This window comes from Girardinichthys multiradiatus, chromosome 2, assembly GCF_021462225.1.
Source record: "Girardinichthys multiradiatus isolate DD_20200921_A chromosome 2, DD_fGirMul_XY1, whole genome shotgun sequence".
Classification (NCBI taxonomy): domain Eukaryota; kingdom Metazoa; phylum Chordata; class Actinopteri; order Cyprinodontiformes; family Goodeidae; genus Girardinichthys; species Girardinichthys multiradiatus.
In genome coordinates, this window is record NC_061795.1 from 26920089 (window position 1) to 27492067 (window position 571979).

General features: G+C 39.4%; 22 protein-coding genes, 4 long non-coding RNA genes and 1 other non-coding gene across 47 annotated transcripts; 13 read left to right on the forward strand and 14 right to left on the reverse strand.

Annotated features, from left to right (window-relative positions):
- The first annotated feature begins 3199 nt into the window (after positions 1 to 3199).
- LOC124858906 lies at positions 3200 to 21122 on the forward strand. Its single transcript, XR_007035968.1, has 3 exons — positions 3200 to 3559; positions 3672 to 3737; positions 20821 to 21122. It is a non-coding gene; the product is annotated as an uncharacterized LOC124858906 (long non-coding RNA).
- A 4353-nt stretch (positions 21123 to 25475) lies between these two features.
- Positions 25476 to 39308, forward strand: tpm1 (tropomyosin 1 (alpha)). Of its 5 annotated transcripts, none has more exons than XM_047390120.1 (10): positions 25477 to 25723; positions 25934 to 26059; positions 26262 to 26387; positions 29507 to 29640; positions 31424 to 31541; positions 31654 to 31724; positions 32426 to 32501; positions 32672 to 32734; positions 32828 to 32897; positions 38501 to 39308. In XM_047390120.1, exons 1-10 carry the CDS (start codon positions 25610 to 25612, stop codon positions 38581 to 38583), a joined length of 981 nt encoding a protein of 326 aa, XP_047246076.1. In that variant the 5' UTR covers positions 25477 to 25609; the 3' UTR covers positions 38584 to 39308. The 5 variants fall into 5 exon arrangements, with proteins under 5 accessions (XP_047246062.1, XP_047246067.1, XP_047246076.1 ...); XM_047390090.1 differs by lacking the exons at positions 25934 to 26059; positions 38501 to 39308 and adding exons at positions 33978 to 34056; positions 35157 to 35357 and having other exon boundaries at positions 25481 to 25723; XM_047390106.1 differs by lacking the exon at positions 26262 to 26387 and having other exon boundaries at positions 25476 to 25723.
- LOC124883170 lies at positions 35180 to 38494 on the reverse strand. The gene is made up of 2 exons (XR_007042095.1): positions 37916 to 38494; positions 35180 to 37860 (listed from the first exon to the last, which is right to left on the reverse strand). It is a non-coding gene; the product is annotated as an uncharacterized LOC124883170 (long non-coding RNA).
- A 146-nt stretch (positions 39309 to 39454) lies between the features above and the next one.
- On the forward strand, positions 39455 to 50182 carry lactb (lactamase, beta). 2 transcript variants are annotated; one of them, XM_047390068.1, is made up of 6 exons: positions 39455 to 42232; positions 42319 to 42385; positions 45906 to 46096; positions 46196 to 46514; positions 46601 to 46766; positions 48060 to 50182. In XM_047390068.1, the coding sequence occupies exons 1-6, from the start codon at positions 41897 to 41899 to the stop codon at positions 48583 to 48585; spliced, it is 1605 nt and encodes a 534-aa protein (XP_047246024.1). In that variant the 5' UTR covers positions 39455 to 41896; the 3' UTR covers positions 48586 to 50182. The 2 variants fall into 2 exon arrangements, with proteins under 2 accessions (XP_047246024.1, XP_047246033.1); XM_047390077.1 differs by having other exon boundaries at positions 39455 to 42220.
- Positions 50183 to 50599: 417 nt separating this feature from the next.
- Positions 50600 to 52841, reverse strand: LOC124883165 (pro-neuregulin-4, membrane-bound isoform-like). The gene is made up of 4 exons (XM_047390134.1): positions 52621 to 52841; positions 52455 to 52548; positions 52178 to 52330; positions 50600 to 52052 (listed from the first exon to the last, which is right to left on the reverse strand). Exons 1-4 carry the CDS (start codon positions 52628 to 52630, stop codon positions 51986 to 51988), a joined length of 324 nt encoding a protein of 107 aa, XP_047246090.1. The 5' UTR covers positions 52631 to 52841; the 3' UTR covers positions 50600 to 51985.
- Positions 52842 to 57617: 4776 nt separating this feature from the next.
- On the forward strand, positions 57618 to 108390 carry tmem266 (transmembrane protein 266). Its single transcript, XM_047347768.1, has 11 exons — positions 57618 to 58321; positions 64096 to 64202; positions 72131 to 72319; positions 89440 to 89594; positions 91542 to 91615; positions 94911 to 94967; positions 95046 to 95184; positions 97666 to 97781; positions 98424 to 98616; positions 103640 to 103702; positions 106476 to 108390. Exons 2-11 carry the CDS (start codon positions 64168 to 64170, stop codon positions 107105 to 107107), a joined length of 1653 nt encoding a protein of 550 aa, XP_047203724.1. The 5' UTR covers positions 57618 to 58321; positions 64096 to 64167; the 3' UTR covers positions 107108 to 108390.
- Positions 108014 to 118237, reverse strand: etfa (electron transfer flavoprotein subunit alpha). The gene is made up of 12 exons (XM_047347753.1): positions 118082 to 118237; positions 117101 to 117250; positions 115777 to 115858; positions 115452 to 115534; positions 115272 to 115371; positions 114987 to 115097; positions 114775 to 114876; positions 114593 to 114661; positions 114408 to 114490; positions 110251 to 110316; positions 110011 to 110091; positions 108014 to 108387 (listed from the first exon to the last, which is right to left on the reverse strand). Exons 1-12 carry the CDS (start codon positions 118211 to 118213, stop codon positions 108352 to 108354), a joined length of 1095 nt encoding a protein of 364 aa, XP_047203709.1. The 5' UTR covers positions 118214 to 118237; the 3' UTR covers positions 108014 to 108351.
- Positions 118238 to 120283: 2046 nt separating this feature from the next.
- On the forward strand, positions 120284 to 123944 carry isl2a (ISL LIM homeobox 2a). Its single transcript, XM_047355293.1, has 6 exons — positions 120284 to 121078; positions 121396 to 121585; positions 121753 to 122012; positions 122123 to 122409; positions 122850 to 123017; positions 123304 to 123944. Exons 1-6 carry the CDS (start codon positions 120889 to 120891, stop codon positions 123418 to 123420), a joined length of 1212 nt encoding a protein of 403 aa, XP_047211249.1. The 5' UTR covers positions 120284 to 120888; the 3' UTR covers positions 123421 to 123944.
- Positions 123945 to 126625: 2681 nt separating this feature from the next.
- Positions 126626 to 203213, reverse strand: scaper (S-phase cyclin A-associated protein in the ER). The gene is made up of 31 exons (XM_047355320.1): positions 202797 to 203213; positions 196812 to 196929; positions 193738 to 193814; positions 193330 to 193527; positions 188127 to 188227; positions 187584 to 187700; positions 186945 to 187072; positions 186587 to 186867; positions 184073 to 184426; positions 182971 to 183138; positions 182807 to 182870; positions 182597 to 182714; positions 181536 to 181647; positions 180983 to 181123; positions 180702 to 180857; positions 180455 to 180597; positions 178984 to 179065; positions 178736 to 178888; positions 177448 to 177555; positions 172935 to 173071; positions 164208 to 164273; positions 163334 to 163460; positions 157973 to 158088; positions 148613 to 148736; positions 143326 to 143555; positions 140541 to 140696; positions 137266 to 137497; positions 135767 to 135916; positions 128697 to 128888; positions 127994 to 128042; positions 126626 to 127780 (listed from the first exon to the last, which is right to left on the reverse strand). Exons 1-31 carry the CDS (start codon positions 202956 to 202958, stop codon positions 127680 to 127682), a joined length of 4461 nt encoding a protein of 1486 aa, XP_047211276.1. The 5' UTR covers positions 202959 to 203213; the 3' UTR covers positions 126626 to 127679.
- On the forward strand, positions 202553 to 208963 carry rcn2 (reticulocalbin 2). 4 transcript variants are annotated; one of them, XM_047355305.1, is made up of 8 exons: positions 202553 to 202686; positions 205904 to 206047; positions 206153 to 206255; positions 206341 to 206537; positions 207400 to 207513; positions 207628 to 207721; positions 207807 to 207946; positions 208601 to 208963. In XM_047355305.1, exons 2-8 carry the CDS (start codon positions 205904 to 205906, stop codon positions 208742 to 208744), a joined length of 936 nt encoding a protein of 311 aa, XP_047211261.1. In that variant the 5' UTR covers positions 202553 to 202686; the 3' UTR covers positions 208745 to 208963. The 4 variants fall into 4 exon arrangements, with proteins under 4 accessions (XP_047211261.1, XP_047211256.1, XP_047211275.1 ...); XM_047355300.1 differs by lacking the exon at positions 202553 to 202686 and adding an exon at positions 205501 to 205569; XM_047355319.1 differs by lacking the exon at positions 202553 to 202686 and adding an exon at positions 205543 to 205569 and having other exon boundaries at positions 205943 to 206047.
- A 1693-nt stretch (positions 208964 to 210656) lies between these two features.
- Positions 210657 to 224810, forward strand: pstpip1a (proline-serine-threonine phosphatase interacting protein 1a). Of its 2 annotated transcripts, none has more exons than XM_047384647.1 (15): positions 210657 to 210809; positions 211413 to 211513; positions 211590 to 211664; positions 211785 to 211819; positions 211912 to 212018; positions 212114 to 212176; positions 212644 to 212748; positions 218794 to 218839; positions 219082 to 219161; positions 219563 to 219661; positions 219743 to 219839; positions 219995 to 220082; positions 220170 to 220246; positions 224018 to 224112; positions 224206 to 224810. In XM_047384647.1, the coding sequence occupies exons 1-15, from the start codon at positions 210780 to 210782 to the stop codon at positions 224335 to 224337; spliced, it is 1230 nt and encodes a 409-aa protein (XP_047240603.1). In that variant the 5' UTR covers positions 210657 to 210779; the 3' UTR covers positions 224338 to 224810. The 2 variants fall into 2 exon arrangements, with proteins under 2 accessions (XP_047240603.1, XP_047240592.1); XM_047384636.1 differs by having other exon boundaries at positions 210658 to 210809; positions 224015 to 224112.
- A 2457-nt stretch (positions 224811 to 227267) lies between these two features.
- Positions 227268 to 233419, reverse strand: tspan3a (tetraspanin 3a). The gene is made up of 7 exons (XM_047382167.1): positions 233214 to 233419; positions 230959 to 231150; positions 230678 to 230752; positions 230333 to 230434; positions 230079 to 230225; positions 229921 to 230004; positions 227268 to 228069 (listed from the first exon to the last, which is right to left on the reverse strand). Exons 1-7 carry the CDS (start codon positions 233277 to 233279, stop codon positions 227977 to 227979), a joined length of 759 nt encoding a protein of 252 aa, XP_047238123.1. The 5' UTR covers positions 233280 to 233419; the 3' UTR covers positions 227268 to 227976.
- A 1167-nt stretch (positions 233420 to 234586) lies between these two features.
- Positions 234587 to 235718, reverse strand: LOC124859703 (cholesterol 25-hydroxylase-like protein 1, member 2). The gene has a single exon (XM_047352594.1). It carries the CDS (start codon positions 235622 to 235624, stop codon positions 234791 to 234793), a length of 834 nt encoding a protein of 277 aa, XP_047208550.1. The 5' UTR covers positions 235625 to 235718; the 3' UTR covers positions 234587 to 234790.
- A 1959-nt stretch (positions 235719 to 237677) lies between these two features.
- On the forward strand, positions 237678 to 244866 carry si:dkey-31c13.1 (uncharacterized protein LOC100002197 homolog). Of its 3 annotated transcripts, none has more exons than XM_047384329.1 (5): positions 237678 to 238500; positions 239478 to 239662; positions 240439 to 240549; positions 240726 to 240867; positions 240991 to 241476. In XM_047384329.1, the coding sequence occupies exons 1-5, from the start codon at positions 238386 to 238388 to the stop codon at positions 241335 to 241337; spliced, it is 900 nt and encodes a 299-aa protein (XP_047240285.1). In that variant the 5' UTR covers positions 237678 to 238385; the 3' UTR covers positions 241338 to 241476. The 3 variants fall into 3 exon arrangements, with proteins under 3 accessions (XP_047240285.1, XP_047240294.1, XP_047240278.1); XM_047384338.1 differs by lacking the exon at positions 240991 to 241476 and adding an exon at positions 244683 to 244866 and having other exon boundaries at positions 237681 to 238500; XM_047384322.1 differs by having other exon boundaries at positions 237683 to 238500; positions 240988 to 241476.
- A 2896-nt stretch (positions 244867 to 247762) lies between these two features.
- si:dkey-24l11.2 (uncharacterized protein LOC100034462 homolog) lies at positions 247763 to 253832 on the forward strand. Of its 2 annotated transcripts, XM_047383632.1 has the most exons (13): positions 247763 to 248088; positions 248784 to 249401; positions 249621 to 249680; positions 249799 to 249851; positions 249942 to 250086; positions 251633 to 251976; positions 252066 to 252294; positions 252389 to 252506; positions 252715 to 252826; positions 252910 to 253021; positions 253271 to 253383; positions 253492 to 253557; positions 253707 to 253832. In XM_047383632.1, exons 2-13 carry the CDS (start codon positions 248793 to 248795, stop codon positions 253729 to 253731), a joined length of 1986 nt encoding a protein of 661 aa, XP_047239588.1. In that variant the 5' UTR covers positions 247763 to 248088; positions 248784 to 248792; the 3' UTR covers positions 253732 to 253832. The 2 variants fall into 2 exon arrangements, with proteins under 2 accessions (XP_047239588.1, XP_047239589.1); XM_047383633.1 differs by having other exon boundaries at positions 247764 to 248088; positions 253492 to 253832.
- Positions 253833 to 256283: 2451 nt separating this feature from the next.
- kti12 (KTI12 chromatin associated homolog) lies at positions 256284 to 262925 on the reverse strand. Its single transcript, XM_047383634.1, has 10 exons — positions 262676 to 262925; positions 261419 to 261470; positions 261278 to 261330; positions 261140 to 261195; positions 260978 to 261057; positions 260733 to 260892; positions 260569 to 260631; positions 258968 to 259036; positions 258316 to 258425; positions 256284 to 256468 (listed from the first exon to the last, which is right to left on the reverse strand). The coding sequence occupies exons 1-10, from the start codon at positions 262824 to 262826 to the stop codon at positions 256417 to 256419; spliced, it is 846 nt and encodes a 281-aa protein (XP_047239590.1). The 5' UTR covers positions 262827 to 262925; the 3' UTR covers positions 256284 to 256416.
- Positions 262926 to 264526: 1601 nt separating this feature from the next.
- znf592 (zinc finger protein 592) lies at positions 264527 to 277905 on the reverse strand. 2 transcript variants are annotated; one of them, XM_047383626.1, is made up of 9 exons: positions 277670 to 277905; positions 275094 to 277276; positions 274097 to 274275; positions 273841 to 274014; positions 273601 to 273760; positions 273061 to 273321; positions 269085 to 269197; positions 268846 to 268987; positions 264527 to 267599 (listed from the first exon to the last, which is right to left on the reverse strand). In XM_047383626.1, the coding sequence occupies exons 2-9, from the start codon at positions 277254 to 277256 to the stop codon at positions 267120 to 267122; spliced, it is 3672 nt and encodes a 1223-aa protein (XP_047239582.1). In that variant the 5' UTR covers positions 277257 to 277276; positions 277670 to 277905; the 3' UTR covers positions 264527 to 267119. The 2 variants fall into 2 exon arrangements, with proteins under 2 accessions (XP_047239582.1, XP_047239574.1); XM_047383618.1 differs by having other exon boundaries at positions 274097 to 274278.
- A 3505-nt stretch (positions 277906 to 281410) lies between these two features.
- Positions 281411 to 292408, forward strand: slc28a1 (solute carrier family 28 member 1). The gene is made up of 18 exons (XM_047386285.1): positions 281411 to 281483; positions 281722 to 281801; positions 281882 to 281958; positions 282222 to 282313; positions 282871 to 283060; positions 283171 to 283312; positions 283538 to 283651; positions 284313 to 284387; positions 284485 to 284565; positions 284656 to 284736; positions 284864 to 284989; positions 287896 to 288026; positions 290824 to 290992; positions 291109 to 291306; positions 291626 to 291707; positions 291791 to 291889; positions 291974 to 292079; positions 292183 to 292408. Coding segments are annotated over exons 1-18 (1968 nt in total). The 5' UTR covers positions 281411 to 281482; the 3' UTR covers positions 292307 to 292408.
- A 4545-nt stretch (positions 292409 to 296953) lies between these two features.
- On the reverse strand, positions 296954 to 317339 carry alpk3a (alpha-kinase 3a). 4 transcript variants are annotated; one of them, XM_047386284.1, is made up of 16 exons: positions 316582 to 317337; positions 316041 to 316354; positions 315677 to 315709; positions 315203 to 315324; positions 314645 to 314762; positions 312664 to 313993; positions 308346 to 308414; positions 302754 to 305178; positions 302416 to 302563; positions 301247 to 301374; positions 301130 to 301165; positions 299377 to 299651; positions 299218 to 299306; positions 298919 to 299136; positions 298773 to 298821; positions 296954 to 298682 (listed from the first exon to the last, which is right to left on the reverse strand). In XM_047386284.1, the coding sequence occupies exons 2-16, from the start codon at positions 316178 to 316180 to the stop codon at positions 298349 to 298351; spliced, it is 5514 nt and encodes a 1837-aa protein (XP_047242240.1). In that variant the 5' UTR covers positions 316181 to 316354; positions 316582 to 317337; the 3' UTR covers positions 296954 to 298348. The 4 variants fall into 4 exon arrangements, with proteins under 4 accessions (XP_047242240.1, XP_047242213.1, XP_047242222.1 ...); XM_047386257.1 differs by having other exon boundaries at positions 296954 to 298821; positions 316582 to 317339; XM_047386266.1 differs by lacking the exon at positions 315677 to 315709 and having other exon boundaries at positions 296954 to 298821; positions 316582 to 317339.
- Positions 317340 to 318709: 1370 nt separating this feature from the next.
- On the forward strand, positions 318710 to 327733 carry malt3 (MALT paracaspase 3). Its single transcript, XM_047354073.1, has 15 exons — positions 318710 to 318810; positions 318936 to 319006; positions 319114 to 319238; positions 320067 to 320205; positions 320289 to 320464; positions 320645 to 320741; positions 321161 to 321196; positions 321293 to 321496; positions 322029 to 322206; positions 322312 to 322386; positions 322505 to 322632; positions 325316 to 325465; positions 326054 to 326208; positions 326783 to 326899; positions 326994 to 327733. The coding sequence occupies exons 2-15, from the start codon at positions 318964 to 318966 to the stop codon at positions 327330 to 327332; spliced, it is 1962 nt and encodes a 653-aa protein (XP_047210029.1). The 5' UTR covers positions 318710 to 318810; positions 318936 to 318963; the 3' UTR covers positions 327333 to 327733.
- A 3127-nt stretch (positions 327734 to 330860) lies between these two features.
- On the forward strand, positions 330861 to 330932 carry trnah-gug. The gene has a single exon. It is a non-coding gene; the product is annotated as a tRNA-His (tRNA).
- Positions 330933 to 331784: 852 nt separating this feature from the next.
- LOC124860970 (FERM domain-containing protein 5) lies at positions 331785 to 420795 on the forward strand. 3 transcript variants are annotated; one of them, XM_047354594.1, is made up of 15 exons: positions 331785 to 332156; positions 393621 to 393725; positions 395285 to 395327; positions 396927 to 397005; positions 399753 to 399850; positions 400438 to 400561; positions 400890 to 400977; positions 401367 to 401455; positions 402432 to 402495; positions 402599 to 402690; positions 404999 to 405073; positions 405566 to 405634; positions 405717 to 405823; positions 417206 to 417558; positions 417738 to 420795. In XM_047354594.1, the coding sequence occupies exons 1-15, from the start codon at positions 332055 to 332057 to the stop codon at positions 417783 to 417785; spliced, it is 1536 nt and encodes a 511-aa protein (XP_047210550.1). In that variant the 5' UTR covers positions 331785 to 332054; the 3' UTR covers positions 417786 to 420795. The 3 variants fall into 3 exon arrangements, with proteins under 3 accessions (XP_047210550.1, XP_047210542.1, XP_047210560.1); XM_047354586.1 differs by having other exon boundaries at positions 417206 to 420795; XM_047354604.1 differs by lacking the exons at positions 331785 to 332156; positions 393621 to 393725; positions 396927 to 397005 and having other exon boundaries at positions 417206 to 420795.
- On the reverse strand, positions 332879 to 334613 carry LOC124860983. Its single transcript, XR_007036529.1, has 3 exons — positions 334429 to 334613; positions 334199 to 334324; positions 332879 to 333665 (listed from the first exon to the last, which is right to left on the reverse strand). It is a non-coding gene; the product is annotated as an uncharacterized LOC124860983 (long non-coding RNA).
- A 3268-nt stretch (positions 420796 to 424063) lies between the features above and the next one.
- blm (BLM RecQ like helicase) lies at positions 424064 to 443438 on the reverse strand. Of its 3 annotated transcripts, XM_047348727.1 has the most exons (22): positions 443097 to 443437; positions 440517 to 440577; positions 439805 to 440426; positions 439564 to 439699; positions 438568 to 438671; positions 438350 to 438464; positions 437600 to 438261; positions 437091 to 437267; positions 436641 to 436759; positions 436253 to 436366; positions 436073 to 436171; positions 435838 to 435986; positions 435627 to 435733; positions 433592 to 433752; positions 433303 to 433498; positions 431513 to 431703; positions 431281 to 431425; positions 430982 to 431181; positions 426580 to 426775; positions 426368 to 426490; positions 426103 to 426289; positions 424064 to 424464 (listed from the first exon to the last, which is right to left on the reverse strand). In XM_047348727.1, exons 1-22 carry the CDS (start codon positions 443189 to 443191, stop codon positions 424278 to 424280), a joined length of 4146 nt encoding a protein of 1381 aa, XP_047204683.1. In that variant the 5' UTR covers positions 443192 to 443437; the 3' UTR covers positions 424064 to 424277. The 3 variants fall into 3 exon arrangements, with proteins under 3 accessions (XP_047204683.1, XP_047204676.1, XP_047204668.1); XM_047348720.1 differs by having other exon boundaries at positions 426103 to 426286; positions 439805 to 440577; positions 443097 to 443438; XM_047348712.1 differs by having other exon boundaries at positions 439805 to 440577.
- Positions 443439 to 453654: 10216 nt separating this feature from the next.
- Positions 453655 to 457282, reverse strand: ctsh (cathepsin H). Its single transcript, XM_047347901.1, has 12 exons — positions 457126 to 457282; positions 456941 to 456972; positions 456727 to 456832; positions 456568 to 456638; positions 456377 to 456481; positions 455169 to 455255; positions 455024 to 455079; positions 454854 to 454935; positions 454705 to 454773; positions 454530 to 454636; positions 454063 to 454188; positions 453655 to 453970 (listed from the first exon to the last, which is right to left on the reverse strand). Exons 1-12 carry the CDS (start codon positions 457190 to 457192, stop codon positions 453901 to 453903), a joined length of 978 nt encoding a protein of 325 aa, XP_047203857.1. The 5' UTR covers positions 457193 to 457282; the 3' UTR covers positions 453655 to 453900.
- An 8274-nt stretch (positions 457283 to 465556) lies between these two features.
- rasgrf1 (Ras protein specific guanine nucleotide releasing factor 1) lies at positions 465557 to 515213 on the reverse strand. Its single transcript, XM_047347934.1, has 27 exons — positions 514472 to 515213; positions 501500 to 501606; positions 501150 to 501297; positions 499871 to 499963; positions 499530 to 499783; positions 497038 to 497117; positions 496683 to 496876; positions 494634 to 494743; positions 494415 to 494533; positions 492232 to 492392; positions 488815 to 488878; positions 487406 to 487548; positions 487190 to 487272; positions 486848 to 487096; positions 475576 to 475946; positions 475369 to 475488; positions 474339 to 474509; positions 470811 to 470917; positions 470411 to 470523; positions 469903 to 469963; positions 469594 to 469697; positions 469377 to 469461; positions 469091 to 469288; positions 468927 to 469006; positions 468717 to 468834; positions 468561 to 468629; positions 465557 to 466645 (listed from the first exon to the last, which is right to left on the reverse strand). Exons 1-27 carry the CDS (start codon positions 514745 to 514747, stop codon positions 466553 to 466555), a joined length of 3771 nt encoding a protein of 1256 aa, XP_047203890.1. The 5' UTR covers positions 514748 to 515213; the 3' UTR covers positions 465557 to 466552.
- A 10523-nt stretch (positions 515214 to 525736) lies between these two features.
- Positions 525737 to 526521, reverse strand: LOC124856951. Its single transcript, XR_007035460.1, has 3 exons — positions 526395 to 526521; positions 525974 to 526317; positions 525737 to 525878 (listed from the first exon to the last, which is right to left on the reverse strand). It is a non-coding gene; the product is annotated as an uncharacterized LOC124856951 (long non-coding RNA).
- Positions 526522 to 571979: the final 45458 nt, after the last annotated feature.

A 571979-nucleotide genomic window follows, 5' to 3' on the forward strand; every position in this document is an offset into this window, starting at 1 on the left:
AGGAAACAAATGAAACTTTATGGTTTGATGAAAAACACTGCCTAAGGTTGGTCCCACTGCAGAGATAATTTAGGTTTATATACAATGACAGCTGAAAGCAAGTCAGGAGCAAAGCCTGCAGAGAAGAAAAATTAAATGATGTTTTCAAGATGAAGGGGCAGGATGGCATAATATCTGAACATCACAGGTTTACCTAAAAACATTATAGACTCGAATCCTTAAAATAGTGATTCCATCTTTTATTCCTGTCAAACCACCAGTTCCAGTGCCTTGCAACAACATTCTTGCCTCTTGAACTTTTCCTGCATTTTGTTGCGTTACAACTACAACATTTAATGTGTTTTATTGTGATCAACATGATAGAACAACACTGAGTCGTGCATAATTGTGAAGCAGAAGAAAAATTATACATGGTTTTTCCAAATTTCCAAAAGGTACAAACTGGTATCATGCTTTTGCATTTAGCCTTTATATACTCTGATACCATTGAACAAAAACAAGTGCAAATATTTGCCTTTAAAAGTCACCTAATTAGTAAGGAGAGTCTACATGTTTCACGTATTCCCTACATGGAGGCGCAGCAAACATGCAGAAGGAGGTGCTCTCAGAAGAGACTAAAACTAAATGTTTTAGCCTACATGAAAATATGATGTGTGGCAGAAAACTGGTGTTGCACATCACTGAACACACTGTTCCTGCTGTTAAAGATGATGTTGGTATGTGATATGTTAGTCTCTCACATGAAATTGGAATAAAGTACATTGCTGTTTTTGGTCTTGGTGTGTCAAAATGTGGAAATGTTCAGAAAGTACGAACACTTTGAACAGAGGTAACTCAGTTGTTGAAGATATGATAACATGAGTTAATTGTGAGTTTTAATTCACAGAATAATTGGGAAAACAAGTGTTCCTTGCTTTTTCATTTATTTACCTACGTACTGAACAGAAGCTTTTGAGATAGTCTGCTGAATTTAAACTATTTTGCAAAGAAGAACTGGCAGAAAGTTCTGTATCGAGATGTGCAAATTCATATAGACACACCTTAAAAGGCTTTCAGCTGCAGTTCCAATAAAAATTTGACACCACACTAAACATTTCTGATTTTTATTTGTAAAAAGGTTTGAAAACATCATAGTCCCTTTCTTTAACTTCACAATTATCTGTTAATTAGTGTTGATCTGTCACATAATTCCCCAATTAAATACATTGAAGTTTATCAGTGTAAAGAGACAACATTTGCAAAACGTCAAGGTTTATGACTACTTCTGAAAGGTACTGTGCATTGTGTCTTTCAGGTTTAGCCATTTTAATTTAGAATTTGACTTTTATTTGGTAATTTGCAGACATTTAATGTAATTTCATGAATAAACATGATTATTTAACACAGGTATAAGGAATCCTCTACAAGCACGATGTGATATCTTTAGGAACTGTCTGTTTTAAACAATTGTGTTGATGTTAAGTGTCCATGTTTAACATCTCACTTAAATTGTAAACTGAGGCTTCAGAACCAGATGAGATACATATATTACATATACACAGGGGTTGGACAATGAAACTGAAACACCTGGTTTTAGACCACAATAATTTATTAGTATGGTGTAGGGCCTCCTTTTGCGGCCAATACAGCATCAATTCATCTTGGGAATGACATATACAAGTCCTGCACAGTGGTCAGAGGGATTTTAAGCCATTCTTCTTGCAGGATAGTGGCCAGATCACTATGTGATACTGGTGGAGGAAAACGTTTCCTGACTCGCTCCTCCAAAACACCCCAAAGTGGCTCAATAATATTTAGATCTGGTGACTGTGCAGGCCATGGGAGATGTTCAACTTCACTTTCATGTTCATCAAACCAATCTTTCCCCAGTCTTGCTGTGTGTATTGGTGCATTGTCATCCTGATACATGGCACCGCCTTCAGGATACAATGTTTGAACCATTGGATGCACATGGTCCTCAAGAATGGTTCGGGTAGTCCTTGGTAGTGACGCGCCCATCTAGCACAAGTATTGGGCCAAGGGAATGCCATGATATGGCAGCCCAAAACATCACTGATCCACCCCCATGCTTCACTCTGGGCATGCAACAGTCTGGGTGGTACGCTTCTTTGGGGCTTCTCCACACCGTAACTCTCCCGGATGTGGGGAAAACAGTAAAGGTGGACTCATCAGAGAACAATACATGTTTCACATTGTCCACAGCCCAAGATTTGCGCTCCTTGCACCATTGAAACTGACGTTTGGCATTGGCATGAGTGACCAAAGGTTTGCCTATAGCAGCCCGGCCGTGTATATTGACCCTGTGGAGCTCCCGACGGACAGTTCTGGTGGAAACAGGAGAGTTGAGGTGCACATTTAATTCTGCCGTGATTTGGGCAGCTGTGGTTTTATGTTTTTTGGATACAAACCGGGTTAGCACCCGAACATCCCTTTCAGACAGCTTCCTCTTGCGTCCACAGTTAATCCTGTTGGATGTGGTTCGTCCTTCTTGGTGGTATGCTGACATTACCCTGGATACCGTGGCTCTTGATACATCACAAAGACTTCCTGTCTTGGTCACAGATGCGCCAGCAAGACGTGCACCAACAATTTGTCCTCTTTTGAACTCTGGTATGTCACCCATAATGTTGTGTGTATTTCAATATTTTGAGCAAAACTGTGCTCTTACCCTGCTAATTGAACCTTCACACTCTGCTCTTACTGGTGCAATGTGCAATCAATGAAGACTGGCTACCAGGCTGGTCCAATTTAGCCATGAAACCTTCCACACTAAAATGACAGGTGTTTCAGTTCCATTGTCCAACCCCTGTATATAATTAGTTAAAAATGTTACTTGGCAACTAGATGAAATTAATAATATAATTTTTTTCAATAACACATTAGATCAGATCTACACTTTCTCTGCTTATGTAAAGCTGTAGGCAAGGTAGAACAACCAAATCCCAGTTTCATTACTTTTGAATGACGCTCATTGGAATTTCAGTGGTAAAAAGGTTTTAATAATTGTGTTCAAAACAAACCTTGCATCTGGTAAAAAAAAAAAAAAACATCTTTTAAACAAGCAGAGAGAAAGTGATGTAAAAGCACAGAGAGCTGGAGAAAGCTTTTGCAAGGAGCAGTGGAAGACATAGTGAGGTTTAAAAAAAATGCCTGTCAGGAAGGACTTTGGGGTTTTAGGGCTGGATCATTTTCTCTCTCTCCCTTCTCATTTTCTGTGGTCTTTTGTGCACAGAAGAAAAATTTAACCCTTTTCTTGGTCCAGTCTGTAGGCAATGTTAGGAATGTTGCCCTTTCTTCCTTGATGAAATATACCAAACACACCTGCTAAGAATTTGTTTTCTATGTTTTCAGCAAAGTCTTTTGGTTATAATCCTGTCTAGAATGTGCTACATCCCATATTTATTATGAGATATTTTTTTTATCAGTTTGTTCCGTAGCTGTGCCAAGCACAGAAACGTTCCAATTACTCAAGCTGATAAAATAGTGGGAACCAGCATCACGCCCTGAAACATTAGTCTGTCCTCCATAAACGAAGGTCCTGAAGCCTAAAGAATGCATGGTAGGATGGAGGGAAAAATGCACTTAAACCTTTTTAAATGTTTTCTTTAGCTTTCTTCTTTTTGTTCAACCTGTTGTGTTTTTTAATATGGGCAATACGACTTACTACCCAGGACAGCGCAGCCTGTGGAGCGGCACAAGAACTCTGGAACAATCCGAATCTCAGCTTCTGATTCCAGGTAAATAAAGGGCTATTTCAGTGTTTTATTGTTTTTTTTTTCCAAGAAATCTAAATTGTATTTGAATCAGGTCTTGCTTAAAATCAAAATTATGGCACTGATAAAACAAAGTGATTAAACAGAATTTAAGGAATAAATTTGGGTGAATAATTTGCTGACATTTTATTTAGGTGGATTTAAATCTGTGAATTTAACAGCTAAAAGTCACTTAAATAATTACGTTAAATTCCAAACAGTATTTTAAACATAAATAAAAAAAGAAGAACTATTTTGGGAGTTAGATATAAAATGTTCTAAAATAGTGCTAAATGTTTGAAATCTAACAACTACTGCTAAAATGTGCCAATCATGGGCAAAGACTGCTTTAGAAGAATCTTAATTAGCCAGCTAGTTTGATTTTAGCATTAGCACTGTTGTGTAGTTAAAATAGAACTAAATCTGATGTAAAAGCATAACCCCACACCCAGACAAATGTTGAAAATTCCACCAAAGTGGGCATTGCCAAGAGACACTGGGGGGCAATGCCAAGTGTAGGGATGAGTGGAGGGGGTTAAAAGAAGTGTGCAAAAAGAAGTTAATTTGGGATTCAGATCATCTTTAATTTGACATATTGAAACATGGAGAATGACCACAGTGAGGCTGGTAGTTACACCACGGATCGGTCTTTTAAGGTGGAGGGTTTTTCACCCCTCTCAACACTGGATGTTGAGGGAGGCTTTGTGGAGGCCAGCGTGCCTGAACTTTATTTCTTCAAGCCACTGGTTTAAGAAGCTAAATTTACAAAACAACTGTAAAGTTAATTACAATGAAATTTGATATGACTAAATAATCTATGTATCTAAATTAAAATGCTGGGATAACTAAGAGGTAATAAATTGCAAACTTGAAAAACGCTATTAATCTGTGCTTGCAAGGCTTGCAATTACAACTCCTGACTCGCTACAGGGGCGTGTGTCTGAGTGAGGTGATTTTATACCTGAACGCAGGGCTCTGATGTAGACATGTACCAAGCTGTACCATTTGAACCAATAGGAAAATTTTACTGCAGTAGCCACTGTTCAATCCAAAGAGGTCAGCACTAAGACGGTTTTAGGTCAAATATTGCAGCATTAAACAAGTTTACACAAAAATTAAAACATTTGCACAGTAACAATGATAGCGCCCTTAAGGCCCAATTTATGCAGTTTATCTGCAAGAATAGTAATAGACAACCCAAGGCAGCATTCATGTCAGAATTTTTACAAGTGCGTTTTAGAAGTATTTTAAATATTTACTATTCAGCATGGATCTTAAAACACTGACTTTATGAATGAAACAACTATTACTATTATCCAGGAATCCTCAAGTTAAGCACTTTGTGTTCCAATTTAAAGCTTTCAATGCATCCATGGTAACCCCCTTAAACAGTGTTGGCAGAAGATGTTCTTAAAAAGGCAGAGGAGCAGAAACTCTGTGGGATACAGCAGTAAATTACAGCATGGTTTAGCAGACGTGAGTGAGGTCATTGTATCTGCGAATGCCTGTTGTTAAAGCATATTTACATACCACTGTTCTGTGTGCTGTAAGACACAGGGCTTCCTAACATAAACCTGGGACACAGCAACTGATGGATTTAAGAGGCCTTTCCTTTGCTCTTGAACACTATGACTATTTTAGGTCATCAGCAGGATTCTTCCATTATATCAATGCTGCATCATATCCAGTGTCAAGCTCTGGTTTAATGGGAATAGTAAACAGAGCATGGAGAAGAGGACTCTTGTTATTTTATTGCTTGGAAATAGTTATTGTCTTGTCTATTGAAGAGGTTACAGAAATATTGCTTTGAATAGTTTTAATATTTATTATCATATTAAGTTTGTGGCTAATATTTGGTAAAGACTCAGTTAAACTGGTTTTTAGACTTTTTTTCCACTTGGTTCATAAATTGTAAATTCCTTTACAGCCACAAAATTGCCACAATACAGAAAGTATGTTATATGAGGTCTTCTTGAAGTTGATTCTTCCATTTCTAAATGCTAACAGGTAAAAGCTACTGGTATGTGTGGTGTAGAAATGTTAGTTGCAGAAACCCTCTTCTTCTGAGTGACAATGTTTGCCGTCTATTTCCCCACATGACAGCGCAGCAGCTCCTTCAGTCATCATGTAAAGAAGGCACAGTATTTCTCAGTCAGCAGTGACAGCACGGCTATATTGGGACCGAGCTGAGACTTAAAACTTGTGTGCTAATTTTGGACAACTCCACAAGTAACATAAGGTATATTAATTAAATCTAATCCGCAAAACGCAGTCATACAAAGTCATGTTCTTTCTTGGCAACTTGCTCTGATTTTTCTTTTTTTTGTTTTCTTTTGTTCATGGTTGAAAAAGGGCCAAGAACTTGTTGTACAATAGAGGAACTGATTGTCCTAGATCGTTTTGCCAAACTGAACTTATATGAATGTTCTCATTAGATATTAGCTCCCTAGAATGAGATTAAGCAACCATTCAATCAAACCCTTCTGTTGTAATAAGGAAATTTTCCTTTAAACACGTTAAGTGTCAGGCAGAGAAGAAAATATTTGGCTCCTTTTCCTCTCTCAGTCCAGTAGCCTCCCCGCCCAGCATTAAAGCTGAATAAACACTCTCACTTTCTCACGTACAGTTTTTTTTTTATCAACACCAGCACCAGATTTAATAAGATAATTCAAAGTATGGACAACTAAAATAAATATTCACAGTGACTTTGTTCATTTTCTTGTCATTTTTGCTTTCACTTGTAGGTTTATTGCTTAGAAATTTCCTTGGATTTCAGATTGTTTTGATGGCTACGGTTCTGAAAATGAGGATGAACTTCAGAGAAATGGAAATTTGAGATATGTGAAGTAAAGGCAGACAAATATTTATTAGTTCCATATGGAGTTATGAATGAGGTGGAATGTAATCATTACCATCTTTGGTTGAGTTTCATTAAATGTTGCAAACTCTCCCATTTATGTTTTCAAAAAAAAGATTAATATTTAAAACCCTTCAGTTTAACAAGTGTCAGAAACACAAAGACACCTTTAGCCGATTAGTGGTCAATACTCAAAAAAGTTAAAACGTAGTTCAATTTACAACACAAACTGGTCCAGTTTGTACCTAGTTAATTAGAATTCAACTCTGTCCAAACTCAGATCAAATCTATTAATTTATTCCCGTACAATCCAGTCATTTACTTGAATTAAGGTCCAATTACATGCCATCCCATTTAATCCTATTTAACTGAGGAAGGAGAAAGGTACATTTTGCAGTTTTTCAATAAAAAAAAAAAAAACATCAAAGTATGGAGTGCATTTTTTCAGCCCTCTTTACTATGATACCCCAAAGGAAAATTTGGTGTGACCAATTGACTTCAGAGATTAGCTAATTAGTAAATAGAGTCCACCTGTATCATTGGCGATTGCTCTAAGACTGCAAGGGAAGCTCAGCTTCCCCTAAAATGTCAAGAAATAAGTGATCAAATATATACTGTTGTGAACATGTCATTGACTAAATATTTGCTACAACGCGCTCAACTTTTGTTCAGAATCAGCTTCTTATCACTGGTAACGATACGTCTTTCCTCTCACTCATTCCCGCAGCTTCACAGTGCTTTAAACAGTGAGCTCAATAGCGAAGCAAAAGGCTGGGCTTTGTCCCGCCCATCGGACGCTCAGGGTCTCTGGAGATCTATGGGGCAGTGGGCTGGTCTCGGCTGGCCCAGACGATCAGATTCTGAATGATGATTGGATGATCTGTCTGAGGCTGAATCCCTTTTTGATTGACAGTGAAATGAGCGAATCAGCGATCTTGAAATTGAGCTTCCCCTCCTTGAAAGACTAGCATCCGCCACTGACCTGTACAGGTCCTTCTCAAAATATTAGCATATTGTGATAAAGTTCATTATTTTCCATAATGTTATGATGAAAATGTAACATTCATATATTTTAGATTCATTGCACACTAACTGAAATATTTCAGGTCTTTTATTGTCTTATTACGGATGATTTTGGCATACAGCTCATGAAAACCCAAAATTCCTATCTCACAAAATTAGCATATTATTAAAAGGGTCTCTAAACGAGCTATGAACCTAATCATCTGAATCAACGAGTTAACTCTAAACACCTGTAAAAGATTCCTGAGGCCTTTAAAACTCCCAGCCTGGTTCATCACTCAAAACCCCAATCATGGGTAAGACTGCCAACCTGACTGCTGTCCAGAAGGCCACTATTGACACCCTCAAGCAAGAAGGTAAGACACAGAAAGAAATTTCTGAATGAATAGGCTGTTCCCAGAGTGCTGTATCAAGGCACCTCAGTGGGAAGTCTGTGGGAAGGAAAAAGTGTGGCAGAAAACGCTGCACAACGAGAAGAGGTGACCGGACCCTGAGGAAGATTGTGGAGAAGGGCCGATTCCAGACCTTGGGGGACCTGCGGAAGCAGTGGACTGAGTCTGGAGTAGAAACATCCAGAGCCACCGTGCACAGGCGTGTGCAGGAAATGGGCTACAGGTGCCGCATTCCCCAGGTCAAGCCACTTTTGAACCAGAAACAGCGGCAGAAGCATCTGACCTGGGCTACAGAGAAGCAGCACTGGACTGTTGCTCAGTGGTCCAAAGTACTTTTTTTCGGATGAAAGCAAATTCTGGTTGACGTTTTTTGTATTAAAAACACTTTTCTTTTATTGGTCGGATGAAATATGCTAATTTTGTGAGATAGGAATTTTGGGTTTTCATGAGTTGTATGCCAAAATCATCCGTAATAAGACAATAAAAGACCTGAAATATTTCAGTTAGTGTGCAATGAATCTAAAATGTATGAATGTTAAATTTTCATCATGACATTATGGAAAATAATGAACTTTATCACAATATGCTAATATTTTGAGAAGGACCTGTATATATCTACATCTTAGTACTGTAAATATGCATGCAGTTGTTCTGTCAAGGTTTCAGAGACTTGTTAGAAAATATTAGTGAACAACCAGCATCATGAAGCCAAAGGAACGCAGTAGACAGGTCAGGGATAAAGTTGTGGAGAAGTTTAAATCAGAGTCAGGTCATAAAACAATATAGTTTGAACATTGGAGCTCTGTTCAATACACCATGTGAATCTGAGAAAGTATGCAACACAACTGCAGTCCTACTAAGACATGTCCATCAAACTAAATTGACAGACTGACAACATGAGCATTAAACAAAGAAGCAACTGAGGCACCTATAGTGACTCTGGAGGGGCTGCAGAGATTCACTCAGGTGGAAGAATCTGTCAACATGACACTATTATTTTTTGACTTTGAAAATTTGAAATTTATGGAAGAGTAGCATGCATGTGAACCGTGATTGACAGAAAACTCACTGGTCATTACACTGAACACTGTTTCTACAGTAAAAGCTAGTGGTGGCAGCATCATGTTGTGGAACCTGTACTTGTACTCGTCGTCTTCCGCTTCATCCGAGGCATGTCAACCATGACAGCCCCGCAACATCCAGAGACTTGAATTTCTCAGGGCGGATCTCATCCACCCCGAAGCCCTGCCACCATGGAGCTTTTAAGCCACCTTGGTGACCTCAGCCTGGGTGATGAAAGAGTCCAACCCCGAGTCCCCAGCCTCTGCTTCCACCAGGGAATGCGTGACAGCAGGATTGAGGAGATCCTCAAAGTACTCCTTCCACCGCCCGATAATGTCCCCAGTCAAGGTCAGCAGCTCCCCACCCCATTGTAAACAGTGTTAGCGAAGCACTGCTTCCCCCTCCTAAGGCGCCGGACGGTTTGGCAGAATCGCCTCGAGGCCAACCGGTTGTCCTTCTCCATGGCCTCACCGAACTCTTCTCAGGCCCAGGTTTTTCCTCTGCCACAGCCTGGGCCGCGGCACGCTTGGCCTCATGGTACCCATCAGCTCCCTCAGGAGTCCCACAAGCCAACCACAGCCGACAGGACTCCTTCTTCAGCTTGACAGCATCCCTTACTGCCGTTGTCCACCACTGGGTTCGGGGATTTCCGCCACGACAGGCACCGCAGACCTTACGGGCGCAGCTACGAGCAGCAGCATCGACAATAGATGCGGAGAACATGGTCCACTAGGATTCTATGTCTCCAACATCCCCCGGAATATGGTCAAAGCTCTCGGTGGTAGTTGAATACATCCCTGGCTGAGGGCCCAGCCAGACGATCCCAGCAGACCCTCACTATGCGCTTGAGCCTGCCAAGTCTGTCCGGCTTTCTCCTCTTCCAGCGGGTCCAATTCACCACCAGGTGGTGATCAGAGGACAGCTCAGCCCTCTCTTTACCCGAGTGTCCAAAACATGCGGCCGAAGGTCTGACGACACGACAAAAAAGTCGACCATCGACCTCCTGTCTAGGTTGTCCTGGTGCCAAGTGCACTGATGAACACCCTTAAGCTTGAACATGGTGCTCATTATGGACAGAAATCCAATAACACTCGGATTCAGTTCGGGGAGGCCATTCCTCCTGATCACGCCTCTCCAGGTGTCACTGGTGACACCTGGAGAGGCGTGTGACCGTCAGAGACCTCTCCCCAACCCGAAGACACAGGGATGCGACCCTTTCATCCACTGGGGTAAACCCCAACATGAGACGACTGAGCTGGGGGGCAACAAGCAAACACACCCCAGCCCGCTGCCTCTCCCCACGGGCCACTCCAGAGTAGAAGAGAGTCCAGACCCTCTCGAGGAGATGGGTTCCAGAGCCCATGCTGTGCAAGGAGGTGAGCCCGACTATTTCTAGTCGATATCTCTCAACCTCCCGCACAAGCTCAGGCTCTTTTCCCCCCAGCAAGGTGACATTCCACGTCCCCAGAGCCAGCCTAAGCATCCGGAGATCAGGCCGCCGAGGTCTCCACCTTCGTCCGCTGCCCAGTCCTTTTTGCGCCGATCCCTCAAGGTTCCCCCTGCAGGGGTGGGCCCACTAGGGGATGGCCTCGCATCTCTCGTTCTGGCTTGGCCCGGCCGGATTCCACAAGGAACACCACAGCCTCTCCAATGAGGTGCTCTCGAATGAGCTCCAGGATGGGACCTCAGCTCTGCTGTACCGGGTGATGTCACGTGCCTCGATTGTATGGTCCTCATGAAGGTGTCTTGAACCGCTCTTTGTCTGACCGCTCACCCAGTGCCTGTTTGCCATGGGAGACCCTACCAGGGGCATTTAAGCCCCAGACAACATAGCCTCTAGGATCATTCGAGCACTCAAACCCCTCTACCACGTTAAGGTGGCAGGCAGTTCAAGGAGGGGGTGTTGTGGAACGTTTTCTCTTTTAAAAGAAGAAAGCGTTCTACAACTTGATGCTGATTTGTGGAATGTGTCTCTGTATTTGTGTTTCCCCTGTAGTGGACTGAGGATCTTTCACCCAGGGAATTCTGGGATACGTCCCAGCCTCTGGTAACTTTGAACAGGATTAAACTACCATTATGGCTAAGATAAGACATGTTCAAAAACACCAAAAACACCACTGCTCTTTATGAACACGAGGTAACTTTGACATCTGTGAAGGCATTATTAATGCTGGACAATAAAAATGACCTGCTATTCAAATACATTTTGTTTTCAGGAAGGACTAAACCTTTATGGTTTTTGAATTGTTGCAGCTCTGGTTGGGCATACATTTGTAATATATTTTATGCAATTTCATCTCAGGCTTTATATTCTTATCAGATGTTCCTGCTCAGTTCCTTGGTTTGTGTCTGTTAGTCTTGTGTTCTGTTCTCGCAGCAGGGTCATACTTGATATTCTGCCTTCCTGGTTTGTTTCAAGTCATTTACTCCACCTCAGTGTATCATAGTGGGTGATTTTCACTTCTTCCCTGTCAAATCCCAATTTTTATTAGTTATTCTGTCAGTTGTGAACACAGTAAAAGAACTGTTGGTGCAGGAACTCATTTATCAAGCAAAGTGGGAAAAAAGCCCTTTTAAGTATAGCAATACATCTATGCAGTTCCTAAGAATGGATAAATATTAAGAAATTATGAAGTGTATTGGAAAAAATGTTGTAACATCTATTTATAAAAAGCACGTTTGCAAATGCTTAAATATTTGCTTATAATGAAGTAAATCTACATTTTTAAAAAAGCCAGGTTTTTTTTCAAGTTTACTTCACGCATTTCAACTTTTATTAAAAATTTTAAACTTACAATTCATCCGTTGCCGGTGCTTTATTCCATCTTTTAATGTGTCTTCATGATGACATAATTACCCCCACCATATAGTATATAGACCTTCAAGGCTCCATAACTAGAACTAGCCAGACCACACCAGATGGTTGTCTATTTTTTTTCTCTCTTCAGTCTGCTCAGTTACTTTATGACAGACTTTCCACAACTGTTTCATCTAGATCCCAAGCTAAGCAGCAAGTCTTAGTCTAAGGGTAACCGTCATGGGGTTTGATCAAACACGGGGGCTACACACAGGCTTTGCTTTAAGAATGCAGGTGTTGCAGAGCTGCGGGTTCCTGTGGCATTCCTCACCGCTGAGAGACCACTGTGACCCAGTTGCAGTGAACACAGGCTGCTGGCTTTCAAACAGCCACCCAGAACCACACTGGAATGTCTCATCATGAGAGTCTCAAATTAACTTCACATTATGGCTTTCTCTTGGCCAAGCATTGCTCAGTTAAAGGTGTGGGACCCATAAACAAAATGCGGTTCTCTGCTATGTATGAAAGGAAATGTTACGTTTTAATGAAAGATAATCAGTTTAATAAAGTAATCCTCCATTGTCCTCCTTTCCATAGTTTCATTTCTTTGTGCCACACAGCTCTGACAGCCTATAACCAGGAGAACAGAAGCTGAACTGGACATGCATACCAAGAAGTTTTATAGCCCCAAGGAATGGAAAAAAATATTAAGTGGCCTTTGACTTTGGACCTCACAAAAAGCCTCCACAAGTTAGCTGTCTTCTCTGTCAACAGTACTCAGCCTTGCTTACGCCAGAGAGCCCATATAAGGATAAACATACAGGACTATGAAATAGTAGTTGCTCCATTTTATTCATTTTTTGTCACACATCTGTCCTTTAGCTCATCAGGCAAATATTGACATCAGATAAAGATAACCTGAGTAAATACAAAATGCAGTTACTAAGGGTAAAAGTTGTGAAAAGGTATTTCCTGCCTTTGCTAAAACAAACTGTCATTAAACAGTTTTATTGGTTAAGTTTCACTAACCACACCCAGGCCTGATTGCTGCCTGGTCTGTAGAATCAGGAATGCACTGAAATAGAACCTGTCTCACAACATGAAGTAGGCCAAAGATCTCAAAAACCAACACATTAGACCCAATCAAAAGATATTTAAGACCTCATGAGAAACTACATTGTGGGAAATTACCTGTCGAGAAAGTGCAGTGAACCAAAGTGAGAGCCATTATCCACCAATTGAGAAAACCCGGGACAGTGGTGAGCCTTCCCAAGATTGGCTCACGTAACAGAATTACTTAAAGAGCACATTGATGACTCATCCAGAAAGTAAAAAATAAACCCAGAACAACATAAAAAGAGCTGCAGCCCTCATTTGTATCAGTTAGGATCTGTGTTTATGATGGCAAAAATGGAGTTCCAAGTCTAAAATCTCTGCTGACCAAAAACAACGCAAAACCTCGTCTGAACTGACAAGACAGAAGTAGAACTTCTTGGATGCTTTGCTTCCCATTCCATCTGTTGTAAAACTATCCCCAAACCAGATCTACCCCGGCACTTCAACAAAAATCCTGTCCATAAAAGTTATGAACAGGAACGGTGACAAAGGGCAGCCCTGCTGAAGTCCAACATGCACCGGGAACAGGTCCGACTTAGTGCCGGCAATGCGGACCAAACTCCTTCTCCGCTTGTACAGAGACCGGATGGCACCTAATAAAGGGCCCCCGATTCCATACTCCTGGAGCAATCCCCACAGGGCATCACGAGGGACACAGTCGAATGTTTTCTCCAGGTTCACAAAACACATGTGGACCGGTTGGGAAACTCCCATGAACCCTCGAGTACCCTGTAGAGGGTATAGAGCTGGTCCAGTGTTCCACGGCCGGGACAAATACCACACTGCTCCTCCTGAAGCCGAGGTTTGACTATCGGCCAGACTCTCATCTCCAATACCCTGGCGTAGGCCTTACCAGGGAGGCTGAGGAGTGTGATCCCCTATAGTTGGAATACACCCTCCGGTCACCCTTCGTATGAAGAGGGACCGCCACCCCAGACTGCCAGTCCAGAGGCACTGTCCCTGACTTCCACGCAATGTTGAAGAGGCGTGTCAACCATGACAGCCCCACAACATCCAGAGACTTGAGGTACTCAGGGTGGATCTCATCCACCCCCCGAAGCCCTGCCACCGTGGAGCTTTTTAACCACCTCGGTGACTTCACCTGGGTGATGAAAGAGTTTAACCCCGAGTCCCCAGCCTCTATTTCCACTAGGGAATGTGTGATGGCAGGATTGAGGAGATCCTCGAAGTACTCCTTCCATCACCCGATAATGTCCCCAGTCGAGGTCAGCAGCCTCCCACGCCCACTGTAAACATTGTTGGCGAAGCACTGCTTCCCCCTCCTGAGGCGCCGGACGGTTTGCCAGTATCGCTTCGAGGCCAACCAGTAGTCCTTCTCAATGGCCTCACCGAACTCCTCCCAGGCCTGAGTTTTTGCCTCTGCCACAGCCCAGGCCGCGGCACGCTTGGCCTCACGGTACCTGTCAGCCGCCTTAGGAGTCCCACAAGCCAACCACAGCGTATATGACTCCTTCTTCAGCTTGACAGCGTCCCTTACTGCCGGTGTCCAACGTCGGGTTTGGGGATTGCCGCCACGACAGGCACCGCAGACCTTATGGCCACAGCTACGGGCAGCAGCATCAACAATAGATCCAGAGAAAATGGTCCACTCGGACTCTATGTCTCCAACATCCCCCGGAATCTGGTCAAAGATCAAAGATCTCCCGGAGGTGGGAGTTGAATACATCCCTGGCCAGGGGCTCCACCAGACGTTCCCAGCAGACCTTCACTATACGCTTTGGCCTGCCAAGTCTGTCCGGCTCTCTCCTCCTCCAGCGGATCCAACTCACCACCAGGTGGTGACCAGTGGACAGCTCAGCCCCTCTCTTTACCTGTGTCCAAAACATGCAGCCAAAGGTCTGATGATACGACAACAAAGTCGATCATTGACCTCCTGCCTAGGGTGTCCTTGTGCCAAGTGCACTGATTGACACCTTATGTTTGAACATGGTGTTCATTATGGACAATCCGTGACTAGCACAGAAGTCCAATAACAAAACACCACTCTGATTCAGATCGGGGAGGCCATTCCTCCCGATCACGCCTCTCCAGGTGTCACTGTCGTTTCCTACGTGGGCGTTGAAGTCCCCCAGCAGAATAATGGAGTCCCTGGGAGGGGCACTATCCAGCTTCCCGGACAGGGACGCCAAAAAGGCCAGGTACTCCGCACTACTGCTCAGTAAGCCGAAACGACAGTCAAAGACCTGTCCCCAACCCGAAGGTGCAGGGATGCGACCCTCTCATCCACTGGGGTAAACCCCAACATGAGACGGCTGAGCTAGGGGGCAACAAGCAAACCCACCCCAGCCCGCCGCCTTTCCCCGTGGGCCACTCCTGAGTAGAAGATGGTCCAGCCCTTCTCGAGGAGATGGGTTCCAGAGCCCACGCTGTGCGTGGAGGCGAGCCAGACTATTTCTAGTCGGTCTCTCTCGACCTCCGCACAAGCTCAGGCTCCTTTCCCCCCAGCGAGATGACATCCTGAGTTCAGGACATATGCTTAAGCACATAAATGAAGATTTTGGAGTGGCCTAGTTAAAGTCTTAAATCTGATTGAGAAACAGTGGCATGGCTTTAAATGGGCCGTGTTTGAATGTCCAATGTGGCAGAATCACAACAACTCTACAAAGATGAGTTAGCCAAAATGTGTACACAGTGATGTATACATTTTGTCTCATTGTCAGTTACCAGAAATGCTAAATGGCAGTTGTTGTTGCCAAGGGTGGCACAATCAGTAATTAGTTTAGGGGGTTATTACTTTTTTAGGGTAAAAAGAAGGTTGTAGCTTTTTTCATTGAATATTTTAAATCATCATTTCTCACAGATTAAAGTGTGAGAAATAAACAAAACCAGAAAACGCAAACACTATTCTCAGCATTGTTCAAAAGATGTTTTCTCTGATTGCAAGCATGGAAACGTCTGAGCCTTTAACATACAGTGCAAAGAACTAAATACAAATATTGTAAGGGACATGTTCAAGATGCAGGGCAGTCCTGAGCTGAGATATTAGATTAGTAAGACTGTTAGCACATGTGTGGGAGAGGATATCCACAGGCCCAAAGGACAGGACAGTAAGCTTTTATGTCAACGATGAGTCGTGATCCCTTCAGGAGGAATTTCTCTTCTCCTTATCTAGAAGTAGGAGTTTGAGCTCCCTGTAAACAACCATTAACTGTACTTCCCGTTAGACTTCCCTCGATAAGTACAAATATGTGTAAATGTTGGGCTTGTAAGACAGAGAGTAGCACAGATTGACATTTTCTGCTTCAATATTCATGCTTTGACCTGTCTAGCCTTTTGAGAATTTAATTTTACACAGGGATTGTTCGTTGGCATCCCACTTAAGTGTGAAATGAATCATGCTGCCGTAGGAGAATCTCTTGCACAGTCCATTAAGTATTTCTCTGTGTCCCATTTCTGGCTTTTCTGAGAATCTTTACAATCTTAAGGATGACAGATCCTTTCGTTTGACAGCAGCTATTTGTTCTGCACCATAATCTTGGTCCTGGAAGAAAGCTACTCATCTTTGGAGCACCTGCAGCTGCAGTTGTTGACCTTCGTGCCTGAGGAATTTGGGTGAAATTGTTAAGATTCAGTCCAGAGAAAATTATTATGATCAGCTAAGTTTCCATTAGCCAGACAGGAAGTTTAATGGAATTGCAACAGAGAAAAGAACAGTTCTGTATGATTTACTCCCTTAGTGACAGATTTAGGACTGCACATTAGGCTAGGAGTCAAAATGTTACAACCTTATTGCAACTATCTATAAAGCAAAATACTGTTTCTGACTTTATGCCCTTGTTGCACTTCAGTATCTTCTTGCCCTCCCAACTACACAACCCTTACTGCTACCAGTATATACAGTATATCGAGGGAACATTACTGTAAATAAACCCACCGTCAGTAGGTCGTCAGTTTGGGTCAGATTACAGTTTAGGTTGCACAAATCCTGAGGCCCCCCTCTAAGTTTTTGATCATTCCCCTGCATGGACCTATCTAATCGCATGGGTACAATCCTAAAGAGCCAAGAGGTTCTCTCTAAATATAAACCCGGACGTTGTCGGCAGAAATCTACTCAACAAGAAGTCTGCCTGCGCTTCTCAGAGTTTCACGGCTCTGCCCCCAGCATGAGGAGACAGCTGCCCCTAAAATGTCCATGCACTGTGTCAATTGCAGTTAATATTGTATGTGCAATGTATGGGAACACTGAAATGCAAATGATTTGACAATGGATTGATGTTATCCTGGAAGAAAGTTTCCATTGATCGATATAGATATTAAGGCTTACAGATAATCTCCATGAGTACAAATTTAATGTCTTTTCGAAAGGTCCTTTCTTTCTCATATCCTCTCAGAGCAGAAACAGGATGCACCATGTGTCTCAGGGGTTTTCTATTTTATCTTGAAAGAGACAGCACCTTGCAGAAGTATTCATACAAATTTTTTTTTGACAACCAGAAACTGCAGTGTATTTTAGTGGAATTTTATTTGGCAGACCAACATAGGATATTGTGCAAAATTGATATATGGTTTTCAAAAAATGTTTAACAACAAAAATCTGAAAAGTGTGGGATACATCATTCATCCCCAATTTACTACTCCCACTGTTGGGACCCAGCCATGGTTACAACACGAAAGTCTGGTACGAGCTTTTCTGGAACTTTCAAAATAAATCGCATTGACCCACTTCCAGCTCTGTCAGGAAAAAGGGGCAACAGCGGACTTCCCGTGACGTCACTGTCAAAATAAAAGCACCGCTCTTGCTACATCCTGTCTCTTCGACGCGGGTCCCCAGGGGTCTGGACAGAGAGACACAGCGTGCTAATGTCTCTTTGCTGGCAAACAGACATAACTCTTCAAACTGGATCCAAGAGTGTCATACGATCACGCGATCATATACACTAAGTTAAGTAGGAATGAATTGCTGTTTGTGTATCCGGTATTCATTCATGAACGGGGGTAATTAAGGTACAAGCGTGGCTTGACTTTTCTCTCTGAGGTCTACAGAAGCAAACTGTGTTATAGAGAGTTTCCAGCAGAGACCCTGTCTCTACAACGCAGTGGAGCAGTTTTCCCGGTCTGAAGGAAGGACAACGGGACCGCATCACCGTGGTTACAGCTGTAACGTGCAGTTTGGCCGGCCGACAGAGCGAGCCGCCCCTCCCCACAGCTACGGAGGTTAGCTGCGAGCTAACCCTTTTGTCCACTGTGGATGTTTTCTTCAAACTTCGTCACCCTGGACAGCTTTTCCTCAGCACGGTTCACCTGAGAGGTTAGGTTTGGGCAGAGAGAGAGAAGTAGTTTAGAAGGAAATAATCTAAACATTTTTGCGTTTTATGAAGTTTGGTTTTGTTTGTGTTGAAACTCCGCTATCAGATTATCTGCTCAACACATGTGCTCAGTTTGTGTTCTGTGTTTGTTTTCAAAGTTAAGAAACTTTATTTAAAGGGTGATTTTAAACACAAAATGTTGGCCATAATGTGCTGTCCATGCTTATGCATTTTAACCCCTTTTATTTGTGGTACTTTAAAGGTATATGTGGGATTCTGATAAACTATGCGCTTCTTTTGTTAGCTCCAACCGCTAACAGCTAAGAACACGTGCTGGCCTACTAAAGATCATTTACCCAAAAAGCTTGTTGGTTTTCAATCCAGTAAAATATTATTTCCCTAAACGCCATTAAGCCCATTTCTCCAGAAAGATTTGGTTCTTACTCAAAATAATATTTCTTTAAATATTATTTTACTAAATAAAGGCAGCTAATTAAACACCGTTGAGAATTGGTCATCCAGAAGGTTGGTTTTATTCAGCAAATCATTCTTAAAATATTATTTTATTAAAATAATATTTTATCTGATCTTGCATTGTGAATGGCTGTCTAAAGCTATACAAATTGTTGCCTAAGTTAGTTCCAAGACTAACTTAACTTCACCCAGATTCTTCAAGATAATCCTTGTTTCTCAAACATAAACATTGCATGGTAATGTTGCATCACTCTTTTGGTCATGGTTTCAATCATCTTTAATCAACTTGTTTATATTGTACATAGTCCATTAGTCTTCCTTATTTTTTTAATTCTACTTGGTAGTTTAGTTGGATTGTTTTAGCATAGTAAAGAGTTTGTTGATTGAAATATGTTTGACTTTGAGTTGACTTATTTTTGTTAAATTCTTGTATTTTAAGAAATTGTGTGAATTCATTCCATGTGTGTGCAGAGTTTTGCTGTTCAATAATGCCAGAGCTTGGCTCATCCCCTTCAATTTTGTCCTAATGCCACCGCCTTATTGGGCTGGTATTCACAGGACAACCCTTAACAGACCAAAATATGATTTAATAATTATTAAAGTATTAATATTAAATAACATATTCATAATTACAACACCGCCAAATAAATGTCCTGTGCCAGATTGTCTCAAGATGTTATCTAATGAGCAAGAGAGTCCAGTTGTGTGTAATTTAATATTAGTATAAATACAATTAGTATGAATTCAGCTCTTCTGTGAAGGCCTCAGATTTGTCTTAGAGAACATTAGTGAACAAACTGCAAAATGAAGACCAATGAACACAACAGTCAGCTCTGGAATATAGTTGTGAAGAAGTGTATAGCAGAGTTAGGTTATTAAACAATATCCCAATCTGTGAACACGGATCACAGTTTAGTTCATCTAAAAATGGAAGGAGTACTGCAGAGCACCCAACAGACCAAGACATGGTCGTCCACCTAAAGCCAGGCTGGGAAAGGAAATAATAAATTAGAGATGCAATCACTAAGACTATAGTAGCTCTGAAGGAGCCCCAGAGATCCAAAGTTCAGGTGGGAGAATCTGATGACACAAAATCCATTAATCCTGCACTTCACAAATCTTGCCTTTACGGAAGAGTGGGAAGAAGAAAGCCAGTGTTGAAAGGGAAGTTGAAGAATTCCTGTTTACCTGTTTGAAGAAATTGTTCTGGCCAGATGAGACTCAAATCGAACATTTCAGCCTACATACTATGCGTAGAGGAAAACAACACACATTAACCTGAACAGACACAGTGAAACATGGTACTGACAGCATTATACTCTGGTGATGCTTTTCTTCAGTAGGATCAGGAAAGCTGGTCTGAGCTGGTAGGGAGGAGGATGGAGGTAAGTTCAGAAGAATAATACCTGTTTGAGATGGCAGCTTGAGTTTTTTATTTTAAAGAAGGCTGGGCAGGAATTCCAGTTTCTACATGTTCAAAACTGGTAGGGACAATCTCTAAAAGACTGGAGTTGTTACTCCTGTGAAAGGTGGATCTGCAAAGTACTGACTCAGGGGGGCTGAATTCAAATCCAAAATCATGCTTCCTTATGTGCTACTTTGTGTTGGTCTACCATATAACATTTCAATAAAACACAATAACATCTGTGGTTGTATCTACAAAATGTGAGAAAGTTCAAGGGTTGTAAATACATTTGCAATGAACACCGCAGGCTAATACTGTGTTACAGTTATAGTGTTAGAATTAGTGAAGCAGTTTTAAAAGGCAGCAATCTATTGGTTGAAAAGAGAATGTGTTTAACTACTACTGCTGTTATTAAAGTTTAAAAGTTAGCTCAGGATAAAGAAAACTTCTTCCGCCCTTTTGGCCTTTCACATCTATATTGACTCGGTACCACTATAAATACTTTGTGACTTCAGAGTTGTCCTGTAATGTAAGTGATTTTGCATGCCATCATTTCCAATAGCCCATTTTATAAGCATGTTTTCAGTAAAATCATGCACCTTTGAAAAGGTTTACTCATGATAGCATAGTTAAAGTGTATATGAGCTTACCTATTGCTGCACCTGTCTCATTCAGCTGCCGACCCGCTTTGGAAAACTACATCATGATCCGGAGAGATGAAGAAAATTCCAGCATGACAGAGCACCCTGGAGCTGACTGAAAATGCTCAGATCAAGCTGGAAAATGGTCAAAAGTAAAACTGAGAGGAATGACGTGGGATATTCCTTGAGCTGAATTTTCCATTTGTAAATGAACATTATTCCAGAGATTAATGGCTCTCAAATATATCGAGTTTTTCCAAAACAATACAACTGCTGTTAATTTGTAATGGCTCTTTGTTTCAATCCCAGTTTAAATAAAGCAAACTGTAGCTCAAATTCATTGTCATTGTGGAATGCCTTAAAGTGCATGTGAGGCACATTTCTTCTTCCCACAAAATTATAGGTCAAGATATTTTTTTCACTTCAGCAGCAGTGAAAAAGAAACTTCTTTTGAATGTGCCTTGGCTTTTGTAAAGGCACTGAGCCTTAAATACTGAAGGAGTTTAAGCTTTTCTCATACCAGTCAGGATAAAATAACATGAAAGAAAGCAATCTATGACCTCTTTACTTTAACTTTGTTGATTTTTATCAAATTTTCCTAAGGAATGTATCTTGAAAGTACATTTTCAGCAATCTTTGGATATCATTACAAACTATAATGGACCTTGTGCTCTTTTCATTGTGCAAATGTATTCCAGGAACACGCAGCATGGCTCATTTCCATTCTTAAAGTGCCAAGATAAATAAGATCAAGCAGTCTGAATTTTTACTGCATTTTGCCTCAAAGTATGAACATTTTACTGTAAGGAATCCAAAGAGTATATTTGAGCATGATAAAAGGCAACATCTAATTTGTAAAATAAAGTTCAGAAGAGTGTTTTGGATGTATAGTGCTATCAAACCAATTTTAAGATCAAATAAACACAATGTGAGAAAAATGTAGCTTTCAAATTATGATTGTATTTATTTAGTGGAAAAGCTTAGCTCAGTTTTACTATCTACACCCAGGCTTGAAAACTGCTAGACCGGTAAGATCGAGAAATCAACTAAGCAGAACATGAAGTAGGCTAAAATACTGTATGTCAAAAGCCACACATCATGCTCAACTTAAAAATAATTCAAGACCAGCTAAGAAAAATCACTGACATCCATCAGTGAGGAAAGGGTTACAAAGCCATTTGTAAGGTTTTAAGACTCAGGTGAACCAAGGTTAAAGCCATTGTCCTCAAATGAAGCTGCTGGGCTACCAAAATTACTCCAAGGGTAAGTCTACTCATCCAGGAGGTCACAAAGACTCCAAAACATCACCCAACACACTGCAGGCCACACAATTAAGGTTCTTGATTCAAAAATAACAGCCAATTTGTAAAATTGAATCCGTGAATCGATTAGTTCCAATGCAAATTTTACTGTTTACTAAAGAGAACACAAAGACCAAATCTCACATTTATCAAACATCTTTTAGAAAAATGTTCAGTGAAATGACAGCACAAAAGTGGAACTTTTTTGAAGGTGGTCATCCTGTAACATTTGGTGTCATTTTTATGAAACAGAAAAAAAGAGCATATACATGTGATATGACCTAGTCCAAGTCTGGACTTAAATCTGATTGAGATGCAGTGGCATGAACATGGCCTTCAGGCTCGAAAACTCTGCAGTTTGGCTAAATTACAGCAGCTCTCCAAAGAAGCGTGAGCTCAAATTCCTCCACAGCATATTGCCAGTTGTTGTTACTAAGGGTGGCACTACCCATCATTAGGAGGCAATTCGTTTTTCACATTTTACTCAACTTATGTATGTCTGATAATAAAATTTGCTTGATGACTTGTGGTGGCATAAAAAACAAACACAGAATATACCTGTAAGAGGACAAATACTCTTTCACAGCACTGAATAATCACACCATTACCATTTAGCTACATGAAAGTAATTATTCTAGTCAGTTGTAGATGACTTATGTCTATTAACGTTACATTTTTTGATGTACAAAATTAGAAAAGCACTTGATCTATAATGTTTTTTTATTTCAAAAAATGTTTATTGCCAGATTGAGAAAAGCAGATGTCTTAAACATGGACTCAGAAGTTTTTCTTTGGCCACAAAGTCCACCAATCACATCCTAAAGAGTGACACTAAAATTAGCAGGAGAAAACCAAACCAATATGATGACATTCTATATTCAGTCTGCACCCCTCGTCCCACATGATGACATATTTTACTTTTTCTAGGGTAAAGTCTGAAGTTGAGGCTGCTCATATGATCCTTTACTAGTTTGATTATGATTGCCAAAATAATCTATATAACTGAGCTTAGTCTGAGCAGGACAAGTATTATTTTAGGAGCGCTAGCTAATGCTGTTAGATCCAGAACACTTGGCTCTATGACTTAAGTCTAGATTACAGACCAAGGCAGGTGCACGAAAGAGAAGGCAGTCCTAAAAATACCCTTGAGGATCCTTGTGGCGACTAGAAGACACTTGGGGTATCCACAGTATTCAGAGTTGTTTAAATGTTTTATTAAAGCAAAGCAGATGGGTTGAAATCAATGCATTTCAAAAAATATTATGGCATTCTTAATTATTTCCAGATTCTTAATGGATAAATAATCAAATATTCTCATTTGGCAGTTTGCATATCAGTTAACATTTCCCAGATGACAGGCAGATTAGAGACTAAGCAGCTGTAATTGAGGTTTAGACTCCCTCTTGCCCTCACAGATATCTGACACACTATCAGGTAAACACTTGTTTTGTTGAGCCCCGTTGACTTCAAACAATGCCTCTAGATGACAATAGACTTAGAGAAAGCATGTGTTCTCATAAAACACCCTTGTCTTTTTTTCCTTACTGTTTATTACTGAGGAACAGACCCTCACCAACACCACACAAATGTGCTCAGACAGAGGGTGCCACCAAGAGAGGGCCAGTGGGGGCATTGGTCAACCCTACAAATTTAATGAGCCACATCCAGCCAAACAGTCATATATAAATAATATTGGTTTTAAATATTAAGTCAATACAAGAGGAGATTAGATTCAGCTAGGCACAAAGTGATTAAATAACATATTCATAAATGTGTTTGTTAATTCATTTATCAAATGAATGTATTTATTCTTATGTCCGTTATTTCACACTGAGCTATTTTTGTGCATGTGAATAAATTAGAATTTCATTGAAATGTTTATGTATTTCACTAACTCAATTCAAATACATCAATGGGTTTTATGTCAGACAGCTTTTCTTGTTAATAAGGTACTGTGATTCCATGGTCATTCAAGCAGATATTGGTACTGGCAGGGTGGACAGGTGTTAAATCCTGCTCGAAAATAAAACCATCTCCATAAAGCTTGTCAGCAGAGTGGTGCATAAGGGCTCTAAATTTCCCAGTAGATGGCTAAGCTGACTTTGATAAAACACAGTGGACCAACATTAACAGATGACATGGTTCTCCAAATCATCACTGACTCTAGAAACGTCACACAGGACATCAAGTAACTTGGATTCTGTGTGGACCAAAATGCTCCAGCACAGTCTTTTTTCTCCTTAGAACAAGTTAGATGATTTGGACGTCTCAGGTTCAAGAATGGCTCAAGACCATGAATGCAAAAGTTGTAGCTCATGTCCTGGATACATTGGTGTGTGGTGGCTCTTAAGACACTGACTCCAGCAACAGTCTACATCTTGTAAATATTTCCCAAACTCTTGAATGGGCTTTACTCCACAATCCACTCCTTTTTTCTACCAAACTTTTTCCTTTCACTCAACTTTCCTCTGGGAAAGCCCTCACTGAACAGACAACTTCTTTAGCAATGACCTTTTGTGGCTTACCCTCTTTGTGGAAGCTGTCAAATACTGTCACTGGAGACCTGTCTTACATGTGATTGTGTAGCACATAACATGACTATAACGTTTTTGTATTGGTAATCTTTTTCATTGGTCATCTATAATGTCCCAATTTCCTGAAAGACTAAATTGTGGGTATGCATTAGTTGTAAGCAACAACCACTAAAATAAACAGAAATAACAAATATACCACTTTGCACATAAAAATGTATATGATATAGAAATTACATTTTTCATAGAATTATTAAAAGGAATTACCTGTTAGATGGTGTCCTAATAATATCTTAATAATACTTGTATAACAACATTCAGAAATTCTGTGATGGCTCTTAGGTTTTGATCTACCACCCTCAGGAATATCAGTGGCCACCATTTGGCCACCCCTTTCAAAGTTTTCTGTAGGCGCCCCTGCGCAGACAGACAAAAAGCCAAAGAAACCCTGGTCAAACTGTTAACAGCAGGCTGTGGACCATAAGCACAGTCTTCAAGACCTAAAGGGGAACTAAAATCACTAGAAAATAGTTCCGATTGAAAAATTTTAAGTCCCTGTAAAGAGTGGTGAAAGTGATTAAGAAAGACAAACAGTGGTTAATATCTGATGTCGGAAAAAAATAAACGGTTTTCACATCTTATCATAGTAGATTATATTAACATCGTCAGTAACACATTATTAAGTCTGAGCCTGCCTACTTGCACTCCCCATATAAAGGCGTATCAAAAGTCAAATGTTTGGGAACTACGAATCGCCAAGCAGCTCCTTAAAAAACCTCCCAGTACCCCCTCACACACGCCTCCTAGAGTATTGGATGTCCTCAGGAATCCAGTCACCCCCTCTTTGGAAGAACATATTTGACAGGACGAAGTGAGGCAGAGCCCGCAGTCCAGCCCCAGCCCTCATTCAGGCACAGACTCCCCCAGCCCCATCTCCTGCTCTCCCTTTTGGACGTTTTGGTCGGTGTTGAAGCACAGCAAATAAGCAGCCATGGATGCCATCAAGAAGAAGATGCAGATGCTCAAGCTCGACAAGGAGAATGCCTTGGACAGAGCTGAGCAGGCCGAGTCAGACAAGAAAGCAGCGGAGGATAGAAGCAAACAGGTCGGATAAGTTTTCTTCATTTTTTTTTTTTAAATCTTTGATGGAAAAAGCAGGGGAAGCGAAGAAGCCGCACTAAAAAGCTATGGATTATTATTTTTATTGGATAGGCAACTGTTGATGGTTAAGCGTAAAAGTAAAAGTTGTAAAAGAAAAATGTGTATAATTTGTTATAGTTGTTTAACTTTATAATTTCTCTGCATGCATGTGTAGTTAGAGGACGAAATGAGAGAATTGGAAAAGAAATTGCGTGTTACAGAGGATGAAAGAGATAAAGTTTTTGAGGAGTTCCAAACTGCTGAGGAAAAACTGTTGGCTGCTGAAGAGACCGCTACCAAGGTACCTGAACCTGAAGTGCATGAGCTTTCCTAACTTCTCTTTTCTCTCCCTGTCTTCTCTCTGTCCTGTTCTGTCGTCTCCTGTCTCTCCGTGTGCGCTCTTGCGCCCCTGCGCACTCACGCAACTCCCTTTCTTCGCCGATCACCTCTGAAACTCTCCTGCACATAAAAAAAAAACAAAAAAACAATAATAATAAAATCAGCTTGAGGACGACTTGGTGGCTCTGCAGAAGAAGCTGAAGGGAACTGAGGATGAGCTGGACAAGTACTCCGAGGCTCTTAAAGATGCCCAGGAGAAGCTTGAGTTGGCTGAGAAGAAAGCCACCGATGTAAGTATGAGAAAACGTGTTCACAGAGGCACCATTCTCCCACCACGCTGCTTCACATCTTCACTGTTCTCATCTATGAGGGGTGAGGGACACGACAGTTCAACATCACAGAGAAGCTGTCTCCACCGTGGACATTTAAACATGTTCCGTCGTGCAGAATGGTGCGTTTGGAGCCACTGCCACAGTTGGAAGTTTGACATTTAGCACAAATTTCTTTACTTTGTGGTTGAACTGTCGTTAAATGTTTTGTCACAAATCACATGGACACTTTTACGTCAGTCCAAAGAAAATCAAATATGTGGTTATGAATAAGACAAAATATGAGGATGTTCATGATAAATTCAACAATTCCTAGTAGGAAATGAGCGAATTCGTCTCAGCTTATATATTTTTTTTCCAGTGTGTGAAGCCTGTAGCCTAATGTGCGGAATTCCCAAGCGCTCGCAGAGGCAGCGCCCAGATAAATATAGCGCACTGCTTTATATGGTCAAGATAGAGCTCACATCAGCAGGCTGCCCTCTTTTGCTTACCTCAGACAAAAACGCACTTCCCATTCAAAAAAGTCCAAAACAGCTTGCGAATTTCAATAAACCCTAACTGTGAAACATTAAATATATTTTCGTTCCTCGTTTTAGATTATCTTGTGCATTTCAGTTAGGAAAAATACAGCATGTGACAGAAAGGCAACGAAGCTTTACATTCTCACAGACACATGTCCTCAGACAATAGTCCCCGTTAATGGCAAAGCCTGGGTGTCGGCCAGGTTCAAATGCAGCAGACAAGAAAGGTTTATACTCCTAAAAGTCAATCAGGTTGCATTGAGCCGCTGAGAGGAAAACACGTTGGAATAATCCTTTAATTGGATTACACAAGGGGGGTTAATACAAAGTCTGTCGGAGTGTTTTGAGTTTTACCCTCTTGTATTTGATTGAGGATTTTAATTTCTAGCAGTTTGTAACTAAATTCTTACTCAAAACTAGATTTGTGCATAAGTTGGTGTCACTTGCTGAGGGCATTTCAGAGATGTTTTAAAAGTTTCAAACACAGTCTGTAATTACTGTATGCAAGGGCTCAATAAAAACGCTGAAACCTTCAGCCTACAAAATACGTAATTTATTGTCACGGATATACTGCTCCCAAATGACCAGCAGATGGCGCTCTAGTTTCGTTCAGGCTGAATACCTCTAATTGGATTCCGATACACCTATGATTAAAAAAAACATTATCTTGGTTTCATTTATATAATAACTCTTTAATTAGACTGCAAGCAGAGGGTTAAGACAAACAAACAGTTTATCAAAATGTTTTGAGTTTGAACTAATTTGTAATTTGATGATTGCTTTTATTTTTAGGGTGACTTATTAAATTAGTTGTAAAAGTACTCAGGGATTCAAGGCCTGTTTTTGTAACTCTTGTATATTTTCTTTGTCCTGTTGTTAAGGTTTTCTACGTTTAGCCTGTAATTACTGCATTATGGGTTTCAGCAAAAACTCACTGAAGCTGTTGGTAGCCTCAAAATACTTCATGAACTGCTCACAGTTGACTCACAGGGGGCGCTGTAGTTCCGTTAGTTTTCCGTAGGTTAAATCAATCTCTCTGCATTCAAACACTTTTGATTAAAACCGGATTATTCTTTTGGTTTTAGTTTAATCCTCTCACATTTTATAACTTCTTTTTGTTGGGCGAAAAACATGTGTTCTGTGCTAAAGAACACCTATTTTCTCTCATTTTTTTAAAGGCGTGTGTTGAAATCAGCGTGAGCTTCCTGTACAAAAAAAAAAAAAAAACAAGCTTTGCTGAGCGCGTCTTTCTGGCTGCACGCTTCACCGACGTCATCCCGTCCACTCTCTAGACAATTTGTCAAAAAGTGGCCGCAGCTCAGTGTAGTTTCTTTTTTTTTAAATTATTGTTAGTTGAGGTAATAAAATAACAATGATGGCTGGAGTTACATCGCTGGACGCGGTCAAACGGAGGATTAAAACGCTGCAAGAGCAGGCTGACGGTGCTGAAGACAGAGCCGAGAGGTTACAGAAGGAACTGGTTGCACAGAGGAAAGCCAAAGAACAAGTAAGCATGTTAACCGCGTATAAAGAGACACGACTCTCCTGTAACATTTCCTGCGTGTCTGAATAGTTTAAATAAGTAGAAGAATGTTTCTGATAGTGAGATGGGGGGGATTTGTCTGGATGCCCCGCAGTGCTATAAGCTGAGCTTTGCTTGACTCCAAGCTGTGTCACTTCAAGTTTCAGATGAGGGTTTGAAATCCCGAGTGCGCGTAATTGACAGCTTTAGGCCGCTGCTGCCTTGGTGACAGTTGAGCAGTGTGGTACATTGTATCATTGCGTGGCCTCATCTCCTTACGTTGCTTCACTTTAAAGTACTTCTCTATTCCACTCAACCTGCTCTCTAAAATGGGACCAAAATGCCATAGATTTGAATATTCTCTCGCACACCAGGAAGTAGCTGCTTAAACTGTGGCAACATTAAATGTGCCATCCTGCGCTGTCAGTTTGTGCTCTTTGGCTTGTCCATATAAGGGCAGCAGGTTGCACTGCTACAGAGAGAGCATAGTGGCAATAGAAATGAGGGGAGACTCATTATTTCTACACAAATCCAGCAGTAGGAGTGGTGTCAGGTGTACCGAAGGGTGTTTTTTCCTTGTCGCAATTTGTAAACTTGAGTTGCACGTTGTACCTGCACTGCTCGTTTTGACTAAGGCTGTAGGGAAATTGACGTTTGCAGTCTGGTGGATACACATGCATTTCCAGAATAGCTTCATACCCGGTGAGCAACCAGCAGAATGCAGAAGCAGCAAACCAAACTGAAAACAAAACAGACTTCTCCTTTTAAATTTAGTACGGATCAGGCAGATATCGGAATCAGACATTTTTCCACTGATTGGCAAGTCACGTACTAAAAAATTGGGTGTACATAGTAAAACTGTCTCTCAACAGGCCGCACAAAAAACCATTTATGATCATGATTACTTCTCATCCTTCAACACAAATCAATAAATCTACCAGTGCTTTCTTTGGGCTGATGTGTAATGCTTGAGTTCAGTATACGATGTGAAGATCTCTGCAGTGTCCTAATCTGCTGCTCTTCTATTCTGTCCTTAGGCTGAGGGCGATGTCGCTTCCCTTAACAGACGTATCCAGCTGGTTGAGGAGGAGTTGGATCGTGCTCAGGAGCGTCTGGCCACAGCCTTGCAGAAGCTGGAGGAGGCTGAGAAGGCTGCAGATGAGAGCGAGAGGTGGGTCTGATTTTTCCCTTATTTTTAGGCTTGTGATTAGAATATGACATATTGTGAAAAAGTTAAATGGGTATGAGAATACAGGTCCTTCTCAAAATATTAGCATATTGTGATGAAGTTCATTATTTTCCATAATGTCATGATGAAAATTTAACATTCATATATTTTAGATTCATTGCACACTAACTGAAATATTTCAGGTCTTTTATTGTCTTAATACGGATGATTTTGGCATACAGCTCATGAAAACCCAAAATTCCTATCTCACAAAATTAGCATATCATTAAAAGGGTCTCTAAACGAGCTATGAACCTAATCATCTGAATCAACGAGTTAACTCTAAACACCTGCAAAAGATTCCTGAGGCCTTTAAAACTTCCAGCCTGGTTCATCACTCAAAACCCCAATCATGGGTAAGACTGCCGACCTGACTGCTGTCTAGAAGGCCACTATTGACACCCTCAAGCAAGAAGGTAAGACACAGAAAGAAATTTCTGAACTAATAGGATGTTCCCAGAGTGCTGTATCAAGGCACCTCAGTGGGAAGTTTGTGGGAAGGAAAAAGTGTGGCAGAAAACGCTGCACAACGAGAAGAGGTGACCGGACCCTGAGAAAGATTGTGGAGAAGGGCCGATTCCAGACCTTGGGGGACCTGCAGAAGCAGTGGACTGAGTCTGGAGTAGAAACATCCAGAGCCACCGTGCACAGGCGTGTGCAGGAAATGGGCTACAGGTGCCGCATTCCCCAGGTCAAGCCACTTTTGAACCAGAAACAGCGGCAGAAGCGCCTGACCTGGGCTACAGAGAAGCAGCACTGGACTGTTGCTCAGTGGTCCAAAGTACTTTTTTCGGATGAAAGCAAATTCTGCATGTCATTCGGAAATCAAGGTGTCAGAGTCTGGAGGAAGACTGGGGAGAAGGAAATGCCGAAATGCCAGAAGTCCAGTGTCAAGTACCCACAGTCAGTGATGGTCTGGGTGCCGTGTCAGCTGCTGGTGTTGGTCCACTGTGTTTTATCAAGGGCAGGGTCAATGCAGCTAGCTATCAGGAGATTTTGGAGCACTTCATGCTTCCATCTGCTGAAAAGCTTTATGGAGATGAAGATTTCATTTTTCAGCACGACCTGGCACCTGCTCACAGTGCCAAAACCACTGGTAAATGGTTTACTGACCATGGTATCACTGTGCTCAATTGGCCTGCCAACTCTCCTGACCTGAACCCCATAGAGAATCTGTGGGATATTGTGAAGAGAACGTTGAGAGACTCAAGACCCAACACTCTGGATGAGCTAAAGGCCGCTATCGAAGCATCCTGGGCCTCCATAAGACCTCAGCAGTGCCACAGGCTGATTGCCTCCATGCCACGCCGCATTGAAGCAGTCATTTCTGCAAAAGGATTCCCGACCAAGTATTGAGTGCATAAATGTACATGATTATTTGAAGGTTGACGTTTTTTGTATTAAAAACACTTTTCTTTTATTGGTCGGATGAAATATGCTAATTTTGTGAGATAGGAATTTTGGGTTTTCATGAGCTGTATGCCAAAATCATCCGTATTAAGACAATAAAAGACCTGAAATATTTCAGTTAGTGTGCAATGAATCTAAAATATATGAATGTTAAATATTCATCATTACATTATGGAAAGTAATTAACTTTATCACAATATGCTAATATTTTGAGAAGGACCTGTATTTGCTAAGTACAGCACCAGCATGCTGCCTGGGCCTACACATTAATACTTTTCCAACTCCTAATTCCTGATCTGTTTGTATCACTACACAGAGGTATGAAGGTCATTGAGAACAGGGCCATGAAGGATGAGGAGAAGATGGAGATCCAGGAGATCCAGCTGAAAGAGGCCAAACACATTGCTGAGGAGGCAGATCGCAAATATGAGGAGGCAAGTTTTTCTTAATGAAACATGCATACCTGTTTGCAGCAATGTTGAATATTTTTGACAATTTTTAAGCTTTCATTTGGCGGTGTAACACTTTGTTGTGATGCCCTCCAAGGTTGCTCGTAAACTGGTCATCATTGAGGGTGACCTGGAACGTACAGAGGAGCGCGCTGAGCTGTCAGAAAGGTGAGATCTTTTACTCTTATGCTCTTTAAACCTGCACTTACACATGCATGAATGCTGGAATGTGAACATTTTAAAAAGCTTTCAGCAATAATGTAGATTACAGGACTTGTTTTCATTTAGACAGTGTGCACTGTGTTCTTACTGTCATTTGCATGCTCATCTCCGTATTATTGGTCCTGGCTTGTGCATGTGCACCACGCCCACTAACAGGCGCACTCAGAAAATGGAGGTGGAGCTAAGGGTTTTGGAACAAAGCCTGAAATCGCTAAATTCAACAGTTACACAGGTAACAACAACCTTAATGTAAACACTAACTTGTCTCACCGTCTGCCTTGCTTTGTCCTCTGTGCTTGTTTCTTTCCTGCCACTTGCCTCTGAATATTTTTGACTTTTTAATGCCTAACATAGCAGAGAACTGAGCAAGAATAATGTCGAAACACAATGCATGTCATTTAATTGCAAAGAAAGTAGATTTCTTAACAGCACTCTAAAATACAGTATACTGTTCTCACACTCCTGCTCTGTTGAGGCACTTTTATGATTCTTGGGATTTCTGTAGTTCTTATTTGGTTCCTCTCTCAATCCTTCTCATTTTCCATGGACCCATTCTGTGTCTACCTCTGCCTCTGTCCACCCTTGTTCCCACCCTTGTTACCCCATCTGCCTCCATTGGCTTTGTATCTTCTCGTGTAAAACACCAGCAAATGCTCTGAGCTTGAGGAAGAGTTGAAAACTGTGACCAACAACCTGAAGTCACTGGAGGCCCAGGCAGAGAAGGTAAGCGTGACCTTCTGGGCCTCTGCATGCTGTTACAAGTTTTCCACTTCAAGACTGCAAACAGGGGAGGGAGAGAGAGGAGTCTCTCAATTTCAGTTAATACTTGTATCTATAAATATGGAGTATTATCTCATATATTTGACTCTTTCACTTCTGGTTTTGTTCAACAGTACTCACAGAAGGAAGACAAGTATGAGGAAGAGATCAAGGTCCTCACTGACAAACTCAAGGAGGTAACGTTTCATTAATTTGAACTGTGAAATTATCAAACCAGAGTTGTTGAAACACAGTTCAAGTGTCAGACTAGATATGTCTCTTTATTACAGGCTGAGACTCGTGCTGAGTTCGCTGAGAGATCAGTAGCCAAGCTTGAGAAGACCATTGATGACTTGGAAGGTGAGCTTTTTCGTCTCTATATATTTCATCAAATGTATAATTATTGTTATTTAACCTCCAGTTCTAATTTTAAATATGGATCTATTCCCTGTTTAAGTTTATTTTGCTGTCTTCTTAACAAAATTAGCTCTTTCTGTCAGGCTGCATCATCTGTTGTGGTAACTAAAATCCTTTTAAATCCTGTTAAATCTCATTTTGAGTTCTGAACGCAAAGGTTAATGGTAGGGAGGGTTAGATGTTACCTCATAGTTAAAGGGACAGTTTGGATGTTTTTAAAACGAGGTACAGTGAAGGTTTCCTCAGCGAATTTTCCCCTACCTGTAGCTACCTATCATACCGTAACTAACCTTGTTTTTTGGGACCAGAAATGTTTTGAAACAGATTAAGATAAAAGTGCAGCCAGTCACCCGGCTGACCTGCAGTGTGCACCAACGGGTTGGAGAAGGGCAGGTTAACTCACTCTAGTTTTGAATTAAAAGATTGGAAATTTTAAGCAGTTTTGAACCTGTAACTTTTTTTAAACCTTAGTACTAAGTGATTGCTGTAACTAGTCAATCCTAAATTACCAGGCAAAGTTCGGTAGACTTAGAGCAGGCTGACAAGTCACAGCTAATCAGGAAGATTCATGCAGTCAGCAACCACAACAAGTATAACTTTGCATAGAAACAACATTTTTCAGCTGAGGAAACGGCTACAAACCTAGCAATATCTTGCAAATGTTTAGATGGTTAATATTTGCTTAAATATGGGATTGTAACCAAGGAGAAAGAGCATACCGGTTGTTTTCAATTACTAAAATGAACTAAAATAGGAGCAATCCTCCAACTGTTAGCTAACTGTTAGTCTCCCTTAACAAAAAAACGTATCTATCCCTTTAAAGGGTTTGAAATCCAAATGAAGTGTGAAGCAGCTAATTTCCTGCTGGTGTTGATCGTTTTGATCGTTTCCATTTTCTCTTCCTGTCTTCTTCTCTATCCTTACTATGGTATGGATGCTTCACCTTTCACCCCCTTGTTATTTCCTCCACCTTTATTCTTCCTCCTCTGCACCCTCCATTCACCCCTCGGCCCCACCCAATAGATGAGTTGTACTCCCAGAAACTGAAGTACAAAGCCATCAGCGAGGAGCTGGACCATGCCCTCAACGATATGACTTCCATGTAATATTCGTCTTTCAGCACCTGCTTGTTTCACTGCCACCCCCTCACCCTTTCACCCCTATCCCTAGCTGCCTGATCTCCTTTGTCTCCATGTTAAGTTCATGTACCAGAGTTGTAATATCTGATTTATCTCTTCATTATTTCAAATTTGAAGTTCTAAAGCTGACATTTCCCAACTTTGTCTGTGTAATTTGAGTCCGTTTGCAATAATTACTACACATACAAAGTGGTCTGCTTTTCAAGTATTTATTATCCCATTGTTTCAGTTTACTGTAAACAGGACTGCAGGAACTCTATGCATGAACAGAAACATGCATGAGTTTTACTTTTTTACGCTGAATTATCAACGGTCCTTCAGTTCTGATGCATTTTAAAATGCTTAATTTTTAAGATGTTTTGGTAACTTCAAAGGCTGTTTACTGAAACTGTACATAGAAGGCATTTTATTGACTCTGGTTGGTGTATCTTTGTTTTGTACTTTTTTACTAATATGGTCTACTTCTGTCCAGAAGAAAGGCCTTGTGTATGTTTATATCACTGTACCAGCTCAAGGTTAGTTGTCGGGTCAGTGTTTAGCATCACTGTGGTTGAGCCCCCACTTTTGTTAAGTCAATGGGATTGGTTTTGATGTGAGGTTATTTGGAGTATGTACAAGTATTTTTTTATTTTTTTTTACCTGCAGTACTTGAGACCTGGAATTTCTGACTTCAAATGAACACCATGATTATTTGATAGCTTGACACATGAGATTTTCTCTTGAAATTTCCAAACTAAGGTCGCTGTGAGCCCAGCTTTCTGCATGCAAGATACTCACTACTTATAAATACTCCTTATAACTCCACTCCAAAAAAATGCCATTAGGTCATTCTGATTAATGATAAATATCACATTTGTTTTGCTGTCCAGCTCTCCCAAGAAAGGGTTTCCACAACCTGTTGTTTGTTTTTGCAAGTGTGTTGAGTCCACACCATGCATTTTATTGTGGATTGTTTTTCTGTAGGGCAACAGTGTGACTCTAGGTTCTGGTTTGTTTTGGTGTATTGCTATAGGTCCCAACACCAATCTCCCCAGGTTCACTGTGCTTCTTTTCTTCCACACAGATAAATTGTTTACATCTCATCAAAGATGCCTCCTACTGCCCGAGCAGAACCTGTCTGCTCTCTCCAGCCTGCTCTCCATTTTTCTTTTCCTCCCTGTCTTTGCTTTTCTATCCTCATGTTTTCGAGTCAGTTGCACCCCATCACTTGTACAGAACCCTAGAATCGTCCTGTGTTGTTTAAAAATAAACATCCTTCCTTCTATGTAAGCTGTATCTCTTTACTCTGTCCCTTTTTCATCCTTCTAAACTGGCACTAGCAAAACCATCATGCCTTGATGTTAGTCATTTTGTTTAATCTCATCAAACCTTATACCTCCTATTATTTTCCAATGTGTAATTACAAAAATTCAATTCATGTCAATTAAATAAATATTGTTCTGTGAAGCTAAAGTATAAGAAATATAAAAAATGATGCTGTTAGCATTTAAAGCGAAGGCAACTTCAGGTTCTTGACTGAAAACTGAGCCAAGTATTAAGAACTGATGCATGCATTTAGTAAGGTACAGTAGGTGACTGAGTAGAAGTATTGGAGAGGTGGTGAGCTTTACTGCTGAATCATTGTCAGGAAGATTGTAGTAAAGTGTAGTTTGGTCAAATAAAGTAGAGCATGTAAGACTTGTGGAGCCTCATCTGGCAAAATTAAAGGAAGTTGCTATTGATAAATTCAACTAACGGGCTATGTGTGTTACATAAGACTATGTCTTTGAATTTGAATAAATACACAATGACAGATTCTGGGTCTGTTTCATTCAGTTTATAGCTTCTAATTCAGACAGACATAATCATATGTGTAATTTAAAACTGGTTTTGGATTGTTATGATTAAATATAGCACATTTTCTTTGGTAAAAGAATTCATTACCCTTGAACTGCCAAACATTTTGTGACTTTACAACCACAAATTTCCATTAATATCCTGCTGGAAAGTGAAGCTCCATCCCAGATCCAAGTCTTTCACAACCTCTTACAGGGGTCCTTATATAATCGCCCTGTATTTCGTCTGATCTATCTTGCGATCAACTTTGACCAGCTACCTTTTCCTGCTGAAAAAACGTATGCTGCCACCAACATGTTTACAGTTGCAATGGTGTGTTTAAGGCGGTAAAGTGTTAGAAAAGTTAAATTCTGATCTCTTGTGACCAGAGCACCTTGTTCCACATGTTTGCTGGGCCCACTGCATTGCTTGTGACTTTGCACAACTTTCTTTAAACATTTTCTTTTTTTCTTGGTACTCTTCCATAAAGTCCAGATTTGTGAAGTGTTTCACTACTACTTCTCATGTGAACGGATTCTCCCACCTCAGCTGCAGATTTTTGCAGGTCCTCCAAAGTTATCTCTTGGCTGCTCCTCTGGCCTGTCAGTTTAGACGCCACTAACGACAGACTATTTGTAAAAATAGAATTTGACACCTAGTGTTCTTTTTCTTTGTGATTATGACACTACTTTGTGTTGGTCTGTCACATAAAATTTTAATAAAATACATTGAATTTGTGGCTGCAGCATGACAAAATCTGAAAAAGTTCAAGGAGGACAAATATTTGTTGAAGGCACTATGGATCTTTTTATTATCGTGTTTATTGTGCATTGGTGTTAGTCCATTTATAGCTATGTACTACAGTGCTTGAGCAGGAACTGTCTTTTATCCAAGTTAAATCATTTGTCACCCAAACTGATCCAACGTCTTTAAGAATAGGCCTTTGCTAATGGTGAGTGTTGTCCGAAACTTCATAAAAACAATGTTTAGTACATGTTCTAAAATTAATTTGTTATAAAGTTCAGAAATACATAGATTTAGAAAAAGACAGATTCATTAGATCAACAAAAAATGTACATGTCTTAACAAAGTTTGCAAGCCATGCACACAAAATACACAGTTTTTGGACTGGGACCCTGATCCAATACTTGGGTTTCAATTGGGCCAGCCGTGCTTTACATAAAGTCACATCTAAATGCATCTTCTGCCTAGTAAAATCTTGAGGGGGTGAAAAAATTTATTTAAGATGAGATCAGAGTTGTTGTTTTTTTCTTTTAACCTACAAATAACGTTTTAGCTTTAGTATTTGTTGTGATTATTCAACATGAAAAAGAGAGAAAAAAATCAAGATTTTATCAAGAGACTGTAAATTACACCTTATGTGTTTACATTTTCAAATCTTTTTCTATAATTTTCCATTTATTTTAGAAGTTTTTTCTTACTAATAGACAGATTAGCTCGAGCCCCTATGGAAAAAGAAATGAAGCCAGTAAGATATGTTCTTTTACATTGTTAGTGACCGTAAAGTGTGGTAGTCGATGCTCCCGGGTTTGCGAAGGCGTGCATGGATTGTAAACTGTATACAAGGGATTAAAAGCTGATAGAGAGCAGGAAGTGGAACAGAGTGGATCCAGTGATGTGGGAGACATTCTCATTTGTGGGTTTCAAATATGCTAAATAAAACTGTATATCACAAACCACACCTCCTCCTAACCCAAAAAGATAGACAAAGAGCACATTTTAATAAAAAGAAGCTACTGTATGTTCTGAGCTGCTTTCATTTTTTTGAGGGGTTTCTACTATTGCATAATTGTTTAGAGACAAATTGCAACAGCCTGAAGTAAGTATGTAAAAACTCACTTAATATTAAGTGTAATGTCACCATAGATTACTATGACCTCATGTTGATTAGAAACATGTATGTTTGCATAGTTTTTGAAGACAGTCAATACCTTTTATTAAATATATTATTTTCTTTGGAGTTGAGTTTTTGAAGACAGTCAATACCTTTTATTAAATATATTATTTTCTTTGGAGTTGTCATTTGATGTTTGCACTGTACTGAATTTGTGTTGTTCTGGGAGCAGAGTCTCAGACTCAGGTCCTTGAGTGTCCTGTAACATTTACACGTACCCCTGTCCAACACAACTGAAACAAATCTGCCTCTTTAGCTTGCAGTCAGGTTTAACAGAGTAATGACCCGGCTGCTTGATTCAGGTGTGTTGAAGCAAAGGTGCATCTACTGTAAAAGCTGCAGAACACAAGCCTTCAAGGACTGGAGTTTATGACCCCTGTTCTAGACTTAACACATTTACATTTATAATACGTTTTCAAAAACTTTTCAACTTTGTTTATTCAGATTTTTTAGAAATTGTTGATGCATTTATCAACATTTACCAGAGTTCTCTTGTAGGTGTGCATGGTTGCTTGCAGATCATAACCTTGTTTTGTCATCTTTGTTGTGTTGGGCAAGTTAATCAATAATCAACTGATCTGAATGAGTTGCCTGTTTGATTATTAATGAAAACTAACTCACTGATTAACCTGTGCTTGTTTGTGAGTTGAAAATGTCTTTATTTCATGTTCTAACAGAGAAACTGTCACAAGCTAAAGAAGAAAACCTGGATATGCACCAGATGCTGGACCAGACTCTAATGGAACTGAATAACTTGTGAACGCACAGTCTTGAACCCATTCTTCACACACACACACAAACACACATAGTGGTTTTGCTTTTTGTATTTGCACCTTGCTTACCAGAAACCCCTCTTTTTATTCCTCTCCAATGATGGTGAACAAACAGCCAGTTGCTATTTTTATTGCACAGTCCTGCCTTCAGTGGATCTCAACCTCGGAGCCACGATAAGGAGATGCAATGCATAGCCATACCCTGTTTTTAATTATAAAACATATATCATTTTACCTCTGCCTTTTTCAGTCATTGCAATATGTATTTCTTGTAGATTTTTTTAACATTTCATCTGCTGAAATAACATGTAAAATTGGTGATGAAATTGTTTTCTACATCTGCAATAAATCTGATCTGGATTTTAGTTTAATTGTGCACATACCAAAAAATGAAGTCGAAACCTTTTGCACTTAGTCAAACTTGATATAATGCATATTATACACTTTTTTTTCCCACACAAGTATAACTGTACACAGGCTTAGCCTGTATGTATGTATACTGGTGCTACTGTATTGTTGTTTCCATTGTGCATTACAGTATTTGGAAACTTGATGTTCTCCATGGTTAAAATTATTTTTTTCTTTTATAATTCCAGTCTTCTGGCTGTGCATCATTTTAGATTTATTTTTAAAGCAGAAGTTTAAAGTGTGCAACTTATCTGAAATGTTTAAATTGATTAAAAAATAAAACCACGTTTTGAAAGTTTTCAAACACTGTGGTCAATTCTGATCCTTGTTGTCCACCACACAATACCATAACAAAAGGGGCTATTTTTTAGATAAAATGAGTCCAAAGATATACACCTTAAACCCAAATTATGTATATCCCTGAAAGATTTAGGTTTAAACTAACCCTTTCATTTTACCAACATGTTTCTTCTGACTGGAAGTAATATTAACATTTTGTTCAGCCCTAATCAGTCAGGGGGTCAGGCTACTCTGGCGGTTCATACAAATCTGCGGTAGGAAACATAAAAGTTCTGATGGCTTTGTTAACCTTAATATTAAGAGACCCCTCCAGCGCATCTGCAAATCCTTCGCTCGATTTTGCCCGAGTCGGGGTTTGATTATGTTGGCCTAGTTCAAGGGCTCAAGCAGGAAGTATGCAAGTAGATCCGCACCATTTCTCATCCGGCGAAACAAATTGTTGAGCCGGGTGGGCGTGGTTTGCACGCAATTTCAGACGGCGCTTCACCTAGTAGGCCTACATAGATTCGACCAAATGCCTGAGATAAAGATAGAAGAGTTGTACATGCCAAAAAAATTAAATGCTGTCCTAAATAAATTGTAATGTACATGGAATTGGTTATATATAATAAAATGCAGGCTCTGTGTTTGCCAGCAGGTGAACCCTAGTAGTTTATACAGTTCTACCAAAAAGTATAAACACCACCAAAATGTTATGTTGCAAACTTCTATAACTGACTGGAGTACTTTTATTCTATCAAAGATCTACACACAGTACCATGTGATAGACAAGGCAAAACAGCTGTTTAGAAAGATGTTCAATCTTTTCTATTGCCAAAAAGCTTGTTAAGCTGATGTTTCACATCCAGAGTCTTCACCAACACCAACACAACTCTGGTCCTTAAATAACTGCACTGCCTCCTTTATCCAAAGATAGAATTTAAAATCTTTATGATCTATAAGGTACTGTCTCTGTCCTAAATATATATTTCAGAGTTGCTGGTCAGTATGAACCATGTAGACCTCATAGGTCACCAGAGACCTCCTTAATCAGTGTTTCCAGGACCAAAACTAAACAACGGGAGGCAACATTTAATTTCAATGCTTGTCAGCTCTAGAACCAACTGCCTAAGAGCCTAAGATGTGTGGAATCTGTTGGCTCTTTTAAATCTGGGCTGAAACATTAATGTTTGCTGCAGCATACTAAAAAAAGGTCCAAAGTTGCTTTTCCATTCCATCATGTTTCAGCTTTTTCTTTGCTTAAATTTGATTATTTTAACATTTCATTTTTTATGTGATTATATGTCATGTTTTTATGCTTTTATTTGATGCTTTGCTTGTCCTTATGGTGTAACAGATGTTTTTTCTTTAATCTTTGACTCTTTGTTGTTCCTTTAAAATACTTTGAATTACCCTGTGTATCAATGGTGTGTTACAAATAAACTAGCCCTGGGTTGCTGTTACCTTATACTTTGTTGAAATACCTTTGGGAATGAACAAAGCCTCATGTGTTCTTGGGTTTCTCTTTTCAAGCTTAGCACATGTGTTTTGGGGTATTTTCAATGAATCATTGCCTTGGTCTCAGTTTTAAAGCACTCTTTAGCAGCTTTTCTTGAAGAATCTCTCTATTTTTGGCTGCTGCCTGTGCAGACCAGTCTCCCAGTTCCTGCCACAGAAAAATATCCTCACAGCATGACACTGCCACAACCATGCTTTACAGTGGGGCTAGTTTGAGCCACATTACAAGCAGTAAACTGTTTTTTTCAAAACATGATGCTTGGATTTCAGTTCAGAAAGGTCTAGTTTGATTTCATCAGACCACAGAATTTAATTTATCTTGTTCAGATAATTTCTAAAGGTTTTTTCTTTGGCAAAATTGGACTGCAGTTTCATTTTTAGTGAGTAGTGGCCTATGCCTGGCCACCCTATTATTAATACCAATTGGTGGAGTACATTAGCAATGGTCGACTCTCTGGATTAAAACAACTAATTCTCTTAGGTCTAAAGATAATTATTTTTGACTTCATTGCTTGATTCCTGGCTTAATATGCTCTGACAGACTTTCACACAGGTTCAGCTGACAGAATTCAGAAACGGGTAAACTCCAACCAGCCCCTATGGATTGGAAACCTGTCCTGGTTGTACCCCTGCCTCTTTCCCCTTCAAGGATTGAGCAGGTATAGAAAATGGATGGATGGATGGAACTCAGATGGAACTCAGCAAAAATGTGTGTTTCTTGAAAAGGAAGAATGCTGTGAACCTATCATATTAAATGCTTTATTTCTTTATAAATTTCTTAATAAGTTTACAAAAATTATTAAAAACATGCTTGCACTTTGTCATAATGGGCTGTTTTGCGTAGATATTTTTGGGAAGGACACTATTTTTTACTATAAGTCTATACTGTAACGAAATCTGGAAAAGGTAAACGGATGGGAAAAGTTTCTGGTGCGGGTTAGTAGTTTCTAAACGCTTCGCTGTCCATTTAAGAGGGAAACTTACTCCTCCCACGGCATCCCGTCACCGCTTCTTCCCGGGTGATCCACCGGCTGACTGTTAAAGGAATGCGTCCTGTATGTTCACGACAACCATTTAAAGCGAAGTGTTTTCACCATGTTTCGCATGTTTTTATCTCGTAGTTTATGTGCCAAATGCGCCCCGCTAACAGCGCCACGGTATCTAATAACACCGCAAGCAGACGGTGTTTTTATTCGGACACAGAGGCGTTTTTTCGGGGGCACAGTCATTTGTAAACACCGATCAAAGTCCAGAACCTGGATGTACGGGGTTGGTGTTGGCGTTGTTTTAGCTGTAGGCCTGAAATACAGCTCCGACTCTGCAAACAGCTCATGTGATGATAAAATTAAAATAGCACAAAAGACTAAATCTTACAGAGACGCCATAAAAGTGAGCAGAGACCTCCTGGAGCGGATAAAGGTAGGCAAGGAGGTAGGCCTGTGAAACCAACTTGGTTAATGACAGTTCATTTTTATTAGTACCTGTGTTATTAACTTAGTCATCTCTGCTTTTATCAGGCTGAGGTCGGAGCTCCAGGACTGGTAGTTGGGGTTGCTGTGGATGGTGTTGAAGTGTGGTCTGAAGGTGGGTGACAATCTAAACATTCTAGCATGAAGTCACCACTCATATTAACAATGTATCCAGTGTTTATGTGTGTAAAAGTACAACATATCTCTGGACCAAAGGGATATCCTGCAAAAGGATCCAGCCCCCTTGAACATTTCCACATTTTGTCCTGTTACAAGTATAAGCTTTTAGTGTGTTTTATTGGGATTTCATGTGATAGGTCACCAGAAACCTGGTGGTGGCAGCATCATACTGTGGGGAAGGTTTTCTTTCGCAGAGACAGGATGGCGGGTCTAAGTTTATGGGAAGATGGATGGTGATAAATGCAATCTTTGAAGGAAAACCTGTTGAATCTGCAAAAGACTTGAGTCTGGGGTGGAGTTTCACTTTCAGGCTTTGACCCTAAATATACATTCAGCTTTATGAAACACTTTTTGAAAACCACACATATTTTTCCCTCCACTGCAGGGTACGTTAAGGTTCGCGGTTGCAACGTGAAAACAAAACTCCGTGGTTATGAATGCTGTTGCATGTCTCTGTGAACAACTCCTACATTTAGAAGCATAAACCCCTCTAATCTGACCATTCCCCACCCAAAAGGAAGCTAAATGAGAGATCCACTTTTTTTACTTCAAAGAAGTAAAACAGGGAAAAATGAAAACTACAAAGTCAATATTGCAGCATTGCTAAGCTTGCATTGTATAATGTGCAAGTGGTATTTTTGTATTATTTAGTTAAGGTAAATATGGAGAAGTAGTCTTATTTAAAAAATGTGTTCACTGTCTGGTCAGAATTGGCAAATAGTGCTGCCATTTATCATGCTTACTAATTATGTATAACCAAATAATTTTTCCTTCCAGATTACATTTAGCTCAGCATAAACCGGAAATAGTATTTGCATCTGGACTTACAACTGAACCTCTTTTATTTCTAAAGAAATAATCCAGACCTGGCTAAAGTATCTCAAAACCTCGAGGAGGAATGTTTTATGGTGAAATGAAACTAAACTCATCTTTTGGGCCACAATTTTGAAGTGTATATTTGGTTAAAAAAAACAAAACAAGGAACATTACCAAAAGAACACCACAGTGAAGCAGGGTGGTGGGAACCTCATCCTCGTGGGTTACTTTTCTTCAGGTAGAAATGTGGTTTTGTCAAGGTGGTTGAAGTCATAAACTTACTCAAATACCAGTCAGTTTTTACTCAAAGCCTTCAGGTATCTGCTCGATTGCTAGAGATGCAGAGAGGTTTTATTTTTAAGCATCATAGTGAATCCAAGCATACATCCAAATCAACTTTGCCCCACCAGACCACAATGGAGGTTTTGGGTTGACTTAATTCGGAGGGCTATAGACAAGAGTTGTCCTCACAACCTGACAGATTTGGAGAACTTCTGTGTGGTAGAGAGTGGAAATATTAGAAAGTGAAGATGTAGGATTCTGATAAAGTCCTAATAAAAAAAAATTAATACTAAAATTGTATCAAAAGGTGCTTCAGCAAAGTAGTAAATGGTATGTGCACACTTGGGCAAAAAAGTCAATATTATTTTCCCTTGAACAGATTTGTTTTTTAGGATGAATTGGACAGAGTATATGTCTGATTAAAGGTGGAAAGAGCTTTGAAATTAATATCATGGTGTAATAAAAAAAAAGGCTGTGTACACTTTTGAGAGCCATTGTACATACAGGTCCTTCTAAAAAAATTAGCATATTGTGATAAAGTTCATTATTTTCTATAATGTAATGATGAAAATTTAATATTCATATATTTTAGATTCATTGCACACTAACTGAAATATTTCAGGTCTTTTATTGTCTTAATACGGATGATTTTGGCATACAGCTCATGAAAACCCAAAATTCCTATCTCACAAAATTAGCATATTTCATCCGACCAATAAAAGAAAAGTGTTTTTAATACAAAAAACGTCAACCTTCAAATAATCATGTACAGTTATGCACTCAATACTTGGTCGGGAATCCTTCGGCAGAAATGACTGCTTCAATGCGGCGTGGCATGGAGGCAATCAGCCTGTGGCACTGCTGAGGTCTTATGGAGGCCCAGGATGCTTCGATAGCGGCCTTTAGCTCATCCAGAGTGTTGGGTCTTGAGTCTCTCAACGTTCTCTTCACAATATCCCACAGATTCTCTATGGGGTTCAGGTCAGGAGAGTTGGCAGGCCAATTGAGCACAGTGATACCATGGTCAGTAAACCATTTACCAGTGGTTTTGGCACTGTGAGCAGGTGCCAGGTCGTGCTGAAAAATGAAATCTTCATCTCCATAAAGCTTTTCAGCAGATGGAAGCATGAAGTGCTCCAAAATCTCCTGATAGCTAGCTGCATTGACCCTGCCCATGATAAAACACAGTGGACCAACACCAGCAGCTGACACGGCACCCCAGACCATCACTGACTGTGGGTACTTGACACTGGACTTCTGGCATTTTGGCATTTCCTTCTCCCCAGTCTTCCTCCAGACTCTGGCACCTTGATTTCCGAATGACATGCAGAATTTGCTTTCATCCAAAAAAAGTACTTTGGACCACTGAGCAACAGTCCAGTGCTGCTTCTCTGTAGCCCAGGTCAGGCGCTTCTGCTGCTGTTTCTGGTTCAAAAGTGGCTTGACCTGGGGAATGCGGCACCTGTAGCCCATTTCCTGCACACGCCTGTGCACGGTGGCTCTGGATGTTTCTACTCCAGACTCAGTCCACTGCTTCCGCAGGTCCCCCAAGGTCTGGAATCGGCCCTTCTCCACAATCTTCCTCAGGGTCCGGTCACCTCTTCTCGTTGTGCAGCGTTTTCTGCCACACTTTTTCCTTCCCACAGACTTCCCACTGAGGTGCCTTGATACAGCACTCTGGGAACAGCCTGTTCGTTCAGAAATTTCTTTCTGTGTCTTACCCTCTTGCTTGAGGGTGTCAATAGTGGCCTTCTGGACAGCAGTCAGGTCGGCAGTCTTACCCATGATTGGGGTTTTGAGTGATGAACCAGGCTGGGAGTTTTAAAGGCCTCAGGAATCTTTTGCAGGTGTTTAGAGTTAACTCGTTGATTCAGATGATGAGGTTCATAGCTCGTTTAGAGACCCTTTTAATGATATGCTAATTTTGTGAGATAGGAATTTTGGGTTTTCATGAGTTGTATGCTAAAATCATCCGTATTAAGACAATAAAAGACCTGAAATATTTCAGTTAGTGTGCAATGAATCTAAAATATATTAATGTTAAATTTTCATCATGACATTATGGAAAATAATGAACTTTATCACAATATGCTAATATTTTTAGAAGGACCTGTATATTGATATTAGCTTTAGTGGTGGTTCTTAATGAAGCTGAAAGGAAGTTGGTTAACATGATGGCATGCATGCAGAAAAACACATCAAGGGTTATTGAGCAAAAGCACAATCAAGGTGGCTTTGAGCAAACCTGAGACTGCAGATGTTGCATGATCACTTTAAACAGCTTTCTTGCACAGTAAGCATATCTATGAGTTGCTTTTACACACCCTGCACTCATTGAAGATGTTCATGTGATTCAGGAATTGGTTGTGCTGATTTGGAGAATCGTGTCCCATGCTCTCCTGATACGGTGATGCGAATTGCCAGCATCAGTAAGCCCCTCACATCTGCAGCTGCTGCACGACTGTGCGAGGAAGGTAAACTCGATCTTGATGCCCCCGTCCAAAACTATGTGCCAGAGTTTCCTCAGAAACAGTTTGATGGAAAAGATGTAAGTCATTCAGAAATATTGGAAAATTTCTTACGGTAATGAGTGCAACCATCCATGGTACATTTTTCTTTTGCTTTTGTTTCTGTTTTTTTTTTTCAGGTTACAATAACTTCTCGTATGTTACTATCACACCTAAGTGGTATAAGGCACTATGAGAAAGATGCAAAAAAAGTCAAAGAGGACAAAGAGAAAGCCAAGAGACTCCTGAAGCTTCCAGGTAAACAGAAAGAGGATGAGAAAAGCTTATTTGAAAGCCGAGATAAACCCGGAGCAGATCAATCCTCTAAAGGCAAAGAATCCACTCAGGCTCAGAGGAAAAAAGAATTTGAGCATGAAGAGTACTACTTAAAGGACAATTTTGAAAGTGTCATTCAGTCCCTGGACCTTTTTAAGGATGACCCACTAATTTTCAAACCTGGTAAGGGAGGTATTCATGCAAAACCATTCCATTACGATAAATTTTAAGCGTTGATAAGTCAGAATAATGTTTTGGTTGCATTGTAGGCACCACCTTCCTGTACTCCACTCACGCCTTCACCCTGCTTAGTGCTGTTTTGGAGCGGGCTGCGCGCCAACGCTTCCTGGATCTCATGATGAACATGTTCCGGGAGCTGGGAATGCTCAATACAGTTCCAGATGAGAATGACCCCATTATCTATCACCGATCCAGGCAAGCTATAAAATTTATGTTTAGTTTGTCCTCTGCTGCGCCTTGCAAAAGTGTCCACGGCCCTTTTAACCTTTTCAATATTTTGTCATACAACCACCGACGTCCATGTATTTTATTGGGGTTTTATCCTTTTAGAGCAACACAAAGCAATGAATTACTGGGGACTGAAAGGAAAGTTATTTGGTGGAAATTTCACAAATGTGTTGCAGGCATTTGTATTCAGCAACGTCTGATACCCCTAAACTAAATCCAGTGCAACCAATTCCCTTTATCATTAACATAATTGTGCATAAACATAGAGTGCCCCAGCATGTAATTTAATCTCAGTATATTCTCTGATTAAATTATAAAACAATATCTCAGCTTTCTTCCTCTCCCAGAGCACTGGTCAACCCATCATCTAAAAATGGAGGATAGCACAACTGCAAACATACCAAGACAGGGTCCATCTAAACTGAGAAACCAGACAAGAGGGACATTTATCAGAGAAGCTGCCAAACAGCACATAGTAACTCTGTAGGAGCTGCAGAGATCCACATCTCAGGTGGGAGATTCTCTTGAAAAGAACTATCACTGCACCGGGATGTGGCCATCCCCTCATGAAACATGGTGTTGGCAGTATTATGCTTTGGGAATCCTTTTCTCAACAGGGACGGGTAAGCTTGTGCTAAATAAAGGGCAATCCTGGAAGAGCTGACTGGGACAGAGGTTCAACTTCCAGCAGGACAACAGCAGCAAACATGCAGCCTGAACTACAATAGAAAGAGTTGGGTCAAATTCTTGTTAGAATGGCCCAGTCTAACTCCAGACCTTAGTCCAATGGAGAATCTGTGGCAAGACTTGAAAACTGATGTTCATATATTCTCATCCAACATGGCTGTGTTTGAGCTCCAAAAACGATGGGCATGACTTTGAGTTCCCAGATTTGCAAAGCTGGTGAAGACCCCCCCCCCCCCCCCCCCCCCAAAAAAAAAAATCAATCAATGTGTTTCTATAAAGTATTGACACAGGGGTCTAAATAAATTTTTTTATTTTTGTAAAAAATGTTGAGTGCAAAGCAGTGCATTTTCCTTTCACTTCAGTCATGAACTACTGTCATCTATCACAAAGTCTGTATAAAATACAATACAGTTTGTAGTTATAATGTAACAAATAGAAAAAAAAAGCTCAAGGCCTTTGTAATGTGCTGTATATTCCATGTGTGCAGTTGATCATATTGGAGTAGATGTTTTGTTTTTTTGTCTGATTAACTATAAAATCCAATACTATGTTTCTTATCGATCTCCTTCACAGATTCTATCACCTCAACAAGCGAGGGCGAGTAGTAAACTGCCCGTATGTAGACAACTCCTACAAATGGGCTGGAGGTGGCTTCCTCTCCACAGTGGGAGATCTATTGCTCTTTGGTAACGCTCTTCTCTATAGCTACCAGGTGGCCCAACTTAAGGACACTGATGACTTTCTCCCTGGCTTCCTTAAACCCAAATCAGTCATAGAGCTGTGGACACCAGTTGACAAGACGGAGGCCAGCTGGGATAAAGACGGACTGTATGGCCAAGGCTGGCTGGTGGTTGAGAAGCTGCAGAAGTATGGTCAGTGCAGGAAACGCAGGCATTATGTGTCCCACACAGGAGGAGCTGTGGGGGCCAGCAGCGTTCTTCTTGTGTTGCCCAGTGAGGAGCTAGACCAACACCAGGGACAGAACTTCTTCCTCCCACAAGGGGTGGTGGTCACCATTATCACAAACATACAGTCAGTGGGACTGAATAGCACTGCACTAAAAATTGCTCATCAGTTTGACAAAGCCAGAAATGTGTGAGTAAGTCATTTTAAGTTCACTGAAAATGTGGCTACAAATGTTGGTTTTCTACAGCTTTTAAATCCAGCAAAAAAAAACTGTTGACCCATACCTCATCTTATTGTAAAATGTATATTAGTTTTTTAAATGAGTAGGAATGCAAATGCAGTCCACAAGACAAACTCTAAAGTTCTAAACAGCTTTTAACTTTCTATTTAGTATGTGAAGTTAATATTTTGTTATTCAAAACAAAGTTGAAGCCTTCAATGCTTTTGCAAGCATTATTGGAATTTCCTAAAGTAGGCTTCAGAGAATGTTTCCAGGCTCCCTAGAGGACCTTTCAAAGTGCTTCTTTTGATTTTGGCTAACTTTTATTGGATTTTCCCCTCCAGTACTAAAATCATGTTAATGTCCGTGGTCGAAAGAAGCCAATCTGTGATTGATAGCGTATCTATTGGCCTTTAAGTTTTTTATTTTTCTCCGTGTTCGGTCTTGCATACCGTATTGGCAGCATGTTTAGAATTATTGCCACTGAAATATGAAGCCAGTTGGCTTTCTGTCCACATCTTGTGTAATTTGGCATTCCTCAGCCTTTTTTCTCCTTGCTGCTTTTGACAAGAAAGGTTTCACACCCACTGAAAGCAATGAAGCAATTCTTGATGGGAGTTTCAGTAAGAAGGTGGCTTCGGTAGAAGGAATTACAGAAGAGCCAAACACATCTCTCAGGTCCTCTGTCTGATCTCTAAAGGATTTTTATTCCTAATTTGACGATGTCCATCCGTGTAGGTTCTTTTAGACTATCCACTTCTTTTGTTCTCCTTTTTTTTTCCACTCCCAAACATGGAGCAGGTTTCTGTCTAAGAAACATTTTGAAATGTTTTAAAAGCAAAATGTTATTTGTGTGTCTTCACTAACATCACTCATAGAATGACGCAAATAATCTCTGCATCATGCTGCCTATGGATAAAGATTATATTTGAAATGTTTTTGCTAAATTCTATATAATTTCTAGACTGAACCATGTTTAACCTCTAAAGTTGTCCTTTTTTATGCTCAAATGATAATACATCCTTGTTTGGTTGCTTAACGAAAACAAATACTAAAATCAAAACAAAACAATGTGAAAGAAAGTCCCTGAATAATTTTTTAGGATATAAAATAAATCTTTGCAGTGTATTTATGAATGCAAAGTATAAGTCCAGCAAAGGGTACCACTTTTGCCAAATCAAAACGAGGAAGTATTTCAGGCGGTCAGTTTTTTTTTTTTCAAACTTGATCAGGTTAGATACAAAGTGAAATGAGATTAAACAAACAATAAATCTGGTTTTGGGTTTTACAAATTGTTCATCTGCTCACAAATTGTTTTACAGATTTTTCATCTGTTCATCCGTCTTAAGATGTAGAATTTTCTAATGTGTCTTTCATATTTAACATTTTTTATTAAGCTCTACTTGCTTATAGTTGAGACTTGTTGCTGAAGGATTTTTATAATTTTTACCAGTAAGCTTTCAAAGTTTTCAACTTATGTTTCTTCTTAACATCGCTGAGACTGTAAAAAATGTATTTTATACCCATGAAAAGTTTGTCAGCCTAATGTTCTATAAAATTGTTCCTTTTTGCTGTTGCTTTAATTATTTTGCATAATAATAGTAATAAGTGTCAGAAGCAGTGTCCATGCATATTAATAACTAAAAGGGGAAGTGGATGTTTCTAAAGGCTGGAGAAAAAAAGTGGAAATGAGTTGCTTAATAATAGTTCCTCTCTGATTAAGATGCACAAAAGAGCTATTGTAAATGTAACTTAAAACAAATGTATGAACATTTCAAATTTTATGAAATAGACAGCTGTCTATAACTTAGTTTTATTCCTTTCTTTTTTTTTTTACAGGGTAGGAAATCTGTTCTGCCACTAGGTGGAAGCAGTATACTGAGAAACGGCAAAGCCTCTGACCTACGGTTATTTTCATTCAACCAAGATGTTTGTTTCTGAAAGCAAATTACGCCATATCTTAAAACATAAGACATTGTACAAGGGGTATCTTTTAAAAAAAAAAAAAGTTTATTTACATTTTAAGAAAATATTGTCATATCACAAAATATTTATAACCGTTTTAAATTACCTATGAAAAAACCTTTGTTGACATTACAGCAATTAAGCACTACTTTTTATGGTGGACAAACTTTTTTTTTTCTTACTTTTTCCACTAGTATTTTTGTCTGTTCATCTTTCGCAATTAGCTCAAGGTCTTTTAGGTTGGAAGGCCTCCTTGCCATCGCCCTAATCTTTAGCACCCTCCTAAGATACCCATAACGGAATTAAGTAGGGATTCTGGTTGCACCACTTCACAATGTTAATATTACTTCCCCTAAAAAAAAATGTTGGTCAAATTAAAATATTACTTTACAACTAAATCCACCAGGGGAATGAGTGATAATATTCAGCATAAATAATAATGATTTAAGGTTTTCCAATGGAAGAGGCATTTCTTTCTTTAAATGTCAAAATATATTAACTCTTTATTTCAAACTAATTCTACACTATTTCTTGATGGCATGGTCAAAGTACCAATGCATAAAGAAAATAGGCCTCAGCAGCAAGTTTAACCTGTACTCATATATTCATTATTTATTATTCTGGAGTGTGCAGATTTTTATTGTAGTATTGAGGACACTGAAAACCCACCCCTGCAGTTCAGCAAACATTACCATTTTAAAAATACCTGTCTGAAATACGTTTTTAAGTTTAAGGGAACTAATAAAACTAGTTGGGCATGAACAGAGGTTAGGATTGCCATTTATATGTGTTTTCGCATTTTCAGCTTTAGGTGAGCCAGGGGTGAAACTGCTGAGGGTTTCTGGGAAGTGAGATCCCTATGGCCAGTCTAGACGTTCCCCGGGGCAGCTATGGTTAACACCACAATTACGACTAAACAACAACAAAACATTAAATGGTGATGGGTGCGTTCAGCAAAAGATTATAAACTGTTGATTTGTTAGTCAGGAACAAAGTTGTATGAATAAACGGTCATCAGAAAAATAATTACATTTATACATTTTCAAAATGATTAAAAAACACTTTTTAAAGCATCCAGTCATTGTTACAGTAGGTTGCTTTTTGTTCTTTCACCAAACATTTCACAAAATATGATTTGGTTATCTAAATTGCACTACATAAATGCACATTTAAACAAATGCACTGAAATGTAACAAGTTACAACTTCCTTGTCTTATCAAAGTTTAGATGCGGCATTTATTTCTCAAACACTTAAGAATATTCCATACCTTGTGTCTGTTTTTACTCATTTTGTTTTTACTCAAATAAGCAAAATCTCTCTAAATTACATGATTTACTGCAGCAAAGGTAAATAACATTTATTGTATTTAACGTATGCACGCAAACAGGTGCATATCGGCAGGAAATCTCATACTGTTGATTTCTCCCACCCTTGGCCATTGTTCTGTTGGTTTAGTTTTCTTTGTTTTACCATCCTGTGCATGGAAAAAAGTAAATTAAGCTCCAAATATTACATTTTGATAATTTGCATCCAAGTTTAGACTGATCAATATTAAACATTCAGACTTTTAGATGTTTTAAGAGTACTGGGTTTACTTACTTATGCACATAGTAGATGACAACAGCCAGCACCACGAAGATGAGCATGACTAGAATGACCACGGCGGCTAATAACCCTTTGTCCTGTTCATCCAGAGAATAACTCAAGAGCTGGTACTGCTCACATCTGCTTCCTTTGAAACTTTCACTGCAGCTAAAGAGGCAAAGTGTTAAAACAAAAAATAAGGAAATCTCAGCCATATTTCCCTCTTGGTTCTGCATATATTTTTACATACTGGCATGTAAAAACCTTTGTGTGTGTGTTTTATTTTACTTACACGCAGGAGATCTTATCCATAGATGGTATTTTATAACATGTCCCACCATTCATGCAGTAAGTGGCATCCTGTGGATCGCAAGGCGATCCATGTTCTGAAAAATATTGCAGGATTAGTCATCTTTTTAAGCACAATTTTGTTATGTTGTGATTACCAGGATAATTACCTGCCATCATTTGAAGTGTTTCAGCTGTGGTATATCCTAAGTTAAAACAGGTTTAGTTTTTACCACCCAGAAAAAGTACGTCAGCTTTTAGAAATGTCAACTAAGAAAACAAACCAAAATTTAAAAAATAGCTTGATCAAAAGCTCCTTCTTGTAAAACTTCATTTGTTTAGTTTCAATCAGAAATGGGTCACTTCAATTAGTAAAAGAAAAGAAACTTTTCTCTTACCAGCTCATAAAAACTCGCTTGGTGCTTCTCGTCCCTGAGGTAAATCTTAGTGGCACCTGCATCTCTGTGCACTTTTTTCATGTGGGTGTGCTTTTGCTTTAAAGAATGCAGCTATGGCAGTTTGTCCACTTTTTCAAAGGGCAAGTGAAATGTCAAGATACAACCTTCTGGTCTTTCCCCACTATCTCTTAGTATTTCACAATGTTCTCAGCAACAGATTTCAAGGCGAGTTGGATTATTTTTAACTCACCTGTAGGCTAGAGTTGTTTTATTTTTGCCTGCTGAATCTTAGATAAATTGTTGCATTGGGCAGAGGATAGATGAGGACAGTATCTGTTTGACTTGTGAACTCTGCCTTTCTGGGTTTGGTAGGAAGCATGAATGAAAGGTATGTGAAGAAGCATGAATGGAATGGTGAGAACTTTCTGTGAAAGAAAACATCACGTTCCTTCCGTCAGACAAGTAATTGTTTTTGCCTAGAACCGTTAGCTGACTCACCATCTGGTACCATTTCCTTTTAATATTTTGGTTTCGGGCTTTCAGTTTCACGGTAAAATAAATCACTTCCAAAAACAACAAAGCATTCAGAAGGACTTGTCCAGTTTGGATGAAACTGGATACAGAGGCAGATCAGGTGTCTCTATTGCAAAAGTTTGGCAGGTCTTAAACGGGCACCAGAGCATGGGTGTTATCAGGCATTAACTGGAGTGTCTGTGGTAAAATGTTTCTGTGATGCTTTAGGCGTAACACAACCAGCACATCCACTGGGTTTAGCCCAGTGGATGAGAGGGTCGTATCCCTGCGCCTTCGGGTTGGGGAGAGGTCTCTGACTATCATTTCAGCCTACGGGCCGAGTGGCAGTGCAGAGTACCCGGCCTTCTTGGCGTCCCTGTCGGGGGTGCTGGATAGTGCCCCTCCCGGGGACTCCATTATTCTGCTGGGGGACTTCAACCCCCACGTGGGGAACGACAGTGACACCTGGAGAGGCGTGATCGGGAGGAATGGCCTCCCCGATCTGAATCCGAGTGGTGTTTTGTTATTGGACTTCTGTGCTAGAACACCATGTTCAAACATAAGGGCGTCCATCAGTGCACTTGGCACCAGGACACCCTAGGCAGGAGGTCAATGATCGACTTTGTTGTCGTATCATCAGATCTTCGGCCGCATGTTATGGACACTCGGGTGAAGAGAGGGACTGAGCTGTCCACTGATCACCACCTGGTGGTGAGTTGGATCCGCTGGAGGACGAGAAAGCCGGACAGACTTGGCATGCCCAAGCGCATAGTGAGGGTCTGTTGGGAACGCCTGGCGGAGCCCTCGGCCAGGGATGTATTCAACTCCCACCTCCGGGAGAGCTTCAACCAGATCTCGGGGAATGTTGGAGACATAGAGTCCGAGTGGACCATGTTCTCCGCATCTATTGTCGATGCTGCTGCCCGTAGCTGTGGCCGTAAGGTCTGCGGTGCCTGTCGCGACGGCAATCCCAGAACCCGGTGGTGGACACCGGCAGTAAGGGATGCTGTCAAGCTGAAGAAGGAGTCCTATTGGCTGTGGTTAGCTTGTGGGACTCCTGAGGCAGCTGACTGGTACCGTGAGGCCAAGCGTGCTGCGGCCCAGGCTGTGGCAGAGGCAAAAACTCGGGCCTGGGAGGAGTTCGGTGAGGCCATGGAGAAGGACTACCGGTTGGCCTGGAAGCGATTCTGGCAAACCGTTCGGCGCCTCAGGAGGGGGAAGCAGTGCTTCGCCAACACTGTTTATAGTGGTGGAGGGGAGCTGCTGACCTCGACTTAGGACAATAATTGGGCGGTGGAAGGAGTACTTCGAGGATCTCCTGAATCCTGCCATCATGCATTCCGTGGTGGAAACAGAGGCTGGGGACTCGAGGTTGGACTCTTTCATCACCCAGGCAGAAGTCACCGAGGTGGTTAAAAAACTCCGCGGTGGCAAGGCTTCGGGGGTGGATGAGATCCGCCCTGAGTACCTCAAATCTCTGGATGTTGTGGGCTGTCATGGGTGACATGCCTCTTCAACATTGCGTGGCGGTCGGGGACAGTGCCTCTGTACTGGCAGACTGGGGTGGTGGTCCCCCTTCATAAGAAGGGGGACCGGAGGGTGTGTTCCAACTACAGGGGGATCACACTCCTCAGCCTCCCTGGTAAGGCCTACGCCAGGGTATTGGAGAGGAGAGTCCGGCCGATAGTCGAACCTTGGCTTCAGGAGGAGCAGTGTGGTTTTCTTTCCGGCCGTGGAACACTGGACCAGCTCTATACCCTCTACAGGGTACTCGAGGGTTCATGGGAGTTTGCCCAACCGGTTCACATGTGTTTTGTGGACCTGGAGAAGGCATTCGACTGTGTCCCTCGTGATGCGCTGTGGGGGGTGCTCCAGGACTATGGAATCGGGGGCCCTTTATTAGGGGCCATCCGGTCCCTGTACGAGCGGAGCAGGAGTTTGGTTCTCATTGCCGGCACTAAGTCGGACCTGTTCCCGGTGCATGTTGGACTCCGGCAGAGCTGCCCTTTGTCACCGGTCCTGTTCATAACTTTTATGGACCGGATTTCCAAGGGCCGGAGGGGGTCTGGTTTGGGGACCAGAGGATTTCGTCTCTTCTTTTTGCAGATGACGTGGTCCTGCTGGCCCCATCTAGCCAAGACCTACAGCATGCACTGGGGCGGTTCGCAGCCGAGTGTGAAGCGGCTGGGATGAGGATCAGCTCCTCCAAGTCCGAGGCCATGGTTCTCGACCGGAAAAGGGTGGCTTGTCCTCCTCAAGTGGAGGAGTTTAAGTATCTCGGGGTCTTGTTCACGAGTGAGGGAAGAATGGAGCTGGAGATCGACAGACGGATCGGTGCGGCTGCCACAGTAATGGGGGCGCTTTGCCGGTCCGTTGTGGTGAAGAGAGAGCTGAGCCGAAAAGCAAAGCTCTCAATTTACCGGTCGGTCTACGTTCCTACCCTCACCTATGGCCATGAACTTTGGGTCATGACCGAAAGAACGAGATCCCGGAAACAAACGGCTGGAATGAGCTTCCTCCGTAGGGTGGCCGGGTACTCCCTTAGAGATAGGGTGAGGAGCTCGGCCATCCGGGAGGGGCTCGGAGTAGAGCCGCTGCTCCTCCACATCGAGAGGAGCCAGTTGAGGTGGCTCGGGCATCTATACCAGATGCCTCCTGGACGCCTCCCTCGGGAGGTGTTCCAGGCACGTCCCACCGGGAGGAGGCCCAGGGGACAGCCCAGGACACGCTGGAGGGACTATGTCTCTCGGCTGGCCTGGGAACGCCTTGGGCTCCCCCCGGAGGAGCTGGAGGAGGTGTCTGGAGAGAGGGACGTCTGGGCGTCTCTGCTGAGTCTGCTGCCCCCGCGACCCGATCCCGGATAAGCGGAAGACGACGACGACAACCAGCACATTCTTATGTGGAGTTTCTTAAGCAGCATAAGCTGAACGTCTGTTGATGCTCCTATATTAGTTCAGACTGTGAAATCTATATGTGCTAAATGACATAAGACCACACGAACTCATGCAAACCCACAAAGTGAACCCTATCAAGCTGTTAAGAGCTTTTGGAGGCATCTTCTGTGTTTACTGATTTTAACTCTGTGTTGAATCATCTTTGGTGCTCCAGTAACTGATTATAACATCTCTCTCAAATCGCGATTTTAGCACCTGTGTTCTCTAGCGCCAGCTCACAACCTACAAGCTCATTGTTATTCGAGTCATTTATGGTCACTGGTTCGCATCTGTGACAAATTCATCTAAATAAAATTACTGTTTTTGGTCAATGAGGGAAGTTCAGAATATTTCCAGCCACAGATTCTAAATGATCCAGGTGGTTCTCTGGCTGGAAGGTGAATCTCTGCCCCATTGAGTCTTTTGTAGCCTCTAGTAGGTTTTCTTCAAGGACAGCTGTGTATTTAGCTCCATCTGTTTTCCTATCAACTTTGCCCAGCTTTCCTGTCCCTGCTAAAAAAACAAATCTCCTTCAGCCTGATGCTGCCACCATCATGTTTCACCTCATCATGGGGTTGATGTGTTTAAGGAAATGTTCTGTATTGGTTTTATGTCATACGATATTTTGTGAAGGACATTACATGCCCAGCACAGAACACACAGAAGAGCACCAAGAAGGAGATGAGGCTGTGACACAGTGACATTTACTTTTTGGTAAATACTTATATCGTTCTGGCACAGATTTGTGGCCATCCACCTAAACTTGACAGGCCTGTCAAAAAGAGCACCTGTAGATCTATTGGATGAGATGCAAAGATTTGCATCACAGATTGGAGAATGTGTGACTAGTACAAATCTGGACTTTTTGGCAAAAAAAAGGTGGCAAGACAAAAGGCATTGTTGAAATATAACCAAAATTTGCAGTTGCAGAAACTATTCAGAGGACCCTACAAAGATGTGGAGGAAAGTACTCTTATGAGATGAGGCCAAAATTGAACTTTGAAACTAACACTGCATATCACCCGGAACACAGCATCACCACAGCAAGGCATGGCAGTGGCAGCATCATTTTGTGAAGATGATTTTCCTCCGCAGAGACAGGGAAGCAGGACAGAGTTGACTGAAAGATGAACTAAGCTAAATACAGGGCAATCCTGTTAGAAAACCTGTTACAGGCCTGAGACTGGGGTGGATGCTTTGCCAGCCTTAATGACATGGGCTGACCTAATTTTACTTATTTAAGGTCACGTAACACATTTTAAGCAGTTCTGCTGTAAGTAAATACAAGCAGTGAGGCTTCTAACTCATGAACTGCATTTAACACTTTGAAGGGTGCCAAAGAAACCTTTAAAGTACCTGAATATTAAATATCTCACTATTTTTCGTGAGGGCGGGTTGTTATCGCGAGGAACTCAGGAGGTGCAGCGAAGTGAGAGCGCTTTTCTCAGTCGATACTTCCAGAGCGGCACAGAAACGGGAACGTACAGAATGTCGTCTCCAGGTCTTTATCATGGACTGCATTTCTGACTCAATCCACTGCATTTTGTGCTTTTTAATGAAAATTTTATCCCGTATCTTTCCCGCTGACGCCTCTCACCGCACATCTGTGCCCGCTGGCGTCCGTTGTTCAGCACCTGGACAGCTCCCCGTCGTGCATCTCCTTTTCTTCTTCTCATTAGTATCGTCATCATCATCTGGCACATGGAGTCCCTGGTGTGATTGTGGGGAAAGCCCTGCGAGCACATTATGTTTCTCCTGATCCGGTGAAAGCCTCGACGTCTCCACCAAAGGATGGTGCTTCCAAGCCAGAGGAGGTGTTCTCTATCCTCTGAGAAGAAGCGATACGTGTGCGCAATCGACGCAGATTTAAGCCTAATCGCTGCCTACACACAGGGAGATCCGAGCTTCAGTTACATCGATCACCATCATCATCATTATAATAATAATTATCGGCTAAGAAGGGGATATCACTATCATCACTGCTGTGTGGTCAATGAAGTCAGGACCATGTAGAAAATACACGAGAGGTCAGTGTGCTTTCAAAGCCTAAATATGAATAATGTTTTTGTGTTGTTTGAATTATAAATAAGGATTAAAGCTTGCATGGCCTCTAAGCGCAGAGCGGAGATGTTTAACAGCCTCATAACTGGTTTGTGGCTTGTGGGAAATTATTTTGCTTGTTACGTTAAACGTCGAGAGATTGGCCAGAAACAGCCCAGAGTGATTGTTACACGAAATGAAAGCCTAGTAAATGAGCGCATTTGTGGACGACCTCCTTCACTCGGGAAGCGCTCACGGCATTCGCTGCAACATTTGTTGGAACAAGGGTCAACTCAAGATGCTGATTGGAAAATCTGACCCCTGCTTGTCACTTTTCCCTTTTGGCCACCTTTACAGTGAAATATTAACCAAATTATTTGACTCTGAACACATTTTGTCCCCACATCATCTGTTTTTGTTTTTTTTTCATCTTCCCTTTGTACTTATTTTTGGAGCGCTGCAGCGAAACAAACACTCTCAGCCCTTGACTGACCTGTGTTGATTTCTCCTGAGCAGCATTTAATTTGCTGTGCTTCAACACATTGTTCTGCTCTGGCTGTTAATGCTGACAATGAGTGTTTAAAGGTTAGCCTCACTTTCACACATTACCACAGACTTACATTAGTACTAAACCAAGGCAGTGATGCAATCATTGGTTTTTCACTTGCTTGATTAACTGAATATCAGTTTAGGTTAAAGCACAACTGGATTTATTTATAGTTGTATCTCAGTGAATTCCAATATCATTAAAAACACACACACTGAGTTATATATTTGTTTTGTTTATTTAGTTTGTCTCAAAGCTAATGAAAACCCACAGTATTAGTTTCTCTAAGAAACAACATATCACATTAGACAAATTGGAAATTAGCATTTCTATAAAGATTATTAGCATGACATGCTCTAAAATGTCCTTGTAGATGACTAGGCCTAATAAAACACAGTGGACCAACACCAGCAGATGAAATGGCTCCCTAAATGGTAAATGGACTGAACTTATATAGCGCTTTTCCAGTCATACAGACCACTCAAAGCGCTTTACACTAGAGCCACATTCACCCAATCGCACTCACTAACGCTCACACATTCATACACCGATACGCAGATCAGTAGGCAACTTGAGGTTAAGTGCCTTGCCCAGGGGCACATTGACATATGGCAGGAGGAAACTGGAATTGAACCCACAACCTTCTGATTGCAAGACAACTACTCTTCCTACTGAGCCACAGTTGCCAAATCATCACCAACTGTGGAAACATAACGCTGGACATCAATGAGCTTGGATTCTGTGCCTCTACAGTCTTGGGACCTTGATTTCCAAATGACATGCAACATTTATTGTTATCTGAGAAGACTTTGGACCACTGAATGTTAGGCCAGCCCTTTTCCTCCTAAACTCAGTTAAGGCACATCTAACATTGTCTCTGGGTCAGGAGTGACTTAACACAAGGAATGTGACAGATGTAGCCCATGTTCTGCATATGTATGTGTGTGGTGGCTGTTGAAGCACTGACTAACCCAACTACCCAACTCTTGGATTGGTGTTATTTGTGTACCTTTTTTCATCATACTTTTTCTTTCCACTAAACTTTCCTTTATTAAGTTGCCTGCAGCATTCTTTAAACAGGCAGCTATTTTAGCAGCTTACAGTTCTTGAGGGGGTGCTAGTGACTGTCTGGTGGACAACTACCAAGTATTCATGACTTTGTAGGCAATAAAATGGCATTTTTAAAATATTTTTTATGTTATTTTTATTGGTTCTATGCAATATTAAAATTATCCAAGAAATTTAACTTTAGTTTTTCATTAACTGTAAGGCATAAACATAATTGTCATAAATGTCACTCTAGGTGTAATGATTAATGTAATCCTCTAGGTGTATTATTCAAAATAATAGTGTGGAGTTCAGTGAGGTCGTTCATTCTGTGAAAACGCAGGTGGCCCTTATTTAAGGATTAAGGCAACACATTTGTACATGCTGGTTACGGTGCATTGCTCTCTGAAGATCTGACTGAAATGGGTCCTTCAACTCATTTTCAATGAATTTATGAAAAATGTATGAAAAAATTATGAAATGAAAATGTTACAATTTGCCAAAGAACTCATTGATTGGCCTAAGTGATGAAAGCAAGGTTGTTCCTTTTGGTTTTGGGGCTGTAGGCAGTTTGTCAAATGACCCACAAACACTAAAGTGGTGTGGGCATCTTCATGGGGCTTTTTCACATACTGTTTTCAGGCCTCTTTATATACCGGGATTTGTGGATAATATTTGAATAATACTTGAGCTCATATTGGAGGAATTATGGAACAGAAGTCCAATCATCTTGGGCTGGAATACCTGTTCACGGGTGCCAGAAGTTGATCTACTCCAGGCAACACATATGGGAAGCAGTTTTCAGAAACAGTGGTTGTACAACTAAATGTTAGTTTAGCAATTAACTGGAAAGCTACACCTCCTACTCGTACTCGTACTCGTCGTCTTCCGCTTATCCGAGACCGGGTCGCAGGGGGCAGCAGACTCAGTAGAGACGCCCAGACGTCCCTCTCCCCAGACACCTCCTCCAGCTCCTCCGGTGGGAGCCCAAGGCGTTTCCAGGCCAGCCGAGAGACATAGTCCCTCCAGCGTGTCCTGGGCCGTCCCCTGGGCCTCCTCCCGGTGGGACGTGCCTGGAACACCTCCCGAGGGAGGCGACCAGGAGGCATCTGGTATAGATGCCCGAGCCACCTCAACTGGCTCCTCTCGATGTGGAGGAGCAGCGGCTCTACTCCGAGCCCCTCCCAGATGGCCGAGCTTCTCACCCTATCTCTAAGGGAGTGCCCGGCCACCCTACGGAGGAAGCTCATTTCAGCCGCTTGTATCCGGGATCTCGTTCTTTCGGTCATGACCCAAAGTTCATGGCCATAGGTGAGGGTAGGAACGTAGACCGACCGGTAAATTGAGAGCTTTGCTTTTCGGCTCAGCTCTCTCTTCACCACAACGGACCGGCACAGCGCCCCCATTACTGCGGCAGCCGCACCGATCCGTCTGTCGATCTCACGCTCCATTTTTCCCTCACTCATGAACAAGACCCCGAGATACTTGAACTCCTCTACTTGAGGCAGGAACTCCCCTCCAACTTGAAGAGGACAAGCCACCCTTTTCCGGTCGAGAACCATGACCTCGGACTCGGAGGAGCTTATCTTCATCCCAGCCGCTTCACACTCGGCTGCGAACCGCCCCAGCGCATGCTGTAGGTCTTGGCTAGAGGGGGCCAGCAGGACCACGTCATCCGCAAAAAGAAGAGACGAAATCTACTGGTCCCCAAACCAGACACCCTCCGGCCCTTGGCTGCGTCTAGAAATCCTGTCCATAAAAGTTATGAACAGGATCGGTGATAAAGGGCTGCCCTGCTGGAGTCCAACATGCACCGGGAACAGGTCCGACTTAGTGCCGGCAATGCGGACCAAACTCCTGCTCTGCTCGTACAGGGACCGGATGGCCCCTAATAAAGGACCCCCGATTCCATAGTCCTGGAGCACCCCCCACAGCGCATCACGAGGGACACAGTCGAATGCCTTCTCCAGGTCCACAAAACACATGTGAACCGGTTGGGCAAACTCCCATGAACCCTCGAGCACCCTGTAGAGGGTATAGAGCTGGTCCAGTGTTCCACGGCCGGGACAAAAACCACACTGCTCCTCCTGAAGCCGAGGTTCGACTATCGGCCGGACTCTCCTCTCCAATACCCTGGCGTAGGCCTTACCAGGGAGGCTGAGGAGTGTGATCCCCCTGTAGTTGGAACACACCCTCCGGTCCCCCTTCTTATGAAGGGGGACCACCACCCCAGTCTTCCAGTACAGAGGCACCGTCCCTGACCGCCACGCAATGTTGAAGAGGCGTGTCACCCATGACAGCCCAACAACATCCAGAGATTTGAGGTACTCAGGGCGGATCTCATCCACCCCCGAAGCCTTGCCACCGCGGAGTTTTTTAACCACCTCGGTGACTTCAGCCTGGGTGATGAAAGAGTCCAACCCCGAGTCCCCAGCCTCTGTTTCCACCACGGAATGCGTGATGGCAGGATTCAGGAGATCCTCGAAGTACTCCTTCCACCGCCCAATTATTGTCCTAAGTCGAGGTCAGCAGCCTCCCTCCCCCACTATAAACAGTGTTGGCGAAGCACTGCTTCCCCCTCCTGAGGCGCCGAACGGTTTGCTAGAATCGCTTCGAGGCCAACCGGTAGTCCTTCTCCATGGCCTCACCGAACTCCTCCCAGGCCCGAGTTTTTGCCTCTGCCACAGCCCGGGCCACAGCACGCTTGGCCTCACGGTACCCGTCAGCCGCCTCAGGAGTCCCACAAGCCAACCACAGCCGATAGGACTCCTTCTTCAGCTTGACAGCATCCCTTACTGCCAGTGTCCACCACCGGGTTCTGGGATTGCCGCCGCGACAGGCACCGCAGATCTTACGGCCGCAGCTACGGGCAGCAGCATCGACAATAGATGCGGAGAACATGGTCCACTCGGACTCTATGTCTCCAACATCCCCCGAGATCCGGTCAAAGCTCTCCCGGAGGTGGGAGTTGAATACATCCCTGGCCGAGGGCTCCGCCAGGCGTTCCCAACAGACCCTCACTATGCGCTTGGGCATGCCAAGTCTGTCCGGCTTTCTCGTCCTCCAGCGGATCCAACTCACCACCAGGTGGTGATCAGTGGACAGCTCAGTCCCTCTCTTCACCCGAGTGTAACATGCGGCCGAAGATCTGATGATACGACAACAAAGTCGATCATTGACCTCCTGCCTAGGGTGTCCTGGTGCCAAGTGGACACTTGGCACCCTTATGTTTGAACATGGTGTTCATTATGGACAATCCGTGACTAGCACAGAAGTCTAATAACAAAACACCACTCGGATTCAGATCGGGGAGGCCATTCCTCCCGATCACGCCTCTCCAGGTGTCACTGTCGTTTCCCACGTGGGTGTTGAAGTCCCCCAGCAGAACAATGGAAATAATAATGAAAGCTAAACCTTCAAGCATTTTTCAGTTATTACAGTTCAGGCAGTAAAGAAAAATGCATACTGTTATTTTTCTGAATGGCCCATTTAACCTTTTCTTAATTTTCTAAGTTTCTCTACAGGTAAAACAAATTTGGTATAATTTCTTTGTTTTGTTTGTGAATAGAATGGGCAGTGTTCCCAATGCATTTACATGTATGGAGGTTAAATGTATCACAAGGATTTTAAACTTTTACTCAGTTTTTTAAAAACGTTGCTAATATTTTAAGACAACTTTGTACAATTTTCACTTTTTGAATTAAATTACTTTAAGAAAATGAGTTTTCAATGATATTCTAATTTTTCTGAGATGCACCTGTAACTTTGTACATCCGTTTAGGAACTGAACCAACTTTCCCTGAGCAGACTTAAATGGCTCTCTGTGTAAGGACGGACAAAGAGCAAGCATCCCTCTGCACTTACTATGCAAAGGGTGTGACGTTCCTGAGCCCCTGATCCACAGAGCGAATCGTATATTGGATGAGATTTAAAATCAATTACAGTTTAGTGCTACCCAGGAAAATAGTTAAACAACACCTAAAGCCAAAGTTAGGGCAAGGCCTCTTTAAAAACAAGTACTGGTATTTCATTGATGATTCTACATATTTTTTTTTTTTTCAGCTTTATGTTTGATTACTTTCATTCCAATTGTATCCTTCTTTAGAAGATAAAATATGTGGTTAACATAAATTTTGTGTTGTACTTTTATGTGTTCTGTACTTATAGATATGGTCCTGGCCAGATCTCTGCAGTGGGGAACTTACATTTAGCACCTGGCTTCATTTAAAGAAGAAGTATATGCCGCAAAAAGACCTTGACATGAGCAATACCCAGTAAGTATAAAACGTGACAAAGTGTAGTTTGAAACTATGCAGGAGAATGTGAAATTAATACTGAGATTAGTAGATTGAGAATCCTGCTTTTTCTTGACCTTCACATGAGTGGGAATCTGTGGGAAAGCTCTTCTGAGTACGAGCGCAGCAAACCTGTGCCAGCTTCACTTAGCATTCAGGAGGGATGTTCACATGTCATCTTCTCTTATTAATAATTACTCTGTGTGGGGTCTCTCCGACAGGCCCTGCATTCTGATTACGGGGAGGTTAGGTCTGGAGAAAGGGGAAGGGGGAGGGAACTGAGCAGAAGGAAGTGGGGTAGAGTAGTGTAGGGCAGAGAGGGGTGAATGCGAAGTGTGTTCAGTCAGCTGCATCTTCTGCAAAGTGCAGGATGCTGTTTGGAGCCAATCAGGTCTGTTGTCTGAGTTTCACACCAGCAGATTATCGCTGCTTTTGGTTATTTAATAGTTGATTTATAAAGGTGAAACTGATACAAAACATTTGCATTTTAATGACAGAAGGTGACCAAAATATAGAAGACAACTTCTAGATATAAAGCAAATAAAACTTGAGGGTCAGGTTAATCTGATCTCTCAGAGAAAACCACGCATTTCAGCCCACTAGCCTTCATCAGAGCATGCTCAGCCAGTGGGCTGAAACGTTGGCACGATTTTCGTTGAAGTGGCCTGGAAATGAATTGGTTAATGAGACGTAAGTGAAACCGACTCTGTAGTCTTCTGTGTGTGCTACCAAGAAGCTTTCGTCTAGATCTGGATTATTCTAATATTTTGGTTTAGCCCCACAAGCAAAGAAATTAGAACCGCACATCCTTTTCCAAGAATTAATGAACCAAAAGTTGTTGGTAGTGTAGAACACTTACTGCAGAAGAATGACGGATAGGAGATTCTCATGCAGTGAAGAGTCTTTTTAATATCTTTATTTAATGCACAGACTTCAGAATAAAGACCTCCTACAGTGCTGTAAAAAAGTATTCAACACCACACATATTTCTTTTTGCTTTTTTGTAACATTGACCAAGTTTACTTGAGCAACTAACTGTTTTTCAAATATTGATTTTGTTTACTAAGGGAAAGTGTTACCCAAACCAATGTGGTACCCCTATTTGTTAAAGTGCCTTCGTAAACCTAATAACCACTTGTGCAAAAACTGGCTAGTACTCTTTAATATTGTTATGGGGGAATTTTGGACCACCCTTCTCTGCAGAATAGCTTTAATTCAGCCATATGAGTCCCATCAATTACTCCAAATTGTCCAGGTCCTGAAGCAGCAAAGCAGCTCCAGACCATCACACTATCACCACAGTGTTTGACTGTAGGTATGATGTTCTATTTCTGAAATGTTTTGTTACTTTTACATGTGATGTAAAAGAATACACACCTGCCAAAATTTCCACTTTTGTCTCATCAGCCCACAATATTTTCCCCAAAGTCTTGGAGATTATCAATATGTTTTTTGGCAAACGTGAATTGGGTCTTAGAGGGTTTTTTGGTCAGCAGTGGTTTTTACCTTCAACTCGCCTATGGATACCATTTGGCCTTGTCTCTCTTCCTAATCATGAACACTGACCTTGAGCCGAGTGAGGCCCGCAGTACTTCAGTTGTTGTTCTGGGTTCATTTGTGATGGCCTGGATGGGTTGTTAATGTGCTCTTAGAGTAACTTTTATAGGTCGGACACTTCTGGGTAGGTTTATGTTTGTGCATAGCTCCTTTTCAGGTTAATTGCTGTCCTAAAAGCTGTAGAAATGACTTTGTAGCCCTCTCCAGACTGACAGATGTCAATAATGTATCTCATCTGCCACATGATGTGTTGCTCCTAGAGATCTTTCGATCTACTTCATGTTGTTAGACAGGTTCCATGTTTGATGTGTTGATTGGTCTGCCAGTCATCAGGCATGGGTGCGTCTTATTAAATTGATGCAAATCACAGTTAATTCATGATTACTTTTTCCACATGGGGCCTGTTTTAGTTTGGAGAAGTTATTTTCCTTAATAGATTAAGTAATTTTAAAAAAACAAATTTTATATTTGCTCAGGTTTTCTTTCATAATAACACGAGGTGCTCTGATATAAGAAACTCAAATGTTTTTATATGTCACAATAATTTTAAAAAGCCAATGCAGAAAGTTAATTTGATTTAAAATTGTGCTGCATTTACTAATGATTGTTGAGCAGTGAAGCGATGCCTAAACTATGAAGATTAGCTGTAAATTAATACCAAATTCAATAAAAACGTGGAAAGAAATCTTTAAAATCTAATATGCCATCTCTGTACATAGGACTTAACCATAAAAACACAGTTTCATTTATCAAAGTTCAATTTTTACTTATTGTCGTTTAAACCTGTAAACAAGCAAAACAATATGTAGATTGTTTTTTTTTTCCCAAATGTGTGTTTTGTCAGAGCCCACATTGTGCTGCATCAAATACCTCTGTGACACAGATCATCATTCCTTCACATGCACCAGTGAGCAGAAAGTGTGTGTACATAACCTTAGCATTGTAGTTTATTTTGAATATATTCCATAGCCTGTTCTACACCTTTAGATAACAGAAAATACAACAATTGAGATACCCACCTCTTATTAAAAACCTTCCCAATACAAAAGTTTACATCCTCAATGTTACAGGATGTTTTTAATTTTAATCTGAAGCTCTGCTTAGTTTTCTGCAGTCCTGCAGCCGTACTTCAGAGAACTGGAAGTAAGGATTAAAGAGTTGAGCTGAATGCTAATCTGATTCCTATTTTTTTTTTTTTGGCTGTCTTAACGCAATTCCAATCTCAAATGGTCCAAAAATATATATAATATTTACAGTAAAACAAATTTTGTGACCAAAATGTGCCAAGCATACCCAACAAGATGAACTGTCTCTAATGGTAACACAGTTTAAAAATGATATTTGAATGAAATGCTTAAAAATGCTGATTTCATACCTTATTACGTTTGCATCAGATAGTTACTCAAATGGGTCACACTGAACAAGCCCCTCTTTGTAATACGTGTTTCACATTGAAAGTTGTTTATAATGGAGCTCAGACCAACTCAGTCTTAAGTGTCAATAACCACTTAAGACTGCATGGAGTTTTACATCATATGTAAATATCTAGTGTAAAACTGACAGTGGTATAAAATTTATAAAATATTGTAGGTTTTAAATGTCAGAAGAAGCTGACTCCATTGGTTGTAAATGACCTTCTTCTTGCCAGTCTGTCATAAATTTGTGGAGTGCACAACTCAGAGTTGTCCTGTTGCCAAATTAAGTCTACCTGAGATGAGTATCTCTGCAGCTCCTCCAGAGTTACCATGGGCCTCTTGGCTATTTCTCTGATAAACCAGGCTTGTCAGTTTAGATAACAGCCATGTCTTGTTAGGCTGCAGTGGTAAAATACATTCTTCATTAGTTCAGTGATGGATTACAAGGTGCTAAGTGAGATGTTCAAAGCTTGGGACAGTGTTTTATAACCTAGCTCTACTTTAAACCTGTCCACAACTTTACTGAACTTTCTGATGTGTGTCTTGGTCTTTATGATGCTGTTTGTTTTATATTGATCTTTAATACACCTCTGAGGCCTTTGCCAGAACAGTTGTCTTTGTATTAATATTAAATTACACACAGGTGGATGTTATTTCCTAATAGTTTGGTTTCTGTGTTACAGAGTAAAGGGGGGTCAATACAAGTTCATGCCCCCCTCTCCAGATTTTTTTTCTGAAGGAAAATAAATTTAAACATGGATGTTTTTCGTTAAATTCACCATGATGCATTATTTTGTGTTGGTATATCACATAAAACCCCAATGAAACACACTGAAATTTGCATTTGTAACATAGCAAAATTAAGGAAAGTTCTACAAATTTAGACACTTATATAAGGCTGATTACATGATAGACAACAGCACCTTCAAAGAAACCCATTTAGAAAAACTGAAGTAACTTTGTCCAAGTTCCTCCAGAGATGCAACAAGCTCATTGCTAGTTATTGCAAATCTTGATGGCAGTTGGTGCCACCTATGGTAGTGCAACCAGTTATTAGATTTGCGGGGACAATATTTTCCCTTAATAAATAAAATCAAAAGATTTTATTTATTAATTGTTTTTTTTTTATTTACCCAATGTTATCTTTGATATTGAAATTTTGATTAATGAATTAATGTCACTTTAGTGTGACAACAATACGAAAACAGAAGAAATTTGTAAGAAGGGCAAATCATTTTTTCACAGCACGGCAGATCTAGCAGAGTGCCACTCTTAAAGCACTCTTTCATTTCCAGGGCACATAACGATAGCTTTGACTGCTACAGCAACTACACATTGCTCTGTGAAACAAACAATATTTGCATGTTCTAATATCACTATATCTCATGCCACGCGATAATGTTACACCCACTAATGATTAGTCTTTCATATTTTGTCTTCCTATTTCCAAGTGACAGTGAATGCAGCAGGATTTGAATATTAACTTGCCAAGAAAAAGTTATAGGTATTGATACATAATTATTGTTTAAACTAAAACAGTAATGCAAATTTCCGTAACAAAAAAAAAAAGCGTTCACTCAATGAAGTATTTTCAAACATGTTCTGACGGGTAGGAAGAAATAAAGATTTACATAAAATGTTCCTTTTTAACTTCAGATTTTTAGATTTAGACACAGCTTAGACTTGTTCTGTTTATTTTCCTTTGTCCTTTTAACAACCTTTGTTCACAGCAGCTAAAGCAGCTGAAGGATATAAATCATGCATCCTGCTACATCAGAATAAACAACATCGGGTTGTTTAATGCTCCAACACCGAGTTGAATTTATCTGGTAATCTCCACATAATTGTTTGTGGATTTGCCACAAAAAACACGCTAGAATAATGAATATGGATGACTTTATTTCTGGAGATACCACTAGTTACAAACGAGAACGATAGAGCCTCTTAAAACACAATGTAAAAATTGAACATGGCTGTAACAACAGGGTCATTTAATGTGTTTTAGGAATGTAATTAGTATCTTTAGCTAGAGGTGCAGAGGCGTAGTTTTTTCACCCTTTCCCTGAAGCCGCTCACTGCCTGTCCTTTTTTGCTTCCTCGTGTCATTCACTGCTTGTCCATTTGTCTGAAAACAGCCTAGCCTTGAGCAGACTCCTCCATAACGTCCTCAGATGGGAATCGCCCGCTCCCTCCTCGGGACGGCAATTAGCCATCTTATCTTGGGCTCCACACACAATTGCTCCTGGCCTGCTCCGTGAATGTCTAAAAATGTGATATTGATGCACGAAACAGTTTGTGTCTGTCATGAATGATTAGTGTCCTTGTTGCAGCTCGTAAGAGGTGCCAGCTTCATGGATAAAATTGGGATACAAAGGCACTTTTCGTGCCATGTTCATGTTTGACCCTCGAGCTAAAAAATGCAATTATAGCTCCACTGGCGTTACCAAAGAGCAGACACGGAAAAAGCTTGGGTATTTTATGTAGGATGGAGTAAACCATAAACAAAGTTTGAGAAGCAAATATTTCTGATTTGCCATGTTGAGAATGTTCCTTCCCATGTGGGTCTGCTCAGCAATCATCTTCTAACCAGTTGTTTCCCAACTGCTTCACCTCTATCACAGATGTTGCAGAATTCACCAACCCTTTTGGCTTTTGTTCTCTATGTCTTGTAATCAATGCCTTCCTCCACTGATAAGTACTCCAGTTATTGATGTCCCCATGCTGGCTGCTCTGGGACTGCAGCCAAGCAATGTGTGTCTCCTGTTCCAGGGTGACTTATCCTTGTCCGCCATTGGCTGAGCCACTCAGACTGCAGTCCTCTCCATGTACTCAAGTTCACTGGAAGACAAAATAATACCTTGCTGGGTTCTGCTAAATCTAACTTACTTCACAGAGAAGATAAAGCAACAAAAATCCTGCAATGCCATTTCTTTGTTTTTGTCACCTATCTTTGTTTATGTACCGTGTCTATATTGTTGTTGGTGTCATTTGTGAGCATTTGATTTTTAAAGGAGGTTGCACTTTGTAACAAGACCCTAAAATTTCAAGTGGTTAGGTTTATCAGGTTGACCTTTTGTCTTTATAGCTATCAGTTATATAAAGTTTTAAATTAAATTGTTTAGACTCCTGTTTATTGCACTTCATTTTAAATAGTGCATGCTTAAAGAGAGGAACGATATAGAATTAAAGGTTTTCCTGCATCAGGACAGGGTAAATGAATTTTGCCTTGATGCCTCCATGTCTTTTATTTTTTATACGCCATGCCTTCGTCAGACTGTTGCAGATCTGCCTTGAGATAGCCTTATGTAATTAATGCTCCAGCATAATCTTCCTACACATTTAACACTGCAGAAAATATTATTTGATCCCCAGCTAAGGCAAGCTGCCACACATGTTTTTGGACACGTCTAAAAATGATGCAGTATGAGCAGCACAGCTATCACACACCATGAATAATGCATGTGTGTGCCACTCTTTAGCATTAACAGAAATATCTGAGCAGTGATTCAATAATTAACTTTACTTAATCTCATGCAATACTAACTAAACTCTGTCTGTGCTAAAGTAGATTCACTAAACTCGGTATTCCTGATGCTTTAAACAGAAAGTAAAACTGACATCCTGACCTACTTTCTGATTAATTTAACCAGTAATTATCTGATCACCTGGGGACACTCATCAAGTTTTAAATTTCCAAGCCCAGATGATCAGTTGATCCTTAAGCATAAACAGCAAAGACTGTTGCATCCCTGCAGCAGAACACTGTAAATTCCACACCCTTGATTCCAAAGCACATGTACTATTCAAACTGTGAGTGCACTAAAAAAGGAATACGGTACACTTATTTAACAAACATGACAGAACATAATAATCTACATAAGCTGCCTAATTCCTTCAAGTTTGGAGCAGCATGAAATGAGTTTTCAATATTCTAGCAAACATGGCAAGATAGGAAACCATGTGAAAGCAGCTTAAGGATCAACTGACGATCTGTGGATGAAAGCTTGGTGCTCATGGATACCCACGAGTTGTCAATAATAATTCGCTAGATTAATGCGAAAGTAGGTTGAGCTCCTTTTGTTTGAAGCCCTTTCATTAGCAAAGTGTACTATGAGATAAAGAAATGTTATTATTGGGTCTTTACTGCAGTATTTGAGGACCACTTGCATGAATTTTATAACAGTAGCCATATGCAGTATATGTGTCAGAGATGGAGACCTGAGTTTGAGACTCAACCATGTAATACAAGCTATCTCAGAGTTGTGTCACAATAATGTCAAAAAATCTTTCGACATCTCCAAGGTAGACTGACTTAGCCTGAAATCACCTTGTTTACATTACGGTATCAGATGTGTAGTAGGGCCAATGTTTGAGCATCATTTACCTAAGGCAGAGTATCTTCCTAAGCCACTGAAGAAACACACAGCAGGCACGAAATAGTGTGGTGTGGATATTAAACTTTCAGGATGAATGAAACCCGCCTATTGCAAATGACATAAACCCTACATTGACCATTGTCTAAAAAAAATACATCAAATGGTTGCACAGCACTGGCGCAGCGGTAGCCCATGTATGGAGAGCCTTCAGTCCTTGGCACGGCTGTCCCCTGGTTCGAGTTCCGGCCAGAGCGACATGTGCTGCATATCTTTATCATTGTTTATCTGGTTCATGTTAGGTGTTTTTCCTAATGTATTTTTCAAGAATTTGCATTTGGCTAGTTTTTTTATTCAGTTTTATTTATATAGCACCAATTCACAACACATGTTGTCTCAAGGCACTTCACAACAGTCAGGTACATACATTCCAATTAATCCTAACCACTGAACAGTGCAGTCGGAGTTAGCTTTGCTAGTCTGCATTAACAGCATTTATCCAGTCATAGTAAATAGAGAAGTACACCCCCATATTTATTGTGGTCTATCTTCTGTGTCACAGAGCTCCTCTCCAGGGTGGAGCCTCAGATCTGGAGGTCATCTCCCAGCAGGTGGAGGAGGACAACCAGTGCGTGGCTCCGGTGCAGCTGGTCAGCTTCGCCTACAGAGACCTGCCTTTGGCGGCCTTGGACATATCGCTCGCTGGATCCCAGCTCATCTCTAACCCGGATGAGGAAGACAACAGAGAGGGGTAGGATCCAAGTGTATTTTGTAGTGAAGCCAAATATTGTGTGCAAAATGTTAAAGCTGAAACATTAGTTTCACCATTGTTATATTGAGGAATTAATTCTTTAAGGAAATGTAAAAGATCCTGAAACTACACAGAGTCTGTTCACCCTATGAAGCATTTAATATCAATTTTAAATATAATAAAAAATGTAAGTACAGCTAATAAACAATAAAAACTAATGAAAAAACTTTAGAGAATCTGTAAATTCAAAGAAAATATTGAATGTCTGGCAATTAATAAATTCAAATACTCACCACATTTATACACACTTAGGTTGGCTACAATGACATATAGGTGTATCACATCAGGTGCCCATGATGAGAGTATTGTAGCAGTTTGAGTTTGGTAAGGGGTTCAAAGACTTTTGAAATATATTTTCAAATGTACAGAAAATAGTCCATAAGTAAATGACCTTCAAAACAACGGCCATCTGTAAAAATATTAAAGCTAAAGCAGAACTGGACCCAGCAATATGACAGTGACTGACAACATACTCGTAAAATCCACCAAGGCTGAGACAAAGGCCAGATCCTGATCTCATTGCGTTACTGTGTTGTGACTTGAAATACGCTGTACATGCAAGAAACATCTCACAGCTGAATGAAAGGAGTGGGGCAAACGTTCCTCAGATCAATGTTAGAGACTGGTAGATGGCTTTAAGAAACTCTTCATTAAAATGATTTTAACACTAGCTATTGGGTGTAGAAACACATTTTTGTTTGTATTGTTTGTTTAATGTGTAAGAACAGGTTCATATTCAGTTTTTTACCTGTAATTAAATCCCTTTCTCTTCTAGAGAATAAGAAAACAAACATTAGACATAAATGTTAATATTTTGTAATAAAAACCTAAATATTCAATGGAGTGTCCTAATTTTTTTCCCATGACTGAAATATTAAAAAGCTGGAAACAAGTTAGTCATAATTAATTTGGTATACTTAAAAAACTAGAAGTGTCATTACGTATTGATTAATGTTCTGGGTATTTGTTCATTTGAAGATATCAGAGATATTGTGTCTGAGCCACCATGTCTGCTCTTTGTGTCAAAGCGCTGCATTCCTAATTATGGGAGAATTGCAATTACTGCAATCTATTATCTACCTTGCCAGTGAAAAGCTCTGCTATCTTTCTCTCCTTTACTTATATTTGCATTTTGTAATTATACCTGCCATGTTGAATCATTCCTCCTTTTTATAATCAAGTCTGTAAGATGACGATAACTGAAAATAAATTAGTGTAAAATGCATTAGTGTCACCATGTTAAATGGGCATTTTCTGCACTGATGTGTTCTTTGTAGTTCAATGACACAGCAATTTCTCTCCTCCACACAGGTTTGTGTTCACAATGTCGATAACCAGCAGAAAACAAAAGGTGTTGTTAGCATCACAGCTTTCCTGAAATGTCAAAGCCTTGTGGTGTTGCTCTCTCTGTCCATAAGGCCTTCTTGTTCTGGGCTTGTGTTGTTTTGTTCTCGCCATAATACCATGCTGCAGTCCCATCGTTCTATGGGACAGGATACACCCCTCCCTGAGCACCCCTGTAAGCTGGTGTCTGTGACTTTCCAGTCAAAAAGCATGACTCACAGCCCTCCTGGCATGCTGTGATGTTGGCATCCATGCAGAAAAGTAGACAAACAGCATAAACTTAATTAAAGCATCCGGCATCTCGCCGTCAAGGCCCCTGATGCATGAACACAGTCAGCTGATGGCCGACTGGACTCTGCCTGTTTGGCCCAGTTGAAGCTGGAGGCTCAGTGGGATGGAGGGAATGGACAGATGGGTCCCGTCCCAAGCATCCACTCTCAGTCTCCTTCTTATTCCCCACATTGTCTTGCTCACATAATGAATAGAAAACACAAATTTATAGCAGAACGAAGGGAATAATCCGACAGCCTCACAAAAGCCCAGTGGGCGCTTTGGTGTAGCACCATGTGAAATGTTTGGCCTCTGGGATTTGGGGGTATGCAATGGAAATATCATGCAGTGACGTCTCTTGACGTAATTTAATCCACAATGCATACATTCTATACATAAAGGTCGAAGAGCTTACAAAACTATTCAGACACATTTAAAGTCTTCATGTTACCACTTCACATTACAACTAACTTCATCATATTTTATTGGATTTTTATGTTATGGACCAATACAAAGTGACATGTAATTGTACAGTGGATGCAGTTTTTTGAAAATATTTTACAAATAAACTCTGAAGAGGGGAGTAGTAACTTGTAACATTTATTTGAGCAACTTTGGCAAGTTAGTTTTACTGCACCATTCTTACTTCTACTTGAGTCATTATTTTGAAGTGATGCTACTCTTGAGTACTATTTCTGGCTACTCTACCCACCTAAAATTATTTCACTCAGGAAAACAAGTTTTGACTTACCAGACACAGACACAAACTCAGTTTGTCAAAGTCAGGCTTCTTTTTTGTACACAAGCTTCTTGTTCTAATGTTGTTTTCTATCTGCTGAGCATGCTGTGATATTTGGAGGTCAAGTAAATATACAGCAAACTCTATATACTGTCAATGGACGTACCTTGCACCTTTCTAACATATATACATTACTTTAAGTATTGAGTTCAAAAGCTTTATGTTGTGAAAAAGTATCATTTGGAAATTGTATTTTGTTTTGTTTTTTTGGCTCAAATTCATTTTGTCATGTTGTTACTTTTTACTCTGGTCTTCTATTACTGTTTAAAATACCAGAATTTGTGTGTAGTTTTATATTTGTAGATTACATATTATTTTCCACAAAATAAATCAAAAGTTGTATTCACAGTTATTAAGCACTTGTGTACCTGTTTTACCAAACACTTTTTTACTCTTACTTGAGAAATGTTTTGGATTGCTACTTTTACTTGAGTACAATTTGTATTGAAGTAGGGCTGCTTTTGAGTACAATGTTTCGCTCTACCCACGTTTGGAAATATCTGGCTTGTCTTTGTATTAAATGTCCTGAGTCAATACTTTGTAGTTCCATCTGGGGTTGCAATTCCAGTTGCAAGTTGGGGGTTGTCTCTTCAAGCTTTGCACATCCAGAGACTAAATGTTGTTGCCCTTAGCTTCATTTTATGATTATAGTTTGAATTGTGCATCAAAACATTGTCTGATTTAAATAATCTTTAATCATTTATTTTCAATAGTGCATTTGTAGAGAACTGAGAACTGGTCCAATTTTCTTTCCCCCTGCTTTCACTAGATGAACTCCCTGCCTTTGCCCTCCCAAATCTTTAAAATATGAATTGTAAAAATGACTCCATAAATCAAGCGTACATGGTAGGGCTGTCTTCCTGAAAAAAAATATTAGCACACAAAATCATGATAAAACCAAGAGCAATTTTTTGCAACAGGACATAACACAAATCTTATGTTCTTTTGTGGGTTCTAAAATGATTTAAATTTTACCTCAGGTGAGCAAAAACATAAAGAAATTAAAAATAAAATTCCACATTGTCAGAAATTAAGCAAAATTGAAAAAGTTATGAGTGGATTAACTTAGTACACAGGATTCAGTTCAACAGGATTTAAGAGTGAAAGAAGCAGCCAGGTGCCGCTAATGAAAGGCGCTTTATTAACTGAGTGTGAGCACTAGGGCTGTGCAAATATAAATGTGTGCAAACCCCGAAGAACTGAGCTGAATTGAACTGAAGTGAATGGTGGTCTAAAATCCCTCCACAATGTGAGACAACAATAAAATAAGCTTTTGGATCATGGGGTGAACTGAGTTTTCCACGCACACCAACTCACAACTTCTTTGTGTTACAATAAGTCATTGAACTTCTGTAAGGAAATTCCTGATTTTCAGGTCACTGGCATTCCAAGACGCGCTTGTCATCGCAGTTTCATGCTCTCATTTATCATTCAGACTAACCACCGGATACCTTTGTGACTAAGCAAGGTGAAATTCCAGGAATGATACAATGACGGAATGTGTTGTATGCATGATATAAATCTGTCAATTCTCTGTTTTATTTTTGGTGCAAACAGTAGAGTTATGTGCTGCATTTACTCAGAGTTTCCGTTTTTGGTGATGTAAAATAATTATGGTCACATTCCATTATTGCAATTTACTTCCTCACATTACTGTGTTCTAGATGTGACAGCCTACCTAAATCATGGGCAAGACCACCTTTTTTCAGTTTGACTTTTCACAATCTTTTCTCTCCTAACGTTGTCTAGTTTATAATCATTTCTGGCAAACGTAAAGGAAATTGTTTTATGCAGCAGTCAGAGAATTCAGGAGGACCCCTCCATTTGTAAATGGACAATGTTTCATTGGGTTTAAATTATTTTGGTTCATTTATTTGTAGAAAAAGAGCCAAGGAAACCACACTATTATCTGTACATTTAGCCTATCAAAGCAGTGTCTTATGGATCTTTTAAAAGGAGACATGTGTGTTATGTTGTGAATAAGGCAAAGATAAAGTGGATGAAAATAACATATTATGGCGGATTTGAATTCTGAACATCCTAAATGATAACCTTATCTCACTCTTGAGTTTTGCATTGTGTTTCCAGCTGCAATTTAATCTATAGAAAATTCAGGCTGGCGCAAATTTCTTTGGACACGTCTAAACAACTTTGTGGCATGTGCACCACGACTCTAAGATGCCATATAAACCACACATATGCACCACTGCAAAGGAATTTCACCAAGTGTTACTCAGATGTTGTAGCAAGTTCCACATTATTTAATTAACATTACTTAACATCCCATTAATAACATCACTTAATTTTATGATATGCTATGCAGATGCTCTGTCTGCAATTATGAAGAATTACTCTCTTCATGCTGAAAACTTTGAGCGACTTGCTTTCAGATTGATTCTGTTAGCAATTATTTGACCACTTTGGGGCACTCATAGATTATAAAGAGCCTTGAGGTGGAAAAAAAAGTAATGAAATGAGGAGCTGAACTTACAGCAAAAGCAACTTACCTTTTACTAACACAGCAGAAAACTGCTAATTTGTCAACATTCATCCCAATATGCACACACTACACAAAACGGGTGCATTATAAGTGATAATTGATAAACATGACCGGCCCTGATGCTTTACAAAATATGCCACATTTCTCCACATTTGGATCCATGTAAAGTGTGGGCATACATGACAAGATAAGAAACAGCATCACTGTGGCTTAAGGATTTTATGATTTTAAAATTGATGACTGCTGGGTAGAAGAGTACAAATTAGGTTAATGTAATTTACCCAAGTAAAGCTGAGTTCATGAGTAGGTGTGAAGCGGGGCAGCAGTGCAAGGAGTACTCCATTACAACCTACAGAGCTGCTGTTACTCTCTGGCTCAATAATGCAGGAATTATTTATGTAAGCAGACATTGTTGCAGGACGTGGGCACAACTGAGGCAGCTTTTGGATGGTGCTGTCTTTGTAGGAATGTTGCCAAACCATCCACTAGTGTTCTTTTCCCTTTCTTTCATTTTTCATTAAGGTCTGCTTGGTTGGATAAAACTGATGGGTCTTGCCTAAATTCTAGCTTTAATGACCTAATTTTAAATAATATACTTTCTAATGTTTATATAACTATCATAATGATAAAAATGAAATTTCTCACATTTGCATGACAGTGTTTTGGATGCTTTTTAATTCACCAACTTTGCAGCAATCCACTAATGGATTGCTCATAAAAAAAAAAAAAGAAGAAACTCTAATTATGCAGTGACCTTTGTGTGCACTACACCTGATGACCGCCTTGCGTATGTCAACAATTGACAGAAACTGTTCCTTTCTACCAACACCAATTTTAGAAGACTCTATCCCATATACGAGATAAAATTAAGCAAGGTGATGAGTAAAAGCAAAAGCTTGCTCCCCAGATAAGCCTGCTGTCCACATTAGATGCAACATATGCCACTGATCTCCAGGGTCCAGACTTAGAGGTGTGAGATGACAGATGGTTCACAGGGGTCAACCTGCCGCTTTGACTGGAAAAGAGAAAAAGGGGATGGAGCAGCAGAAACTTATCTTCCTCAGTCTAATTGGTTTGGATAAAACTAAAAATGGTGCAAGACAAATATCGTAGTTGCAGCCTATAAATGGCGGACATGTTGCATTCTGATAACCATGTAAGCTAACCTCACAGTGTTCCACAATATTTATGAAAATAGTTACGTTTTCTTTTCAATTTTGGCAACTACTCATGGTGCCTTGCAAAGATTTTCCTACTCCCCAGACCTTTTATTTAATAATACATTTTAGCCAAAATCCTTTATCCCCATGGTAACACATGGTGGCGGTAGTATCATGGTTTTGGGGATGGTTTCCTTTAGAGTGCAGTTCTTCTAGTTCTTCAGACTTGACTCGTAGTGGGAAGGAATGATGATAAATACACTGCAGTCTTGGAGGAAACCCCAAGTACAAAATACTTGGTTCACCTTCGAGCAAGACAGTGACCCCAGAGTCCTTTTAATTCCAAAGAAACATTTCTTTTCTTGATGCCGTGATGTAAAATAAATTTCACCATTAGAATATAAAGTATGTCTTATAACATTTCAGAAATATTATTGCGAAAGTTAAATAATCAAAATTTTAAAACATAAACAAATCTTTTACAAGGGAAGAAAGATATTTTGTAAAATGAGGCAGGCTAAATTAGTCTTTCCCATATTTGTGGAAAGTGGCAAAAAATACAGGGGTTGGACAATGAAACTGAAACACCTGTCATTTTAGTGTGGGAGGTTTCATGGCTAAATTGGACCAGCCTGGTAGCCAGTCTTCATTGATTGCACATTGCACCAGTAAGAGCAGAGTGTGAAGGTTCAATTAGCAGGGTAAGAGCACAGTTTTGCTCAAAATATTGAAATGCACACAACATTATGGGTGACATACCAGAGTTCAAAAGAGGACAAATTGTTGGTGCACGTCTTGCTGGCGCATCTGTGACCAAGACAGCAAGTCTTTGTGATGCATCAAGAGCCACGGTATCCAGGGTAATGTCAGCATACCACCAAGAAGGACGAACCACATCCAACAGGATTAACTGTGGACGCAAGAGGAAGCTGTCTGAAAGGGATGTTGGGTGCTAACCCGGATTGTATCCAAAAAACATAAAACCACGGCTGCCCAAATCACGGCAGAATTAAATGTGCACCTCAACTCTCCTGTTTCCACCAGAACTGTCCGTCGGGAGCTCCACAGGGTCAATATACACGGCCGGGCTGCTATAGTCAAACCTTTGGTCACTCATGCCAATGCCAAACGTCGGTTTCAATGGTGCAAAGAGTGCAAATCTTGGTCTGTGGACAATGTGAAACATGTATTGTACTCTGATGAGTCCACCTTTACTGTTTTCCCCACATCCGGGAGAGTTACAGTGTGGAGAAGCCCCAAAGAAGCGTACCATCCAGACTGTTGCATGCCCAGTGTGAAGCATGGGGGTGGATCAGTGATGGTTTGGGCTGCCATATCTTGGCATTCCCTTGGCCCAATACTTGTGCTAGATGGGCGCGTCACTGCCAAGGACTACCGAACCATTCTTGAGGACCATGTGCATCCAATGGTTCAAACATTGTATTCTGAAGGCAGTGCTGTGTATCAGGATGATAATGCACCAATATACACAGCAAGACTGGTGAAAGATTGGTTTGATGAACATGAAAGTGAAGTTGAACATCTCCCATGGCCTGCACAGTCACCAGATCTAAATATTATTGAGCCACTTTGGGGTGTTTTGGAGGAGCGAGTCAGGAAACGTTTTCCTCCACCAGTATCACGTAGTGACCTGGCCACTATCCTGCAAGAAGAATGGCTTAAAATCCCTCTGACCACTGTGCAGGACTTGTATATGTCATTCCCAAGACGAATTGATGCTGTATTGGCCGCAAAAGAAGGCCCTACACTATACTAATAAATTATTGTGGTCTAAAATCAGGTGTTTCAGTTTCATTGTCCAACCTCTGTATGTAGCCCACTAAAAACAAATAAAAGCACATTGTTTGCAGCTAAATTACTTAAAATTTATTTTAAAATAAGCCTTTACTTGACTTTTCTACTGTAGACATCTTATGCAGATAAAAACATATGGAAGATCTGCTATATCACACCCCACTTTATAACGAAGAACATTGCCATAGTGGATGCGCTGAAAGGCCACATCTGGATCTAGGGATGCAGGTTGCAGACCTGCCTTAAAACAAAGCATGATCATGCGTTGGAATGGACCAATTAAAGTCAAAATCTAAACCCAACTGAGAATCAGCAAAAATACTTGAAAATTGCTTCACTTGCCCTCTATTTTTAGGATGACTGAACTCTAACTTTGTTAAAAATTTTGAAAACTGTATATTCTTTCCCTTCCATTTCACAATTACATGCTACTTTGTGCTGGTCTATCATGTAAAAGCTCAATTAAAACACATTGAAGTTGGGAAAGTTCAAGAGATCTGAAAAATTGTGCATGGCACTTCACCAACAACACATCAGATCAGGGTTAAGAATGCTGAAAGTTAAAGATGTAATGATTGTTCAACACAACAATGAGGAACCTTGCCAGAATCTGTGCTGAACTGTGACAGCAGCAGCATTTCTAGAGGTTTTAGAAGTAGATCCCCATTGTACCTGTTGTGTGTTTAATGAATGTCTAAAAAGTCTCTTTTTCAAACAAGCATGGGAAAATGCTTCTTCATCCAATTGTCACTCCTGCTTGGCACTGTGCGGGACACAATAAATCGCTGGTTTTGATGGTCTGTTAATGTTCATGGACATGCAAACTGTGAGACTGGTAGTGGGAAAAAAAAATGTATGAAGGACAACTTGTCTGCTCCCTGCGTGGAATGCCATTTGTCTTCATTTGTTTCGTATCTGTGGCCTGTTTCTCTTGTAAAGGCAGGTGTAGAGTTTCGCGCTCTAGGTTGTACGCTGTTCTAAGATGCAAGATTTAAATGATCACACCTGATTGTAATTAGAAATCAGTCACTGCTACCGTTTTCTTAAATGGGATTAGATGGATGATGGGCACCATGCTGGAACCTAAACTTGTTTTATTGGCACCTGCAATCAATCAGCCTCGTCCTTCTGCTGTGATAATTTACAGTGAATGTTTAATTCCCCTGGACATGCAGAAGATTTATTGCAACAAGAAATTCAATCTGCAAACCCTTCAATTGATCACTGTGATAACTTCATTCATCACGCTTTATCCCCAGCTGGATTTCCTGCTGGGTGTATTTGCTTATCTTGGCTGTGACAGCACAATGTTGTTCAGCTCTGGTTACACAGAAAAGGAATCAGTCTGTTGTTAAGTTTAAAAGCATCCAGATTTCCAAGTAGGTGAGGCAAGGGCCCCAACGTACGTGTTCCTTTCTTAAGGAGGAGTGTTCATGTGTAGACAGATTGATAGAGAATCAAAATGCCTCCTCAAGTATTGAAAGTAAGGGAAGGAAACAGACTGCTCAAACAGCCTGAACGTAAGAAAGCATTGCAACCTGTGTTGTTCCGCAGCCTGTAGGCTCTCGGTTGTGGCCCATTGTTCTCTGCCCCAGCCTGCTGAGTTCAGCAGATTGGTGAAAATGGTTGAAGTTTATACTCAATGAATCACAGGAGTTCATAGAGGACTGAAAGAACACAGAAAATCTGAGTCAAGAAGGATCCTTTTTGAAATGTTGCTGGCTACTCAGTTAAAGACTGTCCATCTGATCACAAGTTGTTCATATATTTAAGGAAAATGGTAAAGCACCTAATTAGAATTTAGGCTCTCAGAATAATCAAATAAGTTCAAAATACTTCAGCTGTAAAGAAGTATTTACCCCCTTACATATTTCCTCTTTTCTGCTTTTGTTTTTTGTCACACTTGCATGTTTTGGATTATCTCACAAACTTTGACACTGGAAATCATGAGTAAATATAAAAAACTGTTTTCTATTGATCAAATAATGTATTAAGGGAGAAAAGCTATTCAAACCAACCTGGCCCTATGTGACAAATCCACTACCCAGTAAACCTAAAAACTGATTGCGTCACCCCTGGCAATAACAACTTTTTGAGCATGAACTGGCAGTCATGCCACACCATCTCAAACAAATTTAAGGCCAGACTTTAACTTGGCCACAACAAAATCTTTTTGTTTTTTTGTCATTCAGAGGTGGACTTACTTGTGTGCTTCAGATGATTGTCTTGCTGTATAACCCAAGGTCACGACCGGATGGCCAGACATTCTCCTTCAGGATTCTCTGCTAGAGAGCAGAATTCATGTTCCATGATTTACAGTACGTCCTGAAGCACCAAAGCAGCCCCAGACCATCACAGTGCCACCACCATGTTTGACTGTATGTATGAAGTTTGTTTTCTGAAATTCCATCTTAGCTTTACACCAGATATAACAGGACACACACCTTCCAAAAGGTTCCACTTTTCTCATCAGTTTCATCCATTTTGTCTCCCGAGGACTGCAGTGCTTTAGATGTTATGGGCTTTTTGCGCTCGTGGTGTGGATTTATAACCCTTGTGTATTAGAAGTAGACGTTTTGTAACTAATGTTTTGCTTTATAAGATCTTTTAGCCTACTTCATGTTGTCATACAGGTTCTATTTAATGGATTTCTTAACTTTACATTAGTAATCTGTTACTAATCAGTTCTGGTTATGTCAAGTTAAAAAATAATAATGAAAATAACCTCAGTGTTTCAAAAACAAAATTGGTTAATCAAACTTAATTCAGAATTTAATGAAGGAGGCAGTTATATTTTGACATCAGGCCGTGTTGGCTTGGATATCTTTTTGCTCTTGATTTTTTAAAATGTATTCAAAAACTACTTTTTGTATTTATCCATATCGTCTTTTTCTGGTGTTTAATTATGTTAAATGATCTGAAACTTTTAAGTGTGACATAAATGCAGAAGAAATCAGTTTTTAAGGTTTGAAAAAATTACCAGTTAGTTTTTTCATATTACGATAAGATGCTTTTTTCCATAGTGATAAACGATACAATATTTACCTTAATGTGCAGGTATTATCAAGCGTGTTAGTGCATCACAAGACTTATTAGTCTTTCATCAGCGGCCTGTTTCTGTCCTGCTCCATCTGTTGACCCGACACAAAAACAGGTCCCCACATCTCTGATTTCATTTCAGTTTACCCTGTAGCTGCTTCATGAGTTTACTACGTATTTTACCCTGCCTTAATTACAGGAGACACTAAAACGGGAGGAGATGCTCCATGTGATAGGATGAGTATAACTCAGATGTGGATGCAGCCAAAACTCTGTCAGGTCTGTGCAAACGGGCTCCAACAGAGGAGCCAGACTTTCTCTGCCTGTGCCAGTTGTCCTACTCTGTGTGTCTTTGTCTGCTTTGTGCAGCTGGGGCCGCCATTTTGCAGCCAGCATCATTTACAGCTAAGCCATCACTTCCATCCCAGGTCACTATTGATCAGTTTCATGATCTAATCCCCTCACTCTGCTGCTGCTAGACGTGCTTCGATCGTCCCTCAGTGCGTTTTCTCTGCATGAGCTGCTTAGCTGATGTCTTTATGAACCCAGCCGCCCTGCAGATTTCATTTTTTGCACACAGTGTGTGCATTTGTGTTTTTGCGTATGTGTACATGTGCATGAGCAGTCTGTGAGATATAGCCCGTTTAGAGGTGACCCTGTTTTGACCCTGAACTGGTAATTTTCCTCTTTGCTTTGCTTCACCACTAAAGCAGTACCTCTTCCTCATAAATACTTCCGGTTCTTGATGTTCAAGGTTTAAAGAGATTTGCCTAAAATTAAGTTTCTGAGCTTGGAGTAATCCATCACTGCCATTTACCCTGCTTCCAGTCAGGGTCTTTCTTTACAGGCTTATTAGATTAATACCTTTTCTGCCAGCCTTTTGGGAAAGGTCTGAATGAATTATAAGTTCACACAGTATTAGTTTAATCATGCTTTTCAGATCAGAGGCTGGGTTTCCTCTGCTGTTCATTCCGTCTTTTAGCAGTTTGTCCACCAATTTCCTCTTACTGAATGAAACATCTTGATGAATAAACGTTTCTTTAGCCAATGTGGTTTGACATTTTTCTCCAAAGTATGTTTGCACATGAGAAGGAACCATTACCCTTCACTGCCTCTTTGTCGCCCCTGGTGTTGGGCTCTAATTTGCAGGAATTGGCAGTTAGAGAAGGTTGCTGTATAGGACTGAGTGCATGGCTTGATTTATTGGCACAAACTGACAGCATGGCCAAAATCCAGCAGCCCTGCTGACCTTGGTGTAGGATCAATAGAGTGTTTAGATCTGTTAATGGCTAAATGACTCGACTCATAAAGCATCCTCTCTTTCTTTACTAACTTAAAGAGAACATCTTTTTGATGATTGTAAAGCTGATCAGAGTAAATCTTTTATTAAATGTTTCCAATCTACTGTACAAATGGTGAATCTGAGATGTTTGTTTGCTGTCTTGTTATATACTTACAGCTGGGACCAGATGTTTACATCCACAACACATACAAACATTGTTTTCTTACAAAAGTAGACATACACTACCAGTCAAAGGTTTGGACACACCTTCTCTTCAATTGTTTGTCTTTATTTGTATTACTACCTCTTGGAAACTCCTTCAAGACTGTTGGGGAAACCATTTCAGGTGAAGACCTCATGAAGCTCTTTGAGAAAATGCCAAAAGTGTGCAATGCAGTAATCAAAGCAAAGACCAACTACTTAAAAGAATTGAAAATCTATAAGATGTTTGAGTTATTTCACAATTCTTTGTTTGCATAATTTTATATACTTTTGCTTCACAATTTTGATGTTTTTACAATGCATCTACATTGTAGAAAGTATTGAAAATAAGGAAAAGCCATTGAATGACAAAAGTGTGTCCAAACATTTGGGTAAACCCAGATTATAGGTTTCTGATTGTGATTGTTGCTCTAAGAAACATTTGACTGGTTCCGTACATTTATAAGTGGGAGGATTCAATGCCTGGAAATGAACATAAATCAAGATTTATCAGACCGCTGGAAGGTTTTTCACCTTACCCCACCATAAATGGAAAAAGATCCACAGAGGTTTGTTGCAATTTAATATTTTTTGCTAATGAGCAGTAGTTTATAACGACATTGTTTGATGGAAATTATATTAAACTAATTCGGGGACTTTTTTTTTTCATTTACTATAGATTTATGTACATGTTATTCATATACATTATCTTTCTTGTGCGCAAAGCGTGGTGTTTTTCATAACTAAACTTCTAGAATATTTTTCTCCAGTGTTGCCACACTCAATTAAAATGTTTTTGTCAGTGAAGCCATTACTTTCTGTTTGGTTCTGTCTTAAAGTGCCTGTGACATCAAATTTTTATGATAAATCCAATTACATTTATGGAAAGGTAACAATAATAAAATATTTCAAAATGTATATTCATGCTGCTGAAATGAACAGTTGTTGAGATACACTGTATGGTTATAAATTTCACTAAAAAGGCACTTCCGGACCACTCCTTTGTGCTCTTTTATGACGCAGAAGCGGAACCCCAGATGCTTTGAACAGCGTGGTTGTAGTCTCTGCTTTAACATTCTCCTTCATCTGTCAGATATCGTGACCTCTGATGTCATTTCTCTTGTTAATTCAGAGGTTTCTTGTTCGAAGCAGTTTGCTAAGAAGTCCTCCAATCACAACTGGCTGTGCTTGGTGGTACCAGCCCATCTGTCCCTCCTCAGTTTTCCAGCTCTGATCCAGGCAGCTCTGATCCTTTTCATTTCAGGAAAGTAGTGCAGAATAATGGCTGCTGTCATAGTACAGCTGCCACCACCAGCAATGCACCGTTTTACCGTATTAACGCTGTTTTAAACACAGCTTGGCTTCTGCCTGAGCAGTTTATCATTGACGCTCACACAATGAATGACGCCATTTCCGGGAGACTTTGGACTTTCAAAATTTAACAAGGAAATATGTCTATTTTGTGTCACAATTGTCTTTTATCACATCTTTACTCTTAACATAATGCCAATTACTGCTCAGTTTCTTTGATATTAAGATGTTTTCTTTTCATTTCTGCATTTGTGAGAAAAGCGTGTCACAGACACTTTAAGTTTAATCATTTACCACAATTTTACAACGTCTTCCAATTTATTTTGAAATGTTTGTTCTGAATTTTGGAGCAATAAATAAATTACAAAAAATGTAGACATTTTCCCATTTATGGTGGGGTAAGGATAAAAACCTTCCAGTGGTCTGATGTTTGCATTTTCTTCCGTTATCAGTTTTTATTCCTTATGCCAATTCTTCTTCTTTTCATGCTGGTTCTGGTTTGACTGATTTGTTGAGTCTCTGAACTGGCTGCTCAGTTCTCTCCTTTCTCAGGGTTAACCTCTTTCAAACAGAGTTGATGCAAAAAGGGCAAACTCCGTTTTAACTGCATTTATCCTCTGACAGGCATTGCTTTTTGGTGACAACTGATAGTGGCTTTTTCTTTCTAAGTGTTTACTTTTTGAAAGGACACAAAGTATAAAGACTTGCGCACACACCTTCCCATTAATAACCCCTCTGCACTGTGCGCTTGTGGAATGAAGAGTGGCAAAAGTCTGAGAAAGCTAAAAAGAAAAAAGTCTCAAAGGCAAGTTTGACCCTTCTTCAGCAACAGTTTCTCCACGTTGGGCATTGGTCAGTAAGATTCAAAAAAGTTAAAGCTGCAAAAACACAAAAACGTCCCTCCAAAGTTTCTACAGCTTAAAGTTTTTTCATAAGATGCAAAAGAAAGAGCAGGTGTGACCAAAGATTTTTCTGGTCCCTCAGAGGTGATATGAGGATTATTTCCGGTAATGCTGTAATTGGTTTATGCCAAACATATCTACTGCTCTGGTGTCCAAACAATTTATTTATAATATATATTGTATAATATGTACAAATAACATTATTCTAGAAGTTCTGGTCTTTGTCTACACCCTCTGACAAGCTAGTCTGGCTTTCAGACAAATGATACCTTGCACATCTCCCATGGAAATTTAGCTTTTTAAGTCTCTTTCTGATTGTAGATGCACATAAATTCACATAAACTGTAGCAAGAGCCTGCTGTATGAAGACATTTTAGGATTTTTGGAAGCGTTTTGGCATCTTACAGTCTACTTTCAGAGTGGACTTGACTGGACAGACACACCTGGGCATGTTGGCAGTTGTTTTAAATGTATTCCACTTGTAGACTGTTTTCCATATAGGGGAATGACTAATTTAATTTATTTTCAAACAGGGCAAACCTCTTAAAAATGCTAAATAATTGTGTTCTCAATGTGCGCACCTGATGTAATAGACAAGTGTGGGATTATAGCAATTTTTTGACTGTATTAATGTGGGAATGTCTTAATTTATTCCTCAGTAGACACTGTGTTTTTTTTATAAATATATTTTACAGAAACTCTGTAACTCAGAATGAGCAGAATGGCAGAAAGATAATATTCAGCAGAATAGAATAGAATAGAATAGAATAGAATAGAATAGAATAGAATAATCCTTTAGTGTCTTTCAGTGAGGAAATTCAGGTGTGTCGGCAGTGAAGTGACAGGCAATTGGAAGCACACAGAAACACATAAAGATAAATTTACAATAGAAAAAACTGCACAATTATCAAAAATAGCCTACTCAGGTTCTAAGAAATGGGCAAATAATTCAAATAATGTTAAAAAAACAACAGACTGTTAAGAGTTTGGGAAATGTAGCAAATAATAGCAGGGATGTAAACAAATTAAGTTTAAGTTTATTAAGCATTTGTATCCATCAATCAAATAAATGTAGATACATCTATAATTATGTTATAGATAACATTATAACTGTAATAATCAGTATATTTTTAAAGCACTGTTTCAAATACAAGCACTTAGACTATGTTATACGTAAGTTTTATATTTACATGTTAATCCCATAAAACCATTTCTTTCTGACGGTTATCCCACCGTGACAATCTCAGCCTAAAGCCTAATCCACACTTTCAAAGTGCAACAATTGCAGTCCTGCTGTGATGAAAGCAGGGTGACATCATCTGGTCAGCTCGTTAAACAGTCAGTAACCTGCGCCTGCTGGTTTGCCACCCAGTGAAGCTGTGGGTATGAGAATCAAATCATTTCTCCCCAAACTTTACAGGCTTTATTTTGATAACAGTAAAACGTTGTGCATTACAGCAGTAACATAACATACAGGCACACAAAAATAAAGACTATTCTTCTAACTATAATACTGCTTGATGATGGTAGAAAAATATCTTAAATTCAGATATTTCACAGAAAGGAACTTTGTGAAAAAGTTATTTTTTCTTACATTAAATTGCCAAATAATCCCACTGAACTAGGAATAAAAATGTTTTTAAAATGACCTAAAATGTAGTCATATGCAATAAATTTCAATATTATTGAAAAGTTCATTTGTTTCAGTAACTCAGTTCACTAATTGAAACATTACATAATAATTGCTCATGGATGTTTTCAAGCCTCTATTTCTGTTAATTATGTTGATGTTCCACTTACAGTTCATGAAAACGTAATATTTAAGATTAGAAAATTAAATCAGATTAAGAAAAAATACTTAATACAGAAATGTGGGTTTAAGGAAAATCATGTTTAATACCTGATTAATGGTTATTTTCAGGGACTTTCAGTCTGACAAACGAGCCTCATCAGGAAAGCATATTTTAATTTATAGATTATAACTGCATTTTAAAAGTGTCTATTCAGTCAGTCAGTCATTTTCTACCGCTTATTCCATAGTGGGTCATGGGGAAGCTGGTTCCTATCTCCAACAGTCTATGGGCGAGAGGCGGGGTACACCCTGGACAGGTCGTCAGTCTGTCGCAGGGCAACACACAAACAACCACACACACTCATTCATACACCTAAGGGCAATTTAGAGTTACCAATTAACCTAACAGGCATGTCTTTGGACTGTGTGTGTCTATTCAATTAAATTAAAATATTTATAAAGCAATTTTTAAGATTGGTATATGAAATTGGTAATGGTCAGTATTTGCACATTTACAAAAGCAAACCTTGGCATGTCTTGTGATTTATATCAGCCTTTCCATAGATCTTATTTTTTCATGCTGCTACAGTATTTATCATCTTTTCCACATCGCTGTGTCTCCTCTCTTTCTCCCCCTCTCCTCAGGTCGAACTGGCTGAAGCCTTGCTGTGGACGCCGAGCAGCTCTCTGGCAGGTCTGCCTGCTGTCAGCAGGTTTCAACTGTTTTCTGGTGGCCTGTCACATCCTGGTGGTGCTGCTGCTGACAGTGGAGCTGCTTATAGACACCAAGCTGTTGCAATGTGAGTGATGCTTACCATGATAACGTGGCTCTAATGGAGGTTGGGGGGATGGGGAGTGTAGTTTTGGGTTTTGAGGATGTAATATTAATGAAGTCGGTGTGTTCGCTTCATTATTTACAGTCTAGACTGGATGTAACACGTCCTTGGAGAGAGGAAAGTGGTCTGCTCAGCACAACTGTTTACTGATTGTTATTCAAAGGCACTGGGTCAAGGCATAGATCTAATACACAAGACAGATGGGCAGGTTCATTACTCCATCATTGGCATTACGGTTTAGCTGCAGGGATGCCATGTTTGGATAGAAATAAAGCACAGAATGTTATTTTATTTAAATATGCTTGATGATAGCACTGATATTTGCTAATGTTATCTAACAAAGTGGCAGCTAGGTACACTACTACTGTAAAAGTAATCCTGCATTATATCATATGTCCAAACTAAAAATATATATACATTTATTATTCTTAGTTTAATGTCAGCAATATTCTAAAAAAATAAGGGATCAACAACTTTAGTGAAGCATTTAATTCTAACTTCACTGTGACTTCACTAAGTATGACGTCTTCATAAAGTAATTGTTAATATAATAATTGTTTTTTTTTACCTCACTCATTTTAAAATACTCATTTTAAAATACTACTTAGCTAAGTAACATGTGACCTGCCACACATTACTTCTTCAAACTAAAATATTTTTTCTATGATCCTAAATGTATTTTAATTGTTATTAAGTGCAGTAAAAAAGATTAAATCTGTTACTATTTTGGACAGAAATCAGTCAAGTCAGTTTGGTACCAGGTCACTTTTATACCTTGAAATACATTTTGCATATTTTCCCTGACTAAAGTGTATCTAGCTGCAAAATCATTTTTTTATTGCTCAGTGTTAGAGTTACTGTACCTTCACAGATATCTAATTTACCCATCAAATGTGCACTGATGCATCACCAAACTGATACAGATGACTAATGATAAGCATGATTGTCCCCACCAGACCTTTTCCTTCCACTCAACTTTCCATTGATATGCTTGGATCCATTCTACAGAGAACAGCCAGCATCTTGAGCAATAGACATTTTGTAGCTTACCCTTCTTGTGAAAGGGGGTTGGCGACTCTCTGCTGAACACCTGTCAAGTCAGCAGTCTTGTTCATGATTTATTGTTTGAATAGAATTACTGAAATATATTCACTTTGTGATGATATTCTAATTTATCTGGACAATGTGAAAGGGGAGACTTCAAAACTGTTTAGTAAAGCATTTCAGAAGCGAGTAATGTCTTGGATTTTGACTGTAAAGTCGACATAAACAACAACCCAGAGATCCTATATCCAATTTTTACATCATTGTGCTCTGAGAATCACTCACATATCATAAGGTAAAGATCTGAGTGGAGTTCCTGTTTCATGTCCAAGGACTGACATGCTGACAAGCCATTTTCCTCCACTGATATCCAAAATGCCTTCAAGCCTTTAATGTTCCCAGTGGACAGACTGAGTGATTGACCAGTTAACCTGACAAGTGAGACAAATGTGAGAAGGAAGACAGACCAAGAAATCAAGTAATACAGAGTCTGCTGCTTGAGCGAATGTGGGGAGGACTTGGAGGAAGACGAATAGGCTGATAGGACAGATCACTGAACACAGCAAACAAAGACAGATGGCGGGAGATGTGGCGCATGAAGACAAATGTCTCAGCTGATAGCCAAGCTCAGTTTGATGCCGTCCGCAAGTAGCCTGATGAATAGAGGGGAAGATGCAGACGCGTGCATGTACTGTATGTTCTAAATGAATATGTAGGATGCTGTTTTATGCTTCCATTTAGAGATGTGGATGCATTGGTATTTTCATTTTTAAAATCCTATGTTATGTTTGACGCAGTGAAATGTAGCATATTCTACAGATTATTTTACCATGTAAAATAATCAGTTATTCTGTTTTATTCCCTCAGTTAATAATGCATCCCAGTTTGCCAGCATCATCCATTGGATCAGCCTGGCCATCCTCTCTGTGTTCTTCACTGAGGTGGGTCCTTCCCTGCTCAACACAAAAGCAATCTCATTTACGGCCAATGCAGCGACCTGACGATTAATGCTGCGCTTTGCAGTATGTTGCTCCAATGAAATGCACCAGCAGGTTCTCAACACAACACTAGAACAGCTTTGAAATGCCCCGTGCTCTTGTTCACTGCGCAAACACACTCTGATCCAATAACATTTATATAAAGAACGAATTTTCAGAGCACTCATGTCTCTGCTGTTGCACAGTCCTTCTCAGGGTATTCGATTGATCTGCAGCAATAACATTTGGAAATGCAGATGGAGCTTTCTGTGCCACTTCCTTTAAATGAGGCCACAGATGTTTTTCATTAATATTCATTTTCTTTACAGCCGGCCACATTCATCTTAGTATTTTACACTTGACCACCTGGTTTCAAACTTTTAGTTCCTGCATGTGGACTTTTTTCATTTATAAAGCCTCTAATAACCCTTTGCCTGGATCGGCTTATGTTGCTGTCTTCACTCTGTTGACTGTTTTTTATTTTTACCTTTAAGCTACATATTGTCTGTTGTCTTTGTGTGGTTTTTGGCCACCAAATTCACTGATGTGGGAAGACAGAAGTTTAAAAGATGTATTACACTCTTAGAAATGAAACTAAATAAGGAGATAATAATAAAACAGTGCCACCTGCAGGTGTGCAGCTGCATTGTATTGTAACAAAAAGTGCTGCAGACAGTGTTTGCACTGTGTACAATTACTCAAGGAATTGTAGGAAGTGTTGTGTCTATGCTAAGCTTTTATATATCTTTGAGGAGTTGGTGTGATGTTGGTTCATGTCTATGATCACAGCCACAAGACAGATCAGTTTATATCCATATATAGCGCCTTGGAAAAGTATTCACAACCCTGGACCTTTTTCACTTTCAGTGTTTGCATAAAGATTACACAGGAAGCAAAACTTTTGTTTCGCATAAATGAGTAAAGCTATACTTGCTCATTTATGCATTTGGTCAAATGATAATGAAATGTGGCTGCATATACTGACACACCCAGACAAAGTTAATACCTGAGTGCTTATGTGAAGAGAGGTAGGGGGAGGAAATAGTGTGGGTACATTCTATCGAAATAAAGCCTCTCTTTTGTCAGTTTGCCATAAATGGTCAAAATGATGTAATCTGCAAATAAATCCCTCAGAGCTCACATTTAATATAGCCACAGGCCTCAAACGAAGCAAAGAAATAACAAGATGCATGCTTTATACCGTTTATATGAGCAAGATCAAAAATCCTGATTCTAAACGGTTTCAATGTGCACATTTTTGTGCTGAGATGCAATAATGTGTTTATTTTAATCCAAATTCTTTACAATATGCTAAAATAAAAAAGAAATACATGTACAGCCTTACAAAAATAATAATAGTAATAATCTAAGACATACATGTAAAAATAAATAAAATATGATAGAGGAGGCCCAGGGGACGGCCCAGGACACGCTGGAGGGACTATGTCTCTCGGCTGGCCTGGGAACGCCTTGGGCTCCCCCAGGAGGAGCTGGAAGAGGTGTCTGGGGAGAGGGACGTCTGGGCGTCTCTGCTGAGTCTGCTGCCCCCGCGACCTGGTCCCGGATAAGCGGAAGACGACGAGTACGAGTACAAGAAATTAAAAGCCAAAATCACAAAAAAGTGCTTGGGTGCATCAAAGAGTTAAATGGGACTTTTTGAACGAGGCTTTTTTTGTTTACAACGGCTTTCTTCTTGCTGCTCTTCCATAAAGACCAGATTTGTGGAGCACATAACTAGTAGTTATGCTGTTGAAAGATTCTCCAGCCTGAGCTTTGAATCTCTGCAGCTCCTCCATAGTTACCAAAGTTCCATAGTTCTGTTTTATGCTGTACTTGCCTGGCCTGTCAGCTTAGGGTTGCAGGGCAGCTGGTGCCTATCTCCAGCGGCCATTGGGCGAGAGGCGGGGTACACCCTGGACAGGCCACAGAAAAAAAACAACCTTGCACACACACTTACACCAAAGGGCAGCTTTGAGACACTAATTAACCTAACAGCCATATATAACAGTCCAGTTATTTTTCTCCTTAGCAAAGGTAGGACGTTTGTAGCTCATGTCTAGGTTTCATCTGTATATAGTTGCTCTTGATGCGTTTACTCCAGCCTCAGTCCACACCTTGTGAAGCTCCCCCAAATTCTTTAGTGGATTTCCTTAACTTTCAAGGTTGTGGTTATCCTTGTTGCTGGTGCACCTTTACATACCACTCAACTTTCTAAGAATATGCTTGGATACAGCACTCTGAACAATCCAGCTTGTTTAGCAGTGAAGGGTGTCAATGACTGTCTTCTGGACATCTGTCAGGTCAGAAGTCTTCCCCATGACTTTGTAGCCTCCTTACCCAGACTGAGAGATCACTTAGAGGCTCACAATATCTTTGCATTTTTCTTTTTTTTTTTTTGACTTAATTAGCCAATTAGGGTGTGACACCATGATTTTGATATATTTAACTTTTTCCCAATATTCTAATGTCTGAGACACTGACTTTTGAGTTTTCATTATCTGTAATTCATAATCATCAAAATTACAAGAAATAAAGGCTTGAAATATTTCATTCTGTGCAATAAATCTATATATTTGAACTTCACTTTCTGAAATGATTGACTAAAAACCTTTTTTTTTTTTTTTATGTACCTGTACATATGCAGTAATTTCCAGATATTTATTTGTAAAAACATAAACTTAAAACTAATATATTATTTTCCTATCACTTCACAAATGTGCACTGCTATGAGTTGGTCTGTCACATAAAATCAAAACAAAACCGTTAAAGTTTGTGGTTTTAACATGACAAAATGTGAAAAAGTTCAAGGTCCATGCAAGGCACTGTATGAATGCATCTGCAGCCAACTTGACATGGTTAGCGAGTAGGCAAGGCACAATGATGACAGACATATGGGTTCAAGTAGAACAGACACACTGTCTTTTATAGCTGAATTGAAACTTAAAGTTGTAAAAACATTGACAAATGCTTCGCTGTGTTCGCAGTGAATGTCAACAGCTGGATGTTCATATGATTTTGGCACAAAGGGAACCTCATACTGCTCTCACATAACCTTCAAAATAAAATGGGATCAAGAGTTTTAGGATTTCTTGACTTCTGCAAAACTGCAGAAGCTGTGAAATATTATAGCTTTGTTCATATTACAGTATGTGTAAGCATATTGTCTAGTATGTGTTACTTGGAGAAATGAAGAAAATACATGAATTAAAAAGAATATTGACAGTTACTCCACTTCTTTCTGTCTCACTGCTGCTCTTAGACGGTGTTCAGGATTGTGGTGCTGGGGATATGGGATTACATTGAGAACAAAGTAGAGGTAAGCTCTCATTGGTCCCATGAGAAATAAATCGATGGCTGCGAGTATTAAAACTCAAGAGTTGCTTTTTTGTTTCAGGTGTTTGACGGAGCTGTCATCGTGCTCTCTCTGGCCCCCATGGTGGCCTCCACCGTGGCCAACGGCCCCAGCAGCCCCTGGGATGCCATTGGCCTCATCATCACACTGCGCATCTGGAGGGTCAAGAGGATCATTGACGGTGAGCCAGGAGGAGCTGATGTCTCTTACATCCTCCCCCCACAAAGACAAAACTTGTTGGACACAATTCATTTTACCAGATAGAGCTATACAGGTTGCTCCTCCTTGTGGCTCTTCAGTAAAGTACAGGATGATGCCCTAAGCAGCATTTGCCTAGCATTTTATCATGGCTGTTAACATACTATCAAAGAGGAAGAAAAGAAGGACGGCATGTCGGTAGGCAGAGAGAAAAGCGGAAAGGCAAGAGTCTAGGACTGAGAGTGAATTTGAATGTTGGGACAACAGGAAAAGCTAAAGAGTTGGCAGACATGATGCAGTGGAGAAAAGTGGACCTGCTGTGTGTTCAGGAGACCAGATGGGAAAGTAGCTGGGGTAGAAGCGTTGGAGCAAGGTTTAAGCTACTCTACCATGGTGTGGATGGGAAGATAAATGGTGTAGGAGTCATCCTGAAGGAGGAGTTTGTCAGGAATGTTGTGCAGGTGAAGCGTGTCAGATAGGGTGATGAGTCTGAAGCTAGAAATGAAAGGTGTGATGTTCAGTGTTGTTAGTGATTATTGGTGCAGATCTCAATGGATATGTTGGAGCAGGAAAGAGAGGTGATGAGAAAATGGTATCCAGAACAGGAATGCAGAAGGGCACATGGTGGTAGACTTTACAAAGAGGATGGAAATGGCTGTAGTGAATACTTTCTTCCAGAAGAGGTAGGAACACCAGGTGGCTTACAAGAGCAGATGTAGGAGCACACTGGTGAATAAGATCTTGTGTAAACAATGTAATCTGGACTGCAAGGTAGTGGTAAGTGAGAGTGTTGCCAGACAGCACGGGATGGTGGTGTATAGAACGATTCTGATGATTATGATGATGATGAAGAGGGCAGAACAAAAGGCAGAACAGAGGACAAAGTGGCGGAAGCTGAAAAAGGAATAAAGTTGTGTGGCTTTCAGGGAGGAGTTGAGACAGTCTCTGGGTGGCCAGGAGAGAAAAAGATGCAGAAGATAGGATGAGATGGAGACAGATGCCTCACTGTGGCTAGCTGTGGCTAGCCCTGAAAGGGAAAAGTCAAACGAAGAAGAAATCGACTGAATAAAATAATTATAATAATTCAAAAAAATATTATTATTGCAAATGTAAACACATTTTGGATTCTATTAAATTTACCATTCAAAAACCACAGGAGCAAATTCATAATTATGCTCTTTCAACAGCAAATAAGAGGGTTTGGAGACCTTTATGCTGTATGAGGAATGAAGCATTCTTGGTGGTCACTTGCTGGCCTGGAGACTAAAGCTGCACGTACAACTTTATTACTATTATTTTTAATTAATCTAATGACACATTTTTTTATTAATCAAAAGTGATGGCTTTCCTCCCGAAATCAAAAGCAGTTTTTTTTAATACAGTCAAATTTGGCATTTATTGCATGCCACAAAAAGTGCCAACTTCAGCATGTGAAATAAACAGACATAGGACTCATTTCATGCTTGAGTGCAAAAAATCTGTTTGTATTGTACAATTCATTTAAAAGCATAATAATAGAGACTCTTTTAAAATGATAAATGATATTTGATCAAATATTTATTGTTTTTCTACAGGTAATATTAGGATTACTTATAAAGTTTAATGTGCTTAAAACACGCAGAAGAAAAACAGACTGCATAACATTTGTTCATTTATTCAGAAACTCAACCACAGCATTAATCAGTCGGATGTAGGTCCACATTCTGATTTAAACGTTTCCTCAAACATTTATTTAAAGGAAAATATAGCAGACAGACAACCTGTCCCACTGCATAGAGTGTATTCAGCAGCGTAAAAAACCTAAAAATGGCTTTTTGTTTTCTGTTGGCCCAATATTCGCGTCTGATGCTCTGATTCACTCCACTTCTGTGTCAATAAACCTTGCAAAGCCTTCAAATCTTTCTTTAAAATCTCCTGACTTGAAATACTATGAAACATTAAATCCCCGCCGCCTTTGAAAACTGTTAGAAGCTAATTTTAGTCACTGAAATAGTCGCCTTGTTAAGCATCTTTGTTGTAAAAGTTCAGCATAGACACTCACACAGCACTCCTGCAGGCTGCAGACCCAGGGGCTTCTCCTGACACTAACAAAAAAATATATTTTTTCAATGATTAGTTCAAACAAATCAAAAAAGGTAAATTCATGAAAATTATGTGTCAAATAAATATTTTGATTTTTGAGAGATTATTACAGTCTAGGTCTCATATTACTTTAATTAATCCTCTCAGACTTACTGGGGATCAGTTTGCCTATACCTCATGGCCAGCTTTGTGTATAAGCAAAGTTTAAACCTCCAACATACTCCAACATTTGCAGTATGTTCTGAAATTTAACCCAATTCGATGGTGCTCCAACCCAACATGGGAATGAAAGCATCATTTGTGTCATAAACCTTCAGACGCAGCTCTTTAAGGGAGTGTAAAGTCTGGAAGCTTTATGTGATACAACGGTTTTGTTTTCCAGCCTATGTTCTCCAAGTGAAGGTGGAAATGGAGATGGAGATCCAGCAGTACGAGAAGGCGAAGGCGGTGAGAGAGGAACAGCTCGATCGTCTTACCCAGATCTGCCAAGAACAAGCCGTATGTTCTCACTTTCTTGATCTCTTATATGACTTTGTAGCAGCATGAGACCAACAGAGGGCAGCAAAGTGCAACACGAGAGAGTCTATGACACCTGCAGTCAAAATTGATGTAAAAAAAAAGAGAGCTGTATTGATATCTGTTTGCAAGCGATTGATATGATTTTCACCAGCAACACTTTAGTGCCAGACCTCCATAAATTACTGAAGTGGAATCTGTCTGACAACATGAAGTAGGCCAAAAGATTTCATAAGAAAACATCTCATGCCCTAAAGAAAATTAGCATCTGTCAGTCTGGAAAGGGTTACAAGGTAATTTAGAAAGCTTTGGGAATTCAGTAAAACCACAATAAGGTTGTGTGCGCTACTTCATGTTGTCCAAGAGGTTTTATGTAAAATATGTCAATCTTTTCACATAGGGTTATGTTAATTTGGGTTGTTTTTCCTCTTAACAAATGAAACCATCATTTGAACATTTTTGAAGTACTAAGTAGAAAAAGTAGAAAGTAGAAAAATAGTTTTTCAGAGGGCTGTAAAAAATAACATTTAGGCCGTAAATACATCAGTTACGATTGTTTAAGGTAAAACAAAAACAATTAGTCTACTAAAATTCCTCAAATGTTCTTTCTATTTTTCCATCTAGTTCGAAATAAGACAGTTGAGGGCCCACCTTGCCCAGCAGGATCTGGACCTGGTAGCAGAGCGTGAAGCAGCCATGCAGATTAATCATATGTGGGGTACACAGAACAGCAGCTTCCAGGAGGTGGATGGATTAGCTCCTGGCGTCTCCAAGCATCACAGACCAGCCAAAGTTAGAGAACCTCAGGGGGCTGCAGGTAACCCATCTGAAACAGCCAGCTCTGGTTTATTACAAGCTATCAAGTACTGAGACAGAAACTTAAAGGATGAGGAAAGAGGGTCATCCACTAACAGCTGGTGGAGAAATGCAATATCTTGAAAGGAATTGAAGGCTTAAGTGTAAAGTTTGGGGTAGATATAAAAAAAAAGGCATTCATAGAATTGTACCATCAAAGACAACTTTGTAAATAGATTGTTTTAAACATTAAAAACTGCAGCTTTTAAAAATAGTTGCAGAAACATCCATTCATCTATTTATTGTCCATACCTGCTTGTCCATGCAGGGTTGCAGGAGGCCTGGTGTCTGTCTCCTGTGCTCATTGGGCGAGAGGTGGGGTGCATCCTGGACCGGTCGCCTGTCCATCACAGAGCAACGCAGGACAAACAACCATGTACACACCTAGGTGCAATTTAGAGAAACCAATTAACCTAACTGGTTGCTAACTCGCACTGGTATGAGCCGGTTTCCAATACTGGACCCAGTTCAGCACACAGATCCAAGAGCAATGCTCTAGGGAGTCTAAATCGGCATATTAGCCAGTCATCATTATGGGCCAGGAAATCTGGGTGATCCCTGAAAATGCGTTCATTCCTAATTCTCCTATTTGCCAGCAGTGCCAATACATCCATCGCACAGCATTACGCACTGTGTCACCACGGTAATTAAATGTTTACAGCAATAAGGGTTTTTGCCAACAATTTGTGTGTTAATCTGTGGTGCACTTCACCCTGATTATCTTTGGGGAGATAATTGTGATGGTAAGAAAACTTTGATGAAACGTACAGACTTTAAGATTTACTAGGCTTAAAGGCTTTTTGTTATTTATATGAAAGTTCCTTATCTTTAGTTATGGGTCACCAGCGCAGGCATAAACGACACTGCAGTTTTGGATGCTTATGATACAGTTGATCTATGATTAAAGTTTGATATGGAGTGAAATTGAATGTCTTATTGGAATCATGATGCAGTGCGGCTTCAATTCCCCACCTCTCCGTCTGCAAAACCAGTTTCCACTGTTTCCCAAACGACCATACGTATGGGTTAGAGTTTGCCTGAGGGACCGCACCGTTTCCCATCAAGTTTGTTTTTTATAAATCACAACCTTTGTGTGGAAAGTGACATTCAGCAGTTTTAGGCTCTGTTTTGTGTGTACGCCACGTTTACAAATGAGACCCCTGGTCTTCACCATTTTCTTAAGTTGTGCAAATATAACCTCAGCTGTAGAAAAATGCACAACACATACCACACAGTCATTATTTATTAAGAAAGTTGAAAAGTTGTTATGGAAAAACTGAGTATGTACTATGATTTAAAATCTTGTTGAAACACCTTTCTTTAGCAGTGACAATTCATAGTAATTATTTCTGGTAGGATTTGGTCAGTTTCTCATTCAGTCTTTTTCTAACTGTACTTAATGAACAGTAACATTTAACAAGAAAATTCTAAAAAGCAGTTCTTGAGTTTTTCAGCAGTGCATATCCTCAATATGTAAGAATCTCAACTTCTGGAAAAATTGGGGGCAACTACGGTATATTAAATGTTTCCATTTGTGAATATTTGTTCACAGTTTGTCAGATTGATGGTCAGCAACACTTGTTTCTTTAAGGTCATTGCTGATGTATTTCCTTCTTGGCATTGAGACAATGTGCACTTGTATGGTCCAGGCCAGCAAACTGCCAAAACGCCAGCTTTTATAGAGGTGGTCACACTGATAATGATCAGTTAATGAGTGCTGCAATCAGCATCAAGGTGCTACTTTCCCTCCTAAATCCTACAGAAGCAGTGAGGGTGTATTTTATTTTCCACTCACAGCGTTTCCATTTTTGTTTAATTTTTGTTTGATACAGAATCATAATAATCATAATAATAATAATAATGTGGAGTCAAGTGTTTATTTTGCATACGTAAGATTGTATTTAAGTAATTTTAGAACCTTGTAAATACTAGATAGTTGTCTTTATGTCTGGCAACATAAAAAATTAACACTGGAACTGAAATAAAGTGAACTTTCATTTTACTACCTCTTCATATTGTTCCCTGTGTGCTTAAAAAAGGTATCCAACATTAGAAGAACATTTAAAGACCTTCAGAAGGCCTGGAAACCATTGATCAAATTAACTTTAAAAAGAATACATGAACGTTTTGCCCAGTGGAAGCAACAAAATTAGAAAATAAAACTGATAATCTGAAGAAAATGTAGCACAACTTCCTTTATCCTCTACAAAATAAACATTCATCAAACAGTGTAAGGGTGCTGGAGTCCTCAGAATAAATCTTCTCACCTTCCTCATCAAAATTCTGGTGCCACGCCTGCACAATACATCACACAGTGAGTCAGAGCATGGATCATAAACCTCTCACACAGAGACAGCTCATAACTCAGAGGACACAGAGCACCGTCTGTACAGGTGATGTCAGGGGCTCAAAACACTGAAGCATTTTCTTTATCGACATTATAAATCACAGCAGGACCAGACGCCATGTTTGTAGTCAGACTGCATTTCAACTGGGCCTGAACGTCTCACACTCGAGTGGTATTGATCATGTGGGGATGGTGTGTGTCTCTGTTTGGACTGAACAATGAGGTGAGACTTATAAAAATAAAATCCCAAACATAAATCAATATACTGTGGAGTCGGGCATGCAACAGTCCTGCAGAGAAACTTTTCCACAAATTACAATTTGTAAAATACATTAGTGCCACAAATGTATCTGAAATTATATTTTTTATTTAACTAGATTAAATATGTTTTAATTTATCTTAGGAATTTAGGTGATTTACTTCTTTTTAAATGAAGAATTTGCTTTGATCTGATGCAATTTTACATGTTCTACAGTTAAGTTTATCTGAAAAAACAGTAATCATTAGATGCATCCCATAATAAAAACTTCAAGTAATCAATATAATCCTCAAATGTATATTCCTCATTTTATCTGTTAAAAGCTGGATATAAACATTTAGTATAAGGATTATTACATTTTAATGCATGATTGTTTTCAGTCATTTAGATCATTTTCTATTTTATAGGAGAATTTGCTTTAATTTTATGTGCTTAACATCTTAAAAAATTTAAATGGTCAGCAAGAGAAAATACAGGTCCTTCTCAAAATATTAGCATATTGTGATAAAGTTCATGATTTTCCATAATGTCATGATGAAAATTTAACATTCATATATTTTAGATTCATTGCACACTAACTGAAATATTTCAGATCTTTTATTGTCTTAATACGGATGATTTTAGCATACAGCTCATGAAAACCCAAAATTCCTATCTCACAAAATTAGCATATCATTAAAAGGGTCTCTAAACGAGCTATGAACCTAATCATCTGAATCAACGAGTTAACTCTAAACACCTGCAAAAGATTCCTGAGGCCTTTAAAACTCCCAGCCTGGTTCATCACTCAAAACACCAATCATGGGTAAGACTGCCGACCTGACTGCTGTCCAGAAGGCCACTATTGACACCCTCAAGCAAGAAGGTAAGACACAGAAAGAAATTTCTGAACGAATAGGCTGTTCCCAGAGTGCTGTATCAAGGCACCTCAGTGGAAAGTCTGTGGGAAGGAAAAAGTGTGGCAGAAAACGCTGCACAACGAGAAGAGGTGACCGGACCCTGAGGAAGATTGTGGAGAAGGGCCGATTCCAGACCTTGAGGGACCTGCGGAAGCAGTGGACTGAGTCTGGAGTAGAAACATCCAGAGCCACCGTGCACAGGCGTGTGCAGGAAATGGGCTACAGGTGCCGCATTCCCCAGACCTGGGCTACAGAGAAGCAGCACTGGACTGTTGCTCAGTGGTCCAAAGTACTTTTTTCGGATGAAAGCAAATTCTGCATGTCATTCGGAAATCAAGGTGCCAGAGTCTGGAGGAAGACTGGGGAGAAGGAAATGCCAAAATGCCAGAAGTCCAGTGTCAAGTACCCACAGTCAGTGATGGTCTGGGGTGCCGTGTCAGCTGCTGGTGTTGGTCCACTGTGTTTTATCAAGGGCAGGGTCAATGCAGCTAGCTATCAGGAGATTTTGGAGCACTTCATGCTTCCATCTGCTGAAAAGCTTTATGAAGATGAAGATTTCATTTTTCAGCACGACCTGGCACCTGCTCACAGTGCCAAAACCACTGGTAAATGGTTTACTGACCATGGTATCACTGTGCTCAATTGGCCTGCCAACTCTCCTGACCTGAACCCCATAGAGAATCTGTGGGATATTGTGAAGAGAACGTTGAGAGACTCAAGACCCAACACTCTGGATGAGCTAAAGGCCGCTATCGAAGCATCCTGGGCCTCCATAAGACCTCAGCAGTGCCACAGGCTGATTGCCTCCATGCCACGCCGCATTGAAGCAGTCATTTCTGCCAAAGGATTCCCGACCAAGTATTGAGTGCATAACTGTACATGATTATTTGAAGGTTGACGTTTTTTGTATTAAAAACACTTTTCTTTTATTGGTCGGATGAAATATGCTAATTTTGTGAGATAGGAATTTTGGGTTTTCATGAGCTGTATGCCAAAATCATCCGTATTAAGACAATAAAAGACCTGAAATATTTCAGTTAGTGTGCAATGAATCTAAAATATATGAATGTTAAATTTTCATCATGACATTATGGAAAATAATGAACTTTATCACAATATGCTAATATTTTGAGAAGGACCTGTAATCATCACAAAATTGAAAACTTTCAGTGCAATCCTCAAATGTTTATCCCTTGTTTTACCTGTTCAAAGCTGCATATAAACATTTACTAAACGGGTTAATTCACAGTAAAATATAGAGGTTAACAGCTGTCACTAATTCAAGTGTTTGATAATGCATATTTAACTTTTGCGTTTTATTTATTTTAAGGTGGTTGTATTGACCTGAACAAGGGTTTTGTAAATAACTTTTCCCTTTCCCTCATACCTTTCATTGATTCATTGTTTTACTGTCAGTTTATAACTGCAGTCAACACTATATTTGCACTGGGATGACTTTTATCCACTTTTCTGTTTTCAGCTCATCACGGTCAGGATGACATGAATAACTACATCAGCCAGTACTACAGTGAACCAAGCAGCGGTGAGCAGCAACAAGTTAATGCTGTCATCATTACGGCGCCTTGCAAAGATCCTCGTACTCCTGGAACTTTTCCACATTTTGTCAAATTACAACAAGCAGTCCATAAATATGAAGAAAATAAAAAATGGTTCAATTTACTTACAAATAAAAGTCAGAAAAGTGTAGGGTGCATTTTCAGCCCTTTATCCTCCTAGAGCGCTCGTCAAACTCCAGTCCTTGAGGCCTGGTGTCCTGCAACTTTTCAATGTGCCGCTGGTCCAACACACCTGAATTACCTCTTCAGCAGGTTTTACAGAGTCCTGCTTGTGACGTTTCAAATTCAATTCAAATTCAAAAATACTTTATTAATCCCAAAGGGAAGTTAAATGTTGTTATAGCTCATATTATGAAGGTTTCCTCAAAGAGCCGTTGTAGATGCTGATGGCTGTGGGCAGGAAGGATCTCCTGTAGCGCTCCGTCTTACAGCAGATCTGAAGAAGCCTCTGACTGAAGACACTCTGTTGTTGTAGGACAGTCTCATGAAGAGGATGCTCAGGGTTCTCCATAATGTTCTTCATTTTATGAAAAATCCGTCTTTCCACAATGATCTCCAGAGGTTCCAGAGGAGTCCCCAGAACAGAGCCAGCCTTCTTTATCAACTTGTTGAGCTTTTTTAAGTCCCTGGCTCTGATGCTGCTTCCCCAGCAGATGATGGCAGAAGAGATCACACTTTCCACAACAGACTTATAGAAGATGTGCAGCATCTTGCTGCAAACACCAAAGGACCTAAGCTTCCTCAAGAAGTACAGTCTGCTCTGTCCCTTCTTGTAGATGGCTTCACAGTTGCATCTCCACTCTAGTCTGTTGTCCAGGTGAACACCGAGGTATTTATACTCCACCACCACCTCCACTTCTTCTCCCATGATAGAAATAGTTTTTGACCAATTCTTGTTTCTCTTAAAATCTACAATCATCTCCTTTGTTTTAGTCACGTTCAAAATTAGATTATTGTTTCCACACCATGCCACAAAGCGGTCCACCTTCTTCCTGTACTCAGCTTCTTGTCCATCTCTGATCCACCCCACGACTGCAGAATCATCCGAGTATTTCTGCAGATGACAGGAGTCTGTCTTGTACTGGAAGTCTGAGGTGTACAGAGTGAAAAGGAATGGTGAGAGTACAGTCCCCTGTGGTGCTCCTGTGCTGCTGACCACCTGGTTAGACTCACAACCCTTCAGTCTCACAAACTGTGGTCTGTTTGTCAGGTAGTCTTTGATCCAGGAGATTGTTGAGGCCTCCACCTGAGTCTTCTGGAGTTTCTGACAAAGCAAATCAGGTTGGATTGTATTAAATGCACTGGAGAAATCAAAGAACATGATCCTCACAGTGCTGCTGGCTTTGTCCAGATGACAGTGGGTTTGTTGAAGCAGGTGTATGATGGCATCTTCAACTCCAACTCCACAGCGATAAGCAAACTGAAGTGGGTCCTGATGGTTTACTGTTTGCTTACTCAGGTGGGCCAACAGGAGTCTCTCTAGGACCTTCATGATGTGGGATGTGAGGGCAACAGGTCATTGAGGACTGATTGGTGAGTTTTCTTTGGTACCGGAACAAGACAGGAGGTCTTCCACAACACTGGAACCTTCTGGGCCAGGCTAAGGTTGAAGAGGTGCTGCAGAATCCCACAGAGCTGCTCTGCACAGGCCTTCAGGACTCTAGGGCTGACATGATCTGGACCTGCAGCCTTATTCCGATTCAGTCTCTCCAGTTGTCTCTTCACCTGACTTCTTGAGACACACAGGTGGAAGGGGGAAGCAAAGGAACCATCAGCATCTTGTGATATGGTTGAAGGCAAACATGTAGAAGCAGAAGGGTCTAGGGCTGAGGTGGAAGATAAAAAATTTGAGGTGTTACTGGAAAGCTGTGGGTCCTGTGGGTCAAAGGAGGGTGGAATGGAATGGAAATCATTCAGGTGTGTCGGACCAGGGACACTTTGAAAAGTTGTAGGACACCCCTGGCCTAGAGTCAGAACTGTGAAGAACCACCATTCTCTGCAATTAGAACCATCAGAAGGAAATTATCTGTGAACAGACATCTTCAGCTTTTTTCTACAGATTCTCAATTTAATTTAGGTTTTGACTTTGATTGGTCTATTCTTAAATATTTGATCTAAACCATTAGGGTCATGGTCCTGCTGGAACCTCAGTCCCAGTCTCATGTCTTTTGCAGCTTCTTACAGGTTTACTTCTGGGATTTAGCTCTGTCCATTATATAATCAATTCTTCATCTTTGAAGTCTCTGCTTAATAAAAGCATCCCCACAGCATTATGCCGGCACCACCATACTTTAAGATGGGAATTGTGTGTTCAGTGTGAGGCCCACTGTTGGCTAAATTAATTTAATTCCCATCTCTAAGCAAAGCACCTTCATCCTCTTTCCTTGTACATGATACTGTTTGATCACTAATGTTCTCTAACAAACCTCTGAGATCGTCATAGACCAGCTGTATTCATACTGCCATTGAATTTACACACAGGTGGACTCTTTAAATTAGGTGACTTCTAAAGGTAGATATCAAAGTACATCAGACTTATTTGTGAAAATGTTTAAAAACTTTGTGTCCTGTTCTTTCACTTCACATTTTATGCACTAATTTAGATTTGTGCATCATATAAAATCCCAAGATATTGAAGTTTGTGGTTGTAATATAGCAAAATAGGAAAAGGTTCAAGGGTATATGAATGCTTTTGCAGGATCACTTTTTCTAAGGTTTTTTTATGTATATGTTTTGTAGATATGGGGATCCCAGACCCAGCTCGTGTCATCACTACAGCAGCCATAGACGTGCACCTACCCAACAACCCCAACCAGCTTCCCTCCACCTTAGTGAGCGCCGACGCGCCACCGTCCAGCCGACTACAGCGCACCAGCAGCTTTGTCAGCGATGCATCCACGACCGTGTCCCGCAGCAGCTTCAGCGCCCGTCAGCACAGCATCAGCAGCCACACGCTGGGCTCCAGCGTGGACTGCAGCTCCACCGTGCGGGAGGCCTCCACCTCCACAGACTACAGCGACCAGCGCTGCTACCCTCCGCCCTACAGCAGCCCGCTGGCCTTGGGCACTCAGCCGCGGGGAAGTCCCAGCGCCGTGGTGCAGGAGCTCCTCTTCTCTCTTTCTGAGGACTCCTGCCTCACCCAGAAGGGCTTGGACCCAGTCAACCTTAAACCACCCAGTCCAACAGGTTCCACCAAAACCAGCCCTGAACTGGAGCGCAGAGTGAACATTTATAACAAGAGGAACCAAGAGACACGGATTGGGCTTCACAAGTCTGTCATCCACCTGCAAGGCACCGAGCCTCTGCTTGAGGAGAAATACAGGATGATGGGCCCAGTGGAGACTTCAGTCAACCGCCTGTCAGAGGCATAGGACTTCACAAAATAACTTTATCAGGACTCGCTCTTCAGATCAGATGCAAAAAAAAAAAATCACTGAACTACCCTGATGGTAGGTACTGACACATGAACTCTACATCCTTCATCTTTATATTACTGGTGTTTAGAGGAGGAACCTGCCACCATGGGAACAGATAAATACAGACGAGTTATTCATCAGGCTACACTTTTCAGGAATTGACAATTTCTTACTTTTCCTAAAACAAACCAGCAATGTGGACTAAGCCTGGCATTATGACACAGCCTGTGCAGAAGATTTTGCATTTCATATGTTGTCTTTTTTTTTTTTTTAGATGCCAAGGGCTGAGGATGATGGGGCTGAGGTCTTAAGGGTACTGATAAAGCTCCTCAAAACATCATATCCTGTCACATCACCTGGAAACAGGCCACAGTGTCTAAGCTGACATGGTAGTCTATCTAGCATCACTAAATTCATTAACGGTCCTCCTTGATGGACTGCTGCAGGGCAAATTGTAGTCATCTCATCTTTTTTCTTTGACTTGCTACATATCGTTGGACTTTTAAGGAGTCGCATAATTTGTTATTACTCCAGGTGCCTATGACTGGAAACCAACCACACCCAGTTTAATGAGATCATTCAAGATTCTGCCAATCCACAGTTATTTAAAACCCTCCAGGTTTCATCAAACTTTAGGCCTAAATTGTTTTCTTAGTTTCTAATATTTCAATTTTGTGTAAATATTCCAGAATGGGTACAAATATCTCATGATAAATGAAAGAAATGTGAGCGTTAAAGTGCAAAAAATATGATAGCATGAACCTTTAAGATTTGTGGCCATATTGTAAACTTTTTAAGAGTTTCTCTGATCAAAGTAAAGCAACGCTGCAACCCAATAAAAAGCAAAACATGGCAAAGTCATGAAGGTTTTGAGCCATGTGTTTAATACACTGTTTTCCAAGATCATCTCTTTACTTACTGTACATATTTCCTTTGAGTCAATGTGAAGATCTTACATGTAAAAAGTCAGGCATCCCAAAAGAGGTGCTTACGGTTCCAGCTCTTTAAATACAATTTACATGTACTACAGAAAGCAAAAACATCTAAGTACAGGTTATCCATGAATCGTCTGACATCTGCTGTCTACATAAAAACTGGGATTAAAGTATGAGATGTTGTGGCACACCAACATCTTGTTAAGGCAGTGACTGTTTCCTGTGGTCGCCTTTTTATTTACACCTGTGCGATGAAGCGTCCCCTCACTTGCTCAGTGCTTCTGTCATCTCAGGAACGGCCTTCAGAAAAAACAGATGAAATTATTTTACAACCATCCAACTGTGTCATTTTTAGCAGCAAAAAACTACATCAAATGTATTCGCTGCAGATTGCTTTTTAATTTAATCACTGGTCAATATATCAGTGATAAATCTGCATTTGTGACCTTAAAAGACAACGGTCACTTCCATCCTGAGGATAAACCATATGACAACTTTAATTATGCAAACAAGCGGGTTGCAGGTGTAGAAGCATTTCAGTGTTTACTAGGTGACTAAAGGCAGAACTGAAAGAGATGCAACATAGAGCGTCACAAATAAGAATGTGTTGAGCTATTCCCAGAGTATACGGTGTATTAAGGCAGCTTGAACTTTTCCTTGTTTTGTCAAATTCCAGTCGCAATCAATACTTTTTATTAAGATTTTATGTCAGAGTCAGACCAACACAATAAAAGAACACACAGCAACTGAACTGTAAGGAAGATGACATAACAGACTGAAATCTTTGTTCGCTCTTCCTTCTAAAAAGCTTAAGCCAAATTGGACTGGATGGAGAGCATCTGGACATCAAACTAAGTGTGGAACTGATTCCCAGTCGAACTTGGGTCGGAACTTTTACTGGGCCATTTTAACGCACAAAACTCCGAGGTCTGGCAGCATGCTTAGGGTTGTTTTACCAAGCCTGTAGTTGAGATCTTCTGTGGGTTTTAAACTGGTCGGCATCTGTTATGCTGTGCAAAATAATTTCTACTGACTGCAGTCATACTGCGCATGTGCCAGGGCTTCCCCCAAACGGGAGAAAAAAAGTGTGCCGTTGTCATGTACACGAACAGTAGAAAAACAAAACTTTTCAATTTTACCAAAAAATAAAAAACGTGTAAACAGGGCCCTTAGCGCATCTTTCAGATAAATATGCACGTTAAGTTATTCACATGCCTCTGCATTTGACTCGAGCAACGTCTGAGGAGAATCATCAGTCACTGCCCGGGTTCCTGCAAGGTATCAATGTCCATTTAGGAAAAAAGTAGAGAGCCCATCCATTTTAATCAGTTATCTGAGGAGTGATCACATGTAAGATGATCTCACCCAGCAGGTCACAACTCTACTGCCACCAGCTTATTCCTAATCACTCCTACAGAGTTTGTCAGGACACCTGGGCTGCTCAGCCACTGCTGAAGGGCTAAATAAAACATGACCAACAGGACACAAATAAAAATATAATCTGCTAACCTTTCACGGACTCCAGTGTTAGTCGTGCCAACGCGCCTGGCTCGATATCCCCAAGCACCAACTTGACACAAGAGTGCAACTGAGCATATAAGAGGCCTGGCAAGTCGAAGCTTAGAACGACAACCGAGGCCAACTCTTATCCAACTATTGATCAGTTTTTATATCTCCTGAGATGCTAATGTGGTCTCCTTGTGGCAGCAAGCACCAGCCAGAACCCTCCTTAGACTAATTCAAGAGCTTAATAATTCAGGAGCTGCACATTTCCATTAGGTGGAATAAGGCATCCTGCAAAATTTATAAGTAAGGAAACAAATGTTATATTCTTACTGTCATTCAAGACTAAAACAATGTGAGTAAATGGGCAGGTGGTTCATCACACCTTAGTATGAGATTGTTTTACCTATAGATACTCACCTTAAAAAGATCTGCCACAAGGCCATAGTCAGCTACCTGGAAAATGGGAGCTTCAGGATCTTTGTTGATGGCCACAATAGTCTAACAGGGGAAAAATAATAGGCACATTGTATATTAAAATACCTAAAATGTATTTATAACGTCACCATTACTGGTTGAACTAAATGAGATGCAAACAGTACAATAAGAAAAGGCACAGGAAAGCAGAAAAACCGATTTGTCTTTGTCCTCCAACTTTACCTTGCTATCTTTCATTCCAGCCAGGTGTTGGATAGCTCCAGAGATCCCAACTGCAATGTACAGTTCCTAAGAAATGAAACATGAACAGGAAATAGACATGACTAAAGATCTTTAAACCTGCTAGGAAAACCCATTTCCTTCCCGCAGTTTAATGAAACCCCCCATAAAAATATTTTGCCACACAGCCACAGATAAAGTTGTTGGCACCCCTGGTAAAGATAAGTTTAAGAAACGACATTAAAGAAATTAATCTTTCATTGCAACAGCATTATTCACACTGAAGACGTTTGAAAAATAAAAACTTTAATATGAGCACATTCGGGCTATTTGCTGCATGTCTTTCCCTTCTCTCTACACCCTCATTTATGTCAAATTATTATTCAATAAAGGCCACTTGTTCCAAAAACAAATAAAAGAAAAGCAGGACAGCACCCGGTCGTCTTCTATAAAATTCCACAAAGAGGGAGAGAGGGATCATTCCTCTTTCCACGATATGCCTCGATCATCCAGACTGAATCCTGTGTTTTCCTTTGCTCCATTTTCTTCAGCTTACCTCCCATGTTTTCTAGTCTGAAGACTGAAGTGACCTTGGAAGGTTGACTTTGTGTCTGGTGAACCATTGTTGTGTTGATTTGGCCATATACAGGTCCTTCTCAAAATATTAGCATTTTGTGATAAAGTTCATTATTTTCTATAATGTAATGATGAAAATTTAACATTCATATATTTTAGATTCATTGCACACTAACTGAAATATTTCAGGTCTTTTATTGTCTTAATACGGATGATTTTGGCATACAGCTCATGAAAACCCAAAATTCCTATCTCACACAATTAGCATATTTCATCCGACCAATTAAAGAAAAGTGTTTTTAATACAAAAAACGTCAACCTTCAAATAATCATGTACAGTTATGCACTCAATACTTGGTCGGGAATCCTTTGGCAGAAATGACTGCTTCAATGCGGCGTGGCATGGAGGCAATCAGCCTGTGGCACTGCTGAGGTCTTATGGAGGCCCAGGATGCTTCGATAGCGGCCTTTAGCTCATCCAGAGTGTTGGGTCTTGAGTCTCTCAACGTTCTCTTCACAATATCCCACAGATTCTCTATGGGGTTCAGGTCAGGAGAGTTGGCAGGCCAATTGAGCACAGTGATACCATGGTCAGTAAACCATTTACCAGTGGTTTTGGCACTGTGAGCAGGTGCCAGGTCGTGCTGAAAAATGAAATCTTCATCTTCATAAAGCTTTTCAGCAGATGGAAGCATGAAGTGCTCCAAAATCTCCTGATAGCTAGCTGCATTGACCCTGCTCTTGATAAAACACAGTGGACCAACACCAGCAGCTGACACGGCACCCCAGACCATCACTGACTGTGGGTACTTGACACTGGACTTCTGGCATTTTGGCATTTCCTTCTCCCCAGTCTTCCTCCAGACTCTGGCACCTTGATTTCCAAATGACAAGCAGAATTTGCTTTCATCTGAAAAAAGTACTTTGGACCACTGAGCAACAGTCCAGTGCTGCTTCTCTGTAGCCCAGATCTGGGGAATGCGGCACCTGTAGCCCATTTCCTGCACACGCCTGTGCACGGTGGCTCTGGATGTTTCTACTCCAGACTCAGTCCACTGCTTCCGCAGGTCCCCCAAGGTCTGGAATCGGCCCTTCTCCACAATCTTCCTCAGGGTCCGGTCACCTCTTCTCGTTGTGCAGCGTTTTCTGCCACACTTTTTCCTTCCCACAGACTTCCCACTGAGGTGCCTTGATACAGCACTCTGGGAACAGTCTATTCGTTCAGAAATTTCTTTCTCTGTCTTACCCTCTTGCTTGAGGGTGTCAATAATGGCCTTCTGGACAGCAGTCAGGTCGGCAGTCTTACCCATGATTGGGGTTTTGAGTGATGAACCAGGCTGGGCGTTTTAAAGGCCTCAGGAATCTTTTGCAGGTGTTTAGAGTTAACTTGTTGATTCAGATGATTAGGTTCATAGCTCGTTTAGAGACCCTTTTAATGATATGCTAATTTTGTGAGATAGGAATTTTGGGTTTTCATGAGCTGTATGCCAAAATCATCCGTATTAAGACAAAAAAAGACCTGAAATATTTCAGTTAGTGTGCAATGAATCTAAAATATATGAATCTAAAATATATGAATGTTAAATTTCCATCATGACATTATGGAAAATAATGAACTTTATCACAATATGCTAATATTTTGAGAAGGACCTGTATACAAGTCCTGCACAGTGGTCAGAGGGATTTTAAGCCATTCTTCTTGCAGGATAGTGGCCAGGTCACTACGTGATACTGGTGGAGGAAAACGTTTCCTGACTCGCTCCTCCAAAACACCCCAAAGTGGCTCAATAATATTTAGATCTGGTGACTGTGCAGGTCATGGGAGATGTTCAACTTCACTTTCATGTTCATCAAACCAATCTTTCACCAGTCTTGCTATGTGTATTGGTGCATTGTCATCCTGATACACGGCACCGCCTTCAGGATACAATATTTGAACCATTGGATGCACATGGTCCTCAAGAATGGTTCGGTAGTCCTTGGCAGTGATGCGCCCATCTAGCACAAGTATTGGGCCAAGGGAATGCCATGATATGGCAGCCCAAACCATCACTGATTCATCCCCATGCTTCACTCTGGGCATGCAACAGTCTGGGTGGTACGCTTCTTTGGGGCTTCTCCACACCGTAACTCTCCTGGATGTGGGGAAAACAGTAAAGTTGGACTCATCAGAGAACAATACATGTTTCACATTGTCCACAGCTCAAGATTTGCGCTCCTTGCACCATTGAAACCAACGTTTGGCATTGGCATGAGTGACCAAAGGTTTGGCTATAGCAGCCCGGCCGTGTATATTGACCCTGTGGAGCTCCCGACAGACAGTTCTGGTGGAAACAGGAGAGTTGAGGTGCACATTTAATTCTGCCGTGATTTGGGCAGCCGTGGTTTTATGTTTTTTGGATACAATCCGGGTTAGCACCCCAACATCCCTTTCAGACAGCTTCCTCTTGCGTCCACAGTTAATCCTGTTGGATGTGGTTCGTCCTTCTTGGTGGTATGCTGACATTACCCTGGATACCGTGGCTCTTGATACATCACAAAGACTTGCTGTCTTGGTCACAGATGTGCCAGCAAGACGTGCACCAACAATTTGTCCTCTTTTGAACTCTGGTATGTCACCCATAATGTTGTGTGCATTTCAATATTTTAAGCAAAACTGTGCTCTTACCCTGCTAATTGAACCTTCACACTCTGCTCTTACTGGTGCAATGTGCAATCAATGAAGACTGGCTACCAGGCTGGTCCAACTTAGCCATGAAACCTCCCACATTAAATGACAGGTGTTTCAGTTTCATTGTCCAACCCCTGTATATCTCAGGGAAACAGAACATCATGAATTACGAATTAGAAAATCGTACACATCCTGATCTTCAAACAAAAAGGTTTCAGTTATATTTATTTTGTATAGATTGTGAGGAACACCAACGATTGTATTATTTTGTAACAATTTTTTTCCCTCTATTTAATAAATACTCTCAAATTTAAAAGGTAGGATTATTCATAGATTTTTCTTTGCAAGATAATGCTACTGCAATGGATTCATTTATTCAATCACTTTGGACACATATATACAAAAAGTGCCAAAAGCATGCAGCTTGCACTGTACGGTCAATGTTCCAACTGGTTTCAGAGGAAGTATAGTATCCATGTGGGATCTAATGAACTAGGGGGAAAAGAAATGATGAAAACGACACGTCTGAGGCTTTGGTCAGACATTCACTCCATTCTGCTCTAATGGATCAGTTAAATCACTTAGGGCCGCTAAAAGTGCCAGCATGCACATTTCAACGGAGCCTAATGTGTGGATAATCACAGCTGGGGTATCCTGGCTGAATCACATAATAGCAAGTTAAGCTTTTCAAAAGGAGCAGCCATCACTATTACACTGAATTGTTGTGTTGAGGGTAATATAGACGACTCTCAACGCATTAACGCTGCAACTGAGCTCAAGTTCCGCTAAAACTTTAAAGATAAACCAAAACTGCATCCCTTTATCTGTCAGTTGAACAATTTTCTGTTGTCCCTTTATTTGTTGCATGAGTTTTTTTCCCCAAATATTCAACTGATGTAAGGAAAGAACATACCGGTGCTACAATCTTGCCCGTCTGTCCAACTTGCATGTCATTAGGGACGAACCCAGCATCCACAGCAGCTCTGGATGCACCAACTGCAAAAAAAAAAAAAGAAATTCGTTTTTACATTTTACTCAACCATCAGGTTTAAATAAAGCATAACTATAACAAAACAGCCTTTACGCTTCTTATCGTACCAGCAGCGTTCAATCTGTCAGCAAGATCGTAAAGCAGTTTGAAGTTTTCTCCGCTCTTCAATCCTCTTCCTAAAAAACAGAAAATCACAGCATCAGCTGTTTGGAGCATGTGTTTGCAACCTCTTATTATCAGCAACAGTTTTATTATGAGATCTTCAGACAAAGAGGCAGCGAGTTCTTACCTCCTGACACCACGACCTTTGCACCCGTCAGCTCTGGACGGTCACTCTTTGTCAGATTTTGTTCGAGCCACTCAGAAACTCCAGTAGGAGCAGGTGAAACCACTGCAAGTCAGAACACCAACAATGACAAGTGTGAACAAGATCAAAATTTCAACACAGCTTGCTTCATTTTTCCTTTCCAGCGTTTACAGAGAAGGACGGATCTGTAACACCTTCTTCTGAAGCAGCACTTCCTCCCTCCACTGAAGCCGCTTCAAATGCTGTTCCTCTGACAGTGAAGACCTTGACTGGCTCGTTACATTTCACGGTGCTGAGGGCGTTTCCTGTACCAATCAGACATGTTTCACTTCAGAACTAAATCAAGAAAACTATCCCAAGACCTACTTTCAGACTCAACAAAAGCATCCATAAGCTCTTTAAGAACAACGGTGCTTCAAAGAATTCATGAAAACATAAACTTCTTACAATTTGTGGTTGTGTACTGAAGCTTGTCATACCTGCATAGATGGTCCTGACAAAAGTATCTGGAGATTTGATCTCAATAATATCAGAAACTGGTGCAACATCCAACTTGGCAGCGACTCTGGGAAGCAGATTCTACCAGATAAAACGATGAGAGCGTGGCTATAAGTCATAAATGACCGATGCAAAGAATTCTGTCTATAGTAGGATTTTACCTTTCCAAAAGCAGATGCACCAGCACAGATGTGAGTAAAGCTGAACTGCTTTTGTGTTTCCAGGATAAGGGGAGTCAACTCCTCTGCACACAAAACAGAAATACATGTGATCAGATTGAAAGGCCACCTCTGACTGTAGTGCGGCCATTTATAGTCAACTTTAAATCATCAGCTAAGGAATCACCTCTCTTCACATGGCTATTAAAAAATAGATTTTCTGGTAACTTGAATGGGGCCCAAACTATACTAAAGTCTAAATAAAGATTTAAATTTTAACACTTTTGTAGGCAAAACTCTTTCAATAAATGTGATATGAATAACAAACCCGGCAAGGCGCCTTTGTAAGACTCATGTTGGGCCACTAGAATCTTCTTCACTCCCAGTATTTTGCTGATTTCCTCCACAACCTTAAAAGAAAGAGAAATTATTTAATCCGGGTTCAAATTCAAGAGCTTGCATTGGTGACGATATCATTATGGGTTTCTAAAGTCCCTCAAGTCCACCCTGCTATCCGGACGTTGGATTTGTCCGGAAACAGTCACATTCAATACATTTATTTCAGGTAACTAAATTCACTAAGTGATTAATTACCCACAGAGGGATGTTTTCAAGCCTTTATTTCTGTTCATTATAATGATTTTCCATTTACAGGTAATGAAAACATGACAAAGATTAGAATATTACATCAGACCAATTAAAAAAAACATTTTTGAAACACAAATGTGGGCTTGACGAAAAATATATTCAATACCTGCTTAGAAGTTATTTTCAAAAGTACTTTTAATCTGAAAAACGAGCCTCATTGTCAAGCATATCTTAAATTATGGAATAAGACTGAAGATTAAAAGAGCTGGGAGATGGCAGCAGAGGAAGGTCTTTTTCATAAATCTGTAGCAGAATATTTTCAACACCACCAAAGTAATCTTAGATTATTGTATTTTCTATTCATAATAGAGGGAAGCAACATAGGTGTTAAAGGAGGTCAAACTGGAGAAATAATAATCAATAAGCTCATTGATTAAAATATCATATAGCTTAATCATAGCTAACAATTTGTGATACTGATAAACGACATGTTTTATTTATTTCTTGAGATGTGACATCATCTTATTCCATCATCTGCAAACTAAGGTTTTCATTCAATATGCATTTCAAATATTTCTTCTATTGGTCAGTTCATTTTAACCCAATTAATAAAATAAATACAAAACTACTACTACTACTGTAATACTTTAATTTCTGTTTGGTGGAAATGATAAACTGGACATAACAAGAAGGTGATTTTATGATTCAGGTCAGGATTCCTAAAATAGCAAAATATTTACATTCTAGTTCAACTCTTCTGAGTATGGACAGAAATGAGTTTTGGAGTCATAGGTTTGTTAATTAGGTGGCATAAAACCCCTTTGGTCTAAAAGCCTCTAAACATTCCAGGAAAAAGAAAGGATATTCAATTCCTACATTTATATATATATATATTATTAATATTGGTTTTTTGTATGTCTAACAAAATTAACAGATGAGAAATCGATGCTTTTAACAGGTGTGGATTTTGGATAAAACCGTTTCAGACCAAATTAAAGCTTTCAATATAATCGCTGTGCATATAGTTTCAGTAACAAACCATTATCTGCAAAAATGTCTCCTACCTTTGCACAGTTCGTTCCCGCGACCAGACAAGACACATCTCCGCCCAGTTTACCAGCAGCAGTGATGGCATTGAGAGTAATGGGGGTCAGTTTGTCATTGTTGTGTTCTGCGACGACTAAGGTGCTCTGAAACCTCTGGAGGAGACCAGTCTGTTGGAAAACACATCCCAGTCGCTAAGTGTGGAAACAGGATGAATTGGCTGTTCTACAGAGTTGTCAGCTGGGGGGGACGATAGGTGGCACCCGTCAGCTCTACGATGCCAAACTCACAAAATTAGGGTTGAATGATTTCTAGGTTACATTTCATGGGTTGTATAGCATTTAAATGCTATACACATTAACAGCAACTGTCTAAAGCAATAACAGCTTCAAATAAAGGTTGCATAGAATAATGGAAAAACTAGGAGAACATAAATTTAATAGTTTTTATAAAATGATAGAATGGCAGAGGAAGGTTATAGTTTTAATTAGTTTTGCTAAATCTTTAAACATAAGTAAATAAGCTATTAAAGGCTGTTTTGTTTACATAAACTGTTAGATTTAAGATTAAGATAGATTTAGGAGGAAATAAATCTATATATATATATATATATATATATATATATATATATACTGTTTTTGTAATAATAATTTAGACATGTTCGTCATTGACATGGTAGCTGTTTCTGTTTCGTCACGTTACAAGGTTTCGTAAGAGCTAGGCTAGCGATCCTAACACCAAAGAAAACTGGCTAAAAACAAAACCTTACATTTCAGCTATTTCAGTGTCTAACGCATGCAGAGAACGACTGATACAACATTTGAAGTAACCCTGTTCCTGACGCATATCCACTTTAAAGCAACTGCTCAGCGAGTCCAAACTGAATGAGCTAACCAGTAAGCATCTACAACAAAAACAAAATGAAGTGTGTGACGCTTCGGGAACTTTAACATCTAAAACCGAGCAATGCAGTGGTTGTATTAGATCAGTAAAACATTTACCAGATTCCTCAAGGATGATTTGTTTAAAACTCTGTTCATAATGGACTCCTGGCGTCTCTTGTTGCTGCAGCGAAGGGATACCTGCTTGTGAACTTTATGCAAGGACGTTTGCAAGGAAATCTCGCGATACATACCGAGATATTCATTTGACGTCTCTGTCATCAGTTCATAACTGTAAAACATTGTTTTGATGCTTTTGTAAGCTTAAATAAGTTACTCTGTTGGCTAAAATATGTTTTTGTGAGAAAATGTTTGATTCCATTTAATCCTTCAAAATTAAACTACGCAGAAAGACATTTATCTCCTTATTTTTCCGGTTCGCAGTCACAGCCAACATTTCAGAAGTAAAGAAGCAGTAGACACTAAGGAGAGACAAAAATCTTAACCACAAATCAACTCATTTTAACCTGATTCATGGTGTATTAACTCATTCTAATCCCTTTATGTATCATTCTGTCAGTATAATCTTGGAGTCAGATTAGATCTTATGTTTTTGTTTTCTTGTTTAGCATTCAGTCACATTTCTACAAATATAATTATATGGCATTCATTACTTTTACTTTTCTTCCGTGTATATATATATATATATATATATATATATTTTATTGGAGCTTGTTAAATTTTGTAAATTTTACTTTTGTAATTTAGTTTTACTAATAGCCAGCCCAAGACATGAGCGAACCAAGCAGCTGGTTAGGCCACCCAGGCCAGGAGAGGGTTGTCCTAGAGTGCTGGACTCCTCATACAGAATACAGACGTCAAGTAGATGCCAACATTTTTGATTTGTTTCTCTGTTTTTGAAAAAGGGACGTACTTTTTGGGGAGTTGAAACTGAAAAAAATGCAAGTTTAAATTAAATGTCAATTTCATCTTAAAGTCTAAAAAGACAAAGAAAGATGTATTTCAAATATTAAAAAGTAAAACTACAGTTCTCTTCAATCTGATTACAGTTTTAATTCAGTTCAGGGTTTTCAACTAGGCAGAGATTGATACCAGCCTGATAAAATTTGTGAATGTTCTTAACTGTAAATATGAAACTGAGTTAAGGAACAGGTTACATTCAAAATCAAAAATACTTTATTAATCCCAAAGGGAAATTAAATGTTGTTGTAGCTCATATTATTCAGATTTCCTCAAAGAGCCATTGTAGATGCCGATTGCTGTGGGCAGGAAGGTACAGACCTGTAGCGGTCTGTCTTACAGCAGATCTGAAGAAGCCTCTGACTAAAGACAGTTAGTCTCATGAAGAGGCTGATCAGGGTTCTCCATAATGTTCTTCATTTTATATAGATTCCTTCTTTCTACAATGATATCCAGAGGTTCTAGAGGAGTCCTCAGAATAGAGCCATTCTTCTTTATCAGCTTGTTGAGCTTTTTTACATCCCTGGCTCTGATGCTGCTTCCCCAGCAGATTATGGCAGAAGAGATCACCCTCTCCACAACAAATTTATAGAAGATATGTAGCATCTTGCTGCAAACACTGGAGGACCCAAAGCTTCCCCAAGAAGTACAGTCTGCTCTGTCCCTTCTTGTAGATATATGTATAAGTATGTCCATATGAATAAGTCTGCCAAAATTTCATTATTAGTCTCTTTACAGCCCCTCCTGATTTGTTTTTTTTCTGCATCATTCCAGAAATATTGCATAATGTTAAACTTAATAAAAAAATTAAACTTTGAAAATACATTTTGTTCTCTGCCATTTTGTATTCAGTTTATTTAAAATGAACAATTCCTAGATTAAAAAAAAAAAATGAACCTGCAAGTAAGTACATATCTCCATGTAAACACATAAAAAGGTAAATATTTTACTATTTACAACATCTTACTATAGAAAAATATTCTTCTTCTATGTCATTTTCTGTTTAACTTTAATCAGCAAGAAATGTTTAATTTTCATATTTGCTAGAATATTCCAAGAAGGTAAATACCGAAATAAACGCTCCTTAAAAGGATAAATAAACAATTTTCCTCTGTATTTGTAATATACTTCCACTATCAAGACAACGCAATTTATTTCCCAAAATCTCCCATTTGTCAGTGATCAAGAATGTAGTTATCTGATGCAATATATCACACATTATTCTACATGGATGTTTAATCATTTCAACAATTAACAGTAAATTTAGCTCTCAGCTTCTCATATTTAAGTCTTATCATTGTACCATGTATCCTGTTGACTTTGGGATTAATTCATATTTCTAAAACGTTGATTTTTTTTATTGATTTTCTGCTAATTTGGCAATGTAAAAATTATTCCAGTAGAGGGCGCCCCACAGCGTTGTCATTGAACATTTGCTTTAGGCTCACTTAAATAAAGCAAAACAATGTAAGAAAAAAGAAAAAAGTACAGCCAAACGAAAAAGAAACACTTCCATTCATAAATGTTTGAGCATAACAAGCCATCTTTATCAACATCTATTTTAAAGTCATTTAACTTAATATATTGCATACAGGTAAAAAAAACAAAAACAAATAACAAACAGATAAAAATAAATCGTTAATGATGGAGATACCGACTAGAGCAATTTCCGTATACACAATATGATCCATAAAAACTTGTAAAGGTGGCACCAACAACATTAAAAGTACATTTTAAGTAACAGGTTCCTATAATCATTCAGCATGCTATCAATAAAAGTTACTTCCACATTTTAAGAATAGAGACTGGCAAGCATTGCAAACAGGGACCAACATAAAGCCTGCCTATAGAGAGAATAACTAGCAGGGGGTTCGGGCGGAGATTTGCATGTGGCGTCCGCTCCCCGGACCCATACAGGTCCAGGTTTCTGCAGACGTCACTGGTCGATGGTCTTTGTTTTCTCTCCACCTCCCGGAGGAGGAATACAAGTTTATCCTGCAGCCAGGGACGGGACGGTCGGGCTCTTCCGCCGCTGCTCTCCTCCGTCCGCGGGCGTGCAATCAGACTTTCTCTCCTGTATGGTGGACGTCCTGCTCAACACTTCTTTCTTGGATGATATGGGGGATCATTCAAAAAGTAAGACACGTTCATGCTGAAGAACCCGGATTTACTGTTTATTTGTATTTTAACTTGTTTGAAATATTATTTCTCAGATTTTTTTTTAATGACTACATTGAAAATTAACACATTGATTATCATGTAATTATTCATATTATAAAAATGAAAATCTGTGAAGAAATATTCTAGCTCTTACCTGCAACATTATAACGCCGAAGCTGGAAGGGCGTTCATGTTTGTTTTGCACTAGTTTCTACCAAGGTGAAGGTGGATTTAACATGCATCTCATTATAAGAATAATAAAAGTTTCACATTAATGTATTTCCTCCTCGCAGAGAAGTCGGGAATCGCAATGTGCGTGGGGTGTGGAAGTCAGATACACGACCAGTACATCCTGAGAGTGTCCCCGGACCTGGAATGGCATGCAGCCTGCCTCAAGTGTGCAGAGTGCAACCAGTATCTGGACGAGACGTGCACTTGCTTTGTTCGGGACGGAAAGACTTACTGTAAAAGAGATTATGCAAGGTACAAGGCCATTGTAGAAGTTTGTGGGTTTTATGTGTGCGTCTTAATAATAATAAAAGAAAAAAGAAACGTGCAATGACGTAAAATAATTGAGCTCGTCTGAACATGCTGAGATAAGGATTGAGGCTATTTAATAATAAATCCATATCTATATGTATCTTCCTCAGATTGTTTGGCATCAAATGTGCAAAATGTGACATGGGCTTCTGCAGCAGCGACCTGGTGATGAGGGCCCGGGGCAATGTGTATCACATGGAGTGTTTTCGGTGCTCGGTGTGCAGCCGGCACCTCCTGCCGGGGGACGAGTTCTCCCTGCGGGAGGACGAGCTGCTGTGTCGGGCTGATCACGGCCTGCTGGTGGAGCGGGGCTCTGCAGGGAGCCCGCTCAGCCCCGGGAACATCCACACCAGACCGCTGCACATCGCAGGTTACTATTATTATGATTGTTATTATTCCAAATGTAGCCATTTTTGCGACATGTGCATATAGCACATTTGTTGCTCAAACTCTTTAATGTTTAAATGCCTTTCCCATTAGATCCCATTTCGGTCCGGCACCCACCTCACCACCGGAATCACGTCCACAAACAGTCCGAGAAGACCACCCGTGTCCGGACGGTGCTCAACGAGAAGCAGCTGCACACGCTGAGGACTTGCTACAACGCCAACCCGAGGCCGGACGCCCTGATGAAAGAGCAGCTGGTGGAGATGACCGGCCTGAGCCCCAGGGTGATCAGGGTCTGGTTCCAGAACAAGCGCTGCAAGGACAAGAAGAGGTCCATCCTGATGAAGCAACTCCAGCAGCAGCAGCAGAGCGACAAAACCGTACGTGAAGTTCTTGAATCTTAAAGCTTTATTTAAAAGAACATTAATGGATGATCCTATCTTGACACGACGGAGAGGAGAATTAGATATAAAATCAAATATTTACATGTCCAGATAATAACAATAATCGAGTAGTAATAATGAAAAACATTCATAGATACATTTTAGAAACATAAACTGACATGTAAATCTTTCAATAAGAATAAATAAAAAATATCGAATAGAATAATTATTTTTAAAAAATATCTATTTTTTCCATTTAACGCATTTTTTAAATTTTTTTTTTTTTTTTTTTTTTTTTTCCCGATTAAATAAAAAAAAAAAGTTCTGCAGTAACATACAGCCTTTTTTGTTGGATTCGTTTAATATTGTGAACTGCGAAGTATGCCCTATAGCTGTGCAACTTCTGAACAAAATGAACTGGTTTCATCCCATGCTAGAATCTGCAGGGCCTGACAGGCACTCCTCTGGTGGCTGGGAGTCCGATCCGGCACGACAACACCGTGCAGGGGAATCCAGTGGAGGTGCAGACCTACCAGCCTCCGTGGAAAAGCCTCAGCGACTTTGCCCTGCAGACCGACCTGGACCAGCCTGCTTTTCAGCAACTGGTAGGCTGCCTTTGCATTCAAAGGAATGTGTTAAAGTTTATGCAAAATACTTTGTCTTGCAAGATTTTGTTTGCAAGTTTAGTTGGTTATCTTTTCAGCATTTTAGAGGGCCAAAATTTCATGTTGTTGTTTTAGCAGATGATCTTGCAGTTTGGAAAAAAAAAAAAGAGAAATGGAGAATAAGAAAATTTGACATACTTATAATATAAATTTGGGACCAAATAAAGCTCACATCATGATAAAATTATTTTTCACTTGACTGATACAGGCTGTTTTGCCCGCACAGGTTTCTTTCTCTGAATCGGGTTCCATGGGCAACTCTTCGGGCAGTGACGTGACCTCCCTGTCGTCGCAGTTACCGGACACACCGAACAGCATGGTGCCGAGTCCCGTCGACACGTGAGAAGGCAGCGGGGTCAGCTGGAGGTCCCCCCACACCTGAGCTCTCAGCCGGATCATCCCTACAAGGAAGCGCAAAAGACCCCTTTGACATTCAAGGAACCAGGATGGATTATGCTGCAGGATACTTTCATGCAGGTCCAAACTGGGAGGACTGGAGATCTGACTGCTACCTGGATCCACAGCTGTAGATGAACATGAGGGGCTTCCTCCTGAAGAGAAAAAAAAAAAAAAAAAATGGTGCCAATAGCTACCTGGATATACTGGGAAGAATGTGATGGGATTTAAGCACATAAGCCTGTGCTGGACGTCTGAACATCAAAGATTCCAGTATGTTTGTCAAGAAAATGCAACCTGTGTAGATGTGCATGATCTGTAATTTTCACTAGACTGTTATTGGAACTGTAAATTATTGGAACAGATGAAAGAGGTGCACCTCTCGCCTTTCCTACAGTAAAATAAGTTATTATTATTTATTATGAAGACAAACATAACTGATCTTTACCAATAAAATAATTGCTTACTGCATGCATAATCAATTTGTCAATTAAGGCGTTTAAAAGTTATTTTTTCTTTGAAGAAAAATGAAAAAAGAAATGAACCATCTGTCGGTGTCAGAGGAGATAGTTTATAGAGACGAACTAGGCAAAAATGGCCGTGTTTTGATATAAAATGTGTTTAAGAATGAAGCTTGCTAAAGTAAGAAGAGTTTGATCAGAAACAGTGCGGATGACGTCACCCACCATAAGGGCTTTTAGGTTTAGTAGAAATTACGTTTTAAAGACCACAAAGATTTTAATGGATTGTTAAATTATTATATTCATTCCAATAACGCAAGCAATTTGAAGAAAAAGTTAAATATTTTACAAATTATTAAAAAAAAAAGAGTTATAAATAACAGAAATCAAATATGAAGTGCCGTGAATACAAAAAGAGCTGAAATTATGCAAATGAAAGTTGTAACAAAGAAACAGGACAGTAATAAAGAGAAGGAATCACAGTAATTCGCATAATAAAAATAATAATACTTGGGAAAAATAAATCATCTACGCGTGTCAAAAGAGGAAGTGCTCCCTTGATCCACATTTAGGACAAACTTAACAGATATTCCTACTTTTGATGAATAAATTGTTTATGAATAGTAAAATTGGTGGGAGTAAAAAGAGTCTATTGAAATGTCTTAATAAAAAATTAAAAAAAACGAATTAGTCTAGGGATGACGTCACACACCATAAGGCCTTTCCTTAGTAACGATGGCAACCAATTTACTTTTAACAAAATTGCTCTAGATTTCTACAAAACATAAACCGTGATTTTAGACAAACGGTAGAAGACATCAAACAGATTAATTAGCTGGTAATAAATCAATGTCGTGGGACCTGTTTAAATATTGAATCCTCTGGCTGAAAGTATGTGGAAGTTGTTGGGTTTCCAAGAGCAGAAACATTTTCAGGTAGGGATTCTGGAGATCATCCATTCATTTCAATGCAACTTAGGTTTGCTAAAAACGTTAAATATAATATTACAAATATATGTATATAAATAAAGTAATAAATAAATAAGTAAAGATTAGAAATACCAGAACTCTGGAATGGCCCAAATTAGATTAATATATTAGAAGATGAATTGTTGAAATGGCAGAAAGTTTGCAGCTGCTTTAAACTATAATACATATTTTAAAAAGCTGAAGGAATTAAATGTGTTAGAAAATTGGCTACAGGTTTGGCTTTGGCAGACTTTTATAGCAGATGTAATCTGCTTCTATAGTTTCTGAGCCAAGTGGATCAGTGACTGATTGTTGACAAGATATTATTAAGCTTTTGCCCCGTGTCACGGGTCAGTGAATCAGCCACAATAGGTTGCGGCTGTTCTCTTGCTTGTGTGTTTTAGGGGGTTTTGAATGTTTACGTTGATTCCTTTTTCCAACATGACGCCCCTCTGCAGCCAGATTCAAAGCAAACTTTACACAGGATTGCGTAAGTGATATAAAGATAAATTTGCTTTTACTAAGACAACAGCAATAATACCATAGGCTACAAAACTCGAGGTCTATATTATTGGACTACAAGTCTAGACGGAGTGCAGGCAGCGGCGGCCCCTTATCTCCATCTGGCATCACCTGTAAAGGATCCACTGAGTGGACTCTGAGCGAAACGCGCCGGAGCGGAGCGCAGCGCTGAGGGGACTCCCATGCAGCCTGCGGACGCATCTCGGCGTGTCTTCAGTTTATTTTCATTCCAGTAGGAATCCTGAGCGACAAATAGCCGCTGGACAAGAGAGCAGGCAGGTCAAGCCGGGGCTGACACACTACACCTCAACAATTTGTTGGGGAGGATCGGCTTTTATCGGTGAGGGAAATTGAGCCCCATTGAAATAAAAATAATTATTCAAAACCCCATCAGAACATTTAAACATGCTGGGAACTAAAGATTTCACAATAGCAATAGTTCATCTGACAATGAAAATACACATTAGTAAAATATTAACGTAGGAAAAAAAGATTTGACATGCTAACCATAAAAAAAACTTAGAGATAGCTTGTGCATTTTAGCAATATATCATCTGAACACTTAACAGGCCCCAGATTTCAACATCACTGATTTAAAGCAAGTCTAAAAGAGCTGGGAGATGGTACCAGTTTCACAGTGGATATAAAAGGCTCGGTTTGAATGTTCGGATCCCTACATTCTGGCAAATCAATTTAGCTTTTTATGAAATCAACATCATTACATGAATGACATTCACTCCATTCTCCAGTAGTTTTGTTTTCCAGCACAAGAACACATCTTCTACTCACTGAAGGGCTGATTAGGTGATGAGCTGGACCCAATGCCAAATAAAAGGCTGGTGGAGAGCATGATGATGCATGAAAGCTGTGATGGAAAGTTAAATATTCAAAATGACAGTAGTTTTTTTGGAATTTGGGAAATACCAGTACAGTCTACAGTACTATTTATTTTACTAAAATATATGCCTTTTTATGGTAAAATCTGAGGAGATAATCTTGCAGGGGTATTTAATATATCAGATTTCTTTTTACCTTTTTGGAATCATTATGAAACTAAATGGCAAGAACGGACACTGAAGTATTGAAGCAATCTATAAACTCCTGCAAAAAAAAAGAAATGGGAGAAACAACTGCTCTAAATAGTTCAATTGCAGTGTTCCTTGTGTCTAGAATAAATCTGAGAAATAAGAACATATACACAGTATTTTCATACCTTTATTAATTGAAATATATTAACTTGTAAATGGCACACTGAACAACATGGAAACACAATGACAAAGATGTGAAATTGAAACAGTATTAATCCTAAATATTGTCTAATGATGGCAACATGAAGACTTGACGACCCATCTTGGTTCTTGTGACACAACAGAAACAAAACTACCAAAATCAATTAAATTAACAGAGACAGCATAGAACGTGAATGGCAAATTATAAATAACAGTATTAGTATGTTATTTCTATTAACTGCAAAACAGCAAAAGATGGATTTAAATGCAGTGTTCAAACAGTAAATTAATTATCTGAATAGTAAATATCTAGTTTTTTAACATTATGCATAAATAACTTAGTTATTTACACTCACACTTGGAAATTGCTCCAAAAGCAGGACAAAGTTATGACACTGTATAAATCTCACAGATCTTTCAACTTTCCAATGACACGACAAACTATTCAGAGTCTCTATCCAATAAATTAACAGAAACAGTACTAATGAAAATGAGTGGAATACACTAAATAACTAAACATCCCTTATTTCTTACATCTGCACAAACAAAATGGATCCAAACAACTCAAACAGTCAATGGACTGGTTGAATAACAAAAACTAGAATATATGAGCAAGGCGAAGATATGAGAAATCAGTGTAGTAGTTATCGCCTAAAAAAACCCTCCCCGAAATACAATAAATTAACAGAGACAGTACTGATAAGAATGTTTGGCAAACTGTAAATTACAGTATCATTAAATGTTTTATTTCTATTAACTGTGCAACAGGAACAAATGAATACAAAAAACGACTTAAACAGTAAATGGACTGGTAAGGTGTTCAAACTGTAATGAACAAACAAGATATCTTCTGCAAATTCTTCCTTTGCATCAACAAGATTTACAAGAAATTGAAATGGATGCAACAAATAAGGCTTGAACGTATTTACATTTTATGAAGTCTAAAGATAAATCTCTGAATGAACTGACGGTCACCGAGAACTGATAAACTGTGCTTTTTAATTCAGAGGACAGAGTTCAACTCGATCACTCCTCCTGCTTTTTTAGAAAAAACTGCAGGGCTGAATCCCACTGATCTCTTGGAAAGCGGTAGGACAGCAGGCAGTAATCCAGAAAACATCGGGAAGCTGCACAGGGAGAAAAGGACAACCTTTTATACTGAGTGTCTGACAAAAATCCTTAATCCTTTAGAGTAGAATTTCACCAATCAAAGCTTCTCACAAAGACAAAATGTCACTTTGAAAAAAGGCACAAGCTAGAAACTATAGTAAAGAAATATCAATAAGAAGCAGAAAAAAAAAAATAATCTTAATAGTATACATTTTCACAGAATAACTTACCGTTCTTATTTATCTTACTGTCTGAATCCTTCTCATTTGCAGCACAGTCCTAGGAGAAATGATAAGCATTGTGAGGATGCAAAAATAATTCCTGAAATTAATGACTCTTTTCTTAATTATACAACATAAGCCCCAAGCACAAGGCAAAATGAAGGAAATGTTAAAGCTGCTGTGACAGTTCCATCTCACCGTGATTTACTCAGCTATCCAGGATTAAGTCGCTCCACTCGGAGGAATGTTCCTGAGCTTAACACGGTTGAGGGCAGCCGGGCAAGACGCCATGCATTATTGGTTTGTTTGAAAGAAATGACAATGGCTTGTCTCCCTTTGAATGGAAGTTAATCGGTGTTTAAACAGCGGTGGCTGCAGCGTGGTGAGGAGGGCTTGTTGTCAGAGGAAGATGAAGGAGAAGAGATGTTTACTGGGAGTTGAAGCAGTGGCAGGTAAATCCACTGTGAAGGAATCCATTTATCTTGGTAAAAGCCTGCAGATTCACCGGCGGCCCAGACCACCGCTCGTCAATTAGCTAATGGACTGCTAATGTGATTGAATCGTGTGATGTGTGTGCACTAACCAAATTTTGATATCTTATTTAAAAACAAGATGCTCCGAGTCAACAGCAGATGGAATACAGATATTTCCCAGATAAATTTTTCTAAAAACATCTCAGAACATTGCATTATTTACACGGTTTCCCATTTACCTGAATGAACGTAGCCAGCAGCACGCAGCTCATCTCCTGCTGCAGGATCACCTTGTTATGAGAGTTGTTGTAACAGGCCGAGATGAGGGTTGGAAAGAGCACCCTGATGAGGTGTGGGTGGCTGAAGTATTGGAAGGGTAGCTGACACAGTTTCTGCAGCACACTGGGCTGGCGGCCGGACTGGACTATCACCTGGAACACACAACGAGCAGCCAGTCAGTCACAAAAACCCGTCGGTGGCACTGCTGGCTGTAAATCAGCACCCTGCGCCCCTCCCACATGTAAATCTGCCACTGAAACAACACACAAACAGCCATTAGGAGGAGACCTGGGGGCAGAGCCACCCACTGCACAATTACAGACTATAAAACACAACGGTGGAGACGTTTTGCAGAATGTCAACAGTAGGAGCTGCAACAGAAGGAAAATTTGAAATGTTAACTGATGTCATTAGAAGTTTAAACTTAACTTCCAAGTTGTGTCTTAAGCATCAAAGCACAAAGTTGGTGCAGGAGTTAAACTCAGGTTAAGAGGGCATTCGCAGTGCAACCCGGGTATGAAGGGGTGGAGCTGGAGGACAGATGTGCAAATGTCTACCAACAACGTTCAGAAATGAGCAAAGCCATCAACAGTAATAGAGAGGCACCACTCAGTTTTTCTCTCAAGCCTCTCCCCAGTTTTTGTAAAGCTTTGGTCCATCAACAGATGTTTGGCTGATTCTGGTTTTTCTTTAAGAATTACAGGATAGGAAGATATAAGGGCAGCACTGAAAAATACCTATTTTTAGAACTTTCATCAATTATCTATAATAGGAGCAAAAACAATGTCATCCCTCATGTAAGAGAGAGCAGTTGGTGTAAAACAGGGTTTAACAAATATTGTACAACAAAAACCAAAATGATTATTAGGTTCACATTTTAAACAGTCTTTGGCATCATTAGCTATTAGCATGGCTAGCACTACTAAAACAAATTCATGTACGCATTCCCTAGAGCGATGCTTTCCAAACTTTATGCCTTCAGACAATTGTGGAAGAGACTCAAGATTCTTACAATCGGTTGAATATACGAGCACCTTTAGTCAGCTAATTAAACAGGAGTAAAAGTACAACATAAACAGCATCAACAGCCAATGTACATCGTCCATCCTTTTGTGAGTATTTAATGTCTTCAAACATTTATAGCATAAATATGCTTTATCATGATCAGTTTTGTTATTTTGATGAATTTCTGATAAGGATCCAAATACCCGACAGTTATTGATTTGTGACCCCAAGAGGGGCCCTCTTGACCCAAACACTGGCCTTGCCTTAACTCAGTTTCTCAAAAGGAATTTCCAGAACTTCTACATCCGGCATGGTCCTCAACAGACAGAGGCTGAAAGCTCAAAAGGATAAAACCATACAACTTTGCTGTAACACGTTCAGTCTTCCAGCTATCTGCTGAAAGTCTTGCTTTCTCTCACTCTCTCGCAGCAGAATGATTCGAAGATATGTCTCGATATGTTGCAGAAAATATGGTTTCCTTTAAAAAAAAAAAAAAGTTTTTTATGTCTCTGTATTTCCTCAGGGTTTTTAACATTTTAAAGAGAGGAGGCTCATAGCTGCCCTCTTCTTTTATTTGTGTTTCAAAAGACAAAAAACAGTTTCATTTGCAATCTATACTTAAAATGAATCTGTAACGACAGGTTAGTCTCAACTTAGCCACTGTAGAAATACTTAAAAATGTTAAGAGCACTAGATGTGTCAAGCTGAAATGTGATAATCTGTTCAGATAAGCAACTGTGGGAATAATTTCTTCTCTATTTCTGCTATTTACTGAAATGCTGAGGACATTCATGTAAAACAAATGAGAAAGCCAAAACAAATCTTTCCATTAAAGGAACAATGCAGACTTTCATTTTTATTTGTTCAGATGCAGAGCCAATTATTTTCAGGAGCCTTTTTTACAATATTTTCATGCTACTTTTTAACCCAACCAGTAAATTTATTACATTTTATCTCGACATCCCAGTGGCAAACTAAAACGTTCATTTAGGCAAATACTCCAAATATAATTCTGTAAAAGCAGAAGACTCTCGTCATTCTAGTGGTTTGATCCACAGGATGTCTGTAGAATAATTTAACGCCACAGCATGCAGTGGATGGTTGAGCTGGAGTACAGAGGTGATCCGATGCACAAATCACACAGATCTCATAATCTTCCACTATGCTTCTTCATTTCATCTTCAGCTGCTTAAACAAATTGTCCCGCCTCAAGTGCCTGATGCAGAAAGACATAAAGCAAAGCCTGGTGGCAGAGCGAGTCTGGAGGTTGAGATAACTGTCAGTTTTCCAGGTGAAGAGCCACAATAGGACGTGAAACGACTTCCACACTGAAACTAAACAGTTGAGGTATCTCCACCTCAAAGCTCAACATCATAAAACTAACAACTCTGCTCTGAATCTGTGCATCTGGTCCACGTTTAACAGAGAACCCTGAGAAAACTCAAGTGCCTTAGCTGCTCTGTTCTTTCTTAAGTTAGGAGACCTGGCTTTTTTAAAACAGCTTTATTGTACTTCAACCACATGGCTTCCTCACAGCCTACGAGTGTGTAAAATTAATGTTCTGAAACAAACAAATTCCTGAGGAACCCTTGTGTGGAAGCAATAACAGGCAATGAGAAGAGCCATGTTTTAACTGAGATTCACAAAAAATTATTTTGCTTAAAGCTCTCTGGACAAAATTATATTTATATTTATAAATTTACAAAATCTGCAGTCCTAAATGTGTAAGGAAATTTGCATAGGTGTTGCATTGTCTAGACATCCCAATACCGTAGTAGGAAGTAAAGGTAAAGGAGGGCCATATATCTGACACTTGAATCCACAATACAAACCAGATCCAGTTGAACATTTTACTGATAACAGGCAGTACAAAGTTACCGTGCTTTTTTGCTTTGTTTTACGACTTCTACAATGGCTGTGTGAACTGCCTTCTGACTATGCTAGTGGCAGACATTGACAAAGACACTTCAACTTCAGGTTTAAAGTACCCATCAGTTTTAAAACCCTGTGAAACCCTTTGTTTACACAATAAAACTTAATAACTCTTCTTTATCTCTATGAGCAAATGCTGTCATCCCAGATTCAACTGCTGATAACTGGGCTCTGAAACTAACCTGACAACAATCTTACAAATGAAAACTTCCCACTGAAACGTTTGCTTAACTTAAAGTTGCTTGGACCTGCATTCACCATTGAAGCAGAGTGTAAATCATGTACAAAGTTAACAATCAGGCATTCTCCAGCCAGTTAGTGGAGCATGTGTGGATGTCAGTGTTTCTCTGTCTCTGTTTACTCTGCTGGGTGATGGAGTTAGTGTATTCCCCGCTGCTGGCTCCCGATGGTCTGCACGAGCTGCACTTACCCTGCAGGCAGAGGGCTTGGTTGTCTTGCCAGTAATGGACTGCTGAAGGAAGAGTTTCGACATCAGGTTAACAGGAATTATAGACCTTAAGCTTGACTCTGGCCTGCAGGGTGAAGGAAACGCCCTTAAAGAGAATGGGAAGAAGAGGACCGACCCCGCAGATAAGGCTGAGCTCTGGAGATGTGCATGTTGAATGATCTGTCAGGACATGATCCATAGCTCATGGGATAGTTGCTATAGGTGCACCAAATGGACCTTTGTGGCCGATTTTGTACCAACCGGTACAAAATTTTAGCAGAGTATAAAATTTATTTTCAAGTAATACAAATAATTCAAATATATTATTTCTACCTTCTGTACCAATTTAAAACCTATCAGTTTTGTTAATAAGTATCTTTATAACTTAAACCCAAATTAAAGGAATTTCAAATTTTTTATTTACTAATTTAAGACGGATAAGTGCTCAACAGTTTGCTCTGCAGTTAAAAAGGATTTTACTTTTATTTCAACATAAACATTTTAATATAGTATTTTTACGGTCTTCAGCATCTTATGTTAACAATTAGCATAATTATCGCCGTTAGTATTACTTATAACAGTCTGTGTATTATAAACACACTTATCTTACCATTGAGATTTCCAAATTCATCATGTTCAGTGACGGATAGAACTAGACTCTCTAAAACAATAAAATTGAACAACTTTGCTGTAATATGTCCAGCTTCCTGTTATCTGTTAGCATCTAAATCCTACTTGTAGCAGCCTACATTAACAGCTTACACGCCTCCATAGAAATGTCTTCTCTATTGCTTCCTTTTAAACTCACGGATAGCGAAAATAGCTAACCTAGTTTTCTACCAATCACGCTGAAGTTGGTTGTTGTCAGGGCAACCAGTCCGTTCTACGCCAACTGGAGAAGAGACCATCCAACTGGCTGATCACTGATCATGGCCAGTCAACTTTAAAACTGGCCACCAACCAAATTTCTAAAATAAAAAAGTTCATTATAATCGAGCAGTAGTGATACAATAATCATTGCATTAAATTAATGTTTTACTTCATTGGCTATGGCTGGTGACCGTCAGGTGAACTACTTAAAATCCTGATTTTTTCCCCATGTTTAATAAATGCCATAAAACTGAAAATTCCCACATTTTCATTCTACAAATCAGCAAACACCACGTTGTTTCACTTACTTGTTTTGAGTGTAGTGATAATCAGATAAGGGTTAGGAACATATGTTTCATTGCATAATTAGAGGTAATCTTAATTCCTTAATTTTCTACTGGATTTCAAACTGCTACCTCTTTCAAGGTACTTGCAGCACATTTTTCAAAACAAATAAAAAATCTGGGAATCAATAAAACTGGTGCATCTCTAATAAACAGAGGAAACTAACCAACTGCTGCATTAAAACATACACGGACAACCTGGTTGTGTGTTTAAAATGCTCAATGCTCATTCTACTTGTGTGGGTCACATGCTGAACAAAAGCCAATACTTTCCTAAGATTTCCACAGTTGAAAACTTCCTGTGTCTTTTTAAAAAGAACGCAGGAATCTACTGGGTTAACATTTCGCCAGTTAACAATTACCATCTCATCAGCTAAAAGATCCAACACATCACTATGGATGAATCATGAGTGAATTACTAGAGTTAAAGACATCTAAATTACAGGTAGATCTTCCTTCAAGGAGAAAAGGGAAGTACATCTATCTTTCCTCGACGAGACATCTGATTAGATGTGTCTGTCAGGAGATCTCCGCAGGCGAACTCGGGAGACAAAGAAACATATGGCTACATAGCTCAGTTGCCCACATAAGCAGCGATGCTGCTTAAAAAACATAAGTCTACATATGTCACTCTTTCAATGGTCCTTTTTTTTTGCGTGACAGTTGAATTATTCATGCCCCCTCCAAGTTGAGGGAATACATCTCGACATATACGTCTGCTTCAAAGTTCGGCTTTTTATGAGCAGCTCTATTTCTAAAGTATGTGTATAAACAAAAGCTAGTGTGCCGACAGTGAGACAGCAGTCTCTGTGACCGCACAGTCCTCGGGCCGGGCTGCTTTTTTGTCCTGCCAATGCTTACATTAGCTCGAGAAAAGCTCAAGCTGCTCTAAATATTCCTTCTTGAAGCCATCCATCTTGGTGAAGAACTGAATGGACGCATTCCAGGAACTGGACCACTGGCAAAGATCAACTGTGAAGTTGGATTGGATCTTGTTTCCTGACAATCTATACTTAAATGTGTTTTCTTTTAAACCCAGAAGCAAGGTGAAAGGAGTTTTGTTTTTGGTTTTTTGCAGGGAAGAAATGACAGATTTTCATTAACATGAGCAATAATTAAATGCTATCTTTGTTTGGCTGTTAGTCACACTTAATTTAAATCAGTACTCGTTTAATTATTCACTGTGATACACTAGCTGAATTTACAATGAACTATATTAGAATGGATGAGGAGAGGCAAGACACAGACAGGCTTGAGGGAAAACATTTAAATAAAAATAAAATAAAAAAGCAATTAGATAATATACTGTTTTGATGTGAGGACACACAAAGACTGAGACTGTAGCTGCAGCTCGTGTGGGTCAGGCTTAGCTTAATCAAAGCCCAGCCAACTGTAGCATGGCTAATCAGGGACCCAGACGGGCCATGCATGACAGCCAGCTACCCAGCAGCCAGATCTGCTCCATCACATCCTGCTCACTTCCACAGAGCCCCCTAAGTAGTTGTTACACCGATGCATGCAGACTGCTCTGCTTTTCCAGGTGACAACAAAGGCCCACTCTGTAGGACGATGAACGATACACGGACCGAATGCAGGAAGGTGCCAAGGCATAAATCTTTAAACAGGTGCTTTTTGTTACAATTACAAAACTACACCCTTTTTCTGACAAATAATATATGAGAAGAACAATAGTAAGACGATATCATGGGCCTGTTCTCTCTACAATCGACAACTTTACACTCCTCAAAGGAACCTCATAAAACCGAGCAAATTTAGCTTGTGAGAAACAAAAGTAAGAATAGACCAAACAATGCATGTTAAAAGGACTAGATTAGTAATTATTTACAGCTGCCTCTCAATATATTAGAATATCTCTGATAAGTTAATTTCACAAAATATATTCAAAAATGAAACAGATTTATTTCACACAGTTAAATATTTCAAGGATTTATTTCTGTTGGAGGTCATTTTCTCACATACAATGTGTTGGTGGCTCTGGAAGCATCACATCCAGCTGCAGTCCAGTTATCCCTGTTTTTATGCAACTTTTCTTACACTTTTCTATCCACTAAATTTTCCATTTACATGCCTTCATGCAACATTTTGCAGAACTCCCCAACATGGCCATTATGTTACTGATCTAATGTAATATTATTCTATTTTGAATTCTTAGATGAGTTTCACTTTTGGAACTGAATGTCTTTTCAATGATATTTTAACATATTTACATGCCCCTGTCAATGCACACCTGATAAGTGAATCGATACATTTTGACTGTCCTGTTATATTTTTAATCACGTGTATGCCCTGTTGACAAAATCCCCAAAATCTATATTTATGTTGATGGAAAATACCTAAACTTGTTTCATTAAATGAAGATTTTTATTTGGAAAACACTACAACCGTTTTGCGGTATGTGTAGGCGGTTTACCTGGTTGTCTGGGTGGTTAACAGTGAAGTATCCCACACAGATGATGACTTCGTGAAGCAGCTCTTCAGAGGAATGTTGGGTACAGTACCAGAGGAGGGAGCTGCCGATGTGCCGGAAAGCCAGAGAGAGGCCCTCAGCTCCTAGAACAGACTGGTTGTACAAAGGACAGAACATTTCATTGAACGCTCACAGTAATTTCAGTGTGAGTTGTGTTTGTTATTTCTATGTGCCAAACAATATAACTACCCAAAGCAATAAAAGGTTAGATGTTTTGTTGGTGGACATGTACAGGGTATAGGTATATAAGCAAATTAAACAGAGTGTAAGTGTAAAACCGCCCAAGCCTTGCTTAGAAGCTGAGATGCAAGGAGTTCAGAGTATTTATTAAACATGCCAGTGTGACAGAGCACCGTAAGATCATTGCAATTTGCACTAAAAGTTTGGGTGTGTTAAACAGCCGTAAACAATATTTGAGGGTCCGGTCGGAGGGCTTAAAACCTAATTTAGTTGTTTTTTTTGTCTAAGAGCTATTTTAGGAATTAAATATGTATAATTACTTTAACAATAAGAACATCAAAATCTATGATCAAAAGTCACTGAAAAAAGGGGACAGATTTCCAAGATCCTTGATAAGTTACAGCTTACTCCATCTAAATGCGTCCCTTACAAAACCAATTCCTTTATATTTCACTTGAGGCTTTTAAATTCTGCTCTAAACACCATTTTGTGAGCTGACGCAGCAGAAGAGCGAGCCAGCGGCTTAAATTTTGATCAACCGATCACTACTGATATGTAAAAGCTGTCGCAGGGGAGTAATGCGAAACACAAGGTGATTACAAGTCCCAGCCAAAAAAGCAACATAATTTAAAACGTTCATAAAACTTAGGCAGGAGAAATGCTTTCATTTCCAGCTGTTTTGAGTTGCTTGAATATGGCGGGGTCAGTGACAGGAAGCTGCTTCAAAGTAATTACCCCAAGGCATTAAAATAATTAACAGCATTCTGGGCTTTGCTTGTGTGGCTCTCAGTTTGCGTGGTGACTTAGGAAAGGGAAGCTGTCGCGCTCTACTCCACAGAGTGGGTAATGTATGGCTCCCTCATACAGTGATAATCACTTGTGTTTCATCCCAACTTTATCCACTGGGCTCTCTAATCCTCCCCTAGAAAATGACCCGAGGTCAAAGGTTTCTTCGGTTTACGTTCGCGGGTCAAATTAGTCCCACAGAGAACAACTTCTCTTTGAGTGGCTCTTTACCAAGAAACTAGCATGAACGGACCGCAAGAATTTGCTTACATAATCCAGAGAGGACATTTAAACACTTTGGGTAATTTTATCGAGAACCTGCTACAGGTAATAGTAGATAGTTTAGTGAAATTGTTATTTTGTAATACACGTCGAGTATATAGGACTTGGCAGCAAAACAACAGGCCTGTTAAAAGAAGAGACGATTTTGTAAAATTAACAAAGTAAAAAAAAAAAAAAAAACCCAAAATCAATACCTGAAAGGCCGATAGGTCGAGAATGGCAAAACTGTTGAGGAACCGGATGCCGTGTATAGCCACCTGGATGACCCCAGGGCCGTAGGGTTCCTGAGCCTGGGAAGACTCTGGCAGGAAACTGTGCAGCAGAATACAATACAGGGTGTGCACCACTCCCACCAGGTCAGTGGACTGCAAAAGGGCTGTAAGTCCAGTCGGGTCCTGGCGTTTATTGTCAAAAATATTGGGAACACTGGTGGGGAAGAACCAGGAAATGCATGACCGGAGAAAAAACAGGAGAAAATTGGTGCTTAACAGAAACAGAACATTTTACTTTGCAATAGAACATACTTTTTTAAACTTTTTATTTACAATAACAACGAGAAAGGACTTTCTTTTAGACCAGATTTCGATTATTTGTCTGAGACGTGTCTAATTAAGACATCAACCATTTATGTTCAGGGGAGTCCAGACAGATGGGCTAGACTTTTGCCCATTATGCATGTGCTAATGACATTTTCCGCCAGCGATGAACTTGCAGAGTGATGCCCGCTGCTGGGGAGGGTAAGTCTAGAGCTCCCATGAGGCAGACCTTAAGGCAAAAATCATTTGTGGAACTTATTTTGAATCCTAAAAGACATGTCAAGAATTAGATGAGGTTTCCTTGAATCTCTTTAATTGATATCAATACCACATGTATATGATTATATCTACAATATCGACAAGAGACGGGAAATGATATACTGATCAGCAGAAAAGACGACAAGGCAGCAACTCGTTACCAGAATGGAAAACATTTTTACTTTCAGTAAAAGCATCAAACATGGCATCAAATCATAAGATGCACATTGTCTTACTGGCACTTATTCAGGCCGTTGGTACCTAATGCTGTCTCAGTAAGAAATGTGGAGCAAATGCTACAGGGATCTGTCTCCAAAACATGTTCAGAACATTTTAAGACAGCGATGGATGTTCCAAGTCAGCTACACAGCAAAGCATCTGATCTCATTTTGGTCTCTTTGCATGCTTCCAGTTTGTTTGTGAACACTTTGGATAAATTCTTTGATACAAAAGGCTTACAAGGTCTTCTTAGACGTATAATTCCTGTGATCTTTTCCTCATTTTGTTACTTTACTACAAACGTCAGTGTATTTTGTAAGATATACAAACACAAAACAGCATAATTGTGAAGTGGAAGGAAAAGTACACATGGTTTTAAAAGTTTTGTACTAAATAAATGTGAAAAAGGAGGTGAAATTTTCACTATCTAGTATGTTTCACTAGTATGTTTAAGGAATTTGAACCTCCTCTCCAGTCTCAAGTATCTTGCAGCCTCTAACAGGTTTTCTTCCAGGATTGTCCTTCAGCTTCACTGTCCCTGCTGAAGAATAGCATCCCCCAGCAGAAAGATGCAGAAAGATGTTTCACTGTGTGAAGGCTGTATTAAGGGTAATGTCCAATGTTAGCTTTTCTTCCACACAGTGTTTTTCATGCAGAAGCAGCTCTGATCTCATTTGTCCAGAGCTTCTTCACATGTTTGTTCTCTTCATTGGTTGTATCAAACTGCAAACTGCACTTTTGTCAAAAAGAGCCTTCTTTTCACAAATGAAGGTAAATACCAGATTCTGTAAGATGTTCAGAGACTGGGATATGGTTTAACTCTGCCTTTAAACGTCTCTGCATATTTGTCCCTCACCTATCTGCAGTGTTCCTCGGTGTTCACGGCGCTCTTTCTTCACTGATACTCCCATTCTTCTTTCATTCTTCATTGTCTTATTATCAATAGTATTTTAATACCTTCTGGTTTTTTTACTTCTGTTTTTATTGAGCTTATTGTTGTTGTAAACTGCCTGTTCTTATTGTTCTTTGTTTTGTTTTAAAGTTTCCTCGATTTACATGTGCCGCTGTGGTTGCCTTAAAGTGCTTTATAAAAAATAAAGTGCCGTAATTTACTTAGTTTGATTTATTTATTTATTTTTTCTGAAAGTAAGCAGACAGGGAGTGGGTGGAGAAAGGGGTAGACATGCAGCACAGGATGCTGGTACCAGGACTCGAACCTGGGAGAGCTGCATTAAATACCCAAGACGTCAAGGGTCGCATGCCCTAGCGCTACACCATGTGCCCCAGTTTGATTATTTTTATTGTGCGATTTTTGTGGTTTTATGTCAGTCCTTTTGTTGTCAACCTCTGTAAATCCCTTTTTGTTACACTTGGCAATATGAAAAGTTTTCGATAAAAAAAAGTTTAATTGATTGATGTATTTCAAAGTAAGAAATTAGCATTGTAATACCGTTCTATCCAGTGCAATTATATAGTGATTGCTTTTAATTAGGCATTCTCATGCATTGCAGGGTCCAATAAAAAAAATTATAAAAAAAATCAGCTACCGCAGTCAGACTACCTGAGACCACTGCAGCAGCACCATCTATGATTTGCAGCCCTGTAAGACTGGAGTGGGTTTGACCTCTGGATGAAACCTGCAGTGCATGCTGATACTTGATGTTAGCCAACAGGCTTTGTGTGAAATATGCTGCTAGGCGAGAACAGAGCCTCTAAATGCGAATATAATCCCCTGACACAGCAACTGGCATGGTCCAAATATTTTTGTGGCCTGCTGAACGTTCTTATAGATGACATATAGGCTGTTAGCAGAACAGATCTCAGAACAGAGGAGCTAACCGTGTACTGCATTAAGTACTTTTTTTTCCACCCAAAGACAATGTTTTCTTCCAATATTTTTTGAAAAACTATTTCCTAATTTTCTTTGGCTGCTCCAGTGTGAAGTAAAGGGTTCCCTGTTTCTGCAGCCCTTTCAAACTGTAACTTCTGATACAAGAGACATACCTGGCTCTTCTGCTGCAATGTTCAGAGTGTTTGTTTCCTTTGAAGTCAGGAATGGTGGTGCTTATGTCCCTTGGTGTGACTGTGTGCTTAGCCTCTGTCAGCGGCGCCACTGAACCTCTCTGAGTGGAGGTCACCATGGCACATGTGGGTGGGCTCCCCCCTACACCGCAGACTAAGGTTTATGATGAGTGACAGAGCACTGGGTCAAGTAGATCTCTATCTCTGTCTGCAGTAACGACAGCTTCGCCAACTTGCTGGCTGGACTAAATTACCTGATTGTAGAAGAACCATGACCTTTGTTTCAGTAACCTTGGGATTCTCTTTATGGATCCCAGTATTGGTAAACTATCGACAGTGACAAGGTCTCTGTCATTACTAGCACAAAGAGGAGTGTTTGTCAGCAGAAGACCAAGACATCACAGAGACGTTTAAGGTGCCTAATAAGAGCTCACCGTCCAGTTATGGCAATGCACAGCTCACACATTCGGTGAAGCAGAGACGAGGCTTGCTGCAGAAAAGCAGACATCTTGGGGTGCTCGTCTATAGGGCTTTGGACCGACAGGAAGCATCCATAAAGCTTATCAATCAAACCCATGTTTACCACATAGCTGGAAGAAAAGGGTAAGAAGAGAGAAAAATGTTAGATGGTGTATTGCATGTGCTACTGAATAACAGCATTTTCTTTGTAAAAGACTCTTTCAAACAAGCAAACAAAGGCCTTTACTGTGCATACTCCCACTGCACTGTGACTGTAAGCCAATACCTCAACTAAGCCCTCCACCCCCAGCTATTACTGTGATATCTTCAATTTGTCTGCCAATGACAGGACTCATGATCATGTTCCCTGTACTCTTTCAGCCACAAATCACCCCTAATAGTGTCATTAGACGGCTGCTGTGGCCCCTGTGCCAGCCCTGCTTTGGGTCCTTGACAGTCTGCTGACCCAGGGCTATTCTTCTATCATTGAGTATGGGGAGCTTATGAAAATCTAGAGATTACAGCTGCCAGTCTAAGCTGTCTTTGTCTAAGAACTATCACTAATTTTCTCTCAATCAATTGATCATAATCTATCTATTATCTGACACTTTGAACCAAGGTTCATTGTTTTGAGTTTATCCTCCACCTCTTCTTCTCAGTCTTTAAATCTTTGGAAACTGGCAGAGAAAAGAAAAGGCAAAACTGTTAGCTACTGAAAGGTACGCATAGCTCAAAAAGCATTTCTCACATTCTTTTAGAAATTAAAATTAGAGAGGTGCCTTCAGTCTCCTGACTAAATATGTCGTAGAATCACTCAAGCTTAGTCACAATGGATGTAGAGCATCTGTGAATATAAATGTTTAGGTCTTGATTCTCAATTTTACTGAAGATTGAACTTTGACTAGGCCATTCTAACATATAAATATTCTTAGATCTAAACGTTCCATTAATTGCTCTTTTTTATGCTTAGAGTCGCTGTCCTGCTGGAAGGTGAACCTCTGCACTTGTTCAAGTCACGACTGTTTCCTGGATAGCAGCTGATACTCAATCATTCAATCTCTGATGAAGAAAAACACCCCCACAGCATGATGCTGCCACAATGTTTCATGCCATTGATGTTGTGCCTGTTGCGATGTGCAGTGCTAATTTATTGCAAAACAGCGCTTTATATATAAGCCTTAAAGTTTAATTTAGTCCCATCTGATCAAAATACATTTTTCCATGTTTGCTGGGTCTGTTTCATGGCTTGTGGCAAACTGCAAATGAGACCATAGCTTTCTTCTTGCCAGTTTACCATAAAGGCTAGATTAGTGAAGTGCACAACTGTCAAGTTACTGTCAACTATTATTCCCCTACCCGAGTTGTGGATCCCGGCAGCTCCGCGAGAGTTACCATAGGCCCCTGGGCTACGTCTCTGATCAATGCCCTCCTTGCCCAGCCTCCCAGTTTAGGTGGAGGACATGACTTGGTAAGTTTGCAGCTTTGCCATACTCTTTCCATTTTAGGGGTTGTGGACTGAACAGTGCTCCATCAGATGCTCAGAGGATATTGTTTTAAACCTATTGCTGTTTTAACCTTCTCCACAGCTTTATTCTTGAACTCTCTGCTGTGTTCCTTGGTCGTCATGATGATGTTTCTGCAGTTAGGCTCTTTAACAAACCTCTGAAGGCTTCACAGCAAAGCTGTATTTGTTCCAATATTAAAATACACACTGGTGGAGTATTCAGCAAACTTCTTCTTGGGCTTCAGAGTAAAGGGTGATAAATACAAATGTAAAACACACTTTTCAGATTTTATTTTAAAAAATGGAAATGATCTATTTTTTTCTTGCCACCTCCCAAGTTTTTTTTAAATCTGCTTTTGTATGTATTTCTTTTTTGTTTAAGCACTTTGTGATTTTTATCCTGAAAGGTGCTATATAAATAAAGTTTTAGCTTACCTTAGCAATTCTAAACTTCTTTTTGTTAGAAACCTAGTAAAATGCATTTAGGTTTGTGGTTGTAACACAATAAAATGTGGAAATTGCTCAATGACAGTCTGGTATAAGTATAGTTGTAAAAGCTGGAATGTCTTCGTCTTTTGTCACACATACATTAAAAGGACAGTAGACGTAAATCTTAAGTTCGTACTTGAGATTATCAGTCTGACGACACAATTTTTCTCAAACACCCCCCTGACTCTGGGGTTAGAACTGGGTCAGCGGATGAGATTGGTGTGCCTGTGCAGCTGCTCTGTCCAGATGAGTCATTGCTTGTGGGAGGGATGGTGGAAAGACTTCACTAGTCCACAAAGCTTCAGGGTGCTGGGCCTGCCTTTCCTCATGGTCAACATTTCTTCATACCTAACACAACTCCTACAGGTCAAACCATCGGGGCTAGCCTAAATGCCAGGTTCAAGGGGACCTTTCAAAGCTCTGGAAGTGCTTGCTGTTTATGTGATTTTGTAAGCCCCACAGAAACTAATATTACTTAGAATAGGTTTCTGAACGTGTAAAAAAAAAAAAAAAAGACATGCTGGAAGCATGCCAGAGTACACCTCATTCTCACACTACTCCCATTTTAACAAGACACCACTTGGATCATTTCTAAGCTTTCTGACATTTTGTTAGCCTATTCCTTACATATGGCTTGCTCTTTAGGAAACCGGATGTTCAGCAGCGGTAAAGAGGAGAGAAAGGAGGTAAAAAGGTTTTGGGGTGAGAAAAAGAGATACCACGTAGGAGGAAGAGAAACCCAGCGTTGAATACGGAAGGAAAAATACCTGATTAGATCTTGGACACGAGTGCTGTAGGACTCTGCAGCAGAGCTCTTGACCTTTGCATCTGAGGATGAAATCCAAAAGTTTTCACACTGTCCCGACTGAACAACACAGAGATAAAGGGACTTCAAGACGGTAGCGATGGTCTGAAGCAGGCCTGTTGTGAAGCCTTCGAAGACCTGTTTGTTTACGCTCCGGCCAAAAATGGACTTGTCTTCGTCTGGAACATACAGCTGATAGGACAGAACAAACAGAAAAGTACAATTAACAAGCATTCACTGTCTATTAAATAAAAATTATATTTAAACAAAACATGTTATTACATCACCAGGTTTTTAATAACATTACAAAAGAACTGTCAGGAAACCAATGTCAGCTTAGACATACTAGTATAACTAACCAAATATTGGTCAGCTCGCTTTTATAAAAGTCACTCAGTTAATGCAAAAGGTCATTTGAAAAGCTTCTAGTTTTTGGATGAAACTCCAGACGCACCAATCAGAGATTTGGTGGTCAATTTCTGGCCATCGATATCGTGAAGTTTTACCCCAATAAACCAAATGTTAACCAACTTAAAATACTCTTTAAGAACTATAAATACAAACAAAACAGTATTTTGAACTTCATAGATAAACTGGAAAATAAAGCGTTAAAGAGTTATCAATAACATGTTGCTAATTCAAATAAAACAACGATTTCTCAAACACAAACCAAAGTTAGAAAGATCTTCGAATCAATGGAAATCTAAAAGGGGCTGCACAGTATTAGTAAAACATGACACTACTGTTCAATGTTTTGATGAACTCAAAACGTCCTCATTAGTCTCTTTTCCATCATCATCATAATAATGTTTTCACCACTTGCTTTACAGTCTTGATCACAAGGATCTGAATGAGGAAAGTGGCAGTTAAAGCCCATCCAATTGACCAAATATATAATGTGAGGCATGGTTTTAATGCCTAGTGCCTAAAATTTAGTAGCCTGTCAAATTCTGTTTTCACGCCATCCTTTCAGTTTGTGATATTGCACACAAAGATATTGGGGCGACGACTGCCGTCCAGCTCTAAAACCCATCAATAACATAAACTCCTACAGGTTAAGGGACATGGGTATCTATGGTAGCTGACAGTTGCAAATGCAAAGCAAACGGCTAAATGCACAGCAAACACTTGAATGATGCAAACTCCAAAACACACAAACACAAAAGACCAATGCAACAGAAAAACGCTGCGAAAGAAAAATGTTGCAATTACAAAAAATTGACAGAAGCAAAAGGAAAAATGCTGCAAATACGAAAACAACAAGTTAGAAAAAGCTGCAAACGTGCTCCATTAAGCGGAAGTGCACCACATGACTAGGGAGTCGACCACTAGTATTACAAACGTAAAATATGCTATTTTCTGTGATTACAGCATTTTCCTTTTGCAGCGTTTCTCTGTTGCATTGGTTTTGGAGTTTTCAGCACATTTTCGCCATTTGCAGGGCGGTTGCACCCATCGGCCACCGTATCTGTAAATAAAAGACATCTAAAAATAATTACCTTTAAAATTTTTATTTTATTTTTTGTGTACACCTGGAAATGTAAACAGATTTTTTTTCCCTGTAAGATTAAATCAGAATACAACAGCTGTATCCAACTTAATATTTCAGAGAGAAAAACTTGCTTTTTGTGTTAGATTTAATCCTTTATTGCTTTACTTATCACAGCTAAAGAGGAGCCTTAGGAGCCTTTAATTATTACTTTGCATCAGGACCAGAGTTGGGCAAAACAGCTTGAAACAGGGTGCGATTTAGGTTTTAAGTTTGTGTTAAATGTGGATTGTACCCAACACAATGTGGTAAAACTGTTTAAACCCATTTAGAAGTGATCTTTGGCCTTTCAATACAGGGGAATTGTGATAAATCAGTGTTTTACTGTAACAAAATTATATAACATGATATAATCTTTTGCCATATTACTCCTACTAACAGCAAGTAGACATCTAACTTTAAGACATCCAATAGACTACCAATATTCTTAATCAGTTTCCTGATATCTGCAAAAATCCAACTACCTGTTATGGCAGCCTGAATGAACAGACATGTCCCCCGTAGAAAATACGTCTTTTCCTAGAATCTTATTAAAGCTCTCATCACCTCCTCCAACTTCATTTTTACATACCTCTCAGACAGTGAAAATGGCCAACTTTGATTTCCGCTGCCACAATAACAACTCCCACACTGAAGAGTGCTGTTGGAAAAGTTGGAAAAAGATCCTATTTTTACTTTCTGATCGGCTAATCTCCGATAAGGGTAGTTGATAACAGCTACAGCAAAGCAATACATTTCCTTGGCCACAGAAGGCTGGTGTAAATAAAGATCTGATCTAAACCACCTACATCCTGCCCAATTTAAAAAGAAAGCCTTTGAGAGAAATTAGACAAGCTAGTTGGATGGCCGTCCTTCTCATCTGCATTCCGAGGATTATGTGTAACACATAAGCGAAGGTTCGCATTTGAAATATAGCGCCTCTGTTTTTGTGAAACCTTGCAAAAGGTAAAACTTTCACATTTGCTCCAATAGCCAGGGTGAATGCTGACAGCATAGGTAAATCCACCGACATTCTCCACAAATCTAATTAAATGAGGGCATGCTCATATGGCAGTCCAACCCCCACTGCTGCACTGAATTGCTAACACACGCATACCACTCACATATGTGCATGTCTATGAATAAAAAAACTAAAGTAAGCCTACATTAATGTTCTTTTTTGTAAACTTTATAACAACTCGACATAAAGGACACTGAAGGAGGGAGCATTATTGCTGAGCTGAATTCACAGTGAAAAAGAAGAAGAGTTCGTTCTCCTGCAGTGCTGCTGGTGATGTCTATCAGCAGAGCAGCTGCTGGGATGTGTTTTACATAAACTGGAGTATAGAGGCTAACCTCTCCCTCTGTGCCCCGAGGAAATACGACTGCTTTGGATTGGAACTGGACTGAAAAAGGAAGCCCCAGTAGAGTTCATGCATGAACCACAACCCTGTGGCTGTGCCTTGTCCTGTCTGTGTTGTGAGTGTAGAGCCGCCACTGTTGGATGTTTGGAGTGAGCTAATGTTTACAGTCTTTCTAACAGAGTGCTGAAGGATATGGACCGACAAGACGCCGCAATGCAGCCTGCCTGCCTTTTCTTCACATTCCCTCTGTCAGGAGGCATCCGTGGGGAAGTTTGGAAACAGTGGGACTCCTGACTTTCTGTCCTGCTTCGCTTTTCGTTAACACTATGGCACTCTCAATGACGCCAGCAAAAAGCCAAAATTCGCAAGACCTTTTGTGTAAAAATGGAAGAGAAAGAAATTATCGAATTCTTTAGATCTTCAGATCAAGCTAAATATTTTTATTTCTTAGGTTCAGAGTAGGGATACTGACTTAAAAATTCACCACAGATTTAAATGCAAACATATATTACCAGGTTATACTTGTGCAAGTCGTTCTCAGCATAGTCATTATAAGGTTTCTTCAAGTTTTAGTAAGTTCACTTTAAATTGTTAAAGACATTTTAAGACCTTTATGAAGAAAATTTAAGACCCATATGTTTGATAATTCACAAGTAAGTTGACTTACAAACTAATAACATACTTAGTAACATAAGTTAAACATTACTGTTAGTTTGGATATTTCTGGCTGTGGCATTGTGAGCTTTTGCACTTAAGTTAAACTAAAGTCTTTCACACAAATGCCTATAAAATAAGCATCATAACAGGTATGGATGACTCGTTATAGCCAACTACTGAAATCAGTTTTATTTTTCAATATTTGTTATTGTTAGACATGCACTCTCCTGAAGGAGCTGGTGGTAAAGAGTTAGGAATTGTTGGATTTTAAGTTCCTGAACAAACAATAAGCCTGTTTCACAAGCTGATTTCTTTCAGGAGTTTTGTTGGAATGGCTAAATGTAAGGCGATAAATTCCTTCCAACTGAGCTGTTTGCTGCCCTGCATTATGACCCTTATAAATAAAACGTCCTAATAATCAAAAAGGTTACCTTGCTACAACAGTTACACTCACTAGTTTACCTGTCCTGCTGAACAGTACACAACACGATTCAATCGTATTTTGAAACAACCGATGTTGAAGGAATAGTTTATCATGCACTCAATGCGATGAAAATAGAAGTCACCATAAAAAGTTTTTTTAAATTTCTTTATTTACCACATCAAGTAAGAGGTTATACATGCAGGAGGCTCATTTAACATTTACTTCCACTCCTGGAACTTTTGTTTTACTTTTTATATAGATTTTTTTTCCACTGCGATGGATTTCATTTTTGTCGGTGCTTCACAATATATTGAATCGCAATCATTGCTGCAATCTTATTGTGTGAAATGTTGCAATCACAAAGGACTACGTGGATACAATATTTGGCAGCTCTTAAAGTTAAACATGCCTTGCATTGAAACTCCTTCTGGCATCAATGTATTCAGCCAATAGGATGGACTTCACCTTCCTTATCCCCACATCTGCTACAGATCTTAGAGATCAAGACGGTAAAGCTAAACAACAGTTTTGGAGACAATGAAATATTGGAAAAGATAAAGGAAAATGTGGGTAAATCGTTTTTAATATTGTTTTTGCATTTACTGAGGCTGTCATGCAACCCACAGAGGAATAAAATAGTTCAAAAAGCAAAAGTAGCATCCCCAATCGTACTGACAGCTCCTGAGGTTTGCAAAATTATCGATTAAGGTTTATCTTTACATAAGACAATATTTTTTTCCCACAAATATTGGCTTAAACTCATTTCAGTGAAAACGATCATGCAAAAGTAAAAAAAAACTAAATACTGTTTTCTCTGGAGCTACATCGTTTTGTCAAAACAAAAACCTTTCCGGGTTTCCAACCAATCAAAATCTTGAGAACAAGCACAACCTCTACTAAACTACAGAGCACATGGAATGTCGATTTTGTTATCAGAGCACAATGAGCCAACAATTAGGACTTCGCGGCGGTGCATCGATGCCCCTTAATCACAGTTTCTGCTGTGAAAAGTTGTTAGAAGCTACAACTCATAAGATATTGTAAACGCAGATTCTCTCTCTTTTTGGGAAGAAAATGTAAATTTAAAATATTTTTCTAAACTTAGTAAAAGATGACATTCTAACAAAATTGTCATACAGAAACAAAGCAAAGTAGTAAATGCATTAAGGTTTTGTTACTAAATATTTCATCGTAGCACTGTTACTAGGTCAAATCAAAAAGAAAAATGATATGAATCACAGTGTGCATACTCTATGTAATTCTTTTCTTGACTTACTGTTAGTTGGTGTAGCAGCACGTCCACAAGGAAGACTATTTTGTTGCTAAAGAGCACATAGCTGCAGTTGAAGTTGCAGCAGGAACATGCCAGATAGTAGGCATTTACAGCAGCACAGAGAGATCTAACAAGAAAGAAGACAAGTCATTATCAATCACAAGTTTGAAATAAAACTCCTGCTGCAATTCTTTCAAAAACACACCAGCAATAAGTCCTAAACGTGACCTGGGAACTGGAAAGATTAACTGCAGGCTTCAGGAAACCAAACTTAGCTCTTGTTCAATTGTGCTTTTTTAAGGGTGTACTTTATCTTCAGTTGTCACAAGTATATCTCACTGACTGTGCAAGAATGGAAGCGGATTTTAGGAATAAAACTCTCATATCAGCTACTTAATGCGGAGACTCCCCTCCATAGCCACCTTCGGAGGTGCTGAGTGCTATCTCAGCCTGATCTTGGCAGAGATGGTGCAGCATTTCCGCTGGAAAGATAAAACAATTTCTCTTAGCAGCTCCCAACAGCAGCCAGGCAGCCCCAGGCAGCAGCCTCTGTATTTTGTCTGCTCTACAACAAGCTGTAGGGAAGATTAATGCTTCAGATAACTGACCAATCATTCGGCGGTGACTGCTACTCCCCCTCGCCCCGTTTCATCAGTTAATATTTTCTGACAACTGTATATTTTAGCCATTAGAGAAATGGCAAGTCCTATCTGCTCGCGGGAAGAAAGGAAACCCCCTCTTCTGTGCCTAAAGTAGGCCGTGTTTACTTCCACAGGTAAACATTATGGTATCTACCGAACTTTCACATCTGCTGTGCATTTTCAGTCAAACCACGTTGGCACAGGAGAGGAAAACACACGAGGCGAGGATTCGCTGGAGTCTGTCAGTAACTTCTGCAACTCAAAGCTTTGTGTTTCTTGCGGGCAGATCAGCCTTTTTTTTTTTCTTTGCGTATCTTTACGGACATAGTGTAAAGCTGCCTTACACAGAACGTGGCGTTAATGTGAGAATCACAATATTTTGAGTGCCTCCACACTGTTTACATCAGACAGGAAGACTTAACACCTGATAACAAAGCATAAGAAAGAAAGAAAAGAACACAATAAAGATTGCCTTAGCAATTGTTGCACTTCTGTGTGACAGATGTAATAAACGTTTATTAAACAACACACTTTTTGGAAATGGTAAAGGAAAAAAAGATGAAGCTATGTGTAACAAGAGGGACGGTAACATGAGAACCCAACCAGACTTTGCTTTGTGCTCAGCCTTACAGCTTTAGATTCTCAGAGACTCTGATTGTTGAGTGAAGCCCGGCAGAGATAAGCTTCAATGCAAATAGCAAAACGACAACTCAAATACTTTTTCACAATGCTATTGTATAATTATGCGCCTCACACAGCCGACGAGAACAGCCAAAGCGACCGATAAGCATTCCTTTAAAGGACAGGAGTTACTCTGAGTGTCTCGAGTCACTATTGTAGTATTTGATCATGCACTTGTTGAGTAAAGTAGAGCAGAATAGCAGAATTATCTTCCATCTATCACAGATTAAATGGCAAGGCAGGACCGGCTTAATTACTGGCAGAGAAATGTTTTAAAACGGCCAGATAAAGTTCAGGTTGGTCAATAGCATTCAGGTTACACTGACTCCATTTGCCAAATGCTCGTCCTAAGCTGTGTAACAATGGGTTACGTCACAGATCTTTATAACAAGATAGACCGACTGAGGCACTAATTAACTTTGAACTCTGCACTTTTCAACTAAGTGAGTTTAGATTTGTAGACTAAAGAAAAAAATTATATTTTAAAAAAAACCTGGTGCTTATGAAACCACACAGATTCCGTCTTGCAGTGTTATGTTCTCTGTTCACTACTAAACATGGGCGAGTATTATATTCTCACACTATGATTGCCCTGATTAAATATAGCATGGTTTCACAGTATAAAAAAGATTAAAAAAAAATGTCTTATTGCCTATTTATAACTGCCAGCCAAACGGCTCAGAGCTTGCCTACCATTCTTTTTAAATAGCACTACCTTAAATGTGATTGATGGCACTCCTTTAGTTTTAGTTTTCACACAAGTTGCTACAAATATTTCCAGTCAGCTGAATCGGTCTTTTCCTGGAGCATAAAAAACACAAAGTAGCTATCTTTCAGTCAGCTGACAGGCAGTGCGCAGCCTGTCAGCTGACTGACACTGTCTTAGGAAGTATTTTTTATTTCAGCATACCTTGATACTGATAATCAGCTGTTACCTAGCAAACAAACCCACAGAAAAGTGGCAATTTTATGAAATGCAAATGTGTAATTTTTTTGACTTGTTACTGACTTCTATTGGCTAGTTCAGTACCTTTTTGTTAGGACAGAGGATTATGTTTTACTGTACAATACAACTAGATATGCTTTTTTTTTACTGCTGTATATGGAATCCTGCTTTGCTTTAAAATCTACCAAGCTGATTTGGATTGTGGCCAATTCCAGTTTTTCTTAAAATAAAGTATACACAAATGAATGTATGTGCTCTACAGCCCATACATACATTCAATTGTGTATACTTTATGTTAATTCAGCATTTCAATGCAAAACACATTGATCATTAAAGAACCAAAATGTGCTAGTTCCATTGATAGATTTGAATCTGTAGAAAATGCATCGTTTTCCCCATTTAAGAAGCAGGGTAGATGTTTATAACCTTTAGATGATTTTAATAACTCACAACAAACTCTGCAGTACCAGACCTGCACATTAAGAAAAATGTGGTCAGTTTGGATCAGCAGCCAATTGATTAGTGGATCAGTACATATACCTGAAATGTTTGGGTTTACTAGTATCTATATTTAAAACAGGTTTCCATTAGGTCTTGTTTAAAATGCATTTTTTTATAGAATCTGCTTTGAGATGGCAACTTTCATTTAGCATCTCCTACAGAAAATTACAGATCTGAAAGGTGAAGCAACTCTTCATGTTCACCAAACTTTGTTCCAGCTATAATATAAAACAAAACGTTGTTGTATTTAGAGGTGTATCCTTGCTGGCAAAATCAATGTTTAATTTATTTTTCTTAATAGTTTGAAGTTCCAGCCTGGAACAGACTGGAAAACAAGGACGAATCCCAGTTCCTACATAGAGTCAGCAAGAAAAAAAAAATGCTTAAAAGTGTTTCCTGTTCTCCAAAATGTAAATTGTATTACAGACGTTTAAAGGCCTATGGAGGGGTAATATGTAAAAATAATTGTGGCTTACCAGTTCAAATTCCTTTCAGGATTCAGGGCATATAGCTGGATTTCTCTGACATGCCTCTAAAGAAAACGTCTTCATGACAGGTGAGACGGATTGGACTCTCAGCACCATGTAATGAGCATGCAAAAACTTTGTAAGCCGACTAATGAGACTGCCTCTATGGTCATCTCTGGACAAATAAGGAGGCTGTCAAAGGCATGTTTGGTTTATGCCCTTACACCAACTTGTACAATAGACCACTACTACAGTGATCTGTCTTTGGTTTCCTCCCACCTAATTGAGCATGACACTTGATAGTAGCACCTCTGTGGGAATCTCACAGTCTGAAGCCCCCCCATGACAGCTCTTTTAAGGAACAATTTGGTAAAGTGCCACACCAACCATTCTCATGTTGCAACGAAAGGTTTGGAGACTGCTGTGTGCCAGTCAATCTAAGCAGGCCACATTTCTTAACCCACACCACAATGGATTTCTTATTATACAGGGATTATGTTTAATAGGTTTCAAAAATGACCATAAGTGCTAAATGATTCATCTCACCTTTGGGATGAACATACTGCAGCATTAAAAACTAAAATATTTGGTGAGCTAGTAAACAGGCTGATTTAATGCAAATAAAGAAGAAATTTAGAAGCAAAAAGGCAGAAATAATTTAAACATCATAATCTGCTCACTAACACCCAGTGGTTAACCTCTCACAGAAAGGACATACAAGTTTACCTGTAAATCTCCTTAGGTCTGTAAAGAAATGAGGCTTAGAGGTAAAGGAATAAAGCACACCTGATCCTGTCTAACCCCTCTGGAGCCCCCCTGGGCCTCAACCTGCTAACCCGCAGGCCTACACATGATAAGGTTTACTGGGAGATTAGGAGCTCAACTGACCAATCAACTTAAAATGGCAATATTCAAAAAGTGAAATCTGCTCCTAAAATTCTGCTTTGCAAAATTATCAAAAGCTATTCATACTTTATTTCTTTGGAACAAATCAAAATGAAGAAACTCATTTCCACAGCAGATATGATGAGCTGCGATGATGTTTTGAGCTGTGTCACTGTGTCTACTTATTAAGTTAAACGACCACATTTACGCTCAGATGACAACAGTCATATGAAAGGCTTGTAAGGTTTTATTTTGGCACTGATGGAGTTATCAACCCGGAGATCTGCTCTCCTCAACCTGAGTTTCAAATTCCTCACCCTTTTCTGAGCGTTTCCTATGTGTGCACTCAAGCCTGACGGGAGCGGTGCTGCAGAAATCTGACTAACTTCCAGATCAGGTTGAGCCCCCACCTCTTAAACAGGGGAGGAAAAAGAATCCTAAGCCAAAATAAAAGGTGAGGAGCAAATCCATTTCCTTGTGCTGTCAAACAATCCCTTCATTCACTGCTATCTAAATGACATTTAATTTGATTCTGCTGTTGATCTCTCCGATACCCTGAGAGCTTCCAAGACATCTACTCTGGCTGTTGTGCCACGCTGGCCAGCTATGAAGGAGGAGAAATCTGATGAGCCGTCACACAGCGGCATTCACATGAGTGTGTGCACAGACGAACGCACACAGACTCTTACAAATGGTAGAAAACATCCTGAAATCAAACCACAGGTAGCAGGTCTGATTTCACAGGATACACCAGGTCATGTGAGACGGTGAAGGAAATACAAATTGGGTTAACACATGTGTTTCTCTGGAGCTCACCGGTCACCATTATTGTCAATTTACAACATGCCCAAAACACCATGACATAAAGTTTATAATTCACTTTTTCTCAAACAGATGTATTGGGTTTTTTTAAGCTTATGTTAGGTAAGGCACATAAAGCCTTACAGGCACACTGTAAGAAAACACTTTCATCTTCAGTCTTTTCCCCTGGACTGAAAAACCAAAGGACATGACAGCTTTTTAACCATAAGCAAAAACAACCAGTGTTTGGGCAACAGCTTCTGATTTGGACTTGAGAGAGAAAGCAGCTTAATCCACAAAATACAATGAACTACTAACCTACAAAACTGAAAATGGTAGCTAAATAAACACTCCCGATTGAGAAGAAAAACAACCAAATTCTCTTTATAAATAGCATGATTAAAAACAACAATGCCAGCAAGAGATGCACCACAGAAATCAGTGAGTTGATTTTCAGCTTGGTTGGCCCTGACAGGGGACTCAAAAGTCTGATCGTTTTTTTGGATCAGTGAATGTACTATACGAAAGCTGATTGTGCTGGCAACAACACTCCAATCTGGTTTGAATGAATTTATTCCAAGAAAAAGAATATGGAAATGTTAACAGCTTTTTAGAAAACTTAAAGTTAAGCTAAGCTTTAACACTCTCTAGAGAATATACATGGAGAATAAGGTTCAGTTATGCTAGCTGTGCCAACTAGCAATAAGAGGAAATATGAAAAACCTTAAACACAGCAATCATTGTGTCTTCTTTAAAAAAAATAAAATCATAAAACCATGTTTTACAGGAACTTCTGTAACAATAAGTCAATACCTTATCATAGCAGCAAGTCTGCAAACATATTTTGAATGCCAGTTTTATATTTTTGTATGTTATAGCTCTTAATCAGAACTGTCTTAAAACTGTACTGGGATTTTAAAACTTTACAAAAACCATAAATCATAAAATAAAAACTTCTGATCAGAATATCTCTAGTGCTAGGATACAATATCAGTGTAAAGTCAAATTCAAGTTCAGAAATTCAAATAATAAACCAATTAAATAAAAGAGCTTTTATTGTTATATTATTAATTAGTGATTTTCTGTATCTTTGAGACTCCTATGATTAGTTAAGTCACGAGACGGGTTTTAGATGAGAAATTTGTTTTAGTATTAGTATTATAAAGCTTGCAATGGAGGGATGGAAAAGTCACTTCGTCGCAAGGACTAAATACTGGTACGTAATTTATGAGGAATAACGGTAATGCAAATGTAAGTAGTTGGTAAAATTATTGGACTAATATCTAAAGATGCTTCAGACCCGTTCTTGGACCTCTCGTCAGAAGTTAGCTCATCGGTTGAACCGCGTAAACTCATTTAGACTCCCCAGCGACCACAAGGTTACACCAGAACATTAGCGGAGCCTCGTAGAGAAATTAGCTCATTAATGTAATGGTAACAAGATGGAATCAGACTCCCTGGGGAGAGATATGGCGTGAGCATCTCGGCAGCTGCCTTTTTTTGTATATCACTCTGCTCATCTGGTGGGAGGAGGTGATCAATATGGCAGCATCTCTGTAAACAGATAATGTAGCACACTCTGGGACCAGCGCCTGTATAGCAGCCCATTAGGCTACGCAGCAATCCAGATGACAGATTGTGATAAGCAGACAACCGGGCTGCATCCTTGTGTTGACTCTCGTCATGAGCCGCACTGACCTGAGTGACACAATAGAAAAGTCTGACCCGTCATGCTTTTCAGGGTAAATGAGCCAATGAAGTTGATTTAAATAATAATTAAGACCGATTCAAAAGTAAGCCACGCAAACGTGTTTAAAAACAAACAAATAAAACGATGCTGTTACTACATAATTAAAAACAAACTAAAGAATAAAAAGGGCACATGAACAATTTGTTTTGCTCAGATTATGTGGCCAGAATCAACTCTACAAGCCGACAGGAGTTATTCAACATCAGTAAAGAAAAAATACAAAGTAAATGCGTTTAAACAGGTCATGGGGTACAATCTGACTATATTAAAACATCTGAATCTTCCTCATATAGAGGACGTTTGTCCAATGAAGCACTACATAGACCCACTCACCTTGACCTTACCTTTTCTGACTAATGAAGCTCACAACACTTAAATCTGTAGCGAAGCAGAATTTTGAGTATCGGGTTAAAAGAAAAACGGTGACAGAGTGAAAAAAAAAAAAAGACAAGAATGTTTTGCCATCAGTGTAAGAAAATACAGACGTCCACCACGGCAGGCTAACAACGCTGAAGTTGGCATCTGTTTTGAGGCTTCCAAGTTGTAGCTGGAAATCTAAAACACTTGCTCAAACCTAGAGTAACTATTTTATGATACTTGTAGCTTCTTTTAAACTAAATTTATGATTTATCAAACATGCGTTCTATATATGGAAAGGATGAATTCAATAAATGTTACTACTTTAGGAGAGATGCAACCCGGAGCTTCTAATTTGGTGCTAAACTTGGAAGCTAATTTGCTGTTTTCTTTTAAGGAAATATAGACTCCAGCTTATCATGCGTAGTTCAATCCCAAAATACTTTGACTCATCAAACCCGAACTTTAATCTAGACTGAACAGAGATCAGTTCAAAACACAGTTTGTGATCTACAGTAGCATTATTTGTGAAAAAGTGTTTCACAGGTGTTTTGGGCACTGGGACTACCTTGGATGGGAGCTTATTTAAAAACTGCAGCAATCAGTCAGATCAAACTGGGACTGGATTGTTCTACACTGGTTACGGATTCTTTAAAACACAGTTTGGAACTTTAAAAAGTTCTCAGCAGATCAATGAATTATCACTTTAGCATCAAGCAAAATCACTACGTGTTTGTTTGAAATGTAGGAATGTAGAAAGAAAAATCGAATGTGTTTCAGACAGCGTGCCGTGCACAGATGCACGAAACACTTTTTTTTGTTTAAAGATTTTTTTGGCACTAGTAGCCTTTATTTACTTTTTTTTGACAGTAGGCAGACAGGAAAGAGGGGTAGAGAGAGGGGGAGACATTCGGCAAATGTCGCCGGGTCCGGGACTCGAACCCGGGACAGCCGCTTTGAGGACTGTAGCCTCTGCATTTGGTCACGCGCTTAACCCCTACAACATCAGCGCCGTGCCACGAAACACACATTTTGAGCTGGAAGAAAGACCCTGCCTACAATCCCATTTCTTTAGATGCAAACGTGAGCTTGGAATTCCTTCATATTGCAACAACTAAGATTGAGAGGCTCCAAAAAACTGGGAGGAAAAAAAAAAAATCAATGTATATGCCATGCCCTTTAAAAGCCTTATAAATATAAGAAGCATTTGTCCATTAGCAGAGACAGAGAGACCAGTAAATGCTAATGAATGGGAGACCAAGGCCATTTGAGTCCATTACAGAGTCCCACTTGTGAGTATGGCAGTCTCTTTGAGGTTATCTGCAGCAGGCCATGCAGACCTCAACTGAAAAATACTCTAAATTATAGATGGGACACATGTGCCTTTTATGTTTTCAGAGAATAATATAAACACATGTCAGTAACAGAAATCTGCTTCCTATTCCTTAAAGGGGTAAGACCGTTATTCATGAATGCATTTTCAGATTATTTATTGCAACAAACTGCAGTAATAAAGTAGTTCAGTGGAGATTAACTGACTGTTTTTGTGAAAATCTGAAAAGAGAACATAAAGCAGTGTAGTCACAAAGAGCCCAAGAAAGGACCGTAAGAGGAGGCTTCGTCAATATAGTGTTTGGATGAATATTAAACCACATCGACCATTAAACCTAAAACAAACAAACTCTATGAGATATCTGTATGGAGGCCAAATCTTTGATCCTCTTTATTTTGTGTTACAATTTTCTTAACCAATGTACATGTTCTCTTCAGATATAACCTTATGTTTGTTTCTTAAACATCATTTGGATCAGGTATCAAAATTGTAAGAAGAAACAACGTTTCTTTCTTTCTAATAAACCTACTAATTTATCTAATAATACTACTTTATAATAATAAACTGTAAAAAAAAATTAAAAAAAACAAAAGCACGATGAAAAACTATAAAAAGATTACCAACAGCTACTTGTTATTTTACGAAACATTGACAAAAACAAAATGGACTTATCTGGTAGGTTCTCATAGAGAGTATACACATAAAGAAAATTTGATTTAGAAAATACTGCTAAAAATATGTATTAATAAAGTTGTGTTTTCTAACACGAACAATTAAAGTTAGATTTGTACTACTTCTAAAAAGACAACACTGAGCCAATGTTGGGTTTTCCACACAAAAAGAAGTCAAACAGGACTACAAGCTAAAGAGACAGCTCACCCTGCTGGCTTGAAACTGAAACTTTGTCACATTGTGACAGATAAGCCTACAACCTCTCATTGTAATTCGAGATGCTGAATGACAAAAAGAATAATATCGGGAAGTTTGGTGATGGTACTCACTTGAGAGGAATACGTGGGACTGCAGTGGGTGTGGTAACAGCAGTGATGACCTGCAAAATTTGCTCCAAAGCACTCAGGCCACCACCCACTTGGAAGGCCACTTGGTCTGCGTTACTCTGTTGAACCAAAGAGACAGGAACAGAGTCAGAGTCGGTGGGGGACAGCGAGAAGCCGGTTGGACGGGGGGGGGGGGGGATTACACAGCTCCTCAGTGGGAGGGAACCTTTTCCTCTCCTACGGAGGTGAGGGACTGAAATCTGAAACAAAGTGGTCCCTCAAGTATTCCTGTTTAATCTCAAAAGTGCACAGCCTGACTCCGCCCCACAACAATCAAGTTTCAGTTATAGGCAAATGCTCCGCAGGCTCTAGTTAGCACCAGGGTGGTCTCAGCAGATGACAACAGACCAAGTGAAATTGAGAAAATGTCAGTCGGGTAAAGGAAGTGAGAAAGTGGAGAAATCAGGATACTGGAACACATTTAGGCTGTAAAACTGGAGGGACCTTTTTAAGTTCTGAGAAAAATCTACTTATATTTTACATCACCTGCTATGTCGGCATCCACTGGGATTACTGCAACATGTTTTACTCCATCCAACCTCAACACACTCTTTCACAACAGGTTTCTCTCTCAAGTTCTTTGGATGGTCTGATGACCATTAAGTAAAAACACCACAATTTACCACAATAATTCAAAACAAAACCACATTACAGGACGATTAGTTATATTACTATCTATAATATTTCTTGATTAGCCATGTTGTGACAGGAAATTATTTTAAACACAAATTTGACTGAAAGTGAGCAGAAGAAGGAGGAGCATTCCTTCCGCCAGCTGACTGGCAGTGCACAGCAACAACTCTATGAGGGAAAGGACTTATTTGTGAGTAATAGTACGACAGGAAACCTTTGCAGTTTTAAACCTATTTTAAAACCTCTGTGTACTCTGATGCCAGTATATGACCCATGCCTATTTCACTGAACTGGATAAACAGATTCATCCTGCCCTTTGTGTGATGATAGAGTAACTGGTAGAAGGTTGGTACTGTTGCTACAGTATCCTCTACATTAACAAGTACAAAGCCAGGAGCGAGCGAGCATTGGCTACATGTTTGTCTCTGAGCCGACAGGAACTGGCACAGACCTGCTGATGGAGGGCCACCCTCATACAGCTACAAGTTGATGAGTTCCACCACCTGTCACCCCTTCACCTTACGAGGTTCTTTAGCACAGTGTCAGCACTAAAATCCATCCACTTCATGGTGCTTTTGTTCCACAGATGGTAAGTTTCTAACAAGCCTGAACACATCTGGAGAGCAGTGCTCTCCCAAATTACAGATAAGCTCTTCATGTGTCGTGTATGCCCGCTGCTTAGGAAACTGCTCCTCGATTCAGGTGCACATTGTAAGTGATCGGTGAGTGTGTAATATGTGCCTCTGACAAAAAACATTAAACATGCTAGAGATGTCTTAACTTAAACATAATGGGGAATGACTCAAATGCTGCCTTATGAATCGAAGCAATGTTTGGGTAAGACCTTATTGTGACTTCCTTTATAAACATTACCAGCAGTTTCCATGTCTAATCAATTAGGTCTCATCCCCTGAGCTTGGCTTAACCCCACTGCTAACCCTCCATCAACACACCTACTTAAAAGCTTCTAGGCTAAATGAGAAAATGCAGCTCTTTCATAGCAGCTTATCAAATGGTATTAAAGGAGCTAACTGGGATCTGCCCAGTCCCGGTGACTCCTGTAAAAAATGGAATAGTGTTTCTTGCTTGTTTCTTCCTTTCCGGTCCTGCTGACAGATTTTTCTGTTGTGATGATGTAAGAGTGAGTATGGAGAGCTTAGCTTTAAACCAACATACTTATGCATCGTAGTCTTTGGTCTATTTGGCAGAATATTAGAATGAGGAACTCATGTATCCAAATAGAAGAAATACCTAGTGATGCTGTACTGTTTTCTATAGACAAAAGACAAAGCAACCGTTTTTCAGATTTTTATATTAACCATGTTTGAACATAAACTGTTAATGGGAAAAATACAAAAATGCCATATGAGTGTTGAATCTCTTAAAATAATCACTGCTTAACAACTTCATGAGAGAGAAAACAATAGCAAGTCCTTAAATAGGAGCTTGTGACTGGTTTTTAAACAAGTCATTTTAGATCTAGTGTTAAAGGTAGAAAACCCCTTATGTTAACCATATGAAAATATCTGCAAAAAACAAATGAAAACAGTGACAGTGATAGGAAGAGCAGAATGGCAAAAAAATCTTTTAAGAATTACTACAACAACAACTGTTTAGCAATGGTTTACCAATTATAGTCAAGTCTGTTTCCAAATCAAATAAATGTCAATGATATTACTGTTATAATCAGTATTATCTTGGTTTAGCAGTAGGAGCAAATTTTGCCATTCAATTTTAAAACAAAAGCAACATAATAACGTTAGAAAACCATGATATGTTTTTGTTTTTAGTCAAGGTTATCATACAGTGAGAATCTCATGACTGTCCATGCCTAGCTTTCATAACAAGGCACACAACCAAGTGATTGACATTGTCCATTTGTCAAACCTGCCTAAACTATTTTAAAAAATGGACTAAGACCAAGAAATTTCAATAGCAAAAGATTACTCCTCTTTTGTCACATGGTTAAAATATCTTGAAAGATGGCGTTTCACAAACGTATACAGCAAAAACTAAGGCTCTAATCCTGCTGTTAACCTAGCAAAAGACCCTACAAAGCATAGTAACAGGTTAGACAATTTCCCCAAGAGCAGAGCACCAACACATGGGTGAGAATTAGCTCCTAAATTATACAACAGGGGCAGTCTCATCCAATTATTGTCTAGGCAGACTATTGTTATCCCAGCTGATGGGAAGGCTCGGGCAGCTGGTGATTCCTGCAACAATGTCTGCACCGCAGCAGTCCAGCTAAATTGCTCACTGTAGTCTCCTCCTACCAGGAGCTTTAATTACAGCTAAGAGGAGGACACAGTCTCAGTTATGCAGCTCCGCAAACAGATGGAAAACAAAAGGGCAGACTTCATTATTGACAGACTTTACCTTTACCAGTCACATCAAGTCAGGTGCACACCCCTGTACTGCTATAATGCAAAGGAGCGAGACTAGTATAGTATGACAGATGAGCCTCTGTACATTGGATCACATCATTATAAAAGTGGGCCTGGCTGTCTGTAAACCACAAAGCTTCAGGACGAAATATTTTCTAAGCTTAAATTTACTCTGTGCTCACAGTATATGTTTTTTGTCCAGTTTTATTTTATAATCAAACACAAAATTGAACATAAGACCAAACTGACAACTGTTACCACAGGTGTCCTTCAGTTGTAACTGATACAAGATGCTTCAAAGATTTTACTCTGCATTGGCCACTGGTCAGTCTTTGTAGGATGGTTATGATGTTATGGCTGGTTGGTGCAATTTCAATCTGATAGAAATGCTGTGGTAGAATAAGCTTACTGTAAAAATACAGATAATTCAAACTGCACAACATGGTACGCTGTTCACTTTTTGATAATATTGGGTCCAGGAATCTGCCATTATTAGCCCCTCATCGTATCATAACCTTAAATAAAAATACTATGATTTTACAATATTTACATAACGATTTAAAACAAAAATGTATACCATGATATCAGAAACTTTGAGCAGTTTTGAAACATTTTAAAACCTATATATAACCTGATTACAGTAATTTGCCCATGTCTAGTTGGAACGCCACGAGAAATGCCGTCGTTTCGCCACTCTGCCCTTCACCTTCCTCCACAGCCCCTGACAACCTCCATCAGTTACTCCAGTCAGCTGAACCAGACTTTGACAGAAAGCAAATGAAAATGTAAATACAGTCTGCAGTCGCTGGCTCTTAAGAGAACCACATTCCTCAAAGTTTCCAACTTGTCATACACGTTTCTCTTATTTATGCAGAACTGATTTAGAAGTAGCAGTAAACATTTGGCCTAGAGGTAAATAAACACGGTTAATAATAAGGTAGGTGTGCGCCGAAAAAAATGGCGGTACATCAACAAAACCACTTCTCTCAGTCAGCCTAAGTAAAGTAAAAATATTCCAGGTTTGACATTATACAAACCTTTAAAGACACAGAAGGAGAAACAGACTTGGGTCACAAACTAGATGTAGCCTCAGATGTAAAGGGGGAGGGAAGGGGCACAAACAACAGTGCAGGATAGGAGGGTTGAATGCTGGCTGAGGAATTAGCTAAGAAAGTGGAGACCGAATCAGATATGGGAGAGAAAAACAAATCTCTAGGTGAGTCAATGACATGAGAGATGCTTGTTAGGTCAAATAATCTAAATGGCTTCAACTTGAAGTGACTCTTGGGTCAGACAGCAATGCTGACGGAGAGACTATTTATTTGAATTTGTCCAAAGATTAGAAGGAGAGTGGTCCCCAAGCTTCCTCATGTCTGAATCATAGTCCTATTAAACGACGGTCGGATATCTGTGGAGGTAGGTGTTAAAGTAAAACTTTCCAAAAGTGTCACAAATCTGCTTTAAATTGATGTAAAAGACAAAGCAGACAATGTAAGCAGACAGAAGCTTGATCTGCCTCTTCCCAGAGACTCTACTGTTGAATGGAGCCCCGTGGCCCACTGACCCCTGACCCCCCACTGGGAGTTTGTGAAGCTAAGGGGAGGAGCCCTCTTGTAGCAACAGCTTGTGTGCTGCTCATACCGTGCTTGTCTCCTCCTCATTTCTTACAGGATGCTTTGCCACCCACCTTCGCCACCTCTTTCTTTACCTCTGGGGAAATTTGGTAATGGGCTTCCAGCTGCCCCAGTTGTTACTGTTGGAGGAGTATAATGTCTCTATCTTCACACCCAGAGGCTTGCAGAGGGCTGTTGTGAAGGTTTAAACCACAAAATGGCATGACATTTATACCTTGTTACACAAAGTGGGCTGTATATTTCCTTCATTATAAGCATGAAGGCAGTAAATGCAATTCTTAATTCCTCAAGTTTCCTTTTAATGTATTTTGCTGAGAGGAAAAAAACCTTCTGGGGCAAATGTTTCAACTAATGCTTATATAGATATAATTTACAGCTGCAAGCAATTCACTCAACCTTATCAAACGGTTTGATTGGTAAACTGAATTTACAGTTGTCTGAACAAAAGACAGAATTTGCTCTTGTGTTTGGAAGCTACTCTAATGACTAATGTTGCGGTAGGCTGGACCTATGTGAAGTTCTGCCCTTGAGTCCATGAGAAGAATGAAATGTCTTCGCCATATTTTGCACAAAACAAGACCAAAAAACATAATCCATGTACCTAAAATGTTTGGATACAATGCATTTGTGTGATTGACTTCCTCATGTACCTTCTTCTCTAAGATGCGGGAGATTTCTCCCAGAGTTCTGTCCAGTCCAGATGCTTTGTTGTTGGCCCATTGTCCACTATCTTGGCCCTGCAGCTGCTTCAGCAGGTCTTTCACCAAACGCTGCAACCTGAACACAAATGAAGGGAGGAGGATTTGTCATAGATTTGTTTAAATAAATTCTTTTTATATCAAGTTTCTCCACAACCAGCAAATATAAAACTAACTGATGGGTGAATTAATCAACTCGTCTGCAGAAAGTTTAAGAACAATGATTATGCAATAAATCTCAAAGATCTAAAAATAATACTCAGAACATAAGTGGCAATTTGCAAGCTTTTCAACAGAGACAATTTAACCTACGGTATCTAAATGTAATAAAACTGACTTGGTTTATTGTCAAAACTAATAATTGTAATAATAATAAAAAATTAAATTTTCCATAGGAAAGTAAAGTAACAGAGACATTAATGCAAAAAAAATAAAATAAAATAAAATTGAAGTTATATAAGAATTGAATTAAATAAAAAAAGCAAATTAAACGAAAACAAAAAACCCAATAATATAATAATTTTATGAAAAATACCCTAATAAACAGGACAAAGGAAAATATTTTATAACACATATATTAAAAACATTAAGGACAATCTTCCTAACAAAAAAAGGTATTTGTCTCCTTGCAGAAGTGAAAATAAGCGATTTGTCTTGTAGAAAAAAAGAAATGTCATGAAGAAAAAAACACAACAATAAATTATTCCTTGAAGAATCTTAAATTAAGGAAGTCTTTACCTGAATGTTTTGTAACATTGACTTTTATTCTTCTGATTCTTGAAATCAACAACAATTAAGTTCTAATGACCAAAATAGTTACACTCACTTGGCTTTGTATGGGGAGTCAGGGACCTGATTCTTTGCCTCCACTGAAGTCTCATATTCCTTCGCTCTGGAAAATGAGAAGCAGAAAAAAAGACCCTGGTCTGTCAGTAAAGGAAGTTGATGATCAAAGTGGGACAAAAGTGAGAAAACAGTTTAAACCGACGCAGTTTATTTGGCCTGTCAACCAATCGTCGTGTAACTCAGCTTAAAATAATTAGACTTTGGGTCTGTAGGGACAACTGTTTCGCTACTGTCAACTCATCTCATCAACACCTAATTGTTGGAATTCTTTCTTTCTTTACATTGTCTTGGTTTTGTTGAGTAGTTTGTTAAGTACAAAAAATAATAATAATAATTTGGTTTCTGTCAAAAACAAACAAAAAGTGGTGCTATTTCAGTGGCATCAGAACATCGGAAATAAACTTTGTTTAAGCGCATCTGTAAAAGAGAAATCTGATTAATGGTCATTAACTTTTAATCACAAATTCCCAAACATGATAAGAAACTATTGATCAAAGTTTGAACAAGGACCTTCCAGTAACTGATCTCCTGACTGATGGAATCGGACACATCCAGGATTTGACAGGTGGATTTGTCCATTTTCCACCTTATCAAATATGATCTACTAATAACAAACTCAATTAGCAGAGCACAGTTCCCATATATTTTCCAGTTCAAAGCTCTATACTTTTTAAAACTTACCATTTGAATACAAAACATTTATCTAGCTGAGTTTTAATATCTATAGGTTCCACAAATCAAAGAAGAACATAATTTAGATATAACCCAATGTAACACCCCATGTCCCTGTACATAACTTTTTTCTGAGATGTTAATTTTTTTAAATTCTAGATAACAGAAAAGGGAACAATCCACTTTCTTTAAGACTGTGCAGGAGCCCTTAGAAAATGACAACTAATCTTACAGTAACCAGGAACATTAAGACATGGACAGGAAAACAGAGAAAGAGGAAGGAAAAAGAAAGGTTTAAATAAAAGAACAGACAGGGCCGTTTACAACATGAAGTTATTAGGTTGAAAAAAGAGTTAATTATCAATTTATTCATTCTAGTCATGTTAAATATGGAAAAAAAGAAAAGAAAAAAAAATCTAAGTATTCAACAAAAGTGTCATATGGGTAAAAAGTCTTAAATTTCTATCGTTTGTTTATTGAAACTTGTGTTGCAGAAATGCATTCAAAACATTAACAGTGTTTGGAACTATAAATCTGTTTTGATTTCCTTTTTAGATAGACATTCGATTCTTCCAAATCTGTGTTTATTCCTCTAAATTCTTTGCACTAGGATGTAAAGGAGAAAGAATAAAATGGATTTCTTTAGGGCCCAACTATATAAAACAGGGTAATAAAACCTACAGGAAATGCTTAGAAATAACTTGACGCCTAGCTGTAATCTATTCATTGTGTATGAATAGATTACATAGATTTCTTTTCCTGCTCTCGGTGGAGGTGGACGCTTTTTCTCTGTCTCCCGCACCCCTCCCATATCTGCCCTGCTTCAGCTCTGTGTCTTGTCTTTTTTGGAGCCTCTTTTTGCACATCTTCCAAATTCTTCCAAAATATGGATTTGGTCAGCTGGTCTCTCAATGCAATTGATCAAATTTTCTCGACGAGAAGACAGGGGTCGGGAGAGCCCACTTGCCCGGACGGTACATTTTTCTCCAGATACACAATGGACTCCTGGCAGAAGTGGAGGATTGTGTGTTTGTCGATAATGTCAGTCGAGGATGTGGAAGATGTGTATATAATTGGATGTTTGATATCAGGATTTCTGCTTTTTGGAGTCAGCGGTTACCTGGCATATCGAGAAATTTGGAGAATGTCAGCAGCTGTTCTGGCCATTGTAAGGCTGCCTGGCATGTATGATGCGATCTTCAGGGCGACCAACACTCAGACTGAGATGTTACGTGAGCAGAATCGCAGACTGGATGTGATCCTTAGGATCGCAGGCAGGTTGCGGTTCCTGGACTCAGGGGTGAAATGGGATAAATCTTGGAGAAAGTTGTTTGCTCGGATCTGGTAGAAAGACCAGGAATTTGGCTGTTTGGATTCGCCTTTGAGAAGCACCAGCGAGACTCTCAAAGCTGATGGAAAATTAAGAGTCAGCCTAACCCAAATAATTATTGTTTTTCTGAATCTGGCTCCCCTGCATGGCCTTGATGGCTGGCTATCTTCAACTTCTCCTGGAAGTTATGTAAACATGACGCTCTGCTCCCTCCCTCCCCTGAGGACATCTGTGGACCCGCTCAGAACTTTGTGGCCCCTCACACCACCTTCACCGTTCCCGGCATGATGTTGTTTTGTAAACTTGTTGCTTCTTTGTGTTGAGGTTTTTTACAATCTCAAACTGTATCCTGCTAAGGATAAAGTGTGAAATATGATTTTTTTCCCTCTATTTACCTAATGTGGCCTCTTTTCTTATCTAACAAGGGCAGCGCCTGTGAGTGGGCAGCAAAGCCTCGGTGACCCGTCCCCCCCTTGTCTTGTGTCATGATGTATGTTTGGATGGGTTGTACTGGAATTCTAATTTCCACTCGGGGATCAACAAAGTATCTTTGAATTGAATTGAATGAAAGTTGTTATAAATGTAAATTTCACCATTCATAAACCAAACCTGTTCTACTAAATCTAAAGCAGCAGAAAAATGAAACGTTCCACAGCGATCACCTCATACTGTATTTTATTACAGGAGTGCCTTTGTACGCATACAACTAAACAACGCCCACTGTGTTTCCTGCTCATTGGACCACAGGCAACCATCAGCAGATGGGCAGCTTAGACCAGAGGGGAGGACACCTAAAAGCCATCACCAGTCACTGGTCGGTACACTGCTTTCATGAGGTTATATTAGTTGTTTTTTTTATTAAAAACATTAATTATCAGACAATATTGGTGAAATTGATCGAGATAAAAGCTGGCTAGGATGCGCTGTTTTTTATTATAAAACCGTGCTATTGTATTGCATTGAAAGTATTGGTGTGGGAACCCCTCACTTTTTACAGACACCATACGGTGTTCCAATAAAACGGTTCATTTCCACCCAGCGGTGAAGTGGCTCACCTTTATGTTTACGGGAGCTCTGTGTTATTTATGACCTCTAAAGGGCTGCTGCCTTTGAGTGCTGGTCTCAGCGGGCCTGCTGCAGAGTGATGGTGAACAGAGGCAGGTCATGTTGTCACTTTCGCAGCGCCGCTGAGACTCACAAAGGCAAAAAAAAAAAAAAACACAAAACACCAGGACGTAGAATAAAGTGTAGGAGATGGATGGTTGTTTAAGTTTGTAATTGTCTCTTTAGTCATCTCAAGAATTTATACACTCTTCTGAACAGCATAACAACTATATATTATCTTAACAAATTCCTCATAATTCATACTTTATCTATGATGAGGGCTGGAAAATAAGTCTTCCTTACACAAACATAATGATGATGGAGGGGCTTCTGTGGTATAGAGAAATAAGCTTCAAAGAAGTAAGACAGGTTTCAGTTAGTCGGTCACCTACACAGCAATAGTCCAGCAATAAAACACATACCACCACATACAGTATGTTCAGAATAAGCTTTGACAAAACAAACAGCAATAATTAATGTAGAAATCTGCCTTTACTAAATGATGTCCAGTCATTTCACAATTCAGATCAGACTTGTCTTCTTGTAGGTTAAAATGTCTGGATGGGTGAGGTCAATTTCATATTAATTAAGCCCGCTTATTTTCCCTGTTATGGAGGCAGTTCCTTTCTACAGGAAGATGGATTGATTTAACATTGCTTTGCTTTATTTCCCAAGTTTAATTTGACCTTATTTTAAACTCCAGAGTCTTTATTGTTGAGAATCTTTATTAGGTTTCATCATTTTTAGATGTACTATAAGACTGTGGTTGTCAATGGATAGTCATCTCCATGCAGTCCACCACTTCATATCATCTGTACTGTAAATTATTACAAACCCCTCCACCACGTTAACGTGGTGGAGGGGTTTGAGTGCTCAAATGATCCTAGAGGCTATGTTGTCTGGGGCCTAAATGCCCCTGGTAGGGTCTCCCATGGCAAACAGGCTCTAGGTGATGGGTCAGACAAAGAGTGGTTCAAGAATCCCTCATGAAGAACAAAATATCGAGGCACGTGACGTCGCCCGGTACGGCGGAGCCGGGGTCCCACCCTGGAGCCAGGCCTGGGGTCGGGACTCGTCGGAGAGCGCCTGGTGGCCGGGTTGCTCCTCGCGGGACCCGGCCGGGCCAAGCCCGAACCAGAGACGCAAGGCCATCCCACAGTGGGCCCACCACCTGCAGGGGGAACCGTGAGGGACCGGTGCAAAGAGGATTGGGTGGCGGACGAAGGTGGAGACCTCAGCGGCCCGATCCCCGGATGCTTAGGCTGGCTCTAGGGACGTGGAATGTCACCTCGCTGGGGGGGAAGGAGCCTGAGCTTGTGCGGGAGGTCGAGAGATATCGACTAGAAATAGTCGGGCTCGCCTCCACGCACAGCGTGGGCTCTGGAACCCATCTCCTTGAGAGGGGTTGGACTCTCTTCTCCTCTGGAGTGGCCCACGGGGAGAGGCGGCGGGCTGGTGTGGGTTTGTTTGTTGCCCCCCAGCTCAGCCGTCTCGTGTTGGGGTTTACCCCAGTGGATGAGAGGGTCGTATCCCTGTGCCTTCGGGTTGGGGAGAGGTCTCTGACTATCATTTCAGCCTACGGGCCAAGCGGTAGTTCAGAGTACCCGGCCTTTCTTGGCATCCCTGTCGGGGGTGCTGGATAGTGCCCCTCCCGGGGACTCCATTATTGTGCTGGGGGACTTCAACGCCCACGTGGGGAACGACAGTGACACCTGGAGAGGCGTGATCGGGAGGAATGGCCTCCCCGATCTGAATCCGAGTGGTGTTTTGTTATTGGACTTCTGTGCTAGTCACGGATTGTCCATAATGAACACCATGTTCAAACATAAGGATGTCCATCAGTGCACTTGGCACCAGGACACCCTAGGCAGGAGGTCGATGATCGACTTTGTTGTCGTATCATCAGACCTTCGGCCGCATGTTTTGGACACTCGGGTGAAGAGAGGGGCTGAGCTGTCCACTGATCACCACCTGGTGGTGAGTTGGATCCACTGGAGGAGGAGAAAGCCGGACAGACTTGGCAGGCCCAAGCGCATAGTGAAGGTCTGCTGGGAACGCCTGGAGGACCCCTCGGCCAGGGATGTATTCAACTCCCACCTCCGGGAGAGCTTCGACCAGATCCCGGGGGATGTTGGAGACATAGAGTCCGAGTGGACCATGTTCTCTGCATCTATTGTCAATGCTGCTGCCCGTAGCTGCGGCCGTAAGGTCTGCGGTGCCTGTCGCGGCGGCAATCCCAGAACCCGGTGGTGGACCCCTGGCATTAAGGGATGCTGTCAAGCTGAAGAAGGAGTCCTATCGGCTGCGGTTGGCTTGTGGGACTCCTGAGGCGGCTGACGGGTACCGTGAGGCCAAGCGTGCTGCGGCCCGGGCTGTGGCAGAGGGAAAAACTCGGGCCTGGAAGGAGTTCGGTGAGGCCATGGAGAAGGACTACTGGTTGGCCTCGAAGCGATTCTGGCAAACCGTCCGGCGCCTCAGGAGGGGGAAGCAGTGCTTCGCCAACACTGTTTATAGTGGGGGTGGGAGGCTGCTGACCTCGACTGGGGACATTATCGGGCGGTGGAAGGAGTACTTTGAGGATCTCCTCAATCCTGCCATCACGTGGTGGAAACAGAGGCTGGGGACTCGGGGTTGGACTCTTTCATCACCCAGGCTGAAGTCACCGAGGTGGTTAAAAAGCTCCGCGGTGGCACGGCTTCGGGGGTGGATGAGCTCCGCCCTGAGTACCTCAAGTCTCTGGATGTTGTAGGGCTGTCATGGTTGACACGCCTCTTCAACATTGCGTGGCGGTCGGGGACAGTGCCTCTGGACTGGCAGATTGGGGTGGCGGTCCCGGAGAGTGTGTTCCAACTACAGGGGGATCACACTCCTCAGCCTCCCTGGTAAGGCCTACGCCAGGGTATTGGAGAGGAGAGTCCGACCGATAGTCGAACCTCGGCTTCAGGAGGAGTAGTGTGGTTTTCGTCCCGGCCGTGGAACACTAGACCAGCTCTATACCCTCTACAGGGTGCTCGAGGGTTCATGGGAGTTTGCCCATCCGGTCCCTGTACGAGCGGAGCAGGAGTTTGGTCCGCATTGCCGGCACTAAGTCGGACCTGTTCCCGGTGCATGTTGGACTCCGGCAGGGCTGCCCTTTGTCACCGGTCCTGTTCACAACTTTTATGGACAGGATTTCTAGACGCAGCCAAGGGCCAGCGGGGGTCTGGTTTGGGGACCAGTGGATTTCGTCTCTTCTTTTTGCGGATGACGTGGTCCTGCTGGCCCCATCTAGCCAAGACCTACAGCATGCGCTGTGGCGGTTCACAGCCGAGTGTGAAGCGGCTGGGATGAGGATCAGCTCCTCCAAGTCCGAGGCCATGGTACTCGACCGGAAAATGGTGGCTTGTCCTCTTCAGGTTGGAGGGGAGTTCCTGCCTCAAGTGGAGGAGTTTAAGTATCTCGGGGTCTTGTTCACGAGTGAGGGAAGAATGGAGCGGGAGATCGACAGACGGATCGGTGCGGCTGCCACAGTAATGGGGGCACTGTGCCGGTCCATTGTGGTGAAGAGAGAGCTGAGCCGAAAAGCAAAGCTCTCAATTTACCGGTCGGTCTACGTTCCTACCCTCACCTATGGCCATGAACTTTGGGTCAACTTTGCAAGTTCTCCCACTTAGAAATCATGGAGGGGTCTGAAATTTTCATTTTAGGTGCATGTCCACTGTAAGAGATATAGTCTAAAAAAAAAAATCCGGAAATCACAATGTATGATTTTTTAAATAATTTATTTGTGTGTTACTGCTGCAAATAAGTATATGAACACCTGCAAAAATCAATGTTATTATTTGGTACAGTAGCCTTTGTTTGCATTAACAGAGGTCAAACGTTTCCTGTAGTTTTTTACCAGGTTTGCACAAACTGCAGTAGGGATTTTGGCCCATTCCTCCACACAGATCTTCTCCAGATCAGCCAGCTTTCTGGGCTGTCGCTGAGAAACACAGAGTTTGAGCTCCCTCCAAACATTTTTTACAGGGTTTAGTTCTGGAGACTGGCTAGGCCACTCCAGAACCTTGATATGCTTCTTACGGAGCCACTCCTTGGTTATCCTGGCTGTGTGCTTCGGGTCATTGTCATGTTGAAACACCCCCAAAGCATGATGCTTACAACCCCATGCTTCAGAGTAGGGATGGTGTTTTGGGAATGGTACTCATCATTCTTTGTCCTCCAAACATGGCGAGTGGAATTAAGACCAAAAAGTTTTATTTTGGTTTCATCTGACCACAGAACTTTCTCCAATGACTCCTCTGGATCATCCAAATGGTCATGGGCAAACTTAAGACAGGCCTGGACGTGTGCTGATTTAAGCAGCGGAACCTTCTGTGCCATGCATGACTTGAAACTATGATGTCTTAGTGTTTTACTCACAGTAACCTTGGAAACAGTGGTGCCAGCTCTCTTCAGGTCATTGACCAGCTCCTCCCATGTAGTTCTGGGCTGATTCCTCACCTTTCTTAGGATCATTGATACGCCACGAGGTGAGATCTTGCATGGAGCCCCAGTCCGAGGGAGACTGACTGTCATGTTTAGCTTCTTCCATTTTCTAATAATTGCTCCAACAGGTGATCTTTTTTCACCAAACTGCTTGGCAATTGCTCCATAGCCCTTCCCGGCCTTGTGGAGCTCTACAATTTTGTCTCTGGTGTCTTTGGACACCAGAGGTCTTATCCATGTTAGTAGTTAGTCTTACTGATTGTGTGGGGTGGACAGGTGTCTTTATGCAGCTAACGACTTCAAACAGGTGCTTCTAATTTAGAATAATAAGTGGAGTCGAGGTGGATGTTTTAGAGGCGGACTAACAGGTCTTTGAGGGCCAGAATTTTTGCTGATTGGCAGGTGTTCAAATACTTATTTGCAGCAGTAACACACAATTATTTAAAAAAATCATACATTGTGATTTTTTTTTAGATTATGTCTCTCACAGTGGGCATGAACCTAAGATGAAAATTTCAGACCCCTCCATGATTTCTAAGTGGAAGAACGTGCAAAGTCGCAGGGCGTTCAAATACTTATTTTCCTCACTGTATGTTGCATCAGTAACATCTCTACACATACTGTTAGTCAATAAAAACTGTTAACATCGCCTCTATTATGCTCTCTTCCCTTTTTGACAGTGTATAAATCTGACAGAGTTGAAGTCTAGGGTATGACATACAGCACATCACTTTCTATTTGTTGATTACTATTGATTTACTTCGATGCATCATTTAAAAATCAATAACCTAGAAGAAGAAAAGTAGACATGGCTCATACATACTTTAACATGCATCTTGTAGACTAAAGGAGACTTCAGATTTGGCAGTACTATAGCAGCAATTTGGAGAAAAGCTCTTACCAGGAGGGAAAGAAGGGAACCTACGGATCGATCTGCAGCTTTGCTCTCCAATCACAGAAAGTGGTCATAAATTCACTTCATCAGTGTGATCTTGTCGACAGCAAAGATGCAAATATAATCTGCTTTTTGTCTCTTTGTCACTTTTTTTTTTGGAGTTTCTGTGAGAAGACGAGGGTCAAGCGGGGCAAAAAACCGGTGGACAGAATTTTGAGGAAAAAAAAGGGTTTTATTACCGTGAGTTCATTCTGGCACGAAGCTTCTTTGCTTTCTTCCTTGCTTTCTGGCGCTCCTCACCATCCTTCACACTCTCAGAGGAAACAGAGCTGTCAGTCAATATGTCCACGATATACTTCTTTAAGGAAAGGTGCTCCTAAGACAGAAATGGAAAAAATATACACTACCGGTCAAAGGTTTTAGACACACTTTCTCATTTAATGGTTTTCTTTATGTTTATGACTATTTACATTGTACATAGATTCTCACTGAAGGTATCAAAACTGTGAATGAACACATTGAATATTGTAGCAAACGAAAAATTGAAAATTAAAAAATAACTTTAAATGTGTTTTATATTTTAGATTCTCTAAAGTAGCCTCCCTTTGCTGTGATGTCTGAAATATTAACCTTTGGCCGTCTCTCAATGAACTTCTAGGAAGTTCTTTCAAAACTCTTTGGAAAACCAAGAGAGCAAAGCAGTCATCAAAGCAAAAATTGGCTATTTTGAAGAATCTAAAATATAAAAATGTTTAGTGTTATTTTTATATTTTTTCAAAATCAACCGAAACTTAACTTAACCACCGTTTAAAATTTCTGGATGTTTCAACTATTCAACTAGATATCGCTGGGCTCCAAACAGCTAATATCGTAGGGATAAACATATTCAAAAACAACACAACTGGATTGGTCACAATAAAACGAAACATCTGCAAATTAAAAACGGACCAAGATCCCGGATGCTTATTGGAATTGGACGTTTTTAGCTCGATCGGCACTGGCTGGTGACAGGCTGTTTAGAAACTCAAAATAAGGTAAATTTTTTTTATATCAGTGAAAGCATCATACACATTAACAACCAAATCAAGGCAACAACAACAACAACAACTCTCTGGAAAAAGAACCTAGTTAGCCATAGTCAGTTAAGTGTTTTAGTTGAACTCAAGGTGAAATCGAGGAGATCTAAAAGGTTATTTAAAAGAAAACTAGTTTATACAATATGTCGAAGCATGTCTGCGGCTTATTTAGGCTTTGAAAGAGCGAGAGGGCAAGACTTTAGCAGATAACAGTAAGGCTGAACAGAGAACAATGAAGTTGGTCCTATTTATGTTTTAAATTTTTTAATCTGTCTGTTATGGAATAGCGGGATTTGGAAATGTCGGCGGGCTTTTGGACATATCAGAGGTAGGTTAATAATCTGCATTCTTGGCAGGGAATACATGCAGACACTGTTTTAGTGATACTAGCCATGCCATCAACAATACAAGATGCTAAAGATCATCTTAAATGTCAGCTCCGCATGACTTTTTGCCTTAGTTGTAAAATATTAGTAAAAATCCTGCCTAACAGCATACGCTCACTTGTGATATGGCCCCCACTTGCAACTTCAAATATTAATGACTTCTCAAGGCCGTCTTTTGTATCTTCAAATATTCCAGCTTCTAAAAAACAAAATAAAAAAATGGAATCAGCTCAGATCTGTATTATCAGACAAAAGCTTTATAAAAACCTTTGAGAAAAAAAAAAAAAACATTGCCTCAAAACCCTGATCAGCACATCTTTCCTGCAAATACACAACAATCATTGTCAAACACATAAGGAAGTTCTACACTGAATGCGTGAAAGTTCTCAATAACACCACCAGACCCGGTAATTACCTCCAATTCTCCATTCTCGTTTATATCTACAAGCCCACCCATAGACATGCAAGCAGCCTGGAGGTGTTGCCTTCGGTCTGGGCGCAGTGAGATGATTCTGATGTTTCCACCAGCCGACGGGAATGTAACTACCTTTGAACAGCATGATGCATGTGCAAGAAACCAATTACCCAATTATCCTGTCATCTAGCACCCCAGAGAATAGGATGGCCATCAGATAAAGGGTTTCTATTCAGTCGTGAAGCCAACTTGTGTGTGGGATACTATACCCTTTGGTCAAGTGTTGTCCCTGCACCTGCTGCATGAATGAAGGCTGTCACTGAGAGGGGTAATAAAAACCTCAATTGTGCAAAAGCAAATTAGTCCAACAAAACTACAGACGGAATCCAAACTTAACCTAAAGAAAGTGAAAAGGTCCTTTTTCATAAGAATACAGGGATAGATTACTTCTTAAACAAAATCCAGAGCCCAAATTCCAGGTGTCTTATGATGTTAGAAACAGTTTTTACCTCGTCTACAGCAGGTTGAGTTTTATATTTTTCAGCATCGGTTATGTCAACCAAATATGACCAGATTGCACACTAACAGCTAAATCTAAATATTTCCTTGTTAAACAAAATACAGACATTTCCTTTTGACAAAGTTGGTGGTGTTGTTAAGATTTTTGCTGGAGTCTTAACTTTTATTAAAACTTCACATTAAGTGCATTATTTGTGTTTCAAAGACCAATACCTTTATAGGAAAATATAGTAAATGAGCACAAAATTTGTTACAACAGCTTTGAAAACAAAACGTTCTTTGCATATAACGCCGTTATGTTATCTAGAAAACGAATGCCTTTCTATTTTTATTACATGCATGTACCTTTGCCCTGTGTCACTGATATTGCAGGTCAGTCAGGACTCATGACCATAGCTGTCCTGTGCTTGGGAAGTAGCTGACCTATAATATGTCTGAGAGGCTATCCAGTGCATCAGCCACTTACCTAATGGAAGTGTTTAGACATTTAGTAATCCAAAACACCATGGGGTACAAAAATCCCAACAGTTAGATCAAACGTTGCTGGAATATCAGGGGACAACACTACGACATGAACTACAATCACTGGCACTTTTAGCAGGCAAGAGCTTCAGACTTGATGGCGGATAGTTGTCTACCACAGAACCACAGCAACAAAGCAGTGAAGACACTGACCCAAGGGCGCAGATTGGCTCTGATGGCAGAAATGTGATAGCACTGGAAACATCTGTTGTTTTTTACTGACACAAGGTGACATGTCATACATCTAAAAAGGCAGCATTTTAACAAATGTATATTATACAAGATATGTTTCCATGCTCCTTCAATCCTGTACAAAATACTGTGGTACACATACAGTACAGTTACATGTCATATTGGTGTTAAGGTAAGCTATCACACTACAACAGTTTTGAAGGAATAACACCCCTAAGTACAGTATTTCAGTTACTTATCTTTACCGTAGTCTTTGTATTGATGCAACTAACATATTTGGTCTGTTAATATACTTTTGGAAACAAAACTTTTAATCAAAACAATTGATTACAAATGGTTTCCTGAAATTATTTTCAGCCTTCTGATTTGAAGTTATTTCAAAAAATATAATCAATGTTAGATTACCCTGTTCTTCTGAAAGGCCATCTTCTGCTAGTTGTGCTTTCCAAGCACTACATAAACCAAAAAACATATTATTTTTACTATTAATGTCTTTATCTGAAGTAATTAATAAATAAAGCCCCTTGATTCATTTGATCTTTTAAATATCTGAAAGCTCTTAATATTTGCCAGAAAATGGATTTACTTGAACTTGGACAAGGATAACTTCCCTACGGTCACACTGACAAAAGCCTATTTCAAATCTTCCAAGAAGAATGAAACGATGTTCAGTTCAAATATGATCATCAATATAGTGCATCTAGGGCAACAAGTAGTGACACACCCGTGTGTACTGAAATGAGCGGGATGCTAGCCTTTAAAGATATTCTTCTTGTGGAAATGGAAGGAAAGTCCTAGTAATGCATACAAACCAGTCTGATGTAGATGATAATCACACTTAAAACTTTACATAGGGTCTCGAGTATAAAAAATGAGATATTTGTTCAAGAAAACTAATATTTCTCTTTAGTATCTGCTAAATGTGTGACAATAGCTGCAAAACTGTGTACCTTTAAATTATTTCACTGAACGAACAGTTTAGTAGTAACTATAGCTGAAAACAGTTAAATTAATTTGAATATTCCGCTTTTGATTAGGATACTGGATGTGCACCTCTTGGGAAATCGATGAGCTTTCACTTACAATGTTTTGAATTTGTGTTGATAAATCTAAATGTATGCGTCTAAAGACTTAAGAGCGAAGTAAGAATGCAGCAAGTGCCTAAAAATTGTGCAATTAGAGGAAATAATTATTATAATGGCAAGAGCAAAAAGTTAAGAGGTATTGATTGTTCTGTGTTAAAGGTAAAATAAATGGAGCAGGAAGGACCAAAGGCGCTGCTTCTAGCACCAATAGTTGTCAGCCACACAATGAGCTTTGCTGAAAAGCCAATCTCATATTGCAGCCTGAGAGACTACCTTGCATTAAGAAGCTGCTTTCCCACAGAAAGCCACTCCATGACTAAAAAAGCCTAGGGACAACAGGGTAACATCAAACCCTTACTGAAGCCTGACCATGTACATTTTAAGGTTCATTTCTAACCATAGCAAGCAACAGTGCCGAAGCAGATATAATAGGATGCATAAACGATCACATCACCTACGTCACAAAGGACAACTGCTGTTTCACTTTGTCTATTTACATAACACAGGCAGCAGCAGGGCAGGATGTTTGTTCCCCGCAGCATGTTGGTGATACGCACCACTTCCTCATCAGAGAGCTCTCGGCCCTGGATGCTGCTACTGTCTCGCACGGCCTGCTGGTGCCTCTTGCCCTTGGTGTGGCTGAACAGGTGCACTTCTGAAGTGATCTGCAAATACAAACACAGTGGTCAGAGGTCAGTGCAATGGGCACAATGGAGGCAGGAGCAGGAAAGGGTCAGCAGGGCCCCGTTTTACCCTTGGTGAAACAGTAAACCACACAGATGAGCACAGTGGGACATATAGCTCATATGTATAGACATATAGCAAATATAGAGGACAAAAAGTGTTGTGTAAAAGTATTCATACTACTTGAATTATATTACATTTTCTGCAGCGGTTCTACCACAAATTATATTTTATGTGGAACAAGACAAAGCGGCAAATAATTGTGAAGAGGAATGAAATTTATGTTTTGGAGAGTCCCAAATTAAATCTAACAGAATCTGTAGAGGGAGCTAAAGATGAAGGTGGTGGTAAGGCTTATTACAACTAACAATGTTCTACTTTGTGGTTTAATTAACAAAAGTCGAAATAAAATACATGGAATTTGTGGATGTCATGTTACACAATGTGCAAAGGTTTAAAGGGTATGAATACCTTTTCAAGGAGGTCTTAAGATGGAGCTCATCTGATAAATTGCTATTGAAGAAGGAGTGGTGAAAGAAGCAATAGTTTTTAATCATTTTCTGCAAACCAGCCCATTTGAGGTGGTTTTGTGTTTAATGTTATTAAACAAAGTGTTCACTGCTGACCCATCTGTGATCTCTGGAGTCAGATGTCCACCCAAGGTCAGTTAACATTTTAACAAGATTCCCTATTTTGCCCTTGACCCTTCTTTCTATCTGATGCTGGTTAAAAATACCAAGGCGTTCTGCTCTTGTTGTCATGGCAGCCAGTTAATCAGAGATAAATGTGTACTTATGCAATTTGGTGCCAGATGCTTTTTTTTTTTTTTTTTTTAAAGGGGGAAAAAAAACAGGAATATAGTCATTCATAAATCAGTTTAATAAATGCTTTAAAAATCCTTTGAATAACCTTAATGTCAGCATTTTTCTTACATGCAGACTGCCAAACATTGCATCAGAGATGCCTTAAACTACCAAAGCTCCCAACTGGCTCCATTTTCCATGTTTCTTCCTGACTGTGGTTGTTTTAATTATATTTTTTTTCAATAGAGGATCTCAATAGGAAATCAAAGTCATTTAAGCTCAAGAAGAAGCATTAACGATCTTAATAAGAACAAAACGGTACACAAGATGACACAACAAGCCCTGAAACTTTACATACCACAACACCACACAGTGAGCACTGTTTCTTTCGCTCATATGGTGTCAGTTTAGGGGCGTAGTCTGTGTTTGCATGCCGACCGCTACTGAGCTCAGCAGCTTTCTCTTTCCTTTGCTCTATTTGCTCCATATGCCTTCGGCTGCTCTCGTCATGCTGGGTAGGAACCAAAAAAAACGTAGGTCATATGGAAAGCGGGCATTTCTGCACTATGTCTGCGAAAGCAGCAAGGTGGTGCGGTATACACTTACCTTCATTTGAATTTTCTTCTGGAGCTCCTCCATGGCCTCTTGTTGGGCAGCACTAAGAGCAGCCAGGCGCTCCTCTCGGTCTCTGTGGATTTAAAAATATGCATTTAAATGTAAATGCTTACATGCATACCTTATGTTGCTTGACAATAATACAGATAATTGACAAATGTTTTACATTTATTCGCTGATTTTTATTAAGAGATAATAGTATTTTCTAAAAGTAGTGATACCCCCCGAACTCTTTTACATTTTGTCATTTACAACAAAGACCAACACAAAATATTAAATTATTATCAAGCAGAAGAACAAGGACACATCGTTTCTAACATGAAAAAGAAATCTTGAGTGTGACAAGCATTTAACCTTCTCCCTAATCTAAAGTCTCTTCCATCTATCTTTTTATTAACCGTGATCAGCTTCCCAGTTCCTGCTGAAGAAAAGCTTCCCAAAGCATGATGACATCACCACCATGTTTCACCTTTGGGATGTCATGTTCAGGTTTTGGTGGGTGACAGTGGCTCAGTGGGAAAAGCCACTGTCTGGCAAATGGAAGGTTGTGAGTTCAATTCCATCCTCCCTACTACATGTCAACGTACCTACCAATCTGCAAATTAGTGTATGGCTGTGTGAGTGTTGGTGAGTGGACGAGATGCAGAGCATCAAAGTGCTTTAAGCAGTTGGTATCTAGAAAGGCGCTATAGGTGGACAGCCTTGTCTTGGTAGGTTCGAAGTTGTGCCTTACTCTTTCCAATTCAGACGATGATTGAGTCTTTGTGACACATCCCAAGCTTAGGGTATTGCTTTACAACTTAATCCTGCAATAAACATTTCCAGCCTGATGTGTTTCTTAGTCTTCATATTCTCTAATGTTCTCTAGCAAACCTCTGAGGTATTCACAGAGCAGCTGTTTTCATACGGAGATTAAATTACACATAGCTGGACCCCATTTACTAATAAGGTAACATCTGAAAGGCAACTGGTTGCAGTTGATTTCACTAAGGGGCATCAAGAGAAAATGGTGCTGAATGCAAATGCATGTTCTCTTTTAGATTGTTATTTACAGAAAGGTTTTGAAAACCACACATCCTTTCCATTCCACTTTACAATTATGCAGCACCTTGTGCTGGTGTATCACATTAAATCCCAGTAGAATACAATGAAGTTGGTCGCTGTAAGGTGACAAAATGTTTAAAGGTTCAAGGGGTATGAATACTTGTAGAAGGCACTAAATCCATAATAGGTTGCTATTTTTAGAAACAAATTAGGAAAAAAAACATCTTACTGAAAAAAAGACAAGATTGATTAGCTTTTTCAGCATTAGACTGGTTCATATTAAGTTTAGATCATTAGAAGCTAGGTCACTTATTAGGATATGAGTTAATGTAGAAATATTCTCATATAGTGGGAAAAAAATGCCATTTCTCATTTTACCAAAACGTGACCTGAAACAAGTTTATGTAAGAACACAAACCTGGCCCGTTCCCGCGCTGCATCCTCTCTAGCCTTTTCCTTTTCCTGCTTCTGCTGCTCAATACGGGCCTCCTGCTCCTTCCTCCTCGTCAGCAGCTCCTCCACTCTTGCCTGGCGCTCTGCTTCCAAGACCCTCTTACGTTCCTACAAGAACAAAAGTAAAATAATTGGACACGCTGCCAATTCTCTAAAAGGCAAAATGAAAGACCAGCACGTTGGCATCTCAAAAAAATAACTACAAATCCAACCTGAACAGCCTCATCTCTGGCCTGCTTCTCCTCCTGTCTTCTCTGTCTCTCCTCCTGTAGCTCATTAAGGCGTTGTTCATATTCGTTTAACTTCGCCAGGGCATCGTGCCTCTTATTTTGGGCCTCCAGAGTATTGATAAAAGCTATTTCATTCACCTGATGTTGCAAATACAGAAAAAGAACACACATTGTCAACAAAGTTACATGGTTCCAAATTACCTCACTTGGTAAATTCTGGAAGTGACACATTACTTAAATTTTTCCAGGATTCCCTTCTCTACCTTGGCCTCTTCTTCTTGAGCTTTCTTCACAATGGCCTGCAGCTGCAGCTCTCTCTTGAACTCAGCATGCAATAGCTTTTCTTCCATCATCTTCCGACGCTGGTCCAACAACTGCTCTTTCCATTTTCGCACATCCTTCTCCTACAGAAAGTGAAGAGTGATCAGCTGGCGAGGTGAAAACACAGGAATGTATGATAGATGCATAAAGACAGAACAGTGATAAGCCCTCCCAATTACTGCCTTCATTTGTGTGCCCTTGTGGGAATTAATAAGAATAAACACCACTTTATGAATTTATGTGGTCAACCTAATTTATTCTACATCTTTCTCATTTTGCTATGGCTTGGAGAATGAAAAACAAACTTCATGAAAGGCTGTAGATTTTGGCAAGAGATCTCATGTCAGGCTCTGACCAGCTGGCCTGAATGTGACTGGAGAGTTTTAATATTTAGTGATTTTATCAGGCAGTGTGTTGAAAGAAGTGCTTGTGGTGAGCCAGTATGAGCATAACTTGAATGGAGTTTCTTTAGGGACCTATCCATCTCTGACTTACCCTCTCCATGAGCTTCTGCAACTTGAGTGTCTTTTCTTCACGAAGTTTGTCCCTCAGCTGCTGTGCCTTCAGTTGTTTCTCCTCATGTTTCTTCTTTGACTCTGCAATTGTTCTGTAAAAATTATGGAACAAAATCCTTCATCCATCTGCTTTAAAATGGTGGGAGGTATCAAAAAATATGACACGGGGTTAATAAAAGGTAACTTATGACCATGCTGTGAGTAACAGGGGAAGAAGGGGTGGTCTGACTGCCTTCCAATTTCAGCTTTGAGTCCCTATTTTAAATTATTCTGTTACCTGCACATTTACAACAAATCTTTTAAAAGTAGGCCTGGAGGAATATTGTATTAGGATCTGAGACCCTTGAACCTTGTAGTGACTTTGACCACTCCCCGGTGTCAAGTGTGTTGAAAATAGAACCTCCATACTGATGATTATGTCCAAGCTGATCAAGCAGATGTTTAAATTCGTTCACTTCTGAGTTTTCCTTTCATAATTTGATTATTTTGCTGTGGAAAGTGGCTAAGGATGAATGCTTTAAGTTAGAGTTTTGCTAAATAATGCATGCAAGGCTAAGGCCGTCATCCTTAGCGCACCAAAACAATCTGATCCATAGATTTTTATTCCACAGTGAGGCAATGGCTGTGAGGCTGAAAACAATGTTTAAAAAAAATATTCAGAAATGTGTGTTTGCTTCAGCTGATGGCCCATGGTTTGCATTTGCTAAATGCAAACCATGCGTGGATAGTCATTTTAATTGTAGTGCATTGTTTAGGTCTGCTTTTGCTGCATGTTGTCTATTTTTACTCCAGAATTGGTTGTAACTAACTTTAGATTAAAAAGATGATGTGTGTAAACAGCTGAACTGAATATGGTACAACTTTATTAAGATTCACTCGGCTTCCGATGGCAGACAAAAAAAAACCTTCTCAAGGTTAAGTAGTAACAACTTGTCAGTTTGAGGTGCTGTTTGAAATGACAGGGCAAAAAAAATAACACTGTGGAAGCGTCTGTTATTAAACCAACAGATGAAAACCAGCATAAAAGAAAAATACTTTTACCTTTTGCGTGATGGTGAGGACAATTTTTCATGCATGTGAATTCCATGCCCAGGAGGGCGGGCAGGCTCTTCCTCTACAATATCCCCCCAAGAGGTACTCTGCCGCCAAGATTCCCGAGCTATAGAGAGGGACACCAATTAAAATATATTGACCGCAGTGTAACTTTACCATAAGAAATATTTAAGTTCATTCAGATGTTGAGTTCCATACCATCAAAATCAGCCAACACATCGTTCCAATCGATGTTGGCTCCATAACCTCCACAGCTGCTAGCCTTTGGTGGAGATTTGTTTTTAATGAAACTGTTTATGAAATAGCTGGTGCATGCACCAAACATTGTGAAGTTAAAACACATAAAGCATGAGTAGGCTTACAGTAAAATCACTTTCGTTGTCAGTCTCCAGATCATTGTTCTCTGCCTGAATCTCTCTGGTCAGCTGCTCTTCCTCAGCGATGGCGCTGGCTATGGCCTCTTCGTTGGCCTTCTCCAGCCGGTCCGCCAGTTCCTCTTTCTTAGCCAGGACCTCCGCCATTGACTGAGGCTGGGCACATCCACCAGTTCAATTAGACAAACAGAGTTTAGAAAAGTCTGGTAAAACCTTTGTAAGAAATAAAAATGATTCTATAGATGAATGTGCATGATTAGTTTCATATTTCTCTTCATTCTAAGTTTTTTCTTTGAGGACCAAACATGCAATAATATAAGGTTGTTACATTGCCAGTGAATTAATTCTGATAACTGGTACCAGGTAAAGTATTTTTCATCAAATTGAGGTTCCGCTATGATCTGACTTTTATGAGCGTGCATGAATCACAGGAATCAAAGTACCACTTTAGTCCAATCACAGTTTATACCACAAAACCACCACAACTATTACAAGTGGGAAAGCATCCAAAAGTCATGCTGGGGCATATTAACAGTGAGGGTGAAGAGATGGTGGAAGGAGGCAACTTTTGGAAGTAACAACTTCATTTAAGGATCTGAGTAATATGAGAGTTTAAAACCATACAGAAAATATAATCGATTCGGGGGGAGCAAGAACTTTAAATCATACAAGTTGGAAAAAGTGTCATGGAGCAAACCCCAGGCTTCTAATTGAAATAGACTTCTAATGACCCTTCTAATGACCTAAATGACACTAGACTGGCGAAAAATAAACACCTGTGACATTATTATTCATTTGAATACAATCTGAAGTAGAATCTCACGTACTAAAAAAAATGCAAACATTTACTTGAAGTTGATTTTAGCCAACAGCCTTGAAATACCTCCCACAACACATAGGCCATCTAGTCATAGCTATTTTTAACAATGAATGCTGCTTTACCAAAACTAAACAGAGCAACAGGGTCCCATCTGCACATTTGGTCTGAAAGTTTCTTGAGACCGACTTTGTTTAGGCGATAAAGAACCCTAGGGGATCCCTGCCCTCTCAGCCATCCCCTCCCTCTGCTCCTCCATCTCTCAGCACTCACAGTAGAAAGCTCTGTGGGGTCCAGCACACTCTCCAGTTTCACCGCTGCCATGGGAGCCTCGGCCTGTCCTGGAGCAGATGTTGTCATGCCCTGTGACGCGCCCCCCTCAGTTCCAGCGTCCCCAAAGGCCAACAGATTACTGAACCCATTCGTCTGGTGCAGGTCGACGGATGATGTAATGGTCTGAGCACAGACTGGGATTGATACAGTAATAATGTCTGTTGGTGGGACTGCGGCTTTGGACTGGGGGCACTCTGAGGCCTGGGATGGGACAAGTGATGCTACAGGGGGAGGCATGTCTTCACAGGGTGCGTCGACACACTGCTCTGAGTGTTGTACAGGCTCTGCTGGGGGCTGCACCAACAGTCACACACAAACACACGCAAACTGAATTAAAGACATGCATATTTCAACCAGTTCATGACGATGATGGAAAATAATGATAAAAACAAATTGTAATTAATCACATACAAGAAAGTAAAATCGTGCAGGGAAGCTGTTACTAACATGCTTTTAGACATGGGCCGGTCACCACTGTCAAGCTATACAGAGTTTCAAAAATGCTGAAGTTTGAAGACACTTTTCATCACAAGGTTTCTACAGTTTAAAGTGCTTTTAATCAGATGCCAGACAAAGTGCTGATTTGATCAGAGTTTTCTACAGGTGGCTAAAAGAAAGCTTCGTTTGTTTACAAGAAAGAAATATTTCCGGCTGTGAAAAACACACAGTCATGGTTGAAAACTAATGGAGCACTGCTGATCACTTTTATAAAGACGAGGCTGCTTTAAAAATGTCTGTCAAGCAGCTGACTAAAGGCACTAACTGGGAAGACGACCCAACTAGCCAACTAATATCAGATGTTATTCTTGAAAAAACAGAATGGCAAAAGAGTAAAATATATAGCAGCTAGAAAGTAAGAGTTTATTCCTTCTTTTGGTGTAAGTGGGCATCAAATAATTTTCGTCACCTCAACCAGGACAAAGCTGTTTCACTTACCAAGACAGAACCTCAGAGAGAAACTCACTGCAACTTCAAGTCATAATCCCTTCAGATCAGGTGAAAAACCCCTCTGTCATTTTAGACTTTAAATTAAGCTTCTCAAACCACATTAACAATTTAACAAAATCATTTTATCCTTTGAAGAACATTTCAAGAGTAAGTGTTTCTGTCTCGGTCCAATGCCGAGACTTTAGTATTTTGCTTCTATAACATGTAGAACTGATTATTGTTATGCGCTGCTTTATTGGTCTTCAGCTACTTGCTGAAAATGCTCCCGAGGCCTCACCACGCCTCAATTTTAAAATCTCTGCATTGGCTACTGGTGCATTTTAGAATACATTTTTAAAAAGAGCTTTAACTGGTTAATGAAAAACTATTAAAGGTATTAGCCCAATTTATCTATCAGATCTGCTTGCACATAACCCCCACCGAGTCTTCTGTTGGCATCTAAAGAACCAGCAGAACTAAAACTCACAAAGAGGTGTCTTTTATAACGGCCCTCGCTTGTAAAATAGTTGTCCATACAACAGGAAGCCAGTGTTTTTTGAAGGCAACCTAAAACTCCTATTTATTCAGTCTGGATTTCAGTACATAAATTAAATTGTTTATGTTTTGTTACATTACTTGTATTTCATTTAATTAAGTTTTAAATGTTTTGTGTTTATCTATTGGATTTAATCTCTATTTCCATGTTTACAACTGTACCAAAGTTTAGTCTCCTGAGCAGTATTTATAATCATTTTTGGCCTTTCTTACTAGATGGTTTCGTTTCTCAGCTCCTCAGCCGTTCATTGTATAACCTTTGTTGTTAATTTTGTGTTTATGTTGAAAGGTTCATTGTTTTTAAGCTCTGTACAGCACTTTGTTACACCCATCTGTATGAAAAGCACTACAAATAAAGCTTGATTGACTAACTATTATTGACTATGTATCAAAATCAAAATAATGAATAGATGTTACAGAAACATTATTATTACTGTTAAAAGCAATATATAAAATTATTTCTGTATTGGAAAGAATAATTATTGTTTTTTATGTTTTAAATGAAACAATCAGATCATGTTATTGATTTTTGTCTTCAGTAACTACATAAATATAATTACACTGCAGTATTTTTAACTTAAGGTTATCATATGGTGACAATCTGATCCCAGCCCACGTCTAATCATGCTTTAAATCATCTGAGCCAAACTGAGCAGATAGGCTGAATATACAGATTTGTATTTTTACAACTGAAGGTTATAACACACACTTACCGAGTGTGTTTGATGTACTGTCAGGATTTATTTCATGACAATGAAAATGGGTCTATCTGCCTCTATAATGTCAGTGCACAATCAATCGTTTCAAATCTGACAAGCCTGTCTGGAAAACCTTCCTATTAATATCACAGAGGCCAAAACAAAAACAAAAGTGGCTAAAAAAATGATCTAATGTTACACTGCTCCATGTGAATAATTGATATCCAGGGACTGCTGTAGCAGGGAGATGTCATGCGGTACTCAACGTTAGTACCTCCATTATGTGTCCATTTTCTGGATGTTCAACCTCCTCCACTGGGACAGGCTTCACAGTAACTTGCGGCCCGGAGTCAGTTTGGGTCACGTCCTTGTCCGGGGGACACTCAGGACGGAGCTGTTGCTTTTCCGGTAGATGTGACCGATTACACTTGGCGCTGTCCTGCTTAGCGGGGACATGAGCCAGGACAGGACTGACCTTGGCAACCATGGCAGCAGAGCGAGGTTTGGCAGCGCGTCCTCGCTGCACTGTCTCCCAGCCTTCTGCATCTTTTTTACCTGGAATAGGAAATAGAAGCTCGCTAAACATCATCTTTTGAGTGCATGGTGGAGTTGGCCGTTGAGTTGTCTCTTACTGGGTTTTTCGGCTGGGGATGTGGTTGGCTGACTGGAGCTGTGGCTGGCCTGAGTGCACTTTACTCTGTCGGCCCAGCTGGGACCTGTGTGGGAGAGCCGAGCGCCGGCCAGAGTTGGTGCAGGACCACTGATGAAGATCAGAGACACACATAAACAAACCAAAAAAAAGGCAATGTATGAGAACATTCAAAAGTCAACGGCAGAGGTGAAACAGACTTTAAATTGTATTCTGCAGCCATTATTTTTTAGACCATGAAAAACACTTCAACCTGCAGAAGATGGTCTATCTACCCCTCCCTGTAGGCTCCAGCGTGAGCTAGCATAGAACTGGATTAAACAACAGGCCTCCGTCATGATCAATATCCATTTCCTGCGGCATCAGATTACAGAGCAGTGCACATATTGAACCGATGCTTCAGCAGTCTTTAACTGACACTTTCGTCTACACCTTTCCACTAATTCTGTAAGTGAAGAGTGAGAGCCTTAACAAATTGCATTAAACAAATGCCTCAACAATCATTGTCCTACTTGCTACACAGTCTGCTCTTTCAAATCGTATAAATTTCACAATGCAATCCTGAAACCACATTGTCAATGCTAAAAAGATAAAAAGTTTTAAAAGAAAACAGCATGCTTACCCAAAGCTTAGGGTGCGACGTGCACCTGAAGGGGGCACTATTCTGTCTGCAGTGGGGCTTGGCATTACATGGCGTCCAGGAGACATCTTTCGCACCTCCCAAGCTAAAGAGGTCGGCCTGAACAATTTCAATATGTGATACTTTAATTGACGTTTCCCGATTCATTTTTGATACACATACACATATTTTGTATAAAAAGCAGAAGAGCTAATAATTGCCACAAAAAAAAGCATGCAAAAGTTTCAGATTGCCTTATTGATTAACAGTACACTTTAAATGGACAAAAAGGGAGGCGGCACTTGGAATTTAATTTCTTAGTCAATTTATGACTGCAGCGGTCACTGTGTTAAAGAGAAGCCAATAAACTCATGGATCTCTTTGAATTAAAGCCAAGACTATTGATCTATTCTGTTTGTGACTCAAAGCCAGGGACTAGACACCCGCACTTCCAGCTTCACTGCTGGGAGAAGTTTAGCATAAGGAATGACTTGGAAACAAAGAAGGACAGAGAGTAACAACAAATTTAAATAAATAAACATTCACCTATTCTGGGCGTCTGTTTTCTCCAGTTTCTCCTGAAGCTGGATCCAGTCTATGAGGGCTTTGAAATCGCGAACGTAGTTGTCCAACATCATCAACACCTCCTGCGGGCAGCCGAGAAAATAAGAAAATCAGGCAAAAAAATAACAAAGATCAAGGATAAAATATGAAATTATATACAGATGCCCAAAATGGTAACAACAGAATTCAAAACTACTAAAAAGTTTTTAAGTAATATTTACTGGCTAAATATGGAGAAATGCACTGCTGGTTCTTTGATAGACAAACTGCTTACATGACTATCCGAGCTACTCAACAGGAGGTTGGCTATAAATGTATATACTGGAAAATTAAAGTGAACTATTTAGGACGTAATAAAAATGAGATAATAAATACTTAGATACATTGTAAATAGAGGGCTTCTGCAATTTTTAGAAATATAAATTTCAACGTATTATAATTTTCTACCTAAATTGGTGTTTCTCAGCATGTGACCGCGGGCTTTTACACCAAGGTCAGCAAACTTCATCTTCCATTGTATACAGTAAATTTCATAACTATTATTGATGACCGATTTTAACCAACTATTGGATTCCCGATTTTAAGCTAATCCTTGATATATATTTTCCATGACAAAGAAGCCAGTAGCGAATAACACAACATGATCATCTTGAATGTAATTGCCCAAACAGCCACAAACCCGTTTCAGAAGAGGAATAGTTCTGCAGTTTTAAGGGGAAACGCTCAGTGTGTAAATTCTTTTAAACAGGGTTTGTGGTTCGTTTTAGAGGAAAACAGCTGATTTCCACAGCTAGAGCAACAAACTGCACGACAAAGTAAGGCTGTCTGCATATTAAACAACAAAAGCCTGTGGAAGAAGCAAGCAGACAAATGCGGGTGATGAAGCAAAAATATAAATCAGGAATATCTGACTTTAAAAAACCCGAAACAAAACAATTCTGTGACCATTTCTCTGAGCAAAAACATCATCCATAAAGAAATTATATTAAGAATTTAGGCCAAATAATGTTTATCCAACTTCAGTCAAGTAAAACCTACATGTAATAAATATGCTGTATAATGACCCCAACACTCTGACTTGGTTTGGTTTGCAACACTTAAAAAGATTATTTTCAGTTTTAAAAAGGTAAACGATCACAAATCCCAGTTAATTGCCACATAAAAGCCAGTATATTGAGCTACAGGCAAAGGATGAACAGTTTAGTGAGGAGCACAGAACAGCAATGGGTAGAACCTGACTGATGGACGAGAAGAAACTCTCTCTGCTTTGGCAGTTCAAACTCCAATTTTCACAATTTCATTTCATTACATGCCCATAGCTGAAGACCTGATTTGGAAAATCTTGCCATATTTAAGACTTCTTAAGGCCAAAAAGTTTAAACATTAAATACAATAGTTGTATTGACTATTTTAAGAACTCACAGAGAGCCTGTAAAAACAGATAATAAATCTAGCCTTACTTTAACTCTACTTTATGTGATTGGACATTGCTAAAAATCTGTTTCACATGATTACATGAAAAGATGTAAACCATCAAATAGCAACAGCTGTAAATCTTAAATATAGTGAGAGGCCCCATTTAGTTGATCAATTTTAATCAGCAAACATGATCTTGCATCAATAACAAGGGTACGCTTGCGATCAGCTGTGTAAAGACAAACACTTTACAGGAAAGCTTTGAGGAAGAACAGAGCAGCACCCCGAATCCTTTACAACAGACGCCTATTATCTACTCTTGGACTCAGTTGCAGCATTGGCAGCACAGAAGTGGCCCGTGAGAAGCTTTTTCCCAGAGCTGCAATGAAACGGACGAAAATGATTGATGTGTAGCGTGAAGGGAGTGGTAATTGAGAGTAAAGCTTCATGGTGCTTTTAGTTAATAGACAAGTCAATCCAGTGAATGATGTGCGCAGCAGCGTGCCTGCTGATTAGGGCTGGTCAACCATCAGAGTCTTCAGCTATTGCTACTGTGTTCATTTGGTAATGAAGGACGATATGGTGAAGGATTTGCTTACCATTATGAGAAATCAAATAACAGACTGAAAGCAATATAAAAGAGGTGTATCGCCAGAGACTACTTCCAAATTAAATGGTTTCCTAAGAAATGGCAGGTGAACAACTATCCTTTAAGAGACCTAGGCTTAAAATACTGTAGCCTATAAAAGCCTGAGGTCAATGCACACAATGCATATATTTCCATTTATACTAGTTCAGATTAAAATAACCTATTCCAACTCATTTTAAACCATAAAGCTTCCCAGCAAAATGAAACTCTGAAAACCTTTCCATTATGCTCAGGGTAAGGGAGTGTGGACATTATTTCACCCCTCCTGCTCAGAAAACAATTTTCATTTGAGACAGAAAACTATTTCTATCAGGTCAGCTCAGAGCAGTTACTTGAAATGATGTAAGATATTACAGTAACACAGCCTTAGCTGATAATTAGGCATCACTTCCGCTCGATGATAATGTTCATAGAGCTTTAGGTGGAAAATGGTGAGCTGTTTGTGTAAGAGCGTACAACGCAGACACCAGGGGATTGTGGCTGGGGGTAATCAAAGCACTCTGCTTCCTCTCCAGATGACTCCATCATTTATCAGTGTCCATTAAGTCCAAGCTGGGTGGGATAGGGGATTATGACCAGCAACAAGGCTTCATGGCCATTAGACAGCATTAGAGAGTAGTGAGTGAGAGAGAGAGAGAGGTATGGAGGGGAAAGAAAAAACTGATCGCACCCCCAGCAGCTTGTCTTCTGACATATGACAACAGACAGCATGCTTATCGCACCACAGGGAGCCATGCTGTGGCACTGACACCGAGCCCACTCTGGGGAACTGGGGTTTGGAGCGGACTGGTGGCCGTCACCGGAACCATATTCAGCATGGCAAATGAGCACTGGTGTGTCAGATTGTCCTGGAACAACAACTAACAGCACAGATGTCCATCAGAACCACCCCAACACAACCAGAAAGAAAAACAGATTACGTCAAAAAAGCTAATTTAATGTGCAACCTGTGGAGTAAAAACAGCTAAATCCTGTTTCAGAAAATGCATTTCAAAAGGAAACAGTAACAATATAAATTATATATATATTTTAAAAAAAATACACTTCAGGCTTGCAAATAAAGAGTCTGAGCCCCATCTTCTAAACTAGCCTCTGCATCATAAGCTGGAAGCAAAAGGAATGTTGAGAAATGTGATCTCAAGGCCTCCCTCTAGTGTTTACAAATCATACAACAGAAGCACAAACTTGACATGATATCAAGCTAATTATTTCTAACACTCACATTGTTTATTTTTGTTTGGTTTGTTCCCTAGTAAAAATGAGACAAACCAGTAAAAACTAGACATTTTCCATATATTGTACAAAAAGACATACAGCCTATCTTTCTAACTGTCTGACTAAAAAAATAACAGTTTTAGGTCAGGTAAGATTACCAATTTTCTCATTACTTAGTACCACAAGAGAATGAGATTTTTTTTTATTATTATTAATTAATTCAATTTCAGAATGTCACATATGCCATGATTGCATTGTGTCTTTAAAAAAAATTGAGAAGGCCCAGAATATAATGATGCCATGGCTTTGTAAGCTTCTGATTAATTCACAACATCTCTGTTAAATGCAGGAAATAAATAGTGGACCTCAACAACAAGTCTGAATAACATTTGAGTACAATTTTCAGATGCCTAAAGAAGCCTCACTAATCTGTTTAAACAATTATAGACAGGTATAAACACTATGGATATGTTCATTTCTACAACTGAAAAAACAGCAAAATACCAAATGAAGACGCTGTTAGTTCAAGTGAAAGGAGACCTGTGCTAACATGGGCTGAAACGCCACTAAATGGGGAAGAAGCCATTACATTAATAAAATACAGATTTCAGTTTGCAAATGCATTAAGGGACAAAGATCTTAAGTTTTGGAGACATGACCTATTGTTTAATGGGAATAAGGTTTGGCCATAATACCATTGTTACGGTTGGAGGACATTGGTGATAGGTTAAAAGCGGAGAACGCTATCCCACTGTAAAGTACGGGGGTGGCAGAATCATGCTGTGCGGGTGACTTGCAGCAGAAGGGACCGGTGCGCTTCACAAAATGAATGGCATTGTGAAAAAAAAAAATGATTTAAATATTATTATCAATGTAAATATGGAAGGAAAATCTCGAGACACCAGACAGGAAGCACAGCTTGGACAGGAATAGGTTTTCCAAATGGGCAACAAATCCCTGCAAACCAGGTTTGACCCAGGTCCTCCAGTTTAAAAAAAAAAAAAAAAAAAGGCAGTACTGCCAAATATTTTTTAAACTTGAAGACAGTTCTTTAGGGGAATATACTGGAATTTCAAAAATAGAAATAATTTTAGTAATGGTAATTAACCCAAAACATTAATGTATCTGGTTTAAATGTCAGACAGTGAGAGCAATTTGTGTGTATTTTTGTACAATAGATGACTGTATGGATTCAACTGTACATAAAATCCAAATTTTACAAGAAGGAAAAAAAAAAATCAAACTGACACAAAATGACTGACTGAATATATGTAGGACACATGGGTACATCTCTGTTTCAGATCATTTATTTGGACGAACATAATTTCTCAAATATCCTTTCCTTCTTCTTTACTTGGGACGAAAATGTGAAACTATCTAAAGATGTCTTCTATACCTTTTTGGAAGTCCAAAAGCTAGTACCTACTAAAATAATATTTTTAAAACAGTTATCCTTTGACTTCAGTGTTGTTCCCTCTGTAACTTACCATCTGGAGTACCGATTGTACAATACATTTTAAGCTGGATAGGAACAGATGTGCAAACAACGCATGTAATTCTAAAGATTGACTTTTTCCTTGAGACATTTAACCAGAATAATTTGCTAAATGCTGGTCAAACTGCACTGCATCTTGGTATCAAAGAGTACTTTTCTCTCTGCCGGGTCAAAAGGGAGAGAATCCTACTTTATTTCTGTAAAATATCTAACCTGACCTTACCTTCGCAAATATATGCTGAATGTGACACTCATTAATATTAAAATGGCTAAATTATGAACCAGCAAAAATGAATTACAAAGAACACAAATGAATGCTAGCCATAAGCCAATAAAATAACCTGAATTGTCAACAAAATGTTTCAGTGAACCTCTTGATTTATAAGAATAAATGAAAGAACAAGACCAACCTTGCATTCTAAGACACTTTGATCAGATTCACACGTGACGTAAATCTCATCCACGGCCCGACGCAGGTTGTCAAAGAGGAAGGCCCAGTATCGAGCACGCAGGTCCACTTTGCGTGGCTGTCTGGATTTGGTAGGGCTCTTGTCAGGACCCTTATCCAATACGGTTCCAGATGTATTCTTACTTTCCACACCATTATTCTGTGAACACATGGAATATCATGGAAACACAACCCTTTCAGGTGTAACCATTTTTCTAGACTGGGAAGGCAAGTATGTGGTTATGTTACCATGAATACACGTTTAGACTCACTCATACATTGCAAAACTGGGAGTCGGGTCTGAGAACAAGAAAATGACAAATTATGTTGGTGAACGGGGCCCTCTGCTGGAACAAGATGATATTCTTACCTGTTTTTTATTCTTCTGTTGTCCACTATTGACCCTTTGAGACTTTGAACAGCCGCTGGTGCAGCCTTTGGACTTTGCTTTATGGGAAAAAAATGGACAAACATAAGAGCCTTACATTTACCTTCTGAATTAACAAGACAATATGTTTGTAATGATCCAGTGAGACAAACTGTCACAAAACATGAATAAGGTCAAAACCCATTAGAAGTTCTGGAATTTAAATAAAAAATGTTAGCTGAATTTGCTCACTCACACACAATTTAATCCTCAAACTCAAGAACCAACGAAAATTACAAATAAATATCTACACCAGGGCCTAAAAACATTTTGTGTCAATTCAACAAATCCCTGGAAATGACACTAAAATCAACCTGACCCAAGTCAATTTATTATATAGCACAGAAACACCCAAGTATGTTTTCCCCTCAGAAACAACTACAAGCTACCCAAAAAGAGACAAACATAAGATCCAAGTTACAGAGGACTTCAACAGATTTTGATAACTGGCAGTAAATCACTTCTTCCTGTGGACACACCTAAGGCATGGAAAGGATGTCGGAACACCATGAGCAGACCTTTCAGGCCAGAAGATCGTCTACTCCCAAACCCTTGACCGTATTTCTCTAGCTTTGAAAATGCCTGTGATACATCTTCATAAAATTATTTTTTTTTTTTACATAAACCTTGTATCTTTGATCTATAAACACATCACTTATATGAGAGATGATTAAAAAACAGCTACTGCAGACAAAATATTCATACATAAATGTGTTGGCGAGTTCATTAAGTTTTCAAAACAATGAGGATTAATATGTTGGTATTTTGCTACAATCATTTTACATTTTAGAGGCTACAAAGGTCTGTACACTGTACTAGATCAGAGACTTAAGAGGATGTGTGTCACTCACATTCAGTCTGACGTGAGCTTTGTCTAAGAGTCTAGAAACTTATAATAATAATAATAAACAAACATTGTATCATTTTTTATTTAGCTCAAGAAATCAAGCCTTGACAGAAGAAAGAAAAAGGAAAAACCTTCAGAATGCAAATATTTGAAGCGAATGCATTAGCAAGACTGAGAATCCTGAAGCGTCTACTGTTTCTGGATTATTAAATACGCACAAGGCAGAAAGATGTAGTCATTTTAAATACAATTCCTTGCCTCGGGTCAATGCTCTCAGATCATGTCTGCAAGATTTGCTTCAGAGGACACCAAGCTGTCTCAGAGAAATAACCGCTCAGGGGCTGCACAGTCCCCTTTCAACTGGCCAAATATTTTCCTGGGATGCAGAGTGTAAATACGCAGCACATGAAATATGATACTCCACCAAATACTGCATGCCAACACACATTTGCATTCATCAAAATTTTGATCACTACTTCAATTTAATAATATAGTGCAACTCTAATCAGTTCATGTCAATACGCATATCAATCTGTGATAAATTGCGGCATGTTTGCGGTCAATGACAAATACCAAAACACCGCAACAAACCTGCATGTCTGCATACATAAACAGTCACTGTAAAAAACATCTAAACACACTAATCTGTCTGCAACAAGACAAGTTAGACTTTAAATTACCCATTTTAAAACAGGAGTTATAAACGAGAAAACCCCAATCTTGCTCTGTCAGAAGAGCTTTACAGCCCCCCAACGCACACAAACATACACACACGTTTTCAAGATACAAGGGCTTTTATTTTAAAATTCCTAGAACCGTATTTAAGGAGTTAAACACAAAGCTCCAATGCCAAGCAGCAGGTTGTGCACAGCAAACCTTCAATGGGTGAATGGGGATGTGCCCATTTGAAAATAGGCGTTGCTAAACGGGTGATGGCACTGTCTTGAATTAGAGAAAAGAAATCTGTAAGCAAATGAGAAAATGTTTCACATCACTTTGGCCCGTGCAGTTCGGAACAACTTTGCACTGACGAGTCGGGCTTCGTTGAAAGCTCTGCGAGCAGATGAGAGGAGATGAAGAATATCTGTCAAACATATAGAGAACGGACCTCATCGAGCACTTGAGTATTTAACATGATTCATGTTTAAAAGGCTTTAAAACATATTTATGTTTTGCAAGTATTCCATTAAAATGAGGGCACATTACACAACACTGGTCAGACTTTTGAGTGACAAACTCTGAATAAACAGAGGCAAGATATGCAAATGGTGACAGTTTCCTGCCACGAGATTTATCAATGCCAAACTGTATGCGTTAACTGGTAAAGAACAGAACTGTTTCATTATTATCCAATGCGGGACGTGCTGTATGAGGATTTCTGCATCTGAACTACAGCAGTTTTTGATAACCGAGCCCCGATGTTTTGGTCTGGATAATTAGACTGTATACATTTTTCACTAAAACATGTTTGTATTAATCAATTACCAACAACAAACAGACATTTTAACCATGCAGAAAACGATGTTTCCATCTCCTTTCTTTTTTTAACCAGCATTTTTAACGAGTGAAACCGCAGGAAAAGAAGAACTCTGAAGAACTTATGATGCATTTAATCAGAGGGAACCAAACATACATGTTCAAGTCTGTGTGTATCACACCCGTGATTAATTAATGAGCTTAAGCGCAACCCTTCAAGTTTGGGTAAGAAGCTAGTTGTAGATCAGCTCCCTGTTAAGTAGATCAGACTGCATAAGTTGTACAGGTGCAGCGCACACTCTAGAAACAATGATTTTATGAGCCCTACACTCTCTCGGCTGCATCTCATCTCTTCATTCTTCTGTCCTCATTGCTTAAAGTATTGCCAGGGATTTTCTCTGACAATTTGACAGAAATCTTGATGCCAAGCCTGAAGCTGGAAAAAAAAAAAAAACAGCTATTGTATTTCAGCTTCCTAGTAAACGGTACCAAAAAAAGCCCCCACATGCATTCTTCGTTCCTTCTCTTCATCTCACTTTCACAGCAAGCACCAAGCATCTTATGTAAAAGCAGAACACTCCAAATAAATCCCTTAACAGTCTTTAACTCTACAATACTTCAATCTAAATAGTGGCACCTCCTGTATGATAAAAATGTCATTGCTGGAAAGTTTGATTTGCATGCGGCTACCCACCTTCCTCCTCTTTGTTCTCTAAAGGGACACTCCAGGCAATGAGGTTCCGAGCAGCACGGCCCTCTTCAGCGACTATTTTCCGTACTTTGTCGTGGCTGTTGGAGCGCTGAAAAGAGGCCTGCAAATAGAGAGCAGATCTAACTACGTATTTTCCCCCTGGTCTATTATTTTTCACATATTGTGACATCAATGTATTATATTGCTAACATAATGTCAACAATTCCAATAGACAGAAAGGAATAATAATTTTTTTTAAAACAGGATTAACCTAGGTCACACAAACATGTTTGCCACCACAAAGTCTAATATTTACTTTCAGCAAATAATTAAGTTAAGTCCTTTGCCAAATTTTTATTTTTTAGTTTGCCTTTTCCCACAGTTAAGTTTTTTACAGCACTTGAAGTGCTGTAATGTTAGTTCATGGGTAGAATGTCAGACCTTACAGTGAATCTCCATCAGAAACCTGTGACCTCCACCCCTGATGCTAGCGTTTGTTTTTTTTGTTATGGCTAAAAATGTTGATTTCCACCACTGAGCTACACATTCTAGTCCATGAATAAAATCTTTTACAGGATCTCACAAGAATAACTCCAGTTTACGTAAAATATTTGCTTCTGATGTTGTAGTTTCTCAAAAGAGAAATATATATATATAATTATATATATATATACACACACACACACTCACACTAACTTTGTACTAAACAATCACCAGACATATAGCAATAAAAAAATGCAGTTATGAACATGTTAATGGTCTCCAAAAAAAAAAACATGTTTTATTGATGCAGTTTTGAGGCATTCAAGACGGAATATACAGAATGAATTCATATCCTTAACAAAATTGTGTAAATAACAGACATTTTTATTAACAGTTAAAAATCAAAACCAAGACTGAATCCAGACTGATAAATCATTAAATGAATTCAAACTCCAGTGTTAACCAACAGCACAACCTGAAATGAGCAGTGTTGCTATGGTTACCTCCATTTTAAGACATCTTGCACACACATTTTGAACAACAGTTGGAATGTACACAGCAGCTAAATGTTTTCAGTTTCTCAAACAATGACGCACACAAAAGTAAAACCCTACATAAATTATTTGTCAGTTAGGAAATTAGAGGATTTAAAAAGTTTCCAACTGTGAAATTATGATTTGTATTCTTAGCATTTTGAAATTAAAGTGTATGTTAGAAAATGCTGTTTCAGTCAGTGACCCAGCCTTCCTATGGCTGTGAACCAGAAATGAGGGCACAGCACGGTAGCGTTAGAAGCACAGGGAAGAGGGTAAATGGCACAGACCATGACAAAAAACAGCCAGAGGCAGAAGCTTTAGACACACTCTGTGCCCCGCCCTCATCATGGTTGACCTACACATTGAATATGCATCAGTGAACCTGACCGTGATCCTGAGAGCTTAAAAAAAAAAAAACACAAAAACATACTGACATATTTTTCCCGCTGTCTTTGGCACATTGAGCCTGTGATGAAACATTGTATAAGCAACTCCCCACATCTCCACATAGAGAAAATGTCATAAAATCAAACTGTTTATATATGAAAGAAACTGCTTTAAATAAAAAGAGAGGAATGACTAAAACAGAAGCAAACAGCACAAGGCCCATCAGATTGGATCTTTCCTTCTTGTGTTTATCCTCCTCACAGAAACACATACAACACTCCTGCCAGTCCTACTAAATTATTCAATCTGCACTTCAGTCAAATCTAAATGAAATGTACTCATTTCTTGAGTTTTAGAGTTGAAATATAACCACTACCTGAAAAAAGAATAATATAAATGAGAAGCGGTTCTCCACCTAACTGCAAATGACTCATGGAACAAACTGTGTCTTTACTTGGCTGCTTCTCAAACAGACGTCTACAGCGCAGAAGAAAACAATTCTTCTACTAAGATATATATCTTATGCAACAAACTATTTTCTTTAATCCTACCAGAATAACATCAACATCCCTCATTAGGGGATACACATGGAGAAATAGCATGGGTGCATTTGTCTGATGCTAGTTAATGTCCCCAAGGGAGATACCCAGCTGACCTACTTTTGGTGAGCAAAATTCTTTACATGTCAAGTGGCCTGGCCTGGGCTTTATTCTGGTAACTAGAAAGACACTACAAAGACATAAAAGAATATCAAAAACCTGGACAGAGAAACATGAAAAGCTGCCATCTGAGGAGAGCAGGTTTACTCTGCATTTTGTAACCTGGACCACCAATAGATGAAAGGCTTTTTAAGGAATACGGTACCTACACACAACTCCTAGACACCTGTTCAACAGCCCAGGTAAACAAAAAGCGTTCCAACAACATTGTTGTGATCCACTTAATGAGTACTTAATACACTGATCCAAGCTGTCACCTGACCTGCAGAGCAGATAAATACTGTGGAGTCTAACTACTGTTCTCACATTTGGCCAGGCAGTCTATCGCCATGCACTACAGAGCCTGTTTAATTTCAAGACTGTGCTGAGTAAGGGGGCAAGTGTCGGGTTTCCCTCCTGGCAAGACCTACAAACGGACATAAGCATGAACAGAGAGGGACCACTGAGTCATTAGCAAAACATGGAAATAAAACCATTAGATCATACATACAGAATAGAAGTACAGTCTGTGAGCAGGTTCCTCTTCTTTATCCACTCCTGACATACTTAGTAGCCCATTCCATGCAACCTGTTCCTTCTAACCAGCACTGCCATTTGTCCAAGGTGACATCGTTGTCTGACAGCAGGACCAAAATAGACGTCCACTGTGTAGTCCACACTGCTATAACAACTTCCCCAGCTGTGCCAACTCCTCTCTCAAAAACGGTTGAGACTGACAAGTGGAGAATAGGCCATCAGTCCTCCCTTTCTCTTACACTATTTTGTCCAGATCAGTCTTTCAGTAATCTAGCCCGAACCCTCGCCACTCTGCTAAGTTAGCAGCCACTTCTTAGGCCTGACTCACTGCCTGCCAGTGTACGCAGCTTCCTATGCTTACTGCTAGCCTTGTCTTCACTCCCAGCTCTGCATCAGAGCCTCCACTATCTCTGCTTCACGTCTCTCACTCTCCTTCTGCCACAACGCTGCGCAGTCATGTGCACGCAGCGGGCCTGCCCCCTCTGCCCCTCTATACTGTGCAGCCGGGGGGATGAGAGTACATCTGCAGGGTGACACAGACACGGTGCGCAAACACAGCATATTATCCACAGAGTGATGCTCTGTAGCTGATGGGTATGGTGGTTCTGAGGTGCAAAACATCTGAAAAGGTAAATGGAAATGAAAACGATGGTTTTCAACATATTTTTTTAATAAAAAAATTAAAAGTGGTGTGCACTTGTATTGGCCTCTCCTGAGTAAATACTTTGTAGACCCACCTCTTGCTGAAAATCATTTGAGATGAGTCTCTACAAGCTTTGAATGTCTACAGAATTCAGTTCTTTCTGCTCATTCTGCCTCATAACTATCTACTACTTTTGCTGGACTCCAACATGAAATCCAAATTCAAAACCTTGATGTTTGACATTGTAAAGTCACAAAATGTGGGGGGAGGAAAAATACTTTTGTGAATACTTCTGAAACGCACTGTAAGTGCTAAAGACGTTATTGTACATGTGCACCAAAATTGAGCTTTAAAAAGGTATTATTTCCTGTCCAGTGTAAACATACTGCAGCCAACAATCTTGAATTCAGGTTCTTAAATAGTTTTGTCACATTCAGTATGTCTAAACATTGCCTGTTCCATTTGCAAGATCTGAACGACTGGCAAAATATTCAAGTATTCAAAGTATTCAAGAGTAAATTATTTTCATGTGATGCTAATATCACTGTATTACATTAGTCAAAGTTGCGTTAAGACAAAGCTAGCCTTCTGGTCAAATAGATATTTAAAGACATTAAGAAGAACAATCTTGTTGTAGTAGTCCATTTTAAAAGAAGCAATACCCCCCCAAGCTATCTTGTTATTGGATGTTAAAAGGAATCTGATTGATCAGAAAAGGTGCAGCAGATGTCTTAATGAAGATGTCCTCCCAAGTTGGAAATGATGCTCGTACAAATCTAAAGATATGTAGAACTGAAGTGGCATCTTTGATGATGAGCAGTAAAAGCTCTGAGATTAGCTGACAACATATGCCCCTTTTCCACTGGTTCGTTTTAGGCGGCGCGGCCCGCTCCACTTGGTTCCACCTGTTGTGTTTCCACAGACCCACTGACGGCTGGAGTTATGGTGGCTGAAGCCCGCCTCCAGCCGTCAGTGTAGTGCGTTTCGCTGAAATTACCGTGTGACATTGTCAGATTAAAGTAATCTGTGTGAAACGGTAAAAAATAAAAATAATAAATAAATATAAAATCTGAGTTGTTTTTTTTTTGTATAAAATGATTCAATGGGATAATTATCTGGACCACAGCCCAGCCAGAATCTATAAAACAAGGCTCAGGGGTTCTGATGTGAATGGGGGTGTGGCAGGAGAAGCGGATGGAGAGACCCTGCTGTCTGGTCTGGTCAAGCTCCAAGGTTGGCCTGAAGAAGTTACAATTTTTGGCTTTTTGATAAAGTTTTTGTCTCAGCCATGGCAATAACAAAGACAAGGACTTAAAAGCACCAAAACCGTGAACTTTTGACCACGTTGAAGTTGGTTTTAGGTTGGATATTAGATATTCATGCTCTGTGGATTCAGCGGAGACTTCCTCCCATTTGATCCAATGCAGGTCTGATTACGCAAAGCAGCTCACTGCTTGCTCCCTCCTCCTGCAGACGGCGGGTCGCTTAAGGACCGCCAATAAAATCTCAGAACCAAACACGCTGTTTTCATGGAGGTATTGTTTTGTATATTTAGGGGGAATGCGGCTGAACAGCTGATTTTATGTGTGATGTTATTAACACTACAGCGCTCCGCCTGCGTGTAATTCAGAAAGCTGATGTGTCCTTTTTCTTTTCTTTCAGCCTTCGGGCATGGTTTATGGTTTGTAAATAGTAAAAATAACATTTCGTTTGACCCGCTCCGGCCATTGTAGTCCTTGATACTGTTATAGTTGCTCTTGAGCTTTATTAACTTTTCCCTGCACTACCTAGCTGAGTGAAGTCGAGTAGGACCAGATCGAGCCAAGGTAAGAGTGATTTTATGCTCAGCTCTTTCATTTCTTTTTTTGCTCTACGTTTACTAAAATGCTAGCTTATTCCTTTTGCAAAACATATGGTTTTCTGTCAAAATATGCCATTTATTTTTTGCTAATATATTAAGTGTGTTTTTTTATTTAGTTGCTTTAAATCAGTTTAGTAAATTATTGTACATTATAACATGTTTGTTGTGTTCATCTTGTAGACCACAGTTAGATTTAGCAGTTGTACAGATTACAATAGGACAAATAATACAAGGACATACTGTTTGGTTAAATACTACTGTATTGATTTAGCATAGCTACATTTAATCTAATTAATTAAAGAAAGCAAAATAAATAATATTTGCTTTAACCAATTTCATGCTTAATAACCATATAAATCCATTCTTATAGATTCATACTAAGCATACCATTCAACATATTATTACTGAGACAACATTAACATTTGTGGGTGGATTTGCAAATTAAACTGCACAATATTATTTCTTAATTTTTAATTAAAATAATTTGCAGAAGAGAGTGCTGTATCCACCGTTCTTGCTATTTTCTCCCCCTGAGTTTACCAAATTGTTTTTGTGTGATGTGAAATACTGGGTCAAACGATTCGATTTTGGTTTGTGTGTTTATGTCAACTCTGGGGAAAATGGGGAAAGCAACACAAGGCCACATTATTTGGCAACCAACTGCAATAGAACAGTGCAGGAAAGGGAACATTTAAAGAAATCACTTATTTCGAAGGCAACACACCTACAAAAGGTAAGTAATCCCATCCCAGGCATGTAAGCTAACTTAGCCTGTGTCGGTGAAGCAATGTAACGGTTTATTTACGGTTTCGTTATGCGCAGAGGGTTCTGCTTCATACATACCTTAGAGGAAAGTGTGGATGCATTTTTGCCTCCTCCATGCGAGGAGCCAGAGCTGTTGCTCCCAGACCTTTCCCTCCCGTCAACACCTTGGCTAACCCTCAGGCCGAGACGGTGCTGGCCAGCGCCACGCCGTCTCCCATCATGGCGGTTGTCTTTGGACATCGACCCGCCTCGAGTTCAGTCCTTAATGTTTGTGAGAAATTAACGTTCCACTGCAAAGTTGTCTTCTGGTCAATGAGGATAGAAAAACATGTCAGATAAATACATGACACTACGGACAACCTACTGGAGTGGTAGCAGGAAGTGCGTTGAGTTCACGTCTGTGACTGACGTCGAAACTGTCCAATCAAGTTACAGTAACCTGCCAATGGCGAACGCGACAGCCAGTCACATACTGTACAATTTAGGGGGAAGGGTGGTACAGTTTTTTCGTGGGCGTGACTTTAAATTGTCTACCATGGCAACCGGTGAGATCAGGCGGGACATCCTTGGGCGGTTGGTTGAGTTTACAACGTGAGTCAAGCGGTCGTAAAACACCTTCAAGCACAACTAGACATGAATTTTCTTTCAAAGTAAAAGCATTAAAAGGGAACATTGCAATTTGCTTATACAGTGGTTTGGAAAGCTGGGTCAAAGCTGGCTCTTGGGGGTCGTGAAATTAAATTGAATGAAAAAAAATGTAAACCATTATGTAAAATACTATATCAATTCTGTTACGCAAATGATTCTTTCTTTCTTTCTTTCTTTCTCTTTCTTTCTTTCTTTCTTTCTTTCTTTCTTTCTTTCTTTCTTTCTTTCTTTTCATGACTATGAAAACTGTAGCTTCACACTGAAGGCATCAAAACTATGAATTAACACATGTGGAATTATATACTGAACAAAAAAGTGTGAAACAACTGAAAATATGTCTTATATTCTAGGTTCTTCAAAGTAGCCACCTTTTGCTTTGATTACTGCTCCGCACACTCTTGGCATTCTGTTGATGAGCTTCAAGAGGTAGTCACCTGAAATGGTTTTCACTTCACAGGTGTGCCCTGTCAGGTTTAATAAGTGGGATTTCAAGCCTTATAAATGGGGTTGGGACCATCAGTTGTGTTGTGCAGGAGGTGGATACAGTACACAGCTGATAGTCATACTGAATAGACTATTAGAATTTGTATTATGGCAAGAAAAAAGCAGCTAATTAAAGAAAAACGAGTGGCCATCATTACTTTAAGAAATGAAGGTCAGTCAGTCCGAACAATTGGGAAAACTTTGAAAGTGTCCCCAAGTGCGGTCGCAAAAACCATCAAGCGCTACAAAGAAACTGGCTCACATGAGGACCGCCCCAGGAAAGGAAGAGCAAGAGTCACCTCTGCTGCGGACGATAAGTTCATCCGAGTCACCAGCCTCAGAAATCGCAGGTTAACAGCAGCTCAGATTAGAGAACAGGTCAATGCCACACAGAGTTCTAGCAGCAGACACATCTCTAGAACAACTGTTAAGAGGAGACTGTGTGAATCAGGCCTTCATGGTAAAATAGCTGCAAGGAAACCACTGCTGAGGACAGGCAACAAGCAGAAGAGACTTGTTTGGGCTAAAGAACAAAAGGAATGGACATTAGACCAGTGGAAATCTGTCCTTTGGTCTGATGAGTCCAAGTTTTAAATCTTTGGTTCCAACCACCGTGTCTTTGTGCGTTGCAAAAGAGGTGAACGGATGGACTCTACATGCCTGGTTCCCACCGTGAAGCATGGCGGAGGAGGTGTGATGGTGTGGGGGTGCTTTGCTGGTGACACTGTTGGGGATTTATTCAAAATTGAAGGCATACTGAACCAGCATGGCTACCACAGCATCTTGCAGCGGCATGCTATTCCATCCGGTTTGCGTTTAGTTGGACCATCATTTATTTTTCAACAGGACAATGACCCCAAACACACCTCCAGGCTGTGTAAGGTCTATTTGACCAAGAAGGACAGTGATGGGTTGCTGTGCCAGATGACCTGGCCTCCACAGTCACCGGACCTGAACCCAATCGAGATGGTTTGGGGTGAGCTGGACCGCAGAGTGAAGGCAAAAGGGGCAACAAGTGCTAAGCATCTCTGGGAAATCCTTCAAGACTGTTGGAAAACCATTTCAGGAGACTACCTCTTGAAGCTCATCAACAGAATGCCAAGAGTGCGGAGCAGTAATCAAAGCAAAAGGTGGCTACTTTGAAGAACCTAGAATATAAGACATATTTTCAGTTGTTTCACACTTTTTTGTTCAGTATATAATTCCACATGTGTTAATTCATAGTTTTGATGCCTTCAGTGTGAAGGTACAATATTCATAGTCATGAAAATAAAGAAAACTCTTTGAATGAGAAGGTGAGTCCAAACCTTTGGTCTGTACTGTATATTTATATATATATATATATATATATATATATATATATATATATATATAATGAGGGCCTTTGTCAGGTTACTTTTCATTAAGCTCTGATGTCTATTATTTATTTATTTATTTATTTTTGGTCTAATGTAATATTCTAGTTTTATATATAGTGTTTCCGTGGCTGCAGGCAAAAAATTATAATAATTGACAGAAATAGAGGCTCGAAAACATCCATCTATATATATATATATATCTCTATGTATATATATATATATATATATATATATATATACCTATATATGCCTTCACAATGATTTTATAGCCCTATTAATTTGAAGTTCACTACCGGAAGTGTCCCACTCCACGACTTTGACTATTGCTAAAGTATATACATTTGTACTGACAACTTTTCACGGTAATAACATTCTTAACTGTTTAAGTCTTATTAATCGCAGTTAGGGTATTATTGGCTGGTTTACATTAGCTAACGCTGTTTGTGCTTTCCCATCTTCTCTACGCTTCCTTTGCAGTTTTGAACTATTCTTTTAGGCAGATTGACCAATCAAAATCTTTTCGCTAGGCTTGTTTAATCTGATTCTCTGTTCTCATAATTTTAAACACAGCAGCTATGTGTGGATTTTGCAAGGTTGTTGTTTGAACTTCCACCAACAGGCCACCAGATAGCAGAGTTGCATTGGGCACTTCTGTTTGGGATGTTTACTCTTATTTATTAGTGCATTTGTCAACAGATGGAACACGTTTTATTGTTCTTTCTGCTGATGCTTCAGTTTGAGGTTGGACAATTAGGCTCACATGAACATCTCCATGAAGATCACTACATCGGCCAGCAGCACAACCCTGACCATGACATGGCTGTTCTGTTAGGAGAGGAGGTTATTTCATATTTTGGTCATGCTGTTGTGTTTTTAGCCATCTCTTTACTCTTTATTGATCTCCTGCTCGTTTTTCATCGTACTTGTTCAATGCTTTTTCTTTAGAGCACCAAAGCAATAAAGAAACTTAGCCCAGCAGAGAAGAGAAAGAAGATGATGCAAATTGTAAAGAAGATTGATACAAATGGGGACAATCTTCTAAGTGCAGGTAACTTTATGTTAGGTCAAAAATGCAAAAAAGAAACATTGGAAAATACATTTTAATATGACCATATTGTGTGTTTTATTCTCAGAGGAGATCACTCTGTGGATTCAGCATGTCTACAGAAAATATGCTCTAGAAGATGCCGAGGAGCGCTTCACTGAGTTTGATATTAACAAAGATGGTGTTGTAACATGGGAGGAGTCCAGCTCTGTTGCTCATGATCAGCTCATTACTTTTGATGATGACACTATACTCGGTGACCCGGAGCAAGAGTCTCTTAGACAAGTAGGCAAACATTATACAATGTGTGGCAAAAAGATTTTACATTTTGACATGTTATAACCATAAACTTACTGGAACATTAATGTTATAGACTAACACAGATTAAAGTATAATTGTGATGTTGAAGATAAATAAAACACGGTCAAAAGCTTTTACATATAAAACTCTGAACACTGCGGGGAACGTTTGCATTAAACCCCGCAGAGTTAATACTTTGTAGAACCAGATTTACTGCAGTTACAGCTGCGAGTCTTTTATGGGTATGTCTCTACTAGGTTTGCACATCTGATGATTCATGGTTTCTCATGCTCAGTCACATTCGGTGGGGAGCGTCTGTTAGCATCAGTGTTTAACTCTTGTCACAAATTCTCAATTGGGTTTGGGTCTTTGACTAGGACATTCTAATAAATGAATATGCTTTGACATAAACCATTCAGTTCAACTGGCCAATAAATATTATTAATATGCAGTGTGACTTTCAGATGCCCTTTCAACAGATTCTTCCACCAAAATTGTGAATATCTGCTGCTCCTTTACAGTTACCGCGCACCTCTTGGTTGGTTACACTGTTTTTTTTCAAGGGGGAACCAGAGAAAGGAAGGTTGAATACAAAAACACCCCACAATTTTCAGATTTGAATTTGTGAAACAAATCAAAAGCTTTATCTTCATAATTATGTGCCACTTTGTGTTGATCTATCACTTTACATCCTAATAAAGTACACTGTTTGTAGTTGTAACATGACAAAATGTGAAAAGGTTCAAGGGGTATGAGCACTTTCTGAAGGCAAATTAATCTCTCACAAATTACCTCATATCCTTCTGTAACTTTATTAGATTTTAACATGTTCTCGTATCACTGTTAGCTTCTCTTAAAGGAAAAGAGGCGCTTTGATTTTGCCGATGTGGACGGTACACCTGGCCTAAACGTGACTGAGTTTCTTGCCTTCACCCACCCATCTGAGGTGGATTACATGGCTGTAAGTTGAGTTTAGTTCTCATTCCTGCAAAATCTGATACGATAACACACTCCTTTATCCAGTATAGGACAGTGCTTTGCATCCACTGAAATTGACTTATTGTCTTTCTGCCAGGACTTTGCCATTGAAGATGTGTTGAATGAATATGATACAGATAAAGATGGATTCGTCGCTCTAAGTGAATATATTGGAAATGTGCGTAATGAAGGTAGGGTATTGTTATCTTTGTTCCTGATTTCTTCTCTGTATTCAGTTTGTTTTTTACAACTTGTGTTTCTCTTTTTGTAAACAAGGTGAATCACCATCACAGTGGGAGATTGAAGAAACTGTGCGATTTAAAGAGCTGTACGACCAGGATGAGGATGGCAGACTGGATCGAGATGAGCAGCTGCGCTGGGTTGCGCCTAATAGCTATGGTTCAGCGAGAGAGGAAGTAGGCTTCAATGGCTCCATCAAAATTTGTTGAAAGGAAAACATGTACAGCCTTTAACGTTATCAGGTTTTTGACGCTCAATATTGAGATTGAACTGTATGGTAAGCCTCAAATACAAAGAAACACAATCAAAGCAACTGGTACTGGATAAAAATCAGCAAACATTTAAATGGCTACCTGTAGCATCAAATAAGCCCAAACTCCGCACATCTAATGAGATGCAAGGCATTTTCCCAACAGCTGTGCATCCTGCACTCAGAAACAGCTGGTACACTAGGTTGTCTAAATATCAAAACAATTCCAAATTGATTTAAACATGTTTTGTCTTCAAATATAGGAACAGTCCTATTTAAATCAACATTGAGGTTTAGAACAAAACAAACTGAAATTAATTTCAGAAATTGAAAAAGATTCTTTGTTTACTGCTGACTGAAGTAAAAGAAATATACATTTTAATATATTTTGCTTTTATTATTGAAATCGTACCAAACCTTGACTTTAAAGCCAGAATATGTACTGAAATGTGATTTAATATTGGGATTGCTCACAGTTTTGTGGGGTTTTTTGTTGCAATTCTGGAAAGAAACACTGTTGCAGCTATGGATTGTAAAGACTAAAACATTTCTGTTTAATTTGTTTTTTTGTCATTAACAGGCACTTCACCTCATCAAGGAAATGGACCAGGATGGAGATGGGCAGATTTCTGTGTCAGAAGTTTTGAAAAACCAAGAAATATTCATGAACAGTGAAGTGACAGACTACGGCAGACACCTCCAGTTGTCACATGATGAATTATGACTATGTTTATTGTTCATTGTAGACCTCTCTTAATTTGTTTGATAAATATGTAATTTTTTCCCCCCTTTTGCATTAAATTGTGATTTATGTAACAGGAAAAGTTATACTGCTACATCTCATTTAATTAGGATATCAGTTAAGGTTTATTTATATTTTGTAATTCAACTGAAAAAGTGAAACTGATACATTGATTCAATACAGATAAGTGATATATTTAAACTGTTTATTTGTTTTAATGTTGATGATTATATTGATGAATGACTTACAGCTAAAACCCAAAGTTCAGTTTCTAAGAAAAGGATTTCTCATATAAATATGGCAGTTTATAGAAAAGTATGTACATTATGGAAACTCAGGGCTCAAATTACTCCATAATGCGGCGTGGCTTGGAGGAGATGGATTATTATAGATTCTCTGTGGGCTTTCACATCAGGGGAGTTTTCCTTCCAATGAAGCACAGTGATACCGTGATATTTAACATGGTTATTGGCACTTGTGGGCTGGTGCCAAGCCCTGCTGTGCGATGAAATTACATAAATCTACATAAACATTGTCAGCAGAGGAAAGCAGAAGGCGCTGTGATACTTCATGGCAGATGACTATCGAATTGAAAAAGCACAGTGGACCAACACCAGTAAATGACCTGGCTCCCCAAATCATCTCTCACTGTGGAAACGTCCCACTGGACCTCAAGCAACTTGGATTCTATGCCCCTCCACTCTTCCCTGATTTCCAAATAAAACACCAAATTTACAACAATCCTGACCCTTTATGTCTTAGCCCAGGTAGGATCATTCTAATGTTATTTTGGGTTTAGGAGTGGCATAACATGGAATCCCACAGTGGTGGCACATGTCCTGGACATGGTTTTCTTGAGCGCCTTTTTCTACCACAATTTTTCCTCCCACTCAATTCTCCAATAATATCTGTACAGAGTTGTATTTACCAATGGCCTTTCTGACACGTTTCCTACCACTCAACGTCCATTAATATGCTTAAATATAACAGTCTGAACAGTGTTGTATTTAGCAACAACGTTTTATGGTTAAAGCGTCTTGTGGAAGCTGTCAATGGCTGTCTGCTGGACAACTGTCAAGATAGTAGCCTTCATGATTGTGTAGGCTGTAACAAAACATTTCTGTATTTAATTGTTTTTTATTGGCCTTATGTAATATTCTAATATGAAAAAAAAAAACAAATGTGGACCTTCGAGCTATAAGCAATAATAATAAACATTAACTGAAAAATACTTCAAGGAAATAACTGTTTGAAGAGTGCATGTTCTCCCCATGCATGCGTGGGTTCTCACCGGGTGCTCTGGCTCCCACAGTCCAAAGACATGACTGTTAGGTTGATTGGTCTCTCTAAATTGCCCCTAGGTGTGTGAATGAGTGTGTGCTTGGTTGTTTGTGTTTTGCCCTGCGATGGACTGCCTCCCACCCATAGACTGCTGGAGATAGGCACCAGCTTCCCTGCGACCCACTATGGAAGAAGCGGTATAGCGGACTCATCCTACAAAAGGAAGAGTCACTTCAAAATCTGTATTGGCATCAGCGTTGACTAAATATCAATATATTTGGACCAAATTGCAACACCTTCTACTCAATTGCAAAACTAGAGGAAATTTCTGTCATTGTTTCAGCCCTATTGTGTATATACTCTAAAGGAACAGGAAGAATTAGTTCAGTTTCAGACCTCAGAACATTTTAACAAAAATACAAAAAAAAAAAAATCTATCAATCAAGGTTAATATAAAAAATTATCTAAGGAGGGGATGAAAGTTTATTTTCTTCGATATTTGAAGGAGATGTTGTTGTGGCAGCCATTCCACGTGTGGGCTCTGCTACGGCGGCTGCTGACCTGCTTCAAGCTCTTCCTTATTTAAATGACATGACTAATAGAGTAAGAGTTGCAGCATGAAAAGTTGTTTCCTGAATGTGACATGATGCATTTGACTTGCATCGTGCCACAGCCTGCAACACCGCTGCAGGGTTTGTAACTGATAGTAAATGTAGAGATTTCCAGCGCTTCTGAAATGGCTTTACAATTCAAATATTCGTTTTGGGTAAGTTAAATTTAATGGTACTGATTCCTATTTGGTCTTTTAGTTATGTTAAGAGCTGAAGGGAGCGTCACTGGAGAGAAAGCCCTTGTTGTAATGTTTTTACTGGAAATTTGAATAATGTAACTTTGTATGTTTTGGATTTTGTCCTTGAGGATTTTTTATACCATATTCTTGTCAAATTTTGAAGAAGTTGAATTCAGATTGGTCCTTTCTTTACATTTCCACTTTTCTGTTACTCATCTCAAAACTAATTTTAATGTGGCACTGCCTTTTTGTCATTTGGTCTGTTTTAATATAAAATCAGTTGTCACAGCAAGTTTTATCAGACAAGACCATCAGCTAAACTGTAACATTTCTCCATATTTCCTTTATTTTCACTCTAATCCCAGTTTGCATATGTAAAATCTCTTCATGTTGAGGTGTGTGTGAACATTTGACATCTGTCCCACATAGCTGTTTCCATTCAGGACACTGCCAGTGACAATCTGCCTTTTACTCTTAATGAGCTACGGTTGAAATTCATGGATGAGGGGGTGGAAAAAAACAAATAATGTTTTTAATGTTGAGCAGTGGAAATGAAGCACCTGCTTTTTTGGTATCAAGGGCAATGAATTCATCAGCAACGTTGGTTATGAGACTATTGTTCAGAGACTTAATGAGGGCCGGCGTACATGCAAGGATGTGGAGGAGCTACTGAAAATGAGGTAAGTTGACTCTTTTTGAGGTAATTAATGTCTGAATTTCTGAACAGAGGTGTTCATAAATGTGGCATGTATGCAGAGCATTGGCCGAGGAGAAATATGGGAAGGAGCTGGTCTCAATTGCAAGGAAGGCTGGGGGTTCAATAGAGATTTGGTAGGTTTATCTGAGTACATTCCCCTCAAATGCTGATGATTCTCTGTTAAACAGTTTTGCATAATATATTTGGTTTTTTGGCATGTCATAAAAGCATCTTTTGTTAATTAACTCTCACAGTACTTTAAAAGCATCGTTTGATGAAATGAAAACACGTAAGCATACAATACTCTACCCGCCTCAAAAATCTTTTTTTATTAATATTGGGGGTTCTATACTTTTAGCTGCATGCTTTGCTTTCTTTTAGAAATTGAAAGTGTAGGAAACCTGCACATTCAGCTGTCTGGGTTCCTGAAGGAAGAGGTGAAGAGGATGGAGGAGTTTAGAGAGCGGCAGAAAGAGCAGAGAAAAAGGGTAACCATCCCTTTTTTATTTCGGGTGATCACATAACAAAGAAGTTCAATTGAATTTTCTTCCTTCTAACATGAGCTAACGTTATTTCCAACTAGTTTGAGGTCACCATGGAGAAGGTCCAGAAATCAAAAATCTCCCTCTACAAGAAAACAATAGATGTAAGTTCAATTCATGTTTTCATGGCAATAGATCTCAAAGATTTGTGATTGCTTTTGAGAACCAGAATATCTCTTGCTGATCCTTAAGGATGTTGAATGTGCACACACTTTATCACTTTTAGTTAATGTAACTCCTGCTTTGATATGCAAGGAAAAGGCACTTCTGCAAAATGTTTTTCTTAGAATACTGCATTTCTTTAGATCTAAGAATCAAGTAGTTAATTAAAGTCATTGTGGTGCTGTGGAGACATAAAATAGCATTGTTTTTACCACTGAAATGCCGAACATATTTTTTGCTGCCAGGAAGGAAGTGACGGGTCCTTTTTTTAAAAAATTATTATTTCTTCTTGTGGGTAGGCTCTACCGAGCCCCTTGCAACCCCTTTTTTCCTGTTAAGCCTTCACATTGAACTGCCCACGTACAGGGTGTAAAAGGTTTTACATTGTATTGATTTTCTACTCTTGCAGTCTAAAAAGACATATGAGCAGCGTTGCAAGGAGGCGGATGAGGCAGAGCAAATGGCTGAAAGGCTAGGCACTGCACCCACAGCCACTCCCAAACAGATCGAGAAGGTAAATGACTCGTGACTCTCAAAATAACTCCACCCCGGTGGGCTGTTCAACGTCTAGCAAGAGTATATTTACAAGCACATCTCAGAACAACATCATCTAAAGTTTGGAAGAGATTCACAAGGCAGGGACTGTGGTTGAAGTCTGTGCTTCAACCACACTCAGACATATTCTGGACTTGAGCTACAACTGTCGCAATGCTTATGTTAGGCCAGAGACAAAACTAGCAGTGTCCTACCTGGTATAACACAGGGTGAACTGTTGGTCAGTGGTCCAAAGTTATCTTTTTAGATAATAGTAAACTCTTGTGTTTCATGTGGAAATCAAGGTACCAGAATCTGGACGAAGAGTGGAGAGGAACATAATTCAAGTTCCTTGAGGTCCAGTTTGAAGTTTCCACAGTCAGTGATGATTGGGGAACTGTGTTATCTGCTGTTGTTGGTCCTCTGTGTTTTATCAAGACCAAAGTCACCAAAGCAGTCAGTCAGAAAAAATTAGATTATTTCATGCTTCCCCCTGCTGACAAGCTCTGTGGAGATGCTGATTCTAAAAAAATCAATACCTGCTTTAATGATCATGGCATCAATGTATCTAATGGGTCAGCAAACTGGTCTGACCTAAACCCCACAGAGAAACTATAGAGTATTGTCAAGAGGAAGATGAGAGTCACCACACCCAGTGCAGATGAGATGTTCAGTATTAAAGTAACCTGAGCTTACTGAAGACCTCCACAGAGCCATAGGCTGATCGCATCAATGTCACGATGCACTAATGGAGTAATTCATGCAAAAAGAGCCAAGTCCTGAGTGTGTATACTGTACAGTAGATGACATACTTTCAGTATATATATATATATATATATATATATATATATATATATATATATATATATTACACATACTGTGTGTGTATATTGCTCTAGTGATAATAAAATGCTTTAAATAATCTTATAAATTACACCAGGTCATTATGACACTAACCTAAAAATAAAAGCTCGAAGAACTGACATTTTCACTTCCTTCTTATTTAAAGTGGAAAGTTGAAAACTAATCTGGGACTCACTGTTATGATAAACTGGTAACAGAGCTGCACTTGCTTTGCTTCCCATTTTTTTGGGCCTTGCATGGATTACATTGAAGGTATTTCTACTGTTTTTTCTTTTTAACTTGGGCTGTTTTTCACTCATTTCCTGTCTCTTATCTGTATGAGCTTAAAAATAGGAAAATTGGTCTGTTGGAGGGCAAAAGAAAAAATGGCTTAAGAAAATTTAGATCATTTCATGCTTCCCCCTGCTGACAAGCTCTGTAGAGATGCTGATTTTATTTTGCCAGCAGAACCTGGCACTACCCACACTGCTAAAAAAATCAATGCCTGCTTTAATGATCATGGCATCAATGTATCTAATGGGTCAGCAAACTGGTCTGACCTAAACCCCACAGAGAAACTATAGAGTATTGTCAAGAGGAAGATGAGAGTCACTACACCCAGTGCTGATGAGATGTTCAGTATTAAAGTAACCTGAGCTTACTGAAGACCTCCACAGAGCCATAGGCTGATCGCATCAATGTCACGATGCACTAATGGAGTAATTCATGCAAAAAGAGCCAAGTCCTGAGTGTGTATACTGTACAGTAGATGACATACTTTCAGTAGGCTGAAATTCCTGTATTAAAATATGTTTTCATTTATTTTAATGTTATTTTCTTATTTTGTGAGAAACTTAATTGTTTAAGTCAGAATAAAAAAAAACCACAAAAGAAAAATAAATAGACACTTATTTTTCTGTGTGTTTGCAATATATATGAGTTTCACTCTTTGTATTAAATCACTGAAATATACAAACCTTTAGTGATATTCTGATTTATTAAGATGTACTTGAAGAGAAACCTTAAATAGCCTGGATTATTTTATTGCAGGACCCTCAAATAGGGTTACTATAGGTCAGAGTTTATTTCTGTGGGATATTAAGCAAATTTTGCTGACCAACTGAGTCAGTCAACAAACACTTGTGTAGTATCTAGAAACTTATAAAACCTATAATATATATATATTTTACACATACAGGGGTTGGACAACGAAACTGAAACACCTGTCATTTAATGTGGGAGGTTTCATGGCTAAATTGGACCAGCCTGGTAGCCAGTCTTCATTGATTGCACATTGCACCAGTAAGAGCAGAGTGTGAAGGTTCAATTAGCAGGGTAAGAGCACAGTTTTGCTCAAAATATTGAAATGCACACAACATTATGGTGACATACTAGAGTTCAAAAGTGGACAAATTGTTGGTGCACGTCTTGCTGGCGCATCTGTGACCAAGACAGCAAGTCTTTGTGATGTATCAAGAGCCACGGTATCCAGGATAATGTCAGCATAACACCAAGAAGGACGAACCACATCCAACAGGATTAACTGTGGACACAAGAGGAAGTTGTCTGAAAGGGATGTTGGGGTGCTAACCCGGATTGTTTCCAAAAAACATAAAACCACGGCTGCCCAAATCGCGGCAGAATTAAATGTGCACCTCAACTCTGTTTCCACCAGAACTGTCCGTTGGGAGCTCCACAGGGTCAATATACACGGCCGGGCTGCTATAGCCAAACCTTTGGTCACTCATGCCAATGCCAAACGTCGGTTTCAATGGTGCAAGGAGTGCAAATCTTGGGCTGTGGACAATGTGAAACATGTATTGTTCTCTGATGAGTCCACCTTTATTGTTTTCCCCACATCCGGGAGAGTTACGGTGTGGAGAAGCCCCAAAGAAGCGTACCACCCAGACTGTTGCATGCCCAGAGTGAAGCATGGGGGTGGATCAGTGATGGTTTGGGCTGCCATATCATGGCATTCCCTTGGCCCAATACTTGTGCTAGATGGGCGTGTCACTGCCAAGGACTACCGAACCATTCTTGAGGACCATGTGCATCCAATGGTTCAAACATTGTATTCTGAAGGCAGTGCCGTGTATCAGGATGACAATGCACCAATACACACAGCAAGACTGGTGAAAGATTGGTTTGATGAACATGGAAGTGAAGTTGAACATCTCCCATGGCCTGCACAGTCACTAGATCTAAATATTATTGAGCCACTTTGGGGTGTTTTGGAGGAGCGAGTCAGGAAACGTTTTCCTCCACCAGTATCACGTAGTGATCTGGCCACTATCCTGCAAGAAGAATGGCTTAAAATCCCTCTGACCACTGTGCAGGACTTGTATATGTCATTCCCAAGACGAATTGACGCTGTATTGGCCGCAAAAGGAGGCCCTACACCATACTAATAAATGATTGTGGTCTAAAACCAGGTGTTTCAGTTTCATTGTCCAACCCCTGTGTGTGTATATTGCTCTACTGATAATAAAATTGTTGAAATAATCTTATAAATTACACACGGTCATTATGACACTAACCTAAAAATAAAAGCTCGAAGAACTGACATTTTCACTTCCTTCTTATTTATGATAAACTGGTAACAGAGCTGCACTTGCTTTGCTTCCCATTTTTTTGGGCCTTGCATGGATTACATTGAAGGTATTTCTACTGTTTTTTCTTTTTAACTTGGGCTGTTTTTCACTCATTTCCTGTCTCTTATCAGTGTGAGCTTAAAAATAGGAACATTGGTCTGTTGGAGGACAAAAGAAAAAATGTTGGGTCTAAACAAAATCTATATACTGCATCTGAAAGTGAAAAAAGAAACACAAACAACTTTAACAACCATGTAAAGGAACTGAGAGATGAATCATTCTTTTATTGATCCTCCATTCAATGCCAAGCTTTAACCTTATAACCATCACCATCAAACCTATTGAAGCTAAATACTATTTAATGTTTGTCAAACTGCGTTATCTTTGGTATTTTTACAGATTCAACTAAAGATGTTGGATCAAATGGTTAATTTGTGACGGGCTGCTTGTAACCACGGCCCTAAAGATCCATTTTAAACTCTGAGCTAAGTTTACTGCTCTGTGCAGACACAACACGGGTCCATCCCTTTAGCAGCCTCTAAATGTCTTAATGATTCAAGCAGTTCTGTTGAGGAGTTTACATACATTCATGGTGGGCATGAATGCTATTAATTTGTTTTTTTTTACCATTCTTTTTTCACTGAACACATACAGTAACTTCAATTATTTTTAAAAAGACATAAGTGGCTAAAAAATATTTGGATTCATTGTGAATTTTCTACAATCAGTAATGAGTCAAAATGAAACAAATAGGCTCAGTTATACACATACAACATTATTTAAATGCCCCTCAACATGTGGCCCTCTTGCTTTAAAGCATGGTCACTAATTTTAAACAGTATTGAGACTTCCAGGAGATCATTGCTGGCCAGCTTTTATTCTTTCTAAGACCAGTTTTGATGTGTGTTTGGGGTCATCCTGGGAGTTGGACACTTGTATGTATTCAACGTTCAACTAAATAGCTGTTAGGTTGAGGTGAAGTCAACATTTTTGGAGGTGGTTGTCCTTCTTTATTATTCCATCCACTTTGTGCAACGGTGTCACTGCCTACAAAACAGACTCTCAGAATGATACTATCACCTCCTTGCTTGACAGTTGTTACACTGTTCTTAGGTTTGAAAGCCTCGCCTTGAAACCTCAAAGCATATTTCTGGTAACTGCAGCTAAATAGCTCAATCTTTGTTTTGTCTAAACTTAAAACATGATATCCAGCTGCAATTTATGGCAGGCATCTATGTGGGTTTTAGTGTTTATCCAAACTTCAGCAAACCGATGACACATCATTCTAACTAAATATTTCTGAAAGACTTTCCCAACTTGTGTAAGTCTACAATTTCCCTTCTTACATCTTCACTGAGTTGCTTGCTCTGTCTCACAGGATGTTGATCTATCCTGTGAGACAGAGCATTTTATGCTGTCAAAGACAAACTACCTGCTGTGTTCAGTTAACAATTAATACAATATGTTTGATAGGCTTTAGTCTTGTCAATTTAAGAGACATTCAAGAACCTTTAGCACCACTTAAAGGAGGTGAATTGATGTATTTATTTGAGCCTATATGTATAATTTAGACCCTGTTTGAATTTGAGAAAATCTAATGTTATTTCAAAATTGTATATTCACTGCTTGTTTTTAAATTTCAGTTGAAGTTACCTGCTCTGGTGACTCCACTGATTTCCTGTCAGATTTATTTCTGAACACTTGTCATTCTAAAACTTACATTTCCTTCCAGTGAAGCCATTCTTCTGGCACCTAAAGGTTTCAGGCCAAAACTGTTCATGACTTTGTCTACCTTGACAAAAACTCCTACTACCATCAGAAGACATGTAACCACAGAGCATGATGCTGCCACCACCATGTGTCATTGTTGGTATTCTTTTGATGATATGCGGTGTTGTTTTTGTGCCAGAGTTCCTGGCTTGTTTCATCGGACCATACCACATCCAGGCGTGGAGGTTTTCTTCGGAAGAAAAGGCTTCTCTCTTTCAGCCATTTTTTTGACAAATGGAGAATACAGGAGATTGTTGTCACATGTAAAACACAAACTGTGGTAACCAGAAATTCCTCCAGCTCCTTGAAGTTTACTGTGAGTCTTTCGGCTGGCTTCCTATTATGCCATGCTATATACTGTATGGTGCTGTGGGGAGTTTTGTGCACCCTTCTCTTGACTGACACTTTTGCACAATAAGGTTTTTAAAACTCATCCTTTATAACCTCTCTGCAAACTATGGCTTTTTCTAAAGGATGCAAATGAGCCAACATCAGAAACATCCCGCTGGGACTTGTGATATTTATTTCAGTTTCATCAGGTTAACTGTAGCTGATAGGATGTTTGTCCCAAAGAAGACTGTATCAAAAGGCGCTTCAACAAATTATTGGTTTAAGAGTGTGAACACTCATGCAAACAAGTTGTTTTTGTCCATTTTTTGTTACATATTTGTTTGTTTTTCAGTTGAATTTTACAGGTTGTATCACATTAACGGGGGAAAAAGGTTTTTTAATTATTCCAGTCCTCTGAAACGGGACTTTTGCACTGCAAGTCTAAAAAGAAAAATTCAACCTGTTGTTTTGTTTTCTGTAATTTCTTTTAGATGAATAACAAATCTAAACAGTGCAGAGAAGCTGCAGTTGAAGCCGGTAAGGAGGAAGAGTTTTAATAATTTAACAAAATGTAAGAAATGCTCACATTTATCATGTGTTTCATGTTAGGATCTGATGCACTTTATTAGAAACATCTTTTCTGTAACATTGGTCATGCTAACTTCCCTTTTTTTTGTTAATCAGTGAAGGGTCTGAAAATGCAGAATATAAACTCAGGGTTGTCAAGTGTAAGTTGTGCTCAAGATCTCATGTGTCAAACTGGTGTGAACTGTTTTTAGAGAAGCAGTACAAGTCCAACATTGAACAGCTTGACCAGATTCGTCAAGAGTGGGAGTCGACGCATATTGAGACCTGTGAGGTAAGCTGTAAAAGGCAATATTTCCTTTCCATGTATTACTTAGAATTTGCTCACTTAATTGTGCATACAAATACTATGCCAGAGAGAGTTGCAGTTGCATGTCTGTTTTTTCATTGGGGATATGCACACTTCCCCTTACAAAGTGAGCCATTATTCTGAAAATTTGAATGTGATAGCATCAACAAAGCTAAAGCATTTAGGCAGCTTTGAACATCCCTATAAGGTCAGTTACATGTGAACAGCAACAAAGAAGGGCATGTTCCTGCCCATAAGAGGACAAAATAAAGCAGTAAATAAGAAAAACAATCATAATCATAATTTCAGTGCAAAAACAATTTAAAACGGCAAGTTGCAACTACAAGTTGAACATGTTTCTATATGTCAAAACAAATGTTTTCCAGATGTTCCAGCAGCAAGAAGAAGATCGCATCAGTGTCACAAGAAATGCTTTGTGGGTGCATTGTAACCAGCTTTCAATGCAGTGCGTCAAAGACGATGAGGTGAGCTGGTTTCACATGTACTGGACTGTCAGGGAAACGCTGTTTTTTAAATTTCCTTCCTGACTGAAACCGTTCTTTCAGTGTTGTGAAAATGTACGGAAATCGCTTGAGAACTGTGACATCAACACAGACAACAACAACTTTGTGGAGATGAAAAAGTGTAACCCAACCCCCCCAGGTAAGCCATGCAACGCCGGCAATCTTCCTCCTTTGATTTGAATATGTTCCATTCTGAGAGATCATTTCAATATTATCTTTCAGCTAAGCAAGCACAACATCAGGGGTGGGTGGTGCTTGTTCAAATCAATTTTAATGCTTTTTTTCCCCCCACAGCTCCAATTGAATATCAAAATTACTATGCGAATAATGCCTCAGTGCAGAGAAATGGCAGTGCTGGATTTGTAGAGGGAGTCAAGAAAAGGTAGGATCACAACAGGACATTGAGAAAAGATTATCACTTGTTTTTTTTATCTACTGAGCCTTTCTAACAGCTTTTCACAACCTTTAGGTTTTCAAATCTACTGCCAGGAAGCTGTACATTTGGCTCCAAGCTAAACATCAACGAGGGAGTGTCAGAACAACCGGGTATGGTAGCAAAGTTATTCAACTAATTCTAGAACTGCTCATAATGACTCGTCCGGACAAAGCAAGGCGAAGTAAAACCACAGCTTGCATACACTTAATGTTTAAACCTGTACCCAACCAAGGAAATCACATGTCATTTCTGTGGTTAAACGAATATCCATAGAAACATGGTGTCTTAGTTTTTGCAGAACAGATACGTAGCATGTGAATTTTAACCATAAATGTACAGTGTAGTGCAAGCGTAGTTGCTATAACCCTAAATCCATTTCAGATTTTGAGAGGTGACAATCACTAACATCAGTTGCATCGACATTTCTGCAACAGACCAACACACAGTGGTGCAGGATGTGAAGTGGAAGGAAAACAAAAGATGGTTTTCCGCAATTTTGACAAACAAAAATCTGATAAGTGCTGCATGCACATGAATAAACCCCACCTGACTCAATACTTTACGGACCCACCTTTCGCTGCAGTTGCAGCTATAAATCTTTTGGGGGTTGTCTCTACTAGTTTTGGACATATAGGGGTTGAACCTTTGTCCATTCTTCTTTGTAATCTCAGTCAGATTTGATGGAGTTGTCTGTAAACATAAAATTCCCAGTTTTACCTCAGATTTTATATTGCATTTAGATCTGGGCTTTGACTGGACCATCCAAACACATGAATATTCTTGGATCTAAACCATACTGTTTTGACTCTGGTCGTATGTTTAGAGGAGTTGAACCTCTGCCCCAGTCTCAAGTTTTTTCAAGCCTCTCACATCCTTCTTCTCATCAACTTTGACACAAATTTCTTATCATGGCTGAAGAAAAGCATCCACACAATATTATGGTGCTGCCACGGTTTCATAATAGGGAAGGTTATTTTCGGGTGATATGCAGGTATAGTATTTCGCCACATCTAGTGTTTTAGACGTTGGTCAAAAAGTTACATTTTGGTGTCATTTGACCAATGCACCTCCCTCCACCTTCTTCTACGTGACTTGTGCCAAACTGCAAACAGGATATTCGGTGGATTTTTGTCAGCAATGGGTTTCTTTTTGGCACTCTCCCATAAAGTCCAGATTTGTGGAGTGCATGACTAATAGTTGTCAACAGATTCTCACATCTGAGCTGTGGATCTCTGCAGGTCCTCTAGAGCTACCATAGACATCCAGGTCGGTTCTCTGATTAATGCTCCCCTTTCCAGGCCTGTCAGTTCAGGTGGATGGCCAGGTCTTGCTCGGTTTGTAGTTAGACAAAACTCTGCTGATGAACCGTGCACCGTAAGATGTTTAAAGCATGAGTTATTGATTTATAATCTGACTATGCTTTGAACATCTCCACAATTTGTCCTTGACCTATCTGCAGTGTTCATTGGTCTTCATCATGCTGTTTTTTCACTAATGTTCTCTAACAAACCTCCAAGGCATGACCTTTCAGATGTTTATATGAAAAAATACATGCAGCATTTTCCTTCCACTTCACAACAATATGGTACTTTGTGTCTTTCTGTCTCGTGTGACACAAGAGCCTAATAAAATACATTGAAGGTTGCGGTTGTAGGTACGCATCCGCTACATTCAAAACAGATACAAAACGCTAGAGGCAAGACAGTCACAGCTTTTTAAGCAACCCAGCACATATTAAAATTAGTTACTAAATTTAAAATGAATGGGTTAGAAGTCTCGAAGGCCCTATATTTTTTAAACACAGGTGAAGTTAAAATTATGAGGAAAGAACGCTGTCAAAATCAAGACGGAAATGTGTGCATATTAGTCAATAGTTGTGCATAAGTAAAATCCAAAAGAGGTATTGTATATTTTTTCTATAAGAATACAAAATAAAATGTTACATCTTCAAGAAATTACAAACACAAAGTTCAAGTTTACAGTTGTGGTTTATTCTTTATGAATACAATATGCTAAAACAGTTTGTGAATACGATTTCTTTTCTATGAGAATACGAATTTACATCAGCGACTTTTCGTCACGTGATCTCAGGCTGGTTAGTGGAGCACAGAGTTAGTCGACTCGCATTACGCATGCGCTGTCACACTCTTCACTGCCAGTAAACGTAGTGCCGGTGTTGTGCGAAATTCTGCTCCCCTGAAATAATCTGTTTCCCCTGTGTCGGGAGCGCGTACTGCAGCCAGAGAGGCGGATCCGACATGTCAATGTTGTTACTTTATTTTTAATCAACAGCTCCTAGAAAAAAATAAAAAAATAAATACAAAATTAACTTGATCTTGTGAGGGTTTGTTTTTTTTGCACAGCTTCGTGTTGTTTCGCCGAAAGAATCCATGTCTTTTCCAACTTGTGTCATGTTCACTTTGACCTGACGGACATCAGTCAGCCACCAAACACTGTTTTCCAACACGTCGTGTTTATTTCTACTTTTTTATTACTGATATAAAACAATGGATGCTCACTCTGTTGGCTTCCTGAATAGATGAGAGTGTTGCTTATTTTTCTGGTAAATCGCGTTCTAATGTAAAATATGACAAAATACTGGATTTATAAAAGATATTTCTAATAGCTAGTTTTTGATCATTTTTGATAATGGTGATATCTGATGTTGTTCTGTTTAAAATAATCAGCTCTAGTATTATTTAAGTACTTTACATATTCCTATGTCAAACATACTGTCCCTGTCATGTATGAGAACATATTTCCTCTCTTTTAAAAAGAGGGAAAAAATGTTTATAGGAACATCAAAGGGGAACACAATATTCCAGCCTGACGCTCACACCTCATGTTTTGTTACCCCATTGGACAGGGATTAACCAATCACCTTATATTCTGAGTTGGTCATTCCTCACATCAAACACAATTATTCTTGTGAATGTGGACACATTTGCTCTTTATTTGCCAGAATTACACGGGGGGGGACGGAATATTTCAGACAGCTGAAATAATCAGTTCCCCCTCTATAACAGGGGAACAAAATAACTTAAAGGCAAGTGTTTTATTGTGTCTATCCCTCTCATTACGGACAATAAGTCCTGTGAATTTGGAAACATTTGCTCTTTATATGCCAGAGTTACAGGGGGAAACTGATTATTTGACTGTAAGTTATTTTGTTCCCATGTTATAGAGGGGGAATTGATTATTTCAGATGGCTGAAATATTCTGTTTCCCCTCTGTAACTCTGGCAAACAAAGAGCAAATGTTTCCAAATTCACAAGACTTGTTGTCCGTGATGAGAGGGATAGACACAGTAAAACACTTGCTTGTAAGTTATTTTGTTCCTATGTTATGAGGAGGAAACAGAATATTTCAGATGGCTGAAATATTTTTGTTCCCCCGTTATTCTGGCAAATAAAGAGCAAGTGTGTCCACATTCACAAGAATAGTTGTGTATGATGTGAGGAATGACCGACTCAAAATATAAGGTGATTGGTTAATCCCTGTCCAATGGGGTATGTTCTCATACATGACAGGGACAGTATGTTTGATATAGGAAAATGTAAAGTACTTAAATAATACTAGAGCTGATTATTTTTAATGTTTGTAATTTGTAATTTTGTAATTTCTTGAAGTTGTAACATTTTATTTTGTATTCTTATAGAGAAAATATACAATACTTCTTTTGGATTTGACTTATCCACAACTATTGACTAATATGCACACATGTCCGTCTTTACATACACATTGTTTTTGACAGCGTTCTTACCCCATATAAAATGAACACTTCTATAAAGTTTGAATAAAGGGGGGAAAAAAAGAGATAAGGCTGTTATATCTTCACATAATGAGGGTTTAAAATGATAATATATGTTGGTCTTCAGCAGGAACATCAGACGGTGTATATGCTTCCATTCCTGGATTTCAGCCGTACCAGCAGAGCAGTAAGGAGTACAGGGCTCAATACAACTACGTCGCACAGGTCTGGTCATTGGCACAGATTATTATGTAGATTTAACTTTTTTTATCTTTTGAGAAAGAAATCTTAACTTGACAGTACCTGTTCTTCTTTTAGGGGGAAGATGAACTCTCAATATCAGTTGGAGATGTTGTGGTTGTGATAGATGAGGGAGACGATGGCTGGTGGAGGGTACAAAGAAATGGTCTTTCTGGTCTGGTTCCAGGTTCTTACCTTGCTAAGGAATAAGTTTACCGGACAGCCCATTTTACATGTACATTTCTGAATGGTTTTGTAATTTCAAATAAGAAAAAGCATCTTTGTGGCATGCATACTTTGTAAAACTGTCCCTCTCTGAACAGCCCCCTCCCCTGGTGGTAGAAACGTGGTACATCCAGTTGTTCTGAACTAAAGGTTGACCACAACTCACTGAACAGCTTTATACCAAGAATCTACCACATAAAAAATCTGTAGATAATGGCTTCAACATAAAGCAGCAGCAGCAGTCAGTACTAAAAATAATATATTTTAGGTTCATGTTACTTCTCAAACTATTGACAACTAAGAGTCATACGGATCTTTTGCACAGGTACATGGCACTAAAGCTTATTCGCACACTTTAGTTTTATGTTGAATCTGAAGTTTTAAAGGTTTTCCATGACTTCTGTTGTTGCCTTGATTGTAATTTATGTCTTCTTGTTTGCATAAAATGATCAAAAATAGATCAGTGTGAAGTTTTCATTTGCATTTATTTAAAAAGGCAAACTAATACTCATATTTTATGTTTTTTCACCAACAACATAATGAAAAAAAGCTTTAGTTTGTTGTAGCAACAGCTGTTTTGTAAGGCAGATTATTTGAAGATCGCATCGGGAACTATTCATAGGTTATGTAGCTGCGTCCCATGTATAACTTTGGTGTCTGGTTGCTCTTCAGTGAGCGGCCGCTAAGTCAGTTCCTATCATATAACCACAGTGGAGTCACAAAAGTTGCTGGCTCATGTGATTAGGCTATCTACAGGGAAGAAAATAAGCCCTCTTTCGATTTTAGAGTTTTACTTAGCAGAAAAATAGCTAAATGGATCTGGTCTTTGACAGGTTTGAAATTATTTAAATCTATCCAGAAGTGTAGAAAAGCATGCAGTGGACTCCACAAAAAAAGCTCATTCCTCATGATTCGAGTAGTAAATCTACCTTTTACTGCAGTAACTGAAAGTCCTTTTCTTTGCAACTTCATCAGTGTCTCTCAACATTACCTCTGTTCTTTGAGGTTTGTAGGTATTGGTTTCAACAAGCTATTGAAGTCCTGACAACATTTCAGTAGGGTTGATGTCTTGGTGTTGGGTCATTGCAACATCTGCATTCTTTTTCTTAGCTCTTGTAGATTTGCTGCTGTGTTTGGGGCGATTGTCCTGTTCATGACCCAGTTTGGGCCAAGTCTTAGCTGTTAGATGGCCTCACATTTTATTCTACAATACGTTGCTATACAGAGCAGTTCATGGCTGTAAAGCGAGGCTTAATCATTCCCCTTTCACCGCTATGCTTGACAGTTGATATGAGGTATGCCGATTTGTCGTGTTCATTGTTCTTTTCAAAAACTTTGCTTACCAAAGCTGGATCACAATATTCTATCTATAGACAAGAGGCCTTCACCTGGCAACGCTTCTAACCAAACCATATTTGTGTTTTGTTCTTTTTCACTGTCATGAACTTTAACGTTTAATATGTAAAACACACTTATGTAGGCTCTAAGATGATGTAAGCTTTTTGCAATTTCTCTGAGCATTGTTAACCCTGGGATGAAGTTACTCAACTCTAATTTTATTTATAGAAAAAATACAGGTGCAGATCAAGTGCTGAACAAGTCGATAAGAGCCCATAAATTAACATTATGGAAGTCCAGCACAACCAGAGACAGAAGCCATGAAGAAAAAGAGAGAGTGTTTCAGAATGTGTGTTTAAAAAAAAGATGTGCAGAAAATGATAGACAGCTCAGGGAAAATGCTTCAAACTGGAAAGCAAAACTAAAAAGATGTGGTACAAAATAGAAAATTACCATTACAAAGGATCAAAGACTAGCCAATGAACAGCTTTGGGGTGATCAAAGGTCTACAGTTACATTTGAGTACTATAATAATAATAATAATAATGATTGTAATTGTTGTTAGAAGATACATATAGAAGCCAAGTTATCCTGTAGTCTTCTACTACTGAAAAAGACTATGTGCTGAAGAGGTTACATATAAAGACTGACCTAAAGAGAAAAGGCAGAACATTTTCTGGACCAATTAAAGCAAAAATGTTATTTTGGGATCTCGACAGTTTGTCAGATAACATCCAAACTCAAGCCACAGTACACAGTGAAGACAGGAAAGCATGGTAGCTCAGGTATAATGCTATGGGGATTTTTTTTATACTATCGTGTCGAGGGTATTTTTTGCAGACCAGAGATTCTGGATCAGTTTGAATAAATCTGAATACTGGAGGCAAAACCAAGAAAAGGATCGGAGGAGGGGAATGTAGTCCATTCGTCCTGTGTTGGAATAGAACAGAACAATCTAGGTTCTAATGCCAGAACCAAATAATCCCATTCTTCCTTCCATTAAGGTTTAAAAAGTTACTGCTCATCCAGGATTTGAGCTTAATCAAGCAGTAAAAGGGTCGGCGCAGTCCAGGCAGGTACAGCCGCACAGTATCTGCATCAAAGTGAGAAGGTACATTATGGTTTTGTTTTTTTTGAGTCAACTCAAATGGCCGTACAGTAAGGGACCCAAGATGGATCCTTGGGGGACCCCAATAGCAAGGGAAGCAGCTGTTGACGATAATATCTGACTGATATGAGAAGTTAGGTAGGACTTAAACCTGGAGAGCACTGGGCCAGTGGTTCCCATTGCTGTAAGCTGGACAGCAAGATACCATGATATACAGTATGAAATGCTGTGGTTGGGTCAAGAAGACCAGGAGCACTGAGTTGCCAAAGAAACAAAAATTATTTACGTTATATCCTGAAGAAACCCTGGAATATAAAGAGGGTGCACTTTCTTTTTTACCATGTAAGCATGTTAAAATGGGTTCCTTGGAACTAATTTGGGGAAAATCTGAGAATCTTAGAAACCAATATAACAGGGAAACACCAAAATATGGACAGACAAAATGCAAATTATCATATAGACGTCTGAATAAACCAGAAACGGATCTAATTTATTTTAAACTTTTACTTAAACACATGTTATTTACATTCTCAAGTCTCATCATTGCTACATTTGAACAAACCAAACTGCAGTACAGTAGTTGGGACAAACATAAACAGCTAGAAAAGAAATCTATGAAATAGGAAACAAATTAATACCTCAAAGAGGTCAGATACTAAACATTTATTTCCAAATTAAAGCTCACATAAGGTAAAGCCAGTTATGTAACAGTTTACACACAAAACCATGCAGTTGAATGGGGAGACGGCAGTATCCATTACTCATAACGGAGAAAAGTCAAATAGAGCAGTAGTCATACTTGAAAAGTTACAGCAAAGTAGACATCTCACTCCTTCATTCAAGTACTTAACAGATTCAAAAATAAAAATAATGCAGACCCTTTATATGTTATGTCAGCTACAATAAGGAAAATACCCTGTCCATCATTTTTTTTTTTTTTATCTGGTTTGGGTGAGAATAAACATACGGCTCATGTCCCCCTCAAAGCATAAGTATGAATAATTTCCAGAGAGCTTCCATTAGTGAGGCCAAAAGCCTTTTGAAAAAAAAAAAAGCTCAACATAAAAACATTTACTTTATTTAGTGTATAAAGATAAGCCTGACAACACATTTCTTTATCCTCTCATCAGAAATACATATTTAGAAAGATGCTTACATTGAGAAAAGTGTTTCACTTTTTATGCTTGGGTACCCCCGTTGATAAGAAGCTCATAGGTAGGAGCTCTGCTTCTGCGGCACAGCACGACACATGCACACAGCATCCCCAACATCTGGAAAGATAAACAAACCTTTTAGTTTTCAAACGTTCAATAACTATTCAGGGTTCCCACACGTTTCATCAAAGACATTCCAAACAGATCCAGACTCATCTCTCCAGATTTATCAGTCTTTACGTTTATTTTATAATATAAAATACGTGAGGGAAGTGAGGCAGGTAGGACGCAAGGAAGGAAGGAGGGACAGAGGTGAGGGAGGTAGGACGCAAGGAAGGAAGGAGGGACAGAGGTGAGGGAGGTAGGACGCAAGGAAGGAAGGAGGGACAGAGGTGAGAGAGGTAGGACGCAAGGAAGGAAGGAGGGACAGAGGTGAGGGAGGTAGGATGCAAGGAAGGAAGGAGGGACAGAGGTGAGGGAGGTAGGATGCAAGGACGGAAGGAGGGCCAGAGGTGAGGGAGGTAGGATGCAAGGAAGGAAGGAGGGACAGAGGTGAGGGAGGTAGGATGCAAGGAAGGAAGGAGGGACAGAGGTGAGGGAGGTAGGATGCAAGGAATGAAAGAAGGAATATTGAGTGGAAGGAAAAGGGAGGAAGTCAAGTCAAGTTTATTTATATAGAAATCAACCTATGTGCAACGGTTAATTTCTCAGAATCAAGGCTTTCTGAGATTTACCCGGATGTTATGGATACATGCGATAAATGCAAAGGCTCTCCATGTCATCTTGGCCATATGTTCTTTTTCTGTCCTAAATTATATCATTTTTGGTCTAGTTACTTCTCAATTATTTCTTATGTTCTGAAAGTAAATTTGCAACCTTGTCCATTTGTTGCCATATTTGGTATCCTCAACTCTACTTTAGCAATAAATTCTGCTCAAAAGAATATAATTGCTTTCTCATCTTTACGTTCTTTATTGTTACACTGGAAGTCTGATAAATGTCCCTCAATATCCCTGTGGGTTAGAGATAAGATGTTTTCTTTAAAGCTTGAGAAAATTAAATACACTTGAATTAAATACAGTGGTTGGGTTTATTCTGTAGTCTTATTCTCAATTTAACATTTTTTCCTAGTTGAAAAAGCAACAAAAAAGGGCTGAAGCTGGTGCATTGTAATTTTTTATTTATTTATTTTCTTGTTATGCACCGTCTCGTCAGTATTATATTATTGAGTACATCAATAGGTATACGTATAATAATTGTATACGGTAATTTGTTCGAGTGGCTCTAATAAAAAACAAAAAACAAAAACAAAAAAGTCTTGTAGCATCTTGCAGTCTGTTTTCAGGGGTAATTTGCTTGGATAGGCAGATGTTGGCAATTTTTTCCCCTATGTCAACCAATGTAGACTTTATTCCTTAGAGAAGAATGGCTGACTTCTAAATCTTTTGAAACCTCTTTAAGTCCCTTATTAGATTCATAAGCTGCTACAATCTTGTTCCTGAAGAGGCCTGAGACTATGGTCAGACAGCTCTTTGGATCTTACCAGTGTTCACTCTCACTTCAACAGTCAGGAGGACACTAAACTAACATCTGAGGTTAAGAAGGGCAGGTGCTCCTGATGTGATGTGCCTGTGTGTAACTGCAGCCACAAATAACATTTTTCAAATTATGTTTTACAGTTTTCGAAGGACTTTTCTTCAGTTTGTGTTTGGTTATATAGCTTACCTATCAAATCCCCAAATGTGTTTGCAAAACAAACAGGCTTTTATAGGGTGTCCTAATTTCTTTTCTGAGTGCCAGACATGATGGCACTCAGAAACTGGTAACCTTATCCAGATGCAAACACCGGATCTTTATTTAGACCATAATTAAATGAATATATCATAGGTTTAAGGTAGATTTTGGGTAATTTGACTGATGCATTAAAAATAAAACACCTCAAATGGTACCAAAGTACGAGTGAATTACCTGCATGGCAGCAAATGTCAGCGCAGTCCAGATGACATACATCATAATCTCCTGTAACTTCTTCACGACCAGTGCTTCACAACCCTACAAACACACGCAAATTATGCTCCAACGTACAAAACTATATTTCATTATAAAAAAAAAAAAAAGACTTTTACTTCTTGGTAGAGATCTTCGGGATGGGTAAGAGACCCTGTGCAGCCAGCAGTTTTGCAGCAACTGATGGGAACGCTGTTGTTTTTTGACTTATCATACCAGTGCGTGTGCTGCCAGTCTGAGAAATTGTGGATGCCACAGCACTGAAGCTAAAAATAAAAAAATAAATGTCAGTAATGATGGTTGGAAACAGATGTGCAGCTAAAACAACATGAGGCCATCCTGGGTGGGTTATAAATAAGATTTTTGTCTTTACCTGTCTCTGAATGTAGTCGATGGCTCGGCTTTGGGCGTTGCTATTCGTGCCATTGTACTCGTCATAAACTTTTATGATAGAACGGTTGACCTCATCTTCAACCTGTAAACAGTTAAGATTGGTTAATATTACTGCTCTATCATCTACGTAGACAATATTCATCATTATGACAGCAAACATAGGCTGATTGGAGAAGAAGGGTGATTGTTTAGGGCCAAGTGCACACAAACAGACATTTATCCAAATGAAAATGAACTATTGAGTCAGGAGCTTGCCAGACCGGTTCATATAGTGATGTCAAACCACACAGGATTAAGAAGTTATCAAATAGATCAGCTGTGTCACCTTTGCTCTGTAAATATATCCGAGAACCACCACAGCCACTTCCGTCATGAAAACCAGCAGGAGGACGACGACAAACTGTGGATTGGATTTCAGGATTACAGATCCGCGGATAGCAGATACGTTTGTCTGTTCAAGTTACTTTTTCCAAATGTATTATTCACTTTTTGAGGCATTGTGATTAAATGAATAAATTAAACAATCCTTTTAAGTTAAATTAAGTATGCAAATTATTATTGTGATAAAATAACTAAGGTGTTTTCCAGCAGCACTGGTTCACTCACCGTCATAAGTCCACAGTGGCTCTCTCTCACTGTGGCGCAGCATCCAATAAGTCCAATAAGGAAAAGCAGGGCACCGGCTGCTATGATGATCACTGCAGGGATCAGAGTGTAAACATCCTGGAAGAAGTGATCGTAGTCATCGTAAGTGATGAAGACATAGGCTCCAACATAGCAAAGAATGCCAGCAGCAGCCTGAGGGTAGCAAGAAGATGTTACATTAAATTTATTACTGTCAACATAGCAAAATACCCACAGTATAAAATGCTGCAAAGATGTTTTACTTGGGTTTTTTGAAGCATTACTGCAGATGTCTGTATACCGTTGCTTTATGAATTAAAAAAGGACAATATACTTGAGTTACACGTCTTTATTCACAAATCTTCTGTAAATATTATTTCAGTTCTCAGATTTCTGTATTCCTAATTGTTTACTGACAAATTTAACACAAGCTAAATTGTCCAGAGACACTAAAGGGATCTCCCCCACCCATGGTTCGGGGGTGCTCTCTTGAAACACTGGCTTTGGAAAAATGTTATGCTTCTCTTTTCTTGCCTCCTATGCATATTAAATCTGTGCGATCTCTCCATGTTATGTTGTTGCTGCATATTAGGACTGAAATGTAAAGAGTTTACTCTAAATTCTCCAAACTCTGGCAGAATATGCTGGAAAAACCATTTCTGGAAAAACTGGCCACTGCTTTAAAAATCAGCTTTTCTTGAGGGGGGCGACTTTTGCCAGCAACATGTTTCCAGTAAATGTTTCCTTGTTGAACCTATGTCACGAATGATTAAGGCAGTTCTGAAGGCAAAAGGGGGTCCAGCCCAGTACTATCATGGTGTACCTAAAAAAGTGGCCAGTGAGTGTATATCAAAAATATATCAGCATTGCAATTTCATTGTTTGCAATATTTATATTGCATAACACTGTCTGAAATGCAGCATTGTAAGCGACAGCAACAGATGCCCAGACCTGACGCAGATTATAGTGGATAGGAAAAAGCGGATTTATCACAACTGATAAAGTCATTCCAATATTTTAAGTGATTAAATAAAAATTGGCACCTGTCAGGACATGAATTGTTGTACAAAAGAAAAATTTGAGATCCTGCAATCAGTTGATATCGTAATTGTTCACATGATTGGCTACCATCCCATTTAAAAAATGTGCAAAACCCAAAAACTGATAGTATTAAAAGGATTGTTAGCTTTACTGTCTGAACAATTTTTTTCACTCTTGTTTAAATAAAACCATCAATATATGCCAGGGGTCTGCAGCCCTAATCCTTGCATGCCAATTTCCCACAACTTTTGGATGCATCTCTACTCCAACACACCTGAATCAAAAGGTTGACTTACGTCTTTGGGATGTCAGCAAGTTTTGCAAAGGGCTGATCATAACAATTTCATTTCATACATGGGGTTTGGAGCAGCGATGCAACCAAAAGTTGAAGGACAGTGGCATGCAAGGACTGGAGTTGCAGACCCCTATTATATGTTATGTTTATGTAAAAAAAAAAGAAAAAAAAAAAGCATAATTTAACTATTCTAGAGTTTAGCAGTAAAGTTGCACCACTTGACTGCATTGCTGTAGTGAAATAACCTTTTTTGTTATATATATACACAGTATATATAGCCAAAATTACTGCGTAGAATTTTTACATACTTTAATTATTATCCTGATACATTCCAGCATTTTAAGTCCATATTATTTAATTATTGTGATTAACCCTTTATTTCTTTTTCTTTTTTTATTGCACGGACGATGCATTAAAATTTGAATCATTTTAACTTGACATCTTCAGTTGTTTCTGTTATGCACATTACATATGAAAATGTCAACTTGCACCAACCGTTCAAAATGTGTTTTATTTGTTTAGTTTCGAGCTAACCTAACCTAACCTAACTACACGTACTTCGCAAAGTCTCCTGCCCTGGGAGTCGACCATTTTTAGGCCACTCGCAACCGGTTTTGCTACATCATTTTCAGGTCTGCTCCCCCTCCTTCCCTGGGAGAAGTAAAAGTCATACTTTAGCTGCAAACAAAGGCTCCGTAGCGCTAAAAGTCGACTAGTAAATACAACAAGCATTAGTGGAAGCTACGCAGCATAATAACCTGCATCTTTCCAGTGAATTATTTTCTGCTGTCCTCTTCAAATATGTTGAAGCTAGTTTATCAGCTGACTCCCAAGCGGTCTAGCTGGAGGGAGGCACAATGTGACGCACGTATAATAACAATGGTAAAAGCTGCAAACCTACCCAAAATATCAGGTTCAGAAAGACCAGGACCGTCTTCGAGGACGTAATTCCACACTGTCCCATCATTAAGGTGGAGATTCAACGCTGCTCCTGAGACAAAACAACGGAGGTTTCTACTCAGACATGCCACAGCTGTTGCGGCTGCCACTGTGGCTGCCGACTCCACTAACCGCCACCGTATGCCAAGTCTGCGCACCACACATAGGCAGGCGACACAGCGCCACCAACATATCCGGAATAACAGCAACTAGCACTGAATAAGTAACCAAACCTCCCCGAAGTACCTCAGATGACTGATTAGTTGCTACAAAAAAAAAAAAAAAAGCTATTTATTGCAGATTTGTGCAATACTAAATAGCTGTTGTGTGAATTTTTAGGTGGTCTTTATTTTTGTTATATTTTGAAAGTAAACAGACCGGAAGCAGGGTGGAGAGATGGGTTTACATGCAGCACAGGTCACCAGGGTTAAGGTTCGAACCCGGCACAGGTGCGTCAAAGACTGTAAACGGGTTGCGTGCTCTACCGCTTAGCTACTGACATCATTTTTGATGACCTCTAGTAGCCAACTGTTGTACAGTTTTTTTCTTCTGACGCATCAAACATGGGTCACCATTGTTACCACTATGGGGTTACTGGTCAGGTTAGAGTTGGTGGGAAGTTGGATGGAGCTAAATAAACAGCATTCCTGGAAGAATACCTGTTCACCTGCCAGCAGGGCAACTCTAAACAAACAAAGCTACAATAAAATGGTTAGATCAAAGCATACTCATGTGCTAGAATGGCCCAGTCAAAGTCCGGAGCTGAATCTGTCTGTGACAAGAATTGAAAATTGCTGTTTATAGAAGTTCTCAATCTGATCAGAAATAGTCTGAACTATTTTGCAAAGATTAATGGGCAAATATTTCAGTATCTAGATAAGCAAACCTGGTGGAGATGTGTCTGTGCATTTGCAGCCAAAGGTGGTTCTACAATGATATTATTGAGTGAGGTTGAACACAAATGCACGTCACATTTTGCCTTCCAGATTTAATAATTATGTGATGCTTTGTGTCAGTCTATTATATAATATTCAAATAAAATACATAGATGTTTGTCTTTGTCACCTGATAAAATGTGGAAACTTCAAGGGCTATGAATACTTTTGCAAGACACTACTGTATGATCTTACACTAATTCAAATTCTTTAAATTAGTGTAAAAGCAGAAATTGCCATTTATCAATGGTCAGTTTAGCATTAAACAATCTGGCAATGTTGTTAATTCTATTAAATATATCCAGTGATGTTGGTATGCAGTATTCCATGTAGTTAAGAGATTGTCAAATCTTGCAAGAGTAAATGAGTCTAAATATGTGTAGACAAATACACTGGATGACATATGCATTTATTAGAGTTTGTTACATAACTGCAAATGGAAACACACTTTAGAAAAGACAAAATGCATTTTGGTTAAAGCAACTTACTAACTTCTTACATGATTTTTAGAACTGCATGCATCTGTTTATTTCTGTTCTAGGACAAAAATATGCACAGTCACACAAAAGCAGACACCTGTTATTCAGCTGCTTTCAACCGCACCTTATTTCATAGCATTACAGAAGCTGAAGTCGGCATGTGTGCCAAATATGTTGTCCCAGTGACTGAAGTGAGGTGCAAAATTGGTGCTGGGTTTCTGATGGTGCACATCGTGCTTACTGGGTCCTCCATAGATGCCAAATGGTATCAGACGAGATGTGGACCAGGGGAAATCATAGCCACAATGATCTTCCACCGAAACATACACGTGCACTAACATGAAAACCCATGTGGTGAGTAGATGAGATTTCAGGACCACGGGATTCAGAGTGGTCCAAAACCCCACTGTGACCAGCTCCCAGCCACCCAGACACTGGGTGGCAAGAGCAAAGGGAGATGAGTACTTGTGGTGGATGGCATGAAAGGTGATGTACAGCCACCTGATTCTGTGATGGAGCAGGTGCCAAATAAAGTATTGGAAATCAAAAAGAAGGAGGTTGCCTATCACCCCAACAATCAGCACTATCAGCCTGGGAGCCTGGTCTGGGAGGTCTGCCGGTGGTCTCCATAGCCACTGAGCCACTGATGCAGGGAGCACGAGAAACACATGGTTGTACAAGGTGACACCGGTGCAGTGCAGCAATGAAGAGACTGTTGGTCGGTAGCTCGGCTGTATCTTGAATTGTTGCACCCAAGGCCACCTATCCCCCATGATGTCACAAACAAGATAAGGGATGCAGAAGATGAAATACGAAGACACAGTCAGAACAACAGGGAAGAGGGGAGATCTCACATAGTCCTGGTAGTTTAGCCTCAGGTTGTCCCATAGAGGTTGCAAGAGAGAGTTTTGTCCCAAGAAATTAGTCCAGATATCTAGGCTGTTATCTGCAAAAGCCATCCTGAAGCACAAATCAGAGGCAGTTTTTTTTTGACTGAAGATTCTGCAGTGAGACACAGCAGCGTTGCGGAACACTTCAGCCCACGAGTGTCTGCCTGTGCTCTGCTCTCAGCGTGGGCGGCATCGAGTGTCAAACGGATCCGACAAATTATTCATGCAACCTGGTTAACTGGTAACTTAAAGCGCTTTGTTCACATAAAGAAGTGTTTATTATGAAGAACTGCTTCAAAATCTCTTTTAATGCAGTATCACTGTTTAACAACCAAGGCACAAAGGAGAGGCACTTTTAAAGGGAAAGCTATGGAAGTATTCCCTATAAGAATAAAGAAAATACCACCATATTAAGAAATGTATGTTGAAAATCAACAAAGCAAATATTAAATACTGTTATTTTATTTGTTCCCCATGAAGATTGGACCTTTAGCAGTTAATTAACATATTCAGTACTTTGCAAAAGTTTAAAACCACCCCCACTTTTACACTGTTTCCAAGGACTCATACTTTCTTAAGCTCTTGAATGCTCTTGATCCTAACCCTAAACCTTTCACTAATTTTCTAAGCAGTCTGTCCAGACTCGAAGAGGATTACCAACAGATTAATGGTATCAGAAAGTAAGACACAAGAAAAGAATCCAGAAAAGACCTGACACAGGAACTGCGAGATCCATCATTATTTGCTTTATGTCAATTGTTCAGCTAGTATCCTATTTTCAGTCTTATTGCTAGTGTTACAATAATTGTAAGTCAAACTGAGCTATCTGTGGCATTTTTTATAGATTAATAAAAAAAAGAGGAACAAATCACGTGTTTCTGAAAAACTGCTCATAACATGGAGGCTAGATAAAAATTAAAAAGTACAATTAAAAATGTACTTTTTTTTAACAAATAAAAGCCTTAAAAGTGCCATGTGCATTTGCATTTTGTCTCCTAATTGTTTGCCAAAAACCATGTAGGGTTCACAACAAATGTGGAAGGTACCCTAATCAGATGAGGCCAAAACTGCATTTTTTGTTGCCCTACATGCAAAGTCCTATGTGTGGTGTAAAACTAACACAAGCTAGTACAGCACCCTGAACACACCACACTGAAGGTGAAACATGTTAATGGCAGCATCATGGTGTGAGGATGCTTTTCTTAAGCACGGACAAGGAAACTAGACAAAATCTGGACTGTTTCTAGATGTACAAAGCTAGAAACTTCCAATGCTCTTCATAATCATCACAATCATGTGCTGCTTTGTATTAGTCTTGTGAGAAGATAAAATTTGAAAAAGTGCAATGAGTGTGAATACTTTGTGTAGCGACAACACTTTAAGGCTTTTAATGTATGAAAGATAGGTCACATAGGCAATGCAAGGCAAGTTGATTTGTATAGCCTATTCATACATAAGGCAATCCAAAGGAAAGACAGAACAAAAATAATACACATCAACACATAAGCCAAAAAGCATAGTTTAAAAGAACAAGATGCTAAAATATAGATATTAAAGATATAAAAGAAGCAACTATTTTAGAGAGTTTATTAGTCAGATTCTTAATGTAAAACTAATTGAAACTAATTGGTGCCTCACCTTCTCTAGGACCAGAACCCTGAGAACACAGACTCAGTGAATAGATCTCTGCAGCCCTGAAGTTCACACTTGATCAGCAACTCAGAAATGTATTTTGGTCCAAGACCATTCAGTGCTTTACAGACCAATAGGAGAATTCTGAAAGCCAGTCTTACATAGGTTCATTTAAGGCTGCTCATTGTACAAAATGAAAAACATTTATCAGAAAGGTCAGGTTCTGGGCTAAAATTAAATTAGATGAATAGAGCTAAAAACTGTACACAGATTGAATGGCTGCACTCAGCTAGGATTTTGCTTTTAGTTTATTTTAATAGTAAATATGAATACAAATCAGACTTGGGTGCACCCATCTATTTAACTTGGTGAAATAAAGTAAAAGTGAGTCATACCAAGACACAAAAAATTAAGGATATCGTTGACTGTCAAACCTGTGAGACCCTTATATTTCATGTCTACAGTGATTTACAGACCCCTTCTCTACAGATATCAGACTACTTTGCTTGTTTCATTAAAATATTGTGTGTTTAGTTTATTGTTAAGCTGGTAAAAATAAAAAGAATAAAACAGCTTTTTTAATTTTAATAAAAGAGAAAAAAAAATCGAAATTGTGTGGCCCCCGACTACTTTCAGCTTGACATTTGTGGCTCACATGGCAAAAAAGTTTGGACACCACTGTGCTGGTTGTGGCTCTGGTTGGGTTGCCGGTTCGAACACCCGCTCTGTCCGTTTCAGCCGCTGTGTCCATGGCAGCTTTCTGGGCGGTCGTTGTGGGGTCCACTCGTCGTGTGTGGGCTCGCCTGTGTATGGCAGTCTCACTTCTGTCAGTGTGCCCTAGGGCAGCTGTGGCTACATCGTACCGTAAAGCGCTTTGGGATCTCTGAGATTTGATGAAGCGCTATACAAGTTTACCTTTTACTACTGTGCTTAATAACCCCTGAACCTCCCGGCTGTAGAGGGCGACAAGCTGCCCATCCTACCACAGACACATCCGGAGCGTTTTCTCTCCTAACACGGCACGGTTTTGTTTAGGTTCCAGCACGGATCCATTTTCACATTTCCAGGGTTTGGAGTCAGATTAGATCAGCGGGACGGATGGTCCGCAGTTATTGGTCCTCCTGTTATCTGTGGGCGGTCTGAGGCGATCTGCGGTGACGTAACCTCGCTGTGCGGATTTAACGCCCAGATGTGAAATATGACGATCCAGCTTGAAAGCTCCGCAGATGTGGATGCTTTGGTTAGAAGACTAGAGGAGGGGTCGCTGACTAAGTTTGTCACTTTTTCTGTGGACCGACATTACAATGACAAAGGTATAGAAATGACGCTCCTTTGAAGACAAATAAACGTCCTGAAGAGGAAAAACTTAATTCTGCTTTGTGTGCGTCTGGGTTGATCATGACATCACAAGAGGGAGAAAATTCCAGCCTATCAGCTGGTCACAGTAAACATAATGACAACTAACTTTCAATAGATTTCAAACATTTTTTAAGTCGATCACATTTTAGCTCTGCATGACTTGACTATGCGACTATTTAGATCTGGGTTACAATTTTCTTTGGTTTATAGTATCACCGATTGTTTCAAATCACAAGTGTGAAAAATGGTGTGACTCTCAGTCCCATCAAGTTTCTATGAATATATCTATAAACCACCGATCTGTTAAGGCAGATACTTCAGTAATTTCGTTTACAATTACAGCACACCATCTCATGTTAAGATCTGAAACAAAAATATTTTCGCAAGGGTAATATTGTCTATAATGTCAAAGATTTAAAATTAAAAATGTATTCTTAGTTGTTAAAATTTTTTTTGGGAAATTTACATCCATATATTGTTACAAAATCAGATGTATAAAAAACTGTAAAACAATTCTTTTAACTACACAAATCTTCAACAAATGCAACATTTCCATTTTCAGTTGTTAAATCTGTTTTTTTAGATAAGTAAAGGTTTACGTGTCAGTTTGGTTCTACATTTCTATTTGTAAGGATAAGTCTAATGTATGTAGGTGGGATAAGTATTGAATAAACAATACAGTAAAAATAAAATGAGGAATTTCATCCTTATTTTTAATGCAGTATATCTGACTGAGTGACAGAATGCTCTTAATACAAATGTCTTACTAGGTGACTAGATAACATCTTGCTATTTTTACTGAACAGGATTGTCTTATTTGCATTTCTGACAACCACCTTTCAAAATGTCAATGTGTCCTTTTTATCATGAATGCTTTCAGCTGATCAATAAATCTGTAAATGAATAAAATGAAAAATGTGCTGATCCACAGATTGGCAGCCTTTGCCTATGAACCGGGTGCACTGGCAGTGGGCCGGCGGCTCTGGGATGCCTTCTATTGAATTTACCGGAATCCCTTTTATGTTTGTGGGGTCTAAAAGGCTTGTCTGCCATCAAGGCAAAGATCTCGCTGTGGCCCAGAAGAGGAAGTATTTCGAAGAAAAGGCTAGAAAGATGGTGAGTTTCCTACAGCATATAAGGGGCATTAACGCATGGAATTAAGAGATACGTCAGAGGAAACAATATTGAGAAGCATGCATATAATGCCACTTTGTAGGGCTGTAACAGTACATAAAAATCACGATTTGGTATGTATTCGTGCTTCAAAGTCATGGTTCTGTACATTATCCTCATACTTCAATCAAAAAAATAAAATAAAATAAAACAATAAATATATAATTTTTATTTGGTCAGCAGTAAACAAAGAATCTTTTTCAATTTCTGAAATGAATGTGATTTTATTTTGTTCTAAGACTTAAGAAAAGTATAGAACTGACTGGAGATTCGGTTGGATTCTTTTCAATTAATAAAGTAGAATAAGCAGGCATAGCCAATGCCTGGATAGATAGATTTTACAACTAAATAACCACTTGAAAACGGTCAATATGTTGACATTTAGAAATGTTTAAATAAGACTGTGCCCATATTTGAAAATAAAACATGTTTAAATCATTTTGGAGGTGTATTGATATTTTAACAACATAGTATCTCAGCTGTACATGAATGCAACATTAGCCGCTGTTAGGAAAATCGTTCTGAACGACGGGGCTGTACCAGATATTTGTATCAGATATTCCTGGTAAAAATATGTGTATCACTATGCCCTACCACTTTGTCCGGTTTGTCCTTTATTATCACATGAAAATCATGGCTAAAGATGAACATCTTTATTACTAAAAGTATAAACGCCAGTAGCTTTTGAATGAAGTTGCACGTTTCTTCTCATTACACAGCTGGAGGACCACAGCCTTGCCTGCAAAAAATCCCGTCAGCCATCTACCAAAAAGGTGGGATGTTCAGCGACCATATCAGTCAGCAAGATAGCGACATTTTCTAAATTTAAGGTTGGTGTAGTCTAATAAAAGATTTTTTACTGAGATGATCTGATTTATTTAAAGAAATGCTGGTTTTTGTTGTACGATGTGGAGTTTAAACCAGATAGCCCATCGCCCTTTCTTGCTTTGATAATTCAAGAGATGAATTCCTCTTCTTCCTTCTTCTCTTAATTTCCTCATGTTAGGTGGTGGACAACGCAGAAAGGAGTAAAAAGGCAGCTTCAAAGATGCTGAGAATGGCCCTGGAGAGAGATCCGGTGGTTTGGGAAACACGCTTTGCTGTGGCACATTCAAGTGAGCATGCAGGACATGCAGATGGGAAAAATGGTAAGAAAATATTTGAAAAATATTTATCTTCTACACAAACTTTACAAGATAAAAGCTTTCCCTCAAAACTGTAAAAAAAAAAAAAAGGTAGAATTGTGATTCCCTTTGTTTTCCTCAAAGAAGCAGATATGACCTTAGCATCTGGCCAGATCCCACACAAACGAACAAGGAAGTTAGATCTGAGAAGAAAATGTGTCAAACTCACCAAACAACTTATGGACAGCTTAAATGCGATTGAGGACCATCGAACACTTGAGGAGGTTTCACAGATTCTAAGCACCCTGCTGAAAGATCTAGCTCATCTGAACAGCAATGTGGAGGGAAAGCCTCTTCATCTTGAAGCAAAGAAAACCGGAGTTTTCTCAGAACTTCCAACTCCACTATCGCAGAGGGGTCTTGAGGGGCCTGAATCTGTACACACAGAGAAAGTGGGAGCTCAGGATGACTGCATGCATGGACTCACAAGTTAAACATCTGCAGTTAACAGTTCCACACTACTTTTTGTTGCATTATAGTTCTATTAGCACAGAGTTGACAGACAAGCATTATCCATTTTGAAAATATTGATCATTATTTGTTTATGAAAAGTAAAAGCAGTTAGATAATTTATATTTCTTGTTCCTATTTAAACAATCTTTTTGGTAAATTTTCTATCCATTATTATTTTTTTTTTACTTTTAGGAAAAAAAACTTGAAATGTGCATCAGAATGAATGAAATAAATCTGGCTGCAAATGATCATAAAACACACAAATGTTAAACAAATATATTTCTTTACCCTCTTGGTAAAGAAAAACGTAGAATAAATTCATCTTTTATAGTAGCACCAACATATTCTCACACAGAATAATTACCTATTTCAAAATTCAAATGAAATATACCTAATAGGAAAAAAAATCCCTGTAAGAGTTAAGAAATAATTGTTTTGACAAAACCACCAGTGGCACATATAATTGGGTCACAGTTTGTAGAAACGTTTTACTGCTAATCTGTTTCCCTAGAGTAAACATGACATGACTCAGTGGCCTATTTCTTTTAGCCACTGGCCACGGTCTAAATGACGATATCTTGTCAACTCACAATGTGAGCAGAATGGTACGGGAGATAAAAAAGGCTTGCTGTTGAAGAACCGGAACCAAGCATTACATCTTGGGGTCATCAAATCTCCTTTGCAATTAGGCAAATATCTACAGTGGTTGCTTGTGAATGATACAAGGAAAAAAAAATAATTTTCTGTCCTACCATCACAAACATAAACATGTAGAGTTTGCTAACCTACACTAGAAATAGATGAGACTAACACTCTGAAACAAAGGATGAATTTGTGAGAAAACACCCCATGTGTACTGTAAAGTAGGGTGCTGTGTGCCTATTTTTCTTCTAAGGACCGTGGACTCTTTCCGATACCAAGGAATTTTAAATAAAAATCTGTAGTTAACTGAAGCTGAGCTATGGCAGCTGAAGCCCCGCCTCCAGCCGTGCGCTGTGCTGCTATTGCTGTGTGACATTGTCTAATCTGCGTGAAATGATTAAATAATAACAAAAAAAAAATATAGAAAACAACAAAATAAATAAACAGGGGGGGGGGGGGGGGGGGGGGGGGGGGGGTTATGAGAAGGAGAGATGCTGCTGTCTGGTCTGGTAAAGCTCCAAAGTTACAATTTTGAGCTTTATGAGGAAGTTTTTGTTTCAGCCATGGCAATCAGAAGGACAAGGACTTCAAAGCGCAAAACTGTGGTTTTTTTGACCAAGGTGAAGTTAGTTTTAGGTTGAGTATTGAATATATATATATATATATATTTTATATATACCTTCCTCCCGTGTGATCCGATGCAGGCAGTCTGATTACGAGGAGCTGCTCCCTCCTCCTGCAGATGGTGGTTCGCTTAAGGACCGTCAAATTTCCAAACCAAACACACTGTTTTCATGGAGTTTTTGTTTTGTGTGTTTTGGGATAAATGTTTAGCATCTGAACAGCTGATTTTATGTGGGATCAGCTAATTTAGGATGTTATTAAATACAGTGACCCCTACCTGCATGTCGGAAAGCTGATGTTTCCTTTCTGTATGACCCGCTCCGGCCATTGTGGTCCGAATATTATTGTAGTTGCCTTCTCATTTCTCCTCCTCCCACGGCCAATCAGTGAACAGCAGTCTGTTCATGTCACATGTAGTCCCGACTCAGTACCTGCTCAGGAGCAGGGAAGAAAAAATTAGGTAAAAACAGTAATGGAAAGGTTCACAAAGCAGGCCGAGTGGAGTGGAGCCGGGCTGAATAGATCCAATGGAAAAGGGGCAAAAGGGGGCCTTGTCAGAACCTAGGGTGTACCCCACCTCTCACTTAATGACTGCTGGAAATCTGGAAATAGGCATCAGCTCCCTTTCCCCCTGCACAAATAAGCAGGCATAAACAAGAAATGGATAGATAAAGAAATAAATGTCTTCAAATTAATTATTGAATGTTGCTATGAACATTTATTGTAAGGCTTTTAACCAACCTTTACCAAAGGGGGCAACACATTTGTTCAGCCATCTTTATTACACATTTATACGTTTGCTGTTGAAGATTTCTTTTAAAATATAAACTTTTCACCTTCCACTAGTTTTTAAAATGGCAAGTTGTTTTTATTACAGAGACCTTATTTTAAAATCCATTTTAGTAATCTGGATAATGACATAACCAAAAGTGCAAATAAAAAAAAGGGTTGTACTTTTGTACTTCATTATTTGTTTTTGTTTTTTTGTTTTAATGATTTTTCCCCCCATTCAATTAAATATGACACATTGACCAAACAACCCTTTATTAGAGCAGGTCCGAACCCACTTGTACCTCTTTCCAGACAGATTGATGTAGGTTTAAGTTCCTAAAACAAGGGAACAGCTCCAGCTGGACTTCCAACCAAACTTGCATAATATTGTTTAAAAAGCTGCTCAGTTTCTGAAAATATTAAAGGATTAGTGTTAGTGCCTGTTCCGACTGTGATTATGTTTACCGCAGCTTATCAAAACAAGAAGGACTGTGATTTCTCTTAGTTTTTGCAGTTCCAAACTCTACTCATTATAATACCAGGCTGAAAAAGAAAATATGGCTCATAATGATTCGGTCAACACTGCCATCACATGTTTAATCTTAATGTGTGGAACTGCTTTTTTTTAATGAAATATATTTTCATCTATTAAATTTAATAATCCTTTAACATGTTTAGTACATTGCTCTCCAAGTCATGAGAAGTATTGAGGAGAATTACAAGAGCCACAACAGAAATACTCAGTTTATGCTGCAGTAACTGGTGTTGACATGGACAGAACTGCCTTTTGTGGTGCAGTTACTGCAGGGTTCACTACTCAGGTCAGCAACATGCCTTGTTCACTGTCTAAATTAACTAAAGTTTTTTTTTTTTCATATACAAGAACAAGTGATATTACAGGTAAAAGTGCTAAATATGGAAGTATTCATAGAATAGTGTGATGCACTAACATCATAATTCTCTATATTTGAAGGAGAGAGCTGGAGAAGTGGTTTTATGCATTTGACTAACAAGGGTCTCAGAAATAAGTTTGCATTGCTGTTTAGCGTGACTTGTGTGTTTAGCAACAAGGTAGGGATAGAATTTTTTATGTAAATTTCATTTGTAATTAAAATGACATTATTTTGACAAAATTAACTGAAATTGGCTCACTGGGTACTCTGGCTTCCTCCCATAATCCAAAAACATGACTGGTTAATTTGTCCCTTGGTGTAAATGGGTGTGTGCATGGTTTTTTTTTGTCGGGTGTGTCTCTGTATTGCTCTGTGATGGACTGGTGACCTGTCCAGGGTGTATCCCGCCTCCCGCCCGTACACCGCTGGAGATGTGCGCCAGCTCCCCCCCCACACAACCCTGAACGGAAGAAGCGGGTATAGAAAATGGATTGATGGATGGAATTGAATTTGGCTCAAGTTCCTTCATCTTCCCGTGATTGTAAATTGAAAGCAACCCCATTAAATTGCTTTAAATGTTGCTGTTATGTGTTTATTAGTTTAGCTTATTTAAAGGCAGCTATAATAATTCAATAAGTGTTATCAGAACATATTAGGACACTCTGAAACATATTTGGACATGTGGATATTTGATATCAAATTTAACGATACTGAAAAAACTCAGGTCATATAAATAAATCTGAGGGAAAGACCTTTTATTTCTGTTGAGGGGTAAATTAGGTCACAATTTGTTCCCAATAAAAATCACTAAAATTACATACAGGTGTTTCACATCTGGTGCTCATGGCGGGAACATTGTTACTGAAGGAGGCTTTCCCTGTTTAAACCTCAGAGGTTTAGTTTGGTGTGCTTCTGACTGTTGAAGTGAGAGTGAACACCATGGTAAGATTGAAAAAGCTGTCTGAGGCCTTCAAAAGAAGGTTTTTGGAGACGTATGAGTCTGGTATGGAATTTAAAGAATTGAAATCAGCTGTTCCACCCCACAGAAAAAATGTGCAAATGGAAGACAATCCAAAAAATTGCTGACATGCCCAGCGCTGGACGTCCAAACATGTTAACCCTGACAGCAGAATGCAAGATGCTGAAAGAAGTCTCCAAACACTCTAAAATGTCATCATAGGACCTACACCAGGCTCTTACTGTTGATCTAAAAGTGTTTGGCTCTACAATCACAAAGAGACTGAGAGTTAAACACCGGTTAAATTTTCATGAGTGATGTTTCAAAAGCGACCATTTACTTTGTAAAAAAAACATACGGTCAGACTAAAGTTTGTCATAGAGAACATGGAGAAAGACCAGGACGTCTGGAATGATGATCTTTGGACAGATGAGTCTAAATATTATTTATTTGGACACCAGAACAGAGGACATGTTTGGCATAAACCAAACACAGCATTCCATGAAAATCAGCATGAAGATGGAAGTGTCATTGTTTGGGTATGCTTTGCTACAGCCGGATCTGGTCACCTCACTAATGCAGCTTGATCCAGATCATATTCTCTGCAAACACTCTGCAAAGGAAGCAGAAATGTTGCTGTCAGACTCTTGTGACCTGACCTGCAGACAAACAAAATGGAGTTTAGCTGTGAGCACTGCCATTGCAAGTTCAGCACCTACAGGGTTCCAAGAAACAAGGATATTCTGATTCACGCCTCAAACAAAATAGGCCAGAGCCCAGTTTTTCAGTGTTTCCAGGTGAGTCAGCAATGGCCACAATTCATTGCCTCCAGGTGGCTTTCCAACCAGTCTGGCATGACGTTAAAAAACAGCTGCTCAGTCCTCTGAAAACATTGAGAAAATGTATTCATATCTATTGAACTTTTTTTTTTATTTTTTCACAAAACAATCATAAGCTTAAATCTGTTTGATTGTTTTTTTATGTGCTAGATCAAGAGTTGTTTCTATACATATACAGTACATGGTTAAAAACATTAAAAATCTCCAATATGTTGTATGGTTTTTTATATTCAGCCCCCTTTACTCCATCCATCCATCCATCCATCCATCCATCCATCCATCCATCCATCCATCTATCCATCCATCCTCCAATAATGGAAAGAGTGTGCTACAAATGCAAATCTACCAAGACATGGCCATCCATCTCAATATTCACTGTAAAATACCCCTCCTCACAAGACTGTGGCTTAGCTGGGCTTTCCTAGAAGAAGTTAGTAGGAAAGTACATCAGGAAGTCTCTGCCTCTTGGACCAGACATGTTTTATTCCCCCATTATCGAGACGCATAATGGGTCAAAACAGTTCTAAAGAGTTACCTCCTCCCCAAGGAGAAACATTTGATTTTATGTTAAGAAAATATGGGCCTAAAAGCATTGAGTGCATAAACCATATAATGCCTTTCACCTGATATAACACCCCTGGCATGGAAGACAATCAGCTAAGCAGGCAAAAGCCCAATGCCAACTCTGGAGGAGCATCTGAGATCCACAGCACAGGTGGGGGAGGTGTTGACAGGACAACTATTAGGCATAGGCCAACACTCCACATACCTGTTTTTAAAAAAAGTGGTAAGCAGAAATTCATGAGAAGTCCAGTTTGCAGTTTGCAACAAAGCATATAGGGCATACAGGAAACCTTTGAAGAAAGTGAATTGGTCAGAAATCAAAACCAAACTTTTCCAGTTCACATGATCTCCACCACAAAACAGGGTGGTGGCAGCATCATGCTGTGGGGATGCTTTTCTTGCATAGGAATCCGGCAGAGTTGATGTGATGATAGATGGAGCTAAATACAGAGATATCCTGGTAATAAAAACAGATGGAGTCTGCAGAAAAGACTTGAAACTGGGGAAATGGTTCACCTTCCAGTACGACAACCACTCTAAATATACAGCCAGAGCTACAATTAAATAGTTTAGATCAAGTCATGTGCAGGCAAATCTAGATCTAAATCCGGGGTTCTGTGTCTATCACATTGTATGCAAATTTGAGTGGATCAAAACATTCTTTGCAATCATATAGTTTTCATAGATGTTTTGATATTAAAAATATTTTACAAGGATTGCTTAAGTTCATGTGAAACATTAGGTTCAGTGTGATACTGCTCTATTGTATTTGTCCCGATAAAAAATTTTATTTAGTAAATAGGTAATGATATATATTAAACAAACACATTTTGAATGTGGCTTTTTTATGAATGAACAGGATGATAGATTGATCAGCAGTGATTTCCACTGTAAATACGACTTTATGTTTGCACAGTTAGAAAATGACATTTAGAACTACAATCTTTATTAAGATTTACCATGAAAAAAGATACATTTCTGCATGCGGATGAAAACCAGCATTTTTTCCTTTACCGTCTGTTTTTGTAGCTGTATGACAGCCACAGGAATTCAGGATTTGATAGCTTAGAATAGGTCATTGGCTCATCTTCCGGGACACTAGGTGGCGATAGAGTCTCGGGTTACTATACCAGTGAAGAGGATTCTTCTTGACAGTAAAGCAGCCACACTTTTAGACAATTATTTACGCCTTCATAGAGTTATTAAAATTGTTGTAGCGCAGGTGAAAAGTCACGGTAGCGACAAGACTGTGTACTTCTACGAAGCGAGTGCCAACCAATAGTGAGAGAAGAAGAGAGGGCGTAGACATGTAGCGTTAACTGCGTGGTCAGGTCAACTGACAGTTCCGAAAGTCCACCTTTACAGGCTTTAAACTCTAAAAAACTTCAGCTGGGTTTATCTGCATCAAAAAATAGCGGCGCTGAATCCAGGTGGATTCGAGGTAAGCCCACATTTCTACAAAAACGAAATTAATTCTCTAGCAACAGTAATCTAACCGTGAGTAAACAAACTTATTTTGGCGTATGCTAATGCTAAAACTAGATAACAGGCAAACGTGAAAAAAAGACACAAATAATTGTTTGTACTATAATATAAGGTGGCACAATAGATAGGTGGACCATCAATAAATTCTAAAATTTACTCCTTTGTATATATATCTCATGGATCCCTCACATAAAGACACGTTTGGATGTGACGCTTAATTTTAGCTTCCAGATTAAGAAATAAAAAAAAATAAAGCAAATGTGTTCAATTGCTCCATAGCATTGTATTATACCAAAAAAAGTTGTACAAGTTAACATCCCATTATTTTCTATTTAGAAAAAGAGCCATTGTTGACAATTGCATATATATATATAATATATATATATATATATATAGTAGAATATATTACTAGATAAATCGCTAGTTTATTTTAGTTTTTTGTGTGAAAAAGAAACAACAATGCTCTTTATTTGTTATATTTATTATATTTATGTTTGTTTTTTAAATTTTAACAAAAATAAAGGAAAGTTATTACAATAATGGGAATATAGCTTTTGGTTAAAATGGCTGACTTCTGCTTTTGCTATATTTAAGAAAACAATGACGAGTCAATTATCTGTTATGAAATAGTTGCTGTGTTTATTCCTTCAGGTTTTAACAATGGAGAATGAAGAGGAAATGAAAACTGAAGAGAAAAAATCTGAGCCAGTTCACCAAACACAGCAGCTGTGCCGCTTCTTCTCCCAAGGGCGACACTGTAATTTTGGAAAGAGATGTAGATTTCTGCATGTAAGAGAAGATGGCGAAGATCATGAGAGGAAAACTGCTGAGTCACCCAGCCAGCCTGATGTTACTCCCACTGGCTCTCAGGACTCTGGCCAACATAAGGGAGACAAGTCGCTTACACACAACCCAACGTTTGCCCCAGCCTCTGCCCGCCGCCCCTGTCGCTACTTTCACTTGGGGCATTGCACCATGGAGGACAGATGTCGCTTCTGGCACCCACCACCGTTCCCTCCGGTGGATGACTCATCTGTTACTGTTATTCAGAGTAAAGCCATGCCACGCCATCTTCCAGTGTCCCGTCCCGGCGGCCTGCAGGAGGTGAAGCTGTGCGACATGACTGAGGACAAGGCCAAGGAGATGCGAGACACCGAGATCAAGCAGCTGAAAAAGCGTTTCCCTAAAGATCAGCTGATTATTCAGGAGAGCGGCGACGGCAAACTGACTTATTACAGGGTGACGGTAGAGGCCACGGATCCAGACTGGGTGAGCACTTTCTATCTCATGTTTAATAAAAATGTAATATGTATAGTTTATAGTTTTACTTAATGAAAAAACATAGGTTGTGGTACTGGATCTAAATTAGGCCTGTTGGCTATAAGAAAAATACTGCAGGGTCTTAAAAGCCAGGTTCCCAATATGAGTATTAAGGTTAATTTGAAACAAGTTATTTGAAAGTTTAATTTTATTTATATTTTATTACAGCCTTTTGATCTGAAAGAAGTTGATATAATGGTTAGCTTCCCAGACAACTACCCCCTGGAGGTAAAGAGCAGTTTTTATTTATAATTCACATAATAAAACACAGTAAAATATCAAATTAAATGCTTGAAATGGAATAAACACCCTTTCATGATCTTTTTTTTTTTAAAATCACACACAGATTTTCACATTAGATATACCGCTGGACCAGGACTTACCACCAGTCATGGCAAAGTAAAATTAGATGCTTTTTTTATTCTAACGCTAACAGTTAAGTGTTGCAGATCAATTTACAGGCATTTCTATAAATCTTTGGCTATGCAGGCATGTGCAACAAGCCTCTTTGGAGTGGCTTCAGGCTAAACATGCTACCAACCAGCTGCTGGGAAAGGTGGAGATGTTGTTCCGGCCTTTTCGCCGCTGGCTGGATCGGAGCTTGGAGAGACTGTTCACCGAAGGAGCCAGACAGGTGAAGCTGCAGTTTGTATGGGCACCAGTTTATTGTACAGTGCGAGGTTTATTCTCAGGTTTGGAAAAGTAATAAATATGAATATTTTTCAGGTGTGGATAAGCATGGAAAAGGAAAATTGGATATAGTAAAAAAAAAAAAAAATCACCATTCATTTGTTTATTTCTATTTCTTTATCCATCCACCCATTCATTCACACATTCAAACAATAGTTTGTTGTTTTTACACTTTTTTTTATATAAAATCTGACTTCTACAGGAATATCTAAAATTTGGTCATGAAAAATGTGGGAATTGTTGATGACAAAGCCAACATTTCTAATCAATTATCAATTAGATTATCTTAGATGAGCACCTTGGGCATTGCACACACATTATTTCGACTTTCTCCTCATTGGGTGTTGTTTTTTATTCAAGGTTTCTTGATGACGAAAAACATTTGCATCCTGTTACCTTTACTTTGGGATGCCACAAAGCTCAGTCCTGGGAGCTCTTGTCTTTACTATAAACACCAACTTCTCGAGCCCAATCTTTGTTCTAACCATTATTCTCGTGTTGTCTCTTTCATTTGTCAAAACTGTGCTTTGCAAAAGTCTTCATATCCAATGAACTAAACCTTGGATTAGATCAAAGCTCATTAATAATAGAATGGTCCAGTCAAAGTAAAGGTGTACACTACTGGTCAGAAGTTTTAATTACACTTTCTCACTTAATGGGTCTCTTTATTTTCATGACTATTTACATTGTAGATTCTCACCAAAGGCGACAATGAATGAACACACTTGGAAATATATAGTAAACAAAAAGTGTAAAATAACTAAACATTTTTAAATGTTAGATTCTTTAAAATAGCCACCCTTTGCTTTGATTACTGCTTTACTCTCTTAGCATTTTCTCTGTGAGCTTCATGAGGTGGTCGCCTGAAATGGTTTTCCAAAGAGTCTTGAAAGAATTTTCCAGAGGTTCATTGAGAGACGGCCAAAGGTTAATATTTTAGTCATTACAGAAAAGGGCGGCTACTTTAAGGAATCTAAAATATAAAACATAATTAAAGTTATTTAACAATGGTTGGTTTGCTACATAATTGCATATGAGTTCATTTGCAGTTTTGATGTCTTCAGTGAGAATCTACTACAATGTGAATAGTGTTAAAAATAAAGAAAACCATTAAATGAGAAAGTGAGTCTAAATCTTTTGACCGGTAGTGTACATCCAATCAAGAACCTGTGGCAACACTTGAAAATTGTTCGCAGACTCACTGCATCCAGTCTAAATGAGCTACTTGCAAAGGAGACTGGAAATTAGTTTCAGTCTCTTGATGTGCAAAACTGGTAGAGACATACCACAAATTACTTGCAGCCTTTTTTAGATTAAAAAAAAAAATTAAAAATCTGACTGCCATGATTGAGGGTCAACTCTTCTCCAATGTTTCCTTACTTGTTGTCCTCTTTGAAGTGTTTACTAAAGGACTCACTGTAAATACAATTCATAAGGAGATATGATCTGTGATAACTAACATGCAAATCCTTGTTTTGCCTTTGTTCTAGCTTAAGAAAGACATTGATTTAGAAAAAGCCGGCCTGCAGTTTATACCATACCAGGAACTCAAGGTTTCTGTGACTGAAACCTCTGACCCTGCTTCTGGTTCTGCTGCTGATGAGGATACCTGTAACACGGCTGACAAGACACAATATGAGGACTCGGAGGAAGAAGAGCCTACACAGTGTGATGAAGGTCAGCTGCAGGAGGAAGATGGGAGCCATCTGGTGGAGAACATTAAAATCAACGATCCCCGCAGAGGTACAGAGATCAAGCTGATCGGCCTCAGGCTGGGGGAAAACACTGCCACCGTTATTGCCCAGCAGATTACTGTTTGCCTGCAGTGTAACAGGTAACTCGTGTCAAAAATCACAAAATGATTTCTGTAGATCTGATTCTGAGGGTTAAACCTGACCAGTTGCTGCTTCTTGCTGGCTTCAGGTGTAAGGTGACTGCAGATCTGACTCTCAGTGGAAGGACAACCTGCTCAGCTCAATGTGAGAAGTGTAATGCGGACATAAACGCTGCATTCAGGCCCTGCATGATCCACCATTACAGCGACGTCCTGGGATACTTAGACCTTCAAAATGCCATAGCCTCTGACCTCGTACTTCAGGACTGCGACCTGACTTTGGGATGCCTTAGCTGCTCTCAGGAGGTCCCTGTGGAGGTGATGAACATCAAGAAACACCATCAAAGAAAGCTGGAACACATCTAATTTAATACTGAATTGTGACTGATTATCTTGTATCTTTTTTCATTAGAAAGTTTTCTATGGACAAACAAAGGAGTTTAACTGTGAGAACTGCCACAGCAAACTCAGCATCATGGCTGAGAGCACAAGGTTCCAGTACATTCAGCCTCGATCCTCCAACAAAACAGGTCAGAGCCCACTTTGCTTCCACATGGATCAGCAAAAGGTTTAAAATCTTACAAGGAGGCTGCCCCAGTTGGATTTCCAACCAAACTTACATAATATTGTTCAAAAAGCTGCTCAGTGTGTGAAAAACTTAAAGTATTAGCATTAGTAGGTTTTCAGACTGCTGTTACTTCCGCTGCACCTAATTATTCCTCCCCGTCGTTCGTGCAGATTCCAGTGCTGTCAGCTACAAAACAATAAGAGATCCAGCTGTGCAGAAAGGGAAGCCGCTGCCGGATAAAGGAACATGCAAACATTACAAACAGAGCCATCGTTGGCTCAGGTATCGTCCCTGCAGTGACCCTTACTTTATATTGCATATCAGTGTCAGAGCTCTGAGAAACACTTCCCCCCTCGTATTGCCAGGTTTCCCTGCTGTGGTCGGGCATATGCCTGTGATGTGTGCCACGATGAGAACCAGGACCACCCCATGGAACTCGCCACCAGGATGATCTGTGGATTTTGCGCCAAAGAACAGGTGGAGGAAAATATTTAAATTTAATGAGAACTTAAACAGTTTCCCATATTTAAACTCTCCATAATTACCAGATTTTTCAATGAACGTGATGGTTTTATTCCACACTTTAGTGGAATGTCTGAAAATACAGAACAGACTTAAAGATAGGCTTATAAACACAAAACAAAAATTATCATAACTTTTTTTCTCCAGAAACATGAATGCACAGTTGCTGTTTTTTAATGCAGTTTACTGTGTTTGATGTTGCAGCCCTACGCTAACGGAAAGCCTTGCGTCAGCTGTGGGAGCATGATGACGAGAGGCATGCGCACCAGCCACTGGGAGGGAGGGCTGGGATGTAGAAATAAAGTCAAAATGAGCAGGTACAATGCCAAACAACATACACCTCCATCTTTTACTAAGTTCAGTACCATGACAGATGATAGTCTTTACTTTCAGTGCCTAACAGGTTTGCTCTCTTCTCTCTTCAGAAATGATCGACAGAAATACACCAACACCAACAAAACGGTTTCAAGGAAGGCAGCCAGTGACAAGAAGTGATTCCTGTTGTTCTTGTGATTCATGAAGCACAACGGTTTAATTATACTGCTCTCGTCTCACAATAAATCACGGTCTATAGATTATTCAGCATGATGACGTGATGGTCTGATTTTTTTTTTTATCTCTTTTGAAATTTCATCCAAAGAAAAACCCTAAATCTGGATCAGTGATGGCCCCACATCTCTAAGGCGTAGGTTACCACCCAGGGATCCACTCTTATGTCTATCAATACTAAGCTGTTGTAAAATAAAGCCGATTTTAACCCCTAAAAGTCCTCGATACTTTCTTTCAACCTATTGCACCCTGTGCTGAAACAATTACTCAAAGTGGTCTCAAGCTATAACGGACCTTTATGAAAAGCACTGCACTCCTTTGGGCAGGAAACGCGTTTCTATTTTCCATTAAGTTAATAGGACTCACGAGTAGAAACATAGGTGGTGTATATAGACATGATATATGTCATTTCAAATTGCCCAGTCAAATGCATGTGATCTTCAACTTCCCTAACGGTGTTGCAATAGACATTTTAAATAACTAGTTTTTTGTTTTTTTTTTGGTAGCTTGCTATTATTTTGTGTGGCATGGGGGTGCTCATATCATGGTTTTGTTAAGCGCGTCTTGCTGCATTACGCAGTTTGAATTAAAGGCACACATACCCCCAAAACAGGTTCCTGTTTGAAGTGATGCTGTCTATTAAATACAGTTTGGATGCAAACTGATGTTCACAGATCCTCTCAATGTTTGAGGAATTTTGCTAAGAAGAAAGGGCAAAAGTATCAGCTTCCAGATGTGCAAAGCTAGTACAGACGTAGGCTAAAACACTTGCAGCTGTTAAATGTACCAAACGGTGGTTCTAAAAGGCATTGAGGAGCAGAACACAAAAGCATGTGTCCTTTTCTATTCACTTCAGTGTTGTGGAAAAATATTACCCAAAGCACTTCAATGGCAAAACGTTAATCAGTGAAGTTTATAAAAGTCATCTTGTACAAAGAGAACTCAGTTTGCAAAAAATGTTTCCTCTGTTGCTCTCGTAGGGTTTTGTCTTAACAGAGCCAGCACATTTGTTTTATCCTCAAGGATGAAGGGAGTGAGAAATATTAAACCTTCAGTGAGTTATCTGGTTTGAACGTACAGCCACTCATCCACCACCCCCACTAGCTGCAAACTCAGCCCTAGCATGATCTTCGGAGGAGAGACAGAGGAGCATGAGTCACCCAAATAACATTATGAAAAACAAAGTTCAACTTCATCATGAGATTTTAGCTAAAGTAAAATTTTCCATTACATCAGTTATACACAACACTATGTGTTTCACATACAATCCCAGTAAAATACATTGAAGTTTGTGGGTGCAGTGAGAAAAATTATGAAAAGGTTGAAGGGGTATGAGTATTTATTTGCTGCCAACAGGAAATTTTGAACGCCCAGCTGTTACCCGGCTGCTATTTAAAACGGTTATGCAGCAAACAGTGACTTAGACTGCCCAAGTCACTTTGCCAAACAAAGATTAGTAAGGTATACTGCTAATGTTTCAAACTGTCAAAAAGTCAAAAAGCTGACCCTAATCTCAGAGAAACTCTGGACAGCCTCAAAGCCAGCAACACATTTCAGGAAACCCACCAACGTGGGCCATGCTGTTCAGTTCATCCTGTTTTGTTGGGAGGAATGTGCCGCATTCCTCCAAGCTGATACGGAGGAATGATCAAAAATGACTTGAATTATTCGGTAAAGTGTGCTGTCCTGTTTGTTGATCATGTTCAAGTGTGGCTGTTTCATAATGAATCAAGATCCATCAACAGTAATAAAATGATCTGTTAGACAGATTTTTATGGCATCAATAAAAACACTCTAGATCTGACTTGCATTTACACCACATTAAACCTTCTAATCTGAAGATCTTTGTTTTGTGAGTCTTATGAACGTGTGGAGGGGTTTTGTTAATCTCACCAAGGTATGTTTTGGCACACATTGAGCTCTTGTGGGGAGAAAAGCTTCTGTTTCTTGTTTTTTTTGGGACAGAGAGCAAAGTCCCTTTTGTTGCTCTCCATTATATAAACCCGGATCTTATCTTGATTAGCAGCAGCAACATCCAACAGAAAGATGCATAACATTAGCGAGCTCTCATTGAGGTCCCCTTACTTCAGGGCATCGGACAATGTCCTGCAGCCCCTCTGGGACCATTTGCTTTTTCATCATCTGTCTCTTGTCTCGTCTCCTTTTTTCCCTGTCATCCTTGCCTTCTCCAGCTACTTTTTCTTCAGTTTGCCTTTTGCTGTGCTGGACCTCTTGGGGGAAAGGGTCCCTTTATTCCACAAGTACAAGATCCAACCAGAGAGGCGGCCAACGCTGGGAATGATGGTCAAGAGCTTCATGACATCTCTGTATAACCACATTTTTTTTGTTTTACCAGCTGTCATAGTTGGCATGTTCATACTGCCAACACCAGCCCTGCCGCGGGATGCTCCCACGTTATATCAGGTGTTCACAGAAGGACTGGCTGTTCTGCTCCTATTTGACACCCAGTACTTCATCTGGCACTTTGTGCACCACAAGAACGTACAGCTTTACCGATGGGTGCATGCAGTTCACCACGAATACATGGCACCGTTCTCCTGGTCCACAGAGCAGCTCAGCATTCCAGAACTGATGACCGTGGGCTTCTGGAGCAACCTGGACCCAATTCTTTTAAAATGTCACCCCCTGAGCACATGGTGCATAACAGTTTTCAGCATCTGGATGTCCGTGGAGGACCACATAGGGTACGACCTGCCCTGGACCCTGAACCGCCTGGTGCCTTTTGGTCTGCTGGGGGGCGCCCCTGCCCACGACATGCACCACCAGAAGCCGAGCAGCAACTATGCTCCCTTCTTCAGCCACTGGGATCGGATCTTTGGCACTGCTGTCACCCTGAAGAAGAAAAATACTGATTAACATAAAAGGATAAGCAACGCAATTCTGTAAATACTACCTGTTTTATAAATACCCGTTGTCTTATTAAATCTGTTTATTTTGCTACTATATTTCTTGCATTTTTGGTCATTTTTTTCCCAATGCATTAAACTTGTAAAAAGTTTTTAAATGTGCTTAACCTTTTGTTCAATAAACACTTACTTAAAAAACAGAGTGCTTGTACATTACAGAAGAAATTGAAATTGGTTCTGTTTCTTGATTTTGGCATTGTTGTCACACAAAGACACACACTCTCTGACGAAACGTTTCTCAGGTAGATTTTGCCTATGAATCCCATTAATGAGCAAAATGTTACACAAGGAAATTGTTTAAAATAAAAATTTATGTGGTGCCACGTATATTTACATCTGGAAAAGTGTAAAAAGCCTTAAAATAAAACCATCTTTTACTGCTCTAGCATAATCATAGTGAAAAATGTAGAAAAATCAAACTTTTGATTTGGAGTACATTCATTAAGGGAGAAAAATCTATTTTTTAAAGTTTTTAACAAACTCACCGACCAATAATTACAGCTTCCTCTGTTGTTCATCACGGATCATCTTCCATATCTAACAGAGAGGTGCTTTCCCACATCTTCTTTTGTTTGTTGCTTAAAGCCCTGAAGTTAATCTAATAAAAGCACACGGCCCCATTTAAAGTCCCAGAAGAGTACAGCAAGCTTCACATTTCCAGGTGTGATGGCAGGATAGAAAAGCTTAGATCCAGGGATCACTCCAAACCAGTTGGCATGCAGAACACGGGTTTAGAGATTTTATTTCTACCTCCTTCACATCCTCTTGTACATCCGCACTGTACATGCTATTAAGATAAACCTGAGAATCACAGTCATGAATTACTAATTAGAAGTTTGTAGAAACTCTGATCGCCGAAGTGTAACTCAGAAAAATGGTTCAATTTCAATACCATTGACGAGATTGTGAGGTGCACATATAATTGTGCTTCTGGTGAATGTTTTTTTTTTTTTTTACATTCAACCAACTTAATCAAATTCTATTTTTACATTTATTTTTCACATAAATATTAATCTCTATATGCAAATTGGTAGATTTAAAGTACATAAACAAGAAAACCATAAAACCTCAAATGGTAAAAAGATTTCAACACAATTATTATTTTTTTTTATTTTGATCATCAACCAATAGCACAAAATATGCCAAAGCAGCTCATCCTGCTCTATTTAGTTTAAGATTTTTTTATTCAGATTCGAGAAACAAAACTATTTTATTGGACTTTGCTTTTGGCCTTGATAGCTGGCATGTTTTTATGTTCTAGAAGTGATCGTTAAAATCATTAGCTTCACAGCATTGTTGCCTAGATCACATGACTTGGGCATTTTTGCTATAAGACTAACGAAATGGTCAATTTTTGTCATTCCTTATTTTTCCCTCAACTTTAAACTAAAGTCAAACTTAAAACAAGCAAGCATGATGGAGTTCTGTACAGATTTACAGTAGTTGAACTAGATTAAATCTCATATTTAAACATGTTCCTGTTGTGTACTGCCCCACAATTGTCTCATGTGTTCATTGACCACGTGATTGTATTAATGTGTGTTATTTAATGTTGCTTTTTACCTTCCAGGGGTAGCAGATCGCCCATGTAACTAAATTTAGCACATTTATTTCAACACAAGTTTTTTGTTTCCTATTTTAAATAAAAAAGATGAAGATTGATACAAAAAACAAACTTAAACATATATTTGTCAAGGAGCATAAAAAAAACACAGCTTTTTGATGTAATGTAATTTAATTTAATGAAGACCCTTATTTAAATACTGAACAAACATGTTGGAAATCTGGCCCGTGTTCTCCGTCGGGTGCATCTTGCTGTAACAGATGAACTGGCGCCGTAGTTTCCTCAGCTCTGCCATGTTGACGATCCTGGTCAGCTCCACGTTTTGTTTTAGGTTAAGGTCATAAGGTTTTTTAGAGCCAGACAGGAAATTTGTGTTTCTAAAGCATCTAAATGAAAGCTTTAAGCCACACAACAAAATGTTACCGACTTAATGTGGAACTTAAATTATGCACCCGTCGTCGAAGGCAAACCAACACAGAGCTTTTAGATGAGCTCCTGCTTGGATGAATATGTTCAAAGGAGAAAAACTAATCAAAGTATTCGCTTCTGAGAAAGGGCGTCGCAGGGAGGCCACCAGGAGTTTCCACAGTTCACGTTTATCAGCATTTTATTACAAATGAGACCTTTACCTTTGCTTGCTGCTCTCACCTTCAGTTCAGGATTGTTTATGGGGATCTTTGATGATGAGGCCTTTATCGCCCATCAGCAAGCAAATGCGACTTCCTTCATCAGAGATGAGAAAAATAAATTAACCCGACAGTCATCAACGTTGGACTTTTAAGCTTACCTGGAACTGTAACATCAGAAAAGACAGAAAATCAAAATGAAAAGATCATTCTTGGTTTGAAAAGTAAAGGATATCTTTTCTGTAGCTCCTGGAACTGAGATAAGGTCCCCGGGAACACTCGTCTTCTGGGCGTTAAAAATTGCCTGAAAGATTTTTATTGCCTTTATTAAACAATATATTCGGTAGATAAAGACTGATACATATGATAAGAGTCTAAAAGTAAGTGGAACAACCAGAAAAACAGCAATCAGCAAATTATGCAAAAAGCTACTTTTCTGGGATGTACTGTGAAGGTTTTTATTTATTTATTTATTATGTAACAGCAATTAAAAATTAAAATGAGTACATCCAGAGCTAGAGAAATGATTGTCTCTATTAATTCTGTTTGGTTCTGTATGTCTGCTAATCAGTCTCAGACATCAAGTTCATAGTTAGCACACTAATTTGCTGCTTTTGAAGAACAGAAACATAATTATAAATTCTCATATTTACAATCTGCAAAGATATGTTTCTAACTGTCCATGCAATTAGTCATCTCCCACTGTAAATAAAGCTCAAATCTTCTGTTAACTTAAATAAACAGGTATCCTGTATATAAAAACAACATTCAGATCCAGCCACCTAAGTTGAATATCGGTTTTAAAGGGCTCAATGTAGAAAACACTGATAAAATCAGCTAACCAAAGTAGAAATATGTTTAACGATGATTGTGTCAGAGATACAAATTGAAACAATCAGAATAGGCAATTCTGTCTTATTATTGCTGAAAAATGTTCTTGTAATACACTGTAGATGGTGGGGATAATGAAAAACTGTTTTTTTCATTTAATCGTTAGTTCTTGTGTGTGTCTACTTCCTGTAACTGCTGTTCTTAAGCTGCATATTTGGTAACTGGTACATTTTATTGTTTTAATATTTATGTTTGTGGGGCTCTAACTGTAGGCAGTGATGAATGTATGGCCAAATAAAGTAATGATTTTTAAAATACCATTACAGTAACAAATACCACAAATTATTAGAATAGAATTTCTAGTTAATGCTCCTCTAGGACATGTCACGAAGGTCTTAATGAATATAAATCTGGCAAATTTAACAAATGTCCTTCTACTTTGAAGTGACTTTAATTCGGTTTCAGTGTAACCGCTGTGAAATAATGTCTTTAGAAAAGCAGGCGGTAATCCCATATAGAGTGATCAGACCTCCTTTTGCAACACAACACATAAGTATATTTCTGCTAAGTTTGTTAAAGTTACACCTTTTCTTAATATTCCTTAATATTCTGAATTGACATTGTATGAATTCTAAAGTGTAATGGCTGTGGCAGAATCATCAGCTATAGTTTTATTGGTGAAAGCCATGGATTTTTATTTTCACAAACCTCTCTCTCTCTGCCGAACAAGATGTCAGTCGGTGTTATCAAACGCAGCAACATTCTTTGCTTTTTTGTTTATATCTGTTTTGTTTTGCCACTAAATAAATGGCCCGCTTAATTTAAATAAAGTGAATAATTGATCAGTTTAAAAAAAATACAAAATAAGCACTTGACAGAAATTGACAGAAAACCCAACATTTTTCACATGTTGGGTTTTAAATACTGGCTTCAGACATTTAACTCAGAAGATAATTTTAGCAAAAACCCCCAAAAATAAACAAACAAACATACAGAGGGACGCACCATTAAAACATCCTGTGTGATTTTGTCCAACTCATACAGGAAGTTTGTTGAGGAGAGGGGTTGCTGTGGGCAAAACAAGAAGAAAATCACTCTGTTCCTCTCAGATAAACATTTGGCATTTCACACATTTCTGCACACGATATGGCTTCTGTGAATTTCCTTACGCTCTGTGTAGACTGGTTCGGTGGGGGGGCTTTTCTTTTAAAAAGCGCATCAGAAATGGCTTCAAGAGGAAGGATGTCGTCTTTTAGGACTGTGAAGAGAGGGCTGTCCCATCTGTTTCTGGAGTCTGGTGCTTCAAACCTCTGAACTAATGCTTCAAAGCTTCAAAAGCAAGTAAAATTACACTTTAATAGAACACATTAACCATCACAGTGATTCTAATTCAGTGCAGAAACCTCTCACTCACATGTTCTGGCTGTATTGCTCTGCAGCTTCTCTGTTTTTGTTCCACGATGAGCTGTCCTCACCTGACGTCAAACAGTGAACCTTCATCAACAGACACCAAAGATTTTAGTCACACCCACTTTTGTCATTATGATCCAAAGTGTTTTTTCCCATGCATGCTTACCAGGCAGTGTGGTGTCTGTGCATGCTTCGTAAGGCAGAACAGTTCATAGCGGTAACCTGTGAGATATGTTAATAATGAAGTTACGCCACAGTGCTTTAAACAATAATTAGCACAACGAACGTAACTGTTGATAAGTACCTTTTATGTAATTTAATGAGTCCAAGATTACAATGTTGTCCTTGTTGACCTTCCTAGAAAAACAAATAGTTTGTAAAAAGATGATTTTTTTTTATGTCTAATTGTAACAACCTGGGTGTGGTAGTGAGGAGATGAACTTACCTCTCTACTTCAGCTTTTAGAGATGCTCTGGCATCTTTCTCCTGTTGGGAATCTGCAACCAATCGGAACGTTTAGCCCATAACAACGATAAAACACACCAACCACATAAAACACACCAACCACATAAAACACACCAACCACATAAAACACACCAACCCCACCCACTGCAGTCATTAGACACAGTTTGTGTTTGTGATCTCATGAGATGTTCTTCAAAATGGAGCTGTGGCCTAGTAGCTGCTGTGACAGAACCAGCAAAACCTGCGTTTCTGTCGTGTAAAGACAAAATTCTCCAAATGTAATGGCTAAAAGAATTCAATAAATAAAACAAAAAAATTGGCAAATTACAGAAAGAAATCTAAAACAGCTAAGAATAACTCCACACAAAAAACTTGTCACATGTTGCTGCCTCAGGGAATGTGCATGTTTTTCTGTTTTGTTCGTTACATTTTCAAAGTATAATGTACATTTTAGCAGACTAGCATATTAAAAAAAAGATTTTAAAAAATCTGATTTAACATGAAGCACATGAACAGGTAAGGGTACGAAAAATGCCAATCGGAGCTGAAAAAGTATGCCGGAAATTGATCGTTTTTGTGATTTATTACAGCGGCTGTGCATGAAGCCCTTAGGATTAGCGCGGTTTGGCAACAAAACCTAAAGGATAATATGTATTCCCACCTAAGAATGTTACTAATAAATTAATTTGTGAATCAGATTTATGGTCAAATACTGAATATATTTATTAAACTGCTACTATATAACAAACGTCACATTACAGAACCGTAATGAAGCTGGGTGGTGGATTAAAATTGTATTTATTTTTTATTTATTCTATGTTATTTCAGAAGTATCATGTATGCGTTCCTTGCAGTTTATGCTGCATAGCTTATACTTTTATTGTAAGGACAAAGGACTCTGGGCTAATTAATTAACACAGGATAGCAAGTTAGAAATATTATATCACACCCATGTCTGCATTCATCATAATTAACTGTAAGGTTTTAGATCACGTGTTTCATCAGTTTCTCACCAGCTGAGACGCGATTATATTTAAAAACCCGCTCAAGTATTAACATGCCACAGCATCCTGGTACTCGAATAAAACACGCTGAGGTCGCTAATAATTAAACGGAGTGGGATAAAGCCAAAGTATGAAGCTAATACCGTTTAAGACGATTTCAGCGGGTCGGAAAGTTCTGAGAAAACGAACAGCGCCGAACAATAGTGAATGGCAACGAAGCTAGCCGAACTTGCCTGCGTAAACACGGTTTCTATCAACGCCCAGAGCTCCGTCTCCAACAGTGTGAACCTGACGGTCGGTGGTATCTTCAAAATGCGCCTTCAGCTCTTCTGCCCTCCGTGTTTTCCCACTACACGGGTACCCACACATTACTATTAGAGGCATAACTGGTGCTGGTTAGTTACAAGGTGACCAGCACGATGCTGCTGCTCAGCGCTTTCACCCGGATGTGATAAGCAGGCAAGCCAACAGGGGGCGCCAAAGCACAGACCCGTCATTCAAGCGCAAAATAAAAACACTTGAATAAAACACACGCTACATATATATTTTTTTGTTGTTGCTCTTTTTATTGAAACGAGAGAAATCTACAATATGTTACAAACCAGAGAGGTATATTTTGATTAACAAACACCAAGACGAATAAAACACAATAAATATCACAAGGAACAAATTACTGCTTATATCACAGGCATTTTTTTGTTGTTGAAAATAATAAATCTCTGATCTTCATTAGTTGGTGCTACAGAGGTTGACTTTCTTCAAGCTGGATCTCCTCTCTCTCTACATAAAAACAAAAATATACCATGAGATGAAATGATTAAAAGAAAAATATTAATCACAGTAATAAAAGAACAGTAATAGTAATAATAGTCCTAATAATTTTAAGCAAATAAAACTAAATGGGAAAATAACAGCAATATAAAATAACAGATTTACTAACAAAAAATGTGAATCATAGTAAAATAACCAAAATAAAGTAATATAATTATAGAAACGTAGTATGATTACACCAAAACAAATTCCTTGTATGTCCAAAAACGTACTTGGCAATAAAGCTTTTCTGATTCTGATTCTAATAGTAGTAATACTATATTTTTATCTAAATATTATAAAAACAATAATACTGGTAATTGTAAAAAAAAAAATGAAGACAAAAAAACAAGAAATATTAGAAATAAAAATATTACTAAATAATTATAAAAATAACCAAAAATATTATATAGACGAGAACTATAGTGATGGCAATAGTATTAGCAGTAGTTAAATATTTCCAATAAAAAATAAATTACAAAATGTTAATAAAACTAAATAAAACAATTATAGTAATTTAAATAATGCAATAAATGATCAGTAAATAATAAAAGTAGAAAAAAGATTGAACTAACATGTCCAGAGTGTGTTTTCTTGTTTTTTGTGCGCCTCTCCACATCTTGGTGATCAGTGCCTGTACATCTTCCGGTCTGGCCACAGGACTCACATCTCTGCCTTCAGATGGAGCGTTTATATTTTCAAAAACGGTCTCCAGTGAGGAGCCATCCACACTTTTCTTTCCCATGAAATGCCCTAAATTAACAAAAATAAATAAAAAACAAAGACTCCTCATTAAAACTGCCAAACCTCTGTTTGAAAAAAATTATTTTTTACAGCAATATGAAAATGTCTTACCTGTTGCCCAAAGATTTCCCCTGGGATTCACTTTGAGCTTGGAAATTTTGTTTTTAAGTTCAGTTAAATCAAGCATTTCGGAAGCTGTCATCACGATATACGAGATAAGGATGAGAGACGACAAAAATCCTCCTCCGTAGATCTTTTTCATGCTGCTTCTCCCTTTACTTTCAAGGTTAATTAAAATCTGTGCAGCTCTCCTAATACGAGAACAGCTTTTTATACCGAGATAGGCTGGGCTTGATTTTCTAATAGCATGAGGTCATCCTCCAGTGTTTGTTGCTTATTGGTCGCACTGGGTTCATTTAGGTGACTTGTGTGAAGTGTGACCTCATTGCAAAGGCATTAGCTGTCACTTTTAAATACCAGCATCACCTAAGAAAAATATTTAATGCTACAGAAACAAGACGGAGCAGATGTTTCATTAAATGCACCTGTTTATTTGCAAGTACTTCATGTAACAGCAAGGCACACAGGCCACTGCATGCTGAACAGATGTAATGGCTTAGAGGATGCTGTGAATCCAGGATTCATTTATTACTTAATGTACACATTTATTTTCTATACAAGTTCTTTTTGTACACTGTATCAAAAGTAAAAATGTGTTTTACTGAATGTTATAAAAAGGTACAGTGTGAACAGGTAACCCTTCCCACCTACTAGCAGATAAACTGCTACACTGTGACTTCATGCACTTTATTGGAAAGGTTAACTTGTTTATCAAGTCAATATGACCATTAAACCTAAATATTTCCAAAAATAATTTATAAAATTCAACAACATAGGTGAATACAAGTTTTATAAAAGAATTGCTTACATTGCACTGAGATTAACTTCAACCTCTCAAAGTTTCTGAACATTTAACCATCGCTGCCATTTCCTGTGGAGGTAGGAACCGTCATGTGAACAACACAAAACAAGAAGTACTGCTGCACAAATCAGAACCTACAGACAACAAACATCCTTCATAAACGCAGGTCCATGAGTTATTTTACCCCTAAAATATTTCTGCATTCAATCGCACCCCCAGGTTGGGATTTATAAAACAGTATCCTAGATGTTGCACCCGAGTTCACTCTCACATCCTCTCAGGATTATCCAAAACCATGTACCCTGAATTGAAACAAGACTGACATTTGTTTGCTGGAAAAAAATACACTTCTGGTGATTTGAGGTATTTTCAATACTGCTGCACCAAAACTAACATGCAAAAACAAAAAGCCAAATTTGATTTAAACATGTTTGATTAACAGGGAATCACAAACATTTGAAAAGAGGAAGTGCACCGATCAGGCTTTGTCTGGCCAATACCAACCTGGCGATTCAGATTTTTTTTTTTTTTTTTTAGGAACTATACCATAAAAAGGAAAAGATGACCTGCAGGTTCTCCGATAGTGTTTAGCAGTTTTGAACCGATCATAAATTGAAGGAAGTACAAGATTATCCTCATTAACGTGTGTAGATAAGGAATGCATCTGTCCCTCCCCTTTACATAATTTTACTGAACTTAAACACATGAATCAAAATGCATACAACTGGTTGATACATTTATGGCGCAAAATATAAGACATTCTCAGCTTTGACACATATAATGAATCGAGGGGAAAAAAGGTAGATATTTTGGATATTTGCCCTGCCGATCACAAATCAGAATTGCTAAAGGTAAAACTGGCCTTTCCCATATCTGTTTGACTGATTGGTGCATTTTTTACTTGAAAATGCTGTTATTCATTATGTTCAGGGCCTAACTTTTATAGGCTCTCTTTTACACGTGTATGTGGTCTTAAAGCATTGTTCTTCCTTCTTTATTTACAAGAAATGTGTGAGTACTACAATTAAAGTACTTTTAAACTATGTTTTGCAATGAAGTGATACAATAAATACAAATATCTTACTTGCATGTGGCATTTAAAACTAAATATCAGATAACTATATAATCATTGACTGTGTTGGTGAAAATTCAGTACTTCCCCATTAAACCATCAATACTTGACTTTTAAGCAAACATATTCCTGAGCATCCTGTTGAGATGGGCTTTGAAAATACATTAAGATGGGTGCAGTTTTAGGTGAAAAGTACAATTTACATTATAACTAATATACAAGGTAAATTTAATTCAGTGAAAAATGACAATACTGTTCTCTTTAAAAATATGGATTTGCTTAATACACCACCGTTTTAAAATGACAAAAAAAAAACAAGCAAACAAAAAGGCCCCAAATGTTTATCTCCCATCCATTAAAATAATTTAATTCTTGTGAGCCAAATTTATACTTCAGCATCAGATCAGTAAAAGGATGGATCCACTTCTAGCATTCAACAGAAAGGCATTCAAGTGGACAGATGGAGAAGGCAGCCTGTTACAGGTTTACCATAAAGAAAACAACAAATAAACTCATGCACACTTAACCCTCTGGTCAATTTAGTTACCAATTAACTTAACCTTCTTCTTTTAGGGACTGAGGGAAGGATATGAACCACCCCAAATGTGCAGTCTCAACACAAAGGCATGCTGTCATACACAAACTTTTCTCCACCTCAATCTGTAGTTCAGGTTGATTTCAGCAACAACTGATTTTGAATGTGGGTTTTTAAGGATTTCGCAAGCAAATCAATCTTGAATAAAGATTCTACACAGACAAGAAATGCAGCAAAGGAGACGATGTGCAAAACCAGAGCTGTTAAAAGCTCAAAATAAACAGCCAAACTGGTGAGCAAACTGATTTGGTCACAGCCTGTTACATTTTATGCTCTCGATCCACATGGGGGGTTAATTACGAGCAATGCAGCGATCCACGTAAACACACACCACCTGGACCAATAGCAGTTGTTAGCATGGGTTGCTACGACATGGAGTTATTTTTCAGGACAGGTGCACGTCAAGCTAAAGGGAAGGTACAGAGCGCAGGTCCTGCGTCAAGCTGACGCTGAAGCATAAATTTGGCTCGACTCCATAAAAAAAAAAAAAAGTACAACTAAATGCGGCATTTTCTGGGACAAATGAAACCCTCGCTAATGGGGCGAAGCTGCATCTGTCTGAGAGAGAGTGTTTAGTTTTAAATGACTGTCCATAGTGTTTGTGGAGTGAGGATTTTCTGGCTCTTCATCCAGCAAGGGTTTAAAGTCATTCACCTGATCAGCCGCGGCTGATCTAACCAACCTGCTGTTCCTATCTGTTTTACCAACATGTCTTTTCTCCTCTTCTTCATAATCATCTTCCTTGGGATCTTTCACTTTGTGCACAATAAAAAGATGTCTATTAAGAGAAAACACAGATGTGAAACACAGGCCACAGCGAAGGCACTGAGGAGTGTTGTCATCTGTTTTATGCTGAGGTATATGCTGCTGGAACTCTGTACTGTCGTCTGTGATGAAACCGCACTTTGAGCAGCGGAGCTGAGTTTTAAGACGTTTAGCTGAATGAGCGTCAAGATCGATGCGATCCGGGCTATCGGCCCGTGTGTCCCCAACAGGTGACGCTGATATTATCACCTGAAGACAATCACAAATACAACCTTTTAAAACAGTCATCACTAAAATCTGTTACATGATAATACTGGCCAACAGGAACCAATCACGGTGCTTAAAAGGTTTTTGTCTCGTTACAAATTTCTTTTGTTTTTGATTTTTTTTTTTATGTTTGAGAACATAAAAAAAATGTAAAGCCAGAAAAAAATAATCTGAGTAAATATAAAAAGCAGTTTTCAAACAATGGATCTACTAAGGGAAGAAACAGCAATCTAAACCAACATGGTTCTCTGTAAATCATGAGTTTACTGTGATACGTTTATTCACATTTAATTTCTGGTACAATTTCCCTGGCCTCACTTAATCAAAATTATCCATAAATAGTGGAACAGAAGCTGTATGACATTAAATAGGCTAAAAGATCGTAAAAAATGATCAAAATAAATCCAAGAACAGATGAAAAACAAAGTCACTGACACCTTGAAGAGTAAAAAGGGTCCGAAAAACATTTTGAGGCTTCAGGACTTCAGTGAACCACACAGAGAGCCGGAACGCAGAAATAAAGAAAAACGTGTGGCCAAAATTACTCCAAAAGTGAGTCAACGACTCATTCAAGAAGTCTCAAAAGAAACCAGAACAACATCTAAAGCACTGCAGGCCTCACATCCATCACATAGGGTCAGCATTCATGCTTCAACAATAGGAAAGCTGGGGCAGCTTTGGAACCTGGATTATTTGCAAAAAATGATGGAACCATGAATTCTGCTCTTATCACCAATTACAAAAGGTGAATGTGCATCAGTTCATGGCCTTGGGACAATGACCCAAAGCACATCAGCATAAAAAAAATTTAAGAATCAAAAGAATCAGAATCAGCTTTAATTGCCAAGTTTGATCTGGGCGCTCTGACTGGTTATCAGAGATATTCTGGAGAAAGAAACTGTCTCTGTGGGGACTGGTTTTTGCTCTGTGCCGCCAACCTGAAGTTAAATATCAAAACAGTTTGTGTCCAGAATGTGTGGGATCTGCAGAGATGCTAGCTGCCCTTTTCCTGATCCTAGACCTGTACAAGTTAATAGGTTTAGGGGGCAACCACTTCTCCGAATCAGGTCATAATAATAACTGAAATAAATAATTAATGAAATCATAATTCAAAAGCATTTACTCAGGTTCTCTTTGTCTGGTATTCAAGTATTCTTAATAAAACTTGTATCTGTAAGCAAAAAAAAAAACCCCAGCAGAAATCTCTGATTCACGGCACTATACCTACCTTGCCCAAAGGGTTTTTGAATTCTTTGATGGACGTTTTGGGCATCTGGCTAAGATCCGGGTTTTTAATTCCATGCATAAGACTAATGTGGTTCTTCAACATCACACCTGTTGTGAATGTCGTCTTCGGGTCCGTGCAGTACCTACGGAATAGGGACCGTAGTGCTGTAAACATTTTGCTAAAAGCAACAAACCAGACCACAGAGATTCACTTAAACCTGATTAATTGTTTTAACTTACCAACAAGAATAAATTCTTCTTTTACCATCATGCTCACTGCGAATATGTCTCCTCAGACTGGTGGCAGAGTTGAAGGACTGCTCACAGTGGCGACAGGGATATTTCCTCATTGACTGAAGTACAAAGATCAAACATAGTTCTAATGAGACAAGCTTGCAAAACTGCATCAATTCACCCAAATTGCAAAACTTAGACAGACGTCAACTTTCTTACACACGATTTGTTGGTTGATGTAATATATTCATTATAACAACAACAATGCGTGGACTGCCTGTCAGCAGGCTTAAAGAAGGCTACCACATTTTGCTTCACTTACAAGAAAGACAAAGTTGGCAGTTTGAAAATGCTGCCGGTCACAAACAAAATAAATAAAAATCGCAGACAGTCATGGTGTATAAACTAAAGGAGAGCCACCCAGAACACTTTTAAAAGTTACGCTGCTTTACAAATACAGTTGGCAAACTAAGAGCGGTGCATCTATTAAACAGTCTGATTAATTAACCAGTTAATATCTACTTGTTACACTGCCTTCTGTTTGTACTTGGAACTTCGATGTTTCAAAGTCCCACTAAATACAATTTTATTAAAAAACACCTCCTGAAGTCGGAAGTCGCAGGAATAAAATCTATTTATACTTTGGCATTTCGTGGCTAAATAAAGCCATTGGACAGACACATACAGTTACGGAGAATACCGTATACTGTCATCGGCTAGCGTTGCCAATAGCATGAAGCAACTCCACAACTAGAAAAATGCTACAAGTTTTCCAACTTGCAACTAGAACACGTTCACTCGATTCGCACATCGTTCCCAGATCTGCACTCCAAATCCAACACAGATTTTTTCTTCCAACTACTGATTATTAAAACAACAATAACTATTTGGAACAGATAACATCATTATAACAATACGCAGTATGAATAATTGCTGATTTACTGTTTTAAATGAGAGCAAGTAGATCGTGTTATGCCTTATTATTTTCAATTTTTGGGTAAATACTGTAAGAAATAGCTTTTATCATACCATTCATCTCTAAAGCAAGACCTTCTCAAGGCAAATCAGATCACAATCTTATTTTTCTCTGCACGAAATATAAGCCCCTTGTTCAGAGGCAACCTGTGAGAAGATGGTCACAGGAAGCTGAAGAAGCCCTGCGAGGTTGGATTGAAGCTACAGACTGGGGGATGCATAACTGAGTGTGTAGCTGACTATATAAACTTCTGTGTGGATAACACCATCCCCATCAGAACGGTTAGATGCTTCCCCAGTAACCGACCCTTGATCACAAGTGACCTGAAGGACCTGCTTAACAAGAAAAAAAAAAGCCTACAGAAAGGGAGATGGAAATGTTGAGGAACATACAGAAGAAACTTAACGTCAAGATAAGGAGGTGTATAAAAAAGAAGCTGCAGCAAAACAATTTCAGAGATGTTGGTCAGGGATAAGGAAGATCACAGGTTTCAAGGAGAAGGACGATCGGATGGATGTCTGGACAGAGCCAATGAACTAAACATATTCTTCAATAGGTTCAGTTCAGAAACAAGCTCAGCATCCTCCTCTCAAGAAGTCAAGTCAGGTGAAGATGCAACTGGAGAGACTGAACCGGAATAAGACTGCAGGTCCAGATCATGTCAGCCCTAGAATCCTAAAGGCCTGTGCAGAGCAGCTCTGTGGGATTTTCCAGCACCTCTTCAACCTCAGCGTGGCCCAGAAGACCTCCTGTCTTGTTCCGGTACCAAAGAAAACTCGCCCATCATTCCTCAATGACTATAGAGCTGTTGCTCTGACATGCAACACCATGAAGGTCCTAGAGACTCCTGTTGGCCCACCTGAGTAAGCAAACAGTAAACCATCAGGACCCCCTTCAGTTTGCTTATCGCTGTGGAGTTGGAGTTGAAGATGCCATCATACACCTGCTTCAACAAACCCACTGTCATCTGGACAAAGCCAGTAGCACTGTGAGGATCATGTTCTTTGATTTCTCCAGTGCATTTAATACAATCCAACCTGATTTGCTTTGTCAGAAACTCCAGAAGACTCAGGTGGAGGCCTCAACAATCTCCTGGATCAAAGACTACATGACAAACAGACCACAGTTTGTGAGACTGAAGGATTGTGAGTCTAACCAGGTGGTCAGCAGCACAGGAGCACCACAGGGGACTGTACTCTCACCATTCCTTTTTACTCTGTACACTTCAGACTTCCAGTACAAGACAGACTCCTGTCATCTGCAGAAATACTCGGATGATTCTGCAGTCGTGGGGTGGATCAGAGATGGACAAGAAGCTGAGTACAGGAAGAAGGTGGACCGCTTTGTGGCATGGTGTGGAAACAATCATCTAATTTTGAACGTGACTAAAACAAAGGAGATGATTCTAGATTTCAAGAGAAACAGGAATGGGTCAGACACTATTTTCATCATGGGAGAAGAGGTGGAGGTGGTGGAGGGATAACTGTGCGGCAAACTAACGATGTTGTAGAGGACTGCACTGGGTTAACTCGGTGAATTTCGACTGTCAGACGCGTGCTTCAAATACTCTCCAGGTCGCTTCTTGTATGTTGCAACCATCAATTTCTTCCACTTTAACTGCCATACTTCTCTTTACAGGACTGACACATACTGACCAGGCTAAACAATACAACGAAGTCATGTCACGGTCAACAGAAATTACGACCACCACCGGCGCACCCACTTCCTCATACATACAAAACCAGCATGCCAGTATGGCTCCCATTCATACCTTAGTGACAGTCACACCCACCTCGACACACCCACCGCCCAAGTGTCAAAGCCGTGTGCTCCTGCCACATAAATAATTACTTATTTCAATCATATGGCTCTTACAAGGAGTATAAATACCTCGGGGTTCACCTGGACAACAGACTGGAGTAGAGATGCAACTGTGAAGCCATCTACAAGAAGGGACAGAGCAGACTGTACTTTTTGAGGAAGCTTAGGTCCTTTGGTGTTTGCAGCAAGATGCTGCATATCTTCTATCAGTATGTTGTGGAAAGTGTGATCTCTTCTACCATCATCTGCTGGGGTAGCAGCATCAGAGCCAGGGACTTAAAAAAGCTCAACAAGCTGATAAAAAAGGCTGGCTCTGTTCTGGGGACTCCTCTGGAACCTCTGGAGATCATTGTGGAAAGAAGGATTCTTCATAAAATGAAGAACATTATGGAGAACCCTGAGCATCCTCTTCATGAGACTGTCCTACAACAACAGAGTGTCTTTAGTCAGAAGCTTCTTCAGATCTACTGTAAGACGGACCACTACAGGAGATCCTTCCTGCCCACAGCCATCAGCATCTACAACTCTTTGAAGAAACCTGCATAATATGAGCTACAACAACAATTAATTTACCATTGGGATGAATAAAGTATTTTGAATTTGAATTGAATAAGAATCTAATTCCAGCCCTTACTAATTCAGCTGTAAAGACTAAGCTGAGGCCAGCAAACAAATTGTGAACAGCTGTCACCAGGTTGCAGACAAATCAGATCTTTAGGTCAAAATGTCTCCACACATGAGAACTGGGAATCATTCAACCCAAAATCTCATTAATATATATCTGAGGGCAATAAAATAGCATATTTACAAATATGTATTTCACTATATCTCACAAAGACACAAATCATGAACGTGAAGGTTGTAAATACTGAGTCTAGAAAGAGAGACAACATTAAACCATCCAAACACAGCATAAAAAGCTCTTACATTTGCACAGCCCTCTAACATGCTCATTAAGTGGTGTGGTAATAATTCTGGCATTTTCTATAATTAGGGATAAAAGGGTCAAAAGCTATAATCAAAGTCCATTGAAAGTAGCATATAATCTCCCCTGGTATTGTGATTTCACTCGAGGAATCAGCCCTCAGGATGTAACCCGAGTCACACCGCAGCTCATCACGCTGTCTAAATATCCTAAGACAGACTAGCATTTAGTGGAAACATTTGGGATTTTTGGACATCTACCTTTCCATGGCTGTTCCTTATGTGAGAAACGTAGGACTCTCGTTCAGCAAACCACTGTAGACACTCGCCGCATGTCCAGCCCCTAGGCCTAACGCGAGGTTTGGCGTCCTGCTCCGGCTTTTTTCTTGGACTATTGGTGTGTTTGCGAGCGATGAGACTCTTCTCCTGCTGGGCAGGATGAGACTCTGGGCATCTATCCATCCCTTGTTTTTCTTTAGTGTCTTTTTCTGTCTCTGCTGTCATGTTTCCCACATGCACACCCTGCCGAATGACAAGCATAAGGGACAGAAGAAAGTACTTACAGAAGGTAAAGACACCATACCTTATACTTTACGACGCATTAAGGTAAAAAAAAATTTGTAACAAGATGCTTGAATAGAATTAGTACTGTGGCACTACAAACAATTACGTTTTTCCCATCCTTCGTGTAACTTATACTATTTAAAAAGTGTATAATTTTGCAAGTTAAAAAACAACTTAATGGAGGGAAATTATTGCAAACTTAAAAACAATAATAATAAGCAATACGTTGGGGCTAACCTTGAAGTGCTGCATTAACAGCCGCTTTTTTGGAAAAACCGAGTTGCATTCTGGACACTTAAACACACACGTAACTCGCTTGTTGGCGTTTTCATGAAAATGTTGAAAAAACTGGTGTTTTTTCTTGAAAACTGCCTTGCAGGAACACTTAAAAACCAACCTGCAAAAATTCAAAAGAATATGCACTGTGATAACAAGCTTCAAATGAAACGTACGGCCGATCATTTGCCGCTTACTTACTGGGGCGTTTGTTTGCTAGATCTGTGTTTGTTTTTTAAATGTACTTCACAGCCCTCAGGGGTCTTGAAGGCAACTGGACAGACGGAGCATTTGTAAAAGACCTCACGGTGTTTCTCCTCAATGTGAGTCTTCTGTCCTTGAAGGGTTCGGAAAACCATATCGCAGTGAAGACATCTGGAAGAAAATATAAAACACACTATTAATAACACCTTGCTGTGTATTTGCAAGACCTGTTTTAATTCTTTAGCCTACTTACTTGTACCAAGCCTTGCGGGCATAATGCAGACAGTTTTCCTTGACATGCTTCTGTATGTCAGCAGAACGACTCAGGGCACCGCACTCGGGACAGCAGTAGGGGGACTTGTGGGCATGGAGGCGTTGGTGAGCTCTGAAGCTGCACTTGTTGGGTAACAACATTGAGCACACTTTACAAATCTGCTGCCATGAAAGACAAAGACAAGGGAAAAGGATCAGAAAACTTTAAATAAAAAGTGTAAACCTAAAGAATGGGTACAGCAACGTGATGGTATAGGTTGGTTTATAATTTACATTTCTTCTATTACCAAACATCCTAATAACCTGTGTGTGATGCACACAGGAGGTCTAAATCTCTGCTGCAGACGTAAAAAAAAGTTGTTCAAATACTGCTGTGCACTGTTGGTCAGCTGGCTGAAAGAAGGCTATCACGCTTTTCAAGAAACAGACATTCATCTGGAAATATTTCAGGTCCTGGAAACCACAAACAGTGATGGTGTTTAATCCAAATGGGCACCACCCGTCATCCTTATTAAAGGTGATGCTGTTTTAAAAGTAAAATTAGCAAAGAATGAGCTCCAGACTGGAGGCTGTAACCAAGCAGATGGCCCGGTTAATTAATCAGCAAATATGGGTTTGGTATACATGTGTAATAAAATGGTCAAAATATTACATCAAGTGCAGTAAAGTTGAAAACTATTGCTAAAGTAAACAGATTTGTATTCCTAATCTTAATATCAAAATACCAATAAATATTTGGTAAAGATTTATACCTGTAATAATCAATGTTGGATTAAACTGTCAATGGTAGGGATAATTGTGGCTTTCGGTTTTAAATAAAAGCACTAACATCCTTTTATCTGTTTGGAATGAACTTTTACTTCTAAACTTCACTTTCGAAACTTGATCGCAGTATTGCTTCATTTTTCCTTGATTTTATTGACACTAACAAGGATGCAAAGCACTTTCTCTAACATTTTTATAGCCCATTTACTCACCAGCCCTTCCACATCTTCTGACATCTTCTGGTAATGACTTGCAAGCGCTTTATAGTCTGGCAAATGCTTGTTGCACTCCAGACACCGGAGCCTGTGGCGAATTACATTGTCTGGATATAAGGGCATGACAGGTTCATTTATTGGTGGGAGTAATGAAGAGGCGTGTGGGCCTGTATTCACCGGCTCAGTGCTCAGAGGTACAAACATCTGCTCCTCTGATATAGGTTTAAGATGGAGCTGTGTACACTGCATTACACTACCGTTGTTTTTATGCTCCCGTGCATGTGCCAACAGGGCGCACTTGTTAAAGAAAACCAGGGTCTTCGAGCAGTGTGTACATCCTACTTCGATCTGGACGCTCCTCCTGTTGTAATGGAACGCCAGACTCCTCTCGACGCCAAAGGAGTCCCCACACTCGAGGCAGCAATATCCGTGAGGGGGAAGCTTGATGTTGCACTCTGGAGGGGGGTTCAGGTTAGGCACATATACAGGCACTGGGTTGGCACTAGTTAAAAGGCTGTTTAAGGTTCCTGCAGCTGTGTTCCAAACAGATGACCGGGGCATAGGGTTGGCTGTTTTGACCTGATGCACTAGAGGGACAGTGCTGCATACTACAGAGGAGAGTATGTGTTGACCCTGTTGATGGGAGGAGGGACGGGCAGCTACTGAAGCAGCAACACTGTGAGGGACCAGGTTTAGACTTGCTAAGTGCATTGCTTTTGGAAGGAAGTTTGTGTTAGATGTGTGACCTGTTGTACATGGCGCTCTCTTTGGTTTCTGCACATTGTGTGCAACAGATCGCTTGATAGCACGACTGCTGCTGGGGACTGCAGTCCTAAAACGTCTTGGGTTTTCCTCAGATCTTCTGGGCATTTTCGGTGAAGATGTGCATGCTGGGTTACTTCCAGGACTACAGTCAGCAGCTTGAGACTGACGAGGGGACACATTGCAGTAGGAGTCTTCACTGATCATACTCTGCGATGGCGAGGATTCATAAGCAGAATGAATATCATCTGTTTCTGAGTCCGGCAGCACACTGGTGACTGTGCGTTTAATCTGACCAGAAGTAGTTTTAATAGTCTTAATTCTGACCCTGGGTATAGCTGGGGATGACATTGATGCCACTGCAGGGGATGTTTTTCCACTGCTGTCACTACAGATGCTTACAGGACTATCAGAGGGTTTCATTAACCGTTTTACTGCCTCAGCTGGACTTCTGGGGCTTCTAGGGGATACGGGTGCCATGTTACTAGCTTTGACACAATCCCTGTGCAATACTGATGACTGTTTAGAATAAGTTTGCTCACTGGGATCCTTTTTAATATTTGGAGCAACTGGAGGCTCATAAGACGAGGGCACTTTCGACGTCTCAGATTTGGCAGATGAATAAGAGGCAGTCACATCCACTGTGTTTTGGGATTTGGATTCTGTCTCTATAAAGTTTTGATCAGTGCCTAAAGAGGGAAATGAACAACCTGCTCTAGTGGTTTTCTTTGCGTCACTGCTGACATAGATATCAGTGAGATCATTGCTTCTGCCATTTTCTTGTGTGTTCTTGGGAGACGCATCGAACAAGAAAAGATCTGAATTTTGTTCCCTGTCTGGAACTAAAGGTTCCACCAAAACCTGAGCTTCTGGAAAACAAGGTCCCTCTTGTTTTGAAGCCTTCCGGTCTTGGCTACACAACGTGTCTGTTTCAGGACTGGAGACAGGACTAAAATGGGAAAGTGATGGAGAAAATACTGACGTTTCATCAGGTTTCTGGTGAAGAGGAGTTTCTCTGGGAAACTCTCTTGAGCCCTCCCCATTCAAACCAGCCTGAAATGAATTAGAAAGACTTGGGTTGGTTGGCTCCACAAGCGTAACGCAGGTTTCCTGTCCCTTGAATCCATTCTGTAACACTGGTGCTGGATGAAGCCGATCACTGAAACCTTCCAGTGATTCTTGGCGACTTGTGTTTTTTACTATTACACTAACAAGAGAAATATCTGCCGCAGTGGCAGCCGGGTTACTGAGTAAGCTGTCATCCAGACAGTGTTTTAGCTGGTTATCTATCTCCTCATGGGTTCCCTGGATGTGATCCTTAGAATCCAATCCAGTGGCATCTGGGATGTCAAAAGCTGCAAGAAGATCATCAAAATCTGGGGTTTTCATGTCACCCATGTCTGTGCATTCTCATAAACCTATAAAACACATAAATTATAGGCGTTAAACTACAAGACAAAAACTATTCCATTTGAACTTTATTCTCAGCATATTCCACTTCAATATTAAAACTTTTTTGAAGGTTAAAAACACCCTCAGTGCTAATGTTAGCATTAGCTACTAAGCTAAGCCGTCTAGCTAAGTTATCTTTAAATGCATGATGCATTGCGCAAAATACACGTCCTAAAACATTTAACAATGTCAACTAAACGAAGACATAAATGCACAAACTGGTCGAGGTGAGTTGGCTTACATAGTATCTAGCTAAAACGTATCATAACCAAGCTAGCTAGCCAGAAACACCATGCTAATACGAAAACAATTAAGCTAAGCAGTTAAATATTTCACTTATTTATGCAAATCACGTTTACCATCTGATCTTCGTGTACCCAACGACCTAGAATGCTGTTATATAGCCATTTAAATATAGGTACAACGTTCACAATGCTTTAGGGAATCATAGCTAAGCTATGCTAGACGCCGCTAACGTCAAGTTGGTTTTCCTTTTTCCGTTTTGGGTGATTCAAGCCCTCATCGCTGTCTTACAGGCCAAAAGAGGAACTGACTGCCACAGGAAATTATTGTTTTAAAAGACGAGATGGCCGGGTAAACAATTACATTCTTCCTTCCCCTCAAGCGCTAAAATACAAGATTATAGTTCTACGTAGGTACGGGTAAACAAATGTAAGACGTGGATGGAAACAACCTTCAGGTGACCCTGGTTTAATAAGTTCTTCAACTTCCAGTGCTTAACCAAGGAAATGGCATCCTACTCATATATTCTGCTGGCCAAAAGAAGCTTTGAAATGTAATATGATCAACCCAAAATGTGGGTTTTACACATTAAGTACGTGATTTTCCCCTTTATTTAGCCTTACTATAAAATTATTTTCAATACCGAGACTACAGTACCTTCCTAAAAAAGGTTATAAAACGGCTGTCATCTTTGAAGCAATATATATATATATATATATATATATATATATATATATATATATATATATATATATATATATATATATATGATATTTAATTTAATTCAATTGGATGGATAAAGGGAAAATTAATGTGCATGAAGTATATAACCAAAGTTTTAGGTGAATGGTGTAAAATGTCCCCAGGTTCTTTCTCACATATTGTTCCCTCTCATTTTCAATGTTATTTAAAATTCATAAGACATTTATTGGAAAACTTCCAAACATAAATTAAACTGTTATCATTACCTGAGCAAGTATTAGAAATGTATTCCTTCAGTAACAAGCGGAATACTTCTCATTACTGTCTGAGTGGGTGGAAGGACTTGTCTCTCTGGGTTGTGAGTCAGTCTCTGTGTTAAACAGAGGAGTTTTAGTATCTGTGTCTTGTTTAGAAGTGATAGAAGGATGGAGCTGGAGATTAATAGGTAGACTAGGGCCTTGTCTGCAGTATTCCTAGTGCTGCCCTGGCCAGTCTCAGTGAAGAAAGAGTTGTGCCACAAATCAAAGCTCCCAATTTAAGGATCTGTTTAATTTCTGATCCTCACCTACAGTAAAGATATATAAATTAAGACTGAAATGACATCCTGGATACAAATGGCTGAAATCAGCTTCCTCTATAGTGTGGCTGGACTCAGCCTTAAAGAAATAGTGGAACCTCTGTCATTCGGAGGGCTCGACGTAGAGCCGTTCCATCTGCTAATCAAAAGGTGTCACCTCTGGTGATTCGGGGATCAGATCAGAATGTCTCCTGTGAAGCTCCCTTTAGAGGTATTTCAGGCATGTCCTGCTTGGAAGAGACATAGGGGCAATTCTTGAGCTCTCTGAACGAACTTTATATCCCTTCTGGCCTTGGATCACCGTATAACCCCCCAGTAAGAGCTAGATAGAGGGATGTCTGGGTTTACCTTATGGACCTCTTACCTCCACAATCCAAGAAGACAATCCAAAATGGATGATTGGATGGATAAAAAAGGATATCTTGTTTTTTTATTCTTAAGATAAACTATGGCTCGAGAAACCTTTGTATTTTCCCAAAATGTACTGGTTTAAGAACCTGTAAGACCTGATTCAGGGAAATATTAACAGGATGTCCTCCCCGCAAGTTACAATGGGTAAAGCAGAAACACCACAATAGATCAGTGTCTTTGGAATCAGACAAAACAAGAGATACACTTACAGATTTAACTCACCTCACTGAATGATGTAAAATCTTTCAGCATCAGGGGATCAGCAAAGTCAGTCACTGTTTGCGACATTGGGCCTGTATGATATCAAGTTAATTGTAATAATTTGTAATAATACCCAAATTTTGTTTTTCATACAATGTCTCATAATATTTCTGTGCATGTCCAGCAACTGGTCATAAGTTGACATTTAAAGTTTCAAATTGTTTGTAGCCTACATGATTTGACAGGAATAATAAACAAAAACCTGGAGTTGCTGAACTTGAGTTAATTTTTTTCTGCCTGCTGAAACTGTTATCAGGTCATTAATCTCATGTAATAAGTGTCAGCCATTGAATTACTAATTAAAGACAACTAAGTGGCACTTTTTAAGCATGAACAATCCTTTAATTTATTTTCCCAGACAGGTTGTGCCCACTCTGAGTTTTATGAACTATGCAATAGCTGCATTGTGCAAAGATCCTGAATTTCATGAGGCATAATAGAGTAATATTTTAGAAGCAGAGCACAGAAGAAACAGCTACAGTGTGTCACAGAGTGACATTTTTCTCCCTCTTCCGCCTCCTAGTGTTTACTTCTTAAGTTCTTTTATGGTTGTTTTCTTATTACTTTGTATGGTTTATTATTATCGTTATTGTAATTATTATAGTTCTTGGTCTTCCCTGGATTCTCTAGTTTTATTTCTCTTTAGTATCTTTGTGTTTTATTATTTGTTCCTTTGCACTCTTCTTGTTTACTAGTTTATTTTCTGTTTCCTTTCCAGTTAATTCAGTCAGTGTGGTTAGGTTTGTTTACTTTTGTATTCAGGTTTTCTTTATGGGTTCTTTGTTTGTTCTCAGGTTGTTATTGTTGTTCCTATGTTCCCTCTAGTTTCTCTGTTTACTTTAGTCATGATTATTCTAGTTTTCTTATTCCCCATTTGATTATTTATCTTTGTCTATAGGTTTGCTTGGTCTGTGTTTCTGTTTATTATTTATTAGTTACTTTGCCCATCCTCATCCTTTGTATTTGTTTCACCTGTTCCTTCTGCTACCCTGCCTCCTTGTCACACCTGTTCCCTGTTTTCTCTGATTACCTGCCCTTTGTTATTCCTCAGTATATTAGTTGGTTTTGTGTCATTGTTTGTTGCTGGTTCCTTGTGTTTGTCATACCCCGTTGTCAACCCATGTATTCGTGCTGAGTTTTTTCCACGTGCCTGCAGAAGCTCTTGTAAGTTTTAGGATCAGGATTTTGTTTTTATCTGCAGTGCCTTGTTTGGTTTCTTTTGAAAACCTCTGGAAATAAAGTTAAAACCTTTTACAACATGTTGCTGCCCAGCTCTTGTCTGCACTTTGGTCCGACCGTAAACCACATTATGACACGTTGCCTTGAAAATAAAATTAATACCCCTTAGGCTTTTTCAAACTTTGCTACATAACCACAAACCTCTACTTTTTTTTTTATGGTATTTTATGTGATCGACCAAAAAAAAGTAACACTTAATTGTGAAGTAGAAGGACCATGACACTTTTATTTATTTTTTGTTTTTATTTTTTTGTTTTGCGAAATTCATAGCAAATAAAAGTCTGAAATAAATGTTTCCTATATTGTATTCCAGTTAATATAGTGGTACAACCATAGTTCATTTATAACCCACAAAGTATTTTTTAGAGTCAGCTTCCTAAATGACGTGTCATGGGTGGAACCCTCTCCTTCAATATTAATCAACCATCAAATAAAAGCTTTTCGTGATTCGACATTTACTTATCTTATCATTTGTTGTTTTAGTAATTTGCCAGTTTAAAACACAGTCAGCATGATGTTTAATTATGTGTTGCTTTGTAAGCTCCATTCAGTCATTTCCAAGTGACACTGCTTCCTCCCTCTGGCTTGCACTTCCTGAAAAATCAAAGCTGTAAAAAAAAAGAAACAACACACACGTCTGTTAATTAATAATAAGATGTTTTCAGGGCAGGGTATATATCCCTGCGGTGTGTTTTACAGCCCAGCGTTTGACAGCTGAGTCGAGGGAGGACACAGAATAAGTAAGCCATTTGCTCTGCTTTTCCTTGAATTAAACTATTTGTTTAGAAGTTTTGTTCACCTGGATTTTTGGTTGCACATGATAAGACTTAAAGCATTGGTTAGGTTTATTTTGAAACTGCTTTATCTCGCAGAGTACACTGACGCTCGACCTAAAAAAAGCTTTTCTGCATGTTTCAAGTTGAAGCTGCTTTTCCCACCGGCTGCTGGGTAGAAGTAAACGATAATTCTATTTTTCAGTGGAAGAGAACAGCGTCAAGCTAAAAAAACTAAGCCAAAACAGTGGAAATGGCATCGACAACCAGGCTTTTGAAGTTGGGGTATGCATTTATTTCAATATCAACCAAAGACAATAACAACATAATCCTTTTCTTTTCATAAAATGCCTTTCTGTTGCTAGGAGGAGAACACTTTTGACAGTAACAGCTTCAAAAGTCATCCTGTAAAGGCTAAAAAGAAATTGGGCTCACACCTCAGGTTTGTTGGATTATGTAATTTCAGTTTTTCATCACAAAAGTAGAAACTGTTTAATAGTGAGTGGAGTATTCCTGGGTGCAAAGGATCATGCATAAAGTCTAGTGTATACCTTATGCACAAGATTCTTTTCTGCACTCCTGTTGTCTCATTCAAAATGAAGGGTTAACTACAACACATACAAATCAGCAAATTTTAAGTCTCTAAAGAAAGCAGTAAGGAAAATGTAACAATTGTTTAATTTTTTTATCTGTTTACTCTTTCAGTAAGGTTTTCAAGCCAATAAATGCTACAGAGCGTTACATCAAGGATCACTCAAAAATCTTCAAGTACATTGTGCTGGGAATACTCGGAGCAGGTAATATAAAATGTCTGTTCGTTAAACCGAAATCTTATCAGTAAGACGACGTGACATAAGTACCATTGGTGGTACTTGGGCTATCTTTAGTGGAATTCAAAAGAACAAGAACGCCACCCAGGTCAGAGGTTGCTGTCCAGCCCTGAATTTTTTATCCAATATGGCTGCGGCTCTAAGAAAATGTTTTCAAAGTTGCAGGGATACATTGTTTATTACCACTTCTTTGTATTATATCAAACCAGTGTCACACACTGCTGTACAACTTCTATTTGTTTGCATGCTCCTTTAGTGTTAGAACACATTAAATTGAGAGAGCCATTTTGTTTGGCTTTTGTTGCTATTAGTAAGTTGACGTTAGAACAAATGGTAAATCCTGTTTTTTTCTCAGTTTTATTATTATTATTGTTGTTTTTATGAGATAACATAAGCTAAATAATTTCAACACCCGTTAGCGTACTATTTTAAAATGCCAGTTTGGTGGTTTTTGCAATCACTTATTAAGAGTTTTCAAATGTAATTAATCAATTATGTATCTTATTTTGTACTTTCCCCTGCAGGTTATGTGGCATACTTTATTGCTGCCTGTGTACTGAATTTTAAGAGAGCCACCGCTCTTGTAGTCCTAACCTGTGTGGCAGTTGTCGCCGTATCATACGAGCTTGTGAAGAAGCACCAGGGGAAACGCATCAGTCGGTGGTTCAAACCCGCAGTTCGATGCTTTAAATCCAACCTGAAATGGCTAAAATGGTGAATGGTTTTACTGCCTTTAGTTCCACTATTTTCTGTGTAACTACACCCTCCCTAAAGTATGGCACATATTAAACAGCTAATGCACACTACTCTCTTGTGTCTGGCAGGGTTTTCATCCTAGCAGTTGTAGCCCTGCTTGTGGTGTGGCTTGTTTTAGACACAAGCAAACGTCCCGAGCAGTTTATCTCATTCGGAGGTGTGTGCATGTTTATCGTGCTTTTATTCCTCTTCTCAGCTCACAGGACAATGGTGAGTTTAACACTAAGGCATGCACCAGCTCTAATCAAAGATCAATAATCCTTTACAACTGTTTTGAAACATGCTCAGCTTCAATCAGTCAACTTTTTCTGAGATTTTGGATACCACTGGGCCTTGTTGCTCTTGCGTGTAATGATTTAGCTGAATTGCCTCTCTGTATTACATTAATGGACACTACCTAATAAAATGATAAAGATAACCGCTTTCTTTTTGTAGGTCTCATGGAGGACAGTGTTTTGGGGTCTGGGACTGGAGTTCTGTATTGGACTGTTTATTATAAGAACACAACCAGGTCTTATAGCCTTCGACTGGCTTGGGAGACAAGTGCAGGTATTACTTTGGTTTAGTGGATAAAATAACAAAGTCAATAAAAGGTAATATTTTAGTAAGAATAAAAAGGGTTTTGTATTTTACATTCACAAATAAGCTTGGGGTTTCCATTAATATGAAATAACTGTTTATATTAATTATTAACGTTTCTATAAATATAAATATCCAAATATATCCGTATTGGTAAAATCTTTTGTTTCTTTTTTTCATTTTAATATGTCTATACATGTGTTTCTATTTCTCTGGCAATTTTCCCATGGGGGACCGATTAATTATTATTTGATTCTATTTGATTGTATTCTTGGAACATCCCAAAGCATTTTCTGTCTTTTACATTCTTTATTTATGTGATGTTAAGTATTAGCAATGTAATATTTAACTTAATAGATCCCATTCCTGCTTATCTTCAGCAACTTTATTGTGCATCGAAAGCCTGAGCCAGCAGAACGTGCGCACATGCATGTGTCTCTTAATCACTTTTTAAAGTGTAGTTCAACTGCCTCTATCTACAAAGCTGTAAATTGAACTCATGCAGTAAAACAGAATGACCACTACTTGTCATTTTAATTCATGTACTTAAAATAGATAACCATTTTTAAAAACTTACCGCCCTTTTTTAAACGTTTTTTTTTTTTTTCCTTTGTGCACCATATGATCACAGATATTCCTTAACTACACCAAAAAAGGGTCATTCTTTGTTTTCGGTAACCTGATTGAAGACATTTTTGCCTTTCAAGTGAGTGTGCGGCAGAATTCAAAGACATGATCACTTCAAGTATCTCAATCAAGATGCTGCATGTACTTAACTTTAGTTTTTATGACTTCTCCATCAGGCATTGCCCATCGTTGTGTTCTTCAGTAGCATTATGTCTATCCTTTACTTCCTGGGTGTGATGCAGTGGCTCATTCTAAAGGTAAAAAGTGGCACACATGTTCCTGTAGATCTGGGTGTGCATCAGCTGTGATGTACTGTGATCCTGAGCCATGTGTTTTCATCCATGCAGATCTCATGGGTAATGCAGATAACAATGGGAACATCGGCCACTGAAACCTTAAGCGTGGCAGGCAACATATTCGTTGGGCAGGTATTCTTGATCATTTTGCAACACTTTTAAGACTAAATTCTTGGTATGGAAAATAAATTAACAATGATAGCAAGTTTAGACAAGTTTTAAAATATGCTTAATATTTTTCTTTTTGTGTTTGCATTAGACTGAAGCCCCGCTACTGATTCGCCCGTATTTGAAGGACATGACCAAATCAGAGATCCATGCTGTTATGACTGGTGGATTTGCCACTATAGCAGGCAGCGTCATGGGGGCGTTCATCTCATTTGGGGTGAGATAAAACATTTTACATCCTAGTATAATGGGCACAGACAAGTACCAAATTAAATGTTTTTTATAGACATAGGAGGGCTTCCACACGGTGAAGGAAACCTTAAATCCTTCACCCGAATACATACAGTTTTAAGAATGCATTGTCAATAAAAACATATGCAAGTAACTGTAATAATAAAATGAATGTTAAGGAAGTAGAGAGTGAAATAAAAAGATACAAGTATAAAACTGACAAATTCATAAAAAGTAGTTTCATAGAATCTGATTAAACTAAATGAAAGTATTCTGTGGGCAAAGAGTGGAAGTGCACATTACACAACATCCCATCCATGTGTTATCAGTTCCCATCCAAAGTTTACATACACTCATCATTGACATTAATGTAATTAGTTTGGATGATGAAGTCATGGTGATTAAACAAACAACATCAATTATGTTTTAAAAGCAAAAATTTGGTGCACAGGTTTGAATTTATTGTGGATTTTCTCCAATTCTCACAGGATGCTAATTATATCTACTGGTTCAGCTATATACATTCACCCCCACTAATACTTGGTCGGATGTCATTTTAGCAAGAGACAGAGAAACCACATGCTTTTTCTTGCCATCAACAAGGTCCTGGCATAATTCTGGTGGAATATTTGTTGACCCTTCTTATGAAAAATAGTGGAGCTTATTTAAATGGTTTGTTTTCTAGAAGGCCTTTAAAACCTAGATTGTATATTTTCAGTAAGGTTACGGTTAAATGCTCAATGTTAGCCTCTTTCATTTATTCCATGACCAGTTTTAATGTGTGTTTTTCCACTGGAATAGCCACCTGTTTCAGAGATTAGACCATCTAGCTGCTAATTTGAGGTGAAGTTAGCCTTTGGAGGTGTTTTAGTTTTTCATTCAATGTGTTTAATACACCAGTACCACTAGCAATGAGGCAGGCCCTTAGCATGATGCTACTATTACAGTGCCTGACAGGTGCAGCAGCATTGTTAGCTTAAAAATGTCACTTTGACTCCTCCAAACAATTTTCAGCGTGGTCGCCAAACAACTTAGTCTTTTTCTCCTCTGACCATTAATCATTTTACCAGAAGATATTTGCAGTGCTCTTCTGGTCAACTGCAAATGATAGAAGGGCCCTGAAGGTGTCCATTTTCAGAGCTGAGGTTTTTCTCTGAGCAAACGTCCTTTCAGTCTATGATGATGTTAAACTCACCTTACTGTGGACAGTCACACTGGTGTTTCAGCCCCTTTCACTTTATGACATGTTAGAGTCTTGATTGTTGCCATGTTTTCCTAAACATACTGTTCAATTTCTTTTTATCAGTTTTGGTGACATGAATGAAATTTGGACACAGGCTTGAGGTCCTCAACCTCAACCCTTTAAAACATTTATGGACATTTACCGATTTAAATGATCTGTTTTTAATCATAGCAGTGGTCAACTCTGTACCAAATGTATACCAGGACCTTGTTGATGGTTACACAAAGTGTGAGGTTTCTCTACATCATATCAAGGGAAACTTATCCAAATATTAGTTAGGGGGTAGGTATATATTTGAGCTTCTTTGTAAACCTTTAAACCTGAGTTAAATAGAAAAAAATCGAATGAATTCATGAGCACCAGATCCCTGTTTTTCAACTTCATTAAATTTATTTGTTTTATCATCTTTACACACAGAAAAGACGATGGTTTAAATGTGTCATTAAAATCCCCCAAACAATAGGCCATTCTGCAAATGACAAGAAAACATTAGGTTCTTACCGGAACTGTAATCTCGAATGGTTTTTGGGACCTTAAGCAGAAAACTCTCCATTTGTTCCTAACACACAAAAACTGTTGGTGGGGTGGGGATTGTAGCTGACTTGAAACAGAACAAACTGATTTCAAAAGATTAAAATAAACCTTAATAGGTACAAAATACCTATTATTTCCTCCCACAGTCCAAAGACATGCCTGTTAGGTTAATTGGTCACTCTAAATTGCCCTTAGGTGTATGAATGAGTGTGTGCATGGTTGTATGTGTGTTGCCCTGCGACGGACTGGCGACCTGTCCAGGGTGTACCCTGCCTCTCGCCCATAGATTGCTGGAGATAGGCACCAGCTCCCCCACGACCCACTATGGAATAAGCGGTAGAAAATGACTGACTGACTGACTGAGGTACAAAATAGCTGGTGAAAAGGTCAATGTTAGCATGCACCGATTACAGGATTACAGGACTGTCATGAACCATAAGAAATATTCCTGTACTTTACAAAGTGTTCTTTCCTCCCTAGTAAAGACAGAGATAAGCCATAGCTCTTTTGTGGAACTAACAAACTCACAATCTGTACATAACAAAATGTGCTCTTTGGAGGAGAAGTATGTTTTATGCTATCTTTGTGTAACACTTAGAAAAAAAGCCTGACATTTGCAGAAACTGCATCAGTCTCATCGTTTTTCTAATGAAATGATCATTAGAGTCCGGGCTGGTGTGAGGAAACCCTTGAAGAGGGGAGACACAGGAATGAAGGTTAGTGGAAGGGAGAACACAAAATGCTCAGAAGAAAGCTCAGGCTTGGCTCAGAGGTAGCTAGACACTAGAACAAATGCTCAGAATAACAAGATGTGGCTTGTTGTTACCAGTAACGGTTAACACTCAGGCGAAGGGAGACTTCCTTTTTATCCTGCCAGGCTGATTGCACCTGATGTGCTGCACCTGTGAGGAGGTGCAGCAGGAGGAGTGCTCAGCCAGCAGCCGACTGCAGGAGGCCCTCTGGTTGATAAGTTGCAGGACAAAAACAGACAGACACAGAACCAGCAAACCCCACATGCTGACAATCAGAAACCTTTCAAAAAATTGTTTCAAACATCCTGGTTATCTGCAAATCAAGTGCTGCCTGTTCAAGTGTGCAAACTTTATATTTTGCAGATTGATGCATCTTCCTTGATATCAGCCTCTGTGATGGCTGCTCCATGTGCTCTGGCTATATCTAAGCTGTCTTATCCCGAGACAGAAGAGAGTCATTTTAATTCAGACAAGAATATCAAAGTGGCTGCTGGGTGAGTGCACACTTTCAAAGCATTATTTACAGGGCAGTGAAATAGTAATTGGCCTTGTTGGTAAATCATGACTTTACGGAACAGACTCAAACCTGATTACTGCCTAGAATTAAGCAATCGCTTTGGTAGAACCTAACATTAAGTACCCAAAAAAATCTCAAAAAGCAACATGTCAAGCCTCAATTTAAAGACATTCAAGAACAAAGAAATAAAAAGTTACAGACATCGGTCAGTCTGAAAAGGGTTGCAAAGCCATTTTAAGGCTTTGGGGCTCCAGTCAGTCTCAGTGAGCCATTATCCGCAATAGAGTAAACATGGAACAGTGGAAACCTTAACCAAAGTTACTGACATCTAGGAGGTCACAACAAACCCAGAATATTATCTAAAGCCCAAAAGGCCAAACTTGCCTAAGTTGAGGTCAGTGTTTATGGGCAGAAATTAAATAATTTTGTTGGACCATTTGTTTGCTGAACATTGGACCATTTGCACTATGCCTTTTTCAACGTCATCGGCCATTTTGTACCGCAGGATAGCCTGTTCCTACAAATCCCGGCGGGCACCGCGTCTGATATGACGGGGCGTCCCAAGTCTGACGTCACAAGACACTATATAGGAAGGCGCCCATTTTGAGGGCTCGCCTTCAGCTGGAGACCGTGACATGGTGACCACGCAACTGAAGCATCATCTGGAGAAGAGTCCCGAGTGGATTTAATTTATTCTCCTTCGTTGGCAAACAAAAAATTCATGAATGAGGTTTCTGGAATGAGAAGGCCAGAAATTTCACTTTGCCGATCGAAGACGTGAGTTTAACACGTAACCAAAACCACGGAGTTTCAAGGAGACGCCACTTTCCCTCTGTGCTCGGTTCTAGTCGACTGCTGACGGTCAGATCATATTTTTCCTTTTTGCCAAGGAGGACAAAGGACGAAAATTGACCGCTCTTCACGAAGTTAACAGTGGACGCACATTAACTTCCAACTTTTTTTCCTCTCTTCAACTCTGCTCAGAAGGAAGACAGCGACAAGTAAAACCCATCCTTTATTTTTATTACTTTCTTAGAAAATCTGGGCAGGGTACAGGAGGTTTTAGTGTGATTAGATTTGCCATTTAATCTAATGTGTTCTGAATTATATGTGCATGTAACCTTTTCTTTTAAAACTTTGACGGGCTGTGTTGGATGTCTGGAAGCCGCTGTGCTACCCAGCTTTGTGTGTGCTTTGCGGGGTAATTTACTACCTGGGAGCAAACGCAGGTGCGCTGTGAGACTGGACTGTTATAATAACCTCATGGTGAAATTCACCATTTTCTTTGTCTTCAACTTTACTGCCTACTAGCTTGCCGCCAAAAGTTTTATAACGCTTTGTGTGCTCACCCCATGCAGAGTTGGGGGAGGTTTTATGACTGAATTGCAGTTTGAGCTCCGCTCCCAATCTCCACTCACCACCACATCCCCTTGTCATATTATATTTTTTTGCCATAACTGCTGGTTTGATCCCTGGTTTGCTGTTTTGCTTTATTTTGTTTAGTTAGATATTTTACCCCTTTTGTGTAGAACTTTGCATGTTTGAGTAGGTGAAGATTATTAAATTGGAAGAGCGGATTGTATCAGGGCTGTGATTTAATAAATGTTCACATAGATAAAGAGAAGGCGTTTTGTGTTTATTTTGTGCAAGAGTGATTTGTCAGTCAAGATAAGGTTGAAGTTCCACACATTTCGGCAGAAACGGTCGATTAAACAGTGACATCTCTGGTAATAGTTAATAATTATTACTGAGTATTTAACGGTTGTAATTATCAGAGGCGTTGAGCCACAATTATAACATCAGAAGACATCTCTGGTCTCGATTCATAAATGAGGATTTTGGTTAAGAAATTCATTTTGTCAAATTATGATTTTTAATTATAATTATTGATAAAGATTAATTAATCAATAATCATAATTCTAACAAGTTGGAGAGTTTCAAGGTGAAAACCACTGCTGAAAAAACACAAACGCGCGTCTCAAATTTCCAAGACAACATCTTGATGATCCTAAAACTTTTGGGAAAATGTTCTGTGAACTGATGAGACAAAAGTGGAACTTTTGGAAGGCTTTTGTCCTTTTACATCTGTTGTAAAACTTGCAGCATTTCAGAAACAGAACATCATACTGACAGATGTGGTGATGGTGGTGTGATTCTCTGGGAAAGTTTTCTTGCTTCAGGACCTGGATGACTTGCTGTAATTGATGCAAACAGGAAATCTGCTCTTTGCAAATAAAAATCTTGAAGGAGAATGTCTGGATATCAGTTAGTGACCTTAAGTTCAAACACACTTGGGTAATTCTGCTGGACAATGATCTGAAGCACACCAACCACCACTAAATGCCTAAACAACGAAATCAAGGTTTTGGAGTGACCTAACCAGAGTCTTGTTTTGGTGTGATCTTAAAGAGGCCAATCATGCAAAAAAAAATAATAACTGATGTGACTGAATTAAAACAATTTAGAATTCCTTCACAATAATGCAAAGGACTCATTGTCATTTATCATCAATACCTGATGGCAGCTGTTGCCACCAAGGGTGGCACAACCATCAATTAGGGTCACATTTTTACCTTTAATGATCAGTAAGAATACCATCTGAAAACTGCATTTTGTATTATTATAAATTTGTTTGATTATCTAAAACAATTAGGTAGAATGAAAAAGCAAAAACACACAAAATATTTATAGGTGTAGATACTTTTTCCCTGCACTGTATTTGTGTTACGGATAATTGTTTGCTTTGTGTTAAAATTTATTATCTTCTTTTCTAGTGATGAGCAAAACATTTTGGAGGCTGCTAGCAGCGGTGCATCTGCATCCATAGGTCTTGTTGCTAACATTGCTGCTAATCTGATAGCATTTCTTGCTATCCTGGGCTTCATAAATAGCGCTCTGAGCTGGCTTGGAGGTATGGTGGGATATTCTCATCTCACTTTTGAGGTAACAGAAGGCAGACTTGCTGTTATACAATTAATTATTACTGTAGAAATAACAAAATTTTGGTAATTTTAACCAGCGATCAGATATCTAAGTATTTGTGTTGTTGTTGTTTGCAGTTAATTTGTTCATATGTGTTCATGCCCATCACCTTCATGATGGGAATACCATATGACGAGAGTTTCACTGTGGCTGAGCTCATTGGTAAAAAGATTTTCCTCAATGAGTTTGTCGCTTATGAGGCTCTTTCTGCAATGAAGAGTAAAAGACTGAATGGACTTGATGAAGTGATTGGAGGTCAAAGACAGTGGATATCTGTAAGTATTACAGGTGCATCTCAATAAATTACATTATTAAAAGTTTGTTTATTTTAGTAGTTCAGTTCAAAAAGTGAAAGTCATATTATATCATATAAGTTATTATATAAGTTACCATAATCATTAAAATAAAAAAATTTAAAACTTAAAATGTTTTACTCTGTATGTAATGTCTCAATAAAATACTGAATGAATTACTGAAAAACAGCTTTTCCCTGATATTTTAATTCATTTGAATGCATTTCTAAGAATGTTGGACATAAAACGGAGGGGACATAACGTTAAAGCTCCAAAAAATAACATGGTTGTCTTCTTTCAGGTCCGATCAGAAATAATTACAACTTATGCCCTCTGTGGGTTTGCCAACTTCAGCTCACTTGGCATTATGATTGGAGGCCTGTGTGAGTATTTTTGTTTTATGTTATCATGTTTTTCTGAACCCATAATCCATTTTTAGTAACAGTAATATTTCCCATTCTAATAGCTTCCATATGCCCATCAAGAAGGAGTGACGTCTCATCTCTGGTGCTGAGAGCCATGATCACTGGGACTTGTGTGTCTCTAGTCAATGCTTGCATTGCTGGTAAAAGTCTAACATTTGTTTGTGTGCATTTTTAGAGTATGTTTCAATGCAGTGAAATAAACCAGCTTTCACTTTACTTTTCAGGACTCCTCTTCGTTCCTCCACTTGACTGCGTGCTGATATTTAAAGGATCCACCTTCAATGCAACTGATGAAAGTATTCAAAAATGCTGCCAAGACTTATTTCAAAGGTACCCATTTCATTTTTTATTTAGTTGGTTCTTTATGATAGCCAAACAATTAAAAACTGATGCTACATTAGATTTATTCCTTACATTTCTATTTGTTTTGCAGCACCTATAACAATGGGACAAACAATGGGTTTGAAGAACCATGGAATAATGTTCAAAACATTACTTTATTTTTCTCAAAATGTTGCCAGTGTTGTGGCCTTTCTGATGTACCAGTTTGTATGTAGACATGACCAGTGCAAAGCAAAAAGCAATCCTCATGAGGTTTGCACTTACAGCCATTCAAAGCTGCTAAACCTCTTCTAACATAATACATGGCTGAGTCGTAGTAAGCGACTCAGCCAATTCAAACATGCCAAAAATGATCGAAACTGGCAAATTGTCATTTTTCTGTCTGCATCATGCATGTTCATATTGATTTAACGAAATGTTTTTTATTAGAAGGGGAAAACACATATGTTTGTTTAGGATGTAAAACAAATTGTGAAAAAGTGGTTATTTTATTTTCTGTAGAAAATACAAAATCTTAAACTAAAATACAAGCAGTTTTTCTTTTTGTTGTCAAAGATAGATGAGTAGAAATTTAAACTTGGTTTGATTTTCCATGCATCTTTAAAATATGAAAACAAATCTCTGGCGAAGACAAAATAAAAATTGGTCAGTTTTTTCATATCCCTCAGCATCACCTTATGCTTTAACTATAAGGGGCCCTTCTGTAAGCCTCAAAGCTGTTGTTCCATGTAGCTTTCCAGAACAAAACAAATATAGATAAACAAGAACATATAAAATGAACACATTTGATGAGTTTGACTTAGGAAAAATATTTTCTTTTAAAAAGTAAAATTTTTATTGCATTGTGAGACATGTTGAAAACAGCCCCACCACTAAAGGGTGGTGATGTCATGAGGTGAATCAATACTTTGCTAATGAGATTTGAGATTTGGAAGGTGTCAAAAAGAGAAAATTTACCAATTTTTGGTTTCTCTTTGCCAATGATTAAATGTGCTTTTTTGTCAGTTTTACATGACAATAAAACCAGTTTCATTTTTTTCTTTTTTAAAAACAACAATTTTAAACTAGAAAATTTCAGAAGAAATTTAGACAGGGCCTGCCTCTTGGTGCGTGCTTCTCGGACCAGATTTTGCTATTTAAAAATCATTATGTATGCAATTATCACCTTAAAAAATAACTAGTAACTCTGGAAGACTGAGGCTTTTATTTTGAAAGTTTCAGTAAGCCCTTTTTCAAAGGGCCAGCATAGTCCCATTTCCAACACTGGGTGGGCTCCAACCTTAGTGTAATGCCCAGTCCTGCATTTATTTTTAATTTAAAATGTAAAGGCTTTTATTTTGTAGAGCATGTTTTGTCTTATTCTGAAAACCTAGTATGGGTGTCCTTTCAGGTCTGGGTTATTTCCATTAGTTATATAGAACCTGCTTGCACTTCTGAAACCATTGTGTATGCTATTATCAGCTTTAAAAAATGGAAGTTTGAGCCTTTTAATTAGAAAATTTCAGTAAGCCTTATTTTAAAGGGCTGACATGGTCCTATTTCCTACACTTGATGAGCTCCTAAAATAGTGTGAAGTCCAGTCTTGCAATGATCTATAGTTTAAATTGTAAAGGTTTTATTTTGTAGAGCATTTTTTGTCTTATTTTGAAAGTCCAGCATGGTTGTCCTTTCAGGTCTGGGTTACTTCCATTAGTTATATAGAACCTGCCTGCTATTTAAAAATCATTATGAATGCTATTATAAGCTTAAGTAAGTAAGTAAGGAAGGTTGAGGCATTTATTTTGAAAGTTTCAGAAGGCCTTATTTCAACGATCCCCCATAGTCCTATTTCCTACACAGGGTGAGCTCCAAAAGTAGTGTGAAGCCCAGTCCTGCAATCATCTATTGTTTAAAGGCTTTTATTTTGTAGAGCATGTTTTGTTATTTTGAAAATCCAGCATGGTTGTCTTTTCAGATCTGGGTTACTTTCATTAATTTTATAGAACCTGCTGAAATTGTGTATGCTATTATCAGCTTTCAAAAATCATGAGTAACCATGGAAGGTTGATGAAAGAAATTGCCCTTTAGGGTTAATCACTGTTGTCTGGATGTTGGAACAGCAGTACATGCTGTTTAAGTAGCCCACACAAAATGGCTGCCATGTAGTTGCCTCCTATGAAGATGGTGAAAGGGTTAGGGGTCGAGTCAGGTTTAAGCCATAGAAATGAATGACAATCAATGGAAGTCAATGCAAAGTCCTCAAAAAGGTAGTAATCCATGGATATGTGTGTGTGTGTGTATGTTCTTGTACTTGTTGCTGAGTGAGAACCATTTTTCGTATTTTTATCGCAAAGTGAGGACATTTTGACAAAGTGACGACATTTTTCTGGTCCTCACTTTTTCAAATTCCGTTCTTGGGACAGGGGTTAGGTTTAGGACTAGGGTATGAATTGAGTTGTTGTTAGAGTTAGGGTTAGGTATTAACTGGTTAGGGTTAGGGTGAGTTTTAAGGTCAGGGTTAGGCACTAAAAATCAAGGAAAATGAATGGAAGTCAATGGAAGTAACCGAAAAGTCCTCATAAAGATAGTAAAACACGGATGTGTGTGTGTGTGTCCGAGTGTGAGACACAGAGAGGCAGAAAGAAAGACAGAATCACATCCAGACATATACAGTAGGAGACACACAGAGCTATAAATAGAACAGTGAGGAATGAATCGGCCAATCAGCAAAGAGTGTCAGTGTAACTTGACACCTGCCGTTTCTCACTCACGCAGCACCAGTGTTGCCAGGTGTACAATAATTATCGTATTTGTACGATACTTTTGCTCTCTGTACGATGTACGATCAATATTCCTAAAAAAAGGCCAAATGTACGATAATTTGACCATTCTGTGAATGTGTGGTTGTAATCAGTCGTCATCAGCTTATCGCCAAAGTCTGTCGGAGTTCTTTGGTGAACCCTGAAGGCATCTGTGTCCGGATTCGGAAACAGATGCTGGAAATTCCAGCCAATCGTGCTTTTCTAAATGTGACCTACGAGTGACGTGAATGCGTTGGCCTTAGAACAACGGCCATGATTGGCTGAATAGTCCACTGCGCCCACCCATGATTGAGGAAAAGAAAAAAAGAAAAGAAGAAGAAGCAGAGCCCGGCACTGTGGGGCTGCAGATGTTGATAAATCCATTCCGTACTGACGCCACAAAGCTGCGAGTGCCTGTTAGACGCTATTCAACACATCAACAGACTTGTTATTTTGGTTATGACCAGTGTACGATCATTTCCCTCAAAATACGATAATTTTATGTCTCTAGTGCGATAATCCTACATTTCTCACCTGGCAACACTGCGCAGCACCACATTCTGTGTCTGCCCCTCGCCTGGCTTTATAACATGGAGGCGCATGCTCCCGAACTACTGCCCATAACTCGGAAACCGTAGGGGCTTTCGACGTCATTCTTGGACCGTTTTTATCAGAACGGACAGGGGAACGATGAAATCCATCCTTTTTTGTTGAAAATATAATAATAAAGACACAACACTAGGTGAAAAGAGAGGAAAAATGGAGAAAAAGACAAAAATGCCTGAACATGCTCCCGAACAAAGTCTAATATCTTGGAAACCGTACATGGTATTTGAATTTTTCTTTAACCATGGCGACATCCATCTCTCGTCCCCGATCATGGAGATTTTTATAGCTCTATGTCATTCACAGTATAAAATAGGACGATGGAAAGAAATGGTGTCACTCATGGACTACTGATCAAACTCATTGAAAATACATGGGAGAAGGCCTACAGAATTCTTCTGACTCTTGGCGATCAAGGGGGTTTGACAAAAAACTGTGAGACCTAGAACAATTTTAAAGATATTGTGTGAAAGCAGAGGCCCGGCCCTACAAACTGACCGAAAATGGTGACTTTAGAGTGAAATTTGTGGCTGTGATGGCGAGTTAAAAATAATTTTTCCTTAAAAAAACCCCGCTTTCTACACTCTGTATAACTGTAGTAACTGCCATCTCCACTGTAGGAATGGGATTTTCTCGCAAACTTTGTGGTGCTTAAAGTCAAATTTTAGAGAAACCGTAGCATTTATCAACAAACCGTTTTCACTTTTGAAAAGTTGGTGGATTTCTCTACAAACGGAAAGTCAAACTGTTTCTAAGTGAAAGTATGGCAATACAGCAGAGCCTCAAAAACAGTGAATTTTGAGGATTCCTTCCTCCCCTGACACCATTCATTTCTATGTGATTTTGGGGGGGTGGTTTTTCGTTAATCACGTCGCCATGGTAACTTGAAACGCCAATAAAAGTAATAGCACACATCTCGAGACCGAGCCGCACGTTTTGATATATATATATATATATATTGTGGGGGTGCGCGCTACGGTTCGGGTCGCATTAATCTGGACGGAAGAATAATAATAATATATGATAATAATAAATAAAGAGTCCAGTTTAGAGGTGTAGAGTAATAGGTGCCTCCTATGCACTGCTATGGCAGGCCCCAATAACCACTTGGTTTTTGTTATTTTGCATGTTCATTTTGATTACTGGTTTACGATAAGAGAATCTAATTACCAAAACATGCACACATTCAGCTTGCAATTAGTAAATTTAATTGGATAATGTTTTATTTTCTGCATACAGACCCACCTGTATTTTGTAAATTTTATACATGTATCAGACTTTATGAAATATGTAAAGGCTTTTATTTGCAGTAGCCGATTTAAACCACTTATCTTGATAATATAATTTGTAAAATCCAAACTCTGATGAATTCTAAAAATGTTAAATGAAACTGTGAAACAGAATTTTAATGCTACTGAGGACTGTAAAGAAGACAACATACTTTTAAAATGTTTGTAAATATAAGTAGTGCTTGGATTTGATTTTATGCATTTATTTAAAAAAGAAAAAAATCCATCAGCTGAAATTCTGTTACAATCTTTGTATCATTTAAAACATTTCTCCTTTGTCGTTCTTTCTGCAAGTATAGCAACTTCATGTCATGCAGTATGTAGAAACAACAGTGTCGAGTGTATACTCATTAAAACTTCATTAATCATTAGCACTGAACCCATTCCAAAAATTCCTCAACATTTCAATTTTATGTCAATTATTAAAAAAAAGACTGTAGTCTGTCAGTAAAGTAAATATTTTTCTGAACCAATTAGATTACTATACAGTGACTATTTATCCACGCACGCCTAACAAGACAGGAGAAAAGGACAGAGAAAGTAGGGTTTCTGCTAAATCTTGATCTAATTTCTGATGAAAAACGATAAAGAAATCTAAAAAATATCTCTTCTTCTAGTAAATCTTGTCAATTGAGATAAAACATAATAGGAATAAAATTGCTTTAGAAAATGTATTCTGCTATTTTGAGGTTACTTTATCTACTGTTATTACACTAGAGTTCACAGATTAAGTCCAAATATGGCATCAATAGATAATGATTTGTAAAAAGACATATAATTATCTTTAATTGCTTATACAATGAAAGGTATATTTATTTTAACACCTTGACCACATCTTTCCCTGCAGTCCTAATAAATGTGGAGGGCAATTTTATTCTCTGGACCTTCACTGGGATTGTGTTTCTTTCAAACGTATTGATTTGCAGCTCTGCTTACAAAAACATAACCTGAATTAATAGATAAAACATAGTGACCTGTGTAATAAATAGACGAAAGTAAAAATGTTTTTTATTGTGAATAAAGCCAAAAGCAAAGTGCACAAAGAAACCTTTAATGAAATGCTGCTTTTCCACAGCATGTACTTCCCTTTGGTGGTTAAAGAATTCAAATGAAATGCAAAGAAAGTGTAATATTTTTTCTCTACATAATCTATATCCAAATGTACACACTCAGTAATAATACATACACATCCAGAGGCACCTTAGACTTTTAATTTTAAATACATCTATGCTGATTTCTCTTTAAAACGATTTGGCAGATTTTGCTGGGAGACAAAATGTTTTTCACTCACTAAGCTGCTAAGACTCGAAAATTTAGAAAACTATTTAAAATTATTTACTTTAACGCTTACAATAGTTTCCTTGAAATCCTTAACAGTAAAATATTTAACTGTTTTGCACCTTTGACCTATGAGCAACAGGAAAAAATATCCTCAAAGTTAGGATCTTTAGGGGATTTGCCATTTTATTGACAAGCAGGATTAAGCAAAAACATTTGGTGCTTGTCCTTGTTTTTTAAAACCTGAAACTAGAAAACGGAACGCTAAATAATTAATGCTGGAATCAAAAGAAAGTCTCATTTCCTACCTCAGTTCAGGAACAGAAAGACTTTCTGCAGACTTTTGATTCCTAACTGAGTTACTGTCCTCTGTTTCTTGAGCCTTTCTGGCTATCTTTGGGCTAATGTTTGCCTTTCTAGACATCTGTGGGCTGTGCCCTTTTCGCTGCAGGTGTGGGCTGTTGGAGCCCAGCTTTCGGTTGAGCAGGGGGCTTCTAGAGCCCTTCATCTTGGCAGGCTGCTGCAGATCTGTTTTGAGTGCCCAAAGCCCAAGAAGTCCGCAGTAGTAGTTGCACTGATGGTGCGTCGAAAACTGGTCAAATACTTCCGGTGAGCCACATTCAGTTAGTCCTTGGTATCTGAAACATAGGAGGAAAATCTCTTTTTGCATTCTGATTCTGAAGCAAGCAATCAGAAACATCTGTATGTAGAGAGAGGCAGATACAAACCCTTTCGACTTGGTCACAACTTTAACATTTGTAATCTTTGTTTCAACACCTACAAAAAAAAAAACAACATAAATATATATATATTTGCATCAATCACAAATTCAGTTATTGATCATTGTCCTTAATATCTTGTACGTGTGGCTTACCCTCCAGCTGAGTAACCAGCAAGTTGCCGTGTGTCCACTGATGGATCCAGTGCTGGAAGGTGCAGCATTTCTGCTCCAGCTCTGAATTGTTTTGAGAAAACAGCTTGCCTTTGAGATCTATGGTACAATATTTTCCAAAGTCTCCTCTAAGATCAGCCTCCACTGTGGCATATGGCACAGAGTTTGCAGGCCGGTGAATTAGATACCGAGGGATCACTCTGCAGGAACCAGGATATACTGCTGGGGTCATCAAAAGCAATGTATCATATTTTAATATTTCAGTTTGAAGTAGTACTTACTCTAAGGAAAAGCCAAAGTTTTCATTTACTCTTGCTTCAGCTGCAAATATTTTACAGTATTCTCGAATCATGTCTTGGACTTTGCATTCCTGTAAAAACAGAGAGTTATTTAATATAATTCGCTCAGATTGTTCAGGTTCCAGCTTGAATGGCACTCACTTGCTTTGAAATGTCCGAATTTCTCTCCGCCAGGGTGCTCTCTGGTTTGGTCCCGTAAGCAATGGGGTTTTGAACTTTGATGATACAGGTGCTTCCGGACTCAAAGACAGGATCCAGGCCATAGATGACCTTTACCCTGCTAGCTTTGTGAGTGCAGCCCTCCCCGATGTGGACAGTCTCAGTTAAAATGCGGCCAAAGTACTTCTCACCCCAGCAGCCGCTGTCTGCCAGGCCTTTGGTGAACAGCAGTGGCGTCATCTCGATCTCCTCTCCAACTAGTGAAAATATATTGAGGAATAATTTGCGGTGCCTTTCAAATGCATTCATATCCTTTTAATGTTTTAACATTTTTGTAATGGGATTTTATGTTATGGACCAAAGCAAAGTATTGCATAATATTCAGTGATGGAAACAGGATACATTGTTTTCAAAAATCTTTAAAAAATCCAAATCTGAAAAGAGTTTAGACTATTTCTAATCATCCCCTTTTCACTCATGTATATCAAAATAAAATTCAATACAACCATAATATTTAGAAGTCACCACTTTATCAAACAGAGTCCTCCTGTGTGTAGTTTAATTTCAGTAAAAGTGCAGATGTTTTGTGAAGGCCTCAGAGGTTTGTTAGAACATTAGTGAACAAACAGCATCATGAAGACCAAGGAACATAGCAGACAGGTCAGGGATGAAGTTGTGGAGTGATTTAAAGAAAGGTTAGGTTATAAAACAATATCCTAAGCTTTGCAAGCATCATTTGACAATGACCAGAGGATGGCACAACTGCAAACGTACCAAAACATAGCTGTCCACCTAATCTTGTTGGCATGAAAACTATTTGTGATGCACTGCATAAATGGCCTCCATGGATGAGTGTCAAAAGAAAGCCATTGTTAAAAGAAAGCCATAAGATGTTCACTTTAAAGTTTTCCAAGCCATGAAGGGCACACATCAAAAATGTGCAAGAATGGGATTTGTTCAGAGACCGATGTTAGGGAAAATATTTTTGGCTGCATGCAAAACGATGTGTGTGGTTGAAAACTAACTCTGAAACTAGAACATACCATCCACACTGTGATAAACGGTGGTGGTGGCAGCATCATGTTATGGGGAATCCTTTTTTCAACAAGTACAAGGAAGATAGTCAGAGCGAATGGAAAGATGAAGCAAAAATACCAGAAGATGGTGGAACAAAATCTGTTAGAAGTTGCAAAAGACACAGGACTGGTGTGGGAGTTCACCTTCCAGCAGGACAAAAACCCTACAGCCAGAGCAACCAATGGAATGGTTTAGTTGAATGCATATTTATGTTAGAACGGCCCAGTCAAAGCCTAAAAGTAAATTAAATTTATAATCTGTGTCACCACTTGAAAACTGATATTCACAGACACTCACCATCTATTCTGGTTATTTTGCTAAGAAAATTGGATAATAAAATCAGTTTTTTGGGTTGCTATGCTGTTATAAATGCTTGCAGCTTTAATTGTGAGAAAAGATAGTTTTTATGACATTTTACACAAATGCATGTAAAAAATTTTAAAAACACACCATCATGTTACTTCCACTTCACTATTATGCACTAGTTTGTGATGAATTGAATTGAATTAAATTAAATTGAATTGAATAGTTTGTGTTGGTTTTTTACATAAAGTCTGAATATTATACATTGATTTTGTGGTTATTCCACGGCAAAATGTGAAAATGTACTGTTTAAAAGGTTTAAAAACAGCTAGAGCACATAACAATTACAAAGTACCTTCCAAGTCTTCCTTGAGTAGGAATTCAGTCAGAACTGCAACACAACAGACAAAGAAATAATGTTTTTAAAGGGATTTCATGAAGCATAAATGAATCAATTCATTGCTTATCTTACTTTCTTCACTGAGCAAGAAGTCAGTTGTGTCGGTCCCGTATTCATTGCTGATTGTACATCCATATACACCACAGTCTTGGCTGGATGCATGCACGATTGCCAGAGCTACTTGGCTTTCATCCCCACCACTAGGTGAGAAAGAAAGAAAAAAGATAATGTTGGAAGATTTGTACATGACTTATCATTGCTTGGTTTAAAAAGATTCTTTATCCTTACGATTTTCCATTAAAAGACATTTTCATTTATTTAGTTGGGTGAACTTTGATAAAAGTGGTTAGAATACTTTTCACATTTGTTTTCGAAGTACTTTTACGAACTATTAACAGAATTGTCATCTTGTCTTAGAGTTGCATTTGGGTGGATGCTATGCAGACTGAGCAGGAACTTGTGTGTGTGTGGAGGAGTTCTGGGAAGCAGTCTGTTCGCACCCCAGCCAATCTTGGTGTCCTTGGATGCCAGATGTGGACGTGTGGGCTGTATCAGTATATGGACAAAACCAGTTTTATTCAGTAGGACTTGTATTTGTGAAATTGTGTGTAGCCACACCCACGATGCTATAACATGAGTGTTTTTTCTTTCTTCAATAAATGGCTGTGACACAGGGCAGCTCCTTTAAGAGAATGAACTGTCTCTCTCTGGCCAGCCAAAGATAACACTGACTCGCTTGTGTCTTCATTGCATACCTTCTCTGAGTTTATCATTGTCTAACTCTGACAGATACTCATTAGATTTGCATTAAATTCACCAATAATCCACAAGGTGTCACTCTGTGTCGTGTTCTGTGGAAGCAGTCTGCTGACAGAGCAACCAGTAGCGCATATATAGACTTTATAATGCACCCTGGACACGGTGAAATATAGTGTCAGATTACACTTTATGTGTTTAGCCAGACATTCACCCCTGTTTGCCACAGCTGTGGGATTCACAATCACATGAGCAGATCATCTCTGCAGTGAAAGTATGAGAATGACAGAGGATGGACTCCTGGGGCCAAAATAATACTTGTTTCCTAACTGTTTTTTTAGCACCCTGTCCAGTTTTTGTCTGTCAAAGATACCGTCATGAAAATAACAGCCAAAAAATTCTGTTTATATCTTTGGTCTATTTTTAGTATGTTTATGTTACTTGTGGTTGGATTTTTTGCTGAAAGATCTGTGGGTGGGGGATACCTTCTCTTTATCTCTAGTATTTCCTCCTCATCTTTGAACCACTTAATGGTGGAGTCACTGAGCACATTGAAGAACTGGCACCACAGCTTCAGGTGTCCAGAAGCATCTGGAAAGGGCTCTCCTCTAATTTTGCGGATTACTTGAGGAGCTGGCGAGAAACAGTATTCTTAAAATCAATATACACTGTAATGGCATATGAAGACCCTCCTGGCATTTCCAGTTCCAGAACATAATTAATAGATAATCTTAAATTCTCAAAGACATGTTGGCCTGTAGCTTACTACAGAGCACATGCTATACCTTGTTCTTACACAATGAAAGGAAAATGATTGATTTACCTTTCAAAGGGTCTGTCTTCTTTCCAGAAGTCTTTTCCTCTACCTTAGTGCTGGTTGATTCTGTAGTAGGAGTCTCCTCCACAACCTTTGGCACCTCCAATGTAGCCTTTCTGCGACTTATCAGTGGAGAGCGCCTCTCCGTTGGTGGGGTTTTCTGTCCAGTGGAGGCTTGTAGCAATGCAGCTCTGCGAGCCTGGCTTGGTGACATATACGGGCTATCCTTTTTGCCCTCCAGCACACTAAACACTGCTCCTTCCAACTCTTCTTCTCTTTTTGGGATGAAGATTTTGCGGCGAGCTCCAGAGGCCAACTCCTCGGGGGTAGCAGAACGTATCAGTGTCAGGCTGTCCCGACGCTTAAGACGCGGACTGCTCTCACAGGAGAGGGATGACGTTGGTGTTGACCCCCCACTGAAATCTTCCTCTGCTTTGTCGCTCTGTCGATCTTCCACAGAGATTACAGGGACATTGGCTGTAGTCTCATTGTCTAAGTCTGGAGCTGCTTTGGACATACATTTGCGTAGACTGGATGGACTTAAAGATGGGTATGTTGGGGGTTTAGAGCTTAGTCTCTCAGTAGATGGTCTGTTTTTAAGAAAATCTTCAACAGACACAGAACTCTCTTTTTTAGCATCTTTAGAGGACTTTTGCTTTAAGCATTCAGGCACAACATTATCCTCTACTGGTTTACTTAAAGGTGGCGTACTGCCAACCACCTTTGGTATTGGAGTTTCATTACCCAATAATAGTGTGCTCTCTTTTACACTCTTTTCAGAGATTTCCTTTAAGTCTTTTTTTCTTTGAGGTATTTCATACTTCTCACTCAGGTTTTCATCCACACCCTGCTTTGTCCCTTTTCGTGTGCCAGTGGAAGTTTCGGTTTCTGTCCTCTTGGTGGGAATGGACAGTTTAAGCTCAGCTTCGCTTTCATGACACGAGACAGATATTGGCGGAACCACAAAGTGAGACTCTTTTGGTGTTTCTGTCCCCCAACCACTGCTGTTACCCAATTCATTCCTCTCCAGGTCGTCACTGTGTGAAACATTTATAACAGGAATTGAAGCATATTCAATGAGAGGGAGCTGTTCGCTGCTTTGTTGCTCGTGCATTTCTCTAACAACTTCCTTTACCTCCCCTTTAGATGAGAGGTCATCATTATGCTGCATTCCTCTCTGTGTGGGGAAAGTGCCTGGAAAATCAGCCACTTTCTCATCTTGGATTCCTGTCTTTGACTCATGAGTTGCATCCTGTTTTTGCAAATCATTTGAGTCTGGTTTGTTGAGTCCCAAAATACTTAGTGGCAAAATGCACTCTTTCAGATCAGGCTCCATTGTTTCAATGGTTGGGATTATAAACTCTTCCCTCTGATTCATCTCTGGCATTGACGGTTTAATATCTGGGATGTCTTCAGTGGTAGATATTTGGATTGAGGGAATATTAACCATGTTACAACCATGCTCACTGCTCTTTCCATAAGAAATATTACTGTGCTCCTCCAGAACATTCATGTTACTTGCATTGTCTTGTGTTACTACATGTGTCTTTGGTGCAATGTTCAACTCTTCTTCATCCACTCCTGTGTCCTTTATTGACTCTAGCTGTAAACTTTTATTCCTCACTTCTTTATTATCAACGTGTAGAGACTCTTGCTCTTGTTTTTTTAAACTGTTGCACCAATTCATCTCTATATCATTCTGTGAGAAAGAACTGAATTCCTCTTTCCCCTGACGCCTCTCCTCAAAGTTTGAATTGGGTAAGGTTTTATGTTGTTGGTTGTCTGTGATTTCCCCAGCCACAGGGGCTTGTCCACCTAGAATATTTAGGTCACTCATCTCTAAACACTGTGGGACTTCAGGGGGCGGAAATACTACATTCATTTTCTGAATAGGTGAAGTGTGTGGGGCCTCTTCTTTTAGATAATCTTTCTCTGCACTGTAATCTACCGCAGCAGGAAGAGCAGACAGCACCTGATCCGGTATTTCAGATTCACACTGCTCGAATCTATCTTTTGGAGAACATGCTGATATTTTTGTAATCTCCGATTTGTTTATATCCAAGTAGGGTTGTTTGTTTGATTTCACCTTAGCTTTTTCTTCCTTAGGTAGCTTGTGGGAGGAGTGATCCTCTTTAATGTCAGGCTTTTCATCGTCCACATTATGAACACTGACCTCCTTTTTTAAAGTTCCTGTAAGTGCTGCTCCAAGGTTATGGCTTTCTATCACTGAGATAACATTCTGAAGAGTGCAGCAATCTTCTACCTTAGGAAGGGTGGATAGGGGAGAGTGTTCTTTATCTCTCTGAGATAAAGAATCATTACTTCCAGACTCAGGATTAGACATTTGAAGAACAAGCAGGCGATCTGTCTCCTGTTGTTGTGTTAGCTCTTCTTTAATGCCTGAAACTATCTCTGAGTCTTTCTTTCCATCCTGTTAGAACATGAAAGAAATAAAAAAAATAATAATATTTGAATCTAAACACTCTGTATTGGTCTTTCACAACAAACTCTAAAACATTTTATGATGCTGGTTTTTCTCGTGATGAGATCAAAACCAATCTGCCTGTTGTAGTGCTCACAAACACCTGAGATATTACCATCTTTATGCAAGAGCTGCTTTTTCCAGGTCTCTTTAAAACGTCCTTGTTGGTGCATAGCTCTAGTCAAAATGCCCTCTTTTTCTTTTTCTGAATGCCTGTCAATTTATTGTCCAATTTAGAAAACTTTTCTGTAGTCCATAATCAGGTGAACGTTTTTACATCGATTAATGAGTTAAACTTTGAATATGAACCTGTCTTTTCTTTTGATGTAAAGCCTGATTCCTACCTTCCAGTTTGCTCTCCAGCCTGACCAGAAAGTCTTTGTCACATAAACTTTTCCATTTATACCCACCAACCAGGTTCAGTTAGGGGTCTTTCTAGATGTCTGCCTGCAACCTACATTTTTGTGACCAAGTTGACTGTGCACACTGACAGGGATAATAGTACCAGTTAGAGAGTAATGCCAAACACGCAGCATATAAAGAAAATGTTGGGTCAGATAATAGCCAGGAGAAGAAAAACATCAACAGCGATGTTTGTTTTTAAGACATGTACATGGAGAGATCTGTAGTTTCAGCAGTGTGGATGATTTATACCTCAGAGAAAACAAGGATAAAAGAGCTGCACAGATTTTGAAGTTAGAACTATATATTTTTCTCCTTCTCCTCCTCTGAGTAAGCAGTATATAAGGCAGCGCATTATCACCCCTAAGATGGTGCAGTGAAAGCTTTAGATCTCTGAGTAGGATGAGTTTACCTCAATGTCCAAATAGCTTGCATTCATGTAGCAGGGAGGTCTTAAAAGTTACATGTTTAAGATAGCAATGTAAAAAAAAAACTCAGTCATGAGACAATTCTGTTTACAATAATGCTTGTTGACAGTCTCTCTCAGGATGCTTTCACACCTTAATAGTCCAGGAGACTGAATTTGATTTGGTTCACCTTTACACTGCAGACCAAATCGGCTGCACAATGTCATGAAGTTGCAGCAGTTGAGGCTTAGTATGAGCAGCAAATGAGGCAATGAGCTATCAGCATGTTGCTATGTATACATGAGACTAATGTAGCCGTACAGAAGATGATAGACTATGATGTACTGATGAACTGAGTGCCATGAAGACAAACACTCAGAGCGAGGTATTGCAAGGATTTAAATGTTTTAAAATATATCTCTATTAATCATACACTTTCTCTCTTTGGCTCACTTTCTGTCTTTGGTTTGCCAGATAGTCCGTTTGCATTTACACCGTAAGAAAACTGCACCAGGATTCACTCACAAGCGAGATGAGACTCAAGTCTTCAGTTTTGTTTGGTCAGTTTCTGATGAGCTTTCACACCTGCCCAAACAAATCGGGTTATCCAAGAAAACAAACCCTGGTCTGTTTGAAGCGGACCAAACAGCGTTGGTGTTAAAGCACCCTAGAATAAAGAACGTGTCTTAGAAAAATAATAGAATCTCTTTTTTAAATTGTCTATTTATTATGGCATAAACCATGTCTGCCACTGACTGGCTGATTGTATTCTTGTGATGGCTCCCTCCGCTGTGAAGCTTGGGCTCCTGGCGAGCTGCTGAGTTCTGACTCAGACTAAAACCTTGGAAGCCATGAAGAGATCGGGACAGAGAGACCCAATAAATCCTTTGAATTGGGTTGGAATAACTGTTTATGTTCACATTATACACATTTGTTTATGTTTGTGTACAGTTCCTGCTCAGTTTGATCTGCTTTTTCTTCTCACCGTGGACATGTGCTCAGCATTATTTCATGCAAGGTTATATAAGTGATGCAAATTGAGGAACCACTTGGCTATCTAATACCCCTTTTCAACTGGCTCGTTTTAACCGGCCCGGCTCCGCACCACTCTGTTTTGCTCCACTCAGTACGGTACCAGTTGTGTTTCCAAAGACCACTGACACTGCAGCTATGGTGGCTGAAGCCCTGCCACCAGGCGTCATTGCAGTGCGTTGTGCTGCTATTAACGTTACTGTGTTAATCTGCATCAGATGACAAAAAATAAGTGATGCAGCTGTCTGGTCTGGTGAAGCTCCAAAGTTTGCCTGAAAAAATTACAATTTTGGGCTTTATGAGGAAGTTTTTGTCTCAGCCATGGCAATAATGAGGACAAGGAACTTAAAGCACAAAACTGCAGACTTTTACGCATGGTGAAGTTGGATATTGGACATTCAGGCTCCGCGGATTCAGCTGAGACTTCCTCCCATTTGATCCGATATAGGCAGTCTGATTAACATTAATGGAAATGCTCGCAAAGCGAGCCGAGTGAAATCGAGTAGGGCCAAATCGAGCCAGTGGAGACATATGAACCTGGACCAGAACTGACAGCCTGCCGGTCTGAGAATGATCTCTGGCAGACAGAACCGCTGCTAATGCAGAAAGTTACTATCATTATAGAGATAGACATAAGTGTGAACCACAGAAGTAGACCAACAAACTTATTTGGTAAGAGACAGCACAGAAAGTCTGACATACGTAAGGCAATCTTTCAATTATATGTTGGTAATGAAAGCAGACAGATCAAGGCTAGTTCCAAATCTTGGTTCATTTTCCTTTTCACTCTCAGACTAAAATAGGGATAAAACTCAAAATTAAGCCAGAAACCACATTTTCTTTAGGCTCATGAGAAACCAATAAACTGTTGACAAGTGTTCGATCTTTAATGAGTTTTGTCAATATTTTGAATGTTCAGTCCCTGGTGGCAAAACTTCCCTTTAATTTGTAATTATAGATTAGTTATTAGTAATTAGTGTAGCTGTGTGTCTTGTTTTTATGTTTGTGTTGTCTTTTTCTGATTATTAATCTGAGTAAGATTTAAGACAATTCTTGCTGTCATTCATCAATAGCTCTTAAATATTTTTTAATAATCCTTATCTGCTAGGTAATTTATTGTTTATTATAAATAAATCTTTATATTCAAAAATATGCAGAAATCTTTTCATGCTTTTATATGGGATTAAGATCGCTTACTAGAAAGTTAATCAACCGATTCTTCATATCAACTTTGATAAATTGCAAGACTAATTTGTTTAATATTAACATATTTACCTGTCCAGGGTGTACCCCGCCTCTCGCCCATAGACTGCTGGAGATAGGCACCAGCTCCCCCGTGACCCACTATGGAATAAGCGGTAGAAAATTACTGACCGATTGACATATTTAAAAACAGCTTAATCATGCCGTATTGTATAGGTAGCGAGTTGTGCCACCTATTTAGTTGTGGCACCATAATACTTTTAAGAAGCTCATTAAAAGACCTTACAGCAGTGACATTTAATAGTGTGATACATTTATATGGGGTGAGAACGTTGTCAAAAACAACGTGTATGTAAAGACGGAAATGTGTGCATATTAGTCAATAGTTGTGCATAAGTAAAATCCAAAAGAGGTATTCTATATTTTCTCTATAAGAATACAAAATAAAATGTTACATCTTCAAGAAATTACAAACACAAAGTTCAAGTTTACAGTTATGGGTTATTCTTTATGAATACAATATGCTATAACAGTTTGTGAATACGATTTCTTTTCTATGAGAATACGAATTTACATCAGTGACTTGGTGTCACGTGATCTCAGGCTCAGAATATAGTGGGTGGAGTTATACAATGATGTACAGTAGGTGGCAGTATGCACCTCTGAATTTGTTGCGTACCGCCAGCAAAAGAAGAAGAAGCAGCAGCACTAGCGCTAAGATGACGGACCAAGAGCATATATTAACGACATTAAGACATATATAAACTTTTTAACATTACCTGGCTTTGTACCGTAGTTTCTTGGTCCGTTCTTTTGGCGCTAGTGCTGCTGCTTCTTCTTCTGCTGGCGGTTCGCAACAAATTCAGAGGTGCATACTGCCACCTACTGTACATCATTGTATAACTCCACCCACTATATTCTGAGCCTGAGATCACGTGACACCAAGTCGCTGATGTAAATTTGTATTCTCATAGAAAAGAAATCGTATTTACAAACTGTTATAGCATATTGTATTCATAAAGAATAAACCATAACTGTAAACTTGAACTTTGTGTTTGTAATTTCTTGAAGCTGTAACATTTTATTTTGTATTCTCATAGAGAAAATATACAATACCTCTTTTGGATTTTACTTATGCACAACTATTGACTAATATGCACACATTTCCGTCTTTACATACACATTGTTTTTGACAACGTTCTCACCCCATACATTTAGACCCAGACAAGTATTTCTACTGTAAATCAACAGAAGCATCAACACTGACGGGTCCTGGCAGACATTGTACCACAGCTCTGTGGTCAGTTAATAAAGTTAATCAGTTATTTATCAGTGAATAGTACAACAAAAAAAAAAGAAACAACAAAAACACGAGTGACTTTTGTAAGTCAGTAAAGTATTCTGTTTTAATGAGATGTTAGCTTTCATGAGCAAGGCAGCTGAAACCAAACGTGTGTTCATATGGAAGGGTCCAGTAACATGCCTAGAAGTCTGAACTTGGAAGTTTTTGCTTACTCCAACTGGTTTTTAGTCTTTTATCAAAGGTTTATGGTTCTAACTTCAACAAGTTCAAACAAAACAAAACACAAGAACAATCGCTAAAAGAACTGCAGCAGAGTCCTTGTGTGCTCCATGCACTCAGACGTGGGAATTCCCCACATTGTAGGCAAAGGTGTGTCGTTTACACAAAGTACTTGCTGTGCTGTGAATGAACGACAAGTCTCTGTGTGACAAACAAGAATCTGTTTACTTGTATTTTTCTGCCATTACTAAGTTGAGGAATATAACCTGACCGATAGACAAACATTAAAAAGGCTTATATTACTTGTAAAGCATATAAACACTTAAAGTAGGAACTTGTTAAATCATAAAAATTGTCAAAATAAAATGATTGTTTTTTTAATGCTCTTTTGGTTCCTGCCTTTGGTGTTCACATGTTTCAGTTTTACGTAGAAGGCGTCCAGCAGCCACGTGTTTCCTCGTGACAACATCTTTGATTCACAGTGACTACGAGGAAAGGAAGAAGTGGCTGCTTTCTGTGGAAAGGGAACTGGTGTCAAATTCAGTAAAAAAAAATGAAGTGCTTTGACATCTCTTTGTGTGAATAATTATAACAGCCATTTAAAATGGTTTGACTCCCTCCAATGACACAGTGGTAGACATTTTATTTTAGGGACTCTGCAGATGTGTGAAGAAACATGTTTATCTCAGTTCCCTTTTCCACAGGACATCGTGCAGCACTTCACAGGATGTTGGTACTCGATATCATTGACAATATCTAAACCTTAATTTCATGTACATGCATTTATGTTAAAAACTAATTGCCCCCTAACAAATTTCTGCTGTTTTTGCTTTTTTGTTAAATTTAAATGTTTTGCATATATGACAAAAATAACCTGAGTAACCTTAAACAAAAAGCAGTTTTATATCGATGAGTGCATTTATAAACCAACTGGGCCCTATGAGAAATAATAGCTGCCATGTAAACCTAGTAACTGGTTCTGCCCTCCTTTGCGGCAACAACTGCCATCAAGCATTTCCAATAACTGGAAATCAGTCTTTTACATCAATGTGGAGGAATTTTGACCCACTCTTCTTTGCAAAGTTGTTTAAATATGAGTTTTCGAGCATGAACACTGTTTAAAGTCATGTGAAAGCATCTCTATGGGATTTAAGTCCATACTTTGACTTTGCCCCTTCTAAACTTAATTTTGTTATTGTTGAACCATTCTGAGGTGAACTTGCTTTACTTCATTTTCCTTCTGCTTTAATCAACTGAGTTAAGCTCTAAGTCACAAACTGATGATATTTTAACACTGAATTTTCTATTAGAGAGCAGAATTCATGGATTCATGACTTTCGGGCAACTCATCCAAGCAGCCCTAGACTATCACCCTACTGTCACTGCGGTTGACTGATGATTGATGTTCCTTTGTCTAAACCTGCTTAGCCGACCAGGGTTGCAGAGTGCCGGTGCTGGTCTCCAATGGTCACTGAGCGCTAGGCGGGTTACACTCTGGACAGCTTGCCAGTTTATCACAGGGCAACACAGAGATACACATGAAAAACAAACCACGCCTTCACACTCATGTCTAAGTGCATTGTAGATAGACCAGTTAACCTAACTTGCATATTTTTGGATTGTGAGAGAAAGCCAGAACGCATGAAGAGAATCCATGCATGCACAGGGAGAATATGCAAACTCCATGCAGAAATGCCAGGTTAGTTTATGCCAGATGCAACATAATGAACACCTTCAAAAGTGTTCTACTTATTTCTCGCCAGATCCTAAATCATTTCTCCTAAAAAATCATTAAGATGTTTTTTTCAGGAAATGTGAGACAGGCTTTTGTGTCCTTTTTGGTCAGTAGGGGGTTTGGTCTGGAAACTCTCCCATGGATACCATGGTTTCCTGTAGTCCCAAAGGCTTGTAACCTTCTTTTTTTGAATTTCTTTTTTGGGGGCTTTTTCAGATCCTTTAGTCTATTTTATGAGATCAGACAGGTTCTATTTCAGTGTTTTCTAGATACTACAAGTCCGGGTGTAGCTTACATTGAATCAAAATATGTAGTGAATAACAGCTAATTCATAATTTAAGGGCAATTATATTTTCACATAGGTCCAGGCTGGTTTTCATTGCGTCTTTCCCTTATTAAAAGAAATCTGTAGGAAGAAAAATACTTTTTCATTTTAAATAAAGCAATGTGTCGTCAGATGTGAAACTATTCTCAAACGAGCAGAGTAAGATGACCAAAGAACTGCCGCCCTCTAGGCTGAATGAGGAAAAGGTTTATTTTAGGACGCCCAAAGAGGGAGGTGGTTGGTTGTCAGCAAGGAATCTGACCAGAGTGACAAGGCCCCCTTTCATGCTGAAACCTGCCCCTGGACTCTCTACTACTTCTCGTCGAACCTGCCCTGTCAAGCTTAGTAATGCGAGAACCATTTCAGAAGTTCATGTTTCGTCATAATCTCTGTTCCATTCAGAAAGGCCATCATCTAAGATAATTTGCCTGCTGTCTCGCACTGTGCAGTTTTGATGCCGAACATCCCCCACCCCCACATGCATCTACAGCAAGTTTGTGTAAAGTTCCCTTTTCCCCTCCCCGCACACAAGTTTCTCTGCTTGCTGCTCACTCATATCTGACTCACTTTATAAGTGGTATTTTGTAGTGACATTACACTGTATGTTGTGAAATAATTACATTGACTAAATTTCTCACACGTGACATGAAAATAACAAGCAACCATGAGGGTTTATGTGCATCAGAGTGTTATGTCATGGTTACCTGAGTTGAGACAATGAACATGTAGAAGCTCAGATTTTTCTTGACAAAGTCAGTCAATATTTAATCTGAAAATGGCAGCTAGCAAGGAAGACTGTCCTACTTACCTCGGTGTGAACTTGAAACCTAGACAATGACTTTTCTTCCACTGGACTGCTGCTCTCTCCCTCTGCAGATACCTCCATGGCTTCTATAGTCTCAACAGCCTCTCCAATTCTCTTTCCTGCAGATTCCTTCACAGTCTCAGGAAGTGGCTTAAAATCTGGTAGTACATCTGGGTATTCACAGTTAAATTGAAGTGGTTCTGCTGATGCTGCCTGTTGTACCACACTTTCTGAGGGCTCCGCTGCTTTATTGGTTTCCATTGGTACAACATTGTCTACCATGTGGTTGGGCTCCTCTGAATTTTTTTCTACTTGCAACTGAAATGATGGAGGCATGTCTGGTTCAGGCTCAGAAGGTCCAGTTGACTGGGCGAAATCTTCTTCATTCTCTGCATGTGAAATACTATGAGAGTCTTTCTTGCTCTTACCAAAGAAGAAGTCTTTAACAGAGTGCAGCATGGAGGAGATGGAGGCCTGAATGTTGTGCTGATCATGATCCTTTTGACCCTTGCTGTGACGTTTGACTTCTAGAGAAATGGATCTCTGGAATTTGCTGTGAGTTGTTGTGTGTGCCATCTCTGGTTGTTTTTCTTTTTTCTTTTCTCTTTCTATTACTAATTCATCTTGTCTTGTTTTCTCTCGTATGCCTTCTTCTTTGTCCTGCTCTTCTAACTTGTTTTGTATCTCCACCGCATCGTTTTCCTTATTATCTCTTAAAGTAGCCGCATCCGTGTCTTTGCATTTCTCCTCCTGATTCTCCTCAGGAGATTGGGACTGAAGAGTCTCTGACAAAAACTGTGCTAGACCAATTCCTCCATCGTATGAATTTTCACCTCCGACCCCCATCATATGGCTTCTGCTAATGCTGCTGTTGACCCCAGTATCTACACCATTTGACATCTTTATCCTCTTTTTAGCCAGTGTTTCTTCGGACTCTTCATTCTCCAAAGAACTGTTTACAAGAGTCATTTCTCCTGCGTCTTTGTTTCCTGAGCTAACGGCTTTTGATTCTGCAGCATCTCCTGGCTGCCCCGCTGCTGCAGAGTTGTTGACCACTGGCTTCTCATCCAGTGGCGGCACAGAGCGTTTCCTGTATGAATGCTCAGGGCTACTCCGCTGCTCTTCTTTCTGAATGTTTTCTTTATTGTCCTTCTTGCCTTTCTCCTCAATGTCCCTTTTCTTCTTCTCTGCTTTCTGCTTAAGCTTAGCAAAGAATCGCTGGTGGATCTTGTACTCATTCATGGTACCGACTTCCAAAACTCCAGAGCAGGAGACAATACCTTTGCTGTTGCTGGCTGAGACCTGGTAGATCGCTGCATCATCCAATGTGCAGCTGAAAAAGAAAATCCTGCTCTTATATTCTGACAATGTTAGAAAACAAACAAACTAAAAAGAGAGGTGCATTTCTATTACTCTGAATGCAGGGATTACACTACAATACAATACACGACATTAAAGTAATATTAATTTTGGGCTTTATATGATGCATTCAGTCCATTCTTTTTTGGTGAAATGATCAGACAATAAACAACTTTAATTCATTTTAAAAACAAGAGCTAGGTCCATACGTTATTAGGTTATACAAAATATAAATAGTTTCAAAGATGTATATCTTTATTTCAGTTTATGACAGGCTTGAAACTTAGTGGTTCTTGGGTTGTTGCTGAACTTCCTGTTCAATTTCCTTTCATCAGATGTAACAGTTTGGTGTTCCGACTGGACGGCGATCCCAAATACATATCAAAAATTGGTTTGTAACAAAGGCTGCAGGCTGACATTAATCTTTTAAAATGGCCACAGCCTCGTCAAGCTTAAAATTTTAAAATAATTCAAGCTGTATGTTATATGATCATTTTACCTGGGAAAAAGAACAATTCAAATGCATTATTTAGAGCCCAGAATTAAATGAAATTCTTGCAGATGAGCACACGTAAACTTCTGACCGACTGGTACTCTGTGATTGTCACATAGGTCTTAAACATACTTGTAAATATGAAGAGTGTGAGTTTTTCCATTTCGGTGGATTTCATATTTTGGGAGTCCACAGTACCGGTCCATTTCCATGTCGTCTTTATACCATTTCAGTTCTGGAGCTGGGTATCCTATATTGAAAAATATTAAAGTCTTTACACCACAAACGGCTGCATTACACTTTGAAATGTGCAGCATATTCTCTACAAGAAAAAAACTATGTAGTTACGTAGTAAACACAACATGGACGTACTGTATTGATGCCTAAATGAACTAATAGAGTCAGCATGTTTTATGTAAGTTGCATCATGTCTCTGATATGTCAAACAGTTAGCAGATGCCGCAGCCAGATGGTCCATCCCTAACAACCTGCCTGCAGTTAAAAACACTTAGATAAACTAGCCCAATGTGCTGTAAAATTCAGGAAGCAGCTAATTTGGTGCCCACAGAGAGAAACGCTGCCTTTGTTTCCATATTAGTCACATCCTCTCTGTGCGTGTGTGTGTTTGTGTTTCAGCCTGAGAAGCTTCAGTTTCTCAAAAGCCAACAACAAGCAGAGACACGGCGCTACCTGAGATGACGCAGGTGAACTTCACATTACAGTTTTCTGACACGGCCTTGGATTTCAGCGTGGTCTCAAAAGATGGCTGCACATCCTCGGTCAGCTGAGCCATGACGCTGCACAACGTGCTCCTGGAAGGAAACACGGCCACATTAGAGTCAAAGTCCAGAAGAATATCCTCACACGTGTTATTATTCAATTAAGCGACCTTTCACTGCGGTGCAGTACATTCAAGTGGCGCTCTTTAACAACATGTTAATGAAAAACGTCTAGTAGAGGCGAGGTTGTGAAAACAAAAAAGGTGAAAAAAAAAAGGTCACAGAGAAACATGTGAGAAATCAAGCAAAACAAAGGTGTCAACTGAACTGGACACTGGGCAGTACAGTTAAAACAGGTGTTTGTTTCATTCTGGGGATAAACCAGTTTTTGTGGTTAACGTGTTAGTTAGGAAATTGGGAGGAATGTTTTAAAATAAGGAATTACCTCGCTGGTCTGTAGTGAGAATACCTTGAATAGCTATTCAGAAGGAGGCAAACGAAGGGGCATCAGTAAATAAAAATTTGGATCGCTTTAACTCACCTGACCTGTTGCAACACACATCTTAAGACAAGAAGCACTTTAACTCTTAGTTTGCAGGTTAAAGCATCAACATTTGTTTTTAGATCAGGTACATTATGTACTCAATTTGATAACATTCTTGTGCTGAACTTTCCTGATTATTTACATTTCCACCTACAATTTTTCCTGCAGGTCTTAGTGATAGTTTAACTTGACCCGCCTGACCCAGAGCCCACCATGATAACAACAAAACAAACAAAGACTTGGATCATAAAAGAAGTTGCTCTACCTGTTTTCAGGCCTAACATTGGACAGATAAGTATTGCGGCTCTCGGAGCGGCCATTGGAAGAGCCGCCCTCGTCTTCGCCAAAGCTGCTGGTTCTCCCATTGCCAGAAAATGAGCGAGTCATTGGCCTCCTGGAAGTCATTGTCCACTAAGGCAATTCACAAAAATGTAAATGGAGAGAGAAAATCCCAGATATATAAACTTGTGGTTGAAAAAATTAAAGGAGGAGGAGGAAAAAAAGGGGACTCAAAATTAACCAAGCTGTCCATGAAAAAGTATCCTAGTGAGGTAAAAGCACCCTCTTCATATGGAGGACCTGTGGGTGAAAATAAAGTATAAACAGAACCTTTTACTCAGAGACAAAGTTTAGACTAAACGTCCTTCGACCAAGCAAAGTTCTTAGATTGGAGTGAGATATAAATAGTATCAAGTAGAACTGTTCATGGTGAAGGCACAGACATAAAATCAGGTATTCACTTTTATGTCACAAGTGCAAAGTCAAAGTGTTTGTCTTTATGAAGAAGGTTATATTATCCAGCTTACCATTGAGATGTTGTCGGTGTTGCTTTGGTGCCGGAGTGTGTGAGGAAAATCTGTAACCGCCTATCATAGACATGCATGTGTTGCCAGCAGGGTCCTATTTATAGCAGGCCCACAAATAGGTGCAGGAGAACATCAGATTTTCCGAAACTAGGCTTTGGATTCAACAAAGAAGTTCAAATCAAACGTTAATTATTTAGACTTTGTCATAGAAGTTATTTATTTTATTGAAATTATTTATGAGACAAATGTCATTGCTTTGTTTTGATCCAACTCTGATGGCTTGAAGCAATGTATTAAATGTGCGCTTGGTTATGCCAGTGGACTAACATCCAAAATGCAGCTGCTGAGAGTTAAAAGCTTATATGCAAAGTCTTTCTCAGGAGTGACTGAAGGACAACACTGCTCATTTTGCACTGCAAAACATGGCCACAAATCTATACTTTTAATTTAATGTCATTTAGGACTTGCAAAATGGAGGACCCCGGAATGCAGACTATCAGGCAGCATGACGGTAAGTGAAGAAAGGATTTAATGAGCAAAAAACAAAAACTCACTCACAGGAGGAGGCAGGAACCAAAACAATAAACAGGCAGGTGAGACAAGCATGGCATGATCTAGAAAAAAAAGGTATGAGCATGATCGAAACAACAAGACATGAGCGTGATCCAGAAAATGTTTCCACAAGGAATAAACAGATCGGAGGTGTATATATGGAGTGTGAACCAGGTGAAGAAAGGAGCCAGATTAGTTCGGAGCAGGTGAACCGAATAAAGTTAATTAACAGACAGGAGAAAACAAAACGCGACTGGAACAGAACCGAGACTCTTGAATACAAACTAATAGAAACCAGAAAAACATGAAACTAAAGCATAACCAGATCCAAAAACCAAACTTGACAAAACATGAACAAGACAAAAACTAAAACATGACCAGAACAATAACAAAAACATGATTCAAAACTTCAACTGTGAAATAAGACTAACAAAACACCCAAAACACCCAGAAATCATAACAATTTAACAATATTTCTTATGTCCATATCACTGTTAGGTGTTAGGTTTATAGGTCTTCATGGTGGGTAACCAAAGAATAACTATTTGAAAGCACTACTAGAAACGAAGGCCGTTTAAGAAAACTCTATATTTCCTGTAATCAACCTTGAAGTTGAAAATGTGCCTTACTATCAATCTACTGTAATTTGTAAGCGTTTAAGGAACTTGTGTGGATATTTTATTTTGTTTTATTTATCTCCATTTATTTCTATTTTTTTTTTTCAGTTTTTCTTTGTATGGCCATTTTGAATTATTCATTTAGCTGTATTTTTACAGTTTGAAATCGCTTCAGCAATAGAATCTGATTATATTACACTACAATGGCCTTTGGAAAATTATACAGTTTATTACTGAAATATTTGCAATTAAGTAATTTTTCCGAGTCACAATGTCTTGGAAACAAATAAGCCCTATTGGTTAAACAATATAGATGAACAGAAACATGATGTTCTTTCTATACATTTTATTTCATTTTTCTCCAGAACAGAGGAAAAAAGAGAATTTATAGTTAGGCAAGTAAAGGATATTGTGTATCCACATTGTAAGAACACCTCATATCGGATTAAACTGATATTTTAGGTGTGTAAAACATAGACTACTGAATGATTTTAAGAATATAGAACTACTCATTTCTTTATCTCACATTAATTATATTAAGTAATTTGATCTGGAATTTGCCAATAGAGCAAAATTATCTCTTGTGTTAAAATTCCAGTAAGAATTTGACGAGCTTTGGGGAGTATTTTATCTTTTTCTTTAACGATCTGTGTTACTCTGACCTGAGTCTGCGGTTTGTTCTTCATGGAAAAGGAGCCAAGTTGCTCATTTACCGTAAAGTGTAAAAGTATGCTCCCCTCCAATTTCTTCTGCATGCTTCATTTTGATCCAGGAACATTTAGTGCTCATCTCCTGGTATTTTTCTTTGAATACAAACCAGAATTTTATTTCACCACTAACACAACCTAAAGGTTTTTACAGGGTGTTGGTCGTGATTTAACGATGAACCTGTATTTTGAGTGCTCTCATACTACAACAACGTGGGTAAAGTGTGTGCGCTTTCTCTGGTTCCAGGAAAGGGAAGAGTTTATCTCTATTATAAGTTTTTTAGACTTAGAACAGGAACACGCATTCGGGGTGAGATCTGAGAGCTGCTCATCCGGTCCAAGGCTGACGGCAGGTATGCACTAACGTTTGTCAGATCTTTGTTTGCTTCACGGGAAATGAGAAGTGAACGTTTAAGGAGGATTAAGTCGGATGGGTTGGCTTTTTTTTTTTTTTTTTTTAACTGTGTTGTTCTTACAGTCTTATATAAGAAGAGGAAAATGCACAAATGACCGGATCTTGCCCCAAGCACAGTCACGTAATGATCACAGGTTTGTTGTTTGTAATTCACCACCGCACAGTTCCCGGTGATTTGTGTCAAAACAAACGCGAGGAGTTTGACTTCAGTTGACTGACAATATGTCGTGATTTGTTTCAGAAATTGTCATTGTGCGCCACCCTGTCTCTGTGTGCGTACCTGTGAACCACAAAGTGAGTCTGCGAGTCCGTGCTGAGGGCAAAGGTATCCTCAGCTACCAGTGGTTCTCTGAAGATGAGAAGGAGGTGAGGCTGTTCAAATCAGTAGTATTATGTAGATAAAAAAAAAACAAAAAACTTTGTCGTGTTTGTTTATCCAGAAACAAGATATGAGCTGGTCATTTCGCCCCTCAAATTTCCTACTTTTGCTGGTCATGTTGTTACGTTCCCTACTATTCGGGTACGAAAGGGAACCGGCTGTCACCATACGATTCGAAACGACCATGTGTCAATTCAATTCCTACATGTAACAGAGAAGTCACCCGGTTTGACAACCGACGAGTTCATCTAAATTTACATGATTTTCTATAGGTGATGTGACTCCAAGGATCAATGTTCACAACCCCCCCCCCCCCCCAAATCTCGTATCCCCTCGTCGTCAGTTCGTCCCTTCCAAGTTCTTTTTCGTAAACAAGCCATTTCGTTTGTAACCCATGTACTTAACCAATGGGTATCTTTGTAGTTTAGTATTATCTTGGATTATGGGAACAATTAGTCATATCTCACGTTAAATTGTATAATATTTTCTACTGACTTATATTACAGACTATTTTCTACGTACTTTTTTTGGACAGTCACTGTTTATGAAATGTGACAGATCTGTGATAGATGAAACTAAGAAAATCTTATATGACTTCTCGCTTGTAGATGTTATTTAATGGAATCCACAAACCACATATCCATACAGTATAGATTATGCTATATTAATTTTAATTGTCAGTTCTTAGCTATATTTTAACCAGCGATCAGAAATCTATCTTACAAGTGGCACCTGGCAAAGACACCAACTGTACTTATCAAAACTATGTAAAACATGTGTAGATGTGAAGGTGGTTGGTTTTTTTTCTTCTTCAGGTGCCTGGTGGTACTCAAGCAGACCTGACTGTCAGAGCTACTAAAACCCAGCGATATGTCTGCAGAGTTAATGACCAATTTTATAACTATGTCTTCAGTGAATGGGTGAAGGTGAAAGTGTTAGACATTGATAAATCAGGTATTATACATATTCATTATACCCATGCATTGCTCATATGACTGGTTTTATACATGTTACAATGTCTGCCTCTTACTTTTCAGGCTTACCGGTTGACTGGCAGGGCGAGCTGTACATCGCTATAAATCCCAAACCACAGGCAGTACGACAGGGTGCCAAACTCAGCCTTCGCTGTGCTGCCTTCGGCATCCCCACTCCACACTACCAGTGGTACAGAAATGGACAGCCACTGCTGGACAAGACCAGTGACATACTGCAGGTAAGGCAAGATAGCAAATGTTTATTTACCACGCTACTGATAGTAATCGCTTACACTCTACTTTATGTGTAAATCATACCAATCTTGTCAACCAACCCATTTAGGAAACCTGGTTTATGTTTGCACTTGAGGATATGTGCTGAAAGAAAAAGAAGGCAATTTGCTTTATGAATCTTGCAGATTGATAGTGTTACAGGAGAACACGAGGGATCCTATCTGTGCTCGATATCTAACGTCTTGGAAGAGAGATGGACAGAGCCGATTGACGTCAACATTGGTAAGTCCCAAGCACAACTGTATACATATCTTTTCCTAATTTTTACCTTTCACTCTTGCATTACTCTCTATGTTTCTAGCTAAAAGAAACTAAGGGTAGACAAGATTTTCTTCACACTCCCTCTATTCTGCTGAGTTGTGCGAAAGGCTTTGATTTTTTTCCATTGTGCTAAAGGTACTTTCCCATTTCTACAGAGTAAAAAGGAAGTTGTTGGTCTCCAAACAGTGCTTAGTCCAAGCCTTAGACACAGCAGGAAAGTGATGTGATGTGAAACTAGTTCTTGCCAAAGTTTTTCCTGTTTATAGTTCACATTTTGATTAAAGCAGTGACAACCACAAAATGTGGCTTCAGTTCTATTATTTCAGTTCACATTTTTTCCCAAGTGCTAATTTTGCGTTGGTTTTCTGAAATGTTTTTAGTGCAACCTGATCAGCCACCTCCTGCAGCTCTAACAGGTACAGTTTTGTGGAAACAGACACTAATTGTAATGCACCCCCAAAAGAAAGGTGTTGCTATAATTTGTGTTTTTTTTATATTATTCTCTCTTTCAGCTACTGATAAAGTTGCCCTTCTCATTGGCAACTTGAATTACTGCTACCACCTTGGTTTGATGGCGCCCGTCATGGACGTCCATGAGCTGGCCAACTTGTTGCAGCAGCTCGGCTTCAGGGTTGTTTCCCTGCTGGATCTCACCAGGGAGGAAATGATGGCTGCTATCGACAAGTTCATTCAGCTACTTGACAGAGGAGTTTATGGTGAGTCTGTTTTTTGACTGAATTAGCTATGTGTCAAATGGTATGAATTAAGCATCTCGCTGCTGTTGAAATGCTGCTTTTCACTTCCTTTTTCATGTCCTGTGCTTGTGTTTTCATAGTTCCTGTAATCTTGGCTTGTTTATATACTGTATGTCTAGGTGTACTTGAGTGGGCAGATAAGAAGACTTTTTCTGAATGGCTGCAGGTCTTAATTCATGCAGAACTTTAAAAAACCATCAGGACCATAATAATTTATTTATTTTGGTATGACAGCATTTGGTGGCAAAAGGTAGTTCTGCTGTTAAAAGGGAAGTAAGTCATAAAATAGAAAAGAGAAGGAAACAGCCATGGCACGTTATACTATTTGCTGCTATGATCTCTGGGTCTTAAAAAGGAAACCATTTGTCCTTTTGATTACCTTGGGGACCCTGATGTAATATGCCGTTTTTCAAATCCCATACTGTAGAATCTCTTCAATGCAAGGTGTGCCAATGTTAACTTTTACTGAATGCATTTTGTTTTCTCTCGTCAGGGCTTTTCTACTATGCGGGTCACGGGTATGAACATGCCGGAAGGAATTACTTGGTTGCGGTCGACGCTCCACAGCCATACCAAACGAAAAACTGTGTTTGTGTGCAGAGGGTCATGCATCAAATGCAGGAAAGGCAGACTGCAATGAGTGTAATCCTGCTGGATACCTGTAGAAAATGGTATATGTACCAATCATTTTGAATTTTCACAAGAGAGAAAAACAATTTAGTATTAGTTTTAAAAAAATCAAGCTAACCAGGGTTATTCCTAAAAATGTTCTGTAGGTACAACCAGGGTTGCATACCATCCGTCATTAAGCCACTGGGACCAAATGGGAACACAGTGTATGGTTATGCCACGTATGTATATATGTGTATATATAATTTTGTCATTTAAAAATATTTTGAAATGAAATGACAGAAACAAAATCAAAGGAAAATATTGTTTGTTTCACATTTTTCTTGTGAATCTTTTCAGATGCGAGGATGCTGAGGCGTACGAGGTCCAGGATGGAGGCAAGAGTACTGGCATCTTCACAAAGTACCTGAACAAGCACATCCTTCAAGCAGACAAAGTCACGCATGTCTTAGAGCGAGTGTCTGAGGGTGAGCTTTTCAGAAGACTGTGACTGAACTTAATGACTTACTTACACATCAGCCTAGTACTCTGAAATATAGTTATGACATCAGACCTAATGTGTAAAATCAATATTTTAAAGTGAAAAATACCTTTGGTGTCAATTCGATCATTACTTTTTGAAACGTGTGTTGATTGTATAAACATCAGCCCAGAGTATAACTACATCTAAACCTTTTTCTACTCTTATTTGCATCAGTTTTTGAGTGTTATGTCGTAATGGCCATAACAGATTCAGTGTAAACAGCACTGAAGGGAACAGGTTGTCCTTCGATGTGCTGCCTGAAGCACAGACAAGGTTTACGATCCCCCAGCCTTGCATTTTAATGTTGTTTACTTGATATTTGTTGGTGTAGCCAACTGATCAGGGATGTAAGGATATCAAATTCTCCTGTCTTGAAAGCATGTTTGTCTGGTTTGATGGGCTCTGGGGAAATTCATTTTCAAGATACCATTAGCATGTGACCTCATTCTTTGGAAATTTACACTGTTGGCCAGAGAACACCAAGAAACCTGAGAGCCGCTGAGATAGAGACAGCTGCTTTGCCGTTTCGGCACCTTCCCTGCCTCCCCTCTCAAGGGGTCACTAACAAATCAGTAGAGGCGAGACATGACGCCCTGCTGATAGCAGTCTGTGTGCGTCAGAGTGCTCGAGGACTTATTTAGATTAACTTACATATCGCTGTAAAATTAAACTTTTTAAGAGAAACAGAGAAATCCACTTCCTCTTTTTTTTTTCTTTCCAAGTTTTGCCGCTGGTCTTTTGAACAACTGTCAGCCTTTGAAAATTCTCCATTGTCTGCCTGTTTTGTTTTCTTTAGAGAATACCGTCCAAAATTACAGTTTTGACAAATCCAAACGTTATTACATTTTTCAAATATCCCCAGTTCCTCAAATTTTCTCATGTGAATCAAATTCTCCATAATTTACTCATTCATCACTTTCTGATTTGCAGAACTAATGCAGTCCCATGATCAAAAGAGATATATCAATTTTTCACTAAAACCTCAGTAAAAATGTTTGCAGTTCATAGAGTAATCCTGTACAATGCTGTTAAAAAGTTTTTGCCCCCTTACAAATTTCTTCTGTTTTTGTTTTTTGGTCCCTCCTAAATGTTTTAGATCCTCAAAACAAATCTTTAAGGGTATTTTTTAGGCACTAGCAGTCTTTGTTTTTCAATTTTTCAAAAGTAAGTTGACAGGAATTAGGTTGGAGATACAGAGGGAAGGCTAAGTAGTAAATGATTCAATTCTGTGACAGCCTGCCTCGAGGACTAAGGCGTCCTAGCCCAATGTAAAAAATGAATTAACTCCTAAACCTAACTTGGTTTAGCCACCTTAGGTGGCAACAACTGCCATTAAGTTCTTCCCATGCCTGGCAAAGAGTATTTTACATTGCTGTGGAGGAATATTGGCACACTCCTTCATGTAGAACTGTTTAAATTCAGCCACATTGGGGGTTTTTCAAGCATGGACCACCTGTTTAAGTCCATAACTTAGTTTGATTTAAGTTTCAAGGGAAATGATTTCAAAATCTTAATTTTGTTTCGTTTTTCTAAGCCATTCAGTGTTGGACTTGCTGATGTGCATCGGATCATTGTCCTGCTTCATAACCAAAACGTGCTGGAGCTTTAATTTATGGCCCGAACACGGTTCCTTGAAATTTTCTGGTAGTGAGCAGAATTTGTGATCCCATCAGATAGAGCAAATCATCCAGGTGCTGACCCAGAAATGCAGCTCCAGATCATCACACTACCACCACCATGCTTTTCTGTCGAACTTTATGTTATTTTTCGGAGATGCTGGGTTAGTTTTACATCAGATGTAATTCAATGCATACTTTCCAAAAGGTTCCACCTTTGTCTTGTCCTTCCACAGAATATTTTCCCAAAAGTGTTTGGGATTACAAGGATGTTTTGTTGGCTAATGCGTTACGGGTCTTTGTGTTCATTTAAAAGGGGTTGAAGAACTTGGAACTCTTCCATTCTTGCTGTTATTGCTGAGTCTCTTTGTGACAGTTGGTGAGGCCTGTGGTTCTTTAGATGTTGCTAACCTTTAAGTTGTTAAAACCCTCTGGGGTTGATTTTGGTAGGCCAGACACATGTGAAAAAGTTCACAACTGTTAAATGTTTTTTCAGTTTCTGAATAATGGCTCTTATTCTTGGCTGGAGTCACAAAGCCTTAGAAATAGTTTCATAACCTTTTTCCAGACTATTAGACTCATTTTTTTTTTCTGTTTCAGAATTTTATTTATATCTGGTCATGGTGTGTTGCTTCTTGAAATCTTTTAGCCTGCTTCATTTTGCCAGATAATTTCTATTGAGGTGATGTATTAATTTTGCAGCTCTCCCAGTAATCAGGCTAGAATGTGGCTAATGAAAATGAACTCCCAAGAATTTTGTTAATCACGGTTAAATTTTAGATTTAACAAGAAGGGCGATTACTTTTTCACAAAGGTCCAGGTGGATTTTGAATACTTTTTCCCTTAATTAATAAAATAATCACTTTAAAACTGCCATTTGTATTTACTCAGTTTACCTTTTTCTGACATTCGACTTAGAATTGGCAAATAGCTTTTTAGAGCACTGTATAATGAGTCATTTTTGGTTGTGTCATACTATTTATCTACACTTTTTCCTTGTTTCTACATCAGATGTTGGTAAAGACCCTCTAGTCACTGGTAAGCAGGCAGTGGAGATAAAACACACCATGAAAGAGCCGCGATCCCTCACAGATACAGTTCGCACTACAGGTCACACAAGGGAACTACACCTACGAGATGTCTGCTGGAAACAGGCAAATGGTGAGTATGGAGAAGTCCCCATCTGTGTTTTATCCTGTTTAAGTTCCAGAGGAAATACTGCTGATGATACCAGATATATACGTACCCTGATAGGTAACTTTCCCCACAGCTAACTTCAGTTTCGTTTTACCTACCACTTGTTCCCTATGAATTCAAGAGGGTAATAGTACTGTTCAATGATCTTCACACCTCCTACATCACAGCCTGTGACAAGCCATGTGAAGACTTTGTGGTTTCAGATATTTTCAGTAGCATTAAAAAAAGCCTGGTCATAGTTTTTGTTAAATCAAAGTGGGGAACTACTTCAGGGTGCAAAGTCTGTTTTCATTTTTACTTGTAATGAGGTTATTTTTAACATCTCAGCCTTCTGTTATTTTACTCATTCTAAAATTTAGTTTTGATATGACCTGGCTGAGATACTTTCTCCATCCGAAATTATTGTGTTGCTGAAGTCAGTAAACTCAATTACTTAAAGAGAATCGGTAGCTCTCCACTATAAAATGTTCATTCTTTAAATGGAAAAAGTCACAATAGGAGCATGCTTTTTTTGTATTTATAAATAAGAAAGGTTTTCATTTCTTCTTTCAGAGCTGCCACGAAAAAAGCAGCTGACATTTCTTTGTGGTGTGGAAGTGGAAGTCAGCTTCTCAGCTCTGTTCTCCAATGTACTAATGGCTTTTGCGACTATAAAGACTACACCTGACCATACCCAGGACTGTACTGTCATGTTGAGTAGCAATCCTGTGAGTATTTACTTTATATTTAAACAATCAGATATTTTCTGTCAGACTTTACTGTTATCATAGCAGGGAATACATAGATCTGAAAGATGGCAATGGCATACAACAGACAAACATTAGCAGTATGTTCAAATTAATATTTGAAACATGTGTTACTGTTCTCCTGTCTTTAAACAAAAATATTTGTTAAAACCTCTTCAAATAATTTTTGGGTTTTAAAACTGCAACCTTTATCTCCATCAATTCTGCGTTGGCCGTGATGGAATGTAGTCAGTTTCCACTGCCGGTCTCAGTAATGACCACTAATGCCCCCGCCTTCCATGTCTGAGGAAGACCGTTCCAAATATGGACTTCCAGCATGGCGCAACAAGTGACACAGCAGGAAATCAAAACAGTGTGATGCACTCCTGTTGTGCAATACACATATTTATCTGACTACATATTGTCAGACTATACTGCCATCTTGTGGTTTGTTTTGTTATCTGAACTTGCCAGGAGTGATGTAGTGTAAAGATATTCATGTAGTTACTCGACTATGAGTCATACTAATTAAAATGCATATGATTTGACTCCTTAGCCAATGGAAGACATATTTTCCAGGCCTGGTCGCTCAGAGGAAATGGACTCACTACTATTTAATGAAACACGCAACCCTGATTGTACTCTTAGACTTTGCTCTCTCCAAAAGCTGAAGGTATGTAGTAAATAATATTTTTCTGCTTTCTTATAATGAGAGCATTTTTTGTAGTTATTTTACAATGTTTGTGTTTTCTTTGTCATTTTGGTAGGAATCGGTAGTAATCAAGGTGGATCTACACTATACTCATAAGGACAATAATTTGCGGCACACTGAAAGCCAGCAGGTGGACATAGGAAAGCCTCTGGTGGCGTCCTTTAGGCTGTACAAGGAGAACCGAGCAGCAAAAGAGAAAAAAACTGAGGGTGCTACAGCTCAAAGCGTGAGCAACATTTCACACAGGAAATCACAACAGCATCAGACTCTGGCCGCTCTGCATCGACATTTCACCAGGAAGGCAGAGTGTGCTGCTAAAACTGCAACTACTCGGAGCAATGAACCTGAAGAGAACGATGAGAATGAACTGCAAGATTTCCGAACTTCCGAGTAAAGTGAAAGGGATTATTATTATTGTTTTAATATGGAATTGTTTTAATGGAATAATGTGATAATGCATCTTGTTTGTAAGTACATAAGATTTCTGTGGTAAAAGGGTGGATTGAGGAGATTTATACTCTGCTTATGTTATTTTTCATTGTAGAAAGTAAATGAAAAAATACATAGACATTGCAAAGAAATGTAAAAGATAACATTGTAATACTTTTTGATCTTTTCTTGTGAATAACACTTTTTACTTCAATGGCAAGCTGGCTGGCCTTTTGAGGACATTACTTTAATAATTTATCTCATAAACAGTACTACTTTGATCTCTGTATTGTCAAGCTTTAGAAGATATTGTGAAATGTGGTTTTGTTTTAACATAAAAATAAATGCCGTAATTTCTGTTTACAAGAAGGTTCTTCATATAATTTGTTAGTTCATGGTTCAGAACATTCAAATCCCAGAAGCTGGCTGAACTAAGTCTCTCCCTCACAAAATCCGAACAATTGCAAAGTTGAAAAAGTAAAATACTTTAGCAGAAGTTGTTTTTTATTAGGGAATTTGTACATTTTCGCATATTCTGTGGCAGGCGGAGTTATTTCAGTTCATTTGATCACATCAATGTGGACTGCCTTGGAAATATATTCATACACCTTGAACTTAATCATATTTTGACACATTAGAACCACAAACATCAGCATTTCATTAGGATTTTATATTCAAAATGTTCTGCAAATTAAAAGTTGAAAAGTCTGACCCTTACCTCTGTTACTCTAAATAAAATCCAGTGGAACCAGTCACTATATTAGTAAATAGAGTCCACCTGTATGCAATTTAAATTATAATCCGAGCTGTTCTGTGATAGCTTTAGGGAACATTAGTGAATTAAGAACATCATGAAGAAGGTACACACTAGACATGTCAGGGATACAATTGTGGAGATGTTTAAAGAAGGGATGGATTTTTTTAAAATGCCCTAAGCTTTGCACAAATCTAATAATTGCACTGGTCAATAAGTCATTTAAACTTGTGTAATATATTGCACAACTGCAAACCAGCCAAAAACATGGCTATCTACTTTTTAAATTTGAATTCGGATCTTGACTTCGACTGGGACATTCTAACACATGAATATGCTTTGATGTATACCATTCTATTATTGCTATCCTATTGTATGTATAGGGTCACTGTCCTCCTCATGTGGATCCCTCCTCACTCTCAAGTCCTTTGCAGTCACTAACAGGTTTTCTTCCAAGATTATTCTGTATTTAGCTCTATCTGTCTACTCGTCAACTTGGAGTAGGACCTCTGTCCCTGCTAAAAAAAAACATATCCACACCATAAGGCGGCCACCACCGTGTTTCACTGCAATTGTGGAGTGCACGACCTACACTTGTGAACATATTATCTCACCTGAGCTGTGAACCTCTGCAGCTCCTCAAGAGTTGCAATGAGCCTTACTGCTTCCCTCTCACCCTTCACCATTCCCTAAGTATGGCAAGGCTTGAAAATTGATGCTCAAAGTTGCTTCCCATCCGGTCTGAGTGAGCTTGAGCTACTCTGCAAAGAATTTGTAAATCCACCAGTCTCTCGATACAGTGCATCTGAAAAGTATTTACAGTGCTATACTTTTAGTTTTGTCACAGCCTCATTCCAAATGGTATCAAATTAACCTCTTTCCTTAAAATTCTACACACAATACCCATTATGACAATGTAAAAGAAGGTTGTTTGAGACTGTTGCAATCACATTTACGTAGGTAATCACAACCTTTGCCATAAGGCTTAAAACTGAGCTGAAGTGAATTATGTTTACACCGATCATCCTTGAGATGTTTCTACAAAATAAATTGAGTCCACCTTTGGTAAATTTAGTTGATTGGACATAATTTGGAAATGCATACACCTGTCTATATAAGGTACCACAGTTGACAGTGCATGTCAGGGTGCAAACACCAAGAATGAAGTCAAAGTAAGTATCTCTAGATGTCTGAGACACGATTGTCTTGAGCCATAAATCTAGGAAAGGATTCAGAAAATTATCTGGTTCTTTGAAGGTCACAATGAGGACAGCGACCTCCATCATTTGTAAATGGAAGAAGTTTGAAACCACCAGGACTCTTCCTAGAGCTGGCTGCCCTTCTAAACTGAGCAATCAAGGGGAGAAGGGCCCTGATCAGGGAGGTGACCAAGAACCCCATGGTTACTCTGTCAGAGCTCCAGCGTTCCTCTGTTGGTAGAGCAGAACCTTCCAGAAGGACAACCATCTCTGCAGCAAGCCACCAGTCAGGTCTGTATGGTAAAAAGGCCAAATGAAAACCACTCCTTAATAAAAAGGCACATGGTGGCCCGCCTGGAGTTTGCCAAAAGGCACCTGAAGGACTCTCAGACTATGAGGAAAAAAATTCTCTGATCTATGGAGACAAAAATTGAACTCTTTGGTGTGAATGCCAGACGTCATGTTTGGAGGAAACCAGGCACTACTCATCACCAGACCAATATCATGCCTACAGTGAAGCATGGCGGTGGCAGCAGCATGCTATGGGGATGTTTTTCAGCAGCAGGAACTGGCAGACTAGTCAGGACAGAGGAAAAGATGAATGCAGCAATGTACAGAGACATCCTGGATAAAAACCTGCTCCAGAGCGCTCTTGACCTCAGACTGGAGTGATGGTTTAGCAGGAAAAGACCCAAAGTACATGGACAAGATCTCAAAGGAGTGGCTTCAGAACCACTCGGTGAATGTCCCGGAGTGGCCAACTCAGAGTCCAGACTTGAATCCAATTGAACATCTCTGGAGATTCATGAAAAAGGCAGTGCACAGATGTCTTTCATCCAACCTGATGGAGTTTGAGATGTTATGCAAAGAAGAATGGGCAAACGTGTCTAAACATAGGTGAGCTAAGGTTGTGGCATTATATTCAAAAAGACTCGAGGACATAATTGCTACCAGAGGTTGGAAAGTATCAAGCAAATGTTCTGAATACTTGCGTACACTTTTTTTTTACATTGTCATAATGGGATATTATGTGTAGAATGTTGAGGAAAGAGATTCATTTGAAATCATTTGGAATAAGGCTGTAATATAACTAAATGTGGAAAAACTGCAGCGCTGTAAATAGTTTCCGGATGCACTGTATGCAAAGCTGAGAGAGACATACCCCCAAACACCTGCATGTGTGATTGCAGCAATAAGATGGTTCTATTTTGAGCCAAGGGCGCTGAATGCCAATGCATGCCACACGTTTCAGAATTGTATTGGTAAAATTCCACTTTTTTTGGCCTTACAATTGTGCACTACTTTGTTTTTCCCTATAACATAAAATCCCAATAAGATTTCATTGTAAAGCAAGTCAAAATAGTTCTGACAAATGAACTTTTAGGCTGCCGTAACATTTTAGCTACATTTGACAGTAACTAAAATCCTCTAACTCTGTTACTGTTTTATCAACATAAAAACACAATATGAAAACATCATGTGATGGTTGCCTCTAGGTATATCTACACCTGGACCGCAGCTTGCCAGTTCCGCTTAGATCGCCGTGATCGTATAGTGGTTAGTACTCTGCGTTGTGGCCGCAGCAACCCCGGTTCGAATCCGGGTCACGGCAAGGTGAAGGCACTCCAGTGGTACATGTTTTGAATAGCAAATTTGCAATTGTTCTTTTCTAAACATTTCTTACTGTATTTAAATCATTATAAATCGGAACTTTTATACGGCACGGCTTTAGTATTTTTTAGTGCCGCCCACTTTGTCTAGTCCACATATAAGAAGATAAAGCCTCATTTGCATGTAAAAAAACAGCACAATGCACAAAATTAATTTAAGCAGCCTTATTACCCCCTGGCATTCCCATGAAAACACTAATTCGTTCAAAAATAACAATTATCTGACTTATATGCGCACTACACATTTATGGTCGATGTTAAGAGTTGACCTGCAGGTGGCACACCAATCCACTTCATTTCCACTCACTGTGACACAGAAACATGAACTGCTGGGACACCTGAGGCCAAGGCTTTGGGGTCATCCTTCTGAGAGTTTATTGCTAACCAGAAAGTCTAACGAGTTCTTTGTCTATACATTTATTTTTCGTGCAACTCCTTACAAAAAATGTGATTTAAAAATTGGGCTTGATCACGCACAAAAAATATTTTTTTATACCTTCTCAATCCAAAAGAGTCTTGGTTTCTCTTGACAGAATGAATCAGTCTGGGTGAAATTAACACACTGGTGTAATGAGTACCGAAAAAAATCGAAGTGTCCTATTTATGATTTTAAACTTATATGGTGGCTATGCAGATAGTTGTGTCAGAAAAGCTGCAGCGTTGGAAAAAGCAGCGTTGAAAATAATCCTAAAACCCAGACAAAACGCCTCACTCGCCTGTTGGCTCACTTTGACGTCAGTTTGCACTGGGACCCGCCCGCCTGCCGAAGTGGCAGCGGTGAATGGTGTGAGAGATAATCCTTTGCTCGACCGCAGACACACTATCGCCCGAGCTGCCTCCTGGACCTGGATGCGGGCATCCTTTGGATTTTGCGTTTAACAACACGGACCCCCACCGCAAAGAAAACTTAATCGGGACAACAATGGTGGCTGAATGCGCGGCTGCTGGGCGTTTAGGGGACCGGGGAGTCCGCTCGGTGTGACATTCACTTGCACGCTGGTGTGGAGTTTTTATTGTTCTGGTCCCGTAAACGCAGAAGCTCAGCGGCGAATCTGTTGGTGAAGATGTTGAGCCGATTCATGAGTGGCAGCCTCAGGAATCTGGAGCGGGAATACAGCTGCACGGTCAGGCTGCTGGACGATACGGAATATACGTGCACCATTCAGGTTGGTCACCTGTCGACTGCTCCGCAGCAAAACCGAATAGTGCTGCAATTGTGTCTGCTCAGGCGAGTGTTTGAAAAGAGGATATGTGCCTGAATGCTACAATGCTGGCGTGAACCCCCACCAAAAACATCCAAAAATAGTGCATTGTGTTTACGAATCTGCATTAACGGATTGCAACTATTGCTTTAGCAATTAATGAGAAAAAAGGCGTTTTGCCCATTACTCCTTGCAAAATAGTTAAATCTCAGATTGTATGGTGAGTATATGTAAACTCTTGACGCACAATTTTCAATTGGAATTTGGTCTGGATTTTGATTTAAGTCGTTCCTTTGTATCTCTGGTTGTATTTTTTGGGTCGTTGTCCTGCAATCATGTGTCCAGTCTTATGCAGACTATGAAGGGTTTTCTTGCATGATTGCCCTGTATTTATCTTAATCTAAATTTCCTTAAACTCTGTTCGGTTTCTCTGTCCTTGCTGAAGAAAAACATGCCCGCAGCATGATGCTGCTCCTGCCATGTAGGATCAGAGTGATGTGTAGACAGTTAGTTTTGCCATACATATCGTTTATCAGAAAGCCATAACTGCTCTATTGTTGTGGTGATGCCCATCCAGCTTATTTTAACATTAAGTACACTTAGGCAATCCCATGAAATACCTCTTAAGTCATTGCTTCATCCAAAATGTACAGTGAGATCTGATGCAAATGGAAACCATTTTTGAGGTGTAGGTATCACATTTATTTATTCATGTATTTGTTTTTAATATGGCCAAGTAGAACAAACTGGATTTTGTCAAAGGTGGCCCACTGCTTTGAAACTTAAAACAAGCCAGCACTCTTCTAGAATGCTTCCCGCAGCCTTTTGTCTCTGACAGCTTTACTTTGATAATTATGCAGGTTTATGTTCATGCTGATTAGACAAAAAAGCAGGTGAGAGGGCTGGTTACTTCAATCTCTAGCAAAGTGCTTACGCTTGTGGATGCTTTTCAGGTGTAAGAAATGGGAAAATAAGCCTTTGGGGACACTCTTCACATCACAAATAGACCATTGTAGCTGTCAAACAATGAAACACTGATATAAATGAGTCTTGTCACTGCAATATTTGTTGTCAACAGGTTATATCGTAATTGTCCCTCTTCTCCCCAATGAGCACGGGTGAAACCGACACCAAATAATCTGTAGTGCTGTGACTGTGTGCGCCCAGGTTGTAAACAGACCTGTATTTGTGCTTAGAGAGCTGAGCAAGTGATGGAGCTGGGCCAGATGGACTGTGAAACCAGCAGGTGTGCTGTTTGCAGCAGAGTTGGGTGGCTGACGTCACCATTGTGGATGGAGGGGCAGTGGGGAGTGGAGTGAAACGGGAGACTGCTCCTACTCTGCCGTGACTCTCTGGCATCCTGATTATCTTTCCGTCAAAACCCGTCCTGTAGGGGAGCAACATAATCCACCTGACTGGCCACATTACCTATGTGTGTTCCACATTTAGTTGCTTCCCTCCAAGTTTTATGGCCTGCCAGGGGAAAGGGAAAGAAAAAAAAACTGGATATCAGGACACTGAGACAGGGGAATGCAAAGTAAAAGGCTGGTCATTTATTCTCACAGCCACACTTTATTCTCTCTATGTGTACAAGTCTCTTTCTGTCCTGCTTCTGTATTTATCTGATCCTGTTTTCACAGTGCAGTGAGCTTATCTCTAGTAGACTTGATTCCATCACATCTGACTCTTAGCCTGAACGTTTTAATAGTTCCACTCTCAGATTTGCCCCTGGCTTAGTTCATCATCCTACCATTGTCTTGCACTAAACCTGGTACCTTGTATTTTTTTGTGACTCCCAGCTTTCTTTCCCTGTGTCTTGTTTATGTTCCAACCACCTTCAGTCGCAGTAGCAGGACACAGAAGGCTTTTACCAGTTGGGCAGAATATGCGTCTGTCTTTTTAGTGCACTCTGAGCTGTGATGCATGAACTAAAATTTTAACTCAATAAATGATGGAGATTTCCAGTATGCTGAGGGCAGGAGAAGTAAGCACCTATAATTACTTACCCCAGTAGATCTAGATCCCATCCAATCTGCAAGTTGATGGAAGAGCCTCAGGCCTCCTCTGCTTTGTGACTTCATTGTCAGTCCGCAGAGCAGAATCAGCAAGATTGACCCATGTTTTGCAGTTTCCTAATGGAAGAAACATACTAAATGAATTTATTGAATATGTCAGATAAGCCTGATGTTAAAGCAGAATACATATTCAATATTTTTATTCCCATTCTTTAACTCACCCCAAAACATGCTGCATTATAAATGGGGTTTGGACTTTGCAGTCAGAGTTGTTTATATGGAGGATACCTTCAGCCATCTGTCAAACAGTTCTTTATTTTGCCACATAGGGCTGCACATTATTAGAAATCCATGCAATGTTGTTATTGGTTAACACTGCCATTATCATATCACCTGCAATTACTCTGAATTTTACTCACGCCTTTTCTTTTAGCTGTCTCTGTGAGCTTTAACTGTAGGATCTCTGCTCCTCCCCTTCTGGTTGGTTCTGGCAGCTCATTGTCTGCAGCTGCAACGCATTCTCCTAATGAGCTCATGGGCTTCTTAAGGTAGCTGCTGATACAGACCTTTGCTGGAGATCAGCAGCAAACACTCATCTTATAAAATTAGACAATATACAACATCAAGCTTTAAGAATTTGTACAGGAGCAATCAGAACCAGTCCAATAGCAGCACTTCAGGTAGAGATGGGAGAGATGCCATTAGATTTAAGAAGGAAACAGTTAGCATTAAATTACTGGATAAATTTACAAGGCAATAATCCGGATCATCCCACACGTGATATTTTAAAACCATGCTGGGAAAAAGAAAAAAACAAGTTAAGAGTTTTGGTTGGATTATCAATAATATAGCAGAAGAATTTCAAATATATGAAAAATAAATAAGTTTAATGTTGCCTTTGCCAGTAGTGCCACAGTGGCTGTTACCAGAAGCAGTGGTGGATATGGCGTTGATGGAAAAGAAAAAGGATCCAAAATGTAGATTAGATTCAAGTATAATACAGGAATATATAAACAATTACTATCATTATGTCCAGATTTACACAGATGCATCAAAAACAGATGAAAAAATAGGAGTAGCATTTGTAATACCAGAATTTAAAATAAAAGTAGGAAAAAGAATTACAGATGGATTATCAGTATATTCAGGAGAATTATTAGAAATATTGTTAGCAGTGCAGTGGGTGGAGGATATAAAACCATTAAAAACAATCATTTGTTCAGACTCAAGTTCAGCATTATTAAGTTTAAAACATAATCATTCAGAGGGTAGACCAGACATTTTGTTGGAAATAAAACATACTTTATTTAGAATACAAAGAATGGGATTAATATTAGTGTTTTTATGGGTACCAGCACATGTAGGAGTTGGAGGGAATGAAAAGGCGGACAGGATAGCAAAGAAGGCAACACAAAACAACATTAGCTTTATAATAAATATTAGTAGGTCAGAGGCAAGAAATATAATTAAACAGAGAATCAGGAAAGAGTGGCAAAAAAGGTGGGATGAAGAAAAGAAAGGAAGATGGTTTTACAGAATCAACAAGATAGTAGGAGAAGTAAGAACAGGAAGAAGGAGTAGAAAAGAGGAAAGATTAATTACAAGATTAAGACTAGGACATACAGGACTTAATTCTACATTGTTCAAGATAAAGAAACATAATACAGGAAAATGTGATTATTGTGGAGAGGAGGAAACAATAGAACATGTAATATTGAAGTGTCAGAAATATGAACAAGAAAGAACAATTTTAAGGAGAGAATTTGTAGGTATTAAAAAAAATTTTATATTGAGAGATACTTTGCAAAGAAGTTTAGGTAGCAAACATATTCAAATTATAATTAGATTTTTCAAAAGCACTAAATTAATAAATAGAATTTGATTGTTGTAATAGTAAATAAGATTTAAAACCATGAAGAACCACACTCCATACCAGTCGGTGGCGGTAATGTACATCTTCAAGTTATTTGCCAACTGCCAAAAAATAACACAGAAGAAGAAGACCTTTGCTGGAACATAACCTCAGTTATGTGGACTCCTGTCTGTCTGCCTATCCGTCTGCCTGCCAACATCTGGTAATACTCCTTCTTAAGGACTGCACTGTAAATATTCTCATCACCAGTACTCTCTCTCTCCTTGGATTCCTGGGTTTACCTCCTCCTCCTTTGGCTTCTGGACAACTCCAACTCAAGATTCCTTAAACAAAGTCTACAGTAGAAATAAACCTCATTTACTGTCTTATCCTGTGTGCTGAGTCTGTTTCATCCTCTGGTTTTGTTCTAATTCGACTATCTAAGCAATTCATGATAGTATGTTCCAGCCAACTAACAAGTCGAAGAACAATTCAGATGATGAACAGACTTCCTTAAAGGAATGCCTACAATCTACTGAAACCATGCTTCAACAGCTACTGCAACAACAAAGGACTATGGATTCTCATCTCATGGAACTTGGTGGTATGGTTCATGCTTTAAGCGAAATCATAACCAAACTCTCACCTGCCTCTACCAATCCTCCAGTTCATTTAGAGAATCCTCAGCCACCCACAATTCTATATTCTGGGATCCGAGAGCCTGATTTCCGTCCGTCTGAACTGTTTGAGGGTAATCCTAATAACTTTGGTGGTTTTTCTCTCCAGTGTGAATTAGCATTTAGTCGTTCCCCCTCCCTTTTCCCTACTGCTGCCTCCAAGATTACTTATATTGTTACCTCGCTAAAGGGATCTGCTCTGTGCTGGGTGCACGCCTATTTGGCATCTAACCCTGTTGAGTCTATTAGTTATGCCATTTTTTTCAGTCACTTCAAGAGAGTCTTCGATCAACCACTCCAGCAGGAGGCAGCGGCTAAGAAGATACTCACCCTCAAACAGGGAAGGAGAGCGTTGGCGGAGTTCGCCATCGACTTCCGGGTGGCAGCGCAGGAAGTGGGTTGGGATGAAGCGGCACTCAAGGGTATTTTTGTTAATTCCCTTGCAGATCAAGTAAAGGACCAGTTGGTTTTGAGAGATGAACCCGAAAGACTGGATGAATTAATCAACCTATCGATCCGCATTGACAACCGTCTAAGAGAGAGACAAACAGAAAGGAACTACAATTCACAGTGGCAGCACTCTCTGGCGCCTCGAACCACTTTCCTCGACGCACCCACTTCCTCTTCAGAGGGATCTGCGGAACCGGAGCCGATGCAGATTGGTCACACTCGACTCTCCCCAGAGGAACGACAACGCCGCTAGGGTGGTCTTTGCCTATATTGTGGACAAGGAGGACATTTTATCACAAGATGCCCCAAGAAGGGAAAAGAGAGGGCTCGTCAATAGGTCAGGGGACTTTGATGAGCATATCCCATTCTTCCCCTGTCTCTCGTCTGTGTTTTCCGGTCACTATTATTGTTGGCCAAGAGAAGTTTCCTGTTGACGCTTTTATTGATTCTGGTGCTGAACAGAATCTTATTTTCTCGGATCTGGTTGATAAACTTCAAATACCCTCTCAGCCTCTCAACAATTCCCTTTCTGTCACTGGCATAACTGGTCAAACCATGTCTCAAGTGAGATTTAAAGTGCCTCAGCTTCACATCATCACCTCTGGTAACCATCATAAATGGGGTGAGTTCTTTGTTTTCTCTTCCATCTCTCCACAATTAGTTTTGGGGTTTCCCTGGTTGCAGAAACATAATCCCGTTATTAATTGGGTGGAGGGCAGAGTAGAGAGATGGAGTAATCTCTGTCTCCAGAACTGCTTAAAAACTGCTGTCTCTCACTCTATCAAACAACTCAAACCTTCTGAGCCTGTTGATCTGTCCAAAGTTCCACCTGAATACCACAATCTCGCACCTGTGTTTAGCAAACAAGGGGCTCTTTCTTTACCTCTGCATCGCCCCTATGACTGCCCTATTGATCTCCTCCCAGGCGCTCCGCTACCATCCAGCAGACTCTTTAAACTCTCCGGACCCAAGAGAAGGGTCATGAAAGAGTACATTGAGGATTCTTTAGCATCTGGGATCATTCGTCCGTCTACCTCCCCTGTTGGCGCCGGATTCTTCTTCGTGGGTAAGAAGGACGGCACATTAAGACCCTGTATTGATTATAGAGGATTGAATCAAATCACTATTATAAATAAATACCCACTACCACTTATTGATTCCATACATGAACAATTACATTCTGCCAAGATCTTCACTAAACTCGACCTGCGCAATGCTTACCATTTGGTCCGGATCCGAGAGGGTGATGAGTGGAAAACAGCTTTCAAAACCCCCCTAGGACATTTTGAGTATTTGGCTATGCCTTTCGGGTTGACTAATGCACCCGCCGTTTTCCAGGCTCTTATTAATGATGTTCTTCGTGACTTTCTCAACCTCTTTGTTTTCGTTTATCTGGATGACATTTTGATTTTTTCCCAGGACATAGAACAACATCGCCAGCATGTTAAAACAGTTATCCAGAGGCTTTTTGAGAATCAACTCTTTGTTAAAGCCGAAAAGTGCGAATTCAGTGTCACATCTGTGTCTTTTTTGGGTTTTATTTTTGAGGCAGGCAGGTACAGAACTGATCCCGAGAAAACCAAGGCAGTGGCAGAGTGGCCTACTCCAACTGATCGCAGGCAACTTCAAAGGTTCTTGGGATTTGCAAATTTTTATAGGAGATTTATAAGGAACTACAGTCAGGTCACTGCACCTCTCACTCAACTCACCTCCTCTCTGAAAACGTTCCATTGGACTCCTGAGGCAGAAAGGGCAATTGGTGAGTTAAAGACTCTATTTTCTTCAGCACCCATATTGACCCATCCTGATCCATGTGCACAATTTATTGTAGAGGTTGATGCTTCTGACATTGGAGTAGGGGCTATTCTATCTCAACGGTCTCCTCTGGATGATAAAGTACATTCATGTGCCTATTTTTCTCGTCGCTTGTCTCCAGCAGAGCAAACCCTACTTTCCATGTTTCCCAGATCAAGCCAGTCTCAGAAAGCCCCCTGAGTCCTCCCACCAAGCCCCCTCTCCCTGCTCGACTTATTGATGACTACCCTGCCTATACGGTCAATCATATTCTGGATGTTCGGCGTAGGGGGCGTGGTTTTCAATATCTTGTGAATTGGGCAGGATATGGACCTGAAGAGAGAACCTGGGTTCCCCGTTCTCACATCCTGGACCCTGCTCTCATCACGTCCTTTTACAAACGCCATCCTGAAAAGCGTTCTGGATTGCCTGGAGGCAATCGTTGAGGGGAGGGTACTGTAGGATCTCTGCTCCTCCCCTTCTGGTTGGTTCTGGCAGTTCATTGTCTGCAGCTGCAACGCATTCTTCTAATGAGCTCATGGGCTTCTTAAGGTAGCTGCTGATACAGACCTTTGCTGGAACATAACCTCAGTTATGTGGACTCCTGTCTGCCTGCCTGTCGATCTGCCTATCTGCCTACCTGCCTGCCAACATCTGGTAATACTCCTTCTTAAGGACTGCACTGTAAATATTCTCATCACCAGTACTCTCTCTCTCTCCTTGGATTCCTGGGCTTACCTCCTCCTCCTCTGGCTTCTGGACAACTCCAACTCAAGATTCCTTAAACAAAGTCTACAGTAGAAATAAACCTCATTTACTGTCTTATCCTGTGTGCTGAGTCTGTTTCATCCTCTGGTTTTGTTCTAATTCAACTATCTAAGCAATTCATGATATTAACATCTTGGACTCTGTGATCTGTCAGGTGTTGGCACCTACTGCAGTGACTCTCCATTCAACAGGCTTAATATCCTATTCACATGCAAAGTGTGAATTCATTCTACTTCAGGTATATTGGCAATCAATTATTGCAATAATGACATATTCATATTATATTGTGCAGGTTTAATGTCATTTTTTCTGGCAAATCTAAGACCTTTTTGTACACAGGTCCACACATAAGAAAAAGTAGCACATTTTGTGAAACATACAGTGCTCGAAAATCACCTGACCATCTTGGGCTGAAAGTTCAATGTTTCATACATAATATTTGAGGGCCTCCAATCTCAAACATTATCAAGTTAAACCTCACAACCTTTCACTACATTCACTACACTCATTTTTATATTACTCTGCTATACAACATGGTCACATGCAGCATATTATAAAACTTATTAAGGCACTCTCCGTGAAAGCAGTTACATTTTGGAAAGGAAACAGACAGATTTTCATTATTGTGACATCTTAAAGAAGTTAATTGTTTTAAAAATTGATAGCTACCTAATGTTTCTAGATGTCCATCTTCTGAAGTTCTAAAAAAACAAAAAATACTAGGGTGCTAAAAAGGGGAGATTGTTACATATGAAAGCAGATGAATTTAGTCAGAGGGTGATGTCCATTTGAGACACAATCCTATGTGATAATTGTCTGTTACAACACACAACGGACAACTTAACTTTAAAAAGAACAACTCACAAACATTGGTTCAAAACAAACATAATTTTCCCACACATACTGTTTAACGTTTTTCTGATGTAACTATAATGTATTGTGTTGAAATGATTTGTGTGATGTCCTGTGCAATATTTTGTTACGTGACCTGTGTAATTGGTATGTATGGTGCTTGCCGTAGGCTTAGAAGTAGGACAAATATAATTTATTTTACCTCAGTGGGGAAATTCAGATGTTCTAGCAGCAAGTGACAAGCAAATGGAATCATACAGATTCGAACAAAGGTAAAACTATAATAACAAAAAATAAGTAATAAGAGGATGTGCTGTAAGAGCAAATTTATAAGAAGAAAAAATACTGTACAGTTATTAAAAATAGCATACTCAGGAAGTAAGAACTGAGTATGATAATTTAAAAATGTACAAACTGTGCTTGTACATACCACTGTGGATGCAATTTAGCAATAGCACTAATTCCGGCACATTTACACTGATGCTTATGGCTGATATGTTCAGTAATGTGAATTATCCTAACTTAATTCAGCTAGGCTTATAGTGGTCAAAGAATTATTACAAATTATTTAAGAGACTCCCACTCTCCTCCCGTGTCAGCCACTTCAAGCATTTGGCATGCAGAGGTGAGCACATGCTCAAAATTTACACTTATGTAAATGTTATTGCAGTGGTGTCTATATACACTTTATGTTTTGTCTTTAAGTTTCAACATTTATTCTATGGATTATTTGGTAATGTCCTGAAAATCCATGGCAGTTGAGTTTAGCTGGAGATCATATTGTGCAACAGTATCAGATAGATCAATCCATCCATTTTCTATACCCACTTCTTTCACATTGGGTCGCGGGTGCCTATCTCCAGCAGTCTACAGGCAAGAGGCGGGGTACACCCTGGACCAGGTCACCAGTCTATATCAGATACATAAATAAATATATTAAATATGTAAATATATTATGCTTAAATGTTATTTACTCAAGTTATTCTATGTTCAAATATCAGAGAAAGCCATTTAAGCAATAGTGAGATAGAAGTATTAATTTACTGTAGGGATGCACCTATATGAAAATTTGGGCCAATATCAATATCCAATATTACTATAGCTGTTATGGCCGATTACCGATATTATATATACTTCCCTACCCCTTTGAGATCATGAAAAAAATATCTACACCGCTGTCATTGCTTCTCTTCCTCAATTAAACACTCTGCAATGCTGCGCTGCATCAATATCACTGTCACATGCTCAAACGAATACCACATGACCACCCCCCTCCTCTTTCACCCTTGAAACACATATCCTAATGGCAACAAGATGGAAATAAATATCATTAATATCGGCCCAGTTTTGTTTAAGGCCCAATGATTAAATATTCAGGAAAATGTTTTGGCACATATCACAGTATTAAATGATGGCAAAGTTGTAAATTCGTAGATTCTTAGTTCTCCAGATCACAGTAACCCTACCTTTAAGGTGTCCAACTGTACAATGTCTGGGGGTAGATTTTAAAATTATTATATTTTAGACTTCCTAAAGTTTTTATGTTTGGTTTTTGTCTGTTTTAAATGTGCAATCGTAATTAGAAAGGATGAACTTCATATAATATGGAATAAGTTCTACCCTGTGTGTTTATTTTCTGGATGTATAATAGCAGTTCTTTTTAGGAAAAACATGATTCATCTTTTGTATTTGTTTCACTTAATGTTACCTAAACAAATATTGATGGGAAGGTAAAATAATAATGTTAGGTGTTATAAGTTTTGTGCCTTGAGTAAGGAAAACCTTTGGACATTATCTGGAGCTGAATGGAGCCTGTTGGGGGATGGTACACTGTGTATAGAGGGGTGCTTCACTTTGAAGCAGGATGCCAGTGCCTCAGTTGTTGCTCCAGTGACCAGGCAGTTACTCTGGGAAATTGTGGGATCACTTAGTGGTCAGAATTCTTCTTATAAAGCCCCTGCCAAGCACCAGTGCCCTCCTTACTGGAATGAAAGGACACCAGTGGTCATCTGTTCACATCAGCCCAGACATTCCTGGAACTATCCCACTGTTCCCACTAAGCAGCTCATTCCTGTAAACTTTAGATAGATATTTTTGACACATAGAGATTATTTGGATTTAATATAGTTTCATGTGAAAATAAAGATGTATTCAAAACTTTTAATCTCAATACATTGGGAGCTTAATGTTTAGTGCCAATATATCACCAAAATTATACACTGCCAGATCTCTTATTACTGGAAGAAGAGTTTGAAGGGTAAAATTAAGGCAACTAAAGCTAATCTAGATGTTATAGTGCTATAATCTGTAGAATCGTTTTATGAAACTGTTGGGCATTCTTTTGCCTTTATCTTGTAATAAATTTTGATAATTTCACCACATAGATCAGCTCAAATCAAATTCTATTTGAGAATATTAATGGCATAAGAGAGAAGCCAAGGGGGAAATGCTGCTGCAGTGAATGAAGTGTGTCATGAAACATAAGATCTAATGATATGTCCTTAACCCCTCCTGTAAGACATTACTTGTTTAGGTCATTCTGTCCCCCTGTTAATGCAACTATCTTTTGGATTCTGGGTCCAACTGATTCTTTAGCCTTGATCGTTTTTTTTTTTTTATCCCTCTAATGCTGATAATCACTGTCAGTGTTTTCTTGGTGTGTATTAGTATTTTGCTGTGTTTGGTATTTTGAGAAATCCGACTTCAGTTGTGTGAATGATTCAAGATGCCAGTCGAAAAAACAGTAGAATTGACTAATTGTTGCACTTAGTGACCAGCCAACCTACTATTAGCATCTGACTAGTTTTTTACATGTTTTTTACTAGTATTTTCATGATTTATCTTTCGTGATTAGCTCCAAGTGTTTGAGGTTGGAAGGCGTCCTTACCATCACCCAAATCTTTAGCTCTCTTCACAGGTTCTCTATCAGGTTTAGATCAGGATATAGTCTTTGTCTCCAAAATTGTAATTTTACGTCCAGTCAGAAGGAACATGTTGATAAAATGTAATGATTAATTAAATATCCCAGGGATATGAGTACGTTTGGGCTTAACTTTATGTTGTTTCAGAAAGAAAAGAGCAGAGACACAGCAATGGCACCAGAACCTCTTCCTATTAAGACATTTGGGTTAAGAAAAAAGATGGAACAGGGACATCTAGATCATTAATGCCAGATCTTTAGAGAACATGGAAGTGTTTAAAGCTGATTTGGCACAAGTGGGACAGTACATCAGGATTTAAGCAAGATGCCACCTGAACATACAAGGCAGCAGAGGGATTTACCAGACTCACAAAGACTGTGCAAAGTCCTTCAGTTTGCACAATTTGCTGCATATGATGTAAAGCATCAGCCTGTAGTATATTATAGCTTTTTTTAGAAAAATAAATGGAGTTTATATTCTGGGGCTCTTTTGACCTTTTGGGTGTGCAGAGAGGTTCATACAGATGTGCTAAAAACTCGTCTAACATCAAATGGTCAGCACCCATCTAATGTCTACAAATGTGATGAATCTCATCTTGCCTATGTCCTAAATTTGCTTTTGAATTTTTAAATTGAAACCAAAGTTGAAGGGCAACATGCAAATAAGCTGCATGTGCTACCTACTGTACCCTTGTGCCTCTTAGACACAGATTAGTCAGTAACAAAATATAATTTCCAGTAACTATTTCAGTTTAAGCTGTCCAAAATGAAAGAACTGAGATATGTGTTTGTTTAGATTTGTATTCCTCAGAGTCCATGGTGGCTGACGCTGTCGATACATTTCATATAAATGATTAAAATGTGTGCTATGTCTGAATGTTTCATGAAGGAGAATCTCAGAGGAATGTCACTTCTCCTTACCAGCATCTGTGCTCAACAGCGCCTGATTGGCTGGAACATGTGAAGCATGGTTTGTGGCAATTAAGGATTACTTCAGTTTATATCTAGACACCAGCACCTTTCAGGAAATTCCAGTCTCCTTCATCAGGATTTGAAAGGAGCAGCACCTTCTGCCAGTTGCACTCTGACAGTCTCTAGTTGTTGATGACAAAATAGCTGGGGCAGTTTCGAGGCTGCAAAGGGCTGTTACTGCCTTTGGACGCAGTGTTTAATCGTCACCCATGTGTTTCACTGCTGCCTTTCACACAGATCTACCGTACATCAGAATATTTTATTGATTTCATGGAAATTAAGCTCTGCATGACCTGCATTGGCTCATTAGGATTCATTGCTACGCTTTAAAAACTTTTGCTACACACACAGAAATAAAACATGAGCTTAGAACGTACAACTCTTTATGATCTTTAGGTTTATTATCAGGATGTTCAGACTACTAAAAAGCGGTGCAGAGCCTGTTCGGGTCCCTCTGACCGAAGAGCTCTTCTAAATTCCCTAGTGTCTCCTGTGTTTGAATGATTGTGAATGTGGGCAGGATGGAGGCAGTCTGTCAGCGTGTCAGGAGCAGCCTGCTGGGGCCTCCATTGTCCTTTCCGAGATGTATTGTGTGACAAAGAGAAACAAAGTGGAGCCCGAGGTTATTATGCTCCACCTGAAAGCATGATTATTAAACACCCGACTAGAGCAATATACCTGTGCTGTAACCACTCTGGTAATTAGAAAGCTGGAAAAGAGCAGAGGAGTGTTGATAATCCAGTTCCCTTCACAATGCAAGTTTTTTTTTTTTTTAAAAAGGACCAAGCCTGCAGCTATAGTACCACAAACAGATTGCACAGCTTGTTGGCTGCATTTACATACTGCAGCAGCCTTGCAAATGAGTTGGCATGCTTCAGTGCAGCTCCACATTGAGACTATGGAAGGAAACAGCCTTGAAATTTATTACAGCAGCTAATTTAAAAGAGAAAAACAACTTTTTATAAAGCAACTTATAATAAGGTCAATACCAAAAAATATTAAGAAAGATAAGTTGAAAGATTTAAAAAAATTGAAATGCATTTTTATTGTGTTTTCACATATATATAATAAAGGTTTCATAAATATTTTAGATTCTCTCTTCAGTGTATAATTAACTGGCCCAGGTTTTATCAGTTTATGTACTTTCAGATCTTGATCTATCTTGATCTAGATGCTAATAAAATAGAAGCTCATGTATCTGGAAGAAAGTAACCAGTTATTCTAAATAGCCTCACGTTATTAAGTTAAGGCAAAAAGAGGCAGAGGTACATTTCATTTTCAACTGTACAGTTGTATTAAAAATAGCAGGTGAGAAAAAGTGAATTTCTGCTGCACGCAGTCACAACAATACAAAAAACTCTTTTAAAATTTTATTTCCACTATAGTGAGCATCTGGGTTTGTGAAGTCAGAGAGGGTCAAAAGAACCCAAAGAAGAGACCAAGAAGAGCGGTAAACAACCTGGATTGTCCCATGGATGCGAGATTTAGGGTGACTGTTTGGCACCATGCTGAACAAGCAACTTTTGACAGATTCTAATGTGGATTTGAAAGCATTTTCATCTAATCTGATGGACTTTTTCACTAAGTAAAACAACTCAAGTGGATAAGACAAAGGGAGCATGGATGTCGAAGCTGAGGTGAATGGTGGCGAGGATAGAAAATGGCCTTCAGGACCTGTTTCAATCTGTTTATACCCCTGTTTTAAGTTTCATAATTGAATTTCTGAACCTGTTGACCACTTGTGACCATTATTCTCCTTGCATAGCCTCAAATAGTGTGACATACAGGACAGTTATCTTACAAATGACCTACAAATCCAATATAACCTGCATTATATCCCTACAAGGTGCATAAACAGAGCAGGGGACTTAATTATTTTGACTAGTAGCTCACGTTTTAAACCTGCTGCTTGAAAAAAACCCTGAAAAGTGACTTTGACCTCTTCTCACAGGTGTTGAATAATGATGATGACATGTACTGCAGGTAGAGGCATGGGGGGCCAACTGGTTGATGGGACTTATCAATATATTAGCTTGGCGATCATTTTTGGCAGTTGTGGCGGCTGAAGGACATCTTGTAAATCTGGCAATTCTGGACCTCTTCATAAACCGCGTGTTCTTACATACAGCTCAGGGGTAAGGAGCACCACTGAAGAAAACAAAATAAAAACACAGATATTTGTACTTTTAGTGCACTAGCGATACTTAGCAATAGCATGACATACACAGAATGCAGAAGTTGTTTTGCTGTGAGTTATACCTACTTCAGCTAAATAATGGTTTGCAATGAAATAGGTCAAACGAACTGAAAAACTGATTGTGGCATTTTGTTTTATGGAGTGATTTTAAAAGAACGTTTGCCACTAAGTTGAACAAAATTTACAAAACCATTTACATTTGTCTTTCCTTCTCAGCTCGCCCATCATCACTGTGCTGCTGTTTGTCTCTGGGTCTTGGAGTTCTCTCCCCTTCTCTCTCTATTGTTTGAGAGAGTCCAACCTTTGTCTTGCTCTGAACTTCAGGCCCCTGTGCCTCTGCAGACTAATGAGGAAACACAGGACAAGGCTTTAAAGAAAAACAGCATAGATGTACTTTGCCTTACATTGCATAAGAACAGTCAGAAATTCTATTGAGCTAAAGTGCAACAGATATATCAACGTGTAAGATTAACATAGTGCAGCAGACTCCTATTTTCTATGCTTTTTCATATTTTCAGTTTGTCAGACAACTATGTTTATTGTTTCTTAATCATTGGGCATACTCTTCAGTACCACTAAAGTTCCTTTGTGATGGAAATTAACACTAATATGGGTGTAAACCAGCCCATAGGCCAGGTGCTGAACTAACATCAGATGGGGTCTGACAGCCGTGACAGGCTTCTGTTGGCCAAGCAGCCTCAGTCATTTGTAAAAGAGAGCAACAGCAGTATTGCCCTCAAGTTTAAAGTGTCATAAAGGAGCATTTGTTACATTGTTTATTAGATGCATTGATTCTTTCTTTCTGATGTCCTCCTGCCTTGTCCTACCTTCATCCTGCCATGATCTGCTCCATGGGCCACCCTCTTTGTCTCAGTTTGAATAGTCAGGCTTATAGCTCAGCTGCATGCAGTCTCACTGCAGGACTTTTTTAAAAACTAATAACGATATCCCTCCCTCCCTTTTTGCATCTCTCTTTTCCTCCACCTCAGTGGTTCATATCTCATTTGGCACCTCAGGAAAGTAACTTGGCTATGTTGATTTTTACCTCAGCATCTGTGAATACACATTATTGTTTTGGTGCTGGCCAGGACCTTGTATATTTATATTGATGTTGTATTGTGCATTTTATTGAGGAATGCAAGACAGCCTGTTGCTTTTTGATCTCAGTTTCAACAAGACTTGTGATTCAGTCATATTTCATGAAATCACTGCATTAATAAAGTCAAATAGTGTGGACTTCAATTAGTAAAACACATGATTTTACTTACTAATTTGTAATTAATTTGATATCAGTGAAGACAAAATAGTAAGAAAAGTAGAAACAAAACAAAATATGAATTCCTAATGTATTTTATGCCATTCTGCTCATTGCAGATGATGGTACAGTCTCTGGCGGCGGATAGCATGAAATCAAACTAATTAAGGCGGCACCTGGGGACTTTACACCCTAGTTATACCAGTAAGTCATTGGACTTCTTTAATCAGAAACACGATGACTATCACCAACAGGCCGGTCATTTTGTAAGCGTGGCATCACCTCCTTAGCAGCCATCAAGTGCTGCAGAGGCCTGTAAATCACCCATTTATGGAAGTCAGGTGTGTGGAGGCAGGGAAACATTTACAACATGCAGGACAGGGGTCATGAGGACCAGAGTTAAAGACCTTGGGTTTAGGGAAATGCAAATGTCACTTACTTGAGCCTTTTTTATAAGCTAAAATATAATTGGTGCAAAATTGTGCACAAAAAATGTCATACACTTTATTGCATAAGTTCTACAAAAATGCCCTTCCTAGTGATTCATTTGCATTTTATTTTTGCTATGTGAATCACAAACTGTTTTACTGTTACAAATGGAGTTAATAAACTGAACCTGGAAATGGTATAAAGTTGGTGCAGAGGTTACATCGACTTATTACGGGGGGCATGATAGAAAATAATTGAGAACCACTGCTTTGGAGCAATACTACACGGGTGGTGGGTGGGAGAGAAATTAAGATATTATAGTTATTAAATGCGGCTGCAGTCAAACAGGTTTTCTTGTTAATTTGGCTCTGACACAGAAAAAAATTAAAGCTGTCAAAGCAGCTACATATTGTAGGTAAAACAATGTAGCAGAAAAGTTGGATAAGAGCTGTCATTGATTCATGCAATAATGCAGTCCTTGGTCATTAGCAACACCGAAGTCTGAGTTGCCGAAATCCCTTTGAAATTTGTTGCAGTTAAACTGAGTGTCTGTGTAAGTTATAAAATGGGAAAATGCTGTGGCAGAATCATCTGAAAATCGCTTCTGTGAGTCTCTTCCTTGCTCATTCCCTGTGTGAGATCTGTATCAACACTGCTCTAGTCATGAGGAGTTGCCACTCAGCGTCAGTGGCTCCGTTTGCGACTTAACGCAGTTGGACATGCTCACAATAAATGGTCCGGGTAAGTGAAAGTTCTGGAAAAAAAGTGTTCTGGGTCTCCTTATCCAAACACGCTTCATCTGAACTATTTCTGTCGCTAAACAAAGAACCTTCTACTCCTGTCATTGTTTTCAAGGGGGTACTTTCTTAATCTCATAGTTCAAAGAAGTGTGTGAAATGTTCTTCTTGATAATCTAAAGTAGGGATGCACTGATATGAAAATTTGGACTAAAATCGATATCAGTTATTAATATTCGCCCAGTTTTACTTAAAGGATCGATACTGATATGTAAAAAAAAAAACACTGACATCGACTAATACCAATGTTAATGCAGATACATCATTCATCCCTAATCTAAAATGTCAGTATCAGGATGAATGTGCTTTAAATATGTGTAACATCCCACAATAAAGGAGGATGTTCTTGTGCAGCACCTTTAAAAAAACGTGTTCATTAGGAAACCCCCTCTGCACTCTCATCAATAAGTGCGTAGCTCTTAAGACTCTGTCATCTTCTTACAGATCCAACTGAAGCCTGTGAAGAGGGTCACTTGAGTTAAACAGAGGAGCTCTGTTTCAATCTTCCTCCTGCTAACCATCTATTATGTTAATTCTTGAGAAAGTGGCAGTAGGTGTTTCCCTTTAGTTGTACTATGGCATACAATCAAATAAATCATCTTAGGAAAATTAGGAAAAAAATAAAGAGTTTTGTTAGCCATGTTTAATGTTGAAATACTGTTTAAATAACACATACTGATTTTGGTTTCTGGTACTTATAGCTGAAAAAAAAAAATACTTCTCCAAAGTTAAGTTCATCAAGTCTCATAGCCCCCTATTCTTCATAAATATCCTCCTGAGAACCACTGCTATTTCTCAATGGGACGGGTTTCCTTATTAGAATCATTGTTTGTATGTTAGCACTATCTGTGTCCCTTATGCTTATTAATATTTTGCTCCATCTTGGCATGACAAACAAAAAAAGCCCTGGCATCTCCCATCTCTCTACGTGCGTCTGGGTTGGCAGATTACACTAACAGCTATTCATGCATGCATCAGTCTCCTTTTCCTTTGTGTGTGTGTGTGTCAGCGCAGCAGTCACAAGAGATGCATATCTCTGGAGGAGGAGATAGATGAACACACACAAAGTAGACAAAGAGGCTGGCCGCACACGAACACACAACAAGCTGGAGACACAAAGGGAGCTGTCCAATGCAGGTTCCTGTTCCAATCAGCAAATGTGCTCTGATTAAATGCAGTAACAATAGTGCAGCATTTTCAGGCTGTCTTACACTACACTACGCAATTAATGAGAGAAAAGCTTTTTTCTTCTCTCACAATGCTAGTAGAAGCAGTATTGTTTTATTGTTATTTAGCTCATGGACCATACATTTCTCTCTCTCTGCAGGAACATATTCTTATCAGATTTCTTTCTCTATTTAATGTATTTCTACTGTTTTACAAATTTATTTTCCAAAAGAAGTTATTTAAACTGTATCATGTGTTTCAATAATAACATGGGGATTTTTAAATCAGAACAAAACTTGCTGATTTTGGTTATTTTTTAATTATCTTGTTAGATTTTTCTTTTGTGCAATAGGACTCTTGCTCGAATAAACAAAAAGCAACACATCTAAAATTCTTGCTTTCTTTTACAACGATCGTGTTGAAGGGGTTCATATGTTTCATTTAAGAAAAACAATATTTCAGTTATAGAGAAGCTAATCAGTAATGGAAATGTATTTGCTTCATGCTTGACTTTTTAAACTACATTACCTGTATTAACAGTGGAGATCTACCTTATTTCTTATCCCTTGTCCAAATTGACCTTCATATTTCAATTTGCTCCTGTTCCTAATTAGCCTGACAAACAGGCTGTCGCAGGGTATGTTCTTTGTGTCCTCATCTTTCTGCTGGTACAGCACCTAAAAATCAAGGAAAAACAATCTCATTATTTCTGGGTCATTAGGTTGTGTGTCCAGATTTATTAGGCAACACGCCTGTTGTTATTCCTTTCCTTTCCTTTTCCTTTCTCATCAGTTTTTCTTCTCACTCTAGCAAACTCAATAGTAAGAATCTATTCATTTTAGTTGAAGTTCCCTTCTGTGCGCTGTAATGTTTGTAGTTATTTTGAGGAACTTTTCTCAAGTTCCCTTCTGGGAAACATGTTGGTACAAAAAAAATGCTAGTGCTCTAATGAAATTGGGTTTTTAGGCCAAATACTGACTCGGTTCCAGATTGAACAGTTGTGTGTATGATCCTCAGGGTCCATGCCTCTCAGGAGTGTCGTCATTTCTTTTTGAGGAGACTGTTTTGTAAGAAAAGAAATCAGCATTTTTATTCTCTTATATTTTCAAGTAAATAAGCTCTCATCCACAGCCATTTGGCTACATTATAAGATTAATCTTTTAAAGGAGGTTTATACGAGGTTATAGTGTTTTTTAAACTATATTGTTAACAGCTTACAGACATTAAGCATTTGTTCCTTTCGGTTCTGACCAAATACGGCATTTATTTATTTCCATCTGATGTCTGTCAAAGGGCAGCACAGGAGAAATGATCACTGAACATAAATATTGTAGGATAATGCTTTAATGTAGTTTGGTACCCTGGTTGTAAATAAATGTACTGGTTCCTGGCTTTTTTCTGTAGAATAAGATGAAACCCGGATTAACGCTATTCCTGTTCTAACGTGCACTATTTTATTAGAAAACATTGAAAGTCAGGCTTTTTATCCCTTTTTATTAACCCTAACAGCTTTTCAAAGGCATCACTAGACATTTTCATGTGGATGGCTTTTCACTTTTCAATCTTCACACCTTTTTTAGACAGAAAGCAAGGTTGACTATGTTTTTTTTAATGAAAATGGAGATCACCATGTTTTTAATGGTCTCTGGACTGACTATCGATATTAAGGTATACCAAGTTTATAAAATGTCACAGCTTCAAAACCTCCGACATTTTCTGTTAAAAACCTTTTAATGAGATGGAGAAAGGATCTCAGAGTGACCGGAGCTTTCTTTTTTGTTTTTATTTACTTTATTTCACACATTCAAAATGTTAAAAATAGCCTTTTTTCACATATTACGTTTCTTCTCGCATGTTCAAAAAGGTTGAAGTATAAACTTATAAATTCCCTCATTACATAATTAAGTTTAACAACCATTTTGCCAGTTTTTAAAAATCATTTACAATTATTTACACTACAGTATTGAGTTTTGTTATTGCACAACAGCAAAACCACCCAAAAAAGAGAAATAATCTAAATAACAATATTTCAGCATCATTACTGTCATGTCACTGTCATGTCAACAGCTATTCCTTATTTTTCTATTTTTTTTTATGTGTATTTGGTGTATTTTGTTGTATTTCCTCTGGATGTATAATGCATAGAGAAACAAAGAGCTATCTGTCGCTGTGCACTGGTGGCCAGCTGTCTGAAAGAAGAAAGACTGCACAGTCTTCTGACTACAAATGAAGTGATCCTGCATGGTGTTCAATGGAGCTCCTTCCAACTCTCCTATTAAAGTAACACCGTTTTAAAACTAAAGTTGGTACGGCATGGGCACCATGTCTCTTAAGCAAACTGTTAGCATTACCTGAGTGTATAGCCTGATAAATTAACAGTTATTTAGGTATTTATAGTTTTACTATATAAATAGCTGAATGGCTAAAAGGCATAATAACTTTTGCAAGAAGCTCTTAAAAACTACAACAAAATGTAGTCATAGTAGGAATAATTGTTTGCTTTTTAGTTTCAAATAAAAGATGTTAGATTGTGTTATATATTGTTGTTTTAAATATTTATGTAAATACCACGATTCTTTAAAATTGTGGAATATTTACCCAAGGATATCACACTGTGAAAATCCAATACTGACCCAGCTGTTAGATGTAAAACTGACACCCAAAGAGTGGTTTATCTTTGTTGACTAACTGTCTGCTTTCCAGTGTTTAGAGAGACCAATTAAAGGTATTTTAATGGAGGAGTATTTTTTTTCAAAGCGACCTGTATTATTTTTTTTTATTAATACACCCATTATATTGGCAGTTTTCAAAATGTTTTAGAAAAACAAAAGAACCATTTAGACAGTAAAAGCTGCTATTAGTGGCATCAGTGTCTTTGTTTTGGCTCGGCACACAGTCGGAGTTGTACCATATGGCAGCTGAATTACACTCTGGATTATTTCACCAGAGGTGCTCCCTACTCTATAAATGGTGTTCATGGAGCTGCACGCTGCCCCAAGGGTGGGTGACAGGTGCCACTGATGGTAATAAAGGACTGTTTACATTGCAGCTCAACGTGTCATTTTTACAGTTCTGCTTGAACGACCTGACTGATTGTTTGCTTCAGGCCTCGTTGACTGGGGGAGCTGTATTTTCAGCATCGTCCTGTAATTTATGTTGAATATTTCAACGGTGGACCAAAAAACATTTGCATTTTGCTGTGTTTACAAAATGATTGAGATGAATGTGAATATTCAGCTTCATCTACTCTGAAAAAGAAACAGGATGACAACATCGTGTCCACTGCCCTCCCAAAGGTTTTATATTGATTATGTGATTTAATCTATACATCAACAGGTATCTATATAATACCAGTCCATGTAATACAGAAAACTCCTAATTCAAATGCAATTAAGTAAGAATCAGCACAATCAATACAGAGATCAGGACGTGAACTGTGGGGAAAACCGATGATGATGATGTGGTCAGGATTGTGGTGAGCTTAGCTATTTTTTGCAGTCATTTCTCATAGCAGGTGCAGAGAAGGAGAATCTACAGAGGAGATGGTCTAACCACCTCTAAAAACATGAGAGATAATTAATCATGAAAACATTTTTATGATCATTGATGTGTAAAAAGTCTCACCAGCTACTTGTAGTAATATAACCGTTCTCTGTGACAAAGCACACTAATACATAAATCTAACAACACAAAACATTTGTAACTATGATCAGTTGTATTTAGGATGGATTGAAAAAGTGGAAAAAAAAAATTAAGCATTAGGTAATGGTGGCAACTCGTTTTGCCTGATAGGCCTCATGTAATGTCAGATCTATTGACTTTTAAAGCCTGGCTTTATCATTGTGATTTCTTTAGTCCTCGATAAAACTTACAGTAATACAGTTAAATTACAGTAATAGATGAGATGGATGTATTATGCAGGGCTATGATATTATGCAGGTTGTGTTTTTCTTGTCACTGATGATGATTTATCCACAAGAGTAGGTGTCAAAGTAAACCTGCTGCTGGTGTGACCATCACCCAGCTGTTTAACAATATTCCTCCTATGTAATTGTGATAATACTAGGGTTGATCCAAACCCAGAAACCCTCTTCAAATGGTTGACTCGGTTTCTTAGCTTTTTGTGTTAAGCATAAAGTTTCCTCCTCCTCTCCTCTGGGTTTTATCGAGAGGCCTCCTATACAGCCGGCATTAACTGTCCTCTATATTTATAATGATTGATATTTGGTGAGTGGCAGCTGAGCTTTACAGAAAACCCACAGGAATGCCCTTCACGACATCCTTACATCCCTCCTCCTATGGGTGTAAACTGGCCGTCAATTTTAAACAACCATACGGGGTATTGGCATTGAAGGCTGGGGATCGCTGTGACCTGTAGGTGGTACAATCAAAGCAGAAGTAGGCTTTGTTAATGCTGCATGAATAACTGATGTGAATACATCCCTTTCCTTGTTAGTTTCCTGCTTTGTAGTAGCTACTGCCTCTTAGACTTTTGTGTGTTTGCTTGATTCTTGGTCATATTTTAAAAAGCGCTTGAGTGCCATCTTACCAGGTTTAACCATCATCATTTAGTTTATGAAATTCATGATGGGTCACCTCTTGTATTTTTTTTGCATTAGTTGCATCACCACGTCAAAACGGCCAAACTATGCTTTAAAGTCATAAGCAGCTAAATAATAGATGGACTACATAAATAATTCATTTGTTTTACCAACAGAGGATTTTAGATATTAAGACATTTCTAGACAGTGTTTGATAATGCTCTGCAATATGCTTACAGATTTTCAAAGCCAATTTATTTTAATAAAGGTGATATCAGCATATTGCCTAGACATGTAATTTTTACAGATTCCTCTATCTGAAATATTGAGAGAACAGATTTTTGATTTTTGAGCTTTAGCCAAGGATTTTGTTGAAAATGGTGCAGTAATTACAGGTCCTTCTCAAAATATTTGCATATTGTGATAAAGTTCATTATTTTCCATAATGTCATGATGAAAATTTAACATTCATATATTTTAGATTCATTGCACACTAACTGAAATATTTCAGGTCTTTTATTGTCTTAATACGGATGATTTTGGCATACAGCTCATGAAAACCCCAAATTCCTATCTCACAAAATTAGCATATCATTAAAAGGGTCTCTAAACGAGCTATGAACCTCATCATCTGAATCAACGAGTTAACTCTAAACACCTGCAAAAGATTCCTGAGGCCTTTAAAACTCCCAGCCTGGTTCATCACTCAAAACCCCAATCATGGGTAAGACTGCCGACCTGACTGCTGTCCAGAAGGCCACTATTGACACCCTCAAGCAAGAGGGTAAGACACAGAAAGAAATTTCTGGACGAATAGGCTGTTCCCAGAGTGCTGTATCAAGGCACCTCAGTGGGAAGTCTGTGGGAAGGAAAAGGTGTGGCAGAAAACGCTGCACAACAAGGAGAGGTGACCGGACCCTGAGGAAGATTGTGGAGAAGGGCCGATTCCAGACCTTGGGGGACCTGCGGAAGCAGTGGACTGAGTCTGGAGTAGAAACATCCAGAGCCACCGTGCACAGGCGTGTGCAGGAAATGGGCTACAGGTGCCGCATTCCCCAGGTCAAGCCACTTTTGAACCAGAAACAGCGACAGAAGCGCCTGACCTGGGCTACAGAGAAGCAGCACTGGACTGTTGCTCAGTGGTCCAAAGTACTTTTTCGGATGAAAGCAAATTCTGCATGTCATTCAGAAATCAAGGTGCCAGAGTCTGGAGGAAGACTGGGGAGAAGGAAATGCCAGAAGTCCAGTGTCAAGTACCCACAGTCAGTGATGGTCTGGGGTGCCGTGTCAGCTGCTGGTGTTGGTCCACTGTGTTTTATCAAGGGCAGGGTCAATGCAGCTAGCTATCAGGAGATTTTGGAGCACTTCATGCTTCCATCTGCTGAAACGCTTTATGGAGATGAAGATTTCATTTTTCAGCACGACCTGGCACCTGCTCACAGTGCCAAAACCACTGGTAAATGGTTTACTGACCATGGTATCACTGTGCTCAATTGGCCTGCCAACTCTCCTGACCTAAACCCCATAGAGAATCTGTGGGAAATTGTGAAGAGAACGTTGAGAGACTCAAGACCCAACACTCTGGATGAGCTAAAGGCCGCTATCGAAGCATCCTGGGCCTCCATAAGACCTCAGCAGTGCCACAGGCTGATTGCCTCCATGCCACGCCGCATTGAAGCAGTCATTTCTGCAAAAGGATTCCCGACCAAGTATTGAGTGCATAACTGTACATGATTATTTGAAGGTTGACGTTTTTTGTATTAAAAACACTTTTCTTTTATTGGTCGGATGAAATATGCTAATTTTGTGAGATAGGAATTTTGGGTTTTCATGAGCTGTATGCCAAAATCATCCGTATTAAGAAAATAAAAGACCTGACATATTTCAGTTAGTGTGCAATGAATCTAAAATATATGAATGTTACATTTTCATCATGACATTATGGAAAATAATGAACTTTATCACAATATGCTAATATTTTGAGAAGGACCTGTACCACTGAGATGTTAGGCGTGCTCCCACTGTGACTCTTGTCAATGTTTCACTGCCCACTCATTCACAACAAATATTTCAGTTTTGAATTATCACTAAGACTTTTGCTTCTGAATTAAAGTACTCAGTACCCACATGAAGAACAGGTTCCTTTTGTGGCCTTTGGGTTCAATTTTCACCTAAACATTTGTCTAAATTCAGCTATGCATTGACCCCTGGACACTGCAACCTGTCAAGATGCTTTGTTAGATCTGATCTTTGCCATTCATCTGACTTATTCCCTCTAATCTGCTCCAGGCAACAGCCATAAACCTTTGAGATCAAAGTGTCTCTCTGTTCTTTTGTCAGTATCTACAGCCTTGGTCCAGCTGGTTCGTGTACCTTAACTGAATCTATTGTGGAGCCAGAAGCAGACTTGAGAAATTGTATCAATCACAGGCACTTCAGAATTTGGCTTGGAAGAATGAGAAAGTACCTACTTGTACCTACCTATTGTGTCTAAATCAGCAAATGAGTAAATTTGTTGGGCCTGGCCTGGTATAATATTCCTAATGTATCATAATCTTGTGCAGAAATACTATGGTTTCATGGTATTTACTCAAAGATTTAAAACAGAAATTCACAAAAACATTTATTTACTTGTATTTAAAACATAATAGGAAAAGATTTGTCTTGCTGTTGCTAAAATAATCTAACATATTATTTTTTAAAGTTGTTAAAATGTTGCCTGTAACCTTAATATTTAGATTTTTAAATATAGTCTTCACCAAAATCATTAAATAATATCCCATTAAATTTCTGTTGTTCTTTCAAGTGCTTTCTTCAAAAGATATTCAACTTTTTGCTGTTCTGTTCTCTAAGCTGATATTATCTGAAATAAGTCAGTTTGTAGGGCTGTCTGCTCAGGTAGAGCCGCCTTAACAAACTTGCAGGTTGCCAAATGTACTTTTAAAATGGCAGTATCTTCATAAGGCTGATGGGTGGTGCTCTTTGAGTTTCCAGACGAGGACTGGTATGGTTTTTGTAACCCACATTATATCCAAACAAATGCATTTGCCATTTAACACAGCAAGGGGACAGTGCAGAAGGCTACTTACAGCCAGCTGACTGGCAGTGTGCAGCAATGTGCTCCTTATAGCTGGAGAAAACACTCCACTCACTCGGGCACTTTCTCTGCCATCTCATTAAAAGTACCTATGACATGGCGCTAAAGTCTTGTGGTTTTGGAAATAACTTTTTAAAACTTTGGTATCGATACTTGTTCTGCATCCCGCTGTCAAATAATAAAGTTATTGGACCCGTGTTTTTTGAATATCTTTTTATCATTGCAGACCTGTATGGTCCACTGTCACAGAGGAGCTGATCAACTCTTCTGGACCAGCCTGTTAGTTTTCAGCTCGAACTAAAAAAAAACCAAAAAACAAATTTCAGACAACAGCTTTTTCAGTTGTTGTCTCTTCTCTGAGGACAAAAGAAGCTAAAGCCAATGTGTTCTCCCTTTATGTCATTTTAATTCAAATATGCTAAACCTTTAAAGATTTCATATATATTCTGTGCCAAAATGATACCTTATGTGATCTAGGAGAATTACTAAATGAGAGAACAGTTTATGAAGCTTGGATAGTGCAAAGAAAACTAAAACTGGCGGAACCAAAGTCAAAGTGGGTCACCATGTGCTTTGAACTAGTTGGGGTGAGTAGCTAAAAATTATATCAAATGTCTGATAATTACTTTGGTTTTATATGTACCTAATCATGTAAATAGTTTTTTAACATCACATTTGTATTCTCTGTGATAGCTGAGTGGTCCAACCGTTTTGAATAAAAATCCTTTCCATCCTCACATTGACTGTTAAAGGGAATTTATTGCTTCTCCCTCCCATTAATGCATTCTTCAGCTCCACAATGCTTGCATTATCTTTCCATGGCTCTGCCAAGCTGTCTAGGCCACACAACACATTTAGAACAGTAATATGGAAAAAATTGTGATGAGTTATCTTCATATGGGATAGGTTTTCCTGTTGGTGTCGTAGCAGTAAATACTCTTGGACACAACGTGGGGGTGGGATCTATTAGGTGGCATACTTTTAAAGTGTGTATAATAAACAAAAACTTATAGAACTTATATAATCTTTGTTTACAGTCTTGGGGCACACTGTAGACATGTTCTTTGTGAAGTTTAAGATGTAAGCTTTGCTGAAACTAATGCCTTCCAAATGGATTCCAACTTCGGAACTTGTGAACAATTTGTCATTTTACAAGCACAATTTTTATTTATTTATTTTTTGGTGGTACTAGTGGCCATTTGTGATTTTTCCAAAGTAGGCAGACAGGAAGTGGAGTGGAGAGAGGGGGAAGACATGCAGCTTAGGTCTCCAGGGTCTGGACTCAAGGACTGGGGCCTCCATGTATTGATCACCCGCTCTACCACTACGCCATGCCCAACTTTAATGAATTTTGATGGGATTTTATTTGACAGATGAGTAAAAAGTAGTACAAAATTGTGCTGTGCAAGGGCAATAATGCATTTAAAATTTTTTTCCAAATATGAATATGAAAGGTATGGCATTCATTTGTGTTCAGCCCTGATTTATTACTCCATAGAACCACATTTTGCTGTAATTACAGCTATAAGACTTTTAGGGTATGTCTACCAGCTTTACACAGACTAGACCCAAATTTCTGCCCATTCTACTTTGCAAAATGTCTCATGATCAGTCAGAGTGGATGGAGAGCATGTGTGAACAGCAATTCTTAAGTCTTGCGACATATAGTCACTTAGTAAAAGGTCTGGGCTTTAACTGGACCTTTTCATAACATCAATACGCATTAATCCAAAACATTTCATTGAAGCTCTGATTCTGTTAAGTTGTGCAATGGCCCTGTATTTACCTCCATGCATCATCCATCAACTCTGATCAGCCTCGGTGAGTCCCAGTCCCTGTTAATAAAAGCATCCATACGTACCATTTTCAGTGTAGGCTGAAAAGCACCTTCTTCCACAGCTATACTGTATTCCTTACATGACCTGTGACCTTCATATGGCTTTTATTTATTAATAATTGTTTTCCCGTTGACACTGTAGAATAACACAGACCAAATTTGGAATTTGACAATTCATTGCACTGGATTCTATTTGGGGGGTATAGGGTAAAACGGAGTGAATAAATACAAATGTTTTCCACTCTTTTCAGATTTTGATTTCTAAAAAATATTGAAAACCCTGTATAATTTATAATTGTTTTTCACTTCACAATTATTATCTACTTGGTGTTGGTTTAGTACATAAAATCCCAGTAAAATGCTGTGGGATCTTCACCTGTAACGTCACAAAATGTCTAATAGTTCAGGCAGTTATTTTGCAAGGTAATGTACCCAATGAAACTACTTCCTACTTTTGACAGCTGTTGTTTTTGCGAGTCCACGAGTTATTGAATGCATGCATATGTCTTTGTTCAGATCAAACAGGCACATGAATTGTTGGCAGTAATATAATGTATGCTGGATTTATCCCACAGAACAGTGCTTAGCATTTCTCACTGCAATACTCTGTCTTGCAAACTGGTAGCAGAAAGAGGTAGTAGTACTCACAATCTTATTGTTATTCATTTTAGGAATGATACAAAGAGATAGTACCCCCTTCCACTTTGTCAGACTCAAGGTTGGCATATGATTATCAGTGTGCACAACTTCAATAATGAATCAGATATGCCATAAGGCTGCCACAAACATCAATTGCCTTGAGTCAGAAATAACTCCCTGTATTGCACAGACCCTTGAGTGAATTATGGGCACACAAATGCCTGGAAACTTATATAATTGGGAAGGTGACAGATGGAAGAGAGTAAGCGCTAAATTACTTCGTAAATCTTATCAGTGTTGCTATGCGGAGCGTGGGTGTTGAAGGTTGTTTGTCAAGGTTATTGCCTGATGAGTCACTGTGGGGAGGCAGCGAGAGGGAGCACAGCAGCTTGTCAGATGAACAATATAATACTGTTTAAGCTCAATCACAAATATTTCAGTTTGGCAGTGCCTGAGACAGACTGATGGAGGTCTTGTAGTAAGTCTTTAGGAGAATAGGGTCACAGCGTGGCAGCCAAAACCTAATCCACAGAGAATTACACATGAGCCACCATTAAAGCTAGTTTATATGAAACTATCTTTCTCTGTCCTTTTGCATACACTCAAAGACAACATATCATACAGTAAATACATTATCTTCATTGGCTGCAAGAGAGATGGTGCAAATGTGCAGATTTGCTGGCCTAAGTGTCCTTCAGTGCTCTGCTATCTTCTCCACATTTTTCTAGACAGTCTGCCATATTGAGATGGCAACCCTCTCTGCATTTCTTTTTCTGCTGTGACCCTGTTGTCATATCCAGTAATGGATTATATCTCTCAATCAAGATATTTTATGTAACTGCAAGATAGGATTATATAAAAATATTCTGCGTTTACAAATCATTCCAGTGAACCGAGAAGATGCTGCCACGCTCTGTCATTTTGTATGAAATATAGAATACAGCTGGTGTGAAAAGCGATTGGCTTAATGCTTCAAGATTATTTTGCGAAGATTCAATCTGAGATGCGCAAGGTATTTTTTGGCTGTTTTTCAAGACGGTAGCACCTGGTCACCATGGCAGCCGGTTATTTCTTCATTGCTCTGTCTTTATACTGCATGTTTATGCAACCTTGATTTTAAAATGACTATTTTTGAGGACAAAACAAAATTATTTATTTATTCATTGTAGTCATGTAGGATGTGGTTTTATTACATTTTGTGTTAATTTCCTCCTTATATATGCTTTATTCTAACTCAGCGTACCAGTAAAGACTGGAAAACGCTAGCAAGTCTTAGTCCATTACAGCACGCACCACAGCCTGTGGCTGAAAATCTGCTTGTTCTAGTGCAGTAATTAGTGCCTGAAGGTTGCAGGATAAGCACATTCTGCTAATCCAGCAATGATGCTCCAGTGGGCTCTTAGTTTAGAGAGTAGGACTGAATCCCAGTGGAGCAGATGGATGACGTGATGTAAGTCAGGGGGGGTTGCAAAGGGGGCCCCGATCATTAAAAAGCCCGATTTCATGGTGCTAATGAGATCAGCAGTTTGAGCTCAAGGCTGGTAGTTTGCTGAAGATTCAGTCCTCTGAAGGCTGCAAAGTTTGGAGGATTTTTTTTTTTTCTTAAAATGGCATTTTCAAGGACTTTGAAAATATGTCAGCTGTCTGTGGAAATACATCTGTATATTCTGAGAGGATTTGGTAGAGGTCGAAGTTGTGGATTTCAAACCAACCTCATCACAATTTGTGATGACAATAGCTTAATTAGGATCATAGGATGAAATCCCCACACTCGCTGTTTTATTTCACCACAATGACAGAAATCCAGGGTTTCTACACAGTATAGAAGGTATCCATCCATCCATCCAGAATAGAAAGTTGATTGATGTGGTAGAGTGCTGATTTAAGGAGAAATAGCCCATCAAAAATGAACAAAACAAAACTGTTTATTATTGCAACCATCCAAACACTTTAAACACATGGCATTCGTATTGGACTTTCTGGATGGGTTTGATGGAAAAACTAATATTTTTAAGTCAGAATTTTGACCAAGTGGCGCATACATGTTGATTTTCTTTTTACTTCAAATACAAGTTGATCTAGAGATTAGCAACACAGAGAATGTGTCTGAGAATGTTGAATTTCCTATGATCATAGCAGGCCCAAAACCCTTCCTGATCTACTCAGGTGGAACTGCTGGGTTTGTCCCTTCATAGTCATATTCAGCTGGTTTTGCATTGTCTTATTCCTATTCTGCTTTGGGAAAATGCATCCTTTTGTTTTCCATGTATGGTCACTGGCGGATGAAGGCAATGTGGGTTTTTTAGACTAGGGGCATCCTAAGCTGTTGCTTTGGGATTAGGATGGCGTCTTTAGGATTGCAAATGCACAAACAATTCCACAGTTTTTGACTAGTACACAAGTCTCAATGAAGCACAAACCATAATATATTTGTAGTAAACAGCCAACAACAAAAAGTACAAAATGTGTGAAACAGACAGCTGCTTGAGACTTGCCATTTGCCCAGACATTGAGTTTAGATGCCTCAAGTTTCTGTACAAGGATTCAGGAAATTATAATATGTATTTTATGTGCATTGTAATGCTTGTTTTTCTTGATAGCGTTAATTAGTCAGTCTCTGAGGGTGATTGCTTTTTTCTTGCTTTGTCAAAAACTACATAGTTTTCTTTGTCTGGATCATTGGTACACACAAAATTGCATGACATGAAGAGAGAAATGATGGTCAGCCTTGTGAACATCCTAAGCTAAATGACATGAGGTGGGCTTGCAGGTGCACAGCCTGTTACAACCTGGTTGATAGACTCCCAGCAGTGTACCCTTTACTGCAAGAAACTGGGCTAGAAATTCATGGTGACCTGGTAGTAGAGGTTTGTGGCTTACTAGCCCAAATTGATCATAGCTTTATTTGACTTTTGGTTACTTTAAAGAAAGTTCTGGGTCAGTCCACATTTTTGTCAGACATGTCACAATCTACCTCATTGGACCTCGCAGCAGGCCAGGCTTGTGGAATTGTTGCTTGACACAGCAATACAGGAGTAAGACCTTTTATAGGGTGGTGTGGAAAAAGGTGGAGGAAATAGCTGCAAAGCGTGATGTAAATTAGGAAAGAACTGAGAGGAGGCAGCCTAAGATGAATAGGCGTCTATGTATTTACATATTTACTACCTAACTGGTGAGAGTAGAATTGATGAAAACAACAGATAAAATGTTAAAAAACATGATTTCCATCTAGTGCTCAATTCTGACTGGTGGACTCCAAAGACCTTTCTGTAAGCCCAACTGCACAATCATAAAAGGATCCAAGCACTTCATCCTTATTACAAGAAGAAGCTATTTTTCCTTTGCCAATATTTAAAATTTTTTATTTTATTTCTTGGCAATAGTGGCCCATATTGAACAGTGGTTTGACAAGAAAGGGGTTGGAGACATGCAGCAAGTAGCCTAAGACCGACAGTTGGGGAAGAAGAAAAGAATAAAAAAAAGTTTAGATGCCTCAGGTGCATGTAGGGTTGCCAACTCCTTGATAAATAAATAAGGGACACCTCCTGGTAGGGCAATCCAACCCCACTGTCTGCACCTCTACCGGCCTGGTGATTTTTTTTATACCCCTTTTTCTTTGTGTGAAATGACTTTCGAAACATTGGACCCGAACCCAAGTTTAATTCGATGCATGTTTTTGACTGATACAAATATCCATGGAAAAACAATTATTCAGCAATTTATAAAATAATTTATTCTTTTTGCAAAATAAAATTACTAGACATTAACAAATATCCTTCTAAAATAAATAAACCACTATTGATAAGACCTCCTTCCTGCTTAACTTAAAACAATATAAAAAAGCATAACAGTATAATGCAAAACATTTTCATAATAGTGCATTTAGTGGAAACAAAAAGTCTGTAGAAAAGTTGTAAACATAAACACTTGTGCCTTAAAGGCCATGACTGTATAGTTGTGGTGAAAAAAATATTGAACTAGTGAACTAAAAAAATGCAGTACTGAATTATGTGGAAACAACCTATTTTTTCCATTTATATTTCATTTGAGCTCTTGCTGCTGCAAGGAGTTGTTCGTTTTTCAGGACTACCGAGTAAATCTCTGAGCAGGACATTTCATTAATTAGACTGACAATTAGCTCACTTCTCATTAATTCTGTAGAACATTTGTTCCTCACATCAGTCCACTTATTTTTCATGATGGAGAAAATATTTTCCACAAACCCACTAGAAGAAGGGATGCTGAGGACAAAGGGTACAACAGCCTGGATGTTGCGGATGCCAGCTGCCTGAAGAACTTGCATCCACTTCTCTGCTGTTCCAATGGACTGACACTTCACCTTTTCCAGAGAGACTGTAGTGAGGCACTCTAGTAGGCAGTTTGCAGGAACACATTCCTCATAAAGCTCATCCATGGACAGGTTTAACCTATCTTAATATGTCTATCTATCTATCTATCTATCTATCTATCTATCTATCTATCTATCTATCTATCTATCTATCTATCTATCTATCTATCTATCTATCTATCTATCTATCTATCTATCTATCTATCTATCTATCTATCTATCTATCTATCTATCTATCTATCTATCTATCTATCTATCTATCTATCTATCTATCTCTGATGAGAGCACAGTTGCAAAAAAGTGGGACAGCTTCGTCGAAACACGTTGTTTGAACTTTCACGGTGTCCGTAGATCTCCTGCCGCGGAAACACGGTGGGCTGGTTACAAGCGCTGAACAAGCACGGGCCTTTTTTGTCGCATAAGCGGCGAGGAGACGCTGGGGAAACCGTATCTGATGGGGAAACGCGAATCCACATAACACCTCAATCTATCCTTAGCAACGGTACCTGGTGGCCAATGAGATGAGCCAAAATATTCTGTCAGCTCATTGGTCACAGAGCAGGATATGGCTGGTAATGAATTTACCGTAATGTTAAATATAAAGCACCCCTTCATTTATTGATTCTATTGACATTTTAGTGAAGATTTTTGATCCGCCTAATAATACGGGACTACATGCGTTCTGTTTCAGCTCAATACGGGATGCGTTCTTTTTGTTCTAAATACGGGACGATTCCGTTTTTCAAGGAACGGTTGGCAACTCTAGGTGCATGGACAACCATTAATATCAAACAAAAGAGCCACACATATTCATCTGCATACTGAATGTCTTCAGATTCTTTTTTAACTCCACAGTTACCACATGTGTACTGCGCCAGGGAACTGACATGGGGGGAAAAAATATATATATATATATAGCGTGCGCACGAAATACTAATTCATTCCCACGAAATACTAATTTGTGCACACAAAATATTAATGTGTGGCCGCAAAATATACAGGTCCTTCTCAAAATATTAGCATATTGTGATAAAGTTAATTATTTTCCATAATGTAATGATGAAAATTTAACATTCATATATTTTAGATTCATTGCACACAAACTGAAATATTTCAGGTCTTTTATTGTCTTAATATGGATGATTTTGGCATACAGCTCATGAAAACCCAAAATTCCTATCTCACAAAATTAGCATATTTCATCCGACCAATAAAAGAAAAGTGTTTTTAATACAAAAAACGTCAACCTTCAAATAATCATGTACAGTTATGCACTCAATACTTGGTCAGGAATCCTTTTGCAGAAATGACTGCTTCAATGCGGCGTGGCATGGAGGCAATCAGCCTGTGGCACTGCTGAGGTCTTATGGAGGCCCAGGATGCTTCGATAGCAGCCTTTAGCTCATCCAGAGTGTTGGGTCTTGAGTCTCTCAACGTTCTCTTCACAATATCCCACAGATTCTCTATGGGGTTCAGGTCAGGAGAGTTGGCAGGCCAATTGAGCACAGTGATACCATGGTCAGTAAACCATTTACCAGTGGTTTTGGCACTGTGAGCAGGTGCCAGGTCATGCTGAAAAATGAAATCTTCATCTCCATAAAGCTTTTCAGCAGATGGAAGCATGAAGTGCTCCAAAATCTCCTGATAGCTAGCTGCATTGACCCTGCCCTTGATAAAACACAGTGGACCAACACCAGCAGCTGACACGGCACCCCAGACCATCACTGACTGTGGGTACTTGACACTGGACTTCTGGCATTTTGGCATTTCCTTCTCCCCAGTCTTCCTCCAGACTCTGGCACCTTGATTTCCGAATGACATGCAGAATTTGCTTTCATCCGAAAAAAGTACTTTGGACCACTGAGCAACAGTCCAGTGCTGCTTCTCTGTAGCCCAGGTCAGGCGATTCTGCCGCTGTTTCTGGTTCAAAAGTGGCTTGACCTGGGGAATGCGGCACCTGTAGCCCATTTCCTGCACACGCCTGTGCACGGTGGCTCTGGATGTTTCCACTCCAGACTCAGTCCACTGCTTCCGCAGGTCCCCCAAGGTCTGGAATCGGCCCTTCTCCACAATCTTCCTCAGGGTCCGGTCACCTCTTCTCGTTGTGCAGAGTTTTCTGCCACACTTTTTCCTTCCCACTGAGGTGCCTTGATACAGCACTCTGGGAACAGCCTATTCGTTCAGAAATTTCTTTGTGTGTCTTACCCTCTTGCTTGAGGGTGTCAATAGTGGTCTTCTGGACAGCAGTCAGGTCGGCAGTCTTACCCATGATTGGGGTTTTGAGTGATGAACCAGACTGGGAGTTTTAAAGGCCTCAGGAATCTTTTGCAGGTGTTTAGAGTTAACTCGTTGATTCAGATGATTAGGTTCATAGCTCGTTTAGAGACCCTTTTAATGATATGCTAATTTTGTGAGATAGGAATTTTGGGTTTTCATGAGCTGTATGCCAAAATCATCTGTATTAAGACAATAAAAGACCTGAAATATTTCAGTTAGTGTGCAATGAATCTAAAATATATGAATGTTAAATTTTCATCATGACATTATGGAAAATAATGAACTTTATCACAATATGCTAATATTTTGAGAAGGACTTGTATATAATGTGCCCATGGAATACTAATTTGTTCCCACAAAGTACTTATTTGTCACCACAATATAACGTGCGGACGAAATACTAAAATATAATCTTAATATACAGCGCACTTTCTAAACATACGGGGGAACAAAACAACAGAATGGACAGGGTCTGAGTTTTATTGAAGTGTGAGATCTTGAAAAAGCCTGGCATTGCGAGGAATATATTAACCCCGGAACAGAATATGCAGACTACACGATGGCGCAGTTGGTAGCACTGTTGCGTTGCAGCAAGAAGGTCCTGGGTTCGACTCCCGGCCGGGGGTCTTTCTGCATGGAGTTTGCATGTTCTCCCCGTGCATGCCTGGGGTTTCACTGGGTACTCTGGCTTCCTCCTACAGTCCAAAAACCTGTTAGGTTAATTGGTCTCTCTACATTGCCCTTAGATGTGAATGAGTGTGTGCGTAGTTGTTTGTCCTGTCTGTGTTGCCCTGCGATGAACTGTTGACCTGTCCAGGGTGTATCCTGCCTCTTGCCCATAGAATGCTGGAGATAGTCACCAGCTCCCCCATGATCCACTATAGAATAAGCAGTATAGAAGATGAATGAATGAACAAATTAGTATTCTGTGCACACGCTATATATTTTTTTGTTCCCATGTGCATGTTATGTTTCCTATAAATCCAATGATTGCCAGTGATAAAAGATTGGTCGCAGGCATTAATAGGATGAAAAGAATTTATAAATAAGACCCTCATTTGGCAGATTTGTAGGTTAAATAAGGTGTCTGTAAAAGTGAAAAAAATGACTGTAAAGTTGATCTTTACAGTCAACTCCAAACTACTGACAAGCATCAAGTTTTCATCAGTTAATATAATATGTGAATCATCACAATAAAATGTTCAACTTTGTTTTTTTTGAACGGCTCTTGTATAAATACTTTGTACTACAGGGAATCCATATTTCTTGTCCTTCAGCCTTGTCATTTTCATAGTGGGCAACCTGAATCCCCTAAGAGCCATAAACTCTGCTGACAGCTCTGTCTGCACATTTCCTTTTGCAGTTTTACTTTGCTGACTAAGGATGTATTCATCTCATAGGTGTTGAGAATTTCAACACAAACCAGCTCATCCATCTAGAGCACAACAGCATCAGCAGAGTCTGCAAAGATTATTGATAAAAGAGAATTGTTGTTTGGTAAAAGGCACTTCTGCACTCTTGATGGTTTATTATAATAAATAATATTTTATATGGTAATTTATATGGTAATTGTATTACTTTGTAATTGTCATGTGTATGATGCAGTGTTGTTTAGCTTTCAAATGATATAGAGCTAACGTCTATGCAGGAGCACAGTGAGCGTAATGAATTCTTGGCTTCCAGAGCTCATGTTGCAGTATATTGTTTTTGGTGGTTGCTAATTTGTTTTCTTTCAATCCTAATTAGATAGACAGATCCATTCATGGACAATAAAAATCGGAATAATTTTTATTTCTGACTTTTGTTAAAAGTGAGACCTACTGAAGGTTGTTGTCCGCCTTCATACTGACCAACATAATTTCTTCCAGATCAGCATGACTTAGTATGTGTTAGAAAGACGAGGGGGGAAAGGGCTTGCAGTGAAATGTGCAGCCTCCCACTCCATCCCCAAACCAATTTACACCAAACACATGCCACCCTGCTTGGCCATTCCATGCCATTGTCGCTCTCCCCCTGGGCAAACAAAGACCCTTTTCAGACCAGTTCTTACTGTGATCATATGGAGCAGAAGCAATCTGTTCCTCTCGGCTACTCACTGTGAACTGAACCACTCGTTTCCTTGCTCAGTCAGCCGGGTTGGTTGTGCGTTTTGATCTTTTTCCATGTGGACCTGTTGGTCTTTCAAAGGGCAAAAGGTGGATGTTAACCAATATGCAAGCTGTCTGTGGAAATGCATCTGTGTATTCTGAGTGAATTTTTATTAGAGGGTAAAATATTCATGATTAAATGCAGTGCAATGCAAAAATGCCCTTTGAATGTAAGCACATTTCTCACATTTTACCCTCAAACCCTAATACATATTATTTTTAATTTATAAGATAAACCAACTCAAAGTAGAGCATTTTCAGAATTGTGAAGGAAAGCTTACGGTTTTACAAACGCATATCTGAAAAGTTCCCGGGTGGCTTGGGGCCTTTCTGGTGCCCGGTGGGGTGGCCTCCTGTGATCAGAGCACCTACGTACTTTGGTTTTAAAGTCACGGTTCAGTATGCTTTTGGTTCGCTTCAATCAAGAGATACAAATAACAAGTGGTCACTATAGAACTGACTGGATATTTATTTTAATTTTCTTTTTGATTAATCAAGATTAAGCATTAGGGGTGTAACAAAATCTTGTCGTATGAGATCTCACGGTATTAAATCATTGCAATATTTCTCTGTGAGGTGACTGTTATCTCACAAGCACTAGCCAACAGCGGCCAGCATGGCTTCTCCGGATGAGGTTGTAATAGAAGATGCCCCACCTACTCTGAAATCATTTGTTTGGCAGCATTTTGGGTTTCCAGTAGAAACGATAAATGGCGACAGAGTAACAGACAAGACTCGAACAACATGTAAGCACTGCAAAAAAGTATTAGTGTACATTGAGGCTAATACTAGCACAATGCAAAGACACTTTTAGAACCATCACAGCAACGTGCCTAAATCAGCAGCACATTTGAAGACAATACCGAAAGGACAGACAAGGCTGAAAAATGCACCTTAGCCAATAAGCAGGTATAACCGATGGATGGATGGATTATACAACAATAAAAGCGATTTTTTTGAGACTGTGTAGACATTTGAGAATAAAACAACATTGATTTCACTTTGCAGTTATTTTGGTATTTAGACAGTCCAGTGTACAAGATGTACTTGAATACATAAAAGTGCAGCTGTTGGGAAATCCCCTCTGGTCAGAGGAACTCCTCATGACGGTACCACTGTGTGATCACTTTTCAAATTCTGTGCAGCACTGTGGACTGGTGGACTGCTGCAGGCGACAGGATTTGGACATTAGCTGATTTTTTTCCAGAACCAGTGATCTTTACATTGAGCTTGACGTTGTTTCAAGTAAGTAATTCAGTTAAGTGCAGAGCCAGCTATGTACCTTATTGCTGTTGAAAAATGCATACACTGACAAAGAGTTTTGCTTCGGCCCACCTTTCATTCTCAATAGAAAAACAAACGGTTCAAAATTAAATAAATAAATCAAACATTATGCATATTAATTTCTCAGCTCATTCATTTTCCATTAAAAATCAGCTTTATAAAAGAGTTTTCATATAAAAAATTTTACCTAATAATTGAAATTATTGTTGAGGCTATTTTTGTGTAATTTGAGCTGTTTTTTTTATTTCAAAATGTCATTTTTTAAAAGTCAGCTTTTATTTTAAAAAAGCCAGCCTATATTTTATAAGGGGGATTTTCCACTGTCACTTTACACCTAAATGACTGTGGGACCAATCAGCGTCAACGGGCTGGACTTGCATCCTCATTAGCTGAACCTTACATAGAAATTAGTTTCTTGGGTACCTGCTCCCTGAGCAGCTACTGGCAGCTCAAGGTTTAGGAAGGATGATGGAGTTTCTTTAACTTCATTCCGCTGCGATGACCTTAGCAGATCAAATTGAGTGGAATAATTTATCATATGATGCCATTTTGAGTTGTTTGGATGACATCTTTCAAATGATCGGGATGATAATTGCTCTCCAGAATGTTAGCATCGACGACACCATTGTAGATACCCTAAGAGCCATAAAGCACCGTGTCCGCAAGGAATATGCAGAGCACAGGACTCAAGACTTTAGTGCTGTTTGGCATAACCATCAAGGTTATTGCTGTTATGTTTTCTGTGTCACCCAGCACAGTTCACTGGGGTCAAGTGAGCCGACAGTCGCGCAAGTCGACGTTAGCTCTCTGTTAAAGATTAGCTTTATGCAGACAAGGTGCATTATTATAATAATGAGCAGACCAGACGCCAATCCAGGCAACGGTTGGCAACGGTTGAGAAATTAAGAGGAAAACAGAGAAGTAACCTTAAGAACATTTATATTAATTACATATTTACAACTTTCACATACATATTTATGTAAAAAATAAATGTTTAATAATTTTACTGTAGATTTTTGGAGAAATAACGGGTCAAAGTACCTACTACTGCTTATCTGTTATGTACTTTTGTGTCACTTTCAGCAATTTATTTCACCAGAATCATGAGAGGTGACAACATAATCTCATAACCCCCATATGTTTAGCGCCTATACATGTATTGATACACCCATAGTATTTACTGTAGATAAATACTCTTAGATTAAAATATCTGCTTGCATAAAGACTTGGCAGGACACAAACTATTTGCCATCTATCAAATGGAGCAGCCATCCACATCCTCCAGTCTAGCGTTTTCATAAAATGGGTTCTTTTACAAAAATGTGGGACAGTGGCTGAAGGTACATTGTGGATATAGAGTGACTGCCCTAAACTTACATTACTGCTGATGGATTAGGACGCTCAAGGCTCAGAGTTCTTTATGTTTGACTGACAAGGTTCATACTTGTCTAAGTGGACTAGCAGGCACCTGCACTTGCACTCCCAGCAGCCCACTGGCAAGATGTCATATTTCTACCATGTCCTTCTTGCAGCATCAATCCCCTGCCCTCAATCAGTCAAGCTGTGTGCTTGTCAAGGTGCGTAAGAGAGCTTAACCTTGGAAAAAAAAAGTACCCTAAATCCATCCAACATTTCGTTTTGCTCAGTGGATGTTTTGTTTGTTGTTTGATGAAAATGATTTAGCATCGCTTTCATTATCAGAATCCTGTTTTAGACTTATAGTTGCTCTGACGGTTTCCTATTGATACAATTTAATGTGTTAATATACTACGGCGTTAACATCTTAACTTGCCACTCACAGTGTAAAAAAACTACGTTTTATTTAAGATCTTCTTATTGTCAGTAATAAATATCTTCATTCTTTACTGATCTTAAGTAAACTTTTTTGAAGATGGATAAAGATGAGAAAAGTTCCTCCTAAATGAATAAATATGGATATGTTTTCTGGTCACCCACTATAGCTAAAATCTGTTTTCCTGTAGTGCTTTGCATCAACTGGGAAATACAAAAGACTCTTTATTTTTCCAGCAGATTGGTAGCCTACTTTTTTCACTGATTCTGTTGGAAAAACACATTTCTGAGAAACATTCAGATGTTCATTTTATGTTTGTTGTTTTTTTTTTTTACTGGGATTTGATTTGATTTTCATAATGAAACTGAACTTTGTATATCGCTGTGCAAATATATCTATAGACTAACTATTCAAAAGCGCAGCTTCCATCCCAGCATACATCCTGCAGGTTAACAGCTGAGTCAAACTGCTGTGACATTACTTTAACTGTGACAGAACCTGAACTGAGAGGATGTTTGGTGTTGCTGCAAACATGATTGTCACAGGTGCACCACACAGAATTTCTCTTTGGTACATTCGCTTGTTCAGGGCAAAGAAGCTTTTTCCTAAACTACACTGATGCAAGTGTGATAATTATTTTTTTTGAAGTAAATCAACATGTTTGGTTTATTATTTTTTAAGTGGCTTTCGCAAACATTGAGATTTTTTATTTTTTTCTGCCTCGCTATACTAACTATAGGTTCAACAGTTTTGGGTTGCAGTGATTTGTTGATGGAAATGAAAATGTTGACTATATAATTTCTTAAAATGTTTCCTCAAAATTGCTGTGTGTGTGCAGAGTACCCTCCATGCAGTCTGCTGCTTTATGTGTGCGTCTGCCAAGCTCAGCCCCAGTCATTGGCTGTCTCTGTCTGTGCTACTATTTTAAAACAAACACAGAGGATAAAGCTTTTGGTTACACAGAAATGAGCTAACAAAGTTTTTAAAGGCTGAAGTGGTCCAAAACCTGGAGGTATTTCAATTTAGGTGATAAACAAAAAGTTTGGACTCTCTGTAAGAGATCCAGCCTCTCTGTAATGTCTCTGTCTGGCTAAAGTGCTTTCAGTTGTCATATATTTTGTATCCATTTTGAGACTACAGTGCCTGTAATACAATATCTGTCCATTCATTTATTTGTCTTTATTTATAATATGGCGTTATGTTAACTATTTAACATGTAAAATGGCAGTTTACAGGATTTGTTAATCAAAACACGTTCTATTTTTTTCACATGGAGGATTTATTAGTTGGGAACGTCGCAGCAGCACAAATCTACATACTGTTGTGAGCCACTTGTGATATACCATTTCCTACAAATCTCAGTCAGTGGTATAGAAGGGATCCAGCATGTCATCGCTTTTCATCTCAAGCTTATCTGACACCTGTCCTAGAAGATTGCAGACCTCACACATCACTGCTGCACAGCTATTGTATGTACAGAGGAGCCTTGCAAAAACACTGCAGGCTAGACCAGTCTGTGTTAGTGCCCTACCTCCATTTACCCATCCAATCCTGCACATCCCAAGTCCATGCTAGATCAGGCATTAGCCAGCTGAGAGGGGCACAGGACTGAAGGCCACATGGACACTTTAACCACAACTTTCCGATGATTTTGTCATCAGTTTTTCCTAGATATATACATACATTTACTGTTATTATACAAATAGTTTTTCTGATTAGAATTTACCTACTGGGGCTATTTGGAGTTTCTCCTTACTCATTTTTCCATCTGACTTCTGGCATAGCTTGATCTATACATTATGTAAGCTGTGTGGGTGAGAGCTGAGGACAAATTTAAGACTCTGCTACCTAGAAGACTCAGTGCTATCTTTACATTGTGCATGTTTTGCAAGAAGGTGCCCACCTTCATTCAAACGAAGCCCTACCATGAGTAAGAGAGCCTTGTATAAAGCAGCACTCACTGTTGCTATGAAACTGTCAAAATGTGTTTGAAGCACAGACCTGTTCTGATAAAACTTTAAATATTTTCAATATCAGGCTAAACCCATCGTTATCATGTTCCTTATTTAAAGCTGTTGGCATAATGAGCAGTGCTAAAAACAGCTCTATAATTTGTTTTATAAAATAATACTATGTTTGTTATAATCAAGCATAAAATGTGACTGAAGTACAGTAGTTGTCTCTGTGATAGATTTGTTAACTGTAAATGGGTGGACAGCTTACAGGATATTTGCATGGAGGAGCTTACCTGTAGCCCCAGTTGGCCATTAAACAAGCAACATCATCTGTCCTTTTTGGGGAACAAGTTAAAGTGCATTGAACTAAGGCTGAAAGAAAGCCACGAGTTCCTCAAAGCTCTGTTTGAAAGGGCTATTTCTGTTTCCCTTTCCGGGATTTTATCCTAAGAGGCTTATTTTAAATTAGCTGTTGGATCACATTGCTCTTAAAATACCATGTTTTAATTAGACATGCAGAACAATTATGTTAGGTTGTTCTTCATCTTTTCCCTGTGGACATCCTGAGGCACTGAACTGCAGACACCGAGGCTCTTAAACTTCCCAATCTATCGAAATTAAGCAAAGTGAAACAATGCAAAAATGTCTATGTAGGTTTCATGAAACAATAAATCACTAGTTATGATCTTTTGAAAACCTTGCCAATAATAAAGAAAAAACAGTACATTTCTGTCTGTAATGAATTGCTATTAAAACAGGTTTAAAAGTTATTCAAGTAGCATAATCTCACACTGAAAAATACAACTTTTAATTTAAGTGGTTAAGTAATTCATTTGGAATTACTTCCCACAAAGAAATTATCAATTTAATCAAAATACTTCCTTAATTCCTATACAAAATTATACAACTGGATGTATTTTTAGTTTTATTTTTCACTTTTAAGTTGATCATAGTTTCCAGGAATTTTTAATCAGCAATCTACAACTTCTTGTTTCTCTAATCTGAATATGACCTGGGGCTGCGTTGTGGTGCAGTGGGTAGCACCACAACGCAGCCTGGGTTCAATTCCTGCCGTGTCGAGTCCGCTCTTTCTGCATGGAGTTTCCATGTTCTCCCTGTGCTCTCTAGCGTCCTACCACAGTCCAAAAACCTGTCTGTTAGGTTAACTGGTCTCTTTGAATTGTGATTATATGAGTGTGTATGTGCATGGTTGCTTCTCCTCTGTGTCTGTATTGCCATATAATGGACTGGTGGTCTTTCCAGCATGTACCGTGGCTCTCTCTCAGTGACCACTTCAGATAGGCACAAGCGCCCCGCAAGGATAATCAGGTCTAGACAATGGGTGGATAAATATGACTTGACACAACAGCCCATTTCGCTTAGACACTCTTCAAAATGATAAAGACAAGAGAACATTTGAGTAAGGCAGGTATGCCGACTTTCATAAGTCAGGAAAATATACAAGACAATGGTTACTTGCCTAAAATTGCTCATATTAAAATAGAGCAATAATTACTGAAAGCGTAACAAAGATGTTTGACTGTTCAAGAACCCAACTTCATCTTGCCAACACACAAGCTGAGCAGGATGGCAAAAAGGTAGGAAAAATCTCCAAAAGCTCACTCACTATTAAAGAGGTCAACAAATTGAAACTCTTGAAGTCACAACGTTTCTCTTTGTCAGTGGTACCATTAATTACAAAGGGCTCTGTAGATGTTTATCACAAGTTAGATCTGCAAGTTCCTGTATTCAAATTTAATGTTGTTAAAATGCCTTTTTTGTAAAGGTACTATAATTACTTAATAGAATGTAGGTCAAATAATCATCTTAAGGGGTCACACAGCTATACTCCGTAGCCATGGAGAGCATTGTATCTGTGAAACATCATAAAACCTGGCTATAAAACTCTAGATATTTTGAAGCAGTTTTACTGAAATTTAGACCATTGATTAAAACTTTAACTGGTACTTATAATTTTTTTCTGAAACATTTCATCTTGAGCCAAAGGGGGTTTTTGTGTCAGCACTGTTTAAGGTCAGTGGTAAAAGTTCATATTGTTGGTCTTTTACAGCAGGATTCATAATAGCATCTTATGTCTTACTTGACTGACAGCTACATTTATTAGTCCAGGTAATTATTTTAATGGTCATTTCTTAAAACTGTTTTGTATAACTTTTTAAGATTAGTAATGATTTCCTAATATAGCATTTTTATTTTTATTCATATAATTAATTCTTAATTTAACAAGGTAACTCAGACAAATTTCATTTTTATGGCCTGAATCTAATTTGATTTCAGAAAAATGGTCTTTCTCAACAAGCTGTTTTAAATATTTCTGAAGAAATTATTTTTCAAGAAGAGTTACAAGAAAATATTTTTAACAGTATATATAAGGTATTTTATTATAAGTTAACATACCTGTTAAAAACATCTTTGTACAGATACAGAGATTCTTGAGTCCTCTTTATTCTAAAAGTTTGGCTTCAAACATTTCCCTGTGCTCCTACAACATACCTTGGTAAATCTTTCCTAAAATGTACACTCTTGTAATGTGAAAAGGTCAATTCTTACATTCCGTACAGTAGATCCCCTTAAAACTCACTAATGACGGAAATCAACTGCATTGTAAAGGATTATGTTAATGGTGGACATCTGCCTAAAGTGGTAAAAGTGACACCGCAGCAAATCTCTGAAATAAGATGTCACACGGAATCCAGCAGATCAGCAGCACCTTTCAGCTCATCCTGCTCAATGTTTGGTTGGCAAGTCATGCACACTGTGCTATAGACAGCAGCAGCAGCAGTATAAATCACCCATGGCTGTCATACAAAATAATACAGGAAAATAACACAAGTCTGAAGGAAACAGTTCTGCTCACTGTTTGTATTTCCTGAGGTTGTAAAAGCAAGAATTCCTCTGCTGTGCCCTCAGTCCAGACCAATGTGTTGTCCTGTAAGAGAAGTAGCTTTAGGTCATATCATCATATCATCATATCAACAATCGATACAATATGAAAAGGAAAGATTTAGAATAATAATGACAGCCTACGTTTGCACACTTTATGAAAATAGAAAACCTCCATTAAAGCAAGCTTCTTGAGGTTTTGTTGCCCTCAGAGATAAGAAGTGCTAAAGTGGCCTCAAAGTGTTCAGTTTTATGGGACACCACAGGGGTTAGTGGTATTAAAATTGGCCCTTTGTGTTAACACAAGTCAACCAACTGTGTGTGACTGATAAGATAATGTCTCCCATTATAGTAGTGCCTGATATTGCTTGACTTTAATGAGAGCATAAGTTATGCAAAGGTGATTTCACCTCAGTACAGTCTCTTATAATTGGAATATTGAAAGTGTTGGCCTGTTTAGCCCACAAACTCATACAGTCTACATAGCTTTTTGAGGTGTAAAAGAATTAGATCCAGATAATTTTATTTCAAAAGTTGCACTTTAAATGTGACATATGTGCTGTACAATTTAATTGAGAAAAAAAACAAAGGCAAAAACAGATGCAAAGACCTAGTTGCATAGATATGCACACTATTAGATAAAAGCTTTTGTATGTCTCTTTTCATCCACTCTCAGCATTTATTCCTCCTGAGTACACACCTAACACTATTAAAATTATTACCTCTCAGCATCTAAAATCTCGTAGTTTCCATTCCTTTTTAATGTAGGTTGTCTCCAGGTATGCCAACTTTCTTACACAACCTAAAAATATTAATTGGTTAACGTAAAAATAAGATGTATATATGATTGTTTTGTGTCTGTTTTGTGCGATGGACTGGTCCCTCAGAAAGGTGAGAAAAATCCTCAGAGACTTAAATTAGTGCAGTTCAAACTAGACAAAAAATAATTCAATGTTAAAAATGTAGGAAAGAGCACTGTGATCTCTCTTAGATTCACTGGTTCTTTCCTCTCGTTTTGAAAAGGGGTGACCCATTATTGGCTAAATTTAACCACATATAGAGACCTGGAATATACAAAAATGTGTTTATGTGGATAATTTATTGAGAACATTGCATCTCCCTTGGGCATCCATTAGAGCTTTGGCACAGTTGTGGGGTTTTTACACCAGTGTGCACAGACAGCCCTCCTGTGTCAAAACAGCTCTTTCCATTTTCATGGCTGGATTCCCAACTAGACTGATCTTTCCTGGGGCTTTGAGAACAATCAAAGAAGGTGAAGTAGTCTTATTAATGCAAAGTGGAGCTCAACAAGTGTAAAAGAATAGGAGTGATTCTGTTAAATTAAACTTGATTTTGGTCCTTTCCTCACTGAAGTCCAGTTGACTCTGTAATGTTTTCTTTACTGGGCTCTAAACATATCCATCCTTCCAACCAACCAAATAAAAACCGATCCTACCAGCCCTCACTGAACTGTCCCAAATGATAAAACCTTTGCATGAATTTGCATGAACCCTGTCTCTGTCCGTATTAGTCGTAGTGTCCTTGGGCAAGAGTGGCACAGATTGTATGGCAGTCTCACTTCTGTTAGTTTGCCCCAGGGCAGCTGTGGCTACATTGTAGCTCACCACTGTCAGTGTGTGAATGTGTGTATGAATGGGTGAATGACTGATAGTAGTGTGAGGCACTTTGGGGTTTCTGGGGACTATTCTCTGCGCTATTCAAGTACAGGCCATTTACCATGTATGTCAAACGTCAGAAATAGACATAAGGGGCAAAAGGGGCAATTCCATCTGATGTTTTCTGTCTTTACTTGAGGTTGAATCATCCTACTTGACAGAATAATATAAGGGGTCGGGGAGATATCACTTTCAAGTGATAATAAAAGGAGCAAAAATCCAGCGGGACGATTGAAGATTGGCAGGAATACTTCTGGGTTAAAAAATTCTCTTAGACCATCTTTTTGTTGGCTTCTTTGCTGTCATTTTAACTTCTCTGTAACAATTATTAAGAGGTATTAAGGGAGACATAATGTTTTAATGAGTGTCTTTGGGTTATCAGAGACTCACAGTTGCGAGAAAAGCACAGATTTTTGTCTAATGTGATACAGGAGATTAAAACAGGATATCTTGGAGGAAGTTTAAACTTCTTTAATAAAAGGGTCAGAAGGGATGAAAAGCAGAGTTAGGTGTCTGAGAAACATTACTAACACGGTATTACTGAAATGTATACCAAAAGGAAGCTCATAGGGCTAAAAATATCCTGTATGGGTCTCCATGCACATTATTATAGTAACAAAAAAATCCAGAGACTACCTGCAATGCTCCTCTGAGACATAGTTTTCATGAACAAAAACTGCTGAATTTCTTAAAAGAAAAGCTGAAGACTAAAACAGCAAGGAGGGGTTTAGCCTTGAGGAAATTACGCATAAAGCACCTTCCAAAAGGAGTTAAACCTAATGAGGTAGTGTTTTCAGGGTGATGTGCAGCGTTTGTTTTCCCCAAGAAAATGCATGCTGCAGGCTGGGCAAAAAGTTGCAATTTGGGCCCATCTGAACATAGCACCCTATTCCTCATGTTCAGTCTTTTCCCTACGTGGTTGGTGGCAAACTCTAAATCTAACGTTTTATTGCTTTCTTTCAACAATATTGTCATAGGACAGATTGTAGAGTGCATGATTAATAGTTGTCCTGTTGACAGATTCTCCCAGCTGAGCTGTGCATCTCTGCAGTTCCTCCAGAGTTACCATGTACCTTTTTGCTGCTTCTCTGATTAAAGCTCTCCCTGCACCGCCTGTCATTTTATATAGGCAGCTATATCTTGATACGTTTGCAGTTGTGAAAGACTCCCTCCATTTGCTTTGTGAGATGTTCAAAGCTTAATACTATTTTGTAACTTTAACCTTAAAGTGTAAACATCTCTGCAGCTTCATCCCGGACCTGTCTGCTGTGTTCCTTGGTCTTCATGATGCTGTTTGCTCATTATTGTTCTCCTATAAAGTCTTCATTGAACAGCTAGATTCATACTCACACAATGGTGACTTGTAAAACCCTGTATATTTGTTCTTCCAACTTACAATTACTGTATGTGCTACTTTGTGTTAATCTGTCACATAAAATAAAATAAAATAAAAAACATTGAAATTTGTGATTATGTTGTGACTAAATGTGAAAATGTCAGGGGGTGTGAATACTTTGCTATAGGCAATGTCATAGACCATGAGGGATTGCTTTTAGCAGTAACTCCTCCCAGTTAAAGATGCTTTAAATATGTTTAGCTTAAGTACTGATTTTCTTAAATTTAATTTATAGAAGTGAAACACTATATAAGCTTACAGGCACAAAATCTCCACTTGGTATCCCATAAAGCAGTGCTTCTGGCTGTGTTGCTGCTTAACAACAGTAATTTCTGTAAGTGTGAACATGTCTTTGCCTGCAACTCCAGTGTTTATGTCTGCTACGATGTGTTACGGCTGTAAACTTAAACTAGATGTAGTTAGGCGGCATGCTCTGAGAATCTGCAGCGCTGCACCAGTGCGTGAGAAAAAAAATGTTAGGTCTCAGGGGCTGCAAATTATAAATTATACATGACACTAAATTACAGGCTGAATCAGCCATGCTGAGTCATTTTTACAAAGGATTTCTTCACACTGGGGGAAACTGAAGCCGCACATCAGCCCTCAAACTGTGCAAAAAGCCCTGAAAGAAAAAGATATCAAGCATTGTGTATATGCTAATCCTTGGAATGACACCCATTGTGCTGCTTATTTTGTTTTAGGGATATTTGTCATACTTCTAAGTCGATGCTATACAGTTGGCGAACAGCTCCAATGTTTCTTAAACAGAGAAAATTATTAGTTGGCAAAAATTATTCCAGTAACTGGATTATGTGGTTTTTATTTATTTATTTTTTTGTTTTGGGATTTATTTATTTTAACCTGTCCAGGTTGTACCCCGCCTCTCGCCCATAGACTGCTGGGGATAGGCACCAGCTTCCCCGCGACCCACTATGGAATAAATGGTAGAAAATGACTGACTGACTGACTGATTTATTTATTTTAAGATTTTTCACTAGAACAAGATGAGAGATGTAACAGAAAAGCTATTAAGGTGAAACTGGTAGTGAAAACCATCAGTGGTGGGCTGGATGACTCAGAAACCCCCATTGAGAAACATGTTACAAACACCTCTGCAATAAATCTGCATCTATAAAGACACTTTTTATTAGCGATGGTACATCTGTTTGGAAACCAGAAACCTTATAAAGCTGCTTCAGATATTTCCCAGTGACTGGTTTTAAGTGTCAATACTGTTATAGACGCTTTTTGATGCTGAGCGAAACACTTTGGAAAAACACTTTTTTAAGTAGCACCAGATAATAAAAGTAATCTAAGGGCTTTTTGCATGCAGAGGATCTTAAAAAAATATTTCATGAATCCTAGTGATGTAAAACGAACCATAATTAATCACAACAGGTCACCTTCTTCTACTCATGTACCAATTGTTGGAGCTTTTGGTGGTGGACAGGGTTCAGGAAGGACCCTGACTGGTCTGCGGTCATGCTTTCCCATAACGAACATACCTGTGATGCACCGTTTGTTCTGAAACCTTTCAACCAGAACCAGAATTAACGTCCTCCGCAATTTGTAGCTCATCTGTTGTAACGGACCACAATGGCCAGCCTTCACTCCATACGTGCATCAATCAGCATTGGCCTCTTATGATACTGTTGCAGCTTCACCACTGCTCTCTGTTGGACCATTTTTGATACATACTAACCAGTGCAGACCTGGAACACTCACAAGAGGCACAGATCTGGAGATGCTCTGACTCAATTTGGCTCTTGTCAAACTAACTCAAAGCTTTATTCCCAGTTTCACTGCTTCTAACACACCAAGTATGAGGAAACTATGTCTATATTGCTTCCACTGGCAGGTGCCATGATGAAGAAATAAATATCATTCACCACACCTGGCAGTTGTCATAACTATATGCCTGATTAATGTAATTTTATCCTTGTCAAACACTGTTGTCTCTTGCAGACCTTTGTAGGTCTTCTAATTACTTCTGTCATCTTTTAATGCCAAACACTACAAGCATGAAGTTAACCAACAAGGAACAACATTAAATTACTATATGCGAGTTGAACCAGATCAGCCAGGCAGGACATTATGGGTTGCATCAGCAGATAGACTAACAGTGGGAGATGAAAAAAATGTATTTCATTTGCATGTAAATATATATATTTTTTTTTTCAAAGAAAAAAATCCCAAAGTGCTTCACAAAAGGAGAGCATAAACATTTAAACGTGATTATAATTCAACATGGTTAAAAAGACCAACATTTGTTAAATTGTATGGATACTTAAATACAAATATAATAATATTATTAAAAAGATCTTAAGGAAATGGACATTTGAATAGGAACATCTTCAGCTACTTTTTACATATGTCCAGACTCTGAGAACAACACACAAAAATAAAGGAAGCTCGTTTGACCATTGAGGTGCACAAAGAGTGATCTTGTATCCGGTCCTTGGGGCTACGAGTAGATATTGGTTTCGAAACCTGAGGGCTCGAGTTGGAGTAACTGGCTTCAACAACTCAGTAATATAAGAAAAAACTTGACCATTCAGGGATCTGAAAGATAAAGTCAGGATTTTACAATGAATTCTGACATGAACAGATAACCATTACAAAGACATTAAAGGGGACATATCATGATTATAAATTCTTCCCTTTCACACATACAGGTCCTTCTCAAAATATTAGCATATTGTGATAAAGTTCAATATTTTCCATAATGTCATGATGAAAATTTAACATTAATATATTTTAGATTCATTGCACACTAACTGAAATATTTCAGGTCTTTTATTGTCTTAATACGGATGATTTTGGCATACAGCTCATGAAAACCCAAAATTCCTATCTCACAAAATTAGCATATCATTAAAAGGGTCTCTAAACGAGCTACGAACCTAATCATCTGAATCAACAAGTTAACTCTAAACACCTGCAAAAGATTCCTGAGGCCTTTAAAACTCCCAGCCTGGTTCATCACTCAAAACCCCAATCATGGGTAAGACTGCTGACCTGACTGCTGTCCAGAAGGCCACTATTGACACCCTCAAGCAAGAGGGTAAGACACAGAAAGACATTTCTGAATGAATAGGCTGTTCCCAGAGTGCTGTATCAAGGCACCTCAGTGGGAAGTCTGTGGGAAGGAAAAAGTGTGGCAGAAAACGCTGCACAACAAGAAGAGGTGACCGGACCCTGAGGAAGATTGTGGAGAAGGTCCGATTCCAGACCTTGCGGGACCTGCGGAAGCAGTGGACTGAGTCTGGAGTAGAAACATCCAGAGCCACCGTGCACAGGCGTGTGCAGGAAATGGGCTACAGGTGCCGCATTCCCCAGGTCAAGCCACTTTTGAACCAGAAACAGCGGCAGAAGCGCCTGACCTGGGCTACAGAGAAGCAGCACTGGACTGTTGCTCAGTGGTCCAAAGTACTTTTTTCGGATGAAAGCAAATTCTGCATGTCATTCGGAAATCAAGGTGCCAGAGTCTGGAGGAAGGCTGGGGAGAAGGAAATGCCAAAATGCCAGAAGTCCAGTGTCAAGTACCCACCGTCAGTGATGGTCTGGGGTGCCGTGTCAGCTGCTGGTGTTGGTCCACTGTGTTTTATCAAGGGCAGGGTCAATGCAGCTAGCTATCAGGAGATTTTGGAGCACTTCATGCTTCCATCTGCTGAAAAGCTTTATGGAGATGAAGATTTCATTTTTCAGCACGACCTGGCACCTGCTCACAGTGCCAAAACCACTGGTAAATGGTTTACTGACCATTGTATCACTGTGCTCAATTGGCCTGCCAACTCTCCTGACCTGAACCCCATAGAGAATCTGTGGGATATTGTGAAGAGAACGTTGAGAGACTCAAGACCCAACACTCTGGATGAGCTAAAGGCCGCTATCGAAGCATCCTGGGCCTCCATAAGACCTCAGCAGTGCCACAGGCTGATTGCCTCCATGCCACGCTGCATTGAAGCAGTCATTTCTGCAAAAGGATTCCCGACCAAGTATTGAGTGCATAACTGTACATGATTATTTGAAGGTTGACGTTTTTTGTATTAAAAACACTTTTCTTTTATTGGTCGGATGAAATATGCTAATTTTGTGAGATAGGAATTTTGGGTTTTCATGAGCTGTATGCCAAAATCATCCGTATTAAGACAATAAAAGACCTGAAATATTTCAGTTAGTGTGCAATGAATCTAAAATATATGAATGTTAAATTTTCATCATGACATTATGGAAAATAATGAACTTTATCACAATATGCTAATATTTTGAGAAGGACCTGTAAATCGTTCAGTTGTGATCTACATAAAATGTTGCTGCAATGCTTTGGTCTGAACTCCATGTTATTGCAGCTCCACAGGCCCCACTTTTAACCCTGTTCTGAGGTGCGTCTGCGAGCAACTCGTTTTGGTGTGATCTCTTTAAATGCTACTGAGGCACTTCACACTCCGCCCCCTCAAGGTCACAGAGCGTTCCTCTCCACCCTATTCGGCCATTTTTGTAAGTTGATAACAGAGAAACAATTATGTAGCAGCACAGAAACAAGACAAAAATGACAAAAACAATGCAAAACTGTCAGTCAGTCATTTTCTACCCCTTATTCCATAGTGGGTCGCGGGGGAGCTGGTGCCTATCTCCAGCAGTCTATGGGCGAGAGGCGGGTACAAAACTGCAAAACTGTTTATGTAATAATACTATTCAAAACACACAGTACGGTTATGTCCTCAAGGAGTTAAAAGCAAACAGTACTAACATGAGCAGAAGGCACGATGCTACTGCTATCAAAACAGTGGTCACGACGTCATATCAACACACAATAAATTAATGTCTAAAATAAAGTTTGTTGTCAATTTGTGCAGCTCACCGCTTTGCTGTGTCCGTCGTTTACATAGATAAAAGGAACTGACCCCTTAATCAGATGAAGTCCTTCAGCGAATCCTTCTTGATATTGGTGGAGGTTGACCCAAACAGAATATAAAGATATCTGCGCAGCTCCCGGATAGACTAAATTCAACTTTTCTGCACTCCTACAGACTCCAAGTACACAAGAAAATGTATTTAAGAGCTAAAAAAGTGGATTTTGCAATGCTATGTCCCCTTAAAACAGAAGTGTTGTGGCTTTAAATTTCGACTCATGAGAAAGATTGAAGCATTACAGATGATAAGGAAGGCAGGTACGGAGTATGTGAAAATTAACCTTCAAAGATAATGTTGGTGCCTAGAATGTATAAGCCCTTGTGTAAAAATCTATTTGACAGCGGTTTAATACTTTTGCACAGCTGTATAATTTATATGTACAGTAAATGTAATAAGCATGTTGACTTAACATTTAACATTCACTTGGGTGTCTGATTACAACCATTAGGCAAAAAAATAACTGCTGATATTAGACTTTCTTTATTGTCTTTACTTTGTGTTTGGTCAGTTTTTTCTTTGCATCTTGTCAGTAAATCATGTATCATTCGAAAGCCTGTTTATTTTCCCTTAAATGGTGACACATTTGTAAAGAAAAGGCATTTGTGGTTTGAGCAGCAGAGTTGGGTATGTGGGTTGTGCTTCACTGCCAATGCTAAATAGCGTTTGGTGGAGGCAGTGTGATGGTGGGGGGGGGGGGGGGGGGGGGGGGGTTGCATCTCCCTCTTTGGAAAAACAAGACTTGTCAACACTATTCAATCTTGATTCAGAGAGACATCAAGAGGAGATTGTGCAAATAATTATATTTTAAATTACTTTGAAAACAATTATCCAAATCATTCTATCCAGATCACAGGCTGCATATAATGGGCTAATAACTCTCTTTAACAGCTGCTGGTAAGTTAAGATGACAGCAACATTCAATGGTGTGCTGATCAGTTGGTTCCACACTGCAGGGGGTGAATCCTCTTGTTTAATTTTTCTTATGTGTGGGTGGATTTCAACATTTTTTCAGTTTCAACTTACCTCTGTTTTCTCAATAATCGTGTCAATCCAAGCTTATTTTTAATACCAGTAGTTTCATTTTGCACAGGTGTTTCTAAAGTTGTGCTATGCCTGCAGACGAGGCATGAAAGATCTTAAAAGCCTCCATTAACCTCTAAAGAAATCTCTTAAAGAGACAAACCTGTCAGAGAGAATAGATTTAGGGCCGCTGTTGGGAACAGAATGATGGAACAGCAAGCTGTGGGAATATATTGAAGGAACAATTTTTGTGCCGAATGAGTCACTGAACTAGATTGTGTGGAGCCAGTGGGCTGCACGGTGGCGCAGTTGGTAGCACTGTTGCCTTGCAGCAAGAAGGTCCTGGGTTTGATTCCTGTCCGCGGGTCTTTCTGACATGGAGTTTGCATGTTCTCCTCGTGCATGCGTGGGTTCTCACCGGGTACTCCGGCTTCCTCCCACAGTCCAAAGACATGCCTGTTAGGTTAATGGGTCTCTCTACAGGTCCTTCTCAAAATATTAGCATATTGTGATAAAGTTCATTAATTTCCATAATGCCATGATGAAAATTTAACATTCATATATTTTAGATTCATTGCACACTAACTGAAATATTTCAGGTCTTTTATTGTCTTAATACGGATGATTTTGGCATACAGCTCATGAAAACCCAAAATTCCTATCTCACAAAATTAGCATATCATTAAAAGGGTCTCTAAACGAGCTATGAACCTAATCATCTGAATCAACGAGTTAACTCTAAACACCTACAAAAGATTCCTGAGGCCTTTAAAACTCCCAGCCTGGTTCATCACTCAAAACCCCAATCCTGGGTAAGACTGCCGACCTGACTGCTGTCCAGAAGGCCACTATTGACACCCTCAAGCAAGCGGGTAAGACACAGAAAGAAATTTCTGAACGAATAGGCTGTTCCCAGAGTGCTGTATCAAGGCACTTCAGTGGGAAGTCTGTGGGAAGGAAAAAATGTGGCAGAAAACGCTGCACAACGAGAAGAGGTGACCGGACCCTGAGGAAGATTGTGGAGAAGGGCCGATTCCAGACCTTGGGGAACCTGCGGAAGCAGTGGACTGAGTCGGGAGTAGAAACATCCAGAGCCACCGTGCACAGGCGTGTGCAGGAAATGGGCTACAGGTGCCGCATTCCCCAGGTCAAGCCACTTTTGAACCAGAAACAGCGGCAGAAGCGCCTGACCTGGGCTACAGAGAAGCAGCCCTGGACTGTTGCTCAGTGGTCCAAAGTACTTTTTTCGGATGAAAGCAAATTCTGCATGTCATTTGGAAATCAAGGTGCCAGAGTCTGGAGGAAGACTGGGGAGAAGGAAATGCCAAAATGCCAGAAGTCCAGTGTCAACTACCCACAGTCAGTGATGGTCTGGGGTGCCGTGTCAGCTGCTGGTGTTCGTCCACTGTGTTTTATCAAGGGCAGGGTCAATGCAGCTAGCTATCAGGAGATTTTGGAGCACTTCATGCTTCCATCTGCTGAAAAGCTTTATGGAGATGAAGATTTAATTTTTCAGCACAACCTGGCACCTGCTCACAGTGCCAAAACCACTGGTAAATGGTTTACTGACCGTTGTATCACTGTGCTCAATTGGCCTGCCAACTCTCCTGACCTGAACCCCATAGAGAATCTGTGGGATATTGTGAAGAGAACGTTGAGAGACTCAAGACCCAACACTCTGGATGAGCTAAAGGCCGCTATCGAAGCATCCTGGGCCTCCATAAGACCTCAGCAGTGCCACAGGCTGATTGCCTCCATGCCACGCCGCATTGAAGCAGTCATTTCTGCCAAAGGATTCCCGACCAAGTATTGAGTGCATAACTGTACATGATTATTTGAAGGTCGACGTTTTTTGTATTAAAAACACTTTTCTTTTATTGGTCGGATGAAATATGCTAATTTTGTGAGATAGGAATTTTGGGTTTTCATGAGCTGTATGCCAAAATCATCCGTATTAAGACAATAAAAGACCTGAAATATTTCAGTTAGTGTGCAATGAATCTAAAATATATGAATGTTAGATTTTCATCATGACATTATGGAAAATAATGAACTTTATCACAATATGCTAATATTTTGAGAAGGACCTGTAAATTGCCCTTAGGTTGTTTGTGTGTTGCCCTGCGATGGACTGGTGACCTGTCCAGGGTGTACCCCGCCTCCTGCCCATAGATTGCTGGAGATAGGCACCAGCTTCCCCATGACCCACTATGGAATAAGCGGTAGAAAATGACTGACTAGTTTCATTTTGCACAGGTGTTTCTAAAGTTGTGCTATGGTGCTCGCCTGCACATGAGGCATGAAAGATCTTAAAAGCCTCCATTAACCTCTAAAAAAATCTCTTAAAGAGACAAACCTGTCAGAGAGAATAGATTTAGGGCCGCTGTTGGGAACAGAATGATGGAACAGCAAGCTGTGGGAATATATTGAAGGAACAATTTTTGTGCCAAATGAGTCACTGAACTAGATTGTGTGGAGCCTTGACAATAATGACTAGTGGATTATCCAGAACTTTTTAAAGGAAACAGCCTCAGCTCTGTAATTTAGCTTTGATTGTTGTTGATTTTTTCCTAACAGCTATTTTTACACAGCATACAGCACCAGTTTTAAAAACAGACTTTGTCCAAACAGGAGGCGACATCTATTGTAAATCTGCTGCTGGTGGAGGAGCTCGACAAGAACAATGAAAGCACAAATTCGATACATATTGCTATTTTATGCTTTAAGGACATTTCTATAGATTTTGATGCAAATGAGTATCCTAAAAAACAAATTTGTTAGGATCAATTATATGAAAATATTATTTTCACAACCCCACTGAAAATAAAAATGCCCAGCAAGGAAGAGCTGTTGTTCCAATCCTGGTCTGGTATTTTTGGGTCTCTGGTAGATCTGGTACTTCCTACAGAAAGCAATGCAGTTTAGGTAAAATTAGAGATCCTAAGTGGTCCTTTGATATGAGCGTGCATGTGAATGTTTATTTGTCTCATATGCCTTGTCCTGGTCGCTCCCCACCTCTTTGCCAACTGACTCCTGGCAAAAACACCAACCTGCCAGTCAGCCTGAGCAGGATTAAGCACCCATAGAAGATTTTGAAGTGGTACCAAACTCCAGTTTTATTGTCATTCTAAACAGTAGTTTGAACCAACATTTTTGGCTTTATATGACAATATTTAATTATAATTGTAGTTTAAGAGGGCCGCATTTCAACTGTAGGTGGTTGTGGGTTCAATTTTTGTTTGAGTTGGAGCTGAAGTGGGGTTGAGATTTAAACCATAGCAGCTCAGTTAGGATCCTGAATCCCTCTGACGTATTAAACAAGGCAATCACTCAATCTCCCAGGACAAAAGAAAGGAATCTGCACATGAAACCAAAGAAATCCCCTCGGGACCTAAAGTACCTTTAGCCTTAGATGCACACTCTGCTCACACACACAGACCCAGTCCAAGGAATCATGTTTCCGCTCCTCTCACTATAAAGTGATACAATCTTTTATTAATGGTCTGGGGCTGCTGTGTCGACATGGAGACCATTTTAATGATTAATCTCAAAGGAAAGTGCCCATTGTAAATGTTCTAGATCTGCAGTGCTTTTTTTTCAAATGGATGTCAGATTGATCTTTTTGAGAGATCAACTCAGTGTGTTACCTTATTCATTCATTAGTGAGGATTGAATAATTCATCACAAAATATAGACTAAGGTACAAAAAAAATTTCAGGATATGAAACAATTTATGTTTTTCTTATCAGGTTACATATGTTTGGAGTCCCAACGCCTCAAATAGTTTAAAAATGTATAAAATCAGTCAGAAATTCAATCAATCAAAAAAGATGTGAATAAATTCCTTGTGAGTTACCGAAACAATAAGACATTATTAAAAAAATACAAAAAGATGACAAAATATGTTAATTGCTGCAGTTTTCCAGATGAAATGGGCTAACAAAGCACCTAATCAGGTCATCTTTATTGGATACAACTAATGTAACAAACACATTTAAAAATGCCATCTTCGGTTTTCCAAGAAAGTGTGTTGTTTTAAAATAAGTTAACTGAATAACTTGCTAATGGGTAGTGGGTGGCTTACGGTGTTGTTCAAGGTGTAAGCGCTGTAAAAGAGTGACCCCAGCACCCAACACTAGACACTAACGTTTCCTACTACGTTCAAAGTAAAGTTCTTTGTTTATGAAACAGGAAAGCAACTGTTTTTGCATGATTAACCGCAAAGAAGCGCGAAGAAAACACATTATGAGACAAACTATTAAAAAATAATCACAACAAAACTTAGAGAAAGCAAGATAAGGAGAGTCTAGCAGTTCAGCAAACATCCCGCTGTGCAAAGATCATCAGCAGAGCAAGATGTGCATTTATTGAAGACTTTTTGTGGTGTTGCGTATCGAGTCATATGATCCTTCAGAAATAAACAAAAAAGCTGCATGTTTTTAGGTGAAGTGTTAACAGAAAATATTATATAATGTTTTCATATTTTTATTTGCATCAAAGAAATTTGGTCAAGAGTAAAACATTAGATGTTTTTGTTCTTTATTCTGTTTTTAAAATAATTTTTTTTAATCATGGGTAATGGACAAGATTTCTAATACTAAACTCACTTATTAATAAAAGAGAAAACTACAGAACAGAGTGTGTCTAACCCGACTAAGTTGTTTGTTTTAAAACATTTTGATGCTGGTCAAAAATCAAAATACTAGTTTTGTAAAACTGCTGAGGCTCCTGGTGCTGAGAGACAATTCAGATAAGAAAGGGTCCGTTAGAATTAATTAGAAATATCAGGACATCCTTTCTCTTCTGCAGTCACTTTAACATGGTAATTAGAGAGAATAGTGGAGAGTAATTCATCCAGGCTGTTGAGGACGCACAGGGAGCCAGAGGAGAGGAGGGGTAGAAGCAGGGAGGTGGACAGGAATGATGCAGAATACTAACAAAGCTTGGTCTTTCTTTGTAACAAAAGAACAGATGCCCTTTCTGATTGAGTAAGTCCTCTGTTCCAGAATGCTTTGAATGTGTGTAGATTTCTTGCTGTCTAGGGATCACAAGTTTTGAATTCTGTAATTTCAAACCAATCAACATCATTATTTTAAATACCATATAAACAATTTAAAATAAAAAAATATATTTGCAAAACTATCAAGCAGATGTCACAAGAGGTCCCCGACTAAACTTTCCTGTCCTGTCACATAATTACTACCAGCTTTTTTAGCAGGTGGTACTTTTTAATGCAACTTGCTATTTGCTCATCCAATTGTCTACATAAATACAGAGAAACAAATGTTGACCTTCTCCTAAATGTATGGTTAATGCAAATTTTAAATGTAGGTCAACTGTCAGGGTAGAGAGATGTTTTATGCTTAGTAGAGCTATTTGAAGAGCAGGTCTGGCATTGTGTTTTGTTCCAGAATTACAAGGAAACCTAAACTCAAGGTTGTACACATTTAAAACCTTGGATTTGCGAATTAGCCCCTCTGACTTTGTGAAAAGGTTACTTTAAATACACCACCGGAAGAACAACTTTAATACAGCTTTTTTGTTTTGTTTTTGTTATTTTTTGTGTAGACACAACACTGATTCATCCCTTTAGTTTGGGATGATTTATAAATTAGTTCCAAATCACTTGGCAAAGAAACAAAAACCTTTCCTCTAAAAGGTCAGGTTCTGGACTGGAAATGAGTGAAAAAAGCATCAAGGGTACAAAGAAAAATTTTAAAAACCTTTCAGACAGTCTTCACAAAACTAATTTAGTTTGTTATTTAAGGTAAGAAAGTCTGACTCCTTAGAAGGAGAACTTCCTGAATCATTCAGCAAAACAGGCTTTTTAGGAACAAGATTAGGAGCAAATCTAAGACCTTTGCACAGAAAAGTCTAATTTCCAAACTGATCACCACATTTATTTGAGTAGCCTAGAGATCAGATTTCTGTAGAGGTCCATTTGAAATCTAGATGCTTAACAACTAGAATAGTTACATCCTCCTAAATTCCACAATTTGTGAAAATCACTTCATGTATTTGTTAGACTGATGTCATGCAATAAGTAATAACGAATGCATAGTTTTGCTTCTGAGGCTTGCTCCTCAGTTTTCTAGGTCTGGTCAGTTAGCAGGCATGTCAGCTCTGTTAGGGATATTACATTGGAGTAATAGTCTTGAAGTGACAGCGCCGAGCACCCATGAAGCCCCTCAGTCGCTCTACAGAAAGGTCAGGCTACCGGCGGCTGTTGCGTTCCAGTCAGTGTTTGGTCACATATAGTCAGGCTGGTTAAACAACATGCCCGGTATTGACAGCCCCTTGTCTCTAATGAAGTGCCTGTTATCTGCAGCATGAGTTACGGCAGGGAGGAAAGCACTGCCTGGGGCATTTCAATCGCCCATCGTTTTAAACTAACACAGAGTGAGAAGAGGAGGAGCAAGAACTATAGAAAGATTGATAGCTGGATTATTGCTTATTTATGAGGAATATAAACTGTAATAAAATCATTATACAATATCTTAATCAACTAAATGTATTTCTATACAAAAAAAATGTTTTTTTTTTACAAAAACCCTGAAAGATTTAGTAAAAATATAGCCTAGAAGTAAATGTCAATTTAACTGAAACAGTTGTCTCCTGAGGCTTTCTGTTTATTTAAATTAGCATCAATTTGAATTAAATAATTAAGTTTAAATAGGTCTATGCTTGCAAAATGACAAAAAAGTGACCTCATTAAGAAACACACAATGAATTGGTTGAGTTAGATAATTTAGGCCTAATCGATGTTGTGTTAATAGGCATGTGTTGTTAAATACAAAACAAACAATAAAAAATAACATAATAAAAAACAAGTTGTAATACCATGCAGTTATTGTACCTTTATCACAGTTCAGGCTTAATATGCAAACGTATATTATTAATTCAATATTTTGCAACCATTTTTTTTCCATCTGACTCAATGCATTGATGTGTCCTGTTGTAATCCCTCCCTATGTTAATTTAGAGCACTTGTCAAATAGAAAAGAAACACTATGTTAAGGAACAGTCCATTTTCCTACTAAACAATCAGGCAAGAGGTGTTTAGTACGATAAAATTGGTTTGTCCTACACTGTCCTGCAACAATATTTGAACTACGCTACCATGAATAGATAAAAAGGCTTAAAGCACGTGTTTGACTGGATCCAGTCCAAGATCTTCGAGTATTCCTCTAGACATGGCTAACCTTTCAAGATCCAGAACCCAGCATATTAGCAAAGCCCCTTATTGGGTCACTTTTAATCCATCTTCTGTCTTCTCGCTTCTCTTTGAGCCTTGTGATAGGATTTATTTCAGACACAGATGGTTCTGGTTGCGGATTATTACCACAGAAATCTGAAAAAAAGAAAAGCTTCATTTATCAAAAGTTTCATTTTTTAAACTCTCCCTAACTTTTTGTTGGGCCTAACCATTGTTTCTTATTATCCTCTGTTACAGCGGGATGCAAAAGGACAGTATCTGTTTGATCTCATCTGCCACCACCTGAACCTACTGGAGAAAGACTACTTTGGCATCAGATATGTGGATCCAGACAAGCAGCGGGTGAGCATGAGTGTGAACAAGGCGGAGGCTCTTTGGAAGCATTTTTGTTTTCATTTTTGTTCTTATTAAGATGCTTTTCATTCATCCAAGTGTTTTGCAGGAGGGATATGTTTTAATTGGATATTATTCAAAATAGATAACCTAAACAGCAGTAGCAAATAACCAGTTTTTATCATTACGTTTTTAGGATTGTTATTTTTAGGAATTTATTAGATACATGGTTCTCATGGTACTGGTAGTACTTGGGCTTTATTTTGTGTAAATTTAGCCGACAAATACTTGCATAGCAGTGGCAGTTCCAGGCCACATTTCCTAGGGGGGCCAAGGTGGGGCCACTGTTTTTGTTTCATGGGGGCCCAGAAAAAAGAATGAAACAAAAGTGGGCAATATTAATTATTATAATATATGAATTTCTTTGGAGCACCAACAATGTTAATTGCTTCTTTCCCACATTAATGTGGTTGGAAATGTCCTTACATTGGCCCGCACTGGTGGTCCTTGCACCTGCTGATATCTGAAAGGAGATGACTCTCTCCCTAACAGTCTATACAGTAGTGTGAAAAGTGTTTGCTTCCTTCCTGATTCTTATTTCTTTCCTGATTCTATTTTAGTGTTTCAGATCATCAAACAAATAAAAATGAGTCACAAGTAAACACAAAATGCAGTTTTTAAATGAAGGTATTTATTATTACGGGGAAACAAACTTCCAAACCTACATGGCCCTGAGTGAAAAAGTGATTGCCCTCTAAACCTAATGACTAATTATTACTATAAATGAAATGTTTGCATCCATTTTTTGAGCTGTTATCATTTGCAATAAATTGTCAACAACTGATAAAGACACTGTTAAATAAAGAGAAGCAACCTGAGTTAGTCTTTAAGTAAAAATTAATTAACAAGCAGAGGTTCTCAAATGTGAGCTATGCTTGACTTCATACGAACAACACTGCATCTGTTTCTGTTTGTGAAATCTAATTAAAATGTAAAAAGACTTAATTTACTCATAGAACTTATCATGTTCAGACTAAAATGTTCAGGCGTTTTTACTTGGAGGCATAGTTGTTTTGCTTTATAGATGAAAACCTTTAGAAATTCTGACATCAGATGACCCATGATGATGCCACATCTACAACACTTCTGCTTAGAGCCATTATATTAGTTGCTGTGAGTAGGTGGGTTATGTTGATGTGAAGCAACACAGGAGAAATCTGGTGGTTCTGACGTGGGTGCAAAGAGATTGTAATTGTCTCCATAGACGAAATGATCTCTCAGAAATATGTATCTTCCACCTAGATGTAAGGAAATTCATACAACAGTATTGCATCTGCACATCTGCTGAGGATTTGTTTTTAGAAAACTGATGATCTGTTGTCCAGACAGTTTTCACTGCCGCTCTGTTATATCACCATGTGTGGTACGAACGGGTTTCTCCAGGAAACTGTCAGTAGTAACAGCTGAGCGTTAAGGTACTTCAAGTGTCAGCTTAATGACAAACTGTGCAAATGTTTTCTGGGACATGTATTTATTTTACTTTGTCTCTCTTTTCATTCCTTATGCAGCACTGGTTGGAGTTCCCTAAATCAATTTCAAAGCAAATGAAATGTAAGTACCTTCCGCTGAAGTTTAATTCACTTTAATTACTTAAAGCGACACAAATTCTTCATAAATGCTTAAGTCCATATTATTTGCAAAAAAGTTTATTTTACTGAAGAACAGCAGGCAGAGAAAATGGATAACTGAAGAATCTCAAACTTTAGTTTTGCGCTAGTTATACATTTTAAAAATGTCTGGTTAAGAAAGAGGTTCCTTTGTACTTGTTGAATTAGATTCTTACAAAAATTCATTTGTTTGTGCTGTCAAATGAAGGCCTCACAGCTGATGTTTAGCAATGAGATGGGTGCTGGGGGATAACAAGGAAGATAAGAAGAATTAGTAGAAGTAGCAGCTAACTGGGTTTATGATATAGTTTACAATAATGTACGTCTTAAAAAAATAAGGTAAGCCTTTGAAGTGTCATTAGCTCACAATGATTAGTCTAACACTTATACATTTTGGATTTTATGCACATGATTCTTTCTTATTGTACACACTGAGATACACGCACAGTTGTGCCAGATAAATATTGTACAAAACTGCACAATTGATGTTGTGTAGCACTCTGCACATGAACCCCATTACCTGTGTCCTCTTAAGACCAATTCATACCTCATAATTTACTCCACTCAACATGATTTGTTTTCCTTTTTTTTTTACATTCTTTACATTACATTCTTTACATACTATTAGTCTGTTTTATATTTTAATATGTTTAAAATAAACATTCCTTGTAGTCTGGCCTCGTAGTATGCTGGACCTGTGTGACGTAAATTTCATCATCTGCATGCTCCCACTAGGGTCTCCATATCCATGTATAGCCTAGGTTTTTGTTACCCATTGCTGTGCACACAGGAAGAGACAATAATACTCACAGTCAGAGGGTGGTGCCAACCCATTATTGCCCCTTGAAATGGTGTAGTGTACACTATATATCTCTGAGTGGAAGGTGATTGTTCAAATAAGTTAAAAATAGTATAAATAGGAGTCCATGCTGTTCCACCAGTTCCAAGCAGCTTGCAGCTACTATGCTGATTGAAGTCCTTATGATGTTTGCTCCTCTTTAACAAGGCTGAAGCTGATGGTAAAAGTGCAGAAGCCACTCATATTTACAGTAAAGTATGCTGATTGTTAAGAAACATCCAAGTGCAAATATGATGTCTCTGGTAGTAGCATTGTGACCGAAGGGCTAAGACAGCAGCAAGAAAGAAGTATTTGGCTGATACTAAGAAGGGCAGTAGCGTAATGCTTGCATTGACACAACAAAAAATGGTTTTCCAAATTTGCTGGGATCCAGCGAAGCCCAAAGAGTCTTAGAGACCCTGAAGACCACAGAGTGTTCTTCATCTAGTTTTAAAGGGGGCCCTAGTGGGGTACCTAGCAGGTACCAAAAATAGTTTGTGAGAAAAAATACATTATTTTTACGGTGCAACACATTTTGTGCAATTATTTTATTCACTTTTGTTTTCCTTTTCTTTGCCTTTCAAATACTATGTGTGTTTTTATCTTCTAAAAGTTTAAAACAACTGTTTGTACGTACTAAATCTTCCCCCTCATTTTCCTACATTCCTACCACCTCTCTAAACCTTTTCTGTTTGTCTCCTGTAGCTCAGCCTCCATTCACCATGTGTCTGAGAGTCAAGTTTTACCCTCCTGATCCTGCTGTTCTCAAGGAGGAAATCACTCGGTATGACACGTGGTGGCATTCAGCTAAAAGGAGTTAATAAAAGCTTCTTACACTAATTTTCCCTCTTCAGAGGTAATTTGCATCTGCTTCAGTTGATGATTAGCAAAGAGATTTTACAGAGAGAACATTTTCACATTTAACTGCAGAGCAGATGGTTGTATACAACCTTTGGTATGACAAAACGTGATCCTTTTTCAAACATTATTTATAACAGTTTCATAATTAAAGTGACTGAGTACTTTGCTTGAAAACATTATGAAAGATGTTGCACAGGAGACAGTTTTCAGGAGCTGTGAAGATGAGAGGAACGTAAAAGCCTTTCCTAGTAGCTCTCCAAGATAATGGAAAGCACATTAAAAGCAACATCCGGCAAGATTTGTCTGTGCAGATGAACACATTTCTCCATTTTGCTGAGTTTTTCTAAATGTAGATTTGTTACCCAAATTATGTTGCAGAACGTGATGTAAAAAAAAAAAAAGAAGATTTTCTCCAGCCGATGCTGAGCACAGCCAGCTGGCGAATGTGTCTAGTGTCCACATGTTTTCATTACCCGACTGGAGAGAGGAGTAATGAGATGCAGCGTGCACCACAAGTAGAGTGTATATAATGAATAGAGTGGATAGAGGAGATAAGGGGCAAGGAGGGCTGATTGAAAGTGTGAAGCACAAAAAAAAAGAGTGGGAGGGAAAGACGACAGCAAGATACATGTTTATGTCAGTGGAGAGGTCAGTGCACAGAGGGTGGGAGAGAAAAATAACCAGCCACACATGATTTGAGCAGACTGTCCTGTGTGCTGTGAAGGCAAAACAAACACAAAAATGGGCAGCTTTTCAAGAAAGTATGGAGACACTTTAAAATATACTTATTCTTCCACAGGTAATTTTACTCCACTGAAATAAAAAGCAGAGGTTTTCTGACATGTAGAAGTTAAATATATAGAGCCATACAAATGCATTTATACTCCTTGAACGTTTCCACATTTTGGCAAGTTACGACCACAAATGTCTGTTTGTTTTATTGGTATTTTATTTAGAAGACCAACACAAAACGTCATTAAATCTGAAGGTGAAAGACAACTATGAAATGTTTTTAACATTTTAAAACAGAGTTCAGATGTGAAACTGTGGCGTGCATTTTTGTTAATAAGTCAAAATTTGGTAAAACTACCTTTAATAGCAACTACAGCAACAAATCTTTTGGAGTATGTCTGTACCTGCCTTACAGATCTACATATAGGAGTATTTTCCCATTCCTCTTTGCTAGAATATCTCCAGCTCAGTCATATTGGTGCCTCTGAACGTCAGTTTTCAAGTCTTGTCACAGATTCTTTTTTGGATTCAGGTCAGGCCTTTGACCGGGCCGTTCTAACACAAGAATGTATTGTTATTATAGCTCTGGCTGTATTGTTGGGGTCATGGGTCTACTAAAAGGTGAACCTCCAACCTAGTATCAAGCGTTCTGCAGCTTTTTGTAGGTTTTCTGTCATGACTGAGGTGCAGCTCCACCCAGCTTCTTCTTACCCGCCTAAGCTCATGTCTGACTTGTGAGGTGGATGACAAATAGTTCTCCTCTCAAGAGATTCTCCCACCTGAGCAGTGAATCTCTGCAGCTCCTCCAGAGTAACCATGGGCTTTTTTGAAAAATGCTCCTATTGCCTGGTGTTATAGTGTAGGTGGACAGTCAGGTCTTGATAGGTTGGCAGTTGTGCTTCCCTCTTTCCTTTTCTCTTTTTGGACGAGTGGATTGAACAGCTTCTCAATGAAATATTCAAAGCATGGGATATTGTTTTATAAGCTAACTCCACTTTAAACGTCTCTACAACTTTATCCCTGACCTGCTGCTGTTTATTGGTCTTCGTGATGCTGTTTGTCCACTAATGTCCTCTAACAAACCTCTGTAGCCTTTATAGAACACCTGGAGTTATTCTGAGATTACACTACACACAGTTGGACTCTATTAATTAGGTGACTTCTGAAGGTAGTTGGTGAAACTGGGCTTTATTTAGGCCTATCAGAGTAAAGTGAACTAAAATTTGCAAGAAACATAGAAACCCATGCAGTAACATAACAAAATGTAAAACAGTTCGATGGGGTATGAATGCTTAGGCAAGGCACAGCAGCAGACATATAAATAAAAGATTGAAGGCAGAGGAAATATGACCGCGTCACATGACCTAATATTAATTTTGTATTATGTGAACTTTAACACACACCTTCAACAAAAGGATCCACTTTTAAATGGATTCCATTAAGCAGCTATTTAATGTGTTTCTCAATGAAATAGATATTATCAGCCTCTGTGGAGCTCACAGAGAGAGGAAAGTAGGTCTGCCTGACTGTTTTATTGCCTAAAAGCAGATGTTCAGTAATTCCACTGCAGTGTCCTTGCCTCTAAAAATACAAGGAATAATGATAGCAGGAAATAATAGTCAGCACCACTTGTCATTATCATAATCTCTGCTACAAATGTTGTCTCATTAGCGTTCATGCTTGGGGAGCTAAGCGGTTGGATCAGTTTAAAACTAGGCCTGGAGGCTGCAAAAAAACGCATGAGGAGCAGCTCTTTCCTGTAGGGTGTTTCTACTCTTCTTATTTTTTTTTAAGTAGCTAAAAATCAAAGGGAAACATTAAAACCACCTCTAGGGAAGGTGAATGTAATAAATGGATTTGAGATTAGTCACGTTTGTCGTATTGCTCTAGTTTTTAAATTTTATTTGTAGTAAATGCTTCTTTGTTTGTCCTCTGTAGATACCTGGTCTTCCTGCAACTAAAGAGAGACCTCTACCATGGTCGTCTACTGTGCAAAACCTCGGACGCTGCCATGCTGGCTGCCTACATCCTTCAAGGTGAAAGAGACAGATGGGAAGAGTTATTCTACTCTCTGCTGCTCACTGCTCTCCATGCTTATTGATAAATACTGTCTGCAAAGAAAGCTAATTCCCTGTGGTATTTCTAGTAGCCTGAAAAGAAATGTAAGGAAGTACTTGCAGATGTTTTCAAGTAAGACATGCAATCATCTGTTCACACCCAACTTGTCAGTTTTTTTTTATACTAGCATGGGCTCTGGGATTCGTGTAAATCAAAATTGTTCTCAGCTATTACAGTATTTTTCCCAAATCTGGAATATTGTCAGACTAACACAGCTAAAGAAACAAATATCACAGATTTGACTTAAAGTCTGGCACAGCAAGCTATACAGAAAGCACCGTGTTCGAGGGGAAGGCAGGCTCCTCTTCGGAAGACATGCTGATAAATTAAAGATGGCCTGCCTAGTCAGCTTCTCCTGGCAGAAAGAAATCAGCATCAGGGTCAGCTGAGGGAGTGTAATGTGGCATGAAGGACCGTGGATAATCCTGGCCATGTTTAGCCAGCCCCCTGCTAATGTGTGAATGACTTAACTTTCTTTTCTTCCCTTTTCTGATGCCTCCTCTAGCTGAGATTGGTGATTACGACCCTGGGAAGCATCCTGAAGGTTACAGCTCCAAATTCCAGTTTTTTCCCAAGCACTCGGAGAAGCTGGAGCGCCGGATCGCCGATATACACAAAACCGAGCTGATGTAAGAGATGATAGAGAAAATTGATGTCCGATTCAAATTCCTACAGATCTTGCTCTTTAAAAAAAAACCTAAACTTCCCCTGATATTTATGTAGTTGACTATAGTCATGACTTCGGAGGAAAGTTAAACGCAGGCTGTAGAAAAGATGAGTGAGAAAATATTGAATGACAGTGAGAGACAACAGGAATCTCCTTGGATTAACCAAGTCTGATTTAAGTGATGAATGATGCATAGCATGACACGCTGCTGCCCACTTGTGGCCATGTCATTTCTCTGCAGCTGTTTTTAAAGCTCATAAACTGACATCTGGGCTGTTGCTTTTCCTCAGCGGACAGACTCCTGAAACGTCAGAGCGAAATTTCCTGCAGAAAGCCCAGATGCTGGAGACATATGGTGTTGATCCACATCCGTGTAAGGTGAGGTGCAGTTGTTCAACTGTCAGTGTACCAATTTGTAGAAATTTTAAAGGCATTTCAGTTCAGACTGTGATGTTGAAATATGGTCACAGCATGAGCAGAACTTGTTGAAACACACACAGAGAAGTATCAATACACTATTACACAATTTGTTCTCATCTGTGGAAGATGCTTTTAACTGGAACCACACACTTTGGTCAGAATAGTGGAGAATCTATGATGCTCCTAAAACTATCTGGAAACAACTAATGGGTGATGAGGTCATGCTGCTGTAACAAAAGACAAATTTATTTTAAGGCTTTAGGCGCCAACAAATTGGTCTGTGTGCCTGTATGTCTTCTAATTGTTTTAGTTAAATCTGATTGTACATGTTAAAATGTGTGTTTCAGGATGTGTCCGGAAACCCCGCTTTTCTCGCCTTCACGCCATTTGGCTTCGTGGTTCTTCAGGGGAACAGGAGAGTTCATTTTCTTAAATGGTGAGAGAAACCATCCAAAGTCTTAGTCATGTGACATGATATGATGGCGCTCAAACATTCATACATTAATACGCACATCAGTAGGCAACTTGGGGGTTAGTACCTTGCCCAGGGGCACATTGACATGTGACAGGAAGAAGCTGGAATAGGACCTACAACCTTCCGATCGCAAGACGACTACCTACTGAACCACATGTCATCTCTGTGTATTATAAAAAAACATTTAAGAGTAAGCTCAGAACCTTGTTGTACATCACAATAATTTTAGTAATTTGGAGAGAACTTTACTTAGTTGAACATAATGATCTATTATTAAGTGACTTTATCCAAGAAAGTGATTTTCCTCATATAATATAACTCCCTACAAACACCGCTGAGTTATTAAACAGAAAGGCAGGCCTTTATTATATCGCATCTGACATGCACGACGTATGTTCGTTATTTATAATATGATGTGTACCACAGCTGGTTGTACAGTCACAGTAAACAGAGTCTGTCCATCTGCCTGTATCTGAGTCCCAAGCCAGCGGCTTTTACATAAACAGATGGCTAATTACAGGAGCTAAATTTGTTGAATATGTTAGTAGAGGACAAGAAGTGGCTCATACCAACAGTTTTTACTCAAGAAAGATTTTACAAATCATTTACAATCACCTACAACACAATGACTTCCTGTTTGCTTTTACTGATATGATTGCTGTCCCCAATATGAAAGCAGATGTAATATGCAGTTTGGTGTATTTTGAATAGTTTGTTTGTTTGCCCTCAGTTGCTCTCTGAATCTCCCTGATCCTCCATTCTCTCTTTCTCCCTCTCTAGGGAATATTATTAATAATTTGTTTTGTCAGCTAAACATGGAGCACCGTGACTGTTTATGTGATCTCAAAGTGGTTGCATGAATATTTAAAGAGGTTGCGGCTTTCTGTTTCTGCTCGGTTGTATGGAAATCTGTGATTGCACTTGTTCTCCCGGACAGGAACGAGGTGTCCAAGCTCAAGTTTGAAGCCAAGACTTTCCACATATATGCAAATCAGAAGGAGGTGAGGATGTGAATTTGTTGCATGCAACTTGCTCATGGAGTTTGTCTTTTTTCTATCAGCTTGTTCATTTGTCCTGCAAATGTAATTTTTTTCTGATGTGCAGGACAGAAAGATCATTTTAACATACTTTGCGCCCACGCCGGAGGCATGCAAGCACCTTTGGAAATGCGGTGTGGAGAATCAGGCGTTTTACAAGTGAGTCTGCAATTTTCATATTTTATTACATTCTTCTTTTACCCTGCTGTTGTTATTGTCTTGCTCTTCATCTCTTAAAAGTATACCATCACATCACTATGGTGTCCTTAAAACTCCTTCCCTTCGGGTTGTTTCTTAGCTGGAGAAGTGAGATGCGAGGTAATGCTGACCTTTAGTATCTGAACAGGCTCAGGAACGAGACTGCAACCACTTCAGTGCTTTTTCTGGGAGATGGTTCCGATGTCTCAGCAATGAGTTACAGCTCAGGACCTCCATGTTGTCTAGCTGAGGAAAGCTGATTAACAAAACCAAATAGTCTGACCTCAGTGGTTGAAAGAAGTGTAGCAATGCAACTCTGCTAGTGAAGTGTGTAGAGGGTTAAATGACAACAGACAGAGAGGAAAGGAGAAGATCTGGAAGAGTAAAATGCAAAAAGATTTAAAATAATATCTTACTAACTGTGAGATACTAAATACTGTTTGGAGCCATTCTTGGGGCGCCATGTTATTTGATCCTAGTTGTGGCCTTGCTCTGGGTTTTAGGAAAACAAAAAGTAAATACAATAACACTTAAAGTGCACGGGCATGTTACAGCTATAAGGTTATACAGTACTGAGCAAATGTCTTGAGTCATCCCCCATGAGCAAGACATTCATGTAGTCCACTACAAAAGTTTCTCAGGCTTTCTGAAGATTTAGCAATTTTAAAAAACCAGACAACTTAGCAAGATAAAAAAATAAATAAAGAATTGGCATGGTTCCTCACACTTTTTCTAAACTGTACCACTACGGGATGTTTTAATCTCCCCTAGTACCTCTGTAGTGTCAGCATTATAAAACAGCAATACGTAAGGAAATGTGGCACCACATTTTGGTTGAAGGGTGTAGGTTAAAATGGTATGGTTTAGATAATCACTGTGAAGAATATATTTCCATAACCTGCATTATAGCTCTTTCTCTGTCCTAAAATAACTAAATACAAATGTAAAGCAACTTTAATTTAATTTAGTCTCAATTTTACACCTTTTGTTTCTCTCTAAAAAGCAATTAACACTTGTTTTCTTGTCCATGATTGCCGGTTTCAGTATCCCCAGGGATTTTAGAAATATTCCCCACTTCTCTAAGCAGTGAAGTGGTTTCCATTTAGAGCAACGATCATGAAGCAGTTGAACCAGTCCTCTTTTTTGTTATCTCTGCAGCTTAGCTTCACATTACAGTTGAGTTTAAATGCCAAACCAATTAACTTGGCTTGGCATTTAAGTTTAGCTGATTAAAAGCAGTTTCTCGGTCACTAATGGTTGCCTGAGTGCCACAAACATACCACAGATTAAGAACCATTGCACAGATGCAGTACTGAATCTTTTTCCTGCTTCATAAAGCATCTCTTTCCCTGTCCTTTTCATCTGCAGGAGGTAGTTTTTTAGCCTGACTCCTTTTCTTTTGTCTTCCATTTTTCTCATTTTTGAGCACACACAACCTAAAAAGATACCATGGTCAAGTACAGGGACTAGATGGAAGAGCAAAAAAAAGGTGCCTAAGTTCAAAGAAAGACGTTGAAAGACCTTCAAAATATCATCACCTCCAACCCCTTACATCTATAAGACAGCCTGCTGTTGCCTTCAGAGAAGCACCTTTAGAGTACAACAGAAACATCCAGTCATGAAAACAACTTTTTCACACCTACATTTTCCATATACCGTAAACCCTTAACTAACATGCGGCTGTCATTATGAACAACACTGCCTCTGTCTACATCTATTGAATATTACCTGTATTGTGCAATTCGTGTACGTATTAGTTATGCTTTATTATCCTTCCACTTTTATCCAATGACTAATACATGGCAGCTTTAAAATTTGTAAATACCATTATAAAACCATCACAGTTTCTCAATATTTTTAATGGAGTGTTTGTATCCATTTAAATAGTCATGCATAAATCATCATTTTGCAACAGTAGAACTGTGACCAAGAACAGGTCTCAGATATCCTGCTAAGCAGCCTTTTCAGTGCTATTTTGCAATATATTTTTCTTGTTTTTGTTTTTTTATTTTGGTTTCTTGCTCTCATTTCTATTCTATAAAGCTTAATAGGTACTGGAGGCTATGTGACCAAGATTATTCCTAGCTTGTGCAAGCATGCTTGGCAGCATGCTTTCTATCCCAAGAACTATTAGTTTTTTATACAATGTTTTTATACTTTGCTACCTGCAAGCAAAGCATGAAGAAATTCTGGGTAGTTTGCTAATTGACTCTTTTTTCTGTGCTTTGAATTAAAATGGCTTCATTTTTTTCCCCTCTTCGTTGGTCAGGCTTGAAAAGTCCAGTCAGGTTCGCACAGTCTCCAGCAGCAACTTGTTCTTCAAGGGCAGCCGTTTCCGCTACAGGTAGAGTACCCAGCAAGGCAGCATGAGTTATGACAGGGAGGAGAGGACACTGAAAAAAAATAACAGTTGGAGGTGGATATGATTATTCCCTGAGGATGTGACTTCTTGGCCTTTTGCATCGCTTCTTCCCAGCGGATGGGTCTGACACCTCAAAAGACAGAAGACGTAGAGTTAAAAATAAAGGGGAACTAATCACACTTTGAAACAGCTGGAGATGTGTTTTGCTTGGCTGGTAGATTTGTAAATGAATACATTTTAATTTGATTTACCAATCAAACAGGGGTTCCACTTTTTTAGTAAAAAGGTTCTGGGTGAAGTTGCACTATTTTGATATGTTTAATGTGTATTTGTCTGACTGATGTTAGCTCTTAGAGAATGAATGCTCCTATACGGCACTCATTTACTGCTGCGATAATTTTCATGTACTGTGATTGCTCATGTTTTAATGAATGTGAAACTTACCCTGTGCACTGTTTCCTTACCTTACAACAGTGGACGAGTGGCGAAAGAGGTGATGGAGCAAAGTGCCAGAATTAAACGTGAACCTCCTGAAATACATAGGTAGGGTTAGATTGGGTATATTTGCTTACAGCACTTAGTTAAGTGGTATTAATGCATTTATCTGTTATTTTTTTAATAACAGGTCTGGCCTTGTGCCCAGTAGGAGTTGTCCATCTATAACCCACGGGCCTCGGCTCAGCAGTGTTCCCCGCACACGTCGGAGAGCCGTGCACATATCTATCATGGAGGGTAAGAAAATAGTTGATGGGAGAGAAACCCCGTGTGTAGCTTTAAAGCAAGCCAATCAGCAGAAATTTGAAACGCATTTTTACTTCTTGAAAATAGTTTTTTTTTTTTTTTTTTTTTTTTTTTTTACATTTTGTCAAGTTACAACCAAAAATTTAATGTATTCCATTGGGAATTTATGCCAGAAACAAACACAATGGTCTGTGTAAATGTGAAGTTGAAAGAAAATGATACATGGTTTTCAAATGTTTTTCAAATGAGCATCTGTGTGGTGCATATACTGTATGTCTCCCACTTCGTTACTTTGAAGCCCAAACTAAAATCCAATGTGACCACTTGCCATTAGATATTACCTACTTGGTAAATAAAGTCCACCTTTATGCAATTTAATCTCAGCTGTTCTATGGTTGCCTCTGAGGTTTGTTAAGTTAGTGTCTAAACCATATCAAAAAGACCAAGCAACAGAGCGGAGGGTGCTGGGATCAAATAAATACTTATTAGGACATAACTGTCCACCTAAACTGACTTAAGGCAGAGTATTGATAAGACGAGCAACCAAAGGTTCATGGCAACTCTGGAGGAGCTGCAAAGATCCACAGTGCAGGTGGGATAAGCTGTTAACTGGACTGCTATTAGTTGTGCACTCCAGAAATCTGGGTTTTATTGAGGAGTGGCAATATGAATGCCATTCTTGGAAGAAAACCATAAGAAGTTAAAAACCATTAAAAACCATTTGGAACACAATCCTCATCATAAAACATGGTGGTGACAGCATCATGCTATGGGAAGGCGTTTCTTTAGCAGGGACAGGGAAGCTGACCAGAGTCAATGGGGACGTGGATAAAGCTAAATACAGGCCATTGTTGGAAGAAAACTTTTTAGAAGCTGCAAATGACTTGAGATTGGGGCAGAGGTCTACCTTCCAGCAGGACAACACAAACATACAGCCGGAGATACAATGGAGTTTAATTTGTTGAAAATTTTGGAAACCATGTATCCCTTCCAACTCCTACTTATTTGGGACATTTTCGGTCTATCACATAAAATTGTGTGTTGTAATGTGACAAAGTGCAGAAATAGTTGAAGCGGTATGAATACTTTTGCCAGGCACAGTACTTTATTTTGTGTAGCTTCAAAGCTTTAACTGAGTTAGAGAGCCACTAAGCCTGTTTTGAGAGAATTCCTCCCCTATCTTGAGTTAACCATCTCAAACTCTCTCACATTCAGCCTGAAACCTGAGCCATTTGGCTACGTTCTTGTCAGAGTGGCCTACTGCCAGACGTGAGCTTCACTCAGTCACATTTACTCAGTTCACAGCCTTAAAGATATGTGCGTAGGCTTTTGTTTTTGTTCTGCCAAAAATCTGCCATCTAAATTCACCTGTTGCCTTTTGGTCCAGAACCAGTTGGCCTCAGGGTTTCATTTAGGCAGAAGCAACTCGGCCTACCTTTGGGTAAAACAGTGAAACCTGTTCACACTCTTTTAACTTTCTGCTCTGTGTACAGTGAGGTAAATGGACAGAAGTAGGTGCCTTGTGTATATTAAGGAGGGCAGTAAGACTTTCCCACCCTCGGTGTGTGCTGACTGGATGTCTTAGATGAGTATTAATACCCCAGCTTAAAATAACCTGGGCCTTCTACTCCATTTATGTCACTGGCCTGGGTGGGGTGGAGGCTAACACTGCTGATCGTAGCAGTGCTCGCAGATCCACTGTTTCTCCCTCTGTCAGAAGCAACAAAGCCATTAACCGGAGGCCTGGACTTTGGGCAGGGACCATAAGGACAGAACAGGCTCGTGCACACTGCAGCCATGGTGAAGTGTCTGATTCGCATCACCACCAGGGTGAATGTTCACCTCCGTATGATCAACCACTGCTACCGGGATGTAAAGGTCCGCGTGCTAAGCCTGGGGCCTCGTATGCTGGGCAAGGCCCTAGGCGTCCTGCCCCTTTACCCTGCTCTGATGGGACAGCAGGAGCCCAGCAGGGTCAGTCCTCATCCGGGTACTCTGCTGTCCTGTCCTCAGGCCAGTGGCCCTCCAGGTAATGTGGGCTCCAAATGAAGGTTTTGGAAACTTTTTTGTTTTCTTTGTCAGTTTTTTGCATATTTTGATGATGGAAAAAATATATAATTCATGCGGCTTCCTGTGCTTCCTGATTATTTGCTATAATTTGTTTTTTTAAAGCAAAACACAGGATGAAATTATGAAAAAAAATCTTTTCCTGTTCATGTCAGCAGAGGTTTAGATGTTGGATCCTTCCGGTTTTTTCAACGATTTAAAACAATTTCTCATGAAATGCGTAAATGTAATCCCCCTTATTTTACAGTGAAGGTATAATGTTGCTACTTTGACCCTCATGAGAATGTGAGGCCGTCAGCAAAGTACTCATGCCATGGCTCATCTTTACTGTACTTTTTCTGTTTGCTACAGAATACACTTAATCTATAAATCAGAGTTTTTTAACCCCTGCAGGTGAATATTTGCCGTTCGATTTAGGGAACTCAATTATAATTTAGGAACAGGGGGGACACAAAATACATGTAAAACAGGACTGTACTAAAGAATGTGTTTCAGCACAAGAAAAAAAGAAAATTTTTAAGCAAATGTTTTATTTCATGTTGGCTTATTGAGGATTTTAAGTAATTAGGATTAAAAATATCCTGTATTGAAAACTACCAACATTGTCAACTGCAGGTAATATAATTAGCCCTTTTCATATGCTGTTAATTTGTAACTTGTGTTTTTTAAAGTTCAGGTTTAATTGGGATTACTAAAATTATTCCCATTTTCCAAATGCCAGAACAAAGATATATATTTTTTTAGTTTCCTCAAATTCAAACATTTACACTAACTTTACTGTGCCTTTAAACAAAATGGGAAAGCCCAGACAATGATGTCATGGCTTTGCGAACTTCTGATTCCTAATATTTGAGTTAAATGGAGGCACAGCTGCGTATGTATTTTAAGGCAATACCTCACACACACTGATTCTTTCTGTGACAACATTAAAGAATAAAAAATTAAAAAAAATAGGGAGACATCAAGAAGAGAACTGTGCACCTCCACAAGTCTGATTCATCATTGGGTACAAAAACCAGATGTGTGAAGGTGCTACGTTAATTATAAATAGGTATAAACACTATCAGAATATCCAGCTTTCATGCTGTCCAGGAAGGAGACATGTTCTGTGTCCCAGAGATAAATGTGTTTGGGTGTGTGTAATATGGGTATTAACCTCAGAACAAAACCAGAAGACCTTGTCAAGATGCTGTTGTAGCTGGTTAGAGAATGTCAGTATCTACAGTAAAATGAGTCATGTATCAACATTGGCTGAAAGACCACTCTGAAAGGAAGAAGCCATTACTCCAATAGCAACAGAAAAAGCCAGATTATATTAAAAACATTTTCTGGGAGAAAGCCATTCATTTTCTGGAGGCATGTCTTGTGGTCTTAAGAAATTAAAGCTGAAGTGTTTGGCTATAATGTCAATTGTTACATTATTAAGTGTCCCGCCAGAGACAAAAACACACTGGACCATTGTTACACAGCTCTAAAGGACTCAAGGACAAGGAAGAAGCTCACAGCAGTGGAGATTGGGCGCGGTACAGGCAGGCCAGGAACAAACTAACAAAGGAGATCAAAACAGCTAAGAGAAGCTACAGTGAGAAGCTGAAGAACAGCCTTTCTACTGGTGACACTTCAGCTGTATGGACCGGTCTGAGAAACCTGACTGCCTACAGGAGCCCCCCCACCCATCCTGAACAGAGTCGTCTCCTGGCCAACCGTCTAAATGGCTTCTACTGCAGACATGACAGGAAGCCATTCACATCTCAAACCATCTCCTCCACATCCCATTCAGGAACAAATTCCTCCAATAAAGCAACCAACCCCCTACCTTCAAATCCTCTGCCTGCACTAAAGATCTCCAAGGAAGAGGTAAACAGGCTCTTTCAGCGCATGAAAACAAAGAAAGCTGGAGGACCTGATAACGTCTCCCCATCATGCCTGAAAGCCTGTGCAAATCAACTCGCTCCGATCTTCACCCGGATCTTCAACAAGTCACTGGAGAAATGTGAGGTCCCCTCCTGCCTCAAACGATCCACCATCATCCCGGTTCCCAAGAAACCCACCATCGTAGGATTAAATGAGTACAGGCTTGTAGCCTTGACGTCTGTAGTCATGAAATCCTTTGAGCGGCTGGTGTTGAAGCACCTGAAAGACATCACAGACCCCCTGCTGGACCCCCTGCAGTTTGCTTACCGAGCAAACAGGTCGGCAGATGATGCTGTTAACTTAGGTCTACACTTCATCCTGCAACACCACCGAGGGACGTACACCAGGATCCTGTTTGTAGACTTCAGCTCGGCCTTCAACACCATCATACCAGACATCCTCCACCAGAAGCTCACCCAGCTCAACGTCCCAGCCTCCACCTGTCAGTGGATCAACAGCTTCCTGACAGACTGACAGCAGCAGGTGAGACTGGGGAGCATCTTCTCCCGATCCAGATCAATAAGTTCTGGTGCCCCCCAGGGGTGTGTTCTATCCCCACTCCTCTTCTCTCTGTACACAAATGACTGCACCTCATCAGACTCGTCCGTTAAACTCCTTAAGTTTCCAGATGACACCACTGTCATTGGACTGATCCAGGACGGTGATGAGTCTGCATACAGACAGCAGGTGGATCGGCTGGTACACTGGTGCGGTCAGAACTACCTTGAACTCAACCCACTCAAGACTGTGGAAATGGTGGTGGACTTTTGGAGAACTCCACCCCACACACCCCCCTCAACATCCTCAACAACACCGTGTCAGCTGTGGACCACTTCAGGTTCCTATGAACCAACATCTCTGAGGACCTGAGATGGTCTTCACACATAGACACTGTTCGAAAGAAGGCCCAGCAGAGACTGTACTTCCTGAGGCAACTCAAGAAGTTCAACCTTCCACAGGAGCTGCTGGTCATCTTCTACACTGCCATCATTCAGTCTGTCCTGTCTTCATCCATCTCAGTGTGGTTTGGCTCATCCACAAAACAGGACAGGTCCAGACTGCAACGAATAATCAGGACTGCAGAGAGAATAATCAGAGCTGATTTCCTCCATCCAGGACTTCTACAGGTCTAGGGTCAAGAAAAGAGCTGCTAAAATCTCTGCAGACCCCACACACCCTGCACATAAACTGTTCAGAGCTTTACCTTCAGGCCGTCGCTACAGAGCACTGTTTACTAAAACCAGCCGCCACAGAGACAGTTTCTTCCCCCAGGCTGTTTCTCTGATGAACATTCAATAAAGTACAAAACAACAGCATACAGATGTTGCACATGCACCTTTTTATTTATATATGTATATATTGTACATTGTAAATATGTATATTCTGTAATGCAAAAACAAAACCAAAGAGCAAAGTGTACTGGAGTCAAATTCCTTGTTTGTGTTGGACAACTTGTTTGCTGAATATTGGACCATTTGCACGTTGCTGGACGCCACCAGGCCTCCTGGCGTTTTCGGTCATTTTGTATCCAGGACAGTCCGTGCCTACAGATCCCGTCGACCCCCGCGGCTGATAGGACAGGGGCGTCGCAGCCCTGAGGCCACCGTCAACTATATAACAGAGGATGAGACGACCCACCATTTGCCTTCAGCTGGAGACCGTGACACAGTTACCAACATCTGAAGCATCACCTGGAGAAGAGTCCCGAGTGGATTTAATTTATTCTCTCAACGAAGAATTCATAATTGAGGTTTCTGGAATAAGAAGGCCAGAAATTTCACTTTGCCGATCGAAGACGTGAGTTTAGCACGGAACTAAAAAAACCACGGAGTTTCAATGAGACAAATCGCCACCTTGTTTTGTCCTAGTCGACTTTGATGGTCAGATCATATTTTCCCTTTCGCCAAGCAGGCGAAAGGGAAAATAGCAGGAGGCCAGAGGACGAAGATTGACCGCTTTTCCTGAAGTTAACTGTGGACGCACATTAACTTCCCACTTCCACCCTATTCTCTCTCAACCCCGCTCAGAAGGAAGACAGCGACAAGTAAAACCCATTCTTTATTTTTATTTCTTTCTTAGAAAGTCTGGGCAGGGTACAGGAGGTTTTAGTGCGATGAGATTTGCTATTTAATCTAATGTGTTCTGAATTATATGTGCATGTAACCTTTTTATTGAAACTTTGATGTGCTGTGTTGGATGCCTGGAAGCCGCTGTGCTACCCAGCTTTGTGTGTGTTTTGTGGAGTAATTTACTACCCGGGAGCAAGCGCAGGTGCGCTGTGAGACTGGACTGTTATAATAACCTCATGGTGAAATTCACCATTTTCTTTGTCTTCAACCTTACTGCTTACTAGCTTGCCGGCAAAGGTTTTATAACTCTTTGTGTGCTCAGCCCGCGCAAAGTTGGGGGAGGTTTTATGACTGACTATAACTGAGTTACAGTTGGACCTGCACCCCAACCTCCACTCACCACCACATCCCTTTGTCATATTATCATTTTTGCCATAACTGCTGGTTTGATCCCATACTGCTGTTTTGCTTTATTTTGTTTAGTTAGATATTTTACCCCTTTTGTGTAGAACTTTGCATGTTTGAGTAGGTGAAGATTATTAAATCGGAAGAGCGAGTGTATCAGGGCTGTGATTTAATAAATATTCACATAGATAAAGAGAAGGCGTTTTGTGTTTATTTTGTGCAAGAGTGATTTGTCAGTCAAGATAAGGTTGAAGTTTCACACGTTTCGGCAGAAACGGTCGATTAAACTGACATCTCTGGTAATAGTTATCAATTATTACTGAGTATTTAACAGTTGTAATTATCAAAGGAGTTGAGCCACAATTACAACACCAGAAGACATCTCTGGTCTCGATTCATAAATGAGGATTTTGGTTAAGAAATTAATTTGTCAAATTCTGATTTTTAATTATAATTATTGATAAAGATTAATCAATCAATAATCATAATTCCAACATTTGTATGTACGAACTTGATTAGAGGATAAAGAGGAAAGGCTGCAAGTCTCAGAACGCCATCCCAATGCTGAAGTACAAATGTAGCAGCATTATGTTGTGGGGGAGATTTGCTGCTGGAGGGACTGGTGCACTTCACAAAATAGATGGCATCATGAAGATAGAACATTATGTGGAAATGTGGAAATATTAAAGCAACATCTCAAGACATCAGCCAGGAAGTGAAAGTGTCTGTTAAATGGGTCTTCCAAATGGACAATGACCCTAAGCATGGCACTAAATTAGTTTCAAAGTGGCTTAACAACAACACAGTTAATGTTTTGAGTAGCCATCAAACAACCCTGATCATTACGTCTGTTTTGTCAGGAGAAACAGGATCCCAGCAAACCATTAAGAGAAGCTTGTGGAAGGAAACCTACATTTGCCCAAGTCATAAAGTTAAATTAAGCATCGTGTGCTACACATCTAGGACCCATATGGGTCCGACTTTTTACCCTGAGTTGTTTCTGCATCAAACCTATATAGGCAAAGAACATGGCACCTAAGCCATACACAATCCCGCCTGGGGCCCATTATCAGTTAATTTCCTATAGGATCTATATATCTGGGTTTGTGTCTGGGTTGTAGATCATACTTAAGGAATGGTTTCGGCATTATTCCAGGAAAGAAATCCTACATTTATATGCCACATAGAAACCTCACTACAATCCTATTATGCTGTAGCATATCTCAACACTTCCTATAGTCGAGCTCTGTCTTGTAAAGTACCTTCAGTGTAGTTGTTATTGGCACTTTATAAATGAACTTATTTAAACTGATTTTTAAAAAATAAATATTTTAATTATTCCACAAATGCAAGTTCATTTTAAGCACTGAAATAGGATGCAAACGTAGCACTCAGATTCCTGAAGCTCCCCCAGGATCACTTATTAGGTGTAATAAACTTTCCAAATAAATGAAAAAGGTAATAACATTTTATGTTTAAATTAAAATTAAATTAAAATATTTTCAATGAATGATACTTGTGTGTTTGTGGAAGGCAGGCTAATAATAATTGTGGATTTGGGTACAGTTGCTTGCAAAAGTTTATATACCCCTTGAACTTGTTCCCCGTTTGTCATGTCATTATCTGATGGACTGTGATTTAGCATTTTGAGTTATTCTTGGTTTTTGTTATGTTTTGTTTACTGTAATTTATGTGTTTTGTTAGATTTCTGATTGCTTGTGTCCTGCATGTCCCTGGTTAATTTGTTCCATTTTATTGTCTTTGTCTTTTTCCCTCCCATGCTTTTCCTATTTTGTTCTCTTCTTTACATCTTTTCCAACATGTATGCCTGTGTCCTACCTGCCTTTGGGTCCTAAAAGGCAATGTGTTTTATTGGAACTTTCTGTGATAAACCAACACAAAGTAGTGCATAATTATGAGGTGGGTACAGGTCCTTCTCAAAATATTAGCATATTGTGATAAAGTTCATTATTTTCCATAATGTAATGATGAAAATTTAACATTCATATATTTTAGATTCATTGCACACTAACTGAAATATTTCAGGTCTTTTATTGTCTTAATACGGATGATTTTGGCATACAGCTCATGAAAACCCAAAATTCCTATCTCACAGAATTAGCATATTTCATCCAACCAATAAAAGAAAAGTGTTTTTAATACAAAAAACGTCAACCTTCAAATAATCATGTACAGTTATGCACTCAATACTTGGTCGGGAATCCTTTGGCAGAAATGACTGCTTCAATGCGGCGTGGCATGGAGGCAATCAGCCTGTGGCACTGCTGAGGTCTTATGGAGGCCCAGGATGCTTCGATAGCGGCCTTTAGCTCATCCAGAGTGTTGGGTCTTGAGTCTCTCAACGTTCTCTTCACAATATCCCACAGATTATCTATGGGGTTCAGGTCAGGAGAGTTGGCAGGCCAATTGAGCACAGTGATACCATGGTCAGTAAACCATTTACCAGTGGTTTTGTCACTGTGAGCAGGTGCCAGGTCGTGCTGAAAAATGAAATCTTCATCTCCATAAAGCTTTTCAGCAGATGGAAGCATGAAGTGTTCCAAAATCTCCTGATAGCTAGCTGCATTGACCCTGCCCTTGATAAAACACAGTGGACCAACACCAGCAGCTGACACGGCATCCCAGACCATCACTGACTGTGGGTACTTGACACTGGACTTCTGGCATTTTGGCATTTCCTTCTCCCCAGTCTTCCTCCAGACTCTGGCACCTTGATTTCCGAATGACATGCAGAATTTGCTTTCATCCGAAAAAAGTACTTTGGACCACTGAGCAACAGTCCAGTGCTGCTTCTCTGTAGCCCAGGTCAGGCGCTTCTGCCGCTGTTTCTGGTTCAAAAGTGGCTTGACCTGGGGAATGCGGCACCTGTAGCCCATTTCCTGCACACGCCTGTGCACGGTGGCTCTGGATGTTCCTACTCCAGACTCAGTCCACTGCTTCCGCAGGTCCCCCAGGGTCTGGAATCGGCCCTTCTCCACAATCTTCCTCAGGGTCCGGTCACCTCTTCTCGTTGTGCAGCGTTTTCTGCCACACTTTTTCCTTCCCACAGACTTCCCACTGAGGTGCCTTGATACAGCACTCTGGGAACAGCCTATTCGTTCAGAAATTTCTTTCTGTGTCTTACCCTCTTGCTTGAGGGTGTCAATAGTGGCCTTCTGGACAGCAGTCAGGTCGGCAGTCTTACCCGTGATTGGGGTTTTGAGTGATGAACCAGGCTGGGAGTTTTAAAGGCCTCAGGAATCTTTTGCAGGTGTTTAGAGTTAACTCGTTGATTCAGATGATTAGGTTCATAGCTCGTTTAGAGACCCTTTTAATGATATGCTAATTTTGTGAGAAAGGAATTTTGGGTTTTCATGAGCTGTATGCCAAAATCATCCGTATTAAGACAATAAAAGACCTGAAATATTTCAGTTAGTGTGCAATGAATCTAAAATATATGAATGTTAAATTTTCATCATGACATTATGGAAAATAATGAACTTTATCACAATATGCTAATATTTTGAGAAGGACTTGTATATACATTCAGCCCACCATCGCAACTCTTGGCTTTAGCTTTCTGGTTGTTGTCCTACTGGGTGATGAGCCTCTGCCCAAGTCCAAGGTCTTTTGCAGATTTTTTGTCAAGTATTGGAATCCGTTTAGCTCCATCCATCTTCCCATTGACTCAGGCCAGCTTTACCTTACTGAAGAAAAACATCCTCCACAGCATGATGCTGCCAGCCATGGGCAGTTCTAGCTAGGGGCAACAGGCACCAGTGCCTCTGTAGAACTGGTCTTGGCCCCCGTTATGGCCCCTGTACTGAAGACATAATACTAAATCAATTTCTTATGATGATATGCACCAGCACAGATACCGTAACTGATTGGTCCCTTGGACCATTTTTTTTTTTACTTTTGCAGTTTTACTTTAACAATAAAATAAAAATTAAGGTGTTGCACTTTTAGCTTCAATCGTATTCCTATACAGCTTCAGTAGTATCACAGTTTTCATCTGCTAGATCAGGGGTCTGCAGCCTGATGCTCCAGAGCCGCAAGTGGCTCTGTGGTTCACTTAATATATGAAATGATGAAATATTGTCCCATTTTTTGTTTGATTCTTTCTGTGCCCCCAGGAAAATACACTGACCGCATCCTGGCCTCCCTGGTAAATTTGGTCTAGAACTGCCACTGCTGCCAGCCTCATGTATTCTAGTAAAAATAGTGTGTTTAGGGTGATGTGAAGTGTTAGTTTTCTGCCACAATTAGTTTTGTACATCCAACATTAGTTTTGTCATCTGACCAAAGCACCTTCTTTCAAGTTTACTATGTATCTATATGGTTTCCAGCAAACTACAAATTAGACTTCATTTGGATTCCTTTCTTGGTTAAAAGCCAAATTTGTGCACAGCTCATAGTTCTCCTGTCAACAGATTCTCCCACCCAAGCTGTGGATCTATACAGCTCACAAGGAGTTACCACAGGCCTCTTGGCTACTTCTCTGATTAATGCTTTTCTTATCCTGTCCATTACTGGATGATGGATTGAATACTGAGATGTTTGAGAAGTTAGAAATATTATTTTAGAAGCTGACTCTGCTATTACAAAGATATTACTTATTATGATGAACATGACACTTTGTTGGTATTTAAGCTGACTCATTATGTGGCTCATTTGTTAAATGCATTGCTTAATGGTTTTTAATTGCATTATCCAGACAGTATAGGAAATTCTTGGACTAGCCTAGTTATTTAAAGAATGTTTAATAGATAGGAGGGTCAATAGCACCTTTTCATGAAGGGAAAAATCCTGTTTTGTCCTTAATCAAAATGTATTGTAAATCATTCACAAAAAACACTCCTTTTCAGTCTTACAAGCCAGTCTTACCTATCTCATATCTTTTTACCTCTTCCCCCAGGTCTGGAGTCTTTGCGTGACAGTGCCCACTCTACACCGGTGCGTTCTTTGTCCCACGGAGAATCTTTCATACCCCGGTCCCGCAGCCACGCTGCAGATGTCAGCGAGGGGATGGCAGTCATCTCGGACGAGGCCTACAGTCCCTCTCACAGTGTCCCTCCCACCCCGGTGGCCGAACACGGTACAGACATGGCCGTCTCACGCCAAATCAACGGCGCGCCCTGCAGCATCGAGGAGGAAAAGGAGTTAGAAGCGGGCACCCCATTGCGCGGGGATGGGGGTGATTTCGGGGCAGACGGTAGAGCTGCACAGGAGGGTGTGAGGGAGGACTCAACCCTGAGCGAGGTGGAACAGGTGAATAAGTTTGTTTTAAGTGTCCTCCGCTTGCTCCTCGTCACCATTGGACTCCTCTTTGTCTTGCTCCTTCTCCTCATCATCCTCACCGAGTCCGACCTTGACATTGCGTTTTTAAGCGATATCCGCCAGACCCCCGAGTTTGAGCAGTTCCACTTCGAATACTTCTGTCCCCTCAGGCGGTGGTTCGCCTGCAAGCTCCGCTGGGTGGGCGGGATGCTCATTAACAACTGAGGGTGCGGTCGTAGCATCAAAAAGCCCGTTCAGGGGGTGTGAGAAGATGGTTAGGAGTCTGGAGTGATGAAGGACAGCGTCATCTGAACCAAGAACCCAACTTCTCTCATCGTCCTCCTGCATAAAAACAAGTCGGACCTCTCCTCCTAACACCAAGCCAGGATCTCACTCCCCCCACCTATACTTTTAGTTGCACCCCCTCCTGCTACCATGTCCTTTTTTCTTAGCAAAGCCTAAGGACTTTTTTTGGGGGGGGGGGTTTAAAGTCATTTCAGGAACTTTATTTTTACAAATAACACAAAAGAAAAAAAACGACATCATAAAAATCAGTAAGTGAGGAAAATTGACGTTTCTGTTGAATGGAATATGTGGATATATTTTCTTGGAGCAGATTAGCATTGCTTTCAGTTATTTATTTCTGTCAAACATACAGTGGTCCTTGAAAGGCTAAATACCCCAGTCAAAATTCAAGGTTTGTGTCATGTAAAAAAGTCAGAGTATGACAAATTATTTCTATACTTTTTCTAACGTTAATGTGACATATATCCAGTATTCTTCAACTAATAAATGAACAAATCTGTTACGCACGAGAAATAGTTACCAAATAGGGCCCGCCATTACACTAATACTTTGTCGAAGCAGCTTTTGTCTCAGTTTCAGTACACAAAAAATAGACATTTCTCAGAAATGATTGAAAAGGTACGATGGTAACTATTCAGGGAGGCTGCCAAGAGGCTGGCAGGAAAATCTGCAAAGTACTGGCTGTGTTCCAGACGTGACAACAATCTAGTATGATCTCCATGCATCTGGATTTAGGAGTAAGGTTGCAAAATGAAGGCTTTTTCTCTAAAAAGAAAACATCACTGCACATCAAAACGCGATACCCACAGTGAAACATGGGGGTGGCATATTAGGGATTGCATATTTTTTAGTTTTTATATTTTTCCCCATCAGATTTATGTTTTCAGTTAAATTATGCAGGAAGAACATCACATGACACATCAAAAAACCTGCCGGTTTATCAGGGGTGTGTAGACGTTTGAGAGCCACTGTATGTAATGAAGGGAAGAAGAGGTAATGAATGTTAATCGAGGAAGTTGATTCGTCTTCAAGATATACGAGTGAGTTAGGAGTCTGAAAAGGCTAACAACTGTGATGGAGTTAAGGTCTTTTGATGTTGATTCATTATTATTAGAAGACAAAGAGCGAGGTAACCTCCTTATAAGAGACAAAGAGGAATAGCGTGAAAAGAGAGAAGGAAGGGATGATGAAGCGGAAAACAGACAGGGTGATAATCAAATGCCATTTTTGAAAACACATTTATGACTGTTTAGATTTGTGGGGATTAATTAAGTCTTGTTGAACATCCATATATAGTGTTATAGAAGATCAGCTGAAGGAAATGAAAGTAGTTTTCTAATATTTTCTAAGAATCCAGTGAAATTAAGCAGTAGTGTCATGTGGCCCAGTAGTGTCTGATCCAGTCAGAGAAATCCTCACGATGAGCAAAGATTCACTGGCACTAGTAGATACTAGTATAGATAGATGTGTAATGCTGATGTGATTTTAATAATTAAGTAATTTGAATGTGGTAATTTCTTCTGTTTATTAGATTTTGTTTTCATCAAATTGAAATTCAATGAATTTCAGTTACTTTTCTTTTTATGAAGAGTTTGATCTATTTTGGTTTTAGCCTTGCTCTTCAGTTTCTGTACTATACTATTTTAGAACTGCTAGAATAAGAGCAACGATGTACATTTTTGTACAAAATAGTTTATTTCCTATTATATATCGACAGTTTTTTTCCATGTATATTTTACCAGAACTGAAATGTTATTTTGTTATCGAAGATTAAATTATACCTTTTTTAGCGATGCGTTTCAAGTGAGGTCAGATGAATTTATGGAAACGTGGAAGGGGTTAAAAAAATGTGACTTTGATCCAGATTCACTCACCAGTTATCACACCTTCCTTCATTTTACCAGCATTCAGTTTAAAGTCTGCATTGTATGTGCAGTTTTAGCAGATTACCTTTAACATTTGCTCACATTAAATACAATTTAGATAAATCATTATAGTGGTGCAGATCATCCAAAATGTTTTCACCTGTTTTAACTGAAAGAGATACCAATAACGATAAAAGAGTAATTTATTTTAATGTCTGTTACACATCTTTACCAGGGGCTATTTGACTGCAAGCCTGATTCACTGCATAAACAGACCAATAAATAGAAAACACTTGGTTGATTTTTTTACTAACTTACTAATATTTCTGTGTCAATATGTTGGGCAAAACTGGGAGTGATGTGATTAGTAAATTGATAAAAAATATAATAAATCGGCAGTTTCTTTCACAAATATTGCCAAGTTCATCTGCTCCAGTTTGAGCATTTTGTTTGTCGGTACTTTAATAACTTAAAAAGGATAAGGATTCGTTTGTATTTGAGTCGAGCTGTTGACTGCTGCCTCTCGGCTTTAGGGAGCAATAACAGTCTTGGCTGCTCGATGGTGGGTAAATTCTGGCTTCCTTTTTTGTAATATTCTGTGTGGGAACGGAAAGGAGATTTAAATTGATAGCTCTGGGAAAATGGTACAAAAGGTTGATTTTAAAACACAGCTTGGCAATATAAGACATTTTGGTCTTTTTTGTTTGTGTAATGACTGGAGAGGTTTCTCTTTTTTAACCTCCCTGCAGCTGCTCCTTTGAAGGCCTGGTGGCGGTGCTTTTTTTCTGTCTGCTCTGGTGTGATCCGAGCCCATCTGTCCGTGGCGAAGCTGTAGTCCTGATATGGGAGTAGCATGCTCTTTGGGATTGTGGCTGGATCCACTCCTGTAGCTTATTATCTTTCACAACTAATGGTAACCACTGGTGCAGGCAACATACTATCAAACCGCCACAGCTACTCTAGCAGGCAACCTGTCATCCACCTACAGTGGGAGCTTTTTTATATGATTTCCATCTAATGATGCAGCCGATGCAAAGATAAAGCACACTTTTCAGAACATTAAGTGAAGCAGGGTTTTTTTTTATTTATACATCCATGCATTATATTTATTAGTCCCTTATGGAGGTCCCAAACTGCCACTATTCAGTAAATAAATCATTGCTTAAAAGTGTCAATCTACAGTGTCTGTAAAAGTACTCATACATCTTGAACTTTTCCACATATTGTCACATTACAACCACAAACAATATATTTTATTTCAATTTTATATGAAAGACCAACACAAAGTGGTAAACAAGTGTGAAGTGTAATGAAAATTATACAAAGGTATTCAGCCCCCCTCAGTCAATATTTTGTGGAACCACCTTTTGCTGCAATTACAGCTGCAAGTCTTTTAGGGTATGTCTCTACCAGCTCTGCACATCTAGTGGCTGAAAGGTTTGCCAGTCAGTCAGATTAGATGGAGAGCGTGTGAACAAGTTTTCAGATCTTGCCACAGATTCTCGATTGGGTTTAGGTCTGGACTTTGACTGGGCCATTCTAACACATTAATATGTTTTGTTTTAAACCATTCCATTGTAGCCCTGGCTTTTTGTTTAGGGTCGTTGTCCTGCTGGAAGGTGAACCTCCGTCCCAGTCTCAAGTCTTTTGCAGACTCCACAGGTTTTCTTCAAAGATTGCCCTGTATTTCTCTCCATCCATCTTCCCATCAACTCTGACCACCTTCCCTGTCCCTGCTGAAGAGAAGCTCCCCCAGGGCATGATGCTGGCACCAACCTATTTGACTTCTTATGCTTTTCTGTTAATGGCTTTCTTCTTGCCCCTCTTTCATAAAAACCACATTTGTGCAGTGCACAACTAATAGTTGTCCTCTGGACAGATTCCCCAAACCTGAGATGTGGATCTCTGCAGTTCGTCCAGAGTCACCATGGGCCTCTTGGCTGCATCTCTGATCAGTGCTCTCCTTGTTTGGCCTGTAAGTTTAGGTGGACGGCCGTGTCTTGGTAGGTTTACACTTGTGCCATACTCTTTCCATTTCCAGATGATGGATTGAACAGTGCTCTGTGAGATATTCAAAGCTTGGGAAACCTTTTTATAGACCTGCTTTAAACTTCTCCACAACTTTATCCCTGACCTGTCTGGTGTATTCCTTGGACTTCACGATGTTATTTGCTCCCCTATATTCTCTTTACCAACCTCTGAGGCCGTTACAGAGCAGCTGTATTTGTACTGAGATTTGGTTACACACAGGTGGACTCTATTTAGTCATTAGCAATCATCAGGCAACGTCTGAAGGCAATTGGTTGCAATCAGAGTGAAGGGGGCTGAATATTTTTACACACCACACTTTTCAGTTCTATTAGTAAAAAAAAAAGAAATCATGTATAATGTCCATTCCACTTCACAATTGTGCACCACTTTGTGTTGGTCTTTTACATAAAATTCCAATAAAACATAATTATGTTGGTGGTTGTAATGTGACAATATATGGAAAAGTTCAAGGGGTATGAATACTTTTACTAGCCACTGTAATTGGAATTTGAAACAAATACATAATTAATGAATCAATGATTATTTAAATTTGCCACTTATTTTTTTCTTTTTATAAAAAGCATATATAATTATTTCACAATTATACATTTCGATTTTCTGTCAATGTTACTTTAGAAAGTCAAAGACCACAGCTATTGGTGCTGCTCTGGTCATTATAACTGGTCAGAACTGGTCTTGTTATGCAACAAACCAACAAGAAGCCAATTAGAGTATCTATGAGGAGCTACAGTGACAATTAAAATTATTTTATGGAGCACTGCAGCACACAAAGAAAGAAACTCTTTAATACTGAATTAATTATGATTTAAAAAAAGGATGTTTTAATTGAGGAATTTCACATTTAATTTATATTAATCATCTCAGATATATTTATTACATCTTTATTTATTATTAAATATGAATATAATTATTAGACATTATTTATTTACTTACCTAGAAGCACTTTTGGTGTTTTATGCTTTTTAGCTTAGCCATAATTATTTGTTAGTGTGTAAGCATTTCTTTGACATGAATCAGCATTATGTAGCTTTAATACATGCAGTTATTATTTTTTAAATGGCAGCATCATTCTAGGAGCAATAACTAGCTGTAAGAGCACAGGGTGGGATGCACAGAAATAAATTGTTAAATGTTTCATAATTCACATTTGTGTGTTTCTTGAAATAAGCACATACAAAACTGCTGCTGGGCTTACTCTGAAAATGACCTAAGTTACAGATGTTTTAAGATAACATTTTCTAACACCTCTTTGAGTTGTTTGCTCTGCTATATCTTTTGTTTTTTTAACTGACATTGTTCTTTGTACCCGCGTCTTACAATAACCAAAGTGGATGAAATGAAGGCAGCATATCTCTGCTTCTTTCTGGGGGGGTTTTTTATGAAAAAGGGACACTTGTCTAAAAATGCTGAACATAAACTTGGGGGAAGCCCAAATCCCCTATCTTGGTTTTGCAATCAACATTTACTTCGTATTTTATGTTTACATGTACATTTTTAATTTTCTTTAACAAGAGATGGGTATCGGTTTGGTCAGATGTGCAACTACAATAAAAACATTTGTTGTCTATGATTCATAAAGAAAATAAGTTGATCAGTACTTGAAGCAGTCTTAAACATGTTTTGCACAGATAGATTAAGTACCGATTTCATTTTAACTGCTGAAACATAAAAAAAAGGAGGCTGTATTTAGTTTTTTTCTTACACCATCTCAGGCACATAAACAGAGGTTCGACTGATTTTTTTGACAGTATGCAGAATAAATCAATTTGTTCTCCTAATTTGCTTATTAATTCCTGGCAAACCTTGTTGCACAACACATTTACTGAAATCTGCCATGAGTTAAGACATCCAGCTCTGCTTTCTGCCCTTTATCCCCCAGTATACAAACCCCCACACCACAGCGCATACGTCAGGTGTATGTGCGATCTGGTGGTGTATTTTGTAGTTTGCCTTGTGTTTTGTTTCCTTCGATTGGAGATTGTTGTTTAAATTATGTTAAATATTAAAACAAAATGTGAATCTTATATAAACCCATGTGCCAAATCCAGTTCTTGTTCCGTCCGATCCATTCCAAACCCATGTTTGTACTGTAGGCAAGCTTCTGTACAAGTCAGTAGAAGATACCTTTTTTCTCCTATGGTCCCCTGTATCTGGTACCATTAAAGGAAACTCTTCAAACCTGAAATAAACATTTAATAAAAAAGGGGGTCTATTGATGTGGTTTCTGTCAGCCCAGTTCTCTTTCCTACATGCAAATGTAGACAACTGGAAGGTAAGATTGATCTGTTTTTATTACAAATAATAAAAGATTAGTGGAGAGCTCAAGTCATTGAACTATTAAACTTTACATACAACATCAATTTACAACATATATAAACACTTCCAATAGCAGCACAGAACTACAAATGTACAGTTCCCATGGTAAACAGGTGTGTCACAAAACTCTAAACTAGCTGGACATTGAGGGGGTTGAGATTCAAGCAGAATTTAGCTCATGTGAGAAAAGGTTGGCTTTAAAAAGGGCCGCTGGTTGCCCTGAGGCGTCGGGGCAGACAGGATTCCTGGTCTCTTGCCTCCTGGTGCATCTCCTGCAGTGCTCCTGGACCCTCGACCTGAACTGTGGGAGCCACCCCTGGAGCCGGAAGACGACTGTTTATTGTAGTTGTATCCACGACTGCATCCGCAACGACAAAAAAGGAAATAATCAGAAGAGAAAACTCGCTGGGCTGTGAAAAAGTATTTGCTCCCCAAACTGATTACTTCTGTTGTTGCTTTTTCGTAATGTTTAAAATGTTTCGGATCAAATATTAATCAAAGATGACCAAAGTAAGTACAAAATGTATTTCTATTAAATTATGATTTTATTCATTAAGGTATCCAAATCAACTTGATCATCTGTGAAAAAGAAATGACCACCTTATTAAATCATGAATCAACTGTGATTGACCATATTAAGTTCATGAAGTCATCTAAAAGATCTCAATCAGCAACACATAATGATCTGAACTAAAGAAATTCAAGAACCGATGAAACACAGTCACTGACATCTATCATCCTGACAACCATTGCAAAGCCACTTTTAAGGCTTTGGGACTCAAGTCCCCACAGACCCCAAAGGGCTTCACACCACAGTCAGTCATCCAGCCATTCATACACACATCCACACACTGACAGTGGTAGGCTACACTGTAGCCACAGCTGCCCTGGTGCAGACTGACAGAAGTGAGGCCGCCATACAATCGACATACAACGACTGAGACAGACAGAGCCAGGGTTCAAACCGGCAACCCAACGGTTACAGGACGAACCCCTGCCACTGTTGTCCCGGACTCATTCAGGAGGTCACAAACGAACCTAGAACATCCAAAGCACTGAAGGCCTCACTTACCTCAGTTTAAGGTTCTTGTTCGCGATTCACCAATAAGAAAGAGACTGAGCAAAAATGGCATCAATGGGAGACTAACAAGGCCAAGACCATTGCTGACCAAACGATTGAACTGAAACACTTTATTGTCCCTGAGGAGTTATTTATTTGCAGCAGAGTCCACAAAGTCTACTCTTTTTTCAGAGAATACTGCAGCAACAACAGATGGAAGTATGCAGAAGCGCGACTATAACTGAGCCTTTAGTGACTCTTGTTCAGAGTGACTCGGCAATCTTTGTGAAGACCTTAACCATAACCATTCACCTCTTTTTATTTGCCATGCCCAGGTTAGCAAACCAGCACGCCATTCCAAAAGTTAAAACAGAGTCAAAAGAAGAAAAAGAAAAATATTTTTAAAAGAGATTTATCAACCTTAAAACTATTCAATTTTCTTAAAAACAAAAGAAAACAGCTTCTGGTTAGTTTTCTTAGAGATGGAATCAGAAGTTAGCTTTTAGTCCAGAATAGTGCCCAGATACTTATTCAGGCTTTATAAACAGCTTCTTATTAATTGTACAGCATAAATATGTAAAATACCTGTTTGTACATAAATAAACAATCTCTACCACTGTACCAATCATAAGTGCTGGTACGATTGTAGGCTGATTTCTTTGAGAATCAATCAGCATCTCCTTTTTTTTTTTTTCCTTCAAACATTTAAGTGCAAGTATCAGTCGTTGAATGAATTGCACTCCACTTCCTTGTCCTGCAAGAGGTTAACAATTACAGCCGTCTGCAAAATTAATGATGAACCTCGACTCAGTTTGGCTCTGACACTCGTTAGCGTCGAGCATAAAGAGCAGTGGCGATATCACACAGCCCTGAGGAAAGGCAGCTGAGCAAATCAGTAGCTTGGAAAATGTAGTGTTGACACAAGACTCCACATACCCTTTAGAAGAGCAGCTCTGGTTGCCGTAAGCTTTTCTCTTCTTAGAATAGTTGAAGAAAGGACCTTTCTTCCTCTTCTGTCCCTGTGCAGTCTGGTTGCGGAAATATGTGGAGGACTCTGTAGAGTCATCTTCTGAGCGTCTTGTGTCTATCCAGCCGTCTCCAACACTTTCGGTCTGCTCATCTACTACAAAGAAAAACTTCATCACAACAGTGTATAACACACACACAAATAATAATTTAGTACAGATGTGTGTCCTCCTACCAGGTAGCTGCCATTCAGAGTATTTTTGAAGCACCTTAATGACTTCAGCTCCATACTTTTCCAGTTTGTCCTCCGTCACGCCATCAATTTGTAGGAGGACTTCGGGATCAGAGGAAAGTTTCTCTGAGGGGGGGAGGGGGAAAAAAGAAACTTACAAAATAATGCATTAACTGCAAAAATCCAACTATAGGATGCACAGTTTCAAAAATTACCAGATATCTTCTTCAAGGTTGCGGTGGAGAAGATGTTGTAATAGTGAAGGCCAAACGCTTTGCCCAGCTGCTTGCACAGATCTATCAGCTCCTTCAGACAATTCTGAACCATCTCCTCTCTCTGGGAGACGTTCTTGGAGACAGCAGCTTTGTGCTTCCTGATGCTCGACGCGCTCTCCGTCTCGTAAAACTCCACCTAGATGTGACAAATACTGTTGATTTATTCATCAAGTCATACTGTGTACTAATTCTACAAAGTCCATTTGGGCAGCTGTGTAAATTACGTTTAGCCATTATCTAAGATGAAACAGTGAATTAAAAAAAATTTGAAAGATATAATATATATAACTTAAATGAATGTATTTCTGACATATAACCAACTAAGAACAGCAAATATATCTTAGTCTAAAAACATCCAGAAGTATGAAGAAAAAATAAATCCCATGCAACATTTTCATTGTTTTTCAACACAAGTGTTTAAAAAGGTTTTTAGACATTAAAAAAAATCTCTGAAGACACGCCCCATATGAATGATGATATAGAGAAAGTAAAAGTGTGATTGTCTATAGTTTTTTTTAAAAATCTGCTATTTTCTTGACAAAAAAAAAGACATTAGCCCCATTCCCTGTTTAAAGCACCAGGCTTTGTAAAGCCCAGGTTGTGTTTCGATACAAAATTACCCAGTAATTTCACTTTTCTAGGGCTTTACTTTCACGGGTAAATGGCCCTACTCTGGACATGGTCTTCTCAGCTTTCCCCGGGATTTGTAAAAGGGGCGGAGCTGTGTGCAGCAAGGCTTGGCACCAGCACCTTCAGTAATACCATTTATTTGTCACAAAAAGCAGTTTTAGGATGTTTTTAAGGGAAAATTAGACCTCAAAACTTCATCCGTCTGAGCCTATAAATGTTTTTCTGAGTTTTCGGAGCAGTGGAGCTTCACTTACAAGGCTGGTCTGGCTGCTAAGCTACGCTAATCGGGTGGCTGGACAGGGACTTACCCACTAACCACTGCCTGATCTTGGTTGGGCGCTCTAGAATTTCCCCAGGGTTCGTACACTTTTCCCACAGTAAAATTCAAGCACTTTTCAATCATTTTCAAGGTAGATTTCTTAAACTCTTCCTGCACCAAACTCTGCATTTCTGTGCGCCTTTCTTCATTGAGCATTATAACTACAGCACACAGTGTTACCTATGTGAAGGAACAAAGTTCAATACTGGGCAAATGATTAAAATTCTGCAAGTTATATTATTAAAATGAAATGGACATGTCGGCACAAGGAGCCCAAAACATATCGGAGGCAGAGCACGCATGACTGAACATTACCAAGCGACATCTACTTTTTGTGTAATTAAACCACTAGCTAACCACCTTTAACAGCGTTTTCAATACAAATGTTTTGTTGTTGCACATTTTAAAGTACAGTAGATGACATAAAACCCTAGCTTGATCCATCCTTCAAACAATCGATTTGCAATTGAAATTTAAGATTCCCTCCCACTACTACAGCTTACCGCTCAAGAGGGCCAACTCTACCATCGCAAAAAGCTGCAGGTCCTCCTTGCACATGTTGCAGGAAGCTACTTGAGGATTTGGTCCTCGTTTCAACCATGTTTTGTATCTAGCCTTTTCGAGCCAGCAGTAATTAAAACGACAACCGCCTGCCATGCTGCTTTCTCCTGCTCACCAGAGACCTGCGCGACTAGCAGGATGATGCTCAAAGTAGGCCTGCTCCATAGCTATGCCAGAGAACGCTGCCAGTCCAGCCACTGGACTTTTCATCAGGTGATGTCTAATGCTCTCGCAACGGTTTTATGAAAAGGAACAAACCCTCTCTGAGCCAAAGTGAGGCTTTCTGAGACTTCATTGAATGCAAGATGATCGCTCTCTATTTTGTGCCTTTAACATAAAAATATCAAATTGAAGTTTTTAATCAAACTGTTAGAATGCTCGTTATTACTGAACAATGCAATCAGAATATCAAGCACTTTTTAGGACTTCATTCAGAAATCAAGCACTTCCCCAACCTTGAAAACACCTTGTTAAAATTTAAGCATTTTCAAGGATTACAAGCATCCCCGGTGGTTTCCCCGTTACCTGTTTGCTTGCGGCTGAAGGTGAATATAAAGTGTTTAGTAGGTATTTGGTGAATAACCGTGAGTACCAGAAAATAAAACTGAATAATTTTTGCTGGAAATTTGTGACAGCTTATTACTGGCAATAAATTATAAACTTTTTCACCACAGTTCTATAAGACAAATGTTTTAATGCAATGCTGATAATCAGTGCACTTTCAATTTTCCATGTACATAAAAAATACACATTTGCCAAAGACTTGTCTTTTCATGGAAACCTAACGTAGTGGAGTAAGAACATTTTAACCTGTATGACCCCTTCTCTTTTCCAATGGTTATAATCAGTCTGACAGAGGGAGGTATCCCAATCCTTGTGGTTTTTAGTATAAAAATTACCATCAGTGGGACCCTTTGTGGGGTGCCTTGAGACGACATTGTTGTAAATAAGCGCCGTTTAACCAAATAATCTGAACTGAAACTATCTGTGTAGTTATGCTGCTATAGGCTTAGGCTGCTGGAGGACATAATGACCACTTTCACCCTCTTCGCTACATTCTCATACTACTCTCCAATTTTGCATTATTTGCGGTTATTTCAGCTTTTAACTTTATGTTCTCTCTCTTTTCTCTTCCTAGAAGCTACACCTGGCCTGACTCTGTCTACCTGTGACACCTTCTACAGATGATCCACTTGGCCCTGTCTTTTAGTGTTTAACCCTTTCTCTCTCCTAGACATGGCGATTGACTGAGTTTAACTGTAACTAACTATATGTGCTCTCTTTCAGACTCTAACCTTGAAAACTGGCTCAGACTTTATCTGTTCTTTCTTTCTAGGTGAAACGACTAAAGGAGCTACATCCATTAACATTTACTTTTCCTTCCCATAGAACGTACTCCTGGATCAGTGCTTCTTTGCTCTCTTTGTGTCTCTGCTCTGTTCTCTCAAACCCCCAGTCGGTCGTGGCAGATGGCCGCTCACACTGAGCCTGATTCTGCTGGAGGTTTCTTCCTGTTAAAAGGGAGTTTTTCCTCTCCACTGTCGCTACATGCATGCTCAGTATGAGGGATTGCTGCAAAGTCAACGCCAGTGACTGTCCACTGTCTCTACATGCTCATCCAGGAGAAGTGAATGCTGCAAGTCACTGACTAGATGCAATCTGCTGGGTTTCCTTAGACAGAAAAACTTTTTATCCAATTTGAATAACTGAATCTGACTGCACTGTTCATTGATTAGGATTAATTGGAATGTATGTACCTGACATTAGTGAAGTGCCTTGAGACAACATGTTGTGAATTGGCGCTATATAAATACAACTGAATTGAATTTAATATATTTAATATTTCATAGTTTTATGCAGACAGCTCTGCAAGAGGTGAGACAACAGTTCCAGGTTTGAATGCAGAAGCGTTTAATGTATCAATTCCATGTAATTCTGGACTGATTTTTTTTTTTTTCTTCTAATAAATACATTTTTACTAAAACATGTTCTGTAGTTATCTGATATGAATTTAACTGATGATAATAAAAGAAATAAGTCTGTTAGTCAGTGTTTAGTAGTTATTTTAAATGAATCATGCAGTTGCAAAGCAACAACTCTGGCCAGATGCAGGATGGTAAAAATTGTTTTTATGTAAAATAATGATTTAAGCTTTTCCTGCTAATGGATCCAGTGCAACATAAGAAACAATTGAAGGAATAAGTAAATTGTATAACTCTAAAGCTACTTATCTATTATCAGTTGAGACAAAAAAATGAATAAGCTTTTAAACGGAGTAAAGGAGTAATGCCATCTGCTGGAATTAAAGTGTACTGATGTTTTCTTCACAACTTTCCCATTCGTCATTAGGCTGATTTAACTAAAAGGTCTGTGGCCTCTAGGCAATGAAAACAGAACGTACGAGATTCCCTGTGATTCCAATTACCTGGGTTAAACAAATAATGAGGCTTCAGATCCTGGGGCTTTCAGTGGAAAAGAGGCTATTTCCAAATGGAATATGTGGTCACCTACTGGCAACACAAAACAGGATTGAGTGAGCACTCTTACTCTTCCCAAAGAATCTGCTATGCAGGAAAAGTGGCTTATATTTATTTTTAAGAGTTCTCAACACTTATGAAGCAATCTGAATATTGGCTTCAACAGAAAGAACAACCCAAGGCTGAGGGATGAAGACACAACACAGCTCATACAACTGCTATACCAGACAACTCCAGCAGAGGGTCTGCAGCCAAACCATTGGGGTCTGTTGTTTTGTTGGAGTTTTAAATTATGCCATCCCTTTAAAAAGCTTTATAAAACGCTGTTTTATAAATCACATGGGTGATTAGGTACCTCCATGTGTCCAGACAGTACATTCATTGCTTTTGGTCCAGCAGAGATGTAAGTCACAGCTTGGCCATTGTTGGTGATGTAGAGATCCTCGACCAGAACGTTATCCAGAACCAGTTTCTTGAAAAGACGGTCTGCATTATGACGAGAGTATCCTGCTCCCATCCCAAACATTCCTGTCTGTATCTTGGCAGATTTAGCACCTGGAGAAAATAGGTGTCCCAACATGAAGAGTATAATAAATAAATAATGCATCATCTTTTTCAAATACTGGTTTTATTGCAGGAAATAGATGTGTTTACCTATAAATATGTCTACAAGCATGTTAAGTGTCAGTCGGTTCTGCTGAGGTGTCTTGGCAAACCTTGCTCCAACTTTCTCACAGTTCTCCTGGACAAACCTCACAATCTTTTTCACATCATCGGTCACCTTCCTCAGTTTACATTGCTGCATCAAAAGGAAAAAAATAGTAGTCAAACGTTATGTGTTTGGTCAGATTTCCATACAAATCTTAACAGAAAAAATGGTTCCTACGTTGGGTTTGGCACAGTTATCACAGCTGACGTCAGGATGGTCTTTACAGAAGTTTCGGTTGAACTTCAGCTCTCCAAAGTAGGCGAGCAATTGAATTCTTCTGCACTCCATCACGTTTTCACAGAAGTGCACCATGCTGTGTAGGTTGTTGTAATGAGTTTGCTTGGTGTGTCTGTCACCTTCTCTGTCCACTGTGATGACAAAAGAACAACCCGAGACTATATAAGGGAGAACAATAAAAATCGCTCAAAACTAAGACAGCCTTTTAAAAAAGTCTCAAACAAACAAACTGTTCAATACTATTTATAACCATGTATTAACTACATTTATAGACAAACATGAGAAGAGAGAAGCAACAAATATTCCCAACTGATAAGATAAAATAATCTACTTATTGCAGGTATTATAAATTTTATTTCTAAACATTTCTTGTAAATTTGATTTTTGTTTTATTTTTTACTTTCATACTTTAGTTTTGGAGTACCTATTTTGTGGAATACAATCCCTTTCTGGCATTCTGTTGTTTACAGAGTAACAAGTATAACAACTTGCTATTAGATCGCTAATTAGTCGGCCTATCTGCAATTGGTCAACTGTAGTTTCAAGTGAAAGTTGTGATTTTTTGAAGCAAGGTTCTGAGACGTTACAATCGGTAATATTTCCTTACAACTACTTAACTGAAGCACAAAGGTGTCATAACACTGTAACCATGTTTAAAATGCATAGACTGCAAAAAAGGATGTACAGGATACTTTTTCGGAGGGGAGATTTCTGGAGCTTTCATATGTACACCTCTGTTTTAGCTGACTTTAACAATTAACAGCTCGAACTGACAATGGCCAGATCAGTGGATATTAACAGTCGAAAATATCACAACGGACCGACTGCTGTTACATTCAGTGCTGTTTAGTTCAGCCTAATAACATGTTTCTATGAAGTTCCATGTTTCTATGTGGCATCATGTTGGTGGAGCCTGTTGGCTGCATCGGTCCACCGGATCCAATGCAACTCGTTCGTCCTCTCCAGCTCCATCACGAATGGAGCACACATTTGGATTTTGCATCAGCTGTGAAACGGCGTTAAAGATGGTATGTGCCTGTGCTTTGCAGGTCTCATACCTTTTAGAAAATTATCCTGACAGACCCACGATCAGCTGATCCGAGTAAAGTACACTTTCTTTTTCAGCCAGCTGACCAGCAGTTTGTACCACCAGATAGTGGAGTGAGGAACAATGTGCTCCCCAAGGCTGCACAATATATGGCAAATAAATCGTTATCGCAATATCAGTGAGTGCAATATTCATATCGTAAAGGACTGTTTGGGGTGCAATAATTGTTGGGGAATATATTCCAAGTGCCATGAGCTTGCATTGATGTTAATGACATTTTGAGCAGCGCAGTCTTACAGCAGCAGATGCCACACTGGACGCAAACTGCATTGCCCAACATGCTGAAGGTCACAAAAGGGATCACAGGTGAGAAACAGAGGAAAGAAGAACATAGGCACATTCAAAGGCAATACTCAAACAATATTCATCAACATTATCGCCATCACGAGATTTTCTAACATCGTGTAGCCCTAATGCCATCCTATAGTCCATCCACCCGGAGAAAACCCCAGTCCCTCACGTATTCTTGCTGATAAGAGGACTTTAAAATGTAGGAATGGCATGAAGGAAAGTTTCAGTGGTTTCGAGACCGTAATTATTTAAAACTTTGATATCACCTTGATACTGGTAATCAGCCCACTCTACATAACTAGTATAGTTTTATTTATTTTCTTTTACATACTGCTGATGATTCTTTTGATGCGGTGCACATCAGTGTAGGAATAAAACAGAATGCAGTGAGAGATCTCTCCGTCTCTGCCGGCTCTTCCTGACTCCTGATAGTAACCCTCCATTGATTTTGGCAGGCTGGCGTGGATCACGTAGCGCACATCAGGCTTGTCTATACCCATGCCAAAGGCTATTGTGGCACAGATGACCTGAAGGACAAGAAAACAAAAACCAATCAGTAGGACGTCTCGGTATCCATGATGAGGTGAGTTATCAGTTAAATCTTGTTGTTGTGATCTGACCTGGCAACCGTCCTGATTGATCCACTTGCTCTGCACATATTCTCTGTCGCCATCACTCAAACCGGCGTGATAAGACAGAGCTTGAATTCCCGCTCTCTTCAGACTCTCTGCCAGAGCATCGCAGTCATTACGAGACAGGCAGTACACAATGCCAGAGTCACCTGCCAGGGTCAGAAACACAAAATCGTTCAATACAAAGTATGCCAAAGTGGGATTACTTAAAGTGCTGGTTTCCTTTAGTAAAACTGGAGCAAAGATGAGACAAAAACCAATGAATAAAGACATTAAAAGTTTTACATTTAAAAAATATCCAGACAGACAACTTTTTTTGCCCTCAAGTCTTCACATACAGGTCCTTCTCAAAATATTAGCATATTGTGATAAAGTTCATTATTTTCCATAATGTCATGATGAAAATTTAACATTCATATATTTTAGATTCATTGCACACTAACTGAAATATTTCAGGTCTTTTATTGTCTTAATACGGATGATTTTGGCATACAGCTCATGAAAACCCAAAATTCCTATCTCACAAAATTAGCATATTTCATCCGACCAATAAAAGAAAAGTGTTTTTAATACAAAAAACGTCAACCTTCAAATAATCATGTACAGTTATGCACTCAATACTTGGTCGGGAATCCTTTGGCAGAAATGACTGCTTCAATGCGGCGTGGCATGGAGGCAATCAGCCTGTGGCACTGCTGAGGTCTTATGGAGGCCCAGGATGCTTCGATAGCGGCCTTTAGCTCATCCAGAGTGTTGGGTCTTGAGTCTCTCAACGTTCTCTTCACAATATCCCACAGATTCTCTATGGGGTTCAGGTCAGGAGAGTTGGCAGGCCAATTGAGCACAGTGATACCATGGTCAGTAAACCATTTACCAGTGGTTTTGGCACTGTGGGCAGGTGCCAGGTCGTGCTGAAAAATGAAAACTTAATCTCCATAAAGCTTTTCAGCAGATGGAAGCATGAAGTGCTCCAAAATCTCCTGATAGCTAGCTGCATTGACCCTGCCCTTGATAAAACACAGTGGACCAACACCAGCAGCTGACACGGCACCCCAGACCATCACTGACTGTGGGTACTTGACACTGGACTTCTGGCATTTTGGCATTTCCTTCTCCCCAGTCTTCCTCCAGACTCTGGCACCTTGATTTCCGAATGACATGCAGAATTTGCTTTCATCCGAAAAAAGTACTTTGGACCACTGAGCAACAGTCCAGTGCTGCTTCTCTGTAGCCCAGGTCAGGCGCTTCTGCCGCTGTTTCTGGTTCAAAAGTGGCTTGACCTGAGGAATGCGGCACCTGTAGCCCATTTCCTGCACACGCCTGTGCACGGTGGCTCTGGATGTTTCTACTCCAGACTCAGTCCACTGCTTCTGCAGGTCCTCCAAGGTCTGGAATCGGCCCTTCTCCACAATCTTCCTCAGGGTCTGGTAACCTCTTCTCATTGTGCAGCCTTTTCTGCCACACTTTTTCCTTCCCACAGACTTCCCACTGAGGTGCCTTGATACAGCACTCTGGGAACAGCCTATTCGTTCAGAAATTTCTTTCTGTGTCTTACCCTCTTGCTTGAGGGTGTCAATAGTGGCCTTCTGGACAGCAGTCAGGTCGGCAGTCTTACCCATGATTGGGGTTTTGAGTGATGAACCAGGCTGGGAGTTTTAAAGGCCTCAGGAATCTTTTGCAGGTGTTTAGAGTTAACTCGTTGATTCAGATGATTAGGTTCATAGCTCGTTTAGAGACCCTTTTAATGATATGCTAATTTTGTGAGATAGGAATTTTGGGTTTTCATGAGCTGTATGCCAAAATCATCCGTATTAAGACAATAAAAGACCTGAAATATTTCAGTTAGTGTGCAATGAATCTAAAATATATGAATGTTAAATTTTCATCATGACATTATGGAAAATAATGAACTTTATCACAATATGCTAATTTTTTGAGAAGGACTTGTACAGTTGAATTTTTAACCTCAGTAACGACAGTGTTCCAAAAAGCACCAGGATCGGAAAGTGACCGAATTATTTACGTGGGTAGTGCTTTTTGATCCAGCCGATGCAGTCCTCGTCAACCTTTTTGGGTTTCTTTGGCAACACTGAGTACTTGAGGTTTGTTCTGTTGAAGCTCATGGTAAATCTGAAAAACAAACAGCAAATACGCTGTTGCTCCTGGCTTTTTGAGGTCAATATTTGGGATTGCTGCCAAAAATAAACGATGCAGTCTGAAAAATAAACACATACACTTGTGGTCGACTCATGTTTAGCTGGTTGAGAATGTCTTTTTGCACACGGGGGGTAGCGGTAGCTGTCAGGGCCATCATTGGTATGTTGGGGAACTTTTGACGAAGTTCATGCAACTTCTTGTAGTCTGGACGAAAATCATGACCCCACTGAAAAGTGTAGGAACAATGGGACAACTCATTAAGATATAAGCACACTTCAAACTGTTTATATATACACAAGTTTAGGAACACACCTGACTGACACAATGTGCCTCGTCGATGACAAAGCGGGCTACAAGGCCTCGCTCGTATAGGTTTTGCAGAGCTGAGATCAACCTGTTGCTTGCACTCACCTTGAAGAAAATGCAAAAGACCAAATGTTAACAAATTAAGAAGCTAGCTTAAACAGTACAAACACAAATCACATTACTCACCTTTTCAGGTGTGACATACAGCAGTTTAATGATTGGGTCTTTCCTGGAGAGCTGCACATAAATCCTCCCTGCTTCACTGTCACTTTTATCACCAGATAGACTTGTTGCTGGAATCTGAAATTTAGGAAAAAATTAAGTGACTTCATATTTTATTTATTTTCTGGTGATTTTTCAAAGTCTAAATATTCTACGAGTGTTTAAGTAGTGTAAATATGTGTTATTTTATTAAAGCAAATATCAAAAATGAGAAAAATTGAACAAGCTTTATTGTTTGGTTAATATTCTTTCCAGAATTTTCAGCTAAGCAATGAATTTATCAGCTTGCAGGTTTCATATAAACAACACCGTCCATCCTCTAATCCAGCTTGTGGGTGACAAGCATACTTACGTCTAGGGTGGTGAGTTTCTGGATCTGATCAACAATAAGCGATTTAAGTGGAGAAATGACAATAGTGACTCCAGGTGAGACACAGGCAGGTAACTGGTAGCACAAACTTTTACCCCCACCTAAAACAAAAATATACACATCAGTTTGAGAAACAGTTATTTGTTTGGTTTTTATAAAGCTCCTTTAAAGGGTTTACCCAAAAAACAAAACTGTACAAATTTAAAATTCACTATTAGATGAACCAGTTTGTTGCTGTTAACATCCAAGTTTTTGGAATAGATGCCAGGGACAGCTTCCTTTTAAAATAGGAACCAAAACTATAGCATTTGCTGTATATGAATTAAATGCTAACAGTGATACAGCAATCAACAGTTCATCTTACTGGAAACTGGGTTTATTTTAAATCTAACTTTCATTTTTCAAATATAACAGAATCCTACTTAAACCAACCTGTTGGCATCAAAACAAACACATCTTCTCCCAGAAGAGTAGCATTGATTGCTTCCAGTTGATTGAATCTGAACTGGTGGAGTCCAAAACGCTTATGAAAAATCTTCATCATCTCTGGTGAATGGGGGAAGTTAAAGCCTCGGAAGCGATCGTGAGCTGGGTTTTTAAAGTTGGGCTCTGCACAATAAGACATAAAAAAAAAAAAGAAATTGAAAACTGCATTAAAGTGAGTCCTGAACCACTCATGTTAAATACAAACATGTTCTGTGTTTTCACCAATATTGGATTAGTGCAATATGACAAAACGTGACTACTTATATTTCGTTGACTTTAGGCTAATAAAAATGTTCTTGTTAGACTGATAAAAAATACTTCTTTAGTACAATTTACTGCCATCTAGTGGACAAATGTAAAACTCTCGTGCCTGAAAAGATTTAGGAAAGAAATTTGCTTGTTTTCCATGCTGTTAAGTGTAAGTATTCAGATATTTTGGTTGCATGTTGCCTTGCCTGGTGAGTAAATCCTTTGAGGTTTTGGAGCAGAAACAGGAGTCACTGGGTTCTTGTCCCATGACGACTTGTTTGGTCCCCCTTCTTTCACTGCAGCAAATACAGCGCTTAGGTTCTGACCCGACTTAGATGAAGGTTCATCAAAGTAATCAGGGATGTCAGAATCATTCAAGTCATCTATATCGAAATCGTCAACATAGAAGTCATCTGTTTCCAAGTCTGCTGCAGTTGCAGAGGTTGAGGTTTTAGATTTGTTTTGCACATCTTCTGAGTTCTTGGTTGAGAAAAAAAGATCTGACTCATCAGCACCAGAGCCGGTTTTCTTTGAGAGATTAAATGGTGGGTTTTTGGAGCTGTGGGCTGACAGAGAATCGCAAATACTCTCATTTTCTACATATATTGCCCTGCTGTCCATCCTTTGCCAGGGTTTTACACTGGCAATGTCAAAGCAATCAGAGTCATAGTCCACAGAGATGACTGAAGAGCTTTGGGGCTGGAGGGGCTTTTTAGTGTTCACACGCAGGCAAGTGCTGGGTGACATCAGACTAGATGCACCACAGCTGGAAAAAGTGCGTTTGAAGCTGGTGTCAGAAATCACTGTGCTGTCTGGCTGCTGCATCATCCTACATAAAGAATCAGCCCCACAAGCAAGAATCCTCTTCCTGCAAGAGAAAGTTAGAGACCAAGGTCACACTTCGATACGGTCAAATAATAAATTGGCACATCTGCTGCTGACTGAAATGAACAAACCTGTGGGCCCTCTTCAGCAAAAGATCATTCCCACAGGACAAAGCGATCAGTTCATGTTCAGGGATGGAATCAACCAGAGAACAGATGGACTCCATAATACTAAAGAGTTGTTCCTCTACAACAATGACAAAAGGTAAAACTGAGATCAGAACGAGATTAAGAAACGTTAAAAAATAATTTAAAAAAGGCCAGCAGAAGAACAAGTAAAACAAACTCACTTGTTTTGTCACTGGAGAGGTGACTAGAAGGTTTAGGCAGAGTTGTGGCGGGGCTGTTTGACCAGAAAGGTTCGTCTCTGCTCTGAACACTGCCTGATAGAGTTCTTTATTAAAGAAGAGACGATATTAAATTTAAGAAAAACCCAAACTGATTCTCAATAAAAGCCATAAATTATTAAAGCAGATTAAAAATAAAGCTATTTTAAGTTAAACGTTACAAACTGTTTTCAACAGTAAATAAAAAAAAACATTCAGAAACTGAACCAACTTACAAGATTTTCAAGTGGGTGGAAGGACAAATGGATGAGCAGTAAGGGGTGGGTGATATGGACTTACATTTTGAACATGATACTTTGTGGTACTATACTGATAATAAAAGTGAAGAAAAAAAACTACAACTTATTTTCAATTTTCTTTAGCCAACCGTGTGGCTTTGACTGCATGTCACAGCAGTCATTGCGCCACAAACGCAAATACTGCTCTTGAAAAAAATATATACATTTTGAAATGGGCTTCTTCAGGATACTAGTTACTAGCATATTTTCAGCTTTATTGATATTTATTGATGCCTTAATGGACCAACCACTGGAGAAAACAGCAAAAGTAACAATCCCATCAAAGCAGCCAGTTTTTGAACATCATTAATTGAAATTTTAATTCTTTTCATAAGAAATGTTATACGATAACCAATTAACGCCCACCACTAATGAGCAGATTAACAAACAAATTTCAAAACAAACAGGTGCCTGGATGGATCGCTGTATGGTCAAAATGGTGGATTGTTGACTGGATAGACTGACAAACAGATGTATGGACAGATGAACATATTTAGAAATGGATACAAGAAAATGGAACATGGAATAAGGTATGAAAAAACTAATATTTTTTATACTAATCCAAACCTAGAAAAATCATAATAAAATTTCATAGTGGGGACTCAATTCCAGTAGCTCTCCAAGACATGACAGATAACAGTAGTGCATAATATTTGCCCACCTTGTCTCAGTTGTAGAAGGCATATAAGATGTCTCATCAGGAGGAGGTGAAGGAGGAATGTAATCAATGTCTTCCTCAGGTTCGGAGTTGTCATTTAGCTCTATCACTTTTGGATCAATCCATTTTCCCTTTTCATCTGAGAGGCACAAGAATATTCCATCATCACCTTCGCATTTTGTTCCCTTATTAGGACTGTATCTGCTTTCTGTATTCGAACAAAATAAACCAGACAACCATTTACCTGTTTTGTCTTTTAAGGGTTCAGACCTGGGACTGACCTCCTCATCGCTATCACTCAACACAGACGTCACATGTGGAGGAGGACAACGCCTTCTGGTCCTTTTAACAATACAATCTTCATCATCTGAAGGTTCATGAACTAAACTAGGTTCTAGTGAGACTGCTGTTTTACTGACACTGGATTCTGATTCCTCTGTCTCCTTACAAGATTGGTCGCTGTTCTTGCTCAACTGTGGTTTTAAGTGGACAGAACCGTGGCTTTGTTTTCCTGTAAACTCTGGGAATTCTTCATCAGAAGATGACGTTCTCTTGATGACCCTTGCTGATTTATCTGAGGAGAAGGAGTCATTTTTTGCTTTAACAGGTGTTTCAAAGTCTTCAAAATCATCCCAGTCATCCATCGGTAAATCAGATACATCCAGTCTTATGGAGCTGATTCCTTTCCCACCACAGGAGGTCTGGTTGTTAGTTTTAGAAGGAGCGGCAATCACCTTAATGCCAGTATCTGCCGGGGGTGTCTCACATGGTGAGGTGGGGTTACCTGTGGGGCTGATGAAATCTGACTTGCATTTTGAACTTGGAGGGAAGAGGCTGTTGATTTTGGATTTTTGAGTTCTTTCAAGCTTGTTTGAAAACGTTAAAGAAGATTTAGTCACCAAACTGCTCGTAGGGACATTCACGTTCCTGTTTGCCAAAACATTTGGACTGTTTACCTTGGTCTGGTATTCCACTTTAGTTGTACCTGATGAAGATTTCTTTTTGAATGAGAAAGCCCTGAAAATACAAACATGTATTAAATTTAAAAAGCTGACAAAGAGCAAAAGATTTTGTGTGACTGTTACTCGAGAATAAGCTTTAAGAGCTGATAAGTGTGTAACAGCTGATAGCTTTTTTTGTTTTAAGGTTTTCATTTCATTCAGTCTATTTTCCTGCTCCTACACAAATTTCCCCAGGTCTGTTAACCACATTTTGCTGCAACTTTGGTCTGACAAACCCAATTTAGATTTATATTAAGACAAGTAAATATTTTTTAAACCAACCAAATAGTCTTTGTTGTGTATATATACAGTACAGACCAAAGGTTTGGACACACCTTCTCATTCAAAGAGTTGTCTTTATTTTCATGACTATGAATATTGTAGCTTCACACTGAAGGCATCAAAACTATGAATTAAAACATGTGGAATCATATACTGAACAAAAACGTGTGAAACAACTGAAAATATGTCTTATATTCTAGGTTCTTCAAAGTAGCCACCTTTTGCTTTGATTACTGCTCTGCACACTCCTGGTATTCTGTTGATGAGCTTCAAGAGGTAGTCACCTGAAATGGTTTTCACTTCACAGGTGTGCCCTGTCAGGTTTAATAAGTGAGATTTCAAGCCTTATAAATGGGGTTGGGACCATCAGTTGTGTTGTGCAGGAGGTGGATACAGTACACAGCTGATAGTTCTACTGAATAGACTGTTAGAATTTGTATTATGGCAAGAAAAAAGCAGCTAAGTAAAAAAGAAAACGAATGGTCATTTAAGAAATGAAGGTCAGTCAGTCCGAACAATTGGGAAAACTTTGAAAGTGTCCCCAAGTGCAGTCGCAAAAACCATCAAGCGCTACAAAGAAACTGGCTCACATGAGGACCGCCCCAGGAAAGGAAGACCAAGAGTCACCTCTGCTGCGGACGATAAGTTAATCCGAGTCACCAGCCTCAGAAATCGCAGGTTAACAGCAGCTCAGATTAGAGAACAGGTCAATGCCACACAGAGTTCTAGCAGCAGACACATCTCTAGAACAACTGTTAAGAGGAGACTGTGTGAATCAGGCCTTCATGGTAAAATAGCTGCTAGGAAACCACTGCTGAGGACAGGAAACAAGCAGAAGAGACTTGTTTGGGCTAAAGAACAAAAGGAATGGACATTAGACCAGTGGAAAATCTGTCATTTGGTCTGATTAGTCCAAGTTTGAGATCTTTGGTTCCAACCACCGTGTCTTTGTGCGGCGCAGAAGAGGTGAACAGATGGACTCTACATGCCTGGTTCCCACCGTGAAGCATGGAGGAGGAGGTGTGATGGTATGGGGTTGCTTTGCTGGTGACACTGTTGGGGATTTATTCAAAATTGAAGGCATACTGAACCAGCATGGCTACCACAGCATCTTGCAGCGGCATGCTATTCCATCCGGTTTGCGTTTAGTTGGACCATCATTTATTTTTCAACAGGACAATGACCCCAAACACACCTCCAGGCTGTGTAAGGGCTATTTGACCAAGAAGGAGAGGGTTGGGGTGCTGCGCCAGATGACCTGGCCTCCACAGTCACCGGACCTGAACCCAATCAAGATGGTTTGGGGTGAGCTGGACCGCAGAGTGAAGGCAAAAGGGCCAACAAGTGCTAAGCATCTCTGGGAACTCCTTCAAGACTGTTGGAAAACCATTTCAGGTGACTACCTCTTGAAGCACATCAACAGAATGCCAAGAGTGTGTGGAGCAGTAATCAAAGCAAAAGGTGGCTACTTTGAAGAACCTAGAATATAAGACATATTTTCAGTTGTTTCGCACTTTTTTGTTCAGTATTATATATATATACATATATATATGTATATATATATAAATAACCCTATGCAAGGTCCAGAATCCATCATTGGTTGTTAATAATTTAAAGTTTAATAAAAGGATTTCATTTTTATTTGTGCTGCTGTTTTAATGGAGAAAATATAATTTCAAGGTAATGCATAAGACTTTCAGTTGAATGAAAATGACTATTACAAATTAGTAAATATTTCTAAGCACCAATGAAAAGCTAGAACAGAAGAAAGTCCGTCTTGGAGTGTTTTATGACGATATCTAAGTGTTCAAAGGTTAAATGAGATGACTCAGAAAGTCAGCCTTTAAAACGCTTTAGCTTTCTTAATTTTTTACCTGAAAACATGAGTTTGGATTTGTTTGAAAGCTCTCCTAATGCTCTTTCAGATGACAAATTTTTTATACACAAAGCTTGACATTCTTACCAACAGACCTACTGAGATTACAGGGATTAGATAGTGTTTTTCTTTTTAAACACACGTATATAGCTCTTCAGCAAAAGTTAGTCACTTGATTGTTATGGTCTTCATCCTAACTTTAAAATACTAATTTAAAACGACAAAACTAGTTGTTAATGCCTGATGCTATAGTTTAAACGGATAAGAACCTGTTGTCATAGAAAATAAAGCTAAATGACTGTTATACTAGCTAGCACTGCTGACATCTCACACTTATTAGCTGCTTTTTAAGGTCTCTGCTGTAAAGCAATACTTACCCCGTTTTAGGTTTAGCCAGAGACAGCTTGCTTTGAGCAGCGTTGCTGTGTCTCGCCAACTGTTCTTGCAGGTTATTTTGTGGCAGACTTGACATTATTGGTGGGAAGCTGAGCTAGCTTGTGTTAGCTGAGAGGCTACAGGCGTTCTGTTCGTGAAACCGCGCGGAGTTTTCTAAACATTGCTCGCGACACCGGACAGGAGCACGTGCCTTCAGTTTTTTTTTCCTGCAGGTGGTTCGTAGACGATGAAGGTCATTAAACTGACGCAGACGTTTGAGCTGGTATAACGGCAATATCAATCTGTGGGACAAGGAACACAACAAACACTGGATTTTGCGCCCGATCAGTAAAATGAATCCTCATTGGCTAGCGATGAGCGCGAAAGAGGATTCTGGGAGTTGTAGTCTTTATGTGTGTCAAAGAGCCCCATGATGGTCAGTTTTAACCCAGGACAAACATTGTAAATAGAAATAACCGAAATGATCTTGACTTGTTTTGACGTCACAATACTTGGAAAAAACATTTTACTTATTTTAAAAATTAAAACCTGGTCTGGGGTTATGTCAATCGGTGGTAGAAACATAGGCATCTTTTACTTACTAAAAATAGAAGCTGAAATATACTTCTCATTTAGAAAACTGTGTAGCCTGAACATTTGCAAATACTATAACAAATTATGAAATACACAAGGTCACTGAATGGAGGTTTTAGAAATCATTTTAGACCCAAAACTTAAGTTTGATAAACACAAAAAGAAAATTACAATTGCGAGTAAAACTATATGAGGGTTCCAAAATATAGGGTTCCACAGGTGCCACAAATTGAATGTTTACATTATCTAGCCCCTGAACGTGCTGCCAGGAACATCTCAACGTATAACAATAATTTCTTAAATAAAGGAATTTGATTTTGGAATACACTACCAACTGAAATTAAATCAATTTAGGAAATTTTGTGTTGACTAAAGGAAAGCACAGTTGTGCCCATTAACCTTTGTACCCTTGTGGGTCATATTTGACAGGTAAAGAGTTGTTTTTAATTTTTACATTTTTTCATTTTAGTATTTTTATTTTTATTAGGTTATTAGGTCAAGCCTATTATACTTACTATTTATATGTTTTTTACTAAATGGTTTAATGTAATTTTGGCTTGTTGGACATCTAAATATTAGTATGCTGATTATGTAAATGTCCAACTAGGGAGAAGAGGTAAAAATTAGCAATAGTCATGAGCTCTCTGTACAACGCATCAGTTGTTCTCTCAGTTGTTCAAACTGTATGATCCCTATTAAAAATCTATTCTATTCTAAATACCGTATTTTCCGCACTATAAGGCGCACTTAAAAACCTTTAATTTTCTCAAAAAATGACAGTGCGCCTTGTAATCCGGAGCGCCTTATATATGGATCAATTGGTTAATTGGTTGATCCATATTGGCTGTACACGGCGCTCTGTCAAAATGTTTCAGTACGACTGGTAAACTACAAAGCCGCACCGCTTGCAGCATTACGGCTACCGTAGTCAGGGGCGTCGCCAAAGTAATAGCGGTAAACACCTGTATTGTGCTTACTCATAGTTCAACACCACTTGTGTGTGTATAACGACCCCAAAATGGCACCTTTCAAGAGACACGCTTACAATGCTGAGTTCAAACTCAAGGCTGTCAGCTACGCAGTCGAACATGGGAATAGAGCAGCAGCGAGAGAATTCAACATTAATGAATCAATGGTACGGAAGTGGAGGAAGCAAGAAGATGACCTGTGCCAAGTAAACAAGACTAAAAAGAGTTTCCGAGGGAATAAAGCGAGATGGCCACAGTTAGAGGACAAACTCGAACAGTGGGTTGTTGAACAGAGAGCAGCAAGTAGAAGCGTCTCTACAGTCACTGTTCGTATGAAGGCAAAAGCGCTAGCACAGGACATGAACATTAATGAATTTCAAGGCGGTCCTTCTTGGTGTTTTCGTTTTATGAAAAGACGTAATCTCTCCATCCGCACACGAACTACCGTCTCGCAGCAACTGCCAAAAGATTACCAAGAAAAGCTGGCCACGTTCCGCGCATACTGCAAAAACAAGATCACTGAAAAGAAGATCCGGCCAGAGCACATCACCAACATGGATGAGGTTCCACTCACCTTTGATATTCCCGTGAACCGCACTGTGGAGAAAACGGGGACCAGTACGGTGTCTATACGCACCACAGGGAATGAGAAGTCATCCTTCACTGTAGTTCTCGCCTGCCAGGCTAATGGCCAGAAACTTCCACCCATGGTTATTTTTAAGAGGAAGACCTTGCCAAAACAAAACTTTCCAGCCGGCGTCGTCATCAAAGCTAACTCAAAGGGATGGATGGATGAGAACATGATGAGTGAATGGCTGAGAGAAATTTACGTCAAGAGACCGGGTGGCTTTTTTCACACAGCTCCGTCCCTATTGATAAACGACTCCATGCGCGCCCATATCACCGATGGTGTCAAAAAACAAGTGAAGAAAACTAATTCGGAGCTTGCAGTCATTCCGGGTGGATTAACTAAAGAACTCCAGCCGCTAGATATTGGTGTCAACAGGCCGTTCAAAGCTAGACTGCGAGCTGCGTGGGAGCAGTGGATGACAGAAGGCGAACACACATTCACCAAGACAGGGAGACAGCGCCGGGCGACTTACGCCACTATCTGCCAGTGGATCGTAAATGCCTGGGCTGATATATCAGTCTCAACTGTGGTCCGAGCTTTCAAGAAGGCAGGAATAATCACTGAACCGCCAGACAACAGCAGCGACACTGACTCTGATAATGACGAGAGGGAGCCGGGCATGTTGGATGCCGCAATCGCCCAACTGTTCAATTCGGACACTGAAGAAGAAGAATTCGAGGGATTCGTGGACGAGGAATAAACTGAAAAAGTGAGCTTTACGTATTATATATATACCGTAACTGATCAATGTTGAGTTATGCACTAACGTTTGATTTAGCTGTGTTTCTTTTACGTGTTTACAAATGAACAAGGCTGGGAGATATTGTGAATATGCACATTAACGTTTGAACAACGTTGAGTTATTGTGAATGCACTAACTACGTTTTATACGTATGCTGGTTTGTAGTGTATTAATAAAGTTTGACTGACTTATCTGACTGTTTTGTTGTCATTCTCTTTAGCACAGCTCCGTCTAGTGTATGCAAACGTTTGACTGCAGTAGCTTCAATTCTATGCGCCTTATAATCCGGTGCGCCCTATATATGAAAAAAGTTCTAAAATAGGCCATTCATTGAAGGTGCGCCTTATAATCCGGTGCGCCTTATAGTGCGGAAAATACGGTACAAGGGTTATATAAAATTTAAGTCATTTTTAAAAAAAAGAAGAAAGAAACAAAAATAGACCATGCAACTTATTAAAAACTGTATTTTAAGTCAAAAAGGCTGAAAAGTTTGAGACCATACCAAACAGATAACATTTTTCAAACTAGTTAGCTTTCCTTTAATGTCAAAGTTTCAAACTATGTTTATTACTGGGAAGGGGCAGTTAGGTTTACAGCTGACAGTAGATCTGACCATAAACAACTCGCTTTCATATGTGCTGTGAAAAAGTGTTTGCCCTCCCAGTATATTTCTTTTTTCTGTTTTTGTCACATTTAAATGTTTAAGATAGTCAAACAAATGGTAATATCAAAGATAACCTTAGCATTATGAAGGACCAATCCTGCCATAGTTAAGAATAATGCAGAAATAAATAAATGCTCAATAAATAAATAAGCATACTATATAGTACACAACAATGCAGTAAATGAATGAATGTAGGCAGTAATTTGATTATTCAATGAGACATAAATGTACAGTACAGACCAAAGGTTTGGACACACCTTCTCATTCAAAGAGTTTTCTTTATTTTCATGACTATGAATATTGTAGCTTCACACTGAAGGCATCAAAACTATGAATTAACACATGTGGAATTATATACTGAACAAAAAGTGTGAAACAACTGAAAATATGTCTTATATTCTAGGTTCTTCAAAGTAGCCACCTTTTGCTTTGATTACTGCTCCGCACACTCTTGGCATTCTGTTGATGAGCTTCAAGAAGTAGTCACCTGAAATGGTTTTCACTTCACAGGTGTGCCCTGTCAGGTTTATTAAGTGGGATTTCAAGCCTTATAAATGGGGTTTGGACCATCAGTTGTGTTGTGCAGGAGGTGGATACAGTACACAGCTGATAGTCCTACTGAATAGACTGTTAGAATTTGTATTATGGCAAGAAAAAAGCAGCTAAGTAAAAAAGAAAACAAATGGTCATTACTTTAAGAAATGAAGGTCAGTCAGTCCGAACAATTGGGAAAACTTTGAAAGTGTCCCCAAGTGCAGTCGCAAAAACCATCAAGCGCTACAAAGAAACTGGCTCACATGAGGACCGCCCCAGGAAAGGAAGACCAAGAGTCACCTCTGCTGCGGACGATAAGTTCATCCGAGTCACCAGCCTCAGAAATCACAGGTTAACAGCAGCTCAGATTAGAGAACAGGTCAATGCCACACAGAGTTCTAGCAGCAGACACATCTCTAGAACAACTGTTAAGAGGAGACTGTGTGAATCAGGCCTTCATGCTAAAATAGCTGCTAGGAAACCACTGCTGAGGACTGCCAACAAGCAGAAGAGACTTTGCTGGGGACACTGTTGGGGATTTATTCAAAATTGAAGGCATACTGAACCAGCATGGCTACCACAGCATCTTGCAGTGGCATGCTATTCCATCCGGTTTGCATTTAGTTGGACCATCATTTATTTTTCAACAGGACAATGACCGCAAACACACCTCCAGGCCGTTGTTGACCAAGAAGGAGAGTGATGGGGTGCTGCGCCAGATGACCTGGCCTCCACAGTCACTGGACCTGAACCCAATCGAGCTGGTTTGGGGTGAGCTGGACCGCAGAGTGAAGGCAAAAGGGCTAACAAGTGCTAAGCATCTCTGGGAACTCCTTCAAGACTGTTAGAAAACCATTTTAGGTGACTACCTCTTGAAGCTCATCAACAGAATGCCAAGAGTGTGTGGAGCAGTAATCAAAGCAAAAGGTGGCTACTTTGAAGAACCTAGAACATAAGACATATTTTCAGTTGTTTCACACTTTTTTGTTCAGTATATAATTCCACATGTGTTAATTCATAGTTTTGATGCATTCAGTGTGAATCTACAATATTCATAGTCATTAAAATAAAGAAAACTCTTTGAATGAGGTGTGTCCAAACTTTTGGTCTGTACTGTATATATCTAATTTATTTGGTTCTTTATTTATTTACCTTTGTAATAATTACCTTATTTATTTATTGTCATCACAGTTTTCAACTTTATTTATTAACTTATTTTTTATTTTATTTATTTATTTGTATGTTTTAATATTTTCTGTCGGTTTAATTTTTCCTTTGTATTTTTTTTACTCTATTTGTTCAATGCTATTTATTTTTGCTTGGGCTTTTTACATTTCCGTATGCATTTCTGCCTCATTATGCAAATGAGGAGTGGCTGTGTCAACTTATGCCTATTGGCTAGTTAGCATTAGCCTGCATAGCTCAAATATGCCACCATCCACACCAAAAAGTATTTAGCAATGGTGAACTCGACGGGCGGACGTTTGGTGTCCGACCTCTTAACAGCGTTCTAATTCCTCGAGTCTATTAGCAGCTTCCCTCTAGAGCTCTGAAGCTCCATACAGCGAGCCAGGCACACAGCCCCGCCCCAAGCACCTGCAGCGCATCCCGTCCCCCACTACATAGCGCACTGCTATGTGGTGGGGGATGGCAAACACAAAAAGCAGTTTTCAAATCATGATTTAATTTATTCAGGGAAACTTAACCCATTTACTCTATACAGTGCCTTGCAAAAGTATTCATCCCCCTTGGCTTTTTACCTGCATGTTACATTCCAACCTGTAATTTAAATGTGATGGATCCTCACAAAATAGTTGGTGAAGTGAAAATAAGAAATAATGTATATAAATATATATAGAATTAAAAAAAGAAAGAAACTTTGAATTGGTATGTGCATATGTATCAAACCCTTTTGCTATGATGAAGCTAAAAATTGCTGGTGCAACCAGTTACCTACAAAGTCAGATAATTAGTGAAATTAAGTCCACCTGCAGTCGAAGGGTCACATGATCTGTCAGTTTAAAAACCTCTTTCCTGAAAGGCCCCAGAGGCTGCAACACCACTAAGCAAGAGGCATCACACCATGAAGACCAAGGAGTTTTCCACAACAAGTCAGGGACAAAGGTATTGAAAAGTACAAGGCAGGGTGGGGTTACACAAAATATTAAAATCTTTGATCTTTGATCCATCATCTTCAAATGGAAAGCACATGGTACCACAACAAACCTGCCAAGAGAGGGCCACCCACCAGAATTCCCAGACCAAGCAAGGACAGCATTAATTCAAGAGGCAGCACAAAGATCACCCTGTATGAGTTGGAGAGTTCCACAGCAGAGACTGTAGTATCTGTTCATACAACCAAATTAGGTCATACACTCCATAGAGCTGGGCTTTATGGAAGAGTGGCCAGAAAAAAAACATAACTTAGTGTTAAAAATAAGAAGGCACGTTTTGAGTTTGCCAAAAGGCATGTGGGCAACTCCTCAAATGTATGGAGGAAGGTGCTTTGGTCAGATGAGACTTAAATCGAACATTCTGGCCACCAAGGAAGAAGCTACAGGGGATGGACAATGAAACTGAAACACCTGTCATTTTAGTGTGGGAGGTTTCATGGCTAAATTGGACCAGCCTGGTAGCCAGTCTTCATTGATTGCACATTGCACCAGTAAGAGCAGAGTGTGAAGGTTCAATTAGCAGGGTAAGAGCACAGTTTTGCTCAAAATATTGAAATGCACACAACATTATGGGTGAGATACCAGAGTTCAAAAGAGGACAAATTGTTGGTGCACGTCTTGCTGGCGCATCTGTGACCAAGACAGCAAGTCTTTGTGATGTATCAAGAGCCACGGTATCCAGGGTAATGTCAGCATACCATCAAGAAGGACGAACCACATCCAACAGGATTAACTGTGGACGCAAGAGAAAGCTGTCTGAAAGGGACCTTGGGGTGCTAACCCGGATTGTATGCAAAAAACATAAAACCACGGCTGCCCAAATCACGGCAGAATTAAATGTGCACCTCAACTCTCCTGTTTCCACCAGAACTGTCCGTCGGGAGCTCCACAGGGTCAATATACACGGCCGGGCTGCTATAGCCAAACCTTTGGTCACTCATGCCAATGCCAAATGTCGGTTTCAATGGTGCAAGGAGCGCAAATCTTGGGCTGTGGACAATGTGAAACATGTATTGTTCTCTGATGAGTCCACCTTTACTGTTTTCCCCACATCTGGGAGAGTTACGGTGTGGAGAAGCCCCAAAGAAGCGTACCACCCAGACTGTTGCATGCCTAGAGTGAAGCATGGGGTTGGATCAGTGATGGTTTGGGCTGCCATGTCATGGCATTCCCTTTGCCCAATACTTGTGCTAGATGGGCACGTCACTGCCAAGGACTACTGAACCATTCTTGAGGACCATGTGCATCCATTGGTTCAAACATTATATCCTGAAGGCGGTGCCGTGTATCAGGATGACAATGCACCAATACACACAGCAAGACTGGTGAAAGATTGGTTTGATGAACATGAAAGTGAAGTTGAACATCTCCCATGGCCTGCACAGTCACCAGATCTAAATATTATTGAGCCACTTTGGAGTGTTTTAGAGGAGCGAGTCAGGAAATGTTTTCCTCCACCAGTATCACGTAGTGACCTGGCCACTATCCTGCAAGAGGAATGGCTTAAAATCCCTCTGACCACTGTGCAGGACTTGTATATGTCATTCCCAAGACGAATTGACAGTCCACCTGTGATTTGAGACTGGGACAGAGGTTCACCTTCCAGCAGTTCAATGACCCAAAACATACTGCTAAAACAACACTCCAGTGGTTCAAGGAGAAACATTTAAATGTGTTGGAATGGCCTAGTTAAAGACCTAAATCCAATGGAGAATTTGTTGTTAGACTTGTTCATTGCTGTTCACAAGTGAAAACCATTCATCACAAAGGAGTTGGGCAGGTTTGACCTAAGGAATGTAAGGAATGGGCAAAAAAATCCCAGTGGCAAGATGTGGCCAACTCATGGAGACTCATCCAAAGTGACCTGCAGTTGTAATTGCCGCAAAAGATGGCTCTAAAAAGTACAGACTTTGTGGGGGGAGTGGACACACTAGATGTGCCACACTGCTATCAGGCGTTACTAATGCTTGTTGAACTTTGGCCCATTCTTCTTTCCAAAATTGTTTTCATTTAGCCACAAGGGAGGGTTGTCAAGGAAGAACAGCCTGTCGTGTTGCAGCATTTCATTTGGATTTTTGTCCAGACGTTGACCAGCCTGCTCTAAAACCTTGATTTTGCCTTTCTTGAGCAGTTTACAGGTGGATTTTCTGATGTACCCCACCCCAAAGCATTGTCCTGCTGCATAACCCAAGTGTGCTTAAGGTCAAAGACATTCTTATTCAGGACTTTCTGGTAGAGGGTAGAATTGTCCAGGTTCCATAGCAGCAAAGCAGCCCCACACCATCACATTACGAACACCGTGTTTAACTGTCAGCATGGTGTTATTTTGTCTGAAATGATGTGTTAGAATATAAGATATATTTGAATGGTGATAGAATCTTCTCGAAAGTTTTACTTTTGTCTTGTCAATCCACAGACTATTTTCTCAAATGTCTTGAGAATCAAGATGTTTTTGACAAATGTGAGATTGACTTTTGCATTCTGTTTGGTCAGCAGTGGTTTTAGAATTGGAGCTGGTCCATGGATACCCTATTTGCCCAGTCTCTTTCTTATTGTTGAATCATAACCACTGAATTTCAGGCTAAGACTCATAGTGCTTTTTATTTCATTTTGGGTTCATATGTAACCTTCTGGATTTGTCCTGCATTTTTGATGTACATTTTTAGGGTGCCCATTCTCTTCTGTGTTTTCTATATTTGTGAATAAAAGCTCTCACTGTTGAGAAATGGCTTCGTAACCGTTTCTAGACTTAGATGTCAATCACCGTCCCTCATTTGTTCTTTATTGTCTTTAGATTGGGGTATGATGTTTTGAAATCTTTTAGCCTACTTCATGTTGTCAGACAAATTTCATTTAAGTAGTTTTCTGATTCTACAAGTGAGACAATAATCAGGCTTGGGTGTGGCTAGTGAAATCAAACATAAGTGTGGTCAGTGACATTTTATGATTTAACACTGGGACAATTATTTTCACATGGTTGCTTTTCCTTTAAATTAATCATTTGAAAACGTTTTGTACTCATTATCTTTGCATGATTTAAACATTTGTTTAATGATCTACAACACTTAGGTTTAAAATATTTATAGCTGTCCGGTAGCTATATATATATGCCCTAATAAAAGAATAACTTAACCTAATAGATGACTCAAGCCAGTCTAGAATCTTGATTAGTTCAATTGATATCTTGAATCAAGGTAAATCTGCTCATATTCAAGCAACCAAGGTCCTGGAGGGAAGTCCTAGCACCTTTTAAAATACTCTGAAAACATTTTTTTCTGTTTGATATGAAGTGATCCATGCTAGCAGATGAACATAAATTTAGGATAGATTCAATTACACTGATTGTTTTTTTCTCTGCAGAAAGGCATTAGGTTTTTAAAAGCAACAATTTATGTACCAACATTAAACTGGTAAATCTTAGGTTGTATTCACACCAGGAAAGTCCTTTGGTCCGCTTGTTTGGTCCAGACCAAAAGCGAACTTTATTTTTTTCATTTGGTGCTGTTTGTTTTCACATTGTACTTTTTGCAAGTGAACTATTACTTGTAAACAAAGCCACGCGGGTGACGATCATTGTTCAGACATTGGACAGAAATGACGGGGTCGGGACAGAGCACACACCTGGAAATTGATGAAAACAGCTGTAGACGTGCTGCCTGCAGCACCTCTGTTCTGCATAATTGTGCCGTTATTACAGCAGCAATATTATTGTGAGGCTGAAGAGCAGCTCATTCAACACAGATTTTGAGACTTTCCATTTATAATTCTGGAACCCCGTCGGAGAATGCGTGCTGAACGCCGACGTTCTCTACGTTCCTTGTCCCACAACAAGCCGGTAGCGTTGCTAAGCAACACACAGCTTATCAGGTATAATTACCTTACAATACACACCTTTGCTACCGGCTACGGTGGCTTTTTATGTCCAAAGAGACGTACGCTTTTTGTAGTTGGTTCGGATCGGGGCCGGTTTGTATTCAGACCATAAGCGAACCGCACCAGAGTCCGTCTGGAAGCGGAAGGAGACCACCTCAAAAAGTGAGTCTCGGTCCGGTTGTTTGGTCCAGACCAGGGTTCGCTTGAGTGTATTCACACCTGAACAAAAGGTCCGGACCAAGGGGGGAAACGAACTCTGGTCCGTTTAAAGCGGACCAAAAGTGGCAAGTGTGAATACACCCATAAAATGCTAATTTGGTGCCATCCTTTCTAGGCATGCTGCAGACATCTGAAAGAAATTGATTAAAGACTCACATAAGCAAGTTTAAAATATTTTATTTAGGAGTTTGATCTCACAGATTTAAGAGTAAATTGATCATCTCAGTTATTATGAATACACAGAAATCTGAATATGATTCAATTTACCATATGATAGTGCTTTAGCAAAGGTTAAAACTCCTCAGTCAAAAACAGTACATAGAAATTAAAAGTTATGGTAAAAATCCTTCTGTATGATCAAATCTATTATGCCTTAACGTCATTTTGTGAGACATATTGTAGTAAAATCACACCACTGGAAAAGATGAGCAGGCAGCGAGTCCACACATGTTCTTTCCCATTTCAATGAGGAAATATCTGTGAGGGAAAAAAAACACTGTTGTAAGCAACCTTATGTTTGTAGACATGCATTGATATTTTTGGACTGTGTTACTGAAAGAGAAGTATACCCGTCTATTCCCCAGTTAGGTCCCCATGAATTCTTTACTATCCAGTAGGGGGTCCTGTTCTCTTGTCCATAGCCAACAGCTAGCACGGCATGATTCACCTTGTCTGTTGTGTTGTGGCATTTAGTGCTGAAAGCAGGAAGAGACAAAAAGTGATATGTGACTTTTTAAGCACAACTGGTTTTCTAGTAAATGAGGAACCAAAACTATAACAATAATAAAGTTCTTCATTTTAGTACTACCATTACTACAGTACTAAGTAGTAACGGGTTTAAAGTCTAATGGAAAATTACAAAAGTTAAAATGTATATTTAAATAGCAGAAGTATGGGGTTAGTTTTGTATTTTACTTATTGGTGAGACACATTTGTATCCACTCTAACTACAAACAATAGCTAAATAGTTTTAGAACACAAGATATATATTTTATATACCAATTTTGAACTACTTAATGTTCAGATTTGCTCTCACCTGGTATACACGCCCTGGTGGTAATGCATGAAGTCCTCAGTGACCTCAAAGGCAAAACTAACAGGATTGTGAGTGGCAACAGCATCAACCATCCCCATCTCGTCATACTAAGAAACAACAGGAAACCTTTATTCTCCTCAAACTTTCATAAAGACTTTAAAGAATGGTCACTCACCGCTGTTATGTTCCTCACTTCCTTCACAAAAGCAGCAGCCAGGGATGGTTTATAGGAACATATACCCTCCTGAAATAACCCGCAAGAAAAAGTTACATAAAGTCATTATAGGCTTCATTATTCAGTTTTTAGTGTGGCTGAAAAATTACCACATATTTGTATGGGTAGTCCTGCTCTGTCATCAGTCCCTTGTTATACATGATGTACTCAAATGCTTGACTGGGAAGACCACTAGAGGATAAGCATAGGACTGGGTTATGAAAACATGAATAATACAGGGAAAGTATTAAAAGTGGATAAAAACATGTTAGACAAGCACCCACTACATCCATGGTTGTTGAAATCCTGGGCGCAGTCTACCAGCTGCTGTTCTGACTGAATCATACAAGAGTTGGTTTAAGATCACTACAGTCATTTCTGTGTACAAGAATATAAGCTTTGACAACAAAGTTAAAGTATGTCACCAGAGGCACAAGCTTCCCAGTGGAGATAGCAGTAACGGACTCCAAACAGCCAGTTGTGGAAAAAGTCCAGCAACTACCACAAGGTCCCTGGAATATAATAATTAATAAAGAAAAAGAAAACAAGCAGCTGTCACATTTTTTTATCTTGACATGTTAATATGTTATATAAAATTGTCTTTTAATTGGGTCTAAATGTAAAGAAATGAAGCACATTTTGTAGAATATAAGTTCCTATCATGTCTGTGGGTGTTGCTTTTGATGTGCTGCCATTTTGTATATTACAGGTGTATTGGGATGAAGAATGTGAAATTCACATTGCCACTGTGTCAGATAAGGTACGGTGAATTTACAGTGACATCTCTTTCTTGTTTTTTCCCCCATAGTTAATAATTGAATTAAAGTTCAATGCACTACATTCAGTATGAGTAGCACTTGCATCGATTCTCTAGCGATAGCGAATATATGTAGTAGCTACATATGGCATCTCAGAGTTGTGACTGTGGCTGCCAAACTTAGCTCTAGAATATATCAAGAATGCTACAGTATCAGATGTATAGCACGATGTTGCTGGAATGTTATTTACTTATAGCAGCTTATCTTCCAATACCATTAAAATGCAAGGCTGATGTGTAACAGCGCAATAAAAGGTATAAAAAATACATGTGAACAAAAATTTGTTAAAAACAAAACAAGAAAGGCTGTATCTGAAAACATGCGTACGTGGAAATAAAACAAAATTGTGCAAGAATTAGAAATTATTGATGCCTCCCTTTATTTACTGACAAGATTTCCTATAACCCCTTAAACTTTTACATTTCAAATAACAGCCTACCAAATATTGCATCCATGCAATCCTGTGCAACTGTGATACTGCAAACAACCTTATTGCAGTGACAATTGTGATTCAATATACTGTGCAGCTGTATTTTTGATGTGCACAATCGTTAGAACTTCTTCAAATCAGAGAAGAGCAAAGTAAATGGAAGAAACCCCTAACTTTAAAGTTTCGTGTTACTTTAAAATGCTATGTGACACTTAATATCAGTTTCTATTAGTCACTCAATATGTTTTATTCATATTTCACAAATTAAAGCCTTATAAAGATGTCTGTTTATAATTTTATATATAACTGGTTAAGAAACACAGCTCCAAGAACTAAACAAATTATAAAAAAAATCTATACTGTGAATGTTTGAATTCAACTTCACCTGATTCTTTACTGGGGTTACATAATTTCCCTTCGTCCTCCAGTCAATGGAGTCTGGATGTGGTCCATTACTGCTGAGGTAGTTTCCTTTGGTGGCAGAGCAGTTCTGTAATTTACCATATATGTTAATACATACATTGTTATCCATCACATAAGGTCTTTGTCAGCAAAGTCTTGTGCAAAAGGCATTACCTGTGGCTCAGACAAGAGGAAAGTCTTTTGAAATTCAGTAAAGGTCATGTCTGAAAACTGGTTGAGTCCCACTTCATGGAGAGATTAATAATTAGAACCAAATATTTTGTTTTGGGGGGAATAACAAGAGTAAACAAATTAATGAAAGAAAAAAGTTACTTGTGAAAGAGTGATTCCCTTTATTGTGTTTGTCGATCCTCCTCTTGTTCTCTGTGAATATCTGGAGTCTTTGGTAGTACTCCTTGAAGTTGTATGCTTTGTTGTACTATGAGAAGTATGTTTATCAGCAGTGATTTTTCATCGCAGATCACGTCCGCATAACTTTGCACATAAAACGCTTTTAATTGGAAGAAAGAATTTTAAATACACCCACCTGTGCCATCCATGATTTGAAATGAAACTCATCTGAAAATAATTCACAACATTAAAATGTGTTGGGTGCAGAAAATAAAACACTAAAAAGAAACATGACACCATGGCGGGATAACGAAAGAAAAACTTTGCAAAAGCGAACAATAAACGCCTCTGAAATACCAGCGCCTCTTTCTATAAGCTTACCTCGTTGAGTCAGGTAAAAAGCTGACGTTATGGACGCCAAGCAAAGCAGAAGCCAGAGCTTCGTCATGTTCACTTGTTGCAGACGGCGGTAAAGGTGGACAGAAAACAGATGAGGCGATCACGAGGTGAAGTGCTGCTCAACATGAAATATAAAACACCCAGCAGTATGTGACGTCAGCACATTGTCGGAATTATGCACCAATAAAAAACGCAGCTCCTCTTCTGACAACTGGTAACCATGAAACAGAGGCAGAACCCCAGCAAACTACGGCAGGTTAAATCAATTTTAATCTGATGAGTTACAGTTCAGCCACTAAAGTTGCATTAACGTAGCTATGTTTTACTCTATAACTTTATAAATATAAATTTACATGTGTAGCAAAACAACACCAAGATCTTGTCTTTGATTCACGTTGGCCAATTAGGAAGCTGCTTTTGGCTGGGTCAGAGATTATTAGACTGCGCCTTTTCATTTTCTTTTTATCTACAAGCCTAAAAAGAGAGCAAAATCTCTAATCAAGTAGTTTTTTTATTTATATTTCAGAGACTATATATAATTTATGATGTATTTGTTGATGTAAACACTTTATCAGAAACTTATACACACCCCTGACAGATTTAGGTTTAAAGTCATCTTTTAATTTTACCAATATTTGTCTTCTGACTCAATGTAATTTTAAGATTTCGCAGTGAACAGAGTCACGGCTTGAACATGACACAGAGGCTGTGGAGGGAGCTAAAGATTATGATTATGCAAGGAGGCCTTACACTACCCACCCCCCTCACCCCAAAAAAAGAAACTGTGGAAACATACAAAAAGATGTTCAGCAATTTCAATTGCTGTAGTCCCAATAAAGATTTTTTCCATGTTCAAAATTTACACTCTTTTTACACTGTTTCTTTATCTTTGGAGAGATGCAAGTCTCATTGCTTATAAGAAAAAATACTTCTTGGTTGAATTAAAACAATTTTAATTTTAAGTTCAAAGCCCCTCCTTGAACCACCACCTTAACGTGGTGGAGGGGTTTGAGTGCTCAAATGATCCTAGAGGCTATGTTGTCTGGGGCCTAAATGCCCCTGGTAGGGTCTCCCATGGCAAACAGGCTCTAGGTGATGGGTCAGACAAAGAGTGGTTCAAGAATCCCTCATGAAGAAAAAAATATCGAGGCACGTGACGTCGCCCGGTAAGGAGGAGCCGGGGTCCCACCCTGGAGCCAGGCCTGGGGTCGGGACTCGTTGGAGAGCGCCTGGTGGCCGGGTTGCTCCTCGCGGGACCCGGCCGGGCCAAGCCCGAACGAGAGACGCGAGGCCATCCCCCAGTGGGCCCACCACCTGCAGGGGGAACCGTGAGGGACCGGTGCAAAGAGGATTGGGTGGTGGACGAAGGTGGAGACCTCAGCGGCCCGATCCCCGGATGCTTAGGCTGGCTCTAGGGACGTGGAATGTCACCTCGCTGGGGGGGAAGGAGCCTGACCTTGTGCGGGAGGTCGAGAGATATCGACTAGAAATAGTCAGGCTTGCCTCCACGCACAGCGTGGGCTCTGGAACCCATCTCCTTGAGAGGGGTTGGACTCTGTTCTACTCTGGAGTGGCCCACGGGGAGAGGCGGCGGGCTGGTGTGGGTTTGCTTGTTGCCAGCTCAGCCGTCTCGTGTTGGGGTTTACCCCAGTGGATGAGAGGGTCGTATCCCTGCGCCTTCGGGTTGGGGAGAGGTCTCTGACTATCATTTCAGCCTACGGGCCGAGTGGCAGTGCAGAGTACCCGGCCTTCTTGGCGTCCCTGTCGGGGGTGCTGGATAGTGCCCCTCCCGGGGACTCCATTATTCTGCTGGGGGACTTCAACGCCCACGTGGGGAAGGACAGTGACACCTGGAGAGGCGTGATCGGGAGGAATGGCCTCCCCGATCTGAATCCGAGTGGTGTTTTGTTATTGGACTTCTGTGCTAGTCCATAACGAACACCATGTTCAAACATAAGGGTGTCCATCAGTGGACTTGGCCACCAGGACACCCTAGGCAGGAGGTCGATGATCGACTTTGTTGTCGTATCATCAGATCTTCGGCCGCATGTTTTGGACACTCGGGTGAAGAGAGGGACTGAGCTGTCCACTGATCATCACCTGGTGGTGAGTTGGATCCGCTGGAGGAGGAGAAAGCCAGTCAGACTTGGCAGGCCCAAGCGCATAGTGAGGGTCTGCTGGGAACGTCTGGCGGAGCCCTCGGCCAGGGATGTATTCAACTCCCACCTCCGGGAGAGCTTCGACCAGATCCCGGGGGATGTTGGAGACATAGAGTCCGAGTGGACCATGTTCTCCGCATCTATTGTCGATGCTGCTGCCCGTAGCTGTGGCCATAAGGTCTGCAGTGCCAGTCGCGGCGGCAATCCCAGAACCCGGTGGTGGACACCGGCAGTAAGGGATGCTGTTAAGCTGAAGAAGGAGTCCTATCGGCTGTGGTTGGCTTGTGGGACTCCTGAGGCGTCTGACGGGTACCGTGAGGCCAAGCGTGCTGCGGCCCGGGCTGTGGCAGAGGCAAAAACACGGGCCTGGGAGGAGTTCGGTGAGGCCATGGAGAAGGACAACCGGTTGGCCTCGAAGCGATTCTGGCAAACCGTCCGTCGCCTCAGGAGGGGGAAGCAGTGCTTCGCCAACACTGTTTATAGTGGGGGCGGAAGACTGCTGACCTCGACTGAGGACATTATCGGGCGGTGGAAGGAGTACTTCGAGGATCTCCTCAATCCTGCCATCACGCATTCCGTGGTGGAAACAGAGGCTGGGGACTCGGGGTCGGACTCTTTCATCACCCAGGCTGAAGTCACCGAGGTGGTTAAAAAGCTCCGCGGTGGCAAGGCTTTGGGGGTGGATGAGATCCGCCCTGAGTACCTCAAGTCTCTGGATGTTGTAGGGCTGTCATGGTTGACACGTCTCTTCAACATTGCGTGGCGGTCGGGGACAGTGCCTCTGGACTGGCAGATTGGGGTGGCGGTCCCGGAGGGTGTGTTCCAACTACAGGGGGATCACACTCCTCAGCCTCCCTGGTAAGGCCTATGCCAGGGTATTGGAGAGGAGAGTCCGACCGATAGTCGAACCTCGGCTTCAGGAGGAGCAGTGTGGTTTTCGTCCCGGCCGTGGAACACTGGACCAGCTCTACACCCTCTACAGGGTGCTCGAGGGTTCATGGGAGTTCACATGTGTTTTGTGGACCTGGAGAAGGCATTCGACTGTGTCCCTCGTGATGCCCTGTGGGGGGTGCTCCAGGAGTATGGAATCGGGGGCCTTTTACTAGGGGCCATCCGGTCCCTGTACAAGCGGAGCAGGAGTTTGGTCCGCATTGCCGGCACTAAGTCGGACCTGTTCCCAGTGCATGTTGGACTCCGGCAGGGCTGCCCTTTGTCACCGGTCCTGTTCATAACTTTTATGGACAGGATTTCTAGACGCAACCAAGGACCGGAGGGGGTCGGGTTTGGGGACCAGTGGATTTCGTCTCTTCTTTTTGCAGATGACGTGGTCCTGCTGGCCCCCTCTAGCTAAGACCTACAGCATGCGCTGTGGCGGTTCGCAGCCGAGTGTGAAGCGGCTGGGATGAGGATCAGCTCCTCCAAGTCCGAGGCCATGGTACTCGACCGGAAAAGGGTGGCTTGTCCTCTTCAGGTTGGAGGGGAGTTCCTGCCTCAAGTGGAGGAGTTTAAGTATCTCGGGGTCTTGTTCACGAGTGAGGGAAGAACGGAGCGGGAGATCGACAGACGGATCGGTGCGGCTGCCACAGTAATGGGGGCGCTGTGCCGGTCCGTTGTGGTGAAGAGAGAGCTGAGCCGAAAAGCAGAGCTCTCAATTTACTGGTCGGTCTACGTTCCTACCCTCACTTATGGCCATGAACTTTGGGTCATGACTGAAAGAACGAGATCCCGGATCTCGCTGAAATGAGCTTCCTCCGTAGGGTGGCCGGGCACTCCCTTAGAGATAGGGTGAGGAGCTCGGCCATCCGGGAGGGGCTCGAAGTAGAGCCGCTGCTCCTCCACATTGAGAGGAGCCAGTTGAGGTGGCTCGGGCATCTATACCGGATGCCTCCTGGACGCCTTCCTTGGGAGGTGTTCCAGGCACGTCCCACCGGGAGGAGGCCCAGGGGACAGCCCAGGACACGCTGGAGGGACTATGTCTCTCGGCTGGCCTGGGAACGCCTTGGGCTCCCCCTGGAGGAACTGGAGGAGGTGTCTGGAGAGAGGGACGTCTGGGCGTCTCTGTTGAGTCTGCTGCCCCCGTGACCCGGTCCCGGATAAAGCGGAAGACGATGACGACGACAACGAGTTCATATCCCCCAGGGGTATCAGTAATGTTGGGCTTAACTGTAACAGAAAGGAGCAAACTAGCATTCCAGCCCAGACGACAGTGCTGGTAACCCTGCCAATGTGCAGTCCTAAAATACACGTCAACAAATTAAAAAATAATGGAGAAATACTAAGATGTTAGTCAGTCATTTTCTACCACTTATTCCATAGTGGGTCGCAGGTGCCTATCTCCAGTAGTCTCTGGGCAAGAGGCAGGGTATACCCTGGACAGGGCACCAGTCCATTGCAAGGCAACACACAAACAACCATGCACACACTCATTCATACACCTAAGGCCAATTTAGAGTGACCAATTAACCTAACAGGCATGTCTTTGGACTGTGGGAGGAAGCTAGAGTACCCAGTGAGAACCCACACATGCACAGGGAGAACATGCAAACTCCATGCAGAAAGACCCCAGGCTGGGAATTGAACCCAGGACCTTCTTGCTGCAAGGCAACAGTGCTACCAACTGTGCCACCATGCAGCTCTAATACTAAGATGTCTTATGCTGAATTAAAATGGCACCTACCACAAAACCTGCATTTTAAAAAAGTATGTTATAGGCTGCTGGTGATTTTGTCACTTTGAATGTTTTTGAGTAAGAAAAGGAGCCTGCTGCCACAGCACGTTTTTCAATGACCATATGTTAACCTGTACCTGCTCTGGACTCGTTTTTGCCTTTCTGAGCAGGAGATCGCTAATAGTTTGTTTTTTTTGACAGAGATAACCTGTCATATTTTCATAAATGAACTGGAAAAAATAGGCATTTTTCATGATTCCTTATCTCTATTTGTAAAAACAAATGTAAAAACTCCGAGGCTCCAGGTCAGTTTGCCTCTTTATCAATTTGTAATCCCAGTTGGTGGTGGTTTGTATTTAGTTTTTTGTATAGCTTTGACATTGATGGTTGTTTTGTATCATCCCTACTATGTATGATTACCCTAATTTACAATCTTAATGTCTTCAATAAAAAGCATTTTTCTTCTATTATATTTCACTTATAATAAACACAGAAATGTTTTCCTGTTGTTTCCTTGCTAGACACCACCACTGTATTTTATTTTTATTATAAAACTGAATGCGCACAACCAATAGAGCTACAAAAACACTTGAGACAACATACCCCTGAGATAAAATGGATTTATTAACAAGAGGTAATTGGGAAACATATTTTTGTTTATTTGTTGTTATGTTCATCTTCATAATGTTTTTTTCTTACAAAACTGGGAATACTTCTTAAGCTGTGGAAACATGAGGGCTGAAAGATAATTTTCATACCACTGGGTATTGCTAACAGCAAAATGTTTATTTGTTTAAATACTTTATAAGAGTGCATGTATAAGTGTATACAGTATCAGTAAATACTTTAATTCTGTCTGTGAAGGTGTTGCATGCCTACCACATGGGCTTCAAAAGTGTACTGTACATACATAGTAAAAATACATACAAATATTCACAGAATAAGCACTACATAACTATATTCCTGCTAACAGAAATGATTATAGACAGGAGTACAGTATAAATGCAAAACACTTTGAAGTTGTGTCTCTACCTCTAAGTCATGGTTTCAAGACCACACTGTTGTAGCATTTTACATGGAGCTTGTTTTTTGAAAGGATTACACTGTTCCACATTGAGAAATATGCCAGGTTGCATGTACAAATTGCGCAGCACATCTCAGTGAAGTGAATTGACAACAAAGTACAAAATACTTCCCCAGTTCATATAAAGAGCAGGTTCACTCTTGTATACTACTACAAAAATAGTGTTTGAATGCTGCAGGCAGAGGTCATTCACATACATTTTATCATAGTTTTTAACAGCAATGCATATAACAGAGTGATATACAGTCACGTTCCACAATCACTGGAACAGCAAGGACAGATTGTCTTTTTAATTACAGAGGAACAACAACCTTTTACTCTACAGTTGTAGAACCCAAACTTTAAGGTACAACACTTAGAACCGCATGTGGTCTCTTCAGAGAATCTTATAAGACAGGAAATTTGAACAAACTATGCCATTGTTTTTTAACCCTTTAAGTAACAGAAATCAGATTTTTCTTTTATTTTTATATCATTCCAATATATAAGAACCTAAATCTTCTCAACTACTGTAATTTGTCATGCAGCTTGCAGCTGAATTTCTGAATTAAACTGAGCTGTTCAAAGAGATTTTGGACACGTCATTAAAGAGAAGAACACTTTCCCGTCGAAATACAGACACTGAGGTTTTTTGTCAATTTCAGGTCAATAAAAAGATCTATCTCAGAGCTGAGGTCAGCAGCTCCTGGATTGACGGCCATACAAACCTTTACCACATTTACCAGACAGTTAAACAATTGTGGGATTAAAATAAAAAACAGATAGAAACTCCACAATTTACCAGATGATTAATGGTTAAAGAGCATACAGGTCCTTCTCAAAATATTAGCATATTGTGATAAAGTTCATTATTTTCCATAATGTCATGATGAAAATTTAACATTCATATATTTTAGATTAATTGCACACTAACTGAAATATTTCAGGTCTTTTATTTTCTTAATACGGATGATTTTGGCATACAGCTCATGAAAACCCAAAATTCCTATCTCACAAAATTAGCATATTTCATCCGACCAATAAAAGAAAAGTGTTTTTAATACAAAAAACGTCAACCTTCAAATAATCATGTACAGTTATGCACTCAATACTTGGTCGGGAATCCTTTTGCAGAAATGACTGCTTCAATGCGGTGTGGCATGGAGACAATCAGCCTGTGGCACTGCTGAGGTCTTATGGAGGCCCAGGATGCTTCGATAGCGGCCTTTAGCTCATCCAGAGTGTTGGGTCTTGAGTCTCTCAACGTTCTCTTCACAATATCCCACAGATTCTCTATGGGGTTCAGGTCAGGAGAGTTGGCAGGCCAATTGAGCACAGTGATACCATGGTCAGTAAACCCAGCACTCTGGGAACAGCCTATTCGTTCAGAAATTTTTTTCTGTGTCTTACCCTCTTGCTTGAGGGTGTCAATAGTGGCCTTCTGGACAGCAGTCAGGTCGGCAGTCTTACCCATGATTGGGGTTTTGAGTGATGAACCAGGCTGGGAGTTTTAAAGGCCTCAGGAATCTTTTGCAGGTGTTTAGAGTTAACTCGTTGATTCAGATGATTAGGTTCATAGCTCGTTTAGAGACCCTTTTAATGATATGCTAATTTTGTGAGATAGGAATTTTGGGTTTTCATGAGCTGTATGCCAAAATCATCCATATTAAGACAATAAAAGACCTGAAATATTTCAGTTAGTGTGCAATGAATCTAAAATATATGAATGTTAAATTTTCATCATGACATTATGGAAAATAATGAACTTATCACAATATGCTAATATTTTGAGAAGGACCTGTATATTGTCATATTTTAGAGCCAAAAAACCTACAAATTTTTAAAGTGGGAAATATATAAAAAAAATCACAATCTTCATTTAATTGGTTTTCAAGATGGAAAAGTAATTTTGAAACCCAACCATCTGACTTTTTATCTAAAATAAAAGCCAAAACTAAAACAGGCATTTACTACTGTATTGGATGATGTTGAGTCTGTTACGACACCATCTTGAGGCATGTCCCTCTCCAAGGTCAAGAACAGGGGGATAGATTTATTTTCTTTGCAAAAAAAAAACTTTTTAAGGGGAATATAATTGAATGGTTGGATTCAACAGACAGTTCTAACAGGGACCAAACTGCTTTTTCACTTTTTTTTGTTCTTGCAAGTAAAACTGACTATGGAGAAAAGTGAGACTTATGCAATCAGTGCATGGCTTGCTAGTTTATATAACGCATTGATGCGTTATACAAGCATAACATCTTCTTTTCCTTGCTTTGTGCTTGTTTTTTCTTTCATGATTTTAAAAAAATTCTGGATTTCTGTCATGGAAATGGAAATATTATTTTCAGCAGCAGGCCTGAACACAATTGAAAAAAGTTTAAAAAATTGGTAATATATGCCCTTTAATCAGGTCTGTGAAACATCTTCTTAAATTTGATTATTTAAAAATTTAGCTTGCTCAGTTTACCCTTGTTTTACTGGCAATGTTTATTTACTCCAACCAGAGTCACAATTCTGGAGGGTTACTGTTACTTTATGACTTAGAAGCTGGACAATGTTTAAACCACTGCTCTACAGCATAGGAGCACTTCTATGCTCAACAAAACATCTCCAGAGCAGAACCTTATGTTTTGTGACATTTGCTAACAATAACTTGCTTTGGTAGTGTTGTTTGTAAAGGTGATTATCAGTAACCTACTTTTGAATGCCAAAACAGCCAGAAGTTAGAATAATTTTAGAAGAAAACAAAGATACACAACTCTGTGTACCTTAGTAGAGATGAGGAGGATGACGCGAGTTTTTAAACTTTAACATGTAGAAACACAATGCTCCATCTAAATACCATTCCTAGTTGGTCAGATTAGGTTGCTTCATGATAAAAGTCAATTAAATGGATAGAAAACAGTTGTGAATCACCAGAGTTTCGACTAATGAACAAAAGTGAAGACATAAATATCTTCCTTTTTTGGTTTGGGAAGCACAGAGACAAAAATGCTTTGGATATCTTGCTGTCATTTCCACTGATCATTCTTCCCTCTTAAAATACATGTAGCCTATTCCCTCCTGGCTCTTTTACCTGATATTTTTTGCAATTCATTTATACAGTGCTACATTGGTTGCAGAGAACTTCAGTGATCAATAAAACTCAAGCCTGCTGAACAACAACCAGCAGCATTAGTGCTCAGAAAGTGCAAATTTGACACAGTATTATATGAAGCTAAATAATGTCATTGGTCACTAAGAAACACAGTTGCATGCAACTACAGTGACCTCTATTATTATTATTATCATTATTTTTAAACTCAAACAAATTAAAAGGAATGTCCCTAAAGCAGGTGTCAACATGACAACAAAAAATATACACCAAAATGTTTTATGTCATCAAACAACTTTAAACATCTACTGTACAGAAGAACAAATATCTTTACCATGTACAGCTATACAAATGCAAATGTGGATGTTAACTTATATGTAATATTAACAAAGAAAACAAAGTGGAAAGGACCACTTTCCCCATTAGTTGGGCACTTTAGGCTCAATTCTGAGTGAGGCTTCATACATGCTTTCCTCATCGAGAACAAAGCTCTTGTCCAGTAGGTACTGGGACACCTGGAACAGAACAAGAAAAAGCAAAGGTTAAAGAACAGATAATATATTTAAGTTCAGAAATAAAACAGCAATGACATCCAGATATATTGTTTATAGAATCAGCACCTGATATATTCAACCTTAACTTCTTTATTCGCCAGTAAATTTGTAAACAAATCAAAATGTGTCTGTTTCAGACATCTGAATAAACAGAACGAGATATGGAGTAAATTCAATTAATCTTGAGCTTGAAACATACCAATCTTCCCCAAACAACTTTTAAAATCATACCACTTCCATTGCCCTGAGGTCAATTTTAACATCAAAATATCTTCTAACGCATCCATATTGGTGCTTTCATTAGTCGATGTTTATCAGGGTGAGCATGGTTCTTAAGGGGTATAATTATATCTTATCTTATATACCTTATATTATACTTATCTTATAATTAGATTTACTTATCATTGTATACCAATAATCCTTTTCAGTATCTACTGCTATTGAGATGCCTACACCGAGCCATGTAACACTCAAACTTTAGCTTAGCCTGTTGTATTTAATGTCCCCAATTTTCCCTTTTTCGAACACTTCATCTGCAAAAATACAGCCAAATATCATCATCTTTGGTACCACATTTTTGTAAATGATGGTTAAAGGCACTCTGTGCTGAACGGACATTAAATTAATCTAAGCTATGTCCTCATCATGATTTGGCCAGCTCCTAAGGCACTTCCCAACCAGCCATGCAACCTCAATAAATGCCCCCTACTCCATTGTGAGTTCATGTCAGGAACCCACAAGGTCCAAGGTCCCAGGATTGATAACCAGGTGCTTCCCACCGAGCTCCCCCTCCAGATCTAGCTCCAAGTATAGTAGTTGTTTCAAATTTTATATTCCTGACAAGGTAACTTATTGCCTTTTCTCTCATACATCAAGGTCTGAAATTGCTCTTTCTCTAACCCCTCCTTTGGGGCGATTTGCCATTGGGACCCTACCAGAGGGCGAGTCCCCTGGACTTCACAGCCCTTAGGATGATAGGGGTAATCTAACTGCTCGGTCACAATGATGTTGCCAATTTGCAGACAGGCAATTTTTCGGAAATGGAAAGGGGATATAAGGCTACCTCTGAGCAGAGGAGTTCAAGTATCGCAGAGGCCTCAGGTGGAGGCCTCAACAACCTCCAGGTATCAATAACGTCCTGACAAACAGACCACAGTTTGTGAGACTAAAGGGTTGTGTGTCTAACCAGGTAGTCAGCAGCACAGGAGCACCACAGGGGACGGTACTCTCACCATTCCTTTTCACTCTGTACACCTCAGACTTCCAGTACAAGACAGACTCCTGTCATCTGCAGAAATACTGATATGATTCTGCAGTCGTGGGGTGGATCAGAGATGGACAAGAAGATAAGTACAGGGAGCTGGTGGACCACCTTGTGACATGGTGTGGAAACAAAGGAGATAATTGTAGATTTTAAGAGAAACAGAAATAGTTCAGACACTATTTCCATTATGGGAGAAGAAATGGAGGTGGTGGAGGAGTGTAAATACCTCGGTGTTTACCTGGACAACAGACTGGAGTAGAGATACAACTGTGAAGCCATCTACAAGAAGGGACTGTAAAACTGTATGACTGTAAAAGCATGAAAAAAGTAATGTTTAAAAATAATTACTTAAGGTTTTGTATTGGTTGGTGGCTGTCATCTCATATGTTCCACAACTTATGTGTATATTCTGCCACAAGGCTCATGTGGCAGAATATACGGTTATATGGAGACTATCAACTCATTCCAGATGGATTATACCCATTGTGCTTTTTCTTGTGCTCTTTGTGTATATCCTTCATTTATTTAGAGCACGTATAGGTCTTTTTGCATCTTTTTGCAGCCTGGTGACTTTTTTCAAAAAGTCACCAGGTAGTTACGCCACTTATTTACCTTTGGTTGCAGGTCAATCTTATATGCTGTTTGTTGAAACTGCCTGATTTCTCTGATGATATGAGATATCTAAAAAAAAGACAATAATGCAATAAGTTATTTTCACATTTAAAGTTTAAATTTGCATGTCATAGAACAGATCCACACACATCTCACCATTCGCATCTTTGAGAAGTTGACCAAATTATCTTCAGTGTAGTTTGGTGTTCCTTCCTCAATGAAAGCCAAATCGGTGAGGTACATCCCCAGATATGGTACGCAGGGAGGATCACAGCTTGTGGAGGGAAAACACATTCTCATCATCAACCTTATCTACTCGATCCTTTAATTTTTCACTGCAGTAGGGGGCGTTTGAACAGAACTTACTTCTTCAGCGCCTCTCTCAAGTTCTTGAACCTCCCCTCTGATGAAACCAGCTTTTGGAGCTTGTCAATAAGTGCTTTTGTCTATAGAAAAGGGGTAATAATTAATGTATTTCATTGAAGATGTTTCAAGGAAAAGCTGGGAAAATGTAATGCAGAGACAGGTACCTGTTTGGAAACCTTGAGCCAGGTCTTCTTGAGCCGGAAAACAGAGCTGCGGTTTAGAGAGGAGGTGATTTCAAGCACAGCGTTGTAGTTATGCAAACAGCGGCAGATGTCAGCCACAGCCACCCATTTCTCAATGACAACCACTCGAGAGACCAAGTCATCACACCGGAGGATCTCTGTGGCGATCAGGTTGCTTGTCTTCAGGACAGAGAAACAAAATACTTTTTTTTTTATATCTGGGTAAGTAAAATCCACTTAAGGTGTCTGAAGTGTTTAAATAATTTACATCATTGAAGTGCTTTGTGGTTCTCATGATGTATGGTGTCTTCTCATTTTTGTCATTCTTCATCCAGCCTTGACCGAAGAATTCCCTGTGATACATGAGAAAAGATAAATCCAGTTACAGAATTGACCTGAAAGATGAACCTGAAGAATTGACTTTAACTACTAATACAAAATGTGGTGTAGATCTGAGATGTGTAAAGCTTTATTGTGGTGCTCACTCATATGGGATAACTTTAAACACCAGGTGGTCAAGCAAAGTTAGCTGTTCTGCAATTTCCAGGGCAGAGTGGCTCTCAAACGGTTCGGCCTTACCCCCTCCAACCTAAGTGAGGCAAACCAGTTTGAAGATCAGTTGAAAGGTAAAACACAAAATAAGCCTTGAACATTATATGTAATTGAGACGTTATGTAAGTGATATGTACAAAATATTTTTTATTTTTTATTAAAAGCTGTAAAAGGCTCATTTAGTGCAAAATCCCTTGTTATTAAGAGAGGGGTAAACAAATTAAACAACTGACTTGGCTCACCAGTTGTGTCACATCTTCCATGGTGATCTGGTTGTCACTGTGATCTTCCTGAGTTAAAGTCCTAATAGAGAGAAAAAAGTCAGCATCAACCTGCATTGGGTTTCCCCCAATGAAAGCATGATGATTTGCTCAGGTGTAGGATGAGAAAAATACTTTGTTAATTATTATACACAAAAAACAACAAAAATCAATGACCTTGAATCACTTTCATTATATTTTTATTTTTTACAATTTGGCTAAAAAGCTGCATTTCCAGAAATATTTCAGGAAATATTTTTTTTCTTTTGCATTTTTGTGAAAATGTGTTTGATTTTTGTTTTTTGCTTTACACCTCCTGACCACAGTATAAGCATCTGCATTCAACACTTAGTGGAACTAACGGTAATTACGTTTGTAATCCCTGTTAATTTATTTGTCCATAAATAATCAAATCTTAGCATAGAAAAATATTCAGACAGTAAATAAACAATTAAACTCATCTTAATCCCACAGCAGTGGTCACTGATACCTGATGATGTTGGCTGCTGCTTTCCTCTCTTGAGTCAGCAGCTCAGGGTCATGCATCACTTCCTCCAGGAAGGCAATGACCTTTGTCTTCAGCTCATTGTTACTCTCAAAGTCCTTCAGAGACACAGAAAACATATGTCCATGCAACTTTACAAACATTAATGATATGGGTGAAGGTAAAAAACCTTTCTCTGATGTCATCCACGGGTGTTTAAATCTGCAGTTTTACATATTAGTTTCAAACTACTTCCCAAAGTGTCTCCAAATACATTTCTGTATTTTCTATATAATTTAGAAAAACATATTTTAGAAAAGGCACGAATAGCATTGTTGTTATTCAGCAAAGCAGCAACATTAGAGATAGAAACTCAGAATCTAAATGTATCCTAAACTCAGCATACCGGAAAGTGTTTGGACACCCAATGCCTCAGTACATTCAAGACTCTGTTGGTTGCTGCTCGTCTGATCACAAACTCCTTGTCTCCATTTCTCTGGTCTGTTGGGAAACCTGAGGTTTGTAAAAAAAAAAAAAAAGAAAAAAGATTAATTAAAACGTGATAAAAAGAACCACAAATCTCAAATCAGCTTGATGATTTGCACTTAATTACGAAGGTGAACTCTGGTTTATATTGTCCACAAAAAAGATACCTGGCTAAGAGACCTGGCTATAATAAGGAGACTAAGCTGCTACCCAGGGCTTCCTGCTGGTCTGGGGCCCAAAGAGTGATTGCATGGGACAGGTTGATAAATGCAGTAGTTCAAATTAGTTTCATATGTTTGTTAAGAGAGTCATTGAAAATTCTGCTCATCATGTACTAATAGGAAGCAGAGGCGACATTTCAGACACAAAGTGTTTGCAACTAGTAACAAAACAGCAACAGTTTTTTTTTGGTTTTAACAGCTTTACTTAGCAACTCTGATCATGCATGTATTGTACTGTTTTGCCTATACAATGAGCAAATGAAGTGAAAGCTCAGACTTCCACTTACTAATGATTTGCCAGTAATACGTTTGTACAAAGGTGTAAAGTCAAGAACCTTTATTTCCAGTACACCGACGAGAAATGGGCTTTTAATAAAACTCAAGGTTAGAACAAAAAAAAAAAAAGATCCACATTGAGGAATTTTATTGATCTTATGGTCATTGGCAGTGAAACAACCTTCATGAAGACCTGAGGTCAGTAGAGAACATAGATATTTTAAGACATATCTTTTTGGTTTGGCATTTAGCTGACTATTAGTAAAGAATATTTATTTCCAATTGCTCCTTGTCTTAAATTAATCTACACCATTATTGCCCTTTTAGTTTGGGTTCATTCATCCATCCATCCATTGTCCATTCCCACTTATCCATGCAGGGTCACAGGGAGGCTGGTACCTCTCTCCAGTGCCTATTAGGCGAGTGGGTGGGTGTAACCTGGACAGGTCGCCAGTCCATCACAATGCCACATAATCACACACAGGAGCAACAAGCACACACACACACACACACACACACACACACACACACACACACACACACACACACACACTCTTGTTTTGCTATATGTAGTGAGGACCATGTGTTGACTCCCATTGACTTCCATTGATTTTCAGTCATTTTGAACCCTTTCTATGCCCTAGCCCTGACAATAACCCTAAACCTAATCATTACCAGTGCATGCCTAACCCTAACCTTAACCTAAACTCAGTTCACACCTTAGTCCTAAACCTAACCGTTAGCGAAATAGGTCGTGAGGACCAGCAAATGTCCTCACTTTGGTACAAACGGTCCTCAATTTGATGTTGAAATCGGGAAAATGGTTCTCACTGTGATGCCAAGACAGGAACACACACACACACACACACACACACACACACACACGCACACACACACACCTAAGAACAATTTAAAGAAAACATTTAACCTAACTGTCACGTTTCAGGGCAATGGGTGGAAGCCAGAGTACCTGGACAGTACCCACGAATGCCTGGGGAGAACATGCAAACTCCATGCAGAAAAACCCCAGGCTGACCCTAGTGTGCATGTTCTCCCCATGCATGTGTGGGCTTTCTCTGTACTTCTCTGATGTCCATCCACAGTTCCAGAACATGACTGTTAGGTCAGTTGGTTGCTTTAATTTGTCTATAGGTTTGAGTGTGTGCATGCGTGGTCGTTTGTCATTTGTGTCTCTTTGTTATCCTGTGATTGATAGGTTTGTTTTCTTCACATTAAAATTTAAAAGATATCTGGCCACTATCTAGACTGTATCAGTTTTATCTGTGAGAAACTGCTATCAAAACCCTTAAATAGCTCCCCTTCACACATATAGCCAAGAGACTTCATTTATAAACTAAATAGGAGTTCAAGAGGTTTTTTTCACTTTCATCTTCAACTTAACTCTGGAATTAAGGGAATCAGATCTAAAACTGTCAGTAGCAGCAGAATAAAAAAATGACTTGAAAATAACCTACCGTATTTTCCGCACTATAAGGCGCACTTAAAAACCATTAATTTTCTCAAAAAATGACAGTGCGCCTTGTAATCCGGAGCGCCTTATATATGGATCAATTGGTTAATTGGTTGATCCATACTGGTTGTACACGGCGCTCTGTCAAAATGTTTCAGTACGACTGGTAGCCGCACCGCTTGCAGCATTACGGCTACCGTAGTCAGGGGCGTCGCCGAAGTAATAGCGGTAAACACCTGTACTGTGCTTACTCCTAGTCCAACACCACTTGTGTGTGTATAACGTTTGAATGTACTGTTGCAGGAATTGCCTGAACTATATGTGATTAGAAGCTCAGTGTGTGGGGTGTATGTTTCGTGTGTGTGTATGGAAGATGTTGACATTACTCCTCCGGACAGAGGTGGCGCTGTGTGCTGCCGTAGCTGAGAATCAAGAGTGAAGGAGTGACGTCGGTATTATTGTGTGTGTGGGGTGGGTAGAGACGGCGACCGGAGCAGCGGTGTATGAGTCTGTAAGCCCTGTGTTTTTACGTGCTGCAAAGTCATTAAAAAGAACCCCGAATCTCGTCAACAACTCAGTGTTTTGATGCTGTTTCTTCATGCTCAACTCAGCAACGTATGAGTGAGGGAGTTAACCCCGAGGAAACTAGTAACTTCGGCCCTGGAGAAAGCGTCTCCCCTGTGTCATCAGACTACGGTCAGGGGACAGAAACAGGAAAGGTTAACAGTACTAACGTTTGATTTAGTGCATCAAACTGTTTCTTTTACGTGTTTACTGAATCAGGGAAAAGTTCCCTTTCACGTTTTAACTAACGTTTGATTTCAACTTCATCTTCATAGACTCCAATGCATTCCTAACGTGCGGTTGGCTCTATTCAATAGAATTCTATGTAGAGGAGACCTTACCATGAGAGTGAATGGAGTTATCAGAACGCTGGTTTGTAGTGTATTAATAAAGTTTGACTGACTGTTTTGTTGACATTCTCTTTAGCACAGCTCCATCTAGTGGATGCATAACGCAACCCCAGTCAAACGTTTGACTGCAGTAGCTTCTATTCTATGCGCCTTATAATCCGGTGCGCCCTATATATGAAAAAAGTTCTAAAATAGACCATTCATTGAAGGTGCGCCTTATAATCCGGTGCGCCTTATAGTGCGGAAAATACGGTAAATTAAATATTTAAGAACAAAGAAGAAGTCATGGTGGATCCTCTCAGACCAGTTTTACAGTTTGTTGAATCTAAGCTCATCAGCATAACAAATTGCTCTAAAAAAGAAAAAAAATATTGCAGTTAACAGTTAAGAATACGTTCAAATTGAAATATTTATCTTTAGCTCCCTGGCTGAAGAGTGATCAGGGATGGATACAAACAAGGATGTGGACAAAGAAAGAGGTGGACAAATGGGCCTAAGTGCTCCTGCTCTGCCAAATGTTTTTAGGGTCCTAGAGAACTTTACCCTGACCTAATAAGCGTGCATACCTGTGCTGGCGAGGGACATCCGACGATACTTTTCCTTGGTGGGCGTGCCCTCGTTGGCTCCAGCGGTGGCGATGGCAAAGGCTGAGGCAGCAGACAGAGCACTGCGGTTGTTGTCAAGCTCTCGGCACGAGGACATGACCATGCCGTTGTTGTAGGAAAACACAGAAAACTCTACAGAAATACACAAAATATGTACATGTTTCAATATTCAAAATAAAAAATTTTCAAACAAAAACTGTTATGTAACTGCATTTTACTAAAAATAACTGAATTTATTCAGGCTGTAGAATAACCTGGTTTTCCTTGCAAAAGCCTCCACTAGGGAGCACTAGAGACCGACACAACAGTTTCCCTCCAGACTTTCCTCTTCACAAGGCTTTGATATTTAAGATGGGCGCTGCTAAATATAGCCAGCAAATATCAGCATAACAGTGAAATCAACAGATTCTCTGCCCTCTGCCACATTCCAAACACAAGCTCATACGCAGATACAAATCTTACACCCTGCTCAACAGTTTAACTAAATTCTCACGTCATTGTCTAAGCTTTGCTGTTTAAAATCTGCTGTACATTTTTTGGCAAAAGATTTAGAAGGCGAACATAATCTTGCTGCCAGCAAAGCAGACTCTTTACTGTGGGCGGCGGGGAAAGCACGCTCTTGATGTAGTTGCTATGACACAAGTTTTTCTTAACACCTACTGTAGCCAAGCTTTGGTTTTCCCCACATGCTCATAACCATAAACACATAATGATTTGCTGCAGCTTTGCCCCTATTTTCTTTAGATAACACAGGACATTTCAGCCTTTGAGGAAGGAAGAGTTTTTTTTTTATCCTGAAAGCGATTATTGTAGCACCTAAAGAAACTAAAATAAGACTAACTGTAACTCAGAAAAATGTCAGTTTACAGGGTGAATTCTGAGTGTTAGGGGTTTATTATGGCACTGCAATGGAAGTGTGCACTCTAGAAGCTTGTCTATCATGCTCTTGATGTGCGATTATGTCACACTTATGTTTTTGGACATAGTGTACCTGAGGAGTTTTTGCATTTGATGTTTTTTGGTGTGGTTGGGGACTTGATGGGAGATGTTTCTGGGTCCCCGTCGTCACTCTGGTTTTGATCATTGTCGCTTTCTTCTCGTACAGAAAGATCTGAATAAAAACAAGGATTTAATCTCTAAAGACATTGTTTTTACAGCAACAGATGCATTTTTCAAGAATTTTCTTTAGCTGACCAACCTTGTTTGCACACTGACGTGTCTTCCGTCTTGTCCTTCTTGTCTTCTCCCTCATCAGGGATCTTGCTTGTGATCGGGCTAGACACATAAAGCTTGTTGATGTCCAAGGTGGTCTTGCTGAATGGGGACATGGTGGAATACATGCTTGCATAGCCATTTGAGGAGCAGCTGAGGGCAGCCAGGTCAAGGGCTTTGCCCCCAGTGATGATGGGGATGTTGAGAGAGAGCTTGCGTCGGCGGTTGGGGGATGAGTTCTTGGCAATAGCAAGAGGAGGAGGGGAGGAAAACTTCCTGCTGGCTCTGGGGGAGCTTGGAGTCTCGCCATAAAGGAATTTACTGTTTTGACTGCTGGCAAAGAATAGCTCCAGGGACCTGCATTGAGATTAGCATAAAGAAATACATTTGTAATGTATAATGGCCTTTTTTTTAGGTAAGAGCTTAACTGAACAAACAACACCTACATTGCTGGTCAGAGGTTCACATACACTCATCATGTCTATGAATGTCATATTCATTGGAACTTTTCTTTTTTCAGGGTGTTTGTGATAATTTGTCATTCTACGGCACAATTGAAGAACAATAACAGAGTGCACCAGTTTATTTATTGTGAATTTTCTCAAATCCCCACATGATCAAAATTATCCAAAGTTTGAATGCACCACTACTATTAGGATAAATGTCCCATAGCAAGGTACACCTCAGCCACCCATCAACAGGCTTGTGACATTGGGATATTTGACTTCCTTGTAGTGTAGTAAACAGATAAAGACTTGCAAACAGTGGATCATTAACTGTGGCAGTTGATAAGCTTTTATATCAGTGACCTAAACACTCACCGGCCACTTTATTAGGTACACCTGTCCAGCTGCTCGTTAACGCTAATTTCTAATCAGCCAATCACATGGCAGCAACTCAATGCATTTAGGCATGTAGACATGGTCAAGACGATCTTCTGCAGTTCAAACTGAGCATCAGAATGGGGAAGAAAGGTGGTTTAAGTTACTTTGAACGTGGCATGGTTGTTGGTGCCAGACGGGCTGGTCTGAGTATTTCAGAAACTGCTGATCTACTGGGATTTTCACGCACTACCATTTCTAGGGTTTACAGAGAATGGTCCGAAAAAGAGAAAATATCCAGTGAGCGGCAGTTCTGTGGGTGCAAATACCTTGTTGATACCAGAGGTCAGAGGAGAATGGCCAGAGTGGTTCGAGCTGATAGAAAGGCAACAGTAACTCAAATAACCACTCATTACAACCAAGACATGCAGAACAGCAACTCTGAATGCACAACATGTCAAACCTTGAGGCGGATGGGCTACAGCAGCAGAAGACCACACCTTGTTGAATCTATTCCACGAAGGATTAAGCACTTCAGAAGGCAAAATGGGGCCCAACCCGGTACTAGCAAGGTGAACCTAATAAAGTGGCCGGTGAGTGTAAATGCACACTTTACAGAAAGGAATGAGAGAAATATACATCTGTGTCTATACCCACTTGTCCATGCAGGGTCGTGGGTGGGAGGTCATTGGGCAAGACGCAGGCTATACCCTGAACAGGTTGCCAGTAAATCACAGGGTAACACAGAGACACAGAGGACAAACAACCACGCCTGCACAAACTCACACCTAGAGCAGTTTAGAGAGACAAATGTACCCAACAGTCATGGTTTTTGACTGTGGGAGGAAGCCGGAGTACCCGGAGCAACACGATATTGACAATTCAGTTGTTATTGAATGAAAACATTGTATGTGGTTACTTATAATCAATGATTATTTTATTAATAATCTCACTAATATATTCAATAAATAAGTAAAGAAACAAAACATAAACCGACAAACATGAAATTTAACTATGTAGAGGGAAATTCCACAGATAATTTAGTTAGAATTTTCATAGTATTTTTAGCTGATTTAAATCTAACTTTATCTATCAATGTTTCTCTCTTTGTCTGTTTCTCTGACAAGAAAACTCAAGGGTTTCATGCATACTTTCTAAATACCTGAGCTCTAAATACTTGAGCTGATTTTAAAGGAAAGTTATGGTCTTGATTGCAGGCGCACCAATGCAAACCAAATGAAGTTTGATGGGACTGTAAAGATTAGATGTTGAGTTATGGTGATTCAAAATAACTTAACCAAGTTATGCCAGTCTTAACAAATCTGATTGAACCCTTGCTTGGATCTGTGTCTCTCCAAGTATGTCTGCCCATGACTCTCATCCAACTTTCTTCTTATGATTCATAGCCCATAGAAATTACCCCATTGTAATGTTGTCAGGCACTGGCCATGGAGGAGTTTAATGTTCATGGCACATTATACAACTCAAAGCAAAAACTGTATCTACAATTTTGCAGACTATATTGTTTACATATATTCAAGGAGGCACAGTTCCAAAACAAACCCATGATATGCCTGGCTGGATGCAGAAGTGTAACTCCTTCAAGGTCTACTGACATGCAGTACTTCTAAGAAGAAACAGACAAAATGTACTAATTTCAAGAGTTTACTAAGTTCTAAACCAGCAGAAAAAGATTCTTACTTTGTATAGCTTTAGCAGATACGTATCGACAGGTATCTAAATATTTAGCTCATCATGCCAGCTTTATAGTCATAAACACAGCATATTCTGAAATTCCTAGGACAAATCTATGGAATCAATATTATATTAGCTGAGTCTAATGTCATAATGCCAGCCTTTTGCCCAAGTCTTGGTTAGAGTGAAAGATGAGCGTATGTGCATTTGTGTTACTCAGATAAATTCTGTGATTTGGTTCTTTGGCGCTTACCTAGTTTTTAAGATAATTCCACAAAGTTCCATTATCATTGAGGTCAGGGTTTTCCAGAGGTATATCTTTACCCTGCTTTAATTATTCCAAATCCAAATTTAATGTGTGTTTGGGATCATTCTCTTGTTGGAATATTTAACTATGTCCAAGTTTCAACCATCTAGCTTCTGGTATAAAATAAAGTTAAAGAATCAGAATGTAGTCCTGCTTTATTATCCCATCTACATTATTGCAATGTACCAGTATGATTGCCAGCATAACAGCCCCCCAGCATGATGCTGTTACCACCATGCTTGACAAGAGGAGTAGTGTTCCTAAGTCTGAAAGTCTCACCTTCACTGTTTCAAAGATATGTTTTGGCACTATGGCCAAACAGCTGATTCCTTGTCTTGTCAAACTGAGCATAAACATTTTCTCCCAAAAATGTTTGCCTTGACCATGTGGAGAGATGTCTATTTTAGTCATGCTTTAAGGGGTTAGATCTGAAAAAGGGACTACTTATTTTTCCATGGAATAAGCGGTAGAAAATGACTGACTGACTGACTGACTACTTATTTTTCCTAGCACATGCTCAGTTGGACGATGTTTCCAATTCAGGTCCAGATTAGGTCAGACGGTTGAAACTGGATTACAGTAAAAAGCTGCCAACCAACCAATTTAAATTAACTCCACCATTCCTGCCACATCTATTGTTAAAATATCCAGCAAGACATATTTGATAAGCTTGTTAATGAAAATAAAAAGCATCAAATTGCTGGTTTTAAAAAAAGCAGTGTAGTTGTTTGTTGTACTATCATTCCACCACCAAAAAGGAACAGTTCCAATGAATCATAAACCCCTTAAATTAATGTCACATTTATTCCATGGATGAGTGCCTGTAAACTTCTTATAAGTACTTTACACATTTAATGCAAAACAAGTAAACCCAGCAATCAGAACTGTTTTTGCAACCAAGTCTCAAAATTTTAGAGCAAGATACAGACTGCAGCATTTCAGTAAACCTCTCCCACTCCCTGCCACCCTCCTGCCGACCTCACGGGTTCCCATAAATAGCACAGCGAGTAATAGTGCGCATGGCCACTGCTGACACAAGCAGCCAAGTGTAGGTGTCTCACAGTGACTTTACAAGCACCATGGGAAAGCATACTGCAGGGCTTGGACATGGGGAGCTCTGTCTGATCTGAACCCCACAGCTGGGTCCTCACTCTAGGCATGCAGTGCTGGGAGTTAGCCAGCAATGCAACACTTCTGTCTGTATTTCATGCTATAGACAACTCAAAAAAATTGGAGAGAGAGAAGGAAGGGAAGGGTGGGGTCCTGCAGTATTAAGAATGGTTGCCATAGAGCAACATATCTGAGGTTTGGCACTTTCAGTCAAAAAGAAGAAACTGGACCCAATTGCTGCCCTAAAACAACATAAGTGGATGCAGACATACTGAAACACTACAGAGCACTCCCCACTCCCCTTATTTGTTACGTCTCTATGTTCTCACTACCTCCTAAAGCAAATATGGTGCTGTGAAAAAGTATTTGGCCCCTTACAGGTTTCTTCTTTTTCTGTTTTTGTCCCTTAGATTTTTCAGATGGTCAAATACAATTTTGTCAGTCTTTTAAATCGTCGTGCCCTCTGTTCTTTGCAAGATTGTTTTGATTTCAACTACAATGGAAGGTTTTCAGGCATGAATGGTTTAAGGTCAAGCCAGAGCATCTAATTCAGATTCCTGACTTTTACTAAACCACCATAAAATCCCAATTTTGTTTTGTTTTTATAACTAGTTGGAGGTGGACTTGCTTCTGCAATATCCAAGTGCGTGTGAGCTTATAATCTAAAGTCCAAAATGATTGTCAGACATAGGATTTGCTGCTAGAGAGCAGAATTCATTGTCCCGTCAATTAATGCAAGTCTTCCAGGTACCCTATACCCTATATCTCATGGCGAAACTGCAAGTTGGACCAAGTAGATCCCTCTTTTGTACATGGCCCCCTCTCTGGATGAGGATGGGGGTCGTTGGAGACTGGGGTCAGGGCGGGGGGGTCGGGGTCGCACAGGTTCGGGCACGAGCCCAGGCTAGCTTGGACCAGGTTCAGGTGCTGGGGTCCACCTCCTGGGTCTGGGGGCTGGTTGCCCCTATGGGGTATTGGCACCTGGACCTGGGAGTATAGAGTATGTGTGGGAGGTGTGAGTGAGTGTACGACATCCATTGTTGTTTGTCTTTATGTTGGGTGCGTGGTGTGAGTGTTTTTATGTGTACGCATGAGGGTAGGAATGTGTGATTGTGAATGTGTGTTCCTGTTTTTTGTGTCAGGTTGGGTCTTGGAGTGCTCCCTCTCCTGGATCAGTTTAGGCCCCCCATCAAATGTGGGGTCTATTTCCTCCCCACCACACTACCTGCTGGTGGCTGGTGTCTCTGCCCGCCGGTGTACTTGTGGTTCTCGGTATCCGGTGCTGGGTGCTTTGGTGTGTGCTGGCTCACTCCCGGTGGCTGCTTGCCGGGGCCTGGACCCCTTGGCTCTGTCGGGCCTCTGCTTGAGGAGTGATAAGTCCCGGGGTCTTGGGTTTCTGGTTCCATGGCTGGATCTGCTCGGGTGTAGACGGCTGCCGGTGGGGCCTGTGGGCTCGCTGCTGCAGCTCCCTGGGGCTTCTGCACTGTGGCTGCTGGGCGGTTCCCTTGGAACTCTCCCCTGCTCTTCACTGGGTGAGGGCTTGGTAGTCCCGGTGTTGGTTCTCCTGGGTTTCCTGTGCTCTGGGGGGCCTGTGGATGTCTGTGGCTCGGATCTCCTCCGTATATGTCCCGGGTCCAGAGGGGCAGGTCTGTGGCTCCCCACACTCGCTATTGCATATTTATATGGAGGAACCTTGTATACACAAGCGCGCTCACACTCAGACCCACAGGTGTTTAGATTCAGGTGTTAACAGATACACAAATGTTCTATATTGAGCTGCATTCACCACTTAAAACATCTTGCATTGATATGTACTGTGCACTTTTTGGTAAAAAAGCTGTTAATATGAATGTTTCTGCTGGTGTAGAAGCAAGCAGGGTGTTATCTTGTATTCTCTTTATCCTTCTTTCTCTCCTCCATTCTTTTCTCCTTCTCTTCCCTTTTCCTTTTGGTCCACCCTTTCTCTCTTTCGTGCCTCTTTTTTTTCCTTTTCATTTCTGTCTCCGTGTCCTTAACAACTGAAATAATCCCAAAGCAGTTTCTAATAAAGTTTCTCTTTATAAATATCAAGCAGAGCTTTAAAGTGTTAGCTGTAATGCTCCACTAGTGAAAATAAATCTGTTGGGCTTTTTCTTGACACTCAGACAACAATTCTGAGTACTACTCTGCTAGACAGGACACAACACGGTTAAAAAAAAAAGGAAAACAAACACTAAGAAAAAACTGTGGAAAATGTTTTTTTTTTGTTCAACCACTGTTGTCCAGAAAGAACACAAAGACCCATCTCACAATTGCCAAAAATGATGTGATTAAGGTGGATCCTCTTGGAAGAAGTGTGTCCCATTACATCTAGCGCAAAACGTCTTTTATTTTCTTCATCCTTCTTTCTTTCCTACATTCTTTTCTCCTTCTCTCCCCTTTTCCTTTTTGCCCCATCTCTCTCTCTTTCATGCTTCTTATTTTTTTCCTTTTCATTTCTGCCTCTGTGTCCATAACAACTGAAATAATCCCAAAGCAGTTTCTAATAAAGTTTCTTTTATAAATATCAAGCAGAGCTTTAAAGTGTTAGCTGTAATGCTCCACTTGTGAAAATAAATCTGTTGGGCTTTTTCTTGGTTACTCAGACAACAATTATGAGTGCTTCTCTGCCGGACAGGACACGGTAAAAAAAAAAAAAAAACTGCACTCCTTAATGTAGTTACTTGGTGTGGATACAGAGGGTGTAAATACAGTACTAACACAACAATTGTGTTGCTTTCATTTGAAGGCACAGTACTGCAGGTTCATCGTCTTCATTCTCCTCTCGCTCTGGGTCAGACTCTGGCTCGAACATGCAAGGCTGGATGGACAAGTCTTCCGTTGTTGACATCTTTTAATCAGTTGGGAATAAAAAGTTTCTGTGCCGCTAGATAACTGATTCTCTGTTATCAAACTACAAAAATGGCCGAACGGAGTGAAGTGAAACGCCGGGGTGTGAAGTCAAGTTAAGTTTATTTATATAGCGCTTTTCAGCAACAAGGCACTCAAGGCGCTGTACGTAAGGAAAAACATTACAATAATACAGAAAATCAAACAACAGAGGTAATTAAAAAAAATAAAGAGAATAGAATGATGGATAAGAAAACGAAAGGAAAATTGGACCAAAAACTTAATTAATAATATTTAGATAACACATTCAAAGGCCACTCTAAACAAATAAGTTTTTAATCTTGATTTAAAACAACTTAGGGTTTCGGCACTTGTACAGTTTTCTGGGAGTTTATTCCAGATTAGTGGAGCATAAGAACTAAAAGCTGCTTCTCCATGTTTCGTTCTGGTTCTGGGTATGCAGAGTAGATTTGAGCCAAAACACCTGAGAGGTCTGGGTGGTTGATACACTGACAACAATAATATAACTGTAATATATTTTGGTGCTAAGCCATTTAGTGATTTATAGACTAACAGAAGTATTTTAAAGTCTATTCTTTGAGCTACAGGGAGCCAGTGTAAGGACTTTAGAACTGGGGTGATGTGCTCCACTTTCTTAGTTCAGCAGCGTTGTGGATCAACTGCAGCTGTCTGATTGACTTTTTAGGCAGACCTGCAAAGACACCATGGCAGTAAGCAATTATACTAAAGATGAACGCATGAATTTTCAAGGTCCTGCTGAGACATTAGTCCTTTAATCCTAAAGAAGTTTAGGTGATGGAAGGCCGACCTTGTTTCTGTCTTTATGTGCCTCTGAAGGTTCAGGTCCATCACTACACCCAGGTTTCGAGCCTGACTGGTTGTTTCTAGCTGTATTAACTGGAGCTGTGTGCTAACTTTTAAATGCTCTTCCTTTGGTCCAAAGATTATTACTTCAGTTTTGTCTTGATTCAGCTGAAGAAAATGTAGGCCCATCCATGCATTGATTTCTTCTAAGCATTTACCCAGCGCTTGAATGGGTTCATGGTCACCTGGTGACATCGTAACATATAGCTGTGTGTCGTCTGCATAGTTATGATAACTTACGTTGTTTATTAAAATCTGAGTTAGGGGGAGCATGTAGATATTGAATAGGAGGGGCCCTAAGATGGATCCTTGGGGAACACCACAAGTGATTTTGTGGTCTCTGATTTAAAGTTACCTACTGACACAAAAAACTCCCTGTCCTTCAAGTAGGATTAAAACCAATTGAGTGCTGTACCAGAAAGGCCGACCCAGTTTTCCAGGCGCTCTAATAAAATGGAGTGATCAACAGTGTGAATGCTGCACTAAGGTCCAATAATACCAGCACTGTAGTTCTTCCACAGTCTGCATTTCAATAGAGGTTTGATAATTGCTGTTTTCAGGGCCTGCGCGAAAACACCTGACAAAAGGGATGTGTTTATTATTTGTGTTAAATCAGATGTTCTTAAGGAAAGCTGTGGGTAAAACATCGAGACAGCAGGAAGAAGAGCTTAGTTGGTGTACGATTTCTTCTAAGTTTTTGTAGTTTATTTGGTGAAATTGGGAAATTTTGTCAAAATCAGTTCTATTTGGAGACAACTTTGGTACTGGAGTTGATGTGGATGTGCTGACTGCCCCTCTGATCTTTTGGGTTTTCTCAGTGAAGAAGTTATCAAATTCATTGCAGGCCCTGGTAGAGTGGAGTTCAGATGCTACAGTTACAGGAGGGTTTGTTAGCCTTTCGATTGTGGCAAATAATGCATGAGCATTGTTTATGTTTTTGCTGATGATCTCAGAAAAGAAAGATTCCCTTGCATTTTTTAGTTGTAGGTTATATCTGTATAGTCTCTCTTTATAGATAATATAGTAAACCTGGATTCCAGTCTTTCGCCACCTGCGTTCAGCTTTTCGACACTCCTTTTTTTCACTTCTGACTGGTGGAGCACTTCTCCACGGAGACATTTTCTTCCCAGAGGCGACTTTCACTTTAATTGGAGCAATTGAATCAATGATGTCTGAGACTTTAGAATGAAAGTTATCTACCAGCTCATCTACAGTGTTACAGGGAAAAGTGGAGGTAGAAGAGTAAATCTGGTTAAAGGTTTCATCAGCACAGTCCATAAAGATGTGCCTCCTTATAATGTCTCTTTGGCTAACTGAGTCGTTGGGGATGATGCTTTCAAAAATAAGAGAAAAGTGGTCAGATAGAGCAACATCAGTCACAGACACCATGGAAATGTTTAGACCCTTAGTTATGATCAAGTTCAAAATATGTCCCTGTTTGTGCGTTAGCTGTTTAACATGTTGAGTCAAACCAAAATTTCTAAGAGTGTCACATAGATCTATTGCACTTCTGTCTTCAGGATTGTCCATGTGAATGTTGAAGTCTCCCACAATAATTAAACAGTCATAATCAAAACATATCACAGATAAAAGCTCATTAAAATCACTGGGGCCCAGACTGTATCACAGAGAAGTGATTTGAAGGTCCTGATTAGGAGGAGATAGATTAGGAGGTGGTGGAGGTATGCGGCATTTGGAAGATGTTGGTTCAGTAGCAGGGCCTCGGCCACGGGGGGCGTTGAATGAAAAGATGTCAGAGCCATTTGGGTCCCGATTTTAAGAGCTTCTTTCATGTTATCAGAATCCCGTAAAGCAAAAAGCAGGCTCAATGGGGAAATGGGAGAGTTATATGTGGTCTGGGTCGGGGTCTGGGGTGAGGGGGGTTTAACGGGGGGTCGGTCTGGGTCTGGGTTTGGGGCAAGGGGGGTATAACGGGGGGGTCCACTTCTCCTGTGGATTTCGACAGGGAGACCTTTTGTGATGACCTCTCTTTCTCAGCCAACTGGCTGATTGTTTCTGCTGGAGCTGTTGGAGGCAGTGTTATCATTGTTGTTGATACTCCATGTTCTCTGCTGAAGGTCGAAGCTGCTGGCGGATTATTTATTGAATAGAAGAGATTAGATGTGAGACGTCTGGCTCCCAGCTTGTTCAAACAGAAACCATCTTGCTTGAAGAATTGTCTTTTTTCCCAAAAAATATTGAAGTTGTTGATGAAGTTCACAAGTGTGGTAGCACATGTTTTATTCAACCACTTATTAATCATCAGAAGTTTCAAAAAAATCTCATCTCCACAGAAAATCGGTGCAAAGGGTCCGCTGAGAAACACCTTCATATTGAGACCTCCAACAATATTCAGCAGACGAGTGAAATCCTCCTTCAATCCTTCTGATTTTTTCTTAAGTCAGAAGTGCCTCAGTAACATTTAAAAAGACCACACCAAAATGAGTTGCTCTCAGACACACCTCAGAACAGGGGTAAAATAGGGTCATGTGGAGCTGCAATAACAAGTCCAGACCAAAACATTGCAGTTCAACTCTATATAGACCACAACTCAATAATTTAAGTGTGAAAATGAAGAATTTAAAAGCATGATATGTCCCCAGATCTACCAGGGTGCAGACATTACAAAACATTTCACTTTTGTCTCATCAGTGCACAGAATATTTTCTCAAAAGTCTTGAGGATCATCAAGATGAATTTGGCAAATGTGAGACATGCCTTTTTGTCCTTTTTGGTCAGCAGTTGTTTTGGCCACGAAGCGTGTCCATGGATGCCCTTTTTGCCAAGTCTCTGTCTTATTGTTGAATCATTAACACTGACCTTAACTGAGGCAAGTAAAGCTTGCGGTCCTTTAGATTTTGTTCTTGTTCTTTTGTGAGTTGTCAAAGCCCTCTTGGAGTAATTTTGGTCAGCTGGCCACTCGTGGGAAGGTTCACCAAATTTCCATGTTTTCTCCATGTTTGGATAATGGCTATCATTGTGGTTTGCTGGATTCTGAAAACCTTGTAAATGGCTTTGTAACCATTTCTATACCAGTAACTTTGTTTCCCATTTAGTTTTGAATTTATTTTGATTAGGGCATAATGTGTTGCTTTTTTTCAACTTGATGCTGTCAGACAGATTATATTTAAGTGATTTCTTGATGATGAAGACTCATTTCCAGTTACTTCAAGTGTTTGATGACACCTATTATTGACAAAAGTGGTATAACCAGTTGTTAGGTTTACAATGTAATTACTTGTTTTCACATTGGGTGAGGTTGGTGTGGATGGCTTTTTTTCCCTTAATAAGTGAAATCATCACCAAACTGCATTTGGTACTTTGTCAGGTTATCTTTGTTTGATATTAAACAATGTTTGATTATTTAAAACATTAAAGTGTGACTAAATGCCAAAATGGAAGAAATCTTTAAGGGTTCACACACAATGCATGCATCAGCCTTTTGACTTAAAATCCTCCATGAAGAGAAAGCTGCCGGCATGTCACACACTTAGTGTTTGTTTTATTTTTTTGATTATGCTGTCGACAACAATAAAACATTCAAATATTTTCAAATATGGCTCATGACTCACCGAGCAGGGATGGCACTGATGGGCTTCTTGTAGATGGTAATGAGTTTATCTAGCACCACATCAGCGGTGGTGAACACGCGGTAGGAGTGCAGGAAAGTGTTTAGGAAGTCAATTGAAAGGAAACGGAGATCAGTCAGTCTTTCCAGCAAACGTTCAACGCTGGCATAGCGAATCTGCAGCACTTTGCAGGAGTTCATCATCTTGCTGAAACGGATATCCACATCATCACAGTACAGACTCGAATCAGATCTGTTCACAAAAGAATGGCCCACAAAAATCAGAAAAGAAAGGGCTTAGAGCAGGCAAGATGCACAGCATTGAATGCAAATGAATATATCTCACTTTATCATCTGTGGCACCGTGACTGTAGAGTTGTCTTCAAAAGCGTTCATCATCAGCCCATTGCAGCGAATGTTGTCTATGCACTGCAGGAAAGGGGGAGTGAAGTAAACAGATGAGACAGAGGAAATGTTTGCGAGTTCTGTAATATGAAGGCTTTCAGCTGACATGCTCATCTTCGTGTCTCACTGCTGGAGATTGTTATGTGTGTTGACGTGCCTGGCTGATGTCACTTGTCCACGCAGACTTCTCCTGCCTGGAGGAGGCCACCAGGATGATTGTGAATGACTGGCTGTCCTTTGGTTCCACAACGATCTTGAAGTCCAGGTGCTCCATGTCCTGGCCGCTCTTGTCGGATTTAGCTTTGAGGGGAGAACAAAGACTAGATGTCATTTTCTCTATAGTCCCAATCAGAAATGCAGTAAAAGGCATAAAAACCCAAAAACATTTCAGGGGACTGCTTAAAATACAAATCCGGTGATATAAAGCATAAAAAATCAATCTAGTAACTGATTTCTGGCCCTGACACGTGACCTACTGGTTAGTAAATGCACCATATTAAGTTCTACAAGGTCATGCTGACAACAACACTCTTTGATGTTGAAGCTGTTACTAAGGGAACAAGACTCAATGTTACCTATTTTTAGTATCCCTGGGGTGTTTCAATAAAGTCAGAGGAAGCACAGACAGGTAAAAAGTCTTTCCAAAGGAAACTGTATGTTCAATGATGTCAAGAAATGTCAGCATTTTATTAAGGCTGCAAGAGTGTGAGAGAGCAAGACTTTCAGCAGACACCTGGAAGGCTGACCACTGTGTTTTATAGAAAATCCTGGATTAGGAAAAGTTGGAAGCTTTTTCAAATTTGCAAAATTAATGTAAAGATCTACATTCTGTTGGGAACACACACGGTGACTGCTGTTTTAGTAATGCTAGCCATGCTATGTGCGGTTACCACTGATATAAGATGCTAAAGAGTTAAAATTTCAATTCCAAATCATTTTGCCATTTTATTTTAAAATATTAATAAAAACCTAATTTACAGGGACTGTTCTCTTACACATTAGTGTGGTGTCACCTCTGCTCCTAACATGAATAAAAACCGCTCATTGAAGGTGGTAAAAATATTTTTCAGTGCTGTTATTGTCTTTTACTGTCTTCTAAAGCAAAATCTGAATCAGATATAATTGGTATTGGAAGGCCAAAACTTCACAAAAACTGGAGACCTTAAAGTGGCCATTTGACTCAGTGCATCTCTACTTTTTCCTACCACATCAGTCTGTTTTTAGTAAAAAGCTAGTAAATTGAAGGAAAAAACACATTAATCTTTATTTAAAAAAGGTAGGTCAAAGACAAAAGTAAACTTCTGATAATTTCCAGCAGATGTAGAAAATGTTCCTAATTTTTTTTTTATACAGGCTGCAATCTCTGAACAGTATTTCAACTTATATTTGGATTTAAGAATGTGTTTTGGCTGTGCTGCCCACCTAAATAAAATTTAAACTCCGATGTGTAACTATACAACAGTATTACATTGTTATGCACTATAACAATCAGACATTACACAAAACCTCAAACACGGTGCATATAATGCATATTGCTGCAAGCTGGAACATGAATTAAACACTTACACTCATCATCTGTCCCCTCAGGCTCCTCCATCAGAGTGCAGTCTATAAGCGAGACCACTCCGTTCTAAAAATAGCACGTAAAAAGATTTAGTTTTTCACACCAGCCTTTTTTCACTCAGCATAATGCAAACCATGCTAGAATACTATTAATTTCAAAATGTACATTTCTCAGATTTTAACATAACCAGTATTGAGAAAAAGCATAATATTGTGAAAAAAAGGCACAGTATCACGTTATTGCGTAGATAAATCTTGCATATATGCATCACAATGTACAGTTTGAACACTGAGAACGAATGGCTGTTATCTAAAACTACTTATAAATAACTATAGATTTCATCGTATGATTAAAGATTATAACTTGCAAGCACAACTCAGATCTATGAGCTATGTGGAGTAATAATGTTAGCATTGTTTAACGACGCAGACACATGTACAGTGGATCTAATGCCTGGTAGATTTTTGGTGATACAATAAACTGAGACCACAATAATTAATCTGGAACAAGTGCATCAGAACCCAGGGAACATAGATTGATGGTAGGCCTAGCTGTTATCAATTTTATTTTTTATAAAAAGAAATAGCAGGTAAATATAGACAGTAAAATGCACATTAAGATTTGTGTTCTTTAAAAGAGATTCCTGCACTAAATGTCTATAAAAGAACTCAAAATAGCATAAAACTTGGAAGCAAACACTCTAGGGCACGTCCCCAAACCTCCACTGGTGACTATCCTTAACTAAATTGTTCAACAAGTTCACAGTGGATTTAAACAGTTTTATGCAAAGCACAAACCACCATGCAATTAAAGAACCATGCAACAAAAGAATAAAATCAGCGCAGGACATAAAAATTACAATAAAAGCAGCTTAAAAACTACTAAATGAAAACTTTATTGTCAAGTATTGTTTCACAAGTAGAAGGAATTTGCTAGGTACAAGGAAGAGCTACACATTGACAAACATACAGTTAACACCATGTCAAATATTAAAAATATACAATAACAACAATCCAAAATTGAATTAAATAGTATTTACATATGTTTTGACTGTGGGAGTCCCTGATACATCATTCCTTCGGTCTATACCAGGCAGGTGGTTGGCCAAGGTCTAACCTTGGCCAATCCAGAACCTGTTCTCCCCTAATAACCAGGATTTAACTTCCGACCTAGCCTAAGAAATTCTCTTAGAACAGGTTCACTGACAAAAAGGTAACCACAGTCTTAGATTCTGAAAGAAATTTCAACATGGGTGTGAAGCCCAAAGTTGGTGGGCATGGGCTATACAGGAGGTTTGTTAAACAATGGGGAGCAAGTGCATCAGAGCCCAAGCAACAGAGACTGAAGGCAGGCCTAGCTGTTATCAATTTTAATCTTTATGAAAATAAAACAGCAGGTAAAGATAGATGGTAAAATACACATAAAAATTTTGCTCTTTAAAATAAGTTCCTTTTCCAAAAGTCCATAAAAGCACTCAAAATACCATAAAACCTGGAAGCAAACACTACAGAACATTAACACACCTCCTCAGGTGACTGTCCTTAATCAAATTGTTAAATACATCCACAGTGGCTCAAAACTATTTTATGCAATGCGCTAAAAACCACGCAACAAAAATGTCAAATTTAAAATATCCAAGATCATGCAAAAAACAAACAAGAAAATCAGAACAGAACCTAAAAATCACTCAATGAAATCAGCTTAAAAACATCAAAAAAATTTAAAAAATACAAATATCCAGCATTAAACTAATACTCTTTTAAAATACCTTTTTACTGAAGTTGAGTTTTCACAGTTATTTGGTAGGAGTCTGCCAGCATGCTACGTTTTGACATTACAATAATTCTCCATTCTATTCTCCAAATCCTATCATCTTTTGTCCACAGCTTGATTCAGGATTTGGTTCTGGACCCTGACTAGCCTTTTCCAAGACTATATTTTGTTTCTGGAAAGCATTCTGCTGTGAATCTGGATAAGTGTTTGGACTAAGTGTAACTCTTCAAAATGTAATCCTTCTTATTTGGGGCAGAATTGACTTGTATTTATAACTATTCATGTTTTCATTCAGATTAAAATAAAACTCAGTTCTATCTGATGCAAAGTAATCCCATAGAATGATGCAGAACAACCATGTTTCACGCTGGATATTATGTTCTTTTGGTGATACAGTCATTTTTTCTGTGCCAAACACATCTTTTGGAAATGTTGCATTTAAATGTTTCATGCATGTACAGCCTCTCTCAAGTCATCTCAGATTTTGATCTGAGTGAAAGCAAGATCTGAGCTTTGACTTTGCCCAGAATTTTCCATTTCTTAGTTTTTAACCAGTTCTTGTTGGACAAACAGACATTTTTGGTCATTGTCATGCCGCATGGTGAAGTTGTGGTTCTGCATTAATTTTTATTCTACGGTTGTTATCCTGAATCAGAATTCATGGTGATGATGAGCTAGCTAGGTCCTGCTGCATTAAAGCATCCCTAAACCATGACACTTCCAACTCTGGGCACAGCTGGTATGAGGTTGTTGTTGTATGTCCTCTGTTCTGGTATCCAAATAATTCAATTTTGGACTTATCTGGCCAAAGAACTTTATTCTATAAGTGCTGGGTTTTTATCTTAATCTCTCTGACAAACTTTAGTTTTCATTCATTTTTTTCATAGAGATTTTCTCTTTTTACATCTTCCATCAAAGTTAGACTTGTACAATCCCTTTCTAATTGTAGAGGCATGCACTTTCCAGTCAATAGTAGCATGCGCCTGCTGTTGGCCCCATGATGATGGTTTTAGAAATTTTCTTCAACATCTTGTGTTTGGCTTTCATGGTGAACTTTATGGATGACCAGACTTGGACATGGTGGCAGTTTATTTGAATGTCCTTTACTTGTAGACTACTTTCCATACAGTAGAACGGTGAATTTCAAATTCTCTTGAGACTTCTTTAAATCCCATGTCTGTCTCATAAACTGTTCCAATCGTCTTTCTGAAGGCCTCAGACAGCTCTTTGGCTCCAATCATGATTACCTGATGTGATACTCCTGGGAATAAATGTGGGAATCTTGATTTGTTCCTTATGAGAAATAGCATTTTTAATTACACCTTACAGAGGATTTAAAAATGCTCTTTGTCTTTGTGCGCTTTGTTCATATGGACGAAATAAAAATTCAAAATATCCATTAGTCCAAATATGCTTAGAAAACACACAGACTGCCGTGGAGTATCCTAACTTTCCACATGACTGCATGTAATGACATGCATTGGTGTATACACTATTGATAGCCACTATGTATTTGTATACAGTATGTGCTGTATACAGTGCTGTTGATTATTGTCCTAATATTAGCATAGACATTCGCTGTGCTGCAAGACATGTTAAAATTAGGAGAAGCTACAACTTTAGCTAGCTCTGCAGCTTAGGCCCACCTTCGTGAGATGAAGCTTGCCTCCAGAGCCCCTGGTGCAGATGATCAAATGCTTGGAGAAGAGAAAGCACTGCCTCTCCCCTTCCTTCTTTAGAGATAGAGAACCCAGTCGCCCACGGGTGATCTTGCCCTTCTCGCTCATTGGCACCTGGATTAAAGACCCTGCATATGCATGAATTAAAACAGGTCACACATAGAAAAGGAGATCCAATTTTTACAATAGAAACAAATTATTTACATATATTTTATAAAAAGACAATAACCATAAATGCGTCACAGTGTTCTGTTTTACCTCAGTTAGGATTAACAAATTGATGGGGGATATATATAATTTCTTCAAATTCATAACTTTAAATACACTGAGATCAATCAATCACATGAAGCTCAGATGATATCATGGCTTTGTAAGGTTCTGATAAGTTAATTCATAACATTTGAGCAAAAAGAGAACAAATCTGTGGATGTTTTTTTAGACAACACTTCAGCGTCTTGTGTGACAATGAAAAAAGTCAAAGAAATTATCCAAGACATCAGGAAGAGAATTGTGGACGTCTACTAGTCTGGGTCATCCTTGTGTAAAATGTCTAGATTCCTAAAGATGTTCATCTGTTCAGACTATTATATGTTAGGGTGGTGGTGGCCCACTGTTAAAATGAATCATTTTGTAATCTGAAAGTTTTTGCTTACCTGCCACGTGTCACTGTGCACCAGGGAAAGTCACTTAACCCCAAGTTGCCCATTACTCTGCTTATCAGTGTATAAATGTGTGTGCATCTTTGAGGCTGGGTGAAAGTGACTATGGTGTAAAAGTACTTCAAAAGTAGCAGACATCACTGGAAAAGCGCTGTATAAGTTAATTGTATTTAAATATAATATCCAGCCATCATGCATTTTAGACAGGAGATGAGTTCTGTGTCCTAGAAATGAACATGTTTTGGTGTATTTTGGTGCAAACACAGAACAAAATTATATTACCTTTTGAAGATGCTGGCTGAAGCTCATAAGAGATTATCACTATTTCACTGAAAGCATTGGTGCACTGACCTGGGCTGAAAGGCCAGTCAGAGAGGAAGAAGCCACTAATCATAAAAGCAAATATGCACCCAGGGAGAGAGACCTTAAATTATGGAGATATGTCTGTTGGTCTGATGAAACAAAAACTGACCATTGTTACATTTGAAAGACAAAGAGAGAAGCTTGCAAGCCTGAAATCATCTTTCCGGCTGCGATGTAACGAGTGGCATCATCATGTTGTATTGATGTTTCTGTGCTGAATAACAAATTTACATCACAAAATACATCATGAGGAAAGACCGTCATGTGTACATATTAAAGCAACATATCATATTTAAAAAAAAAAAGGAAAGAAAAAGCAACGTATCAGCTAGGAGGCTAAAGCTTTAGCACAAATATGTCTTCCAAACAGACAATGATCCAAAGGCAATGTTTTAGATTGGCTTTCATAAAGCCTTGATCTTAACCCATAGAAAATGTGTAGGTGTGTGTGACCAAGGCGGCCTATAAACCTGACTCAGTTACACCAATTCTGTCTGGAGGAGTGGGCCAAAACCCCAGCAAACTATTGTGAGAAGCTTATGGAAGGAATAATTCAGTTCAAAATGCAGTTATGTCGGGTACTAAAGTAGAAAATGCCATGTAGAAAATGGTTATAAACTTTTATATTTGAGGACAGTTAAAAATATTTCTAAAAAATTATCTCTCATTATTCTGGCATTTAGCAAAGTTTAGTCTGATTTGATGCCAGGCAGTGAGAAAAAGGATTATCTGCCTTTATGCACTGTATTAACATATGAAGTTTAAAGTGTTTAAAAATAAATGCGAGGCAAGGATAAGAGTAAGAATAAAAAAAAAAAGGGAAAAGAAAATTTAAATAAACATGTCTTGTACATAATATGATAGGGATTGAATAAGCTCCCACCCCTTTTTAGCCTCTCCTCACCCACCAAGGCCTGTTGGGGACATCTGACATTTACAGTTCCTGATTCATCATCCGTTTGCCTCACAACAGTCTAATTACATTTGGAAATTACAGACTCTCCCTGTGAATAATGTTCGCATTTCCCCAAAGAGCATCAAGCAATTCCTTTCGCACCCTGTGAGATCAGGATGTCAGTCAGGTAATGTGGAAAGACACCCTTATGGTGTGATGGAGATGGAGGGTACCTTGTCTCACGAACGTCTGGCTGGTGTCAAGGAGGACTTCACAGCCCTCTATGATCATGCGTTCTATTGCCAGGTTCTTTCTGATGTTTTCCGTCTCGCTCACCTCATCATGCATTATTCTAGGATAGAGGACATTTCATCACTCACATTTAGCAGGCGCTAAACTTCAAGATCAGCGGTGATTTGATGCTAAGTTCAGAGTTTGTGTCATGTAAATACCTTGAAAGCTCCTCCAGCTTAGATTTGGCAAAGTCCAGGCTGTTTCTCTCAATGTGTTCATGAGGTGTGTGGGCCAAAAGCTCATGGAGTGTAAGAATGTATCTTGGAATCTGGAGACACACAACAGTAAACAAAACAGGAGTCATACGCCAGAAGCACAACAAAACAACAGCGTAGTCAAAATAAAATGCAGAATTTCAAAGTTTAAAAAAAATAGTTTATTTAATTTATTAGCAACACGGCAGAATCAGCAACACACATTGAATCATCATATAACTGTATACTGCATTTTTTAAATATGAATTTTAAGCAGTTTGACAATTTATGGCAATTTAAAACATTGTTTATACATCTGAAAATAAATAAACCTTTTTGTTTTTGAATTCATTATTAGCACATTTATTTTAGCCAACAAACTCCATTTTAAAGTCTAAGCACTTGCGGCTTGTAGTCTTTCTGCAAGATTGTGTTGCTTGCATGCCAGAAATATCCATGAGGGGGGTGGTGGTTCATATTTCCAGTGGTCGTTGGAGGAGAGGCAGGGACACATCGTGAGTCCATCACAGAGACACACAGGACAAACAACCGCGCAAGAACACACTCACACCTAAGGCCATTTTAGAGATCCCAGTTAACCTAGCGTGTTTTTGGACTGTGGGTGGAACCTGGAGTACCTCAGGGGAACCCATGCATGCACAGGAAGAACATGCAAACTCCAAGCAGAAAAAGCCCAGGCCAGGATTTGAACCCAGAATTTTCTTCCTGCAAGGCAGCAGTGAAATGGTAAATGGACTGAACCTACCTTTCCAGTCATACAGACTGCTCAAAGCGCTTTACACTAGAACCACATTCACCCAATTGTACTCACTAACGCTCACACATTCATACACCTATATGCAGATCGGTAGGCAACTTGAGGTTAAGTGCCTTGCCCAGGGGCACATCAACATATGGCAGGAGGAAGCTGGAATTGAACCCACAACCTTCTGATTGCAAGACGACTACTCTTCCTACTGAACCACAGTGCTAACCATTGCATCACCGTGCACCCCACACCTAAAATAATACATGTGATTTCGAATAGTAGCTGCAACACAGAGCCTTCTGAGAAGTATTTCTAGGAAACTGCCTGAATATGGACTAGTCCTTTAAAAAAAGGCTTGGCAAGTGACTCACTGTACCATCTGTTACTGTCTAATACAGGGAAACTTTCAGATCACTAAAATTATTTTTTGCAAAAAGTATTAGGAGACTGAAAGAGCCAAACCCAACAACAAGCCACAGATGGAGAAGCTTTAAATAAAACAAATCGTCTTTTGTGAATCCATATAGAACTTCCATATCAATGAATGGGTTTCTCAAAGGAAAATGCAGAAAACAACAAATCGCTGTTAAGGTCTCAGAACACTCAACACCTAAAATGCCCCTTGAAATCTGTTAGCGCTGTTAACTAATGGTAAAATAGTGTGAAATGCTGTAGTTTGACTGTGGGTGTATAGCTAAGAAATTCATTGTGATTTGGCAAGAATCTAGATAATTTTCAGGGTAACTGCCTTAATGAAAAATGACATATCCCATTTTTCCTGCCTTGTCTTCTGAGATTTTACCAGATTGGATGTTAGCTATTTGAACTAACATTTTCAGTTCCGTTATGATATATTTGATTTACTTTTCGTCTACACTACTTAAATATGGCTCTCTTGAAAGTAGTTCAGAGCTCTGTTGGCTGTTTACTTTAGGTAATGATCAACCCATTAATAAACCATCAAGAGCCTTTTTGTATTTGCGTTTGTTTCTCTTTGAACAGTCTTGTTGTCCTCTAAGGCATCTTTAAACTATAATGCTGCCACCACTTTCACATAATTGGTACCTCATAAGCTAAACAATGCATTATTAAGTTGCAATATGGACATTTTGATAAAAAAAAACTATATATATTCTTACAAGTTGTTATGAGAATTTGGCTCAGGTTAAAGCAAAACACTGGCAGCAAAACTTGGTTTTTTTTGTGGTACTGAAAAAGATTATTAGTGACACAAACAAACATACCTGGAACATTGGGTAAGTGAGAAAAGTCTCCAGAGTTCGTTCTTCGCAGTCAGGTTTGGCCTCATACTGCTTCAGCAGCTTATCGAAGTCCCGGTTCTGCTTGCAGTGAGCCAGGATCTGCAGGCTGTACTGGTGGTTCCTCACGAACTCTTGGTAGATGTTCAGCATGGGTAGTAAGATGTCAAAGAGGTCAGCTGTGAAGATATCAGTGCCAGTACAAAGAAGGTATACATTTCAGAGTGGGCTCTCACCAAATTACAACGTTAAGTTATTCTCCATACTGTACAGACTACTCACAACACATTTCTCAAAAAATTTAATAATGGGTGATGAAAGTAAAGTAGAGACTTCTTACCAAGCACCAATGTTGGCCAGCTTGCTATTCTGGCCTTCAGACCCTGGTAAAATATTTGATGCAGGAACATAATAGTTTCACTAAAATAAGAAAAAAAATATACAATTCAATTAGTAAAAAAATATATATATTTAATACCTCTAAATTTAAAAACAAATCTGGAGATGTACAAAATTCTGCTGTTTGATTTTGGTTTACGTCTTAATTTTTCTTTTAAAGCAAAGCTGAAGAACAAAAACAAATATTCACTGTTAAACAAAAATGCCAACGAGAGTAATATAGACTATGCACTTCATAGTAAAATCACTGCTTATGGTTTGCCAGCAATAAAAATGCATTATGCCAATTGAATAATGTTTTTGAAAAAAAGCCCCATCTCTTGACATACCTAATAAAGATAAACATGATACAGTGGGGAGAACAAGTATTTCATACACTGCCGATTTTGCAGGTTTTCCCACTTGCAAAGTCTTTAAATTTTTATCATAGGTACTCTTCGACTGTGAGTGACGGAATCTAAAGTAAAAATCCACAAAATCACATTGTGTGATTTTTAAGTAATTAATTTGCATTTTCATGCATGACAAATATTTGATACATCAGAAAAACAAAACTTAATATTTGGTACAGAGACCTTTGTTTGCAAATGCAGCGGGGATTTTGGACCACTCCTCCATACAGATCTTCACCAGATCCCTCAGGTTTTGAGGCTGTCGCTGGGCAATACGGACCTTCAGCTCCCTCCTAAGCAGGGCCACTCCTACGGAGCCACTCCATAATTGCCTTGGCTGGGTGCTTCGGGTCGTTGTCATGCTGGAAGACCCAGCCACGGCCCATCTTCAATTGCCTCACTGAGGAAAGGAGGTTGTTGACTAAGATCTCCCGATACATGGCACCATCCATCCATCCCTCAATGCAGTGTAGTTGTCCTGTAACCTTTGTAGAAAAGCATCCCCAAAGAATGATGTTTCCACCGCCATGCATTATGGTAGGGATGGTGTTCTTGGGGTTAGGGTTAGGGTCTTCTCATGATCATTGATGCCCAGGAGGTGAGATCTTGCATGGAGCCCCAGACCGAGGGAGATTGGCCGTCATCTTGAACTTCTTCCATTTTCTTATATTTGCTCCAACAGTTGTTGCCTTCTCACCAAGCTGCTTGGCTAGTTTCCTGTAGCCCATCCCAGCCTTGTGCAGGTCTACTATTTTACCCCTGATGTCCTTACACAGCTCTCTGGTCTTGGCCATCGTGGAGAGGCTGGAGTTTGTTTGATTGAGTGTGCGGACAGGAGTCTCTTATACAGATAATGAGTTCAAACAGGTGCAGTTAATAGAGGTAATAAGTGGAGAACAGGAGGGCGTCTTAAAGAGGAACTAACAGGCCTGTGAGAGCCGGGATTCTTACTGGTTGGTTTGGCTGGTTGATTTTCTGGATTTACTCACAGTTGAAGAGTACCCATGATAAAAATTAAAGACTTCTACATGCCTTGCAAGTGAGGAAACCTGCAAAATCGGCAGTGTATTAAATACTTTTTTTCCTCCGCTGTATCAAAATTATCCTCTACTAACCTCATAGGAACTGTTTATATAACCCCTATAACCAGAGCCAGCCTTAGGAATAAGCATGCTAAGCTGCTGCTTAGTGCCCCCAGGTCAGCAGGGGTCTCCCAAGAGTGCTTGAGCTCCTACAGAAACTATAAACCACAAAAACTCAAAACTGTACCCTAAAATAGCTTCAAAGGCCTAAGAATAGCAAATTTAAATAAAATCTAAATTCTTCCGATCTTAGAATTAAATTGATTTAAATCAACTAAGATTGTTGAATGATTACAAAGTTGTAATGATATAAAGTAAATATTTATGGTTTGATGGTTAGGTTGACAGTCTTACATCAACTGTTACTTAGAGTTCCACATCATCGACCTTGTACGCACTGCCCTCAAAAATGTGAGATTACAACAAAATAAGGTACTGCGTGCAAACATTATTGATCTGCCCTATGTGTGAGGAAGTTAATTTATCCACCACCTATTGTTTACATTTGCTGTGGTGTGACACTAAGCAGCAGCTTATCGAGGACATATTTGATTACTATAATAGATGCAACAACAGAACCATATGTTCTAAATGTTACAGATATTCTGATTACGTACTAGAAGAGTTTTGTTTTTCTAACTGTTCTTTAATTTTTAAAGTTTCTTTGTACTTTATTCTTTGACAAGAATAGATTAAATCCACTGCCACAAACATATTAACATCTCATCCTTGGGCAAAGATCTGCAGAATTAAGATAACCAAACAAAAAACTATGTTTCATATAATATCTATCTATAAATAAATAAATAGGAAGTTTCATTGAGTGATCTTCAAAGTAAGTAGAGGAGGGGTTTAAAGTGTTCATGGTGAAACTATTTTATTAGTCTAGGACTGCAGGAAAAAGAAAAAAGGTTGAAAACTACTCCTCAGAAGATTTGTGGGAGACAGAACGAACCCACCTGTTGAGAAAAATGCTGCTGACATCATCATGTGTAATTGGCGGCTTCTTGGAGCTGGCGGCCATGCGTAGAGGCCTCAGGAAGTTGTTCACCAAGATGTGAAGCTGCTGGACATACTCGGCCTCTGAATCTAGCATGCTGAACACCACCTGGTTCCTCTTCCTCATGCTCTCTGCGTGAGGGGAGCGGATGTAATCCTGGATGATGGTCTTCCACTTTCTCCTGCAAATCCAGCCTCTCAGAAAGCTTTGGACCTGCAGCAGACAATGCAGTCTGTTGACATCTTGAACACAGAATAAATATATTTTAAAAAGCTAGAAGTTTAAATTATAAGCAACTACCTTTTTGATCTTCTTGATTTCTGAGTCGTCATCTGTCGGGGCAGCTGCTGGGCTGGCATGGATCTTTTCATTGTCTTTGAGCAGGCCGGCAATCTGTGAGAAAAGCAACATTACTAATTGTTCACACTTGAGCTGTTCTCTTCCTCTCACTTACTGTAGCAGAAAGTAAACAAAGTGACCAAATCATTTTGGACAGATCATAGAAGTGACAAATTTGACTAAACTAGCAGTGTTCACTTCGCTTGTAATTGTGCCTAGTGTTAGTTCTAAATGTCCATCATTAAACTACTGAGTATTCAATGACATTTGATGCAGCCAAACTACATTGTATTAACAGGAGCTAAAAAGGGTGTTGGGAAAGTAAAAATCCAATTTTAAGCTAACCCTGAGTTCAAATCTGAGGATAATGTGTTCTCTCACTTTATTTCCACTGACAGAGTCAGCTGTCACAACATTTCATAGAGTTCATGCATATTCAAGAAATTGTTTGATTGAGCTTTGTATTTGCATATTAAAGTAAAATCCTAAGAATACAACCTGAAAATCAAGCAGACAGCAGGCATTTTTGGGGGCAGGAGAGATGGTTTCACTGAGGTGAGTTAGCCATATTTTTTTATTAATTCAACAAACAATTATTTGACTTCTTGGGGGCGCTAATTTACAGCAAATAGAGCATTGACATTTCAACCTAAGATGGTCAGGCCATCTGTAATAATGGAAATAAAGTACGACAAAAGTAACTTTATCTGCCCTTTCACAATAACACATTGTAAAACCAGTCATCCCACTATACATGGAATATATATAATTTGAAAGCATTATAAAGGACACATAGTGCTGCATGGTGGCACAGCTGGTAGCACTGTTGCCTTACAGCAAGAAGGTCCTGGGTTCTGGTGTTTTTGGTTGCTCATAATAAAACACTTCATTCCACTACTTTAAATGTATCATTAGTACAAGCATAGTAAAAAGCACATCCTCTGCTGGTTTTAGGGTTTTATCTTGTGAATTATCTTTCCCTTACCAAGCTGTCTTTAATGATATTGTTATTTTCAAGATTATCATATAGTGGAAATCTCATACCAACCATATCATACCATACCAACTAGTATGCAATAAACAACCGTTGTTGAAATTAATAAAACCGAAGAAATAAAACTCAGATATAGTTGGTTTTGCCAATTTTCTTTTTTTTTGTGGCAGCTGTGATGATCTGCAACACATGGGATTAACATAATATCATAATACATAAACAAACAAAAAAATCTGTAAATATTACCTCTGACTTGAGCCTTTCAATCTCTATTTCCCCATCTTCTATCTGTTGTCGAAGTTGCTTAGCAACCGTTTTTTCTGTCTCCACAATCTGAAGCAGATGAAGATACTTCTGCATGAGAGTCTCATGTTCGGTAGCCAAGTTTCTGTAACTGCATCACATCAAAGCACACACAAAACACACTCGGATCTGTGCTGAATCTTGAACAACATATTTCATGCTAATGCACACAGCTTTATGTGATGTTGAAACAGTCAAGTCATCGTATTTAAACTGTATGACATGCTGAGAACCCCAGTAGATGTCTTACCCTAATCTAGTGTCTAATTGCCTATTATGATGTGTGCCTTTACCTGGCATGTGATATTGCAGCCACCCATTCATCGCAGTCTTTTACATCTTCCGTACGCAACTCAAGGGCCTTTTGGTTTTCATGGGTGAAGTTGACAGTGAAGTAGTACTAAAACAAACAGAAGGAAAACAGTAATGAGTTGTGGAATATAAAGAACAGCTCTATCAATAATCTTTTTTTATAATATTGTCTACATGTAAAGTGTTCATTTATAAGCTTGTGTTAGTAAGATTATTACACATGTAACGATATAGATCTTTAAGACAGCAGGGATTTCCCTCATTTCACAGCATAGGTCATTGTTTGAAATGAGGTATGGAGAAGCATAAATCCTACACCAGTACCTCAAAAACAAAAATGTCCTTGTCTCATAATGTAGAAGATCTGTCAGTAGCCATTAGGCATTGTACTTGTGAAACATTTGTCTTTAACTTAAGACAAAATAGGTCCATTTTGTAGTTGCAAGTGGCATTATATTCCATACATACTTTCAAATGCATACATGGCAAAACAAATCATTCTACACATACATACAGTACAACAAATACAAACACATTACCTATGAAAAGGTCAGACCCTCCTCAACCAGGTGATGTTTGGACATTCCTGTATTCCTACACTCTATTACACAGTTTCACTCCACAGATTGAATACAGCAGTTAGACTGATTTGTGATTTAAAAGTACTTTCTTCACTTAAACATAAAGTACTTCATAATAATTTAGATTGTATATATATGTTACATGTGATTTCCAACTAATGTCACACCTAAAAAACCATATTCATAAACTCTTTCATTTGTTACATTGTTTACTTTTACATATACCTCCACATTTTTAATATGGTTTCCAAATAAAATTCATTTAGTTTTATTGATACTTATTAATTTGTTTCTATTAAACCATTTCACTATTCATGCATTTCTTAGGCAATCATCTCCAAAAGCTTTTCCAAATCCTCTCCCAAACACAAAATGTTTGCATCATCAAGTTAAATACACTTAATTTTTTTTGATACCTTGGAAATATCATTTATACACAGGATAAATAGTATAGGAACCTACACTGACCCCTGAGGGACACCACTGGAAATATCCAAACAATGTAATTGATAGTTACCCATCTGCACAAATTGCTGCCTGTTTCTTAGCTCTTTATCCACTCTAGCACCAGGCCTCTCACATAATACCACTAATATTTAGTAAACAGTTTGTTGTGATTGATTGTGTCAAATGTTTTTTTTTTAAATCTATGATAATCCCAACTGCCTATTTCTTTTGGTCAATTTAATTTGTTATTTCCTCAATGAAATCAGTTATTGCCAGAGATGATGATCTGTTTGACAAGAAATGATTAAAACTACCATGTTATGTAAAGTTTTTCTTAATTGTTGATTAATGAAAAAAAATTGGCTGATTTATTTAGCTGTTGTTGGATTTAATAATACTATTTAATGCTATCCAAATACCTTTTGTTATTTGTATTCTTATCTAATAGTTTATTGTTATAATCCTTTTTACTCATCTTTAATATTTCAGTTAATATATATCTCCATATAACAATTCATAGACATTGTTTCTATCTTTTTCCTTATATACTTATATTCTTTACTTACTAACTTTTTTTTACCAATTAAATGTTTTATTTACTTTATATTCCTCAGTTCTAATCCTTTTGTAGAATAATGAATTATTTTTATCTTTCCCGTAAATACTATCATAAATACTCTCGTAAATGGTCATCAATGGTCGTTATTAATAATCCACTGCCTGCATGAATATAGTCCCTTGCTGTAATTAGATGTAGAAACTCTTCTGTTTGTGTTTATTTGGATTTGCCAGGTCAATATTGAAATCTCCACAGATGAACATATGTTTTTTGCTAAAAGGTTTTCTCCAACCAGAGATAAAATGCTTCTATATTTGAATGAGTGTTCCATTAGATACAATTTACAATCATTTTTTCTTGCCATCTAAACTTATTTAAACTGTGATGAATTTCAGTATTGTCATGATCTTTAAGTGTTTGAGTTTTCTTCTTGTCAGTTTCTTTTCACTTCTGTGAATTATGTCAATTAGCCTTCCTTCTTCAGTTGGTCTGCATTCTCCCTGCCACACCTGCTCCACATTTCATCTGATTAGCTCCTCTGGTGCATTGGTCATTTCTCTACCTGTCCTCAGTATTTAAACTGACAGATTTTCATCGCTCACTGCTGGATTTTACTGTTTGTCTGCCTCTTCATGCCTGTCTCATCGCCTTGTCTTCTGCCTATGCTCTGTGTCTTGTTCTCTTCTTGTGTTTTGCCTGTAGGTTTTGTTGTTTATTTTGCATTAAATCGCTCTACTCACTGTACTGCTCCTGAGTGCACTTTGGTGCACAATTCATAACAGAAAATTCCAACCAGTTTATGGTCCAAGCAGGCAGGGGTCAGGTAATTGCTGCTTTCAGGAATTTAGGAGGTGTACCAACACCACCTAAATTGCCCCAGTTCGTTATTGCGAATACTGGAGGTTGCCAACCCATTAAAGGATTGGCTGGAGGAAGGAGGGAGGTTTTTTGTCAGAGTAAATTTAACTCTGGACAATATTGAGACTGATTGTCAGAGAGCTCTGGCAGAAATCTTAACTCCAAGATCCCAGAAGTCTCCTGCTCAGACTACTACTGTACACCTCGTACGCCAGAACTCCAAGCATCTCAACCATCTGTCTCAGCACCACCCATCTCTTCTTCCTCAACTTGCCGCTGACGCCATTGTCAGCTGGCTGCCTTTGCTCCAGCCTCCAGAGGTCAGGCTGACACCTTTGCTTCTATTCCAGAGGGTAAGGGCCATCGCCTCTGCTCCTGTTTTAGAGGGTCAGGCTGACGCTTCAACTCCATTTCTAGTGGGTGAGGCTACAGCACCAGAAGTGGTTCCCATGTCTACAGCTGCAGTTTCCACGGCCTTCCCATCTCTGTTTTCCACATTTGAGCCTTTTGTTCTCCAGACTCAGAACACCAGAGTCCGATCCTTGTCATCTCAGATCCTCAGATCCTCAAAGCCCAGACACTATCTGTATTGCTGCCATCTACACTTCTGGCTCAATCAGCATCAACATCATCTACACTGCAGGCTCTTTTATCTGGTTCGCCATCACCGCCATGGTTCAGTCATCACCACCATCAACATCTCCTGTTCAGCCTTCTTTAACTTCACTCCACCTTTGTGTTCCTGTGCCCGAGGTCTTTGATGAGGGTGTCCAGGTGGGCGTTGCTTTCTCAAAGGTGCCAGCACTGCTCTCCGAGGTTCCTTCTTGGGTTCCAGTGGTTCCATCAGCGTTTTACTGTTTTCCTCCGAGGGTTCAATTCGATTCAATTCAGTTTATTTATATAGCACCAATTCACAACACATGTTGTCTCAAGGCACTTCACTAAAGTCAGGTACATACATTCCAATTAATCCTAACCATTGAACAGTGCAGTCAGATTCAGTTATTTATTCAAATTGGATAAAACGTTTTTCTATCTAAGGAAACTCAGCAGATTGCATCAAGTCTGAGACTTGTAGCAGTCACTCCTCCTGGATGAGCATGTAGAGACAGTGGACAGTCACTGGCGTTGACTTTGCAGCAATCCAGCGGTTCCACCACCATTCTTCAGGGTTCCTCCACAGGTTCCAGTGTTTTCACCCCCATTCTCCAGGGTTCCTCCAAAGGCTCAAGGGGTTCCCCCCTCATTCTTCAGGGTTTGTCCAAGGGTTCAAGGGGTTCCACCACCATTCTCCATGGTTCCTCCGAGGTTACCAGTGGTTCCACTGCCATTCTCCAGGGCTCCACCCTGGGTTCCAGTCTCCAGAGCTCCACAATTTATGAAAAAATATGTTATCAATGAAAGTGGTAATTTTTTCTATTACGTTATAATTAAATAGGCACACCTCCTCTATCATTATATTATTTTTCCTGATCTTTTATTTTGGTTTATATCCATCTAATTCTGCAAAATCTGCTCTCTTCCCAATGTCTCCATGATATGGCTATAACAATGAATGGGTGATTGAATTTACATACATACTCTTTAATGCTTTCAAATAAAAGGTGTACAGGCTCCTGCTGAAATTGAAAAAAAAAGGTGTATGTCACTACAGTTTTGTTGGAATGTTCATCTGAGTAGTATTAACAAATGTTATTGATATTGTTATAGAAGTTGATTTCTGGATCAATGTCTTGCTCCATATCTGTTTAAATGGTGTATTCAAAGGTTTTGAAGTCTAGATTTTCCTGTTCAATATTTGTTTGTGTCAACCCGGTGTTGTTTTGAGCCTTGGTTCTAATAGTGTCTGTTGTGTTTATAGTTGGTGTTCTGTCACATTACTTTAGGTTGATGAGTCATGGATCACTTGCACTTTTCCAGCTCTTTTATGTCTTTGATGACCAGTAAGTTGGCTTCCTTGTGTGTTCCAATTAGTTTTATGAAAATGTGATCATTTGCAGACCATGTATTGCCATTGTTTTTTCAGTTAATTTCCTTTATTTGCATTGTCCATATTCTGTTTAGTCAGGTGTTTATTAAGGTAAACATCAGAACATTTGAGTTTCCTTCCTTGTTTTAAGAGTTCTATTTCCTTTTTTTGGTTAACAAGCCTCATTATGAAGCTGGTTTGTCGTACTTGTTTATCATGTTGTCTTTGTTAAATTTGATTCCTTTGTTGACCAGAAAGTTTTACTGCTGCTTTGAATTCTGCCCACACTCCTTATCATTTCCTAGAACAACTGCTTCTGCATATGACAGTGGTTTGATCTCCAGTCCAGTAACAATGATGCCTTTTGTACTTGTATATTGTTCTGCTACTCTGCTCTCAAGCACAGCAATTTTTTGGCACATAATTCTGCAGATGATGTACCTGAGATTGTCAGAACACACATTGTGATCTTTAGATTGTTTATTTAGATAACTGTAATACGTAAAAGTATATCTTATTGTGAATCTTAAACTCGTTTGGATCTCAGTAAGCTTTTGTTCTTCTCTTTAGAATATTACAGCGCAGCTTAGACCTTTAAGAAGTAAGGAGTTGAAGCCAGAAAGATTTTATCTAGTGTATTTAAACTGTCTTCTTTAAAACTTGAATAATAGAGTCCAAAAAATAGTATGTTATATTTTCCTCAATGGTTATCCAATGTGATGTGGCTACACACTTTCCTAAATTTGACTGGTATAGGGTGTTTATGAGGTGTTTAAATCTGACTCTGAGGAAAGTCCTACACAGAACACGGAACAAGAAACACACATAACCAAAATAAAACACAATCAAAATCAAGAAACAAGAAACAAAATATTTGGTCTGTTCCACCTTTAATCTTTATGACGTTACAGCAAGCTTCATGTTTTTGCTATATGCACACCTGCAGTAGAGACAAGAGCCACCTTATCTTGCAAGATTTATTTTACTGTCACAAACTCAGCACTGAATCCAGGGACAGGAACCACTGGGACATTCATGGACTGTATGTAAATCCAACTTTTGGCTTTTCAGAGTGACCTTTTAGAGTAGGTACAACTATTGTTGAAGCTGACCTCTCTCCAGGTGGAACAAACTGAGATGACTGAAGCAGAGCAGAATTACAAGTAGGTTCCAAATAAATTGCAGCCTATTCTGACACAGAAAGGCACTTCTTATCATATCAGGTTGGTCTCTGCCGATTCTGGTGTTTGAAACCAATGAATCAAATGAGGTGCAGCTTCAGTTCATTCCATCTTTTGAAATCTGCCTTTTTTTTATTCCAAGCTTTATCTTTGATTTAAGTCAAGTATTTAGGACTTTAAATTATGTGCAAAAAACACTGCACATAAATTTAATACAAAATTCATTTGCTAGACACAGTTGTTTGACTGAGGCCTCTCCACTACTTTGTGTGCTTGTTCTGCCACCTCGTTGCTGCAGACATAAAGCGGGTGATTTAAACCACACAGAGCCTGGGGAAGCCACATCTTCCTTGCCCACCAGTGCAGCTGATGAGGCACACTGAGGAAAGCCTCCACCAACTCAGATCCTGCGTTGTCTTATGGTTCTCTGGAGGAAATGCTCTATAAAACATGGAGGCTGGAGCCATTTCCGAGTACAGAACTGTGCAGAACCTGTTTCCTAGCAACTCTGGTCAGTCAGAACAGTTGTTCACAGCTGTTGTTCTGTCTGTTGGACTCAAGCTAACTGGATAAATAAAAGAAGAAGTTTTTCTTAGTTTTTAGTTATGGAACCTACAGTATACATATCTTATAGCTTATAAATACATTTCTGCATTGCCCTTAGACTTTTGATTACTTTGGTTTTCTGCATTAAAAGACACTTTAATCAGATTTTAATAAAAACATGCATTAGCCTTTATTTAATAAGATGATACAGTACCTTCTTAAGGAGTGGGAAACAACATGGTGAAGGAATCCACCAGGGGTACAACAATGCTGTGAATTAATTATTTGCCCTCTTACAGATTTCTTTTACTTTTTTGTTCCACTGAAATATTTCAGATCATTAAAAAAAATGTGAACTTCAGATAAAGAGGAAATACCTAGTTCTATTTTCTATAAATTAATATTTAATTTATCAGGAAATAAGCTATACATATAAAAAATTAACTGCATTAACTGTGATTACCCACATTTTCAAATTCCATATTCCATTTTACATAACACTAGCAATCCCAGGCCTGGTTGCTGCAATATCAGAGAATAAAGAGATAGAATTAAAAATTCACTTAAGCAGAACCTTTCTGATAGCTTGAAGAAGGCTATAAAGATCTCAAAAAACTGAAAGAAATTAAAGGACAGATGAAAAGTCACTGATATCTAAAAGGGGTTACACAGCCATTTCTAAGGCTTTACGTCTCCAGCAAACTACAGTGAGAGCCCAGTGATGGGAACTTTCCAGGAGTAATTGACCTACCAAAGCTAGTCCAAGAACGCATCAACAGCTCATCCAGGAGATCATAAAAGAACTCAGAATAACATATAAAGCACTGAAGGCCTCGAATGTCTCAGTTAAGGACAGGTCATTAATCAACAGTACCCCGTTTGCTGTTTGTCATCTGGAGTTGGAGGCCGGGAGAGGGAGCGGGCCTTTTGGTCAGGATCTGGGCTGGGGTTGGGGTTCGGGTCTTGGGGGTTGTCTGGTGCTGGGTCTGGCTTTTCGGCCCTCTCGGGATCGTTTAGATTTCCTTGGATCTCGGGCCCTGGCTTCGGTGCTCTGTCCATTGGAAGTGGAGCCCGGCGCCCCCCTTTGCTTTGGTGGAGGGGCTGGCCAGCCTGCTTGGTGTGGCAGGGTGTGCTGTACGGGAGGTTGGGTGGCCGACATCCTGGGGCATCTCCGGGGCTTGGGTGTGGGGTTGGCGGGGTGCCTGGTCCTTGGCGTGCTGTGGTGGCCTTCCTTCTGTGGCTCTTATCCCTGGCCGGGCGCAAGGCTACAATTGGCGGTCGGGTGGGGGGAGCGGTGGAGCATGTCTTGTGCTTGCACTAGGGCGGCTGGAGGGATGTGCTTGGTCTGGAGCGGTTGGCCTCCCCGGCCGAGCTGATGCCACCCAGGACTGCAGCCTTTCGCACCTTAATCTTTCGTAGCTCTTTCCTCACCTTCAGTGTTGAAAGGGACAATATGATGGTGGGGAAGAGGGCTGTGGGATAGAGTCATCTGTAGCAGAAGAGGTCAGCTCAAGCACTGTTGGTTAATGCAGCAGGAGTGTGATATGAATTACTCCAGCAAGCCCACCACTGAATGGCTCAAAAATAGAGCAAAGCTCAAACAACAATCTGATTATGTCGGAGTCTGGGTTGTTTTCATTGCCTGCTGCTAACCTGTTACCACCACTAGGTGCCACTCGAGCTAGAGGGCCGAGGGTGTGACAGGGGTACTGCGTCTCATCATCAGCTGGGAACTATAAGAGGGCGGACTGTTAGCACTTCTATGCCTGAGTGTTCTTGCCTTCATGGTATCAACTACCTGGACAGTCTCAAGCTAAGAACTTTGAACGTTCCAAGAGTTTGTAAAGTCTAGATTAATCTCTCGTTCTCCTTGCCTCAGGTGTTTCTGGGACCACGTCACACTCCCACTGGGATTCTTCACAAACGTTTCGTCAGATCATAACTTGGACTCGAGCCCTGCCTCAGCTGGCAGTCAGCCCCAGGCGTTTTCCCTGTTCCGATCAGGCGGTACCTGTCCACCCTCCTACGGCCCGCGCCTCCAGACCACCCAGGCTCCTGTGAACCCAGCCTGCCGTGCCTCCCAGACTCGGCAGCCTCTCTCCCTGGCGGATCACGCCCACTTGTCATTGTAAGCTTTGAAACATCAATTGATTATCCAGTTTTTTCACGTTACTCACTGGTACCCACTTTCCCTTGCAGCATACGAGGTTTTCTGCCCACCCCGACTTAGTTAATAAACTGCACTGAGGAAACGCTTCTCTGAGTGTGTGTGTGTTCTCTGCATGTGGGTCAAGTTGGCCTTAAAAAACCTGACAGATTAATATAATGTGAACTTGAACAGGTTGCTCATGCTTGAAAATTGTCTAGTGTGGTTGAATTAAAACAATTCTACAAGGAAGAGTGGGCTATAATTCCTCCACAGCGATGTAAAAGACTCAGTGCTACTTATCGCAAACGCTTTATGGTAGTTGTTTCTGTCAATGCTGACTTGACTAGCAATTAGATTTAAGGGGCACACACTTTTTCACACAGAGCCAGGCTGGTTTGGATAGCTTTATTCCCTAAATGAGGGAAATCATAATTTGAAAACTACTTTTGGTACTTACAAAGCGCTTTGTATGCTTTTGATTATCTGACACATTTAAGTATGCCAAAAAAAGCCAAAAGTGAAGAACTCTGTAGGTGGGCAAGTACCTTTTCACATTACTGTACATTGTTTTAAAGGGCAATCTAAACTACAGAATTGTTTTTCTGTCACACATTTTCTTACAAAAATCACAAAAACTGTTTAACTTTTACAATTTACATATATAAATTGTAAAAGCAATATGAGGAAGAATTCTGACAATGTTGCTTTCTTAGGACATGTGTGGGAATGACTTACGACCCATTGATTCAAATGTATTTAATCCAGCAGGCATTGTGGTCTGTAAATTTTACACATAACATTTTTTTGCTGAAGGTTAAACTGGTTTTTCGTAGTGTATAGATGGAACTTTTGATACGCAAATACGTGTCTTTACTTCTATTATTTTACTACAATAGCAAAAGCAATGACTTGCAAAAGTATTCATATCCCTTGATGTTTTGAAACATTACTACAAACACAAAATGAGATTTAATAAGATTTAATGTGGTAGATCAGGAGAACGTAACGGATAATGGTGAAGAAAATGGAAAAGGATGCATATTTTACAGCATTTCTTATGAATAAATATCTAAAAATGAGGCATGCATTTATATTGTGCCCCACTCATTCAGTACTTTGTAGAACCACCTTTTGCTGCTATTACAGCTGCAGCTTCTAGCTTGAACTCAGTCACACTGGATAGGGAGCACATGTGAACATCAATTTTAGAGGCTTGCCACAGATTTCAAATTGGATTTAGGTCTGGACTTTAACTAGACTAATATAAATCATTCCATTTTAGCTCTGGCACCAGTAACGTTCTGCTTGAAGTTAAACCTCTGCACGGGTCTCAAGTCCATTGTAGCGTCTAACAGGTGTTCCTCAAGTATCAACCTGTATTTAATTCCATTCCCCTTCACATCAACTCTGGCCAGCTCTGCTCTCCCTGCTAAAAAAAAAAGCATCCCTATTGCATGATGCTGCCTTTGCCATTTTTCTCAGCTTGGATGTTGTGTTCAAGGCGATGTGCAGTGTTAGTTGCCTGCCACACATGGTGTTTCGTGTGTAGTTCTACTGTGATCTCATCTAAGAGCATCTTCTCCTAAATGGCTTGTGAACTTCAAACAGGACTTCTTATAGCTTTCTTTTAACAATGGCCTTCCACTTCCACTCCTCCATAAAGGTCATTTGTGGAGTGCACAATGCATACTTGTCCTGTCTATACAAGTAGGTGGACAGAAATGTCTTGGAAGATTTGCAGTTGTGTCGTACTTATTTCAGTGTCAGATTATGGCTGTAAAAGCTTTGAATATTGTTTTAAAACCTAACTCTGCTTTAAATGCCTGCACGACATTATCTCTTTCCTGCTTCTGTGTTCATAGGTCTTGATTGTGCTGTTTGTTCATTAATGTTCTCTAAAAAAACATGAGAGGCCTTCACAGAACTGCTTTATTAATACTGAAGATAAATTACACACATCTGAGCTCTAATTACTTATTAGGTGATTTCTGAAGGCAGATGGATGCTATTTTGCATAATCTGAATAAAGAAGGCTGAATATAAAAGCACAACGCCTCTTTCAGAATTATATTTGGAAGAAACTTAAAAAACCTTGTGTCCTATTTATTATGATTCATAATGATGCACAATTTCTGTTGTTCTGACACATAAAATCTGAACAAAACACATCAAAGTTTGTCATTAATGTGACAAGATGATTAAAAGTTCAAATAGTTGAATGCTTTTGCAAGTTACTGTATACTGTCTGGGCTTAAGCGGGTTGAAAACAAAATGTAACAATTTTCCTCAAGTGTACAATTTCCCAAATTTTCAACATGTTATAAAGTCTTAAACAAAAAATAATGTAAAGAAGTATTGCATCTTGAAATAATCCCTGAGAATCTCAAAAGACACAAACCTTTGGAATTTGCTATAGATAATACATATATAGTGGTTTTTACATTTGTGTAGTTATTTTTATACAGCATTCTTTTTAACGAAAATGCCTCAAATCTACTAAAGTCATTTCAAGAGATACAGGCAGATCCTGTGTGTATGTAAATATTTGAAAATAAAGCAAACGTTTTGAATAGTCTACAGCTTTCTATAACAAAGGGTTACTTCATCAGCTCTCCTTTGACCTGCCTCAGTTCAGCTGAATGAGGCCAATCTTTGGCCTGCAGATGTAGCTATGAACCTGCAACTAATCTCTGTTTGTGGCATTTTTAGATTAATCTTAGTGTCCAGATGAAAAACAGATAAATGAAAAAACATAAAGAGTCATGCATGTTGTAGTTTTAACTCATGATCTCTGAACCTGTGGTACAAAAGCTTGTTTTGTTTCCTTTGCCCTTCTCATAAACAGCTCAGTTTTCTAGCAGCACAATAAAATTATCTATGTAAAAGTATATTTAAGGAAAATAATCATGTGCTACAATCTCTCTGCACATGTCTTTTATTTTAATGTCAATCATCCCCTTAATTGAAACTATTGCCAAGTGTCTTTTTTAAACTGCAGCCCCATCTAACCCATACCCATTGATTTTTACAGTGCAGCTTACAGCCAGCTTCGTGTGTTTCTGGCAGGAGCGAAGCCGCGACCAGACGAGAACAAGCAGCCTTTTTCTATAATTGGACTCTGACCCCTCGAAGGTACCGCAAGGAACAAATTTAGCACTGATAGCGCTTGCATTAATAAAAGTGACTCTCCCAGTCTCTCTCTCTCTTTCTCTGTGTCTCTGTTATCGCGCCTCTTCCAACTGCATCATTCTTTAGGATGCAAATAAGGGTAGCCATGGAAACCCAGCGCTCAAACATTATCATTTTCACTCTAACTGTACTTGAAAACACATATAACATAGAAATTGTGTGCAGGGATCTATAGTTCCAGCAGTTGTGCATTGTTTGAATTTTCCATTAACATGTTTGTGTTCAATTTGTTTTGTTTTTTTATGTTTGCGTACATCACCTTTTGAAATCGGACACATTTGTGCATCTCTCTGTGTTTTGCCAAATGCGATGCACAGTAGAAATGACGTGAAAGTTTTGTGTCTGGGCAAAGCCATGGTCATGGTCTCTGCAGAACGCAACGTTTCTGCATTTAATGCAGAAACAAAACGGGAGGTCATAGAAGAAATACAAAAGGATATGCTTCAGAGAGGTTTTGATCGCCTTTGCTGCGTTCTGCTTTGTCAGCACAAGGGCAGCTGTTCGCAGTGAGAGTCTGGCCCCAGTTTGGACCTACAAAGCAGGAGTGAAGCTCTCAGTGGAGCATCATGTTCAGTGACTCTGTTCACAATAACAGTGTTAACAACCATCTTAACCTTTAAGTGTTATGGTGCATGCAGTGGAAATGAAGCAGGATAAAGCTTAATTTCCAGCGGCATAAATATACAAATTATGCTATTTATAGATGAAAAGAGGGCAGCTGTAAGGACATCACAGACAGACCTCTGACTGCAGTTGACCTGTAGGCTGTATGTTACCCCCTACAGAACTCTGCACACTCAATACTTTGATTCAGGTCATCCAGATTAGAGCGGACTCAACTGTAACTATATAATTTCACCACACGATGGAAATCTTGAAGCCGACACTTTTTCTAAAATTCTCATTATTTGACCATGTTTCAGTTGAGCGGGCATTATAGGCTGCAACTTTGTCCGACCTTAAACGGGAAAGACACGACGAGCGAAACTCGAAATCAATGTTTGTGTTCAATGTGTTCTAAGACGATTTCTCCTCGACAGCACCATCAATCTATTTACATTTCACGCGTTAGTAAAAATGTGATTAAAAAAGCAAGAGGCGAAAAAGGAAGCAAATTTGTTGCAAAACAAAAGGTGCTGCATTGCTCGCCACGAGGACTGCAGTAACACCATTAGGTGTTATTTTTTTAATCCGTGCATGAATTACATAACGTGCAACACAGCAGAAACCTGACGCTTTCTGCTGCAATGGATTTGAGATCATCTTGCGGTTTGATACGAGGAAAATACGTGCATGCTTTGAGAAAAGGGACATAAGCTTAAGAGGCACCCGCTCAGTATTTTTGCAGATAAGGAACAGACATTGTGCATGTGCATACGTGTGCGCATGTGTGTGTCTGCGCACATGTCTGTCTTACCTTGTGTGAATCTATTCCTGGCGTGTGTGTGTGTGTGTACGTGCGCGCTCTCCTCACCTGCTTTTCCAAACACTCCTTGGCTGACAGTGAGGGTTTTGGCGAAGGCGCCCTGTCGCATAAGCATCCCTCCAACAGGTACAATCCGGAGGGTCGGGAGCTGGACTCGTTCTCAAAATAAAAAAGCATATTCTGCAGCAAAGCAAACCACTTTGTGTGCCATTTCGTGTTGTCGGAGCTCTTTTTGCTCAAGCACCCTCTTCTCGTACCATCCTTTTTCGCCAAAAGCCCCAGATAGGTGACATGACCATCGTTGAGTCGTACTCCCTTTTGCATTTTGATGGGGGACGCTTCGGGCTGCAGACGGCAGATCGGTCGTTACATCCTTCTGAAGTAAAAAAAAAAACAAAGACAAGATGTTGACTTTCTCAATGCGGACCTCCAGCAGCGGGCTCGTCCACTCCGTCCGACGCATTCACCGCACCGGTATTTAACTAAAAACAAGAAGTGCAGAGCCGCAAACACCAGTCCAACATGCTAAAATATTTTGTCATACTCCGAGTGCGTTGACGGTCCTCATTTCCCGAGTTAAAGGGGTGGGGGGGAATAGAGCAGAGAGGAGCTGTTAAAAACTGCCGCAGACGCAGAATGGGAGAAAAGAGGGGCTTGAGGTCCGTTTCTCACATGAAATCTCCAGAAACCAGTAAGCTCGCTGCTGAGCTTGGCAGTGTTGGGGAAGTCACATGACGCATGACTGGGAAAGCAAATTTCAGGACCTTGGAGAGGGTCGCCTCAGACTGTGATGCATCCAACGAAGGAACACCAACTTTAATGGTTCATCTGCTTGTTTGTTGAATCAGGAACATTTATGATTAAACATTTTCAACCTATAGTTGTCCTACATTTTTGGCACTGGGATTTACGAAAGAATACAATTATTTATGCTCTTTAACAGTTATGCAACTTTTTTGTTACAAAGTAAAGTTTTTATCTTACTATTTTCCTGTTATTTTTCTAGCAGTTTATGATAAACGCACAGAATTCAAAGTGCTCCTCAACCCTGAGTGGAGCTGGACAAAAACATACCGAGCTTATCAACTGCTCTGGCCCCCGTACTGTCCCGAGGCTCCTAACAGATGTTAATATACTCGCTAATTGCTAATTTAATCATTCCTACTGCTTATGCTTGACCTAATGTCGCATTTTACACAAACGGTCACTTTTATCATCATAGTAGATCAATAAGTAACATGTGGTCAGTAAAATTCAACTCAGTTTATTTATATAGCGCCAATTCACAATACATGTTGTCTCAAGGCACTTTACAAAGTCAGTTCAATCGAATCATACAGATTTAAAGTCTGGCACATATATTCCAATTAATTCTAATTATCAAACAGTGCAGTCAGGTTCAGTTTATTATTCAAATTGGTTAAAAAATGTATATAGAAGAAACCCAGCAGATTGCGTCGAATCAGTGAGTTGCAGCATTCACTCCTGGATGAGCATGTAGAGACAGTGGACAGTCGCTTACATTGACTTTGCAGCAATCCCTCATACTGAGCATGCATGTAGCGACAGTGGAGAGGAAAAACTCCCTTTTAACATGAAGAAACCATCAGCAGAACCAGGCTCAATGTGAGCAACTTGGGGTTTGAGAGAACAGAGCAAAAAGATACAAAAAAAAAAAAAGAACACAGAAGCACTGATCCAGTAGTACTTTCTATGGGAAATAAAATTAAAACATTAATAGTTATAGCTCTTTTAGTGGCTTCATCTAGGAGAGAAAAGCAGCTAACTAGATGGACTCTGAGCCACTTTTCAAGAGTATGAAAGAGAGCACATACAGTTAGCCACAGTAGAAGCTCAGCCAGTAGCTATGTCTAAGAGAGACGGGGTTAAACACTGACAGACAGGGCCAAGTGTATTATCTGTGGGTGAGTATTACGTTGTTGGCCGCAGCAGCTCAGCCCCATCCAGAAAGGTGCAATAGCTAAACATGGATGTAGCTTCTAGAAAGAAAGAAAAACAGAGATAGAACATCAAGTTAAAAGCTAAAATAACAGCAAATAATGCAAAATTGTAGAGTAGTATGAGAATGTTGCAGAGAGAATAAAAGTGGTCATTATGTCCTCCAGCAGTCCAAGCCTATAGCAGCAAAACTATAGAGATAACTCAGAAAACCTAAGCCACTCTAACTATAAGCTTTATCAAAATGGAAAGTTTTAAGCCTAGCCTTAAAAGTAGACAGGGTGTCTGCCTCATGGACCAAAACCGGGAGCTGGTTCCACAGGAGAGGAGCTCGATAACTAAAGGATCTGCCTCCCATTATATTTGTAGAAACTCTAGGAACCACGAGAACGAAGTGCTTTGTTAAGAATTTATGGTACAATCAGATCTCTGATGTATGATGGAGCTAGGTCATTAAGGGCTTTATATATGAGGAGGAGAATTTTAAATTGTATTCTGGATTTAACAGGGAGCCAATGAAGGGATTGCATTAGAGGTCTTCCTGGGTTAACAAACCTGAATTAAATAAATTAATCATTACTTTGCCTGTTGAGGAGCCTTATTCAGCCATCTGCATCAACATCTACGCAGGACACACTTGAAGCCTTGAAGACTGGAGTTTTAGACACCCTAAGCGGGCATCAAATGGAAATCTACAAGGAACTCATATAGCCTTGGGCCAAGTCTGCCCCTGATATTATTACAAAACTACTGGTTATATATTATTGTGTGTGAAAGAAGAATTAGGTAGAGGAATTAGGTTAGCGTTGAGTGCCTTGTTGCTGAAAAGTGCTATATAAATAAACTTGACTTGACTTGACTTAACTTCCATGAGAAGTTAAACTCAGCAATAAATTTCATTCAAAGATTAATATTAACCATAGAAACATGCATATGTTTTTGCTTGATTTACCCATCCAAACCCCAAAAATATAACATTAATGTCATCCATAAAATGGGCTTAATGAAGATAAATTACAAGAGTATAAAAAAAAGTCAATACATGCGTTGAATCTTAATATTTGTCCTCGGTAGAGACATCTTTTGCTACAAATACAGATGTAAGTCTTTTGGGACATGTCATAACCAGCTTTGCCCATCTACTGTAGTGGCTGCTCATACCTCCTTGCTAAGAAGCCCAAGTTTTGTCAGACTGGATGGAGATCGTCTGTGTCAGAGAATTGTAACATGTGAACATGCATTGATCTAAGTTATTCCGCTGTAGCTGTGGCTGTATGCTGAGGGTTGTTGCAGAGGTGCTCCTCTTCCTCAGTCTCTAGTCATTTGTGGCTTCTGGCAGGTTTTCTTCCAGAATTACCCTGTATCTATCTCTGCCATCCAACTTCCTAATAAGTCTGACAAGCATCCCTGTCCCTGCTTAGGAAAAGGATCTCCATTGCATGATGGTGCCACCTCTATGTTTCATGGTGGAGATGTTAAGTTCAGGGTGATGTGTAGTGTTAGTTTAGCTTTTTACATATAGGTTAACAAGTTCAGTTTTGGCCTCATCTAATCAGAGCTCCCTCCACTTGTTTGCTGTGTCCCTAAATGGTTGATGGTTAATGGCAAACGGAAATATCAGTTCATCTTACAGGAGCTAATCAGCTGCCTTAAGGTTAAAAGACAATAAACATATGAAGTTGGGCTAAAGCTTTAAATTAATCATTATCACAGACTTTTATTGTGTTAACACACTAATGCTTTACCATCACTATGTCTTCATCAAACTCAAACATTACTAACGTTGCATTAGAGGACACCTACTTGATTGAATAAACATTGATTGTATAAAAAAACACTGATTGTACAAAAAACAAAAAAGAAGATTCTTGCTTATTACTTTTATCTTCATGGTCAAACATACAGTACACCACATTAGAACAATACTTCAAATTAAGCCACCAGAGAGAAAGAGTAAAGGGCCCAGCTGCTTCAAAATTAGGGTTAACTCACAATAACTTCCACCTTCCCTCCGAGAGACAAAAAGTACACAACTTCAAACAATTAAAACAATAAAAATTAAAAAATCTATAAAATGAATACATTTAATCCAAGTTGACATTGAGATTGCTACAGATCAAATATGAATCTTAATGATTTAAATAATAAAAAGAAATAAAAGTAGGCTATATGCATTTCTACATTTACGTCATTGTGATTCACTTGGAACACTATAACATAACATGCAAAACAGTTAAAAAGAAGAAAGAATATTTGTAAAATGTTGTCTTTTTTTTACTAACATGCTGAAGACACTAAATGTACATGGTCAGATGACTCAGTAGATTAGAAGATCTGGGAAAAATTGTTTCAGTTTACTTATTAACACCATCTTCTGAGGAAAGGTTGTTCCAGGACGCAAAATAGCCATTTAGATTATGCTGAAAATGTGGCATTTTTACAATAAAGGCTCCAGAACTATAAAATGGCAATAACTTCAAAGACTCAACAAATAGTTTTAAACATTGCCTGTAAAACACAAACTAACGAAGGTAATGAGGGCAAGACAGATTATAAAAATATTGGATTTTTACTCATTCTTCTATCTTAGTGCTGAGTTTGTACCGGTCACACTCATAAAGAGGAAGGCAGGCCATGGAAGCCATTTAGCATTATTGCACAAGAGGTTAGTTAATGCTTAACTACAAGAAAATCCAAAGCCCCATAAAAATACAAAAAGTAAGACATAGCAATCTTGTCCCTTAACAAAAATGTAATCCTTATTGAATGTATTTTAGAGGAGTTCATCCAAATGTGCCAACTGTCGGCTTGCTTTTTTCTGAGCTCCTATAAGATAGTGCTTTATGGAGATAGTCATAACAATACACATAATTGTATCCAAATAGACTGACTGAACCATCAACGTTTATAAACAGTATTACGATGTACTGTGGAAAAGACAGACTTGTGTGTTTCAGTGGCTCAGGAGCCGTACAATAAAACTCAGCTTGTTGTTTTTAAGAGCTTAAATTTGCACTTAAATCTGCTCCTGCCACATTTTGCTTCTTACCTAATTTTATTTCAACCTTTTTTGGTCTGTTTGGCCTCCCTCCAGGTTTTACAACATCTTATCTAACAAACTTAATGTTTTCTTCTGTTAAAGATTTTAAAAAGTGAAAGAGAGAAGTGAAATCCGGCTTGAAACGAGTGATGGGGCAGTGACACTTTGCCTATGAACTGATCCAGTGTTCAGAACAAATTATCTGTTTTGAATACATTTGCATTTACGTCAAAGCCTGATGACACTAAAGGTATTGTTTTTGAGTGCAGTAGAAGCCGACCTGCAAAACAACTGGGCTTTTACATTAAATGTAGTGCACCCTGCCATGTGATCACCAAGAGCAGTAAACTTGTTTCCTTGTAATGATGTTCCTAAAAATGAGGCTTGTTGCTTATCTAAATTTGTATGGATTTTGAAGTGATTCTACTTTGTTTTGCTCCAGTTGGTTTTGTCAAGCAGAAGCTCCACAGCTCTGAAGGGGAAAATATTACAGAGGAGGGTATTTGGAGAGGAGGGAGTTTTTTCATAGGTATCAAAAACAATTGCTAGTTGTGTTTTTTTTAAATTAGACAATTGTGATCAGACAATCAAAGAAAATCACATCATCTGAGGCTCCTGGGTAAAGATCATTTTACCTGCAGTGAAGAATTGATGGCATTTCCAAGAGCCATAAAGCCGAGGACTAAATAAGTTACAATTCAGTCTATTTATATCCGTAGTTTAGATACAAGAGAGAACATGGAAAGTTAATGAGGAAGATATGCAGTCAAAATACCTACCCATACATTAAACCTTTTTGCTCTGATGAATCAGTGCAAAACCTGACACCTGCTACAACTATTCAACATTTTGACTGATTAAAGTAAAGTTCTGCTATGCAAGAGCTGGAAGGGCTCAGTAAAACAAATTATTTGAGCTGTACCTTATTCAAACTAATTGCAAGCAAAGAGTTTTTGCTGCCTAAAACTCTCAAAACTGAACAAAAGATGCTTGTAAAGCAAAACAACTTCATGTCCAATGAAGCACAGTGCCTTGCAAAAGTGTTCACACATCTTAAACTTTATTTTTGCACATTTTGTCATGTTACAACTTTAATTCATTTTACAGGGGTTTTATGTGGTGTGCATTTGTAGTCTGCCCCCTGGGGGAAAACGTTATAGAACCACCTTTCAGTGTAGTTTAGCTGCAAGTCATTTGGGTTATTTTTTTTTGTGCCAGTTTTGCAATGCCATAATTTGTGTTTTTACTTCACTTTTATTTGTGAAAAGCTGAAGTTCAGTCAGATTAGATGGAGAGTTACTCTAGACAGGAATCCTTAAAGTCTTGCGATTCTCATTGGAACATTGTCATTCCACTTAATGAAAAAAGGTTTGATGTAATGTATTCTGTTGTAGATCTGACTGTTAGCTTAGGTTATCAAGTCTTTTGCAGCCCCCAACAGGCTGCAAAACTTGCAGGGTTAAAAATGATCAAACCAAGTAAACAGACAGAAAAAACCAACAATAATAATTTCGATAAAAGGAAAATGAAGAATTAAAAGAGAGAGATTAATCAATCAATTATAGGTCATGAAGAACTGTTGAACTGTGGAAATGTAGATTACAGAAGAATGACTCGCTATATATAAACAAATGACTACTACTTACCAGGATTATTGATATACCAAACAGGAAGACATTTTTGAAATATAAACAGTTTTAGTTAGCAGCAAAAATTGCAACTAACTGAAGCTGTAATAAAATAAAGGTTAGGAGACGGTAAAAAGCTTAAATCAACAGTGAGATTGAATTGATACGACTGTAGTTTGCTTTTGAAAACATTCAAAGTCTCAGCAGCTCTCAGATCTGCTGTGTGTCCTTGGTACAAACAGAAGATCCTTTCCAGAAAACCTCCAGGGTCTGGTGGGACTGTACAACAAAAGCAAACCTAATAGATAAGGTGAGTTAGGACAATTAGGAGTTTATACAAGTAAGAGCACCTTAACATCAATGAACAGGTAGCCGATGCAGAGACTGATCGCTTTCTGTTCCTCATCAACATTTGCAACTGAGTTTTGAAGTAGCTGTAATGGAGTTATTGTTCTTTCAGGAAGACCAGGAAACACAGCATTGGAATATTTTCTATAAGCATTCTACAAGTTCTAAAAGCATGAACTAAAGTCTGTTATTTGTGGTTATGTCATACTCTTTCTATTGTCAGGTGATGAATTTAACAGTGTTTTGTGAGATGTCCAAAGTTGAGGATAATGTTCTACAACCTAACTCTGCCTTAAATGTCTACGCAACGTTCTCCCTGAACTGACCTGTTTTCCTTAGACTTCATATTGCTGTTTCTTCACTGATGTTCTCAAAAAACCTCTGAGGCTTTTACAGAACAACTGTATTTATACTGAGATTAATTTACTAACAGCTGGACTCTGTTCACATATGTAACCTATGAAGGCAATTGGTAGTATTGCACTTTTTTAGGGGTGACAAAGGGGGTTAAAGACAAATGCAAGACAGACTTTACAAATTAACATTGGTAAGGAAGAAATTTAATGAGTTTATCCTTTTACTTTCCTTTCACAATCATGCTCTACTTTGTGTTGTCCTATAAGGTAAAATCCTTACTAGCAATTGGGCGATGGGCCTGAAAATAGATGTCATGACAGCTTATATTGCATATGGCTAAAGGTGCATATTAAATGACAAGTCAGGATGGGGTTACTTTTGAAAAGAAATGTCTCAGAACCAGGAAAAGAGACAACAATGTGGGTTGTTTTCTTATGACACTTAAATCACACCCACAGCTTCCAGAAATGGATGCTGATTGATCGAAAGAAAAAAGAGCTAAATCTCCTGGGCACAGGTTTGCCATGTAGCTGCATACATAGATTATTAGTTTGGTTCGTGTCGCGTCCTCTGGCGCATCTGTTATGAAAACAGAAGAAAACTTCAGCAATAGAGAGAAATACTCTTGGTCTAAATTGATGATTGCGAACATTTTAAAATATTTAATTCAGAAATGCAATAGGACATTCTTACATCTACTGTCTTTTTTTTAAAACAAAACACCTTAGCTTGACACCTTTGAAGCTGTTTTTGGACACAGAATACACATATGTGTTTCTGTCCAGGACAGTTTGTGTGTGTGCGCACGCGTGTGTGTGTTTGTGTGTGTGTGTGTGTGTATGTGTGTGTGTGTGTGTGTGTGCATGTATGTGAAATGATAATTTTTGTCACAGTTCATTGTGCCATCAGAGTTTAGAACCGCTGTCGTGTCCTCGTCCTTCCCCGAGCTGCCAATGAAAAGGCTCCAGTCCTAATTACATGATCCACCGGGCTGCTAATTCGACATACTCTCCTCAAATGACATTTACAAATTACTTCTTCCTTTTTTTTTTTTCTTTTAGAAATGGCTTTCTGGATTCCCTCCAAATCCCCCCACCCCCATCCTGTCATGCTCATTGTCATGTAGGGACAAACAAGTTGGCTGTTATCTGCTGTGGCAGTCACATCTCATTTGATTGAACGCACAAACATCTTAAATCCTTTTAACGCATGATGTTGTGCGAAACAATCTGGATTATTTTCTCCCCTTACAGTAAGAAATTTCAGAAGATGCACGGGTGGGGGGTGGGGGGGTGTATGTGTGTGTGTGTGTGTGGGGGACAAGGGACAAAGACTCCTAAAACAGGTCACAAAACATTTCCTGCACTTGCTAAAACATGCTATGGGTAAAGAAACAAGAAAATTTCTGTTTGATTGGCTTTTTGTCTTCTTGTAACAATGCTGCTTGGCAATAAATCTTACATTATTTGAAAGCCTATTTATTTTCCTCAAAGTGGGGCCACAATCCTTAAAATCCTGCTAAATCCCTTTTGCCAAAGCCAGAGGGTTTCTGGTGGAGGCACTGTGATGGTGTGAGCGTCTCCTACACTGGAACAACACAGATCAGCCATGCTTTTAAGTTTCAAAATTAAGCGTAAAGTTATTTTGTTTATTGATCGGAAATAATTTATCAGTGCATAGCATCTCCGTCTTTTCCTCTCTCACTGCACAGCTAACCTATTAGAAAATAGTCCCTTAAAACAGCGAAATACACAATTAATGTGCCCTCAGCGATAAGATCAATATCAAATTAAAATACAATTTTACATTGCAGCAGAGTTGACAAAGCCGTAATATATACAAATACAATGACAGGGCATATCTATAAGTCATCCTCTAAATTTTAAAAGGTCCCATTCAAGAATTAAAGTTGATATTCCAAGATGTTTTACTCTGTATTTGCTCTGCAAGAGACTGTTTCTTTGTAAGAATGCTGGCATGGAAGTCATGCACATAAAGAAAATACAAAGCATCATTGGTTATAGGAATTAGGTGGAAAAGTAAAACTTTGGCATATGTTCATAGGCATTCAGAAAAAAATTCTTTAAGCCTCACAACTAACAATTTCACATCATTTACATATTCTGAGTCCTGTATAGATGAGAATTTTGCTTTGAATAGATTTAAAGTCCAACAATGACATTTTAGAGACATCCTGGAAAAGGAAGCTCATGTAAAGTTTTGCATTATTTGCTGTTATTTCAGCTTTTAACTTTATGTTCTCTCTCTTTTCTCTTCCTAGAAGCTACACCTGGCCTGACTCTGTGTCTGCCTGTGACACCTTTCTGGAGAGCGGAATTGTCTGAGCCTCTGCTGGCAACAACTTAATGCTCAACCTCCACCGATGATCCACATAGCCCTGTCTTTTAGTGTTTAACCCTTTCTCTCTCCTAGATATAGCGATTGACTGAGCTTAACTGTAACTAACTGTATGTGCTCTCTTTCAGACTCTAACCTTGAAAACTGGCTCAGAGTTTATCTGTTCTTTCTTTCCAGGTGAAACAACTAAAGGAGCTACATCCATTAACATTTACTTTTCCTTCCCATAGAAAGTACTCCTGGATCAGTGCTTCTTTGTTCTCTTTGTGTCTCTGCTCTGTTCTCTCAAACCTCCAGTCGGTCGTGGCAGATGGCCGTTCACACTGAGCCTGGTTCTGCTGGAGGTTTCTTCCTGTTAAAAGGGAGTTTTTCCTCTCCACTGTCGCTACTTGCATGCTCAGTATGAGGGATTGCTGCAAAGTCAACACCAGTGACTGTCCACTGTCTCTACATGCTCATCCGGGAGGAGGGAATGCTGCAAGTCACTGACTGGATGCAATCTGCTGGGTTTCCTTAGATAGAAAAACTTTTTATCCAATTTGAATAAATAACTAACTCCGACTGCACTGTTCAATAGTTAGGATTAATTGGAATGTATGTACCTGACTCTTGTGAAGTGCCTTGAGACGACATGTGTTGTGAATTGGCGCTATATAAATAAACTGAATTGAATTGAATGTAAATGAAAGGTCAAATCTGAGACGTGTGTGCACAACAATGGTCATAAGAGCATGTGTTTGTTTAAAAAAATGCTGTGTAAGGCATTAAAATGCTCCTGTTCATTATCCTCACAACAAACCCATCTAAGTCTGCACATATTCTAAAGGAATTTTGCATTAGAAATCAACTGTAATATGTCAATCTGCAGCTTTATCCTGTAAAATCTGAGTCAAAATAAATGATAATTTGATTGTCATGCTTAAGGACAAACATTGTTGAAAAAGAATGGAATGTTGTTTATCTGAAAGACATTTTTAATAAAGCCCTGCAATGATTCAATACCCCATAGGCTGATTTAATTGAAATTGCTATTAGGTGAGGGTTCTTGTACACTCTAAGGTGGCATAAAAGTGGCACTTGAACTAATCTCAGTGTACTTCTGCAACATTTTGGCTCCTTAGATCATAAAATTAACAGTAAGGAAACACTGATTACAAGATATTAAAACTGAACACCCTGTATGTTTTATCTGCTATTGGGTTATCCGTTAAGCTCCACTGACCTAGCAGGGTATAGCTAAGCATGTTTTTTGGGACTGTGACTAGAATGAAGGCTGCAATGTCTCCCTGACATCCTCCAATCTGGCACACAGGCTTTTCTCCCATGGCTGCTCTCTTTCAACTCTGACCAACTCTCCTATGTCAAAGCTGGTTAGCCTAAATGCCGCTCACAGCTCATGGGTTGGTGGTCACAGTACACATATTTTATGAAACAAGTTACATTTCCAGGACAAATACCATGGCTTTTTTTTTTTTATTATTTCATGGACAAAACTAAAGCATGTTGGGTGCTGACTATCCCATAACTTGAATGTTGTGTGCAATTGCATAGAGATACTCTGAGGCAGCTGGGTCTTGCTCACATGGAGGAAGTCTGGACTTGTGTACATGTGAGCACAGGAGTGGTTTATAATCCAGTAGGAAGATATTGTCATTTTGTTTGCAATAGATCTGACCCACATACAGAGAACACTCCAGAGAACAGAAGAAGTAAAGGATGTTTATTGAGAGAAAGATAATCAGGAACGTAACGGATGATTCTCCAACTGTATGGGAAGAGGGGAAGAGAACTGGTGAAAACAGGGAACTGAATGATACAAACTAAGAATAAGGAATTAAAGTAATCAAGAGAATAGCTTACTAAATAGGTGTGGTCAGGTCGCCAGGGGTAGAAGGATTCAGGAACCAGGTTTGTTGAATTAGAGTTTGTAGAAGGTCCTTTAGGTGCTGTTCTGTGTGAGCTCGGAGCAAACAGGAATGAGTTCGGTGTGCAGATGCTTACGTTGGAGGGTGGACAGGGTACGCTTACGGCTTGGTCCAGGAGACAAAGGTTGCAGGAAACTGCCAGCTTGATGCAAATACAAATGAAGACAGGAGATAGGAAACGAAGTCCTCAAAACGTAGATAGTCTTGATCATCCAGAAAGCCTCCCGGACATGTAGACAGTATTCAGTGACATAAATCCAGGACTTAGGTTTACTTAGCCTGCAAAGGAGCAAAAACAAAGTCACACGAGGTCAAAGCACAAAGTATAGACTTAGTGTTTGGCTTGAGCTTCTTACCACTGAGGGCAAACACTCTGTCAAAGTGCTGGCAGCCTCCTGCTTAAGTACTCCTCAAAGTAATCAGTAGAATAAGTCGCACCTGTCACCCAGCACACCTGAGAACTCTTGCACCGTCTGAAAACACTGAACACATGTAGCAAGCACAAAAACACAAACACAACCCAGATCCTGACAGATATGTTGGATCTTATCTTTATAGGTCTAACAGATGTATAAATTAAAGCTTGAACACATTCATTTTATATACTTACCAATGTGGTGAAATTACTGAAGCATAGATATCATTCACTTCAGCCTCAGTCTGTCATATCTGAAATTATACCACCTTTAACCCCAAACACACGCTTCTATTTTCTGCTTGCACCGATGAAACACTGTGTTCTGTTCAAGAACTCTATTTTAGGAGCAGGACATGAATTATTGAGAACGTGGCAAACAATGTGTATGGTAATCCCTTTCTGCTGATCCAAGTGCATGGTCAGACAGAGGGAGGACAGCGTGGAGAGGGTCTGAGAGGAGTGACCATGAGCTGCTCTTGGAGTGTTGGTGGGCTCTGTGAAAGCAGGATCCTAGCTCCTGGCAGCTGCCCAGGCTGTTGTGATTTGTGCGTGCCACTGCCCACAGGGTTGCCACCAAATCTCCCTGGGTTACATAGAGTGCGTTCGCAGGAGGTCTGTAATTGAATTTCACACATTTCACAGTCAGCTTCTTTGAGCTGTTTCTTTGCAAGGCGTGTGGACAGTAACTTTAAAAAAAGCATATGATGAGTTTAAGAATGAGTATTGATTCATCACTTGTATAAATATGCTATTTATAGTAGATCTACAAAATTCATTCAGTGTTTCTCTTGCTTTCCTTTCTCTGTTTTCTAAATCCTTATGTCAGTGTAATCTCAAAACCGTCCATCCATTGTTTTAACTTTTTTTTTATAAAATCTGAAAATGTGGCTATATTTGTATTCAGCCCCTTCACTGTGAAACCCTTAAATAAAATCTACTTCAACCATTTACCTCCAAAAGTACCTTAATTGGTAGATACGGACCATCTTTATGTAATTTAATCTCAGTATAATAAAACCAGATCTTTTGTGAAGTATTCTGTTAGAAGCATTAGTAAACAAGCAGCACCGTGAAGACCAAAAACGACACCAGACAGACAGGGGAAAAGTTGTGGAGAAGGTAAAAGCAAGATTAAGTGATAAACAACATCCAAGCTTTGAACATCTCAAGGAGCACTGTCTAGTTCATCAACTGAAAATACAAAGAGTATGGCACATATGCTAAGCTAAAATATTTATCAGAGAACAGGCCAAGATGGCCAAGCTGGATGGAAAATAATTCAGGTGTGTTGAAGCAGAGACAGAAGCTGTACAATAAAATAAAAACATGCATGATACTGGTTGGGATTGACCCACATATTTCTAACGATGTTTAATCATATCAAGCCACACCAGAAATGCCTGAAATCTAGATCTTCAGATGTATTTAGCAAAATAAAGCTAATGTGGAAGGTTGTAACATTTCAAATACGTGACACTAAAATAAAAGAAAGAAATACATTTATAGTGGCAACTTGACATTAACCCTTACTTTGATGGTTATTTTTTGGAAAAATAAAAAGTACAACCTAAAGTAAATAAAGGCTACATCTGCCATTGTAATAATCTTCTAATTTTATTAGCTATTTAAACCAAAAATGGGTGTTTACGCATGAAGTGTTAGGGCAGCAGTTGCACTCCTATTCAGTGCCGTACAGTTCCAAACAGGCGACAAACACTCTTCTAAAAGTAGGCCAATTATCAGTCTCTATGAAGAAAGACATTAATGCATTGTGGCAGATCCCGAGAAGTGAAGGCAGGGTGTCTTCCCTCAGCTAATATGAACTCGGAGGGGACATGTAAACAAGTCCTTCTATTATATAACAGAAGCACCTCTAAGAAGCACCCTTTCTACCCATTTTTCCTTAGACATTCTCTAAGCTCCATAGACAAAATAGAAGATGAAGATTGTTAATGATGTTTAATTTTACATTTTCCAAGAAATTTAAAGCATTTCCATTTAGAAACATCTTCAAGCAAAATAAAACAAGTCACCTCTTATATGTATATTATCTGTATTGTTGCATTCAGGAAATTTCCATGCATTTACTTTTTCTTACTCTGCACCGCACATTGCAAAAGTATTCATATACCTTGAAAATTTCCACAACTAAAATCACATAATAACCACAAACTTCAATATATTTTACTGGGACTGTATGTGATAGAGATACACATTATACATACACATGATACATAGTATTTAAAATGGGTTACAAATGAAATTTTGAAAAGTGTTTGCATTTGTTTTCAGCTCCACTGAGTCATTTCTCTGTAGAACAGCTACAAGTCTCCACCAGTTTTGCAGATCTAAGGAGTGTAATTTTTAACCATTCTTCTTCTTGCAAAATGGCTCAAGCTCATTCAGATTTGATGGAGAGCATCTGTGAACATCAATTTTCAAATTTCTGGACATTGACTAGGACATTCTAACACACGAATAGGCTTTGCTCTTACCCATTCCATTGGAACTCTGACCTGGTCCTCGTCTCAAATAATGGCCAGTCTCTTACAGGTTTTCTTACAGGAATGTATTTAGTGCCATCCTTCTTTTCATGAAATTTGCAAACCATGGACCTGGTCCTTGCTTTTTTTTTTTTTTCTTTTTTTTTAACCCGTGTCCTGTCCGGCATAGACTCAGAATTGTTGTCTGAGTGCCAAGAAAAAGCCCAACAGATTTACTTTCACAAGTGGAGCATTACAGCTAAAGCTTTACAGCTCTGCTTGATAATTATAAAAGAAACTTTATCAGAAACTGCTTTGGGATTATTTCAATTGTTATGGACACAGAAACGAAAAGGAAAAAATAAGAAACACAAAAGAGAGAGAGGTGGGGCAAAAAGGAAAAGGGGAGAGAAGGAGAAAAGAATGGAGCAGAGATGACTGACTGACTGACTGACTGACTGACCCTGCTTGCTTCTACACGTGCAGAAACATTCATATTAACAGCTTTTTTTACCAAAAATTGCACAGTACTTATGAATGCAAGATGTATTTAGCGGTAAATGGGGCTCAATATAGAAAATCTGTGTATCTGTTAACTTCTGAATTTGAACACCTGTGGATCTGAGTGTGAGTGCTCCAGTGTATATAAGGTTTCTCCATAAAAATATGCAATAGCGAGTGTGAGGAGCCATAGATCTCCCCCCTGGATCTGGGACAGATCCAGGGGGGAGATCTGAGCCACACACATCCAAAGGCCCCCCAGAACACAGGGACCCCAGGAGAATCATTCTCAGGACTACCGCAACTCCCCCAGAGAAGAGCAGGGGAGAGTCACATGGGAATCACCCAGCAGCCACAGTGCAGAAGCCCCAGGGAGCTGCAGCAACAAGCCCACAGGCCCCACCGGCAGCCGTCTACACCCGAGCAGATCCAGCCATGGACCCAGAGACCCAAGACCCTGGGACATATAACTCCCCAAGCAGAGGCCCGACAGAGCCCAGGGGTCCAGGCCCCGGCAAGCAGTCACTGGGAGTGAGCCGGCACACACCAAAGCACTCAGCCCCGGACACCGAGTACCACAAATACACTAGCGGGCAGAGACACCAACCACCGGCAGGTAGTGTGGTGGGGAGGATCGGTTTAGGCCCCCCATTTGATGGGGGACCTAAACCAATCCAGGAGAGGGAGTAGTCCAAGACCCAACCTGACACAAAAAACAGGCACACACAGTCACAATCACTCATTCCCACCCTCATGCTTATACATAAAAACACACGCACCCAGGTCCAGGTGCTGATACCCCATAGAGGCAACCAGCCCCTGGACCCAGGAGGTGGTCCCCTTCCCTCCCGGTGGATGGAGACAGGCAGACACCTAAACCTGGACTGAGCTAGCATGGGCTGGTGCATGAACCTGAGCGACCCCGACCCAGATCCTGACCCCCCGCCCTGACCCCAGTCTCCAACGTCCCCATCCTCATCCAAAGAGGGGGCCATGTACAAAAGAAGGGTCTACACGGTCCAAACCAACCAGAGCCACCACAGGTAGAAATAGTCCCAACCCCCCAATGAATTCTGATCCTAAACCCATGAGTCTCCCACCCCCAATGAACCCCAACATATATTTCCCCACAGAGCCACCCCCAACCAGAATACAGGTATCAAACACATGCACCTGAACCCAAACGCCACAAATCCCCTCCTCACAGCACAGGGTGACACCCCCATAGGTGAGCTCCATCCCCAAAAAGCAGACGAAGCCGACAAGATGTCAAGCGGGAAGCACCCGGGGCACATCACAACAGCCCAGGGAGAAACATTATCCAGCTCAGCTCTCCCATCACCGCTCAGTCGATCCAAATGCTGGTGACCACACATCCAAGAAGAGGATACAACCCCCCCACCCCACACACTGCAGCCCCTCCATGCCACCCTCTAGCCTGCCCCCCCCAAGACATGACCGCCAGCAGAGCAGCACACCGCCATGCCAGGCCAAGCACAACTCGTCAGCCACCCCAGTGCAGGCAAAAGACACGCTCCATCGTCCCACCCACCTGACCGCCACCCACAGCCAGAGCAACAGAAGGAAGCATTGGAGGAAGGCCACCACAGCACGCCATGGACCGGGCACCACGCCAACCCCGCACCCAAACCCCGGAGATGCCCCGCATGCCGGCCACCCACACTCCCGCATGTTTTACCCCACCACAGCAAGCAGACCGGCCGGCCGGCCCCTCCACCAAAGCAAAGCCACATCCCAATCAACACCGTAAACTGCCCGGCCAAGACCCCCTTGCCGGAGCCCCGCAACCCCCAACCAATAGACTGGGCACCGCAGCCAGGGACTGAGATCTAAGGAAATCCAAGCGATCCCGAGAGAGCTGAAATGCCAGCTCCTAACCTCTGAGTTTAGGAGGATGACCATGTCTTGATAGATTTCCTTTTCTACCATACTCTTTCTCTTTCTTTTTTCAGATGAGTGACTGAATAGTTCTTAGAGGGATGTTGAAAACTTTTAATAGTTTTTTAATGTAATTTTAAATAGTTTTAAAAGTTACACTTTTTTTTATTAATTTATTCATTATGGCTGATTATGTAATATACCCTAATTACTTAATAATACAAAAGCAAAGAATTGCAAAAATAATAGCTTCAAAGACACAACAAAATTATTTTTAAATGTGTAACAGTTTAAAAATTAATTTACAGTTTGCAAGTCCCTTTACTAATTGTTTTATTTCTATTTATGTTTTTAGATATGAAATGACAAAAGAAATCATACTTGCTTACAAGCAGACCCAGTCTGATTTGAAGAAGGAGCTAGTGGCATTAAATTAAAAACTGTTTCAGAACCACCTATTCTGGTTGTACGTTACAGCAGTGTAAATATCATGGTTTTGCATCGGAAGCTGATAGAAAGGTGACAGCAAGCAGAAGAAGCAGCATATATTCTGATTTGGAAAGATATGAGTTAAAGGAATTAGCTAAATAAAAAAAGGCAGCAGGTAAAGATTTCTAGCAAAGCAATGGATGCTATGCAGGGGTTATTGGCAATATAGTCTCCCCAGCAGTCATTTACAGCTAAATTAAATCTAAGAATGACAGATCCCACTAATATGTGATGGGTGAGTTAGGTCAAATTAAGATCCATAAGCTGACCTTTTCCTTTACTGCCTCCTTTCAGAGAGCCTATCATCAGGGCTGTCAATAGGGAACTAATGAGTCCTAATGGTGTGCTCCTGGCACAGCGCCACCACTTACACTGCAGCATCATGCTCACCAGAGCACAGAAAAGGTTACACGACTGTTGACAAGGGCTCTCAATGAAAACACTATTATCTCAGCTGTTGCAGAGCATCAACAGGCTCTTGAACAGAATTGATCCACAATGCACAAACCTGTTCTCAGCCTCTTCACGTTATCAGTTATTTTCTTGTCTGGGTAACAATAACAATACAAGCAGCTTGTAAGGATGAACACAATTCTATTGTTACTGTCATCATATACTAAACTTTTACCAAAAGCATTTTAATGGGACCAAACTGATGTCTTAAGACTCCAGCTAGAGTTCAATGTGTGTATTTCTAATTGAAAATGAGCAGGGAATGTTTCCTTTTTTAAGATGCTGTAACTGTGGAAGAAAAAAGCTGCTTGTGTGCTTTCATTGCAATTGGGAGCTATCTTCAGCTGTTATCTTCCTCTCAAATTGCAGTTGTGAACAAATTTGGACACTTGGGGGAGTTGTATCTGTCCTTGTGCAAATGTGCAGGCTCACACAGGCTTGCACACAGTGATTGAGCCATGAACCATGAAAATGTCAACTCCTGTTAATAACAATGCATTGGATCAAGCATGCTGGATCCAGCATCTGCACTTTACCCTGCATACATGCTGTGTTGGTGGACGGTCAGCATTATAAGTCTATTTATGACACACAGCCAGTGCATGTTTCCCCTTCAATTGTGGCCTTTGGAGTGATTAACAAGCCTCTCGCAGTCTGCCTTAGTTAGACTCACAGCCACAAGGAAGCTGAGCAGTTGCTGCCTGCAGAGCATAACAACGGCTCCAAATCTGATGGCAATGGACAAGTCAGTGTGCGGTTGGGGAAATAAAATCATCTTTTTCTTTATATGTTTACTGCAACACGGCATTCAAAAACAGAAAAAAAATTAAGTATTTCATTGACATGATGCATTTATATTACTGCAAATACTGAACTTTAAATGGTTCTTCTTTCATAAATGTATTCATCATTGGATCGGTTAATTAAAATGTAAAAAACCTGATTTACTAGCTAAAGTCCAAAATTACTTCATAATTTTTCCTATGGATAAATCCACATTTTATACTTTTTTTAATATTATGTTATTTATGTGCATTGGATAATTGTATAAGATGTGTTGTAATTAGCAAGGGACAGTAATGAAATAAATCATAATAATCTGGATAAGAGGACAAAAATATGGATGGATGGATGGATCTAGACTTGAAATTAATTAAACTATACATTATACCTAAATGTTGCAGAACTATAGTTAAGTGAAGTTTATTTCTGTTTTATACAGTTCTTGAACTCTGTCTCAATGTTTGACAGTTTTGGATTTCCCGGCTGAATTGCTTGAGAACACAAAAGCAGTGCCATGTTGCTTCACTGCAGATCTGTGGCAGAGTTTGGTTGCGTGAGTCTATTTATTTAAGCCATATGCAAACTGAGCCTGAGCGCTAATTATACAGGTCCTTCTCAAAATATTAGCATATTGTGATAAAGTTCATTATTTTCCATAATGTCATGATGAAAATTTAACATTCATATATTTTAGATTCATTGCACACTAACTGAAATATTTCAGGTCTTTTATTGTCTTAATACGGATGATTTTGGCATACAGCTCATGAAAACCCAAAATTCCTATCTCACAAAATTAGCATATTTCATCCGACCAATAAAAGAAAAGTGTTTTTGATACAAAAAACGTCAACCTTCAAATAATCATGTACAGTTATGCACTCAATACTTGGTCGGGAATCCTTTTGCAGAAATGACTGCTTCAATGCGGCGTGGCATGGAGGCAATCAGCCTGTGGCACTGCTGAGGTCTTATGGAGGCCCAGGATGCTTCGATAGCGGCCTTTAGCTCATCCAGAGTGTTGGGTCTTGAGTCTCTCAACGTTCTCTTCACAATATCCCACAGATTCTCTATGGGGTTCAGGTCAGGAGAATTGGCAGGCCAATTGAGCACAGTGATACCATGGTCAGTAAACCATTTACCAGTGGTTTTGGCACTGTGAGCAGGTGCCAGGTCGTGCTGAAAAATGAAATCTTCATCTCCATAAAGCTTTTCAGCAGGTGGAAGCATGAAGTGCTCCAAAATCTCCTGATAGCTAGCTGCATTGACCCTGCCCTTGATAAAACACAGTGGACCAACACCAGCAGCTGACACGGCACCCCAGACCATCACTGACTGTGGGTACTTGACACTGGACTTCTGGCATTTTGACATTTCCTTCTCCCCAGTCTTCCTCCAGACTCTGGTACCTTGATTTCCGAATGACATGCGGAATTTGCTTTCATCCAAAAAAAGTACTTTGGACCACTGAGCAACAGTCCAGTGCTGCTTCTCTGTAGCCCAGGTCAGGCGCTTCTGCCGCTGTTTCTGGTTCAAAAGTGGCTTGACCTGGGGAATGCGGCACCTGTAGCCCATTTCCTGCACACGCCTGTGCACGGTGGCTCTGGATGTTTCTACTCCAGACTCAGTCCACTGCTTCCGCAGGTCCCCCAAGGTCTGGAATCGGCCCTTCTCCACAATCTTCCTCAGGGTCCGGTCACCTCTTCTCGTTGTGCAGCGTTTTCTGCCACACCTTTTCCTTCCCACAGACTTCCCACTGAGGTGCCTTGATACAGCACTCTGGGAACAGCCTATTCGTTCAGAAATTTCTTTCTGTGTCTTACCCTCTTGCTTGAGGGTGTCAATAGTGGCCTTCTGGACAGCAGTCAGGTCGGCAGTCTTACCCATGATTGGGGTTTTGAGTGATGAACCAGGTTGGGAGTTTTAAAGGCCTCAGGAATCTTTTGCAGGTGTTTAGAGTTAACTCGTTGATTCAGATGATTAGGTTCATTGCTCGTTTAGAGACCCTTTTAATGATATGCTAATTTTGTGAGATAGGAATTTTGGGTTTTCATGAGCTGTATGCCAAAATCATCTGTATTAAGACAATAATAGACCTGAAATATTTCAGTTAGTGTGCAATGAATCTAAAATATATGAATGTTAAATTTTCATCATGACATTATGGAAAATAATGAACTTTATCACAATATGCTAATATTTTGAGAAGGACCTGTATTTACACACTCCAGAAGTAATCTGTTGCCTTGTCAAAGACCTCTCAGGCATTCTGGAGAAAGAGTTGAGATCCTGGAGAACAATTAAATATTTAAATCTGCTCTGCTGGACTTTGAAATGAAAACAAGTGGATCACAGAAAGTTTATAAAGTGATCACTCCATGAGCATATTTATGTGTAGCTCAAGACTGATTACATTTGCATGTCTGAGGTGAAACTGCGTTCACTTGTATGCGCCGACACATGGAGTGAGGACGACATAAGAAACAGAAAAGCAAAAAGAGACACAGAGAGGGAAGCACAGTTGACTTCCTCTGCTGTTACTCACACCTGCAGTAGGATGCAATCTCCATAGCAACAGAGACTCGGCAACACTGTGCAGAGTTGATATTTGAGGTTGTGATCCCCCCCACCCCCCCACCCCCTTTATTTTTACTGCAGTACGGAGTGGAAATGTATTTCTCTCTCATTTTTTTTTTACCACTGCCATCACCTTCAATCTGTTTTACAAGTGCAAAGAAATTGGTCATCTTCCAAATTATTATCCATCTGTGTTCTGTGGAGGGTATATTAAACTGGAATAAATGCCTAAATTTAACTTAAACGATAAATAAATGTTCAAAAAGTGTTTAAAAAGGACATTAAGACATTGCAGCCTGTTTTTTATGTGACGTGTACAGATATATAGTCATTCTCATGTGAATACACTCAGCCACTTTAACATATACACCTTACTTTTGGCCTCAGAACTGCCTTAATTTTACATGCTGTAGCTTCAACAAAGTGTCAGAAACATTCCTCAGAGATTTTAGTTCATATTGACATTATAGCATCATACCATTATTGCAGATTTGTTGGCTACAACTGTATTATGTCAATTGTCCATACCACCACATCCTAAAGGTGCTTTGGGGATTTAGAACAGATGAGGAGGCTCATTGTCATTTTCAAGAAACCAGGTTGAGATGATTTGAGCTTTTGTGGCATCATCCTGCTGGAGTAGCCATCAGAAGATGGGTACAATCTAGACATGGTCAGTAACAATTCTCAGATAGGCTTTTTGCATTTAAACAATGCTCAATGGAGGCCTGGAACTAATTATGCCTAAAAAGGTTTCCCACAAAATTATACCTTCCATCAGAACACTGCAGCTAAACTCCGATCAGGCAAAGTTTTTTGCAGCCTGTTATTGTCAAATTATGGTTAACCTGTGTGAACTGTAACCTAAGTGTAAGGGTCTTAACTGGCAGAAGAGGCACACAGTGTGGTCTTCTGTTGCTAAAGCCAATATGCTTCAAGGTTTGATGTTGCATGTTCAGAGATAGTATTCTGCATAACTTGGTTGTAACGATTAATTATTTAAGCAACTGTTGGCTTTCAGTCCTCTTAAAACCCTTTGGTCATTCAAGACAATTTCTTCCACACCAGTGCTGCGTACTGAATATTTTCTCTGTTTTCGGATCATCTCCTGCAAACCAATCCCAGTAGATCATCCGTTTTTGCAACACTCAGGCCAGCCAGTCAGACGACAACAACTATGTCACATTCCCCTAAATCACCTTCTCTGTTCTGATGGTTGGTTTGAACTTCAGCAAGTTGTCTTCACCACATCCAGATGCCTAAATGCATTGAGTTACTGCCATTTCATTGGCTTAGTCATTATTTGTGTTTACCAGCAATAGAACAGCAACTGGCTCCTCCAACAATGAGATACAAACAGCTAGTGTTAAGTAAAAAAGGATGTCGTCAGAGTGTAAGCATAGGCAGAATATAATGCTAATGTTTGCAGTCAGGAAAATTAGTTAGCTCACAGGACCTCATGAAAGAGTTGTGTCCTGATGCATTTGGCAATGTTTCAGTATTGCCTTTCAACATTGTTTTCAGCAAAAAACCACACAGTCAAAAAATAAACTCCATCTCATATTAAACCAGCTGCAGTACATGCCATTTCAACAAAAACATACCAAAATAAACCTTTCTGCTTTTTATATTATCACTAAAACCACAGAGTACAGTTAAACATTTAGATTATAGATATGCAAATTTAAGCATGTCTAGATCTTTATAATCACTAGAACAATTTTGGTGATAATTAAAAACACAGACTGCCAGAGCTAACCCTGACAACTTACACTGTCATACCACATAACATATGAGCACTCTAAAGCATCTATAATTTATCCAATAAGAATAAAAAGCTGATGCTGATCCAAGCCCCTCAGAGCAGGTTGTCTCATTTGAAAATGACTTTGCGTGTCTGCCTGGGTTGAATTTGTTACCTGTCAGTTTCTTGCCTTTATCTCTCATAAATATTCATGCTGGAACCGTCATTTGTTTCTCTCAAGAAGTGCAAACTCATCATGTGCAAATAATGAGCCTTGCGGGCACGCAGTCCCAATCTGATGATGTTTTACCTGATACTGCCATCTAGCGTTCAAACGAGGCAATACTCAACAACAAACATCTGAATGGTTTACTTTTCAGCACTAAATATTCATGGTGTTTAAACAATAAAAATATTCCTTTTATCTTATAATATACCACTCGTTCTCAATTTAAAAAGCTGTTTTAATTCCCTCATACTGAAGACAGTGGTTGAGTATATTATCTGAGTTTAACTACTATTGGACCACACCTAACCAAAAAATTGCTTAAATTTTTTTAATCTGTCATTAACTATTGTTACATTTGTGGTGATGTGAGTCAAAACTGATCATACAGAGTGATGTTAGTAAAACAAAGGCATAAAGGCCTTTATTTTTTATTAAAACAACATCATTTTACTGAGAATTGGAAGCGCAAACTGAAATTCAGTGAATCTTACATGAAACAATGGAAAGGTTATTTGGTTGATTTGTCAAGAGAAGGATGCCTGGGTTAGGAACCTCTGGGTCTCATCTGTGCTTTTTGAATATAATGTGGTTGTGTTGGCATCTTTAGGTCATGACCCACAGTCAATACTGGAACAGCCCAAGTGTGAAGAGGCAAGGAGAAGGGTCAGTACATCCAAGTCTGAGGCCATGGTTCTTACATGGAGGTAGTTGCAGTGTTTCCTTCCAATTTGCGGGTCAGTCTCTGCATGAAGTGGTGTCTTGTGCACAATAGACGGTATGATAGAGAAGGATATTGATAGATCAATTAGGGCTTAATTTGCAGTAATGTGGATGCTGCCCTGGTCTGAGGAGCTAAGCAAAAAGGCAAAGCTCTTGATTTTCTGGTAAATGTTCCGACATTCACCTATGTTCATGAGATATGGATCATGATTCTGGATACAAGAGGCTGAAATTAGCTTCCTCCATAAGGTGGCGGGGTGTAGCCTTAGAGAATCAGTGAGGACCTCTGTCATCCAGGGAAAGCTCAATATACATCTATGCTATCAATCAGAGTCATTTGAGGTGGTTCAGTATTCTGATAAGGACCCCTCATGGATGCCTGTTTGTTGGTTTTTCTGGCATGCCTCAATGAGAAAGAAGACCTTTGGGCAAACCCAGAATTTGCAAGAGGAACTGTATGTCCCTTGTGGCCTGAGAACACCTTGAATGAACAGGTAGTGTTGCTAGAGAATTATTTGGTCAGAGGAGATGAGCTCACAGCTCTGACTATAAAAAACATTGCTGATGTTTGAAGAAAGAAGAGAGAGGCCTATGACCCAAAGACTACCAACCACACAGTAAAACATAGTGGCATCTTCAGTGTGTCTGGAACTGGGAATACTGTCAGAATGGAAGCAATCGTGAGCAGAGAAGCATAAGTGGAGATTTTAAAAGGAGACCCAAAGCAGACGGTAGCCAAACAGTTTCTGAGTTCTCACAATGTCTTCAAACATGACAATGATCCAAAATGTACTTCGCTACAGATGAAGAACTACCTCCAGAAGACCAAAGTGAATGCTACTGACTTACAAGATCAAAGCTCTGACCTAAATCTAACTGCAAAGCTGTAAAGTGAACTGAAGACGAAGGTCCACGCCAGAAGTCCATCAAATCTTAAGAAGCGTGAGAAAGTTTCCAAAGATGAATGGGATGGGATTCCTTAGATGTGTCAGAGACTTGTTGAAAACTACATGAAACTACTTCAGACAGTTATCCAGCAAAAGTGAGAATCGGGAGGCTTAAATTTTTTAACCTGGTAGCCTTTATTTTTGTGGAATAAGAAGACCAGAGATAGTTGTAACATGAGTCATTTTTAAATCCCCCAGTTTCTCCAAACAGGAACAAATTACAAATAATCTGATTCACTGTGTAGATTCTTAGTTTAATTCCCGTAGCAAATGTGAAGACGTAGCGTCTTGTGGCACAGTCAATTTTAGAAACATAGGTGAAAAAGCACTTTTTTTACTTGATTGAATTTTGTTATAGTACAGCCTCACTCCTGGTGTTTGAAATTATACCATGCAATTTCTGTTTACTGCAATTTCTTGGCAGGCCCAAGTGTATAGTGAGGGTCTGCTGGGAACGTCTGGCGTAGCCCTCGGCCTGGGATGTATTCAACTCCTACCTGCGAGAGAGCTTTGACCAGATTCTGGGGGAGGTTGAAGACATAGAGTCCGAGTGGACCATGTTCTCTGTATCCATTGTCGATGCTACTGCCTGTAGCTGTGGCTGTAAGGTCTGTGGTGCCTGTCACGGCGGCAATCCCCAAACACGGTGGTAGATACCTGCAGTAGGAGATGCTGTCAAGCAGAAGAAGGAGTCCTATCAGCTGTGGTTGGCTTTTGGGACTCCTGAGGCAGCTGACAGGTACCATGAGGCCAAGCGTGCCGTGGCTGTGGCAGAGGCAAACACTTGGGCCTGGGAGGAGTTCGTTAAGGCCATGGAGAAGGACTACCGGTTGGTCTCGAAGCGATTCTGGCAAACCGTCCAGCGCCTCAGGACAGGGAAGCAGTGCTTCGCCAACACTATTTACAGTGGGGGTAGAGAGCTGTTGACCCCGACTGGGGACATTATCGGGCGGTGGAAGGAGTACCTTGAGGATCTCCTCAATCCTGCCATCATGCATTCCCTGGTGAAAGCAGAGGCTGAGGACTCGGGGTTGGACTCTTTTATCACCCGGGCTGAAGTCACCGAGGTGGTTAAAAAGTTCCACGGTGGCAGGTCTTCGGGGGTGGATGAGATCCGCCCTGAGTACCTCAAGTCTCTGGATGTTGTGGGGCTTTCATGGTTGACACGCCTCTTCAACATTGCATGGTGGTCGGGGACAGTGTCTCTGGACTGGCAGACTGGGGGTGGTGGCCCCCCTTCATAAGAGGAACTGTATGTCCCTTGTGGTGTGAGAGTACGAATTTCTGTTTTTTACTGTTGTGATTATGAATATGAATATATTATTTAATATTAATATTTTAATATTTTATCAAATAATATCTTGGTCTGTTAAGGGTTGTCCTGTGAATACTAGCCCAGTAAGGCGATGGTATTAGGACAAAGTCAAAAAGGTGAGCCAAGCTCTGACATTATTGAACAGCACAACTCTGCACACACATGGAATGAATTCACACAATTTCTTAAAATACAAGAATTTATTAACAAAAATAAGTCAACTCAAAGTCAAACATATTTCAATCAACAAACTCTTCATCATGCTAAGACAATCCAACTAAACTACCAAGCAAAATTAAAGAATAGGGAAGACTAATGGGCTATGTACAATATAAACAAGTTGATTAAAGATGGTTGAAAACCATGACCAAAGGAGTGATGCAACATTACCATGCAATATTATTTATGTTTGAGAACCAAGGATTATCTTAAAGAATCTGGAAGTGAAGTTAAGTTAGTCTTGGAACTAACTTAGGCAATAATCAGCAAACCTTTAGACAACTATTCACAATGCAAGATCAGATAAAATATTATTTTAATAAAATAATACTTTAAAGAATGATCTGTTGAATAAAACCAACCTTCTGGATGACCAATTCTCACTGATGTTTAATTAGCTGCCTTTATTTATTAAAATAATATTTAAAGAAATATTAAGGAAATAGTAAAATAATATAAAGAAATATTATTTTGGAAAATAACCAAATCTTTCTGGAGAAATGGGGCTTAATGGTGTTTACTTAGTTATCAAGTTTAGCAAATCAATGTTAAGGGAAATATTTTACTGGATTGAAAACTAGCAACCTTTTTTGGTAATTGATCTTACTAGATTAGCTGTAAGCACACGTGTTCTTAGCTGTTAGCAGTTAAAGCTAACAATGAAGCTTATAGCTTATCATCAGAATCAAACACACGCCTTTAAAATACTGTTAATAAAAGGGTTAAATTGCATAAGTGCGGACGGCACGTTATAATCAATCTTGAGTTTAAAATTACCCTTCAAGTAAAGTTTGTCTTAACTTCAAAAACACACAAACACAGAACACAAAACTGAGCACGTGTGCTGAGCAGATAGCCTGCTAGCACTAAGATAGCTGAGTTTCACACAAACAAAACTTCATGAAACAAAAAATTTTTAGATTATTTCATTCTAAAATACTTCAATACTCTGCCCAAACCTAACCTCGTATGAACCGTGCTGAGTAAAAGTTGTTCGGGCGACGACGAAGTTTGAAGAAAGTTCTGTTAACAAAAGATTAGCTTCAGCTAATCTCCGTAGCTGTTGGGTGGGGCGGCTCGGTCTGTCCGCCGACCAAACTGCACAGTTACTGCTGTAACCACGGTGATGCGTCCCGTTATCCTTCCTTTGGGAAACTGCTTCACTCGGCTTGCTGGGAACTCTCTGGAAACACAGTTTGCTTCTGGAGATCTCAGAGAGAAAGTCAAGCAACGCTTGTACCTTAATTACCCCTTTTTATGAATGAATACCGGATACACAAACAGCAATTCATTCGTACTTAACTTAGTGCATATGACCGCGTGATTTTATGACACTCTTGGATCCAGTTTGAAGAGTTATGTCTGTTTGCCAGCAAAGAGACATTAGCGCACTGTGTCTCTCTGTCTGGACTCTTTAGAGGAACCTGCATAGAAGATGTAGAAGCTTTGCGAAAGTGGGGTTTTATTCAAAACAGTGACGTCACGGCAAGTCCACTGTTACCCCTTTTCCTGGCTGTGGCAGAAGTAGGTTAATGCAATTTATTTTGAAAGTTCCAAATTAACCTAATAGGCATGTCCAAATACATGCCTGTTAGGTTAATTGGTCTCCCTAAATTGCCCTTAGGTGTATGAATGAGTGTGTGCTTGGTTGTTTGTGTGTTGCCCTGCGATGGACTGGCGACCTGTCCAGGGTGTACCCCGCCTCTCGCCCATAGACTGCTGGAGATAGGCACTAGCTCCCCCGCGACCCACTATGGAATAAGCGGTAGAAAATGACTGACTGACTGACTGACTGACTGAGTTCCAAAAAAGTTTGTACCGGACTTTAATGTTGTAATCCATGGCTGTGGGTCCCAGCATTACGTTGCAAATTAAAAGCCCCATCATTTAATACTAGACACATGCAACTGTTAAAATTGATAGAGGATGAAGTCTGAAGCAATGCAGAAGGAGCTTTTAGTGAAATAGCAGAAAGCAAAAGCTACTGCAAAAAACAGTAAGTAAGCACAACTTTGATATATTTCAGAATTTCTTCAATGTTTATTCCCTAAACATGAGCATTATAACTAACAGTGTGTTTTAAAATACAAAACCTCCATGTTTCTTATTAAAGAGTTAATTTGGGTCAATTCATATTCTGACAAATTTTGTTAACTGTACAGCTTCAAAAACATATTTGTATGTATTGCATATTGCCACATAAAATGTTTCTCAATCAAAAAGTTGAAATTGTTCATGTTGATATAAGAAATACCAAATACATTTTGAATTTAAATATACTACATCCAAGGGGCACCTGAACATTAGCTGATTTTTACATTATAGTCCTCACTGTCATTGATTTGGAATACATTACCCACTAAAGACATTAACAATCCTCTTGTTCTGCCTCCTTAAATGCATACCATTTCTTGTAAAAACCATTTTGTTGTCATGGACACAGACAGAAAAAGAGGAGGAAAAAAAGGAGAACATCATCTGTGTCCATAGCAACTGAGTCAAGTTTAGTGCTGCCAAAAATGGTTTAGGCAAAAGTCTACTGAGTGATGTGAAATAATGTGTGTGTGTGTGTGTGTATTATACACCATCATGTGGTTCATGCAGCTTCATGCAAACAACACATACTTACCTGGAAACCAGCACACCTAAAATAATAGCATCTTTTGATCCAGTCAAAAGACCACATTAAAAACATGTACTATTAAGTTGCTGGTGTAGAGTGAGTAAATACAACAACAGAATCCACTAACTGATGTGATTGTAAAAATTTTGAAGGGGTATTGAAACAGGGTTGATTGAAACAGGAGCATGTTTAATCTCCTTTTTGGTGCTCAGTAAGAGAAAATAGGCCTATATTCCTGCAAACAGAGCAAAGCATCTTTAGGAAGCCCCTAATCCCCTTTAGAAATCTTAGTCAACTACTATAAATAGAAAGCATCACTTGGTGCCCTCTGCTGGAGGCTAATTTGAGCCACAGGTTTGAGCTGTGCTCTGTACTGCAGAATTAAGCAATGCTTAGACAGTTTTGTGCCGGATTATATGAGAAACAGATTATTTCGTCACTGCATCATTGTGCAGTCAGCCATTCCTGATGCTCTCTCTGCCCTCTCTGGGTTTTATTATTGGGAGTTACCATGTCTTTTCAAAGCTTAATCAACTAACGCTGTGTAAAACGTATAAAGCTTCTACTAATTTTAGATGTAATTGTGCCTTTGGATAAGATAGAAATCCCTTTTACTGTCTGCAAAGACAGGGCAAGATATTTCATTTTTTACTGTCTGCAAAGACAGGGCAAGATATTTCATTTGCTTCGTTGAACTAATGCTGCTTTACAAATACCCAGATTAGTGAAAAGTAGAAATTGAAAAAGGTTAAAGACATTGAATCATTAAATATAAACAAAATAAGGCTCATAATGTTTCCATGGTACAAAATAAACTGCCACTTACAAGAAATATAACAAGTTTCACTGCAGATCTGCAGTCTGAAAACAGGTCATGGTGCGAATGCAAACCTTTAAGGTGAAAAAAGGTGGGAAACAGAAGAAGGTTTTTGTTCCTGTTTGCACAAAAAAATACTACAACTTTTTAAAAAGTGCTGTTAAACTGCTAATTTCTCTTCCTCCACAAGGAAGTGCATCTTTGATGCAGTGTTCATACTAAAAAAAGGGATGTTGCTTTAGATTGGTATAGTTTTCAGTGTGATGAGAAAAAATACAAAAGGTAAAACCAGACAAGTGTGAGTGCAATGGAGACAGTAAGACAAAGAGAAAGAAAACTAATTCATGTCCGTATGTGTGTTTGTTTGGGTAGGCAACTGTGCCCTTGCCTGCACTCAGCTGTGTGTCTGTTTCATGATGGTGCTGCTGACGGTGGGAATGCAGCGCAGATAATCCCAGAGGAGGGCAGGGCACTGCAGAGGAGATGCTTGGCAGATCTCCCCTCATCCGTGTGACTGGTGTTGGCGGCTGGTGTGGAGAAGAAATCCGGAACTGGATCAGAAAGCGAGTCGGCCGTGTGTAATATGCACGGGACTTTTCCCACTGAGGGCGGGCAGAGATAAACCAGCAGCAAAGCACACAGAGGTGTCTGCTATCCTTCCTCAGCCAACTGCACGCCCAGAGGAGCGACTATAGATAACAATCAGGGTCAAAGCATGTCACGTATTTGTTCATTCACCCTTACTAATCCTGATGTAAAAGATTGGGCTCCAATGTAAGATAATGAGGCAACTATATAGATTTAAAAATATTTAACTCTGTTTTTCTCCTTAAGTAGCATTGAGCTTCTTTCTTAGAGTGTCACCATGTTTAAAATCTTCAAAAAGAGACCTGATGAGCTGCTGTAGGTCTGTGTGTGACGACATTAACTTAACATTGTTATTTAAAATCCAGCTTTAAAAAGCATTTCTGGTGTTCCACTTTCTTAGCAGTAGTAATTAATCTTTGTATTTAAAACACCTCATTGTCATATTATATGACAATATATATTTTTAAATAATCACTTAAAACCTGCACATACAGTCATAAAGAAAGATTATATCCTATTATATATATTGAGCATATTCTGACATACTGAAAAATTCAAGTAATATAACCAAAAACAAGTGAAGAAATAAAGTATAAAATCTCTTGTAAAATGCAATAAATCAAAACATAATTTACTGTTATAAATAAATAAGAACACCCACTGACATTTATTCACCGATGAAATAACCAAAATCCCACACAGGCATATTACATCAAGTAGAGCTCATCATTACTCAGCGTTTGCAGGTTTGCCCTGTTTAAACCACAGGTATTTAGTGTGGTTTTCTTCTGACTGTTGAAGTGAGTGAACACCACAGTATGATCTAAAGGACTGTCTGAGTCTTTCAGAAAGAAGATTATAGCTTAATAGTCTGGTATTTAAAGAGATCTCAGAATAATTTAAATTTAGCCATTCCACTGTCTGAAAAATAGCGTGCAAGTAAAGGATATTTAAAAACAACTGCCAACGAGTCCAGGTCTGACTGTCTAAGCAAACTGCAAGATGGTAAACAAAGGCTCCAAAATCCCTAAAATGTCATCAATGGGACCAACAGCAGGATCTTGCTACCATTAATCTAAAAATGCATGCCTGAAAAATCAGAAACAGACTGCACAAGTCTAATTTCCACAGTAGGACTGGGTAAAAAATAAGAAATTAAAAATCTTGTGCTTAGTCAAAGCACATCTTCACCCTTTTGAGTTGCTCTGAGGTGACATGAAATGATAGAGAAAGCCTCTAAAACATCTCACAGCTGAAAATGAGTAGCGTGATGAACTTTCCTCAGTTCCTCGATGTCTGGCTACAAGAAACGTCTCACTTATGTTGTTTCAGGAAGAGGGGTAACACTAGCTATTGTGGGCAAGGTGTCCTAACCTTTCAGTGAATATTTCAAATATCTACTGAGCTGTCCTATTTTTTTTTTCTCAACTCTTAATTATTAAACAGAAGTAACAAACACACCTGAATGTTTATTTTAAATGAGTAGGAGTCGCCCAATATTTTATCTCTATAATGTAAAGTGAAAGTTTCCATTCTGACCTTCAATTTATTATATTTATATGTAATTATTATAATAAGGGATAAAAAATGTTGATTCTTCAGATTCTTCAGAACACTGACTGATTATTATGGAAACAGTACGGCCATTTTGGAAATAAAATGAAAATCCGGTTACTTGCTTTGAGCTTTGACTGAGGGAGGACAGCACCAGGGATGAGGTGGAGCCAGGGGCCCATAAAACCATGGGATGTGTCCTGAAAGTCAGTTGCTCTGTTGGACGCAGATGAATGCTGCATGGACTCACATGTGAATGGCGGTCGTTGATGGACGGCGATTGATCCTGATCATGAAGTGACTCCTTCCAACAAATAAATTGAGGACAAAATGTTTTGGTAATTTGTAAGTCTTCTCCACAGTCAGCTCTGTTATGCACTTTTTTATTTCCTATTCTACAAAAACATGATTTGCCGTTTCATTACTATGCCAACAGCTGTTCAGATTCTAATGTTGTCAAGCACATCTCCTTATCACTTTTCCAGTCCAGCTATTTATCAAACATTTGTTGGACGGAGAACTGATAAGGGTATGTGTCTGGCACTTTCCGTCACAATATGCTGCCACTGGTGGAAAGAAACTGTAACCAGATCATCAGGATAAAAGGGCCATTCTCTAAATATACATTTATTACAACAATAATACTAAATGTCAGTTTTATATTATTGGTATCTGCAGAAAAAAAATATTTTGTAGATTAACATGCATGTGTGTAATTTCTTTGATTGCTCAGAAAAATGTAGCTTCCCTTTCAGAGCTCGGTGGCATGCGGTGGCATATTGCCAAACCAGTTCATTGGACAGGACTGGTACATCTGGGTTAGTACTCTTTGAAATGCACCCAATATGTGCACCAGATAAAGCGGCTTGTCAAACGGTGAATTTACAAGGCAAAGCTTTCTGGTTCACGTGTATCAACAGCCTGTTACTAGACCTCTGCAGCCTTCATTCAGTCGGTTACATCATGAATGAATTAGTTATTTTGAAAATCTTAACTGATTCTATGTTTCTTTTGTATTTGATTTCCATCAATAAACATGAAATTCCATTTTTCTATGTGTTATTTAATGAAGTTTCTCTTCATACATGTGCAGTGTGCTACACCCTAAGATTAAAGATGAAGGCTTGCATCATAGGAAATCCTGTTTCCTGTATAATCTAATAAAAGGTGGGAGAGGAGATAAACTACTTACTTAATGTTTACATTTCCAAACTTTTGTAGATTGTGAGGCAGTTAATATACATCTAGGAAAGAACTGTGTTAGATGAACGTTGTCTACATATTCAGCAGAACATTAGTAAAACCAAAACAACAGCTTCACAATGTTAATGCAAAATGTAGAACAACATTTTGCAGTATTGCACTTATTTAAAACAGAGAAGGACATATTATGATTTGCAACACCAGTTATAATAATGTCATCTATGACATTTAATAATTGTTATTTTGATATGCAATAACATAGGGAGGATAAGAGAACACAATTGTAACAAATAATTCACCTGTTTTATGTACTCATGTCAGTTGTATGACAATTTCAGCGAATATTCAAGAATTTAAAGTCACAGTCAGCTTAGATAAAGATGTTTTAAAAGATTTACTGTACACAGTAGGGGAGAACTAAAGGAACATATGGAACAAACACCCACTGAATTTAATAGGTTTTTAGGTAAATGTGCTTATTGCTCAGAATATTTCTGCCTCTTGTTTTTCAAGCTAGCTTGCATTCTTTTGCTAAAACCACTGGGCACAACTCCTTTACTTTCCACGCCATGAATTTCTGAACAACCAACCTCTTTCTGGAAAACAAAAGGAGTTTTGTAGGAGTGACCGACAGCGCACAGCAACAGATAAATGAGGGACACCCTGCTCAAACACTTTGGGAGAATACTCCACTTACTCCTGAATTTTCTCATTCATGCCTTTAAGGAACACACGTGTTTACACGCTATAGGCCCAGAATGTGTAATACTGAGAGCAAAGAAGAATTGAAAAACACAACAAAAAACAAAAAAGGAGAGTATTTAAAATGCAAAAGAAATAGCTTTATTCTATGTGTAAGATTACCTTAAATGACTTCTGTTGTACTATAGAAAATAAAATTAATTAGTCTTTCAAAAGACGGCAGGATGCCTCTTCATATTTCAATACCACAGATAGTTTTTTTTCTTCAAGGTTTTGCTGATGTTATCGAAAAAGATAAAAGGTTCTTTTTATGAAATTGCTAACACCAAAACTTCACAGAAACATACATTTCTCATTGAACAGTAAAAACAGAAGTACATATATAAATTATAATTTTATGTTATTCAATCTTGTTTTTAACAACTTGTTTTATTGCATATGATATTTTTTTCTTTGGTTTAGGCAACATGGTCTTTTACATTAATGCTTAATGAGGGGAGATGGGCTTGTTGGCAGCAAAAGCAAGTTTAATCATTTTTTTCCCTGTGTCTAAATCTGTACTTTTATGTAACAGGTTTTTGTGTTACACACATATTGTTTGCATTAACAATAATGAACAGTTATCCCGGTCAACCTAAAATCAACACATTAATAACTGTTGGAAATAACAAATATGAAAAATAAAATAAACAAATGGTGGAGATAAAACATTAAACTGTTCCAGGAAAATTGGTGTTAACCCCTTCATAAAAGGTTAAAGTAGAGCGGTCCAAGAAAAGGTCTATTGGTCATTTGGGTGAACTCTTTTCCTCTCAACTTAGTGACACAAAGCAAGCTCACATTATTATAAGAAAAAAAAAGGAAAAGTCCAAATAGATGGTTGATGGCAAATAAAGCTGAACATTCAGTGTTTTATTGCAGTAGAATGAAGATTTGTATATTACACTAAATGGAATATAAAAAACTTAGAACTAAACAAAATAATGGCTGTTGTGACAATAGAATATACTTTGTATTTGATTTGTTAAAAGGGCATTTGTTATTATTTTTATTATTATTGTTATTATTATAGAACATGTATTTATTTATGTTATTAAAGCAAAACAAATATATATAAATAATTATTAAACAACCGAAGAGGAGAAAATACTGTTTAACTAGAATCTTGTGCTGAGATCTAGTCGCTGCAGCTGTGTCTGTCAACACAAGGGGGTATTGTTCCACTACTTTTGCAGAAACCCTCATTAGTGGTAAGAGAACTCACAGGACACAATGATGATGTGCTCAAAACTCTCTATATAATACCATGCACTAGAGAAGCGAATGCACAACTTGAATAAATCTAATACAATAACCAAGAACAATGTCATATGTCCAAATCCAGCCAATCTCACCTCAGGTTGATCCACTAAATGGTGCAGATGGTACAGGAACAAATAGTTAACCTGAATTTCACACATTCTTACATTTTAACAAGAGAACCATTTATTTTTCTTCTGGTTAAAGGTTTCAACTTCTTTCAAAACAACTGTGTCAGTGGAAAATGCTTACGGATTTTTCCAATACAGTGCCAAAAGTAGTCATACGCCATCTTTCACATATTGGCCTGTGCAACACAAACTTCAATATGTTTTATGGGCTTTTATGGGATAGACCAGAACAAAGTAGAACAAAATTGTAAAGTGGAAGGAAAATGGGACAAATAGGAAATCTTTCAGGGGTATACAGGTCCTTCTCAAAATATTAGCATATTGTGATAAAGTTCATTATTTTCCATAATGTCATGATGAAAATGTAACATTCATATATTTTAGATTCATTGCACACTAACTGAAATATTTCAGGTCTTTTATTGTCTTAATACGGATGATTTTGGCATACAGCTCATGAAAACCCAAAATTCCTATCTCACAAAATTAGCATATTTAATCCGACCAATAAAAGAAAAGTGTTTTTAATACAAAAAACGTCAACCTTCAAATAATCATGTACAGTTATGCACTCAATACTTGGTCGGGAATCCTTTGGCAGAAATGACTGCTTCAATGCGGCGTGGCATGGAGGCAATCAGCCTGTGGCACCGCTGAGGTCTTATGGAGGCCCAGGATGCTTCGATAGCGGCCTTTAGCTCATCCAGAGTGTTGGGTCTTGAGTCTCTCAACGTTCTCTTCACAATATCCCACAGATTCTCTATGGGGTTCAGGTCAGGAGAGTTGGCAGGCCAATTGAGCACAGTGATACCATGGTCAGTAAACCATGTACCAGTGGTTTTGGCACTGTGAGCAGGTGCCAGGTCGTGCTGAAAAATGAAATCTTCATCTCCATAAAGCCTTTCAGCAGATGGACGCATGAAGTGCTCCAAAATCTCCTGATAGCTAGCTGCATTGACCCTGCCCTTGATAAAACACAGTGGACCAACACCAGCAGCTGACACGGCACCCCAGACCATCACTGACTGTGGGTACTTGACACTGGACTTCTGACATTTTGGCATTTCCTTCTCCCCAGTCTTCCTCCAGACTCTGGCACCTTGATTTCCGAATGACATGCAGAATTTGCTTTCATCCGAAAAAAGTACTTTGGACCACTGAGCAACAGTCCAGTGCTGCTTCTCTGTAGCCCAGGTCAGGCGCTTCTTCCGCTGTTTCTGGTTCAAAAGTGGCTTGACCTGGGGAATGCGGCACCTGTAGCCCATTTCCTGCACACGCCTGTGCACGGTGGCTCTGGATGTTTCTACTCCAGACTCAGTCCACTGCTTCCGCAGGTCCCCCAAGGTCTGGAATCGGCCCTTCTCCACAATCTTCCTCAGGGTCCGGTCACCTCTTCTCGTTGTGCAGCGTTTTCTGCCACACTTTTTCCTTCCCACAGACTTCCCACTGAGGCGCCTTGATACAGCACTCTGGGAACAGCCTATTCGTTCAGAAATGTCTTTCTGTGTCTTACCCTCTTGCTTGAGGGTGTCAATAGAGGCCTTCTGGACAGCAGTCAGGTCGGCAGTCTTACCCATGATTGGGGTTTTGAGTGATGAACCAGGCTGGGAGTTTTAAAGGCCTCAGGAATCTTTTGCAGGTGTTTAGAGTTAACTCGTTGATTCAGATGATTAGGTTCATAGCTCGTTTAGAGACCCTTTTAATGATATGCTAATTTTGTGAGATAGGAATTTGGGGTTTTCATGAGCTGTATGCCAAAATCATCCGTATTAAGACAATAAAATACCTGAAATATTTCAGTTAGTGTGCAATGAATCTAAAATATGTAAATGTTAAATTTTCATCATGACATTATGTAAAATAATGAACTTTATCACAATATGCTAATATTTTGAGAAGGACCTGTATCTCAATTAGATATGCACATCCACAGACACCTCAGTTTTCAATTCTTTCCACAAATTTTAAACTGGATACACGGCTGGACTTCTACCCGGCCATTTAAATACAGAAATATTGTTTGATCTAAATCTCTCTAATGCTTATAGATTAAGTTTTCCCCCTGCTTCAACTCTTTTGCAGCCTATAACAGGTTTTCTTCAAGGATCGCCCTGTTTTAGCTCCATCTACCTTCACATAATCTCTGACCACCTTTCCTGTCCCTACTGAAGAAAATCATCCCCACAGTATGATGCTGCCACCACCATGTTTTGCTGTACGGATGGTGTTTTCAGACTGATGTGCAGTATTATTTTTGCTTCACACACCGCGTTTTGCATGCAAACCAAAAAGTCTCATTTGAATAGAACTTCCACTTTTAACATTACTATTTTCAGTGGCATGCAATTCTGTGTTGATCTGTCAGAAAACATGCAGATAAAATGTACTAAACTTTGTGCTTGTAATGTGACAAAATTTGAAAAAAATGTTTAAAACACACTGATACTATTGGAAGCCACTGTATCACTTAAAATTATATTTACAATGGAGTAAATTTCACATCCGTTTAGTGTTGGTGGGAGAGCTAACCTCATGCCCAATAGAATGACATGTTGAGTTCTTTTAAATGGAGCAAGAAATGAGTGTTCACTTTATTTCAAGATATGCAAAGGATGCAGCGATGTTAAATTAAATCTTTCTGTTAGCTAGGTTATCATTATTTCCCATTATATAATCACAGTTTAGGGGCAATTATGTCTGTATTTTAGTTTTCTCTTGTTGCTGCCCTTCCTCCTCTGTCTTTGGCACAAAATCTGACCAAATGTCCTGGTAAAAAAGATCTGTCTGAGCAATTAAAAACCAATTATGGATTGATCTCCACTTTGGAAGGACGATGCAATCCCTAAATGTCACAGTCATGATTAGCAGTCTCGTGTCTCACAATGTTTCTTCATTTACAGCCAAGGAAGACATAATGTGAGGAGAAACCTTGGTGACACTAAAAAAGGTTTAGCACATTCCTTAAAGGTTTCCTGCATTTTAATCAAAAACGTCATCATCCAATCTTCCATTTGAAGACACAAACCTGTTTACTGAAAGTTGGCATCTACCAGAAAGGGTCAGACAAAGATTATTTGTGACCAGCATCTTCACTAGGAGATTTCAGGAATCAAGCAAAGCTTAGATCAACAGCGGTGTGTGACAGTCTTCTTCTGTGTTTGATGCTGTATGTTTTCTTTAATCCCACATGTGCCCTGCATGTTGAAGCTGCATGCCCGTGCTTCTAATTAAAGATTAACCTTTGGATGACGACATGAGGAGAGGTGCTTGGAGAGAGGTATAGTCTTCAGACAGAAATAGTCAATACGTCTAAAGCTCCTTCTTTAATTAGACTCAAAGACGAAAACCCATCACCAAGACGACACAATAAAGAGAGGCGAAGGAAGACTGGGGTTGGTGTGTGCATCTCTGGGAACCAGACACGGCACTGCATACCATCATACATTTGGCTGTAATTCGCTTTTATATTCTCTGCGTCCTTTTAATAAATGCGGCTAATTTAATTGGATGAGGCATTCAAATCAGCTGTGACACACACAGTGTCATTTTGTACAGATCACAGCTCCCCACTGGTGAAAATATAGAATGCCTAATGAGACATGATTGTGTCCAAGATATTCATGAGATGATAAACAGCCTGATCATACTTCTATGTGTGAAGAACAAAGATTTCTAAAAAGGGACAGGGGAGATGAGGCCCACTTTAAATCAAAAGAGTAGCACACCCACCCATTATCTGAAACTAACAGCAGACCACCCACTGGTGCTTGGAGCTCCAAGCTACCATCTGTTACCATGTGCTAAGTGTTTACAAAGGCATCAGCTGCCTCAGATACTGTGCCACAAAATCAGCCTTGTCAGATCTGCGTCAACGGTGTGCCAGCCGACCTCAAAGGTACAGCTGACTCATGGGCTTCATTGACTCAAAGTGTCTTCAGGACGGGAGCCTGGCAAACTGTGCATGCATACGTTTGTATGTAAACCACATGCTTCACATGAAGCTTGCTGTAACTGTAGACGGACATAGGACAAACTGACTGTGGATATTAATTGCTGGCAGGCTTTCATCAAGAGGACAGCTTACTTTCCTATATACTAATATTAATCTGATAATAACTGAATGTGTAGGTGTCAGGTGAGAATTACAAAGACGTTGCTCTGCTGGTGGATTCGTAACATTTAGTGACAGAAATCTGAAATCTGAAAACTGGTCCTGATAATAAATATGTATCACTATTAAAATGCAGTAAGTCTGCAGTTTACATTTACATTTAATTGAACAGTCGTTGTAAGTTAATTTGGTCCCTGTAACATTAAAAAGCTATGTTATTTATATCAATGTACATAAATCTATCTAACAATCAAACCAATCTAAGTAATTAATTAAGTTCCATTAAAAATTGTGCAGATTTCTATTTTTTCTTAGGATTTATTAAACTGGAAAACTGAGCATGGAAAATTAACACTTTAGGATAAGGTTATGGTGAAAAATTAATTTACCTTTTTTATGTAGTGCCAGTTCACAGCAGATGTCATCATAAGGCACTTTACACGACAAATAGATCCAGTTTATATACAGTAATATGGTGTTAATTCAATGTAGTCATGTAGACACAGTCAAAACCAATTACAGACATCTGAGTTATAAACCAATGCAGTTAGGTTCTGTTTAATGTACTTACCACTAAACCACAGACATATATTATCACTGACTTTGAAGCAATTGCCCCTTCTGGACAAACATGGAGTGACAGTGGAAAGGAAAACGCTCAGGAAGAAACTTCCAGCAAAACCTTGTACAGTGTTAGCTGTGACCTGCCTATTCAGAGTTGTGGTGTGACAAGACACATTCAACAAAAAAACAAAGCAAATAACAGAAGCACTGGTCCAGGAGAACTTTCAAAGTTAAAGAAAAAGTAAACAGTTGAAAGGGAGCAGAAGCTTTTTATTGGCTTCATATAGGAGAGAAACTTAGCTAAACATGGAAGCTCTTAGCCAGGGGTTAAATCGACGGGATAAAAAAACAGAATACATATGGTTAGTGGCAGTAAGAGCTTCTACAGTTGCTTTGTCTAGGAGAGACACAGGATTGAACACAAAAAGAAAGGATCAAGTGTTTCATCTATAGAAATGGGCAGATAATTCATAAAGCAAGCAGTAGTAAGAAAAAGTGGTTGGGATAACCCTCTCCTTAAAAAATAACACATTACCAGGAAGCAAGAATCAAGTCATTTAATATTTACTTGCTACTGATTAACTAAAAACTAAAGAAAATAAAACATATACTTAAGCTATAATACTTGTCAATGAAACACGCTACAATAGTTGAAGCTGATGGACACCCTAAAAGTCTCCATCACCCTAAAAGTTATCACAAGACAACCTGTCTCAGAGAAGCAGAAAGGAAAGTTATTTTATTTCATTTTTGAGGGTTTTAACTTTGACTCTGTTGGGCAACGCTTCTTGTGGGGTTTTCTTGTTCTGTCTGTGGCTCTTTGCAATGGCTTCCAGAAGAGGAGTTAGCACAGTATTAATCGACCAATCAGAAGTATATTTTGGTGTACCTACGGCAATGAGATGAGGGAAGACAAAATATTGTTATTTTTCTCCTCCCTCAACAGCTTATTATTTTGAGGTATTTGTTAAAATAAGGGATAATTTAAGTTAAAGCATAAAATCCAGTAAGGTCAGCTGAGGTAAGCCAGAGAGCAAAGACTATTTTTGCAATAAAGGTTAAAAGTGTTCAAAGGATTACATGGATGGATGGATGGACAATGGATGGGTGGATGGATGGATGAAAGGATGTATGGACAGATGGATGGACGGACGGACGGACGGATGGACGGAAGGATGGATGGATGGATGGATGGATGGATGGATGGATGGATGGATGAAAGGATGGATGGATGGATGGATGGATGGATGGATGGATGGATGAAAGGATGGATGGATGGATGAAAGGATGGATGGATGGACGGACGGACGGACGGACGGACGGACGGACGGACGGATGGAAGGATGGATGGATGGATGGATGGATGCATGGATGGATGGACGGATGGATGGACGGATGGACGGAAGGATGGATGGATGGATGGATGGATGGATGGATGGATGGATGGATGGATGGATGGATGGATGGATGGATGAAAGGATGTATGGACAGATGGATGGACGGACGGACGGACGGACGGACGGACGGAAGGATGGATGGATGGATGGATGGATGGATGGACTTAATTTAGGAAACAATTGTTCAGTTTTTGGATTAGAAAAGCAAGTAAACTACCTTTATATGATATACTGTGTAATCTGGAGCTATATAAATTAACTACTTTGAAGCATCTGGTGTCATACAGCAAAATTCCAATAATATAAAGTTATGCCAATCATTTTCACAGTAAAGTTTCAAGTGAACAACCTGATTTCTAAGCAAAACAGTTTATTTTAATTGTCTCTCTTCTTTAATTGAACTGTCCAAGTTTACAGATTGAACCTCAGTATAATTAGTCACAAATGCAGTGTTGAAATTGCACATCACAATTGTTATAGCATTACAAGAACATGACCAAAGCTACTTCTAAAACCACTGGAGCAATCACTCATGTCATTGATAGTTGTATCATAGGTAGCAAACTTTACATTTCATATACACTATATAACCAAAAATAGTCATTATCTGTCTTCACACACATTTGAACTTGAGGGGCATAACATTATAGGTGAGGGCTTAGTATGACGTCACACTATGTCCATCAGCATCTGCTGACCCTGTTCTCAGATTTTATGAGCCGAATACTTCAAGGCTAAGTTCCTGTCTTTTCCAATCGCTACTATTTTGTTAAAGTAGTACTAACATTTGACAATAGAATATTCAGTAGTGAGGAAATATCATAACTGAAGGCGACTAGTTTTTTTCACAAATGTTTTTCAGACGCAGTCTGCATGCCTAGGTGTTAGACTATTATGTACTTTTGGCTATGGAAGGGATTGGAACATGGGAATTAAATGAGCTGAAAGGGTAACCCAATACTTTTGGCATTATCTTATATGCCAATTAATAGGAAATAGTTTGGAAAGTTGTGCCCTTTAAAAAAAAACAAATAATATTATTCACTGGTTATATCTTGTCATCTTCTATTATTTTAAAAACATAACTTGCATTAGATATGTACATATTAACTTAGTTAGTTGTAAAACCTACTTCACGAGAGAAAAATGGATAAATCAAATCGGATAAATTACCATTTTTTTTCACATGTCAAAGTGCAAATTTCCACCATTGGTGAATAATGAAATTTACATTCTGAAAAACATCTCTGCAATAATAACCAATCTCCAGGTTATTTGTCATCTGGTACATTTTTAAGCTACTGTGTAATTAATGTTTTTCGTTTGTATTTGTGTCACCATGACAATTAGTTTTCTATTTTAGAGGCTCATGTGCTGCAGAAAAAGGTTTTATTTACGTGAGGTGATTTGTTTAGTGTGATGTTTTTCAGTGGTCTCAGCTGGATGTGTGGTGGTGCATGGTCATCTCCCCTCAGGGACGTGATCATAGCGCTTCTTCTCTCTAATGATGCTACTCCCAGCTGACTCACCTCCCCAGCTGACAGTCAGTTTATTAGCTCCTTCAGGATAAACGTCTGCCTTTCCAACCCTTGCAAAGCCACATCTCAAGGGTCACCAAGTGCATGATCCTCTATTTGGTTTATTTATAACCGTGTGTCCCTACGCCTCAGTGAGTCTTTTCTCACACCTGGCTGTGCATAGTTGATCATTAACCAGCCGAACTTCTAGGACAGAGAAATGCTAAAGAATAACAATATCGTCGCCATATCTTCAATGCTTTTTATCAGATCTTTGGCTAAAAATCTCACAGGTGCAGAGCTCTAAGGTTAAAATAAGATTTATGAGATAATTAAAAAAAACAATTTTCATGTCTCCTGCTCAAGACAAAGACTTTTTGAGAAATGAACCCACATCTAATATGCTCAGAACCAATAGAATTCAATATTTCAACTCATGAATGAATACTTCTTAATATTTACTCAAGGAGACACCTTAATTTTTTTTTTTACATTGACTTGTCCCCAAATTGCCTACAACGGGAACCATACTGATGCATGTTGATGCTGTTAGATCTAATTTAAGGGACTGGATGCCCCCTAAAATGCTGCTTCTAAGCCCTCCGTAAATTCATTTCAGGGGAACTAAAGAATGACCAATGATACAAGTTGGCATCTTTCTGATATACAGACCTGTTCAATAAATTACAATATTATTAAAAGGTTATTCCAGTGACCTAATACACTAAGTGAATTATATAACATAGATTAATTACACACTGTTGTTTTCAAACCTTTATTTCTGTTAATAATGATGATTTGACTCTTACAGCTAATGATAACATATTTAAAATTACAATATTACATCAGACCAATAAAAACATTTTTGATGCAGAAATGCGGACATAATTAAACGTATGTTCAATACCTGCTTAAAGGTTATTTTCAAAACATACTTTTTATCTGAGAAACAAGCCTCATTGGAATGCATAATCTAATTTATTGAGTATGACTGTATATTAAAAAGCAGAATAAACTGGTAAAATAAACATATATATATATATTTAATAACAGAATCGGGTCAGAAATCTAAGGTTTGGCATCAAGAATAACTTTTTTGTTTGGCTCATTTTCTTTTTCTTTGACCTTTCTATCTTTTTTGTGTTCTGAAAATGCCACTTGATCTTTCTGACACAATACTAAATCCATACTAATGAGTAACGTTCATTTTCCAACTGCTTCTTAGCCCAAGATTAGAGATAAAACTTGAATTTGTCAGGACCAAAGAAGTACATGCCAAATTGCATAATAATGTTGCATTATACTGATGCATTTGTAGAACCTACAGACTAAAAACGTTTTGACACTAAAACCATTAATGTATTACACACCAAAAAAAAAAAACAAATAGGGGGAAAATAGCATTGTAAGTAAATAGCATTACTATAACACTATATTACACAAAAGCTGGATTTTTTATATAAAGCCCCCATCTAGCAACAGAAATAAAACTACAAGAACTAGTTGATGTTTCTTTCTTCTGTATCTACCTCTCAAAACACAAGCAGCAGCTGCTGTGTCTTATTTTTTCTTTTGGTAAAAAATAGAGAAACTGTTGATAGAACTGACCCCATTCAGTTCTAGCCACAGTCCCTTGTGGTTTATGTTCTCTAGTTAGCTGCCCTGGATTGGGAATCACATAAATCATCCCTAAAAATATCCCCAAAACTTCTACTTTTGTTACCACTTCCGCTGTTGATCACATTTAAATCAAAAGAATAAAACTAGCAAAACTCTGTTTCTTTCCAAATGTAAATTTGTGCTTTAGCAGCATTCTCTACTAGAGACAGTTGTTCATGTGAGTCAGATGATAATAGGACATTTCAGTACTTAGGCTTGAAATGAGCTATTAGATCAATAGCATTAGAGAAGCAGCAGGAGAAGCAGAAAAATCAGCATGGCTACTTGCATATTTATTTAGGCTCCCCCCCCCCATTCTCCGCTCTCCCTCAGTACATATACTCTGTTTCATTGTTTGCTACAGGTTCATCCTGTTTGCTACCTGGCTTATACAGGGGTTGGACAATGAAACTGAAACACCTGGTTTTAGACCACAATAATTTATTAGTATGGTGTAGGGCCTCCTTTTTTTTTTCAATTCGTCTTGGGAATGACATATACAAGTCCTGCACAGTGGTCAGAGGGATTTTAAGCCATTCTTCTTGCAGGATAGTGGCCAGGTCACTACGTGATCCTGGTGGTGGAAAACGTTTCCTGACTCGCTCCTCCAAAACACCCCAAAGTGGCTCAATAATATTTAGATCTGGTGACTGTGCAGGCCATGGGAGATGTTCAACTTCACTTTCATGTTCATCAAACCAATCTTTCACCAGTCTTGCTGTGTGTATTGGTGCATTGTCATCCTGATACACGGCACCGCCTTCAGGATATAATGTTTGAACCAATGGATGCACATGGTCCTCAAGAATGGTTCAGTAGTCCTTGGCAGTGACGTGCCCATCTAGTGCAAGTATTGGGCCAAGGGAATGCCATGATATGGCAGCCCAAACCATCACTGATCCACCCCCATGCTTCACTCTGGGCATGCAACAGTCTGGGTGGTACGCTTCTTTGGGGCTTCTCCACACCGTAACTCTCCCGGATGTGGGGAAAACAGTAAAGGTGGACTCATCAGAGAACAATACATGTTTCACATTGTCCACAGCCCAAGATTTGCGCTCCTTGCACCATTGAAACCGACGTTTGGCATTGGCATGAGTGACCAAAGGTTTGGCTATAGCAGCCCGGCGGTGTATATTGACCCTGTGGAGCTCCCGACGGACAGTTCTGGTGGAAACAGGAGAGTTGAGGTGTACATTTAATTCTGCCGTGATTTGGGCAGCCGTGGTTTTATGTTTTTTGGATACAATCTGGGTTAGCACCCGAACATCCCTTTCAGACAGCTTCCTCTTGCGTCCACAGTTAATCCTGTTGGATGTGGTTCGTCCTTCTTGGTGGTATGCTGACATTACCCTGGATACCGTGGCTCTTGATACATCACAAAGACTTGCTGTCTTGGTCACAGATGCACCAGCAAGACGTGCACCAACAATTTGTCCTCTTTTGAACTCTGGTATGTCATCCATAATGTTGTGTGCATTTCAATATTTTGAGCAAAACTGTGCTCTTACCCTGCTAATTGAACCTTCACACTCTGCTCTTACTGGTGCAATTAGCAATCAATGAAGACTGGCTACCAGGCTGGTCCAATTTAGCCATGAAACTTCCCACACTAAAATGACAGGTGTTTAAGTTTCATTGTTCAACCCCTGTACCTTCTCCATGTCTGATGCCCTACCTGTGTTCTTTGACCTCGCCTTCAAGTTACCATTCTTCATTTTTAAATATTCAACTCACCATGCGGCTCCTGAACTCTTGTCTGCACTTTGGTCTGGCAAATTCTACACCCATTATGACACATATTGGCAGACTAAAAGTTAGCTACAAACAGTCCAGTTCAATCCTAGTTATAGAACAATGCAGTCAAATTCAGGTTATGACAGGTAATTAAAAGGTTTGTATCTGAGCAAACCAGGCAATTGCCCTAAGTCTTTGACTTTGCAGCAAACCCTCCTGATTAAGAAGCATGTGACCGCAGTGGACAGTCAATTACGTCTTTGCAATAATCCCTCCTACTGAGCCTGTATGTAATGACAGTAGAAAGTAACAACTCCCCTTTAACAGAAAAACAAAATCTCCAGCAAGACCAGGCTCATTGATAGGGTTAAACACACTGGAGGTTTAAGTACACAGACCAGTTGACAAAAAAAAACAGAAGCACTGGTCTAAGAGTACCTTCCTTGTTAAGAGAAAACTTAGTTTTTTTTGCAGCTTAAACCATACATATGTTGAGGTTTAACTGGAGGAGTACCCAAGTTCAGGCAAAACCAGAACAATGAAGCAGAGACAAGATGAAAAATTAGAGTGATGTTTATTTACAGTGAACGATGGAAGATGATTCGTCCTGCAAAGGAGAAGGAAGATGTTAAATGGACTATCCACAGGAGAAATGGTGAGTATAATGTGTGAGTGTGTCTCTTTCTTACAGGCTCTTGGGAGGGAGGTAAAGTCGGAGGAGGAGGCAAAAGAAAACCAGGAGGTAAGTGTTTCAGGTTTCGGAGTCCGTTTGTGTTCCAGGTCCAAGGGAGAGAGAGAGAGTGGCAAGACAGAGGATTGTTGGCTTCCATGTAAGAGTTTCCAAGAGAAGGAGTCCACACACACAAGTCCTTAAGCTCCAACAAACGGTGAGTTCCAAACCCCACCAAGTGTCCTTAGGAAACACAAAAATCACAAGGTTACTCAAGAAGGTCTCAAAGATCAATTGTTGGCTGTCTCACTCAGTACCAATGTCACTGAATAATCCGGCGAGGAATGGGTCACTTCCAGGAGCTTAAATGCCAGCTGCTCTCTACTGCAGGATCCAGGACAGCTGTGTAGATTGAAAAACTCCACCCATGCCACTCTGACTCTGCAAAGTTAGTGCACACAAACATATCCCCCAAACAGAACATACTCCTAACAACATAATTCATAAATGGCGAGTAGCAGGAGAAAATAATTGACTGAGGAAAAGTGGTCAGCTTGTCCTTCAGCAGCCTTAAACCAATAGCAGCATATATACAGAGACAGCCCAGGGATAACCTAATACTTTCTAACTAAAAGCTTTATCAGAAAGTAAGCTTTTAAGCTCAGTCTTGAAAGCTGGCATCATTATTTCATAAAGTGCACCAGTCATGAATGTGTAAATAGACACTGAGTGTGACCCCCATGTGTTTGTTCTTGCATGTTTGTGTAATTTCAATCAAAACTGGAAAAGTAATTTGTAATGTGACTGAAATTATCTTCTGTGTGCTGCATCATCTCTTTGTCTTCTCACACTGATTAGATCTATTGTCGTGATATAACAGCCCCTGCATGTTGGACAGTTTTGTTGCTACACACTCGGACAATGAAAAGCACTGTATGAACCCTTTGATCAGCTCTAATGAAATCAGCTTTCCCCTCAATTCATCGTCCATCAAGTCCCACTGAAAAGAGAACAACACCGCAGCTTGAATCAGAGGACAGAGCACAGCTGATGCATAGTTGTCAGTCAAAAGGCCATGAAAGTATATTTTTTTCAAATGAATTAAATTTTACCTTTTACTAAAATATCTTTTGTGATAATTACAGTCGCTAAAATGGACATTGACAAACACACACACACACACACACGCACACAAATACCGCCATACAGTCCTCATATCTCCCATGAGGAGGTGGCACAACAAGAAAAAAGATGAGAAACATGAGTCACCACATTGTGATACCAACACTGTCGTGTCACAGACAGCATGCCAGCAGAACTAGGGGTGTCTACAACTCCTCAGGATGGGTGCCATTAGTCCTCAGAGATAAGAGCAATGTAATCATTTTAATGTTCTAATGAACAGAACATCAAACTTACTTTTGAATTATGTCTGAAAGCCAGTTTTCAGGCTGAAGCAGACATAAAGGCTATACCAACTCCTACCTTGTCTGACCCTGAATAAAGTGCTACACTGCCTCAGCTTTACAATAAGCACACAGAGTCTATTAAACAAACAGAAGCATTTACCCCCGAAAACCTTTTAAGCCAAGTTGCAGAGCTGTCATCCTATTACACAAGATATTGTTCTCACAATACGCCAGCTGGAACAGTGTCTGCCAGTTTAGAGCCAAACTCAACCAACTCCACAGAAATGTTGGGAGAACCCTGTAATAGAAAGGGTGTATGCCAGTTCTTCCTTCATCTGCTCACAGTGTGAGTCATTAAAAGCCTTCCAACATGGAGATCCCTGTTTTGCAGTATAATTGGTCTTCTTTTAGGCTGTATGATATGATAAAACTGAAATATAACACCTTTTAGTGGCACCAGAAGGAACTTCGTACAAAACCGGTTGGTGTGCGAAAATAAAAAATAATTTGGAGGTGTAACAAAGAAGCCTATCAGATACTATAGATTGTATGAAACAAATTTAGAGCTATAAGACAAATTTAACATGTCTTGGTTTCAAAACTGCAAACCTTTTTATCACGCCATTCCTGTGTTTAAAAGTCATTTTACTCATTTTACTTTGTTACAGGGATAGCTGGGAATTTTTAAATAATGCATACTATTATCAATGATAGTTCCATAAACTATAGTAAAAATGTCATATCACAGCAAGTTTGCTGGGAAGTAAATCAACTTTGATAGTAGTAGAATGCTAACAATTCAAAGGGCACTGTATATTACATGTATATTAATCCATCCATGCATTTTCAATACCAGGCTATTTGTTGTTGGGTCACCAGAGGGATGGTGCTGGGTACCCATCTCCAGTGGTGAACAGCGAGAAGCAAGGACCAGTCACCAGTCCAGTCAGTTTGGGCGGCCTTTTGTTCTCTTGATTCATGGACTCGTTGAGGGTGTCTGGTATCTGTCCTTATGGGGGGGTTCTGTCACAATCCACAGATGGCATTTGGTTTTCTTTTGTATTTGTGTTTGGACCTTTTCCTTGCTGTTTGTCAGGTTCTTTAGGTCTTGCCTCATTCAGTGCTCATTATTATTTGTCTGTTGTTGCCTTTTTTAGTTAATTCCTTTATTTATTAGTTTCTTAGTATATTCTCATTTAGAAATATTTCTGTAAGATCTGTTAGATATTTCCCATGGGATTTCTTGTACCGCAGTTCAGCTCTAATTAGTCTCTCTCCCTCCGCTTCCCCGCCTTCCTTCTGCCACAGCTGCTCCACATGTCCTCTGATTGTCATTTCTCCACCCCTGCCTCTGTACATAAGCTCACTGGTTGTCATTGTTGACTGCTGGATTCTCCTGTTTAACTGTCCGCTATTCTGTCATTTTCACTGTCATCCTGCTGTTTCACCGCTTGTTATTCTACCTGTGTTCCATGACCTGATGCTCCAGTAACAACTGTGTAAATTTCTTTTTTGTTTATTAAAATTTTGTTTTGGCCACCCATGCTCTGCAAATGGATCCTTCTTCACCACACCATGACAAGCTGGTCATTTTCTCAGAATTAAAGTGTGATCACAAAATATTGTGATTCTCTTTTCAGCTCCAATGCGTTGTGCAATAATATATTTAAGTTATTTAATATTTAATTAAATAAGTATTGTCCTGTGAATACCAGCCCAATATGGCCTTGGTATTAGAACAATAGGCGAACGAGTGGTTTGACTACTTGCATTCTTAAAACAGCATTCTCTGCACACAATGGAATAAATTCACAAAAACCTCTCTTCAAAAAAAGGATTTTTTAACAGATACAAATCCAAGTTAAACATATTTCAGTCAATAACTCTCTAAATAGGCTAGTAAACATTGACTAAAACAATGACTAAGGTTGCTAATGAACTATATACAAATAAAGGAAAAAGGGAACAAATAATATGGTTGAAAACCATAAACAATAAAATGATGCGTTGATGTCACAGTTCAGTGTGGGTATTTATGTTTGAGAAGCAAGGCTCATTAAGAAATGTGGAAAATGAGGTCAAATTAGTTTTAAAACGAATTAACAATGATAAGTGTGTGTTCGTCTTTTTTTTTTACGTTTCCTGCCCGGCAGAGTAGCACTCAGAATTGTTCTCTGAGTGCCAAGAAGAAGACCAACAGATTTACTTTCACATGTGCAACATTATGGCTAACGCTATAGTGCTTCGCTTGGTATATATATATAAAACGTTATTATAAATTGCTTTTGGATTATTTCAAATGCAAAATGAGAGGAGGTAAGAATAGAGGAGAGAAAGGAGGATAAAGATAATACAAGTTAGCAACCTAGAAGTCTACTTTTACACCTGCAGAAAGAGAGAGAGAAATAAAAGAAAACATAGGGACAAAAAAGAAACATATATATAACAACAACAACGTTACTAAAAGGTGCACGGCATTAATTGATATAGGATGCTTTTTGTTGCAACCGCAGCTCAGTATGGAGTAGATCTGTATATCTACTAGATCTGTATATCTGTGTGTCCGTAAACACCTGAATACCGATATAAAGGCATCCCAGAATAGACGGCATATACACTCTATACTCCCAGGTCCAGGTACTGATACCCCAGGGGCACAACCAGCCCTTGGACCCAGGAGGTGGTCCCCTTCATTCTGGGATGGAGACAGGCAGACCGCCTGAGCCCCTAGTCCAGACTAGGGCCGGCATCATCCAAACATCCGAGCGACCCGGGGCCAAACCGCCAACCCCCAGACCTGCACACAAGAAAGTTTGCAATGCTGTGGTTCCTATGCCGTCTCCTCTCAGGCAGGGAGAGGGAAAGCCGCCTTACTCAGCTTGATTAGAGACACCGTCTCTTCTGGGGGAACCTCTTGCTCAGATTCCTTTCTGCAAAAGCTCAGAAAGAAAAGTTTAAGACAACTTGTCTTAATTAACCTTGTGTTGTGAACACTGGATGCCGCAGATCATACCTTAACATAAAGATCAACTTTTAGTTGTTCTTCGATTGACAGATACACTAATTGTAGTCAACTTTGGATCCCAGAAATTTTCAACGTTGTACAGTTTACTCAACAGCGAGTTTCAAAGACATTCAGGTTCTTGCGTACGCTCCCTTATGTAATCAGCTTGGCTGCCACGTAATGGGAAAGAGGCGTGCCTGGAAGAAGTGTTATGTTATGTGGCTCCATGACATCACTGGGGACTCCAGCTGTGACTTCTCCTTCCTGGGCTGTACTAAAGTGGGTTAATGTGGTGCATTCATAGACCAGAGTTTTCACCAGTCTCTTTGTTCATGTACAGTTTGAATTCATGTTTCATCTTATTGCTGAGGCACAACAAGGGTGATATACTGTGTGTGTATTTATTTCAGGTCCAAAAGCTGCTAATGGAATCATCATGTGCTTTATTGTACAGGGCGTCTAATCAATATAGCATAAGTTCAATTCTGACACTTCAGTGCTACAACAACGTTTCATTATACACCTTCTGATCTGCTAACTAGGAATTCAAAGTGCCAGATTCACAGTCAGATTCATCTGTATTATTTTATTATTTTAAGTGCTATCTTATGATCAATTAAGCCAAATAAAAGTGTTAAATTTTTTATTTCTTTTCTATCAGTGAATTTAAGGTTTAAGGCACTACTGTCTGTAATTGGAAGGGTAGAGGACAAATGGAATAGACAGAAAACATTGGTGCTATTGTGGTCTGACCGAATCCCAAGCTGCTGTGTCTACTTTAAGTGGTGATCTCCCTCTGGGATGTGAAGTGCTGTGAGGCAAAGACAACCGTTTTTTTATCTTGATCTGCTCAGTCAGGTATAAGAGCTCCTTGCCCAGGGGAACACCAGCAACAAGCCTCAACAGCACAGCAGGGAGACAGAATGCAGATCAATTTTCTTTCCTTTTTACTTGGAGCTGTTTGTTTTAATTATATTGATTGTCTTTCTGACAGCGTTGTCATTACACTGGCGGTTCATTGTCATGTCTATTTTGAACTAAAAATCAGATGGGAAAAGGGATTACAAAGCGGCAGAGTTGTGAATCAAGCTGAGCGAGGCTCGCTCACTCTGCCTCCTGTTGGAAACTCTGATGTGAGTCCTGCCTGGTCTGTGTGTGCAAACAGCAGGGCACAAACAAAAGTGGCTCAGCCAAGTATGTCGGCCGTATCAGTGTGATTTAGACTGTGAGAGATAAACAGGTGATACTATGCTTCCAGAGCGATCAAACAAATAGATCTGTTACTTTTTGAGCGGCTGCTGATTTCTAAGCATATACAACCATTTCAAATAAAAAAACGACATTATAAAGATGGGAATAAGGATGTGTAAAATTCAGTGACTGCTTATGGATGTTGCCATTACTAGCTGCAATAAGAGCAAATCTGAACACCTGTTAATAACATACTGAAAATTCGCCAAAGACAGCACTGAGTCACGGTAAGGACTTTCAGCATGAATTGCAGGCAACAGCTAGGGTTGCACAGTATTGGGGAAAATCATGAAATTGTTTAATATTGCTATGATTATGAACTAGAAATAGGGCATATTTTATTAGTTATTTCCTTCCCTTTCCATCATCACAATGACTCTACCAGTCTCCCTGAGCTTTTGGATACTAATCACTAAGATTTATAGGTGTGGGTGTAAAGTCAGTTTCCACCCAAGAAGCCAAATATTTGTATGGCACTTGAAAACTATGGGATTTTGATATCTCACACATTGATATTGTAATGATAATTGCTGTTCAATACATAGTGCAACTCTAGCTGGAAGCAGTTCCCACTTTTTGCAAGTTCACAAATGGAAACTTAGTAACAAAAGTGTACAATTTCAGTCCTCTATGTATCAGTTGTGTGTTTAAGATGTTTCCCTGCTTGAATGCACCTGATTTCGATAAAGGCTGGTGATCTGTCAAGGTTGTAGCCCCTTCTCACCAAATAGATAGGCACCTACCTCCCCTGCGACTCTGCATAGGTAAGCAGGTATATACCATGGATGGATAAAGAGGAGATTTCAATGAAACAGGTCACTATCGTGGAACTTGTTGATAGGCTGAGGACATAATAGATTGTTTTAAAGAGTGTTGAACAAGGACACATCAAAAACATAAAGCAAAACAGTAATTGCCAACCTCTGCTCTATAAAGTAAATATTTATTTTTCTCTAACTGCCCCATAGCAGGGACAATATTTAGACTTTTGTGTTAGAAGCAGGTAATGTGTACAAAGGGCAAATCTACGGCATCTACAGTATCTATTCACAAAACAATTCAATCTGAAACTTACTTGACTTCTCACCGCCTCTGTATTTTCTAAAAGGACCAATGTAGCAAGAGGGTTGAAGTCAACCCGCCCCACTTCCGCACTGAACCATCGACCGGGGTAGTCAAACCTCTTTAACCTCCGACTTTTTTAAAGGTTAGCCAGCTTTGTGCAGTGGCTACAGCTGCCTTTCGGCACTTCTGAATGTTGTAGTGGGCACGGTTGGAGCCAAAATCTGTAAACGGAAAAATAATAATTTCACTACAAACCAGCTTGGTGAGGTGTCCCTCATCAGATTTCTAACAGCAGTGTCAAAATAATACTCAAAAGACTTTTGCAAAAGCCAAGTAGCACTCAGCGCAAGACGTCACTGCTGAAAAAAAAGCATGTTGAAACTTGTCTAAAGTTTGTTGCAGAAGATTTGGACAAGCTAGCTAAATACAGGTCAAATAAAGTCAGGTCTAGTGAGGCCAAGCTGATCTCAAAAAATGTCATTGCACACGCTATTTCTGGAGGAAGTATGGTTCTGCACATTCCTCCAGAAACACCATGTCAAAGTGGAGTTTGCAGGTGGGAACATTCTGGTGTGCACTGTCTTAATATGTATATTGCTGGCAGACTATACATAACTTGATTTCTTTGTAGGTTTGGATTCTTCAGTCTCTAAACCTATATAAATAAATAAATAAATAAAACATATCTGCCAATTCTACCCTGGATGTAAACCTGGGAGGGCTGTTAAAACATTAAGCTGGTGTTTAAATCAGAGTCCTATTCAGCACTAGAACAAGAAAAGGGGTATTTGTCAGTGTTGTCAATCTCAGCACTAACCCCATTGCTTCTACTTAACAATACATTTCTACTGTTAGTTGCTTTCAATTCGCTTAATTGTTTTTATAATAGACTCATATTACTTTAAGAAACACAGAGCTGCCTAAATCTGAGAACCTACTGAAAAAGCCACTCTGGCTTCTTTTAAGAAGACATTGGGAGAGAAACTGTGAAATGCTTGCTCTGATAGTCCTCAATGTTTCACCACTCCTTTCCTATAGCACCCCGGAATAATTACTGACTTGTGTTTGCCCTCTGATACTTGCCAGCTCTTCCCACCTACAAACACAGCTGAGAAGACCCAGCTGCAACACATGTGTTGTCTTAGACTTGCCTCATCAAGAAGCCCATGTGTGAACAAACCCCCGTTTATTTCTTATTGTTAAAGCAGAATTACTTGGCCTCATCAATGTAGAAACATATACAGGGATTTAGACAGCTGATTTGGCTGTTCAGCAATTAGTTATGATGATTCCAAAGAAATGGGATTTATATTAATAGGTGGCAGGTATCCTGGCTTACAACCACGTTCATGAAGCTTCAGATCTATTGTTAGTTCAGTCACCGGGTGAGGACACATTTTGCAGAGGCTAAACTAATCCTGTTTGGTCCTGTCACATCCGATCGTGCTCATCAGCAGGCACCACAAGGACAGACCCGAATGATTTGACGTCACTGACGTCAGCGCAGGCAGAAAAAAATAGCCAGCTCCTGCACCTTGTGCTGCAGAGGAGGTGTATTTTGGTCAGAGAGCCTCATATGATGTCAAATACGTCACAGTCTCAGGGGTGTGAACCACCGAGCAGCGTAGTGAAGTTCTCTAACTCGCTGTCAGAACAGACACTCATCCGCACTGATGTACCCACATGCTCTGACAGCCTCAAACTTGTGAGAGCAGTGAAACAATCAGCCACATACAACAACACTTCGTTACACTGAAAGTTTGAAGCTATACAAAAACAAACATTCTGCGCTGCATTATACCCAGAACACTGTCTACAACAGCTGCAGATAAAGCTGAACATGTCATATCCACGGTGGTTTGTGTACAGGCTGCATGCAGGCTGTGTTTGTGTGCTGTGTTCTCTCTGTGCAGGGTGTGACTGGCAGGTGCTGCTGCACAGGTCTTGCTCATCTGAGAGCTATTAGCTGGGCTACTTATGGAGTGGAAACCTAGAAGATGGCGTCAGCTAGTTTTCTCACTTGGCGTGATCACCCTTCACTGAAGGAAGTCGTGGAACCTTTCTGATCTCCGTTTTCACTCGTGTCATGTTCAGAGGAGTTTGGGAACTCCAGCCTTGACACCTCAGCCCTGAGCCTCCTCTCACTCCAAGCCCAGCTTCTCAGGAGCCACCTGAGAACCACCCATCAACCTCCCTGTCCACTCTCCAACGTTAAAACTCTCCAACCATAGTGGAGTTTCCTGGAAGAGAAGAAGCAAAGCACTTCATCCTCTGAAAACTGTTCACAGACTGTCTGGCTCAAGCCACGGTGGAGAAGGACTTATTTTTTGCCCCGGTCTTGCCAAGAACCCAACCCCTGTAAGTCAGCATTTATTGAATGCATTCACAGTTTCTCCGTTTTAACGCAGTGTTTACCAGCATCTGTCTTTCTCCTTCAGAGAGACCCCGCATTTGTCCACCAGCTCCAGGCTTGGTTCCAGTCCAACCTTTATCCGTGTTTCTAAATAAACTGTTAAAACGCTGTCTTTGTCCTCGTGGTTGTGTATCTCAGTCTAAGAAAACCCCATTATGACCGAACATCTACGAAAAGGTTTAGGCCCCTTGGTAATCTGAATACACTTCATAAAAACCTAATTCCAAATTATTGTTGTTTCAACATTAAAATGTCTTTGTTCAAAACAGTTCTTTACAGTTGAAGCAATCTACATATGCCAACATTAAGCTATACCGGTATATATATTAATGTTAAATTTTCTCTATTTATCGTAGGGGGTTTTCTTGCCAGTGAGATCAGAACATTGTAATAGACCAACATGAACCAGTCAGTTTCATAATTTATCACAAGTCAATCAGAAGGATGAATTCTTTGCCTTTCAAATGAACAATCTCAGTTACTCAGTGAAAATGTGTAGTAACAATACACTCTTAAAATCCCACATTCAGCCTTCTCTGCAAACAAATTTTGCTCCTGCAATTGGCTAACTGGCTTAAAATTGCAATTTTCTTAGGTACAGAAATTCAAAGTATTCTTGTTAAAGTACCCCTTATAATGTTCCTTCATCATGCAAAAATGTAGGTTTTGCTTGAAAATAATTATTTGATAACTAGAAAAATTCCTGACGAAATTTTGATGAGGCCTGACGCATGCTTCTCGAACTAAGGCTAAAGGTTCTGTGGTTGAGTTTGTCCCAGTGTGCATCAGGTTTCAGGGTAGAATCTTGAGTTTAAAAGAACAGTAAATGTGTGTGTGTCTGTTTCAGTTCCATTAATATCACCAAATAGGTATTCTTGTGTCATGCAAGACACAAGCCCTTTCTGTTATACCATCTTGTGTGGGTCAGAGGTCACCTGTATATGAACATCTGTGTTAATCTGATTTAGCTGTCTGTTATTACACAATTTATATCAAATCCACCCCCCACCAGTATTTCTGTATTTGAGTTAGGAAGCTTTCAGGGTTGATTATGGCAAGGCAAAGATAACCCCCTAGACCTTGTCTTGCTTCACCAATTGCATTGGGCTAGTGTAAGATTGCAGTGTAAGTGCCATGCTAAAATCACCTTATGTTCCATTATAGTTTTAAATTGCAAATAGTAACTAAGGAATGTCAAAGCTTTTATTTGGAAAATATCAGTAAGCTTTATTTATTAAAGGATAGAGTAGGCCAAATTCCATTACTGATAAAGTTCCATCAGCACTGTATGTCCTAATTCTGCAATAAATTACTTTGTTAAATATGAAGGCTTTTTTGTAGAGTAAGTTTGGGTCTTATTTTGAAAGTACAGCATAGTTCTTCTTTCAACATTAGTTTGGATCCATTAGTCAATAAGGATCCTTCTTCCTATGCTAAAATCACTCTGTAC

Excerpts from the sequence above, each read along its gene's own strand:
- si:dkey-31c13.1 (XM_047384322.1), top strand. The coding sequence starts at position 238,386 with ATGACGATCCAGCTTGAAAGCTCCGCAGATGTGGATGCTTTGGTTAGA. Across the intron at positions 239,663-240,438 it reads AAGAAAAGGCTAGAAAGATG|CTGGAGGACCACAGCCTTGC; the intron begins GTGAGTTTCCTA and ends CTCATTACACAG. Across the intron at positions 240,550-240,725 it reads CGACATTTTCTAAATTTAAG|GTGGTGGACAACGCAGAAAG; the intron begins GTTGGTGTAGTC and ends TCCTCATGTTAG.
- slc28a1 (XM_047386285.1), top strand. Across the intron at positions 284,566-284,655 it reads TGCAGTGGCTCATTCTAAAG|ATCTCATGGGTAATGCAGAT; the intron begins GTAAAAAGTGGC and ends TCATCCATGCAG. Across the intron at positions 291,708-291,790 it reads CATTATGATTGGAGGCCTGT|CTTCCATATGCCCATCAAGA; the intron begins GTGAGTATTTTT and ends CCATTCTAATAG.
- alpk3a (XM_047386257.1), bottom strand. The coding sequence starts at position 316,180 with ATGACTTCCAGGAGGCCAATGACTCGCTCATTTTCTGGCAATGGGAGA. Across the intron at positions 315,710-316,040 it reads AATGTTAGGCCTGAAAACAG|CTATTCAAGGTATTCTCACT; the intron begins GTAGAGCAACTT and ends CCTTCTGAATAG. Across the intron at positions 301,166-301,246 it reads CTTCTTGCTCAGTGAAGAAA|TTCTGACTGAATTCCTACTC; the intron begins GTAAGATAAGCA and ends GTTGTGTTGCAG.
- kti12 (XM_047383634.1), bottom strand. The coding sequence starts at position 262,826 with ATGCCTCTAATAGTAATGTGTGGGTACCCGTGTAGTGGGAAAACACGG. Across the intron at positions 261,471-262,675 it reads TAGAAACCGTGTTTACGCAG|ATTCCCAACAGGAGAAAGAT; the intron begins GCAAGTTCGGCT and ends GATTGGTTGCAG. Across the intron at positions 261,058-261,139 it reads CACAGACACCACACTGCCTG|GTTCACTGTTTGACGTCAGG; the intron begins GTAAGCATGCAT and ends CTGTTGATGAAG.
- scaper (XM_047355320.1), bottom strand. The coding sequence starts at position 202,958 with ATGTCCAAAGACAACCGCCATGATGGGAGACGGCGTGGCGCTGGCCAG. Across the intron at positions 193,528-193,737 it reads AACAGAAGAATAAAAAACAG|AATAATGGTGTGGAAAGTAA; the intron begins GTAAGAATATCA and ends ATGTGTTCACAG. Across the intron at positions 158,089-163,333 it reads CCCGCATCTTAGAGAAGAAG|AGTAACGCAGACCAAGTGGC; the intron begins GTACATGAGGAA and ends TTGGTTCAACAG.
- etfa (XM_047347753.1), bottom strand. The coding sequence starts at position 118,213 with ATGTATCGCGAGATTTCCTTGCAAACGTCCTTGCATAAAGTTCACAAG. Across the intron at positions 110,092-110,250 it reads CTGGAATGAAAGATAGCAAG|ACTATTGTGGCCATCAACAA; the intron begins GTAAAGTTGGAG and ends TTCCCCTGTTAG. Across the intron at positions 108,388-110,010 it reads TTGTGGCAGATCTTTTTAAG|GCCGTTCCTGAGATGACAGA; the intron begins GTGAGTATCTAT and ends TTTTTTCTGAAG.
- blm (XM_047348712.1), bottom strand. The coding sequence starts at position 443,191 with ATGTCAAGTCTGCCACAAAATAACCTGCAAGAACAGTTGGCGAGACAC. Across the intron at positions 435,987-436,072 it reads AGGCACATTGTGTCAGTCAG|TGGGGTCATGATTTTCGTCC; the intron begins GTGTGTTCCTAA and ends TACACTTTTCAG. Across the intron at positions 435,734-435,837 it reads AACATGAGTCGACCACAAGT|ATTTACCATGAGCTTCAACA; the intron begins GTATGTGTTTAT and ends TTTGTTTTTCAG.
- pstpip1a (XM_047384636.1), top strand. The coding sequence starts at position 210,780 with ATGGCTTTACAATTCAAATATTCGTTTTGG. Across the intron at positions 211,820-211,911 it reads GTTTGATGAAATGAAAACAC|AAATTGAAAGTGTAGGAAAC; the intron begins GTAAGCATACAA and ends GCTTTCTTTTAG. Across the intron at positions 212,749-218,793 it reads CTCCCAAACAGATCGAGAAG|ATGAATAACAAATCTAAACA; the intron begins GTAAATGACTCG and ends AATTTCTTTTAG.
- lactb (XM_047390068.1), top strand. The coding sequence starts at position 41,897 with ATGTTTCGCATGTTTTTATCTCGTAGTTTATGTGCCAAATGCGCCCCG. Across the intron at positions 42,233-42,318 it reads GGATAAAGGTAGGCAAGGAG|GCTGAGGTCGGAGCTCCAGG; the intron begins GTAGGCCTGTGA and ends TGCTTTTATCAG. Across the intron at positions 46,767-48,059 it reads ATTATCTATCACCGATCCAG|ATTCTATCACCTCAACAAGC; the intron begins GCAAGCTATAAA and ends TCTCCTTCACAG.
- LOC124859703 (XM_047352594.1), bottom strand. The coding sequence starts at position 235,624 with ATGGCTTTTGCAGATAACAGCCTAGATATCTGGACTAATTTCTTGGGA.
- isl2a (XM_047355293.1), top strand. The coding sequence starts at position 120,889 with ATGGTCTTTGTTTTCTCTCCACCTCCCGGAGGAGGAATACAAGTTTAT. Across the intron at positions 121,079-121,395 it reads TATGGGGGATCATTCAAAAA|AGAAGTCGGGAATCGCAATG; the intron begins GTAAGACACGTT and ends TCCTCCTCGCAG. Across the intron at positions 121,586-121,752 it reads TGTAAAAGAGATTATGCAAG|ATTGTTTGGCATCAAATGTG; the intron begins GTACAAGGCCAT and ends TATCTTCCTCAG.
- LOC124860970 (XM_047354586.1), top strand. The coding sequence starts at position 332,055 with ATGTTGAGCCGATTCATGAGTGGCAGCCTCAGGAATCTGGAGCGGGAA. Across the intron at positions 400,978-401,366 it reads TTGATCCACATCCGTGTAAG|GATGTGTCCGGAAACCCCGC; the intron begins GTGAGGTGCAGT and ends TGTGTGTTTCAG. Across the intron at positions 402,496-402,598 it reads TATATGCAAATCAGAAGGAG|GACAGAAAGATCATTTTAAC; the intron begins GTGAGGATGTGA and ends TCTGATGTGCAG.
- rasgrf1 (XM_047347934.1), bottom strand. The coding sequence starts at position 514,747 with ATGCAAAAGGGAGTACGACTCAACGATGGTCATGTCACCTATCTGGGG. Across the intron at positions 474,510-475,368 it reads CAAATGCAAAAACTCCTCAG|AGTTTTCTGTGTTTTCCTAC; the intron begins GTACACTATGTC and ends GTATTTCTGTAG. Across the intron at positions 469,698-469,902 it reads TGGAAGATGTGACACAACTG|GTTGGAGGGGGTAAGGCCGA; the intron begins GTGAGCCAAGTC and ends TGCCTCACTTAG.
- LOC124883165 (XM_047390134.1), bottom strand. Across the intron at positions 52,331-52,454 it reads ATGGATAAGATCTCCTGCGT|CTGCAGTGAAAGTTTCAAAG; the intron begins GTAAGTAAAATA and ends TTGCCTCTTTAG. Across the intron at positions 52,053-52,177 it reads GTCATCTACTATGTGCATAA|GATGGTAAAACAAAGAAAAC; the intron begins GTAAGTAAACCC and ends TTCCATGCACAG.
- tpm1 (XM_047390120.1), top strand. The coding sequence starts at position 25,610 with ATGGATGCCATCAAGAAGAAGATGCAGATGCTCAAGCTCGACAAGGAG. Across the intron at positions 25,724-25,933 it reads CGGAGGATAGAAGCAAACAG|TTAGAGGACGAAATGAGAGA; the intron begins GTCGGATAAGTT and ends ATGCATGTGTAG. Across the intron at positions 29,641-31,423 it reads GCTGCAGATGAGAGCGAGAG|AGGTATGAAGGTCATTGAGA; the intron begins GTGGGTCTGATT and ends ATCACTACACAG.
- znf592 (XM_047383618.1), bottom strand. The coding sequence starts at position 277,256 with ATGGGTGACATGAAAACCCCAGATTTTGATGATCTTCTTGCAGCTTTT. Across the intron at positions 274,015-274,096 it reads GCCCGCAAGGCTTGGTACAA|ATGTCTTCACTGCGATATGG; the intron begins GTAAGTAGGCTA and ends ATTTTCTTCCAG. Across the intron at positions 268,988-269,084 it reads AGAAGAATTTATTCTTGTTG|GTACTGCACGGACCCGAAGA; the intron begins GTAAGTTAAAAC and ends CCTATTCCGTAG.
- rcn2 (XM_047355305.1), top strand. The coding sequence starts at position 205,904 with ATGGAACACGTTTTATTGTTCTTTCTGCTGATGCTTCAGTTTGAGGTT. Across the intron at positions 206,256-206,340 it reads GGACAATCTTCTAAGTGCAG|AGGAGATCACTCTGTGGATT; the intron begins GTAACTTTATGT and ends TTTTATTCTCAG. Across the intron at positions 207,514-207,627 it reads CTGAGGTGGATTACATGGCT|GACTTTGCCATTGAAGATGT; the intron begins GTAAGTTGAGTT and ends TCTTTCTGCCAG.
- si:dkey-24l11.2 (XM_047383632.1), top strand. The coding sequence starts at position 248,793 with ATGGAGAATGAAGAGGAAATGAAAACTGAAGAGAAAAAATCTGAGCCA. Across the intron at positions 249,402-249,620 it reads AGGCCACGGATCCAGACTGG|CCTTTTGATCTGAAAGAAGT; the intron begins GTGAGCACTTTC and ends ATTTTATTACAG. Across the intron at positions 249,681-249,798 it reads CAGACAACTACCCCCTGGAG|ATTTTCACATTAGATATACC; the intron begins GTAAAGAGCAGT and ends AATCACACACAG.
- tmem266 (XM_047347768.1), top strand. The coding sequence starts at position 64,168 with ATGCCGCAAAAAGACCTTGACATGAGCAATACCCA. Across the intron at positions 72,320-89,439 it reads GAGGAAGACAACAGAGAGGG|GTCGAACTGGCTGAAGCCTT; the intron begins GTAGGATCCAAG and ends CCCTCTCCTCAG. Across the intron at positions 94,968-95,045 it reads ACATTGAGAACAAAGTAGAG|GTGTTTGACGGAGCTGTCAT; the intron begins GTAAGCTCTCAT and ends TTTTTGTTTCAG.
- malt3 (XM_047354073.1), top strand. The coding sequence starts at position 318,964 with ATGACCGGATCTTGCCCCAAGCACAGTCACGTAATGATCACAG. Across the intron at positions 321,497-322,028 it reads ACTTGACAGAGGAGTTTATG|GGCTTTTCTACTATGCGGGT; the intron begins GTGAGTCTGTTT and ends TTCTCTCGTCAG. Across the intron at positions 326,900-326,993 it reads GCTCTCTCCAAAAGCTGAAG|GAATCGGTAGTAATCAAGGT; the intron begins GTATGTAGTAAA and ends TCATTTTGGTAG.
- ctsh (XM_047347901.1), bottom strand. The coding sequence starts at position 457,192 with ATGACGAAGCTCTGGCTTCTGCTTTGCTTGGCGTCCATAACGTCAGCT. Across the intron at positions 454,189-454,529 it reads CACCAGGGCGTGTATACCAG|CACTAAATGCCACAACACAA; the intron begins GTGAGAGCAAAT and ends TCCTGCTTTCAG. Across the intron at positions 453,971-454,062 it reads CCTAACTGGGGAATAGACGG|ATATTTCCTCATTGAAATGG; the intron begins GTATACTTCTCT and ends TTTCCCTCACAG.
- tspan3a (XM_047382167.1), bottom strand. The coding sequence starts at position 233,279 with ATGATGGGACAGTGTGGAATTACGTCCTCGAAGACGGTCCTGGTCTTT. Across the intron at positions 230,435-230,677 it reads GATATATTTACAGAGCAAAG|GTTGAAGATGAGGTCAACCG; the intron begins GTGACACAGCTG and ends AACTGTTTACAG. Across the intron at positions 228,070-229,920 it reads TGACATTTGCTGCCATGCAG|ATGTTGGGGATGCTGTGTGC; the intron begins GTAATTCACTCG and ends TTATCTTTCCAG.